General features: G+C 43.1%; 4 protein-coding genes across 30 annotated transcripts; 2 read left to right on the forward strand and 2 right to left on the reverse strand.

Moving 5' to 3' along the window:
* The first annotated feature begins 9753 nt into the window (after nt 1-9753).
* On the forward strand, nt 9754-167910 carry EXTL3 (exostosin like glycosyltransferase 3). 9 transcript variants are annotated; one of them, XM_072858223.1, is made up of 10 exons: nt 33393-33634; nt 34306-34478; nt 56666-56740; nt 103891-103985; nt 127163-127291; nt 131223-133847; nt 159477-159604; nt 164145-164289; nt 165258-165386; nt 167337-167910. In XM_072858223.1, exons 6-10 carry the CDS (start codon nt 131700-131702, stop codon nt 167544-167546), a joined length of 2760 nt encoding a protein of 919 aa, XP_072714324.1. In that variant the 5' UTR covers nt 33393-33634; nt 34306-34478; nt 56666-56740; nt 103891-103985; nt 127163-127291; nt 131223-131699; the 3' UTR covers nt 167547-167910. The 9 variants fall into 9 exon arrangements, with proteins under 9 accessions (XP_072714323.1, XP_072714325.1, XP_072714330.1 ...); XM_072858222.1 differs by lacking the exons at nt 33393-33634; nt 34306-34478 and adding an exon at nt 9754-9866; XM_072858225.1 differs by lacking the exon at nt 103891-103985.
* Nucleotides 167911-181503: 13593 nt separating this feature from the next.
* INTS9 (integrator complex subunit 9) lies at nt 181504-257091 on the reverse strand. Of its 2 annotated transcripts, XM_072858230.1 has the most exons (17): nt 257015-257091; nt 252721-252848; nt 246443-246503; nt 241781-241843; nt 238254-238393; nt 236530-236616; nt 231767-231887; nt 229563-229697; nt 224497-224608; nt 218487-218667; nt 215941-216001; nt 206747-206918; nt 201212-201336; nt 199582-199749; nt 186427-186525; nt 183994-184131; nt 181506-183035 (listed from the first exon to the last, which is right to left on the reverse strand). In XM_072858230.1, exons 1-17 carry the CDS (start codon nt 257021-257023, stop codon nt 182859-182861), a joined length of 1977 nt encoding a protein of 658 aa, XP_072714331.1. In that variant the 5' UTR covers nt 257024-257091; the 3' UTR covers nt 181506-182858. The 2 variants fall into 2 exon arrangements, with proteins under 2 accessions (XP_072714332.1, XP_072714331.1); XM_072858231.1 differs by lacking the exon at nt 246443-246503 and having other exon boundaries at nt 181504-183035.
* A 506-nt stretch (nt 257092-257597) lies between these two features.
* Nucleotides 257598-381585, forward strand: HMBOX1 (homeobox containing 1). Of its 16 annotated transcripts, none has more exons than XM_072858246.1 (12): nt 257598-257669; nt 304057-304140; nt 316703-317182; nt 319131-319216; nt 328284-328394; nt 335563-335716; nt 356865-356947; nt 359162-359257; nt 360952-361046; nt 361255-361386; nt 362048-362128; nt 364585-364721. In XM_072858246.1, exons 2-11 carry the CDS (start codon nt 304118-304120, stop codon nt 362090-362092), a joined length of 1305 nt encoding a protein of 434 aa, XP_072714347.1. In that variant the 5' UTR covers nt 257598-257669; nt 304057-304117; the 3' UTR covers nt 362093-362128; nt 364585-364721. The 16 variants fall into 16 exon arrangements, with proteins under 16 accessions (XP_072714347.1, XP_072714348.1, XP_072714349.1 ...); XM_072858247.1 differs by having other exon boundaries at nt 361255-361356; XM_072858248.1 differs by having other exon boundaries at nt 361255-361323.
* A 4780-nt stretch (nt 381586-386365) lies between these two features.
* On the reverse strand, nt 386366-470731 carry KIF13B (kinesin family member 13B). 3 transcript variants are annotated; one of them, XM_072858250.1, is made up of 37 exons: nt 470675-470731; nt 468866-468958; nt 468034-468214; nt 467542-467626; nt 466040-466174; nt 463874-463986; nt 463336-463447; nt 458281-458493; nt 455252-455362; nt 452193-452327; nt 450108-450238; nt 448981-449067; nt 447802-447992; nt 446752-446962; nt 445454-445616; nt 444270-444416; nt 443620-443769; nt 442809-442937; nt 441056-441226; nt 439956-440113; nt 438516-438648; nt 437352-437498; nt 434789-434818; nt 432823-432922; nt 432361-432487; nt 423499-423554; nt 421966-422090; nt 420659-420835; nt 418996-419088; nt 417886-418038; nt 416811-416888; nt 416103-416156; nt 407990-408107; nt 406871-407004; nt 396890-396952; nt 394316-395339; nt 386366-391674 (listed from the first exon to the last, which is right to left on the reverse strand). In XM_072858250.1, the coding sequence occupies exons 1-37, from the start codon at nt 470703-470705 to the stop codon at nt 391382-391384; spliced, it is 5652 nt and encodes a 1883-aa protein (XP_072714351.1). In that variant the 5' UTR covers nt 470706-470731; the 3' UTR covers nt 386366-391381. The 3 variants fall into 3 exon arrangements, with proteins under 3 accessions (XP_072714351.1, XP_072714350.1, XP_072714353.1); XM_072858249.1 differs by having other exon boundaries at nt 467542-467629; XM_072858252.1 differs by lacking the exon at nt 396890-396952 and having other exon boundaries at nt 467542-467629.
* Between the last annotated feature and the right edge of the window lie 64028 nt (nt 470732-534759).

Here is a 534759-nt window from a genome sequence, read left to right on the forward strand (position 1 = left end):
TCATGTTCCGTCTTTCTTCATCCCTTTGTAGCTCTTGCCGTCCATTGAAGTAGCATGAACCAGAGACGCGGTCGTGTTGCATGGAAAAGGCTGTCTCGGGCCCACGCGCAGCCGCCTTCCTGTTGGATCGGTAGGGCTCGTCTTTTTAAAGCGTAAAAAAAAAAAAAAATCCAAGAGCAGCAAAAAGCCACATTTAGTTGTAAATGTATTTGTCCGCTCTCAAGCGCTCTCCGTTTTCTTAGTGTTTAGACCTAAATTTTGCTACAGAAGCTTTAGATATAAGCTTAAATCCAGCCGCAGCCAAATGGTTCCAGCAAGGAGGGGAGGGAAAACCCCTCGGGAAGGGCCCGGGAGACTGCAAGAAGAGCCGGGCCGGTTGGGGCCAGCCCTTAGAGCGATGCCCACCCTTCCAGGGGAGCCGACTCGGCAGCCCAGCTCCAGGGGGCTGAGGACCCCCAAAAAATCATCGGCGGGGAGTGGGCAGCCCTGGCTGTACCATGAAACCGGGGCACAGAGCGGAGCCGCCCGAGGTTCACCTTGAGCAGCAGAATGTCACATTGAATGTGAAATGTCACTCCTGTCCCCGCGTACTCGTTTATAACCGGACCGGGATTTATTTTCACCTGAGGCAGGATGTTCTACGCGGTGCTTGTCTGTCGCGACCGGCTGCCGGGTCTGTGTGCCGGGGAACTCGGTGCATGTGACGGCGCTGCCAGCTCTTCCAGCGCTTTCCCTTGAGACACTCGTGTACGTGTTGTGATTTCATCCCTTGCCGAATGAGAGAGGAAGAAGCTTTTGTGTTCGTGAGACCTGTACGTAGGGGTGTGCGGGGCTGTTAGCATGGGGTAGTACCTGGCTGTAGCTGACTTGACTTGCACTCAGCTCTTGGTAGACTTGTTTACAGTAGTCCAGTGTCGGTTTTGTAATGTTTAATTTTTAGCACTTTAACTGTGAGTGTACAAACTTATTATATTGTAGTAGGTGTACATTTTCATTTTAAACCTTTCAAAGTTTTTAATAAAACGATGGAAAAGTCCTAGTCTCTTCGTCAACAGGCTTTCAAGCCCTCTCCAATGCGCGCAACTACACACCCCCCCTTTAAAAACCCAGTTCGGAGGCAGCTAAGATTTAAATATTAAATTTTACTCTGGCTAGCGGCTCTCTGAATTTGAAGAAAGACTTTATAGCCTTAATCTTTCCCCAACATCTGTATTCGTGGACGCCGGGCACCCTTCCAGCAAACACAACGCTCTCTGCAGAATTCGGGCTCTGGTTTGTTCTACCCTTTTATGAGCGACAGGCCACTCAAACCACCGGCATTTCACGAGCAAAGGGACGAGCGAGCTAACGAACAGCGGCCGGGTTTGGGAGTGGGAGTACTGGGGCTGTGTGGGGGGTTGTGCTGGGTTTTTTATTGCCGAGTCAAACCAGAGAACAGGATGACTCATTTTTTTTTAAGTAGCTAGTCGGGTACGTGGTTATTTCAGTTTGGGAAGCCATACGCTCCAAGTCTCGCATGGCTGGTGATAAAATAACTAGTTTTAATGATCACAGATGGTGCTGTTTTAACACACGGTGCTGGTTTGGGTCTCGTTAAGAGAAATAACTCAGTTCAGGGATGAAACTTGAAGAGCTGCTGGTTAAGACGCAGGTCCTGCAGGGCCATACGGAGACGTGAAATCAGCCCGTGCACGCACCCCTGCACAGCATCCTCGGCAGAGTGGCTCCATCCCGAAACATCAGCCTCCCCGGGGATGCTGCAAGAGCAGCACCCAAACAGCCCCTCGGCACGGTGGCAGCCGGCTACGGAAAACTCTAAGAAAAAAAAAAAACAGGTAGGGCTGTGGCTACCGAGCTCTGGGGACTCATGGAGCTGGTTGGGGACACTTCAAAGGCAGGGACAGCAGAATGGATGATATCCCTTCTCCACCGTCTTCCCTGAAAAACTGTTGCTGTTCGGGTTTGTGAGCGTGCTGGCTCCTAAGTCAAGCAGCTGAAGAAATGATCTGCCTCGGCCTCTTGGGGCAGCCGGGGGGGATTTGTCCCTACCGCCGAAACCATCAGGGATGAGGAACCGGAGCTCACCTCATTCATCTTCCTGCTTTTGCGCTGCAGTGGCAGGTCCCAAAGGGGTTAACATAGGGGACGATGGGTTGGGGAGGAGATGGAGTCATCTGGAGTGTGCTGAGCCCTCGGGACGCGCAGAGAGCGAAGTTTAAAGATGGTTTTAATGACAAGACGGGAGGAGCGTGACATAAGAAGGAGCAGCTGGGAGAGGGGACACGGCCAGAGCTGGAGGCAGAGGGCAGCCCGGACCCCCTTCCTCCCCAGGCTGAGATTAAGGACAGTGAATTTTAGTTGCCATCATGTTCCTGATGCACCTTAACACCCTGTTTGCTGTTCTGGGCCCAGCTTTGCCCCTCAGCCCTGCCAACTCATGTCCTCATTCTGCCGCCTTCACCAGTTTGAAGGGAGAAGAGCATCCGGCCATGCACAAATCCTGAAGAAATTAAAATCTCCAAGAAATCCTCAATAACAAAAGCCTGAAAACAGGTGCAAATAGAAGGATCTTTTAAATCTTTAGGTGTTATCGCCAGCTCAGTGCTGCTCCCGTGCAGCTGGACAAAGCCGCCGACCCTTTGGCGTGACCGTGTGTGCTGGGATCCACGTTTCAAACGTGCTTTGCTACCAGTTCAACTGGTTTTTATGATAATACTCCAAGGGCGTTTGATTGATATTCAGTCTCCGGTTTCGGTGCCTGCGCGTGTTCACCGCCTGTTCCCAACACCCACATCCTGCTCCCGCGGTCCCGCTGGCATCTCCTGCTCCCCCTCTGTCCCACGGGGACGTCTCCAAGGGCTTCAGCTCAGCATGGGGAAAGCTGCCTTCTCCTCGCCCATCTCTTCACTTTTGTATTTTATTAAATCCCTCCTTCCACCAAGACCCGTCGCTTCACGCCCCCATTTACGGCATCGCCTCCGCAACTCCCCCTGCAGCGCTTTGATGCGTTTTGAAGCGACTGCCTCTGCATCGCTGCTGGCTTTTAAAAGTTTCCTGGGTGGCTGGAATGTCTCCCAAGGGAGGGCTGTGTGGATGCTCGGTGAGTCGGAGGTATCACGGCACCTGAAATGGTGGGAAAGCTGAAGAAGGATGGATCCGCAGTGCCAAATGGTTGCCGGCCTCGTCCCAAGCTGCTGTAATACACTCTTTTAATATTTTAAATATTTATAATACTTATAAGATAATGTAGTATGTAAGTATATAAAACATATAAAATACATTAAAGAATATAAAATGTAATAAATACAGCCAAAAAATAATCACATCACACAGACCTATATGTCAATATATCCATATATCGAACGTATACCATAACCGCACAGAGACCAAAGCCAGCCCCAGCAGGGACTCGTGTCCTCGGAGCCAAGCTGCCGCATCTGCCCTGTGCAAGGCAAAGAGCTTGTGTCTAGGTGCTTTAATTTCGTATTTCTAACTCCCAGGATTAGGCTGATGTCTTCTCCTCCCCACCCCCCATCACCTTTCTCCCTGATCTCTGATTTTTTAGGGTTTGGGGTATGGTTACGATATTGGCCTTTGGGGGTTACATTGGTTTAACCAGAAAAATGATGCTGGTTTCACCCTCTGCAGCTGCCAGCTCCCAGTGCAGGGGCTACAGGCGCAGGTGAGAAAAGCAGCTGATGTATTTTTTTAATTTCACATCGATCTGCACGAGCAACACACGGAGGAGGGGGGTGCGGGGGTGTCAGCCTGCTCGTGGCTTTGCAGCCCTGCCGAAAACAAGGGGATTTGGATACATTTTTGGCTCTCAGAGCTTCAGGTATTGACTTTGTTTCTTACTGGTTTGTCTTGGGATCTACAAAACATCCTTTGTTTTCTTTCATTTAAATCGCTGTCGTTTGGCGTAGACGTATCCTCCGCTGCTTCTCGTGTTTGTTGGCCCAGCACTGGTGCGGAGGGTTCCTTCCTTTGGGAGAACGTGCTGAAAAAATCCCTTAAGGCCCTGAATTGCAACATAATCCAGCTACAAATCCCACCTGGAATCTGTCAGAAGCGACGAGCCCCAACATACCTCCACCAAGCTCCCGCGACGCCTTCAAAGCCCTCTGATCTCCTCCGTGGAAATGCTGCTGTGAGATAAGGCTCGGCCCCTGCCAAAAGACGTGAAACATCTGTTTGGCTGCAGAAAGTGGGATTAGACAAAAGCTAACCTTGCTCCTAATTTTTAATTTTTTGGGGGAAACCGGCTCCTCGTGCAGCTTCTCCCTTGCATGGGGGCTTTGGGGCTTTCACGGTGGTCCCTGAACCCCGAGGACGAGGTGCTGCCAAGCCCCTGGGGATGGTGGCACCGATGCACGGAGGGAGTGGGGCCGGCAATGTGCCAGCTCACGGGAGAGCAATAAAATCTGGGACTTACCAAGTATTTGGACCTCATCGAAAACAAGAAGCCATCTTTATATTTCAAATCTTTTTTTCCACTTGAAAAGTTTCTCCTTAAATGCAATTCTGAAGCTCCCTTGGGGGACCTGACCTTGGTGGCAGCCCAAAACATGGGCCCCCAGCGCTGCTTGGGCACGGCTCAGCAGTTGAGGGGTTAATGCTGGTCTTTCGGTGCCTTTAACTGTGAGCAAAATCCCCCAATCCTGCCAAACCTCGTTAGTCCATGAGCAGGGTGAAGGGCAACAACGCTAATTGGAGTGACGGCCTTGCTGCGGCCGCCTCCAGAGCTGCGATAAATTAGCAGTGGCGCAAGGAGGAGGTGCTGAGCTTTGCTGCCGTTAACAGGTGCTGGGTCACCCCCAGCCTCCCCAAAACCCCGACCCCCCTGTCACTCGGTGTGAGTGACCCTCGCGACCTCTCCGCAGGGGCATTTCTCCTTCCAGCTGCCATGGAGGGATTTTGATCTGTCTTTGTGCAGCATCGGCAGCGGGAAGCGCAGCAGCAACCTGTGTCCCCAGGGCTGTGATGGGGTACGGGGCCCCCCGTCCTGCATCCTGGCACCCCAGGGACACTCAGCAGGGATGGGAGGTGCTGCAGGGATTAGGGACGTTGGGATAAACCGGGGGAGAAAACACGGAGCAGCTGCTGCTGGAAAAGCCGTGACCGGCAGGACTGAAACTTTGGTGTTCTTGCTTAAAGCCCAGGAGAGAGGAGCCCTGCGGCCCCAGCGGCAGTGGTGGCTGTCACGGAGCCATCTCCATTCCCCGTGCAGCAGTAAATCAAACTCCCTAAATCCGCCCCGGATCCTCTGGGGCTTTGCATTAATCAAATTAGTCGGATCAGGGACAGTATGGGAGCAGGCAAAGAGCTGCACCTTCCTGCAAGCTTGTGAGACCGACACCGGGGGCTGAGGCTGGGCTCGACCCAGCTCCCGGCATCAGGTGAGCCCCGTCCTCGTCCTCCTCTGCTCCCACGGTAAGCAGAGCTTGTTGTAAAACACTTGTTCCCCCCGTGCCCTGTTTCCCCAAGGACAAACCATCCTTAAAGGCCTTTCCACCCTCTGGGGACAGTGGGGAATTGGGAGCCTCGTAAAAGAGCTCTTGGAGCAACCTGGGTGCAGGGAGGATGCTTTGCCGTGCAGGGGTGGAGGAATGCTTGTGGGGATGGAGGGATACTTGTGGGGAGGAACTGATGCTCACGGGGAGGGAGGGATGCTCGTGAGGAGGGAGGGATGCTCACAAGGAGAGAGGGATGCTTGTGGGAAGGAACAGATGCTCGTGGGGATGGAGGGATGCTCCTGGGGTTGGCTGCTCATGGCAATGAGAGTGGGACCTTGAGACAGCTTGAGATCTTGCCCGCTTGGAGCGAAGACATTGAGCCCGGGCTTGCCAAGCTGTCGAGTGGTGTAAATACCTTTGTAGGACCAAACCTTTGGGCAGGTCATGGGAGATGTTATGGGAGAAGCCGCGATGTTAATCCTGTGCAAGGTCCTGAGCGCAGGTGATGACCCACACCGTCCCTTGGGTGGCTGCTGCTCGGGGCAGTTTGGCAGGACCCACCGTGGCTTTTCCACCCAAGCGCAGGGCAGAAACCTCTCCGTCACCCCCGGAAAGGAAAAGCCCCGGGGAAATGCGAGGTCTCATCCAGCGGGGCTGAGCACCAGGGCAGGCAGGAGGTCTGCGGGGAATCATCAAAAAAAAGCAGCGTCTCCAGAGGCCAGCCGGGATTTTTAATGCAATAGTGCCACCCCGTGCGCCGTGCGAGCCCTGGGCTCCCGGCTGCGGTGACAAGCGGCACCAGTGGCCCAAGTGGCCTTGGCTGGGACACAAGTGGGTGACAGGCAGGATGGGGTCCCCCACCACAGTGGGGTGGTGGCACTGGGGTTCAAAACACCCAGGGGTGGTTGGTGGGAGACACAGCCATGGACACGGCGGCAGCGGGGAAGGGGTGACGGCTGTGTCCCCATGGGAGTCGCTTGATCCCGTTGCAGTTGGGATCCTGCAGATGCCAAAAATGTCTGTGGTTTGTAAGGACACCACGACAGCCAGAGAAACATGAAATATGCATAAATTACATCAAATAGTGCTTTCTTGAGCTGCAAAAGGGAGTTTTATGCTGTTTTACACTCTTCTCTACCTTTGCTGGTGGCCTGCGCCGGTGAGCTGCTCCTGGATCACACAGTTCCCTCCTCTGCTCCGTGACCTGCCCTGGAGGGAGATGTGAGAGGGGAACATGGGAATATCCCATCTCCGACCCTGCGAGAGGAGTCCCGTGTCCCCAGCCCTTCCCTGAGCCCTGGGAAGGGCCAGCATCAGCAGGGAGAAACCTCACATGAGATGCCTGGGATTATTTAGGTGTCACACTATGTTTGCACGGTCTATAGGAGGGTTGGGGGGGAAGCAATTATTCTGTGCACATATAGAGAGGTGTTTAAAGCAGCGGCAATGCAGCCTGAAATCTCACTGCCGGACGAGCTACAGCAGCGAGGACAGATGGGTGACGGGTGTCTCCCCAACACCCCAGGGACCAGAGACACCCCGATGGGTGTCTCCCCGACACCCCAGGCGCCCGAGGGTGCCTCCAGGTGCAGCTCAGCTTGTGGAGGTAAGCACCCAGGAGGAGGGAGCGGAGCGATGCTCCCGGTTTCAGCTCCGCAAAATTTGTTGCTGCAGGGGATTTCAACCCACCATCACCACCCAACTCCCTCCATGCCCACTTATCCCAGAGACTGTTTCAGGGTGTCAAATGGGGACAAGAAGCTTTTGGGACAGGACCCCTCTGTCCCTGAGTGTTTTTAGGGTCAGTCTCTGCTATTTTGGCATGTCCCAAAGGTGCACGTGCATAAGCTGCAGACGTGAGCTTGGCCATGCACTCCCATATGGTCCCGTTGAGGCTGTTGAGAGGGTCAGGACAGCCCCTCTGGGCACCCCCCATCCTATAGGGTCCATATGGGATCACCGTGCCCCTCACACTGGTGGAGGGATTTGTTGGACGTACGGCTGGAAGGAAGGAGAAAGCTCTCCGGGCTGTGCAAATAAATACAGAGCAGCATTTGCATGCTGCCGAATAACGGGGTGGGAGAGATGGTTTTGCGGCCGATCGCTGGGATGATGCCCGCCCCCAGGGAGGCTTGAGACGCAGCCGCCTCCCTCTGCTCGGATCAGAAAGGCTAATCCCCTGGGAATAATAGATGGAAGCCTCTTAGCTGCTGCGCTGTCAATGCCCGTCGCTGATGAGCTGATTAAAATTGAATGGAAAAGATTAAACTCACCCCCTCCGGGTACCCTGGGAGACGCCCCGGTGGCAGGCGATGGAGAGGAGATGCTCCCTGGTGGGCTCGGTGGCTTCGCTCTATCCCATCTGTCTGTCCGTCGTGGGTCTGTCCAGACTTGGGTGCTCTGTAGCCAGGAGGGACGTTTCGAGCCTTCGTCATCTCCGCAAATCCCCTCCCTGTGCCACACCGGGAGGTCCCGGCAGCAACCGGCCACCTTGAAGATGACGGATTATCTGTGTCCAAGCCATCACCTGGAGCTGGAGGAAACAGTGCCAGAAAAATCGGTTACAGGCAAAATTTCCAAAAAGGGAGCCCCTGTCCTGGTCCTCCATCAGCCCCAGGGGACGTCCCCAATGTCTTACTTTATTTAAGCAGTTGTATGACAACAGCCATTGCCACTTTGGGCACGAGACAGCAAACACACCATGTCATAGCAGAAAAACATGGGATTGCCTTGGATTTCAGAAGCTTCTGCAGCCACCCCTCCCACCACCCCTCCAAAATTTGGCCAAGTGCTGCTTGGGAAAGGGACCCCAGAGTCAAATCCCTGCTCCTGGGAAGCAACAAGAGCGTGTGGAAAGGCAGCATGTAAACAGAGCCGATGGCATGGGGAATTTGGTTAAAAAAGACGCTTCTTGAGTCAGAACAAGTGACCGGCAGATGCAGGATGGCATCAGAAATCCTGGCCCTACTTGCGAGGCTGCCCACGGCCGTTCGGCTGCTCTTGTGCTGGTAAAGAAGAGAGACAAGGCTGGAGCTCAAGCTGTGCACACTCCTGCTTGCTTGTGCCTCTGGTTTTCCACTGATTCCTTCAGTAATTCTCCTCCATCATCGCTGGTGGCTCTTGTCCGGGTCTTGTCCATGACCTGCAGTTGCTTCTGCTGTCAGAAAAAAACAGGAATTATATTAGAGGAGCCCGCTGCAAACTGGAAATGTGGATCAAAGGCTGTGGGGTCTCCTGTTGACCCCCTTTCAGAGCGGTATTTGGGATTTAACCCCATTTTGGGGGTGATCCTATCCTGGATGTGTGTAAGGTCCCACTCTGCTGTGGTCATCACCCCTTTGGGACCCTTTTCTTTAGGGTTTTACTGAATTATCAACTGGCCTTTGAGCAGGATCCCACCGCTGGGCTCAGCAGAGCAAAGCTCCTCCAGCGGTGACCCGGGGAGGTGAGATCTCCTACAGGCCACAATGTCTCGTTAATATTTAGTTGATCCTTCTACAGAACTGCATTAATTACCCACCCGAGCTGCATTAATTACCCATCCAAGCAGCCTGGGCAGACAGGAGAGGAGATGCCTGCGGGGAAAAGCAGGACAGAAAGAGTTGGGGCTGGGACCGGGGCTGCGACCCAGAGAACCCAGATCCACCCTGTCCCCACATCCCTCCTGCAACACCCATGGGGTATATATAGTACATCTATCTATACATTTCTGTAGCTATATATTACTCTATATGTGTGTCTAATACATAAGCTCTCTCAGCAAGGGGAATGCTCCGAATCTCACACCTCCAGCCATGAGTTGCACCCCAAAAGCCGACGTGCCCCAACATCCACCCCTTCCTCTCCAAACTGGTGCGTACCACATCACTTATTTTCTCAGAGGTGTTTTAAGGCACCTTTTTGGAGTGATTTTGGGGTGCTGCCTGGGAACAGGCAGAGATTTGGGGATGCTGCGTGGGAACGGGCAGAGATTTGGGGAGCTGCATGGACACGGCGGAGAGAAGCAGCAGCTTCGTGTGAGCCCCCGCTGCTCCTTGGCACCCCGCTTTTGAGAAGCTCCCCCCCCCCCCCAATTCCTTGCAGGGGGTCAGAGCCCATCGGGGTGTCAGACCCACATGGCGATTATTGAGGGGTTCATAGAGGTTAATATACCTACACACCTATATATATACACACACACATATTAGCACCCCCAGGTCCCGGGGACCCCCCCGCCCCTTCCCACCCGAGGGAACCCCACGCAGGACCTGCCACCAGAGGGCACCGCGCCCCCATTTTTGGGTGCCGCTTCCCACAATGCAGCGAGCCGGGCCGGGGGCTCCGCGCCGCTCCGCACGCCGGGCTGCGGCCGCAGGGCGAGCGCCCAGCTCCGCGCAGCCCCGCGCAGCCCCGCGCAGCCCCCGCCGCCAGGTAAGCGCTGCAGGGCGAGCTCGGCTACTTTGGGTGGTTTATCTTATGGATTTTATGTATTTATTTGATAGTTTTATCTTCTATTTAAATTATTGTAATTTTTCTAATTATTTTAATATTTTTATTTATTTATGTGTTTTATTTTACTTTAGAATCCCTCCCCCCCGGCCCGGGGGCGGCACCCGGGCTCTGCCGGGGAGCAGCACCATCCCCTCCCGGGATGGGTCCCGGCTGGAGGGGACCCATCTCCCCCCCCTTCCCCTCGCCGTCCCGGGCTGGGGGGTGTCCCCGGGGCGGGGGATTTTTCGGTGCTTGTGGAAAGGCAGCATCGGCGGTGGGGTGAGCCCTGGCTGGGCTGGCGGCTGCCTCCTTGGGGGTGGGAGGCATTGGGTTTTCACCCAGACCCCCAAAGTTAGGGGAAACTCGTGCCCGTGGCTCTAGGGGTGGCACTGGCTCGTCGCCGGCTTCTCTGGGATGGAGCAACATAAATTAGGCTTAATGTGAAAGGAGCTGTTGAAATAGCAGGCGAGGGCTCCTCTGCCTCTGGTGAAAGTTGCTTTCGAGTTTGGCAATTTGGGCCATGGGAGATGCAAGGAAAATTGGCTGCTTTGAAAGGGCTCTTGAGCCGCAAGGAGAAATCCCAGCCAGGAGGGAGAGCCCGGAGAGGAGGTGAGTGGCCGCAGAAAGCAGAGGAATGGCTTGGTTTCCTCTTAGAGAGGGATCTCAGCAGCCCCGGTGTGCCTGGCGCTGCTGGTTTAGTGGTACCTCTCCATCGTTTGGCCGTGGCTGCGTTAACTCCTCGTCCCGGGATGTGAACCAGGAGAGCACGGGGAGAGCAGAAGGGCTTGGAGGAGTCACGACAACCTGGTCTTGTTTTCTTGCCCGCTTCCCCCTTCGTGTGGTGGATCTGAAGGTGCTCGGGACTCACCAGCTCCCTCAAATTGTGTTACGGGTCGGTTGGTCATTTAAAAACCTCAGTTTTGCACAAAAGTCCCCAGCCAGAGCAGCATTAAAAGAAATTTTTTCTGTGCCAGTGAGGGAAGTTGGACATGGGCTAAAGCAAATAAACTTGTATTTCATCATGCTGGGGTTGGATTTCTTTGTTTTCCACCCTGCCCTGGGCAGTCTGGACTCCCTACGGCCACAAATATTTTCATGTCCAACCTTCACCTTCAAACGTGTCTCCGTGACCGAGCAAAAAAACTTCTGCTCCTTTCTGCAAGCATCGTTCCCTACGGAGGCTGTTCTCTCCTCTGCCTCCCGCGTGCTCTTCCTTTGGGTGTTTCTCCTCTCGGTTGCTGTGGGGAGGGGTTTTGCAGGGTTTTTTCCTCCAGCCCCATCCCCACGAAGCAGCTCAGGACCAGGCTGAGACATGCTGCAGGCATGGAAAGTGCGAGCATGGCTGACCTGACAGTGGCTGTGCATCAGTTGGGGCTGTGCACTCTGCTGAGGGATGCGTGCCAGCTTCGTGGCTTGTGCTGCTCGGCTCGGGAGGTAAAGGATGCTGTAAACGAGGGAAGCTGGTGTTATTTTTGTCCCTGGAAAGGGTGCTAGAAAAAAAAAAGCCCTGAGATATTTCTCTACCCATCCCCATTGCTGCAGACCTGGCTGGGTCTGGGAGCTGGAGCCCAGATGCAGCTCAGTGAGCGCAGGAATGTGCCTCTCCAGCGCAGCAACCGAGGGGCAAGGGGGTTTCAGGGCTGGAGGCGCCAGTATATATCATTTATATGGGGCTGTAAATGATCCCAATTGCTTGCGTGGAAAACTCGAGCAAGAGCTTTCTCCTTGCTGGAAGAGCCTGTGCAGTCCCAGCAATGCAGGATGGGCACCGTTTATGTGCGGGAGCGGCAGGGTCAAGGCGCGGGACGTGGGAGGAGATGCAGTCCTGTGCCATCCAGGCGGATGGCAAAGACCAGGGATGCTGGGGAGAGCGGAAAAAAAAAAGGAAAGATCAAAATTAAATGATGTGTTGTGCTCTGATGTGCTCTTCCAAAATAAGTGGGATAGGACATGAGCACACTGACCCCATAATGATGGGCCGGGGGGAGCCTGTGGCTTCTTCGCTGCAGCGATGCCAGTGCAGAATCTACAGCTGAGACTTAAAATCAGTCTAATTTGTTAAATATATTCCGTCATCTTATAAGAAAGCAGATGAAACGTAGGTGCCAGCGTCTAAAGTGCATGCAAAATGCTGTTACATCGGGAGAGAGGGAAGATTTTTACACGCTGTGCAGGTTCCCATCCATTAGTCATAATATTTCCAGCACGCAGACTTTTTTTTTTTACCATGCGTGCACTCGCATTTCTGTATAAATGAATGCATGGGAAGCAAAATCGGAGGGGACACGAGGGAATGGAGAAACCCAAGTGGGTTTTTCCCCAGCAGGACCCCTTGCTCTCCAAGAGGGACCTCTAGCTGATCAGGCCTGATTCCCAGCATTTGTGGCCAGGGTAGGTGATACTTTCTTTTCTCCAACGTTTTTGACTTCTTTATACCAGTCTTCAAGCTTTGGGGGGAGAGAGGATGGAAATGTAATCATCCCCCCCGTAGAAAAGTTTGACATTTTGTAGCAGATAAAGCCAAATGTAGAGAGTTGCTTTGATTTGGCTCCTTTTTGCTGAGTTTAAGGGGAGGCAGGAGGGGATTTAGGCTGGAGATGGAGAAAGGAGGTGGCACAGCCGCCTTTCGTGTCACGGCAACATCCAGCTATGGGTTTTTTTAGGAGAACTAGATCTCTGGGAACAGGCTCTTTCCAACTTTACTCTTGCCCAGAAACTTGAATCAATCATATCCAGCCAAAATGTGAAGGTGAGGGAACTTCTGCTCCTGTGCCACCAACGTCGGGTTTTGTGGCAGCTGCAATTTGATCACTGGGGATCCTAAAAAGGTTTTTGTGGTTGTTGGGTGAGTTCAGATCGAAGGTTCATGGTTGCTGCCTTCATCTTTTCTATTTCTTTGGTCTCCCTTGGGAAGGAGAAAAGAGTTTCCAGTCCCATGTAAGTATTTGCCTTTAATACATCTATAGTCGTTCTCTGGTGGGCCCTGGGAGCAGCTGGCTGGAAATGATCAAACAGAAGGTTTTATGATGTGTGCCACCTTGGAGCAGGACCAGGACAGGGTCCCGGTGGCCTTTTGAATGGGAGAGGAGAGGTGGGCACTGGTGGCTGTCACACGGGGTGGACACAGCTGCTGACTGCTCCCTACCCAGGGATGGCTCTTTCTGGATGTGCCATTTCTTTGATTTCTTTCCCAAACATCTGCTGGCTTTTCCCAGAGATGAGGTGCTGGGTTGTCCAGTTATGACTGGGGCAGAAGGAGATGGTGGCATCTTGCCCGGCTGCTCTCTGGGCTGCATGCCACCTCCCTGCCCTTTCCGAATATTCCCCTGGAAAAACCAGAGGGTTTGCCATGGAACGTGGCCTGGGGATGCTTTTTCTTCCAAAATGCATCTGAACCTCTCCAATTCTGCTGCAAAATTTTCAGCTGCTGGCCTGGGCCATTCTGTAAAAATAAAGGCACTTTAAAAACTGCTTTTTTCCCCAAAAAAATAATATTGGTATCTGGGACTCTCGCTGGGTTGTGTTCCTGACGGTTAGGGGACGGCTCTCTTCTTACTGGTTAATAAGGCAATGTTTATAATAGGAAATGAATAGGAAATGCCTAAATTAATTAATTCAATTAATAGGAAATTCTAAGGAGCGTTTGCCCTTCTCTGGGGCTGCTGAGAGGTGATCTCCACATGAGCCTTGGCTGGAAGTCAGAGCCTGTGGCAGCCCAGACATAGGAGCAGAGGGGCTCACTGGGGAGCTGGGAGCCCTGATTTGGGCATCCCGGTTTCACATGGGGATTGTTTGCTCGCCAGCCAAACGGCTGGCGTGGTGAGGTGCGCATCTAGCTCTCGACAGGAGCTGGCAGAAAAGCGATGCTTGCTTTCGGTCTGATCTGGCTGGGAGGTGGAAGTGTGTCCTGGTGCCAAATGAGAAGAAACTCCTTATTTCTGCAAATACAGCAGAAGGAGGAATTGCTTTCAGTGATGTAAAGGGGCTGAAAGGAGGCAAAAGGGGTGATGAAAAAGCACAGGATGGGTGCAGGTTGTTCAGGGCCCCCATCAGCCCTGACCTACCTCCAGCGTGGCCTTAGGAACAAACTGATCCACCTTCAGAGCGTGCTACAGATAGCGTTGGACTTGTCCTCCTGCCTCTTGGTGGGAATTCCTTCAGTGAGGCTCCCCTGGATCAACTTTAAGCCGTCTGCCATCACTGACCCTGGTAAAGTGGCTGCAGAGAGCAAAGAAACCACCTGGGAATCACTTTGCTTCATGGACTGGCTTTGCTTGCTTGAAACCAAATCTGTCCCCGTGAGCTGGGGCAGGGAAGGTCACGCACTGGGTTGCAGGGCAGACATAAACACTGTTATTTAGCAACGTGTGAGGATAAAGTAATGAAATAAACTGAAAGCTGTTAAAAAGCATCCTAAAGCGAAGGTGGCGGGCGCTAAATGCTGCTGCGCCTTTGCAGCGCTGTCTACCTGGCTGTGTGCTATGGGTTTGTGTAAACTCCTTGCAGTGGTCGTGTTTTTCTACAGTCCTGTCAAACCTTTTGAAGATGCTGTATAAAAATGGTAAAAAAAAAAAAGATGCTCCTGGATGCCTTGAGTGCTGCTGGCCTCGTGCTCTGCGGTCTTGTCCCGGACTTTCACTAAGTCCTGGCTCTGGCATCGGTTTGCAGATCTGAGTGCGTGGCTTCGTGGCACACAAACACCGTTCTCCAAGCCTGGGGATTTGCTAGAGAATTACTAACGCTGGTAGAAAGGTGAGGAAATGTCAACGCGTTTGTATTTGAAAAGCAGCTCTGCGGAGGAATCCCGTGGGGACACACATGCCGGCCTCAATTGGAGGGTTTGGCCACATATATCAGTGGTGGGATTGGGGCCAATACTTTGTATTTCCATCACTTTCAGCATATTTTCTTTTACTTGGCTGGCATTGTAGAGATTTCTTACAGCTGAAAATGAGAAAACTCTGAAAAAAAAAAAAAAGCCCAAGCAATTCTTTCTCCCCCAGCTTTCATTTCACAGTTCACCTTTCTTTCTGGCTGTAATTTCTGCTGGGGCTTCTGGCTTCCTAGAGAAAGGGTAAAAAAAAAAAAAGAGAAAAAAAAGAAAGCAGGTGTTTAATAATAGATCAAAAATGAGATTAAGCAGTAAGTCAGCCCTTCCCTACATTCTCCCTTCCCAAAAAGCAACCAAAGAAATTGCAAATTGCCTTGAAAAAGGGGAGTGAAAACAGTGAAGATCAAACCTGATGTTAAGTATAGATGAGGTGTTTATATTTTATTTAATGTCTGTATACTGCCACCCTCTTAGAAAAGCCGCCCTCCCCTGAATTTCTGTATGTGATTAATAAAACAGTAGAGACGAACTGGAACGGGGAAAATTCAGCGAGTATCAAGCTCCGAAGGTGAATGCAACGGGCATCATTAGCAGGCACGGGCAGGGTTTGCTGCTTGGGACACCTGAAGGTCTGTGCACACCCGGTGATATCGGTGACGGCTGTAGTCAGAGGTAGCTCCCAAAAACCAGGAGGCTTAACGAGATGCAGTTTGTTGTCCATCCCCAATGACTCTTCGAATGAATTTTGACCACGTTTGGTAGAGCAGTGAGGTCTCAGAGGGAAGGGAACCCAGTGGGCTTTGTGCAAGATGCGCGGGCGCTGGCAAAAATGCCATGATGGAGGGAAGAGGTGAGCTCATGTGTTATTAGTCACCGGCCAAGCTGCAGCAGGAAGAGCCTTTCGGCATGCCTCGGCCTGGGAGAATGTTCAGTCAAGGTTTGTGCTTGATGAGACACGACTTCCCTGGAAAGGAGGCTTAGCTCTGGCACCGGGCATTGAGGCCTCAACCCCAAGCCTGTTCTTGTTTGCGGTAAAACTTCTGGTTGCTTTGGGTCTTGGTTTCGGTGCGGCCATTGCTGCAGGCCAGGTGGGAGGGTGGGAGTTGGGATGGCCTCGGCTTCCTTGCCAGATGCTTTGAAAATGCGGTTCGTACGGAGCTGCTCTCCTCCTGGCTCATCCCAAAGGTCTCCGGAGCCAGCATGGACATTGTGTATGTCAGCTGCGTGGGCTCAAGCAAGCCAGGTTGGGAGGGTGTGCGAGGGGGAAGCTCTTGCTCTTGCACTGTGTCTCTGCCAGAGACAGGACAGCAGAGGAGAGGACATTTAGTCTGACCCAACCTGTGGTCGTGTTTGCACCCTCAATGAATAAAATACCAAGAGGGACATGAGGCATAGCCAGTCCTCTCCAGTATCATCTTTGTCCAGCATGGGATAACACAACCTGGGTCGTGCCATGGGGATGAAGACCCACACATGCAGCTGCAGATTTTTTTTCTTGCTAAATCGCCCACTTTTAAGTGCAGAAGGTGTCACAGCCCCTCTCGCTCTGCGACCGCACTGGGGAAGAGGCTGAGGAGCTATATCCATCGCAGCTGTGGGTGGTGAAGGCATGGCAGGAAGAGAACGTGAGCAGCAGTCCTGTGCATGGGTCTGGCATGTGGGGCTGTGAATGTTCGCCGAGGGCTGCCAGAGCACAAGACGAGGCAAAAACTGCCCGCCCGCTGGAAAGCACTGCTCCCAGGTGTGATTAGCGTCCTCTAAGGTGTTAATTTCTCTTCTTTGTCACCTCCTTGGTCTCAACTCTGTACTTTTAGAGTGGGAGGATAATCTGTTTCATTACCTGCTGGGCTGCTGCTCTTGTTTATTCCCCAAAAGGAAGAAAATTAGACATGCCAGAGCTTAAACTTAAAAAAAAAAAAAAAAAAAATCCAGACTTTGGAAACAACCACTTGGAGGTAGAATGAGCCTCAACAAGAAAATGTTTGTCTTCTGCCTTTTTCTGAGGCCAGCTGGGAGTAAAGCGCAGGGAGAAGATGGGGCAAGGTTTACTTTCTTTTAATGTCAAATATATTCCAAAAGCGGAGCAGTTGGGATTTCTTTTTTTTTTTAAGTTGCATTGACAAGTTTGGGTGGAGAAAACCAGCTGATAACCTTGCCTTGGTGGATGTGGGATGGAGGCAGGAATGCATTTATTTTATTTATTTACCTATTTTTACCAGTGAGGCCCTGAGGCAAAACAGTAAAGCCATGGCTGCGGTGCCCACTGCGTGCAGGCAAGAAGAGCACTCTCCCCCCCCAAATTCCTTTTTCCCGGCACCAACAAGATCAGCACCGAAGATACATGATTGAGTCAGCAATGCAGATGCCATCAAGTGTCTGCTTTATTCCAGTGTATGAATCAGAGCAGAGAAGTGTCAGTGCCTCATATCCTGCATCTCCTGATAAGAGTGCAGTTACCTCTGAGGAAACAAAAGACGATGAAATCCCATTATCCTGCCTGTTGCAAGCACCTATAACTCACTGGCACCAGCAGTGCTTATTTTCTTGCAACTCTTGCAATAGCACGTGTAGATTATGGTTTGTTTTTTCTTAAATCCTACATCCTGGAGTCAAAAGATGGGTTTTTTTAATATTTGCAGAAAAAGTCATCCAGCATGTCTACAGATACACACACATATATATGAATATATAAATATGGCTGTTTTCTGGAGCACAAGTCATTTGTGTTAACCCCTGTTAGACCAGTAAGAGCAGTGTGTGCCACTAGTCTGGGCACTGGTTGCTTAGTCTACAGGTTTTTCCAATGTATCGTATTCTTGGGGAGGAAGGGGGATTAGCTTCATTTGACTTTCCAACCATGCGTTTACCTCCAAAATCAGCTTAATTTCCAGACTTGAAATTTTTCCCTTTTGGTTTGTTGTGAAAATTATATGCAGAAGTGAAACCCTTTATCCCCAGAAGTTTTCTGCTTCTCCCTTGCAAGACTTTTCTATCCCCAACTACTGGTTTTGAAGGCACAGACCACAGCCAGCTCAGTGACAGCATTTCCTTCTATTGTTCGATGGGGGCAGCTTCTGGCTCCCTCTGCAAGAGTTACGCACAGCCACTGGCTTTTGCATCAGCTGCCTCCTTTCTCCTGATCCCAGGGGACCATCTGTGTCCTGTTCCTGCTGCAGTCCCGCTTCTGGACCCGGTCTGGGAGGCCTCAGTGGGAGGGAAGGAGGCTTGCAATGGTGCAGTTTGTATACCCTAAAACCAGATACGACAGTGACCTTTTGCAAAGATCTGGCTGTATTGTCCCCAAGGGACAGTGTGGAGTTGTTTAAAAGACAGTTATGCTACTGTGTTAGTGGTGGAGGCAGAGAAGGACAATTTTCACCCAGATTCCTCTTCTGAGGGGCTTGTTTGTTCCTTGGGGTTTTTCTGCACTGGAGACTACAGACGTTGAGGGGATAAAAAACATTTCTGTGGTTCCCCATCTGTAGATTTGAGGGAAAACTAGTTCAAATCCACCACCCGAAGCTACATCATAGATCTTGCTGCAGAAATATGGAGCCTAGACATTAATAATTAGGAGCTTGCACAATAAAGCACTGGAATATTTCATGCATGACACAACATCTTTCGATCCAGCTGATGCTGCGCAGAGATCTGTGTGAAAGTTCTGTGCAGCCAAGTTGGAGAAGTTTTTGCTCCCATTTGTGCCTTTTGAAGGAGAAGAAAATGGGAAGGAAAAATCAGGTTGCATCCCAAAAGTGTTCGCTAAGGCTCAAGCGTGGGGGTTTTAAGGTGCCCCCCATTATAAAAGTGTTTGTATGTGCTAAAAGAAAATGATGCAAATTAATATCCTTTCCCTGCTTCCCACGTGATTCTTCAAATCACTCCCATTCAGCCAAACTGCCTCCTGTCAAGCTTCTAATACAAAAAAGAAAAAATCTTCTGGACTGTGACCGACCATGAGAAATGTTAGTCCCTAAGTCCATGTCGAGGTTTGAGGGCTGGATGATAAGAGCTTTGGGCTGTGAGGTGACAAATGTAACTTCACAGTTGCTTGTTCATGCTCCAGCAAAGGCGTGTTTTGGGTGTAGGTATTTCCCAGCAAGAAAGCTGAGATCTTACTAGCTCTTACATAAATATTCTTCACCTTTTTTTGGATGCAGTTAAAAGTAATTGGAGGGCTGGTGGTATTTTGAACAACCGTATCCACCTAGGAAATTATGACCTTGGATTTATTCAATCAAATAATATCAAGATTAAGAGTGAAAATAGCTGAGCGTGTCAGTCATAAGGAATTGTGTTGCAGCCTGGGCTCAAATCCATCACCTGAAATCAGGAGACTCTGGCAGGGTATTCTTCATTCATCAGCAAGAGGCATCACAGCAAGATCATTTAACTGTAATTCATCAATTTACCAGGCTACTCAATTAAGTGGGGGCTGGAGAGAGGATGAAGGGAAGGATTCTGCCTGTTGTAATGAATCTTTGGCCACCTGAGGACTTTTTTTGCTCGTTGCTCTATTGTGTTTCATGTTGCCTTGAAGGCCCATCAGGAGAGCCCGGACCAGCGATGCATTGCCGTTAGTGGCCCTGGTTTTTCATGTCATATCTGCACGCTTTGTGCATGGGAAGACTTGCACCATGCATTGAGCCATGCCGATTGCGGGAGAGGAGGGCGGGGATGCTGTCCGGTAGCTGTGTACAAGCAACCGTCACATGCGCAAATACAAGTTCTCACCCCGTGACTGTTAATGAGGAAATATCCATCGTATTAATCATAGTTTTTGAGTGCAAAGTAGGTTGTAACCTGAGTATGGGCTGTGTTTGCTGTTGAATTTACATAAATCTCTCAACTCCTTGTGTCTCGGCAGTAGCTTGAACTAGGAGTGCTGGTTTCTGTGCTCTTTCCTGGCCGTCCAGGTCAACCTTGTGACTGTGAAAACTGCACGGCAATGTCATGACTGCAGGGCTTCCTGCATCTTGATGCCAAAGGGAGCCTTCAAGTGGTACATCCCTCATCACTCTTCCAAGCCTTGTTAAAAGGAAAACATAATCACAATGGTGGTGAAAAGAGAGGGCTTAAAAAATTAAAGGGATTAATGAGTTAGAGCTTTTCCTTTACATGGTTTGTCACTGACCTGAGCCTGACTTAACCATAGTCTGAAGAGATCCTGAAGAACCTTGGGTGGACATCTGAAAAAAAATGACTTAAGTAAAACTTTGTGCAGCCTGGAGTAAAGGGATAGGCTTTTTCAGGTCCATCTCAGCTCTGTTCTTCCCGTGTTTCTGTGATCCAACCCCAGCCTTATTGGTGAAGCAGTTTGGGAAGGTGGTGCAACCTCTGATTCTGCTATGAGTGTCCTGTCTGGCATCAGCTGCCCTGAGACCTTGGCAGTGTCATTCTAGTGCTGGCTGATACAGCTTGAAGAAAGACACTGGGCTGGAGGTTTCTTTATGAATGTGGTTTTTTAGACATTTGCCTATTCCTGAGTACATCCAAATACTGATTTTTCCGGGTGGCTGCGCCTAAATCTTTAGGTTGCTTCACTGTGGATAGCTCACTGCTCGGGATCTCTGCTCAGATCCACGATGATGCTCTTTTGTTTTGCCTTTACCATCAACATCCATGTTGTTTTCTTACAAAATGAGACTCAATCTCATCCAGGTTTCTTATCACCCCATATGTATGTTTGTGCCACCCCAATAACTTCTGAACCTGTCAGCCTGTTTCAGTCAAGCCTGAGAAAGAGATACAAGTCTGCAAGGGTAATTAAGGTTGCATAAGTTCATGAAAAACAGGCAGTCAGGCATGAGGGATAGCCCAGGTACTTACTGAGCCTCAGGGAGAGGTGCAGTTCCAGCTTGTGTGAGTGGATACCAGACAGTCCCCATGAGTGAGAGATCTTCCAACTGTTTCGGTCATGAGATCTATCAACTGGAGCCAGAGCGTGGCCCCTCTGTTGCCCTGGAAGACCCCAGGTCCATGGATCGCCGTCCCTATTTTCAGTAAAATGTCTTCTCAGTTTAAATGCAGTCACGGTCCAGGCAAAACTAGCCCAAGTGAAAACTGTCTGGTGCCAGGGAAACCTTTGGCTCAGTGGGAGGTGTAGCTGCTTGCCTGCTTTCTGTAGAAACACAGCAAAAGACTTCAGGAGGTCCAAGGACTCCAGTTCATGAACATTTCCTCCTAGCTGGGTTTCTCACAAGTCCTATTGTTTTCTTTCAACAAAAGCAAGAGAAAAGGAGAATTCAGTTTATTTTAATAATAAAATACCTCCAAGGAGATGAAGCAAAAGGAACTGTTAGCAAGAGGAATAGGTGGAGATTAGAAACACATTCTTTCTCTGGCTGTCCCTTGCACATGCACACACGTTATACATACACGTAGCCAGACCCCTTCTCCTTGTGTAACATGGGAAAACTAAATTGAAAGGGAGACTATACAAATCAGGATGAAAGGGAAAAAAAGAGGATGAGTCAGCTCTACTCCTGCCTATCTGAACCAAGGGGAAGCCTGCCTGGCACTCATGACAGATCTTTTGCAAAAAAGATAATGCATCAGATTGATGACAGCCTATAAGATACACTGTGAGCGGTATGAAAATTGCTGGTAGGTACTTGAATGTCACTGACTGCACAGAATGAATTGTGGGTTGAGTTGCAACAATTTCCCTAAAGCTTTGTATATTAACATACAAATACCAAGGAAGTCCAATCTTTGAATTTTTATCTGCTTCAGCTTGAGAGTCAAATAGGCACATTACAGTAGTGTCATCCATTTGAGTCAATTGTCGGTGCTGCATTTGTGGAAAGGATGCATCTGGGTTTATTGATAACGTTATTGAGGAGCTTAGAAACACAAGTGTGTTGGGTTTATTGTCCCTTTAGTAACTTATTCTAGCATTTTGTTAAAATATTTTTTCAGTTCTAGTCTCCTCTGGAGATCTCTGCTGAGCAGAGCATTAGTAATGGAGATGCTCTGTATATCCATATAATCTTTCCTCCATGAGTTTGTTATAAACCTGTCTTTTTTTCATACCTTTTTTGTAAATTTTAAGGTAATTTTATTTGCTGGAGGAAAAACTGAGATGGAAAAGAAAATTGCAGAATCGCGATTTACTGACCACCTAGTGAGTAGGCTCAGCTGCTTTTTTTTTCTTGGTTAAACCACATCAGCTGAAATGCAAGTTAGTGGCCAAAACTTCCTGTTGATCTCCATCATACTATCACTTCACCCATTTTACTTCCTCTGCTGCTCTGCCGATCCCTGCCTGTGCAGAGAAGATACAAAATCAGTCTTACACCCACTTGAGAAGTAACTTTATGTATGAGGTTTCAGGTTTTGGGGCAAATATTTTAGGTTGTAGGTGTCTCCCACTGTCAAAGAAACACAAGGGAAACTGCCCAGGGGAGGGGCTATGTGACTGGGAGCCCCAGATTTCTGCCTTGTGCTCGACTGGTTTTAAAAATTGCCTTTTAAACAGTTCCTGCACCTAAGGAGGTGGGTATGAGGATTAGTCATTGGTTTTAGAGCTCTTTGAAGATGGCAAGTGGTGCATAACAGCTCAATGATTATTAATGGCATGGCTTAATACGATGAGAATTTTTTACAGGTGAGTTTAGATATGCCAGGACAGAGCCTCAGCAAGTTGAAATTGGCATTGCTTCATTGATCTCATCCTAGCTGTGCCAGTTGATGACACCTGATTATCTGGCCCATCATACCTGATCTGTGGGCTGCAGCAGGGAGCCTTCCCTCTTGTTACTCCTCTAACAAGTTCTCCTTCCACTGGCTTCCTGCCACAGCATACGCCAAGTTTGAATCTGGTTCTGTGTTTTTGGCTTCGTTCCTTCTAAATGTTTTCAATTTTGTTGGCTTTAACTGATCCCAGTGGCATCTTTTTATGATGCACTTTATTCAGCTTCTTCTACTGCTTTGAGTGCAATAACACTCCTAAAGTTCAACCTATTTTTTAATTACAAAAAAAAAAAGGAAAAGCGTAGTATTGTTCTGTAACTGGTGGGAGAAAGGGAGGATTTTTCTTAATCTTAAATTTGATTGAATTTAAATCTCGACATAGTGGGTTTAGTGGAACATTGCTGTAATAGGAAGGGCAAATTATTGTTTGTTCTTGCTATCCTGGGAGCTGGTATTAGTATTGATTAAACACAAGTATTGCCATCTGTTGGATGATCTCAAAGCACTTCAGGACTGGTGAATGAAGAAGACTTGGAGGATGTCATTTACATCCTCTACTGATAAGGAAGCTGAAGCAACTTTCCAGGGCTCAGGCTGAGGTAACGACTACTGGGGACAACTCCTGATCCATAGCAGCATATTTATTGTGCTAGATCAAATCCCTCCCCACACCAGCTGGAGTGATTCCCATTTCTGGAAATAAACTCCACTAGAGTTTATTCTCTGGTTTGTCCCTCTCATTGACCTCTGCTTTTCTGCACTTACACTGTAAAAAGCTTCATTGCCTGGTTCTGTAGCTGATGAGATTTCAAACTGATGTGGTGTCGTCAGCCTGTGTGTTTCTGCAGAGTTCCTGTGAGTATACATGAATTTAAAGAGAGGGAGAGAAGGGATGGGAGGAGGACAGTGTGTGTGCTTGGGGTTGTGTGAGTGCACTGTCCTCTCTTCCAGTAGGTCCAAGCAGCTTGCGTCCATCTCTGCTGAGAACTTCCTGCCTTGGTTGTTGTCAAAGTCAATCTGCTGCTAAGGAGATCTATGAGTAATAACCGAATTAAGTCCAGTATAGTCTACATCAGCTCAGTCTGCCCCAAAACTACAACCATGAATATACTTTCACAGATATTTTAGGTAGGACTAAAATTAGCAGAAGCAGTCCTGCTCCCCCCTGTGCACCTTTGCTCGCTGATGTTGCTCTTCCTTCGTCCTGCTAACAAAAGTGTTGCTAACAACACGGGCACGGCTGCATGGGCAACTGAACTGCAGAAGTGACCTGGGTTAAAAGAAAATGTTTAATGAAGTAGTTTTTGCCACATTCATTTTACTTGAGCATCAGCTCTTCCTTTGCATGAGAATAGAAATTAATTTTGTTTCAAGTTCTGAAAACCTGAAGACATGCTGAATAGATAGAAATTGGTTCTATTTATAGGCTGCAGAATTCCTTTGTACAATAAAACAGTTTGTTTTAATTTAAGTTATGTATTCAGCACATTTAGCTTAATTTTATTTAACTACAAGTTTTACATGCCATTTTCCTGCATTCTAATTGTTTTTTAAATTTGTGACATAAATCCCAAGTACAATTAAAAAGTCAGACTAGTCATTAAGAAATTTCATTTACCATTTTTAACATAAAATGTGTTGAATTGCATAGTTTATTAATTTTTACAAATGCCCAACTGTAAAAATAGGACAGCTTTCCGGTTTAGCCAAAGGCCTGATTTACGGAGAAATATGCCTTTGTTGTTCTTCACCAGCAAAAGCCAGCCTTTCGTTAAGAAAAAAAAGACAAAAAATGCAAAGCAAGACAGTTTAAATCAATCAGAATTGAAGTATTTTGCATCAATAAATCCTGTAGTCACAGGAGAGAAGGTAGGATGGTTGAAAAAGGATTGGCGGGCAAGTTAGCAATATTGTTCCTCAAGGTCTGGTCTCAAGACTAGTGTTAATCAATGTATTGACTAATGATATAGCAGAAATTAATGGGATTTGGAGATGTCATCAAAAGAGGAAAAAGAGGACATCCCATCAGAAGAATGAATGACTTTAGGACTATTTGCCTGTAAGCAAATGCAAGCTCTTGTAATGCAAGCTCTGATAGAAAGTTGGGGTTTCTATATTGGAACTGGAATGTATTCATCAATCATAGGGTAACTCTGATGTCCCGATGACAAAGATACATACCGGGATCACATTTGTCAACCAAGTAATTTCCATGAGAGACAAGGAAATGCGAATGCCACTGCAACAGGTTTTAGTGAGGCATTGTTTAAAATGTACTGTGCGTTCCTTGTCCACGTAGGAGAAAGACTGATTTCAACTGTAAAAGGTGCAGGGGAGGGTGTCTGCTAGAAATGATCTGGAGAACAGAGAAGCTGGTTCACAAAATGATTAAAAGAGCCTGGATGGTAAGCCAGTGACAAAAAAAGGCAGAGAAAAATTATATTCCTTCTCTATAAATACACTGGCGTAAATACCAGAGAGGGAGAAGAGTTATTGAAGTTAAATGACAATTCTGGCACAAGAACAAATGGCTCTGAATAAGTTTAGGCTGGAAATGAGCAGAATGGCTTCAAACCAAGTGAGGTTCTTGAATAGCCTTCTAATGGGAATTGTGTAACGGGCTAAAAACCCGATTACTGTGAAGATGGAGCCTGATAAATGTATTAATGGGATTACGCAATGTGGTTGACTTCAGTATTAAGGGATCAGACTCAGGATTTCCGGTCCTGTGCTTTTGTAAATACACTCAAGAATCCTGCAGGTATGAGAAAAAACATAGAAAGTTTTAATTTTAAGAAATATTTTCATAATGACTCAGCTTTGAGTTTGTTCCTCTGTTTCTAATGCACTAATAACTGAATTGAGTGAACTGCGGAAAGAAGGAAGTATCCTTTCTGCACTGGGAAAAGCAGCAGCTGGGAACCGTTTCCCTATTTTCATGGTCGATTTTGGCAGCAGGCCTGTACTACTTAGATTTTTTTTTTTTTTTATTTAAAGCATTTTGGTACATTATAGTAAAGTTAGGCCTTGAAATAGATTGTGCTCAAAATGATGACAATTATATATTCTTTAACTTTGTAATGATGCTTTTTAAAAAACCTGCAGCACTTAATGCACACTAGTGTTTATTATTGATCACACCGTTCTCTTTATCGATCCCCATTTTCCCCCTTTACTAATAGTCCCCAGTTTTCTTGTTGCTTTGCTGAAATCCCAATAAATAAGACTGATTGCCTTTTTGTCAAAAGAAACCGGTTGTTTTATCAAAGATGGGTGCCAAGTTATTTTAGCACAATGTAACTTTGATCTCACGGTGCAATTCACACTCTGTATTTCCATGCCTTTTATGTTTTGATTCAGACTCTGTTCTCAAGTCTCATCTGCAATTGATAGCTGTAGCTTCCCCGAGCGCTGCTGCCTCTAGCCCTCCTTCCTTAAGCAGAGATATTCTGCATAGAGGTCTCTGCAATTTGGGAGAGACACTGGTTGAAGTAGGCTGGTATTGATGGGATGCCGTGTTGTTACGTGAGAACATCAGCCACGCACATCGGCACTTTCAAACATGGGCTGTGGGACAAAGAGGTTCATTCCAGGACTTCTAAGCTTTTATTATGAAGATTTCCGAATTTTAGTTGAGGGATGGTGTAGACCTGTTAGAAGTCCTTGCTAGCGGACTTGACATTTCAGCAGCCTGGAACAGAGCGCACCGAGCAGTGCAACTGACTTTCCCCTGGCTGGGGAAATTGCAGGCAGACTTTCTTGTAGCCCACCCTGCCTTCGCCCCTACGTTCTACACTCTCCTCGTTACTCAACGGCAAGGCAGCATCTGTATTCAGTCTGGGGGCTTGACCATGACTATCTCCAATCTCCAGCATGTTCTCATTGCTTCCCTATGTGTGTTTTTTATTCGCCTCCTCTATTCAGGACACAAATGGCAAATGATTTTTCTTCTTCAGTTTCAAGGTCTTCTCATTGGAGCCTTTCAGCCATTCAACCCCATCAGCTTCACAAACTAGTTCCCTTAATTACCTCAACTTTTCTTTTTGAAATTGAAAACCTTGCAGACCTGCTTTTATTTTGCTTAGACTGAACCAATGTGTGGAAAATAGGCTCAAATTGAGTGATCACAAGCAGTTTTTATTACAACATCCTCACTATTTGCCGAAAGTCTACAGCAGCATCACCTCTCATTTGCTCAGTGCCTATTTTGTAAAGAAGTCTGTTGGCTATTACCTTCCGGACTTACAGTGCCCTGCCGTTAGTATTTGTTCTTCCTTCTATATCTGGAATTGAAGACTCCCCTATCAGCCAGTTCCTAGGAGTATTTCTTTCTCTCTCTAGTCATTTTTAAAAGCTCTCTGCACACATCTAAATCCGATGGTGGGGTTTCCAGCGGACCTCTAACACAATCCCAGCAGACAGCCTTTTACAGTCTTTTCCCAAAGTGACTTTAATCCAGAACGATCGTTTTATGCATGCTATCACTTTGGATTTCTAGCAAACACAGATGATTCACTCAGTTCACAGAAAGAACTGCAGAGCAGTGTCCCAAAAGATTATTTAAATAGAGTTTTGGAAGTGGATTTGGGTTACCGTGGGTAGTATGCATGCTCAGGTCTGACTTTTGTTCGGGGCTTTGAGGTGGGTTTTTTCTTAACCACCTGCATACGTGTTTACCGGCCTTTTTTACTATATGATGACGATAATTTCTAACAGACTGTTTTTCTGACAGTCATGTAGGAAGAATTATCCCCAGTTTCCATTGTGCTAACTGAACCCTGGGACAAATGGAGCAGCTGGCTTAAGCATAGAGGTCTCTGCGAGCAGAGTGTGCATTTCCCGAGTCTTCTGTCTTCTCAAGCACTCTTGGAAATCTGGCAGGTTGTCAAGGCCCCTCAAATTGTGCGGACTCAAGGGTTAGCTGAAGTGCTGGAAACTCGCAGCCTTGAGTCTGGTAGTCTGGTGCAACAAAGCACACGCTTAAAATGATGCTTTTGTACTTTACTGAACTGCTTGCTTTGCAGTCACTTCTAATTTAAGCTTAGACAGTGCTGAATGCTTAATTAAAAAAAGTGCTTTTGGTAGACAAGAGTGTAATGCCCAAGCTATGCTGCATTTACAATATGTAGGTGTTTGGGGATTATGTTATATACAAATGAAATGATTGTTTCTTTAACTCCTGTTTAAATATAGTTCAAATTATGGAATATTTAGTAGAACAGAATAAGCTGTTGCTTGCCAGCTTTTTCATACCTGTGGTTACCAGATGCTTCTATATTTATAACCTCGCCATCTGTTCCAGGGTGGAGCTTGGGGGTAGTCTAGGTATTTGGATGTGTCTTCTTTCTTGGGTATCTCTGGAAAACTTCAAAGCATCTGTTTTGAGATGAAGAACAAGCATGGTTAGCTGTAGTACTCAAGGAATTCAAGGGAATTTTACAGAAATGCAGGCGATTCCTTAGTGTAGCAGGGCACGGAAGGGGAAGGAGCCTTAAGCAAAGAGGCAGCACTGGTATTTTGTGCCGTTACTCAGTCATCACCAAGATCCACTCAGAGTTTTGCTTGGCTGTCACCAGACTGGGTTGCTGCTTCCTGCTTTGGAGCGCATCTTTCTTAATAGTCACCGAAATTTCCAGGAGTATTGCAATATGGAGGTCTCTTAATGGGAGGTTTTGTATTATTTCTGTAGATAAAATTTATTTACATATGTTTTAGATATTTTCTTTGATGCTGAGTGACTCATCTGTTTTTTTAGAATGACAGAGCTAAGTCTAGCTAAAAAGAGAAACAGAAATAGAATGTACAGACACATTCACTCTCTCTACTCTACATCCCGCAAGGGCCCAGGTGAGGATGGGAGAGCAAAGACCTCTCTGTAGGACTCACAAAGCAGCTCGGTGGGTTATTTAGCTCCTTTGCCATGAAGCCACCCATGTAGTGGCTTGTGTGCAACATCTCCCAGTTCTCAGGGTACCACCGTCGTGAAGGCTACTGGTGGTAACAGCTTGCTGTTCATGTACCTGGTTAGGCTTGATTCACACACACAAAAGGACTCTGCATGACTCAAAGCATTTCATTTTTGAGGTAACTGTAAAAATGCAAAGGAAGTGAGGCCTAGGTTCACAGAATTGCTGTAGAATTGCAGTGAGTGGTTATAGACACAAGGGGAAGAGAACCAACTCTACCTTCACCCGCTCACACTGTGTCTAGCTGCACCATAGCCAGGAGTGACTTGTCGTACTGAAATTGGTTTGCTGGTAGTTTTGGGGATGGGGAAAACCACATTTTGGTCAACAAACTACTTGTGAAAAATATTCACCCAGTGCTAGTAACAGCCTTCGGTTGCTAATGATCTGGAACATACTGGGGGAGGAGGGAAGGCTACATGTCTCTCTACCCATCCTTTGAGCCATCTGGTCTCTCACTGTTTATTTGTAACCACTGTCCTAATCTCTCTTAACTTACTTCATTGTTGCTGAAATATAAAAATTACCCTTTTAGGCATCCTGGTTCTCATGAAGAAAATAACATAGTGTCATTATGTATGGTTGTCTAAACAAAGCATAATACAGTCATTTAATTAATTTATCTAGAATGTTTATTCTTAATCAAACGCGTGGCAGTGCAACTCGACATACTCCAAGTGTGATCCACAATATTCCACCTTAAACAAAACCTTCTACCCCATCTCTTGCCTCGTGATTTTTCTTTCAAATAGCTCGGTAAAATAAGGAACACTAACTGTGCCTTCATTAACAAGGGAATGGGCATTTCTTTTCCTCAACCCATTTTACTACCAGGCAGTGTCCTCCAGCATCCCAGCATCTTGCCAAAAGCTTTCACTGCTTTTATAAACTTACTTTATTCTGCCATCGGGATCTGGTTCCCCTGTGCAGGATGCTGATAGTTCATTGTATTTGCTCTTTGGATCCCAGCTGGGGCTGCACTGGGTCCAAACTAGAATTAGCATTTGGGAGGGAGAAGTCTTTATGTCCGTGTGTCCATTCTTATGCTAACCTTTGCTTTCCCAACATAGATATTGCCACTGAGTGTTTCACTTCATGCTCTAGCCCTTGCTATGCTTTATGGCCAGCAGTAGGGCGTATTGTTACAATACTTCTTGTGCCCATGGGGTCTTCAAAGTGCTTTATTTAAATGTACTGAGATGCCTTCACCTACCACTGAAATGCAGCTACTTACGCTGCAAAGCCTGGCAGCTGCTCTAACAGCAGGAGCAGGACCAGGCCACTGCTTTTATGACATAAAGTAAGGAGAAAAAAAAATCCATATCCATTAAAAACTGCAGGGAGAATGTAAATTGTCAGAATGTAATTACCTAAACTGGAATTTGGCCAGCATTCCAGGTTAACATTTCCTCTCTTGTGAAGCATGCCGTGGGATACCTGCTGGCCGAAAGCAGTCAGAGTCTCAGCAGGATTAAAAATTGAGCTTTGCTGTGTAGTCATTCCATAGTGGCTGAGAGATATGTATTATCTATTTAGCACCTACAGCACCCTGGGGCTAAAAAGTGACTGAATCCTATGAAATCTCATAGGAGTGTCTGAGTTTAAGAGTGCGGTCTAAAAACATTCCATGAAACTTGTAAAATCTGCAGATGGTCTGGCCTTGGTACTGTTTCCCATGGAAGGGAGGAGCAAGAGGTTAAAAAAGATTTACCGAAAGGACTGTATCAGGGAAAAGATGACAGTTCAGGGTCCTCTCCTTAGATTGTTGTTCCCTTGAGGAGCGATGGATGTTCTTCTGAGGTTTATTTCAGGTCATGAAAGCGTGCCATGGAAACGTGCATTAGCTGGCTCTGAAGCTCCTTAATACCCGCTTGAAGACTGGATGTAATTTATGGCAGATTGGAGACACCAGTATGCTGGATGCGAGAAATGCTTACAAGTAAGTGGGATGAGGAAGAGGGAATTTGGTGCGGGTAAGGAAAAGAGGGGACCATTTCAAGTAGAGAAAAGGAGGACACAAAAGTGCGATGGCATTCACTGTATTCGGTTGCAACTGCCAACTGTAGAGCTACTTAAAAGGTAATATAAGGGGGAGGTTCCCAGCATGAAGTCATACAGCGGTGTCTAAATAAGTTGTTCTGTGAGCAGTGGGACTCATGAAGCCAGTTTGTCTTAGATTTTGTCTTTTCCCTATAGCCTCTGAGTGCCACCATTTCTTCTGTCTCTTAGGCTGTGTGCCATCACAGGCCCTCACCCCATTTCCTTTTCCCACCACCCTGAAACCTCCTTCCTTCTTCTTCTTACTGTAAACCCCCAGATCCCTCCTTATCGCTACCTCCCTGGTAGCCCCAGGCACCCCCTGAATCCCAAACCTCCTATCGCTGTTCAGGCTGCTGGCTGGAAATACACCACTTGCATCGCTGCCTGGGAGCCACACACAGGCTGGCTGCTTGGTTGGTGAGCAGGTCGAACAGAAGGGGCAGGATCTGAATGGCAACTGCTTTTTAGGTGTCTTTGCATTGCACCTGCACGCTTTCATTTAGCAGGATCTAGTATTTTTAGACCTCTGCCCCTCTGTCAGATTCAACTAAAAGTCGCCAAGGAGTTTTGAAGTCTTTAACAGGACTGGCACTGCGCAGTCAGTCAGCGCTGCGCATTAAGACTTGTTCCTTTGGGAAACCAGGCTGAGAAGCTGCTAGAGTAAAAGGCTTCTCCTCGCTAGGAAAGGCGTCAGGCAATCATTCTATGCAACTTACTTACTTGTTTAAACTATTGTTCATCATAGATTATAGATTCTGCCCATTAGGATCCATTTCTGACGTCAAAATTTTACATGTGTTCTTGGATACTGTATATGAGAAAACAAAATCCCAGATAGCAGAAAGGGTGGAAAATGAAGTTATTTGAACACGGTAATTTTTCTGTGGGGATATACAGAAGGCAGTTGAGCAGTGGATTTTTGGCTTGGTGGAAAGGAAACTGAAAACTCCCCTTCAATACTGATCTCCTGTTACATTAGAATAAGAAGGGTAGGTATACAGAGAAGGGGATTAAATCTGAAGCTGTCTTCATCAATATAACGTGCAATAGCCTTGATAGCACTTTCTGAAAGAAAGACTTGCCAGACTGGCTGCTGATCACAAAAGCTTGTTTTCTTTTGGGAGCTAGGAGAAGAATTGTTCTCTTGAGTTGTCCCCCGAAGTGCACATTCTCCATTTGTATTTATTCCTCAGCGAGGTGCTGAAGGGAATTTATTGTCTCCTCATTCCCTCGTGCAGAGCTCCAGGTAGAGCAGGGTGGAATAGCAAAACCTCAAGCCGTGGTAGAGTGGGAACAGATGTGTGCTAGGACAACGTGGGTGTGTTCAATGATTCGGATGTTAATTTTGTCTTTATACTGTGCAATGCAGTCATAGCCTGTCTTTTTTTCCCCTGAAAAATGTAAAGTATTGTTTCTTAGAGCCTTTGAACCTGCAGTACCTGTTCCTGCCCTTCAGTACAGCACGTTCCCTGCTTTGAGATTGGATTTTGTATTGTTTATCAAAGCGTAGACCTGTGCCCCCCTGCCTTATCCCCCACTGTTTTTTCATCTCGGTATAAAAGTTGGTTTCTCCTTGCATTCTTTACACATGTGTAAACGACTGTTAAAAAGCGCAGAGCGGTGGAAAAGTGGTTTCTCGCAGTTTTGAAGTGCTCATGTTTTATTAAAGCCGAGATTCCTGGAGCTTCGTGGCCAGAGACTTGCTACCATTGCCACCCTCTCCACTCCTACAGAGATAAAACCCCGTTTCTTCCTGTGAAAATTCTCTTAATCCCCCTAAAGTTGTCAGTTTGTGTGCTTTGGGGTAGGATTTGATTCCCATAGATACAAATGCCTTTCATGGAGCCCCTAAAATATAAAATTACAGGTAAAGTGCATAAAATAATGAAGTAGGGTACTGAACCTGTTTGACTTGACTTTGTTGTGAGAAGATGCTGGCACCGTTACTTGCCTTTTTTTTTTCCTTTTGCTTCAATCACCATCTGTTGCATTGTATGTTCAGTACTTGTCGGCCTAAATTTTACATAGCTGCTGTGACTTAACAACATTTAACCACTAATGACATTTAACACCACTCTAGTATTTAAAAGTACTTTGTCCAGAATGAGTGATAATTTGCGCTGTTAATGCAAACCCTCCAGATTGGATCTTAATGTAATTTTGTAACAAATTCAGATTTGTAGTGGTATTTTAGTACCTGTAAGCAGGCTCTGCAGTGTCTTTATGTCTTTCGATCAGCATCCCACAATACAGTTGTTTTCATAACCCCTTTTGCCAGGAGTCACTTGGATGTCTCTCTCAGGGGGATCGATGGCAACCTTTGCAGTCACCACGGTGGTTTCACCCACATGGCTGAGGCATGACCGAGCTCCATGGGTGCACCCCCAGCCTTGCAGGGGTTTTGGGGGACATAAGAGAAAAGACAAAGCTGCCTTGGCTAAAGAGCTGGGACGCCGCTGCCCGTGCGAGGCAGTGTCGGGCACATGGCGGCTCCTTGGTGAGGAGGGGGGAGAGGGGTAGCTGAGCACGTGCCTGGCGTTAGGCGGGAAAAGCGCCTCCGCGCGGTGCGCATGCCCAGTGGCAGGTGGGCGGGCTCTCGGAGGGGAGGGAGCAGCTGCTCCGCCTCCGCCACCATTTAAAGGGACAGCGCTCCCCTTCGATTTGCCGCCCTACTCCCCTCCTCAGAACCGGGAGAAGGCGGGTAGCAACTGTGTGAGCCCTTGCCAATGTGGGCCCTTTCTCTCCGGGCTGGAGACGGAGCAGAGCTGGGGAGCTTCGGCTATACTCGGCAGGTTCCGGAGCTATGAGTCTCCTCCTCCGCGTTTCTGTTCCCCGCCCCTTCAGCCCTTCGGCTAGCTCCGCCGCCAGTTCGGCTAGCTCCGCCCATCCTTCGGATAAGGCCGTGAAGTTCCGCCACCACTTCGGCAACTTCCGCCGGTTCGGTCGGAAATGGCCGAAGACGTGAGAGATCCAGCGGTTTAGGGGAGAAGACCGGCCGGCTTCTCGGAACAAACCAACTGTGTCCGGATCGGGGGGGGGGGGGGAGCAGGAGAGGGCGGACGAAGGGGGAAGACAAGGCAGCGGCTATGGCTCCCCCCCCAGCCACTCGCGGAGGGCGACGCAGCAGGCGCCGGGACCGCGGCTCCGCCAGGAGGGTGAAGTGAGGGCGCCAAGAGGTAGGGTGGACCGTACCACGTACGGGGAGCGGGGGGAAGAGCGACTCGCGGCGGTAGCACACCCCCCTGCCACCACCCCCGGGGCAGCCCGTGGGGCCGGGGTGAGTGGCGGGAGTGGTACAGTCTGGAGGAAGCCCCCTCCTCCCTGAGGCGGCGGCGGGGGGAGGCCTTCCCCCAGCCCGGCCGGGGCGTCCCTGAGGGGCAGGCCGGGGGAGGCAGGGACCCTGAGGGCTGGGGACAGTGGGAGGGAGGTCTCTCACAGGGTGAGGGACATTGTGGGTGTCTCGCAGGGCGAGGGACGCTGCGGGGGGGGCGTCCCACAAGGCTGGGGTCCCTCATGGCGGGAGGGTTGCGACGGCACCTGGCGTCCAGGCGCTGCTGACAGGCTCCAGCCTTCCCGCCTGTCCCCTGCCCTCCCTCCCGCCTCTTTCAACTAACTCTGCGAGGGGCCGGGGCGCAGGCGGCCCCGAAACCCCCTCGTCCCGTTTCCCCTGGCTGCCTGCGGCATCTCCTGCCCTTCGAGGGGACATCGCCTCCCCCGTGGCCGGTGCAGTCCCGTGCCTCCCACTCTGAGGCGAGTTTCGGCCGTGGGGGCTTGAGGCCTACTGCCCGGTCCAGCTTCGACGGTCACCGAAAGCGCTGACCCCGACACGCTCGTTGCCATCTCGCAGGGTTGTTCTGTGTCGTGGAAACTTGACAACGCCGTTGAGCTCGCCGCTGCCTGTGGTAGCAAGTTCCCCCGGGTGGGCGCGTGTTCCCTGTTGTTCGTGCCGGGGTTTTGCCTTGTGAGACGATGAGGACAGAAACGACGAGGCGGTTGTCGCTGGGCTCCTCAGCGTTTCTGGTATGCTTGTGTTACGCTCCCGTGAATTCTTTGCTGAAGTTGAGGTTCATGTTATTTTTTTTTTCCCAGCTGTTTTCCCCACGAGGTCTCTTCTTACTCAAAAACATAGGGGTCTTTCTTCAATCAAAAATTTTACCAGTGTGGGGTTAATGCATTGCTGCTGACTGTCTAATACCCTGTTCTGCTGGTACAAACCCAAACAATTTGGAGCCTGGAGGAGCTGGAAATGGTTAAAATAGGTACTAAGGATTGACAAAGATGCTGAGAAGCAAAATGTGCTTTCTAGCCATGCTGTCCTGTTGCTGTGTGTATTAAAATTCAAACACTGAGAGTCTCACTGACTAGTTTATGATCTCTTGTTGCTTATGTGTGCACCTGATAAAGTGTGTGTGTTGATATCCCAATATGATAGCTTGGCTTTAAAATTTCTGAGTTTCTGTGCTGCAAGTCTAACAACTGTATGAAGAAGATTAAATAACGTTGTTTCCTGAAAGAGGTGTCACATGCAGGTGATTATCTTACAGATATTTTTGTTTTTGTAGAGAAATCTATATATGTGAGATGTCGAAGTCTAAAACAGACGTTACAAATATATTTTGATCAGTGTTGCTATTATATTTAAGATAGTAAGGTTCTTGGAATACGGGATGTGTTTTATACATCGTGAGGTTTTATCAAGTAATGAGTAATCTTAAGCTACTTTCTATGCAGAAGTAGCATCAGAAATGAACCACAGTCTGATTATATGGTGATGGGGAGAGGAAAGTGTTCTCCCCCTGACAAATCCCTTAACTTCATGTACCGTCTGAGAGTCCAGTTGTTACATGCAGCTCAATCTGTATTCACTCATGGCATTGGGATGCCTCTTCTTTTCAGCTTTTCATTCCAGAAATGGGAGTTTGCATCGGTTCAGCTAAGTGTTAAGAGATTCTGGAGCAGGGGTAATTGACCGTCTTCATTTGAGCATGGTACAGCCAAATTCTTCTGGCAGCTCAGCTGTGGTACAGACAGTTCTTGAACTTCTTGATGTCTTGTTGCAGAAGGGAAGTCCAAAATAATTTTCTGAAATTCTCTAATTTGTCAAGTGGAGACTGTTAGCTCTTATGTTTGTTTGCATGTGAGGATGGATTTTGGCAGTTGTCAAGTCAGAGCAAAACAGCAAATAGACAAAACAAGAAAAACATGATTGTTGAATTGCCTTCACTTAGACTGTTTCTCAACAATATATGGCAAAATTGGAGGATTGTTTGTGTGCTGTTAAGATGGGATGGAAAAGATCATCATCTTCCCTTGAATATTTGTAGCGTGGATCTCCGGGACTGTTCAGCTGATGAGTTGAATGTTGTTGATGCATTCCCAGGACTCACTTGTGTATATGGAGCCGGAGCCCATCTTGAGTCTGCTTTCCATGACTATTATGTCTTGAAATGCCATGATACCATCATCTTAAGTTTTTAGAGTTTGTCTCTCTCTTTCTGGCTGTGTATATTTGTTCTTTTTTCCTTTCAGTCTCTGCTGGCTGATTTTTCTCCTTGCTGTTTGACTCCTATCACCTCTTCCAGTTGCCTCGCCTGTTTTCCCAGGCCATTCCTCCCCCTGCCCACAGTAGTGATTTCACCGAGGTGGGAAATGCAGCTAGCCACATATGCTAGCTGTTTGAAGCCAAGATCACAGCAGTCAAATGTGAATTGATTCCTAGTCCAGAAGCAATTTTTCTGCTTTGGAAACCCCACAAAAACACTGAACTGGAAGGGACCTTCTGATCATTGGATCTTGTCTCCTCATCAGCACATAGGTTTTCCCAGTGCTTGCTGTCTCATTCCTCTACCTGTGATCTCTGCTAAACACCCCCTTTTTTGGGGTAGGAATGGACTGTGAACATTTTGAAGCAGTTCATAGCTCTGGGGTTTTAACCCAGAGTGGAATTTTTGCTGTTACTGTAACGTACGAATCCTAACCCAGACTGAGATTCCTAATGTCTTAACCACCCAGCAGGAAAATATGTGGGGGTTTTGTTTGCTTCCTTGTGAAAATGGCAAGTGATACTCATAGGCATTTTTAGATACCCGCCATTTCGGTACAGATAGGCTAGTGTGTGGCTAGGGAGTAGGGGAAGCGTTCACGTGGGATTTGGGGCACAGAGCTGGGACTTCCAGTTGTCTCATAACCTGTGCTGACACAGGCTCTGCTTGCTGGGCTAAAGCTAGCATGAGTATGCTTGCATTTCTGTGGTTGCCGTTTAGACGTATCCTCAAAAGCAACGAGCCCCTAGTTTTCTTCTTGGAGAATACTTGAAAGTACTGTTTACTGGGGATTGTCGTGGTTGAGTTTGGCTCCTGCAGGTTAGATGGCTGTTTGTGAGATGCAAATGATGTTGGTGGATGTTGCCTGAGAAGAGGTGCAAAGCCAATTTGAGGTTTTGGGATTTGTTAGGAAGGATAAAGACAGAAGCATGTACAGCGCCGTGGCTTACAGCTAATCGATCCCTGGATTGCCTGGGCATAGGAAGCCTTGAGCGCTGGCCGACCAGGTAAATTGATGTTACTACACAGCAGTTGCAGGGCCAGTTTTGAAGGGAAAATTGAAATCCCATTTTTGTGAAATCGTTGCTGTTAGTTAATTGATGCCTGTTACCAGCAAGAGCAGTTTAGAGGACTGACTAATCTGTCACAGATGGGTTTGAAAGGACATTTTGCAGCTTCTGCCTTGGCTTGCTGGACGTGCCCTACAAGACTATAGCAATTTTAAAGCAAGTTCCAATATCTTTATTTCTTTTAATTTAGCGGTTGCTGAGGAAGTTTACAATATCCAATCTTTTGTACAAGAAGTGCTCAGGTGTGCTGTGCTCCCTCTGCTGGCATCTGCCCCTGCTAACTCGTGGTGAGTGGACATGGGTTTCTTAGGGTGATGTTGACCTAACCAATAACACTACAAAGTGACGTGTCCCTCATTGATAAAATCAAGTGAAATACAGAAAATGGAGACTCATAAATCAAGCAAATCAATCTTTTATGTTTGTCGGGGGGGAGGGAATCCTAAAACTCCAAACCAACAGGTAATCTGTAGCCATTAATGGATGTAAAGGAGTTTTTTTTAAGGCATGTGTTTTAATGAGTCTCAGAACTTGTGCCCTTACAGTCAGTTTCTTCAACGGTTGGGATCTCGTTGCCTGGAGTTTGGGGTGTGTGTTTTCTCTGCCTATCCCCTGCCCTCCCCCTTGCCCATGAGTTTTGGTGCATTAAGAAAGCGTGTCACTTTTCTAACGCAAATGGCTGCCTGAAAGTAGTATCAGAACGTGGGATTAACCCATGAACATAAGAAACCCTCTGAAGTTTCTTCTAATACAAAATGCTAATAACACTTCCCACTGCACAAGTAACATTTTTCTTTCCTTTTTAATGTACAGTTTCCAGATGGTTAGCCTTTTATCTGTCTTGTTTCATAAAATGCTTTCTTTTATGATTCAAAATACTTGCAGGTATCTTCTTACCTGACTTTGGTATGAGGGCTGCTGTGCTAAAGCGTATGTTCTGACATCTGACTCTAGGATGAGCTTTCTTACTGTTTTGTGCTAGCCCTTCTGTGTAACGTGAAAGGATTGTGGAGCTATGTAGTCATCTTAAATCTATGCCAGGATATTGGCCATCTATGAATTAATTTGAAAGTGAATTATACTTATTTGAAAGCCAAAATGCCATAGAGCAGGAAATAAATTGTTCTAGATGTGTGTTGTCTTCGTTTGGGGACACTTCTTGACAGGTTGAGTACTTTCTAACTCCAGTCAAATAGATGATGAACTCAGGTTTGGCAACTTGATGTGGAAATTTGGTCCTCTGCTTATATAAAGACAGTACAATTAAAACCATCAACGCCCTCCGTTATGTTGTCTCATCAACACGTCTCAATTTTGAATGTGAAGATAAGCTTTTCTTTTCCCCATCCCATATGTACCCCACCTTGTGGGTCCAGATTTGAATGTGATGGAATTAAGCACGTCACTGAATGTGGGAAAGACTTCTTTTTCTTTTCTTCCCTTGATTAAATGCCTCCGCATCATATGTAATGCAGCAGTGCATCGGGATGAAATTTGTACATGTCTTCTAGTGTTTCTATTATGGGCACGAGGAAGTAATTATATTGCAGGTCTGCTCTGTGCAGGCACTTAGTGGGAAGTGATGTGTTCTGGATTGTGTTGGTGTTGAGTGGAGTATATGCTACAGAGTACTGCTGACATGCAGATGACGCCTGGAAAAGGTTGGCATGAAAGCGTTGGAGCTTGTGACAAGAAGAGCTGCCAAACAAGTGGGGAGCCTCGGAGTTGAGAGCAGAGCCTAAATATATAGAGCAATGGTGCGAGCCTCTTTCTAAGGGGTCTATAAAGTCTAAGCAAAGCAGTCCTGAATTCACTATTGGGAGCCTTTCTGTCTGCAGGGAAGCTTGTAAGGGTCTGCAACTAAAATAGGCCAGAAACCTTTGATATAAGTGGAGTAGTAACATCAAAGCCGTGATGTGTAACCAGCAGGTGGGCAGAAGACAGGACAGTATGATCCTGTCTTCCTCATTTAGAGGTAATTCGCTGGCCAGAGATAACATGCAATAGAGGAGCCCGCTGACGAGAGTGCATTGTACATCTAATAATATATGTCAGTGAATGGGTTAACATCATTTTCAGATTATTAATAAAGATAGCAGTCCCATAGCAAATGGGAAGAAAAAAAAAACAACCCGTGCATTGTTTAGGTGAGATTTCTTTCCTTAGGCATCTCTCCTGCGAAGACCTCGGTACCTGTAAATGAATCTGCCGCCTACCTTGTGTACCTTCATTTTAATGTGGGGATTGAGGAGGAGCCAGCTATCGGAAAACCAGCCAGAGATGGATGCGTTGGAAAGTTGCCACTAATTACTGTGGCGTCTGGCAATTAGCTGTTGTTAAGCCTTTCCTTGCAAGTTCTCAACCATGCACCAGGAAACAAAAACAAGGACCTGCAGAAAGGCAAGAGCTGTCCTTGCAATGATCTTGTAAAAAAAAAAAAAAAAAAGTTCTGGGTGGTTGTTATTGTGTTGATCTTGCTAAAAGCAGAACGCAGAGTTGATTCTGACGTGGTTCCTTCCTAGTGGAGCAGGTAGGATTTGGTGCACCCAGAAGATCTTGGGTTTTTTGCTGTTGGGCTCTGTTGTAGTCTGCAAACTTCTTACGCCTCTTACCTATAAAACAGGTTTGAGGCTACCTTACTTCACGGGAAAGCTGTAAATCAGTAACGTCTGCAAAATGCTATTGCTGATGTTAATCTTAGAATTCTTAACAAAAATTAAGATTTAATGAAAACAATAATAAAAAGATTCAAAGAAATCTTGCTGTTGATTTCCCACATTTGCCTCCAGGGTCTTCTGACTTTGTTTTTACTTTGTGGCAGTGATGAATAGCACCAAGCCTTTTGCAAGTGTCTCAAGGGTGTAGTTAGTTAGGAGTAACGATTGAGCTGGAGCTGGCGGGTATCTCAAGGCTTTTGTACAGAAGCTAATTTCCCCCCCAGCCCTCAGGAATCAGACCTGCTTGTTCTCTGGAAACGACTTTTACATTGCCAGGACAATGATGATTTTGATTACAAAGGCCAAGCAATGCAATTATTTCTTCTTTGTCAAAGGAGCTGTCGGGGAAGAAGATGTTTTCGCATCAGTTGAGCGTCTGTCTTCCTGAGCTTCCGTTTCAGACGACGTTCCTCAGGCAGCAAGGCCCAGAGCATCTTCCAGAGTAGTTTATCCAAGTACGACCCGGGCTTTGCACTGACTTGGGTCTCTGTATAATTCCATTGACTTGGAAGGAGCGACATGTAATCTCTAGACAGATCTCAAGTCTGCTTTAATATGCATCTCTGATCTATAATACTTGCGCAGACACTGCGATCCCTTTGGTTACCACTGAAAGCAGCTATATCTGGGACAGAAAGTGGCAGCTGTTTGACAAATGTAATAGAGTAGGTATTATAAAAAGAACCAAAGTGAATTTCCTCCTCTTAAGACTGATTAAAGCAAAAGCAGCATTGCCAATGTTTCTTGCAAGCTTAATGCTGCTTTGCAGGGGTGTCTTGCTTGGACGCTTTGCTGTCCCTGTACCTATTCTTAGCCTATTTACCAAAAGCTGTTGTGTGCGTATTGCGGGAGCGCTGTGTTAACTCATACTGTGTATGGACTATTTGTATGTTTATGTGGAGCCTTTTGGGGAGGGAGGGGATTATACCCGAGCCCTTCTGTCACCTTCCCCTGTTATTGTGCTTTATAAATCTGTGGGAAATAGAGGTTAATGTTTCCATAGTACCTGAGTGTATCGTAGTGCTTCTGTGATGTAGGGAAGTACTGCCCAGTACTTGTTGACACTGACCTTTGGATTTGGGATTCATGGCATGGTTGAATTGATTCCATAGCTTGCTGCTGGAAGGGATGGTCTTGGTCCCTTTCCCTCTCTCGGCTCTGCAGTCCTTGTCATTTATATTATGCCTCAGTGAGGTGATTCAGTTTGATAATCCAACACCAAACTGCTTGTGGGTTTTTTGGGGGGAGGTGAGGGGTTCCCTTAGCAGTAGGATGGGGGGGGAAGTTGCTAGGCACCCCTTCTCCCCTTTCCTTACTGTTAGTTTACTGTCTCAATGTTCCTGCGTTAGGATATTCCTGTCTTGAGTCCAACCTGGCTCTCCCAAGATGTGAGATACAAGCATTGGCAGTGCCCGAGGAGGAGACCTGCCCACTTGGCAGGGAGTATCTCTGTATTTTGATACTTTTTACCCAGCTCTGGTACTCTGGATTTTGCTGCCCCAAGGCTCTAAGGGATAGATGCCCAGTATGAGCTGACCTGTTTCTGTTACTCAGAAGGCAAAGTGAGAGACACAGTGGTGAGAAGCTGGACTTGCTGCTGGAGGGGATGGTAGGGATGGGCACCTGCTACTTCAGGAGGGCAATCCCTGTATGTGCTTGGCCCCTTCCCCTGGCAGCGATAGGAGTGGCTGAGCATTGCAAAGCTTGGGCAGATGTAGAATAGATAGTGGGACAGTGACACAGCTGCTGTGCTCTGCCAGAGATATACTCCGGCCCTCTTTTATCTTTATTGCAAATCTGGAGTCTGCTCAGGACCAACGAGGGTAATTTAATGAAGCTGGGGGACTTGTTATAAACGAACGCGCTGAATGGACAAGAATGGTTCGCTGTTGTATATGACTATGAAGGTCACTAGAATCGGATGCTTATTTTTCAGTTCCTGCATGCTGCTGGGTGAAACTGAGGTTTGTGCTGACACATGCAGTTCTTGTTAATGGGGACTGGAGTTGCACTGAAAGAAGAAAATGCCCCGTTTTGAAGGCTGCTTGGCAGTGAGACAACTGGAAAGACATGTGGTATTGGTACAAATCTTTTCAGACTTTGGCGCTTCTTTTTATTGCCTGACTCTTTATTCTGAGGCCTTCTTACTATGACTTCTGCTCTTCTGTTATGAGAAGTGAAATTAATAACCTCCCTTATTTCCCATACATGGGAAGGAATGTCTTCATTCTGCCCCAAGTTTAACTGCAGATGAGATCTGTTCTGGGAACTGCATTATGCAAAAGCAGAGGGAGAGGAAGAGGAAACAAACAGTTGTGTAGCCTACTCGCTTTGAAATGCAGTTTTAATGGTTCCCTGGTATTCATATAATTATTTAACTGGCTATGTGATCCTTGGGATTATTACTCTTTCCAAGTAATAACTAGAGCAGTAAAGATGTCTTGTTAAATTGAAAAAAAGAATTGGCAATGTTGTTTTCAGTATTGCGTTTTAGTAATTGTTTGCAATGACCTTTTGGAATCTCGGAGAGAAAATTTGTTTGCTTGACTTTCTCCCAGATCAGCTCCTGGCTATCTCGATACAGAGCAGAATTGAGTTGTTTTGGTTTTTTTAATTACATTCTGACAGCAAAGCCTATTCTTCTGTGTGCGTTACAGTTCTGGCTTTTTTTAAAGGTTAAGCTGTCTTTAACAGGACTTCTACAGATGTAGTTTTCTGAAACTTTGGGGTTTTCTGTGTTTGGGGTTTGGTGTCTGGTTTGTTTGGTGTTTTTCTTTTTAAATCCAAAATTGCTTGTCCTTGGTGTTATTTCAAAATAATGCTTTATTTATTTATTTCTTAATCTAAGGAGAAAATTCTCACTGTATTTTTGAATGTCTAGAGGTGTGATGATGAAAGGGCTGTGGTTTGTTGCTGGATTTTGTTTGGGTTTTTGGTTTGGTTTTCTTTGGTTGGTTGGGGTGTTGTTGTTTTGGGGTTGTCTGTTTTTGTTTTTTTGTTTTTTTGGTTTTTTTTAGCTTAACAGGTTGTAATGTGATTAGGTCATAGAAGCTTTCCAGGTATAGGGAGGGAAAAACGTCCTTTTAATTTTTTTTGACAAAGTTTTAGCAAAAGTCTTGTGAAATCTTGTTCCTCGATGTCACTGGGCTGGGGCCACAGGCCACTGTGGGTTTGGTATTTAGGAAGATGTCAAGCATCTGAGAAGGCCTCACTCCACACAAAGTGCGTGTCTGTGTGAAACCTGCTCTTCTCAGGGATGAGACCAATGGTTCCTCCTTTTACCCTTTTGACATGTCTCTTCTGGCATTCTTCCTCTTTCCCCTCTCAAATCTGACAACCCTTGAGACTGAAGGGTCAGAAAAACAGATTGTGTGAAATCTCTCAGATCAACTCAGCATTTAAGTATGAGTTTTCACATGAGAGCCCATTGCACTGTGTGTTTTCTGAAGCTGTACTTGGAGAGGCTGAGAGAGCCTGGTCCTTCAAACACACCAAAGAAAGCTCTGGGAAACAAGCATCAAAGAGCAGGTGCTGCAAAATTAGGGTTCTGCCAAGTTTTGAGAAACAAAATTGCACTGACGGATATCTGCGTCTCTCAAGGGAAAATAAGTCTCCAAAATGAACGTCCTCCAAAATGAGCGTCCAAGCTGGAACAAGAGAACGGACACTGTAAATATCTCCAGTAGCTCGGTTTGCAGCTGGTCCTTCCCTGCCTCTCTGTCTGGTCCGTTAAAGCAGTGTGGTTTCTAGAAGGACTGAAATGCTGGAGTTATTTGCATAGATGACAGAAATGAGTGGAAGAATCCAATGGGACCCAACCACACGTCTCCTTAGATCCATGTTGAACTGGAGCTGGGTGAGCAGAAGCATGTGTGATTTCAGCCCCCTAATCAGGCTGGTTTTTGCACATCATAACTGGAAAAAGTGGGCTTTTTATCCTTGAATCTGAATAGACAGACCTGAGGGGCACTCTGTATTTCCTGCTAAATTCTAGATAAGATCTTCTACTGTTTGAACTTGCAAAGCAGTTTAGGTGTGTGCTTCCCTGCTTGCAGGGCTCCTGCAAAGAGTTTGATCCACCCCTTCGTTTTGTTGAGTCTGTTAGGAATGAATGATGTTCCTCAAGCTGTGAACATAAGAATGGCTTAGCTTTAAAAAAAAAATTTTAAAAATCCCCTGCAAACAGATGATGTAATGCCCAAGCTCCATGTTTAAACAGTAGCTAATTTGCCAGGGGATAAACCAGAGTTAAATCTGTCAGGCTTTCTAATTCCCAGATTCAACAGAGCTTTGTTCTTTGTGCTTTCAAATGCAGGATACGTATGCGTGTCCACTGCTGTTGTGATTTCCTTCAGCTTCTGTAGCTAAAGAGTTTGTCCAGGGGTGAGAAAGAAAATGTTGCTATAAACCTTGATATGTATGTTTTTGTTTTTAAGTTTTACTCAGTGACTGAATTACAAAAAAAAAAAAAAAAACAAACCAACCAAAACCATCTCTTCGGTGAGCTTGCAGCACTGCAAAATTGAGTTTCTTCTGAATTTGGATCTTGTGTCTTTGCAGGCACCTTCCTTTCGCCAAGCGAGGTTAGCTCCCTGCAAGGTCCCAGGGACACTGCTGGGTGGGACGCTCCAGCTCTGCAGCTGGTTTGGGCTGCACATGGACTGTTTATGTGGTGTTTGGACTCTCCTCTCCCAGACAGTTACGTACAAACCAAGGAACACTTAGTTTTCACACATGTAGCTTTGTTTTCTGTGAACAGCTTTCTCGGCTGGTGGCAGCTCTGACCTGTGTAATGCTTCCTATCTGCTGACAAGAGGGGACTTACTGGGGTTGGTTGTGTAAGATGGAGGTTTGTATCAACACTTCCCCCCGTCCCCCTCCTCCCCCCTGTTTATTGGGATTTTTCCCTGACCTGTTCCTTTCATCTTCAATTTTGGCACCATTTCCCAGGGCTCGTGTGAGCAAAGAACTTTGCCAACTAGCAGTATGAACCAGCATGTGCAAAAGGGTTAGGGAGATCCAGAAGCTTTAGTATCTGCCTGCAATCACGGAGCAGGGGAGATGATGCTATCGTGAGAAAATGAAATAGCAGTTTAAGGAATTGCTTCAAAATAGAAACTTTTTATATTGAAAAAGGAAAAATGTCAGTCTTCTAACTTGGAGCAGCTTCATATGAAAGTTGACACCTATTTCTTTGCTATGTCATTAACGAACTTGGCATGCTAGGTGGTTTCAGCAGTTTTTCTTCCTCTAAACAGTGCTGGCAGAAAACTCAGAGCGAGTTGCGCTGACGCTGCGCTTGGCCTGGAGATGTTGCTCTGGAAAACAGTCACTTTGGGAGAGATCACATCTGTGAAGAGATGTTGCTGACTCACAGCATCGATATCTGCTGGGATGTGCTTGTTTTAAACAACTGGATTTCAGAAACTTACAAAAATTGCAGAAGGGGGTGGGAAGCTGAGAGACTGTCCTACAATTGATCGTTTCTTATTTTTTTCCATGGTTTCTGTTGAAAACTAAGAGTAAGAGTAGTGGGCCAGTTACAATTTATGGTGAAGTTAGTCTGTTTATTATTATTTTATTCCTCGCACTCTGCTTGCTGGTTTGACTTCCTCCTCTTTGGCGTTATTTGCACATAAATCCTTTTCCTCAGAATTTCCTTGTTCTCTGCCAGCTGTGGAGCAGCTGTGAAGATACCAGAAAACATTAACTGCTCTTAAGAACTGCTCTTAAGAACTGCTCAGAGATGCTTGGTTTTGCGATGGAGACAGGATTTAGCTGGAGCTCCTTGTATGGGCTGAACTGCCCTATAGCTAGCAGTGATGGGGATGTGTTGAGAAATTGTGGACTGGTTCAGACAACAGGCCTTTTGTTTGATTGCCTTAGCAACCCTGCCTCTCTGAAAGACGAGATGTTCTCACTCGCACATAGTGTTGTTCGCAGGAAGGCTGGTTGTTTCTCATGACGCAGGCCTGGTTTGGAGGACTGATTTCGGGAGACACTGGTCCTTCTATTCCCTCAACCCCTTTTTTTGACAACAGGAGGTCTCCAGCCAAAAGAAGTCTGTGGTTTATCTAGTGTCTATCCCCCAAATCCCAAGCAGTGTGTCCTGCTGTCTCTCATCCTTTGCTGTATCTGCTCCTGTGGGCACAATGTGCTGAATTTAAATAAATTGTAGTCCTTGCTAAATATCTGTCAAATATTGACTTAGTCTGTGGCGTGAGCTGACTAAGCTGAAATTAATGGTGTAATTCTAGCTTGTTTGGCACGTGTGTATAGGCAGTTTCATTGCAGATAGTAGAGGAAATTAAGATCTTACCTTGACTCCATCTCAAGGGGAGGAAAGAGAAGCCTCCGGCTTATAATAGCAGTAAGGAAAGACTTGGCGGAGACGTGGGGGGGAGTGTTTGTAAAGATGTTATTTGAGAGTGATAAAAACTCTTCCTAATGAGTGAGGTCATAAGACAAAATTGAGGAGTTGTGGTTAATTGTGTGCTATTGCAGATGTCTTGAAATCATCTCCTGCGTTCTGGTCCATTGCCATACCCCTGGGATAATTTTTCTTAATCTGTTGAAAATGAGATCCAAAAAAATGAGACAATCTGGCTGGCTGAAGTTTCGGCATAGATCAGCAGACACAGTGCTGGTATCTGCTGGCTTTGCGTGTTCTGTGGAAGCTTCGCCCTCTGCGGAGATAAGGGTATCTAGAAAGAGACCGTGGCATCTCCTTTCCTTGGGTTGAGGAGATACGGACAACTCCACGTGTTTTTGAGATGCTACTGCAAAATGACAAAGCACTGACGTCTCCAAGCAGACAAAGAAATGGAGATGCAAAAAGATGTCTGAAGTCATACGAGTCATCCGAACGAGCTGATGGCAGAACTGGAGCTAAAACATGCAGCTTTCCTTGTGTTTCAGAGCTACTGTGCAGCCTGTCTTTCAAACTCCGGGGGAGCTTGTGGTTTTTTGAGGTTACCTTTGAGAGGTTTGTTGCTGGCATAAATAAATCTTGGGATTCAAAACAATAAAGATGCAGCTTCAGGACCAGTCCTGCTTGAGTGACTGCAGGGATCTCAGTGCTGGCACTGTGAATCTGGTGGAAGCTTATGTAAATGGTGAGCTCATGAGTTGTTTTTTTCTTAAGACACCTTTTTTTTTCTTCACCCCCCCCCCAGCTTTTTGCTGCAGTTTTGATGCAGGCAGTAATATCTCCATTGTAGCTTTCAGCTTTGTGGGAGCTTTATGCCTACAATTGATCAGTTCCTAGCTGATCTTCAGTAGCCCAGAGAGCAAACGTAATGCAGCAAATTCATTATATGCTAAAATATTTATCGTATTAATGTAAAGGTCATTGGCAATGAAGGCTCAGTACAATACAGTCCTGAATCTTTCCGAAGATGGTATCTGTTGCTGCTTTCTTTTGAGAGCAGTTTCTCTTAAACTACCTGGAATAACTTATCCTTGGCACATGCTTTTTGAGGTATGTGCTTGGATCCTCCATAGGTCAATAAAGAGCTGTTATACTGCCCCTGAAAGTTACCAGCTGTATTTAATTTTGTTGTATGTACTCTCACAGGCAGGCATGAAGGATAGAGCAGGAAAGGAGTCTTAATTTAGCCTTGTACTTTTTTTGCTTGATTTAAGTAATTTGCAGAGTTATATAATAAAATCTCCGTGATCTTATTTCTATTAAGATTATGGTAATCTAGAATTAATGCTGAAGGGCATTTTTGCTCCTACATGTGTAGGAGTGAATTACTTGTTGCATAACATGATTTGGAAAGATAGCAATGAAGAGGCTTCTCAGCAATGAGGTGGGCTGTGATTTGCCTTCCCCTGAACCACAAAATGAAGTGTCATTTGGCAAATGGCTTCGGGACTGTGAGGAACCTCTCAAACCATTTTCACAGGTGCATGACTGGTGATGCGTGACTGTTCCCTGTTGGAGGGCCCTGAATGGTGTAGGATATATGACTGACCTATTTGCTGGTAGTTTGAGCATCTGGCTAGGATTAGTTGTTCAGCCAGCTGATACCCAATTCCTTCTTATAATGGTATGTCTTTAAGCAACAGTTAGATGATTGGATGCTGAGGAGCATTTTGGAGTCTGGCCTTGCAAATACAGCTTGTTAATTGAAGCTACGCTCGCTGTCAAGGCTGCCTTTTTAAGTTCTGCTGTCTGTCCTCCTAACGATATTCCAGTCTCTCTGGCTTCTCATTGACTGCAGATGAAGCGCTGACTGCAGTCTGCCTCTGATCCTCACTTTGTTAGACGGGAACTGCGGTTCGTCTGCCAAGCAGCGGCTGCTGGCATGCACATTTGTCACCTGTGGCCACTCCTCTTGCTGTGATGGGCTCTTTCCTCGTCGCACCGAGAGTTTTGCTAATTGGAAGTGAGCATTGAAGGGGCCGCGTTTATTGTTCGGTGTCACGAGTAAGCTCTTTGCCTGAGTGTGCGTTTCAGGCAGCTGCGTGAGGTTCAACAGCTTTGTCTGCCATGATCAGACAGATCTCTAGATAATCTAGCAAATCTCTTGATTATGAGGGTGGAAAATAATATGCTTTGATTTACAGATGTTGCTGCACAAAAAGTGCTTCTGTGAATTCTCTGAATGGCAATATCTGGGTGTGTTTGGCATCCTCAATTTCTGAGTACATCCATTTTCTGAACATATCCTGAATTTCTGCATACTTCTCTGGACAGAGTATGCAGTTGCTTGCACATGTAGCATGGACAGCTGTTTTACAGACAAGCAGATTATTAATAATTTTTCAGTAGCATTTTAAGCCAAGTTGAGGGATTACATTGGGTCAGAGTCCTTGAAGTTTACAGTAAAAAAGACAAAGGATGATAGGGGCTTTTGCCTTATGTCTGATTTTACAGGCAGGGTTGAAAAAGGGAAGGGGATGAAGGATATTTTGAATTAAATCCTCTATAAACACCTCTTCCTTCTCTCCCTTAGGAAGTTGTAGACAAACTTGAAGCCATTTTCTAGTGTCTGTACCTCCATGAGTGGTGGAAGGGGGAAGGAGATGGAGCAGGCACAAGTATCTCCCATCTGCAGCTCATGGTGGCTGTTTTGGTGAGGGTGCACCAGCAGCAGGAGTGTTGCAGGTTATTCGTGAAGGGTGTTTAAGTTTTTTTTCTCCTTTTGGGCACATAAGCTCTCCTGGTTATAGACTGACTGACAGATATGCAGAAGATTAGGAAATGTTTTCACAACCCCTTGAAGTTGTGGTAAGCTGGAAAAAAGAGGTCCTGTGGTCTCTCTCTCTCTCCTGGCTGTGTGGTAGACCAGATTGGGAAGTGATCGGATTGAATTTAAGCTTTCTTCTTGTTCACAAGGTTAGTTGTAATCTCAGTTCACTGTGTCGCCACCGTGCGCTTTCACTGGGACGAGGAAGAGGAGAGATGATGGGAGGGTAGACATACTCTCATTTTGGTTTGAAGAGCTAATGAATTTGTGGTGTTAGGTTCTTTGCTGTTTAAGTGAGGGCAGCATTTGAGTGGGAGACATTTAGGTTGGGACTCTTGTACAGATGTAGTTGTCTACAAAGTTGTGGGTTGTGTTTTTTTTTTTTCTTTCTCTGAGGTCCGCTTTATAGTCAGCAGAGAAAACCAACTATTTCTGTAGCACAGTTCATCTTGTCCTAAGTAGACATCTTGAACCAATCAAGTTTTATGTGCCCCAGAAGTGTCTGCTTCTTTTGCTAGCTGTAGAGAGAGACAGAGCAGCTAGTTTAGGTGTAATGGTAATCGCTTGTGGCCCACCGTGACACCTTATTGAATGAGAAGTGGTTTACACAAGGCCAAACCGTGGGTGCTGGGTAGTTTTGGAGACTGTACAAGCTCCTCGTAGTTGCAACTTCCTCCTTCTCAGAAGACGGAAGAGCTGATGTGGTTGCTGGATCTGATTATACCACGTGGTAGCAGGTCTGAGGTTTGAAGTATGTTTCTGGCCGTTTTAGTGACAGTAATTGTGTGATGGTTCAAATATCAACGAAGAACATTGAAGGGCTTTGTTTCACTCTCCTGACCCTGGAAAGATTGGCCAGTTTGTCAGCTGTGATCCATCCACAAGGGAAAGCTCCAGCTAGATGGGGGGATGTCCTGATAGCAAGCTTGGAGGGGTTTTACTGCGCTAGCAAAGGAGGGAACGAGATGGTGCAAAGGGTCTTTTCCCAGTGATTTTTGTATCTCTGATCAGATATGCATTGGTGGAGGAAATCACACTGAAAACGACCACAGAGCTTTTTCTTTTAACTCTCCAACTTGAGCCTAGATCATACAAAGCAAACCCTCCAAGCCCGTGAAGGGGGTTTTGTGGAGGAATAAAGCTTATTGTCAGCTGGGGTGTTCAGACCCTTGGGAAATTGTGACCATTGTCTGGGCTATTATTGCTTAATAAAAGCTTTGCATTTCTTCATTCAGGGTCTTGAAAATCTGGTTCTGTGCTTTTAAAAATAACTCAGCGTGAGCCACAACTGGGAGCATTCACAGAGGAAATTCTTCAGCCGTTTAAAACAAAGTGAAGGGAGGGAAAAAAGCCCTCCTTAAAGTGCTTTTACTTGTCCGTGAAGAGTGAGTGTGTCCGAGCCATGCTTCCGCTCTCTGGAGGAAGCACAGTGGGGTGAGAGCCTGTTTCTGCTCCTGCTGAAGGTTTGTCTGCCTGTAACTTTCAAGGATTTTGGGTCCATCACTATCCCAGCTGGGGAACCTGGGCCGGTACTGGGCCGGACACACTGAATGCATCCTCTTGGGATGGAGGGGATGATGTACCTCTTGTGGATGAGTATCTCTGGGCAGGTGGGTGGACTAGCATTCACTGATGAGGTTGATGCGTTTTGTGCTTGATGCAAAAGGCAGCAAATTTTTTTTCTTTCTGCTTGTAACAGAGGCCACTCCAGAAGGGGTAACTTTAGGCAAACTGAAACTCGGTCACGCGCTGAAGGATGTGCATTATTGAGGGCACCTGCTACTGCAGGCTCTGCACTGGCTTTGGGGCGCTGCCTCAGTGCAGACACTGCTGCAGGCTATGACAGGAGTCACTAGTGGGGGGCAGAAATGAAGCTAGCACATATCGCAGCTAGCCTCACTGCTGTTGGGATGCTGGGCAGGGGAGTTTTGGGTTTTTTTGAACCAGCCAGTGCTGGGATGGGGAAGGGGGCAGAGGAGGGGGTGCTACGGGCTCTGCTGTGTGCATCAGCCTTGAAGTTGGCTTATCTGTAGTTTTTGCTTTTCCCTGCTTCTGCTTGAGGTTGTAGTCCTGCACAGAAGCCCGTGAACTATTTTGCAAATCCAGTTTTGGAGACTTATTTCTTTCCCTTTGTGTGCTCTTGGGTTTATTTTCCTTCTTGTGTGGAAATAATTATATTGCTTGTTTCTTATGTTCTGGCTTTGACTATGAGGAGAAATGTATTCAGGTTTTTTGTGTTGTGGTGTTGTGTTGGGGTTTTGTTTTTTTTCCTTCTACAGCAAGCAGTGCAGTTTCTGCCGTTAAAATATTCTGGACAGCAGTTGCTGCCCACGTACAGCACAGAAATGTGTGTTTAGTGGTTGCGAGGCATGCTTGCTCTGGGTGTGCCTTCTTTTTTTGTTCAGTGCATGTGTCCACGTATATGACGGGCTATAATTTATCATTGCCATTAAGCTGGGGAGATATCATTTACATTAGTAATCTTTGCTTTCTACAGGGTAGAATTATATACATTGACTCTTGAAGTAGATTTTGAAATAAGTTTTCTCTTGGAGCTGCATGTTACTTGCAGGGTAGAGGCCACAGCGTGAGGAGGGAGCTGCCTGGGATGACACTGGCCTGCAGCAGTGCCATAGGAGACACTTGGTAGCAAAGAGGCTGATGGCTGGGTGTTGTGGTTTAACCCCAGCAGGCAACTAAGCCCCACCCAGCCGCTCGCTCACTCCCCCCGCAGTGGGATAGGGGAGAGAATCGGAAGAGTAAAAGTGAGAAAACTCGTGGGTTGAGATAAAGGCAGTTTAATAGGTAAAGCAAAAGCCGCAGACGCAAGCAAAGCAGAACAAGGAATTAATTCACCACTTCCCATGTGCAGGCAGGTGTTTAGCCATCTCCAGGAAAGCGGGGCTCCAGCACACGTAATGGTTACTTGGGAAGACAAATGCTATCACTGCAAACGTCCCCCCCTTCCTTCTTGCTGCAGCTTTATATGCTGAGCATGACATCATATGGTATGGAATATCCCTTTGGTCAGTTGGGGTCAGCTGTCCTAGCTGTGTCCCCTCCCAACTCCTTGTGCACCCCCTGCCTACTCGCTGGTGGGGTGGGGTGACAATAAAAGGCCTTGACTGTGTGTAAGCACTGCTCAGGAATAACTAAAACATCCCTGTGTTATCAACACTGTTTTAAGTACAAATCCAAAACGTAGTCCCACACTAGCTACTATGAAGAAAATTAACTCTACCCCAGCCAAAACCAGCACACTGGGATATCAGCTCAGTTTTACCACTGAGATAGGAAATGAATTTAGGCAGAACATGCCTCTTCCATGCCTCAGTTTCTCCACTGGAAAATGAATACAGCATGACTTGCCTTTTCACTGTGTTGGACAGCTTGCAGACTCTTCAGACTCTGTCTAATGACGTCAGAAAACGGAGAAATATGAGCATTGGAGAAATACCTTAACTGCAAGGTATGGCGAGATCCTAGCACAAGAGAGTGGTGAAAAGCCTAGTGTTGATGTGTTCCCAAGCTGTGTTCAAGCAAGCACTGAGATGTGTTAGATATGGTATGCTGCGAAGTTCAGTGTTAGTTGGACCTCTTGCCTACGGGCAGTGTTGAGAGCAGTTTCTTTTCCTTAGAAAGAAGGATAGAAAGGGTTTGTGAGTGTGTGCGTGTTCATTAGGAGCAAGCAGGGGTTAGTCTTCCTCCCTCTTACTGTCTTCTGTAGTATCTGTGATGTGCACAGGCATGTGTGATGCAAGACAATGGGGACAAGACACAGCCCTGCAGTAGCTAAATCCTGTCACACCTTTGGGTAGATTGGTATTACTTGGAATTTTCTAGGTCATGTGCACCATTAAAATGATTTCTGTGCCTGTTTGGAGAATCTGCTGTGCCTATCTTCATTTATATCCATATGACTGATCCAGGGCCATACATTAAGAATATAACTGATTTTTCTTTTCTTTTTTTCTTTTAACCCTTGGTGTCTAACTATATCTAATAAAAATGCAGACTGGAGCTCTTTAATGAGGCGATAAGTCATTCCTGCCTCTCTTCTTTTTAAGACAAAACCACCTCACACACTGGCTTCTTTTTGTATGGACTTCTGCTTTGCATTTCTACACATTCATCATAGCATGAAGCCTCTCACAAAAGGCAGTAAGAAAAGACTGCTGAACAGGCTGTTTTGGCGCGCATAAACCTGAACTCTTGGAAAGGGAAGCCCTCAACTTTAGCGGGGGGGGGGGGGGGGGGGAAGCCACAGGCTGTGTGTGAGTGCATGTGATGATAGAAAGTGTTTTGGGGGAAAATAAAAAATAGTGCCGAGTAAGTTTAGTATGGTCTTGAACTGTACAGCTAAGAACAGGAGCCATTAGGAAGCAGTTTGCAAGGGGAAATATTTCCAATTTTGTTCCTTCCCTTTGCAAAATTCAAGTGATGGAAAATCTTTTTTTTTTATCGCTGGCACCTAACTTCTTGGTTAAAGTTGGTGCTCGAGGTTGTGTGCAGCAGCGTGTGAGTAGCGGCTGGGGTGTGTGTGGCACTGCAGGACATGGAGGTACAGATACACCGTTTCTGATTTTGAACCTTTGGTTCTGGGAGGAAGTAGCTTTGCTACAAGAACAACTCTGGTTTGCAAGCACATTGCCGTGCACACTGCTGCAGCAAATGTACCGTGGTTGTGGTTTGACAGCTGAAGTCAGAATACAACTGCTAAATCAGATTACGCTTGCACATGGTGGCTGGGTGTGAAATCCCGGGTGTCTGAGTGGCACTGTCACCGACGCACCGCTGTGCGGTTGCACAACACCTATTCTGGAGTGGCAGAGTCGTCTCCCCAAGTTGCCACGCCTGAACGCTTGTTTGCGTCCCAGTGCTGCCGCTTGCCGCTTCTGCCAGGACATCTGTTCGTGGGCTTGTACTGTGAACTGCATTGCTGAATGTCCAAATCGGGGAAAAGAAAAGATGTGCTTGTTTTGGAAGGGCTTCTTCCTTTTTTCACTGCTCACAGGTTGATCCTGCCTGTGGTCAGTGTGGTGACAAGCTGTGAGCTGGGGCCCCAGTCTCCTTTTCCTAGGGAAGACCCACCATGTGGCTACACACCAAGACTTGCTTCACCAGGCTTATAGAGGAAGAGAAGGAGGAGAAGGGAGCCGTAGCACTTCCAACTTGTGATTGAGGATTGAAAGCCAGTGTTCTGGTGTATAAAACAATGGATCTGTGAGTAATTGTTTAACCATGAAGTATGTCAGAACAGCTGAAAAAGAAGTTGATGAGTTCTCTGAAATGCTGGCCCATGTGAAAAATTTCTGAGAGAAGGTAGACAGGGCTGTATTCTTTAATTTAATGACCTCTTCAGATGGGCAGTCAAACCCTACTAATCAAATTTAGTAGGGCCTTGCATAATAAGAGGTGCTTTATTTACAGGCTGCACATTCACTCATAGACATTGAGGCACAATGATAAATTATTTAACTATAGATACCCAAAGAAGCAAGCCAGGCACCTGCTGGGCCGCATTGTCTCTCTGCTTCCCAGCTTTGCATGTCCTCTCAATGGCTAATTCACAAAATCCAGCTGTTTGCAGAAGTGGTCTCTCAGTTATTAATGTTAATTAGCGAGGTTCTGCTCTATGAATATTCCTGTAGTACACGCTTTCAAAACATACAAAGTGCTAAGCTCTTCACCCGTGTAACGAGCGTGTATATAGCTATATTGTTAATTAGCTGCATCCCTCCGAGGACGTGTGCCCCTCTTGGGAATGGTAGTTTTGGTGTTTAGCTGCTTGTGGTCGTTAGAGCAAGTCCCCTCCGAGACTCACTTGCAGACTTGTGCTGTAGTCAGGTTGTCAGATTTTTGGCCTTTGTTTTAATCATTAGTTTCTCCTCTGTGCATTCTACTTACTGAATAGTGCAGTTTCTAGTACTAGTTATTTTCAGATTTGCCATTAGTACTTGTTTTAGTCAGTGCTGACAGAGCACCTGACTTGATACATGCTCCAGGTAGGGGCTGGGATTTAAGTGTTCTTCAAAAGAGGTTTTATGCTACAAGAATGGTGCTCCTTGGGCTGACAACAGTTTTATATCTCTGCCTCATAATAACCATCCTGTGCTACCACCTTCTTCCTCTGACTTACACAAACAACTCTGTTCCAAGGAGAAATTTCCCCCTGAAAACGTAGAAGTGCCATTCATTCTGCAAATTCCAATTGGGGCTTTACTATTGCACTGATTTAATATCCTTGCTGATGGGATGCTCCTGTTGTGGGTGTAACAGCTCTGAGAGAGATCCTCTCTCTACAACTTGGTAGAAAAACTCCCCCTTCCCCCCCCACCTTAACACTGAGGGCAATAGAATGGAAGACGATACTACGTTTTGCTGTATAGGTAAATAATATGGCTGTGAATGAGAACCAAGTTATACATTAATTTTTATGTATGTTCAGGATGAAAAAGCAATGTGATATCAGCAGGTCTTTCCAGAAGAGGAGGGTTGTTCTCAAATATGTATCCTTTATCCCTAGTTTTAAGTTTTCGATATCATCTGGAAAACTCTTGGTTTTGCCATTTGATTATAATTTGCATTTAGATTGGCAGCCTGAAGGGGAGTCGCTTGCAAGGGGAGATGGGGCTATATGGCTCGAGTCTCTTGCAGATCTGGCTGAAAGTAATGGCATTTACATAAAAACCATTAGCTCTGTTATTGATAAACATGAAAGGCATCCATTTCATTTAATTTTCTGATGAGGAGTCTTTAATATAAGCATACAATAGCACGGCAGCAGTAACATTCCTGCCCCCCATCCCTCCTTACTGACCTCTTGTTGTTCTAAGGGCAAGCTTTGATGGGGATTTTGTTGGTAGGGAGATGTGGAGTTATTTCTATTCCAATTCACTGAGGTAGCCAGTTGTCTTGCTCCATCATAGGGAATTATTTAATGCTCATCTTAAGAGGTGTCTCTATTAATTGAACGGGGATTTAATGTCTCCCTGAAGCATAATTGGTCTGCGTGTGATGTATACTAACATGTATGTCTAGCAACGGGTTTTCCTTTTGTCTGCATCCCAGCACCATTCTATGGGTAATCTTTTGCTTAATCAAAATGGGTTTAAGTAGAAGTTCAGTGGCTCCTTATTAAAGGGATAAAGTGTGTTGAAACAACAGATCTATTAAAGGAACTTCTTTGGTGCATGCTAGATCACATCCCATTGAACCTTCAGGACTGTGTCTTGATAAAGTAGTTTTTGTGGCCAGTGAGGAAAAATTTGTTTCCCTGCGTAATGCTCTTGACCCCATGTATAATGGTGCACTGGTGATCAGCATGTGTCACAAACAGCTGTCATTCACTCTCTCTGTAGTAACCGGTTTTATGTAGCTATTGCTGCTACTCTCTTATATAAATATCTTGCTTTACTCTTGGGTTGGATCGGGCCTGACCTTCTTGAGAACCTCCAGAGGCAGCCGGTGCCATAGTTGTTTTCAAATATCACAGCGTTTGCTTGAGAGACCTTGCTGTGAGCTTTGCAAGCTCTGTCGGTTCTTGACCTCGGGGTTGGGGGGTGTGTGTGCCTGGTTTGGTTTGCATTGCTTAGCTGGCCTACTTCTTGATTAAAAAAAAAATAATAATTTTTTTTTTTTCACTTTGTCTATATTTACAACCTTTTTCCTCTCTAATAGGCTCCAGACACATGAGTAGAGAGTTGGGTACAGAAGAGGGACAGATTCCAGTTTTCCAGTTGATCACATTGTACAGTGAGTACCTTAATATTTCAAGAACAAGATTTTCTGTAGTGCCTAATGCTGGCTTAAAATTGACTTCACTGGGAGCAGCATTAAGTCTGCATGCTTGGACAGTGACCTAGAAATACAAGCTCCCTTGGCTTAACTCTTGTTTTGGGAGAAGCAGATGTTGTCGGCTTGAGCTCCTTTTATCTGAAGTGGTAGATTTTATTCGTGTCCCACTTCCAGTAGTGTGCACGTTGCAGCGGAGCGGAGAACTGATGCAGTTATGTCTTGTACCTGCTCAAGGCTTTGGGAATCAACACTAAAGCTGTTGCCACATAATTTAGCAATGTGTCATGTGCGGCTTCCTGTGCTGCAGAGCAGAGGAGGCTCTAGGGTCAGGAGAGCAAAGGTTCACCTTCTCTATTCCAGCCTTATCAGTGGTGTTGAACTCGGTGAGGAGGCTGATGAGGGACCTGCCATGGCACATGTAGGGTTTACTCATAAAGGCGTGCTGTGAAATCAGGCAAGCGAGGCTTGGCTTGCCTTGTGGGCGGGAAAGGGTAAGAAAAAAGAACCGGAAAGTGTCGCCTAGTTCATGGTAAGGATGGCAGGTTTTTTCTGAAAGTAGAGGAGAAAATCGTTATTTCATGGGGAATTTTTACACATTAAAATATCTTGCATGCATGCTAATGGGCTGTAATAATGAGCCCATGCTTTATGAGGTGTCTACAAACTTTTTTAAACTTGCTACTGTGAGGGACTTTAGCTAGTAAGTACTGGTTAATTGGAACATCTTGGCCCATCTGGTGCAGTGGCATAGCCAGAGTGAAGTAGTTAACTGCCTACTGTAGGCGTCTGCAAGCTGGGAGGACACTCCACTTCTGGGTGTAAAACGCAGGCACAGACAGAGCAGGTGAGTGTGGGAGCTGCACCGATTGCCTGAGACCACTGCGCAATTAAGTTTATTATAACAGTCTTAGCAGGCAACTCCCCTAAGGATAACATGGGGATGATGAATTTTAAAACCGTGGGTGTTTGTTAACGAAAGACAAGGACGAAATAATACACTTTGAGACTGGAGTGTGGCAGCAGGTTGGTTTAAATACATCCTGGGAGCAGGGCAGAGGATGCCTGTGCTGTAAAAGAAGGGGAAAAAGAGGCTTACTTATTTGTGGCTTCCTAACTTCTCCTATATCTGACCAGTATAGCGTGACATGCAGGATGTCCTTGGTTCAGATGTTCCATCCCTACTTACTACAGCATTGATTTAGCTTGTTATACTTCTGGATTCAGAGCAGTCTTTTTACCCTACTTTTGTTATGTGCCAAACGCAGTGGGCACTCTTGTCTCGGCCAGTGCATAGCTACTGTAACAAACGCGATGGTGAATAATAAAACTGGAAGTAGCAGAGAGGTCATATGAAGAACAAATGGTGCCGTTATTGACCAACGGTGCCATCGTGCCATGGTCTTAATCGACAGATCTAATCCCAATGTGTGTTTAGAGTCAGATCTGCTGACTTCAGTAGCTAAAGTAAGTCGATACCATTGAATTCTCTTTCTCCTTGCATATCTTAAGTAGAACATAGTAAGTTGCAGCCTGACAGCTGTGCAATCCGCAGAAGGCCACAGGGCTGCATAGGCTTCCCCGAGGGCATAATTTGGCCTGCAGAACATTTATTACGGCTGGTGTCGTGTGTAGCAGGCTCAGCATTGACCTTCAGATGCTGTTACACTTTTGTGGGCCTGTTGGCTGGAGGAATGAATATAGGAGACAAGGATTTCGGGTTTGGAGTCTTTTTGTAGGGCAGAAGACTCTGATTAAAGCAAGAAGACTGCATGTATGAATGCAGGTCAGTAGGAGATAGCTGAGAGAAGGGCTGTTCTTGGCAGAGAGCTGCAACAGAAGAGATGCTAGAAACACGGTCTGTCTATGATTGCCATGGAACAGAATGGGAAAATAACCTGTTTCAGGGGAGTCCTTAATAAGTCATTCTTATGCAAGACTGTCTCTGTGGCACTAAATATCTAAATAACTGGGCTGCGGCTGGAATATAAAAATATTTTCAGGAGACTCGTCTTCAAACATCACCTGAGGCTTCCTGGCTTGGCAGCAAAGCTAAGTATTGCGGGAGGTTGTATTACAGGTCCCTTCCTATGAGGATGCGGCATCATCTGTATGAACGTGAGCATAGGTCTGATGCTTCCTGTGCAAGCGCCGGGCTTAGCTGTGTACGTGCTTCTGTGGTCTTTGTCTGCTCACAACTGCAATTAAGAAGGCTAAGCGAGAGCAGTTAGTTTGGTATTGCAAGGAGGATTTGTGCTGCCTGTGCCTCCTGCCTACGGTCCTCCTGAGGAGCACTGGGCAGTGGGGGAGATGAGTTCGTGCTTCTTGCTGCTGTTCTTCTCAGAAGATGCCATAGACTCTTGCCTGCTTTATGAGAAACTCAGAACATGGCAATCAAACACCTGAGCTGTGGGAGGCCAGAGGTCTGTCCTGTCTCCAGCAGTGGCTAGTAGAAATGGCCTTCGTCTCACATCAATTTATTTAGCTCTTATTTGAACCCACATGTGCTTTTGGCCTCTGTCCTGTTACCAGGCATGTCAAAGTTTTAACTAAACTTTGTGTGATGAACCACCTCCTTTTGGTAACTGAACGTGCTGCCAACTAGTTTACTGTAATAAGCTCCTGTTTAGGGAATTGTTGTTTGCATGTTTGCCAGTGCCACGCTGGTTTGGGTTCTGTAGGTCCCTACCATGTCCCCTGTCAGAGGTCTCTTTTCTAGACTAAAAGTCCTAATTAATTCAACTGTCCTTCTTACAGAAGATGTTCCATGTCTTTGACCATCTTCACTACTCTTCTGTCCTCTTTCCTTTTGACGGTAGCTTTTGGTCATAGTGCACGTCTGTGTTTTCTCCTCTCGAATGTTCTTACGGTCCTACTTATTAGAAGCTTGAAAGAACCATTAGATTTCCAAGGGCCTGTCCTTTTGCTTCGGTTCTCTGTATTTATAACCCCGGAAAAGAAACTAGGAATTTTGTATGCTCCACATAATAAGAAGCCATAGACTTTTTTTTTTTCCCCCCCTAAAAAGCAGAAGTTTATGTGTCTAATTTAAAGGATCTATCAGAAAAGCTCTGAACAAACCTGATACATTCCAGTGCACTGAGTCACTAGAACAATATAGTATTTAACAAGGAGCCCTGGCAGACATTGTGTGGCTTTGTGCTAAAGCTGTCGGCCAGGATATGAGATGTATCTTTGTATCCTGCAGCAATTTCGTGAAACTAAATGGCTGCTGGTGTGTACTGTATCTTCTAAATGGGGACAAGAAATGCTCTGGATGTTAAACCTTCTCCCCCTCTCCATTGGTTAAGAGGGGAACTGATATCAAGAGAGAGAATTAGTCTTATTTAGATAAATAGAAATCAGTGTCATCAAACAGGTACTGGTTCTGCAAGGGTTCTTCATGCCCCTCCATCCCCTGTACTTTGCATAAGTGATCTTTATTTTATTAGAGCTGTGGCTTCCAAAAAGTAGAACTGGAATACAATGTGATTAAAATCTTAACATCCAGGGTTGTAGTCACAGGCCTGCAGCGATGGTCTGCAGACTGACATGCCTGGGGCTGTGACAAGTCTGTGGTTTTGTATATCTGCCCTGACTCATATCCGTGGCTTTTGTGCTGCCCTAAGGTGAATCACAGCTCCCACAAGCGTGGTTAAAGTCCTGCCCTGTGCGCAGCCTGGGAAACCTGGGCCTCTGTTCAGCTAAGGAACACTTGGGTGTTTTCCTCCTCCTCAGCACCGAGTCAGAGCTCCATGGATCATCCAGAGCAGTTTTTCCCTGTGTTGAGGCTTATCTTCTAAGTCCTGGGGCATCTTCCCCCTGGCCTCCCAAGCTCCACGGCTATTCCTGCCACTGGGCTTTTCTTCCTCTTTCCTCTCTACCACCTTCCTGCTTTTAAAACCAAAGAACCCACACACTCATTCGGGCCTGTCTATGCTCTGCTGGTGGCTTTTGTTCTCTTCAGAGAAGCCAAAGGACCTGGCTTCTGTCTGCCGCAGCCAGCCCCTTGTTTCAACAGGCCCGTGTTGATCACCGTTAGGGTATGGTGACCGTTTCTGCCATACCAGTACCATGCCAAAAGCCCTGCAGCCAGAGGTTGATGACAACTCTTCTGCACTGGTCCATGGTATCACGGTACTGTAAATTAGACCTACAGATGTGTGCAGACCAAGTCCTCATAGCAGTTTTCTCCTGAAGCAGCAGGTGTTGCTGCTGTGTCCAGGAAAGTATGTCAACAAGTGTGCAATCATCTCATTGCACAAATTTGTCCAGACACTGGTAATAAAACAGCAGCTCCCTAAAGCCTCACCTGGCCTGCCAAGATGTGTCACCCTGGGCACACTGAGCTGCCTCACAGTCCTGAGTCCAAGCTGCGGAGTCTCCCTGGACAGGGGACACGTATGGCACGAGGAGGAGGAGAGAGGGAGAGAAATACATCCAGAAACCGTAGGTTGATCTGGGGTCTATCACTGCCCAGGGTGTCCCAGCCCCTGCTTGTTTGAAGTGAAGGACTGTGGGTGGGAGGTTTTTTCATTCTTTCCTTGCCTTCTTCATATATATAATTATGGTTCTTTCTTCTTTTTACACGTGCCTGTGTGAAGTTGGACGCAGCTAGCTTGCCAGCCCACAGACAGCCTACTGTAACAATTTCAGATGTATGTTAGTAAGATAGTAAATGGAGAGTAATTTTTAATCTGGTTGGGATAAGAACAGCCAAATTGGCTGTTTCTCCCGTTGGTTTCAGCGTTATTTTTGGCTGGGCAGTTCTTAGAGAGTGTAAATGCGCCAGACATCGATCTCTCTGAAAGAGGGATCAGCTTCTCCTGGACAGCAGTGGAACACTGCATCTATTTATTTATATTTTATTTTTTTTAGTACATTGACTGAATAATATAGCCAGTGTGGAAAGGGCTTGTAAAATGCTGAGTTATGTGTTGGACTTTTGCTCTGCCCAGGAAAATCTCTTGCAATGGAGAGACTCCATGTAGGGGAAACCTCATGTGTTAGCTTGCGGCGAGGGAAGGTCTGGAGACCTTGCTGGGATCCCTGCTGTGATCCAGCGACGCTTGGGAAGTGGTATGCTGTAAATGGGGAGCTCCGAGAAGCCAACTAGCGCCATCACCCAGGGGACTTTTTCATTTAATACAGCCATTGAAATTGAGACTTGAGGCTGTGTGGGACAATGCTGTAATGGTAGAGCTGTAACAGGCTGCCTTTGTGGCAGAATCACAAAGCCAGCAGTATGTGCTGAAGTGCTCCCGCTTGCTAAGCCTGTAATATCAGTTCGGGTTCTGCTCTCCTCCCTTCCCCTCCAGGAACTGGTTCATATTTAGGCAGAATAAGTCACTGTTTGTGTGTTTATTTCTTTCCTGCTTACAGTTCTTCTTGAATCACATGGTGGGGTAGAGGAAGAGCGCTCAAGTGAGGCTAAAACCATCATGTTGCATGCAAGATCCTCCATAATGTGTTAATGCAGGTCTGCAACTCTCCATCCCTCTTATTCTCTTGGTCTTGCCGGTTTTTTCGGTATTAAATAACAAAGCTCAGCTCTCCCCTGTTTGGCTGTGGCTCCAGCTCCCCTGCTGCTCTTCTGTAGGCTGTTTCTTGGGTTCATTCCTGAACTGCTCCTGGGAGGGTATCTGAGCAGATTCCCTAGCTGTATTTTTCATGCTCTCTCTGCTACAGGGATGAGGCTCTAGACCCGTTTCTTTCTGCTCCTCTGTCTTGTGCCCCCATCTGAAAAGGAAGAGGAAGAATCTGATCATTCCTGTTCAGAAATACCATGCAGGACTTGCTTTTGAAGTAAGGATAAACATTTACTGACACTTTCGAAGCAGCAGAGATAAATAGGCAGAGAGATACTGAACTTGTAGCTGCAATTTTTACGTTGATGCAATTTTTATGTTCAGGCTTTTCACGTTTGCTGCGAGGGACCATTTTCTGCCAGCCTTTTCTTCATACTTATCTACAAGCATAGTTTGTGGGGACCTCTCACTGAACATGTGCTCTCCGCTCTAGAGATAACAGCAGCTGATCAGAAACCATGTCCCCTGGAGGCCAGGTAGCCTGCTGGGGCAGTTTCCTAGAGCTATTTACAGAACGAGTTGGAAGTAGAGCTTATGCCAGCCTGGAGAGCTGTGGGATGACTTGGGATCTTCTCTGCAAAATAAAGGATACTTTGGCTGTAACCTGTGTCCTGGCTAGGCAAATATGTCTGAATTCAAATTACATCCAGATTTGCCAAAAGGATGTTGCACGTGGATGATAGGTCACCTTGGAAGCTGGACGGAGTCCAAGGAGCTGAGCCTGCAGTGGATGCTTCCTTGTAGTCAGACAAACCTCATTGGATCTGGCATGATGGTTCTTTTGCTTTGCTCTGCTCTGTTTTCTTCTGTCAAGCACCCCAGGTACTGTAGCAGTGACATGTGGCGGTTCAGGAGGTGCTTCTGCTCCTGAGGAGCATGTCTGTGCCAGCCAGGGGTAAGAGGGCTCCATGTCGCGGGAAGTGTCAGCTTCTGGATAATTTGTAAAGCAGAGGCCTTGACTGTGCTCATTAAAAGATTCCCTCATAAGAATGGGGTTAGTAACCCTGGGGCCTGACCAGATTTCGGTTTGATTTAAGAACTTTCAGCTTCCCTCGATTTCTTATGAGTGCAATATCATTCATATCTCCAAAGTGGGTACTGGGACCCCGCTCTGTTGGAAGTAATTTAAGTATATCTGGACTTTGGCACCTAGGAAGGGAATGGTGTTGGAAACGAGAATACTGCAAGGTACAAAGCCTGAGAACAGATTAAAACTTACTTGTGATACGAAAATGTTGCAGTAATTATTTACTATAATAAAGCTATTTCAAAGTGGTTAAAGTATTAAAGGAACTCTCCAGGAGGTTTGCATTACTATAGTAATGATTGGGAAGTAGGGAACAGTGTTTGCCAGTAGCACTAATTTTCTTCTGTGAGTAAAATCCATAGACAGCTGGACATAAACACTTTCTAGATAGCCTCAGACTTGATAAAAGATTGACTGGTGAAATTTCAGTTTGGATAAAAGTGCATTAGCTCATGTTGTCAGATGAAGCTTTTTCTACTCTGAAGTTTCACGTGGTAGTTTGGAGAGAGGCCCCTGGGAACAATTGTGGGAAGCACAAGTGAAATCCTCCTAGCTTTTGTGTAAGCAAGGAAGTTTCCAGTGCAACTTGATCACAGAAGGCCCTGATATGAAAAGCATTTACTTTGTGGAATTGTTCTGTCATCACTCAGCAGGATAATTGACTTCTGATTAGGAAGAAAATATAGCTGAACGTTTGTGTTTGAGGTTATAAAGTCCTCTTCAAAAGGTAGGGCTCTTACTTAAACAGCGACTGCTCTGACAAGAACAGGATGCTTGCGACTCCATTATGCCGGTATTGATGTAACAGCTGTTGTTGTTTAAACAGCTTGTTTCTCCCCCCTTCACACTCCTTCCTCCTCCTGTTGCAAATCAAAGGGAGAGTGGGAATCAGTGTTGTTGTTTTTCCAAAAATAATAACAAGGTTATTAAATTTTTCACTTCTGGAAATATTTTTGTCATGTGCTTCCTGTACTTGGTGGGACTCAGGCCTGCTGCTGTCTGGGTATTTAGTTGGTGATGCTGATGACTGGAGGATACTTATTTCTTAGAGACCTTTCTTCTGTTACTACCTCCAAAGTGACACACGAGCTAAAAGCAAGCCAAGATTTGTACCTTCTGCAGGCAGCAGAAAGGCTGATGTGGAAGTCATGAGCATCTCACTGTGAAGATGATGCTTAAAATTTTAGAAGAGGAAATCTTGGTCCAGGGTGGCGAGCAAGGGGTGTGGCTTACCTTGCTGGGAAGACTCCTGGGTAGAACAGGTTTCATTTCTGCCTCCATGAGCAGGCTTCAGCCTGGACCTGCATTAGCACTGCAGAAAAACTTATCCGGAGACCTGAATCTTTGTTAGTAATCTTTGAAGAGTCAGATTATTGTCTTACATATTAGTATTTACACTGTTGAAAAGAGAGGGGGAAGATTTCTGAAAGCTGGTGCTAAGTTGGTCTGGATCTGGAATGAGTTGAGAGGTGTTGCACAGTGCCTGAACAGTCCGTGCAAGTGTCCAGTGGTGGCTGCTGCTCTGGACGGTATAGATCTTACGGGCTATAGTTCAGGTCTTAGAAGGCAGTTCCTATGAAAGCATTTTCAGAAGAGAGATTGAAGTTGGGAGGGGTGGAAGGTGAATGCATTGCTGCTCTGAAACTGCCCTTAAGGAAAGGAAGGATGCACTTCTTCCCTTTCCCCTCCAGTCTTCTGTATGGGGCCACCTGGATCCTCTGCTTTATCCTGCTGATCCAGCTGCTGCCTTTCCCTGTGGACAGATTTTGTGTCCTTTTAATTCTGTGTAGAGTGCTCACCGTGAGGCATCACAGAGCTGATGCCTTTGAGGAGGAAAGGAAGCCTTCGCTAGGTCTCTAGGGAGCTAATTTATACTGATACTCTTGGGTTCGCTAGTCAAGTGTGTCTTTGGTTCTATACGCTTTTGCTTCTGCGATCTTATTGTAAGAGTGAGATGAAGTGTCAGTCTGCTGCTGTCTGCGGGACTGTAACCTCACAGTTCATAGTATTGGATCTTTAGCAGGAAGGGGAGGGAGAATTGACAAAATGTTTGGGCTGAAATTGGGTGTTTTAGCCTTTCTGGTCAAAGTTGGGTTTTGTTGTTCTCAGCAAGTTGTGGATTCTTTCAACCTTTAACCTTTAGACTAAAGCACTTTTTAATAATTATTATTAGTTTATTTTATCAGTGATCCTAGCAGAAGATTAGAAGGTGTGTGGGAAAAGGGTGATCTCACCCTCGCGAGCCTTGTTAGGAGATATCACTGGTATATTACTGTCTGATGTTGGATTTTATTTCAAGGCAGTATAAAAATCTTAAATATTTAAAGTAGTAAAGTGTGTGTCATAGCTGCATTTTTTTTTCAAGCCATGATTAGAAAGAAAAAAAAATTGGGACAGAAATTGGCTCCTTGCTAGTGAACACTGAGCTTTGCCTAATAGCCAAAATTAAAAGTTCTATATGTCCACCTTGAACACAGTTCACTCTCTCCAGAAACTTCTTAAAATGGAGCGCAGCCTGAATGGGAAAGCTTTTAAAAAGTCTGTTGGAAACCCCAAATCAGCAGGGGGTAGATAGAAATATCAACAGGAGAAAACAATGATGTCTTCAGCCTGCACAGCCCAGAGTTTGTTTTCAGAGAGGTTTTCCCTTTTCTGGAGAAAGTGGGCATGTAGAGAGTGACTTACAGAAGTGAGTGGTGAAACCCAATGCCATTGCTGGGTCTCCTGATGGTTTTTCTTGCTCAAATGAAGGCCCCTATTTTTTCTTTCCTTCTGTTCCTTTTATTCAGAGTAAGTGTTCCCATTAGGTTGTGTGTGTGAAAGGGTCCTGGATGCTGGAATATCTGAGATGGATAATAAGGGAGTAAGCCAAGAGCAGCATAATTTATAACATGTGAAGTGATTCTCTTCAGAGCGTTAATGAGTGGTGACCCAAGCACAGGTAAAATGTCTGTAGGTTTTTTTCCCCCTTTCTTCCTAAACCTATGATCATTTCCCTCCCCGGGCAACCTGTCCTTCACCACCATTAGCTTTGTCTCAGTTTTTGTCTACATTTGAAAGTTGAACCACTTTATCTGCAATTGATGTGTGCTCCTGTAGGGTGGAGAGCGCTACAGTGATATAAAAGCATTTCTAATAGAATGGCTCATTCTTGTGTTGGGAGAGGAATAATGGACGTGAGATACAGCTTTATAGTTATAAAGCTATCTAAATTTAGAGTGTGGTTGTGCATTGTAGCTGAACTGATAAAATGTCAAGCTGGTGCTGCAAGGAAAGGTTTTGCTCCCAGTGTTGTGCTCCCACTGATCTTTTTGTGCTGATATGTATCTGATTCCTTCCTTCTCAGTACAGATAAGTTTCCTTCCAGCTTAACTCCCTGAATCAGCTCACTGTGGATCCAGGCTTGGAAGCTGGGGAAGAAATCTCTCTTTTTCGGCAGCAACAGGCCATTAGATCAGCTGAGCGACAGTGCGAAACCACGTCCTAATTGAAGTCTCTCATGCCAGTAGTGCGTTTCAGTGTTTGAAAGGTACTTGCAGTTGTTTTGCGTTCTCCCCTGTGATAAGTGATGTGTGGGGCAGCCATTGTAAAAGCAGTGCTTTCATATTACTTTGGTATCCTGAGTTAAGTTACTTCTCCTGGAAATAGCTGCATTTACTTACAGCCACCTTGCTTCAAAAGAAGTGCAGAGAATTGTGGGCAGATCATTTATACGGCATATGCTCTGTGATGTTCTGTGTGTTAAGGCCAACTTGGAAAAAATAATTAAAAAAAAAAAATGTTCTGCTGTTTCTTGCTGGATGTTGTTGGATACTTAATGGAGCTCGTTGGCAGTAATGCGTTCCCTCCCCAGGGATCTTTCCAGAGTCATTAGACTCGGTGAAGGATGATCTGGAAGAATCTGCCACATAAGAAACTGCTGCTTTTCTGAAGTGTGGAACACTTTCTGGACACGGGAGCTGCAAAAGGGGCCCTGTCAGCCATCCCTGAGCAGCTGCAGGGTGATAGCAGACGTGTGCTTGGGATGCTGAAGGGAGGGCAGAAGGGTTACTGTCTCTCTATGTAAATATGTAGTACAGATGATATGATACAGGGGAAAAACTCCTTTAACTTAAAGGACAGTCATCTCCAAAAGGAAAATGCTATTATGAGGCCACAAATCACCAGCAACTGAGAGTTAGGAGAAGGCTCTTAGTCATGAGATACGCAGCTTTAAAATAGTAGTTTGGGTGGAAAAAGAGGGTGAGTTCAACAGCCATTTGGGCTCTTTCTGAAACAGTTTGATTCTTTTCAGAGAAGGCTTTGAGTTGGTGACTGTAGCAGGTTGTACTTTATGTAGGAGGTCCCGAGCTGTTCCATGCTTGTTCATACTCACTATCAAGGTTCAAGGCCGCTGAGTAATGCTTGCTTTGTGCGATAGACATATGTGTGTGGTGTTTGCTTCCCATGAGGGCAGGAGAGGGTGAGCAAAGGTGGCAGGTTATTGATCTGTAGAAAGTCATGAGGACAGACTGCAAGGTGGCCTCTGCAAAATGCTTCACATGCGAAGGGACGTGGTGCAAAAATTTGCTGCTCTTCTGCTCGGTTGGGGCTTTCTTCTGAAAAGCATACAGTTTCAGGAAGGATCTTAGTGCAATTTCCAGATGTTAAAGTGATAGTATTTTTTATGCTATATTTTGAGGGAGAAACTTTTACTGAACGTAACCTTGGGCAAAGTTTAAAACAAACCAAAAAAGGTGAAATGGGAAGCGATGAAGAGTTGGCAGTCATACAAGTATGGATTTGTGTGGGAGGGCCAAAAATGTGCTCTGTTTGTTATCGTAAAGAATGAAATAACAAGGCCTGGCCCCTGCCTACACAGGCAGAAGGGTACCCCCTGCTAACTCTGGTCCTCCTGCAGCCTTGAGTGCTGAGCTGCAAACCTCTCCTTGAAGTTGAGAAGAGGAGGGTTGCTCAGATGGCAAAGCACCCCGCTCATTGACAGGCTGGTGTGTGGCTGTGAATTCAGAGTCTCTCTGTTATCCTGCAGGCTTTCAGCCTCTGCCATTCCTGCGGGTAGAGCTGCCCCAGACCTCGATGCGCCCAGGCCTCCCATCCTCTCCCTGTGCTGGGTACAGGCATCAGGTCATCAGTTATGCTACCTTTCAGCTGGTACCATTCAGCTGCTGCTGCACCGTGCAGGTGTGCACCGTGTTGGAGGGCGCTGCTCTGTGCCGTGTCCTCAAAGGGCAATAGAAATCCAAAACCAGTCCAAAAACTGCAAATGTTTGTTGGAGAGACCCCAGAGTGGCAGCCAGGAAAGGTCAGTGCAGCTGCCTTGCGTCGCAGTGTGCGTTAAAACACAGCGGCATTTCTGAGCTGGAATTGCCTTGACTCAAAGTTGTCATCGAGATGAAGTGTATTGCAAATACATACATTTCTGTGGGAATTGCTCTGAATGCAATGGACACCTTTAATAATGTCTCAATATCTACCTGACTGTGTGCAATCTTAATTTAACTAGAAGCCAAGGGCATAGATGAAATTTCAAGCCAAAAAACTTTGACTCTATCACTAAAAGCTAATGCATGCAGTTGAGATGCATTATTTTAACCGCTGTATTACCCCCATCCTGAGGGAGCAGGTTGGAGAAGCAGCTCCGAGGTGGATGGCAAAGGAAGCGAGCGTCTGCACGGGAAGAGCCTGGACTGGATCTGGCACGTGGGGCTGGGTGGAGCGAGCAGTTTGGGCTTCCTGTGGGTCCTGCCTCCCTGCAAAGGGTCGGAGAGGGGGTAACTAAATGCAGCAGCAAACATCTGCTGGCTCTACCCCAAAAGTTTCTGATGTCTCCTGGCTGTGCCAGATTGCAACAGCACATGTAATACTGAAATAGCACAACCAGCTACCTGGTTTCCTGGCTATGTTTCAGGTTTTCCTGGGTCTTTGTAACAGCCTCTGCCTTGGATGAGCGAAGAGAAGATGGTGGCCACCTGTGTGGGGCAGTGACAAAGCTGACTTATCAGTGGTGGCCCCAGTATGCTGTGGTGTACAGCAGCCTGGTTTTGCAAGCCGTACCTTGCAGCTCCTATGGAAAGTTGCTGTGACCATGCAAGCTCCCAAGAAAGCCAGACGAGGCGCTGGATTAGTCTAGAGAAAGCTTTCCATCTTCTGTGTTTGGTCTGAATGCTGCTTGCAGCCCGGATGGTCTCCTGACTTGCTGAGCACAGTGGACAGATGGTGGTGAAACCTGTGCTGTGCCCTGTGGGGCATGGTGTTACACTATAAACATAAATGGAATATAAATTATATATCTATATAAAAACATAGGTACATTATATTTGTGTAACTGGTGTCTGCCGTTGGGTATCTGAGCTCTCCAGAAGGAACACTGTCTGACCACATTTCTGGTGGATGGCAATATGTGAATAAATTGACCACCCTAGGAGGTGAGTTTTTAAGCCAGGCAGGCTGGCCCAGGTGGCCGGTGGAGTGGGGTCAGAGAGCAGCTGGAGACGTGATGGACAACTTGAAAATGTCCTCACCTCCGCTGTTGTAGGAAAACATAACCTGAATGACATTGAATTTGAATAAAATAAGAGTCTAGAGCATGAGACTAGATGATTTGAATGGCAGTTTGTATCCCCAAACTCTTACTTCCTTGTTAGTTCCTTTAGGTTGAAGAATGCTTTAACTCGGTGCACTCACTCTGTACAAAACCAGTTGATCTGTAATTGCTGCTGAACTGGCGTGTCCAAGGGGTCTGCAACAGACTCTGCTGCGTGTAGGCACGCGTTTTTGCTGTCACAAGTGAGGGACCTGTATTTGTCCAGCTCCAGGGCAGGAGACATCACTCAACGCCTGATTGGTGAGGGAAGAGGAAACAGTCTTCATCGCTGCAGAGATCCTCCTTCCATGTTTAGCAGCGTAAGGCAGAAGGGGTCTTTCTCAAGTATGTGTTAGACAAGAAATTAGAATGCAAACAAGGTTTTAAACTACATATTTTACACTATTATGTTCCTATCCAAGCTTCTCCTAGGCTATACATATGTTGGGGTGAGGTTTTTGAAAACTAGTGGATTTTATGCCTTTTAGTGTCTCAAGTCTTTGAATGTGCTCCACTTATTCTTAGGTTTCCTTTCCAACTGCATCATTAAATGTATTTCCAACTGAAATATATAGTTAATCAGCTGCCTCAAGGTTTGTTTTTTTTTTTTAACAGGGAAGAACTCCAAATACACTTATTTTTGTGGTAAGATCACAAGGATTGGCCACCACTGTGTATTTTGGCTTTTTAGTTCACATGTGTGTTTACACATATTCTTCCTGTCCTTGTAGATGTTCTCGGCTACTCTTTGTAGATCCAACAAACTGACCCTTGTCTTAAATACAAATTTTTCCATGTCAATTTAGCAAATAATTGGCTGGTTTTCTTCTGAGGATAAGCTCTTTTTTACAGAAGGCAGCGGTACTACTGCCCTGCCAGCGTAGGTGTCTCAAATACTTCATGCCTCTTTTGCCTTTTTTGGTAAATATTTCACCACTTCTTTTTATCTCCACTGGTTCTCCCTGCTTTAACTCAGTGTTTTGGATTAAATTTACACTAATACTATTTTGTTTTATCACATTGGAGAGTGGTGTATATATATCAATATATGGAATAGGAAGCTTGTTTGGGACGGTAGCAGTAGCTGTTGATGGCTAGGCATAAACCTATTTTGAAATACTTATGCGTGCTGATATAATGTCTAATTAGAGGGAAGATGGATGAAACCTGATTGTTACTGGATTCGCAGGCGCTTGCCTTGGGCTCAGAGAGGAGGAACTTGGCCAAAGCTGAGGACTCAAGTCCCTAATTGGAGCATCGCATGGGGGAGATGCTAGAAGTATTCCTCCTCCTCTAGCAGGAGAGAGCTGGTGTTATAGCAGGCAGAACTGGGGGTAACAAGGACACACTCTTCCCTACCTGCAGTGGGGCTCTTGAACTGGCAGCATGTGGTCTGAATGTAGGTACGTGGCCCAAGAGCCCGGGACATTTCCCTGGACAGTGGCTTTACAAAGGTGGTTGTCTATAAAGCGGTGTTGAGAAGCAGCAACCCTGCAGGGAATAGCTCTCAAATGGGGGGGACGTTTCCCAGCATGAAGCCCAGTCAGTCTGGAAAGGCAGAATCACTTTTGATGACGAGGAAAACCAAAGGAAGAACAGTTAAATTGTTTTTTACAACTCATAAAGGGATGGTGTTGCTTTAAAGCTTGTTTGTAGCATTCATACTCACCTCTGTTGACCTGCACAGCCAGAGCTGGCTTGCTTTTTCTGCAGAGTCAAGATTGCTGTTGGGGCAGTAGTCAGAGAGAAAGAAAAGGTATCGAGTCTATCCTGGCTGTGCACTGGGGAAAGGCTACTGGACTGGAAAGGTTAATTTGCGTTTTTAATGGTGTGTATATCTATGGGGCACTTCCTAAGTAGAAAGAGTATTAAACCTTGTGTTAAAAGTGCCTGAGATATTCATTCCCCTCTCTGCGAAATAAGGATAAATACTTCTTGATCTGCCAAAAGGGGCTGTGTGGGTTTAATTAACGTTTGCAAAGTGCTTGTGGATAGCATCTTTCATCTGAGAATCTAAAGGCAAAATATATTCTAGGCATTCTCGCTCAGCTTTGCAATTATTCCTCCAGCTGTCGTGAGCTGTGCCAACAAAAACCACTCTCCTGTCATCAAGGGGTTGTTGATGCCTTGTGACTTGTTTTGATTTTGATATTCTCTTCCCCCCACACACTTGCTACGCAAAATATAGCATGCTTTCCAAATCTGGGGGAGAGAATAAAACCTATTCTTTTCCATCACAAACTATGTGTGTCTCATGTTACATTCTCTCTTGCCCCCATTTTTAGTCTATGCCTTTTGGGGGGATGATGGTATCTCTCTCTTTCTGTCTCTTTCTGTCTTTCTTTCATATTGCCATAATTTATTAAATCCCAGTCACTCCAGCGAGGCATGCTGGCCCATGCACTGTCATTTTTTATTTTAAGGTGAATGTGAAATACTAGATTAATTCCTCCATTCCCTGGACTTGGGTTCCCCTGAGTTCATACTTGCAGCATTTTGGGAGTTAAGACCTACAGCTTTGTTCTCCCAAATGCTTCAACCCAGATTGAGGTACAGCCTTTGTACAAGACCAGAAGCATGTCTGTGTGAAAAGGGAAAAAAACCCTCTGGTTTCCAAATACATTTGCTGTTGTTGATACCTGCTGTGGTACTAGGTCCTTGCACTCTGTGTCATGCTGTCTTCACCCATCCCAGCATGTCCTTGCAGCACCGTCACGTAGTTGGTGCTTGGCAGCAGTGGTTGCCCACTGGGTGGGTTTTTAGGTGGGCTGAGCACCGACTGCCTACGAGGGAAGTACAGACATGGGAAACTGGGGTTTGGGCACACTGGGTACCCCAGAGCACCCCCACAAGTCTATCGCTTAGGTAACTGTAGCTATTACTGTTATTCTTGTGAGGATTCATTAATCTTGACTTTAAAAGCATATGAGATTTTAATATTTTTTTTTTTTTAACTTGAAGAAAGTGCAAAATATCATTTGAAGTGTTGGAACGTTTAAGCTCATAATTATCTGTGGGAATGAAGGCTACAAAGAAATTACTTCAAGAGTAGCTATTTACGGCCGCTTTCATCAACCTGTGTGTCAAAGCTAGATCTGTTTGCTTTAGCACTTAAACCCTTGCTCCTGTTTGCCCTTCAGACGAAGTAATGCTGTGGGAGAATGAGCTGGAGTCTGTCCCACCATGTGTGTATCTATCGGAAGGTGAGCTGGTTCTTAGTGACAAACTGGCAAGGGTTTAAGAGCCAGAAAAATAAAATGCAGCGTGATAACTTGTTTTCCCCTCTTTAAATCCCAAGTCATACATTGCAGAGTGCACGGCAAGATGTGGTTATTCTGTGTGGTGCTTCTGGCTTGAGGGATTTGATGCTCCAAATTGAAATGAATATCCCTGGTTCCCACCAAGGGTGGGGGGAGTTGTGTGACTTCATGAAGATTTGTGTCCGTGTTTGTCAGTGTGAACTTCATTATGGGAGTAGAGATGTCTGACTCCCACATAAAATGTAGCAACTTTCTTCTCCCCAGAAGAGAATTCTGAATTCTGCCAAGTGTGTCGTTGACGGTTTTCAAAATAATAAATCTTAGCATGGTGCATGCACTTCACTCCTTACTGGAGTCTGTGATATTTGTTGGGTGAGGGCGGCAGTAGCTGAGATGCAATCCACCACTGCTTCCCTGTGCTTTGGTGCCTTAAGAGGGAATGCAAAATCTTTGAGTGAATGAGGACTTAACCAACAAGTTTGATTAAAACAAGAGATGAGCTCATCTGAGCATCCTAATAATAATTTGCTCTTTTATGCAACTGCTGAGATTTGAGCTTATGGCAGCACATTTCCTGCTGCTGCTGGGCTGCGTGTCCTTCGTGGAAGCCGTGTGCTGAGAGGGGTATTCCCAGTGCTGGTCTCAGCCAGGAGAGGCTTTCTAGTTACCTCTTTTGCTAAAGAGCTCTTGATGTTTTTTTGAGAAATGTCAGGAAATGTTGCCTAGTATTTGGAAATAGTTTTGCTTCACTGTCTGTTTCGGAAGGGTTGGGTTTTCCCTCCTCCTAACCCCCTTTCCCATCTGACAACTGTGTCCACCGTTTGTGGCAACACACGCGTCTCTTGTGGCAACTTGGTTGTTTGTGACCAGCAACCCTGGGTGGGGGAATAAAGGGCAAGTGGCTTTGAGGAAAGACTTGGAAGAGGAAATGAAGCCAAATACAGAAACTGCATGTGCGAAGTTTGTGTTTGTAACCCTGAGCTCTGATTACGTGCAGTTCTGCAGCATAACGATCTTCATGGCTACGGACAAGTTGCATGAGATGAGCAACCAGGGAGGCTGTCAAGCCTTACCCCTGGACTGGGAACCAAACTGCTGCTCCACCGTGCATCATCTTGTGGTTTTATTGCTGAAAAATGGGTCTCCTGCTCCTGCTCTTAGGGGACTTTTTGATGTTCCAGTAGAGCTTCATCATCTGAAGAAAGCTCAAAATTACATCTCTGAAATTGTAATTCTGTCATTTCAATCACAGCCTTGTGTATCATTGCCAGATAATTCCTCTCTCTTCAAATATGGGGAGCCATCATCACATGTTCCTCTCTCAGCTGCTTTTTGGCTACTCTTAGCTCTGGGGCTCTTCTGTTCCTGGAGCAGAAGAGATCAACAAGCAAGTTTGTCAAGATTTGTTTCCTTACATATGCCTTAATTACAGCACGTGAGAGGAGGGATTTTTCCCATCTCTCTATCTTGTTTAGTTTATCTCATTGTAAGCCTTTCCTTTTGGGCTGGATTTAATTGTCGAGCCATGTCTCAGGAACTTCAGCTGGTATTTAGTCATCCCTTGTTTTAAAAGGTGGGCGGAAATCCAGTCCTTCTGTTTGACCTCTGCTGTCTGCCTGCCCCGGTGGCCTTTTTCCTTTTCTGAGCAGACTTGCATTTCTGAGTTATTCTACCCCACCGCTGTGTCGTGTTTTCCCTAAACTGGTGTGATTGATTCAAGTCATACCCTCTAAGCAGTCTTTTTCACTTAACAGAGTCGATGCAGTAAAATGAACTTGGAAAACAAATTTGTTATTCCTTAATATTTTCAAACTCCTTCGTCTCCCATATTTTTTTTCTTTTTTTAACAGAAACCTCCCATTGAGCTCTTTTGTAAGAGCTTTGTATCTCGACTTTTCTCTTAATGGCTGGCTTCTGGACTAGCACTTAATGCACAAGTATAATAGCCTGAAACATCATATAATGCTTTCCATTCCCAGGATCTCTAAGCCCTAGAAAGCTATACGTTCACAGCTCTGTGGAAATATAGCCACCTGGGAGGTGGAAAGATGATTATCGACTAGAAGAGCGGTATCATACTTCAGGCTGGGAGCAGAAAGTTGGGCTGAGACTGTTGTGGGGTGTTTGGAAGAATTGCTGGGAGGTTCATGGCTCATCTGCATATGGTATGCAAACTACTCTGAATTCAGCTTTTCAGGTTCTTCAATTGTTTGAAGTTTATGAAATTTAGTTCTTACTCAGAATGGAATTTGCCTGAAGGTTTGTCTTAATTTACTTCCAGAGTCAAATTAAGCTAATTTGAAAGAAGGTCACTTCTGCAAATAGAGGTTTAGTATGGTTGAACTAATTGGCTTGGATTAATACCCTTTTAGTGAAAACAGAGTAATTTTCACTGAGTAGCCCTGTAGCGAAGTCAGCGCTGGGTTAGGACCCAGGAATTCTTGCCGTTGTCAAAGGGTTTTTGACTTGCTTTTATTCATGCCCCATTTCTGTGCCTTTGATGTGGGCATGCTGGCTGGGCACTGGCTGGTTTGTATTGCTTACCATGTGTTCGTGTGTGTTTGAGTTTTCTCTGTGCACAGCAAATCCACCACATCATCAAGTGAAATCTGCCGTTCTAGGCAATAAGGTGCCTTGAGTCTAGCAGAGCAATATTAGTTTTAAATTTATTTTAAAGCGAATAATGTTTTTTTTCCAGAGCAGTAAAGCAATAAATAAGAAAAGCTTCCTTGATACTTTTAGGAAATTACAGGTTTTGTTTATACTTTTCCTGAAATCTACAATGAAAACCTTAATGTTTCTGTGAAATGTAAAGGTTTTAAAGATGCTCCAAAATGAAAAATGGTCTAAAACAAAAGCTTGGGCAGCTCATGGATCTGTTTTCTCATGGAAAATGCTTTTGCCTTGGTGGGCATAGTAAAAGCTGAATAATCTTGCTTAGAACTTGATTCTCAGATTTCAGGGCAAGTCTGCTTTAAAACTCTTGAATCTACACACACAATTCATCCTTCCTGGCAAATTCTCTGGTGCTGGTTTTCTTTGTAAAATCAATAAACGGAGATAAAGAAGAAAAACAAGCTTTAAGGTCTTTGAGTGAAAGGGAGAGATGGTGCTTTTGCAGGTACGTGGAAGAAATTAAATTTAAGCAATTTTCCTCATCTCAAGCTGCTGTTCTTTTTGTACGTATTGACTTTTAAAATCTTGTTCATTCTCCAGTTCCTGCTAGGAGGGGAACACTTGCACTCATCTGAACCTAGCAGGTGGCTGTTAGGTAAGTGTTGTGAGCAGGAGAGAGGGGCCTACAATTTCTCTAAAGCACCACAGATTAAATAAAATTTCTCTCTATAAAAACACCTATAGATGCTCTTAGTGTTACACCTTGTATACCCCATCTTGAGTAGTCATCCTTTCTACCTGAATTATGTTACTGCATTTTTAATTGTAACAAATTATCTAGTTTGATTGTGATGACTGGTTCATAAGCTGGGATCTTACATGCCTATAATTTGTATGGACAACGTAGATTGGCATCAGGAATTACTGTTTCAGCGTTGTTTTCAGCCTGTGAGTAGATATATGAAACTTGTATGAGTTGCATGGCTGTTGCATGCAGCTATCGGTTGTCGCTGACACCGTGATAATGCTCTTTTGTCATGAGGATTAAAATTATACTACTCCCTTCCCAAATTAATGAAATAATTATTTAATTAGTAGATAAAGGATAAATGGGCTTAGTAGATGGGGTTTAATTAGCCTGATCATTTATCTTGATATTAATCTGCTTTTTAAATTTTAATTGTTTATATTCTGTCAGTTCATTTTGTTTCATTAATAAACCAAATACAGCTGGAAACTTTTGTGTACCGGTTCCCTTTTTGCCAGGAACAGAGAGAAAGCGAGAGCCACCCCAGTCTGTGTTCAGGCGAGCTCTGTGAGCCTCTGGAGGAAGCACCTCTCTCACCTCATGCTCATCTGTAAGCACTAAAAATACATACAATGATTTGATCTCCTGGATCTGCTGTTTTTCAGTGCTTACAAAGCCTGCTCCAGGGCAGGGCAGCGCCGCGTTGGCAGGGCTTCCCGAAGGGTGTTATCCCTTCTGCATAGGTGGCTGCAGGGAGACCCAGTGCTGCATTGTGAACATTTTGAAAGATGAAGGCTGAGAATGGTGGATAAGGGGATGGACAGCAGTGTGCTGGTTCCTAGCACTTCACAGTGTTAAATGTTGGTTTCAGAGCAGTTTGGGGAAGAAGAGAAGCATTAGCTGCTTTTTTTTTTTTCTTTTTTTCTTTAAGCCAGGAATTTTTTTGGCCCCACAGTTCGAGGGTTTTCCCCAGGCGAGAGGACAGGAATTATCAGCCAGAAGCCCAAAGCTCTTGGGACCAAGAGCGCTTGTTCCTTTGGAGCTGAGGTGTCATGCGGTGATGCTGGAATATGCAGTGTAGAGAAACCTTGAAGTGTCCCCGGAACTGCTCAAAGAAAGAGATTTCCTCAAGTCTTTTATTGTATAAAGTGCGTTTTAGTCATCGATGGTGGCCTGTTGGCAGGGACCTTTGCAGTGAATGCTCTTTCTTCTCTTCGTGATAGGATCAGAGCATGCAGGTTGCTGTGTGGCAGGCAATAAGTGGAGCCCTGTCTAATCCCGTAGAGAGCAGTTGCTGCCCGCAAGAGAGGATGTGAAGCAACTTCAGATTCTCTCTTTTGGGCAGTTCATGTATTCCTATTCAGTGTTAAGTGAGCAGATGCTCAAAACACTAATCTGTATTTGGGAGACTTACCCCCACAGAAGTATTTATCTGCACATTGTCTCCTCCACATCCATTCCCAAGCACTTCACCTGAGTCTGTCAGGGCGCAGCTCTGGGGACTGGGATGTCACTGGTTAGGACTCTTGGTCAGGCTGTGGCATTCCCGGCCTGTTCCCTGGCCTCAGCCCACCTGGCACAGCCTGGACATGATCACCCTGTTAAACTTCCAGCCTCCAAATCGGGACAGCTTGGTCCCAGCTCCCTTTGGGGATGGTCCCCAGCCTGTGCCATTTCCTGACCATTACCTGGGGGCTGTGTGGGTCCGCTCTGGCATGGTTTAACTCACTACTATAGGCACAGCCCCTGGGTTTAGTCCTTATCCCTGTCATTTAACCACTTGTTTTTTCTTCTGTCATCTCTTGGTGTAGGAACTGAGCTCTTCCAGGTGAGGGACTCTCTTCCAGGATGGCGCATGGGGACCATGTTCTTGGGGCATCTCTGTTCACGTTGCAGTTGTGCACAATAGTATTGCCATTAAACTTGCTGGTAATAATTGGTCTTCCCATGGCAGGATTGTCCCTGTTCTAGTTTCTCTTGTCTGACTTTACTATAAAAGTGTTGCTTTGTCTTCCTATTCTAGAAAGTTGTTCTGTAGTCCTTTAAACTCTATTTTTGTGGTGTTACTGCCTGTCACAGCACAGGATCTTTCTCTGATGGGTTTTTACCCTCAAAATATTAGCATTGTCATGCCAAATTCCCTCCCCTGCCAATGTGTCCAGTCCTTAATGTGAAATGAAAACATGACAAATCCAAACTGTTTCACCAAAAGGTTTTAACTGCAAGTTCTGGTCACGAGGTGGCTGTGGCCCAGGGCTGGGTGCGCAGTTCAGGGTGGCTGGAGAAGCAGTGCCAATAGAAGCCCATGGTCTGCACCATCCAAGGGACTCGGCTCCATCAGCACAGTTGCTGGGACCACGATAAAATCAGCACCAAAAGAGGGAGGTGGGGGGCTGTATATTTCTTAAATTATATGCATATGTTTTTAATCCATTAAATAATTAAAAAAAATAAATCCCACATGGTTTTAAGGTTTTGGAGGAGAGAGAATGAGGCTGCTTGCTTTTGGTGAGCAAAGAAGTTAAAAAGTAATAGGTTGCCTTAGATGATATCTTATTAACTATATTTCTTCAGGAACTTTAGGACTTTACAAAAACTGTAAAAAAAGTTGGCTGGTTTTTTGGTTTTTTTTAGGAGGAATCCAAGACACATACCGAAACCTGTTTGATGTTCATGTTTGAGGCATGTCAAACATCTTGTGTTAGTAGACCGAGACACAGTGGAGGCTATTACATCAAAATGTAATAAAAGCAGATATTTTTATTCCCATTTACTGTTAGTATGAATTTCCCATTTCAGTCTGGATATTCAGTTTCCTTTTCTGAACAAAATTTTACCTCCTTATGAATCCAGATCCATAAGACATGCTGTGCTTTCAACCTTTCTATGCACCTTTCTTGGATGGGATTTCTCATTTAAAAGATATGGGACTCTCTGGACTGATACAGTGAAAGCAAGTCACTGTTTTTGTTTTTATTCTCTTTACTGCTTCTTCACAGTTTTTGCAGTCTGGAAGCGCCTCCTTCTAGAAGCTAAATAAAATCAAAAGGAGATCTGAAACTTTTCAGTCTTGTGGTTCTGCTTTGCAACAGCTGGGTGCTTATGCGAGATGTGCACAGTGGAAGGGATAGATAGTAAAGTTAAAGCCACCAGCTTTTATCTGTGTGGCCAGTGTGCGTTGATTGCTTGAGATACTGCAAATTCCAAAGTTGTTAAGTGAAATTACCATTATTTAGATCAGCTAAATGTCTTTGAGTTGCCTTTTGTGTATATCCATTTCTTGTTACACCCATACTTCAGAAAAAATTATGGCTGAAGGAGCAAGCTGGTGTATACATGACGTGGGCAGCACTTCTTGTACACCAGTAGCCTTTGGAGTTGACATATTTATATGTGTGGGAAGGGGACTGTTTTGAATAGCTTTGCATGGGGTGAAGTACTTGTGCATCATTTTCAGTGTTATGTACATGTGTTCAGTCTTTTCTGTTTAGTTTACTCTGTTGATCATCTGTGGAGACATTAAGATTTGTAGCAGAAACAGTCGTGTGGAAGTCAAAGCACAAGGGTTAAACTTAGTCAGTGGGAATAATGGTTTCTTTGTATGGCTGAAGTCTGGATCCGGGTTTGTTGTCCCCAGCTTGAGCAAAGGTCAAGTTTGCGTTTGAGTCTACGCTGATCCAGTTCTGGCCATACTTAACACGATTGCCTCTGCCGAAATGTCTCAGTCATGTAAAGTTTCCCAGGTTACACGCAAGGGAAATTCTGTGGAGGCTTTGGAAAAGTCTGTGTTGTATAAAGCCCGTGGTGCAAAACTAAAGAAGACACAGAGCTCCCTGTGTCGTACGAAATTGAGGCATTTTAATTGAAGACAGTGATGCTTTGCATTAATGGCATGCAGCTGCTTGTCATTGCACATCTTCATGGCACATTGAAGCAGTTAGATGCCAAACATCATAAAAGTCTCAGGTCTTCAAGAGATCGGGGGGGAATGGAGGCTCTGTCAGCTCTTGAATGTTTATTCAGATGTGTGCGCTATCTGTAGTGCTCTTGTTCCCTAATGATGGCTCTGCCTTTGGTTCTGGGATGAATCAGAACAGCTCACTGGGGGACAGGATTTAGAAGAATCCAGGACTGAAGCTTTCGGGGCTCCAGTTGTGCCTTTCTGGCTTGGAGTGATCCTCACGAGCCACCTAGGCTGTGTCTCGCTGCCAGTCTGAACGGCAGATCTGCCGAGGAATGGGCTGCTGCGCGTGAAGCCTGAACAAATGGTTCATTTGCATGGTTAGTTCATATGTTTGCAAAGTCTGTTTCATGCTATAAAGCGCTAAGCTTCATTTCTGATGAGCAGGTGTTTGGCAAGTAAAGAGACATCACACCATCAGCTGGGATAGAGGAGGAATCTGCTACCGGAGTGTTGATTCAGAAGTCGTGGCTGGTGTTCAGGAAACTTTTATTTGAAGAGTTTTCTGAAGTTCTTTGCTTGCAAATGAAACAAGAGAACCCTGCTGGGCTCCCAGTCTTGTGCTTATAAATGGTGCTGTGTAGCAGGATTTGTTCTAGAAGTCCTAGGAAGAGGTTGGTGATGTGGTTAGCTGGGCAAGTCCAAGGAGGGGTCGAGTCCTGGGTCCTCTCACCTTTGTGTGTAACTGCAAGGCCCTGCAAATTAATCAGTGTCTCCTTGGCTCCTCGTTATTACGGAGTTCTCATTTAACCTCTTGCTCTTTGCAAAGTCTACTTTAATACTGAACTTCTGCGCTTGACTCGAAATAAAGCCACAAGTAAAAATTGACTCAAAGTAAAACCGTAACTTCAGACCTCGCAAGGTGCCACGAAGGGTGTGTCAGGCTTTGCAGTAGTTTAGGTTCATCCTGGTACCCTGCTTGTATACAGTGTGAGTTGTCAAACGGATGGGCTTAGGCTCTTTTGCTCTCAATCGACAACTGTGCTATTTCCACCGACTTTATTCTGCCTCCATGTATGTATCGTTTGAGTGATGGCTCTGGCTCGAGGAGCAGCAGGTTGCCTGGTCTGCTGCGGCTGGGGCTGTAGGTCTGTGTAATGCTGCTTGCTGCGCGGGCTGTTCTCTTTAGCATTCCCATGTACTTGCGTGTGGGTTTTTGTTTGGATTGGCGAGCGTGAATGATCATTTTTTAAACACTCCTGCAGATTTGAAAGCTTTTGTCCTGAAAAAATGAAGTCTGTCTGCCCTTTCATTCTGGAAAGACTACAGAGGGGTTTTAACATTTGGGAGATATTGGACAAAAGATGCTGCAAAGGTGCAAAGTGGGATTTCCTAAATACAACCTTGCTCTGACTCTGCCTTCACAGAATGCAGTGGCAAAAATAGCAATTATTTTTGTGAAAGCTGGAGCGGTCTTAGAAGGTCCCACCCATGCTATATTCTTTATAGTGTATTTTCCAGAGAGATTTCAGAGCTATAGGAGCTATGTACAGCAGCAGCCCAGGAGTTGGGCTCATCAGCTGTTTGTGTGGCCCTTTTGTAGGGATAAGTAGGTCAGTGTTACCAAGTGGTACTCGTGACGCTTCACCCTGAAAGCACAGCATAGCTGTTGGTCTGTTCTCTGGCCACTTGCTTCATTCAGTCTTAGGCATTTTGCCTTCAAACTGGCACACGATGATTGAAACCTGTGCTAAGCATTGCTGTGACACCGCCTTTCTTCCAAGGGTCTGAGCCGTGAATCCCGGAACACAAACTTGGCGATTAACTAATTGGATCACTGTGCTGCCGGTGGAATGGATATGCAAAAAGAGATGGGAGAAGATGCTGATGAGGGGTTCCCATTTCTGCCACAACTTTTCTTTCCAGTTTACCCCATGTTGCTTTTCTGGTGTCGAAGCTACTCTGAGGACTTAATACATTGTCTCAACAATTCACAGTTGATGTGGTGCAAGAGTTTTGAACTGGAAGGTATACCATTAATTACTTTTTGCCCTCTTTTTGAGGACCTCAGAGCATTTTAAAGAGAACTACCCCTGCTCTGCCCCCTGCGACGGAAAACCAGCAAAAGATCCCGGGCACTAGAATATGTTCAGTTCCAAACAAACCTCAAACTTTGGAGCTACATGAGCGAAGGGTCAGAAATAAGCACCTTCCTTTTATTCTTTTATTGTGTTTAACTTTTGGGGGTTCCCCCCCGTATATATATATATAATTATTTAATTTTTTTTAAGTTGGAAAAAAGCACTTGAAGTTTGGGTCTGATTGAAGTCAAGGAGCCAGGAGGACTTCACTAACAGTTCTCTCATGTTCCTGGCATGTCTTGCTCCCATGGTCAGGTTTTATTTCAGAGTCACAGCTATGAAATAATTTAAGCCACACCAGTGAAAGGTGCTTAATTTTTCCTGTCTCCCAGGATCACCTTTTGAGACCATCAAGACATATGTCCTCAAATAACATCCCTGGTAGTGTGGGGCTATGGGTATGGCTTGGCATGGGTGTCCCCTTTCAGTTCTGTAAAAGTGGGATAGTTGGAGGGCGCAGATCGATCAGTTTTGTGTAGTTACATCTTTTGGTCTTGTTACAAGCAAATTTGTGAGATGCTTTACATACTGCTGAACAGGAAGTTGCTCTTGATTATATTTCTAATCTCAGCTGCTATTTGTAACCCATGAGATCCCTTGTGAATTACTGAGGAATGCTGCAAGCAAGGGAACTGGAGCGGATGAAGCGAATTCCCCGAGGTTGCGCGGAAGGTCTGAGACACAGCTGGGAATAAAACCCCAGTCACCCAACACCCCGTCCCTTGCTTTAACTACTGTACAAGAATTTCCTCCTACTGTGTCTCTAATAGAAACTGCAGGGCCAAATTAAGTGGGCAGATTGTAATCACTGCTGCTGAGCTATCCCTGCTGTAGAACTACTGCAGCCCTCTGCTCTTTGCTACTAATTTGGAAAGTTTGCTGCCTTTTCCCCTCCAGTGCTCCACCTTGCCACATTCCAGGCTCTGCATTGTGGGAAAAGAGCTTGAAGGACCGCAGAGAGCCCAGATGTTGTGTCCAGCAGCAGGAAGCACAAGTCAGCTACCCCCGATTTGCGAAGCTAAAAATAGTGAGAGCATTAATACAGATCTCTCCCTACAGCTCGCTGGGCAGACTGGCCTCTCCAGATGCATCCTCATTGTAGGAGGCATACAGTGCAGGGTGTGGGCAGGCAGCTTGTTAGATTCATTTCTCAGCAGTTTGATTTATTCTTTTATTTGTATTACAGGAGTGCCTGCAGGCCTGAGTGGAGCTCAGACCCCCCGGGTCATGGGACATCATGGCATGACATGGGTGCATTGCAAGAGGCTATCCAAGCCTAAAGATGTTCTAGATGAATATTAGAGTAAGCAAGTGTAGCAAAGGAAACAGAAGGCAGCAGCCATGTGACATAGACCAGCAATAAACCTAGAGTGAGCTGTTTCTTATCTGTTACCAGCACAATTAGTGTCCTCAGCTCATGCTGGGCCGAATCATCGCTGTCATGTGCTCACCTCGCTGGGAGCACTGTGGAATGGCTGGTGCTTGGTGGGCGATCAGGAGAGCCAGGCATCACCCCCTTCCTAAACCAGTTCAGGAGCATGGTCTGTCAAAGGTGGTTGCTTGGGCAGAGTCTGTCTGTTTGGCAGATGCACTGGACAATCTTTCAAAGTCCCTTTGAGTCCCCTTTTCAGTGATTTCATGTCAGGTGTAGCAAGTGGGAAAGCACACATGGACATTTGGGGGACTGGAGAGTATCTGGACATTGTCTAACATTACGGCTGGGGTGGAGAGGGTAGGGAACAAGATGATCAAAGTAGCTTTTGTTCCCTGCAGCATAGATTATAGTAATGTTGCTATGGCCACAAATCTCCCTCAAATTGCTGCAGCCAATTCATGAATTTCTGTTTTTTATTACATCCTAACATTGCAAATCAGCTAGGCTGCCAGAAACCTCTCCCAAGGAAATCTCTGCCGCTGGAGATGACAAGAGCCGCAGCAGAGGCTGGAGTACAGGTAGTAAGTATTGCTGTACTAGGGGGATGCTGTAAAGAGAATCTCTTGTTGCGGTAATTTTGGGATGCTTTTGAGGCTGAAGTAATTAAATTAATCCTAAATATCTAGCTGCTCAGTTATATCCCATGACTCCCTATTAATTAGTTACTCGTGTCTGCAGGGTAATTGGAGTATCAGGATACCTGAGTCATAGGCAGTCTAGTCCTGTAAGCTTTATCCCTCTCTGTTCTGCTCCCTGTGGCGCTTTCTCAAGGAAGCCATGGGACCGGACGAGCTTCATCGTCCCCTGCACAGCAGTGGGGTTCCTGAAGCTGGGCTGTGAGATCCCTGGCAATGCCTCCTGCTGCTGCAGCACTGGAGAGGCTTTTATTTTTTCGTCTGTTTGTAGCTTTGCTTGCTCACAGAAGAGTGTGTACCGTACGGCGTGTCTCGGGCAGCCCAGCCAAGCAAGCATCCCTTCAGCAGCCTTTGGCTCTTTAAGCCCCAAGCACCAGGGGGTGAGGGACTTTTGTTTGTTTTTCTTTCTGTTTTCAGTCGAGTTCTACCTCTTGCCTGAAATCACTCAGCCAGCAGAACTCTTGTCTTTGTGGGCGGGGAGGAAGGGAGCAGGGAGAAAGTTGATTTTGGCTGCAGCACGGCTTTCTCACCCCATGGCCGGTTTTGAGATGCCAGCGCTTTGTCCCAGCAGCTCCCACGTGAACCGGGCTTGTGGGGGTTCTGTCAGGGCTTCAGGAACAGGACTATAAACGAGACTCCTAAACGCCACTCATTTCTCCATCACTGATTGCCTTCTGTGGCCCTGGGCAAATCATTTAGCTCTCCCTTGCCTTAATTTGCCTAATTACTGCCTTCCGATATCTCAGAGTTCTGGTGCTGCTGCTTGTACGTTGAGGCAATAAAAAGGAAGCTCTCGGCTTGCAGAGGGGACAGTTTCGGTGTGGTTCTCTGCTAGTCTGTAGCCAAATAAACAGCAAAACTCCTGCTTGCTATGTTTAATACGACAACTTGGAGGTGAAAACTGGGTTTATAACACAGGGCTTAGCTGTCGGTGCGGGGTTGCCTGCCCGTTCCAGCATGTATGCTAACAGTTGGTACTGGTGTGACCTCTTTGACTGGAAATCAAACTGTATGTTATTTTGATCAATTTGTTAATTTGATGCTCATTGAAACATATCCTTGGTATTTGTCCTCTTCTGAATCGTGGGGTAGATTTTGCCATGGTTTGAAGTGACAGAGTGAGAGCTTTAGTGCATAAAAAAACCTTGTTCATTTCATGAGCTTAGACTAGAAATCTTTTGCGTGTCTACAGTGCGTATTATTTGAGGAACTATGAGATTTATGGTTATTAAATGTGATCGAGCCTTTCTGCCTGAGAGGAGAAATGGTTGTGCCCTCCAAGTGTCTGGGTTAAGCACAGCCAGTGTTTTGCATCTTTTATGTCCGTTGGCTTGTTCTTCTTGGGCTTCCTTGTTTTTGTGGGTATTGTGGGTCTCTTTTTGTGTAGTGCCTTGAGTTTGCATGCACACATCAAAGGCTCGGCGTTGGTGCCAGTGTCGGGAATAACAAGCTTTCAGCACAGCGGTTGGGTTCAGCTGCCAGCTTGTATACAGAGCACCTGGGGTGCGATGAGCCTCCGAGGCATCCCCTTTGGGGCTGGGGGCGCAAGGGACGTGGGTGGAGAGTTGGGGCAGCAAGGATGAGCATTTTGGGGTGACTCTACATAAAGAAGTAAAGGAAGAGATGCTAGTGTATCTACTGGAGCCTCCTGGAGCACTTCTCTGATGGGAGGGAGAGGACCAAATCTGGAGGAACTGGATGAGGAATGGAGTAAGGATTGTGGTGGAGCTGGGAAGCAAAGGAGGGAAGTGTCCTGGACGAGGAATGGTGGACAAGGAGACAGGTTCAGATTGCAGGCGGAGGCTCTGTGCCCTGATTTCATTCCTTTTTTTTCTCTTTGTTTTTACTTCCTTCTCATGCCATCTGCACTAACCATACTGACACTTTTAGTTAATTTCTAAGAAAATAAAAAAAAAAAAAATTAAACCGTTTCTGCAGCTTCAAAAGCAGGAAATCCTCATTAGCTGTGGTGTGGCCTTATCAGCCTGTTCTCATGCTGGCGGTCTGAGCTTTGTCACCCTGAAGTCCCTTTCTGTGTCACAGCAGGCTTGGCCCAGGCTGTTGTGGCTCTTGTGAGCTGCATGTCTGGCTAGAAAAATCAAGGCTATGCTGAACAGACAGACTTGGACTGCTTCGGCACCCGCTGGCCTGATCAGTGCGATGGTCTTTTGTCCCATATCCAGAGTGAGTTCTCATGTTCACCCCAAAAGCATTAATGTTCTTGTAACTGATTTGGCAGAGAAATTTATGTCCAGGGCAAGTCATAAATAACCTCTTTCCCCACCACTTAATGTCTTAAATGTTAGTGTGACTTTTTTTTGCCACAGAACATCAATTTGAAGTGTCACAAATGTGTGTTAAGTGTAGATCCTTCATAGCGTCTTTGGCTACCTTTTGCAGTGGGTACAGCATGGAGCAAAGAGCACATGTGGCTTCGGGTATTTCTGACGAGAGAGGCGATCTGTTCCTCTAGTATAGATGATTCCCTGTCATGCAGCTGAATAGAGAAGGAATGTGCTTCTTCTCACCCAGGACTTGCTGCTTATTCCTTTCTTCATTTGCTGCAAGACCACCTTACTATCCTTCTGCCTCCAAATCATCTGCTGCAGGGCTTGGTTTGGCTCAGTATCTTTTATAAAAAGCTTCCAGCGCTATTCCCTCTGCGTGCTATCAAAATATAGATAAATACCATGGATCCTCCTTTTGTGTGTGTGTGTGTGGAGGCAGAGGGAGGTTGGGGGATGGTTTTTTGAGGAAGGATTGTGTAGAAATCTTTCCCAGTTCTGTTCATGTAATCGGCGTTCAGCATTCTTATGTGCTTCAGCCCGATCACCTTTAACTCGATTGTTCTGAGATTACTTATCTGAAAGAGACGGAGGTTCATTATGTTAATTGGCTCTGAAATTACTGCATTAAATATCTGTAATTGGTATTATTCTGGTCTTGCCATGTCCTAGGGTTTTCAGCGAGCAGAAATTGATATGGAAACCTGCGCTTTCTGTTGTGGCTGCTGGCGGAGCCTCATGTGAGGTTGGTGTTTAAAGAGCCTGTTCAATGCTTCTTTTAGCAAAGAGTGGGTTTGGTGACATGGAGAGAGGGGTAAGATCCCGGCTTGAAGATGTCCATGTTTAATCCCAGCTCCGGGGAGAGAGCTCCCTGTTCCGACTGAGGTGGGGCTTCTCTAGCAGGACTCCTCTGGCTTAGATCCCAAAGTGCTTTTTGGAGAAGGGAAAGCACCGCTTACCCCGCATTGTCCTGAATCAAGGCAAGAGCTGCCCAAATGCAGCACAGGGAGGGAAGCACCTGCAAGGATCTGCTGAAAAGCTTGCGGCTGTGGTTTCTGATTGCCTGCTCAGGGTTTTGGCCCTGGGATTAATATCGTGCTTTTTGTCTGCTTGAAAGAAGCATTTTTAATCATTTTAGAATGAGAACTGTGAGTACAGGGAAGATGCGGCCACTAGGAAGATGAACTATGGATGAGCGGTTGGAAGATTAATTTTAGGAGGGAACAAGTGTGGCATAAGCTGGTCTTTCCACTCCTGACTGCACCGCCTAAAATTGTTTGGAGAAGGGATAACTTCTGCCAGCATGGTGTGTCTTGCTCCTGTTGACAGCACAATTTCTACCCAGTTATGAGATCCTCTTACAACCAAAGCTATTCTCTTCCCTCCCATCTCTCCAGGATGGCCAAAACGGTTTTCGCCTTCATCAGGCAGAATGAAAGCTTTCTTAACAGTTACTGACAGTGTCGTGAGCTTGAATGAGCTGTGGCATAACTTAATCCTCTCTAAACTGCAAAGCACAGGCAACATTTCAGTAATCTGCTATAACAGGATCTCCGTGCCCAGCAGAAATTGTAATGTAGGTTGGAACTTGGTGTTGGCGAGAGGACACTGGAAGGAAAGCAGAGATGCTGAATAATGGATGAGGGAAGCAAGAGGGTTGGGGTAGCAGCCAGAAATTGAAGTAAGGATAGCATTAACAGGTAGGAGATGAGGTGTATGGGGAGGAAATGGAGAGGTGTCTGGGGATGCCTGAGTAAAGGGGAGGAAATGAGGATCTGCTTGCAGTTCCTCCCAAGCATTTCTTTCGAAATGTATTTGTGTCCGCACATGTATTTGTTGCGTGTATTTGTTTCCACTCCATTGCACAATGTACTTCCAATGCACATGTATTTGTTTCCGCTCCATTCCCTGCTGATCCCTAGGGAACTCACTCTGGCAGAGGGCTAGAAGACAACATGCTGGGGAGTGCTGGGCTGCTCTTGAGTTCGATGGGTGGGCACGGCTTCTTGCCCAGGAGTTGGGCAGGACACCCAGCAGGTGTTTGGGAGAGGTGTGTGGTCACCCTGCCTGGGCCAGAGTAAGACCAAACCTTGGGCTGTGTGTAGGGCACGAGTGGTGTTCCGTCCGTGTGTTGTATCTACCATGGTAATGATTTTACTCTTTGATGCCTGATTTATCTGAAGAGTAAGTACGTAGCAGGCTGCTCAGAGCTTCATTTGAAAGAAAAGGCCTGTACTACTTGCTTGGGCCAAATGTCCATTTAGAGCAGCATCCTGCGTGGATGCAGTAGTGAATGCTTAGGGAAGAATGGAAGAGCAGGCCTTTATCATTCCCCTCCTATTCCCTCCTACCCTGTAGCAGCCAGGGACCTCCAGAGCTGGAAATTGCCAAGTGACCTGCTCTTTCCATCTGTGTGGTCCTGTAGATCAAGCCATTTCCACATTTGTCCTTACCAAATTACGAATATGTGACATCTCTGCAATACCTGGAAGGTGCAGATAAAGCCAGGTGCTGGCTGCACTTCTACCCTCTACAAATTCAAGGATCCTCCTTTCATCTCCCATATCTTCTCCTGTTCTCTGCATTTGCAAATATTAGTTTGCTTGGCAAGAATGCACAGCTCTTCATTGCCTCTCCAGCTTCAGAATAAGGGATGAGCTGGACTATCGTCTGCATTAGACATTGCTGATGCAAATTAAAAGCTAAATTCAAGCTTCAGAGGTTGCTTCTTGTTAAGGTGCTGTGAGTTGGAAAGAGTATTAGTGCCATGTTATAGCTATATGGGAGACTTAAAAAAAAAAAAAGAAAAATATCGATTTGCAGAAGGAAAGCTACTTACAGGCAGTGGATAAGCACACTGTGGGCAAGGGAATCCTTTTCCTGGAGCTTTGTAAAGAAATTGTCCACAGTCTGATGCACACAGTGTAGAATTAAGGACAAACTTTGCTGCTCACCGTTTTGAAACTATTTCCTTATTATGTGAATCTTTGATCAAAAAAATCTCAAGGCTTTTTTCACCATGCCTCTGAGTCCTCTGTGAGCAACACAAGGCCCTGTCAGCCTTTCTGTGGAGTCAAATTTTCTGAAGTTTTGCCTGTTTCTTTGTTTTTTAAAAAAATAAATAAATTATTCTTTAGGTTGAAGTTGGAATGATACAGCTTCCATCTGGGAACTATTTTAGTTTTAATTTGAAAAAAACAGACTATAAAACACACACTCATAAAAACAGTTTGTCCTTTCCAATGTACTAGAAAATGATTCTCATCAGCCTCTTAAGGCATTTGACTTTCATGTATTTAAGCTCCATGGCATGTTCAGAGAGATAGTTACTGTGGGTTTTAATACAGGGTCATACATAAATTGCCACTATGGATCATTTAGGGAAGATTAGTACAGAGAATGTGTTAATAGTAAGGACTTTGAAGTCATTGCAGATTTTGCAGCACTTGCTATGCACAAGTAGCTTAGTGACTGTAAAGTTGCTGTCTGTTTTTGCTTGAAAATGTGATGTACTCAAAGGATGTATGTATAACTTTGAAAATCAATCATGCCTGTACGTGTGCATGCATACTCCTACCTTGCTGTGGAAGGGTAGTTGACAAGTATTGAGTGTTGGCCGTGGGCTAGCAGTGCTTCAACCTGATCCTCTATCTACTCCTGCCACTTCATTGTCACCTGGTTGGGAGCTGCAAGGTTTAACAGCAGGGTACACCGGGAGTTGGCCTACTCAGCAGTAGCATGGCACTGTCCAAATGCATTAATCGATTTTCTGCAGGCTTCTGGAAAACAGCTCCCTGATTCTGGCTTTCTGGTGTTTATTGCGTACCTAGCTCTGCTCAGGGCAATTGAGTTTGTGGTACAGGGGCAGGAGTAAGGCACCACTTAACAGCTTAAGAATTTACGAGCTGATACCATCAGTTTTCCATAGGGTGACACTGATTTCCCAGACTTTGATTCGTTGCTCTTATTCATGAGCCTGACAGAGCCTGTGCGTCTCCCCTACTCCCAGGGAGGTCCCTTGATTAAGTCATTCGTGCTTCATGGGACCTCATGGGGAGCCCGTGCTGCCAAAAGTAATGAGCTGAAAAGACCGGCAGTGTCAGGTTATATCGACATCCTGCAAAGATGTCATTCACTTCTGATTCCTTGTTATTCTTGGTGGGCTTGGTTACGATGCCATCTGATTTTTGTGATACGGAATTTTTTGCAGCTTGGATATGGAGAAGCAGAGTTGTACAAGGGATTGTGCAAAGCAGCAAGGTGTCTGGCAGTGTTTGACCTGCAAGGGTTGTAACTGCCCATCTTCTCCTTCGTCCCAAGCAGTATGTGCTTCAGGGATTGTTGGAGACTTTTAAAAAATGAAACAAAACCAACAAAAACAAAAAAACAAATAAACCCCCCCACACACCAAATTGCTTTTGAGTAACGTGAAATCCTGATTATGGAAATGTTAATCGTGTATCACGACATGCATTCATCTTCTGCCTGCTCAGAAATCCTACTGGTGGCCCCTGCATGAACAGAAGGACATTTAAAGAGAGTTTTGCTTAAAATGCACTTGTTAGGATGCCTGCGTAAAACTAGTACCTTCATGGCTAAAATCAATGTTTTTGTTTGCAAAGCAGCATTGGTGTGCTGAGTAACTTTTATGGCCGAATAAAATGCCAAGGTCTTTTTTCCAAAGGAGCATGCAGCCTAAACTGGATAATGCAGCAAAACAAAATGGCAGGGAAAGGTGGGTAAAGAGCCCTGAGAGGGGATTGATGCAGGTTTTTGTCTGGGAGAGGTGAACGGTGGCATTCCTAAACTTCTCCTTGCTCGCATTTCCCTGTAACCGATCTTAGAAAAATACTTGAAGTACATGTAACTTAAGGTGTGATTATTATATTTTGAACAGAGTTAAGTTACAGTGATAGAGGGGTTGTGCTTTTATTATGCCTTAGTTTGCCACAAGTAATGTTTGAAGCTGGAGGTTGATTTTAGGCTCTGAAGGGAGGTGAGGACTCCTGGCTTGCAGCCCCCATACACGTTGCTGATCCAGGTGAGTGGCTGAGAGAGAGGAGGAATTTCTGAGCAAGCATCTGGTAAAGGTGTCCTGAACTGTCCTTGGGAGGAATGTGTCTGCTTCTTTCTCTTTTCCTGCTGCTCTAGAGAGATCCTAGAGACACCAGCTAGCTATCTCGAACACCTAATCTTTGGTGGTGTAAAAACCTTATCTGCAGCTCGACCAGGTTTTCACTTTTCAGTGCAGCTGCAGCTGATGCTAACACCCGTTATTAAAAGTTTGCCAGACTTTCTGAGTTTGAAAATCCTATTTTTGGTTGCTCATATTTTGTCAAACTTTATTTCAGCTAGAACTTTCCTGCTAATTGTCTGCTGGGAGATGTGCTTTTTGGGAACACTCTAGTGGAAACTGTCCAGCTGTTTTGGAGAATGAGCCTGAGAAAATACACACTTTCTTACAATTTAAAAAAAAAAAGTAAATAAAGGCACAGTGACCATTTAAAGTCACCATGCCCCTGCACTTAGGAGCAATGATTTGATGTTTGGGAGATGTCTCTTTTGCAGTTCCCATAAAAATCTACCAAAGTTGGGCCAATTTGGAAACGTGGGGGAATAGGGGCAGGGAACTGGAGGAGGAGGGAGAAAAGCTGTGTTGCTTAAGCATCGCTGAATACCACCCTCGAGCTGGATCCTCTCCTTGCCACAGAGTGTGTGATTTTGGGGAAGCTGCTGGAAACTTCTTCAGAAACACTGTTTTCGGAGCAGTGTATGTATTTGGAGACCCTGGGTCTAGTTTTGCAGGGTTAGTGGGGTTCAGTGGGACCTGTCCTCTGTGTGTTTGCCTGTATATGAAATTTACATATCTATATAAAGCTGTATGTTGGTGAAGATGGTAAAATATATCTACATATATCCAGGTCTGAGGCATCCCCACATTAGCAGAAGCTGCTGGTCCTAGCCCCTCCCTGCCTCTGAGGCTCGTGTCCTTATGGAAGGACAACTTATGGAAGGGCAATCTTAATGTCTTAAGAGCTTCGTCCTGGGCCAGATTTGGATTGAAACTACTTCAGAAGATTTTAGAAGAGGTATAAGAAAACACAGTTGTACAAATCTTATTTCTGTAAGGATCTAGGCTGGAAGTGGGCTAAGGGCAGCGTTTCACACCCTGAAGTGTTGGGCAGAACATCAGTGGGATGCAGAGCGTGGGATATAGATGCTGCAGCACCCACCTCTACCCTGCTGGCAGTTAGTGCCTGCAGGAAGCAGACAGGCAAATCACTGTGATCCTGTAGAAATGGAGGCCCAACAGAGCAGAAAACCCCCCAAGGGACATCTTGGATCAGGCTCTACAAGTTACACTGATACATCATGCCACCTTCTTCAAAATAGTCTGGAGTTTTTCAGGAAGCCCCGTGGCTGCTCTGTACTCCTGCAGCTTGGGCTGGTGCGTTGGCCTCTTGGCTTGGAGCGTCATGAAGCACAGTGAGGGTAATGACCCTTCTTTTCTGGTGGAGGTAGTTGTGACCAAAAGAAACAAGGTGAGGCATTACAGAGTGTTTTGTGCCTGTCTTCCTCATAAAGGAAAGTTTTAATCGCAGGATGGCTGAGATGAACAGACATCTCATCTCCGCTCAATTTGCCCAGCAGGAATTAGTAAGTGCATGAGAGATTCTTCTGTAACAAAACAAACTAGCAAACAACCTACTTGACTTGAAGATGGAGCCTACGTCAAAATGCAACACTCGGGGTAGGTGGAATCAAAGCTGCCTGAAGAGCCTCTGGACTTTAATGACTTTTTAATAAAGCTTTTATGCATGTTAAAGTTACAGAATCAAGCATCGTTGGCAGTAGCACAAAGGCCTGCAGAAGTACTGGATAGGAGAAGAAAAGTGTGAGACTCGCTGAAGGGTGTATTTGTCTTTACTCCTGGGCAAATACTTAGATTTGCCACTTTTTCCAGTTATTTTGATTTGATAGATAGTAGATAAGCAGATTTATTTTTTAAGGACAACTTCTCCTGCTTAATCAATTTTCTCTTGTCCATAGTGTAAAGAACTTGAGTGTAATATCTTGTGCTTATAGGTGGGAGTGGGTTCTCTGTGAGCTTGTGGTAAAACCCTGCTCTGAACGCATTCAGTTTTGTGTGACTAGACGGTGTCAAAGCTGTCATGAAGACAGTGTAAGCCCATGTCTCTGCTCTTTTTTTGTCAGCGTAGGAAATAAGTCATGTAAAGGCTGTGATAAAGCTGTAGCGCTGTAAATTTGATCATGGGAGTTCTTAGGAATAGCTGCATCCTTCCTGTTCTTGTGATTTTCATCAAGCATAGAGTCGCTGCCGAGAAAATCTGTGGACTTCACAAAACTGGTGGAGTAATAAATCGTTACAAGAATATGATAAATGTCTTGGAGTAATCCAGATGACTTGTAAACTACAGTCCCACAAATCATATGTGAAATGACCCACAACGAAGCTAGGTGTGGAGGAACCGGCAGCATGGGCCGTACCTGAGGAAGAGAGCTCTGTCCTGGACAAACAGTCACTGTGAAAAGGTACTTGTGGTTGTACTGAGCAGCCAAGTCTACTTGAATTCCCAGAGTGGTAGTGCAGTAAGAAGTGTTTAATGCCATCTATGGACATGTGAACTGTGGAATAGGAACAAAGGATGTTTTTACTTCCAAAAACTGCATTTGTGAAAATATTGGTGGGATAACTTATTTAGCTCTGATATCTCTATTTTAAAATAGACATGGGAAAAGCTAGAGAACATGCAGAAGGAGCAGCAGGGCAGCATTTGGAGGGGGGAGGAAATATCTAGACTTCAACTTTTTAAAAAATCTCCCGCTGTGTTTGTTGTGTCGAGAGAGACTGAAACACAGCTCCCTTGTGTGGGGAGAGGGTGCTGGATACTGCTGAGTCTGTCGGAGAGGACCGTGAGAAGTACCAGCTCTTTGGAAGGTGACGTTGGAAGGTAAGCACAGGCTGCAATTAATCATCGGAGCAAATTACCAGGAAGGGATGGATTCATTATCTCTTTGGATCAAGCCTTGATGCATCTTTGGAAGTTGTACTTTAACTAAAAGCAGGTAACTGGTTCACTGGGGAGACGTAACCAGTTACTTTTGCTTTACATATGGGAATGCTGGGATACAGAGAGGGTGAGGCTGTTGTGCTTGTGGAGAAGGTCCATGGTGTGGTCACAAGCTAAGCTATGGTATGTATCAGTCCAGTGTCTGTTGCAAGATTGAGACCATGGCAGGAGGTGGTTTCTGAACACCTCATGCCAGCACAGTTCTGCACAGTGACGTCAGTTTGGTGGCATTGAGCAAAGGGAGTTTCTATTCCCTTTCTTGAAGGCTAAATCCTGTAGCACCATTTTTGCTGTGAAAGCAAAATGCCATAGTGAAACGGGGTGGTTTTGCACAGTAAGACACTGGAAGTTCTTGCTTGGACCGTGTTCTTTCGAATGAATTTCTGCAGTGGACTGGACAGTTAGGAGTAATTTTCTAAAAGGGAAGTGTTTTAACTTCTATGTGCTTTATCTGCCTATGGAAGAGGGAAGGACTTCTGTGCTGAGACACTGTAACATGCCTCTTGTTCTTCTTTGAAGCGGCAGTTTGCCCCTGCTGAGCATCCCTCCACTTGCATGCTAATTCTTTGTGCCACCCAACTGGTCTAATGTGAAAACTATTTGTAATATCCCTGACAGCAGGCTGTGACTTCAGGTAGAGGGACAAGCCAGCCACAGAGGACCTTCATGTGAAGGTCTAGTTTTTTTCCTTAAAGGTTGTCTTGAGCCTGAGCACCACATGCAAAGTGGCTTCTTTATGAAAGCTTTTTCTGAGTTAGCTAAGGAAAAAATCCTCCCCCCCCCCCCCGTAAGTCTTAATACTGTCTCTTGTCTTATTACTCCGTGTTGATAAATGAGAGGAGTAACAGTACCAGAGTAAATGTCCCATTTTCCTTACCCACCCTCATTTCTGCACTGAGCAGCCTTGTACATTCCTCCTTTGCCTATGCCAAGTCCTTCTCTCTCTATGCAAAGCCCTTCCTATACATCATCATATCAGCTGATTGGCAGACTTGAGCTTTCTGAGGGAATTTAGGGATTTTTAAAGGGGATCTTTGTCAGTTTGGGATTTAGATAGTCACTTGGTCATCTAAAGGCATATGGTCAATAGTTGTGTCTCCTGTAAGAGGACGTGAAAGGAAAATTGTGGCTACTGGAGTGGGTGGTTGAGGACACACAGACCTTTCAGTTGAGCATCTCTGACATGAGCTACAGCCTGTCTGTGTTGGCAAGCTCCTAGTCAGCTGTAAGGTAAATTATTAGCTTAAATCCCTTTCCCTTCCGGTGACTCAGCAGACAGGCAGTAGCTTTTAGGGCATCTCTAACCTGTTTGACTTTGGATTGCGAGTCTGAAACCAGACTGGCAGTCTTTGAAGGTAGAGGGTAAGGAGAAGGCAGTAGAAACTAATACTTTGCTAGCAGGGTTGGACTTGACTGTTGGTGGGGGAAAATAATTTCCCAGTTTGTTTCTGGGAAATCAGTTGTTTTTGTTGGGGTTTGCAGAAGAAACTAACAGTTTATCTGTATTCTTTGCAAGCCTTTAAAAATTTCTTTCTTGCAGTGGGATCATAAAATCTTTGACTTTCTGCTCTACAACAGGTTTTAATTTCACTGTTTGTATGATTTTGTTTACTAAAGTGGAAGCTAGACAGGGACTCTCTGGGGTTTTATTCTGTGCTTTTTTCCCCCCTAGACCCCTCCTGCCTTATCCCAGTGCAGTCTGCACTGTAACTCTGGCATAACAACAGGCACCCCAAACAGTCCTTCATTTCTAGCTCTGTTTTACATGTTCTTTTCCAGAGTATTAATATGCCGGGTAGCCTCTGTGCTCAAACGAGGCATAAACAATTCAGACAGCAAATGCTATAGAGCAAGTGCAGTTAATGGACCCAGATGGTTACGTTGCCAGTTTTATGTGACATGTTGCCTGCATTAGCCTGGGAAACTTTCTGCTCTTAAATATCAAAGAGCTCTATGTAATGTTTTGCGTTGTCCAGACTTCTGCTGGACTTTGGCATCTCCTTAACGGCACTTGGTACCGCAGGTATGGGGGTGCCAGAAATGCCTTCTGCCTGACCTTGCATAATGTCTCTATCCCAACTGTGGTCAGCTCAGCAGCTTTGGTGGAGAGACCCTTGGAGAGATGCCAGCACGTGTGCACACAGTGGAGCAGATTGCAGCCTCCCGTGCCTTCACCGTGGATGGATGGCCCACCGGGGCTGCAGCTCTGAGCTTGCGCTGCGCCATGTCTTGATTGCCTTGGCCTTCTACTCAGATGAGGTTAGGGCATTGCATGCCGGGAATGATTTCCATGGGCATATTTCTGTATTAGGTTGCAATACTTGTCTACCTTAGTGTAGGAGAATGAGCTTGAATAACCATACTGAAAACAAATTTTAGATATGCAATAGCATGCCTGACAATGTAAAAAATAATGATGGTACGGGCAGGTTAGTGAAATAAAAAAGCAATGTGGATGAGAGCCACGTGGAGAGAAAATAGGGAAGCGAGTGAATATATTTGTCAGGAAAGGGTGAGATGAAAGCAGATTGTGATGTTTTTGTGACCGAGGGGTAAAGGAAAAAGCTTTTCAGTGGACACTGCGAGGATGAACAAAAGAAAATGGACAAATTTAGCTGGATAGTGAAGAGAGGAGGTCAGAAAAGAAAACTTAGATAGCTAAATATCCCAAGATGCCATTTAGTGCCGTGCATTTCACTCTTGGCCTTCCCCAGCTGCCACTAACATGGATCATTCCAGGCCACTTGGGGCTGCAAATTCTCCATCCCCATTTCCTGCTAGGGAGGAGAGCTCGTCTGTGTACACATCCAAGATGCTGTTTTTAATTTCCAGGAGGATGTAGATCTTATTTGTTTATATTGGAGCAGAGAGCTAGAGAGGCCAGGAGGAGACCATGTGTCTAGGAGCAGAGCTGGATTCCCTGGGGAGCAGAGGAACCTTCCTGGGCATCTCTCTATTGCTGCTCTCCTGCACCAGCCATGCCCCACTCTGCCTTCAGCCCATGTTCTTGCTGCCTCCCTCCAACCCTGCATCCCAAAGATGTTGTACATGGTACCGTATTAACATTTCTCTTGTAATAGCACAGATCTTTGCTGAGACATAAGGATGGGTTTAATCCCTACCTTATGTATTCCAGCAGTCTCCATGCTGGAGTTCCCCCATCTCCAGTGCTTGGTGCTAAGCTCGGTGGCTTGGTGTGGTTGCTAGGGCAAAGTTTCCTTTTTACTTTTCAAAGCGATTCTTGCATGCACACACGCTCGTTGAGGCTCTCTGCAGCAGACATCTGTCACTTGCTTTTCTCCTATGGATGGTAGCAGTGAGGCGCGCAGTTAAAGGTTGACTGTGGGGTGAGCGGCAGATGTCGGTAAACGTTGTCTCTGCAGCATGTGTGCCGTTCTGCTCCGTCTGTGCCAAATGCAACCCCGTTTGCTTAGCAAAGTAACCAAGGATGATTGCAGCAGTGACGTGGAAAAAAATGCAATTTAAATGTTCTTTAAAAAAGATAACAATAACAAATTTCGGTTTCAAAGGATGGAGGTTTCCTTATCTGCTAAATACTTGATGCCACGCAGATTCCTGTGATCTCAAGAGACTGTCGGGAGTTCCAGTTTGCCAAATTCTAACCCATCAAAGAAGCATCCATGGGGCTTGGAGTACTAACATGTAATATGCAGATAGGATAGGGAGTTCACAAGGCTCTGAGTCCATGCCCAGGGAATGGATACTCCCTTGCTGAGAGACCATCTGACAGCCTTCTCCTTTTAGATGAGACTTTGCATCAAAGGTGACCTGAAAAACTTTTTTTAATACATTAAAAAAAAAAAAGCTCCCAGACTTAAAAATCCCAAAGTCCAGCTACAAGACCCATCCCTCTGCTTAAAAGATCATTCTTTGCAAAGTAACTTTTGCTTGTCTTCACAGACTTTAAGGCATGGTTGCCTGGCACAGGGGCATCTTTAGGTCTTTCTCTGGCAAATGTGGAACTCTCCTAGCACGGTGTCCCCGTGTGCCAAGGGGGACATGGAGGGATCCACAGCAAGTGGGCAGTTGAGAATGATCCATTGTCCAATACTTACCATGTAGCATCATCTGTCACCTGATAAACTAGAGGGAAGGGATGCCATCCAGAGGGACCTTTAAACTGAAAGCCAGTAGGTTTAAATTGGACATTTTTTACGCTGAGGGTGGTGAGACACTGGCACAGGTAGCCCAGAGAGGTGGTAGATGCCCCATTCCTGGAAACATTCCAGGTCAGGTTGGCCGGGGCTCTGAGCAACGTGATCTAGTGAAAAGTGTCCCTGCCCATGGCAGGGGTTTGGACTAGATGATCTTTAAAGGTCCCTTCCAACCCAAACCATTCTGTGATTCTATCATCTCAGCTGGGGATCATGGTGTTTGGTGGTTTCATCTGAGGTGGCAGCAGTGGAGTTGCTGAGGCTGTTGGTGCAGGAGTTTCTTGGGGTTGTTAATACTGTTTTAAGTCTTCTGTCTGCACAGGTCAAACAAATTACCTTTAGAGCATTGGTTCCTGCAGAAACCTCATCTTTGTAACAGAGGCACTTTTGAGGTACCAAGTAACGCTGCCTTACGCCTCGGGTGATGTAGGTTGGGCTCTTGCCGCAACTCAGTGGTGTAACCAAGATCTGCAGGCAACAAGGCTGCCTCTGCCCCAAGCATGGCGTGACCCAGGTTCAGCTGGGTTTTACCTTCTGCTGAATCAGGATCCGCAATGCAGATCAGAGCACAGCCCTGCATGCCCTTCCAGCAGAGGTTTGTTTGTCAGCCTTGGGAGCCCTCCCTTGCTGCAAGCACCCTGAGAGGTGGGGTAAGGTGGTCCACATGAATTTCATGGCTTGCTGGTGTGTGGGTAGCACTCTAGGACCTCAGAAAAGCTCAGCATCCCATGGAGCAGTGGGGAAGCAGGACTTTAATTCAGTCATACAGTTTGTCTGGTGCCCAAAGTAACGCACTGCTTTGACCAAGAATGCCCCCGTTCGTTCTGCCCTCCCACAAAGTAACGTTCCCTTCCCTTTTTCCGGGTTGGTTTTCATAATCGGATCTGGAAGCAAGTCCTCTGCTAGGCAAGCAGCCAGCAGATGTCTCAGCAGTGGGATGTTCTCTGCCCTCCAGCCCCATGGTGCTCAGGGCAGCATCTCCTACCAGCTCAGTCTAGTGGGGAGAAGCGGTTGGGTTGGTCCATGAGCACAAGTTCAAGGAACAGCTGATGCAAATTAAATTGCTTTTTGATCTTCTGTAGAGAGGAGTCCAGCAGAACCCTGGGGTGGTGCTTGGACAAAAAGCAGACGCCTGCTGTCTCGGGAATCTTCAAAACATTTCTCCTTTTGCCAGCGCTGTTTGAGGGTTTCCTGGGTTGGGTCTGTGCCAGCTGCATTGTGCTCCAGTCCTCCGCTTATCCCCTTCAGGGGCTGGCACAGCAGGGAAGCGGAGTTACCTGCCCTTGATCGATGGGGCAGCGCTGAGCACAGTGAAACAAATACCCTGGGGATATCTGGTGTCTCCTCCCCGTCTCCTGGGACCGGGTCTGGAGGAGGCAACCACCCCAGCCTGCTTCTGCTGGGTCCCTCGCGCGTGCCAGCAGCACCTCTGTGAGCCACGTTTCAATCCCAGCACACGTTACAGAGGAGCTAATTTTTGTACGTTGGGATGAGGGTAAAGGAGAGGCTTGTTTAGAAGCAAATTAGCGCAAGGTCTGCTTCAGTGCCTAATTACAGTGTGTGCTGTCAGTCCATGCTTTCACAAGCCTGGGCTGCACTCCATCCCACCGAGAGCCCATCGCACGCTACCACGCTTGATTTTAGCCCGAGGGACTTGAAGCAGCATGTCGCCTGCGTTGCCATGTCGCAGCAGATGTGTGCCAGAGCGCTGCTGGCTCCTACCGATGGTGGGGAGAGTCACGATGAGGTATGTGCATGTGTTTTGGCAGAGCTGCAAAAATCAGCATTTACCACGTATTACGGAGCCACCTCCCCTTCTGTCAAGTGAGAATAACATCGCAGAAAGTGCACATCCCCACCAGGAACAATTTGGTAGCAATCAGCAGTTGTTGACTCTTGAACAGCTTCTGCTGGTCCAGCCAGTTCTTCAAAGGCAGGGGTTTTTGGGTTTTTTTTTGGTTTTTTTTGTTTTTTTTTTTTTTAAATGGCAGCTTGCTAAGGGCCAGATACTGTTGTGACAGTACCTCTAAAATCCTTAAGCTGCTTGAATCACTCCAAGGAGCCAAGCAATAAAAGAGCTAGAATAAAATGTATCCCACAATATCCTTCACTTCTGCTGACAACTGCAGTTTAAATTACTGGTGCAACCTTTTAGCATAGCTAGCTTGTAAAAACTAATAAAAAATAAAATGAAGTCATAACAGCTACTTGCCACTGCTTCTATGATGGGGAGTAGAGAGAAACTGCCTTTCTTTTTGGGTGAGCCTGTGCTAGTGTAATATTATATCCTGATCACTGTCATTAATATATTGTGTAAGTTTTACATTATAGAAGTTATACAGTGTTTATTAGAGTAAGGGGCTTTGCTTTTATCATAAGGTAGCATTTATCCCATGAGCACCCTGATGTTTTGCAGAGCTTACATTAGAATTCAAAGCTTACATTATATTAGAATTATGATTTTAAAAAAAACTAATCTCTCAGGAGAGTGGTTCATTTGGCTGATGTGAATTTGGGCATCCCATTTCCAGATGCTCTGATTCCTTGGGTCCTTTGCCCTGTGTGTCCGGAGTTTCAGGGACCCAGAATAATTTGTGACTTTGGGGAAAAAAAAGAAACAAAAAACTTAACCGATGTGGATTTTTATTTTGTAAACTGTATGCATTCAAAGCTTGCGATGAAACATTTCCAGACCTCAGAAAGCCAGTGAGGGTTGCGTACACATGCTGGGTTTGCGTAGTGTGGGTGAGCGTTGAAGCGTGTATTTTGCAGGGCATGTTGAAATTAAATCCTCAGCTGTGGCTGTTGAGTAACATCTTCACTCGTGATTTTGGGAGAACTCTCGAAAAAGCAGTCCAGGGAGGAGCGAGGGGGAGAGGGGTCGTGGCTGTTAGTTCTTGTTTCTGCAAACGTCTTGTAGCTTTGTGCAGATGGAAACGTGCCACGTCCTGCAGCCTGCCAAGAGAGAGAAAAGCTGCGTTCATGATATGTTTCCTTCTTTGTAGCCCAGAGATGAAGGCACTTGGGAAGCATTTTGCTAGCCAAAGTGAAAAGGATGGAGGCAGCCTTTATAAGCAGCTGCCAGTCTCGTCACCAGAGCCCAGCACCAACCCCTGAGGACCAGCACCAGCTCCCTGCTGGGAGCAGCAGCAGACCTGGGACTGTGTGAAAGGCTGCGAGTATGGAACGCATTAGTAAGAGTAGGGCTGGGAAGCGGGAGGCTTGGGACACTCTGCTTGTACTGGCTGCCAAAATGGTGATTGTCCAAAAGGCTGTGTAGGAGGATGAAGGCAGGGTGTGGATGGCCCTGATGTGCAGCGCTTTTTGTTCTGAAACAAAAGGAAATGCCACCTGCAGCAAAGGCATCGCCCGCTGAACAGTAGTCCTGAAGCCTTGGACTTCAGTTAGCAAAAGGTATCTTATTTTGTTTCCATTTTCTGTATGTTTAGCTGCTGAGATCGGACAGTTGTTTGCAGCAGAAGCATGTCTGAGAGAGGATTTGAGCTAGGGAAAAAGCTGGATGAAAAATCACTGAGTTATTGGGCTTGAGGCTGGAACTGGTGGGTGGAGCTCATGGATTGTCATGCAACAGATCAGACTGGATGGCTTGCAGTGGTCCTCTTTGACCTTGGCACTTACGGAACAACGGAGTTGATTATTTTGTTTTATTTTTTGTGGGAAATGTTCAAATGCATGTGACTTGAGAGCTATCGGTTCCTAGCTGGTGCGGTGGAAATGTTTTCTGTGAATGGAGCCGAGAACGCCTGCAAGCTGGCTTTGAGCTGATGGAGCGCAGAGCTGGTGACCCGCATCTCACCCCGTTTAGCTACAAAGGATTTCAGATATCCCTTCTCCAGGTTGTCTTGTTTAGAGAGGTATCAGCAGCAGTGTTCGTAACACATGCTGATCATTTACCACTGCAGTTCTACCGCTGTAGATTGTACTGGCTATAACAAAGCCGAGTATCCTCATCCCTGGGTTCAGGTAATGGGCCAGGGTTTGGTGGAGTGAAGAGACTCAGCAAGTCAGTGGCAGGGCTGACAACCATGAGCATCTCTCACATCTTTACTCTGGACCCGGCTGTCCCCATAAGTGTGTATGCTGCCCTTGTAAACCAAAGCATCAAAATCAAGTAGGGGAAGCTTGGAGTTCATTTTCCTGGTGCTCCTGCAATGGAAGGGGCTCAGGACCACGAGTCCAGGTCATCAGAACTTTGCTTGGGAAATTTTGGCCCATTTGCTTTTTATTACAGATGCCCTGCGCTCTCTTTGTGAGTTTCTGCTGTGCTGAGGAGTATGCAGGAGATCGGGGGGGATGTGCCTCATTGCTCTGGGTATCAGCACCCAAGCAGGGATCCTTGCCTTGGGCCTAATCCTGTGACTGTCTCCTCAGCTAGTGTCCTCCAGCCTCCAATACTCCCCAGCAGCCCAGATTGTCAAGCCCATGGGAGCATTCAGGCAGAAGGCCAACTACTTATGAATCTCTCATCTGTTTGGAGACAGTCTGGAAAGAGTGTTTTTAGCCAGTGTGCTAAGAGGCAGCCTCTCTTGCACAATGCCTCTAGGTGACGGGTAGTATGTTTCTTAAGTACATGTGGGTTTGTGTGTGTTTTTATATTAAACAGGAGAAGAACCCTTGAGATCAACACTGGGAGAAAGAAGAAAAGTAGTGAAGGAGTCGACGTGTGATGCAGGACAGGTCTGAGCCAAGGTGCAGAAGGTAAAGCACAAACTAGTGCTGTAGTGTCAGTCTGCTCCACGCCTGGCATTAGATTGCTTCTTCCTTTGCTGTATTTAACACAGATTACCAAAATATCTCTGCACTCTTCTAGCAACACTCTCCCTTCTCCCCATAGTGAAGTTAAAGTAACGGTGAGATGAGGAAAGCTAGTAAAAGTTGGGCAGAACCAGTACAGTGTCACCCATGGAGTCCTAATCAAACCCCTTACATATTTTTTGGCCATCAACTCTTTTTTTAATTATCCATTATTTGCTGAAAGTTTTAGCCAAATTCTGTTGGCAGAACTGCAGGCGAAGAAGTGGCATTTCACAATATTCTGATTTCAGCAGTTTAAATTCTAATTTTAAAACCAGTGTTGAATGTCACTAATGGTCTGAGCTCACCAGCTCAGTGTCTGGGTGCCTCAGGATCCAAATCCCCACACACAGCTTGGGGGAAGAGTTGGGCTCTGAAACTGCATGCGTGACCTGAAAATTTTTCTTTAGCATCATTCATTGGGCAGATTCTTGTCCCAAAACGCTTTGTAACCAAGGTAGGTTCACTGTGTAAGGATTAGTCCATGGGCTGCTGATGCACAGCTATTGCGGGGGTGTGTGGCTGACTGGGAACCACGGGCAATCTCACTGCAGAGGCTAGAGATTGCTGCCAGTAGCACATTTCTCCTTCTCCAGTTTTCTTCCCGCTCCTGTAATGAAGCCAGAGGATGAGATTTTGTGCCCTGCGCTGAGCTCCTTCAGGCAAACTCGGGAGTATTGTCAAAACTGCTGATGAATTTGGGCCTGAGCAAAGGTGTCAAGTGTGAAGCAAAGTGGCTGGAGCATGGAGTCACTTCTGCCTCTGCCAGGGAGCAGGGTTTTCTGGCAGAGGGACGCAAGGGCAGCAAGAGGCAGTTGCATCCTACGCAAAGCTACTCTGGCAGCCTGAGTTTTTGAGTGGAAATAGCACATGGATTGTTACTGGGAGCTGCCACAGTTGTTAAAGTTGGGATTTGGCTGCCAGATCTAACTCCTGCTCTTGGGAAAAGTTGGATGAAATCTAATGGCCTGTGATACAGCAAGAAGCAGACTAGGTGCTCTCAAGGTCCCTTTTGGCCTTGAACTCTGCTAATCTGTGAAAAAATCACAGCTGCATCTCTAATAACACATGACCAGTTCAAGCCCCTGTTTTGACTTGCTGTCAAAAGATTTCTCCAGGAGCGCTGTGTCCTTGTGTGTCATGTTTGGAGCATCTGCTCAGTATATACTTGGGTTGAACTGCTTCCAGCAGACTTAGCAACTGTGCTGGTGATTTCCTCCAGGAAATCCAACCATGCAGGGTAGTGTTTAGCTTATGGGATCATGGCAATCAAGCCATAATGGTGGTCTTTTAAGTTGCCTTTTTTTTTAACCTTTTAAAAGACAGCTTTTTAAGCTGTCTCCCCACCCCCAACCACACATCTCTGTACATCTAGTGGTTTTTTTTTTTCCCTGTCTTGTTCAAGTGAAAGGGTAAATCCTTTTTGATTTATTCCAGAGCAGCCCTTGAGCTCAGCTCCTGTGAGAGCCTGCTGACTTTGAGTTCAAAAGATCTCATGTCTTTGAGGCCAGGCTGTGGTCTTCCATCTTGCCTCAAAGTTAAACTGAAAGAGAAAATTCTTTTTTCTTCTTAAAAAGAGAGAGAGAAAATAAGCATGCTGTGTAAGGGAGTCGGTCTTACCTGCAGCAGAAGAGAATGCCAATGTGCAGAATTTCAGGTTAAAATCTGGTTGTTTAGCGAAGGCTTTAGTTTCAAGCACCTAGCATGTTGTTTAGTAAGTGTTTCGTAGAGATAAATACTTCCTTTAAAAGCAGTGCTGGGTGGCTGGCTGGGATCCAGCCTGTGATCCTACATTAAAGCAATTTTTGGTGTTTAAACCACTACATTACCATGGTGGTTAGAAATGGTAGTTCTGATCCCTAATTTCCTGCAGATCTGCTGATAACAAGGTCTGGCTCAGGCCAAGTTTTGCATCGCTAACTCCTGAGTTCGGTCTTTATGTCCGTGCTGAATTTCACTCAGGCAGGAGTGTTGGTCACTGGATTAATTGCCTTGTTGCCTAGTTGATGTTTTCAGGAACGAATGCTAAAAGATAGGCCAAGGACATCACAGTTCAACATTTAGGCTTAACATCTGCCTCAATCTCTGCATTTTGTTTTCCTTGCTGCCCGACTTGAGGAGTTTGGAGGTGGAAGCGAAGCTGCTGGAACATGGGCTCTAGAACATGCGCTGAGCAAGAAAGCCTTGCCTTTAAATATGGATCCCTAATGCTTAACTTCTAACGTCATCCTGTGGAGTGATACCAAATGTGTCCAACAGTTGTTGTGCATACCAAATGACCGTCTTGACATACCAGAGGGGTTGGGTGTGGTGGATACCTTGAAATGCCTGTTATGCTGGACACTATAGTGATGAATACGAAGTATTAAGCCCTATACCAAAGATGAGCTCTGCATCTTGAGAGGAAGGAGGTGCAGACAGCTGTCTGGCATATATTTATTTATTTATTTATTTATATATCTCTCTATGAAAAAGTGTATGTATGTACAGAGCAAAATAAATATGTAAGAGCTATTATATGCTAGCTCCCTTCCATAGAGCCCTGCTTAGTCCAAATTTATGCAGTTGTTGCTACAGCTGTGTGTTTGGAAGGGCAGAGGTAATAGATGGAAGACCTTTAATATATAGGGACCTTCCTTTTAAAAAACAGCTCTTCTGAGCAAGGTGACCTTGGCTCTGGTTCCAGCTTGGGAAACCAGCAATGCAGTGGAAAGGAGATGCTGATCAGTGCAGTGAAGGCTCGGTCGGATGCCAGCAGAAGATAAAACATTGGTTGGGTTAGGCTGGAGTTTTAACTACAAGTGGGGTTGTCAGGGCTGTCGTGTAAAACTGTGGGTGCTCTCCCAGACTTGTATGTATTGAATATATACCTGGGAGGTGTGTATCTATATTTTTTTTTAAAAAAGCTCCAACGTTGGTACGGCATATTAGGGAGAAAAACAGCTTTCTTACCTGCCTCCAAGGTACACAATGATTTGCTGCAGAGTAAGCGACAGCTCAGCCAGCCCTTACAGGCATGGGGAAAGTCTCATATGATGTTTTGCAAGCCATTCGTATCAAACGCTTCATTTTCAGAAACCCTTTCTTTCAAAGTTTTATGGTCTGTGGAATGTGTGTGTGAGAACACCTTGGTGTTTATACCGGTCTTTTGGGGGAAAACACATCAAGAAAGCCAGCTGAAACTACAGTCATTTTCTGGCATGTCTGTGTACAGTAAATCCACACAGCTCAGGTTACGATACAAGGACAGGTAATTGGCTCTTCTTTTGTTCTGTCACCACTTCTCCTGCTCTTTCTTCAGCAGAGAAAAACCACACATCGACCTTCTCCCGCAAACCCGTGTTCTGAGCCAGCAATAAAGTAGGAAAATGGTTTTTCCCAAATCTAATTTGAAACATGATGACTGGACCATTCTTAAACTGCTTCCAACTTAACAATAAAGAAACTTCACAGAGTGCTTGGCAGGAGCCTCTGTACATAATTTAGATCATAATCAGATGCATTAACACATTTTATGTGGATCTCATGGGGGCCAAGAAGACGAGGTGTGCTGGGTAATTTCTTTCCAGATTTCTTTACCTGATTGTTTATTACTCTTGGGGACTTCATTTGTGGTCCAAATGTCACCAGCAGAATCCTGCTGCTTCATGTGCCTGCATTTAGAGTAGCTAGTAGCAAGGCTTCAAATAACCTAATTGGCGTGTTATCGTCAGTCTTTCCATCTGTGTGTCAAAGGGAGGATGGAGAGTACGTGGGGAGGGAGAGAGGCGAGAGGAACAAAAGCAAGGACCCAATTCTGCAAATTGCTGAGCTTCCCCTGTGCCTGCAGCTCAGTGGGAGGGAAGGTGCCGAGAGTGCTCGACGAGTAGCGTGTTTCCTGCTGAGTACAATCATGAGCTCTGCTTCTAGAGAACTGCACGGGGGAAGGGCTCCCTCCCCACCTTTTCATTTTAGCTGTTAAACATAAGCAGCTCTAATTTTATAAAGCTTCTGAAAGCTTTTCGGCACTCTGTGCAAAGAAACGATCGTATGTCATTAGCATTGCTTCATTGTTTTGCCATGAATCCACCCATGCCAAAAGCATCCTTGTGAAATCTCTCCTTTGACAGAAAATTCTGTTGCTGGTTTGATAAATGATGTTTTGGATTTCTTTCTGCTCTGCTGGTTTGTATTATCCCCTCAAAAGGTGGGAAGTGACGTTCCCTGTCACTTCAATGTCTCCTTTATACATGCTGAAGTAATAACCCTTCGCATGTGTTTCATGGGTATTTATTTGTTATTAAAGGCTGGGGACTAGTGTAACATCAGGATTCCCAATCCTTCCCTAGCCATGGGCTGTCAAGGCCAGGCTCTGCTCCAAGGTGCACAGCTCAGGGTTGGGAGCCTGGTCACTGGGGTGCAAGGGGATGCTCCTGGCACTGGGACTCGCTTGCCCAGGGTGTAACCCACTGGCGGTGTAACCCACTGGCGGTGGCCTCAGCTGGCTACCATTGACCCACATGATCCCCGGCTGTGGGCCAGAAGTCGCAAGGTAGGTTGGATGTGGCCACTGTGTTCAGGAAGGTGAGAAAGTTTAAGAGCACGAAAGTGGCTGGATTACACCAGGTAGACTTGGGGGTCAGAGAACAGGTGGATGTACTGGCGTAGCCTCAGGGCCATGGCGGTCTGTACAAAAACAAAGTCCCTCTTTCCCCTTCTTCCTGTGATACTGAAACTGAAAACCACCCCGACTGGAAAGCCACATTGTTTTACTGGCATGCAGCAAAGGAGTGCTGTGGCACGGTGCTTTGGGTGCTGTGCACAACCTGCAGGCAAACTGCACCAACTAAAACCCTTGTGGCCAAAACAGGTTTGAGTGCAGAAGATCCTCTGGAGACCGAAGGAGAAGCACTGACTTCTGTTTGCCTCTTTCTTCCCCCCCCCCCCTTAGTAATTGTTTATCAACAGCATTTTCTCAGATGATGGTGAAACTCAGCATCCCAGACTAGCTGAGATGATCATAAGGTGACTTTTACAACAGAATATAATGATGATGAAGAAATGAGTATCCTTAAAAGTCAGAGCTGATTGGGTTGTTGACTTTCCATTTCATGTACCGAGCGAGTCCCTGTGTCTCACCCCTGTAACACCGGTGTGTTGTTCTGTTGAAATGTTGATGGGGAGAAAGGAGAGGGTGAAGAGCTGAGTTACCCGGTGCCTTTCCCACAAACACCTGCCTTTCCGTGGGTTTTCCAGCTAAGTACTGAGGAATGTCATTACTTGCAGGATATCCTGCCCCAGAGTATAAAAGTTGTGGTTGTTGGGCTCTCCTGAATAAACCTTTCCCCTCCATCTCCTGCTTATTTTGAATCATGAGAGCATCAGAGCAGGCTGATACAGGCTCTGAAGGGTTTGTGCAGCGGAGCGGGCAGGCATACACGAGAGGGAGAAAATATCCCCAGTCCCTTTGCTATTTATAGCCAGCTCACAAGCAGTTTCCTGCTTCCAGTGCCCAAATTACCAGCTGTGACTGATATATTCTCCTTAGGTCAGTGGCACGTATAGCGCCCAACTTGTCTTGACAAGCTTGGGGGGTTATCGGTTCAGCTGATGAAGTTAGTGTAGCAGCACGCTGAGCTGCACCGCTCTGCTCGCACTGTGGTTTGGCTGGGGCATGGACACGCTTGCTTGGTTGGGCTGTGGAAGGGGGTCTGAGCTTGCCGGGGTGGTGAAGGAAAAAGTGTTTTGTTTCCTATTTGCTTAAGATCTACTTGGTCTGGACTTCAGAATTATTGATGTTTAACCTGTCTTTGTACCAAAACACTGCGACTGTTCAAACAGTTGCTCAGCTGAAACTATTGGATTACCTCTTGCTAAGGCATTATTTGATTTGGCTTCCTGTTTTGTCAAGCCTCTGAAGAAAATAGCTTGCTTTAGCCTTTCGTCTCCAGATCACACGAAAGAAGTGGCTGTCCGGAGGGGATGTGCGGCTGCCTTCTAACTTCTGTGAGTTAGAAGCACCATGGCTTACCTGCATGGTGTAGGATCCATACAGCCTTCACCTGCCTTCTCCTTTATATCCTGCATGTATTGCTTAGCTGGGTAAGAATTTTGTTTGCTGAAGACCTGCCAGGTGTGGATCTGTTCCTGCTAGATCACAGCTGCTGTGTTCTCTTATTGCATAGTTTGGGTAACCCCTTACAGCTCAGGCCTCATATCTGAAAAACAAGGTGGTGAAACTCTTCCAGGGATCTTGTCTATGTGATTATATGCTGAAATGCAAGGGGGAAAGCATTGCTTTTCTGCTGTGTGGTTCGCTTGCGTGGCCTGGCAAGTCCTTCTCATGTACGGGGCAAAGAGCAGAACTGCCGCTGAGCAGGGGAACTGAGGAATTTGGGTTCTGTTTTGCCTAATTTCAGGTGAATATAATCTGCTATTTGGTGGATGCTGTTTAAGTGTCACAAGGAGGGACATAGACATAAATAAGGCAGAATGGGAAAGATGGAACACTTAAACTCTTCTGATGGTTGGAAATGGGAAGAAAGTGCTTTTTCTTTTTTAATCAGGCAGTAGGAGGCTGGCTGTTGTGTATGTGTGTGGTTGCCCTCCACTGGTTGATATTAGAATGACCTCCCTATATCAGAGACTTTTTGACAAGATCAATGTGTTTCTTCAGCCTGACTTCAAAGCGAGTCAGGAGCGTTTTAGATGCAGTGATGGGTTGTTGAAAACTGGTCAGTGCGACTGCTTGCTCTTCATCTGCAAAGCTAGAAGGCAAGAGGCAACTTCTGAGCTGGTGAAGCAGGAGCAGTTGGCCAGTGCAGAGGGATGCGTAGAAGCCAACTCTGTCACTACACACAGCCAAGGTTTGCAGAGGGTTGCAGATGCTTGTAGTGGGTTCACCAGGGCTTGGAGAGGCTGCAAAACACAGGCTGCTGTAAGATGTGGCTCTGAGCAATCTGTCATGAAGGCCTGGTGACCCCATGGGGCACATCGCACCTCAAAATAGGCAGCACACCCCTTGCCTCCTGGTTTGTTCAGTGGAGTAGGCTTGAGTTATGCATCAGGCTGAGAATTATGCGACAGTTTTAATTACAAAATCGTTTTCTGACCTTTGGTTTTATGAAAAGAATCTCAAAGTGAGTTTATCAGCACTTAAATGGCTGTTAAAGCGGAGAAGCGGAGGCTTAGAGGATTTAAGGGAACTGCGTCCAGCACTTGTGATTTCCACTCTGGTGTGTTATACCATGTCCTTGAAGATTGCTGATACTTACTAAGTTGGGTAGTCCTGGTCAGCAAAACCAGCGACTTGTGGTTTTGGGTTTTTTTTCCTTCTGGATCACAACTAGCAAAGTCAGGAAGATAGCTGTGGGCCTTACAAAACCATATGAAGGGTGGAAACTTTGCTCTGCACTTGAAACCCTTTCAAAATGTGTATACTAGGAACTATGGATTTTTGTCTTCTATGGATTTTGGCAAGACAGCTGTTAGAGTAAGGTGAAAGGAAAACAAACCTGAGAGGAGCTTTCAATTTTGGTGAAACTCAATAGTTACACTTTCCAGTAACAACAGAAGACATTTCTAAACCAAAAAAAATCCCAACCCTGCTGACACCTAGACTTCAAAGACAGCATCGAATCTGTTCTTTTTTCATCCCACTAAAGCAACCAGATGGGATCCAGTCTGGGATGGGCATGCCTTGTGTACCTCTCTGTGTTGGATGCATGAAAGGATTTGGGGAAATGATTATGTAGTGATTAAGCAGAGAGATGGGAGCAGAGGAATCCATAAAAAGATGTCTCTTAAAATGTCTTTTAACATCAGCCCAATCCATTTAATCTCACAGTGTTGCTTTCAAGAATGTTTATCACCTCCTACAGGTATTAAGTCTCATGATGCCACTAAAGCACCTTGAATTTTAATGTGAAAGTGGTATATGTGTCCTAATTGAACAGATTTATTCCTCTATCAAGATGTAAACGTTAGAGAAAAGGAAGCACAGTGTGCTGGGAGACTTGCCTCTGTCACCAGGTCATCAGTTCAATGAAGAGCTTATAGAATCATAGTATTGTTTAGGTTGGAAAAGACCTTTAAGATCATGGGCTGTATCAAAAGAATGCACCCGTATTCTGGGCTGCATCAAAAGCATGGCCAGCAGGTCGAAGGAGGTGATTCTGTCCCTCGACTCTGCTCTGGTGAGACCCCACCTGCAGTACTGCGTCCAGCGCTGGGGTCCTCAGCACAAGAAGGACATGGAGCTGGTGGAGTGGGTCCAGAGGAGGGCCACGAAAATGATCCAAGGGCTGGAGCACCTCTCCTACGAGGACAGGCTGAGAGAGTTGGGGTTGTTCAGCTTGGAGATGAGAAGGCTGGGGAGAGACCTTATAGCAGCCTTCCAGTACTTAAAGGGGGCCTATAGGAAAGACGGGGACAGACTTTTTAGCAAGGCCTGTTGTGACAGGACAAGGAGCAATGGTTTTAAACTAAGGGAGGGCAGATTTAGACTGGATTGAAGAAATAAATTTTTTATGATGAGGGTGGTGAGGCACTGGAACACGTGCAGAGAGGTAGTGGAGGCCCCATCCCTGGAAACACTGAAACTCAGGTTGGATGGGGCTCTGAGCAACCTGATCTAGTTAAAGATGTCCCTGCTCTTGCAGGGGCGTTGGACTAGATGACCTGTAAAGGTCCCTTCCAGCCCAAACCATTCTGTGATTCCATGATTCTATCATCGAGTCCAACCATAAACCTAACACGGCCTAGTCCACCACTAAACCATGTCCATAAGCACCACATCTACACGTCTTCTAAATACCCCCAGGGACGGTGACTTCACTGCTTCCCTGGGCAGCCTCTTCCAATGCTTGACCACCCTTTCGGTGAAGAAATTTTTCCTAATATCCAGTCTAAACCTCTCCTGGCGCAACTTGAGGCCGTTTCCTCTCGTCCTATCACTTGTTACCTGGGAGAAGAGACTGACCCCCACCTTGCTACACCCTCCTTTCAGGCAGTTGTAGAGAGCGATGAGGTCTCCCCTCAGCCTCCTTTTCTCCAGGCTCAACAACCCCAGGTCCCTCAGCTGCTCCCCATCAGCCTTGTGCTCCAGACCCTTCCCCACCTTCGTTGCCCTTCTCTGGACACGCTCCAGCCCCTCAATGTCTCTCTTGCAGTGAGGGGCCCAACACTGAACACAGCATTCGAGGTGCAGCCTCACCAGTGCTGAGTACAGGGGACGATCACTGCCCTAGTCCTGCTGGCCACACTATACCTGATACAAGCCAGGATGCCATTGGCTTTCTTGGCCACCTGGGCACACTGCTGGCTCATATTCAGCCAGCTGTCGACCAACACCCCCAGGTCCTTTTCCACCAGGCAGCTTTCCAGCCACTTTTCCCCAAGCCTGTAGCGTTGCATGGGGTTGCTGTGACCCAAGTGCAGGACCCAGCACTGAGCCTTGTTGAACCTCATACAATTGGCTTTGGCCCATCAGTGCAGCCTGTCCAGATCCCTCTGCAGAGCTTCCTACCCTCAAGCAGATCAACACTCCTGCCCAGCTTGGTTCATAGAATCATAGAATGGTTTGGGTTGGAAGGGACCTTTAAAGGTCATCTAATCCAACCCCCCTGCAATCAGCAGGGACGTCTTCAACCAGAGCAGGTTGCTCAGAGCCCCGTCCAACCTGACCTTGAATGTTTCCAGGGATGGGGCATCTATCACCCCTCTGGGCAACCTGAGCCAGTGTCTCATGACCCTCACAGTAAAGAATTTCTTCCTAATATCTAGTTTAAATCTACCCTCTTTCAGTTGAAAACCGTTACCCCTCGTCCCATCACTACACTTCCTGGTAAAGAGTCCCTCTTCATCCTTCCTGTAGGCCCCCTTTAAGTACTGGTAGGCTGCTGGAGGTCTCCCTGGAGCCTTCTCTTCTTCAGGCTGAATAACCCTGACTCTCTCAGCCTTTCCTCATAGCAGAGGTGTTCCAGCCCTCTGACCATTTTCGTGGCCTCCTCTGGACCCGCTCCAGCAGGCCCATGTCTTTCCTGTGCTGAGGACCCCAGAGCTTGATGCAGTACTGCAAGTGGGCTCTGACCAGAGCGGAGTCAAAGGGCAGAATCCCCTCCCTCAACCTGCTGGCCACGCTGTGGGTGATCCAGCCCAGGATATGGTTGGCTTTCTGGGCTGCAAGCACACATTGCTGGCTCATGTCCAGCTTTTCATCCACCCCAAAGTCCTTCCTCTCGGGGCTGCTCTCAATGTCTTCATTCCCCAGTCTGTACTGATACTGGGGGTTGTCCCGGCCCAGGTGCAGGACCTTGCACTTGTCCTTGTTGAACGTCATGAAGTTCACATGGGCCCACTTCTTGAGCTTGTCCAGTTCCATCTGACATCCACGCAGCCAGTCACTTGGTTACAGAAGACAATCAGATTGGTGAGGTACAATTTGCCCATGGTACATTTGTGCTGTTCCCAATCACCTTCTTGTCCTTCATGGCCATGGGAATGGCTTCCAGGAGGATTTGCTCCATCCATCCATCCCTGCTCACAGGCTGCTGCCGGCAGCAAGGTGCCTTTCCAGTTGCGTTGCTGTCCTCTTTATTCCTACCTCTGAGGTACAAATACTCACAAGAGCGAGTTTGTGTTGTCAAAGTTAATGCTTGGAAACTTACTGCAGATAACCTTGGCTTTGTCTTGACTTGGCTGCTCACGGGCTTTCATTGCCTTAGCTAATAAAGCCTTTACAATTGCTTAGAGACACTTAAAGTTGTTAGTGTTTAAATAAAGGGATTAATTTCAGGCATCCTGCTGCTACACTTGTACGTTTGAATTTTGAAAAAGTGTGCTTTCCCTGTGAGGTGCAAACAGACTCCGAAAACCAGTTAACTTTTATCAGCTAAATGGACTGTAACTCCTCGTGAGGAGCTGCTGAACTCTTCGGCATCGATTTATGCTTGCCAGGCAATGGAAACAATTACGTTGGCTCTGTGAAGAATAAATAGAGAGACGTCTTACGGCATGAACATAGGAAGGTGCGTCAGAAACGCCTGCCCTTTAAACCTACTCCTGCTGTTGATTTTATTGATGATTGAGTCAGTATTTTAACATTTCTGTGCCTTGGTTTCCCTGCCTGTAAATTACTTGTGTCTTCCTTTTGGGTTATTGAAGACTGCTTGGCTATCATGTATAAAATGCTGTCAAGGTAGGGTGCCAAGTGAATACAAACTATTTTATTTTTAGTGCCTTTTGAAATCTTGGACTTTTTGTTCTCCCTTTTATCTGTCTCTTTTTAATCACACAAAATGGAAATAAACTCAATCACAGCTGTTGCTGGAGAAGAATCATTAGGCCCATCCAGCTGGCTCTCTCGGGGCCAGCGCGGGATTGTTCCCTACGCCGCATTTCAAAAGTATTTTATCTCCTTTAGTCTTGCGTGTGTGCGGAGTGATGAGCGTCTTTCACTTCTGTCAGCTCTCTTCATTGATCCAAATGGGAAGGGCTATTTTTAGGTGGCTGTTAAGTAAACGGACATCAGGCACTGCAGAAAGGGAACTAGGTTATTTTTGGAAACCCATCAGCAGCTGTTCTGGCAGGTCCTGCTGCAAGTTTTGTCTTTGGTTGGGCTGTCTCGGGTTGTGGTATCGGTTCCCAAGGTTGTGAACCTGGTTTCTTGGGTGTGATTTGCAGTCCGAATCTGGAATTAGCAGCTGCTGGAGATTGTCTTGACAGCATCGGTTTATGGGAGTTAATTCCCCCTAAACCAGCCTTGCTTGGAGGGATGCAGGGTGATGATTGAGCTGGAGATTTTGGGGCAGAGAAAGAGGTCAGTTTAGGGGCAACATGTGAAATACACCTCGAGTGGAGACAAGCCCATGGAGATGACCTCATGCTCCGAGCCCTGGATGAATGTGCAGAAGATTTGGCATCTGTTAGTGGCCACACAGCAGGTTTTGGGTGTGCTCTTGGGCAATTTGCTTGCATTTATTCTGCTTCAGTGGATTGCAGAAGGATGTCATTTTCTCAGTTTTGCTTAGTCTTTTTTATAAGCATTTTGGGACAGCTTCTGCCTCTCACTGAATTTGTGTGTGGAGCTTGCCGATGCTGCATGGAGCCATTAGGCAATCCAGTTACTCGGCTGTGAATGTGCGAGTGGGAGTCCATGGGGGCAATGACTAAACCTACACCATTGCTGGTTGGAGAGCTTGCAAAGCCCAAGCAGAAAACATTGTGTGTGTGATTTAGTTGCACATTATCTTCTCTCTCTCAGCAAAGACCCAAGTCTAATTTCAAAGGTCAGAACATGCTTTCACCTGGGTGTTCCAGGCCTTTTATAGAGCGGTTGAAGGCTATTACCTAAAATTAGCTTGCTGCTTGGGGAAAGCTGATATTGGCTCTGTATTAGGACTCTTTTCAAAGCTCTTGATGATCATTTACTTGATGGGCTCCTATTGAAGCTCATAGGTACAAAGTAGAAAACGGAAGACAGATAGCACCTGATACTGCTTCCTAACTGAGAAGAAAAATCGGGTGGGCTTTTTGGCAGAATTCCTCTTCTTCTAGGGTGGTTTGGGCCGGGGGGTGGTGTTTTAAGGATTTCTAGTGAAGCTTTCCTAGGCAGGCCAGTGGACTGCCTTTAGTCGGACTTATTTTTATTTTCCTCAAACTTCCTGATGATCCAACGTGCTGGGGAGCACTGGGAAGGGGAACACGTGATTCTGAAGCAGGCTTAAATTGTAAAGCACAGTCAGATCTGCTAAGCAACAGCATTGACACATTTATATAAATCTGCTGTTGAGTAATATGGAGTGACATATTGAGAGCAATTTAAAAAAAAAAACAAACTCTGCACAAATTTGGGAAATGGCTGGAACGGAAGCAGAACAGAGATTAGAGAGGATGTTGGGTGAAAGAGAGGGAGGGCTACTCCACAAAAGGACTGTAATGGAGAACCAGGAAGGATGTCCATCAGGAAGGATGAGACAATAGCAGAAGTGCAAATTTACGCTGAAATTGTCTCTTGGCAGTAGGTTCCTTGTATTTCTACTTCTCGGCCAACACTGATGGTTGCAAGGATTGAAAAGATTAATACTGCCTAGTTCAGAGAGGAGCATGTGGTGGGATATCAGGCAGCTTAGAGAAGGTAAGGTGGCAGTTCTTGTTCTGGTGGCTTTCTTACTGTTTTTCCTCGGGGTCCATAGTGAGTTGGGTGAGAGTCCTGTTGTACCCGTTACTGTAGAGGTGCATAACGCTGTAGAAGAGGGCACAGACTGAATTAGGAGAGTTTGGATTTGAAGCTGGTGAAAGGAAATCACTTGTGGAGCTCAGCTATGGAACTCAGTGCTGCAAGAAGCTATGAAACCAAGTGCTTGATATGGTTTTCCTTTTTTTTTTGCTTCCCTTTTTTTTTCTTTTTTAACAGTTCAGACTGTACAGATGAGAATGTACATGATTGATTGCTTCAAAAAAGTATTTTGGTGGGCATCTTCTGTTCTTCAAGGGCTCATGCAACTCCTATTTGCTAATGGTTAGGGAAAAATTGTTCTGAGTAGCTGTTCTGTGACTATGACTTACGAGTATTCTGCACCAAAGCAGCTGGAAATGAGCATTCAGTAAGGGGTTGAAGTGGATGGATGATTGGTTTGATCTAATATAGCCGTCCTTGTGGGTTTTTATTATTTTTATTGGATTCTATACAGTGGTCAAATTGAGTTGTGAATTTTGTAGCTATCTTAATGACTTTGTTCCAAGCCGATGCCTTCGTGTCTGCCTGCGTGGCACGTTCACAGTGGAGTTGGTGGCTGTGTCGCTGAGCCCTTCAAAGCGTGTGTTCACCAGCAGCTTTCCCAAGCTCCGGTAACGCCTCCCCTCTTCTTGGCTGGGTATCAGGTATTTACTCTGGACATGAGCAGCTTTTGTCCAGTGGATGGCAATAGTTAACTCATGCACTAGCCAACCTATTGTGCTATTAAGCCTAAAAGGGAGGTAGCTGTGCTGTCCTTTGCAATATTTTTGTGTGATCTGAGCCATTTATGGCTCAATCCACTGAGAGGAGAGTGAGATGGCACAGCATGAGAGATGCCAGGCCTTACTCTTCTGTCCACAATAACTGATGGAAAAGGCCAGAAGAGACATTTGTGACTTCCTTGTCCATTAGGACCTCTCAGCAGCTATTCTGCAAATGGTCCCTGAAGCTGGCATGAGTTGGAAATAGTCTGATCTTTGGGATGATGGCTGGGATACAGCAGCTTGTGTTGGAAGCGATTGCTTCATCTGCATGAGCATTGTGCTGGCATTGTGTCCCACTGCCCGGTTTTGAGCTGCTCTGAGGACATTTGGCCCCACTTACCCAGCAAAAATAGCTGTTGTGCGTTGGAGATTTCTGCCTGGAGTATTTTTAAGCCTGGCGTGTCCTTGCCAAAGTAGCTTCAGCCTTCCCAAATGCACCCCCTCTGCTAACATTTGGATTCTCTTCACCTTCTGTTGTGATTGGGCAGGTGGGACTGTGCACGGTGAGGATTATTTGGGCAATCTCCGAAGTGCAGAGCGTATCCGCAATATTCACAGCACACAGTTTCTGTGGGAATTTTTCCTCTGGGCCATGAAAGTGCATTAGCGATGTTAACTGTTCGAAGCCCTGTCAGCTATGAATAAGGTCTGTCCTGCACATCCTGCTGCCAATCCAGGGAAGCTGTTAAGCCATTGACTTTGCAAAAACTTGGCTGGTTTAAGCTGCTCAGTGGTAGCACCAGTCTCACCACTCATTGCAGTGGATGAATAACTAAAGCATTTGGACATTATATGATTACATCAGACAGATTGTCTCAAAGCCACAAGGTATTTGGCTGGCTTGAGTGTTCGATACCAGTTAATAAGGATTTCTTTAAAAAGACACTATAGCTTAGCATTACATGGTCTTTAATGTTGTTAAGAGTGTTCTAATAAAATGGGACTTTGGCATCTGGTCTTACCTGTTAGTCTTCCAATAACTTTTGAACCTATCAGCTGTTTTCACTCGAATTAGAGGGATAGAGCTCACCAAAGCATTAACTCCCTATGAATGTCCTGAAAATAGGAAACTGAGGCTCTTTACAAGGTACTGGAGAACCCCATGGACGCTTGAAGGTATCAAACAGTAAGAATTCAGACTTCATTTGTGCTGGTGTCCCCAGAAGTACTTGTTGGGGGCTACATTGAGACAAAAGATTGTATTTTTCTCCCAGTACAGTGTTGAGCATTGCAGGGTTGCAAGTGCCTGAGTAAATTAATAATAATTCCAGCCGTTTTTCCAGCTAGCTAACAGGACACCATTAGGTTTGGGAGAGCAGTTGGGAAGTGCCTTTGGACCAGGCTGTATGCTTGACAGATTTTTGGTTTCAAAGACAGAGGATTTAAAAAATAAAAAAAAAACCAAACAAAAAAAGCCAACTCGCACAAGGAGTCCCGCTTTGGTGCCTTGGCCTGGAAGGCAGCGTTGAAGCTAAAAGCTCTATTAGTGGGTTTCAATTTACTCAGGCTGAATCCTTCCCTGAGGATTGCTCGTGTTCTGTGGAATTACAGTGTTTGGCATGATAATGTTTTTCCCCTTTATTTCTCCCTTTTGCACTTTCTCAGTGCAAGCAGGCAAAGCAGCAGCAAAACTGCAGAGGCTGGAGAGGCGTGAGAGCGCTCAAGGGCTTGCATGGGAGCACGGCTGTGTTAGACCAGGAGATGTGCGGGCACAGCGAGATGCAGTCTAAGGAGATGAGTGATGCTCGCAGGCTTTGGAAATAATAAATGTCAATAGAGGAAACCAGTGCTGGGTGTCTGCCCTCAAACTGCTGGTTGTTAGCTGACTTGCTGCGAAGTAGGATGCTGGAGGTGGGTCACAGGGAAGCACGAAGAAGGACATGGATGGACTAAACTGATGGGCTGACAGTGCTCATCTGTGGAGGGTGCAGAAAACACAGTGAGGCAGTGGGGTTGTGGGAGAGGGAGGACAGGAGAGACCCAAATGGGGGAAGGTGGGATTCGGGCAGCAGAGGAAAGGTGGTAAGAGAGGGGCAAATAAAATTATCTCAGCAGCTGCTTTTTGCGCGGCTACTCCTGTATCCCGCAGCTGTTCATTAGAAATTCTGTTTATGCCACAGGGAGTTTTGGAGTCTCTGAAGCTGACACAGTTTTAATAGACAAAGACATTTTGAGTGCAGCACATCTGCTCTGGGATGCTAAGGAACAGGCTCCATGTGGCAGTGCCATTGGTTGAAGCATTTCATCGTGCTTTTTTTATTTTAAGACCTCCTCTCTTTTATCCTAAGAAGTAATTTTTGAGGTCAAAAGAAGTGCTGTGTTTGCTCATTAAGTTTGCAGCCATTAAACAGTCCTGCCGTAGTCTTCCTAATATCCCCGAGTTCCCAGCCCTGAGAACTGGAAGAATTACCTTTTACTTTGAAGGATCCCACAGCATTTCACAAAAGTGGCCATCATGGAGGTATGAAACAGCGGTTCAGTAAGGAATACGCTGCGTAACACGTGGGAGTGTAAAAAAAAAAAAGTCAGTGTGAATATGGGATAACACTCGTGCTTCCCAGAGTGTTGCTGATGAGTTGGGTGGGTTGCTGATGCCTCCTGAGCCCCAGGTGTGAGCTGGGAACTGGAAGGGTCCAAATAAAATGAAGTTATATGTAAATTATGTATATGACAGGAATTTCATAAATCTAGGAAGTTTTGCTATTAATGGTTTTGGTGGCTTTTTTGCTGTGAAGTTTCAGATATTAAGAATGCTAAAAGGGAGCCAATTGTTTTGGGCTGCGTCTTGCCTGGGATGCAGCGGTGAAGCTGTAGGGAGGGAGCAGCCCTGTTGGGACCCTCGGCACAGGCACAAGCTTGGGGCTAAAGAGATGCTGCTCCAGAGCAGAGGCCTCCTTTGGTTGCCTGGTCACTAACATAAAGCTGCATTATTAAAAATTTGGCAAGCTGGGTATATTTAGTTGATCAATTTATTTCTGGGTAGACTCAGTCTAACCCTTAGCTTAACTTTTATAACCCGTGGCTTTCCAAAACCCATCTAATCTTGCTCAGTGATTGAGTCTATCTTGTGCAGGTAAAAAGTTAATTCCTTCTTTCACCTCCAGCTTTGGCCAAGTTCCTTTGATCCCTCTTTCCCTGACCTCTCTCTTAGGCCTTCATTAAACAGAACAGTGTAACTTTGCCCGTCCTAACTGGTCTGTTATTACTACATCTGTCCCCCAGTGGTTTCTATATGTCTTTCTCCCTACCCATTACGACAGGAGCAGTCTCTACGCTGGACACACATGCTGAGCGGAGTTTGCCATCTCCCATCCTGCCTTTTCTAGGGACTGGGTGTTGTTAGGCTTCTCCAGCCACACAGCTTGAGAGTAGGTTTCTCATTTATGTTTCTTCGTGATATCTTGCAAGAGAAGCACTGGGCACCAGTGACAGACCAGCACACAGCATGTGTCAAATTATCCAACATTTCAAATCCAAGCAGCAACTTCACTTTGTAGAAATTTAATTATCATGCATTCTGCTAGTGCTTATCTTCTATCGTACACTCTTCTGCTGGTTAATAACTTCATTAAGCACACCCATAAGCTTCAGGGATGGTGTTTCATTCTCTCTGTGTATTTTGAAGTGCTGTATTTGGCCGCTTCCCCGTCTGCGTGTCCTAACCTGTATAGTGCAAGTGTCCTGCACGGATTCTCATTAGCTGGAGTGCAAACATCTGGTTTGTTAGGCCAGCTTGAGTCACCTCGCCAGGTTCCTCTTTGCTTTGCACTACTACGGTAATTAGCTTTTATTTCTTTATTTCAGCCATCATAACATTGCTTTAGCTGGCAGAGATCTTACCGGAAAGGTCTGTCCCAGTGGCGCCTCTTGGCTTCAGGTGGGGACTTTGGCACAGCATTTATGCCAGCAGCATTTTTACAGCAAGGATGCTACATGCCGTATTGCTTTCTGCCAGCACAGGAGGGAGATGTGTAGATAGACTTCATGGTGTTCTCAGAGTGTTTTAAGGATAGGCCATGCCCTGGGGAGCTTGCAGGTTAAACAGATGGGGAGGAGAATGGCCAGATGTGCATGTTCACTGTGACTCGGTTCACCACTGAGCCAGGCCTTTAGAAAAGGCTTGCTAAGGCGTGGTGCCGGGTTGATGAGTGAAAGGAGCTCTTGGGGGGTCCAAAAAAGAAACCGGAGGAGAATGCTGTGTGATAGAATCTAGAAGGACCAGTAAAGCTGGGGATGTTTGTGTGGTGGGGGAGGAGGGAGCAGGACAATCATGAACTTTTCTCAGAAGGCTAGAAAAGGCAGAATTATCTTTAGCTATATTTTTGCCACATGGCTCGGTTTTTGTTGGAGGTGTGATTTCTCTAGGAGTGGTTATTGCGATTCAGTCTCTCTGTGCAGAGTGCATTTCCACTCTTGTATGTGGCCAAATCTACATGAATATTCACAGTCGAAAGCCTACCCATGCAGAAGTGCTACTAGCTACCAGTGTAACAGTGGTAGTGGGGCTAGGATGCTGTTACAGTTAAAGGGGGACAGCTTTTCCACAAGCCCAGTGGGAGTGGTGGCATGATGGTGTGTTGGCACAGTGACATCTTTCTCCTAAAACTTCTGCAGACGGTGAAGATGCAGCTTAGTTGAGCCACTGGGTTTCTGCTGTGTTGCATGCCTGTGAGTGCAGCAGAAGGGCATTTAATGTCCCTCGCCTAATTGGGACCGTGTGACTCGGGTGTCTGGTAATGAGAGAGGGGTTTTCACCCATAGGACCCTCTTTGAAGCTAGTCCAAGTTAATAGAGTCCTGGCAATAGTTGTGTTTGTGCATCTGAATTTCTAGCTTGCTTTGTAATGAACTGTTTCGGATAAGAATCTGCCTGCTATATAAATATGGGTGATTACGGCACGTCAGGTAATTTAGTTATTTGGCATGATCGATCGGGCTGTCTGAAACGGAGCGGCCTCCACTTACTTGGTGATGAAGCGTTCTCCAAAAAGTGCAGAAGGCCATCAGCTTGCTAATGAGACTGCGTGCGGCTGCCCGCCCCGCGCATCAAAGGCTTTTCTGAGAGGAGGGGAAAAGCTGGTGTTAGACGCACAGCAGCACAGATACAAATGGGAAGACGGGGAGCGGGTGAAAAAGCTATTACAGGGAGGGAGAGTATATTTGGAGTTGGTTAGCCCAGTTAATTTGGCTGTGTAGCACTGACGAATTTAATGTCACTGCACCTTGCTTGGATGTAGCAGCCGGTGTTCCCTGGTTTCTGTAGGCTTTCCATGGGTGTAAACTCCCCAGCATGCCTGGGTGGCGAGGACTGACTGCTGACTTACCTCCTTGCCCGCTGAAGTCCGCAAGAAGCCACCCGTATGATTTCATGCTTGTTAGAGGCCCCTTAATGGGGATGCTCAGTCTCCAGAACTGGCTTATTCACTGCGTGCAGCTAATGGGCAAACTTTCCATAAAACCCAGGGATGGGTTATTTTCCATAGTGACCCACCCTGCTAAGTGAGATGCTGCTAAACATTGTGTGTCTTTCTCTGCCGTTTGGGCAATATTTCTTTTTTCTTATAACTTATCCAGGACAAAGAAAACTTTAAATTTGTGCCTAATTATGACCTGAAGCATCTATCAGAGAGCAGGAGCCTGAATTCTGCCACGTGATTATCTGCTGCTGACAAAGTGGTGACGATGGTGTTTTAGGGAGGCGAGAGAGGTTTGTATTTTGGAAAAAATAATGTGCCTGAGCTATCTAGGGTTGAAAACCACAAAGAACACCAAGGGCTTGAGCTGTCTCACAAAGTCAGCGTTTGAAAAGCCAGCCCTCTCCTCCTGTCTGGAGATGACCTCTTCTCTCATACAATGCGAAGCGCCTGGCTCGTCACTGTGATTTTACCTCAAGGCAGTTCTTGTTCATTAATTGCTTCAAGGTAAAAGCAAAAGGGCCTTCCCCTCCTCCCACACCTAATTTATCCCTTTTAGCGGTGAACAAAAGATCAGCCACGCACCTACTCCTCAAGTGGCTTGTGCCGCTGCACACGATGGAGCAAAGTAACTGCTTCCTCGGTTTGCTTCCCACATCCCAAAAAATCTTTCGCACTTTGTAAATGGGAACGTGGTGAGCAGCACAACATCAGCCGCTGTGTGGTTGTACGGATTTACCAGCTTTCTTGTAAAGCTCTGCCCTGCAGTCACTTGCTCTGAGATTTGGAGGGGGGTGAACTTTGCATCCAGGGTGCTCTGCCATTCAGTACCACAGAATTTAAAAGGATTTGCTCATAAGCTGGGTATTTCTTTGTGTGGAGAAGTGCTTGTGTGCAGACTGAAAGAATAAATAAAACAATATGGCTCGTTTATTACCAGAAAACTATGCTAAATAATAAATTTAGGAACTAAAAGCTCTATATGTAAAGTAGATTTTGCAATGCATTATGCAAAAAGCAAGAAGGCACCGGAGAAGGAAACCGCTGGAAAGATGAACGATCTTGCGGACAGGACAATTAGATGTGGAGTGAATCCCAAGCTGGCACAGCTTCTAGGGTGACCTTGGGCAAGTTGTTTCTCCGTACCTCCATTACCTGCTCTCTGAAAACTGGATGCGGTTTTACTGTCTTAAGGATTTCATCAGAATAAATGAATGTTCATGAACCACTCGGTTAACCTCAGCTGAGGAGCATGACAGACCTTCAGCGGCTGCCTTTCACAGAGGCCAAAGCAGGCAGGTACCTGGAAACACTTGGGGGAGAGATTTCTGTAGCTTTTGCTTGCCACAATACTGAGCACCTCCTGGAGCATGCTCTTGTCCCCGTGCCCCAAATAGGGAACAAAATGCTGTAAGCCAGACTGTCAGTTCTTCACTTGTCTGCCTTGAAGCAGTTTGAGTTCACCTTTGCTTTGTAAAGAGGGAAAATGAGGCATGGAGGTTGCGTGATTTCCCCTAGGTGCTGGAGAGAAGCAATGTTAGAGCTGGGGGCAGACCCAGGACATCTTGACTCCAGGTATCTGCTCGCATTTCTGAATTATTGCCACCTGAGAGCCCAGATGCAGAATCATACAATCATTTAGGTTGGAAGGCACCTCTGGAGGTCTCTGAATCTGGGCATTGTCCAACTGAGTTTTGAATATCTTTTGGCCTCCTATCACAAGGGCCAGCTTTGGCTAAGCAGGTAGCAGCCAGAGCTGCAGTTCGATGGCACTCCGCACCTCCGTGTGCCTTTTCATTCTGCTAGTGCTGGAACCCTGGAAGGTCTGGTTGCTGCCACTGCAGACGGATTTGGGGTCGGAGGAACCCCCGCTGCCAACCCTTCCAGTCCTTTTCTTCCTGCTCCCAGCCCAGATATCCAGTGTGCTTCTCCCAATTCTCCCTCCCTACTTTTCCTTCTTTCCTTTCTGTGATGACGAGGCAACTCAACTTCCATCCTTGAGGGAGCAGCACTCCATTTTACCTGCACGTCTGGGTTGGTTAGCTCTATGCTCTCTTTTGGGTATCGATTTCCCTGTTCACCTGTCATAAGCTCTGAAAAGCACCAGCAGAAGTACAAACAGATATGCATCTTGGGGTCTCGCCTGTTGGGGTTTATCAGCTGATGGTGCTTCTTCTGGGTTTTCTTGCCATGAAACTTCAGAAGTGGGGATTGCTTCTGAGAAAGGTCTGATCCTGAAATTGCCTGCTGGGGCTCTGCAACCAGCGGCAAAGAGTTCATGCTGATTATAATGATCCTTTTGGGAGCTGCAGCAGACATATCTATCTGTTTCATTCTCGGAGAGCCTGCAGGTCCTGGCACTGAGCAGCTCCAGGTTGGGAGCATGGGTTGAGGGCTGGTGCCCTGGGGTGTTGCATGCTGGACTGCCGTTGGTGGTAGATGCCGTGGTTGCAGGAATGAGCGCCATTCGCCCGCCAAGAACATGGGGTAGAAAGCAGCTCTCAAAGGATTTGTCCTCAAGTGCCACTTCTAAACCACCCCAAATAAATACCTCTCTCAGTTAAGGCTGTGGTGGAGGGTCTGCAAAGGAAAGTCAGAAAAGCTGTTGTAAGGTCCTGCATTTTCTGTTCGGTTGCATTTCTTCCCCCTAGCTCTATTCCCCATCCAGATGAGCTATTGGAGCAATTTGCACATGCAGCAGGTCCTTTTCTTCTCTCTCTTTCCCCCGAGGATTTCTGAATTGCAGGAGATGAATTTGTGAAGACTGTGAGATAAAATGATGCTGTACTGGGAGCACTGGTCCTATGCTGTCAGGGCAGGAGGACGTCTGGCTGGAGAGAAGGTAGCAAGCATGGTGTAAAGCCAGTGTCCATGTTGTCTGGGACCTGTTTCCAACGCAGCACACAAGCAGCACGGGGAAAGAGTAGAAGAACAGGGCGAACATACATGATACTTCCCCTAATATCAGTCAGCCACTGCCCTCTTCAGCACACGTGGTTTTCTGACTTTGCTGGAGCGAGCACATGACGGGGCTCTCTTGGAGTGTTTGTCCAGGACCCCTTTACCCCACACATGCCCAGCTGTGGATGGGGAGCATGGCTGGAAGCAGGTTTGGCTTCGCATGGAACTGCAAACGCGGTGAATGTTCGTTGGTTTAGATAAAAGCTTCCTAAAGCCGGAGATGCGGTTTATCCCCTGAATTTACAGATTACAAGACTTTTTACCGCTTGTACGTGTAGCAGTGTTGATCTTAGCCTAGGAGAATTTCTCTGTACCTGTGAGCTCTCGAGATGGTACAGATCCCTCGTGATGATCCCTAAGGCTGTAGCATGTGAAGCGTTTCAGAGTGAATTTTCCATCTGCTCCCTTTAAAGATCTGCTCTCAACTGTACCTTAAAGCACACAACTAATAGATTTATTCTCCTCATTCAACTGCTCCTGTTCCCAAAGTGATTGGAGATTTGGGGTGTAATCCTTTCCTTTGAGAGCATTAGAAAGTAGAAAGTTATCATTGCTGAAGGGCCGTTTTGTGTTCGTTTCTTTTCCATTTCACCAGAAACCCTGTTCTAAAGGTGGGGGGAAATATGCTGTATTTTCTTTGTTTAGCAGAATTTTCTGCTTCTTCTTTAAAAAAAAAAAAAAGTGATTTTTTTTTTTTTTTTTTTCTTCCCTTCGATTTTATTTTTAGTGCTGGTGAAAAAGAGACTTGGCAATAGAAACTCTCTGTTCAAGACTGGACAGATAAAGCACAGGAGCCACTAACACGCACTCCCTGACATCCTTCGCCGTTCATCAGGAGGGAGCCTGTGTGACAGAGGTGGGTACGGTGCTTCGTTCTTCGTGGAGAGGGCCAGCTCAGCAGAAAGTTTGTGGAGGTAACATAGCAACGATAACACTGCAGACCCATCATTTGACGAGGAAGGAGAATAAGGACAAGTATGGGTGCATACAGACAGAGTTTGGGAGCTCTAATTTGGTGGATGCAGAATCCCTCCTGGAAAGTTCAGTGCAGTCTGTGTCAGCATGTTCTGACTAAGGGTTATTTATTGCTGTGCTAACCTCTGGAGGAAGATAAGTTTAAAATTTCCAGGCTCTGTTCACAAATATGCTGAGAAAGGAGCAATATTTCCCTAATTTTTATAGGGAGATGGACAAAAGGAGGTATGAGCAGGGAGGAATAGGTGTGCTCAGGTGTTTGCAGAAGGGCCTTGGTGACTGAACATTTGCAGAGTAATGACTCCACGAGCATCCACAGATCAGCCCACCCTGGCTCTTTCTACAAGAAATGCAAAATGAGGGAGAACCTCAGGTATTCCCATAACTTCACTGACACGGGGAGTGCCTACTGTGGAGTCGAGGAAAGCTGGGAACACAGCCTGGGATTTGAACTAAGATGTGACAATGTGCCTGAACAGCAATTTAGTCTCGCAGGTCCATGCCATGGGAGAAGGAACTGCAGCAAACCTGTTGTGCCCAAGAAGTCAGTCAGATTGGCATTTGGGAAGAAGCTCTGGTAATTATTGAGCTTCTGATTTCCTATGAGCTCTTCCTGTGTCTTTTTGTGTGTGTGTGTAATTAGGTCTATCAGGCAGCAACATTGTGTTATAACGTCAAGAAGAGTTTCTCAGTGTGGGACTCCATCAGTTTAAAGAACTAAATAGTTCTTGGGAGTGAGAGCAATGAGTTGGCTGGAGAGCCCAGCAACTAACCTGTTTCTCCTCCTCCCAAACTTCTTTTTGGGAACTATGGAAATCAGCAGCCTTTTCCCCAGGGCTGCTTATTGCTCTTAAATACAGCACTGAAGTCTCTCTTGGTAAAACCACAGATAGAGTTTCTACTTAGCTTTTTTTTTTTTAAGTCCTAATAACAATGTGTTACAACCTCAGGCTCTATTGAGTTGATGAGAAATAAATTCTTAGTGGTGAAGAAGAGTCTGAGAGTGTGTCTAAAGTGCTTGCTTTATCACCAGCACATATTTCATACTGGCAGTCAATACTTTTAACTGATCCCAAGCCATGCGTGTTGCATTTCAAATCCCTCCCCAGCCTGCTCTGGTCTTTCCCGTGTGGTCTTTTCCAAGCTAGCAGTAGAGTTAGTTTGTCAGCTTCAGGTTTCTGAGCATACAGATTTTTTTAATTCACAGCCCATGTTTTTAGGTCAAGAGGATAAAGTTTGTTCTGTGTCAACTGAATGGAAGGACCAGAGGAGCCACTGGAAGGATTAGGTGGCAGAACAGCTGCAGAGGATCATGTGTGGGGCGATGCATTTAGCTTTTCAAGGACTCCCGTTGCCATTTTAGGGAGTCCAGTTTGCCATTTCATCACTGTTTAGGGCTTACAATGGGCAAAGCAGCTAAAACAGAACAAGATTTAGATGCAGTCTGAGCTGATAACCTTTGTGACTGCCTTTACTGCCTGTGGGGCTGCAGCTTTCTCTGGCCAGACTGAGGCAGCACATCCACATGCCCCTTTGTTGTTTCTTGGCCACATTTACGATGCCTTGTTTCTGTGTTATCTCAACACCTTGCAGGGTTTGACCGCACTTATCCCATGGCACCTCCGAACAAAAAAACCAGCAGAGCTTGTTTTCCCACGCATGCCTTGAGGTTAAGCTGGTTTTTAGATTCACTGGTGTTCGAGTGAGCATGCACTCAGGAGAAGGGTTAATAGGGCAGCTCTCATCTGGCCAGCTGCTTGCAGAAAACTGGTAATGATTCTAGGATCTTTGCAGCCCCTATGAGACCAGGCTGAAATAGCAGGGACTGACCAACTGGTGCATGAACACGGACAGTGACAGCATGAGTGTCATTTCCTGGGGAGAGCTTAAAAGCGGGGGGAAGAAAAATAGACTTTAAAAGCTTTTTAAAATTATTTATTTTTGCCTTCAGTCGCCTGGTTTGTATACTGGTGCATGCTAAAACTCTACTGTTGCATAGCTGCGGTCCCAGAGGCACGATACAAGTGTGCTGCTATTGCCAGGGCTCCCTGTGCCTGACTGACAGCCCCGCACAGAAGCGCTGGGGATTTACATTCATCACCAGCCTCTCTCCCAGCCTGGGCAAATGCAAGCTGGTGTACAGAGAATAGTATTAAAATGTCCTGCCAGCAGAGCCGAAGCCTCCCCCATCTGCCCACAGTGACTGTGCTGCCAAGATCTGAGAAAGCTGATTTAGCCTTTTCCTGGCTTTTTAGCCCTTTTACCCTCCCACCTTTCTGAGATTTACACCAGTGCTGTTTGCCAGACAATGTTATGAATTTTAAATCTGCCTTAATTTTAAGTGTCCGCACTGCTGTGCAACTCCTAGTTGTGGGTCAAGTTGGGGGAGGGGGGGATCCCCATTTAATCGTGGGGCATTAAGTTACTTACAACAAATGGCCTTGTAACAAAATAGGCCTAGAAATTGTGCTTTATTACTCCATTTATTTCCCCTTTCATTATTATTTTTCCTGGTTAAAATCAAGTCTTCCATTTATTTTTTCTAACATGCACTTGTGTACTACGCTGAAAGTTATTCCTGACTTCTCTCTGCTCCTTTAAGGTGAACTTCTCTTTTGCTTTGGCCCATTTCCAGAGCTCCGTTTTAGCTGAGATTTGCTTCCTTGCCTTCTTTCTGCTAATTCTTGATGAGTAGATGAGAGGAGTATTAAATAGATTTAGTGAAAAATGACCGTCATGAGTGTAGATGACTTTCCTCTAATTAAAAATTGAAGCGGAAATGAATAAGCTTCTCTTGAGGCTGTGCGAGAGTCAATGCTAAGCCCAGCACTATATTCATCAGTGATGTGGGAAGTCCGGTATATGAAAGAATATCCCAGAAACTTAGGTACCTTGGAGGATGCTAATAAAAGGGAAGGGAGAGTTTCTAGTGGCAGTGTATTAATCTGGCCTAGATTTAAATCTGTTGGCATAGACCAAAGACTCAGAGCTAAATTTGCCATGTCCTTGATTTTTATGCCCATGCTATGTAGGCATTCAGTGCCATAGCAGAGTTTTCCAAGCAAAAAGGCATATCTAAGCAAGGTGATACCACTTGGGTGGTGCGGTACCCAGCGGATCTTAACTTCGACATCTTTGCTTTGATGTACAATGTAGACTTTTCCAGTTTTGACCAGGAATTCCCTCTCGTATGCAGCCAGCCAGCAGAGGTAATTGTAACCAACAGGAGTACGTTCCCTTTAAACTTTCTCTTGCAATGAATCAAAATTTTCCAGCAGGAAATGAAAGCAAAACACTTCATCTAAAAATTCCTCATCAGCTCTAGTCACTAGACCAGAACAATAGTGATTACACTCAGTTATGCAGTACAAATTCACAGCGCTGCTGTGTCCCAGGATCACAACATGCCATTAAAAGGCGGGTAGAGAGAGCAGGTGTACATTAATATCTCAATTTTGTACATAAGGAGACAGGGGCTTGCAGATGTTAAGCAGCTTCTGCAAAGTTACGCAGCAAGACAGTGGCAGAGGCAGAAATAGGAAACCACATCCAGGGGCTGTGATTTTTCTGGTCTGGCCACTGAAACATGCAACCCTAATGAAAAGCAGAGTGCCCAGAGAAAGCCACTTGTCCACGTCTAATGAATCCCATTGCTTCCTCAGGTTTACTGGTATTAACCCCGGAGGTGTTAGACACGTACGAAGGTTGCTCTTTTGCAGAGAGGACAGTTACTTTTAAAAACTAGCAGTGTCTTAGGTCACTAAGGGGTCGTTTTGTTTGCATTGTCTGAATATATGATTGTTCTCTTGTAGGAATGGCAGAGCATCAGCCGTGCAGCAGCGATGAGAGAGACTGACATTCGTACGAGTCTCTTCTGGCTCCTTCTCCACAATGGCTGTTGCCTCTGCATATTCATTGGATGGTAATGCAGGATGTTGAGAGCAGCGGTAGAGTTTGGCTTGATCCCATTGTGTTTTTCTGCTGCCGGTTGAGACTTTGAATCACCATGACAACGCTGTGACACTTCCAGCAACAGTTGCCCACAGACCAAGGGTGGGCTGGGGGTGGGTGAGAAGGTCAATGGTTGAGTCTAACGGGCTCAAAAGTTGCACCTGCAGCAAAACGACTGTAGAAAAGCCGTCAGCACAACAAGAAGATGAAATTCCCCTTCTATTGGTTTCTCATTAAGCAGGCACAATAACATTTTTTTTCGAGAGACTCGCTGTAAAAACTCTTTTGGTTATGGCTACTGATCCAACGTGATTGGGCGTGCAGCGACTTTTGAACTCATGACTGGATATACGATGTTGCGGAATGGGGGAGTGGGGAACGGAGGCCAGCCGTGGGTGTTGAGATGGTCCAGTCGGATCCGGCTCACCTGGCTTAGTTTCACCCTCTTCATTATCCTTGTCTTCTTTCCCCTCATTGCCCACTACTACCTAACCACCATCGATGACGCTGACGACGCTGGCAAGCGCATCTTTGGCCCTCGGACCGGTAACGAGCTGTGTGAGGTAAAGCATGTGCAAGACCTGTGCCGCATCCGTGAGTCGGTCAGCGAGGAGCTGCTCCAGCTGGAGGCCAAGCGGCAGGAGCTCAACAGTGAGATCGCCAAGCTCAACTTGAAGATCGAGGCCTGCAAAAAGAGCATTGAAAATGCCAAGCAGGACCTGCTGCAGCTGAAGAATGTCATCAGCCAGACCGAGCATTCCTACAAAGAGCTGATGGCTCAGAACCAGCCCAAGCTCTCCTTGCCCATCCGGCTGCTGCCAGACAAGGATGATGCGACCTTCCCCCTGCCAAAATCCAACCGGAACTGCAGGCTACACAACTGCTTTGACTACTCACGCTGCCCGTTGACATCTGGCTTTCCAGTCTATGTCTACAACAGTGACGATTATCCTTTTGGTAGTTCCTTAGACCCTTTAATTAAACAAGCCTTTGAGGCGACTGTCAGAACTAACGTTTATGTTACTGAAAATGCAAATATTGCTTGTGTGTATATAATTTTAGTGGGGGAAATGCAAGAGCCCGTAATGCCAAAACCTACTGAACTAGAGCAACAGTTGCACTCTTTGCCATACTGGAGGACTGATGGACATAACCATCTCATAATCAATTTATCAAGGAAATCGGAAACTCAGAACTTCATTTACAACATCAGCACAGGGCGCGCCATGATTGCCCAGTCCACTTTTTACGATGTGCAGTATCGACCAGGGTTTGATATTGTGGTATCGCCTTTGGTCCATGCTATGTCTGAACCCAATTTCCTAGAAATCCCGCCCCAGGTGCCAGTCAAGCGTAAATACCTGTTTAGTTTCCAGGGGGAGAAGATTGAGTCTCTCAGATCTAGCTTGCAAGAGGTTCGCTCTTTCGAAGAGGAAATAGAAGGCAATGCCCCAGCTGACTACGATGATCGGATCATTACCACCTTGAAGGCTGTTCAAGACAGCAAGTTGGACTTTGTTTTGGTGGAGTTCACGTGTAAGAACCAGCCTAAGGCGAGTCTGCCCACTGAGTGGGCTCTGTGTGGAGAAAGGGATGACAGACTAGAGCTACTGAAGCTATCTACTTTTGCACTGATAATCACCCCAGGGGACACCCATTTAGTGATCTCCGCTGGGTGTGCCATGAGACTGTTTGAGGCTCTGGAAGTTGGAGCCATCCCGGTGGTTCTCGGAGAGCAAGTTCAGCTACCCTATAATGATGTGATCCGGTGGAACGAGGCAGCCTTAATCATACCAAAGCCACGTATCACAGAAGTGCACTTTCTTCTGAGAAGCATTTCTGACAACGATCTCCTTGCCATGAGGAGGCAGGGCCGCTTCTTGTGGGAGACCTACTTCTCCACCTCTGACAACGTGTTCAGCACGGTCTTAGCTATCATAAGGACTCGAATCCAAATCCCTGCTGCTCCTATCCGAGAAGAAACCGCCGTGGAGATTCCCCACCGGTCTGGCAAAGCTGCTGGTACAGACCCCAATATGGCAGACAACGGTGACCTGGACTTGGGGCCTGTGGAAACAGAACCACCCTACGCATCTCCTAAATATCTCCGCAATTTCACCCTCACTGCAATGGACATCTACAGGAATTGGAATTCTGCTCCGGGGCCTTTCCACCTCTTCCCCTACACTCCCTTTGACCCTGTTTTACCATCAGAAGCAAAATTTTTGGGGTCTGGGACTGGATTTCGACCAATTGGTGGAGGAGCAGGTGGCTCTGGGAAGGAGTTCCAGGCTGCTTTGGGTGGCAACGTCCCCCGGGAGCAGTTCACAGTAGTGATGTTGACTTATGAGCGGGAGGAAGTGTTGATGAACTCCCTAGAAAGGCTCAATGGTCTCCCATACTTAAATAAAGTTGTGGTAGTGTGGAACTCTCCCAAGCTTCCCTCTGAGGATCTCTTGTGGCCAGACATTGGTGTCCCAATCATGGTAAGAAAGATGTAGCTGCTATGGTCTTGCTTCCTGGTGGGGTTTCTGCATTCAAGTTGGCTGTAGCTCTTCTGTAGCTTGTCAGCTCAGCTTAAGTCATCTAGGACAGCATTCATCTCGCGTGGTTGTAGATGTCTGTACCTGATCTGGATGCTTTATCAGCAGAGAAAACCAGGGAGATGACAAGTATGACTCATCGGACCTATTTTAGGTGTTTGCATGAGAATGCCATGGCTGGTGCTGTAGAAACACCTGTTTCTCTCCACTGGCTTTGAAGGGAGGCTGATGTTCAGAGGTGGACGTAGATGGCTGTGCTCTGTGGATGTGTGAACTTAGGCGAGATGAATTGCTGTCGTGAGAGAATTTGTTCAGTGGCCTTCGGATTATGAAATACAGGAGCTGTTATGCAGGAGAGCCTAAATTGTAAAAATACAGGATCTTAAGAGGTGCCAGGTGTTTAGCACTCATGAAACAGTAATTGCTTGTATGGAGCCTAATACAAATCTCAAGGCTTAAAGCTAGAGATTCTTGCTTATTGAAAATCTTTGCTTAGACTCTTTAAGTGTCACACTGTGAGGACAGTTGGCACCTAACTAGTGACAGTTTCTGCACTTTACCAGATAAACCTTTTATAAAAACAAAAGAGGGACCCACTGAAACCATGCCTACTGCAAGGGCCTTAAGAGGCATTTATCACTTTATATTGCAAGGGATGGCAGAGAAGAAAGCAGGGGAAAACATAAGCCAAGGCCAACGTGACCATGACAGCTTCCACGCTCCAAAGGTTGTAATTGAGTTTTGCTTAGTTTTGGGTTGATTTTATTTTTCTCCAGCCAAAGTGAATAAGCAGCACCTTCAAAAACCAACGACATTCCTTTTCATGCCCAGCTACTTGCTTGCATATTGGTAGTGTTGCTTGTAAGGAGTTAATTCTCCCTAAACTATTACTTATGTATGTATGTGTTTATTTTAGGACTTCTCTGTCATCCCAGCATAACTTTCTGTGCCGGCCATTGTTAGCAATCAATATTAAATATAAATCTCCACCTGCTCCCGTAAAGAGAGCACAGGCATAGAGCCACCAACAAGAAGCAACACGGTGTTGTCTGAATCCGGTCGTGTTTAGAGGACAAATGGAAGCATAATGCCTTACAAATTAGGGAAGGGAAAAATAAAAGAGGGAGATGGTACTTAAGTGCGCAAACTGCGTGTGGTTTATGTGACAGGACGCTAGTAAGCTTAATAGCAATGTGAGCTTTATGCTTCATGAAAAGAGATTCATTGATTTAATATTTCGTTTTATTATTATTGTGATGAATAAATCCTTCTGCTCACATTTAAAAACCCTTATGGTCCAGGGACAATGAGGAGAGAAAATTGCTTGGATAATTGCAAAATAATCTTGCACATTAGTCCTGTTGAATGCCTGAATTCTGCAGAATCTTTGCATTGTGTCTGCTGAAAAACTCTGTACTCCTTCAGAGCTGAAGAGTGGGGATTGTTCTCCTTGGAGTTACTAATGGGTGTTATTTGTGAAAGAAAAATATGTTTCTGTTGATGGACCTTAATGCCTTCTTTTACTCTGCTCTTATCTGCACATCTGTTATGTTGGAGGCCCACTGGCTTTTTGGAGTCTTTGACACACACAAGTTGCTGCGTGTCACCTTTGAGCCACACGCTGGGGTTTGTGTGCTGCGGGGGACCTTTGGTACCGCTCGGTTCAAGAGGAGGAAATTGTCTCCTGTCTGGTTTGGGATGTTGGATGGTAACAGCGTGCTTGTGGCCAAGTGCCAGGGAACGGCTGGAGCACAGTGAGCTTCTGCCAGGGTCCTTTCTGAAGGAGGGTGTTGGTCTGATAATAGGTATGCTTTCTTCCCATTTTTCTGAATCCCGTTTTTTAAAAGAGCTCAAGTCTCTTGGGATCTCTCATAGGAGGCTTAACCCATTGCAGCCTCCAGGCATCCATCCCACGAAAGTGCTTGTTGCTAAGTCCACATCCAGACTGGGTGTTTAAATCACATTGGGAGTCTGTAGTATCCATCTATGTGGATGGTTTAGTGCAGTAATGATATAAAAACTTTCCTGGGCTTCATCAAACAGCGGCAGATCCTAAGACCCACTGTGGAAAAGGGCAACAAGAACTTGGGGAGTAGAGGTGAGGCTCCGTTTCAGTCTCGGTGCCTGAGACAAGGGATGTGTTAGCCAGGGGAAGAGGTAGGTGGGTACGTGGGGTTGGCAAGAAACACAAGCCCTTACAACTGCTGATGTCAAAAGAAATTGCAGAGCTGTGAATCTGATTTCCTTAGGGGGGAAAAAGTGTCTTTTGAAGGGGAATATCCAATTCTCTCAGATCTTGAAGCAGTGCTGTACTTCTATGTAACAAATATGTTCCAGTAACATTGGGGTGCAAGGAATTGCCCTGCGTTCAAGTCCCAAAGCACAGAGCTACGCAGAGGAAACTTGGGGGGAAGAGAAGCAGACGGGGGTGGATTTGGGTGGCCCCCCCGCTATTGAAGTGGGTCCAGGCACCATCTGACTGCGAGGAGCAGCCCAACAGCAGCACGTGTGTGTTGGCATGATCCATGATCAAAGCACCCGAAACCACAAGGTTATTGAGGTAAATCACAGCCTAATGAGATAAAGCAACATGTGTAGCATGTTCTGGGCTGAAAGAACCCTTGGAAGGAAGCATAATGTAGTCCTAAGTCCCACCAGCAGCGCCTTGGTGGGACCCAGGACTACACTTTAGCTGTGCGGCTTTGTGCTAGCAGAATACCCAAAGGAGAATTGAGCTTCGTCCTTTAGCCTTATGCATGGGTAGTTAGTTCATTGATCAGTTCCTTGAAACTTCGTTTGCAAACTGTGCTGCTTGGTTGTGATTTGGTCTTCTGAAGCAGGTTATGTGGTTCTTTTCCCTGGTGGGCTGGAAGTTAATCAAGAGCAAAGCTTGAAGCTGGGTTGGATCTTTGAATCTTTCATGGATAATGAGATAAACAGGGCTACAGAATATATTTGATTTTTTAAAACTTTTACTTAGATATAGATTTCTTGCGATGGCATAATTTACTAAAAAATCAGTAAGAGTCCTTAGCTGCACAGGAGTCTCTGATAAAATATTCAGGCCCTGTACCGAGCCTGAAGTGACTAGGTGCAAATATAATTTAATGTAAAGTTGTGTGTGTAGTCATTCAAAGCTGCCCCTGGAACAGATGAGGTAGATTACCCTCTAATTTAAAGTGCCTTTGTGCTGGAGTTCGGCTGTAAAAATTATTCCCATCTCATGTTAAATAGTATCGCAGCGAAAAACAAAGGCTGTAAGTGAGAAGTCTTGATTGTGTAAGCTTAAAAACTTGCTTTCTGCAAATGTTTGTATCTGTAGCACTGCATTAGGAGAACTTCCTCAGACAGAAGAACCTGGAGAGCGTGACCCTACCAGCTCCAACAGCGACTTCACAACCACTGCTTAACTTCTTAGCGCCTCACTGCAGCATTTACACAGTGTTGATGCATCCTTCAAGATGTCTGCAGCATCTGGCAAAGTCACAATATGCTCAAGGAATTAAAAACTGCCCAGACCACCAATCCCTGCCAGCAGTTGAGCTCTGCTCCCTTGTAGCAAGGGTGAGAGCCCTCCTGTAACCCAGCATTGCTGCGGTTGCTGAAGTCCCTGGCATGGTGCTGCTTGCACCTCACCAGCGAGTGCTGCTGCTATTTCCATGCTTACGGGGAAGAAAACGGGAAAGGAATTTGGATGAAGTCTCTCCTCTGAACAGGTGGAAAGACTGCACTAGGGTTTGAGTGAGGTGGCGATACTTGGCTGCTGCTCCGGCACTGCCCCTGCACGCACATTAATCTGGGAAAGATTTTCAGTGGTGGAATAAAGGAGTCATTAAGGAGAAGATCTGGCTTGATCTTGGGATAGAGACTTCCCCTTCCAGCATCTCTGTGCTCGGGATTTCTAAATAGTGTACAGGCGATGACAAGAGAAATTTCACTCTTTGCTTTGCAATTCCTTGACAGCATTTTCATCCACATGAATAAAAGTGAAGGGAAACAAATGAAACAAAACACTCAGGCAACCACACATCCAGCCCACGCAAATGGTAATAAGATGCACCCAAGAAGACTCAGATCCTGCTGTGCTTTGCGATGTGCTCGGCACCAATGTGCTGCTGCTTTCTGGTTGCTGTAGGGCACTTGCTTGCAATTCATCAGCAAACTTGCAGCACAGATGCAAGTCCAGATGCTTATTAAACCCCGTATGTGGTTTTAGCAGCTCTTCAAATCCTTCAGAGCTGGTTCACCATCCATCTTCCATGCAGCTCTGAGCAGGACGCGGACTGGGGCAGGGGGACAGGATTTGTTTTCCCTGTTTCTGCTCTGGTTTTAATCCTAAAAACCTAAAAGAATGAGTTGAGCTTGAACAGCCGGAGTTACCTAAACAGTTTGTTTTAATATATTTAATACGTATTTCAGAAGGCTGCCACTGCTGCATATGCCCTCAGTTCAGTGGGGAAAGCACAAACCCCCAAGCAGCAAGGTGATTAAGCTCTGGAGCAGCTTGCACTCAAAACAGCTGCAGATCCTTTAATGCAGCAATGAAATATCCATTTCCCTTTCAGAAACTTCCTTAAAGCCCCCCAGGAGTTGCAGTCCGAGCCAGGAATGCAAACCGTGCGCTCAGCAGCCTCCCCTTACCTCCTCTCCTACCCACATTTCTCAGCCTGTGTGTCGTGCCCTGGAGATGGGAGGGGACCGGGAAAGGGAAGACTGAGCTCAGGAAGACCCTAGATTTGGTTATAATCTCGAGTAAAAAAAATTCTTGGCCCGTTGTATGCACCCTCTGCCATCCAACTCCAGCATCTTCAGGTCAGTCTGTCTCTTAAACTGGACAAAGATACATTTTTAACTTTTTTTTTTTTCCCTGTCTGTAGTAGCATAGGGAGAAAGCATCTCGTTTTAAGTCAAGGTTTTGCCAGCCAGAAAGAGGAACCGCTGCTTTCCAACTATGAGGGCTTAGTACTATGTTGCCAGTGCAGCGATCTCTGCTTCCCAAAGGCTGCAGAGGTCCAAGCAACATGGGAAAAAGGGTTGTGGAAGACAGGCAGCTTCATGGGCACAAATGCTTCACCTCTTTACAGGGGTGTTTGAACCTGGAACAGTGATTTCCAGCCAATGTTGCTTTTATTTCTCAAGGCTTCTCTTAGTTTTTCCCTGTCCTGAGCCCTTTGCATGCAGCTAAGGGTGGCTGCTGACATTACCGGTCTCACATCCATCACCGTGGATGTGTGGGCTGGGGGGTGGTGGCACCATCTGAGTGTTTGCTGGCTGCTCAGCAACCCGCCTGCAAACTTCTCGGACAATGTGGTTTCATCTGAGATTTGAGCTGGTTGGGCTGCATATGTTGGAGGCAGAAGAAGAGTGAGATTTATGGCGGCTCATGGCTTAGGCGGGTGTACTCTTTGCTGGGTAAAAAACTGGCTGGATGGCCGAGCCCAGAGAGTTGTGGTGAACGGAGTTAAATCCAGGTGGCGGCCGGTCACAAGCGGTGTTCCCTAGGGCTCAGTACTGGGGCCAGTCTTGTTTAATGTCTTTATCAATGATCTGGATGAGGGTATTAAGTGCGCCCTCAGTCAGTTTGCAGATGACACCAAGTTGGGTGGGAGTGTTGATCTCCTGAGGGTAGGAAGCTCTGCAGAGGGACCTGGACAGGCTGGGTCGATGGGCTGAGGCCGAGTGTGTGAGGTTCAACAAGGCCAAGTGCTGGGTCCTGCACTTGGGTCACAGCAACCCCATGCAACGCTACAGGCTTGGGGAAAAGTGGCTGGAAAGCTGCCTGGTGGAAAAGGACCTGGGGGTGTTGGTCAACAGCCGCCTGAATATGAGCCAGCAGTGTGCCCAGGTGGCCAAGAAGGCCAACAGCATCCTGGCTGGTGTCAGGAATAGTGTGGCCAGCAGGACTAGGGAAGTGACTGTGCCCCTGTACTCGGCACTGGTGAGGCCGCACCTCGAATGCTGTGTTCAGTGTTGGGCCCCTCACTCCAAGAGAGACATTGAGGGGCTGGAGCGTGTCCAGAGAAGGGCAACGAAGGTGGGGAAGGGTCTGGAGCACAAGGCTGATGGGGAGCGGCTGAGGGACCTGGGGTTGTTGAGCCTGGAGAAAAGGAGGCTGAGGGGAGACCTCATCGCTCTCTACAACTACCTGACAGGAGGGTGTAGAGAGGTGGGGTCGGTCTCTTCTCCCAGGTAACAAGTGATAGGATGAGAGGAAATGGCCTCAAGTTGTGCCAGGGGAGATTTAGATTGGACATTAGGAAAAATTTCTTTACTGAAAGGGTTGACAAGCATTGGAAGAGGCTGCCCAGAGAGGTGGTTGAGTCACCATCCCTGGAGGAGTTCAAAAAACGTGTAGATGTGGCACTTCGGGACATAGTTTAGTAGGCATGGAGGTGTTGGGTTGACGGTTGGACTAAATGATCTTAAAGGTCTTTTCCAACCTTAATGATTCTGTGATTCTATGATTTATCCTCATTAGCTGATAATTGAGATTTTGTACCAACCTGAAGTCAGGATGTGTTGCTGGCTGCGGTGGGTTGGATCAGGACTATCCAGCTGTGTCATGGTTTTACTTTGTTTTGAGCCAGTGTAACATCTCCTGCTTTCCCAGTAACCAACTGGCTTTCGGTTGGGTTATTTTGGCAGCCCAAGAGCTTTGCATGGGCTATGTCATGCACGGAGCATTGCCTATGAGCCCAGCTGAGCTGCAAAAAGGCTTCCCACATTTGGGGCTAAACCTTATTCAGTTCAAAACAATATTTTCACAACCTATGCTCGTGTTCTAAGAAATTACAGCCTGAACTTCCAACTCCTCTTTCTTTTCTGCATGCGTGCAGGTCCTTCAGCGACAGAGCCGTGGCTGGAAAAGCCCTGCAGCAGTTTGCTTTCTCCTCTTCCTCCAGGGTTAGGTGGTGTGTGCTTGTAGGCATTTCTGAGCAATTTAGCTGGGTTCACTGCCAATGCCAGCTCCTGTGGCTTTCGGCAGTGACTAATCCTTTCCTTCAGCTTTGTTATAGAATAAGTAGCTGGCTTTGATCTCTGCAGCCAGTTCCAGTAGCGTAATGTCCTTTTCTGCTGGCTTGGTGGCCGGCTGAGAAAGCTCATTCAATTTAGCTGCTTGTTTAAAAAGGAATAATCTTTGGAAAACTTCTAATCCGGAAGCATTGCTGCATCTGCAGACCTGTTTGGCTGGCCACAGTGTCCCTTGAAATGCCACTTGTTAATCAGGAACAGACTGGGGGGAAATGCCATCATGGCTTTTCCTTCTGTTTGGGCAGCATCTGTACAACTGTACTGTGCTGAGCTCGCTGCTGAAGGATGGATGCCTTAGGTTTGCACATCCTTTCTACCAGAAATATTTGAAGGTGCTTTGGTATCTCTATTTTACAATGGGGGTTCCTAGGTGATGCTTCTGGCTAAGAAGAGGAGGACCAGAACCTGGTCAGACTGTAACATCAGTGTGTAGCATGCCATGGTGGCAGCATGAGCTTCTCTGCTTGTCCTTCAACATCATGTTTGGTTTTCTGATAAGAGCAGAGCCAACCTTGCAAACTAACAGCTTGCACAGTCACCAGTAACTTGAGCTAAACTGGAGGGGTGTGTGATCCAGGGTAAGGTCCTCAAGGGGACCATGAGTTAAACAAGAGAATAAAACTCTCCATACTGAGCACATCACCATTTCAATTGATCCTGCTGCTTCCTGGGAGCTTTGCATGAATACCAGCACAGGTCCTGACTCAACCAGGTACTTAAGTACATACCTAACCCTTCCTTGGTGACATGACTTGTGCTTTGCTGGGCCAACTCACCTGCTGAAGCTCCTTGGTGAGTCAGAGCTTTACACTGGGCACTTACCACTTCTCCCTACCTTACCCTAGCTCACAACTCTTGCGTATAAAATCAGGAGAAACCCAAGTTAACTTTCAGGTCCTGGGTTGCATATGGGAGTGGAGAGCTACAGGTTTGCTTCCAGAAGGAACAATTCGGGCTATGCTTTCCATGACAAAATCAGCTGAGAAAAATCACCTTGTTTCTTAGCACTGAGTCACTTCACACAAGAGATTTGCACCATTCGTGGGTTAAATGGGCACCATCCAGTGCACCAGCTTTACTGGCAGTGTATCACAGGTTTATGAGTTAAATTTCTCGATGAGAGCTATTTTATAAGGCAGGGCGATGTTGCACGAAGATGTCTGTGTGCTGCTGTCGGGTACGTAGCACCACCTGCTGCCTGCAGAGCACGGTGCTGCTGGAGAGACGGATCAGTTCTCAAATCTCTGGGAGTTTTGCTGTCTCAATATATATTTTTACCGTTGTATAGCAGAAGAGGAAGGAGCAAATTTGCTGCTTAGTTTACCTGAGATGCTAAAATCCAGATGCTTGTCACTGCAGGGCCGAAGCAAAGGTGCAGCGATGCATGAATGTACGCTCATAATGTAACAAGCAGTGCTGAGTTCTTAGGGATTTGCGCTCTGAATATTAACTCAAACACCCTTGCAGTACTCCACTGCTATTGCCTAAAACCAGTGCTTAATTCTCTCGCATGCCATATGCTGGTTTGTAAAAGCTTTTCCATAGACAAAACGTTACCATAGCCTCAGCTCTCTGAATTCCCTTGGCTTAAGATGTAGCTAATGGGGTTGGTGACCAGAAGGAAGGTGTTACTTCAGGGCCTTGGAAAGGAAACTCAAGGAAGGGAAGCATCCTTGTACACTACAGTGTACATAATTGGATGGTTTTTCTCACACATAAAAGCTTGAAAATATCACGGGTGCCAATTCCCCTGTATTGAAGCCTTTAACCATCAACAGGAAAGCTGTCTGTGCATCTTTAAAACACTGTCCACTCCGGAGCAGACTCTTGTCACAACAGCTAGGGGACAAAAGCAGCACAATGGGACTTGGCACCGGAGTAAGTGCAGCAGCGAAATACCACATTTTTTTTCCAGGGCTGGATTCCTGCTACTTTTAGGATTTGTATGGTGGCCTGCATGTGCCTGTTTAAATAACAACAGAACATTTAATGTCCCCAAATGTTTCCATACAGTGGAACAAGCATGGGGGGAACACTTTTCCCCCTTTGAGAGAGGTGTACCCCATCTGTCACCGGCAGTACCATCTTGTGATGCGGTACCACAAGAAATGGATGGCCCCCAAGGCACAGGAGAGACGGAGCGAGCTGTAGTCACTGAGGTTGTGCATTTGGCTTTGCCTTGCGGGTATTAAATATATGGGAAAAAAGAAAATCTCTGTTGTTAAAGTTTGCTGGAACGGAAGGGACCTCATGGGGCATTGGGACATCAAGGAGACAACTGTGAAGGACATGAGAAGGTTATAAAGAGGAAGGTAACTCTTGGATACGAGGTTAGAGAAAGAGATGAGGAGCAAGGGAGAGGTTTTAATCATTCTGCTTGTTCTTATGTGTCCGGTGTAGCTCACAGATGCCTCCCCAAGCTCTGTGGGATCGATCAGCAAAGATATTGCAGCTCTCAGAAGATGGTGACTTATTCCCAAGTTTGCTGGTGGGCTGGCGATGGTGCAGCACAGCAGCCACAATGTTATTCAACTCCTGGACAGTCTCTTACCCCTTTTCCCCAGGGCGTCTGTCTGTATCTGGTGAGGAAGCAGATACTGCTCTCCCTTATCTAACTGATGGATGCTTTTTCTTCAGTTTTCTTGAAATCAGACTCTGTGGTTAGCGATAAGGCGTGACGGATCTCCCTGCCGTGCTGTGCATACGGAGCGCTCCCCTCTCCAGAAAGCTGTGCGTGGCTCCTTCCTGTGCTTCTGGAGGAGGAGGTTCATCTCATGTAAAAGCGATCGATAAGCAGAAAGGTGATGGAGTAGCTGGATTCAGAACCAAGGGCTGCAGTTTGTTTTCCCGTTGTCTTGACTGCTGGTTCCCTGGATTCGGTCCCATTTCACTACAAGTACCCAGAAAGGATGGAGCGTTTTTTTCTTCATGGTGATGGTGAGGGGATGCCATTTTAGAGAGCATAAAAGATTTCTAGAGAAAAAGCAGTAGTTTTAAGTCACTTCCATCCATTTAAAGCCTGGAGTTAAGTAATGAAAATCTGTGTTACCCTGTGAGGAATATTTCCCTTCACCTGAAACTGGCACAAAGACAATAAGCAACGAGCTAAGGGCATCTTGCTGATAAGCCAGAGGGAAACTGAGGCACAGAGAAAGCCATGGTCACTAAAGTGTGGACTTGTGTGTCTCCTTATAAGCTCACAGAAATGCTGTAGGAAGCTATTTTCATCTATTCACAGATTTACTAGCAGCAGCAAGATAGGAAATCTGGTGAAGCTGTTCTTAGGATTCCCAGGTAACACTTTCAGATCAAAATAGTTTAGCAAAGTCTTCAGGTTTCTGAATGCTTATCTGAATTGTACTCTGAGGTTTTTTGAGGTTTGTGTAGGGAAGGGAAATGGGTTTTGTTCTCAATATTGATCATTAAAAGCATTCTGGGCAGGGAGGTTCAGTTTGCAGCTTCGATGTGGAGGAACTAATAGTCACTTTGATCTCCTGAGCTGCCCGGAGCCCCGGCTGGTGGAAACCTGCCTTATCTCTACACTAAGGAACAGCCCCATCTTTTACTGTGAAAGAAGCTAACAGGGAGCTAACAGGGAACAAGAAAAGCACTTTTCTGGAGAATATAACAGCTATAAGCTAGATAATTCTTTGCAATAAGGCTCATTTTCCTCTTGCTCTGAATGCAGGTGACAAAGCAAATTGGTTTCAAAATGGTGGTAATAATTAGGTTGATTTTATCAGAAATTTATAAAAGTAATTGGTTTTAATTATGCCACATTTTGGAACTCTAATTTCTAACACATGCTGGTCCTTAATTCCTAACCCACATTGTGGATTGTGGGAGGTAGTTGTGGTAGCCTGTATTCTTCCCAACTATGTGTTTGTCAGTAATGTATTAACTACCTCTGGGTGGAAGCACTTGCTCCCTCTTGATTTTATTTTACTTTTTAATTGACTAGTGGGAAGAGTTTAAATAGATCACTAAGTAGTAAAAGTCTCAGGGCAAGCCAAGCTTTGAAGAACATGATGTTGCCCACCACAAAGCCCATGGCTTGGAGAACATGGGGATGGTGCTTCTCTTTCTGCTGCCTTCTGCTCCTCGGGATGGAAGCAGACAGCGGCCTGGTGTGGAACATGGACCAGGTGAAGTAGGATCCAGCCATGTGATCCAGCAGTTGAAGCCTATGAGCAAAGGGAAAATCTTCAGAAACCCATCTGAGGCTTCTATCCTGGTTTGTCGCCTACTGGCTCTCCCATGTCGAGTGAGAAGGCATTATTGCTTGCTGAGGTGAGATTGCGTGTTTGGCAAAACTGCCTTTCCCCTTTATTTGACCACATTCAGAGTAATATACTGACCCTATTCCCTGATATTTGAGCTGATGGAAATTGCTTTTCTCCATGAGCTGTACTCATCCCAGAGAAAAATGAGAGAGAAAATGCTGATTAGGGGATCATGGTATGGAGTTGCTAGTTCTTTTCTTGTAACATTACATAAAAGAGCTCTCATCTCTAGATAATGGATTTGAGGACAGATGTGCTGGCAGAAAGCTGTCTTCGTTTCATCCAGACCCATCAGAACTTTCCCAGTGAGATCTCAGCCTTCTCATCTTGGAGGTCCCCAGAAAGCTTCCAGTCTGGAGTAAACCTGGAAGCCAAAAGTGGGTTTGTGTGCCTGAGTGCTCTTTATGGTTGCTGCTCCCAGCCACATAAGCATTAATAAATCCTCTGTCCTCTTCCCATCAAAAAATAACCTACCTGCAAGCTTGATGGCTTCTTGGCTCTGCTTATATACCAAGTTTATATACCGATGTTTTTAGTAGCTGCTGAGTAAGTTAATAGTCTGACCCCAGTTCCTTCCTCCGTTAGTTGACATATAATGTTCATTTTGATGCCTTCAGCTCCCAGATATGAATGCCTGCACTAAAGCTCTTCTAGGATGGGACACAACAGCTTTTAAATGCTGAACAACATCACCAGGCATCATTAGACATAATGTATTCCAAACAGTGAGACGTACCAATTTTAACAAATTTTAAAATAATCGCACCTGCTCTGCCAGGCATTTTGTTTTACTGCTGTAGTGGAAATCCTGCTTGACAGATATCGAGTAGAAAGAGAAGGAACCTGCTGAAGAAGTAATTGCACAACAATACTGAGGATTTGCACTGACGGAAGTCTCTGTTAATTAAAGCAGCCGGGCTATCAGCCAAAGAGCAAAGTGTGGAAAGATAAGCCGTGCCTCACTTAGTGAACAGAAAGAAGATATTTCCAATAATCCCCTGGGACCTCATCCGTTGGGTTTCCAGCACTTTCTTCTTCCACTGGAGATGCTCTGAACTCTCCATTGTGCATTTCTGTATCCCTAAGATGGATGTTGCTGTGTTTCCTTCCCTTTGATGCTGATGTCCGTCCTGGTATTGCACGGCAGCTGATGGCTTGGCAAGAAGAGGATACCTCAAGGGTGCTCCTAAACCGCCTTGCTGACTTACATGCTCTCTGTCTTGCAGATGAGATATGACGGCCCCTCTCCGATCTCTCCCTGAGCTCTCAGTCCATTTGCTGCCAGACTTCTCAGCGTGGACTATGGGACTAGCAACATGTCTTTTCCAATGAAATTAGAAGTGCATGAATTAGCTAGCGGAGTCTTAAGAGTGAAGGGCTGAGAGAGATCTGGGCTTCAATACTTCAGCAGTTTTTGGGTTTTGCTTGTTTTTTTAAATAAGGTCAAGGCACTGCAGTTTGTGCATCTTTCTTAGGCTCTTGCATGGCTGTTCTCGTATGGCTCTTCCGAGGAGGACAACATACTGAGATTGTACCTGGCCCGACGCATCTCCCGACACATCTGTAGTGAGCACTACACCTACGTAGTGCAGCTGGGAAAGTGCATATTTTTGTCAAAATAAGGTCAGGCTTTCCCAGTTGGTTCCTCTGTGAGCTGGTCGGGTTTTTCTTCTTCATCTGTACAGGCTGTATTACAGGGCATTTCTGTGGTTATTTCAAGTACAGGAACAGGATAGTCCTGGCCGTGGGCTCTTTCCTGGCCTGTTTTCACTCTGCTGCTCTGAATTTCACAAGCTGCTCTGAAAACAAATTAGCCCAAGTGGCGTGCAGCAGTCCTGGCTGCGGGTATCGCTCCGACCTTCTGCGTCTCTGTCCTGCGTGGTGCAGTGCCAGATACCCAATAATAATAATACCCTACAATACCCAAAACAGATCTGGGAGATAAAGCTAGTTCAGAGCAGCGATCCCTCTAGCCCCGGTGTGCTTTTCAGGCTCTGCCTGCCTCCAGGGATGGGCCAGGATGCTGCAAGGATCTCCAGCTCCTCTGCTGGCAGAGCCAAACTCCTGCTGAATCCCAGGAGCCAGAGTTGGCTTAAAACTGCAGCAGAAAGGTGGCATCTGTTCCCAGGCTCACTGGCAGTACGCATGTCTATTCCTGAGCTGTTGGTATTTACCAGTCTAGCTCTGGAAAAGTTTTTGCTACCCACAAGCAGTTTGAATCCCCCATCCCTGAGCTCCAGGCACTAATACTCCACCTTGTGAAAAGAGTTAAAAGATGTTCCTGCCCTCTTTCTGTCTCTTTGCGTGTTCTCTTGTTCAGCAGCGAGGGCTGGTCGGAAATGGCATCTCTGTGTTTTACCTAATATTAGCAAAATGCCTTTGGTACAGAAAATGTAAGGCAGGTGTCCCCGTTTCATCAGGTCTCGGCTCTCCCTGAGCACGCTGCTGGATCTTGCCCGGGGAGAGCTCAGGTGCCTGGGTTGGATGGAGACACAGAGCTGGAGAAGGGATGCTGTAGAGATGAGGAGATCATAGTGGGAAAAAGCTTCCCCTTGAAATGAATTTTATAGTGCAAATAAAATTTATCAGGGGCGGGAAACAGGGAGGCTGATGTAAGCCTGCTATTTTTTTCCTGTATTAAATGATACAGAGCTGTGCTTCTCCAGCCCCGAGCTCCTGGGTCTCAGCCTTATGTATCCGACCCTGTTGTTTCACCACTTAACTTAATTGGTGCTGCGCTGTCAGGCGTTGGGTGAAATTTGTTGGTTTTCATGACTTAGAATCTGAAAGGGCAATATTCCTATTATATAGGACTGACCTTTGAAAATCCTCTAGCAGTTTATTTCCATCCAAAGATCTCTGAGTTGTTAGCAAACATTCATCAACCTAACAGCTGCCCTGCGAGATTAGGGAAGGAGAGACGGCACCAGTTCGTTAAAATGCAGCCACATTGGCTTGGAGCATGCCAGTAGTTTCAACAGTGCATTATATCATTACCCCGAGCTTTAGAACAGCAAGCTGTTTTTTCCAACAACCTTTTTGCTATTAAAATTACCACTATAACAGCTGAGGGGTATTTGGAGAGGAAGAAGAAGCACAGAGGATGAAGTTCAGAGTCAAGGTGGACTGCCAGAAGCAAGAACTTGAAGATGGAAAGGGTAAAATGAAGGCTGAGAAAACAGAGAGGTTTTTCTGAGGACGTATTTCTGTTGTTAGGATAAGCGTTTCAGTGCTGTCACTAGAGAAGTCTCGGTGGCAGGATCGTTGTCCTCCCTGCAGAAAGCTGGATGCAGTGCCCCACATGGCCTCTTGCAAAGGGTCCCTAAAGGAGCTGTGGGCAGCAGGGCAAGCTCAAAACCTCACAGCAGAATCAGCATTTGGTAAGGGCCATACTGCAGGCCAGTTCAACACCGCCACTTTTAAATTGCAACAGAAACCTTGCAGACAGGCGGTATAGCGTATAGATGTGTTTAGTTTATTTGCCTTACTTCATAAGACAGATAAATGTGTATGTATGCCCCTGCTTGCGTTGAATCCGTGCGTGCTCTTGCTACAGACACTCCTGCTGCCATCCATCGTCTCCCCAGCGTATTTCGGCTCTGAGCTCTGGGACTGTTTCTAGGCTGGGCGGAATAATTTAATCTGAATTTTCAGGCCTTGAATACCAAGACAGGATTTGCCAGGTGAAAGCAGGTTTGTAACGTTCATCTAGCTGCAGCTTGAAAGAGCATCAATAAAGAACCACCAATTCATTCCTCTGTCGGAACATCACGCCTTTGGTTGTTGCTGATTTAATTGCAAAAAAACCCCCACCAAACCCAAAATTGGGCTTATCAGTATCAAAACCCTGAGTGTGAGATCTTCCCTCCTCAAATGGCTTTCTCTGGTTTCACAGCAAACAGCAACTTGTAAATCTGGCTTGTGATCCCAGACGTGCTAATGGAAGTTGGGTCGTGAGCTTTTCTGTCCCCTTGCGCTCAGCAGTTTTTCCCTGCGAGCTTTCCTGTAAAGCACAGAGCGGAGTTTCAGAAAGTTCAGAAAGAAGTGAGATGAAGCAATGGGAGGTGAGGTATTTGAAAGCCTCAACAGCAAGTGACAGCATGTTATCCCAGGGACATTCTTTGGAGCCAAATAATTACAAATAATTGTAAAATAAATCTAATCGGACAACCAACTCAACGTGCATCTTTAATTGCACAGCCACTAACAGCAACGCACAGAGAGAATAAAAATGAATATCTAGATCCTTTTAATGTTAAAATAAGCATTCTTCTCCTTTGGTTTCTCTAGAAAGATGCAACAGCTGCACCCGTATGAAAATGAATAAATAATCAGTTTTATTTCTATTGCAAGCTGTTTTCTCATCTCAGAGATGAGCAACCCACTGATAGCAGTCGAGTAGTTTAAGGAGAGCCCAAGTGTTTGTACATATTACGTGCACGGACACAGTATCAGTTTAAAAAAAGGATTTTCAGTAGTATCTTCCTGTGTGGTTTTGTTCTCAGTGGGGGATAATTTATGCTTGGTTTTATGTTTCGTTATTTAATTACTCGTATTTTTAAAATGCATCTGTTTTGCCAATTTATATGCAGTGTACGCTGCCTTTGGATAGCTTTGTAGCTAAATACCCTTCCAGTGAAACTCTTTTCATACCTCTGGAGATGAGTCTTAAAATAGTCTATAAATCCTTTTCATTCAAATTTTGAAAATGCCTTAAATGGGAGGTAGCAAAGCGCAGAAGTCTGGAGTCTAGCTAGGCTGGTTCAGGGCGTAAAGGAGGGGGGCTGTAATTGTTTCAAGGTGAAGAGGAAGCGCTGGGGAAGGACCAGCAGCATAATTAATATATGAGAAAGGGGATAATGGTAACTTTCCAATCCATCTTTACAAGCAAAGATTAAAGGGAAAACAAGAAGGTGAAGAATTGCCAGGGGAAGCCACTGTAAAAACCAGGGATGTGTCATCAGGCAATAGATGCCTGAAGAAACATCCCGCTAAGAGCGTTTCTGAAGAGCTGTTTTCGGGTGGACATCCAAATGACCGAAATTTTTGGTGCAAGTGCTATCAAATCAAGCAAGAGAGCAGATGCCAGAGAATATGTACGGGGTAGGTGAGAACTGATGTGGAAGAGGTCTGGGAACAAGCACTGGCAGCGAAGTGCTGTCTCCTTTCTCCTGCCCGCTCTTCCCCTTGCCCGGCCGCAGCAGGTGCTGGTGCAGCACCATCCGGAGCCAAGCACTGCATGGCCTGGGCCTCATCCAGACTAGCTGGAGCGGAGCTGGGAGCCAGCCGGGCACGGCAAGGCTGTTTCATGGGGAGAGACCAGTCACGAGAGGAGCGTACCCCTTACAGCTGCACCTTGCACGCAGGTGGAGCCGAGCAGCCTGGATCTCTCTCCAGGATGGCTTTGGCCGGGGTAACGGGGCTCGTTTAGGAGCTGTGATCACATCCATGCCCATTTATCAATATCTTCTGGATTTGAGTGTGTTAACCCTAGGATAACGGCAGAAGATCATTGTCTTAACAAACACCTTAAAGAGCTTTCTGCATCTGTGATTTTGCCTTTGCATCCCAAGTTTTTTAAACATTAATTATCATAAATGATCACAATCAAAAGAACATCCGTTTCTTTACAAAATGCCAATCTGCTAAGATCTGCCAGTGCTGGCAGCATTTCTGGAAGGAGCTTTAACACCATGTTTATGCATGTGTCAAAGTGCAGGGCTGTAATTTCCCCTGGATTTGCAGCTCATCAGGAACTGTCAGAAATGCCCTGTAGTCACACGTCGTGCTGGACTCATTTCCTCAAGTTTTCGGGTCCAGTCTGGGAATGAGAGCGTGATATTGGGGAGGAAAAGCCATGCTAGCATCCCATCTTCTGCCTGCTGCCTGCCTGCGCAGCCCCAGCAGCCTGGCAGCATGCCGGGAGGAGCATCGTGTTGTATCGAGTGAGGCCGGATTTTTTTTTCCTCATGAAATGAAGAATTGCTGGCTGAGCTCAAGGCTTGGATCTGTGCGTTTCAGTATGGTTTTGGCTTTGGAAAGCAGGATGCTGGCCAGTAGGAATTGGATTAATTTCTGTCCTCTGCAAATGGGGAGGGTTTTCTCATGGTAGGAGTTGAGATTGGCAGGAGGAAAAGAGTTCTGCGTGGGCAGGGCAGACCTCGGGGCCACTGAGTTTGATGCTGCACTTTCAGGAGGCAGCTGATAGTCTTCAATAAGCACCACCATGGTTGTCCTTCAGAAGGGCAGTCAAATAGATTTGAGGTCTGGGCTGAGAGCCACGGTGATCTTGCCAGCTTTTGTGGAGCGCCGCAGCTTGCCCAAGAGCAGGTAGTGATAAAACACTGAGAAAATCAAGGAAAAAAGACTGTGGTCTTGGTCAGAACTGCGTGATTCACACGAACGTCATCTAGCTGGGAATGGGTAGAAGCCTGCAGAGATTTTTGGTGGCATCTGTAGTGATGGCAACAGCTCCTTTGGCTTCTTCTTGGCAGCTGCCTTAGCAGAGAGCTTGGCTTCTCGTTGTGCAGCCAACGTGTACATGTGGTGCCTACCTTGGGACTGGCCTCTCTTCTCTTTTCAGCTCCCTGACATGCTAAATGGGGAGAAGATAACACGGAGCATGAGAGAAATCAGGATCAAAGTCATCTTTAAGAGGGAGAACCTCAGGTGTGTAGTTTCCATATGGAGCCTCTCCCAGTGCCAAAATCCCTGCCATAGCCGGGGATGTTTATGTAGCCCCATCTGACATCCCAAACTTGTTGCTTGATTTCCAGCTGGTCAGCGCAAACCTGTTCTGACAGCTGCCCTCCCGAAAAAATACACAGCTTCAAGGATGCTGCTGTTTCGTGGGACCAGGCAGACTTGTCGTCTTCCTTGTCCACATCTCTGGTTGCATTTGCAGAGAAGCAAGCGCCAGTCTGATCTAACACCTTGGTTGCAGAGGGAGCAGGGGATGGAGGCAGCCGTGGTAAAAAAAAGATGTGATTTATCCTGTTTATGCGTATGTGAATCTGCACACACACATAACTCCCTCTAAGGAGTCTTGTAAATAATCTTCTGACTCAGCACTTGTACACTGGTGCATAGGGGGAAGGGGCCCTGGTGTATCTGGTAATTTGCGGGTCTTAAGGGCTGATCTGGACAACTTTCTTAATCAGAGGATGCCCAAATTTGTCCAAGCTAGGAGCTGAAAATAAATGTCTGATTACAGAATAGTTTCAGGGATACGTGGTACCTGCTCATTGTTCCCCTCTGCTGGAGTTTGCCATCTCCCAAACTCTGCTAATGGAGCCCTCCCTAACTTCTATTAAGCCTAGTTTGGCTGATTTTTAATTGCATTCCTTACTACGTTAGCCACGGGAGCAGTCGCGTGTGCTGCGAGCCTGCAGACGCATGGGATAGCTGCTGCAGAAGTCTTGGCTTCTTGTGTGCTTTCTGCAGAAAGAAAAAGCCGTCATCAAGGTGGACGGGAAGCAGCCTGCTCAACTTGAAATGAGGATGTGGATATGGGTGGGATGAAGATCATCAGCTCCCAAGTGTGCAAATCTTGCCTTCCTCGATGGGTGGGGATGATGACGGTGGCACCTCTGGAGCCAAGTCCAAGTGGTCAGACTGATTGCTCATGATTTGGGAGATTCGTTAGCCCTTTTCTTCATGGAGAGGATCTGAACTCCTACATGCTGGAGTTCTACTCTATTCACGCGGAGTAGAACAGCAGTGTCCTCGTTGGGAGCTTTGCACCAAATGAGGTTCTGGGAAGATCCTACCCCTGAGGTCAGTGCTGTCCCCATCAGGCTAAGCTGCATTTTGCAGAGGGCAGTGGATCAGTCCTTGGGACAGCAGCAAGGAGAATGGCACAACCCTGGAGCCTCTGGCTAGGGCACTCCCCTGCAAAGCAAGAGACTTGCTTCACTGAATCTTAATAAATGTTCGGAGTCGGTGCCAAGAAGAGCAATTGACAGTGTTGTAAATCTGCATCCTCCCTGGAGGACTGCACTGGCAGGAGCTCTCTGCTTTTTCCTTCAAAGTGTAGACCGAGGTCAACTCTTTAGGCGGAAGAGGCAGATGCATTTGGCTCCTGCATCTTCAGTGCCGTAATTCTCAACTGCATGGTGAAAGGGAGCTCATGGGGTCTGCATTCCCACTCTGCCTATGGTGCTATTTTTCCCTAGCCCATTTGGGTTGAACTGGCACGTAGTTGGGAATGATGGAAACAGATCTTTTTCCCGAGAGCTTGTTCTTTGTCTCCCCAAATTATCCAGCCCTCCTAAGGGCATCCTTCTGTTTTTTTTCTGATGAAGGCCTGATGTGAGCTGTGAGGTTCCTGGTTTCTTGCAGAGTTTGCTCTTTGCCCAGAAATCAATCCAGTTCACTAAGTTGAACTGTCAAAACTTCTCCAAGGGCATAGACATTCTTCATGTTTTCACCATCAAATTATATGTGACACTTAATTTAAAGCTTAAGCGTAAAGCCTCACTAGCAAGGAGACTGCTGGAAGATATTGATTTTACTGCATTTTTGTATTTATGTATAAAAACGTACTATAAAGTATTGGTTAGGGGCATTATTGCTGGGCAGACTCTGGATTTATGCTCTGTTTTAGTTCTGTCTAACATTTTTGAGATCCATTTGGCTAACATAGCTATGAACAACACCAGGAGCAAATGGGCTTGCATAGAGTTGTGGGGTCTTGTGCTCCTTGAGTCAAAAAAACACCCCATGTTGTGGAACTGAATCACCTTGAACTGATTTGCTGAAAGGAGCGGAAACTTCTAACGTGGTGTATCGGGTGCTCGGAGGCATTTTAAGTCTTGCAGTTTGTCTCAAAATTTTGCTAACTGTTTAGGAGGTTCATGGTTTTGAGCTGGGGGCCATTTAGCTGATGACAAAGTGTTTTAAAATAAATTATTCCCAAGGAAAAGCCCAAGATAACCAAAATAAAGACAGCCAGAAATACACAGTCTGGGATAGTTTTGAGTCTGGAGGAGCTGGGGTTTGTGTGCAGGTCTACCACTGGTGCTCTGCTCAGTGTTGGGAGCCGTAACGTTTGCTCCCAACAAAAGCTGTAAGGGAAGGTGGCTTTTTGGTAAATGCATTTGTGTCTGTCTTGTAGCTCGATGGCTGATTGCGTGTCTTCCTCACTATTTTAATCTCCTTGGGTAAGGGTAACTGCTGACTCTCTGTTTTGCCGGAGCACAGCGTTTCAGCTTTGCTGAGAGAACATCTTTTGTTGGGTTTTGACAGAGCTCTTGGCTCAAGACTGTTGAGAAACAAGATTGTGGTGAAATTGGTCATTAAAATGATGGAAGGGCAGGAGGAACAGCCCTGGGTGAGAGATTGAGACCTCAATCTGTTTGAAAAAGAACAGGGAGAGGGTGTGGTTACAGCACTTGTGTACTTTTCTGGGGTGGATGAGGCCCACCAAGGAGCTGAAGGCAGATAATTCACGAGGAGCAAGTTGTTAATGTTTGAGAGTGAACATCTTAGAGGAAGGGTGGATTCCCCCACTCTTGATGTCTTCAAATGGAGTTGGGATGCCTTTCCAGCAGACATGCTTCTACTGGTGACAGCTCAGGTCTGAGGTGAGGTCCCTGTGACTTGGATCATGCAGAAGGTGACTTGAAAGTCCCTTTTGGCTTAACTTACTGCTGTCAGCCCCACCAGCCTTCTGCTGTTGGTTCTCCAGAAAGCATTTAGAGTTCAACCGGTGCCATGAAGTTTGAACTCATGGCTTTGTAATTTGGTCTGAGTTGTCATTTCACAGCTGTTTTATGGTGCTGTGTGATGAGTCTTCCAGAGGAAGGGTGGCTGCATCAAGTCTCCTGGTCCACCATGTAAGGAGATCACACAAGATTATCAAGATGACCTCCTCTGGTCTGTAAATCCCTGAATTTGGCAACATAACATGCCTCTTATCTGTATGTATAGATGTGTGGTCACCATAGTGTCTGCTGGCTTTCTCCACCCAGTCCCACACGTGGTGGAGGGAGATCAATTAGTTATTGCTGGAAGAGAGCTTTGAGATACCTGCGGCCGAGGACATGGCACAGCAAGGTGTCATTCAGCTGTATTTTAAGTGTGTGAAGTCATGAAAAATTGCTAAATCTCACTTAATGCCATGTGAGGGAGAAGATTGGACTTTTTTGTATTTTGCTGGTATAATAACCCTTCTTTTTTTACCTGGCCTAATAAGTGTCTGAGTACGTTTGTGCCTATAATGTCCATTTCATGCCTGAGAAATCTGGTGGTTTTAGAGGCCCATTGAAATGTAAAAACTTTAGAAGAGATAGAAATGTTTCAAGTCCCTGAATCAAATACTCTTCCCGTTCCCTCTAACCTGTTTTTACAACATTAGTTGCTTGCATTAAAGCAGAAAAGTTTCCCGAAAATTCACTTTTATCTTTCTCAAGAGTTATATTTTCTGTCTAATAATGCGATGCCCTCGTTTTCGCAGCTTGGGATGCGGTGTATGCGGTCAAGATCAAAACCTGGTCTTGCCTGGGGAGGCACTGTGCTTGATAGAGCGATGGGAGGAAGGTTTTGAATGTCGGCCCCATCATTCCCATCTCAGATCGTTGCCTGCAGGTCCCCAAGTGCTTCCTTGGTGTAGTCACCCAGGGGAAAGTGCAGGGATTTACAAAAGCCACTGAATAGTTGTCTGATGACAATTAGCTGCACCCTAAAAGTGTTGTAAATGAGGATAGTTTCTTTGAAAACAAGGCATCAGAGACAATAGCTTTAAGTTGCTTCTAACTTTTGCTGCAATTAATTGAATGTGCTTATCAAGGCTTGGAGGCATCCGGCTCCTTTGTAGCATCCTTCTCTTTAGGGAAGAGTTTAATGCCGGTGCACTGATCTCTCTATCCTCTGGGGTTCCCAATTTCAGACATTTGAGGTAGGATCCTCTTCACTTCTCAATTGACAGTAGTTGCATCATGTTATTGTTCAGCAAGTTACAGGAAAACAAGTCAATCAGCAAATTTGCTGGGTTTTTCCTTGGGATCTATTGATTTACAGACTGCTTAAATCTTAAATACTCCCAGATGAAAGGCAGGAGTACACCCACTATTTTCTGTTAAATGCAGAAGCTGAACACTGACACTTCCAGACCTGCAAAGCATCAGACTTGGTGGAGTAACCTAAAGCATGCCCGTTGCAGAACTTGTGCCGAGTTTTGCTACCTGTCCAGATCTTTACAACGCAAAAAGGTGGACCTGACTCCAAAGCTCAGATGAAAAACAGTCCCGACTTTGTTGGGTTGTTGAACCTCTGAGCTAAACATCACAACTTTACCTCTCTCTTGATTTGGAATAGCAGCCAAAGCTCAGATCTGGCCCTGGATTCTCTTTAATCTTTTTGTACAGTCCTTTTGAAGATGGGTGACACAAAAATGTATAGTTGCTGCAAGGGCTCGCTCTGGCAGTGGAAGAGCTTTAAAAGTAGCTTGACCACGAAATGCAGGACAGTGCTGTGGGCAAAACCTCCGTGCTGCCATTTTCAGCTTTGGGAAGCAGAAATGAGTTGATGGTTGTAGAGGCAGTACCTGAGTCTTTCCTGAGAAGCTGAGATGAAGACCCACGGCGAGTAGGAGTCTGACAAATTCACAGCGGTATCCACATCAGTGAGGCAGAGAGGGGTTTCTGCTCCTCAGCCTGGTGATTCTCACTCTTCTTTTGTCCTTTATCCATCCATACATCTTCAACTGGCAAGGCAGGACCTTGCCTGGAAAGCATGATATCAGTTTACTATGGACTCAGTCCAACTTCTGCTAATCCTAATGGGTAAGACACCCACAGAGTTCACTGAGATCAGGCTTTCTGAGGACATATCATTGTAACAGCAGAGACGCAGCGCAGCACGTGCTCTTTAGCAGAAGGCTAAATTATATATCGGTGCTGGGTTTAATAACTTTGCAAACTTCCTAGAAGGGGGGATCAGCAACGGAAGGAAAAAGTTGGTGGTCACGAGACTTCATCAGGAGAAACGGTGCTGCTTGCAGAAACCCATCTGATACCGTTGTTGAGCTGGAGAGAGTGATGACTGGTTCCTAACTGATCCAGGCTGAAATTTACTGGAGGGGCCCTTGCCTGTGTCAGAAACCATGAAGGCTCCTCTCAGGTGGTTTTTGCAATCACTGCCGATCCTGAAGTCTTCATGAAGCAGTTGAGAGCTGGTGTGTGGGGTGGGCTGCCCACACACTGACCAGGAAAGGAGCCGGCTACATGTGGGAGGCAGAAAATTTCCTAAGGCATTTAACCACTCACGTAATAAAAATGGATCCCATAAATGCCACGATGCACTGGGTGATTAATTAGAAAAGGGCTGGAAATGGGGGCTAATGGCTCTTAATTAAAAAGGTGAAATGCCCGTGTCCCACTGGAGGCATTCAGCGGCTCCCACCAAGGTCTGGTTTGCTGCCCTGTGCGATGTTCTTGGTCTTGTCATCGTATCGGTTTGCCAAAGTGCTCTTCAGGTCCAAAAAGCAACTCTGAGCGGGGCCCAGCTGCCCCGTCTAGAGCCTCATCCCCTCTTTCTGAGCCAGCAGACCTGGTCCTCCTGGTGCAGCTGCAAGAGCACTTGGGTTTGCTAAAGCCATTTACAGATGCAGCCGTGGCGATGCAGGCAAAGTTTTAAATTCTCCTTCTCGACAATTTGGGGACCACTCTTGGCTCCTCTCCTTTCCTGGTTGATGCATCCAGAGGATGCCCACAGCATGTTGGGGTTGGTGATGCTTCTGTGGAGGTGGTTTTCTCGAAGCCTGCGCTAGCCTCCTTGTGTTCAGGTCTTCCTTGGCCTCCTGGGCCAGTGCCTTAGGGCCATACCGTTCCGAACCTCCTGGTTTTTTGATTCCTGTCTTACCAGCTGCCTCCCCCAAATCAGTGTGTGGAGTTGCCTCCTCTCCCGCTTCCCTCCTCATCGCCCATTCCCACCGTGACTCCTGCAACCTCTTTTTTTCCAGCAGTTCCCAGATAGAGAAGATACCCCTGGGAGCATCTGCTGGCTCACGCTAACTCTGAAAGTAAATACAAACACCGTGCTGATTTTTGTCATGCTTCGCCACCTTGGGAGGGAGAGGGGGAAGAAATTCCTGTGCCAGCATTGTCTGTCTCTGCTTTTGCCTTCTCCTACGGGCACTAATTGCATCGCAGCCCTCCTGGGGTGGGAGTGCTGCCAGCTCAGCTCTGGCCCTGCTCCACCGCGGCTTAGAGCTGCATAATTTGTTCACCTCCCTGCAATAAATTGTTCATGCTTTTGATGGATCTTCAGTGAAATATTTTAATGCGTTCTTGTCGAATGTTCCATTTCCCCCCCCCCAGCAGCTATTGACAGATGAAAGCACTAACACTGGCTTTACATGGGAATTTAATCGTACCAGCTGTCATGCAGATCCCCGATACAAATATTTTCCACTGTTAATGGTTTCAGTGTGGGCTTTTTTTATGTGATCAAATGTAATCTTATTTAATGGAGTTTTATTGTGGCGATGCCTTATTCTTTTCACCAGGCTGGACTTTATTTTTAAATCAAGAGAGATTGTTCAGAGGAGAGCCAGAGAAAAACCTGGAGGGACTGAACAGGATGGGAAGCCCGGGATGAACTGAGTGACTATAGATCAGCCAGGGCAGGCAAAAAGTGTAAGAGCAAGGGAGAGAAAGGGTCCAACGTGGAAGGGGCAGTCAAGAAGAGGGAGAAGCTCAGTCTGGTTCTACATGTGTATGGCTGGGGATAAGGGAAATTGCACAGTGTGGGGGAGTTGGAAGAGTTTGGAGAGGGAGGCGTTGCAAACGAATTGTGCCTGAGGCAGAAATTGTGGGTAGTTGCAGAAACAATTCAGTTCCGATCAGCGCTGGATAAATGCTGCAAGGGTCACTTCTTCAGTGGCCATAGGAGAGACGGGCCGTGGCTGCCATGTTTCTGGCTGATGCTTCGTTGTTGCAGAGCCACCCTCCCTGCGCGCGAGAGGGCAGGCGGCTGCAAGCACAGCCGTTACAGCTGGTACCTGCCATCATGGGGACTGGGTTCGGCTTTGGCAGTCCTGCGAGATGGGCCCAAGGTGGCAGGTAGAAGGGCTGGAAGCCGGAGCTGGTGCCGGGGTGAGCTGATGCTTTTTGCTTAGAAAGCATTTCCTCATCACAAGGGCTACAAAGCAGTGCCAAAATGCTGGACTGCCGCAGGTGGAATGCGCAGCCCCAGCCCCTAAATCTCCTCTCTGTGCACATACAGCCACCATAACTATCGTGTGTTCATCTCCTAGGTTGTCCGCACAGAGAAAAACAGCCTGAACAACCGGTTCCTGCCATGGGATGAGATCGAGACGGAGGCCATCCTGTCCATTGATGATGATGCTCACCTTCGCCACGACGAGATCATGTTTGGGTTCCGGTGAGTAGCCTCTGTGCATGTAGTCTTTGGACCCAAACTGATGTTTTCTGCATCCAGGGTCTGCTCAGTTGCAGCATGGCCTTGTGGCTAAAGCCAGGGCCAGAATTAGGACTAGTACATCACTTCCCATGGCTTTCCAACTCCATTTCTTGGAGGGTAATACACAATAATGAACTGTTTAATGAGTGCAGGCGGGTGGGCTGATTTCAGGTTGTCCAGGCAACCTTGATTCTCACGCTTCCTAACCTCGACTTTCCGGCTTTTGCTGTGCTGATAATGTTCCCTTAATGGTTTTGGGGGTGCGTGGCTTCCTGGGGTGGAAGGAAACTGGAAAACAAATCCAAGAGGCTGTTGCACTCCATCCTTCATGTGCTGTTGGCAAGGCCAGGATGTTCGCAGACACTGCAGGACATGATGCTCGTGTGCTCACAGTGGGCTGCCGTCCTCTTTGCTTGGTGTGACATTGGGATGTGACAGCTATTTTGGCATTTTTTTCTGCAGAGCATGGGAAAGACAGATGTTACACAGAAAAGGCTGGTGCTGGTTGCTCTCATTCCCACCCCCTTTCTGCTCCAGCATCTACATTTTCCCTTGACTTTGCCCTGGCAAAAAGCTTTCTGATTACGGGGCCAAGGGAGAAAGCAGTTACGTGGGCTCCTGCCGTGGGAGGTTTTTGCAGGCTGCTCCTGCAAGCTTGTACAGCTAAACCTCACCGACTGCCAAAGAGGCTCCGGGGAGTGAGGATGGCATGAGGAGAGAGCCGCTGACTTGTTTGGCTGCGGCTCGTCAGCCCGCTGGGCCAGGAGCGGGGGCTGCGATTGCTAATCCGAGAGCACCCAGCAGCTGGCTGGGGGGCAGGAGACAGGGACCAGCCCTCCGCTTTCACTGAAACGTGTTGGCTCATGTTTAGGAGGAAGATTAAAAGGCACAAAATGCCTGGAAACCCAACAAGCTCTCTCTAAGAGATGAGAAATGAGGTGTTAAAGTGATTAAAGCAGGGGAGTAGGCGTCAGGACTCCTGGCTTCCCTTCCATGCCCGTTTCAGGCTCTTTATCTGAACTTGGCTGTTTTCTCCCCCTCTTTGGTCTCCATTTTCCTTCGCTCATGCACAGTGCCTGGCTGAGGCTTTACCGATTAGCCCTGGAGGGCATCATACAAAAATGGCAAGTGCCATGTATTATTCTCACTCACATCCCTGCTTACAAACACCTTGTTCCCACAAAGCCTCCCTGTGTTAACACATTCGGCCAGGGAAGAGACGATGTCTCGGCGACTGAGTGAACCCCTGCCCATAACAACTGTGTTTTGTTGAAACTTTGCTTTGGGCTGTAATTCTTGGGGCCAATAAACTCTTCTTGCTCTGTTTGCTGCTTAGGAGTGAGCTGGAGGTGGGTGCCCAAAGCAAACCTCTCTGAGGAGCACACCCAAAACGATTCTCTGGAGAGATCCTTATTTTTGTAGCTGAGCTGGGAAGGAAAAAGTGTCAAGTTCATAGGAAAGTGAGATGTGGGAGAAGTGAAAGGGAATGAGTAGTTTCAACTCCGGCTTTTCAAAACAATCACATTGGATTGACAGAAATCGCAGCAAACAAGTGCTTGCTGGGAGGATGGTGCCAGGGAAGCTGCTGGCAGTGTTAATTACTCAGTTTTCATTACCAGGTTATATTGGAGTTTCATTAATTTGAGTAGAGGATATAACAATAAAAACATCTTTGCTCCTGGCTGTGTCAGTAAGTGTAATAATGAAAGCTCAGGGCTCTTGGAAACTCGGTCTCGTCAGCAGCCTGCACTTGCCCTGCAGCCATCGCTTCTGTAGCTCTCCACGGGAACGGGGGCTGTGGGAGGAACCGGGAACTCGCATCTACAAGGGAAGAAAACAAAAAGGCCACTTTCTGCCTTATTTTGTGCCTGTGAAGAAGGGAAAACCCTTCCGTGTCCAACAGGCTCCCATTCGGGATTTGTTTCTTGTAGTCCAAAGTCACTCGTTTTGGAGGTGCAGCTTGGACACTAACCGTTAGCGAGATGGGATCGGACAATCCAAAGGAAACCGGCACCCCTGCCAGTGGAAGCTGGATTTATTTCCCAGGTTAGGCATTAGGTACTGACATTTTTCTTAATCATTCCTGCCAGTGTTGCAGCTATCCTGTGGGATTTCTCTCAAGGAGAGTGAGCTTCAGATGAGAGCAGAATATTAAGCAAGCCCACGCTCTCACATGTGAACCTCAGGATTTAATTCCTGCAGCTTGACTGCAAGCGTGTGCTAGGGTGAAGGATGGCTTATGGCCCCCATGGTTTTTCCCGTGTGGATAGAGCCTGGGAAGGCGCCGGGTGCTGGTTTGGGATGGGGAGCTGACAGTTTGGCACTCCAGATCTTCTGTCTGGAGACACCAGGGTCTTCAGCATCTCAGCAGCTTTCCTAAAGGGAGCTTGATGTTATCTCGGCTTTACAAAGGAGGAGACTGAGCTTCTGGGAGATGGAAGGCCCCAGGGATTTGGGGGAAGAGGCCAGGAGATGCTGGGTTCCTCCCAGGCCAAGCCCTGGCTGCTGTGGACTTTTTGTAGAGGGGAATAAGAGAGAAGCAGCGCTGGCGTGTCGTGCAGTGATGCCCCTGCATGGGCTGCAGCAAGCTGGTGGCAAACGGAAGTTTCCCATCTCGCTGGCTTTCACTGCCTCTTTTTCTGCCTTTCCATGCGAGGTCTTAAGTTTTCCATTCTCTGTGTAATTCAGAAACTAATTTTGGGCCACTGGGCTTTTTTGTTAGTTTTCTTTTAAACCTACAGAACAGCCCTTACAAGTTAGAAAATCCCTAATTTATGAGTTAGGAGCACTTTCCCTGTGAATAAGCAACTCGAACACGCCTCTAGGAGAGGACCAAGGTGAGAAGCTCAGCTTTGTACCGAGCAACGCTGGTCTGTGCTCACAGCCCGTGTGTGGGAGAGTTGGCTGAGGAATGCTTCAGTTCACATCTAACAGCTTTTAACCTTTAACAAGAGATGGTCAACAAATTCTGTGTGTCCGGTAAAGCCAAGATTTCTGCGTTCAGCCCTTTCCTGCACTACAGTAGGAAAGAAATGAGAGTTATCTTGGGTAGAGACCTTGTTCACGTGTCACTCGGGCAGCTGTGACAGCCGGTCGGTCTCTCCTACCGACAGTGGAGCTTCAGTGCTGTGGAGGTGGGCAAGCTTGTACTCAACAGCCTACATAACAAGCCGTCTTTAGCATGGTGGAATTTTCTGTATTTTTATTTAAAAAAAATAAATGGGCTTTAAAGCAAAGTGATTGGGGGGGGGGGGGGGGGGGGGACGGGGACCACCTGGGGGTGGTCCCCCAGGGCTCTGTGTTGGGGCCAGTCTTGTTTAATATCTTTATCAATGATCTGGACAAAGGGATCGAGTGCACCCTCATTAAGTTTGCAGACGACACCAAGTTGGGTGGGAGTGTTGATCTCCTGAGGGTAGGAAGCTCTACAGAGGGACCTGGACAGGCTGGGTCGATGGGCCGAGGCCAATTGTATGGGATTCAACAAGGCTCAGTCCCGGGTCCTGCACTTGGGTCACAACAACCCCATGCAATGCTACAGGCTTGGGAACAAGTGGCTGGAAGGCTGCCCAGCAGAGAAGGACCTGGGGGTGTTTGTCGACAGCCAGCTGAATATGAGCCAGCAGTGTGCCCAGGTGGCCAAGAAAGCCAATGGCATCCTGGCTTGTGTCAGGAATAGTGTGGCCAGCAGGACTGGGGCAGTGATCGTCCCCTGTACTCAGCACTGGTGAGGCCGCACCTCGAATGCTGTGTTCAGTGTTGGGCTCCTCACTGCAAGAGAGACATTGAGGGGCTGGAGCGTGTCCAGAGAAGGGCAACGGAGCTGGGGAAGGGTCTGGAGCACAAGGCTGATGGGGAGCGGCTGAGGGACCTGGGGTTGTTGAGCCTGGAGAAGAGGAGGCTGAGGGGAGACCTCATCGCTCTCTACAACTGCCTGACAGGAGGGTGTAGCGAGGTGGGGTCGGTCTCTTCTCCCAGGTAACAAGTGATAGGATGAGAGGAAATGGCCTCAAGTTGTGCCAGGGGAGGTTTAGACTGGATATTGGGAAATTTTACTTCACGGAAAGGGTTATCAAGCATTGGAAGAGGCTGCCCAGGGAAGTGGTTGAGTCGCCATCCCTCGAAGTATTTAAAAGCCGTTTGGATGAGGTGCTTAGGGCCATGGTGTAGTGGTGGGCTTGGTAGTGTTAGGTTTACGGTTGGACTCGATGATCTTAAAGGTCTTTTCCAACCTATATGATTCTGTGATTCTGTGAATTGCATGTTTTACCAGTGTTTATCCTTTTTGCCCAAGCGATAATGTATGTTGGCCATTCTTTGGATGAGCAGTTGCCAAACTTTTTTATGTATAGGCATCTCCATCACTTGCAGCCCTACTTGGGAGCCGGTCTGTTGGCGTTGAGGGCATAGTCCTGTGTGTAGTGGTTCTCAGGCAGAGCCGTGCTCATCTCCGGACAGGCTTCCCAGGTTTGTGTCTCACTGAAAGGCTTTGTGTTTGCAGTGTCTGGAGAGAGGCAAGGGACCGCATCGTTGGCTTCCCGGGGCGCTACCATGCGTGGGACATCCCCCATCAGTCCTGGCTCTACAACTCCAACTACTCTTGCGAGCTCTCTATGGTGCTCACGGGTGCTGCCTTCTTCCATAAGGTGAGATATTGTGGCCACACGGCCCTGAGCTTTTCCTTCCTTCTCAGAGTAACCAGAGTCTGTATGTTTGTGGGGTGGTTTTTTTAAAGAACAAATTTTGGAGCTCACCACTCCTTTTTCCTCCCTTCCTCCAAACTGAAACACAGCCAGCAACTGGTCTGTCTCCCAGCGAAGGGTCTCCTCGAAGAGAAGCGTGTGTTTGTGCCACATGAGAAGCATCATGGCACTGAAGCAGGCAGATGGAGCGCAGGGCCAAGAGCATTTCAGCAATGCTCTCAGTCATGGCAAGGGCGAGGCCGGCCACAGGATTGCCTGCCCTGCATCTCTACTGTAGCATCTTTAATCTTACTGACTCAAAGTGCTGCAAGGGGTAATTTGCGGAGAAGTCATGGGTTTCTGCAGCTGCCTAGTGGCACGGGCTGGCTGGTAGATGTGGGAGGTGGCTGGTTTATGTTGGAAGGGAGCAGTGCAGAAAGTGGCTCCGTGACGTGTCCCTCCCTGTATGGGAGAGGCAACAGTGGGCAAACAGACCTTGAGAAAAGGATGGGATGTTTTCCCAAGGGGACTGTCCTGAGCTGTCATATCGTGGTGGGAAGGTAATCCACCAGCTACTGCTGCCGTGCTGACTGCAGCAGCAAAACCAGCAAGATCCAAGGGGGCTGAAACCATCATTTCTCAATTTCTGAGGCTACAGAAGCCTCCGGACTTGGCAAGGGTGGTGACTATGTGGTAGATTTGCTGCTGCTCTGGCTACAGCAGATCTCCTAGCTGCAAGATTAACTCTGTTCTGTGGAGTCTCTCCCCTGGCATCCTTGAGCTCCGAGTCAGACATGTCCCAGCGAGTGATCTTGATACTCACCTGCCGTGCCACAGCTGCTCCAGGTCTGGTGCAGATGGCACCAGTGATGGGTGGGTGCTTCCTGCTTGGGACCACCTTGAGCAACGTTGTGCCTTTTTATCCCTTCCAGTACTATGCCTACCTGTACTCCTACGTGATGCCGCAAGCCATCCGCGACATGGTGGATGAATACATCAACTGCGAGGACATCGCCATGAACTTCCTGGTCTCTCACCTGACAAGAAAACCTCCCATAAAGGTAAAGCTCCGGGCGGGAGTTTGTACTGGGCTTTGCGTTTCTGGCGAAACAGTGGTTTGGTCAATGTCTTTGAAAGGCAAACAGCATGTTAGGAGGCTGCACTGCTCCGGGAAAAATCCAGCTCCTTTTCTCTCAGTGCAGCCTGGTGCAGAAGCTGTGCTGTGCAGCACGCGCTGCCCTTACCGAAATCTGGCTGCATCGCATCTCTGAAGCGCTGTGCTGCAAGAGTGATGTGCTCGAAGCTGTCAGCATGTCCCCTCTCCAGCCTCGAGGAGATGTAGTGTGTGTTCAAAAAGGTGTGAAAATTCAATACAGGCCTCAGAAGCAGCCAAGTCCCCACCATGGCAAGTGGGTGAATTGGGGTTTGACTTAGGCTGCAGCTCAGACTGGAGGGTTTCCTGGCTCAGCAAGGGCCCTTCTGAACAGCTGATCCCAAAAAGACAGATTTCCTTCTTTCCATAACATACAGCACAAGTAGGAATGATTTCCTTGCTGATTTTGTGTAGCTTTCCAGAGACATTTAGGCTTATCTGCGTGCAGAGGGCTGTTGCTCCAAACACTGCATCCCAGCTGAAATTTCCCTACCCTGTGATAACAAATGTCACAATTTTGAGCATGAATTTCGGATGCAGATCATTTTGCTCTTTATTGCTGCTGGCAAACTGCTCTCTACAGCCCTGCATATGTCTCACCGTCGCAGGCCAGCTGCCTTGGAGATGGGTCTTGGCCATAAATATGATGGGTGGGTTTTTCTGTGTGGTGGTGTTCCCATCTGGAGCTACTGTGAAGTGGAGGTTGTAGAGTTTGGTGCAGCTGAGAGGAGAATCAAACCAAAGCCAAAGGGCACTGCAGTGGGATGTCTGATGCAAGACAGACAAGGAGGCCCTTTAATCAACGGGTGGTCCCTCAGCACCTCCTGAAAACTGGAGCCCCCTCCAAAGATCTTACTCGGGGTGCCTAAAACAAGACGTGCCCCAAATTGCGAATTCTTCTGTAGCATCCATGGCCAGCAGGTCAAGGGAGGGGATTCTGCCCCTCGACTCCGCTCTGGTCAGACCCCCCCTGCAGTGCTGCGTCCAGCTCTGGGGTCCTCAGCACAGGAAAGACATGGACCTGCTGGAGCGGGTCCAGAGGAGGCCACGAAAATGGTCAGAGGGCTGGAACACCTCTGCTGTGAGGACAGGCTGAGAGAGCTGGGGTTGGTCAGCCTGGAGAAGAGAAGGCTCCAGGCAGACGTTATTGCGGCCTTTCAGCACTTAAAGGGGGCTTGTAAGAAAGATGGGGACAAACTATTTACTAGCACCTGTTGTGATAGAACAAGGGGTGATGGTTTTAAACTAAAAGAGGGGAGATTCAGACTAGATCTAAGGAAGAAGTTGTTTACCCTGAGGGTGGTGAGACACTGGCCCAGGTTGCCCAGAGAGGTGGTCAATGCCCCATCCCTGGAAACATTCCAGGGCAGGTTGGCCGGGGCTCTGAGCAACCTACTCTGGTTGAAGATGTCCCTGCTCATGGCAGGGGGGTTGGACTAGATGGCCTTTGAAGGTCCCTTCCCACCCAAACCATTCTGTGATTCTGTGATTCTATCTGTAGCCGGTGAAAGGAAAGGAGTTCCTTTCTCAAAGCCTTTTTTTTTTTTTTCCTGAAACAGCTTCTCAAACCTTAAACCAGAAAAAAGTAACTAAGCGTTAGTAGGTCATCGTGTCCCCCTTTAAGTCTCTGCTCTGACAGAGCTGGTGTAGACCATGTCCTTCCTTGCCTGAACACCCTCCAAGGGACACCCGGCAGCTGGGGAGAGCACGGCCAAATCTGTGCCCGGTCTGCAGCATGTCATGAAGGACATCAAGCCAAGTATCCCCACTCAGTGCCTTGGGCGCAGGCAGGGTGTCCCCCCGGGCCACGGTGTTGTGGGCAGCGTGGCAGTGACTATCTTTGTCCCTCTCATTGCAGGTGACCTCCCGCTGGACTTTCCGCTGCCCCGGGTGCCCCCAGGCGCTTTCGCATGACGACTCTCACTTCCATGAGCGACACAAGTGCATCAACTTCTTTGTCAAGGTGTACGGGTACATGCCCCTCCTGTACACCCAGTTCCGTGTGGACTCGGTCCTCTTCAAGACCCGCCTGCCCCACGACAAGACAAAATGCTTCAAGTTCATCTAGAAGCGGGAGGCAGCCGGGCGCCCTCGACTCTCCGAACTTTGGCCGGAGGCGGGGTGAGGGCAGAGGGTGGTTTTTTTGACGGGGCTGCGAGTGCAAAACACCTTTTGCTATCGACTCCAGCCTCCCTCCCACGGAGCAAAAGGGATGTCCTTGGTTTGGACGGGCACGTTTCCCTCTCCCTTCCCGCTCTCCCCACAGCGACTCGACTGAGCGACAGGGAACTCTCATGGCTTCTGTAAAGACACTCCCTAGGATCGTACACTGAGGAATGGCATGTTGGCTAGCGGCTCTGCCCCTTCGCTAGCCAAGGGCAACCATTCTTTTTAATTATAATTATTGTTATTTAAAATGAAAGTGTTTTAGATTTGCCGCGTGAGGCTTTTTTTTTTTCTTTTCTTTTCTTCCCCCCTGCCTCCACCCACCCCCTTTTCCCCTCTGGTTCTGTCTGCCCACTCGGGGGGGACCATAGCGAGGCCAGGTTGGAGCTGTTTGACTGCAGAGAGGTTATTCCCAGCATCAAGGCAGCTCCAGTCACCGCTGTTGTCCCCATCCGTTCTCCTGCAGGGCAGCCCTTGTCCTCCCCTCCCGCACACCACATCCTGGCTCGTCTTGCCCTGTGGCTACTACTGAGGACTTTCAGGTGTCATCTGGTGATGAGCTCTTTGCTCTGCTCTGTTCACCCCCCTGAGTCCTGCCCTCGGAGAGGGGCGAGCAGGGAAGAAGTTGGCCCCAGAGGGTCCTTCCCCGCCTCCCAGCACCGTGCCGGATCCCATACCACAGCCATGGGGGAGTTTGCTGCAGTCTCGTTCTCGGTGTCCTTTTCCACCCCACACGGCACAGTGCAGGTGCTGCTAAACCTCCAAAGACAGGGAGCGTGTTGGGGGCTTGGGAACGATCCATCTGCAGCACAGCAGGGGCTGGCAATGCCCCAGGCTCGTCCGTTCGAGCAGGCTGCCTCAGCCTGCGGTGTTCTACAGCCGCTGCAGCGCCAAAGGCAGCTGCGGAGAGTCTCTGAGCCTGGCCTGGCCCTTTCAGAAGTGCTTTGGGACCTTTCCTCCTGCACTTCAGGGCCTCGTTCCCTGGCCTTGGAGATCTGCTCCAGTAGCACCCTGAGATCAGCTACACAAGCCTTTGCTGATAAAATAAACCTCTTTCCCAAAAGCATCCAAGCGTGGACGCAGTCTGCCGAGAGCCGGCTCTTCGCGGTGCCTGGTCCCTGCCGGGGCAGCAGGCAGTAGTTCAGCTTTCAGTGCCAGTGCAGTGGGAGTCGGGGTATCGGGGCCTTCTCTTGAGATCACTTCGCATTTTGCAGAGTGGAGGAAGGAGAAGACACTAACCCTTCGTCTGTGCGCGGCCAAGCAGAGCTGAAGCGAAGCGCCAGCCCAGCCTGTGTGCGCCGGAGCCAGGGCTGCACCGTGGGCCGGAGTCCCCGCTCTGCCTCGTCCCTCGTCCCCCATCCCAGAGCGGAACGTGCCCACGTCGGGTTTGCCCATGGGCCTCAGCATAACTGCCTTAAACCCCCATCCTGTCCACACTCATGCCTGGCTTTGGGCTGCGTTCGAAGGTTAATCCCGCCAAGAGCTTTCCTTTGTGTGAACTGGGAGACGCCGCTGGGATTGCGTTCACGAGGCTGTTTTTGGAGCTGGTTTCTTTCCCACCAAAGCAAAACGTCGTTACATCCGTGTGCTCGCCCGACCTCTGTGCTCAATTTGCTGCTCCGTTCTGCTTCGATCCCAGCCTGTGACAGGAGGGAAGGACACGGGTTGCCCTCTGTTGTGCGATGTTCTCCCTCAACGCGTCCCAGATGTTTAAGGGCAGCCTGGAGAAGCTCTTGCTGGGTAGATGGGAAGGTGAAACTTGAGTGATTCGCCTCAATGTCCCCGGTTTTCCTGGCCCGACTTCCACCGTGGCAGGTTGCAGCTCAGCACCCTGCCGCAGAAGGCTGTTACCGCCCGGCTGTGTCTCTGGCGTGTCCCAGAAAAGGAGCAGGGATGGTCCGTCAGCAGCTCCTGGGCTCACTCATAAGGTCAGCCCTGTCCACACTCCTCTCCTGCAGCCTGCACCACGTTTTGGGGTGTGAAGTGGCCTCTCCAGCCACGTTTCAGCCATTTTTCATGTCAGCCCCACGGGTGGGGGTCACCGACACTCGCTCCTTGGGGAGGGGCAGGGAAGGGGCAGCCGTTCCCAGCAGAGCCAACAGCTCGTGCCTTCACCAGCGTTATAGACCGCAGCGAAATACAGATCAACGTCTCTTTTCCTCTGCGTTGTTTTTCCTTTCCACTCTCTTTTTGTTTTAACATCAGGTGCTCAAAGTGGAGCATGTGAAGGCTCACAGTCTCCTTAGAATGCGACTGGAGACTCCTGCGAGGCCCCGAAACACCTGGGAGCATGTTTTCTGCCCCTGCTCCGAGTGGAAACAAGGCACTCGTCAGCAGCTGCACCAGCTTCAGCCCCCCTGATGGGCCTGACACTCCTCTGCCGCTGGATTTAATTCTGCCCTCGTTAATAGGTGGTTCGTTAGCAGGGATGCAGTCACTCATGTACAGCACAGGTCCCTGCTGTCAGCCAAGGGTGGAGGCAGCTCTGCCTTTCCCACCCCTCTGCCTGCACAGCAGGAGTCAAACGGGAGTAAGGATGGATGCAGGCGTGGATTGCACTTTATATAAATAGAGATACACTTCTCAGCAGCTTATTTTCAGAAAATCTTAAGGGAAATTTTATTATTCTGGTGAGAGACTGTAATACAGGGAGCTGGGAAAACAGGGACGTGACGTGAAGCGTTTGCGTTGCCGTTTGTGTCGTGGGGGCTTGGGGTTTGCCAAGTCTTGTTGCTTGGCTGCAGTCAGAGCTGGCAAGCCCAAGGTTGGGGGTTTCTTCTTTCCGTTGGTGCGTTTCAATTCAAGGCCAGTAGAAATGCAGAGATCAGCGGTGGAAATGCCCATTGTTCTACCTCCCAGGCTCTTAACACGCTCAACTTGTGCCCAGAGTGTTGGGTTTTTTTGGAGGATCCCCGGTGCTGCGATAGCCAGGGGTCAGGCTCGGAGTGGTTGTGCGGGGAGAGGCTGTGTGATGGGATTGCTGCGTGCATCATGGGATGGTTTCCTCCTTGCTGAGACCCCCCGAAGGGAAAGGATTTGGGGGTGAAGGGGTAAACGGGTGCTGCGAGTTGCTGATGGCAGCTGTGCGGGGGGGACGTGCTGGGCGGCAGCAGGGGTGGGAGGGACGGGGTGCCATAAGGAAACTAAATGCCAGGGAGAGCATCTCCTTCCCCACCCGCAGGGCCGGTGCTGTCCCTCCCCGTCCTCTGCTGCTGTGGCTCTTTCACAGATCTTCCCAAATAGACACCAAAACCCCTCTGGAGTACAGACTTGTGATTCACACCCCAACTTTCTGCTCCTGAGATATCCCAGGATCTGAGCTGTCCTTAGGCTTTCCTCCACCATCGGGGAGGAGAGGGGCATTTCTGGAGAGCAGTCCAGCCTGTGCCACCGTCCTGAATGTCCTCCCTCACTACCCATCGCTCTCTCCTGCGATTTTTCAGGGGGTCGCAGGGTAACTCCAAAGCTCAGGTTAGGTTGTACGATTCGTCCCAGCTCCAGGACAGAGCAGCCTGGGGCACGCAGTCTGTGCCGCCCCAGCCCCGAGGAGACGGGAGGGTCTCTCAGTGACTGCACCGTTCCCAAGGGAAAGGCCTTTTCCCCTTTTCAGTGTGTCTGCTGCTTCAGCCAGGACCGGGGATTGCAGCCAGCGGGTGCCGGGTGCGGAGCGAGGTCTTTCTCACGTTCGCTGTAAATAGCATCGTCTGCGGTGACACGGACACCCCCCCCCACCCTGTTCATGTCGCACAGCACAGCCCCTGCCCTCCCCTGCGCCGTGGTTGTGCTAACTGCTCCGTGAGCACCAGGTTTAAAAATAAAAAAAAAAAAACAAGAGAAAAGAAACACTCCTTCAACACGAGCACAATGTTGAGTTTTTTTGTAAAAGGATCCAATAAATGGAGAGTTTAACTTGAGAGCGTCTCCATGACTGCTTTGCTGGGTGCTGGGAGAGAGGGGTTGGGACCAGGAGGGGATTGCAGCAGCAGTGCTGTTCTGTGGCCCGGGGGCACCCCGAAAACAAGCAGCTCCCCAGGCTTGCATTTCCCGAGAGAGCAGGAGCAAGGGGCAGGTGAGCTGGTCCGGAATGGTGGAAACCCCTCAGGGATGGCAGCGTCTGGTGCTAAACCCCGCTGCATCCCTCGGTGAGCTCATGGCAGGGCCAAGAGAGTCCCCGGTCCAGCCCCAAGGGGGTTTGGAGCCTCATGTAGCTTTAGGGGACATCACATCCCAGCTGCCACGGTGACACAAGGCTGCTGGTGGCATCGGGGACGTCCAGCCAGGACAGCGGACCTGGGGGAGGCTGGAAACCCTTTGATTTCTGCATCCCCGGTTCAACCAAAAAGCACCTTTCCCAGAGCCCCCCTCCGCTTGCAGGATGTGGCCCTGGGGCCTCTGCCCTGCAGAGCGATGCTGAAAGCCACCACGGGAAGAGTTGTCTGGGTATTTCTAGGCAATGAAAATGGCAGCTGAGCTGGCGGTGGGATGGCAAACCTTCCCATCCCTGCCCTGGCATCCTGAAACAAGGAAATTTGGGGCCCATTTCCTACGGTGCTCACAGGCATCGCTGGCTCACGGGATGCTCCTGGCCCCTCTCCTCTGCAGGAGGCTGAGGTGGAAAAAACAACCGGATCTGTGTGATTTCTAACCAGATTTCTACCAGCTTCAAACCTGCGGGGAGGAGCGGAGGGGAGGAACAGAGCTGGCTGGGCCATGGGCCATGGGCTATGGGCTCCCCTTCCACGCTGGGCTGGAAATCCCACAGGATTTCCTGCACGTTGCTGGATTTCCTCTCTCTCCCTTTCTGCTGCTTTTTTTGGCCTTTCCTCCTGAGCAGCCGGCTTCCTCGGTGGTTGCTTGTTCACCTCTGTGTCACCTGCCCTTGCTGCTGTCCCCGAGGGAAATGCGCCCTTTATTTTCCCTGCTGCCTTGGGGTAAAGGCTTTTCCCTACCGGGAGTGTTTGTGCTTGGTTTTAGTTCCAGGGAAACCCCAAATTATTTTGATCCCAGGAGGGAGGAGGTGGGTGCTCTGCCCAGGGCCTGCCTCCCAGATGCCTGGGGTGTCTCCCCAGGATATTGCTGGAAGGCAGGGACATCGCTAACAGCGTAAGGGCACGGAAAACCACGCTCAAAGGCACAGACCTGGCTGCAGTGGGGGGACGCTGTTTCGGGGGTCCGGCTCCCCAGTGAGCCCAGCAGCATCGTGGGCACTGGCTCGACTGTAGCAGATTTGCTCGTGGGGCTTTTCCAGCCCTTACGCAGCAGATAAAAATCTCCTGTTAAAGCGAATAGTTTTTACAGCTGTAACTGATATGACCTTGGGGAGACAAGCTGCAGCATCACAGCTCCTGTCTGGTTTTTTGGGTTTTTTTTCCCCTATATGAGGGTTTGTACCTTGGGATGGGGGAACAGGCCCTGGGGAGAGGAGGAGGGGATAAATCCCCTAAGAATTCATTCCCTTCTCCCAGGAGGGACGGCGCGGGGGGTGGGGAGCTCTACACTCCGCTCCTCTACACTAAAAGTGCCCTCAATTTTCCCTTTCAGACGACACATTCCTTGTTTCCCTTCTGCCCATCCATGCCATAAAAGCAACCAGCTCCTGCAAGAGCCCAGGTAACGGACCCGCAGCCACCGGCGCGGCTGCTCGCACCCTCCCACGGCCCTGCCCTTATGCCCTGGCCATGCTGAGATGAGCAGGAAGAGGGAAATTACGGCTTTGATTTTTTTTCCCCCAGCTGGAAATGCAGAAAAACACTGCTGCAGGGCCAGACACCAGCAGCAACACAAAGCCGAGGTCCCGTTGGGTCCATCGTTCCCGGGTTAATTAGATGATCGCTTTTCCACCCACAAGCCAGGGCAGCCTGCGTACCCCAGCATCGCTTTCCTGTTTAAAAAAAAAAAAAAAGGCTTAAATTCAAGAGCATGGGGCGTTGTGGGGAGTGGGACTGGCAGGGAAAGGGGAGTGCTGGTGCTGTGGGGGCATTACAAATCCCTACATCCATATAATTTTTCAGAGTGCGTTGCTGGGCCTGTGCTAAGCGATGTGCGGGCCGTGCAGGATTTATACCCTCCGGCTTGCTGCCCGCGATGGACCGTGAAAAGCTTCAGGAAGAAAAATAGGATTTGTATCCCCAGTGTTTTAAGAAGTGATTCTGGAGCTGTTAGGATGAAAAGCAAAGGGCTGCTGCGTTCCTGTGGGTGCCCAATGCACAGCAAAGTTCGCCCATCACCTTCCTTGCTCCCTGGGTCCTGCTTTTAGCCCCGGGGCAATGGTACTCAGCTGTGGTGGAATTATGAAGCTGGAATAGAATAGAATAGAATAGAATAGAATAGAATAGAACAGAATAGAATTGAATTTTCAGTTGGAGACTAGACCAGACTGTTCAGTTGGAAGGGACCTACAAGGATCATCTAGTCCAACTGTCGGACTACTTCAGGGCTGACCAAAAGTTAAAACATGTTTTTAAGGGCATTAGGAGCCCTGCTCTTGGCTTAAAACCCCTGGGTGAAGCAGGGTTTTGCCCACAGTGCAATCAAGTGGCTGCAGAGAGGTAAAGGAGGAATTGGGAGAGCGAAACAGGCAGTTAGCACCGCCGCAAAGCACCTGCAGCCACCCAGTGAATGTGCGCGCCGGGCCGACGGCAGCGCACTGTAATTTAGAGGCTCAAAATAGTAAATATTAAGAGCAGTCAGAGGGAAATGAGCAGTTATTAGCCAGGCAATTAATAAAAGACCTATGCTGCGCTCAGTGTTGTGCCTGCAAGGGAAGGATAATTGTCACCGTTCGTTTTAACCCACTAAGTAATTTAATGTAGTAAATAAAAAAGAAAACAACCCTAGATCAAGCGCCACTAGTCCTTGTGAACGCCTTCCTGGAGCCCAGCTCTGCCCCGGGGACACAGCGAGTCCTGGAGCAGCACTGTGGCAGAAACCCGACAGGTTTGGGCTTTTTTTTCCCTTTTCCTTAAAGAATAAAAAAGAGCTGTGAGGTGTAACACCGGTTCCTACACCTTGATTTTAAGGCCTGTGGGATGCTCTTCTTGCAGGTGTTTCTCGGCAGAGGGCCCTGCTCTCTTGCGTAGCTGGTTTTTAAGCTCTCACCCTGCATGTATTGTGCTGTCAACATGATAATAAAACTTAAAAATAAGACAAGTTGTGATGTCTTTGCATGTGGTTGGGCTTCTCCACATAGCAACACAGGGCTGCTTTGCTCCATCCCTCACCCTTTTTGTTACTGAGCACCCCTTAATATCAAGAAAATAATAATAATGCAACGTTTTACCAAGAGGGAGGCCGGTGTTTGCATCGTTGGTTATTGCTGCAATAGGAACCAGCTGGTCGTAAGAGGTTTTCTCACCAGGGAGCTCACGCTAACCCCACGGCTTGGCCTAATCGCACTGAATTATGTTCTGCCTCAGGACGTTCTCTGGCGTAGCTTTAATTACCCACAGCAGCCCGGTCTCGTCACGCTTGAGATGGAGACATCACCCCTCCGTGTACTCGGGGGCAAGGAGAGGAACATGTCCTAGGGACATGCAGGGACAGTTATAGGGCCAAGGCAGAGAAAAGATGGGGGAATAATTTAATTTTTTGCATTAATCAAGGCAAAGAGCTTTTAATCATTTAGCCCTGCCAGTAAAAATGCAGCAAACTGATGCTGTGACTGCTGAAACAGGAGTTTGGGAAGATCATTGCCTCTTAGGGCTGAATTAGGTTTGTTACAGACCACCCAACCAGGATGAGGAGACCGAAGAACCGTTCTATAAGCAGCTGGGAGAAGCCTCACGATCGCTAGCCCTTGTTCTTGTGGGGGACTTCAACCTGCTGGCTGTCTGCTGGAAATGCAATACAGCAGAGAGGAGACAGTCGAGGAGGTTCCTGGAGCGTGTGGCAGAGACCTTCCTGACACCGCTGGTGAGGGAGCCAACTGGGGAAGGGGCCCCGCTGGACCTCTTGTTGGTGAACAGAGAAGGACTTGTGAGCCATGTGATGGCTGGAGGCCATCTTGGGCAGAGTGATCACGAAATGATAGAGTTTTTGATATGTGGAGGAGCGGCGAGGGGGGTCAGCAGAACTGCCACCTTAGACTTCCGGAGGGCAGACTTTGGCCTGTTTAGGAGACGGGTCGACAGAGTCCCCTGGGAGGCAGCCCTAAAGGGCCAAGGGGTCCAGGAAGGGTGGACATTCTTCAAGGAGAAGTCCTAAAGGCACAAGAGCAGGCTGTCCCCAGGTGCCGAAAGACGAGCCAGCGGGGAAGAAGACCGGCCTGGCTGAATAGAGAGCTCTGGCTCGAACTCAGGAAAAAAAGGAGAGTCTACAACCTCCGGCAGAAGGGGCAGGCAACTCAGGAGGACTACAAAGGTGTAGCAAGGCTGTGCAGGGAGAAAATTAGAAGGGCCAAAGCTGAGCTAGAGCTCAATCTGGCTGCTGCTGTAAAAGACAACAAAAAATACTTCTTCAAACACATTAGCAGCAAAAGGGGAGCTCAGGAGAATCTCCAGCCCCTAGTAGACGGGGGAGGGAACACAGTGACCAAGGATGAGGAAAAGGCTGAGGTTCTTAATGCCTTCTTTGCCTCAGTCTGTAATAGCAGGGCCAGTTGTTCTCTGGGTACCCAGCCCCCCGAGTCGGAAGACAGGGACGGGGACCAGAATGGAGCCCCCATAATCCAGGGGGCAATGGTCAGTGACCTGCTGCACCACTTAGACACTCACAAGTCTACGGGGCCTGATGAGATCCACCCGAGTACTGAAGGGACTGGCAGAAGCGCTCACCAAGCCCCTTTCCATCCTTTACCAGCAGTCCTGGCTCACTGGGGAGGTCCCAGCTGACTGGAGCTTAGCAAATGTGACGCCCGTCTACAAGAAGGGCCGGGAGGAGGACCCGGGGAACCTGGGGAAGGTGCCGGGGAAGCTGAGGGAGCAGATCATCCCGAGTGCCGTCACACGGCATGTAGAGGATAACCAAGGGATCAACCCAGCCAGCACGGGTTCAGGAAAGGCAGGGCCTGCTTGACCAACCTGATCTCCTTCTACAAGGTGACCCGCCGAGTGGATGAGGGAAGGCTGTGGACGTTGTCTGTCTAGACTTCAGTGAAGCCTTCGACACGGTTCCCCACAGCATTCTCCTGGAGAAACTGGCTGCCCATGGCTGGGACGGGTGTCCTCTTCGCTGGGTAAAGAACTGGCTGGATGGCCGGGCCCAGAGAGTGGTGGGGAATGGAGATTACTCCAGTTGGTGGCCAGTCACAAGTGGTGTCCCCAGGGCTCTGTGCTGGGGCCAGTTCTGTTTAATGTCTTTATCAATGATCTGGACAAAGTGATCGAGCGCACCCTCAGTCAGTTTGCAGATGACACCAAGTTGGGTGGGAGTGTTGATCTCCTGAGGGTAGCAAGGCTCTGCAGAGGGATCTGGACAGGCTGGGTCGATGGGCTGAGGCCGAGTGTGTGAGGTTCAACAAGGCTCAGTGCCAGGTCCTGCACTTGGGTCACAGCAACCCCATGCAACGCTACAGGCTTGGGGAAAAGTGGCTGGAAAGCTGCCCAGCAGAGAAGGACCTGGGGGTGTTGGTCGACAGCCAGCTGAATATGAGCCAGCAGTGTGCCCAGGTGGCCAAGAAAGCCAATGGCATCCTGGCTTGTGTCAGGAATAGTGTGGCCAGCAGGACTGGGGCAGTGATCGTCCCCTGTACTCAGCACTGGTGAGGCCGCACCTCGAATGCTGTGTTCAGTGTTGGGCCCCTCACTCCAAGAGAGACATGGAGGGGCTGGAGCGTGTCCAGAGAAGGGCAACGGAGCTGGGAAAGGGTCTGGAGCACAAGGCTGATGGGGAGCGGCTGAGGGACCTGGGGGTGTTGAGCCTGGAGAAGAGGAGGCTGAGGGGAGACCTCATCGCTCTCTACAACTGCCTGACAGGAGGGTGTAGAGAGGTGGGGTTGGTCTCTTCTCCCAGGTAACAAGTGATAGGATGAGAGGAAATGGCCTCAAGTTGTGCCAGGGGAGGTTTAGACTGGATATTGGGAAATTTTACTTCACGGAAAGGGTTGTCCAGCATTGGAAGAGGCTGCCCAGGGAAGTGGTTGAGTCGCCATCCCTGGGGGTATTTAAAAGACGTGTGGATGAGGTGCTTAGGGCCATGGTGTAGTGGTGGGCTTGGCAGTGTTAGGTTTACGGTTGGACTTGATGATCTTAAAGGTCTTTTCCAACCTATACGATTCTGTGATTCTGTGATTCTGTGAATTAATCCCGCTTGACTTAGGAGCCTGCTATGGTGCCACTTGACTGTGTCGCATCAGTCCATGCAGTCCATGATCGCTGGCCCTAAGGAAGCCTTCCTTGCCCAGGGGATCCTACCTGCCAGGGTTCCTGGCCAGGGCTGCCCCGTGCTCCCAGGCAGCGCCCCATGGCCCCCAAGTCTCCTCATGGGAGAAGTACTGTGTCCCCACAGACAAGAACCCCCATAGCCCACAGAGCCGCCCCCCGGCACGTAGGGCCCCACGCCATGCTCTGGAGAGCAAGATGGGGGGCTCGGCTGTAACCCCAAGGTCACAGGGAGAGACTTGACTTGTTCCCTGTGGGCCACAAGACTTGGTGATGGGGCCCCAAAGTGATGGGGCCCCAGTGGTGGGTCTCAAGTGGTAGGGCCTTAGTGATGGGTCCCAGATGATTGGTCCCAGGTGAAGGGTCCCCAAGGGATGGGTTCATGGTTCACGAGTCCCAGGTGATGGGTCGCATGTGCTGGGTCAACGGGAAGCTGTTGAGCTGACTTATCTTGCCCATCACGAGCCTACCCAGGCCATGATGCACAGCGGAACGCAAACCCCTCTGCGCTCAGCGTCCCCAGTCCTCCCAAAGGCTGAGCTGCCGATGGGGCACAGACCCAGTGTCTCACTCCAGCTTCTCTCAGGTCATCATGTCCAGGTTCCCGAGCTGGTGTGGCTCAGGGCACTGCTCAGGTGGCATCAGGGCCAGCTGATTCCCCGGTGACACCGACTGCATCTGGGGGACAGCATGAGCCTGGAATTAAATGACTCGGTCCAGTCGTTTTTATTAAGGCTCACATTAATAGAAAGAAAACACAATAACCTTCTCTCCATCCAGGAATATCTGTTCCATAGATGCCAGCCAAGTGCAGAAAGCTGATTTTAACCTTTTCTCCCCATTATTCCCCGGCCCAGCGACGCAGCCCTGGCTGCGCTGCAGGAGCGCCCAGGATGGGAAGCGCACCGAGAATTAATCACTTGCCAGGGGCCAAGGTGCAGCTCTGCAAAGCGGCTGCTTGAGAAGCAGCCCAGCTGCGAACACCACTCTTTGCGTTTAATTAGGGGAGCTGCAGAGAGCTGGTGACGCGCGGCAAGGGATGTGGGCCTCCCACGTCACACGTGGTCACGGGGACTGGAGATGGCCATAGCACAACGAACATCACACGGTGGCCAAGGGGATTTTTTTTTTTCTTTTCCTTTCTGGAAGAAAGAGAGTGAAACTAAGTACCTTTGCGGTTGTTTGTCCATTAAAGTGAGCATCTCTGGTTAAAACGTATTTGCCACCCATCGTATTCCCCCCCCATATGCAGCTCTTCTGGGCTGCCATGGTTACCTCTGCAGGACTGACCCAGCCCAAAGAAATGCCATTTAGTTTTCTTCCTTTGTGCAAAATGAACAAGCACTTATTTTTGCTAGTTTAATTAAGATTTTTCATTTACGAATTCCCCCGTCCCCCCCAGTATGTTTATTTTTCCAGCAGGCACAACCTTTCCATTTATAAGAAATGAATCCATTTTCAGATGCGGGACCAGACCAGTAATAAGTTTTCCTGCCCAAAATGACAAGAAGAAAAATGTAAAAACTTTTAAATTGATTTTTTTTTTCCCCCAGGAGGGTGGGAAAGCCTTTGGAAAGCCATTAGCTACCAGATGACCTGATAAAATATCAGTATGGCTGTTACTGGTCAGAGCTTTGCACCTCAAATAAGGATTTTGGTGTGACAGCTCAATGGCATCAGTTGCCTTTCAGCAGTGAACCAAGCTAAAAACTAACTGTCGGGCTTGAGTCCATTTCTAATCCTGTTAATGAGCACAGCAGCCCACTCCCAGGTCCCGATTTAACCACTGTGCTTTTAATACGACTTCTGCCGCAGCAGCTTTCAGCTGTAAGACTCAAGGCAGCCTGCAAAGGAGGACGGGACGATTTCTATTTCATGTAAGGGGAAAGTGAGGCACTGAGCCAGGAACATGTCCAAAAGCAGAGGCAGGACTAGACTGGAGCTCTCTAGTTCTGTCAAGTTGGGCAGCACTGAGAGATTTCCACAGAGGGCTCGGAGCACCAGGGTTTATTTGGCCCAGTGATACACTAGTCACTCCTGTGGAGCAGCTATTGTGGCCGATACAAGCTGTCTCACTCTTCACATTTAAATATTTCCTTAATACCTTGAGGTGGGTAAAGCCTCTCTGTCTGACCTGACTCTCTGTATAGCGAGGCCATGCTGGATGAGGACATTAGGAGGTTATTCTCCGCTGATACGGAAGGCTGGTTGGACTGCGTAACCTCAGCAAAGACAGCAAATCTCTCTCGCCTTCCTGCCCTCACACACCTGCAGAGTCAGAGAAACACAGAGCTCGATTAAATCTTTTGTCAGTGAATCCGCAGCCCTGTTACCGCAGGGCTCCATGCCATATAACCACATAAATGTCACAGAACTGTCCCCACATGTCTCAGCACCCAGCTAGTTCAACTCTTGGGTTCTGCCTCAAGGGAATCCTCTTGACTACAGGTAGCTACAACTCGGCTCTACCCCAGCCGAGGTTGTCTTCACTTGTAGCTGGGCTTTCATGCTTCTCGCTCCTTGGGTCATGGGAACTGAGCACTCAGAGCCCGTTCACCACCAGGGAGCCGCAGCTCTGCTCAACCGTGCGCACATGGCCTCCAACAGCAGTCTGGCGAGGGGAGAAGTCATGGGCCGGAGCCCACGCTGACCCAAAGGCTTGGTGGAGCCAAGCTGGGAAGGTCAGGCGCGGTTCAGAAGCACAGCATCACACGGTTGCCATGAGGGGACGGCGCTGTGGTTCATAAGCAGCCATGAAGTGCTAATTACTGAATTTGCTTCCCCTTTCCCAAAAGGCATCAGGAAACACAGAGGAGGAATTGCAGGCTTGGGGTGTGCTGTCGCTGTGCCAGCAAACGGATTTTCCCTCGTTCCTTGCCCCAAAATAAGCTCTTCATGGTGAATTGTTACACCTTCTGATCGCTCCCCGCAAGGTCCCCTCCGAGTCCTCCGTGGCAGCAGACTGACTCGGATCTCCCAACACTCAGTCGCTCGAGCACAGCCTTCACCAGGCAGACACTTCATGGCCTGCCCACCGGCACACCGCCGGACTGCCCGCGCTCAGCCAAGGTGGATGCGACAAGCACTAACGCACAGCCTCGGGTCTGGCTTCTTAAAGCAACAAGTGAAGTCCCTTATAATTATAAATGCAAATGAGTATATTCACCAAATGCAGGCTCATTGGGACCAATGCTGGAGCTGGTCGAGGTAACGAGGAGAAAGACGCTCTCAAGGACTCATACATTACAAGGCCTGCTCTTCCCTCTCCCCCTGCCTCCTCTGCTCAGCTGAGTTTATCACATGGCCTCCGTGTGTTAAAAATAATCTTTTTGGAGATTTAATTACAAGGTGAAATATGTCCAATTCTATTATTCCATTTTCAAGTGATGATACAGAAGCTGAACTACAGCAAATGTTGTAAACTCTTATGAGGATTAATGCTACTGCAAGAAGTTCTTTATCACATTGATGATACTATATCTCTCACGCCCATGACATACACACAAAGCAAAGGTACGGATGCTGGAGTCTGTACATCCAATCAAATAGAAATCCTTAATGTGTACGAAATGTGATGTGGAAACTGCAATAGCAAATAGTTTTTATTACAGAGCTGTTCTTCCACTGCCTTAATCTCCCCAAAGCTATAAACTGAAAGAGTAGTTATATTTTACAAATGTGTATATACATGCACAGGCGGATGTGGAATAAGCATGCAGATGCTTTTATAAACCACAGAATGTGCTCCCTCCGTGGCAGTCTTACTATGCTTTTTATTTTTAACACCAAATAAATACAAAACAATCCAATAAAAACCAAACAGCAGTAAATCTGAGAAATCGGTTGCTTTTAAAAGCAATACTATTAACTAAGTTTAGGCCCCAAATACACGATTTGGGGAGTGAAAATCCTCCCCAGGTCTGTAGTACAGATGGCTTTGCATAAATGACTCAGTATTTCAACCAGGATTCAGGATTGTAGGGGCTGAAAGGACAGGTTTTTGGAAGGTAGAAACAAGAGGCACTTAAATCTCAAAGGTTTTTCACGAGCACTAGGAGTTCAACTATTCGATGTACTTTTGAAAGTGTCTTCCTGAGATACTTCCTCCACTGATGATGGAGGAACCCAGGAGAAGGCAGTCTTCTGCGAGTCTCAGTGAAGAGCCTAGAGCTAGGTGGACTAAACTGGTCATAATGGGTGAGGGTGCAGCATCAATAAGCACCTTGCATTGCTAAAGCATATAGCTTTTCCAAAATCCCTCTGCTTTTGCAGGGAATGGCCAGGCTCTTGCCACTTCGAAGCTATTCTACATGTCCAGCATAGCCCCCTTTTTCTATTTTTATTTTTATAATCCTTGCCTTACCAGCTTTCTCATTTCTCTTCGTGCCAGTGAAATGGACATGCACAGTGTAGGTGGAGGACAGACAGGAAATTGGATCTGGTGACTGGGAAGAAGCAGTGGGGAGAAGAATAAATCTCTTAATATCTAAGGCCATTGTTTCAATATTCCTACAGAGTTTTCTCAGGTAAAGGACTGGGGCATACATTGCTGAGAGGGTCACACAAGAGAAATGTCTGTGTGTGCACACAGTTTCACCCTGACCTTGTAAATATACACTCTATTTACTTACTCTGCAGTTCATCCCTCCTATAACATTCCAACTCCCAATTTTACAGAACAGGAATCCCCTCCAAAGTATTCCAAAACCAGTTAAAAATAAAATTTAAAAAATAGACAGATATTAAAAATAATTCCTTGCTTCGCCATGAAGGGGAAAGCGGTTTCTGGTCTCTTTGAATCAAGAAATTCTCTCTCTCTCCCTTTGGTCACCCTCTGGAAAGCTCTTAGCTCTGGTGCTCTGGGGTCTCTCCTTGCAAAGCAGCATGATGTCCATGAGCTAAAATTTCTGCAGGAATTTGAGAACCAGGTCACGCAGCTTCACCCTCAAAGGTTCATCGTTGTCGCAGATGATGTGTGTGGAGTCCTCCTCAATCTGAATGAGGGTTTCTGCCTCCTGGAGGAGTACGATGTGGCCTTTGGCCGTGTCCTCCACCTTCACGTCACTGAAACCGTGCTAGATGTAGCGTTGGGGAGGGAGTAAAAGAGAGAGATGTTACTACAACTCAGGAAAACAGGAAGAGATGAAAGACTAGGGCACAGGGGGGAGGAGAGGGGAGAATGGCTACAAAATACGGAGTGCCATTGCAGATATCCTTGATCTCTGGGATTTGCAGAGGAAACACGTGTAGGCTAAGCTAAATATGACCCTCATTATACAGATGGATAAACCATAGAACAGGGAGGCTAAAGCCAACATTTTCCACTACACCAGGTCACTGCAACTGCAAAATCTTGAGAGACAAAGAGGGCAAATAGCTCCTTTAATGATAGAAATGACCATCTGCTGACATTACTGCCTCAAAGAAGATGACAGTGGAGAGCTACTGAACCCCAGGGCAAACTTCCTCACAGACAATCCTGCCCTTTCTTCCTGCTAATTTTCTCCAAGGAGTCATGCAGGTGAGAACAGGGCTCCACAGAGCAGTAAGCAACTGCCTGGAAGTTCAGCCACCAAGCCTCCTGTCCTGCAGCTGCCCAGAAAGCTTCTCCATCAGCGGAGACATTTCCAGGATCTCTTCTTCACTTGGTCACCTCATTTTCACAAAGCTTGTAGGAACTTAAATACTTTTGAGAACTCCTCCCCACTGTTTAAATTTATTGGAAATCAGCTGATGAATCCAAAAGTTACATGGGGGAAATTCACCCTCCCAGAGTGACCAGTGCTTCCATGGGAAACCAGGAGGAAATGACTGACATGAAGCCCCTGTATCAGGACATGACTCCACAGGGAACTATTCCCTCCATAGTCAATGCAGGGACACACGTTCCCTGAAGTACTTTGCTAACTCATTAGCCTCTCTCCATTTCAAGCTACACTAAAATTATTTTCCCTCTCTCTGCTAGCAAAGCAGCGCATTTCTGAGATTAGTAGAAATCCGCTTGAACCTCACTTGCCACCAAAGACTTATTACCTTCTCGAGCGTCTGCACAAACTGGTCCACAGGAATGGAGCCGCTCAGCAATGGCTTCAAAGGTTTACACTCTGGCACGTCATCACTCACTCGCTTTCTCTTCTTGCTGGCGGGAGGTTGCGGAGGTTTTGGAGGGAGCTAATGGATGAGAAGGTGCACAGTAATGCAGTGAATCACATCAGCTTATTATAATTTCGTTGGAATAACAAGCACATGAGATAGAAAAGGAATACCGATTTTGTTTTCTGTCACTGAAGGGGAACATTACAGTGCTGAACGGGAGAGGAGAAACCCAGCCTTGGGCTCCACTGTGGCTCTGCATGCACAAACCACCATTTATAGAAATAAATTAGCAGTTTTAGTTTGTATCTCCATCATCTTAACATTTCTGTCAAATTCAGCTCTGTTCAGATTTCTGTCATCTTAAAAGGCCTGTCTGACTCAATTCAAGACTGAAGCTTTCTATTTTAGCATTCAAGTACCCTGCAATATTTTCTAGGAACCACGCCTTAAAGAAGTCAATGCCTTGCAAATCACACTCTAAAGATGCAACAGGTTGGGAAACGGACAAATTCAGAGCAAGTAACTACTCAGGGAATGAGAAAAATGGGTAATTTATTTCTCACTGGCCTCGGAAAAGTGAGTCTTTAGGAAGAACCTGAATACAGACAAGGAGGCGTGAGAGACGCTGCAGTGCCTGAAAAATCACTGGAGTGTGATCTGGGTATAATTTTGTGCTGCTTCAGAAAGCTATCTGCCTCGACTCATCCCTGAGACCCTTCTCCGTTAGCAGGGACGGGGAGGCAGGGTTAGCACGTGCAGCGGTAGCTAACCCAGCACTGCGCGTTGCTGCGTGTGCGGGCAAGGTGTGGGGTTAGCTGAGCACTTCTGAAAGATGGTTTCATGGAGATGAAAACCAGATTCCTATAAAAAGAACAGTGAGGAAATAATTGTGTAAAATAAGTCCGTGCATCCTATGCCAAGTTAGTTAGGTTGGGGAAGTGTCAGCACTGGTCTTTGCCAGTGAACTAGCAACTCAGTCCCTGGGAAAAAGGTGCTGGGGAAAATTTCTCCAAAATTTTGGCAAGACCTTTTTCCAGGGATGCATCTGCACAACACACAGAGAATTTGCCTGAAGCAACCCCCAGTGCCCTGTGGCACCCTGTACACTCCAGGTGACAGGCTGGGCTCCTCTCAACTCTGGGTCTTTCCCATCACGTAGCATCACGTCTGAACCTGCTGCTGTGATGTCCCTGTGTTTCTTTCAACAGCCAGGGAAGGGTGTTGTTCATCCTTGGGAGAGAAATGCCGCCTGCTCAGATTTCAGTTCCGCAAGCAGGGATGCACTTGAGTCACTTTACAAAACCCACCGTTTTCCCTGAAGTTGGTGGGCCTACGCGCATCTATCATGTTATTTGTGCATGAATCACTGACATGGTGGGCCCAGGCTCAGCCAATACTGACAGATACCACTGTGCTGGCTTACCTCCATCCATATGTGAGGGCTCTGGCATTTTAAGTCTAGGTCTAAGTTTATCTGGCATCAGGAATCAGAGTAGAGAAGGGAGTAAATGAACAACACAAAGGAGAAAGCAGCCTCAGACTAATTGCATTTTAATATTTTGATTTGTTCAGTGTTGCCTAGTGTTTCTAGGGGACTGACCTGGAAAAAGTAAGACAGCCTGTCTGCTGTGCAGTGATATATAAATCCTTCACCAATCTTTATGTCCCTGCATTAAAGACATTACCATACTGGGTCCTCTTCCCAAGTGCAGTGGGCCCAGCCCAGCTCTACTGCCCAGCAGGAGAGGCAGCATCGTGCAGAGTGTGGCTTCACTGAGTTCCCTCCATGCTCATGCATCAAAGGAGAAAGGTGACCAGGGCATCCACTGTTAAGCAGGTCCACCAGACATCATCTCGCTCTGCGGAGCACTAATGCCAGGAATTGCAGTGTCAGCCTAAAGGAGGTGGTAGGAAGAGAGTATACACTCCTACTTTGTAGCAGGATGCACCATCTGCTTCTTGGGGAACAGGGCAACTTAAGGAAAGACAGTCCCTTCACATGTCTCATGTTTTAGGTCATCTCTCCCCTCTGACCCTCAGTTCTAAGTCCATGAGAGGCTGACTGATGCTGGTGTACGGGTTATGGAAGACAGCAGTATGATTTGTAGCCTCTCTTCAGGAATAATCTCACTTCCCCTTTTATCTTAGCCAGGCACATGGCCAACGAAAACAGGGCAGAGAGATTTATTTGCATCCCACTCTCTAAGTGTAATTCCTCACTCGCACATGCCAGGACAAAGCATCTGACAAGGACTCTGCTCTGGTGGAGAAAGTGTTGTTGGAGGGGTTGCCTCATGAGAACAGCTGGGGTCCCAGATGGCAGGAAACCCAGTGTAAGGATATTTTTCTCCCTTTCCCATTATACTGTACCTGCAGCACATGCTTGTTGTCTTTAGTATGCAACACGGCAGAAACTGTTGCTAAGGAAATACCAGGCTTAATCTCCAAGGGCACAAGTGAATCTGCAAGCTAAAGCAAAAGAAGGATTTTGTTCAGCAAGTGATAATCTCAAAATTTGTGCGAATCCAGCTGTGATTTAAATTGGTAGCATGGTATTTTTCAACACGGACTAATGAACTGTAAACACAAACCCACTGATACAGTGACAGAGCACTCCTCTTACCTGCTCAGCCCTCCTTCCAGCTCTTAAAGCTGACTTTCATACCGTTATCAGAGCCGCGCGAGGTTTTCAGTAACCAAGGCAAGTCTCACAAAATATAACAATTAAAGAGAAACCTCGTTTAAAAAGACATCAACTACTTTATTAATAATTTTGATTAATAAAACTCATCATGTAATTTGTCATTATTTATTATGTTCATTACGTCGATGGACAATGAAAAATCAAAGCCAGTTTCCGTTCCTTAGTGCTGTGGCATTCTGGCTGCAGAATAACTGGAAGAAATGGGTTTGTCCTTAAAAACCCAATGGCTCTGTTGACTGGTTTGAAATTTTTCCTTACAACACTGCATAGAAACCCTTACACTGCCTTTTATATAATTCTTCTCTGAAAGGAATAAAATTTAGTCTTGGCTCCAACTTTGAATTCAATGGCAACCTCCCAAGATGCTCAGCATTGAGGGTGTTGGCAGTGAATGTGGAGTGGGCAGTACTGCACCTGCTGAGACTTGCGGAAGTTGGCTAGCGGGGAAGCACCTCTTCCAGCCAGGCTTCCAAAGGAAAGCTGCAGAAAACAGTGCTCATGAACACAGAAAATTATTCCTTTTTTCCCTCCAACGGAGCTCTAGATGACAATACACCAGACACCGTGTGCCCTGGAGTCCTGTCCAGGACTGCAGCCAGGATCTAGTCCTAGATAAACAGATACCTTCACACCACATGGGCCAGCAGCCCAAGCAGTTTCCAAGTATCGCTCCCAGCCAAGCACGCTCCTGTTATTCGCTGTGGACCTGAAGGCGAGGATGCGTGAAGTGCGCTCTGTGTCTGTGGGGAAACCTTGCAGGTGCCTCACAAAACAAAAATGGGTAAGTTTGCTCATGCGTTACGCCACTGGATGGGAGGACTTTTCAGTTGTGAAGACAAGGAACACCTAAAGGGACAGAATCTACTTGGCTGTTTTTCCCAACAGTTGTACCATCAACCCACTCAGACCATCGCCCCATCCCATGTACAAGGAGCCTCTACAAGATGACCTTCATCTGAACTCCACTCCCTTCCATTGTCAAACACATGGCACCTCCCATTGGAGCCAGATATTAAGAAGAGCTTAACCTCCAGGTAAAGGAGCTCTTTTGAAACTTCAGCCATCTACTGCAGCGCTTCCATGGAGCAGAGCTCTGGAGAACCAGCTATCATCGCTGCCCTGCCAGCAAGGCAACACCAGCTCTCTTTAGCTCACCAGATGCTCCCATCCATGAAAAGCAGGAAGGGAAATGGAATGATTTTAGAAAAGCATGGTATATTCCCATTTTGGAGATAGTGCACCTGAGGTGAAGGAATATTAAATCCCTTACCGAAGGCCATCTAGTGAATTTTCAACAGGATCCAAACCAGGAGAGGGACAGAGCAGAACAACTGAACCCTGCCACTTCTCAAGAAACTTCAGGTACCAAGACTTTACTGCCAAATACTCTGGTCTGCTGTAAATTATGATTATGTAGGTGACCACTCTATTACTGCAAAGCTCTCATCCTTGTGAATACAGAAGCAACTGAACTTGACTTCAAAAAGCACTCACTACTGGCCTAATCCTTTTGCCATCAAAGCACTGAGAAGGCTTTTCTGTTGGCTTCAATGGCAGCAGAGTTCAGCTACTTCTAATAACTTCTGAAAATCTTACCTACCACTATTAAAGCTGCAGGAACACTTTGAGAGAACCTCCTTGAAATAAAACAGTTGGACAGATGTTTGTGTTGGAAAAACACAGATATTTTAAGGCTGAATTCAAATCCCCTAAAATTTTGCACATATTCAGACTCGGTGAATCTTAGAAACCGAAATTTCATGGAGCAATTCAGATTGCTCTCTCTCTGGGACTCTGTTCAAGATCCTTAAAGCAGGCAATTTGAATACAGCCTTTACAGTTTGTTGTTGAAGGCTAAAAGAATGAAAATCTAACGATAATTATTGCTTCAGATATCCCCTGGGACACAAAATTAGTAACACTTGCAGCAGCGTGTTATGCTGCACTTTGCCGTGGTCGAAGGCACTTGCCATTCCCACCACCTTCCAGAGAAGGATCGATACAAAATGGGCCCTAATGAAGAATACATGGCAAAATGACAAACACTGTAAAGAGAAAGATCCTTAAAAAACAGAGAGCTGCTTAGAATCAAAGTCCTCTTCTGCTACTGAAATACTTTGATATTAACATTTATGCAGGTTTTAACCATGCAGTTGGTAAGTAGCAACACTTTAATTATTAACAGTCAAAAAGACAGTAAGACAGATGTTCATTTTTATTTTCTCTGAGATACTGCTTCATCTCACAGCCCTCTCCATGTTGCAGCCAATCCTTCTATTAAAGGAGTTCACTGACCCAAACCGAAAAGGTCATTTAATCACATCCAGTAATTCACCCACCAAGACCAGACAGCACTGCTATACTCCTTTCGACTGACCTCCTGCACACACAAATCACAGAACTCTTCCAAAATGCTGGATTAAAGAAACCCTTTTCAGAGAGATAGCAAATTTTGTCTATACTCCAAGCAATGGCAACTCCACCATTTCCTCTCACAAGCTGTTCCAAACTTTAATTTTTCTTGCAGCTAGGAAACCGTGTCTTATTTCAAGGTTGAATTTGTCCAACTTTCGGTTGCTGGATCTTGTTATGCCTTTGTCTGCAAGATTGAAAAGCCCCCCACTACGCAAGAATAAATGCTTCTTCCTTCCAGTCATTATCACAAGTCTAATACCACATGCTGGCATCAGGAAAGTCACGAAAGCAGAGACACACGGCACTGAGCACTAACATCGCATTAATCAGTCCCCTGCCTATGGATGAGCTTCGACTGCCTTAAGACAAACTTGTCTCTGTGTGTGTATGTGTACTGTGCATTTCATTTTTTTAAATCCCTCCTGTTAAGGAAAGTTTAAAATAGAGACCAACCAAAAAACAAAAGTAATTGACTCTCAGTAGTCTGAAACTCCAAGTGTTGATGTGAACCTTGTAATGGCTGAGGGAGAGAAGAGTCAGCTTGGGAAGTTCTGCTCCTGTGATCAGAGCTGTCCACCCATGCTCTTACAGAATAAAGACATTTTTACTGTAAACTGCAGTTGAATCTTTCGTGTAGGATTGCATTTGCCACAACAAAATGAGATCTGACACATACTATGTGAGCCCAAACACTGTTGTTGGCCAAACTATAGCTGTTTATAAAGAAGAACAATGCACACAGGTTAGGTTATTCTGAAGCCTCTACTAAGGCCTTCACTGGGGACAACTCTCCCTAGGCTTAAGGTCACATCCTATCTTCAGTTACCAGCAAAAATCCTCCTGTTGGCAATGAAGAGCTGAACAATGACTGAGGATGGGATCTGAAACTCCTACTGTAAAAAAATTGGAGGCTGAATAATCAGTGAATAAAATCAGGAGAGGACCAGAATTTTAGCACCCACGGTGTTGGTCCTATGGAGGATTTTCCCAGGGACAGATGTACATGGACACACACCAGCCAGTATTTTAACATCCAAGTTGCAGCTATACTGGCAGTGGTGACCACCAGTGATTTCTTTCTAGGGTTTTGGGACACCTCTCCAAACTTCTCCCTTTTTCCTCTTCCCCTCCAAGTTTTATAAGTGAAATAGTTCTTGGCTTACACTAGAGAGGATGCAGGAAGACTGACCCAGCAGGGAGAGGTGAAGTCTGAGCTGAGTGAGGTGAGCTGGATCTTCACCCTCCAGGACTGGAGCAAAGGGGAACTAGCAGGAGCACAGCAAAGCTTATCAGCAATTAAAATCCCCCTAACTTTTAAGATCTGAAATTCACTGATGCGTACACTAGATCATAGCATGTGTATTTAGAAAGGGACACAGCTGGGTTTTTACATCAACATTAAATGTGTATATTCTAGATTTCCAAACTGTGCATAAATCTATGATCTCTGCATTAGAGGTAGGAGCCAGAGCTGCAACTCTGGATCAAACCAGAGAAATCAAAGGCATGAAACAGAGCTGTGAAACCACTAGGCAGGACAGACCCATTATGAATTCAACACATTGCAAGTCCTTAGAAAAAATAAAGAAAGAATAAAGTTGTAATATATTCCTTGGGGCAGGGATCCGTTTTGTTCAGTGCTTGTGCGATACCTAGTGCTCAGAAATCCTACTAAGGGGTCCATTACTCATGCTACTATACTGCAGTAATAAAGTAAATGGAAGGAAAATTTTAAAAAATCATCAAAAGTGGATCACATTCAACTAACACAACAGCTTTCTCTGATAAGACAACTGCTGAAGGAATTGGGGCAGCCACAGCCTGTGCTTCACGAAGCACTAGCAAGGTAGCGCATGGGAAATTACAAACTGTGGAGGGGAAAGTGCTGGTTAAAGCAAAGATATTCCCAGACAACTGCTGGGCTGTTGCTGCAGTTCCTGAAGGGCCAGTCTTGAGCCTATTCCCGTGCAATTTTTATTAATGACCTCAGTACAGAACGAAGAGAGTGTTCAGAAGGCCCCACTGAAGTTTGTAGAGGCACCCTTAATAGAAAGAAAGATCAGGCTATCATAGAGGAAGAACTAGATGACCTCAAGAACTGGAGTGAGAAAAACAAGATGAAATTCAACAGCACGAAATGCAAGGCCAGGGACTAGGCTAATACCGAGAAATTCTTCTGTGAGCTGGCAGCTGCTGGAAGTGACAGAGGCGAAAAGTCCAGGTTTATTAGTCCATCCCATGAGAACTGGGAGTCACAAATGTGACACGGCCATGAAAAAGCTAAATGCAACTCCAGAAAATATCAGGTAATTCTAGCAGAGATAAGCTATTGCTATTATATTGGGCCCAGCAAGATCTCATCTGAACTACTTGTAAATTGTGGGTAATTTAAGTTCAAGTAAGATATACTGAAGGGTAGATTAGGGCAGGAGAAGCTGTCTTGTAAGAGGAAACTAAATATCTTGGCTTGTTTAGCCTGGCAAAAAGAAAGCCAAAAGGAGAATTTGATTGTTCTACATAAACACCACAGGGAAAATACCAATAAAACAGAAAATCCATTTATGCTAAAACATGATGTTAAGAATAAGTATGTGCAGACCAGCCATGAATACGCATAGGCTGGAAATTAGGATGTTTGTAGCCATCAGAGACAGTGGGGGTTTGAACAGCATTCTGGTGGGAACAGCAGGGGCAAAAGTCTTCACAATTTGAAGCTGGTGCCTTACATTTTTTGAGGCACATTATAAACACTATTACTAACTGCAGCTGGGTTCTGACCATGTAACCCATGAGGGCACTTCCATTTCTATGTGGAAATGTTTGCTCACAGCCTTGGAGCTTGCCAGGTATGAAGAGATTCCCACCCAGATCCTATCCCCTTTTTAGGATGCAATTCATATGCAACAGAAAAAGATCCTCTCCCACTCATTAGAGAAGCCCCAAAATTTTAAGATCTGCCTGCCTTCAGAGGGAGTCCACCAGGCCCTAGAGATCACAGTTTCACAGAGGTTTTTACAATAAGTAGTCCCCAGCAAAATCTGAACGGAGAACAACCTGCCTCATCCTCCATCCCCCATTCACCTTGCTCCTCACACACATCCAATCCAGTTTCTGGATGCAGAAAAGCATCTTTCCAGTGTACCTTTAATAGGAAAAGAGTGCCCAAATATTCCACATGCTTAAAAGCTGTGCAATAGCCCTTTCACAAGCAGGGATGATCTGTACAGTCAGTTTTGTAAACAGAACAAAAAACATGGTTTTCATCCTGTCACTTATATTTGGATGGCAACGTTAGGAAAGGAAGACAATTTACCTCACCTCCTCCCTCCCTCCCTCTTCTTATCCCTTCACTGTTTAAGTACCAGGAGCTCTGCGGTCAAGTCACTTGAAACCAGACACAGAAATGCACAAGAGATTATAGTGTGGGCAGAAGTCTCAAACAGACTCTGCCCTGGCTTTACACCATCTGCTAAATCAGGCAGAGTCTGAGTGCAGGCAGTCTGCAAGTATCAGATCCTGCAGAGGAAACAAAAAGATATGTGGTCAAACACATGCACCAAAGGGGAAAGGTCTAAACATTTAAATATGCCTGTGGAGTAAGCATTCATGACCAGCAAGCACATGAAACAAGGCACAAGCATGCTGCAGGCTATTTGTGCAGTAGAATGGAAATTGAGGAATCTTTCCAATAAGACTTAAAGGAACAAGGAAAAACAGAGAAAAACAAACATCCTAGAACTGAGGGCATCTATATAATAATTTTTGTGTGATCTGAGTCATGCCTTGTTGGGGTTTCAGCCTCAGATTTTACAGAATCCAGGTGTTTTAAATGGGATGATTAGGTTGCTAAACTAACCCTAACTTAATAGATCTTTCAGTCTCTGTGGGTCTGTGTCCCGGTTTCAGCTGGGATAGAGTTAATTCTCTTCCTAGTAGCTGGTATAGTGCTGTGTTTCGGATTTAGCATGAGAATAAGGTTGATAACACACTGATGTTTTGGCTGTTGCTGAGCAGTGCTTACACTAGTCAAGGACTTTTCAGCTCCCCATGCTCTGCCGGGCGCACAAGAAGCTGGGAGGGGGCACAGCCAGGACAGCTGACCCAGACTGGTCTAAGGGCTATTCCATACCACACGACATCATGCTCCGTATAGAAAATGGGGGGAGTTGGCCGGGGGCAGCGATCGCTGCTCGGGGACGGGCTGGGCATCAGCCAGCAGGTGGTGAGCAATTGCATTGTGCATCACTTGTTTCGTAGGTTCTTTTATCATTATTATTATTATTATTATTTTCTCTTCCTCTGCTGTCCTATTAAACTGTCTTTATGTCAATCCACAGGTTTTACTTTTTTTTTTTTCCGATTCTCTCCCCCATCCTACCGGGGCAGGGGGAGGGGGAGCAAGCAGCTGTGTGGTGCTTAGTTGCCAGCTGGGGTTAAATCACGACAGCCTGCTACAATTCTCTCTGGAGCGGATTTTAAAGTCTCATTAACTTCAGTGGATGAAGAACCATGCCATAAATATCTAAAGTTTTTGATATTATTGCTTGCAAATGCCTGCATCTTAGCTTTACTCTTCCATAGAGCCAAGATCTAGTGGAGAAATAAAACAAGCTGAAGGGGTAGTCCTGCAGTTTTGTCCTGAGCAATGAAACAAACCCCTTCTTTTCCATGCACATGTTTCGTGTTCAACTAAGGGACCAGGGCTCCAGATCAACATGATGAACCTTGCCCCCAAAGCCTGGAAATCAAACCAGAAAGATATGTACTGACCAACCAAGAGGAAATAATCCTGGGTGGGATTATAAGCAGTAGTCTCAGTACTAAAGCTAACCACTGGCTTTTTGCCAATCCTGCGCCAAGAGACAGTTTTAAGGAGGTATTTAAGAAGTGTAATGAAGTAGATTTACGGCTGTTTAATGAAGCTCTTCCCCAGTATGCTGCATAGCCTGGGAGCAGGCAAGAAACACTTATTTGAGGAACTTACAAGAGGACAGTGGAAGCCAGAACCAGCAGAAGCAGAAATCAGCCTCAAACTTGAATGAAAAATGACAGGTAGGGGAAGCAAGGACGTGAAATATCTTCAAAGTAAAGGCAAGCAGCTTACAGATGCACAAGATGAGTCATTTGAAAGACATGAAAAGAGCATCAATCAAAATATTCAAAATATAGTAACCAGTTTATGGGTCAGAATGTCAAGTCAGAATGTGATGTTGTTGAAGCTGATTGGGAAAAGAGAGGTGAGTGCCTGGCTAGAAAAGAGTGTTATCTTAGAGCCAGCCATCAAAAATGAAGGAGAAACAAACCTAGATAGCAGTGTGGGCAGGCAAAGGCAGGCTTGGAGCAGAAAAGCAGATCCAAGTTTCATCAATCTAAATAGGACAATCTGCGGATGAGACCAACCAGAGGAAAGATACAACAAAAAAAATCAAAAGCAAAGCAAATGAGGGATAACACATTCAAAGCCCACAAAAGATGGGAGGAGGGAGGAAAATTCTCTGCAGAAGCAATGGGAGGCTGAACGGCCAAGACAGAAGAGACATGGGATTGAGGTGGGAGACATTTTTAAGACGAAACGAACGGCTGATTGCATTGAACAGCGATGACGTAAATCAGGAAGACGGCAGACTACCGTGGTTCTGGCTTTGTCTAAGAAAAGGTTGGTAAAAGTTGGGACAAGACTCGTTTTGATGGAATGTCAAAAGGTGAAGTCAAACCCAGAGAGGGCCTGTGCTAGAACGAGGGAGGGACTCCAGGCAATTTTACAGACGGTGGATTCAGTGAGCTTGGAGCTGACGGAAGGAATGATAGTAGCAGAAGCAAGCAGGATGGTTATATTTCATTTACTTTATGGTAAGTGAGGCTACAGCATCTTTATACAAGGGGGAATAGTCAGGGGAAAAGGAATGGAGAGGTCAGGAGACTGGATAATGTGAGGTCACCAAAATAAGTCAAGGGTTAGAAGACAGACAGAAATCAAACTCTTTAGTCGCTGAAAAATGGAAGGAAGTTGGAGAGGTAAGATGAAAGCCATGTTTTGCCTTTCTTTCTCTCAAAAAGGAATTGGCAAGATCCTATGTAGAAAGAGAAGTCAAAATAAGAAAAGGGGAGGGTGGAGTGAAAGCTACATAATTATAATGGGCTGCCAAGTGGCTGTTTTCCTAATTCTTCTCTGCAATAGTTCCTTATAATTTCATTTCATGTTGGGCTGTGCATTGCACATTCACACTCTCCTGTACTGGCCTGTGTCCTGAAGAACTTGCAGACAGAATATTTGAAAAACACAGAGCCCTCACTGAAGTCAGCCTGCTGCTGAAATCAAGTGATCCGCACCATTGTTCAGCTGTAATTAAACTGGAGGCCACATTATTTGCTCAAACACTACTGTTTAATTTATCTGTTTGCTCCAGAAGGTGTTTTCCATTTTCCCATCGTTCTCCTGTGAATAGACAATGCCTAACCAATTTCCAGGAAGCAGTCTTTTTTTTATCATTTTTTTAAAGTGAAAGGCAGATGCAGAGAAGAACAAATTAGTTGAAGTGTAAAGGTTTCCACAATACCTCTGAGAGCCATTCCAGCCTGGTGCCTTGGGACTGTTAAAATCTCTCTCTAAACAAAGGCTGCTCTGAGTGTAAATCTCATTAACATACAACAGTCCTGCTTGACCTGACTTTGCTCTTTGGTGAAGTGATTGAAATGTAGACAAGCTCCAGCAGTATCAATAAATTTACATTAGTCTGACAGGCCAGAATCTGAACCACTGAAACAGTTTTGGAAAGGAAATTTCACACTACCATACTGTCAGTCTGTATAGACTGAAACCACGCTGAGCCAACTGTTTGGTTTTCAAAAGCTTTAAGAATTTAAAGAGACAGAAGTTTGAGCACATGTCCACTTCTGAGAAAGGACTGTGGATACTAGGAGAGGGCCTTGATCAGGACTTCATTGAAGCAGACATTCTTTTATAAGACTTTTAGCTGTACTTTAGACCCAAGTCCTAGCCCTGGAGCAGATCTAGCAATTTTTTTCCCAGGGTGGATTTCATCATTCCATTTTTTCCTATCATGGTTTTGGCAAATAACAAGCCTTTGCAAGGTTTGCTAGGAGCTATAAAATACCCCTTCCAACTGCCACTTGAGCCTTCACAGAACCCCAGAGCTGGTGGTAGCCCATATAAAACAAAGGCCCCTTCCTTGCAATATAGAAATTCCTATATATTTAGGCACCATTAAAGAGTCTTCCTGGATGAAACTACTGAAAAGGGGACGTTAAGCAGCAAATACTCTCTACCAGGAAGCCTCATCTATCATATTTGCAATCCTGTCTTGCACAACCCATCCAGTAGAAGGGGAAATTACAGCCATTTTTTGCCACTACTGTGTAAACCCTGCCTGAAACCAACAGGCCATTTGCATCAGCCTCTCAAAACCAACATCCTAATGATCCCTCTGTACAATGGGACAGACAGACAGGGCTCTTCTGCTGGGAGGGGGAATGAGGCAAGCCATGCAGATGGCACATAAAAATTATTAGGGAGGTAAGGAGATAACATCGTGCTTATTTAGGGGGTTAGCATCAAAGGAAATACAGGCCCCAGAAAAAGACAGCCTTTTCCTCCTTCTCCCATTTATTTGAAAACGAAACAATGATCCTTTGGGATTGACGTTGTGACTGGTTGCACAGAGCAGGAGAGATTACATAGTTACATCTCTCAGCAGTTATCAGCTATGCTGCTAAGACTCAAAGACCAAAGTCAGAGAGGGTAGGAGACAATGTAGCATCCCTCCCATGCCTTATCACCACTCTGCAGGTCAAGCTGGAAGCAAAAACTAGCCTCACACGGTGATGTGCTAAAGACATGTTGAAATAGAGATTGTCCTGGGGAGACAGTCTGTGATCACTACAAAGGTGGCATTGCTATTCCACTAGCAAGTTCCCTTAAAAAGAGTCAGCAAGATCTCTTTTTGAGGATGGTTTGCGTATCTCAGTGCTGGGGAATGGCATCCTATTAACAGCTCTGAATCACAGCCTTGCTCTCAGAGGCAAGTACACAACCACCAATGGGTCTAACTCTCAAAGAACCTCCTGAGGCAAGCAAACACTACCTCCCTGACACCAGTGGGGAAGGACAACAGCTTTCCTGAAAGTCTCAGAGATGATCTGGTCTACCTAATTTTTATATCCTATCAAAAAGTCTTTTCAGGAGTGTCATTACATACCAAGTAGCTTTTTGAAAGAAGTTGTAAGTGCAGCTTTGGAACCAGGGAGAATACCTGGACATGGAAAATCACATGAGATGTTTCTACTCCCTGAGCACAGATAGCTTTGAAATTATGACTCCTGTATGAATATAATTTGATGTTATTTGTTAGAGGGAAAAAAAGGGCCATTTCTGACAATATTCCTGTCTGCGCAGCTTTCTGCTCGAATTCTCCAAGTTAAAGTGAATGCAATAGAAACCAGCTCTCATTTTCTACGTGCTTCTTTGATACCCATTCCCAGGTTGGTGAATACCAGTCATTGTCTACAGTGCATCCTCCCTCCAACATCCCAGCAGTTTTGGGAAGTGCTCTTATTTCTATGTGCTGTTTTTACCTAGAGGTATAGGAAGAATCCATTCGCTTCAGTGACAGGCAGCACCTAAAAACCACTGGAGATCTGGGGCTGAGAAATGGAGAGCATTTTCACATTAGTGGCTGCCCATGAGACCAAATCCACATGGCCTCTTGAGCCTCAGGTGTAAGAGATCTTGCTGCCAACAGCCAAGCTAACAAGAGAAACACTGACTTCCTTTCTGATGCGGTCTAGCCCCATGAACACAGAACTGACTTCAGACTAATAAGCTCTGCCAGGGAACTCTGCAGTCCTCGGTGTCCTTTCCAATGTGAGCTGCATTTTGTGTTTTAGACTTCTGACGATCATACAGGAAGACTCCGACAGAGCAAGAAGCTGAACCTGCGACTCCCGTGGACCAGCCTAGCTTTTAGACAACTCTCCCCCTTGATAGGAACTTCAAAATGTATGAGGGTTGGTGAATATTCATCTGTAGCATCTCTGCTAATTTGCATTCTGTTTGCAGGGAAAGCTGCTCTCCACCCTCTTCACAGGGCTGACACAAGGGATAGGCTCACTTACACCCTCACAGTTTAGGGGAAAACCCAAAGCTTCAGTGGAATCTAAATAACAGGTAAGGCATGTGGTGGCTCTCTGCACTCAGAATGTAAGATTTGTTTTGGGCATGCTGGTGAATGGAAGCCATGTTTTACTAGTCTTAGTTTTAATAGGATTCAATAAATATGCAAATTTCCAAAACAATTAAATATACATGCCATGATGGAGTTGCATCCAAGTATATTTTCTAATTAAAAAATCCCTCCTTGTCTCTGGCAGTCCTCTAACCAGCAGGCTGGCAGGCTCCTAACAGAACTGATGCACAAAGTAGACATACGCGAAATGGTAGGAATGGGTGTTGCAGACTGACTGAGGGATTTTGTTACATGGGTACCAGTTCTGTACTTCACGTTTGGCTTAACTAAGGGTACTTCCTCCCTCTACTCTCTGATGAAAAGTAGACTCACATATTCAAGAGTTTCCAAAGGGCACAGTAACGCCTGCTTGTAAAAAGCCACTGTCACCTTTGATCCAAGGACACATTTGTGCTGATTGGATTGTCAAAAAAATATTTCAAGATCATGTCTGTTAGAATATGGGTCACCCTTTGTATTATGGGTACATTTATATTTGATTTATGGGGTTAATAAATTATTAATAGATGTTGCGGGCATAAGTAGTCCACATTATAGATGGCTACAAGCAACCCATTAACCTGTTGGACTTCAGCAGTCTGTAGGAATTAACCATTTATTGAAACTGTTCTCATACAAATGAGCCATTTCACTACTATGCCTTTACCATATGACTGAATACTGCTCCTCAAGGGAAAGGGTATTTCTCAGGGCAGGTACAGCTGAGGAAGGAGAAAGACAACTCCTGGCTCCTAACTCCCAGATTCTATGGATCCTTTCCATGGCCATGGGCCACTAATTCAAACTGCGGTTCCTCAACTTACTCATATTTAAATTGGAGATGACTGGCTTGCCTCACAGGTGGCTAGCAGAGATTGCCCGTTGTTCTGTATTTTGAGATGCGATATATCCTTGCAAAGGACAATTAACCCAAATGCCCACAATGTTTTTTTCAATTCCACTGTGAAATTACACAGTGAAATTCTCTCTCAGAAATGCTTCTTTCTTAGCCCTCCATTTGATAGAAAGTGCTTTACATGATCATAGTCAACAGTAAATTACAGCCACAAGATATCTTTAGTCAGAGGGGCTACTGAAGCAGTAGCTTGAATTTGGCTGTATGAGCAAGAAGCCACTATCTTTTTCCCCACTTTTGTTACTCACTTCTGGCATGATTTCGATCTTCTCATAGCGCCGCTTGTATGGAAGAGTCAACACCTCTGCTCTGCGGTAGGACATTGGTGGAGGCTGGCAGTCTATCATCAGATCTGTGCGATGAGACTGGGTGGGTGGTGGCTGTGTGTACTGCTCTGGGCAAACTACGTGGAGAGGCTGGAAAAGAAGAGTGGTGACTTACAGAAATGTTTGGTTTATTCTGTACGCTGCCCTACAACAGCAATCATTGCCATAAGGAGGTTTGCAGATTGTTGTTAGCAAGCTAATTTATTTGTATGAAAACAACATCCGAAAGATGCAATCCAGAACATCCAGTCAGTATTGGAACAAACTGTTCAAGGAGCAGGCATTCTTTGCTTTGTATACAACAGCATCCAGAGTAACAAGGCCTGAATTTGTGTCTTTAATCACCACTTCAATACAGCAGTCATGGTAGCTGCCATAAGGAGAGAAACAAGAATATTCAATAGCTTTTTCTTCCAAATCTGTGTCATCGAAATTGGAAGCAAATGACAGTAGTGGTGGAGACCATCACAAAATGGCACAGAGTGAGGCAGACATATCAATATGCAAGGCTGCAAAAACATTAGCAAAATAAGCAACTCTGAGCTTTCATGACCTGTCAGCAATATATTAACAAAGCATAAACAGGCTGGTTGCCACAAGGATCACTGCAGGATTTAGTGAAGCCAAAGGACAAGACGGTGTTTCTGCAAACTGGTTTGGAAACAGCGCTATACTTCAGTAGTAACATGGAAGGTGCTTGTCAGAAAACCAGGCAACGGCAATTGCTATTGGGTATGCAGTGACAAGCCAGGCCACAGAACGACGAGATAAAATGACCCAGATGTTGTTAACAGGTTTGGAAGAATATGTATTTTTGTGTTCAACAAGTTGAAGACAGAACAAAGGGAAAAGCTCAGCCAGGAAAAAAACTGGGTATTATTTTAATTAGGTCATGAGTCAGAAAGCAAATTTCAGTAGAAACAAATTGGATGGACAAGGAGAGGCCACTAAAGCCAAAAAGAGTGAAGGGGGAAAAGCAGAGACTACATGAACGCCCTGGCCTTCTTCCTAGACAGAAGTAGTCTGGATTTTGCAAATGGAGTAAGGAAAGCAGTGGATTTGGAAGAAACATGAGAGTGAAACTACAGAACAGCAGTGCCAGGACCAAAGCAAGTATCAACTGCAGGATAAAGAGCAGAGGAGGTGGTTAAAGCTGAGGGTGCTAAGGACACTCAGCACTTGGTACCCTTTGCATTAAGACTGTATTACACACAGCCAGGCTTATTCATACAAATGAGAAAAAGAGTAACGGAAAAAGTTATTATGACTATGTATACCTAAAAAGGAGGAAAGGAACGTACACACCATTTGCTCTGCGCTCTAAGCTTTTAGGGATCTTCCAGCCACTCTGTGCAGAGATTGGCAGTCATGCTGTATTCATTTTGGAGCAGGCTGATAAAGGAGAGCTCAATGCTCTGTGCTCTCTCATGGAAAAAAGGATCTGGGTGTTGTCTTGATTTTGCTATTGTTTAATGGAACAGTTGTTCACAATTGACCTATTTATTTCAGGTGTGTGAAGAAATGTAAGAAAAGGCAACAGAAATTTCATTACCTGGACTTCTTTGAGTAATTTAGACACCTGAATAAAATTCAGTCTTGTGTCAATGGGACAGTAAACACATTTCATCGCCAAAGGTTGATAAGGAGCCAGGGCATCCAGATAAGAGAAATCAGGTTCTGAAAAGAGAAATTTTGAAAACACTGAATGCCTATTAAGAACAAAGATGTCCCAATTCCTCTCTGATTCCACCTTCTAGTCTAGACAAGCTGTTGTTCAGCAATGTTAATTCTGTCATAGATTTCTCTTCCCTTCTTCCTTCCCCCACCCGTTATTTTCAGTTAATTTGATGAAAATTATGCCCACAATTAGTCTTACCTTAATCAAGCAACAGAGCAATACTATTTCATCTGAACACATTATTGCATGATTTTTATAACAAATTTAATCAAGACAAAAACATCATCTCTTATTTTTAATCAGATCCTGTAAAAGAAGGCAAGATGTATACATTTTTGGTATCATAAGGTAACCCAAATGTCAGCTTGTTTTTCACTATGACCAAAATGCAGCATAAAGGTCATATCTTGATAAACGTGTACCAATGTCCTCTGCTGCAGATGCATTTCCTTCCAACTCCTCTTTTTCCTTACAGTATATATATGTGTATATATATATATATATATATTTTTTTTTTTAATCTAAGTGCCAGGTTTAGACTGGTGGAAAAACAAGGGTCCAAATTTTAATATAACCCAAGACGACCTGTAGGGAGCCCTCCTGTTGAAGGGTCAGGCAATTGGGCTTTTCACAGTTATGCCAGCAGAGCAGTTCTAGTTCATCCCAGCATGATCTGAAGGTTGCTTGCAGCAGGAGCTATCCAGAAGGAGAGACGGGCTGTGATAACTTTATTACTTGGTATCATTATTAGACCTAAGAAGTCTCAACTTCCCTTTGTACTCTTCTTATTGACTTTTAAAAATCAGATTAGAGGTTTGCCAGGGAAAAGTCATGCACTGAATGGGCTTTTTACTCACACAGAGAGTAATACAACATTGAGAATACTACAGAAAAATACTATTTTTTTTGTGAATGAAAAACGTAGGTCTCGTAGGTGACACAGTATAGGATACATGTAGCCACTTGATTCTGGGGGCCACCAACTAATGATGTGGAAATGCTTATGCCATCACTATCTACCTCATACTTCTGGGATACCTCGCATAAAGGGAATGCTAGAAAAAGAAAAACTGGTATTAGTTTGGTAAGTACAGAATGAGAAAAAGAGAAGGGGATCCATGAAAGACTTATCTGCTAGACTATTCTGAACCACAGGGCCTCAAAGGACAACCTGCAGAGTGAAGTGCAGTTGCGAACCACCAAGCCTTGCTAGAAAACAGTATGAGGTATTTCTCTGGTATCTGCTCAGGCTGTGTAAAAGGATGAACTTAAAGGAAACTTAAATACAGAGACTTCAGTCTAGATTTAGACAACCATCTTCTATGTTCTTACATCACCCTGAGGAGAGCACTGGCTGGATTTCTCATGTAGACAGCAAGAAAAAATATCCTTAAAACTTTACCACAGGAAGTTCAGCACCCAGCATGGCATCCAATGACATTCAATACTGGGCCTCATTCTATTGATAAAGACAAGTTAATTGCTAGCCTAAAAATCTGCTGCTGGCTAAGTACCAGTGATCATGATGTGGTTATATTTACCCTGTGAGAACAGAATATAGCATCAGCCAATGATACATATGCTTGGAACTGTCAAAGGGATAATTTTCCCAAGTTTAAAGCAATTGTCAGAATAACTGCCTGGGAATGTCAAAGTGAGAAGTATTAACAAAAAATGATAGTTTTACAAGAACATCTTACTAGATGCCCCAAAAGCCATGAATCCACAAACATGAAATAAAAATTATACTGGGCAAAAAGCCATGCTAGTTAAAAGCAGATGCATTAGTGGCAATGAAACAAAGCCTAAAAATATCGATGTAAAAAATGGGAGTTAATGGCAGTTAAGTTTAATAGCAATGAATAGAAGTTTAAAAATAAGAATACTGAGAAGGTAGCTAGTTGAAGAATGATCAGTGGTCAATCAGGGTTAAAGCAGAAGACATTTTCAAACTCATTGGGGAAAACCAGAAAACTTAAGTCAGGCACAGGTCCTCTGCTAGAGATGTACAATGAAATTGCAAACAGTACGTTTAAAAAGTTATCAGAAGGGAGCTTTTCCATGCCATCTGGTTGTTGTGGATGACGGAGGTTTGAGTGCTTGTATCTGAGAATGCCATGATTCAGGCTAAGTATTTTTGAATCAGCAGACTCAGATAATCTACAGACGTGGATTTTTTGATCTAAGAATCCAAAATGGCATCCAGCCTATAGTCTCTCTGAACAACTAATAAGAATGCAAGTAGCCTTGGAAAAGTGAGAAATTCTAATGAAGGAATTCTAACACAGGACTTACTTTGAAGATTTAGAACATGTGAAAATCATAACAAGCTAGTCTCACAGTGAATTCATGTGATATACAGGAATAGCTGTTTTGAAACTACCAAAAAAACAGAAGTCACCTGTCTGATGGAAGACAGTGCCTGTCAAGGACACCTATTGACTTTCTCTGACAGAATTACAGGTCTTTAGCTTTTCCCCCAAGACATCTGATTTACTACTGTGTGACAATGAGTTATAAAATCTTCCACTGTACAGCGCTAATGTGGCATGCATGAGCTGTTTTTAAGATCTCCTAGGGAGTTAGTTTTTAAAACATTGTTGTTATTGGAGAGAGAGCAAGAAGCAGACTTCTTTTTACCATGTTTTCTTCTACAATTTCTTTGTGGCTTAGTGGTATTCAATATTTTTAATCAATAATCTATTCAATACTGCTTCAGCGGTAACATTTGCAGATGACACAAGCAAGCAGAGCAGCACTACAGCTCACTCACAGCTGGTGTCCTGTCTATTGCCCGCAGCTGCTGTAGTTGTTTTTTACATTACAACTACGAGCTACTGCTCTTGTAGTTGTTTTTTACATTACAAATTGGAAAGGTGGAGACCACCTAGCTCCTGTGGACTGAACAAGCAGTGTCATCATTAACAATCCTGCATGGCCTGTAGTTTAAAGGTCCTAATTACTAGAAACTAGGGGTCTTTCACAGGAAAAGCTAGAACATCACCTGCCATTACATACTGCTTCAATGGACCAAATTTCTTTCATAACTATGGGAGATTTTATCTTGAAACAGGAGATAATGAAATAATAAAAATCCTGGGCATCAATGGAGGTGCTTCGGATTTCCACTGGAGTTACTAAGAACAGAAGAATTTAATCTGCTAGGAATGTCTGTAGATATAGATGTCTTTGCTCCAGCTGAGACAGTCATAAGGAAGTAGGAACATCCGGCCGAGTGATATACCTACAGAGACAGAAACTGCAGTCCAAAAGCCAGGGATAGATACATTTAGGAAACAAACCACTACAAGTGCCTGGAATCACTGGGCACTCCAAGGTCACCACAACCAAAGCAGATCTCAACTGGAGTTTCATTTGAAGTATAAACTGGGAATGAATCTCAAAGATGATGACCTAATGTATCCGCAGATTGTTACGACTGCCATTCAGATGCCTTAACAACTTGCCAGGGCCACATTCTAATAGAACTCTGCTCTATTTCCTGACTTCACAGAAGGATTAGATTTTAATACCCGAAGGTCAATTACCTCTCCCTACAAGAAGGCACAGAATAAGAGTTCTTGCCATTAAAGGCCAGTTTCTGACACCCTCGCTGGTGGTGGGTAGCACATTCAGAACGTGATTAATGCCACTGATTTCCTCTGCACAACCCAGCAGAGAGTGTACACACTCTGGTTTTAATTGAAGTCCCAACTGGAGTATAACTCCCTAGTTCCAAGAGAACGTGTATCTATATTGCAATTTTACCAATTACTGTAATTAGGGCATATCTCCTGAAACTACCTCAAAGGGCAGGAGAGACGGGTACTGTAACAGCTATGATGTTAGTGCTGTGGTGCTATGAACCATTTCCTAGCATAAACACAGTCTAGATTTAAGTGTCTTACCTGCTCAGCAGGAACCCCCTTGTATCTTCCCTCCCCTTGCAGTAGGGCTAATTACACACTTCTTTAAATCCTTCCAAATTGGTTTAACAGTATCATGATACTGTGACACTTTTTGGTACCAATATTGTGAAAGAATCAAAAGCACTTGCCCATCACTATCCTCAAGTCTATAGTCAAAAAAACAAAGAAGGAAAGAAATAACCCTTTACCAGTCCTGTTTGCTTTAGGAAGTTATGTGCTTTCCAGCAGTCCTACTCACTAAAAAGAGGAGGAAAATAAGCTTAACAGTGGGACTCCATCACACCCTTGCTGTGGGAGTAGGTTTGATCAGTTACTCCAGGTTCTCCTCCCCATTTCTAATCACTTTGTCCAAAAATCCATACCTTTTTTATCTGGCTAAGTTATATATAACACATCTCCCAATTATACCAGAGCTCATTATACATAAAATCAGTAGCAATGGTCTAAAGGATTATTTCCCTTCTCAGAGCTGAAGAGTGCCCACTGTAGGGTTCTGTTTGGATGGCATATCGGGGATAAAGAGGAGGCACCTGGACAGAACGTCACTTTGAGGGAAAGCCTTGAAGTATTTTTAAAGGAGATCAAACTCTGGAAGATATCCCCCCTGCTAGATTTCACAAAATCTTCTCTCTTAAATACTTTGTCTTGCTGTTAATGATTGGCATGGTCCCAGGATGCAGCTGCCCTGTGGATCTCAGACCATAGCTCATTGTGAGGTAGATAGGGCTTGATTCATTAAATCCATTAAAAGTAGGGTCAGCACTAGATGCAGGCTGGGAGAAGTGGAGGAACTTAAAAGACCTGTTGTGCCCCTGGCAGCCTGAGTCATTGAGAAAGGAAACAGCTCCCCAAGGTATTAGCTAGAGCTGTACCTTCAGCTTCAGATACAAACGTGTCTGTCAGCCAAGAAGTGTCTGAAAAAAAAGCTCAGCCAAAAGGCAGCAACGGCATAGATCACTACTGCCAGGTCTGTATAGGGTGCACACTTCTGAAACAGCAGAGATGACAGAAACATCTTTAGAAACAGACTGTCTGGTTGCCTGAGGTTTTGATGAAAGGGCAGGAGAAAGGATGAGGAAAGGTTTGTGATTCCATTGGAATATGGAGAAGAAGTGTTTCTCCTTTCTGACCAGCATCAATTAGGTCTTGCCTGGGTTTAACTTGTAGCCAGCTGCTTTTAATCCAAAAATTAATTTCCTGTAGGCATTTTACTGCTGTGCATAACAAAGATTTCGCTTAGAAATGGCAGGAATGGACTCTGCATGGCAAAGGTTGGCTCTGCAGGGCTAAAATGACTTAAATGGCACAATAATTACATTTGTCCCTACAGTCGATCCTGGGGTCTTAACTTAGATAAGCTCCTACTGAAGTCAGAAATTCTGCCCCAGAACAAATGAGTAAAGCCCCTAGGATGTGGCCACACTTAACCAGAGCGCACAGCCTATTGTTAATTTGATAATGATAACTGCATTTTACTTACCTGTGAATATAACAGTGTTCAAGCTAGATTTTCCCCATAACTCCATGAAATGAACGACATCCCCAAATCTAAGAGAGGGATGTCCAGTAAACACAACACACGGCTGCTTGAAGTCATTGCTGAAGTCTCCATGGATGCTGGGATAATGTTTCAATTTGTTTGTCTGAATGAGCTGAAATAAAAACAAAAATCCAGACATTACAAACTTTTCATGCCTCTCTGCTCTGTAGTTCCGTGTGTTTATTTACATGAGATTATAAATATTCTACAGTTTATTTCTAACTCATCACAGAGTCCCTTCCTGCATATCCCCTAGATTTTCCAACAAATTTAGTCATGACTGTCCTAAATGTTATGAAAAGGAAGTCAGAGTATGCGGCCAGGTGCCTCCAAGTCCTTGCTCTCATTTCTTTGGTACCAGCAGTATGGTAACTGAGAGGAAACTCTGCAAACACTCCTTGCTTAGAGTTTCCTGGAGTGAGCTGAGCGCTCAGCTGCCAAATTCAAAATAAGCTACTTTTTCCTATTTGCCATGTCTACAAAGAGCTCTGGGCACTGATATTTAACCTGGTTTTCTTGCATCACAGTAGTACCAGGCAATTTTGCTTTCAGCAGTATGTTGCTATGAGTTTCGTTGGTATAATGGGTTTGCACAAAGTCAAGTCCTCTGAAAAAACATATGAAAGAGCAGACTGACTTGCCCTTCCTTAACTATTGCTGAAACTGGTAATAACAATGAACTAAGAGCAATAAGAAGTACTTGTCCCTAGAGCTGGCAAACAGAGTGTAATCAGCTATGCACGTGGAACAGATTTCTTTACTAAGATGGGGAAGTTTATTTATCAAGGCACTTTTTGAAGAAGAATTCTGCTTTATTTCTCCTGCCACTGTTTTCTAATCTGTAAAGCAAGGTTCAACTTAAAAAGCAATTTAATAGACTAGTCTGCTAAGCGCTTCCATGCAATATTTTGCAAGTATTTTCTTGGCGGGTATATGCTTCCATCCCCAGCCTGAAAATAGCTGTAAATACAATTTTCTTAAAAAGTATGCAATTTAACACAACGGAATCACACACTGAACAACTAAGAACATACACGGAAATAAGAGTGTGAAAGAGGGGAATGGTACTTCCTTTGTCAGCCAGTTTTTAAAGGAGGTGGGACTGTTCATCAAAGATCTCTCCATACGTTGCTGTCTGCTGCCAGGCATTGCAACATTGCTCAAGACATAGAATTCACATATGCAGGGTTCGGCAACACGTTTCTGCAGCTGTTGTGCTGTGGAACCCCAGACGATACCACTAATTAGCAAACAGCATGCTCTTCACTACGTGTCATAACATGATGTATGCATCATGCCTTTCTAGCAGAAAACCCTGCCACTCAGGACGTTCTTCTTCATTGTAACATATTTGGTTTTCAAATGAGGAACTAATAAAGAACATTACGATAAGGAACTCTTCTGGTCTCTCAAAGCTATAATTCATCTTTCCAAATTCTCTTTTATGTGTTACTTTTTACCATGGTAGATCTAACTCAAGATAGTGAGCCTACACGGAAATTAACAGAAAGCTGAGAATTCTGATGCATCTTTAAGCCAACTTATGCACAACAAAGCACTTCAGAACTTAAGGTTATTACACCATCAGGTTCTTAATTGAATTTAGCATCACTGGACAAAAGTATCAACCCTACTCAACGTCTAGCTGTCACCACCTAAAGACATGTTTTGGTTCTAGAACAGGCAATGTACAAACTTACCCTCAATACCCTTTCAATAACAGAAAGTTGGCTGCACATAGGTGCCTACTATATTTATCTTTCTCCTTTGCCTCCTTGAGTTTGGTCTCCTCCAAGTTCCCAACAGCAAATATTTTGCTGTGATTTTGCATTTGACTTCCCACATGTCCTGTTTAAAACTGCTGTATGATACCTGGATGGCTGGAATGGAGTGGGATTGGGGTTTGATGTAAGAAGGAAACTGTAGGTGGACACAGCCCATTATTTCCACGTGGATCCTTGGATCATGGAGGAAGTAGCTAGGGGACTACACTTTCTGCAGCTTACTAGTAATATCAAATTCCTATTTAACCTTCAAGAAGGAATATTTGAAAATAAAAAACAGTAACTGCTCTGGCAGTTAATATGCACTGAATCTGGAAAACATTTCTGCAATTAAGACTAGTAAAGATTTCTGATTAACACATCTGGAGTGCAATATTTAGAATCTAAACTTAGCTTCAGTAATAAAAACTGCAGTTTAGCAGACAATGCGCAAAACAAATGTGATTCCATAAAATACTGGCACTTAAAAGAGTGGGTAGGAAATGGCCCCATGAAGCTTTTTCCTTGTTTTTTTGAGGGAAGCCAAAAGCCTGAAAACTGAAGTTGCAAAAGCAGTTTCAATTGGGTAAACTGGAAGAAGAGGACAATTTCTACTGCAATTATTAAATGGGATATGTGACATTCCAGGGCAAAACTTTGTCAGGGACCAGCAGATAGCTAAGTGCAAGACATTTCTACAGCTAGCTTTTATGTAACACACTTCTGAAAATTACAAACTGTTCTTCCAGCACTCTGTTTCACAGGTTCCTTAGGATTATATATATATTTGTATACAGTAGCATTCAAATCTTTACTAAGATGTGGGAGCAGCACTCCATGTGCAAAAGCATTCTCAACAGCCTATTTCACTGCTATACCTATACAAATGTTCATTGGTTATAAACATAAAAGCTGTATTCTCTTCAAAACATTATGGCAGCTTCAAATCCCTTCCTATTACTTTGTAGAGAGACACAGGACTTCTAATCCAGTTTTCAGGACCTTGGGTTTTGTGTCTGTCATTCTTTTTAATTATTTTTTTTTATTTCCAGCAACAAAACATCTAGCATAATGCTGGGGTGCACTGCTTCTAACTGGGGTGCTAACTCAGGAGGGAAAAGGGACACATGTTGAACCCTCAGCACCATGTCCTGAGGTGTGGTGATTTTTTTTTCCATCTTTTTTTTTTATCTTGGAGGATCTTTTACGATAAGTCTGCTGAAGCTCCATACCTTAGCTCACAATCTCTGCTTTTCACAGCTGGACATAGCAGGGGTGAAAGGCTACGAAAACAAGTTTAGAGGCCTTCTATGCACTCCAGTGATAAAGCAGCTGGTAGGTTTTAGTGTCTAGAGCAAAGCCTTTTCTAATTACCCAATCAAAAATATATGGAGCCGAACTTGCAAAACAGGTCCAACAAAATTTCACAAATCATTAAGGGGACTAAATTTGTAATGATTTGTACAAGTCTTTTATATCTACAGATGAGATGGGTTGTATAAGCACAACAGTCATTACTGTGTCATGTTCAGATCTCCAACCTGTACCAAGCCTGGGCCAAAACCAATGCCTGGCATTTAGCCAACCAATATTTTCAAAACGGAACTGATTTCTGGAAACCAGAAGCAACATTCAGAGCATCTTTCTACAGAAAGAACCATTACTGACTGAAAGCTTAAGAGAACGAGGATGGTGAAGTACTGAACCGAGACTGAGGAGAGCTGTGCTTTTTTTAAATCCCAAATGGTTATGCTTCCCTTTAAAGTGGTAGACTTGATTTACAGGGTCAGCGACTGCTGCTATAAACAGGATAAATCTCCAGAGCCTTTGTGTACCCTTTATTGAAGTGAGCCAAAATACACTGCTATTTACTCTGTGTGTGTTTGTGTGTGTGTGTTCTGTATCCAGAATTTTGAACAGATGTGGTTCTTATCAGTGAATGAGTGATGCATTTATTACTTCACCGCCCTCACTCCCTTCATAAGACCAACACTAATAGGGGTCTAATTCTATATAATACTGTATGACAAAACTTAATACTATACAATCACCTGGTCCCAGGTATTTATTGCTTTGAATGTGTTACGCAGGAACTGGTATATGGAGGAGGGAAGCACAGATGAAGAAGACAAATGCTAGTATTTAAGACCACAGAATCAGTATTACTCCCACCCTGGCTATTTTCAGTCAGAAGAAGAGGCTTTTCCTAGCCATTTCTCTTAGATGTTGCTAACAGAATCCTTAATAAGAGGACAGCAAATCCAAATTCTTCCTCCACTAGCAAATACTGATCAATATAAATTACCACTCAAATTTTTCTGTTGCAGACATTTAGAGAAGTCTGGATTCACTTATCTTACAGCCTGAAATTGTCTATGTAAAGATCGAGCAGAAAGGAAAAGGCGTGAAAGCTTCTCATTTTGCCTTGCTAGAACAATTCAACTGTTCATTTATAAAGCCTCTACCTCTACAAAAGGAATGGTGCAGAGTGTACAGTCCATGGTTCCTGTTGAAATGCTTGGGGAGATGGCTAATTCCTCAGCTGTGGCTGTGTTAGGATGGGACATTCCCATCCGCTCAAGGAATTTGATGAAACACCACAAGTTGGTTCTGGGATACCAGAATAACATTTCTAAACAAAACAAATCACTGATTTATGCTCCACAGCATTTCAGCTAGGCATTGTGGAGCTTAAATCTAAGCCTATTTAGACAGTTGATCCTGGAATATAACTGATACAGTGCCTTGGAAGTGAAAGCCACCACCTCCCTCAGCCAGCCTGCTGTATTCACAAACATTTGGAAACTCCAGTTTTTAACTTTGCAGAAGCTTCCAGTGTTACGTCAGTTTGAGCTCCTTCTCCTCTCTTCCCCGTCACAGTAAGTGCTGGTGAAAAACTGAATCGCCACTTTTGTTTAAGCGTAGGGGAGAGCCACCCACAGAGTGATCCATCCCTTCCCTCACTGACTGTTTCTCCACTCCACTTCCCCGGTTTTCCTCCTGAGAAATCACTGGCTGGAATGTACGGCAGTCCTGCTCCAGATCCTAACTCCCTCCAGCAGAGTCACAGCAATTCTTACCCCAGCGATCACAGAGAAATGCCTTTAAAAAGAAGTTCTTTTAGCTTATGCGCTGCTAAAAGGCTGCAGATGAGACTTGAAAAGCTTGTGCAAGAATCTGGACACTCCATTCCTATTAACTTCAGTAGGAATTGATGTCCAAATCCACCCCTACAAGCCTGAAGCACTTTCGCCCACATTCCTTGCTCATAACAGAGGGAAAGTATATTCCCTGTTCACTTGTACTGGATGTTAGGAAACAAACTGACACCCCAAAGCACAACAAATTGTATGCAGTGATTGTGCAAGAGGATATATGATGAACACCTACTGATACATTAAAGCGGAAGTAACAAGGAGGGCGTAGAAGTGTTTTGGGTTCTCTGCAGAGTTGAACAGTGTGTCTGGTTTTATTCAGCACAGCAGAACAAGGAATGAGCTCAAAACAGGTAACATAAATCATAAACTTGGAAAATTTCCATGCAAAGAGAATGAAAAAGCTTCAAACAACTTAGTGTAGAGCGAAGAGCAAGACGAAATAAAAATAATAAATGTAGAGAAGATGAAGATACTTTTATGTATCCTCTTGTAACAATAATAAAGGGATAGTTAAGTGAAATGCAAAATACAGTCATAACTGATTAAAGGAAGTAAATGCTCTTTTATTCTATGCATCAAGCACCACTGGAACTCATTGCTGCAAGAGACTACATCAATAATTTGAGGATTTTTTGCCTTGTTTGTTTTTAAATCTTGCTGTTTATACAGTTAACAGGAACATTGGATTTCAGGACCAGATGGCATGCTAGGCTGGACTTGTTCCGTAGATAATTAGAAGCTTACTTCTTGGCCTGTCCCCTTCTGATGTATCATGCCAGGCATGTTATTAATGCTTGCTAGTAACTAAGAGGCATATCTGAGTAATTCCCTATTTTCTTCCAACAATTGAGCAGCTAAGCACATCTTTTCATGATGGGCAACTTCCGTATAGTTTACATTGCACAAGCCTACCATTACCTTGAAAAAAGTAAGGCAATTCTCCACTAACAACCTATCCAATAGAAATGATCATTCAATGTCTGTTTCCGATACTCATTAAAAACTCCCTTAAGTGCTAGTAAGCAGAGCTCCTGATTGTGAGGTTGTGGAGTCACAGATTTAGAAAGAGAGTGTTTAGCTAAGACAAAAAGGCTGGCTGCTGACTAAGGCTCTAACTTAGTAACTGGAAGCCCCAAGTCCAAGTCCTTGGTCCCTCCTAGACTGATTGCACGGCCATGGACAGGTTATTCAAGCCAGGTCTGTACTAAGACCATTTTGCTTGGTAAAATTACCAAAACATCATAGTAGCTGAGCCTAATGTGGATACTCTTTGCACAGGCATAACAGGGTTTCTGCCGGGGAATAAAGAATACATTTGTTAAAGATTGTACTGAAAAGAGATTATATAGATGTTTCACATTATATAAGTTATATATACAGGGCCAGCTGCAAGATTTTGCCCCCCTTCTGTTTACACTGTTAGTTTCAACTCTGTATTTCATAGCAGAAAAAGAATCCCAGCTCCTCTCCCATGCCTTAGAAACAGTATGACAGCATTAAACCATAACCAGCTGTAGGTACCACTAAAACTGGAATGCAGCCCAAGGCAGCTGAGAATTACAGGAGTAAAAGGATGACAGTAGCTGTCCCTCAGAGGACAGCAACAAGGAATCAAAGGCACGTGCTGAGCACTGGGTACCTGACATGGACAGCTTGGAGCTGTGTCGGTGAGCATGGGTGTCTTACATGTCAGTCATCTATATAAATCTCAATATGCTTTGATTGTTTAAAACCAAACTAAACCAACCCATGCATCTTACAGAAGAGAAAGGAGCAATCTGATCTGGTGTTCTCAAGCATGTCTAACTTCAGTGATTTATGACCTTAAGAAAAGCACTAAATGAAATAGCAGCCTCAGTCTTCCTTTGCCTGGGTATTACTTTGTTTTGGTTTTGCTATTAAGCCAGGCTTTTGAAAGCGTGTTGCTATATGCCCAGGGCCACTGCCTCCCACCATACAAACTGGTTTTGCAAAACAGCCAATATGTATGAGGAATTCGCAATGAAGAGACCCATTTAGTCCATCACAGGGTGGAAGTAGTGCAGGTTACTCCACCTCCCAGTGTTTACTCCACTTTCCAGTGTTTGTACAGCAGCTGTAAGTGAACACCCAAACACACCATCTTAGTTGTATTAGACGACTTGCTGTGAAATGTGCAGTACTTACTTCAGATGGCAGCTCAGTGCTAAAGGCTACAGCCATTTCATAGTTTGGGAGCCATGAGGATGTGCATACACACTATTGTGTGTCATTTAGCACATTTAAGGCAACCCTTAGGCAAAAATGTAAGAAGCCTAAGAACGGCTTCCTATCAGTGATATCCATGGGTCTAGATAAAGCTGTTTGTGCACCTCATGATAAAATGTCCCTAGCTTTGTGGGTCATAACCTGTATGATTTAGCTTTGTCAACCAAAGCCTGTACCTGTAAGAGGCACGTTACTCCCTCTGTGCACTGCATTTTGTCATAAGGAAACGGATCTGTTATCCACTGCTGTGAGTCCTTTCCTAGATAATTACCTTGATCTACACATCAAGCACAGAGGAATGTCTCAACAGCTAAACAATAATTTGGCAAAATCTCATTATCCACAGGTCTCTGGAGAATATAAAATGTCCTAAAAATTAGAGGACACAGTTATCACTCTATAAACACAAAGACCCATCATATAAAATGGGTTAATTAATCCAGTCTTTGACAGCTGCATGTTTGGCTTCTCGTTTTTGGAAGGGCTTTCATTTAAACCTGCCAGTGCCAGTGCATATTGTGAACTAAAATTTCGAAGCAATGTGTTTGGTAGGACACAGGCTGTCAGTGAAACCACTGACACTATGGATCAACAAGGACACCCCAGAAAGCAGAGATGCAGGGGAAATTAGAAAGCATAGGCAGCAGCATGGCTACCGAGCCTTGTACTCGGAGATCAGGCTTTGGAATTGATTTATCAGTGTGAATGAATTTTTTGGTTACAAAAAAAGTGGTGAAGAGGTGGCTTGCCCTGCAGCCTGCATTATTCTTAGTAACAGATTATACATAATTCACTGTGCATCCTGCTTGAAAAGCATTCAAGCATCTGGAAAGGGTGAGGGCTTCTGGTCAGATCCTACTTCCAACAATGCCTTTGAGGCACCTACAGATGATAGATATGATGGGCAATGGCAATTTCCAGGACAAGTCCCTGGACAGGATACCTCAGAGGAAAAAAAAACCCAATGCCTGAAAAAGCATTTAATCTCTGGACTCTTAAACCTGCAATGGCCACTCTGCACATCTCATCAAACAGTTTTGACCACAGGAACTAAAAGAGCCAGTTTTCTGAGACTGCACGCCCCAGCTGGCTCACTGTCTCACAGGAGTAGGATTTAGCCAAAATTATTTCTCAGTCCCATTTTTTCCTTTCCCAGTCTGCCTCTCATTTACTTCAGTGGGAAATCTACCTGTTCCCAGTGGAGAAAGTAAGAGATTTCCTTTCTTGACAGGCGAGATAACTCTGAAGGCATGAGTTATACCACATTTATTTAATATCTGGTTGGCTAAAACTTCCCGTCAAATTATTATTTTGTTGCAGGGAAGATCCCCTCAACATATGTTGCAGGGAGATCCCCCCAAAGACAGGAACCTTATTCCTCTTTGCTTCACTAAGATGCTAGCCCAAGTAATTTCATTTAGAATTGCCAATGACAGCACTCAGTGCTGCAAGCTTTAACTTTTTTATATCAAACCTCTCTTTCAAGATACCATTTTTCCTGCAGCAGACAACATGGTGCCTATTTCAGCTAGGGAGGTAGGAGCTGGGATGATTAAGCTGTCTCTGATAACAAGCTCTTAGTTTTACAGACTTTGAAATAAATGGCTTGGACAAAGGGAATATTCGTGACTGCAGTCTGATAAGAGCAAACATTCAACCATGTGTACGCCAGATAGCCTTCTGTGGGGGAAGAAATAAAACAGGCGAGCATATGTAAGTTATATGCTGAAATAAACATCATGATAATTTTTGAGTTGAGGGAACACCATCATTTATTCCTCCCCCATGCTCCCAAATTAATCACAGAAGGCAAAGGAAAAAAGAAACAACTTGTATGAATAATGACACAAAACTATTAAATAGCTGTAGAAGCATTCATCAGAAAAACAACAGCCACACAGGACTGTGTTCCAGAAACCCACTCACTCTGTGATCTTAGCAAACAGCAAGACCATGGTTTACTTACCTCAGCATGGGGAAAAGGAGGTTCTGGAAGATATACCTTTGTTTGTTTGTTATGACACAACCTTTAAAAGAAAAGGAAAATAAGCTGGGTTAGAGAGCTGCGGAACATCCTGCAGCATCTGCTGCCATCTACTGTTAAACTTTTTCTGGAGAAAGCCATTTCGTAGCTGTGGCATCAGGTGCAAAATCACCCATTTATTTTGTTACTTCCAGTCTTTCTGCTGAGAGGGCCAACACCTACAGGACACGACAACTCAGTCATAGCGAGATCACTTAGAGACGGTGCAAGACAGCTGAAGTAATTTTGTACACACTACACAACACAACAGAACTCCTTTGCTGTGGAAGACAAATTTCTAACTCAACATCCACGTCATTTCATAGTCCAGACCTCATCAGTTTTTGTAAAGCCAAATCACCTGTCAACAGAAAAATTCCAATTGCCTCATCCCACTTCTCAGCAGTGACTTGGTCCTTTTGTTTGTTACAATCTAATTCCTCCATGCATTTTATTATTGCAGCTACAATGTTGGTAAACTGCCTCTCATGGCATAATGCTCACTGTTACCTGCTATTTTACATCAATCATTTATTTTTAAAATATAAATATTGAAAGCTGTTGATTAGCTGTAGCCAGACTCCTGATTCATCCTATTACAGAAGTTAAAAAAAGATATTTGTCAGAGGCCTGTGTGATGTTACAATTATCTGCAGTGACACTGTCCTGGTGGCTTTTTCTGGGAAACACAACCCATCTCATACTTTCTTCACTTTATTATAAAGCAATAAGCCTGGATCAAACTAAATTTGATAAAGTCTAAGAGATACTACGAGCAGGACATTTCTTTTAGCTGTCTAAATAGTAGAATTGGAAGGCTGGAATCCCGGAATTTCAACCCGGGTTCTGACCCCAAACCTCTATTTTACAGATGTTCAACCTCCGCCTCCATTTCTACCTAAGTAAAACATTCCCCTCACCCATAAGTGTTTGGAGATCAGCTAATGTTGGTTTTGACTTTTGAATATAAGCTACTACAGCAAAGTAGAATTAAAAAACATGGTGTCTAAACACTTGGGTGTCTGAATTGTGCCAGCTAGACACAGCAGACAAAATGACCCCACTGGCACAGGGAACATTCCTGCTACTTTGACAGCAGTATCTAACCCAAAGGATTATTACAACAGGAACTACGCAGCTACCACTTCAGCTGCTACTGAAATGAAATCACCATGTAAGTACTAACCAAACAATTGTTTAACTATAAACTATATGAGTCAACACACCCTGGTGAGTACTCTGAAGTTTGGCCAGGACACCAAGGCTTGATTTTCCTACTTTTGCTGAAAGTAACATGATTAAATTTCACCAGATTTCTTTCCTCTTTACAATTCTCCTGAGAGATCAATTCACCTAAGATTTCCAGGACCTCTCTTTTCTTTCCTGAACTGCAGACTTAAAAAACCTGGAAGAAAGGAAGGAAAAGCTAACTTACTCTATTTAATTATCTAGAGCGCCTCTCCGTTTGTAAGAATTTAGGACCAGTTACAAATGGTTGGGTTCTGCTTTCCATGGCTCAGAATCACAGAATGGTTGAGGTTGGAAGGGAGCTCTTGAGATCATCTAGCCCAACCCCCTGCTCAAGCGTTGTCAGCTAGAGCAGGTCATCCAGGACTGTGTCCAGCTAGGTTTTGGTGTCTCCATAGAGACGCCACAACCTCTCTGCACAACCTGTTCCAGTGTTTGACCACCCTCACAGTAAAAAAGTGTGTTTCTTTTGTTCAGACAAAATTTCATGTGTTTTAATTTGTGCCTCTTGTTCTGTCAGTGGGCACTACTGAGAAGAGTCTGGCTCCCTCATCCTCATTTCCTCCCATCAGGTATACACATTGATAAGATCCCCTCAAGCCTTCTGTTCTCCCGGCTAAAGAGTCCCAGCTCTCTCAGCCTCTCCTCATCTGAAAGATCATCTTTGTGGCCCTGTGCTGGCCTTGCTCTATAAGCCCATATCCTTCTTGTATTGGAGAGCCCAGAATGAAACACAGCACTCTCCATGCTCCAGCCTCACCAGTGCTGAGCAGAGAAGGATCACCTTCCCTGACCTGCTGGCAGTGCTCTGCCTAACACAGCCCAGGATACTGTTGGCCTTTTTTCTGCCTCAAAAATACATTGCTGGCTCAGCAAAATTAAGCCTGAAAAATTTACTTTGCTTATACAGGGAGACCATGGTATAGTTTTGGGGGCACTGGATAAGACGTGCAAACAGGCACAGCTAAAATGCACTCAAGTCAGGTACATCATTTAGTCATAAGTGCAAGTACCAAAAAGGACAGATTATTTGAGTTTGTATGTTTTATAGGAAACGATGCTTCCCTAATTATAGAACATCTACTTACACACGCACGCACACCCTTGTGACTCAAGAAACATGTTCACAATTCTAATCAAGTACATATTAGAATATGTCAAGTAGAGATAACCTGCATATATCTATTTACCATAGCTGAGTGTGTGAATTGAGGCTGATGAAGCAGCCCTTTAACACCTACCATTCAGCGAAGATCTGGGAGAACTCAAGGGAGCTGTTGGCAACAGGTGAGATGAAATAAAAAGGGACATTGGAGAGTCCAGCAGAGTCAATATACTGATACAGGCACTCCAGCAGATCATATATTACTCCAGAGGGGTAACAGGGAACCAGCACATTTCCTCCATTCCGGACAGTCATAGCTAAGGGAGAGAGAAAGTAAAAATCAATTAACAGGGTTCATATTTAAACTTTTTAATAGGATTCCTTTAATCCAAATATTACATAAGGTATAGAAAGAAGCTATCACACAAATTAGCAGAACACATTATGCATATGAATTGGGAGGAACACTTCTGATCATTAAATACATTTATTTACTGCCTTCTCCAGGCTTAGTGGAGCAAATGATTATACTCCATTAGCCGGGGGGCACATAACAGACTGAGCACATGAAAAACTCCTGACACGAGAGGGCGGTCTTGCACTGGCACATGAGGACAAATGAGTGACACAAAACACCTTACCATCAAAATAAACCCTGCTCCATCTATTAGCTGTCCACCAGAGGGGAAGGACAACAGTTCACACGTCTCAGCTGAAAGCACTACACATGGTAAACTGTTCTGTACTCAGTTTTCAGTGCTCTAGATGAATGGGTGAAGATGTGGTTATTTCAAACAGCCCTCAAGGCTAGAAGGGGGTGGGAGAGTGTTTCTCCTTCTTAAAAACTCTAAATATGTCTGTCCTTTCAATATAAGAAGAACAATTTAAAACCTCTATGAATTGTAGACAGCATGGGACTAGAGAGAAATGAGGAAGAGAAAAAAGAAAAAGAGGTGTACACTGTAATAGAGACAGATCTGAGTACAACAGCAAAAGCAAGTACAGAGCAAACATTTTGTTCTTTTGGCAGAATGAATTACAAAAATCCTGTGCCTTATGGGAAAGTGGAAATACTTTGTCCAGCTCATGGAGCAATTGCTGCCTCACTAGGATTTCATCTGTGGTCGTGGGGTAACACCATCTACTGATATTAATTGCAGTGCAGCAGCAGTAACATTATGCACCAAGGCATTACACAAAAAGCTGTGAAAGAGCCTGAAAACGCATATATTACATCCCGCCATAATCACTTACTTGACTTCAATTTATTGACAAGCTTTGATGGGGTAGGGATTTAGCAAAGGGTCTTTTTGCCCCACCTACATGCTCAAGGAAGATTATTATGGCTGAATGTTTAAAGGTTTTATGGAGTCTAGGGAAATGCACAGACTCTGTAGTAGGATTTTTCACATGCATTTAGGTGCTTAACTCTTTTAGCAGCCAGTGCCTATTACATGCTGCTCTCAACAACAACTGGTGGTCAAACACACCTTCTATAAGAGGTCTAATCTAACTGCAGTGTAGTGGATTTATTGCCTGGGTTTTCTCCAGGTCACATACAAACTATACCATCAAAATATTTGTGAATACGAATAGCAATACTTTACATTTGTCTAGAACCTGAGATGTTACAAAACGTCCCAGCAATGTGTTATATCGTCCCTCTCACATGGGTAAGTCTAAACTATCCCATCTGTAAACAGGATGTGAAGAGAGGAATGAGGAGATTAAGAATGATATTTTCAAAGCCATCTGGGGGCTGAAACTTAAGCCTCTGGCTCCAGGACCAGAATTTGCATTGCTTCATTATGCACCCCAAAAATTCTGCAAAGTGGAAAGATCAGTACCTATATCCACAGCAGCAGGAATGCTGCATGGGCCAGAGACAGGGGATGCAGAGTGCAGGACACATCGGTGATCCGTGGAAAATGCTAAGGAAAGGGGTATGTCTGCAGCTCTGTCTCTGCTCTGAACGAAGATACTGGCTGAAACATCAAGGTGTGTGTCTCCATGAAATGGGTTCCTTCTTCTTTCACTCAGGCACCAACTACCTTCACCTGGTTAAGACGAATGGCTTGCTCCTCCCTTTGAAGAGGCTGGAGGAAGAGCTTTCATCTAATGATGGGCTGGTTAAAGAATTTGTCCAGGCCATGAAAAATGTAGGCTTCATTCCTAAGCCTTAGAGTTTGAATTCACAGCTCTCCCTTCCCCGCAGCCATTGGTTCATTATGGGAACCTCAAGCCTTTTCTGTAGAAAACAACCAGAAGTTCAAGATTCCTGGGGCCACAGAGAAAATAACGAAGAGTAAGGTCTTGGAGCAGACGCCAACTTGAGTTTCTGTCCCCAAGAAAACTACAGAGCTGGTGACCAATAATTAATATAAAATCACAATCCAGGGAGTGGAGCACTCTTCCAGGCAGCTGCCCTACCCACTAGGCCAGGGACCCAGGGTTGCTGGCCCCCTGAATCTCATGTTCCTGGCGGCATGGTGATGCACCTTTGAAACTGGGCTGGTGAATACTCCTACTCCCCAGGACAGGAAAGGACAGCAACACGGCTATCCCACCACTGACAAAGCTCTGTGTGACAACTTTTCGGTTTAGAATACACTACTCTGTTCCTCGGTGCAAGTTTATTTGTATGTGCTGTGGTCAGCACAGCTGGGCACTGCTTCTTGAGGGTGCTCTTAAGTGGTTCCATAAAGGGATAAGGATTACCTCCCAGCTTCTGCAAAACAGGGATGAAAACTTTTACAAGCATATTGTTTTCCATGCAAGCAGCAGGTCCAATCTGGCTCTCTGCACCACTACGGCAACTTTCTATAGTTGTCAGTAAGAGGACACGTATATTTGAAAGCTGTTTAAAGCCCAATTTATCTCTGTGACTGATGGATGCACTCTCTTGATAAAAGTTGTATAATAATCTTGGCATTTCAAATTTAGTCTCCTTCAGTAGTTCCATAACAAGTTGTTCAATTTACAACTCACAATGAGATACTTGCTTTTCGAACAGCTGCCACCACAAGGTCAAGTTGGCACCTAAAAAGCAAACTGTGCTCTTTTCTGCTTTATATAAACACACGCGCGCACACACACACACACACACACACAGAGGCACGACCGCACACACACACAAAATATCACAAACTGTCCCTCCAGACAGTCTGGCAATTTTGCTGATGATGCCCAAGGCAATGTAAAAATATAATTGCTTTTCTTGAGCTGCAGAGTGCTGGTGCTGCAGTGCTGAGCACAGAAAAAAGGGGTTTGGGCTAAACTGAGAGGAACTTGGAGACGTGACAAAGCGTGGTTTCAGTGTTGCACACACAATGCGGAGAGGAAATCATGCATGTGACTTGGTAATAATAGGAATCAGCGTCTACAACTCTACATGCTGGGATGAAAACAGAGATCAAGGTGAAATTTTCTCACTTCCATTTCTGTGGTTCACAACACTTACTCACAAACATGCTGTTACCTCATGATACACATTTTTGGTAAATCTCCAGTGTCTGCCTTAGAGTTTTTACCTAGTGTATTCTGAGCTTCTTGTGAAGTCCCCTGAATGTTTTGGAAATGGGAAAAATATGACAACTATTGTGTTCAGCTTGCCTACTCTATTGCTTTTGCCAGTAACCTATTGCTTTTTGGACTTTTTCACACGTTTGAAAGAAAACTGATTCACTATTTTCTTCTCCTGATGTTGGGTAGATGTGTAAATACTGCTGGTGTCACATAAAAGACAGCCCTACCACTGCATTATTCATAGAATTATTTAATTTCTTCAGGTTGCTGGTTTTTGGCAAATACCACTCAAATTCCAGAGTCTTACAATGGCATTATTTTAAGCATGTATCTTCCTTTGGTCTTTAACACTTCTCTAATTTCTCTGAGTTTACCTCAGTCAAGATAGAAGCTGGCTTGAAGACCTTCTGCAAAACCCTCAAAATAGTTCAGAATGTTTCTGTAAACCAGAACAACTTGTGCAGATAAACACCCACCTGTACCTACATATGTAACACATTTATTTATATGCACTCATCTTTCGGATTTTGCTTTGGCCCAAGCTACATCTCTAAGACTTTGTTTAACTTTTAAAAGCATTTTAATTAACAACGGGCTCACTCTTGTTTATTTAGCATACAGCTGTTGCAGTTCAAGACACGAGTGACCACCAAGGTGCTTGCTAGAGCACATTCGCAGCAGAGTTGGCAGCAGGGCAACATGCACCACTCCTCGGCCTCGCCAGTACAAAGTCTAACATTTCAGCCCAGACTTGCTTCCTTGGTGGTTTAAGGTAAGATGATAGGATGTGATCATGCTACCATCTGTCAGGGGGACAGTAACCCCCATAAAGGTCCAGAAGGGACAGAGAAGAGCAGCACAGCTGGATCTAGCACAACAAGGTCACGAAACCTTATCTGCGACAGCTCATAGGGTAATAAAATTAACAATGCTTAAAAACAATGAAAACACAGACCGTAATACACACATATATAAACACACGCATCACTTAGGAAAGGAAGTCGCAGGTGTTAAGAATTAACACAGCTTCAAGGGGAGGTTGAACAAGTTCCTGGAAGAGAAATCCACTGAACATTACAAACTACACAAAAGCCATGTCTGACTCAGGAAATTCCTGAAATAAAAATACTTGAAGGCTGTGAGATTATGAGGGGAAAGTATCATATAACCTCACCCTGGTCTTCTATTCTTCTCTAGGCATCTGCTCATGGCCCCTGTTGGAGCCAGGATGTTGGCAGAGAGGATCTTTGGTATAACCCATGATTACCATTCTTATAAAATGCCAGACCACACTCTATTAATAGGTATCTACACTACAAGGAATCATCCTGACCCTGCAACTCATCTTTTCATATAAGCAAACCCCACATAATTTTACCTTGTACATCCCACAACAGGACCTATGACTCCTGTTTGAACTGAAATATGTCCTAAACAGGGATATCTGATTTCGATTTAGAGATGGTGAGTGATGGAGGAGCCTACCACGCTCCTTGTAGTATTTGCCCTCCACTACCATGGCAGTCTCATAACTGGGATTGTGAGACAGTACATAGATACTCAGCATCTGTGAATATGCACAAGGATTTTAAAATGGGGAAAAACCCAAAGTCTTGTGGGTTTTTTTATTCTCCAAGGGTACATTCACGTGTAATAAAGACTAAGAATTTGCACTTCAGTTCTGTTCTCAACCTTATTCTGCAACCTTGGGTAAGGCACCTAAATACCACAGCTCAACTTTCTTCCAGGTGTGTAATGGGGACCAAAACACTTGCTTACAGTGAGGATTCCCTGATTTTGACTTCCAATGTCTTTTGATAACCTTTGTAAGAATCCTCCCATCACAAGCTTTTTAGTCTTCTTTGTAAAAAGTAGTTAGTTTAAAATAAAGGGAAGATGTCTGATAAAAGAACAGGCAATATACAGCAGGACAGACATGAGAAAGTGGTTTGATGACAGAAGGGTGAGAGCACAGAGGAACTGAGATGGGGGAAGAGGAGAAAAGGAGGAATAGCACTGGATGTGACATTCCGAACAGGCTGGAAAATGCTGCCATTCACACTGATATCACAGCTTTGCAATTATCAGCTTTTCCAGCTGTGAAAGCATCTGATTAGGTTTTATATTTCTGCGGTCTATAAATATATCTTGATATATTTTTTTAAACAAGAGATTGTGCTGTTTGCTTTTGATATATTTAAAAATCAGGTGTAAGAAGGGAAGCAGATGTGCTTGTTTTCAAAACTGACAGTCATAAAAAAGCATGTAAAGATTTTACACGGGCTGATATACAGGAAGGAAATAGTAATATTTCAGCTGGGAACAATATCCAAAACCTAGGCAACACGTAGTCTGTTGGCAGCTAAGCGACATACTTAGCAAACCAAGAGCAGCAGATGATTAAATCTCATTATACCTGTTCCATTCCAAAACATTTTAGGTACAACTTGTGTCTCTCCAAGCACTTACTGTATTAATGACATCAGGAGCACATCGTAAAATCTAAACAGCTAGTTTTATGCCAGAAGCTGGACAACTTATTCAATTCCAGGAATCTCAGAATTATTTCCCACCCAAAGCAATGAATAAGATGATAAAATAGTCGTCTTTCAACGACCTACCCAAGTTGCTGCAGAACTCTCCTACCATGCCATCTGGGTTAGCAGTAGGGATTTGTGTAAGACCCGTCAGGATGAGAACATCACTATTTTTAAGAGAAGCCTGGTCCATGGGCTGAAACAGAGCACAGTGAAATAAAATGAGTAACATGAGTGTTATAACACAGATTTCTCTGCTCTGTACCAAGATGACTGCAATATATAACAGATACAGTGACCAAGGAGAACACACAGAACACTTTAAACTTAACGTCCCTCCATCTGTGGAAATGTAACCAGAGTTAATAAAAACACATACAACTGTTTACCTGCATACTACAGCCCAAAACAAACAACGGAACTGTAATCGGATCCATCTCAAAGTTGTCTCCATAGACTAATAATTTCATGGCCTTAGGAGCTGAACACTGAAAAGACAGTAATTTGCTTAGGATGTGGCAGTGCAGTCAGGAAGGGTTTAATACTTGCATTCTTATCTCTGGCTGCACTAGTTTCCAACTTGCTTCCGTTTGCAAATCAAGGTGTCAGCTTTGATTTCCAGGGCCCACTATCTACAGGGAGCACTACCATTTTCCTCAACCATTCAGTGGATTCTCTTGGAAAGAGATGAGGTCAGCAAAGGACTTTGGGCTTGAAGCTCTCAATTCTGTGTATGAATCTGAATGCCGCACAAGGGTCTCCCTTGACTGTGAAGTCTGCTCTTCTGCCCGCAGTATTACAACCATGACTTTCAAACACTCATTTCAGATTGTTTGCACAGGCCTTTTTTGAAGTCTGGTTTTGTGAAATGGTGAATGGCTACTGCTGGTAGAAAAAAGAAATTGGTTTAGATTCCTTAATATTGATAAAATTTGTTTATTTATCTAAGAAATAATCACTTACACATATTAATTTTTTAAATGTAGTTATAATATCACACCAAACAGGCAAGTATTTCCTTAAAAGCCAGTAGCTGAAAGCAGGTAAAAAATCATAGCTTCAACTGCACAAAAAAACCCCATACAAAAACGTAGTGCTCCCAATGGAACACCAGAGCTAAAACAACAGAGAAAATATAACTTGTCTTACCAGTCTCCCCTAGTGAATCAGATTAGCACTATGCCCTCCTCCAGCACCTTTCTTTGAAAACTGTGCTAGAGGCTAAGCCATGTCAACGTGAACTAGATGTCTTCACAGGGCTATGACCTCTGATCCGCTGGGTCTACAGTGTATGCTGTACTGCCGACCTACAGTCATAGGTACAATCCTAGATTACGCGGTTAAAGCACTGAAGGTAGCTATCACAAGCATCTATCCATGCCACGTCTGCTTCCTGGGGGACAGAAGAGTTTATATCTGCACAGTCTATCCTGTGGCTCACAGATGTAGTGGAGGGACTGACGATTAAATGGCCCAAGGAATTAGTGCGGCAACTTGGCCACTGGCAGGCAGTCTAATGTTAAAGCAAACGTTGCTTCCGCCTTGACTGTGCATAAAAGCTCACACATTTTTCACTGAGGTCAATCATTTGACATGTTTTATACTGGCATTTTATTAAAGCAGAATGAAAATGCATACCCACTTCTCTCCATTAGCAAACACAGAGTAGATATTCAGAAATTATACTTAAGTGTGACCTGATACTAAATATATATTCTTGATACTCAAAATTTAGCATAATTCAATCTTGAAAAGGCAAAATCCACTTCTCTCTCTGCAGATGGAGTACAGCTATGGTGAAAAGTTAACTTTTAGCCTTGCTCTGGGCTGGGATGCACTTCCCACAGCTACTATTCAAGCAAAGGTGGGAAACTGCAGCCAGCTGCATTGTATTTTATGGTTATTTATTCTCAACAGACCCTCTTCAGTTTCACCAACCAGGAAAGACTTCTACCAGAAGAGACTGACGAAGAGATTTCCTCTACTGAACTTAGAAGATCACTGTACAGTTAATTCCCTTGCTCACAGTCCCTCAGTGCCATTCTTAAGTAGTTGAGAAAGACCTTGCTCTGTTAAACATGCAGCGGAATTCCGTATCAACTTCGACAGAAGTTTACGCTGTGCACCACCTTGTAGGACCAGATCTGTTACGTGAGATTTATTGTAATCTTTGACTCTCCACACCATGTCCGTGAAAATGAAATGCCAATAATGCAATAAAAAATAATATTGAATCTGCCTGTGATAATGTACATAATGACCATGCCATATTAGATACGCATAATTTCAGCTGCTATTGCACTGAGAGGGCTTGCATTGATTTTTGTGGGTTAATGTAAAGAATATGTCTTAAAAGGCTTTTAGTGACATGTCTGAACCTGTGCTGTCAACTCCTGTTCTCCACTTCAGTGGCAACAGTGTCAATTCTAGCCTCAGTAGAGGGTGAGGCAAAATTTTCAATAGAAACCATCTGCCAGAAGACAGAAGTAAAGGGAACAATTAATGGTGCCAGACCGAACTCTCAAACAAACCCTTTAAAGCTCTTCAGTTATTTTCAGCAGCTATGAATACAGTTTTGCTGAACCTTTTGCTTGCACTTCCTACAGACTCGCTGAGGATTTCACAAGATACTCCTGTTGTTGCATCCAAGATCAATCCAACAGCCAGCTTTCACTGCACCCAGTTCCAGCTAATCTGTACATCCTGGGCTATGTCTAAGCTAAACTAACTGCTTCATTTTCTGTTGTTAATAGAGATGGGCTGATTATTACAGATGTACCATAACTCTCTGCTGATTATAGACGTAACCTAGATGTAACTTAAAGTTTCAAGAAAACTTTAAGCCGTAATTCATACCGAAGAAGCAATCCCACTGTCTTCCCATGACTGCTAATTCCCACCCGTGCTGCCATCTCCCCTACATCAGCACTTAAATCCCAGTGCTGGCAGAAGGGAGAAGGAGGGAAGCATTGGGTGGGGGCCCAGTTTTGGTTAGGTGAGATGTCCTGTTTGCACCTTGAGAGAAGGAAATGCTTTCCAGGCTATTACTGTGTATATTAGACAAGATGCAAGAGCAAGAGGCACTTTTTCCATTTGTATGCCCAAATAATCTGTGTCTTGTCACCCTAAAAAAATGGGTGATGAGAGCCTGGTCAACTGATGCCCATTTTTAGCAACTACAGAAGGAGTTCGAGAAGACTGGAAAAGTGCTAAGGTTTTACTATTATTCAAAAAGCTCTGGATATGTTTTTACATAAACATATGCTGATTAACTGGATATTGTTTTTAAAACAAAACACAGTGACTGTTTTCATACACTGTTAAAAGATGGGAATTTCATTATGACGGCTCACCATGATTCTGTAGAGAAACAGGTCAGACAAACAACTTCTCACTCCCTGAGGAAAAAAAGCTGATTTGTCGAACACAATTTTGACTCTGTGCCACTCAAGATATTGTTATCATTACATACTGTCTGTCAAACATCAAGTAGATGAAGAGCTGGTTGGCAGCTCACAAAAACCACTAGCCTTTACAGAATCACCATATTGTAGGAGCTCGTACTGGTGGTCACAGGGATTAACGCTGGGACAAAAAATATTCATTGTCTTCAACAACCATCTGGAAGCAAATATAAGATGATGATGATACCTGATATGCAAATGATATCTGGTAACATTTGTGATGTGGTAAATAACAAGGAAAGGGCAAACTGAATGCAATTTCATACGGTAAGCTATTCCTTTAAACTATGTGTTAGTATAAAATAATGCAAAGTGCAATGGACTGTATGCTAAAAAATGAGGCTCTCGGAGAGCATGCAGGACAAGCAACACTGTCAGCAGAGTGAATAGTCCAGGTTTCATCTCTTGTTAGCAAACAGAGTAGGTCCCTAGGGTTTCAGGTAGGCTCGCAGTACATTTTCCTGCACTTGTTAAAGCTGAAACTGTGCTGTCTAACTGCTACCACTTCTGCAGGCTGCAGTGAGTGAGTGCAGATCTGCTGCCCATGGTGCTCTTACCAGGCAGTTTATTCACACACCATTCCCTGCCACAGGCAGGTAATTTCCTTAAAAACAGGGACTTTACCAGAAGTTTCCAGAGAAATGTTCCCCTGTGGAAAATGATGAAGCTTCGCCAGTCTAACCGGATAAACTGAACCACCATTTCACGTAAATGGAGAGAAAACACTCTCAGTTACCAAACTACTTCTTATAATTCAAAGTTTCTCCTCACAGAAATATTCCATTCATATATTGCTAAATACTGCTGCTGCTCCTTCACTAGAAGGTGACGAAAGAGCACAACCCAGGCCAGTATGAGGCTGACGAGAAAAAGGGATTTAGAGACTCTGATACATTGCGTGTAGCCAAATACAGCCATACTATTAAGGATAGTTTATCTATTGTAGTTGTTCAGCTCCTGAAATCAAGCTTTTAAGTGAAGGATGCTCAGAAGCAAAGCTCTTTAGAAGATACTCACCTTGGGGAAAATTACTTACTGATCGTGAACCTGACACATTTTCTAAATTACGTTTAAATACCTCCTGCTAATATTGCTTTTAACTATTTTGACAACTTCTGAAGCACACAGTACTGCAAACTTCAAGCCATTCTTCGCACTAAGAATTTATGGATCTAGAGAGAATTAATTTACTGGAAATTACATCTACAGCACTATAAAGACTTTGCCCTTAGCAGAGCAGGGTGGAAAAGTTGGCAGCCAGTTAGCTATCATTTCTCCCAAGGAAGGATGTTTCAGAAGTGATATAGAAGCAGTCTGTGAACTGTCTGTAAAGACTCTTCAGTGAAATATGGATTTTAAAAAAAGTCACTAATGCTCTATTGTTTAACTCTGTTGAAAATTTCCTATTTAAGGTGAAGGAGAATTTCCCAGCTGGTGAGTAAATTAACATCAAATCACAGATAGGAAAGAATTTTAGTTGTCTTTCCCTAGTCACTATTGATACCTGTCCACTTATCAGGGTGGTATGTCTTCTCAATGCCCATTAAAAATCTAGCCAATTACTAACAGGGGTACCTTTGTACAGCTTCCATACTAAACCTGATCCCAGCTGAAACAAGCCCCTCAATTTTTTTTGAGCAAAGACACTTCCCCCTATAGAAGACTAACAAAAGTCAGGGGCTGTACCTGAGGGTGTGTTGTAAGTAGAGAAGATCCTGAAACATAGGAAACCTTTTCATAGTGCGACTGGATAATCCAATTGGAACTTCCAAGAGCGTAGCCTGAGCTGAGAGGGGTAACCTGCACAGCACCAAACAGCTCCTGAAACACACAGTAAGAGACATTAACTTGAGCGAGCCCCCGAGAGAAGTCAGAACAGGTCATTTTATCACCAGTGATATCAATTTTAAAAGTAGTTTTGCTATTCAAAGCCTTTATAAAGCTAGTTTACCAAGCTTTATGTGTGGTGTTCTTATTTACCAATGTCTAACAGGACACATGCTAAGAAACCTAACCCTAAGAAAAGTTTTTCCTGAGGTAGGGCCTTCATAAAGTCTCTCTTCTGTGTGAATTCTATGGCGTCTAAGAGAGTTCACACTGAACCATAACTCTAAATGGAGGAATCAACCGGGGTCTTGATCTTCTGCCTGCCTTTGCTGTATTGAAGAAGCTTGTAGGAGCTTTACATCTCTGAAAACTCTGTACTCCCTTAGTCAAATTTTATTGATATGGGCCAGCAGGAGAGAAGGAAGGACAAGTAGTTCTGTACTGATATAAAATTCTGGGTTACACATTTTGCTGTGGAAAACATAAACTTAACTTCAGATTCACTCACTTTCTAACTTCATTTCTTTTTAAATGCTATCTGCTGGTGATTTAGAAACACCACCCTGCAAGCTTAATCCAAATTTCAGTTTCAGCTGTCAGCATAAGCAACCTGACAGTTGTCTCCTTTCCAGGTGTCATTAGAAAGTGTATTGCTTTATCTGTACACAGTAATGTGTTATACTTGTTTTGAGAAAGGAAAATAAGCCTCCATGTATACCTCGCTAATGTGATCTACTTTCTGGTTACTGAATAATAGAACAAGCATCTGATTCATGCAATACTAACGATTTTTCTAGTATCTCAATACGTATTTGGATGCATTGCAAAACAAAACAGGGTCTCCATCCCTCAGAGTGTGTAAATCAAGGCTCTAGATTCTGCTGATATGCAGACATGGAAAGTGGACAACAAACCATTCTTGATGCTGTCACGTTTTGGGTTAACTGGCTAATTAGGGTCTGATTATTTTAAAAGTTTGCTTTGGGAAGAGATAAAATATGCTCTAGAAATGTCTCTTTTTTCCCGGTAACTATAAAAGAATGATTGGCTCAGATGCACAGATCTAAAATTAGGCGAGATGCATCCACACTGTGAGGATAGTGGAAAATGAACAGTAACCACCCTCGGATACCAAAAGTCCAAATGCCCTCAACCTGTCCAGTTGCTAGACAAAGCTGCAGCTGTTACTTATGTCAGCAGCCATGTTAGCGGTGACTTGGGGTCTTTTTTCACCAGCCGTAATGCAGCACCACACAAACCCAAATCCACCCAATTTAGTACACAGCAGTACTGGTTACTGTTTCAAACTGTCTTATACATGAACAGTAGCCTCCAAACTTCAGTGGCCCATTGCTTAAGAAAAGGGAGCAAATAAAAAGCGTTGGGTACACAACTTACTTTAAGCCATCTTTTTATTTCTGAGGGCCCTGAGCAGCACTAGCAGGTATCATGGCCCTCATGCTGCCTACAAGCTACAAGGGAACAGTGTATCTGCAGACTACTGAATTGTTGGTTCAGTTCATTCTAGAAACTACACTGGATTATAGTCAACGGCATCATAGACAACAAATATTAGCTGGGAACCCTGGGAAAGGAGTTTTTGAAGTTCAGGTCGAACCATTAGGTTTTGTTTACAATCCCTAATTTGCTGTATAAAAGAAAGTGGAGGCTAAAGCACTCAAAAGATTCCCAGAAGTGAGATACGGTAACTCAGAAGGGGATGTGGCTTACAAACAGAGAGGATACATTCATTTGGTACATCCTCCCAGCTCTCAGTGGGCCAGCCATCAACTCCGAATTTGAAGGTACGCGGCCTTAAAATTGGCCTCCCCAAGGAAGAGGAGAAACAAATGGATGCTCCCTGATTTCACCAAACAAGAACCCTTCCTGGGAGGCAGACTGCGGGACATTCACTATAAACTTGTCTTGCTTTCCTAGGCTAGGGTAACTAGATCTTACACAGGATCTAGAGGGAAAATAGAAAAGGAAGGGCATTGCCAGAGAAAAGCTGGGAAACAACAAGTTGTTACTGTTGACCTGAGGATAGCTTTACATGTACTCACAATTTTCTGAGAATACCCCACCAGCTGGATCTTACTGAGCGCAGCATTCACTTCTGGCATGGTGTAGCACTTCCTCCACATAGACACCTCCACTGCGTCCTTCAGAGGGGCGGGCAGCAATCTGCAAAGATCAACGGGGTGTGGGCATTTTCAGAACTTCCTGATGGACCACCAGCTTTTATTCCCATTTATATTCTCCAGATCTTAGATTTTTCTCTTTTTTCTTTTCACTTTCAATATGCCTTGTGCTTCAAAGTGAGGAGCAAGACTTTCTGCCTGTTGAGGAGCAGAACCACACTGCCCATTTTGCCTCACCCCAAAGACTGCTCTCCTTCAGCTCTCTTTGTTGTTCCTATTCAGCCGTTTCATTGAAGAAGTAGCTGTGAGGAAGGTGTTACAGCAACTCTTGTGGTGTTTTCACCACTGATGAAAGATGTTGGCTGATCTGACATGTCAACATGAAATGCACCACTAGAATAGGTCAAGGTGACTAGGATCTTGGATCAGTGTCTATTTTGCATATCCTAAGAATTTGAAAACAAAAGTAAGCCACAATCTTGTGATTAAAACACAAGTACCAGACCATGAACAAAGGCTGGCTCTTTTCTCAATTTTGTCACCATTTTCTTGTAAGAGCACATGCCCCTGCACCTCAGTTTCTTTGCCTTCAACTCAGATACCCCACTTGCCTTCCAAGTGTACTGGCAAGGATACATTAGCTGACACTGCAGAGCTCTTTGAAATCCCCTACACGGAAGTATTTAAGATGTTTTACACCAAAGTAAAATCCATCCATTCTGCTCTTCACAGACATTGCAAGTTAGCTGGACAGCGTTGTCAAGGGAAGAAGTGAACTGTAATGTCACAGGCTGTAAGAGAGATGGCTAACTTCTGGGAGATAAATCTTCCTTAGCAACATGAACTGAGGCAGGAAGCAGCACAGCTGCCAAATGCATAAGAAGAATAGGATTTTTTTTTGTATATTAAACCAATGCTAAATCAAAGGCTAATTCAAACCAATTTCCAAAGATTTATGGAAATTGGTCAAGTTTCTTTGATCAATTTGTTTAAAAGAATTTAATTTATTGTTATATCTACTAGGTCAGTGAACTCCTCCATAATTTAAGATACTGAAGAAAGGATTAAGGCCAGCTATTGCCAAGACCGCTGTACAGGTCTAGTGCGATAACTGTAATTCCAGCACATGCTGGCTGAAAGCATACTGCGCTTAAGGAAACAAACAAAGCGTTCAAGGTCTTTTTTGGGAAGTCATAAGCAACAAAAGGCCAAGCAACGTGGATAGTTGTCCACCACTGCACTGAAGCAAATTGCCTGTAAAAGCCTTTAACCTACCATAAGAAGCATTTAGTGTTGGATGCTTTCAGGAGCTTCTCTTCTGGGAAGAGGAGAATGTATCTCCAGGTAATGGAGAAAAGTGGGGAATTGTCCTTGGTGATTGAAGTAAGCTTCTATTAGCCTTGACTCTGTGGCTGCACTGTAAATATATTCTGATCCCTAACAGAGACCAGTGGCACCAGTCTCCACTGGTTTCATCCTTTGCTGAGTGGCACACAGAGACAATGAGGACTGCTGGTTCCTCAGATGTGCCCCTGCTGGCGTTCAACCTGTCACCCACGCTTTTAAAATTTGTACAGAAACTTACTAGAGGATATTTTAAAGTCTGGAGTGAATCTACTAACACTATGGCAACACCCTATTGTGGATCACCTCGTAACAACCAGACGTATGTGGGCAGATGCCAGGACAGCCAACCTACAGCCACAAACAGGAAGGTATCGCAAAGCAGCACAGTCCAGTGGTTAGTATACAAAATTTATGCTTAGAAAACTCAGAGGCTTGTGTTCTTAACTGGGCATCTGCACAGAAACAGTCCCTCCTGTTCAGTGCAAAGGATAACGTTTAGTATAGGACATAACGTTCTTATTTGAAGGGAGAAGAGGATGGCAGTACCAAGCTAGATCAGAATGCTGGCCTCTCTTGTCCACTGCTCTGTCTCAGGAAACAGCCTGTTTCAGACACTTTACAGAAAGATGTAAGAAACTATCAAACAGGTAGTCGACAAAGTGCCTTTCATAAGGCAAGCTTCCTCTTTAGCCTCCTGAATCCTAATCAGCGTGAAAGATATCCTGGTTGAGCATCTATAGAGCTTCCATGAGATTGCTCATTTAAAATAAAAACCAATGGTAATAAAACTTGCTAAGCAATTAGTTCAGACTGGATCTGATAATGGAAAAACGTAAACCACTATAATGAACTTATTATATTTTATACAGTATTTGCATTTAAAATGCTTCAGTGCTTTATCTAATGAAGATGATAATACTTTGTGTTTTATACTAACTGTTCAGAGTAGAACTAACTGAACTGTAAAGCAGTAATGGTGATTGATCAGCCTGAAAAATTAAAGTTAGACTCAGAAGTAATAAGTATTCTGTTCTAGCAATAGCCAAGTATTTAAAAAAAAAAAAAAAAATTCACCAAGGATCACATTTTCTTAAATAACGGATGGCAGTCCAACCCTGCATGTACTATTAGCCAGGTGTTAATTTGTGGATCAGTAGATGTTTGCTCACGTGCTATAATAATCAGTTCCATTCACGCTTGCATGACACGTCATCAGGAATCTCAAAACACTTTGCAAACATTAATTAAGTCCCTGTATACCCTCTGTGGTGGATAGGAGCTCCATTTTACAGAAGCATAGGGAGCTGAAGGGGGAAACTCAGAGCACAGGTGGGGCACAGCTGGAAAGGGAATTCAGATTTGTCCCGCTGTTCCAGCTCACAGACAACGCTGGTTCGTACCAGCCTCACGGCAGAGTTTATGCCACGTAGACTTTTGTTACTAAACAGCTGCAGGGCTACTAGTTACGTTTCGCTATCCCCACTAGCATAGCATTTCTTTGCTCTGCCTCTATCTCCTATTCGGGCAAGCTGTGCATTTCACTTCTGAAAGTTGAGGGACCTGCCATCTGATCAAGGTTCCCAACAACATACAATATTGTGGCAGTGCTCTGTGCTCTACGGAGGTGTTGTAAGTGGGACAGAAGGGTTGGTCCTGTCTATCCCCAGAGGTGGGCTCTTATACCTTCCTCCTACCTCCATTGGTACCCCATTACAACAGCTACTTGGTGTACCAAGGAGGCAGTGTCAATGTTAGGGTTCTTCCCAAGCAATATAAGACAGAAAAATGTATTTTAAACACTGCTCCAACAAAAAGACTCCAGCCTTCTATAGCAGTTGAATCAGAACAAAGATCACCTCTCTGTGTTCGCCTCTGGAATAGTCAACAGCACACAAAGTGCTAGACAGCACTTTTTCTAAAATACGACCACCAGGAAAGTGACATTAAATGAGCTCTAAGATATATGATCCTCCTTTAAACCATGCATACAAAACACATGCAATAGTGTGACGAGAATAATGGCTCCAGTCCTCTCTCTTCACATCACTGTGAGCTTCAGGAGTGCTTCTGGTCAGGCCAGCGGACTCCAAAATTAAAAAACCCCACTATTCTGATCAGAGTATACATCAACCAGCACAAAATCCTGATCAACTTTATTAAAAAAAAACAAACGCTATTCTGATCAGAGTATACATCAACCAGCACAAAATCCCAAACATCTTTATTACCTTTAGTTTTGTTTTACATCTGTGTTTTACTTGCCTTCTTCAGAAGAGTGAGAGTTGCAGTGCTGAGATAAGACTGCTCCTAAGCTCAGCAGGGGAGTACAATATATAGCTAAACATATGTTAATTTGGATTTTTAATTTTTTTGCTTTGTGATATTGGAAAATGTCAAGACTACTTTTATAATGTATGAAGTAATTCATTTTTAGTAAACTTTAAAATCAAGCCACATTAAGAATTAGGAATAGAAAATGGGAGATCAATTAAAAATGCACAAAGTAGCTTTTAAAAATAACTTTCTAATTAACCGGCCTTATCTTTAATATGTGCTAATAACGAAACTGTCTCCTCCATAGAACATGTTGTGCACCTAAAGTTGTTTTTATTTCCCAAGAAAGCATTATCTGCAATTATAAACTGTATGGGTAATTTTTAGATTATATAGGCTTTCAAAATTTTAGATCTAGAAGATCTCAATTTTGAGCACCTTGTTTTTACATACAGATGAAATAATGGACATAGAGTTTCCAACTAACCTTTTTTATTGAAATTTCAATTTGTTTCTAAGCTTTGAAAGAAAGCAAAAAACCACCTCTGTCGTCTAAGTGTAAAAGAGGCTGCAGCCCTGGGAAGAAAGGTACCATTGCTCTGTGGTTGGCCAACAGAGCAGTGGTACCAACAACTTCCAACAGTTGTGTCTTGACTTTCTTAGCATTTCAGCAAACATGAATAGAAGTATAATTTTAAATTAAAATTAGTCCAATACAATATAATTAAGTTTCAATAGCTTGCTAATTTCAGCAACTTTTTCTGACGTTAATACAAAAATCTGCTGGTTTTATCTACCATCATGGAGCTAAACTATATGAAGGGAGATCAGGGGAGACACTTGTGTTACCAAGTCTTCCTCCAAGAATCAAACTTGTGTGGTTGTTTGGAAGACCAACAATGTGCCAACAATTAAAGAAAGAACCAACCCAAGGAGTCATAGTGTAAACCTCTTAGGCTTTTTTTTTTTGCTTAATGGTAGTAGCTGACCCATCATTACCGTGAATTCTAAACCTTGGTTAGTGTTTCAGGACAGTCACCCTTTCCCGGTGGCTTGTTCCTTACCTCTGTACCTCCTTGTTCTTCCACATGGAGGCAGACTGAGCCTTTGGCACACGTTCAATGGAATTCACCAGTTCTTCCATGAGAAGTCTGAAAAGACATCATACTTAAATTAGTAGTGCAGCCTTTCACACAGGAGAGAACTTCATCCCAAATGTTTCCAAAATATCACACAAATTGTAACACTATTAGGCAGTTTTAAAAAGAGGTTCTTCCTGCAGAGGCATTGCAGCAATCAGCCTTCACCAATACTACCCCTGGTTCTCCACTGAGTGTTTCAAGCTCAAGCTAGTCCAATGCTGTCTGCCTGGTTGCGAGGATCTGGCCCACTGGGTTATGGGAGATTTGGAAAGTGGCAGGACAAGAGGAGCTCCCAAATCTCTCTCCTGCTGCACCAAATGATTTCTTCATTACTGACTGCTTGTCATATGGAATGACACAAAATATACGAAGAAAACTCGTTAGCTGATGCCTGTTTATCACTTAGCTAAGCCAAGCACATTATCAGAGTGAAGTCTCCTCATCTACAAATGCACAATTACAGCATTTGAGACAGAAAAATATGTCAGGCATTAAAAATTGGCACTGCAGATTTCACTGCCCAAAACTAAACAGCATTTGTAATTGTATGCATGCTTCCCCTTGAAAGTACAAAGTGACAGATTTAACTGCAGAAGAATGGCATCTGGAATTACTTGGGGTCGGGAGAACCACACCAGTATACTCTCCAACAAGACTACGCTTGTTATCTTCAGCTATGGGCCAGCAATACCCCAGAGGTCTACTACTAGTTCGTATTTATACAATTCCTTTTTCCTACAAGGGCCTTCAGTTTCTGTTTGTTTTTACACAAAGGGAGAATTACTCTGGCGTGGAAAGTTTGCATAGGACCTTTAATAGACAAAGATTCCTGCCCTAAAGTGCTTACAGAGTAGTTCAGATACCATGGCCTAATCTGGTTTCTAATTATTGAACATGGCAGCCGTTCTGCATGAGAGATGCACATAGCACAAGTCCAGTTAAACCTCATGGAGGGCCAAACCTGCAGCCTTTGGTATTGACTTATCCAATCAACAGACAACTTTGTAAGAAAAGACTGCCAAATTTGATGACCAAGTATTAAGTTTTTGACTGCACTGTCAGGTCTTACATTTTCTTCTTCAGTCTCATATTTCTGCTGGTTTTCTTAGCACTTCTCTTTGGAGTTCAGAGCTTATGTATCTCAACTGTCATTTGAGATGAAGCCAGCTTAAAATTCCCTTCCATGGTGTGGAGGAAAGTGTGATGATATGAATTACAAATGCTGAAAAACTACAAGGCAACAGTCTTAAAGTCATTTATTGATGAAAAGATTGGTGATTCCTTTTTTGTTTAAGGGGAGCAGAGAGGAGCAGGAGAGATCTTTGATTCATGGTTTTTGAAGGTTTGAAGTTGGCTATGTGGTAATTGCTGCTCAAGGTGTCTCAGTCCACTCAAGCTCTACTATCCCACATCTACTGCCTGGACTCAACACAAAGCACCTGCAGTAAATGTTGAAGACCGATGGTTCCAGAGGTTGGGAAACATTGAGTTAACACATTTGCAGCACTAAGGACTTGGCCGGCATTCAGCTACTGCCTAAGAGCCTCTTCGGAACATTAGACACCACTCCTCTACCCATATTGTCCTTTACACCTTTTCCTTAGCAGTGATGAAAGAGGAGTAGAGAATATTAAGGGGCTTTTTACCTGCCAATTTGAACAGTGGGCTCAGTGGCATACACTGTTCCTGTGAATCCTGTGTACTCTGTGATATAGGGCAATGCCATCATGCAGTGATAGTTTGAGATCAAGATTACATCTACCGTGGAGAGGTCAAGCAGCTCAGTCTGAAAACAGAGGAAAGAGATAAGCAACATGTAACCCTTTCATGCAGTTTAAACAATGGCAGAAAAACTTCTTGTTCTTTTTTTTTGTAACTTTATATTGCAGGAATTTAACCAGTTTACTAAAAAAAAGGGGGGGGATGGGGATGTCTCAGCTGTGGCAAAGATTAATGTTTCCTTTAAATTAACAAGGTTTATTTAAAAAGCCACCTAAAATTATTCCCTTCTCAAATCTGAAAAGGAAACCATGTCCTGGGTTTGTCTGTCTTTCATGTAATGAAATGGCTGCCATTAAGAGAGGCATGATGATTACACTTTTATCAAAGAAGTGATGTATGCGCTTCCTTAGGGAGGAACACTGTGCAGACACCAAAACTTCTGCAGAAGCGATTTAGCAGGGTGTCTCATATTTTTTATGTGGCACATGGTACTGTACCCCAGGAGAGTGAGAGAGATGAATGCAGATTGTATTTATTCATATGCTTAAAATAATTCTCATATTTTCCCAAACTAAATGCTTGGCATCTTTATCATTCACATTTTCTACAGCAGGAGATTAAGCTCATTCATAGGATACAACAAAACAGACGGGTGGGTCCAATTTGTTTTGATGTGACAGTTAAGACAGCATTTCAGAGAGGGAAAGAAGATTTCACACATTGTTAAAGGAATTTTAATTAGAAATATTTACTGGTAATGCTATAACACAAATGGTGTCAAGTCAGAAATCTACAAGATATATGACCTCTAACTCAGTTATTATAGAGCAGCTAATGGAATTCAACACTCATCAAGCACATATTATCTGATTACAAGACTTGGTCCAGCAATTTGAATAAAAAAGGCAAGAAAGTAGGTCACTCGGCTTTTCAGAGGGCTGACACAGTGCTCTGGTGACAAGCTGCTTAACTCACAGCTAAGCGTTCATGGTTTTAATCCACGATCACAGCTGATGTGGGAGGCATGATCTCCAAGCTGAGTACAGTAGGTGAAACACCATCCTCAGATTCATGACAGGGCACCCTTTTATCTTACTAAGCTTGCCAGGCAGAAGTACACTTACTACATGGTATCAAAGAGTCTGCTGACTCCTGCTCGTACCACGCTGGTTCTTCGTGCCTTGATTTTCAGCTGTGTCCAGACCATACAGAATCAAATGGGGAGTCACTCAGCCCTGAGCTGAATCCCAGCCCAGCAAGCCATCAGGAGGTTACAGACTACCACTTTCCAAGCTTAAGCGTCCCACGTCCAGCATCCTAGAAGCATTTACTAATAGGATGAAAAGGGTGTCAAAACCAAAACAAAGTAAAATCTTCCCTGGGACTTGTGGCAATCTCACTAAAAGTGTGTATGAACTAAAGAGGTTTAAAAATGTTTCCTGAATGTGAAGTGAGAGAGACCAGGTTGCCAAGCAAAGAGAGGGCTGCACTCTGACATGTGGAAGTATACTCTGCTGCTGAGACAGCCTCTTATCACCTTGTGGCTTCTGGATTACATTCAAAACTTGGCTTTCTTTGGCAATGGTGTTCCTGGAAGTGATACTGTGATTCTCAAACTAACTGCTTTTGCAGACAAGTTTCTTCAAAAGAAGTGGCATGGAAGGAGACAAAGAAGAAGACAAAGCCTCTTTCACATAAGCTCCTTCTTATACTACACTGCCAAACACCAGGCACATTTCTACTCTGCTGATGCATTCAGCTGGCCATGACATCTGAACCATCCTCCAGACAGGGGAACCTATGAAGCTAGAGATGCGAGCTGTGTATCACTAGAGGATCTGCTCCTAGCGCTCGCAGAGAAGACTTGGCATCTGTTGGGAACTTTGGAACCGAAGCATTTGAGAGGCCATTTGTGAAGTCCCTACGATGGTGACGTGCAGCTGGTTGCTGTCTTCTAGTTGTAACATGGACTGCGGGAAAACAGACTTACATTCAGTGATGACACTGGTATAATGAAGCAGCAAATCCACATCAGTCATATTTAGAGCTACAGATGTGGGTATTTTCCAGCCCAACAAAATAACCAGAATACCTAGCTGAAGCACCCTAAACCCCAGCAGATCATCATTCCTGTGCATGGCCTCAATGCCAAAGGGAACCCAGAAACTAAACTCCATCCTTCCCAAGATCTGGGACATAATGGCACTTTCTATGCATACAGATGCTTCCTACATCCCTCCATTCCACAGGAGAGTAACCAGAAAGCACACAAGAACCCAGAATTATTAGGGGTTTGGTTTTTTTTTTGGTGATTGGATTATATCCATTCCTGTTGGGGAAAACAAGCAATTGCACACAGATCTGTTGATATCACTTGCCAAAACTAGTGCCAGAGCCACCAACTTCCTTCAAAAAATCAAGATGACAAGAGTCAGAAGCTGCAAGAGGTGAGTTTCATGGAATCAACAGACAGAAACGCTATTGCCAGAACCCCAGCAAGCTGACAACCTTCCAGGAGTGTTTTGTACTTCCTGTCAGGCAGAAAGGAAAAAAAAAAAAAAATCGCTGCCCAAAAGCAATCATCTCTGTCTTTGAAAGATAGAGAAAACATCCCAACATGAAATGGAAGAACTGATGTTATCACAGTCCGAACACAGCTGAGGAAAGAGGATACCATTCCCAGACTATACCCCACCATTCACCCTCACCACTCTCTGCTCAGCTTTTTACTTCTTCAGCTCTCCTACATACACCGTTAATCTGATCAGTCAGGTAAGCCCAGTTAATTCAAACATTTTCAATAGTCTTGCTTTCTTTTTTTTTTAAACCCAGGTACTCTTGAAAAAAACAGCTTGAGAAGCAGCTACTTGCAGTTGTCATTGGATATGAGGGTACAGTTCTTCCCTCAAAGACGCAGCGATGAATAGCTACGAAGGCAGCAAAACTTTTTAACCTAAATTCGCTGCTGGCAAAACGGCACGTCTGACTGCAGCCCAGCAGAATCGAACAGTGGCCTAACCACACGGTCGGCTCCCCAGGGCAGCTCCATGAGGCAGGTCATGCATCTGTGGTTAGAGACAAGCAGCTTTCCTTGTCTTCATTCACTGCCCTTATCTAGATCAGCACATGTATCCTGTCATAATCAAGTCCAGCTCAGTCATATTGTCTTTGGAAGGCCCATAAAAAGGGACAGTTAAAGTCTTATTCTTCTGTGAGATATTGATCTGCTCAAGGAGACCTTCCAGATCTCCCAAAACCATTGTTGAAAAGGGCTGTTTCCATCCTTTTTCCAGTGTCATAGATACTAGAGGCACCTTAACAACACAGAGATTTTAGTAGTATTATTTACTGAGCAGTAATAAATTAGCATGAATCTGATAGTTATTTAGCAAGTTTCTCCCACATGATTGAATGGAGTCAGATTTTTCAGTAAGGATTTGAATAAACTCACCTCTGGTAAACAGAATTCAGGCACAGAGTCTACAAACACATGGCCAGAGCACTCCTTGAGTTCCTGTGAGAAAAGCATATCAACAGAGAAGACAAAAATACAACACAATGTTACTCCCATGCAGTAGATTTTGCACTTTCAAAACCTTTTCTTTATCACAGCCCATCACTACATGATGTTTATCCCCCTTCTAGATACAATTTGCTGTAACCAGATCTGCTGAAATTGCTTTCATGCGAGATAAGGCTGCTTGATACTTCAAGGGGTCAGATCCTCATTTGGAGGAATAGAGACAGCACTCTGGTAGGTAAGGAAAGAGACCCTGGTAACCATTGGCTGGTTTTGCTGGGGCCATGGAGAAGGTGCTGTCCTATGAAGCTGCATTTTCTCTGCTCTTCCAACTGCAGGCTGGGAAACCTGTAACAATGCAAGTTGACTTCGTCTATCAGAATCAGAAGTAAAGTATGAACTGAAAAGTGGGTCATGAAGACCACTTCTCAGAACTGCTGCTCTCCGGACCTGGAAGGTGTGCACAGCACCTTTATAGTGCCCCGGCTATCTTACAAATTTGGAATTGAGTTTTGGTTCGCAATAACATCAACCCTTTTCTGTCTTATTAGAAGCAGAACACAATTTTTAGCCCCCATCTCAGAGCATTTGATGAAACATCTTTTGGGGATCTAAGCTCCACGTGGCACTTTTTGTTAGATTTATCTCTACTGGATCTCTAGTCCTCTATTTTCTTCCTCTTTTTTTCAAGGCTGACATCAGAAATCTTTGTCACATGAAAAGTTGCATTCTTCAGGATTATGTATGGAACAAAAATGTTCCCAACTCTAATCCCAACACACCTCACAGGCTACCTATCACCCACTCTGCCTTCTCTCGTGGATGCTTCACTTGCTTGTCCCAAAGCGAGTGGTCTCAGCCAGCTTCAGACTGACAGAATTAAAGATTGAATCAATTCTTAATAATTACAGTGCACCTGCCAACTAATAACGAATGAGCAATTACATCTAGTGGCAGAAGTCTCCTAACCTCATCTCAAGGGAGTTCAAAATGATTAAAACTAGATCGCAGCAAATTTCAATGCCTCTCCAGGACTTAAGTTTTATAACTGTCATCCAGAGAGTGCTATAACAGGAATGTCCACCCGACATGATAAAACATCCCCCTTTGACTCCTTCCCGTGCCTTTTTCCAGCATGGGTCAAAGAATTTACCATTCCAAGCAGTTATAATGGTCAAGGTGAAGGTAAGAGATGCTGCCTTTGAATTTTTAACACATGATTTCCATTGATGCTGTGCGAGTTTGAAGATTTCTCCTGAGCACACACTGCAGCAGCAGTACCACAGAAATGTAAATACATCCAATGTAAAAATATACTGACAACCTATCTGTTCTTTGGACAGAATGGAGCCCAAAGCTCTGAGACCAAGGCTGGGGTTCAGGAGAAACAAATTCCAGGGAATTCAAACTGGGTAACTCCATTCCTGTCACTGAGCCTCTGTAGCTTTGCAATTGCCAGTTAGCATGTGCTCTGAATAGAGCTGTTACTATTTTACTAACAGAAATGCTGCCTATACAGTTTCTTTTGTCTCCAATAAGAAGAAAAATCAGGTCTTTAATCTATGATCTTCAGCTCCCTTGCCTGTAAAAATCAGCTCAATCCATTTTGTCCACCTCAAAGTCCCCTACAAAAGCAACTATTATTACTGTTTTCCTTTAATGTTCACATAGTCAGCGAACAGTCTATTAAAACAGTATTTTCTCTACCGATACCTATCGTTGCACACATTTGAAATGTATCTGCCTATTTTACTAACATCTGACATATTTTTGTGTTCATTGTTCCCCTATGGCAGATCAAGCTGGACACTGCAGTGCCTAGTTTTGGTTGAAGTCCCAGATAAATTCTGCCTACAAAACTAATGTAATAAAAAGAGGGGGAAAAAGATAAATTCTGTGTCTCTCATGTAGCTGAGTAAGTCCCGTGTCTTAGAATTAGGAGGCTGGAGATAATATCCTCCCTGCTATGTCCAGCAGCAGAACACATACTGATGGTAGAGTACCATGGGATAAAGCCCTGGAGGGAAGAGGGGCCCAAGAAAGCTGCTTAATATTCAAGGATCACCTCCTCCAAGCTCAGGAGCGATGCATCCCAGCAAAGAGGAAGTCAGGCAAAAACACCAGGAGGCCTGCATGGATGAACAAGGAGCTCCTGGACAAACTCAAACACAAAAAGGAAGCCCACAGAGGTGGAGGCAAGGACAGGTAGCCCGGGAGGAATACAGAGAAATTGGCCAAGCAGCCAGGGATCAGGTTAGGAAAGCTAAAGCCCTGAGAGAATTAAATCTGGCCAGGGACATCAAGGGCAACAAGAAAAGCTTCTATAGGCACATCAGTGATAAAAGGAAGACAAGGGAAAATGTGGGCCCTCTCTGGAAGGAAACAGGAGACCTGGTTACCCGGGATAGGGAGAAGGCTGAGGTACTCAATGACTTTTTTGCCTCAGTCTTCACCAGCAAATGCTCAAGCCACACTGCCCAAGTCGCAGAAGGCAAAGGCAGGGACTGGGAGAATGAAGAACCACCCACTGTAGGAGAAGATCAGGTTCAAGACCATCTAGGGAACCTGAAGGTGCACAAGTCCATGGGACCTGATGAGATGCATTCGCGGGTCCTGAGGGAACTGGCGGATGAAGTTGCTAAGCCACTATCCATCATATTTGAGAAGTCGTGGCAGTGCAGTGAAGTTCCTACTGACTGGAAAAGGGGAAACATAACCCCCATTTTTAAAAAGGGAAAAAAGGAAGACCTGGGGAACTACAGGCCAGTCAGTCTCACCTCTGTGCCTGGCAAGATTGTGGGGCAGATGCTCCTGGAAATGATGTTAAGGCAATGGAAAACAAAGAGGTGGTCGGTGACAGCCAACATGGCTTCATTAAAGGCAAATCATGCCTGACAAATTTGGTGGCCTTCTACAACAGGGTTACAGCATTGGTGGATAAGGGAAGAGCAACTGACATCATCTACCTGGACTTGTGCAAAGCATTTGACACTGTCCCACATGTCATCCTTGCCTCTAAATTGGAGAGACATAAGATTTGACGGATGGACCACTCGGTGGATAAGGAATTGGCTGGGTGGTCACACTCAAAGAGTTGTGATCAACGGCTCAATGTCCAAGTGGAGACCAGTGACGAGCGGCATTCCTCAGGGGTCGGTATTGGGACTGTCACTGTTTAACATCTTTGGCGGTGACACGGACAGTGGGATCGAGTGCACCTTCAGCAAGTTTGCCAATGACACCAAGCTGAGTGGTGCGGTCAACATGCTGGAGGGAAGGGGTGCCATCCAGAGGGACCTTGACAGGCTTGAGAGGTGGGCCTGTGTGAACTTCATGAAGTTCAACAAGGCCAAGTGCAAGGTCCTGCACGGGGCAATCCCAAGCACAAATACAGGCTGGGCAGAGAATGGATTGAGAGCAGCCCTGAGGAGAAGGACTTGGGGGTGTTGGTTGATGAGAAGCTCAACATGACCTGGCAATGTGCACTTGCAGCCCAGAAAGCCAACCATATCCTGGGCTACATCAAAAGAAGCATGACCAGCAGGTCGAGGGAGGGGATTCTGCCCCTCTACTCCACTCTGGAGAGACCCCACCTGGAGTACTGTGTTCAGCTCTGGGGCCCCCAACATAAGAAGGACAGCGACCTGCTGGAGCAAGTCCAGGGGAGTGCCACGAAGATGATCAGAGGGCTGGAGCACCTCTCCTATGAAGACAGGCTGAGAGAGGTGGGGTTGTTCAGCCTGGAGAAGAGAAGGCTCTGGGGAGACCTTATAGCAGCCTTCCAGTACCTGAAGGGGCCTACAAGAAAGCTGGAGAGGGCCTTTTTACAAGGGCAGGTAGCGATAGGACAAGGGGTAATGGCTTTAAACTGAAAGAGGGTAGATTTAGACTAGATCTAAGGAAGAAACTCTTCACTATGAGGGTGGTGAGGCACTGGAACAGATTGCCCAGAGAAGTTGTGGATGCCCCATCCCTGGAAGTGTTCAGGGTCAGGTTGGATGGGGCTTTGAGTGACCTGGTCTAGTGGAAGGTGTCCCTGCCCATGGCAGGGGGTTGGAACTAGGTGACCTTTAAGGTCCCTTCCAACCCAAACCATTCTATGATTCTATGATTCTGTGATTTCAGAGGCCAAAGACATGCTTTTCCTCTGTAAGAGACCTCCCATGGGCAAACCATTCACTTTCTCATAGTTCTCCTGCCTAAAAAAGTGTACGATACCAAGCTCATTTATAAGCACGCTATGAAGCTTTAGTGTCAGAAAAGTGAGACTGTTGAATAAAAGGCACTCTAAGAAAGCAAAGCACTATTATTTATGGAGCCCCATGAAATAAGAAAATATTCATACTGATGATTTCTGCATTTTAAGAGGATTATTTAAAAAGCTAGGCTACCTCTGAAGACTGAAAGCCTCAGCGTTGCTATTAGCATTTTGTTTCTAAACGTTCTGCTCTACAAGGACATCATGGCTGGTAAGGGTACACATAGAAACCTTTGCGATGAGTCAGCATGGAAGTATTGTTCCTGCAGTGTAAGCTCCTAACCTGTCAGATAGCTTTTTGCACGGCAAGAAAATTCTAACCATCAGTATAGTACCTTGTCCAGAAATGTGCTTCCATCTTTCAAAACCCAACCAGGAAGTTTGGACAGCCTGGGGCTGCAGAAAGAGAAAAAAAAATATTGCAATATGAATTATATCATTATCAGTGGCTAAGCATAGACCTTCTATTTGGTGTCATACAGGAAGAGAACACCATTTCTGTCTCAGGGAACTAACAATCTCAATAAAACAGACAGACAGTTGCACTGTGTTTAAGTGTTCACTGAAATGACTTTTACAAATCATGATTATGACATTTACAAGTAAAAAGAATAAGAGGACGACGCATGCAGGGAGTTTGATTTTAGTCATTTACGGTGAGAATTTCAAAAAGGCTCAGTGCTGCTTACGTTGCCCTGTGGTGAAACTGGCTGTATAAACAGAAGAAGGGTTAGGGCAGCAACAAACTCTATGCCTGAAACAATATAAAAGCACCATAAAACTGCTCTGGGACAGAAGACAACAGACAAATATTCCCATTAGCAATGGCAGGGAAAGACCAATGCTCTGGACTAAGTCCTTTATAGACACGGAGGTTGCGATTTTATATCCACGTAAACCATGGTTTCGTGCTTAGGTCTCACCCTGAAAACCCACACCAACAGCTGTACAGTGCATTTACCTGTGTTGGAAGGACAAAGGGGCAAGGAGGTTTTGCTGTGAACTGCATGTTTTAAGCTGGCAGGTCTGGTACCAGTCAGCAACAGCAGGGCCCCTTTTTTTAACTGTTTCAAATGCTAGTAAAGAAACTTCAAGGTGGACGTTGTAATCCTGAGTTTACAGTAGTAATTGCTGCAGCATTTCTTGCTACCTTAACTGAGAGACTTATTCATACTTCACAGTGACATCTGATTTTTGTGTGAGCCTACAACTTAGCTCTAAGACCACTGTCTGCCCAGATTCAAGCATACCTACAGAAATCCAAAAAAGAAAAAGTTGAGGAAACAAGAGAATTGAACCCGCCTGGAACCAAGCCCTGCAACAACCTCAGATTTGGAGACAGAACTTGAGAACCCGGTTGCAATGAAATCTGCAAGTGTTGTGCACTAAGCTCTATAGACAGCCATGCTTATATGCTATATAAGGGCTTTCAAATTTAAGATCTTAGAATCATAGAATCGTTCAGGTTGGAAAAGACCTTTAAGATCATCAAGTCCAACTGTTAACCTAACACTGCCAAGTCCACCACTACACCATGGCCCTAAGCACCACATCTACACATCTTTTAAATACCCCCAGGGATGGTGACTCCACCACTTCCCTGGGCAGCCTCTTCCAATGCTTGACAACCCTTTCAGTGAAGACATTTTTCCTAATATTCAATCTAAACCTCCCCTGGCACAACTTGAGGCTGTTTCCTCTCGTCCTATCACTTGTTACTTGGGAGAAGAGACCGACCCCACCTCTCTACACCCTCCTTTCAGGCAGTTGTAGCGAGCAATAAGGTCTCCCCTCAGCCTCCTTTTCTCCAGACTAAACAACCCCAGTTCCCTCAGCCGCTCCCCATCAGCCTTGTGCTCCAGACCCTTCCCCAGCTTCGTTGCCTTTCTCTGGACACGCTCCAGCCCCTCAATGTCTCTCTTGCAGTGAGGGGCCCAACACTGAACACAGTATTCACCAATGCCAAGTACAGGGGGATGATCACTGCCCTAGTCTTGCTGGCCACACTATTTCTGATACAAGCCAGAATACTATTGGCCTTCTTGGCCACCTGGGCACACTGCTGGCTCATATTCAGCTGGCTGTTGACCAACACCCTCAGGTCCTTTTCCACCAGGCAGCTTTCCAGCCACTCTTCCCCAAGCCTGTTGCGTTGCATGGGGTTGCTGTGACCCAAGTGCAGGACCTGCCTTGAGCCTTGTTGAACCTCACACACTCGGCCTCAGCCCATTGATCCAGCCTGTCCAGATCCCTCTGTAGAGCTTCCTACCCTCAAGAGATCAACACTCCCACCCAACTTGGTGTCATCTGCAAACTGACTGAGGGTGCACTCAATCCCTTCATCCAGATCATTGATACAGATATTAAACAGAACTGGCACCAGTACTGAGCCCTGGTGAACGCCACTTGTGACCGGCCGCCAACTGGAGTTAACTCCATTCCCCACCACTCTTTGGGCCCAGCCATCCCGCCAGTTTTTTACCCAGCAAAGTGTACACCCATCCAAGCCATGAGCAGCCAGTTTCTCCAGAACAATGCTGTGGAAAACAGTGTCAAAGGCTTTACTAAAGTCTAGGTAGACAATATCCACAGCCTTTCCCTCATCCACTAAGCGGGTCATCTTGTCATAGAAGGAGATCAGGTTAGACAAGCAGGACCTGCCTTTCATAAACCCACGCTGACTGGGCCTGATCACCTGGTTGTCCTGTACAGGCCACGTGATGGCACTCAAGATGGTCTGCTCCATAACCTTCCCTAGCACCGAGGTCAGACTGACAGGCCTGTAGTTCCCTGGATCCTTCTTCTTCCAGCCTTTGTTGTAGATGGGCCGGATTTCAAGACTTCAAGATCTTGTAGATCTTGAAAATAGGAAGTGATTCAAGGGCTCAGAGGAATGTTGTGTTCAGACTAACATCAATATAAAAGAATAAATCCTAACTGGCACTCCAGAAAACCACAAGGAAGGAAAAAGGGGAAATCTAAGACTCAAGGAGTGAAGACAGAAGGTGAGAGGTGAGAGCAGAAGGATATGTCATCGAGAAGCTATGCCAGAGAAGTACAACTCCCTTTTGAGGATAATGAGTAAGTCTGAAGAAGTCTGATGATAGAAAAGATGAGGTGGAAAAATGTACTCCCCACTGACACATTCAAAAGCACAATTTAAGAGCAGTATTTTGGAGACCAAGGCAGATGAGCAGAATTGGTGCAGAGAGACTAAAAGAGCTATGGAAAAAGCAGGGAAAAAAGCAAGAACGAACCACTCTGATATGCAACAACTTTGACAGATAAGGGAGGAGAGGACAGAAACCTTGGTTGGAAGGGACATCTGGAGGTCTGTAGTCCAATGTCTCAAAGCCAGCACTAGACGAGGTCAGCCATGGCTTTGTCCAGCTGTGTCTGGCAAATCCCTGGAGCACGAGATCCTAGAGCCTCTCTGGGGATGGGTGAAAGTGCTAAGAAAAACTTCATCACTGGGAGGCTAATGCCCAACCTGAGCCTCTCAAGACACAATCTGTGGCCTCTAGCCCCTTATAGTGCCTGCCACTGTCAAGAAGAGTTTGGCTCTGTTGCCTCTGTCACTTCCTTTCAAGCGGACGTGGGTGGATGTTAGCTCCCCATCTAGCCTCCTCTCTGCCAGACTGAACAAGCCCAGCTCCCTCAACCTCTCCGTGTGGTTGAGGGCTCCAGACCCTGACCATCTTGGAGCCCCTGAACACCTTCTCGAGTTTCTCAGCATCCCTCTTCAGTTGGGAATCCAAACCTGGATCCATTTGTGGTTTCACGAGCATGAGGCAGAGAGGAATAAACTTTCCTTGATCTGCTGGCCCTACTCCCCCTAATTTAGCCTAGTACGCTGTTTGCCTTATTCATGATGAAAGAGCACTATTGACTTGTACTAAACCTGGCTTCCACTGAAGAGTATACAGTCTTGTCAAGAGAGGCAAAATTAGCAGATAGGTCTTGTGTGTGGGTGAAAGTGGAATAAGCAACACAGGACAGAAAGGACTCCTTACCTTGAAGCCAAGAAGTAACACAGTTCCTGCCGACACAGTTTTGACATTGTAATAGAGTGATTGATTAATCCAAAATAGCTAGAACTGTCCCATAAATAATGTGAGCAAGTGTGTCATGGCTAGACAGGAAAGGTTAAGAGCTTCCCACATGTTCATTTTATCGTTTTGCATTTGACTTTGGTACAGGGGAGAAAATTCCAGTTGACAAACCTCCTTTAAAGTACATGAACTGGCATAAAGTGTTTGGCAACTGCAGGTATTTTGCACATGCTCCATGGGCTGGTGAGAACAAGGACTGCCATTTCCAGGACAAGGTGGAATCTAAATACCTTTTCACGGGGTTTTTTTGAAGAGCAAAGAACTCTAAAAAATGTCCAGTCCCTTTAATGACACAAACACTACAGTACTTTCCGCTCTTATGGATTAAAGCACAGGCTCTCTAAATGTTTGCTCAAGGAGGGTCCCATGCCAGGTATGACACAGGCTCTAGCCGCATAGCAAAGATCCTCTGTAATATCACACCTTTATGCTTCACAGCAGTAAAAATTAGGGCACCTTTGCAGAGCACATACGAGACTTTCAGAGCCCAAGTGGTTCACGGGTCCTACTTTGGGGACCTCTGGTTTAAAGACAGCAGAGAGAAGCATAGCTCCTCTCTGGGTAAGATTTCACATGGGTCCATCTCAGCTGAGCTGCAAGAAGCAGCACTTCTGGTTCTGAGAGGACATACAGCTGGTAATAACCTAAGATCTGACAGACCTATGTTCAAATTCTTGCACCGTTACATGCTTCATGCAAGACCTCAGGCAGCCAGTCCCTCTTGTAGTCTCTCACCTGGAAACTGATGATAATGTCAGCTCTCTATCACCTGGCCATGTTGTTGATAGTACACATCTGAATTTCAGAGGTATTTAGACATCCTGGTAATGGAGACCTGATACATAATGGTACAGCTATGAATACTATAGAGAGATAAGGACTGTTTAGTGGCAGCCACATTCCTCCTCAAGTTTCTAACTCATTTCCACAACTCCCTGCAGGACATCTGTTTTGTAGAGTACTGAAGAGATCAATTATTTGCCCAAGTCCATGTGCTTAGGACAATCCTTGCTGTAAGGGGTGTTCAATCACCTTACCGACAAGATTGATTGGATTTAAATCCAACTGTTTGCTCCTATTCCACTGGGCCATCAGGGGTCAAATCTGACATCCTTTCTTATTGAGTTTGAGTCATTTTAGTGCAGACATTCTGGAGGTACTTGGGGAATTCCAGGTTGTGACCTGCAATTTGGCTGTTCATTCCCAGGGTCTGCTATCAGCAGACAAAGCTGGTATATCCCCGGGGAGCGCTGATGCCTGCAGTTCTAAAGAACCTCTTAAGCCTTTGTTCAATCACCTAATTTTGCTACTTGTTCCTCTCTCAATTTCCTTTTTCTTTGGGGGGGTGGGAGAAAGCGAATGCAAGACAATTCTGTCTGTACCTGGATTTCCCAAATTTTCTGGATCCTTTCGAAATCTACTACTGCCCCGAAATGTTGCAGTTAGCAATTGCATTATGGAATGGGACAAAAATTGACTATCACACTGATACATCTTAAGCCATCTGTTGCCTGCTCTACAGCAGATCTCGAACTCCACATTCTTGCAGAACAATACATACATTGTCTATGCTTTTCCTCTCCAAAAAATAACAAATCATAGGAAGTGCTGGACAAACTGCTTTAACCTCATTAGGTCACTTACGAAACTCCCTTTCCCAATCATATTCTCCCCCATCTCAATCAAGCCTCCGTTGAACCCAGAAAGTTCCTCACTTGTTTACTCGTGGATTAAAGTTACTAAATGGCTTTTGTGAAACTCCTACTGCTTCCTATCACCAAGAGTTACTCATTCCCACCTTTCCAACTCCTCATTTTTGTAATTTATTCCATTTATGCAAGACATAAGTCACCCTAACTGAATATCCAAATTAATCTATAAACCTGGGAAAATACGACTTTGTAGTTAGGGCACAGAAGGGGGAGCCTTGATCTCGGGATTCTCTTCTAGACTCTACTTTTGTTTCCTTGCCGTTCCATTCCTGTGCCCAGCTGCACTGCGCTTTTATTTATTTAATTTTTAAAAGGGAACAATTTTGCAATCAAGTCAACTAACGAGGACTGTTAAGTGCCATTTTTCTTTGCATTAGTCTGTGCTCTGAAGAAAAGCCTGAGAAGATGGTGGTTAAACAGTACTTGCTGGGCTCCACACACTCCATCTCAGTTACCCATTTATCTCATCTTGCATGAAGAAGCCAGAAAGATGACAGATATGTGACCTCACTTGTGCTGAGCAGTTGCAGCAATACTTTACTGAAGCTTAGAATAAATTATCTAGAAAAAGCAATCAATAAATCCATAAAATGTCTTCCGTCTACTGAGCCAAAGGACGTTATTTTGATAAAGAGAATTTTTAAGTGAACAGAGTCTATTTATGATATCAGATGATGCTGTTCATTTGTACTCATCCCCTCCCTCCTTCCAGTACACCATTTCACGCAGAGCACTCCAACTGCAACCCAAGAAGACACAGACTAAGTGCTCACAGGCTGCAGAACATACCTCTGAACCAGTGGCAATGGGAGGAAATTGAGGGTAGACGTCATATCCAGTCCGCAATCCAACATGATGGTGGTGGATTTGAACTTGAGTACATTGCATGGTAGGGTTGGATGTCCTGACAGGCAGTACTGAAAGAAGAACAGGAGGATGAGTTACTCATTACCTTTACCAACAGAGTGAACCTCCCTGAAAATTGCCTTTTTTCCCTTATTTTTAAACACGTAGTTTCATACACACCAGAACGCATCCTGATTTCCTATGAATCTGTGTCTCACAGCTGTGTGTGTTCATTGAGATTTCCCCAGGTCAGGGTATTAAGGGGCAGATTTTCTTCAGACAAGTTTTTCTGATCACAAGGGTTGAGAGGATGGCACAGCTCCTCTCTCCAATTTAGGACACATGTAGAATCTCTTTTTTCTAACGACCACTTATTTTCACAAAAATTCCTGAAAATCAGCGTCTTCAAAACTCAGTCCTACTGGCAAAACTTGGCTGAAATTGGCTAGCAAATTTGAAAATTACTTGGGGTGGAAAGGGAGGGAGAGAATCCCTGCAGGAACACGAGTTTTATTTCCTTAAGAAATCTGCCTAAACAAACAAACGAGGTGCAGCCCACGCCTTGGGGGGCTGCTTGGCACAGATCAGCGGAGGAAGCCGTACATGTGCACGGCAGCAGCTCTGGGGCATGCTCTCACCTGCTTTTTGTCTTGCTAAATGCAAACAGGAAACACGAGGGAATGGACAACCATACCTGAATGGAAGGGCTTGTGTACTGAGAAATCCCAAATGCTTTGCAAGCTTAATGAGCCAGTAAGCAGGTTACCTACAGGGGCACTTCAGCATCATTGAGATGCAGTCACTTCTTGTATGGAGAATGGCAAACATTTAACAAGGCACAGAAGCAGCTGAGGCTTTGAATAAGAAGAGAAGTGAATAAAAATGCCAGCTTTAAAATGCAGGATTAGAAACAAAAATGTCTGACTAGACCGTGGCCACCTCCGCGTGAGGGTTTCTCTTCTTTGAGGAGGGATTCGATGGTTCTTCAGGGATTGCAAGAATAGGAGATTTTTGCATCTCCAATACAAGTTTTTGCATCTCAGAAGTCTGGGCATCTGGCAGCACAGCAACGCTCAGGTGGTCAAACTTTAGCTTTTAAATTCAAGTTTTGGGCAATTAAGATGAAAAATATCAATTAGTTGGTTATGCACTGCACTAAAAACAGACTCAGTCATTTTCTAAGTCATTTATACCTTATGCTTGCTTTCTATACTTCACTCTACGAAGTGGAAAGAAGGTAGATTAATAATTTCATTTTCTACCTCTGCTCACAATATGTTAACACAGGACTGCAACTGTCTGGATTAACAACTCCCAAGGAGTCTATTTACATACACTCATCAAAAACCTGTTTTAAATTATATTTAAATATTAAAAAGCTACTAAGCCCCAAATATTAAATTAAAAATATCACAAAGACTTTTGTTTTAAATTCACAAAGCCTTAATTATTGAGGAGCAACATTACATTTTGCCTGCTGTTAGCAAAGTTTAAAGAAACAGTGAAAAGCCAAGCTGGTGAAGAAGTGAGTATACAAGTAAGGAATTCAGTTGTTCTATTTGCAAATGTAAAATACACATGTGAAATTAAGTTCTCACCAGACCAGAACTTCGACAACTGAAGCTATAAATCCAAGTAAATAGAAAGAAATGAAGGAAAAAATAAGATCTAAACTATTTTTGTAGCTTTTAAACTATCAGTAATTTTAAAAGGCAATGAAATATCACCACTTTTATCAGCAAAACACTTTCTTGCTTTTTTTAAAATCATGAATAGGATCATGACCCTGACATCGACGAGCTAACTGGAAAATCTTCCTTTTTTTCTTCTTTAAAAGCATCTAAAATAATCTATATCTGTGGCTGTCACGCTGTGGTAAATGGATTCCTGGGAGTCAATGGACTCTTTCTATCAGACCCAAGTAAAGTGACTAAAAAAAAAAAAAAAGGCAATTCATAGATGCTATACAGCTATTTGCACAGGTGACATTTCTGGGCCTGCTAGAATTTTAGATTAGGAATAAAACAATCTGAGTTTCTGCACTATATATGTCTATACATACTATAAACGTGATAATTTCCCCCCAGTTTATACTTGTTACTGTTTAAAACAGATCCAGAGACCCCAGTCACTAACATTCCTGAGAGGATGGAAATGCAAGTCCTTTTTGCTTTAAGATTTGTTTGCTTCAATCTTTATTCCCTGATGGCTAAAGGCTGGTACAGATAACACACTAGGTACCTCATCTCCTAATTAAAAAATAGTAATGTAAACCAGCCACAAAACATACACAGAAGACATAAATATGCCCACCTCAGCTCACAACCTTCTTGGCAGGCTTTGTAAACTGGATGAAGGTTTGACAGAGCAGGGCACAAAGAGATGAAGGTGAGGGACTAATTCCAGATGCTAAGGCCCTCATAGAGACAGGTTCTCAGCAGACATCTGGTTCACGCTGAGCGCTCGCCAGCTCGGAGCGTCTCTGGTGATCTCATGGATGGCAATGTGACAGAGAAAAGAGATGATGTCTCATGCCAGCAGCTCCAAAACATTCAAAATTTTGCAGGTTAAAGGCAGTGCTTTGAATTCTAACTGAAGCCAAGAAATACTGCAGTGCATTCTTCCAGTATTAATATCACATGCTAGCTTAAAATCTAGGGGGAAATTAGCAACTGAATTTGCCTGGACCAAAGCACATTTGAATTTGTGGGAGTCTGACATTTTCACTGGATTCTGAATCAGGTCTGGAATCCGTCACCTCTACCTTGTTCTTCCAAATTCAAGCCAAATATATGAGAAAAGAGGATGAAATAGCATCAAACTCCTCCTGCCACAACCCCAAGATTCAGCTGTATCTCCAGACAAATATAAGATGAAGAATCTTGTCTTACGATCCCCAGTCCCCAAAGTTATATACATGTCGAAAAATGCTACAATACAGATTTCAGACAGCTTGTATTCCCCTCTGCCCCTGCAACCCCTTCCCTCTCTCTACCCCTATGCAAGACTCCTGACATAACAAAGAACTCTGCATTTCCACTATGGTCTTCATTTAAAGATTTCTCAGTTTGCTTTTCCCCCCCTGCATTATATTAGCCTCTACAACCACATCCAGAAGCACTTGGCTTCACACAGTTTGGCCCACCGGTAGTATTCATCCACGCAGAGAGACTTAATCGCATACGTGAGATTATTCGGGATCAAGCTCTTCGGCCACCTGCCTACTGAATTAATTTTACACAGTTACACCACAGACAGCAATTTATTGGAAGTCTCAGAACAAGCCCAGAATCCAAGTTCACTTCTACAAAGCTTCCTCAAGACAAACTGCTCAGTCTCAAAACTGAGAAACAACCTCACATTTAACAGCAGTGTAACTTCAGGTTAAACAAATCGAATGTTATGCTCAGGTATTTTGAAAGCTGCTTTGGTTTTCACCTCCAAAAAATTGCAGCACATTATGTGAAACAGGGAAATTCTTCCTGGAAAATAAAGTGGTGGCTGAATCCAAGGTCTCTGGGAAACGTAAACAGTTGAAAACAGAGGTGTAGAGAGAAGATCAATAATATGGGTAATGTATTTTCTGATAACTTTCCCTTTAGAAGATTGTAGTATCAGAACCAAAACATTTGTCAGAAGCACAGCACACCCTTGACAAAGCTATTCCAGGCTGATTTTCTTATTAGCCATTACCTGTATTAACATCATACTGCCTATGGAAAATGATTTTATTATGAACCAGGGGGATTTATTAATATTTCTAGAGCAACCCAGTGCAAGTCACACGTGCAGTGGGCCAGCTCCAGCACTGCTCCACGGCGAGACTCGTGTTTAAGGGCAGGAAGGCAGAGAAACACCTCCTCCTCCTCCTCTTCTTCTTCCTCCTCCCGAATCCCACCGACGTTTCATCCGATCCAAAACCCCAAGCCCGGCGGAAGGAGAGCCGCCTGCCCGGGTCTTGTGCCCCTTCCCACACCGCGGTGCCTAACCCCCACCCGCCCCGGCCTCCGTCCCCTCAGCTGGCAGCTCCCCGCCGACCGTTTAACGGCCGCTCGCGTGCCGGGCTGCTGAGGGGAGCGGAGCGCTCAGCCCGCCCGCCACCGCCGCCCCCCCCACTGCCTCAGTTTCCCCTCCCGCCCGGCGGGGCTGAGCCTGCCAGCAGACCCACGGGTGCCGGGAGCCGCCCCACCCGCGCCGAGGACAGGCCGAAGCCCCCCGCCCTCCCCCCCCCACTCACCAGCTTCATGCTTCACCCGGCTCTATTTACGGGGACAATCCTGCCCCCGCCTTCCTGCCCGGCCCCCACCACCCCCCCATGCCCCAGGGCATCATGGGACTTGCAGTCCCGCCGCGCCCCCGCCCAGGATGAAGTCATGGCCGAGCCCTCCCCTCCCTCCCTCCCTCCCGAGGCATGCCGGGAGTTGTAGTCCGCTCCGCGCTTCGCCCCGCGCTCCATTGGCGTGCCGTGCCGCCGAGGCATGCTGGGAGTTGTAGTCCCCGCGCGGCGGCTCTCCCCGTCACCCTGGGGAGGGGGGAACTACAAGTCCCAGGGTCTCACAGCTGCAGCAGGTGGGAGCTTGGATGTTGATATCAACATGGCGCTTGTCAGACAGACAAAGACAGTCAGTCTGGTGTGATTGAGCCAAAAAAAAAAAAAAAAAAAAGAGGGAGCGAGCGAGGAGGAGGGAGCGGCAGGAGGAGAGCCAGGCGGGGAGGGGGCCCTTGTCCTCGGGGGCTGGGGAGGGGGCCTCGGCGGCCGAGGGATTTCCTCCCCCTATTGTTCTCGTCCCTCTGCGCCCCCGTTAATCTCCCCTCACGCTGGGGCGGGGCGGGCGGGGGACCCCCACTCCTGCCGTTACATGGTGAGGTGGAGACGCCGCCAGCACCCAGAGGTGAGTGTCGCTTGTGGGGAGGAGGGAAGTGTGGGGCCGGGAAGGGGGGGGCGGGCGGGTGGGTGGGCTGGAGGGAGGGGGAGCGGGAAGGGGAAGGGGAAGGGGGTCCCCCCTCAGCCGGCACCGCGGCTGCCTGCGGGGGAGTTGCGCCGCGCCGGAGAGCGGGTTTCCTGGCGGCGCGGGATGCGAGTGAGGAGGGAAGCCGGGGCGGGGGGCGGCCGGGGGCGGGCAGGGGCAGCCCCTCAGCCCGGGCGGCCGCTCGCCCGCCGGCGGAGTTTGAGCCGCGGCTCGGGGTGGCTCCGCGTATCCCCCGGAGCGGGGGAGGAGGAAGGTGTCCCCGGGAGGCTGCTGCGGGGGTCTGCGGGAGGGCAGGGCGAGCTTTGGGCTTTAAAGAAGAGCCCTCCATCGTTGTTCCTGCCGTTTATTTATTTATCCTTATTTTTTTTCCACCTCTCTCCCGGGTATGGGGGTGACTGACTCGTAGTGGCGGAGTCCCCTCAGCCTGGGTGGGTGCCTTTTTTTTTTTTTTTTTTTTTTTTCGTGGTGTTGTTTCGGTTTTGTTCGCCGCTGAGTTTGGGGCTGGGCTGGTGCGAGCCCCAGCGCGGGTGCGGAGGGCGGCGGGGGCCCCCGTTCCCTGTCCCCAGGACCCCGGAGGGGCTGCCCCGGCCCGGCCCGGCCCAGCGGGAGTTTGGCCGGGGAGGGCAGAGGAAGGAGGGGAGGCTCCGACCCTGCGGGGATGGAGCCCGGTGCGCGCCCGGCATCGAGCCCCCTCGCCGGGGCTCTGCCGCGGAGCTCTGCCCGGGCTGGGGGGGACTGAGGGGCTGCCGTGGGTGTGGGAGGGCTCCTTTCTAGGGGAGCCCCGGTGCTTTGTGCCTATGGAGATGGGGGGCAACGGGGGCCACGGGTGCCCCAGACCCCGCTGGCTGCCAGGGCTGGGAGGCTGCGCGACGAGGAGGGCGAGATCTGTTGCAGTTCCCGGGGCTTTGAGAGAGGGTTTTCGAGGAGGGTAAAAGCGTGAATCCGAATGGTGTCTTGTTGCTGGAGAGTTTAACATGGGAACGGGTGGGGGAGGAGGAAGAGGACCCGGAGGGAAGTCGTTCCCAAAATGTGCGAGGAGAGCTTGGGTGGGGTGTCACAGGCTTGTTTATTTTATACTTCTTAGGAGGAGAGGGGGTAAATGCGTTTGTATCCGTGCCTGGGATCTTTTTTCGGAAGAACAGTGTGTTTGACCCCAGGACCGGTTGGAGGAAGCAGCAGGGAATGCCGCTGAACTGTTTTGCTGTGGTTCGGGGTAAAAACAAAACAAGAAGCGAGTGTTTTTAGGTGCAAAACACACATGCGAGACAGACCGAGCCGAGTTCTTCAACCTCAGTTTTGTCTGATGGGTTTTTTCTTAGTTGTTCTAAGAGTGTCTCTTGGTATGTTTGCAGAGCGTTTCTTCGGAAAGCTTTTTTTCTTTCTCCTCTTTGCGATAGGTCTGAAAAAGCCTTGGTCGTGTGTGCTGTTTTGCCCAGTCCTTTCGTGTTAGACACAAAAAAAAATCTTTTTTGGGGGGTGGGGAGGGAAGGAAGAGGAAATGCAGATTGTAAGCATGTTTGCTGTTTGTCTGTGAAGTCGGGTATATCTCAATTTGTTCTCCTGCTCAAGTAACATTGGGAGTACAGATGAGTGGCTTTCAAGTACAAAATGTATATGAACAAAAGCTGGAAAGATTTAAACTTTGTAGGGAGGAAAGCGTTAAGCTGATGGCCAGGGCACGCCACTGTCGGAGCAGATCTGATAGACGCTAGCTACGTGCCCCTGCTTCAAACTAATGGGCATGGAGGAAAAGGAAACTGGTGGGCAAAAATACAATTTGCATGAATGATACCACGTAAAATATATCGTATGGGAGAGAGGGATTGTGCTCTGCAGACGATTTGTGGGCTGGCAAAACCCTGAAGTGCCTGCTTGCGTCCCGTGATATGACTAGCTCATTTCTGCAGGGCTCATCAGGTACAGTCTCTGCTTCCTTCCTGGGATGGTGCAGCTGGCATTTGATTTCCTCCATGGATGGGAGAGGAGGAGTCCTGTGCAGTTTTTTTCCCTGAGATGATTGCATTTTCTTTGGCCTTGCTGTACCCTGCCTCATTAGTAGGAACTGCATCTATATTTATTTACCATTATACCATGTCCCTTGGGATGTCGGGTGTAGTTTGGAGTAGGTATATATGGATTTATCACTCTTAACATTTTTTTTTCTCCCATCACGCTAGGACCAAATCCGTCAACAGCAGAGAACAAACTTAATTTATTTCTGTGTTTTGCATCTCCCTTTTTGCCATTTCTCTTCCAAATTGCTCCAAAAAACATCTCCAAGATGCGGATGGGGGAGGGAAGGAAGGGAGAAGTGAGAAAGGGATGGAATATGTTATCTGTGCAGGGATGCATTTGTTATCTGCATGTTCTAGGAGCACCGGGCTCTGTGAGAGAGCAGGGTTTGATACTGCATCTGAAAACTGGGGTTTGGGAACGCTCTGTTCCCTTATGTGAAGATTTTTCTTCAGCCCCCCTACAGCCACAACTTTTTCTCTGTGGTTGACAGAAATTGTCTGACGAGCCTGGGCATGAGACTAGGAACAAGGAACTTGTGTTTTACTCAGCGATGTCTGTTCTTCCTCCTATCGTTCCTTTAGCACCAGTGCAAGCACCAGAACAGGCATCAGCATTTTTACTCCTGTGTCATCCAACTCTGTTCAGAGCAGGTCTAGACGACATTGTGGTATGCAGACTGCCAGCTGTGTTATAGGAACGCTGCCATAGGTGGAAACTGCAGGCTTTTTAAAGAGTGGTAAGGAAATCTTGAAGAAAATCCTGTGTGGATGAGGCCTGCTTATCTCTATAACTACTTTACTGAGCGGTCTTGAGCAATTCCTTTCTATTTGTTGACCTTTCTAGAAAACATGCAGCTCTCTAGCACTGTGATTCTGATAATTCCGCAGAATTAGTAACCAGTGTCAGCTGCAGAAAGCTTACTTCTAAGGCAGTTACTGTGTGGGTCTTACTGGTCTCTTTCAAAAGGATATTAAAAGTTCATGGCTGTCTAGTGTTTTGAAAACTAAATTGTTATGAAGTGCTTACTTTATAGTGATAATCCACAAGTTCATGGAAGTGTTTGGTATGTTTTTTCATCGGTATCTGGAGCTGGGAAAGCAGTGGGGTTCTGACATTCACTTTTTAAACTAATTTTATTTTTAATAAAATGAATTTTTCATAAGCATGAATTTCAAGAATTGTTCTGTCATTAACTTTTGGGACTGCTCTTTTTTTGTTGTATGTTGGGTCTTTAGGATACGATGTTTGGGCGGGGAATTGGAAGAATTAATGAAACTGAACCATGGGAAAGGAAGAAAGCTGTACTGTCCCTTTCATAAAGGGATCTCGGAAGATGTTTGGTTGTATATGTGAGAAAATAAACCAATTTGCATGAAATGACAGCACATTTTAATCTAAAGCAAGCAACTTGTGCTTTACAGTGATTTCTGTGCAGAGCTTTTAGGGACACTACAGAATTACGCATGACAGTGTTGGGATCCATGGCAAATATTTTTCATCTTCTGTAAAGTTTAGGATTTGAAATCAAACATGTGAAGGGATGCTGTCAGCTTAAGAATCCTACTGCAAAAAAAACATGCCTTTGTTTCTCCTATCAATAACTTTATGCAGCTTTGACACTTCTTCTAAAGTCACTGAAGTCGATTTCACTTTATACTGATTTTAATGGAGCAGGCATTGGATTCCGCATAAACGTCCTCGTGGGATTGGGCTTTAATTATACCTATGCTGATAATATTATCTTGTGGGTTATCAATGAAGTGAGACCAATGTCATGATTATAGTGGGATTTTTAGGAGATAATGAGAAGAATGTGAATTTTGGGGGGACTAACTCATATCCCTAAAGCTGGTTTTATACATAAGATTAGTAATAAACTATTTTAGTATTCTAATATTCCTGTATTGGGTAAAGCTCCCTTCTGACATGTATAAAATTAGGATGGTTGGGTAGCAAAGTATACTAAGAATTCATATTTGAACACTCAGTCATGCAAACGGATTGTATGTTAGCTATGAATGCAATTTCCAGTGTTAATGCTAAAGATAAGTGTTTTGACAGATGCTTTTAATTTGGGGAACAATACAAGCAAGAATAACAGGATATGAAAAGAAAGTGTTATTTTTCATTTCGCAGGTGGCAAACCAAGGTGTAGAGGGATTAACTTGCCCTGGTTCCTACATGGAGTCTGCGGCAGAACTAGTAATCAGTCTGTGATCTCAAGGGTTTGTCAGGGCTTTAATCAGAGTTTTCCTTCCTCCCCTCATTAATTGGCTAATTTCCACATTTTGAAAATAATGTCTAGAGATTATTTTTCTTTCCTCCAGTTTCAAACTTTATAGCCTGAAGTTTTTTCATTTCCAGTCGAGCCTTGAAAACGCAGGGTTGGAAAGCTTCGTCTGAACAGCACCTCCCTGACATACCATACTATCTTGAAACAGCCTCTGACAAGTGAACCCTCTCATTGAAATCATGTGAGGAATTTTATTACTCAACTCTGAAGATCTTCTGGGGGAAAGGAGGTTGCAAACTATTAACTATGTGGTCTTCATTGCAAGTTGGCACATAAAATGTTCTTATGTATTGAGGCAGTCATGTGGTCCACAGAAAGAAGTAGAGAATCGGCTCTGTAGTTGCTGTCCAACTGAAAATTTCGTCTTGTAACTGGGAGAAATACATTTATTTTTGTGTTGTGCCTCCTAAAAAGAGATATATTTGCTTGAAATCTGGTCTTTCTTTAAACATGGTATTGTTTGATTTCCTTCCCTTCTCCTCCCACTTGGCTAGGCACTTATACAGGTTTAGCCTGTGACCATAAAAGCATGTGGAGAAGCTTTTATGATAGGTAACCTTAAAGAATATATTGTGTTTGGGATGCTTCTCTTCTTTGCTGTTGCAGTTGGGTTTACCAAAAGCTCGTTGTTCATGTGGGCTTCCTGCATAATATGCTGCTGAGCAAAGTGCTCGTTTCACAGTTATGAAACTGCTATTGCAATTACTGCATCGTAAAGCCTAACCTAATCAGAAGTGATCGATTTATGGCCATAACTTGTGTTGTGTGCTAGTGGAGTACGGCTCTGATGTTTCACATCTGATTCATTATGGCCGAGCCACCGTCCTTCTATGAGAAAATAATACTTTGTACCTTTGTTTGTAAATCTTTAAGTGCTTTACAGACGTATCAGTATTTTACAAATAGAGAAACTGAGGCATAAGTGCCAAGTCACTCACTCAAGGTCGCATACTGAGTCAGTGGCAATTGAACACGGCTGTCTCTTCCCCATCTATATTGCACGTCTACATCTGTGATATCTTAATATATATTAACCGTATAAGGAATTTATTGGCTGCTCATCTAATGTGCTTGATAAGAATACCTAAGTCAATGAAATTTTTTTACAGTGATGAGAGGATTTCCCATGTTCCATTGACTTTTGTGGTTTGACACTTGTCATCCTTATTTATTCAGTTCATTTTATTGCTTTTAAATCCATTAGATTTCCCCCCCCATCAGGCCAAAAGCACTACAGGGGTAAACTGTCTCACAAGACTGGAAGGGATGCCCCTTTTTCTCACGTAGCCTTTCTTCTGCTTCGTTTAATAGGAGTTTTTCAGTGTTGGACTTCAAATCTATCTCAGGAATGCACATGCATGTTTGTTATTATTTTGATTTGGCACCGTGTTAATGTAGACACCAAAAGGTTGAACAATTACTGTTTTGATGCGCTTTTTTAAGAATTAAAAAATTAATCCATGACTGGTTATTCTACCCATCTGTGTGCAGATTTCCCTTTCCCGGTTCTTAATCAAAGCTGCACGCAGAGTCTGAAGTTAAAGACTACTCTTAAAACTGGGAACCGCTGTAGTGCAGTGCTGCTGAGAAAGTGTATTCTGCTTTATCTTTCCTGTGCAGCCAACTAGAAGGTATGGAAGGTCACTTAACTCTTTCTACTACATAATTCCTCTATGAACATTTACTTCATCATTTCATGTTGGTTTCAGTGCAGTTACTAGCCTGAAACTTACTATTAAGCATGGCCCTTCATCAGGTTGTATGTATGTATACACCCAAATTACTTCTGTACTATGTATGGCTTGACAAAGACCTAACTTTGTGTGTATGTCCCTGGTGTGTTGGTGAATACTTCTTCCAGTCACTATTTGCCCCATGGGTGGAGTGTTGTTTCCAGATCTACTGAAGAGTTTCTCGCAGCCTGAGGAAACAAATTTTATTACTTGCTTCATGTGTGGAGGTAGCATTCTTTTATTCTCCGTACGTGTAAGATGTCTATTTAGGCTATATTAAATTTATGTGAGCCCCATTCACTGCTGTGGTGGTAGATGAGGTCTTAATATTGGGCTAAGGAAGTAATTTACAAGCCAGGCATATAAAATACATTAATTATGTCTGGCTTTAAATACCCCCAGCTGAATCTCACTTGCCCTGAATTCTTGGCATTGGTTTTCTCCCCAGTTTGGAGTTAAGAAGCCTTATTTTCTTTAAAAAAAAAAAAACCAACAAAACAAAACTGAATTTTACGTTCACCAGTAAAACAGCTCCTACTGCTGAAACAATACTGTAGGCTACTCTTTTCAGTGAGCCTTGTGAACAGCCAGTTTTATTCTTCTGATAAGCCTATGCCCTATCAGTTGGGAGGTGTAGCATATAGTCATTTCCTGCATTTTGAGCTGCCCATTTCTTATGAGCTTTGAAGTAAGCACTGAATCTGCTTTTTGTTCTTCCAGTGGTACTGTAATACTAATGGAAGCAGAAAGCATTTAGTTAGTTCATAAAATACAAGCACTGTTTCTACTTGGATATTTACTCTGACCTTTATTTTGGACAGTTTCTCTGCCATGATCAGATTCTCTGATTACAATGTCAGCTTTCACTAGAAATCTCTTTGTGATTTAACTGGCAGGGTTTTGGAGTTCGAGCAACTGAGTATGCAGCAGCTCTGACATTAAGTAGTACTCAAATGTTGATGAGGAAAGTTCTTCCTGGCAATGAGGTTGTGCTGGGCTCTCGTTTCTAGGCTCTGCCATAGGTCTTACTTTATGACCCAGGGCAAACTTCTTGACTTGCCTGCGTTCCAGTATGTAATATGAAAATAATCCTTTCAGGACTGTTGAGATGCTTTCACGTTCATAAAGTATTTGAAGATTCTTGGCTGGATGGTAGTGAGTGCTGCTGCTCTCAGTAGTATAAACATGAATATCATAAGTGTGTTTACACAGAATAAGAACTAGTTAGTTAAGCTAATACTGATTTTTTCATGCCGCAGATGGGAGCGGTAAGTAGTTGATCACAGTTTTCTCAACTAAGTTGTATTATGCGTGGTTTCCAGACATCGTAGTCGGTTGTTCCCTGACCGTTTGCATTTCGTGGGGGCTCCATCTGTTGATGGAGTGGTGCTGTTCAGTGATAAGTACAGCAGTCTGAAAAAGAGGGAACTTACTGAACTTGAAACTTATTTCTCCCTCTTTAATTTCCTCATCCGTAGAAGCAGAATGATGTTAACATATTGGAGATTCATAAAGTTTAAGGCGAGAACAGACAATTAAATCGCCTTGTCTGATATGTTTTATATGCTTTGTATCACAAGCTTTAAATTTTAATCATTTACTCCGAAACTGAGACGAGTAACTGGTGTTTGGCTAAAAACAATCTGAAAGCTTTCCAGCCTTGAGTGTCCATCGTTGATAATTTCAGACTCATCACTTTGCTTCGTAGTTTGTGCCATCTCACTGTTAAAAGTAAGTGGCTGATTTCTAATTTGAGTTTGTCTAAGTTCTGCCGCTGGTTCTTGTTACGACTTTCCTGACAAGATTAGAGCCCTTTAGTATCCAGTAGTTTCTTGCCATGGAGGTACTTACACTCTGTAATCAGGTTACTCGATTGATAAGGAAACAGAGTTGAGCTTTTAAGTCTCACTCTGAGGCATTTTCTCCAGCACTCAGATCATCCGGTGATTCTTCATGGTCTCCGTTTATTTTTAACACTGTGGAAAACAAAAATGGTGAATGTTCCAGCCTGTGTCTGATCCGTACTGAATACCGAGTTGCGATGGCCCTTTTTGCTACGCAGCCATTTAAAAGGTTTACAGTAGCCCTTTTGCAGAAGGGAATCCTGTTCATGAGCCTTGCTGCTCCAGCACTGAGATTCTTTCTAGTAAAGTCTGCCATTTAGTAGTTACAGTCTGCATTTCTTCGACTATAAATTTGCCTTTGTATTCAGATGTGTTTTGCTTTCCTTAGCTAAGTTAAGGTAGGTATTCAGACTGCTTTCTTTTGCTCACAATAATGTACTGTTCCTATCGTCCTGGTGTCAGTCACAGATTTTTATCTGCAGTGATAAAAATGTTGAACTGCATCAGACCTTAAATTTAGTGACAAAAAAGTTAGCATGATGCAATCCCAGGAAGTAGATTAAGAACTGGCTAACTGACAGCTCTCAGAAAGTACCAGTCGATACGGAGCAGGCCATGTGGATTTCCACTAGAACCAAAGTACGTTCTGTGCACATACTTTCTTCTGTTCAACTACATTTGTAATATCAAAGACCAAAGTTAGTCCTTTATCAAAGACATTTACCATTAAAACATGCTGACTGGCCCTACCGATGTCCCTGTTCTCTAATTCTTTACTGGAAAAATACTTTTTTTTTTTTTTTTTTCCTTGTTGGTTTGCCTGGATTGATACCCAGCTGATCGCCTTACAGCTCTCCAGATTTGCTCCATCCCCTTTTTGAGCATTAGCATGATATGAACATCCACTTGGCCTGGGGTTTTCCCCTCATTTTCCAGACAGTCCCTCATTAAAAAAGAAAAAAACCCACCCTACAAGACGGCAAAAAGCCCACTTTGGTGCATGTTTTGTAGGCTGATTTCAAATGTTTCACTCTTAATGGATTTGCTCGAAATCATCCTTTATTACTGATGAATTAGAAGGTATTTTGTGTGAAAAAGCGTGTTGCCCCAGTCTAACGGAGAGCTGTTCACAGTAATTCTGGTTCTCCGTTCCACTAGAAAGTTAGTTTTAAAAATTTTATTATTATCATATTACTTTTTGTGTGCGTGTTGAATCTTGCACTTTGGTTAGTAAGGGGAACATCCCAAGACCTTTTGTTCCTGAATGTCTGCAAGTATAAAACCGTAATGCTTTTGGGGCAGCTTGGTGCTTCTGCTGGCAGATTGCACAGCATCGTGGAAGTGAAGACCCTTCCAACCTTTACAAGCGGCTACTTCTGAAGACACTTGTGAATTATCCTTCAGTTCATTTCATGGGCATAATTCTGATAAGTATTGGTGTCACTCCTCTGTCACACTCAAGTAAATTCTGTTTTATTCATAGCAATGTTCCTTCTTACTTTTTGTTAAAAATGCAGCTGCCTTCACTTGCTGGCTGTTCCCTTGCATTTCCCTTTTCCTGTCCCAAACTGATTTAGCTTTTTACTCCCTCCATGTTGCAGCTGTAATCAGCAGCACACATGAATGTCTCTGTAGGAGAGGCAGTATTTTTGCTCTTGCTTTTTAGGACACTGTGTAATATGGGATCTTGAAACCAAACCTCATTTAAATACCACTGTCAGTAAGAAGTGTGTTGTATTTTGGTTTTGTGGGGGTTTTTTGGGTTGGTGGTTTTTTTGTTTTGTTTTTAAATTAAGGTAGGTGTTTGAAAGGACTTGGTCCCTGAGAATGTCCCTGTTTTGAAACTTGCAAATTCCAGGCAGATAAAATGCAAAGAGGTCAGGCAAGTATCTGAAGTTTGGGATGTCTGCTTCCTTTCTGCCTATCGAGTGGAAAACCTGCCATAGCGATAGGCTTTCAGGAAGGATTTGGAAGGGGGGAGAAAGGGAAGAGGACTGAGGCACAGGATCTCGGGAGGCTGGGAAAGATACTATAAAAGAAGGTATGCCATTTCTACTGCTTGCAGTCTGAGGTGTGGCACTGTGGAAGTCTAAGGCAAGTAATAGGGACTCAAAAATGTGTGCTGTTTTGTTGGACGTAAATATGTCTTATAATGCAAGCCTCTGAGCTCAGCCAGCGGCATTCCTGCCTCCTAGCTAAATCAGTATCTGATTTTTCTGTTCCTCTGCTGTCTTCTTGCAGGAGTTGTTTACTGACTGAAATTGTTTCCATATGGCTGCAATGTAGAGCTTGATTACATTAAATGTGGCGCTTTCCTGTGGCATTGCAGTGCTATAGAAAGATCATCCCTCTTTCTCTCCTTCCAACCTCCCCTTCCTCCGACTTGTTTAGGTATTATCTTCCCCCCTGCTCTGAGGCTTGTAGAACTGGAAAACTGGGATCCAGTTCTTTTTTGGGTCTTTGTATTTGATTGCTTAGGTGGGTTACGTTTGTGTATAAATTGCTGATAGAACACTTCAGATGAAGATCAGAGTGACAGTGGTTGCAGTTTGAGAGCGTTACTGGAGCTGGGGCCCCAATGTGTTAAGCACTGAACATGTATGTGGAGAAGAGAGAGTCTCTACTTCCAAAGAGCTTACTGCCCATCAGGACAGTCCATTTAGTTTGTATTTGTCTATGCTGATGATCGATTTAAATACTGCTCCAAGAAGGTGTTAAGATTCCTGTACTTGGATGCTAGAGGGCCAGATTCATCTGGAGCCTGGAAGCTATGTCTAGTTTGCGGAAAACAGGTCCGTTTAGCAGCAAATGGACACATCTGTATCTTTGATAATAAGAGCTGATTGTTGGCTAAGTTAGCTAATAAAACCAGCAGTGAAGCATCTCCACCCTCTCTTTGCAATTACGTTCTCTTTTATAAACTTGAGTTTATAACCTGGATTCAAAATTTGTTTTTTGTTAAAAATATTTTCTATTTAAATAGGTAAAAATATATAAATACCTTTTGCTTAAGCCTAAGCCATCTGATGTAATGCCTACATTTCTTGTAATCACTTAAACAGAACCTAGGCAATGTATTTTTACTGCCAATATCTCAAATACAGTCAAACTAGTGAAGTGATGGCAGTCACTCTTGGCTGAGCACATGGAACCAGAATCTGATGAAGTGGTAAACCAGCTTTTGACAGAAGTAGCCTCTTTTGCATGTGCATAGAGAATATTTTCTTCATTTCTGTATATTCAGATAGTTCAGATCACAGACTATTTAATTCAAAACTGAGAAACCATTTGGGAGTTGTAAATGCAGAAATGCTTGTTTTCCTTGCCTAACGTAAGGTGGAAAAAAAGAACAATGAGGAAAGAGATTCACTAATACTGAAATCTTTCAGTGGAGGACACAGCGAGGTTCAATTCACTTAATAAAGATAATTCGTTTTCACTAAAGCATTTTAAAATGCAAACCATGTTTCCGTAACCCTTTTATGCGTCCAGCGCATATGATGTATCGTTCAAGATTAATAAAACTGTAATACATAAAAGCTGGCATTTTAAAATTGTTTTATAAACAGTCTGGCTAATAACCCAGGGTGGAAACTGAAACGCAGGTACGCTGTTCAGGCCTTTGCCTTGCTAGAGTGTGAAGCTCCCTCCAGTCTTTTTTTTAATTCAATGTAAAATGAAAGCCTCAAGGGGAGAAATAAGCTTTCCTAACCAGGGTCATCCAGTGACTTGCTGGGTGGTGTAGGGTGCTCTGGGTGGTGTAGGGTGCTCTGAGGTGTCTATGAGGCAGGTTCAAGCCGCAAGTTATTTAAATGTCCCTCATAATTTACAGGTGTTTGACTAGTGAGCTGGCAGGTAAACGGAAGACGGTGACCATGAAGCCAACATGGCTGTCTCCTCTGCTTGTCCTTTTCCTTAAAGGACTTGCTGCTGCCCAGTGCGTGGACTAAAGGCTGTAGGCACCTTGTTCCAGTTGGGATATTACAAGTCTTAAAATTGTGGTCTGATGGAGCTGCCTCCCTTCAGCCCACACCAAGGCAACTCACTTAACAGAAGGGTGGATTGAAAACCTTTCATTCTCCTTTGTGTTTCTGCTTTAGATGGCTCCTTGTCCAGCACGCTGGTTTTTGTGGATCCCTTGATAGATGGCTTGTATGCATTGTGAGGAGAGAACTTTTCACGAAAGGCTGTGGATCCTGCAGCTGCAGCAGGATAGCTACAGATCCTGATTTATCTCGACGATCTCTCTACTCTCTGTTTTGCAAAATGCTGTGGGAGAAGTAGGCTGGAGAAGCCTTAGTTCTCTTCTGTCCCTCACAATGCACTAGCTATGTGGGAGCAGAAATTAAGATGAGTGCATTTAGTTTTCAGTGCTGTCATCTTCACAGAAAGGGAGAAGAAAAGATAAATTGTGACTGTTGCAGACCTTGTCTGTTCTACTTCTTGCACATCAGAGCTGAATTCTGCTTCTTACCCGGTGGATGACCAGCTAAAACAAAAAACTTCACCTCTTTAGACCCCTCCAAAGCTGCCTTCAAGGAGCTCCTTTACACTCATGAAGTCTAGTTAGTTTGCTAGATGCTTTTCAGTGATTTCTAAACTGTTGAAACAGAATGAGTTGATGAAGACTCTTGTGTATTTTATGTGAGCTCAGATATTTGAATATGGAATAGAAGTAGTACTGAATATCTGTAATTTCCATTAAATTTCAATGCCTTTAAGGGGTGAGTCCTTAAAACAAGATGTAACTAACATTAGAGGTGGTGGGAGTGCGCTCTGTTGGCTTTCACAAGAACTGAACTGGAACTATATTGAGGATATTTTATTTTTTTAATTAACAGGAGATCACTGAGTTCTAGGTCCTTTCATACTTAAGAATAATTAATTCTCCATTGTTTTTGCTTTTGACAGACTTTTACTGTCAACCTTCCAAAGGAGACATGGCCCTTCCTCCAATTATTTGATGAAACCATTTACTACGTGCAGCCTTCCCCCCGCCCTTCATGGTAGGAAGCTGCTTCTGGTGTCTTCCTGGGTGCTGCTTCCCTACTCTGCTTTATGCTCTCTGTCTCTTACAAATGAAGACCTGCACAGTGTTGGGATTGAAACACTTTTATTTTCCTTGCCCACTCTTGAAAAAGTCCACAGCGCTAGCCTTGTAGTGAACAGCATGTGTTAAATGTCCTGCAAATAACTGAATAAAGAGGATGATCCTTCAGTTTTCTTCTAATGAGAGTTACTTCTGAGAAAAGACTGCCTGCTCAGGGCCATGCTGCCATTGCAGTATTATCGGTACATTTTGGCTGCAAATGTGGTTTCTTTTTTCTTAACTATTAAAGGGAGGGATTGTGACTTCCGAGGTATAATTGTGTGGAGACATTACTTGGGCAGAACTCCTAAACTCTCCTGCATTAATTCAGATGTGCTGGGTATGAGCTCTGTGCTCTTACAGCCACTAAGGAGAGTCTTGGACCGTGACTGGCATTCACAGAAACCAGAGAGACTGCAAATAATGTGTCTGCTTGCTGAGTCTCTCTTGCCTGTTTTCCCTGCTCCTGTTGATGGACTTTCTTTCGTACCTGTTCCTATGCCATTTGCGGTCATGGTTCCCAATTATACACTTAGCTTAAAACCCATTTTAACTAACTTGTCAGCTCTGGCCTTTAGTCAGCCACCTAGCAAAAGTGATTTAGCAATCTCAGGTTTCTGGAGCCACCATGCCAAAAAGTATGGGCATCCCTACCTTGCAGCTCTGAGACAGATTGTCTTCCTAGGAAGGCGTGTCTTTGTAGTCCAGTCATTACCCCAGCACCAACCTAAATCCAGGTGGATCATCATGTGCCTGCACATTTATTTTTAGAGCAAGTTGCACCAGAAAATTGCATATGCAGGGGGGTTTAGACCTGACAAGCTTGTGCGGTGCTCTCCAACCTCCACAATTCTGTGGTATGTGCAAATGGGGAAATTAATCGAATAGTTTTCATATAGGTACATCCTTGTGCTTTTCATCTTGTCCCCCATTCTTTCTCTCTCCTTATTTTTGAAAGGTGGACCTTTTAAAGCCTCTTATAATAGTTCTTAAAGACATACTACTCTCTCTGGATTTAACACCGTGGCTGGCGCAAGGGAGGGTTAGAAGCCAGTTGTTTAATTGGCGTTTTACATGGCAGACTTTGAAATTGTGAATTCAGTGAGGTTCCTGCTTTGCTGCTCTTTTTCTACAGAGCAGCAGTGGTGCATGCACACAGTGCTTCTAAAAATAAGGGTGTATGTCGTGGAAGTATTGCTTGAAGCTAGGCTCTGATCTGCAATAACGGCAGAGCTACGCTAATTTGTACCTGTGAATATAGGCAGCTATAAAATAAGATTTACTTAAGAGTTGCAAAACACAATATGGAGACTTACTTTAACTGAACTTACTGAACAATAAGTTCAGTTAAAATCAGGTTTGATAAATTAATGGCTGTAGTGGTCAGATCAGAAGTTTGCCTTATCTCTGGCACGAGGCTAGGTAACTAGCAGTCGTGGATGCTGAGGAAAGCCTATAAGAACAGGGCAAACATCTGATATCTCCCCACCATATACTTGCAGATATCCTCACTGGGTGCTTCAGGCATTCGGATTATCTTTTGTATCCCATCTTGCCCACTTAAAGAGGTCTAGGCATGTTGAATCCTTAACAGCCCATTTGTCTGACGAACTGCCACTGGGAGCTGTGTCCATTGCAGTGTTTTCCACCTGTTTAATATCACATACCTGGAGGCTAGGTAGCTTTTGTCAAGTGAGGTGCTTTTTTTAGTTCCATTCCTAGTGAGCCAATGTCCTTAATTTATAAATTCAGTCACCGTTTGTTTGTTTGTTTCATTCCTTTTTTCCTGGCATCCCTGTTCAGTCCTGTCCTATGCCACTTAAGGCATGAGCAAATACTCTCTTTTAAATTCTGGGTGCGGGACAGTAAACTATTATCCCTCCCCCCCGAAGTTACCATCCTCACCGATCTGTTGACAGAGCTGCTCGTTTAAGAACTCTCTCTCATTTGGTTGAGATGAAATTGGTTGGGACAACATGGACCTGTACCTAGCTTCATGCTTGATCTAGCCCGAATAGTTTTGCTGAAAGTGATTTGGGGAGTGCCCATGAGGTACTGTGCCAGCAGGACTCTGCAAGTGCTCACTCCTGGCAGGGAGGTGAGGCAGGGCATGCACGGGTTAGCTTCCTACTGACATACCTCCATCCAGAAAAATACCTCTGTCTGTGTCCAGAGTAGCATGAACATTGCAGAACGAGGGTAACGAATGATTTCTCCCATTTTTAGGTCATCTACAAACATCTATAGGACTATCAAGTTACTGTTTAACTCCAGCTCTGTGTACTCTTCATGCGTAAGGACTAAGTCTGCTGTCATTTAGAAAATGAAGGGTTTTTTCCTGACTTGTCAGTACCTTTTTGGTGTGGTATGATTGCTATTTGGCTGTCACTTCTCTAACTTGTAAAGCTGTCTCCAGTGTATGCAGTTTTATATCCCATTAGCTCGCTCTTTCTCATGCTCATCATATTGCACTGCAATCATCTGTCCTCTTTTCTGCCCCCTAATACTTTTGGATCTCTCTCTTCTAATACAGTGTTTTCTGAAAACCTTCTTCCTATAAAATGCCACTGTGTGAGACTTTTCTTGGCTACAGTGATCTTTAAGTCTTGAACAAGGAAATTCACTTTTTTTTTTTTTCCTAGATACGTATTTGATAGCCTGACCTTTTCGGAGCCTGACTGCCTCCTAGTTTACCTAAAACGTTATTTTTTTGTAGGATATGTGTGAACATACTGTTTCAAATGCTGTACAACAGTGCTAAATCTTTAATCGAGGGGGGAAAGGAGCTGGAAACAGCACTGTAAATGAAGTTCCCGTGAGTTGCATCGTTGAAAGCACAAGGTTAATATTTTTCTGCAGATGTTAATCTGTTTCCTGCTTTTATTTTAATGTATGCATATAAAAAGATTTTGGTTTCTTTGTCCCTTTGCACTTGAACTAGAAACTGTAATCTATTTGTGGTGCATAGTAAAAAAGTATTTTTTTTGAGTACTTTTGGTTTAACAGTTCCTCTGTAGAGGAGGAAAAAACAGATTGAGACATCCTTCCAGTGAAATATAAAATGAGAGGACCGCAATATCTGAACTTAGTGTTGTCTCCACTAATAGGAACAAAGCTGACAAAATAGATTGAAAGGTTCCTTACCCTCTCTGTTTTGGAGAGAGCAAGGGAAAGGAGTAGGCTGAAGAGAATAATCTGCAAGTAAATGGCTGTGAATGACATTTGCATTTCTCCTTGCAAGAATTTGGTTCTTGCAGTTCTAATAGGAATGGGTTGGAAAAGGGTTTTCTTAACCTGAAATGAGTAGCATGTTTAAATTTCATTGCTGCTGCTGACTTCTATCCAAAGATTTCTGTTTTACAGCTGTTATTAAAAATTTATGGGGCAACTTGAGATCAAAGCAAATATATATTCTCTTTATTATGTAAACTTGGGGTTTGTGCAACATATGCATTGCATCCATACCCTTTATGCAGGAATTCTTGTTCTAGCGAAGGCAAACAGCCATTACATTGTGCAGTTAGACCCGAGATGTGGAAAAACAGGGTTATATCCCAGTGATTAATGGTGGTCTGATTCTCTGTCTTCTTTCCTTATCTCCCAAGTAACATCTTCTGAAAGGGAAGCTCTCTCCTGAGGTGCTGTACTTATCTGTTTCCTAGTTGAAAACTTCTCTACTGTGCTTCATACAGAGGTGTTTTCACACTTTTTTTGTGTTCCACATAACCTAGGTTTCCCACTGGTGTGCTGAAAGACTACCTTGGACTACCTTTCACATCTTAAGGCCTTAGACCTGAAAATTTATATAGATACTTAACCTTATGTGACGGTTCATAGTCTCACAATTAGGGCTTTCGACTACAAGCAGTTTCCAGGAAGGGGGTGGTCTGCCTTTCATGCGTTCATCACGAGAACAAGGCAGCCCTCCCTCCAAGTATTACGGAAACGGGCTCCTGATAAATGCCTTCTATTCATTCATATTTCTTTGAATAACTTCTTGTCCTCCATTCCCACCTTGCTGCATATGAAAGCAAGCTGTCAATATTGGCATCTTTTATCAAATTTTTAGGGTGTTTTTTTAATGTGTCAGCTTTGAGAATCTACATGTTATCTAACAATCTCGAGTTTTGCCGGGACTGAAGATTTCACTTTTGCAGTGAAAATCTTGCAGGTGTGAACCCTGATGATCCAGTTTGAGACAACAACTTGAAAACCTAGACTTGCATGGTTTCTGAACTTGTATTCAGGCATCTCTTTGAGATCATACATGCCAGTTCTTCCTTGCTTTGTATTCCACTTCCGACCTGTCCTGTGTCTCCAGCTAGCTGGTGGTTTCTGAGCTCTTACATGACCTGTTGCTTTTGCACTTGACGGTATTTGTGTATGCAGTCCTGGGTGTAACTTCACCCTTGGTGTGCTGTTACTTTAGAGCACTGATAAAAAGACTGGTAAAATGGGGGAGGGAGGGAAGGCAAAAATTGGAAAAGCTGCTAGATCTTAAAGATTACTCAGCCTGGTTTAAATAGCAAGCAAAGATACAAGTATTCTTTTCTACACAGCGTGTTTTCTTCCATTCTGCTGTTGCAAAGCTGTTTCTCCAGGGGAAGATTTCAAGCTCCATAAGACTGTGTTCTTATATTAGTGTCAGGACACAGGCTAAGATTATTTGTGTGAATATGTAGAAACAGTTACATTACCTGGGGTTACTTTCATGCTTTCTCGCTTGGTGGAATTATGGCCTCATATTGCACGATTGCTTATCTATTACTCTGTTTATACAGATCTGTATTTACAAACTCATAGCAGGGAACTCTTGTGTATGAGCTTCCATCCTAAGCAAAGGAGAAAGTCAGTGTAAATGATAGAGACTTCCTAGCCTGTGTAGCTGATAAAACCAGTCCTATTTATAAATATTATGAAGAATATACAATAGGATTCTCACAAGAGCGGTACAGTCAGACCCAAGATTGCTATAATTATTTAGTTGGCTAGTGTTGGGGTTTTTTTTTAATTTGAAGAGTATATTCCCCCATGCCTGTAAACGGCTTCCTGCACCCTTCTGATGCACAAAGACTTGTTTCAGTTTTGCTGCAAGGAGAGAATTGATATGAGAAACCTGAAAGATGGGAGCACCTCCTAAAACAGATCAACCCCCGGCACGGTCTTTGTTTGTAGACCCGTTTCCTACCATCAGCCACTCATCCTCTCTCCTTTCCTCTCTGCTGGGGGTTTTCACCTCCTCTGCTGTGCTGGCTTGACTGCTTGCATAAGTAGGCTCAAAGAAGGGTTGTAAAACTATGATGGGGGCGGGGGGAGCAAGGGAAACGGGTAGAAATGATAATTTATTCTTTTACTTTTTCTCCTCTTTTCCAAATTGATTACCAGTTGTACTTACGAAGCACCATTTACAACACAGATCAAAAACCTTGGAGGTCTTGTTTAAATCTGTATCAAACAGCAAGTTTCCGTATCAGTGTTAGTGACTTGCTGACTCTTGGTTGTCTATAAGGTATTAGAGGGGGGTCCCTGAAATAGTGGCAGCAAAAGTAAATGTTCCGGACTTTACTTAGGGGCATGTTCTCAAGTGCTGTCGGTGCTTGCTGGCATTGTCCGAGAAGTAAAAGCTGAGGGGATGCAGGTTTTTTATCAATATTTTTAAATAAGAAAATGTTTTATGGAAAAGGCTAGTGGTTTTATGACTCTGCCACTTCCATGTGTCTTAGTGTTAGTGGGATACAGGGTGGCCCATGGAGTTGTTTCAAAAAGGTTGGACTTTTTTAAGGTTAAGAAATGTGATCCTGGCTTGAAGCAAAGGGAAGCAGTTGTGTACAGCACGCAGGTTGCACAGCACATCTTAGGTGGTTAACAGACCTCTTTGCCTTCATCCTACTTCATTGGACTATCTGTAAAGTTGATGTGCTTTGCCACCATCTGGGGTTGTAATGACAATTAATAGTTTTCAGTGTGCTCTGGAAATATATATATATATGTGACTTATAACTGAAAATGTGTATTCATTTATTGAATAGCATTTGATATGAGATCAGAGTTTTCATTTATGGGGACACTTTTTATCTCACCCCATCAAAAGCAGAGAGAGAGGGGCAAGAGGGCAGGCGTGGATCAAGGAGAGCAGGTAGACGTTGATCTGAGCAGGTGGAAGCTGGAGAGTAATGCAAGCAAATATACTGGGGGGACTGGAAGTGGTCCTTTGTAGTTGTAGGCAGTGGGGCCCATGGTAATTGTGCTCCAGCAGCCTGGAACTGTGGCAAAGTGAGACGGCAGAGGTGATAAGCAGTGGATGGAGAGGTGGTTGGGGGTTTATTAGGAAGGATTTTGCCCCTGAGAGGGGTTTAACTTCTGAGCTATCAAAGAGTGGTTATTAGGTCACCTGACAAGCAAGAGAAAATGAGGAAAACCAAGAAATCTTGTTTTCTAGCATCCACTGTCCTGTTGTTTCCCTAGTAATGATTTCTTGGGGACAGTTTTCTTTCTTTTTGCTGAATAGTGGACTCAGATCCAGGCAGCTGAGGGAAAATAAGAGTGTTGCTCTTACTTGGAACATCTTGGAAAGGAAACAGTCTTAAAGGCAACAATAAATGCTCTGGTATAATGCAGACTAAACCATACTTAAAACAAGTCTATATCCATCACTCTGATATACTGAAATCCCAGTCTGCTGATTTGATGTCAGGATGATGAATTATGACCTTTTTTTATTATTTATTTTAAGGTTTAGTTGCAGACTTTATAAAAACATAGTGTGTCTGGCTCTGGTTGTAAGGTTTATTAAATGGCTGGGAGAAGATTTTAGATTTGGAGCACAAGTGGTGATTTGTTTTCATATCCTTATACACACAAAAATGCATTTGCAAGTACATACAATTTATGTTTATGTATGTAATTTACAATGGGCAAAATTACAACCAGGTATAAATCACATTTAGTTACATGCATGGTAGTGGTTAGAGGTCAATTCATGGGTGTCGCCTTGCTGTGCTTAGGAGAGTTCCTACATGTGGAGAGTCAAGTTTAAGCTGATAGGGAACCAATGTAAGATGGTGTAAGGCACTCAGTGACACTCAGGTTCTGCAGATTTCTTTAAATTGCTCTGAGGTGTGGTTTAATCCTTCCAGTTTGGGTAGGCAAGGCCATTGGGGAACATCCCTGAAAATACCGTGCACGTGCATGGCTTCGCGTAGCAAACACTGTGCTCCACGGCAGCGCTCCTGGACCACTCCGGGTTGTTCAAACCCCATTGACTGCATTGTGTCCCAGCAAACATGGCTCTTGCAACACAAAGCTGCAATGTTTATCTGTATAAGATTGTAGGATCTGCTGCTTCATATTTAATCAGGTATGGATGGAAAGGTTGCATGTTACTGGTTCTTTGTTTTAAAATAAAACTCTCCAAAACAGCTGTTTGGCCAAAGTTCAAGTTATTTGTCCACTTTCTGTTTGCCAGTGTGGTTGCTGGACAGATTTGGTGCTCAAGGTGTTTGTTGGCTTGTGGTAGTGTTGACAGCTTACCTTGATGTCTGTTCAGGTCTGATACGAAATGCCATCTTCCTCATTTGGACTAAAACCTTCTCTACTTCTTGTCAGTGAGTAAATCTTTACCTAGAAGTTCTGACATTGCTTTTGCTGCTTCCTACAATGGGCGTGACCAACTTTTGCCTGCTCAAAGCACAGTTCATAAACAACTTATTACACCTGTTTGAGCATTGCCTTTATATCCCGTGGGATATGAAACTGATAGCCCCAGCCTCTTCAAGTTTGCATTTGTAGAAGGTGGAAGCAAAGGTGGTGGTTTGTTTTTAATTTGCGTGTTTCTCCCTAAAGGATGGGTGCATTTGTTTGCTTGCATTTCGCATTTTTAACATTCACAAACTCTTGGTCTAAACAGTCAAATCCGGTCCAGAGACTTTAAATCCAGCCAGCTCAAACCACAGGCAGCACTCCTTTCTCCAAGTACAGGCAGGACCTTGTACTTGAGTGTTGCCCCTTGGCTCCTGCTCGTAGAATTGTGGAGCTGGCAATGCTTTCTAGCTAGCTTATCATTGAGTGTCCACAAAGACTAGCTTTGGCCTCTTAGAAGACAGAGAGACGTTTCTCCATGGAGCAACTCATAGGGTCTGCAAGTTACGCTCCTGTTTTGAGTTGCCTGTAGAGGACTTCTGTCTCCGTCAACTGGAAGAGGAGCCTAAGGAAACTGTTCTCTTGTCTCTGCTCTTACTAACCCACCCAGAACGGGCGCTGACTAAACCGCTCAAATGCCTCTGGTCTTCCAGTTGTCTTTTCCCAGAACTTCCTTTGCTCCCCTTCCCTTAGCTGCTTAGGGCAGGAATAGGACTGCCTCCCAGATAGGGAAAAGATCCATTAGATACATCCCAGAAGTTCTTTTGCCTCCAATAAATGCATCATATAGATGCCGTATTAACCTAAATATGGCTTCAGAGGGTGGTTGGTTGTATGTGTCGATCATCAAAGTTAACACTGCAGCATGTGGATCGATTTAAATCAAAGTGGTTTAAATAGCAGGCAGGAAACTTTGGTTTGAATAATTGATCTTTAGTTTTGTTTTGCACATGTGTTTCTTAGGTTCTGCTGATAACTTTATAGTTTTCTGGCAGGTGTCAAGAAGTAACCTAAGCAATTACATTACTTGCTATACATTTATTACATGCTGAATTAGAAAATTGTTAATTCTCTGCATATTTCCCAGCTGATTCTTATTTACCAATCATGTCAAGCTACATTTGGGTGGAAACTGGAATTCAGTTGAAAGTGCAATTTTACTTGACGTTAAGGCTGTGTTACACTTATGTCAAAATGCAGGTTTTCTTTTAAAATACACTTATTAAATACAGTGAGTCTTGCCTGGATAAGGTAAATTTCACTTAATTTCTGGTTACCTTGCCCTTCAAAAACGTAAAGCTGGCAGAGCTTATCAACTTACCTTATTTTTTTTCCTCATTTAAAAGCGAGAAACTGTTTTTCCTGCTTTCTGAATTCCCAGCTGATTTCTCGACTTTGAAAGCAGTAGTCATTGAACTGAGCTAAATAAGCAAAGTAAAAAGAAAATGTTTGTTCTTTTGTACTTGCAGACAAGGATACTGCTTGAAAGATGGGTTGGCACTTAATCAGACACTAGTTCGCAGTGCTTACCGAGTGACTTCCACTAGTTCACTGGCTTGGTGTTCTTTTTCCCTTGGAAAATTTTTGCTAAATGTGCATCTTACTCATTTTGCTAATTTGAATTATTTTAAACGGGAAAGTAATTTTAAAGCTTTTATTTTTAATCTGCATGACTCTGCAGCGATGCAGATGCACCTTTGCTTGTGGGTATTGCAGCTGTGTTTGTGAAATCAAGGGCATGTGTAACGGCAGACCCAGCCCTGTCGATATCCTGTAGCTGAATGCAGGATTGACAGGGCGTGCTCCCACCCGTCTCTCTTCTGCTGGCTGGGGCTCTCGTGTACACGCAGCCCAGCGCTACGGTGTCTCTTTTGCTCTGGGGCTTCGTGTCCCAAATTATCCACTCATCTGTGATCAGCCTTTCAGTGGTACGTGGGGCCAGGGACAAGGAAAGAGGTGAGGCCGTCCTGGAGCTGCGGAGGGGAGATGTCCCTCTGTTAGAGACTCATGCTCAGAGTATTGTCCAGCTTTGAGTCCAGTCTAGGGACTTTTTCTTGGGGGGAAAACCCTATACCTGAGAGTGTGTATTCATGACCTGCAAGTCTGGACTCAGAAAAGAAGTGACCACAAGTAACGTGCTTAAGAGTGAGCTCTTCTCTGAAGATAATGCCTATGTGAAATCCTTCAGCTGTTTAAATGATAGGCTTTAGATTAGCTTTTTTGTTGTGCCTGCCCCCAAGATTTTAGGATGAGTTTCTGGAAGATTGTTGGAAAGGAACTGCTTACGTTGCTTCTGTTGAAGGATATACATCCATGGCAAGATGCTTGCTGTGTAACAGGGCTCCCTGCCGGCTATTTTGAGCTTGTTTATCTTTTTAGATAATGCTTGCCCTGGCATCACTGATAGTACTCCTTTAACTTTTAAAGGCTTTAAATGCAAGTTAAACATAGACCATCTACTAAATCCTTCTTTCAAGCTCACGTGAGATGTTAAAGATGGCAGCAGTATGTCCTTTTACTGACAAAGCAGTGGGTCTTGAGCGGATGGCAGAGCCGCAGTCTGTAAATGCTATAATTGGAATTAGCGTATAGAAGAATAAGAAATGGTTTGAACTCCACTGAAGGCAAGACAGGAAAGTTGCCCTGCAATCGCTAGAACAGGAGCTCAGTTTGCAAAATGAGCATTCTCAGCAGATGCAACTTCTGTGCAGTAGTTAAAAATAAACTGTGAGGAGTTAAAAAAAAAAAAAAAGTTGGGAAACAAATCTGGGCCGCAGTTTATGGCAACTCTAGTTTTCTGAGTGTGTTGGGGAACGAATTTCTGAGATCTTGAAGCAGGAAATGTCTATACGCAGCCCTAACAGCTTCTTTTGCTCTCATTTCGGGATGTTAACTTTTCCTATTCCTTAGGCCTGGACTGTTTGCTCTCCTGAAATGAGCTAAACTCCCATCTGCTGATTAAAAATGAGAAAAATGGTATTTTGCTACATACAGGGATTTGGGGTAGGGGTTTTTTGTTGGTTTGTCCAGCTAGGGTATTTTAGGACTTGGCATAATAATATAATATCTATAAAGTTTGTCTTTTTTATTCAATCTTGGAACAAATAAATGCCTTTAGTATGATCTGAGTTTTGTCATCTAAAAATGTTGTCTTTTCTGGTTGCATATTTTATTTTATTTACTAATTAGTGATAAATGCATAGATTATAAATACATGGATTTAGATAAAACTCTCCTTTAATAAAATGTAGAGTATTTGGTTTTCATTCCTTCCTTCTTAGTTTTAAGGCAAAAGTATCAAGCTACTTAGGATCGATAGCTTCCTGATTTTCTTAGGAACAGATTCGTTTTTCCTTCACTCTTTTTTTCACGCCTGTGTTGGAGATACCATTTAAGCTCTGATCCTGAAAATGCTGAAGTATGCTAGTAATCCTGCTAAATCCACTTTGAATCTCCCGAGTGGAAAAGCTCGCACAGTCGGGGCCGTGCATTCTCTAACCAAGAACTTCTCAGAGTGGTATCTTTGTATGAGAAATTGTAGCACTATTTAATTTTTAACATACTGTAATACTTTAAACTAAAATGTATTGTAATTGGATCAAAACGACCGTGATACAGTTATTAGCTTTGTGCTGTTGCCTTAAAATGTTTGCATTTAAAAACCCAAACCTACTTGGTACTCGGACAATCTTGCTTTTGTGTATACCAATAAAAAAGGTAAAAGCACTCAATGTTTACTCTTCATTTTTGAGGGCTGTAGTTTACGTAAAATGTTGTGCATGCAAAGCATCGTCTGAATTCTTAGCAGTAGATTCCTGTGCTGTCCCAGCGTGCTTGATAATTGTTTAACTTTCATTTGTATAATCCTGACATCCTGAGTTTCCTTAGCGCGCTCGCCTCCTTCCAGCTTCTCCATTTCCTTTCCTCATTGTACCTTGCACTAGAGGCTGCAGGAAAGAAGGTAAAACCATGGAGAAGAGTTGGTATTTTGAAGGGTGGCTTACGAAAGGATTTGGACAGCATCAGAATCACCCAAAAGTTCAGGTGAAGAGTCCGAGGGTGGAGGAAACTAGACAAAAATTATGGTAACTGGGAAAGATCTAAGTTTAGATAGGAAACACCGAAGCAGGCCAGGGAGAACTGGAATGACAATCCAGCTTTCATGAGCACAAAGATTGGTAGGGGCTAGCTAACATTTTTGTTGCCTTTGGAAAAGGCAGTTTTTCTTTAATGAAGGAGAGCCTACGCTATGTTAATCCCTGCTTTGGTCCAATGATCAATGCAGGAAAACAGCACGCTGTGAAAATTTACCACTGTAGATCAATAGCCCCTAGCTACCCAACTGTATTAAAGACAATTGATGGGCTGAGGGGATCTTGTAAACACTTGTTTGTCCCATCAGCATGTTTGCTTATTTGTTGATAGTAAGGACATCTACAGAGCCACTGTCAGCTGTAATATATTTCTCGTTTTACTTGGAATCACTGCGGAATGTGCATTCGTTTATCTTTTAAACCACTTCAGCATCCCGAATGTGATTAGACATCAGTAATGGAAATGTATTGGCTGATAGTGAATTTTATAAATTTTTAAATAAGAACACAAAAGCCTTATTTATGCTGGGTGAATTGAGATTTAGAGAAATATCCAGCTAACTTTGGCCCCTAGATGACATTTTAAGGGATAAACGATCAAGGTTATGCAAATGAGTGAATTGATCAAAACTGGTGATTTACATCACTTTGATTTACATCAGCAAGAGGGAAGCTTTGATTTAAACCATTGATTTTAATCCTGTTTTGGGATTGTACTTTCATTATTTTCCTAAAGCCAGGTTGATTTTCATTGGCTGGTAACTATTTGAAGCATGTTTATTTGCAAGCAAGTATAGCTCTTAAGTTAATTTCTTAATTTCTTTCTTTGGGCAGGAGAGGGAATGCTTAACTGGAAGGGTAAGTGGGGCAGGAATATGTCCTTAATCAGGTACATAATTTAACAAATCCTCATTTAAATTCTTTAACATTTACATTTTCTAGAAATGGCAAATGAGCTCTATATAGGTGAGGATTGGAACGGAATGTAAAAAAAACCTCACTGTTTTGAGATTTGTATTTAAATGTAGCTATCTTAAAGAGGCAGCTTTAAACAAAAATAAAAAAAAAGGACAAAAACATCTCATAAATGTTTTACATTTTAAAACTGACTCATTAAACAAAGAAAGCATTATCTGCAGTTAATGAACTGAACTGTTTCTGGATACCATGTCCTTCAAGGTTTGAGAGCTGGTAGATCTTATTCTCTTACCTCTTTTATTATGCACAGATTAGAAGAGGAAAACAAGCTTTCCTGCTTCATTTTTTTTGTTTTTTAAATTTTATTTTTAAGCTCCCAGTTGGTTATTCAGTTTTTGAATGAACAAGCCATTGATTTGAATTAGATGAATCAACTAAAATGAACAAAATATTCCTTATATGTGCAAAAGGGGGCAAAAGTGGTTTAGCACTTGGGACTCTCCTTCCAGGTGCCTATGCTGTACCTTTCACCAGTTCAGGAGTCAAATTTGTTTCCCATCCTTCCTAGCCTCCCCAAAAGACAGGAATAGCTAATGCTGCAAAATATTTTACATGTAATTTTAAATAACATTATAGTAAGCTTATGCTTTGGAATAGTTGATCAAGATTTTAATAGGCCTTTTTAAAAAGTCAATTAAAAATGTAATTCAAAAACCTCTTTTTTAATCATCCCTTATGAAATCTAATATGAATGCACATAATTTCCTACCATTTTTTTGATGGTGAATGCAGTCTAGGTTTGGTAATCAAGGTGAAAGAAATGTACTAAGCTAGTTTTTGGCATGGAATACATACATTTCTCTTTTTTCTTTTTTTCTCTCTGAAGGACTTTAACAGCAGATTTATTTTTTTTATTTTTAGCCTAGAGTATGTCTGCCTTGCAGACAAGTTCAAGTGGTTTGGTCACTGTTTAAATTCACAAAGCTAACGAGGCAGGCAGACGCAGTTCTGTGTTCCTGTGATTAAAAACAAAAGCCTTTCACACTTTTATTTTTTTGTTCCTAGACCACAAGACTTGTTGAAGCTGTAGAGCAGTTCTAATGAAGATTGACTAAGAATAGACAAGAGATACTGGTCTGTTTAGATTTTCTATTATATTTATTTGAATAAAATTGATGGGATGATGACAGTTTTGTCTCAGTGGTAAAGAACACCTTAAATCTTTTGGTCATTAACTATTTGCTTATTGCTCTACATTCTCAGGCCCTGTGTAAACATTTACGGTTAGGAAGAAAGGCAACAGTTTTGGGCGAAGCTGATGATATCTTCCTGTCTTCTTCAACAGTGTTAAACCTGTGATGCTTCTTACAGCACAGTACTTGTACTCTGCTGAAAACGATGTCTGTATTTGGCTAGAAGATGCTGCAGGGTGCAGGGCCTCTCTTTTTCCCCGGGGAAAAAAAAAAAAAAATTCTTCCGAATGTACTTTTCCACTTTTGTACTGCCTTAAAACAAATGCCTCGCCATATGTTGATTTACCAGCACTCTGTTGTTGAATGTGCTATACTGTAAATCGGGGCGAAAAGTGAGGTCCCAACATTTTGCCACTGTCAGTTTCACTTGAATCCTGTATTGTCAGGTCACGCGATTGCTGCCGTTTGTGTTCCTTGGTGATGCTGTGATAAATAGCTGTACCTTCCATCATTCAAGTGACTGCTGCTGGAAATCACAAAGCGATACCTTTACCAGGTTCTTTCAGATGTTAAGCTCTGTTTAATAAGTTAGAAAATACTTACTTTTTTGTGATGGGGGGGGGGGAACCCTTTATATGAATGCAAAATACTGTTGCTATTCAGATCTGTAAAACTGGAAGGAGGAAGTAATGGTACATACGACATTACGATAAACTAGAAGTCTGTTGTGCCATCCTTGGTTGCTTATGTCCCATATCCTAGACTAGATTTTTAATTCTCTGTCTCAAAAAACGTTTGCACATATCTGAATACAAAGCATAAGCTGGTGGCTGATGCAACGTACTGAGCCAGTTTGTATGTATTGGGACATCCATTTAGAATAAAAGCCATCGTGAGACAGAATAGAAATATCAAATGGTAAAGAGAAATTAAGTGGTAACTGCTATTTACCTAGTCTCATAATACAGAGACTGCTGAATGTAAAATGAAATGGAAAGGATATCCTTCAGGATATGTGCCAGCCTTGATAAAATATGAGGATTTCTTGTCCATTGCTGTAAAACACATGATTCTTGATACTGTTATGTATCAGGTCCCTCAAAAATGTGGACATGGGAGTAGGCGTACAGATTTGCAGTCTTTGATCACTGTTAATCAGTTAACATGGAGGCAGTTCCTGACCAGCTGTAGCACATACTTTCTCTTGCTCAGTTGGACAGGCAAACAAAAATGGGGTGGGAATGTGGGGCAGGAACAGGACTGGAAACAAGATGTTGTGAAGTTAATGTACAAGCCGAAAATGTGGCCGTAAAAGGATGGAGAGTTGAATTCTGAGAGGATTTCTACAGTGGAAGGAAAGGGCGAGGACATCTAAAGTGAAACCTTCAATAACCCACCCACTTGCCAAGAGTTGTTCAAACCCGATGTGAAAGTTTCTTGTTAGGAAATGAGGAATACGCTGTTTTCTGCATCTGCTGTGGGGAGTACAAGAAATAGTCGACCTAATTTTCAGCAAAAAGTTGATATTAGGAAAATAATTTCTGTGTTGGACTCCTGGAATAGCTCACCGGGCGAGTCTTAATATTCTGGTTGCTCTTCCCTGAGTTGCTGTAGGCTTTTCCTGCCAGTAACTTCATCTCAATGCAGCAACAGTTATCTGTGAAGTCTAAGTGATCCTGCAATAAAAGGGCCTTCTTAATCAAAGATGGTAAAGTCGGAGACAGTCAGTGCTTTCAGTATTGGCATCCTGTTCTGCTAAGGCAATCCCACGTAGGAGGAAGACAGACACAAAAAGTGATTTGGCTGTAATGCAGCAAAACAAATTCTGGCCAAATTGTGGACTTGGAGTTAATGGGTACACAGTGTTACTCTGCAAGGCTCTATAATGCGGGCTGGAAATCGTGGTGAGTTTTGTAGTCTGTTAACTACTTAAGACTGTGGTGTTATTTCAAGTTTGGCTTCAGCTAGTGAAAAATGGGGCACTTTCATGTCTTATATTTCAAAAATAAAAACATTTTAAGAATATTAAAGGTAAATCTTACTAGATTGCCTTAGAGCAACTGTGAGGCTGTGATCTAATCCATTTATATGCATGCGTGTGTCATTCCCCCTTCTCCCCCAGCCAACTGGATGTTGACTTATGGTGTCAGTTTTCTCCTTGTAGATGTAGAGCGAGTCTTTTCTGACGTACCATGTTTTACAATATATTCACGCGCTCTGCCTCATGGAACGGCTGTGCATAAATTGTGCCCAGGCCATTTAAGAACATAATATCCCTGCAGGGTCAGACTGATGGTCAGACTAGCCCAGTAGCCAGCCTCTGATTACAGTAAAAACACTACTTGCAGAAACTCAGCCTTTATCTTGCAGTTGAAGAAGTGGCAGAAACCACACTCAGGGCTTCGGCTTCATATGTTATGACTGACAAAGTTCAGGCCATCAGGCGTCCCTTCTCTGCCCCTGCCCAAATCTCTCTCTCTCTTACCAATTTTCCCCGTAAGCCTGCTTGACCCGCTTTTTGCAGCTGCTCTGCTGTGCACCTCTTTCTCAACAACGCCTGTTGGTTGTTCTTGACTGATCAGTCTCAGTCACAGGTAAGAGTGGCTCCAAACTCCCTTTTACAGGTTCAGAGAGGTTTTTTTAGACCAATCCCATTTGGTTTTTTGCCAAGAACTTTATATTCCCAAGTATGAAGCATGAGCAGTCTTTTGAAGTTAACTGATGTTTGTTGTTTACAGCATTAAATATACAAAAATAATTGTTATTAAATCAGGGTTTGGTAAAGTGCAGGGGTTGGTTCTGTCTTAAGGGTATAAGATGTATTTATTCGCTTTACATTTCTCAGCTTTTCTTTTTCCACTTTCCTTTCTATCATTTGACTTCAGGAGCTGGAGCTTAAAGAAGAGCAAAAGCTAACTGTGAATGTGAGGACAGTGGGAGAATGGCTAAGATGTTTTACTTTCTGATTTGGATTCTAAAGAAAGTCCTAAAAAAAGAGACTGTCAAAGTTATCCCACTTCTGTTTTTCAAATCCTTAAATGGTTCAGTTAGTGCAAATCCTTTGTGAGAACTGCAGGGAATCAACCAGTACTCTCTAGTTGTTAACCCTTTCCAGTGATCCAGGTAGTTCACTATATGCATCATACCGCTCTTGTAGAGCTCATTACATGTAGTCCAAGCACCCCAATGCCAGCAAGAGGGACAAAGTAAAACCATCCTCTTCAGATTTTGGAATAGAGGTGGTGGCCTGTGTTTGAAAGGTTTAGCTGCGTAGCTGTGTTGATGGAGGGGAAGGATGATTTCTACTGGAATAGTAATATTGCATAGAGGACAGTGTTGACATGGTGAGGGATTACTTACTTTGGTATACTTGTTCCCCCTGTTTCTGGAGGAATAGCAATAAAATCATCTTTATGTTGCTGTAAAGAGATGAGGGAGGAAATTATATCACTTTAAGTAATACAATATTGTAATTTCCTAGAGTGAAGAGGCCTGGGTTTGAGGCTTGGGTAATACTGGGTCATAACTTCTCCCACTCCATTTGCTCGCTAAGATCCTGAAAGGATTTTGTGAGCTTTCTGAATGAGTGGCATCTTAGCCCTACTGCTGTCATAGCATGCGCAGTGTGTCATGATATTCACGAAGCACACTGTTGTGGTCCCCCCTGTCGTCGTCCCCCCCCGTCCCCCCCAAGATTTCACTTTTAAAATAACTGGTTTTAGATACCTTGCCCATTTAGTAACTGGTACCTTCTCACAGGGACATGTCATCCCTTCTACTGTCTCTAGCTAAAGAGGATCAGTTTTTTTAATACAAAGTGAATATGGGAAGATCCATCTGTTTTGGCTGCTAGATGAGAGAGAACTCATAACCCGTGCATACAATGAACTTGCATCCTAAAAAAAAATGGTTTAGATACTTGTTTAGAAGGGTGGAAATTGAGGGAGAGATGCAGTTCATGGTCTCCAAAGGCCCTCAAAGACTGATGTCCTGTTTTGTTCTGTAGAAGATCTTGCAGCAGTCTTATTGCTGAACTTTGGAATGTCTTCCAGGGGTTCTTTAAATTATATGACGAACCTTAGTCATGGGAATTTAGCTGTGTTTTCAATGGTAAGTCATATTTGAACAGGGGTTAAACTGGCTTAACAAATAGTATCCTTGTGTGTGGATGGGGTCAGAGATTTATATAACAGATAAGTGTGCCAGTACATTATCAACTGAATGTAAAGAATCATAAAGATCTAAGTAATAAATGAAGTTGAAAGTACTCCTTTATATAAGTCAGTGTTTTGGATAATATTCTTAGAACTAACTAAAAAAAAAAAAAAAATCATCCTGTGCTTGGCAGCAGAATTGTTAGTCAGCAAGAATGTGCAGAACTTTGTGAAAAATTGTTTTTTAGATAATTGCCTGTTGCAGACTGTCTAGAGGAACTCACATTTTATTTTGGCATATTGCATTGAACGGTAGGTTTTACATTTTAGGACTGATGTGTTGATTTATATATCCTCCAGTCCTCTGGTGGACGTCCAATTTCCAAACTTGGATACTTCTGTTGAGTAACGAGAGTCAAAATTTTCAGATGAATGTCAGAATTTTCAGTTCTCAGATGGGAAGAGAAACTTTCCAAGATACTACCTATCCAGCTCAAAGGAAAATGGTAAGATGATGAGTGCGATAAAAGTGTGCATAGGAAAGGCTTTATGCTTATTTCCATCTGGATTTTGGTGTGTATACCTTGGGTATGGGTTGAATATCCCTCTGAGCAACATACATGCACTTAGGGAAGGCCAGGAAACTTATCTAAAAGTTCAGATTCAAAATGCAAGTAATGTGTGAATTAAAAAGATGTGTTTTTTCTTTCGTTGCCCTTAAAATTGGAAGCTTGTAGCGTGGCAATAGGGCTAAATTAAAACAGCAGCTTATTGCTGGTATTGCCAGTTGTTAGTGTCCCTGGTACACAGGAGATATTGCACAGAACTTTTTGAATTGTAATAGTTAAAACTTGTTAGCAGTCTGTGTTGCAGCGGGACGTACAGGGAAAGTGCAGTTCCCACCTTTGATGATACAACCGTGCCTCTGGAAGCATGTTTTGGGAGGATGCTGCTGCCTCATCTGTGGTGCCACAGCAGCTGGCAATAGAGGGATAGAAGCATGCATCCACACCACAAAAAGTCTTACGACCTTTTTAAATTGGCAACTCTTGTAACTTTAATTCATATCTGAATTACACATGTGTGTAAAACTGCCAGGGTCCTGGGTTTCTCTCCAACAGCTGCTTCTCTTTTTTTTTGAGTGGTGGGGCTGCATGGGATGAGGTTAATGGACTCTGTATTGTTTATTTGCATTTAAAATAAAGTCTGTGTTTGTGTGTTTAAAAATATATAGATATAAAAAACCCTCCAGAAGTCTGAATGGTGAATTATAAAGAATCTTCTCTGCTCTTTGAAAATAGAGGGTGTAGCATGGAGACAGAGTAACAGAAAGACACGTCTAGAAATGATGAAAGTCAGGGCTGGAATAATTCTTCAGATGGTTTCTGTTCATCGTGTTATCGCTGTACAACAGAGTGGTCTGTAGCTTTGAAGGCAAGTCAACTTTGCTGTGAGATGATCTCTTTTGAACCGCTGTTTGAGCTAGTAGGTACCTGACCCATTTGGACAGGAGTGAGTAGATACCTTAAGACTGCTTGACTGCATGAAAGGATAGAGAGCTCAGCTCAGGAAGACTGCTCCAAGTAAATGCTTGTGCAAAGGGGTCTTAGAAAATAAGCTGTATTGTGGCTAGGAAGCTTTTTTGGTTCGGGAGAAGTTTGTGGGTTTTTTGGAGCTTTCTGGAGATTGTCAGTCCAGCAGATAATACAGGTTGAGGAAAAAAGGGTTCGCACAAACCCTGGATGTGGCACTGGTTAGTTTTGGGAGCAAGGGGAAATAGCTCAACAGCCTATAGATGTTACAGAACAGCTCAACACTTCGGCAAATATGAAATGTCTGAATGTGAGGAATAAATGAATGTTTTGCTAGCTATCATTTTGGCCACTTTCCTGCTGCTTCCCCTAGCACCAGGCTGGACCCTGTGTTAAAGCTAAGCACAAATGTTGTTTGGTTCAAAACCAGCTATAGTAGATAATACATTTTCTGCTTGTTTCTGGAAGTGGAAAAACTCCATGATCAATCAGCTACGAGAATAAATTGATGGCAACTCTGCCTGTCTTCAGTACAGATGATTTGTTCTAATTCTTCACATCCCTTTACCTTCTGTGTCTCTCACAGTTAGCAAGTTTCCTCCAGAAATTGCCTGCGTTCAATTGCATTGTATTTGAAAAAAGAAAGTTTTCAGAGAAGTTAGCAAGTGAAAATGGAGTATGTAATGGTGGCCATAACTGTAGCCTTTGCTGCCAATGACAGCTATAATTGTATATGGGGCACATACCTTCTAGCAGATGCTTCCCATTTAAACCACACTGGTTTCAGCATAGACCAAATTTAGGATCTAAGCATGGTGACCATGGCACTCGCTACATCTCTAATTCCATCTTCTGCCATTTACTGTCTTTCTCAAATGCTCAGTGAGACGTTTTTTCCTAGTTGTTCTATGGAACAGCTTTGATTTTTCTCACTTTGTGGTTATTTTAAGCTTCAGAAAACAATAAGAATGTACTTTTTTCCCCCCTCTTTCCTCTGTGCTTTTATGAAAGCAGAATCTGTGTAGATAAAGCACAGTTGATCTGTTAGGGATTACTGTTTCTCAGTTATTCTTTTGCTCTTGCATATCATGCCTTTATGTAGAAGAATATTTAAAGGTGCCGTGTAGAACAGCGAGATGAAAGATTCTTTGTGCATTGAAGAATTCTGGTGTCACAGGAGTCCACCTGTTCTCCTGTAACTTTTTTTTTTTTTTTTTAAACTGAAGTTTATTTAAAGTGAATTTTAGTGCTCATAAAAGCTGCTGGGTTTTGACAGCCTTAAAGATTGAAAGGCTGTCCCCACAGGTGGTGGCAGCAGCACTATGGCCTGGTATTCAGGGCACAGGAGTAGGAATCAGAAGATCCACGTTCTGTTCTCATCTTTATAATGGGTGACCTTGAGCCAAGTAGCATGTTGCTGAGGCTCGGTTCTCTGTGGAGAATTTTACCCCGGCTCATGAGGACATTGTAAAGGTTGGCTACTCTCTTAGGAAAGACAAGACAAGGATTAAAAACTTCTTGCATCGTCATCAAGCAACAGACCTCATCTCCAGTCTACTAGCGATGAGAATAATAGTCAGCTTTCAGGAGAAGATATTACCAACAGCCCATTGAAAGTATCAGAATAAGTGGAAGTTCTTTTTGTCTGTGCAAAATTGTCTGAGAGGAGCTAACCAAACCAAACTGGTTTCATGCAGGTCCAAAAAGACTGTTTCTGTTGGTGTGTCCTACATGAAATCTTAGTAATTTTTGTGGAGAGTCAAGCTGGATCAATCTCGAGGTCTATTTGATGTAGCATTGTGTGTCAAGTAATGGTCAGTATCGGACGATTAATGCACCTATCCAGCTTGCAAAGCTATTCCTCTGATTAAGTACAAGAGGAGTTTTCTTTTTGACCCTTTCAGGCTATCAGCTTAATTCCCAGAAGCTTCAGATTTAATTACCCATATCATTACCACAACATGCATAGCTGCAGATTTTATTAATGACCATAAAATTATCGAATCCACTTTAAAATGAATGCAGATTCCCAGCCGGAAGGTCCTTTCACACATTAGCTCCAGTACAAGTGAATCCCACAGGTTGGTGCAGCACCTCTCATGTCCTTTTGACAAATGCCGAGCCTAGCTCATCCATCTTTCTGCACCTGATTTCCTGCTTATTTACCAACCACTACTAATACTCTTCTGCAGTTCTGTCACCAAATTCGGGTATTCTTGCCTCTAAAATGGTAGCTGAGCTGAAGTTTTACCCTTCCTGTAGCCCATTTTTATGTGTTTAGCAGCAGACTGACCTTTACACCTCTCTGTTTCAGACTCCTTCCGCTCACTGTGTTGCTTTTGTTCCTATCCCTAAAATGTTCTTTAATCCATTTCAATTCCTTTTTCCTGCATGATGCTTTATGACTTTGTAAATCAATCTGAGTGGTACAAAATCAAATGCTTTCCTGAGATCCTGATAACTTATGTCCACTGTTTCACTCTTGTCTAACCTAACGATTTGGTCGTATAATAAAAAGGATTTCAGCAGATTTGTCAGGCATGACCTTCCTTTTATGAATCTGTACTGGATGTCCTCTACTAAATTATGCATTTCCAAATGTTCTGCAATTTTGGCTTTTATCAACACTTCCAATACATTCCCACAGCTGAAGCTGGATTTCCTGTTCTGAGAGAATTCAGCAGAACTCTGCTACAGCCCAACAAAATTCATCAGTTTTTCAGAATTCTCCATAATAGAACTTCTCTGTTTTCTATTTTTTGTCCTCATCTTAGTGGATTCTTGACATTGGAATTAGTATTCTGTTTTATATAGTTCTGAGAGTACTGCATGTTCAGGAAATAACCAGCTCACCATTTGCAGTTCAGCAGGTTTGCGTGTCACATGTGGAATGAGTTGCTGAGTCTCAGCCCAGTTGCAGGTGAGAGGATGTAGGCCGCTAGCTCAGGAGTCTCCATTTGCTTCCAAGCTTCCTTAATAATTTCATTTGAGACTGGAGGTCACTTCACCTCTCTGTGCATCTGTTTATTTTTCTGGCCTGCTTCCTAAAGAGTATTTTACATTGCAGGCTTGCTTTGTGCTTTTGTCTGAATATATATGTGGAAGGGGGGAAGGGAAACTCCAAATCCTTCAAGTGTTCTTGCTTAAAGCCCTTACGCTTGTGCTTATACCTCCTTTGAACGTATAGCTTGCCACTTGGGCTATGCTTCCAAATATGGATTTCTCTTGGAGGTATGTTCTGACCCACCTACTTTGCACTGCAGATATATTTAGCAAAGTTTTGCCGTAATAGTCCTATAGTGCTGTCTCAAAGCTGTCATCTGCTCTTCTGCCTACCTCCTTCCCAGTTACCTTCCATGCGTCAAAAGCCACCTGCCAGAGTTCTGCCTCTGTGGTCAAGGCTTTCTGCCACTGACATGGGTTTTTGCGGTGGTAGGTAGCGCACGGAGGCTGAACAGCCCTGTCCTCCCTGTGTGCTGCTGGCTGGGCAATGCAGCTTGCCTAAACTTGGGTTAATTCCTCCACGTCTGTGGCAAAGGTCGTGGGTTCTGGGAGAAGTCCCCAAAGTTATGAATAAGACCAGCAGAACTGGAGACTTCCATAATCAAAGCCTCAAAGTAGGGGGGATTTGTTTTTTGGTTTTCTTTTTTAAGCAAAATCCACAAACCAGTACGTACTCCTTGCCCCCAAGCCTGGCTCGTACAAGGCAAAGGTGCTGCTGAGCCTGGTTAGGTTGAGAGCAGCACAGGAGGCTCCTACAGTTGGATCATGATGCTGGAGCAGACTGTCTGGGGATGGGGTATGTCTTAAAACCATGGGAATGGCTGGTTTTTGGCCTGGACCCAGCTTAGAGCAAAACTAGCACTAGAATACTGGTAGGGTTTGTGTCTGCCCTGTATCTGCTGTGTATTGCGGGAGGAAATTGCCAAGTTATAGAGATACCTACGTTACGACAAAATTTCTGAAGACATTGCATTTAATGGGCTGGCTTTTCTTTAGAAAGGCAGATTCTGCCTCCCTCCTCCTCCAATCTTCCTGTTAGATGTCACCCAAGATGGATTCCAAGTGCAAAAAAAAAATTAAATAAATAAAGCAAGCAAACCTGCACCGAGTGAATCATTCCTACTAAATTTAAACCGCTTATTATGGGGAGGGGAAAAAAAAAAAAAAAAGAGAAAACTCGGATTACAGGTTTAGCAAGCGTGAGCACATATTTCAGCATGTATTGCTGTATTTGTAATTGCCAAACTAGTGATTTCTTGGAACTCTGCTATTAGCATTGTTAAGCAGTGTTCCAGACAGTCACTCCTATAAATCCTTGTTAATATGTTAAGCAGGAGAAGGCCTTCACAAGAATAATATTTAGCCAGCAAGCGATCTCCATGTGGGGCGTGCTGTCTAGGCTAAAGGGACAGATAAGGGAAAGAACTGTGCTGGCTGTTAGGATGTCCTGCTTGAGCATCCAGATGATGCTTGCTTGAATCTTATTGTCACTTCTAATAGGTGCTTAGGAATATTTCAATTGTTTATTTATTTATTTGGACAGAAGTGTAAGAGAGTGTATGAGGTTTCTGTACAGGGTGTACTTCCAGCAGTAAGGCCTGTAGTTTACTGATCTCTTACTCTCCTTCATATGCTATTCAGGCAATAAGTAACCACATGAAAAACACCTCAAACAAAAAAATGTCCTTTTCGTATACAGCTAGTGTTCTTTTTCAAGTGTGCTGTTCCAAATAATGAAGTGCCTCAAACACTGAAATTATGAAAGCACATTGCTAAATGCCCCTTTTTAAAAAATTTATTTTCATAACACCACTATAACCAGAACATTTTCATCACTGCTAGTCTGCTGACTGAAGTAATCTCTGTTTCTTCTAAACTTGTCAGTGGGTAGAAACAAGATGGAGTGTCTTGGGAATAAATCTGCCAGCGTACAGCTTTACCTTGGAGGGAAAAGATTGCCCTCTTTCACTTGCATCTGCCAAACCATGTACCTCTGCAGGGGTGAAAGAGCCCCACAGGCTTTCTGGCAAAGCACGTGAAAAAGAAAGCAAAACTTGGATCCTACTCTTTGCTTGACATGGATAATACCTTTAGAGGTGGACCTGATGAAAGTCTGGGTCATCAGAGAGGAAGAAGAGGGGAAAGCAGAAAAGGAAGGTAGAGCCACAGATCAATATTCTAAGCACAACCAGTTGACAAGGTCATGGGGATGGAGAGGGGCAAGGAGACTTGTTTGATCTGCTGCTGCAGTGAGGACCCATCTGCCAGATCCCAACCCAGTTCCGGCATCACTGGCGGACATGCGGATTCTCTGATAACTAATTGTATTCTGAAGTGAACCACAGATGGGTGCCCTATGACTGTCCCTCAAACCTACCTTCAGTTGTAAGGAAGAGGGCAGACACTGGCGAGACTGCCACGCTTGTAGTCTCCTTTTATGGCACAATTTTGTGCAAACTTGTTTGGGGATGGAAAAGGGCTGCACACTTATTTTATTACAAGTAACTGAGAGCTCGCAGAGCTTTTCAGAACACCATTTCATGTTTTGTAAAGTTCCTAACAAGTTTATTGTTTGTACAGCATGTTATCAGATTACTGTTTGGGAAAAGGGGATGATGATCTTAAATCCAAGACCTATTTTTAAGAAGATAATACTTAAATTTTATGCACTGTATTTGCTATTGCCAAGTGATACCACATTCGTCTTAATACTTTTTTGTGCCGTACAGCAATGAAAAAATAAAGGATCATAAGGCATTACTCATTTCTCTTCTGTGCTTGTTCCTGGTACTAGTGATGGCAGATACACTTCTGGTTTCTTTTTTTAGGTCGGCAACAGGGCGTAGGTTCTTCAGCTCACTTCAGCTGAATATACATGCGTCTTGCATTGGGCATCATTGCATTCACATAGGATCGTGCAGTAGCAGTTTTCTGTGCTTGCCAAGGGCTTGCGGTACCCCTGTCTCGCAATTAATCTCCCTCTGTCAAGTGACCTGATGCCAAGTACGATTTCTGGAATTCTGCTAAAGAAGGTTTGGTGGCATCTGCTAAGGTGCATAGGGGTCTCCTGGAGAGTCATAGATGAAGGAAGGTCTCTGCCTGTGCAGTCGGATGAACGCTCTGTTTTCTTAGGGCTGTTGCGTGTTTTGCAGTGCCTCCCTCCCATTTTCATGCTCTTGAACTTGCCTGTCACTGGCCATGACTTACATGGCAACTGAGTGTTAGTCTTTGTAGCGGACATTTGTATCCTCTTTGGAACAAGCAAGCTGCAGGTCTGAGTGGAATTGACAGCCAAAGAGGAAGGCCTGTCTTTGAAAGACTATACTTATTTTAAGTCCAACATGTAAACCTGCACAACTGCAAGATCAAAAGCCAAACTCTGTAAGCACTGATTCTAGTAGCCTTGGTTAGTTGTCCTCTAGACATCGGGAAAACTAGAATGTTTTCTTATCTTTGTATGTCCTGTTATTAGCAGGCTGAGATTAGTTTATCAGAGTTTTATGTACCAGATGGATGTTCTGAAGGCACTGCCGACCGTATCAGACCTGCAAGATGCTGTGCTTCTGCTGCTGTTGCTGGTTTTCCTTCAGTTGGGTACCTCTTGCCATGTGTGGTATGCAGGGCAACTCTGTCAGGTTGTTCTCCAACATGAGGGAGCTCCCCACTGAGACCTGGAAGCCACGATAGCAACAGTTTCTTTCTTGTTCCTCCTGTGCGCTGTTGGGCGCTGTTGGTCTGCATCCTGTTGCACTCAAATTGCAGTCAAACAGGGTAAATAATTCTTCTGTGCCAAAACGGATACTGGGTGCTAGCTAGACTAGAGAGATGGCGAACTTGGGGCACTTCAGGAGCTCAAGATCTTCCACAGCATACTGCATGGTAATTCATTTGGGCAGTTCCAGTTGGTGAGAAATTTAACTGCAGCATTATTACGGTCGTAACCACACAGGGACAGACGGCACGTGAGCCTGCCTGGACAGACTTAAGTAAGCAGAGATGCTCACATCTAACAATATTCTGCAGTGGAGGTATACTCGCAGTATGCACACATTATGCTTGGCAATATAGAATCTCATTTCAGTTGGCATATCCAGTGCTAGTATGTCACTGTATTCCTAGCTGTCAAGGTAATTAGTGTTAATTGGGATCTTTTTTGAATGAGCCTCTCATTTATTGTATGTTTGGCCCAGGCTTGGACTCAAGGACTTGGCAGTCTCCCATCTGCAGTTTTGTCCAGATGAACGTATATGCCTTACGGTGTACATATCCACAGAGTTCAAGGTATAATCCCTATTGTTGGCATGCAAGTGCTTTAAATTTTCATTCTACTGTAGGGTATGTCTTGCCCATTGTAGGAGTTAGCTGGCATTGGACTGCTCCTTCAGCTCTCTGCTCTTGCCTGTTGTCTTCTGACATGCAGTTACTAATTTCGTGACAGCTTCTGCTCTGTTGCAATGCAGCGTCAAACACTTCGAGCTGAACCACTCAACTGAGAGTCACCATCTCTCTAAATTCTCTCACGTGTGAATGACCATCTCACTATTCCTCATCTGTTTCGGTGCTCAAACTGGTCTAAGTGAATTAAGGTAACGTTATTTGGTCATTAAGGAAGTGGTCTTTGTAGCAGCCATTAGCTATCGCTGTTAGCCATGACTTTGTGTGCCTTGCTGTCAGTCTTCCGCTGTCGAGATTCACTTGTAATTTTAGCCAGAAAAGCTAATTCAGGTCTGTCCTTTGGTTCCAGGCAAATTTTTAGACATGATTGGAGGGGACAACATACTGAAATTCAGGAGATACAACAGCGTAGGTGCTTGGTACATTAAGGCCGGAAGCTCATTTGTAAGCAATAATGAAAATATAACCCGGGGTTCTCTGCTGAAATGTGTCTGCAGGTGTATCTTGATGACAGCATTTCATTTTCCAGCTGCCATTAAGGACAAAGCAATACTAAATGATGTCCTTTTACTGGGACTGCATTGCCTTTTATGTATCTCTGGGACTTCTGGAGTAACTCAGGGTCCTTTCCAGTCAAATACAGATGAACTTTTCTGCTTTTCTGGAAGCCTTGGTGAGTTCAGTGAGTTCCACTTCATGAAGTGGAAACTTCATGATTTTGTGACCTCAGTCTTTCTGTAGAGAGGATCCGTTGCTAGTCTGCTTCAAAATGGAGCCTGTCTTCTCGCTTGCCCTCTAGGTGATTCCACTAAATTTGGGTAAGGAGGTTTCTTTTGCGTGGGGTTGGAGAGGGAAAAGAATAGAGAAACTATTTTAACTGCAATCCTTGGCTAATTGTTCTGTGGAGATCTACTGCAGGGCGTGTTGTGGAAGCAATGATTTACTTGCTTGCTTTTTTAAGTTTACCAAGTGTGGCTTTATCGTAAGATTGAGGTGTGTGTTTTCTAAAAGGGAAAACGTTTCTTTCAATGGTTTCCCGTCAGTTAAAGAGTTCTGAGGAAGAAGATGATCCCATCAAAAAAATTTTGCTGTAAGCTTGGCAAGATGCTACTCTATTCCCACACCACAGTCCCAGAATATGGCTTTTTCCTGGGTTGTACTGTAAAGGGTTTGGTAAACCAACAGGGTCACAATAAGACTGAAAACAGCATTGACTGGAGGTAACTTCTGAGCAGTTTCTTCAAGAATATTTGTGTTCGGAAAAAGTATGCTCTCTTGCTCCCTTTGATTCACTGGTGCAGGCTGCCCGGAGAAGTGGTGGAGTCTGAAACCTTGAAGATACTCAAAAGCCATCTGGACATGGTCCTGGGCAACTGGCTCTGGGTGGCCCTGCTTGAGCAGGGGCCTTGGACATAAGGACCTCCAGAGGCCCCTTCCAACCTCAACTGTTCTGTGATTCTGCGATTAGAAGGTCACAACCTGTCCCTTAAGATAAGATCTCTGCCATAGCAATTCATGCCTTGTTACCTTGCAACTGAGCCAACATGCTCCTTGCAAAATGTCAGTTCAAGGTAACCCAGAAGCTGCAGCAAATGCAGTGACTGCGTTGCTTGTTTAGCAATGATTCTTGACGAGAGCTTGTTGCGCACCTTCTTGAGGGTCCGCGCAAGACCATGCTTAAGGTACAGTTCAATGTAGTAACTTAAAGTAGTGCTATTTAAATAACTTGGAGCCTGGAGACTTAAGAAACAACTCTTCCCTTTGTGTTGGGGTACGGTGACCACATGAAACTGGATGCTGCACGTCGCCGAGCCACAGTGTGTGCTCAGGAGGTGGCAGTTCTTAGAGAAGGTTCTTAACCTTGCTTTCCAGGGCACAAATGTAACACATCCTCAAGTCATATGGCAGAGCTTTTTTTTTTTTTTTTTCCTAATAGGCCTATTTTGGGAAAATGGGCTAGAGAGTCCTAGATTAGCTTTAGTATTTTGGACGCTAGTCCTACTTTTGTGCATGCACCCAGATGAATTTATCTTTAAGTTTTGATACAAATGCAGTACCTGGATTTTTAAAAGCACTGGGTAAACAACAACCTGTCTGAACATCTCCCAAGAATAAAGGACTCCAAGATGGCAAAAGAAGGCTTAACAGGAGCTACTGTCTGGAATCTGAAGCCAGACACGTTCAAAGTAGAAATCAAGTACAAATTAGTAATGGAGAGGGTGATTAACCACTGGAATGAACTGGAATGGATGGATCCTTGGTCTCTTGCTGTTTCTGAGGCAACATGTCTTCTGGACATAAGTTAAGCCAGGTAACAGGTTTGTTTTACTTTATGCTGGCCTCAGTGTAGAGAAGGTGAAGTGGATGAAATGTAACAGCCCACGTTTATAGACACGTGCATACGCGCACGTGCACACACACACGTACAGGGTCCAGCCAGAAGACCTGACGATTCCTACAGACCTTAAGCTGTACATTAAGTAAAAGACTTAAATTTTGAAATTTTTTGTTACTCCTAGGAGAGGATTGGTTTGCAGTTATGCTTGGGGTTGGGAATCTGCCTTTATTGCGAATTCAGCAGTGGTAGAACTTCATTCTTGGGGCTGAATTTGCACATTTTCTTCACCATCCAATGTACCAGGTTTATCAGCGAGCTGAAACTTGGTTCTTCTGCATTTCAGTAGCTGGTAATAGTCCTATTGTAGTAGTGGGGCCTATGTCCTCAGGCAGATACCATGTTCAGCCACTGATACTATCCTGTGTGGCTTTAAGCCAAGAATTTAGCCCCTCTGTTCATGTTTTACTTTTGACAAAATGGTGATGTTTCTCTTCCCCAGGGACAAAAGCTTTTAATTTGTTATTTGTAAAGCTCTTTTTAAGAACTGACTAAGGAAGGTAGTAGTGAAATACAAAGTGGTGGCATTATTTTTTACTATGTGACTCACTCAGAAATTAAAAGGGAAAATTAATTTTGCTTCCAAATAAGTGATATCAGCCTCATCTTTACCAAGTGACTTCCTCCTTGCCTCTGCAGGGCGTTGTGGATCAGGGTGAACTATACTTCAAAACATTTAATTGCATACAGTGAGAAATGAAGAAAACTGAAGTGGATCCCAAGAATGTATTAAAAATCTGAACTAAAATGAGAATGATTTCATGTCAAGTGAGACAAATGCAGAGTTGATACTCCAGTGCTTCACACTTCCACTTGTCCTTGGTACTGAGAAAATGAGATTTTTAATATCTGAAAAACAGATTGCCATGAAGACTCATCCATTGTAAATTTAAGCTGCCTTTATAGCAACTTAAGCTGGGGACAAGATTGTTCATTACATCTGATTCTACAACTATGGCCATGATTTCCATATTAATATTGAATTTTTTTTATTGTCTGTACTGGGAATAGGAAGGGGAGCTGGTAGTGTTTTCCCTGTATTAGCAGATAATTTATTTAATGAATAATGCGAAAAGGGCAAAGGTTTGTGAGTTCTTACTTGCATATCAGCTATAGATTGTGGTCACACCTGCTTTTGCTGTTGTGATCAAACCTGGTTTGCTGCTTCGGTTTATGCTACAAGGAGACTGAGGGAAAGAGGGATATTGACTCATGATTTCAGAATCCTGATTTGTTGGTGGTGGAAGTTACGTTGTTTGGGGCTGAACTTTTTTGGCTAAAATTATAGGCGAGGGGTTGCTTGTTTCCTGTCTGTTGTGCCCTTAAATTACAAAAACATTTAAGCAACCTTTACATGTGTGTGGGGGCAGGGAAGGTATTTCTGTGCCACTGAACTTTAGACCAACGTTGAGTCAAAGACTATTTGTAACCCTTTTCAATAGCAGCCGTTCTGTTCTGGCATCAGACGTAGGAAGCACTAGCTTCCTCTTCTTTCTGTGTAACTGCATTTGCTTTCACAAGTCCAGCTACCAAGGCGAGGATTCCCTGACCTGCCTTACTGCTTGGCTCTGTCTGTGACAGTTTGCGATTGCATTCAGGCTGTAATAGTGCTGCCTCAACCTTTAACAAAGCAAAAATTGAGAATTCCTCTTATTTTCTCATGAACTCTCTCCCGTTTATTTCTGCTGAAATGCTATCATCCTCTGTCTGCGCTCACAGATCTGGAGAATCTTGGAAAAGTTCCTCTTTCCTCCTCTGTTCACATCCCAGATTTGGGCTAGATCCTAATGGCTTTTCATTTATAACATCTGAGGTCTGTACCATTTTTTTTCTCTTCCATTAGTATCACTAATATCATTGTCCTGCCTGTGTCATCTCACACCTGAGTTACTGCAGCCTTTTCTTTGGCTCTCTATCTCATCTCCTCATGTTCCAGTTTTAATACTGCGTTTCATGATGATGGACGGTGATCTTTTCTTTCCTTTGTGGGTTTTGTCCTTTGCTTTTTCCACACTCCTCACCCTGGAAGCAAATGTTTCTCTGAGGAATCCAGTTCTCTATCGTTAGCCTCTCTGACCTTCAGGGAGTTTGTGTGTATTTGTGTCTAATTTGTTCATCTTTGGAAAACAAAACAGCTCTCTCTATTAAACTCAAAATTTGGCAATAAGTCAACTGTGTGATCTCATATTTTTTGTGATTGCTTCAGGGAAAACATTTTAAATGCAGTTAAGAGATTTCACAGAGGAGTGTTTTGGTGTAGAACCATCTTTTACAAGTTTGGGGTGGCTGATTGCAAGGGACCTGTGTGTTTGTCTCTTCCATTCATCAGTACTTTGGTGTCACGATTTCTCTCCCTGGCTGCAGTACATGACCTGTGGTCTGCCAGGACCACTTATCTTGTCTGTGACCTTGCTCTTGGCGACCTCCTCTCCTGGAGAGGAAGAATGCAGCTCGAGAGCTAGATGTGGGCCAAATGACTTGTTTTGGAAACAGCAGCAGCCAGCTCTCAGCAGCTCCCTCCCTGAAAACACCCAGCGCTTTCCTTTGCCGCATCTGGGTGGGATCAATCATGTGGGGGCCGACATAAAACCCCTGGGAAAGTTGGTGGCCAGAAGCTGACTGCTGCTACTTCTGGAAGAGCTCATTCAGCCCAGCCTTTTGCCCTGAGAGTTCTTAAGTTTTTTTACAAAGAAAAAAAAGAAAAAAGCCACGTAAACTATAGCGTAGTCTGTGTACGCCTTGTGGACTCCATCTGGAATAGGTGCAGTTCTTCCCCAAAGCCTATGGCAGGTGTGATAGAGGAAGAACCATGCTTTAGCATCTGGACCACTCTTAAACACCTAGAAGAGCCAAGATGTGTCCGTCCACAAGGCTTGGTTGCTAATATTACGGACATTTCTTTATGGAACAGAGAAAATTATCCCGTGCAAATCCCTGTGCTGCCCTACCCACTTGTTTTCTATTCCAGCTCACATACGCCCATAGCCTGAAGTGTAAAGATTCTCTCTAGTTCTTTCTGCATCTGCCTGGATATAATATCCTGCCTTTCTCTTTCCCGTTGGTTAATAGTTTGACTTCTGAAGCACTTTCGGTCCGTGTTAGTTTGTGGAGAAAGACATCAGCAGTGATAGCTAAAGAAAATTCTATTAGGTCATTCCTTTTCAGAACATAGTACCTGTCTTCTAAGCTCTTTGCGGATGTTAGCCAAATAATCCTTTTAATAGCTTTTGTGAGTTAAAAGGGTAGGTAACTGTCATAAGGCTAAATGATTGCATAGATTAATTTGCTTGTGGCCAAAAGAAATCAATTGTAATTTAAATTTTTGTCTCTGGACTGATTACACTACCAGACATCAACTTTCTCCTTTGGAATCTACCATGTGCATTGAAGTATAGGTCTGTGATTAGATATGGGTCTGGATTAGTTACAGATTATCCAGAGTAACGTGATTGAACATTGCCAGTTTTTAACCTATGGGCATGCTCAAGCTCAGAATACTCAGCTGGCTGGCCTCGTTTAGATCTGTAAAGTATTCATTTATAACTTGAGTCGTTATAATTCATAGGCTGTTTGGATGTAAAAGATTATTTACCAGACTTTAAGACCATGGGTCCATGCAAACCATGTCAAAGCTCCTGCTGAAGGCAAAGGGAAGAAAGGATGAGGCTTTAACAATCCATTTAAAGAATAAAAATTGAAAGGTGATATAAGAAAATTCAGTCGTTCCAGGGAGCGTTTTTCTTAACCATGGTTATATTTAGTGATTGGTATACATTCTACTGCCTTTTAGCAGAGGAATGGATTGGGTGATTGAGAAGGATCCTGAAGAGGCCTGTCTTTGGGGTTTTTTTAAAATGAGAAGTGATTTGGTGCTACTGCCTGGTGAAACTGCTGTAAGGTTGCCCTCTGTAAGCTGGTTGTATAATTGTATGCCAGATAACAAGAAGTCAGAATGTATTCACCTTTCACAGCAATCTCTAATGTTTTTGTATATTTTAATTGTGTCTTACAGAATGGTGAATAACACTGAAGACCCTCAAGAGGCTTTATAACGTCCCATCCCCATGTAAAGTATGCTCAGAACTTTTCCAGTAGTGTAAGTACAAGCTAAAAAAACCCACCAAAAAAAAGAGTTGTTTGGTGTTTTTTTTCCTGTTAATTTGTCTAAAAAGAGCAGAGAAATGGTTAGAATGATTATTAGCAGTTGGCTAAATTAGGGAGTTCCGGTGGTTTGGTATTTGCTAGGCATTTAAACCAGGGAACAGTAGGATTTAATTCCTCACTTGGTCTGGCTGATATGTTATTTCTACTTCTACTTTTCTGTCACTGAAAGAGAAGGAAAATCATGCAGTTCTTAGAAACTCGGCCTTGATCAGAGAAAAGGTAGTGTTGAAAGAGAAATCTCCATACATCTACTGAACATGCTAGAGGGATACCAGAGCTGTGCAAGAGAGTTTAGCACCACTACAGACTTGGTGAAAGGGGATGAGTACACCGTTAAGGTAGTGTTATACAGCAAAGGCAGAAGACCTAGGGCACCTAACCTAACATTAGAATTGGATGTGTTGGTCCAAGCAACCACTGCTGTATCTTGAATCCCAGTACGAACTGAAGTTGTCTAAATCTCATCCTTGAATTTGAGCCTATTAGTTTGTTCTTTTAAATGACTTCTGTCATGAATCTTCAGTGTGGTTGGTATCCATGCTGTTTCTTCGATGAATAAGCAAATGAATTCAAAGTTTGAAGCTTGTCAGGCTGAAAGGAAAGGCTTGACCTGTACTGTGCTGTCATCCATCTCTCTCGCTGGCCAGTCCTATATTACTGTTCCCCATACCTCTTTTATAGGCATGACCAAATGCTTGTCCACTGGCAATCAGATTCTTGAGATACTTTGACCTCTTGACTTCTGATTGTACCTTCTGTCAGACTGAGTTGGAAAGAGAAATCCTGTCTTCAGAATAGGTACTGGGCTGCTGTGAATGCAGTCAATTTTTCCCAGATGGATTATGTCAAGGATGAAGATTATTCATCTAGCGCATGGATATTCATAGTGCAAGTGGCAGTGCAGTCACAGACTTCTGTAGAGGGAGTCACAGCAAAAAGTAAGGACTGTCAGGGGTTTTGTGTTGGAAACTAAACTACCAATGTATTTCAAAAAGACTTCTTGATACAGCCATTAATTAGTTATTTTCTATTGCTGGTGGCTTAGTCTTCTGTTGAAAACTAGTGGTTTCCTACTTTGCCAGTCCTCTGAGCCACGTCCTCTTCTTTCTTTTAGCTGGAAATATGTTGGATTTCAGTATTAAAATCACCACTTGAAATTGTAAAGATCTAGTTCACAGCAGGAAAGGAGTCTGGAGGTAAGGCCATGCTGCCCTGTGCATCTTTATTATCCTGGTAATTCAGAGTTTGCAGAGTGATCTTAGAGCTCCTCTGTGCTTTGTGTGAGCACAAGGACAGTCTGTCGGCTTTAACTTTGAATCAGACTTCTTACGTAAATTTCCAAAATGTGAATTACATAGTTTTAATTTCCTATGCTTTAGCTAGATTTCAGTCATGTTCTGCCCCTGTGCAGTTTTAGTTGGATATCGCGTTGTTCTGTTGCTTTCTGGAATTGTTGTGGCACACTGATGTGCCCCGTTAGTCAGCTGCCACCTTCCATCAGAGAAGTAGCCGCTTCGTTCGATTCATTCATATGTGCAGTTAATATGGTCATCGAGAATGCAATATAAGTATAGGTGAATAATTTTTGACTGAGTGAAAGCTGGGATGAACCTATTTGGAGGGGATTAGAGAGTATTAAATTGGAGGAAATGGGCCAAGATGACCCATTTAGGTATAAAGTTTCCAGATTAAACCGTAGGTATCTTTTAAAAAGGATAAGTGGGTATCGTGGTTTCAGAAGGAGAAGAAGAAAACAGACGTCTTTTTTAAAAAAACAAAACAAAAAAGTTTTAACTTAAATACTGAATAAGGTTAAAATTGAACAGTCTTAAAACTACCATGGTTAGAGAGTAGTTTGGTTACTCCTACCATGGGGCAGCATCCTCTGTCAGAAGAGCGAAGTAGGCAGCTGGCTGCAGTTACCATTTCACCTGCCTAATTTTTATCCACAGTTGGATGAGAGTCAGTAGTTGAGAGGAGTTTGAGGCATGGTGTGAACACAAGACTCTTGATTCTGGTCTCACAAGAATTAGTCATTTATCTGAAACAAAGTCCTTCTGTAGCCAATGCAAGTATATCTCTGTTGGGTTCTCCATAAATATAATGGGAGTAATTACTTGTACTTCACAGGCTCATGGCAGTATTGGTTAATTAATATGTGTTAATAGTGAGATATAACCATCAGTATTTGTGTTGCATGTTTCAAACTCTCTCAAAATATGACTTCTGATAGAACTAGACAGTTTCAACATTGTCACTTAAAGTTTACCTGAATTATTACCGGTGCTTATGAATCTAACTGCCAGCAATGACAGAGCTGTCTTGGGAGTGAGTAAAAGCCTGCTGAGTGGAAAGAAAGTCAGTGTGAGTAACGCAGATGAAAAAGGACTAGATTGAAGCCTTATCATCATTTAGGAAAAAACAACAGAAAGAAAGGAATGAGTATGTGAACGATACCAAAGTCAGCACACATTGAAGAACAGACAGTGGAGTTACAGTGGCTTAGAAAGTCACCACGCGGCTGAGCTGTGTTAACTGTCCAGCTTCCTTGAAATGTGACACAAAACACGTTAATTAAACTTGGGTGAAAGAGGACTCAGCTAATTTGCTCTTTTTGTCTTCAGTGACAAGGTCCTGTGTAAATACTTGGTGGCTGTAGGAATGTTCAGTTGGCATTTTAAGCTTCCTTAACTGAAACAATGTCTTGTCTGAGCCCTTGGTTTTACTTTAAGATAAACCAGATGAGTTAGTTAATGATTTCATAGGTAGCTAAGCCACTCTGAAAGGGACCTAAAAGAAATCTTGTTGTATGTGTGCCTCTTCTGCCTACTTCTGCTTTTGGCAAAATTGGCTTGTCCCCATCTGTTGAGTTGGTAATAGCAATAATCAGAGCCTTCTCTAAGCTAATTCAGCTCACTAACCCAGGCAGAAGCTAGCTATGGGTGGGTTGGTTGGTTGATTGATTTTCCTGCTGGGTTAGTGAACTGAACTGGTCTGTGGAGATTTCCACCAAGTCCTGGAGCTATGCAGAAGGGCAGAGGAGCAGCTCGTAGGTCAGTTCACCGTCTCTCACGCATCTGCAGCCTCAGGACTTGCATCTGTAGGTGTTCTCCTGCTCTGGGTAGGACACAGAAAGATTTGGACTTGCCCTGAGCATATAGACTGGGTCTTCTCTATGTCATGCAGGAGGAAATTTCCCTAGTTCGGGTCTGGGCTACACAGAGATGTTTCTTGCTTTAAGAGCATTAATTAGGACGTGTGATTCTTTTTGAAATGCTTTTAAATAAAATAAAACTCTAATATGGAAGCAACTGTGGCCAAAAGCCCATGTTTTTGCCGTTATGATTTATATTCTTCAAGGAGCCACTGTTATCTATTCCTGAGTTGTTCTCCAAGTATAATCTCTGTCTCCACTAAGACTGTGTGCCAGTAAAACTACACTTGCAAACTGTTTTCTAGTGGGAAAAAAATTTGCTTTGCAGTTAAGCACAAAATTAGGGGTAGGTAAGTTTCAGTTATTTGCTGGGTTTGGATTGCAGTTTTCTGAAGTAACAAATTTCTCTTTTAAGGAAGTGTGTTGGTTATTACTGCTGGCGATGGATCCTGAGGGAGAATGAAAGTGCCTGAAATACTTCAGAACGTCTCTTTTTCTTTACGTGTGGAAGAGAGGTGGTGGACATCCTGGTGATGGCATTCCTTGAAACTTGTCCTTCACCTTGTCATATCTGGTGCTATAGATGGGCCCTGTAGGATGGCGGTATGCGTGGTGAGAAAATGCTCAAAGTTTGGCCAGGCACCTGGTCTTCCTTCTTGCAGAATGCCTGTGTGACTTTGAACAAGTCATTTTGAATTGTCAGCTCCTTTCTCTGAGCTCTTGGTCGCAAAAATTAGCATAGTTTTACTTCCCTGCCTCACAGATGTATTCTATAGAAAGATGTGTTTCAAGGATTTAGATACTCCAGCTAGCAGAATTAATAGAGAAGAATTCTGAGGTTCTGTCTGGATTTTAATAAAGGATTGGTCAAATTCTGAAGTGAACTGGAGGAGGCAGAAGACAGCAGTATACCCACCCCTGTAATCTTGACAGCTGAAAATATGTGACTTGCCAGTCTGGTGTCTAGGTTAGGCCCACATCTCAATTTTATTGCCACAATGACTCTGGTTCTTCATGTGGGTTAAAGACAGTGTTTCGCTGTGTTGGTGAGATTTGCTTAGCTGTGTAACTCAAGTCCTGCCCTGATTCTGTTACAGAGCTGATATATCCAAAGTTTAATCTTTGGCTTCCAAATCCAAGAGCTCCTCCTTTGCTCTTGGCACAGGTTTGGGCTTTGGGCCCTGGTTCAGCACTCAGCTGCCACTACAGCTTTTCTCTCTGTTTGTTAGTCCTTCTGATCCCTCATTCTGCCCTTGAATCCAGCCTCAGAGTTTGAATTCCTGCCTCGTTGCTGTAGAATTGCAACAATAGTAGGAAACCCAGATTTTAGAAGGAGGGAAGGTTAGGGTTAGACAGATGTCAGTGTGAATCAGTCTGTGCCTTGAGTGGAATTCAGAAGTGTCTGGCTCCCAGCCCTGTGCTTAGTCAGAGGTCAGTCCCTTTTGTAAGACTTGGATTATGACAATAATTGCCATTTATATTATATTTTTGCCTTGTAAGATCGATCTCAAGTTCTCTCTCTCTTTCCCAAAGATGTAAAGCGGGTACTATAAAGCAGAGTGAGTTACCCAGGTGGAATCAGTGGCAAAATTGCTAGGCTTTGCTTACTGCCAGTGTGCCGGCATCCAGTAAAAAATATCTTATCGACAGTGAAGAATTTCAAAGACTGAGTGGAAGAACAGCTTATGTAGAAGTAGTGAATCAGGGTTTGGGGGCTCTTTAACTAGCTGAGAAACTTGAAGCCTCCTGAAGAAATGATATGTTGATATTCTGCTCTCAGCTTGCCTTCTATAATTTGTGTAGCGGTGAGTATTTGATTACGTTGGATTTATTTTCAGAAGTTTCAGGCTGCTCTTATTAACTGTCACCATTTTGATCGAAAGCGTATGGCAGTGTTCTGCATTCATAAGACAGTGTTTTGCATTCATAAACAGAACCGGTGACGTTTAACCTCGATAGATCAGCTTGTAGTCTGATTTCACTCCTTGCTGCAATGTGAGGCTTTCGTTTCCCTGGGATGAGAGCAGTCATTACAAGCATTACATTTTGTTTGTGAATCAGGATGAATGGGAATAGAGTCCTCTTTGAAAATCAGAACTAAGAGATGCAACTGCAGGAGATAATTATGCTAACGTATGGATAAGGATGGCTCTGTGTTCGTTGACATGATGAGCACTTGAGGCCTGATTTTTTTTCTCTCTCCTGAAAACTGGTACAACTCCACTGAAAATACTGGAGTTGCAACTGATGAGCATAAGTGTTGGCTCAGATGAGTCAGGTCCTTAATCCTCTGGTGCGCCCCAGAATTCATAGCATCAACCAGTGTTTTGAAGGCAGCTTTGCTTAATATGGTGCAAAGCTTTGGGCGTTTCTGAAATATTTAAATTGGCTGTGAATAAAAGGAGATGCACTTGTTCAGTAAGAACAGAAGAGGGCAAAGCTTGAATTTCAGAAGACTATATAGTGTTATGCCCTAAATGTCCCAGTTTTATTCCAACAGGGCCTTAGAGCTGCACTTGATGGGTCCCAGTCTTTGCCTCTGAACGCGTGTGCATGGTGTGCACTGTTTACTTTGTGAAATACATCAACCACTCTGTTTGTGGAACAGCTATAGCTCAGAATGAAAGTCCCTCTCATGGGCATCTTGTCAGAACCAGCTGCATCCTTTGGGATGGGTAATGGTGGGTGAGATGTGGAAAAGGAAGGAGGATTGAATGCAACTTTGCTTGGGTCCTTAGATCTCATAAAAATGTGTGGAGAGAGAAACAAGCTTGCGTAATATAAAGCATGGTTAAAAAATTAACAGACTGGGCACCTGGAAGTGGAGTTTCTTTGTAGTCACTGGTTCTGATAGAAAGCATCCGGAGCGGTAGTTCATGTGAATTAGGTTGTTGAATATCAGGCTGGTTGATAAGCAAATTATATTGCCTTTGGAAATAGCAACGCCATCCTTAATACCCATTTTTGCTTGCTGTCTAGATCAGAGACCTCACGTAGAAGGGAAACATAGCAGCCCAGTCCTACCGAACAAGGATCCTTACACCAGTGCATGGTCTGGGGACTGGGCATGCAAAGCCAGCACAGCTGCTCTCTCTGCTATATGTTTTTAATAGCTGGAGGACATCCATCTCCACAGTGGTTCAGACAGCGGTTCTCACTAGTACTGTGTGCACATACACACAGGAAAAATCTGGCAGGCTAAGGAGTTCAAGCTGTGAGAAAGACTGTGATAGCTAAACACTTGTTTAGTTAACTAGTTGTAGAAAGTAATTTCTTTGCTATATACTTTGGGATAACCTACTTCAGCTGAAAAGCCACAACTTTACCATGTGATTTTGCTCTTCCATTTGAAGGGCAAGATTGTGTTCAATGACACCAAGAAAGTGCATGTTATTTGGCAAAAAATGATGGTGCTGTAAAAGGTAAGATTACAAATTCTGGAGTTACTGTTCACAGGACAGTGTAGTGCTGTGAGGGTCCTACCCTGGACCAGCAGTATATGCCATATGTCAAAGAAGGGTAGAAGTTGGCGTCTCTCCCCATCCTGTTTGCCACAGCCGATGTGACTTTTTATCAGAATCATTCTTAAACCAATTACTAGACCTAGGATCCTGTTCTGAACACTTTGGCTCTAGCCCACATCCATATTATGCAGATTATATCAAATATAGGTCTTATATCAAAAAGTGCAACTGGTTTTGTAAGTCTTGAGCTTTGCAGAGCTTATTAGATAAAGTAGTGAATTTTAATGGAAATTTGGAGAAGGACCTCTGCAGAAGAGGATCTCTTCAGTGATGCTAGAGTACTTCCTACTCATGTACAGTGAATAGAAGAGTGGAAAAAATGATTTCTTGTGATCATTAAAGAGTCCAGAGCCATTTTCTCAAATGTTAGAGTTGTTAAGGCTGGTGTCTGGCCTTATTCCCAAATGGGTAATTGAATTGCTTTGAACTTCTGCAAGTTCAATTGGACATGGGCTTAGCTCGTAGCTGTTTTTATGGGATTATTCTGCTGTGTTCCATCACCTAGAAAGTTAGTGTCGGGTAAATGCTTCTTGTATCTGTGAGGGCTTGGGCTATGATAGTAGGTGAGAAAACCTTGCTGTGTTTTTCCTTACTTTTCTCTATGAGATGCAGGAAGATAAGGGAAGAGAACACCTCTGTATCTGGCCACGTACCCCCACTCAAGATCAGTACTGCCAAAGTGGGGAAGGAGCCCTGTATCTAAAGGGTAAAATTCATACAAAAAAGAGGCTAAATAATCTTGGTGGTATGACAAGGCAAAGCAATGGTATTGAGAGCTATTATGCCCTTAAACAGCCTTCACTCCAGAAAGTGGTGTTAGAAGTGAAAAAGAGTGATCTGAGACCTGCTGGGTATCTTATATCTGTGGATTTGCAAGGGAAAATAAGTTCTTTCTTATTTAGCTCCTTATAGTTCTCCCTTCAATCTGATATTCAGGTACCTCAGGTTCCTTTTGGATGAGCCACGAAAGATAAGCGTGAAGTTTTAATGCTTTATAGATACCAAGAGGCAGTGAGTGGAATTGGGCCATCTTACTTGGGGTGTGACTGCCAACTTAATGTAAGAAATATAAATAAGTTTGGTACTTTAAGCTACCATTTTTCTGTCAGGATCTAAATGAACTTGATTCATTTTAAGGGCCAGATTCAGTTGTTAAAATATTTGTCAATTTTAGTTTTGAGCTTAATTAGTACTTTGCAGAGGTCTTGGTTTCAAAATTTCCGGAAGAAAAAGGCATGGTGATTCTCCCTTGGTTGGCGCTCTCTTTCGGATATCTCCCCAAGGAAACTGGACAGCCCGTTGTAACTGGTGACTAACTGATCAGAAGATAAAGCGTGTGATCATAAGCAGAGATCTGCTAGTGTCGAGGATATTTTGCTACATTGACAGCAAAGTTTGCTAAAGTTTGACCACAGCAAAGCAGTCGGTCCACAGTCTTTGTTCTCAGGAAGAGTATTTGCTATCTTTATTTTCTCCTGCACACCCCCAATCATTCTGCTTGTCCCTATCTTGTTTTACTTCTTGTTACTTTTGCAGTTGATTGTATTTCACAAGGAAAAAGAGGGGGGAAGCAAATTGAATTATAGCTAGCCAGAGGAGTTCAGGAGGATAAGAGGCTCTTACAGCAGTATGGGGGGGATGAAGTAGTGCAGAATATCCATTAATTAATGAGGTGAATGAAATTATGATGATTCTAAAATGGCTGATTTACTTAACTGCTTTGTAAATTGATCTTTAAACGGGGTAAGTTTATTTAAATATTTTAAAAAGGGAAAATAACTGAAGCCCTGCTAGAGTAACAGTTCTAAATAACGTTACTGTAGTTATTCATTAAAAAGCAGTAGATAGTTGTCAATGTTGGAACATGTTCAATAATACCAAGTTTTGCAATATTTGTTTTGGGATTTTAATGGAAAATTCCCAGTTCCTGCAGTTGTTTTCAGTACATAAAACTCACTCAGAAGCATTGTTTCTAGATCTCATGCTTGTGTAGAAAAGCACATGAAAATGTGAATAGGAGTTCAAAATCAAGATGACCAGTAAGAAGTATGTCAGATGCAATGTATGCTGTGTATGTAAGTATAAGCAAGGCAGTTTTTACATCTGTGTATGACACTGGTGAGACCACCAGTGAGATACTGTGTCTGATTTTGGTGTTCATATCTTTTTAAGTGTTAAAAAAATTACACAGAAGTTGTCTAAAAGGGTTGGAGGGCTAGAAGGATACCTTGCATGGACAGACTGCTGGAATCATCGACTTTGGTTTTGTTTTTAGTTGTTTTTTTTTTCCCCCCAACTTGCCAACATTTTTCCAGTGATTGTTTTAAACATGGTATAATGGATTTAATCTGACAGTAGGTTTGCTGGTCTTGGATTACTTTCTGCAAGCCTTTTAGCAGCAGTCCACAGATTAACAGGACTCTGTAGAACACAAGTTGGAAGTCATTGAATATCGTATTCTTACAGCAGAGGATGGCCTTGTCCAGCAGCCCTTGCATCCCTGCGCGATTGAAATTACTGCATGTGCACAGCGGATCCCCGCTGCATCAAAGTGGGACAAATTGGAGGCCAGATCACTTTCCCACATACAGCCACGTACAACAGAAGGTCAACTGTTTCTCTTGCATACAAGAACACTGGAGTTCATTATGTGTAATTCACTAGTAATTCACTAAAGGATACTTAGGATTCACTAAAGGATTATGTGTAATTCACTAAAGGATATTAATTTGGCCTGAGAACCCAGATCTGGAAGCTCAGTCCTGACATATTAGACAAATTAGGGATCACACTCAAATTTTAAAGGAATGACTGGCCGTGGCAAAAAACTGCTGCAGGGAATGGTAAGTTCTGTGTTGCTCGACATTTTTGAAGCCATCTGGAAAGTCATGCTTTTGTCAGATGTGAGTTTTTGAGTGCACAGGCCTAGAAGGACAAAAGTTTTGGGTTTCTAAGTCTGTAACAACCTGGAGATTAAACTAGATAATCCAAAGTATGTTTTGGTATTAAATGTCAAAGAGTCAGTAAAGTAGGAATTTTGAGTAGAGGTAATTCTGGGTGGAGGTTCTGGCTCATTAAATCCTCCAGTTCGACAAGTACTTGAGCACATGACCCTTGGTGTTGACAGATAAATGATCCAGGAAGTGGTGACATGAGAAATACAGGTAAGAAATGACACAACTGGGTTTATCTCTAAGGAAAGGTGAGCTTGACATATCTTGTGAAAACCATCTCAAGGCCAGGTGTTTAAGAAGATATTTTCTATTTGAAAACCATGCTACTCAGAGCTGACATGGGGGGCTTTCAGGCTGTACAGGCATTTGTGGTGTGAGTCAGTAAGTCAGTGTGACACTTCTCTTCTCACAGAGCTTGGAGAAAAGGATTGAGCAGCCCTGCCTCCCCCAGCGCAGCGGCCAAACCCAGAACACAATGTCTTTTTCCAAATGCTCCTTGTCAAGCTCTGAACGTCTCAGTCTGAGATGCGACTTCTAAATTTTAGTTGTTACAATTCCAGTCAGTTGCTAGTCTACTGCTGCGTTGGCTGCTGTGCCCTCCTTTTAGTAGAATAATCTGTGTGCTTGTCTTTTAAAATTTAAAATGGCTTGTACGTTTTCAGTAATCAATTGTCCGAAGGACAGCACATTCCTGTTGGACTGAAGCACTTATATGGCTGTAGTTCGTCTGTCTTCTCACACAGTCATTTTCTTGGATGGGAGTCATCCCCTTGCATTGTCCTCCTGCTTCCTTCTCCCACACTGCTGAACAATGTGGGACACACTGTTGAAACAATGAAAGGGGTTTGATAGTTGCTTTATGAGACCAAAGATAGGAGCTTCTTCTCATTTCTGTATTTTCCAGGCTGCAGATGCCATTTTTGTGGATTCGTGCATCCTGGCTTTGTAGCACCATGTCTGTACAGCTACCCTCTAGCTACAGCTCTACTAAGCAAGCCAGTTCTCAGTTCTCTTCTTCAGCCCCAAGACCACTTGGCCAAATCCATACTACCAGACACGCTTAGCCTTGAGTCTGAGTGGCTGCATCCAAACAGTGTTTGTGGTTTCTGCTCCATCCAAAATCTTGAAAAGAGCTTGTGAATTGGTCAGGAGTGCACTGGTTGACCAAAACTGTGCCAAAGACAGTTACAGTGATTTAATAATGCTGGAGACGACTGTGCATACATGCTATGGTGCATCTTCCTGGGCACTATTTAATTTACTAGTATTGACATGGCTATACCCTGTGACTCAAGGATAGGCCTGTTGCCATTGCCTGGTCAGGTCTGTGTTGTGAGATGTTACTCCCCTGAAGAGATGCGCTTGCTACAGCCCCAAAACCTACGGGCTTGGTTTACTTTGTGATTTCATTCTATACTGTGATTCATGTTATCTGAAAAAAGACCAAATGCAGCAGTTGAAAAAGTTTTGTCACTCTATGGCTCCTGTTGGGGACTTCTCTGTGCCAGTGCAGAAATGGAAATGAGGAGTGATCTTCAAAATTTGTGGAGAGAAGTAGGCAGCCCTGTCCCTGGAAGGTCTATTATAATTGTGACAGCCATCACCCCTCTTTTGGTTTTCATAGGGTCCTTGGAATTCTTACGTGACTTTCCTGAGGCTGCTGTTTCTCTGCCCTCGCTTGGAGGGATTGTACATTAGCTCTGTCATGTCTCCTGGAGTTTGAGTGATCTCTTCACCCTGCTCTCCTGCAGGAATTGTAGTAAACCCTTGACTCACAAGAAGATTCACAAGAAGGATGGAAAATGCCTTGATCTCTTTGCCAAGTTCTGTCTGCCCTCCATCTGCCATCCCGTCTTCTCAAGATCTTGAGTTCTGAAGGAGGTGATCTTGTCATTTGTGTGCCGTTTGGATCTGTAGTGATGAGACTTAGGAAGGAAAAGAGATTAAGGGAGCATATTGTGATTTTTTTTCAGTTCCATTTCTGGGCTTTGCAGCAAATACATGTTCATTGTTCTGGGACCTTGGCAAGTTTAGGAGTTAAAAATGCTTTTGTTGAGCCACCATGATGATTGAGTTACGTGAGAAGCCTGGCTTTGGAGAGGAAAAGTCTGTAGACTTATTTCTTTAAATGAAAGCTCAGTAGTAATTGGATGTGCTGCACTTTCCTTGTTAGGGCAGGCGATCTGTGACAACATTCCAGGTTCAAAAGTTACTAACTTCAGAAATCGAACTTCAGTCAAATCAACTTTGGTCCTACAGGCCACTAGAATTTCCGCTAGGTGTGTTTTTTATCTTCTTTTTTTCAAGGTAGCAACAAAAAGTTACAGCAACTTGAACTCTTCGTACTTAAGATTCGAAAGAGTTCAGATTCATAAATCTCATGTCATAACTGGTTAAAACTTCTCCAGAAAAACTCACCCTCTGGCCTTGACCTAACAGTTTTGGAACCTGGGATTTCTGTCTGGTGGATACTTAGCAATAGGCAAAATTTTGTCTGAAATCAAGTTGCAGCCTTAATTACTGAGCAACCACTGTCTCTCCGTAGCAGTGGTTTATCAAAAGCAAAAGGCTGCTAACTGCAGGTTTGTTGTAGAAGGTGTAGGGAATGCTAGTAGAAGAGAGAAACGCTATTTGAGCACTTCAAAGAAAATAAGCCCTTCTGCTACATAGTGAGACTAGCATTCATGGGAGGTTGCCTGCTGAGTTTGTTTGGAGGTGGACTGTTGGGCTGCCAGCTCTGTCATGTGTGTGACTTAAAGTTTTGGACCAGAATTGATCTTTCCTGCATGTAAGGTACTTTCCATGTATCACAGAAAACTATTGAACTGAAGTATTTGCTTTTACATTTTACCTTGTTTTTAGTCTGCTGGAAACCATGTCTCACTACACAGACGAACCAAGATTTACCATAGAGCAGATAGACCTGCTTCAGCGCCTGAGACGTACAGGAATGACCAGACATGAAATCCTCCACGCGCTGGAAACCTTGGATCGTCTTGATCAAGAGCATAGTGACAAATTTGGAAGAAGGTCTAGCTACGGAGGTGGTTCCTACAGCAACAGTACCAACAATGTCCCAGCATCTTCCTCTACAGCCACAGCTTCAACACAGACCCAGCATTCTGGGATGTCCCCATCACCGAGCAACAGTTACGACACCTCCCCACAGCCTTGCACTACTAATCAAAACGGGAGGGAGAGTAACGAGAGGTTGTCTGCATTCAACGGGAAGATGTCACCTACCCGCTACCCACTTGCAAACAGCTTGGCTCAAAGGTCATACAGTTTTGAAGCCTCTGAAGAGGACTTGGACATTGATGACAAAGTGGAGGAACTGATGAGGTTAGTAGAAGTCTTTGTAAAAAGTTGGGGAAGTCAGAGGGAGAAGTCCCTCAGAAGAAATCTGCGTGTTGGAGGACTGCTGTGGTAGTGATAGGTATTATCAAGAAAGCAGGAACTGCGTTAGACAGCTATTCCCCTGCTAGTTCCCTAATGGTCACCATCTCAGTACCTCTCGCCTGCCTCTTAGTCTTGTGTAGACAACCCCTGGCCGTTTGTGGATATCCCACAATTTGTTTTACTATTGAAATATTTTTTCCCGTGCTGTACCAAAAATTGAAATTGATGTTAGTGCACTAATTTTCCACCCTACTGTTATTCAGAAGACTGCTGACTGATTGTCAATTCCCATGACTGCTCCTCCACTACTTCATACCAGTTGTATTTCCTTCCATATAGAGGCGGAGCAGGGAATCTGCTTGGTTAATGCTTTCCACTGGGATCTGCAGAGCATGTATGTTAGCTGTTTATAGTTTGTGGCAGGGGCTGACTCTCTCTGGGATTTGCACAGTCTGCAGATTGGCATAGGAAAATACAAATAATAAAGAAGAAGCAGAAGTCTTCAGTGAGAGCCAGTTGGGGTTTTTTTTTCCAGACTGACCTTCCTTTACTTTTAGCGGCTTCCTTTTCAGCATTATGGCGAAGATGAAAGGAGGGGATTATACCACTGAGGATGAAAGTCAGAGTCAGTGGGCTTGATAGCAAAAAGAAATAAGAGGAAAGGCCAAATGTCTCAAAACAATTTTGGTCATAATGTTGGAATGTCTTTTTTTCCCCAAAATCATACCATTTATGAAGTACCTATGAGAGAACTAGGGTCTATAAGCTCCAGGATGAAAATAATGTTTGAAGTAGTTTGGAGATTTAGGGTAAAGGTATGGCTTTTGGGGGACAGGATTAGAGATGAGCAGTAAGAAAAGCTGATCAACCTCATCTACTGTCGGCTGCAGGATAATGGAATAACGCAGGAAGGTGGTGAGTATAGCAGTGTGCAGGAGTTCCCATTGCTGAAGTTTAATCGTTCCTTTGAGTTTTGGGTTCCTGTGCAATAAGTCTCAGGTAATGCTTTTAGTGCTTATTTAAACTGAAACTACTTTTATTTGCAGGCATATGGAAGATGAGTGTTGGGTACTGAAATAAAAATGAACCCACAACATAGCATTTATTTTGCATTTACATTTGCAAGCTTGAATGCTGCTGCGGCAGGAGGGGAGAAGGGGAAGGGAAATTACCAAATAATAAAGCCTAATAAAGTCTGGTTTTAATTGTCTGCCCTTCTGAGGAAGAGGAGGGAAAAGTATGTGTTTACTGCAATTGAAATTTGCTGTATATCACAGTCCCTATGCAACCTCCAAATTATTTTCTTTTTAGCACGGTTTTAGTCCCTTCCAAACTACCTTTGCACACCTTGTAAAAATCATACAAAGGCTTTAAATAACTGGCACTTGTTCATTCAGTGCAAGCTGTGGACTGAGGAAGTAGGGGTGGGGGGATAGAGGTTGCAAAATCTTTTCTCCTTTGGGTCTTTTCCTTGAAAGGTTGGAGAAGGTTTGTGTATGTATATTCATTTGTGTAGCTACCCATGCAGCCCCTGCTATCCTTTATTTTTTATTTTTGTGCCTCATTTTTATGGCTGAGGTTTTTATGCTGGTATGAGAGATTTATTCATCCCTGTGTAATGAAACTTTGTACATTCCATATGGCGGTGCTGCACCTAATATGAATTATATAGGACATGAGTCATCCATTCTCCTGCTAGGGTACTTTGATCAAACGTGACACTTGTTAAAAGAAGTGTCCACTGGTGAGACACTTTGACTCTTTTAATGCCTGCCTTCCCCACTCCTTGTCCCCTAAATAAAGGAAATAAAGCCATTTTGCATCTTCAAAGTGCACTTTGGTCTGTCCATCTTTGTGTGTGTTCTTTTGTTTTTTTTTTTTGTTTTGGTAGGAGGGACAGCAGTGTGATAAAGGAGGAAATCAAAGCCTTCCTAGCCAATCGGAGAATTTCCCAAGCAGTTGTTGCACAGGTAACAGGTAAGAGCTCGGGGAGTCCTTTCTTCATTTTGGGAAACCGTGTCTAACTGCCTGTCTGTGCACGGTGCAGATGTTGGAATATTGCTTGGCTTTCTGCATTGCAGTGCAGATCTGTCAGCTTAGTCATGATAATGTATGCCTTTGATTTAAGACCCATTGTCCCGCACATCATGGCACTTCCCCAGTGAATCACTTTTTCTTTTTTTTTTTCTTTTTTTGTGGCTTGTGCTAGCAGATTTTATTTTACAGCATTATAATAAGCCCGAAGTTCTTATCTTAAAATGAAAACAGTTTTCCTTAATTCTTAAATTGTTTGTTGAGTGCGTGTCTATGTATGGCGAGAGAGATATAATATGTATTTATATTATAAAATGTATATGAATAGCCAGGAGACACAGCTACAGCTGGTATCACTACGTCCAGGAGTCAGATTATGATAGTTTGAAGTTTTTCAGTCACTTGCCTTTGAGTCCCGATTAATGAGAATCAGATGTGAGGGTTGAGGGGATGACCATATTAGCCCAGATTTTACCTAGAAGGGGAAGTAGTTCTCTTTTTTGCCCTCTGCCCTGTACCTTCTCTCTTTCACATTCAAGACAAGTGAACAGACCGCAGTGATAGCAGTTCTTCCTTGGGTGTGTTTCCAGAGCTTTACACAAAGAGTAACAAAGTCTTACTGCTCCTCCATGGGGTGGGGTGCTATTAGTTCTCCTTTACAGGCTCACGCTGCTTGTCCAGAACAGCGTAGCTGGTAGCATATTTAGGATGAAGACTTGATGATAAAATACAGATAGCTCAATCCTATGTTATTCCTGTAACATTTACTTATTTTTAAACCCAAGCTTGCATAAAGACCTTGAAATAGATCATTTTTAAGGTTCCTTGATGACTAGGAATGCCAAACCAGCAGGAGGGAAGTTGTTCTTTTATGATATTTCCAGTATTTGAAATGTCATAAGAACCCATCTGTCTGGGAGATCTGGGTTTGCAGACACGCTAGCAGTTGAGGTAGGCAGGCAGAAACGGGTGTTTGAGCCATGGAGCCAGGAATTCCTTCCACATCTCCAACTCTTCTCTGTGATCTTGGGCGAAATTATTTGTCCTTCCCTGGTTTCAATTTCATCTGTAAAATCATGAGATTAACGTTTTGTGTAACTCCAAGGAATGTTATTAGCCTTGTCAGATGTTAGCACTAGTACTTCAAAAATTAAATGCTAAGTCTAGTTGCTTAAATTGTACCTGAACTCTGAAGTTTTGGTAGTTAGTGCGTCGCTCCGCTACTTTTGCGCAGTCCTTGCCTGAATATAGTCCTATAATAACCCATCTCTGGCTTAACCTCTGTATAACACCCTTCACGTCAACCTGCAAGTCACTAGCTTCCCCTTCAAGAGAAGTAATGTAAAGAGGAGAAAATAGCAGAAAAAGAAGTCTTTCCAAAACAAGTCAGCATTTTTTTTTTTTTGGTCAGTGGGACTACTGCGTGCAGGGCCGTTGAATCAGAATCACCATACCAAATCTAAGACAGAGTCTGTATCAGTAAAAGGAACTACTATAATTATAATTTGCCTGCTGTCTCAGTGCATGTCTTGATACCCCTGCAGGCAGACTGTAGCAAAGTCAAGCTTCACACCTGGTCATTTTGCTCCTTCCATCCTCAATCTACTCTCTTGGATTTCAGTTGTTAAAGTCATTAAGTTGGCATTTAGACTTTGGGAGCTTTCACTGTCTTTGCCTGGCTGTGCCTCCTGTGACTAAATGGCACCGTCCACTTCGAACATGGTTGACTAAGTTTCACACCCGTCCCACTCAACCCTTCTGCGTAACACGGGGAGGAATCTAGAATGCGCGCACACAGCAATCAGAGAAAATATTACTAGATGTCTCTAGGCTGTCAGTGGGACAGAACGAAGACTGAACTCATGACACTGATAATTTCTTGTTTTCAAGTCAAATCAATGGGGAACCAGGTAGATCTAAAGGTTAAATGGCTACGTCCTTTTGCAGCTGAGCCAGTAGTGTTTCCACGGACCTTTCAAATAAGAACACAAAGTGCTATTTTGCACATGATGCAGTTTCTCAAGCAGAGATAGCTGCAAGGCTTGCGCTGCACTGTGACGCATCAGTCTCTTCCTCCCGCTACCCTTTGCAGTTGAACTGTGTCATCCTCCATATGCTCGGTGGGAAGGTCTATGGGAGCTGATTCATTTTAAATATAACCCACAGCCTTGCGTAAGCAGATGCGTAGTACTTATGTGCCACTATTAAGTACATAGTTATGGCTTATCTGAAAGAAATAGTACATCTCAAAGAGATGTTTGAAGGGACCAGATTAAAGAGTGTGCTCAGCACTACCGGGAGAAACATCAGCTTCCTTTCAAAAGCACAGTACGGTGAAGAGTGACTGAAAATAGCTCGGGACAGAGACCCAGAGCAGAAAGCATGTGTCCCAGGGCTCTCACTTCCAGAGTTGTCTTAGGCCTGATGAGTGCTAGTTGACTTGTGTATGCTTCAGATGTATCTAACATCCCTTCCCATTCAGCTGTGAAACAGGCTCCCAAGGAAGGCCTGGAAACCACTTCTGGTTCATTAAAAAAAGCAGTTTGTATAGACAAAGGTAATACTTAGCAGAATATATGATCCCAAATGGTATCATCTCAGTGTTTACAGGCTTAGTCTTACTGGTAGAGCAGTTCTGCAAGTCATTCAGTAAACAAGAGAAAAAAATAGATAAATAAAATCCAAAGAGTGGTCCGTAGCAGATGGCGTAGGGGAGGACTATGAGAGTGAAGTGATACCTTTTCAGAATACTGTTCAGCCTCCAGTGATCCATGTCTTGGGGTCCTCTTTATTATATTGCACATCGAGGTGGAACCCTGTTCTGGCCAACAAAGAGGCTGTGAAAGAGCGTGGAAGGGGCAATTCTGCAAAGAACAGATCAGCAAGCCACAGAGGCCGGTGTGCTTACAGCCTTCATCACCGTTTGTTGTAACACAAGCATAGCAAGGTGTTTCTGGAGGCTGCGGTGCAGATGTTGGGCATATTTGACTTGCCCATCCACTGGCTACCACCCTGCATCATCTGGAAGTCATTTGTTTAGCACTTGAAATAAATGCAGAGTGGTGTGGCCTCAGCTTTTAGCGTTCATCTCTTCTGCCCTGGGAAGAGAGGCAAGAAAGAAATGAAATGAAAAATTTATGGCTGGCTCTGTCCAGAAGGAGAGTTGTTTGGCTTGGCTACCCATGCTGTCAACTTTCTCCTTTCAATCTCTACCAATTTCTTTACTACTCTAAAAAGATTGTGTGTGCATGTTTGTGTGCGTGCGTAATGGGAGGGGAGAATGGCATGGAGAGGGGAAAAGAGTAATACTGCATCTGAACAGAGTGATATTAGACCTTTAGCTAGGAACCTAAAACTTTGCTTCCTTTTCTTAATTACAGCTGGATTTGAAGTTGGTCAAACTGGACACATAAGTGATGAACTTTAGCTAAAACAATGTATTTGCATGTCTTCAAATTGCAGGTCTTGGATTAGCTCATCAGAGAGTGTAATATTTCCCCTGTGCTTATGATCGTATTTGTCCCCATTCTACATCTTGTCATGTTCTGTCCTTGGTGCAGGAACCTCTACTGCAACTTCTGCCCCTTGAAACTTCCATTTTACCATATTTTGCTAATTCTTCAAGCCATTTATAGGATTTCATTCAGAAATATGTCACCTTTTTCTCATCTTAATTCTAATATTGCAATGCACTTACAGAATTGTGTCTGATGTATATTCCTCAAAGCACACTGAGCAGCCTTGTATTTCCAGACTCTGCAACAGTAAACAGCTTTTCCTTTTGTTTTTCCTGTGCTGTAGCGCAAGGGGATGGGAAGTGATGGAGAGGGAGGGTACGTGAGAGAGGAACACGGAGCTGAAGGTTAAAGTCAGCTGTTGCAGTAAAACAATTTTTTAGGCTCTCTTATTCTTTATAAATTACCAGAAACTTGAAAAGTCATTTAGATAATGAATCTGACAGGGAGAATTAAACCTGGAAGACATTCTACAGGGCTGCCTTGTGTACTGAGAGAAGAGGGCAGATTGGAAAATAGTAACAGAGTATTAAATGGTGACTTGAAAATAAAGGAATGATTGATAAGAAGCAAAAACCTAGCATAACACTTATTAGTGCTGGTCCTAAATACAGGAGCTGCTTTTTATAGAAACTTTTTTAGTGGTGTCTGTAATAAGATAAACAAGCACTTGGGTTGGGCTCTGTATAAATAATCTCCTACTGATAAGAAAAATGACAGTATAAACAGGAGCTAATAATAGTTCCTGCTGAATTTCCTATCTTGTTATTTGAAGCTCCTTTTAACATAGCTGCAGCTTACTCGGGGGTGGGTATTTAGCCCTACATGTGGCAGGTGAGATGCCAGATTTTTATCAACAGTAATTTGAAGTCGTGTGCTGCAATTTGCTTTAATTGCCACCAGAATTGTATCTGGGTACCAAGTAAGTTATGGTCAGAAGGCAAAGGATAAAGAGATAAATGTAAATTTAGTAAGAGATGCTGTCTCTCAGCTTCCAAATGTAGATGAAGGGGAGTGGAAATGTTTTCAGAAACTAACATCTTTCTGTTATGTACTACAGTAAAGGAGAGAGGGAGGACTATACAGAGACGAGCCCTTTGCAGCCAGGCTAAATGCTTTGATGGATGGTGCCTCCGTGAGGTTTGGAAATACTACCTTTTCCTTTTTTTTTTTTTACACATAGGGAGTGAAGGAACGAAAAAAACTTACTTTCCTGAGGTCACAGTGGAAGGATTCTGTGGCAGAGCAGGAATTTGAATTCAGATTTCGCAGTTCTTAGGCTAGTACCATAAAAACTAAACCATCCATAAAAAAAAAAACCAACCAAAAAACCCCCAAAAAACAACAACAATAAAATGCAGAGGTCATTTTTAAAAAAAAAAAAACCATAACAAATAGAGCTTTCCAGTGTGCAGTTCTGCTAACCTTCCCAGTTATTCTGCTTGTACAGTGCAGCCCTGTCCTACTGTCTCTGTCTTAATTGATATGGGATCTTCAGGACTTAGCTTTATATTATGCTAAACACACACAGCATCTAGTGCGGTGGAGGGCAGCCTTGAAGCACTGCTGTAACATAAATAAAATCCCTTAAGGTTTGGAATCTACACACAGAGATGCTGAGCAAATGCAAATACAAAGAAAGTGAAACTCAACTAGTTCCATTGTGAAGAGAATTCAGAAAATTACTGAATTACTGATCATCTGAAAAGGCAAGAAACTGGATTTTGAAAAACATTTTCCTTCCTTTTTTTATTACTCATGACAACACGGGGAAAGATTTGTTTTTCTATGATTTTGATCTTTGCAGGTTTTCTGTAAACAAGCTTTGCTAATCTCCTAAATTGATAGATGTCCTTTGCAAGCACGTATTATATGAATCTAGGACTTTGCTTACAAACTGAGGAATTAAAACACAGTCAGTCACTTTCTTCTCCAAATCTGACGTATTCCAGGTGCTTCTAAAAATCTCTCTTGAAAGAAACATTAAAGAAATGCAAAGTAGAGTCGCTGAACAAATCTATCTGTGAAGGTGAAAGCCAGTTACCAAAGAGTTGATGAACAGCAGTTTTGAGGGTTATGAGCGGATTTGAACTGCAGATACCAGTTGCCTTCTCTTGATGATGCATTTTGCCGTTTCTTTCATGTATTTGAAAGGGAAACTTTTTCCCCAAATAATTTATGTAGGAGAGAGTGGTGCTTGGCCAGAAGAGCCTGTGTGTACTGTCATCTCCATTTTGTTTATAATTAGGAAGTGTAACCTGCTATGGGAAGGAGTGACGTGTGGCACAAGAAGTCAACATTTGAATTGCTGTAATCCTTTGTGATTACCACTTCCTTTCTTCAGTATTTTCTGTGAGAAAACTAGTTGTGCTCATTACAGTGTGTTTGTGTCCCTGCTGATGCTGAGCCCAGAGGATGGCAGTCTTCCTTGAGGTCTGCGGAGTGAATTTCCTCAAGACAGCTGGATTTTCAGTACTCCAGAGAACTTATTTCATTAATCTGCTTCTGGCAGCAGGATGATTTCTTTTTTCCTGCCAGTGCAATTTCCTAAAGTAGCATGATTACAGACAATGTGACAGGATGGTACTGGTGGTAGTACTAGTCATTGTCCCTATGAGTCAACTGTATAAAACCCACTTGAGATGCAAGAAACTCTGATGTGACAATTTGGGGGTTTTTTTTAATTGAAAGGGGTGAAGGATGGGTTTGTGATTAAGACACTGTACTGGGATCTAGGAGATTCTGGATCAATTCTTCTGCTACGGCCTTTGCATGTGACCTTGAATCAGTCAAGCTGATGTAGATACAGTTTTGGGGCCTCTAAACCCAGCTGATGTACAGATGAAAGATATTTTATATCTTAAAAAGAGGATGACTGGTATAGGTAGAGGAAACCTTTAAGAAGCTCAGCTCTCACCACAGATCTCTGAAACGGGGAGAGAATAATAAAAAACAGAAAAGAATGATAGGAAATGGGACTTCAAGGGTCTTGTAGAGGTCATCAGCTAAATTCCTATGACCATAACCAAGATCAGCTGCCTAAGCTGTACCTGACACGTTATCTGGGTTTGCAGCATTGCTATAGAAGTTTGCTAGCCAAAGAGCAAAATAGGCATGGGCTTTTTGCTAAGGCAAAAAATGCTATGGACTGCAGTGCTATTCATAAGATACTGTAGTCAAATAATAATGTACTGAGAATTTGTAGTGCATTCATTGAATCTGTACATCTCAATGTCCTTTACAAAGCTCCATTTTGCAGGAGTGACTTTATAAACTGCGAGGACTCGCAATGAGTCAAATGTGGACATGGCAATACACAGCTTGAATCTCTTGGCTCCTGCTCCTTTGCTTTGTCTTCAGCACATTGTCTGAAGTGGCTAACATCTGTACCACTTTATGACAGTATCAGGCAGCCTCTTGAGCAGAATTTGGATTTTCCGCTCTACAACTCTTGTTTGAAGATATTTAATCTCTATTTATAATTTTTATCTAATAATGCTTTGCATTTATATCTTGTGTTGTTATCCGAACACTCAACAAACGCTAATTCACTGCAATAAGTGTAAGTGGACTGTAGTAAACAAGTAAATTAATGGTGCTGTTACCCATTGATTAATAGGAGCCATGCAGCCAAAAGCAGTGAGACACCAACATTTGTGTCCCACAGCACTGCGTTAAAGAAATGGCTTTTATAAATCATCAGAGTAGGTGAAGAGATGCAAATTTTCAAAACTTGGTTTTTTCACTGGCGATCAAGCATCTAGATTGCATGATTTCAACTAGACTGAAGCCTTGTTTTGGGACGGAGAGTTTTATCAACTTATATTGACTTCTTTCTGTATTAACTTGTATGCTTCCACAGTTACTTGATGTAAACTTGGCAGAATCTAAGGTTTGTGTTTGCTTGAATAATTCCACTTCCCTAGCAGTATAAACTCGATTATCTATCCTGATGTGGGCCCTGGGGGTAGTCAATTCTTGACTGCCCCAGCTGTTTCCGAACTCTTTCAGTTGTTGGGCAAAGGCTGTCTCTGGGAACGGATGTTAAGAAGATCAATAGATGTATGGGAAACAAAACCAAACCAGGGTATGTGTTGTGGGCAGACCTCTGTTGAATAGCAGTAAGCTTCTGTACTCGAAACAAAACACACCTATCCCTTTTCCCCAAGACAATTAAAACTTCATAGGCTCTGGAATTCTGTATAAGGAAGAACAGTTAAGAGCATAAACCCCATGATTTTAAAAATCTGGTTGGAGTAAACCCACCTGAATATGACACCTGAGAGACAAATTTAATCATTCTAAAGTTAACTCGTTTCTGTGTTCAATGCAAAAAAAGCATAGTAAAAAACCCTCTGTTAGAAGTGGTAAAACTACAGGGGGTTGTTTTTCATCAGTTAAATATGATTATGAGATCTTATAAAATCTTGATGTATCTCAAGAGGGGAGAGGTAGTTCGGTTTCTGTGTGAAAACCAGCCTTCTACCTGCCTCGGTATTATCACCAAGCAGGTGGTGGCACAGGTGGTGTTCAGCAGTATATTGTTACTTGGAGCACCTCCTAAAACTTTAGTTCTCAGGAGAGTGTAGATGTCGTTAACCCTTTCTGATAGCTGCAGAGCCTTGTGGAAAGCACAGGGAGTCCTCCTACCTGAAGTACAGCTCCAGTTATTCAGCAAACTACATATTTTTTGATGTTTTCAAATGAACCTACAGTTCCCTCCTAGTGCACTTTTAAACCTCTTGCTTTATTTGGTTCCTCTCCTTCTAATCACTTCTTTTCCCTTTCCGCATTGATTCTTCATTCAGTGTCATGCTTTGGAAATAACTGTATCAACGTCTAGGGGTTTTTCCCCTTTTACTGTTTTCTTAGAAGTTTTGCTTTAAAAACTCGGGAACTTTTAGTCCTTAATCTTGCCTGGATACCTCGAGCTTGAATCCTGCTTTGCTGACAGACAGCTGCCCTTTCTGTTTTGTTTTCTGGCCGTTGTTTTAGCTGCTGATAGTTGGCTTGCTCCATTTCTGGGCTGACTTGATCTATATCACATAAACTGTTTCTGTGTTTATCTCCCTTCTTATTCAAGCATTGAAGGATAATGATCTCCTAACTATCATTATTTATATATAATAGTGGGTAAGGGACTTGTTCCCATTTCACAGATGAAGAAATTTAAGAGTCAGGGATGTTGTGGACAATTCAAGTCAGTGGTAGATGTGGCTTCCCAGTTTGTACCCTCTTTGCTTGTAGGTTGATTGTGCTGATTCCAACCTTGAGTAAGGTTGAAAATAACAACAGGGAGGAGTTAAAGCAGTTAGGGATGGGGCGGGGAAGCTTGAACTCTCTGCTTTTTCGATGATTGAAACATGATAAGTTCCTGGGCTTTGTAAGACAACACCTTTTATCAGTATATAAAGCACTTAAAAATGTTTTTAAAAGAACAAGTTTTCTCTTCCTCTCTCTTTTTTTTTTTTGTTTTGTTCTGTTTTTTTTTACAGGTATCAGTCAGAGCCGGATCTCCCATTGGCTGTTGCAGCAGGGGTCGGACCTGAGTGAACAAAAGAAAAGGGCATTTTACAGATGGTACCAGCTTGAGAAGACAAATCCTGGTAAACAAATACAGCCTAAACATCTCCTGCTGTTTTATTTATGGAAAAGAAGCCTTTTGTCACTGGATTTTATTATCACTGATCATTTACTTCTTGGTCTGGTGTACTGAAGAGGTATTCCCTCTGACCAGTTTACTTTTAGGAGGGTAGGAACAAATCTGTGCTTTGCTTTGCAGCAAATGATCCAGAGCTGACTCATCCATAGCTGTCTGTCCAGCTCCTTGGTCATGGTTACTTGCCTGTCCTCCCACCACTAGCTAACTCTGGGAATCGGAAGCAGTCAGTGAAGCTGTAGTCAGCTAGCATGAAATATACGCTGAGGCTCTTAAGAATGAACAAACAAAAAACATTAATAATGGCTGCATAATATAAAGTTGCAGCAAAACCCCCCACATTTCAGCAGAGAGGAACTTCAAGATAACTTCAGAGGGTTTGGGGTTGGCTCTCAAGCTCATGGATAGGATGTTGATAGTTACAGTGATAAGTTTGAGATGTGTCTGTCAAATCCCACCTGCTTCTCCAAATCTCAAAATAGATCTTAAATATAAAAAGAGAAGTAAAGCTCCTCATTATCTTTAACTAACCAGCAATCTTCAAAATCAGCTGAATTAATTTCCTTGCATTGTTCTTCTCCATAGATTATTTTTGACCACAGTTCTTATTTTTCCCTTTAGCAGTTTTATTGTAAAGATCAAAATATTTACGTTTAATTTCCTTTAAACAATGGCATGATTAAATTAAATGTGTAATTGTTTTAAGGAATTTAAGACTCAGGCTCTCTAATGTGAACTTGGCTTCATTATCTAGAATTCTATTAAGACAAATTCCAGTGAAAACAAATCCTCAAAACTTCTGCTTTGTGTGTAAGCTGAAAATCAAGAGGCTCCAGCTGTCAGTTGGCCTGAGAATACTTTAGCTTAAAGTTGGGTGGGTTCAAAGCCACAGCTGAGCCTGTCCTTTCTGTTAAGCATCTAGAAAATTGCTTTAAAGAATGAAAGTGCCAAGGGTTGTGGGGTGCTGACAAGCTGCAGGGATCGCTGAGAAGCCTTGATTTTGCAGTGGCTGGAATTGTCCTACCAAGGATCAGCAAAGTTACTGGATACAACCGTTCGGTATCAGCTGCTTTGAAAGCCTCAAGTTGTACCCTACGAAGTAACTCTCAGCCATTTCCCTTTGCTGGAAGGTATTGCCTCCAAAACAGTGGAGAGAACTAGAGGTTTTCTGGAAGGTGTATTTTGGAAATAAAAACCCAAAAGTCCTCTCCTAATGATGAAAACTGATGTGTGGATGTTTCCTATAAACTCACATCTTTCCAATATCGTTTGGAGCTGTTTAAGAAATAGTATTCTGTGCTGGGATAAGAGAAGCCTTGTCAAACTTAGCACTAAAATCTTTACTTCTTCCTCTTAACCTTCGTTCTTTCCCCATATCCACAAGCTCACATCTTGTTTGTCCTTTCGCTGTTGAGCAGTGTCTAAGGAAGGAGGACTAGCAACACTGAAGGTTATGGCTTAAATTGAAATGAATTGACATTATCCTCTACTTTTCTGATGCACTGTCTTGCAGAGGTCTTGTTCACTTTTCTTTATACACACATGGAAAAATTTCTTGAAGAGTGGTTGTTTGACTTTAACCTTTTTTCAAATGAGAGATCTTATACAGCATTTTTAAGAAGTGTAAAAGCAAAATGGCTCTGCCTACGCCAAGGGACTTATTTGGATGCACTTAAATTCCCTTTAGAGCCAAATAACATTTGATTTCTTTTTAGAGGCTGAGGTAAAGGGGGGAACTCTCAGTTTTCCCGTAGCTGTTGGAAAAGTCTGCCTGAGGAAAATGGTTGTGTTCTTTATCGTAGGATAATCCACTGCTTTGAATTATTGCCATCTACTATATTGCAGGTCAGACTAGCTAGCCAAGAAATAATCAACATGCATATCTGCAAGTGTATACAGTGTATTAAGGAAGGTACCAACCTTGTCCAAAGCATCCTGGATTTAAATTACTGTTACAAAACCAATTTGGAGCCTAAGTTTTGGAGGCTACTTACAGTAGTAGACTCGACTAGCCGTTCTGCTGCCTTCTTTATAGTCAGAAAATGAGGAAATCAGTAGAGCCTCCTGCCATGTTCACAAAGAAGCGATGCCATCACTGCACTCTCTGTAGAGTGTAAAAGGTTGTCCTCCTTTGAAGAAACTTAAGAGATTAAATGACCGGCATGTGTCATTTATTCGCTCACTTACTAGGAAGTGACATTCCGCTTTCTAGTCTCATATATCCCATCTTTTCCGATTCCAGCTGCTGGGAATAAAATCTCAGTCATTCTCCTTTGAGTGATAGAGTCAGGTCTGCGCAGAAGCACCTACGCATTTGACTTACCAATGGGCAAAGTGAGGTCTTTGGGAACTTTTAGTTCCCCCATTTCTTTAATTCCTTATTTTGGAAAACTGGATCTTCAGAGTAAGTCCTTTTCTGACTGAATTTGTTTGTGTAGTAATGGAAAGAAAACTTTCGCTTAAAATTGAAACAGTTTTGAAGGGCTAGGACATCAGACATGATCAATTTATGAACTGTAAAGAAAGAATAGTTGTTTTGTGAGGAAAGGACTGGAGATCACTTGGCAGACCTGTAGTCTTTCCTTGGCTCTTCCCGTTTTTCTGCATGACTCTTAGCAAATCATTTCACCTTTGCACCTCGCTTTCCCATCTCCTAGGTAAAGATGAGACCATTTTCCTGTGTATGATTTGCCTGCCTTGCCTGTAAGGTCCTCACAGCAGGGGCTGTCTTTTACTATGCTTATATACTTGACCCAACCAGGAGTTTCTAATAATATAGGGGACAAAAGTTGACTTATAAATACATCAAAAGAGATTTTATTTTTCCTTTTTCAAATGTATAATGGTGCTATATAACACTTTAAATCATACACAAGCAGTCCTACATCATCGAACCAAAGAAATCTGTGTTGTGGAGCCTTAGGGCGGTTTTGAGACGTTGCTGCTCTTGAGACGTTGCTAGATGTTGCTCCTATACAGAAGAGACTCAGCAATTCTGTCATGTTTGTTACTTGCCAGCTTGTTTTGGCCTCTTGACTGTGCTGTTTGTTGTTCGCTGGGTTTTGATTGCTTATTTGCATGGGTACTTTCTATATTTCTCCTATCTTTGGTGGGTGTTCAGGCAACAGCAGACTGGAACATAGCAAAAGAGACTTAAGTCTCATGCATCAGGAAGAAAACCCCACTTTTCTTACTGTATGCAATAATCTTGCTCAAAAATCTCTTGATCAGAATTTTCCTGGTAGGAGTTATGTCGGAGTTTGTAGCAATGCTGTGAATTCCAGTGTACCAGTGATTGTAAATTTTTCTAGAAACAGTTGCCAATTAGGGTGACAGGCAGTTTTTTGTTGAAGGGAAGAAGGCAGTGCTAAATGCTAGTGTTTGGAAGGTCTTTAATCCAATTAATAGGGATGCTTTTAATTTAGATCAGGCTTTTTTTGGACTGGTACCACATCTCTTGTGTTTTGCAGACGACTGAGAGCATTTCAGCAGTAGATAAGTAGTATATGTTTCAGAAGCCAGTATATGAGTGCAGAGTCCTACAATGTACTGATTATTTTTTTCAGAGCCTCTGGGTTTAAAATAGATAATTAAATACAATTTTTTTTTACACTGGTAGTTGTTAGCCTGATTAGTTTGGCTAGCACTGGGTCTTGGGCAATGTGGAAAGTTTGTTATGGAGTAACTTTAGCATGTCTTTTGCCTCTGTGTACTGCAAACTGAAGCTGGCACCTAGAAATGATGTGTTGAAGTTACAGATGGATACAGACTGTTTCCATTTAGGCTGGATATTTATTTCTGCCAGTCTTCTGTAATAGGAAGGCAGCTGTGGTCACCTTGGAGAAAACCATGTGCTCTTCCTTCTTGAACAAAAGGGAAAAAGAAAGGTAGTTATTATCAAGATGTAGCATCTCTTGTGTTATTCCCATAGCAGTTCTTGTTTAGCTATAAAAGAAAAGCCTACCAAAAAAGAAAAAAAAAATCAGGGGCTGGATGTCCCACGAGATTTGCACTGGAAATGTATTGTTGGTGATTTACTATTTTACAGAGCTGCAGAGAAAATAGTCCCTGCTCTGATCCTTTCCATCCAAGCAATGAGCTCTGTAGGGAACCTTTTGCTGTGCAGGCTGCTGATTCAAATCTAGCCTGGCTCAGTAGTGACTGAAAGGTGTTTATCATGTGATCTCAGGTCAGGCTGGCTAAAAATAAAGTGCGACATCTGTTCTTATCAGTATAATATATGATAGGTACTTGCTGCAAAGGCTTGCTACTTAAATGGTTTTTTGGAGCTGGGAGATGGCCTGAGGCTTGCTCCAGCCATTCTGTGCATGGCCTCTGTACGGCAGGGCCTCTCTGAGACATGTGATGTGGATCAGCGATTGCATGTGATGCTTTTAGGAGCAATGCTCTTTCTTCAGGATAGTGTCTGGGGTGTGCTGAGAGAAGGCAGGCCTTCACCATGAGGCGTTTTGAGTACAGAGGTAGAGCTGCATTCCAGTTGGAGAGGACCGCTCTTGCCTCCTCTCCCCAAAACCCACCTGCAGCATCCCCAAAGTCATACCCCACATTTGAGAAAATACTAGCTTGCACAAAGAAAGTTCTGTATTGTTGCAAAAGGTGCTCAGCACTGGCAGGTAGTGAGAGATGTCGCTTTTCATTTTTCTCTGCGAAAGGAGTTCTTCCCAGACGGTTCACCTCTATACCCCTTATAGATGTCTTGCTTTTTGATGCATATACTAAGATGAAAATCTTATACTGCATTTGCTCCACTCGTTCTGCTCAAGAGAGAAGTTTCACTTCTTCTTAAAAGCTGTTTGAGGGATTTGTGAAAAGAATCTGACCGAGTAACTAGGATGTAACTTACTAAGTTGTAAAGAAGTGGAGCTGGGTGGTTGGAAGATTGCAATGAAGCGTTGGAACAGCAGAATAAATGGGATTTCCCAGTGCTCACTTAATTGAGAGGGATGAAGAAAAGCTCCATAGTTACCTTATCGAATGTGGCAGCAGTGCGTATGTCCACCGCTTGTGCCACTCACACATCCAAGCACATTTTGGGCCTCTGTATGCATTCAGATGCTTCTGTCTTTATGTGTGTGCAAGAACAGTGGTGGGTACTTGCTTGTAATTCTCAGCATACTTCACTCTTATCTGCTGCTGATATTGATGTTACCCCATAGAAAAGAGAAATAGGTGAATTGATCTAGCAAGGCTACTAAAACAAAAAAAGCGTCTTATCTTCAATAAGTGAATGTATCAGTAGCAGGAGCAAATTTATGCTTTAAATGCAGATTTTTTTTTTTCCCAACCTTTGTCTGAAAAATCTCGGGCAAATTTAATGGAAGTACTCTGCGTCTCTTACCTTGATGTTAGGCATCACTGATATTCCTATACTCTCCCTGCGAAATGACATCCTCAGGTAGGGAAAGTACATTGCTAAGACAATGCAGGGAAAGCTAATTTCTTGTGCTGTTCTCCCCGGCCTCTTTTTTAAATTTTTAAGTTTTTAGTTTTTAAAGTGTATTTAAAGCCTAGCAACTTGATACTGACCCAGACCCCTAAACTGTACAAGTATGTAGATAAGGAACTTCCCTTGAGATGGCCTCCCAATAGATTGGCAATATAGGAGATATTTCATGTGTCAATAAAACTAAGTAATCTGTGTAGGCTCGTTAGCTGGGAATTAGTAAGAGTCGCCATCCGTTGTGCATGCAAGGCAGAGATTGTGGACTTCACTTCCTATAGACTTCTCCCAGGTAAAATTTTTAAATTATTCTGGGCTCCGCTACCTAACACAGATGCAAGTCCCTGGCAGTAAGGAAAATACTAATTGTGCATTTCTGGAAAGGAACACAGCCAAATGCATAAATAGCTAATTTCTTGCTTTTTAACTGTAGGAATTTGTTTATTGGTTAAACTCTAAGTTCCCTTAACCCTTTTACTGTTTTAAATTAAACAAGCGGTGTCGTTTCACTAACACAGTATGTTTTTATGATTAAATCCTAACCATTCTGAGCAAGTCTGCTTACCCAGAGGGATTTGCTGTCTCAGCCCTGCTTTTACGTGTGCATAATACTGTATTCCTCCTGTGAGCAGAGCTGCCTGCTTCTCTTGGATCTATCCAGGCTGGTTCAGTGCATGAATTCCAGTTGAGTTCAGTATGCATATGGGATATAGGTGGTGATTTATCTGTTCATATGACTGTGGGTTTTTTTATTTTTTTGCACACAAGAACAGCTATTTCTTCCCTCCAGGGGAAGTCACTGAGCACAAAGCTGTCCTTCAGAACATATCCTGTTTTACGTACTAATGTCCTATACCAGGTTCCCATCCTCACTAAGGGATATATGAAAGATCAGTTTCCCAGTGTGTCTTGATTTATCTTGATTTATTAACTGAGGGGCTGTTGTGGAAGGAGTCAGGGGTAAGTTTCAAAGGGCCTTTCCTGAGGGCATTGTGCCAAGTCCTGTCTCTTGCTTGATGCTTTCCAGCTCAGGCTTCTTGAAAGGAGAAATATGTCCATAGAAGGGGAACAGAAGAGGAAAGGTGTGATGTTAATCTGCTTTCAGTGACTTTTTCAGGCAACCTGGCACTCAGGAGCCCGTGTTTGCACAGGTCACAGGGTGTGTTTCTATCGGTGGAGCTATTTCAAGTATTTACTCAGCTCTTCGGACACATCGAAATACCTTTGGTATAAATTTACATTTTTCTTCCTGAGACTGTTGTACAATTAAATAGAAACCTGCTATTTCCCATTTCGTGGCAGAAGAGGTAGCAGCACAACCTAAATAAATCCCTGCTGGGGCATAGCTCGCCCTTTCTGTAAGACACTTTTCCTCTTGATGACGGCAGGACAGCTTTTCCTAAGTGGCTATCAGCTCTAAGGGGGTTATGTCTCCCTTAGATTTCCATGGCCACCTGATACCTCTCTGGCTTGGAGGATGGGGATGGGAACTCTAGCTGGCTTTGTGTATCTTTAAGGTGTCTTTGTTTGATAATGCTTTACTTTTTTAGTTTGAATGGTTTCATCATCTGTCTTGTCTTTTTTTCACGAGCAGGAGTGAGAAAATGGGCATGATTTTTAATCCACTAGGAAACACAGTATTTATTATTCTTAGGGGCTACGTTAAGCATGAGACCCGCTCCTATCCCAATAGAAGAGCCAGAATGGAGACAGACGCCTCCCCCAGTCACAGCTACCTCTGGGACCTTCAGACTACGGCGAGGCAGTCGGTTCACGTGGAGAAAGGAGTGCCTGGCTGTTATGGAAAGGTATGTCACTTTGGGGTTATGGAGATGGGCATTTTAAAGCCAATACAAGTATCCTTTTTTCTGTTCTGGTGAACACCAGCTTCATTTTCATGGATGGGTTTTAGCATCACGCAAGCCAAGTGTAATCATTTGATTCTAGACGATAGAGTAGGAGGAGATATTTCACCCCTTCTGTTGTTTGAAAAAATGTTATACTGCTTTGGACAATATCTCATTTTTTGTAGCCCCTAAGACATCTTGTCCTTAGCTCAGTCTGAGAGTGTTCAGCTCTTCCTTTGCTTTTGCAGAAAGCTTTCCCTCTAGCCTAATCCAAGCTCTGACTTGGTCGGGGTCTGCATACTCTTTACATTCTACATTTCTCTTTTCCCAATTTACTGATCTGTCCTCGTAATGTATCATGTTATTTTATAGTTGATACTGGCATTTTGGCAGCACTATAATTGTTCAGGATGCAGAACTTTGCCTAACAAGCAGTAGATTCCTCGTCCAAAAAGGCTCTTACAACCCTTTTACATGAGCTGGGAACAGTACAGAGCGAAGTGGATCTTTCAAATACATATGCAGAGTGGCAGGTGATCATTAGAGCTCCCAGCTCTTCAGTCCTGCAGAGACGAAGCACTCTCTGAGCCTGATCTCCTGGCTGCCTATGTGCTTTGCCTTTCCCTCTGCTTACAGTAATGTCTCTTTTGTGGATAATATTGTATAATAGAAAAGGGCTAGTGAACTCAAACATAGTTTAGGGATGAATGCTTATTTCTGTTAAGGGCTAAATGTCTGGGAGGAGTTTTCTTCCCTCGGAGAGCATGAGGAACCTCCTTTCCATGAAAGCACCAGATGACACTGTGTGTGCTACATTCCTCTCTGGTTTGCAACTCCATTGAGTCCTTGGCCAGCAGATTTTTAGGATGTGCTTTTGCCCTTTCTGTAATGCTTCTCTTTCCTCTTGCTTGCGCAAGGGTCTTTGGAACTGATTAGGAGCAGGAGAGTGTCTCCTTTTGCCTAAGCTAAGACCAAAATAGCGAGCTCCCTCAGGGACCCAAGCCATTTTACGCACAAGATGGACATAATTCTGTGTAGCCACAGGCCATCAGGGAGTCTTTGCAGGGCTGAGACCAGTAACTAAGTGTTTGTTTCCGTATTCTGTCCTGGCACTGCGCTAATGTTTTCAGCTTTGGCTGTATGTTCCCCCAAATGAAATAATGTAAATGTTTGAAATCTGTTCTGCTTTGCTAGACCCAACTAATGCAAAGTCCTGAAATCTGATAGTACAGGGGACTGTGTTTTTCTAGTGTCTCCCTCTGTACAGGCAGTACGATGTGCAGTATAGGATCTTTAGCACTTTAAAATGCTTGTATGACTGTCCTGATTGCAGGATGTGGGATGACAAAAATGTTACAGCTCTGTGTACCTTCAGGACAGGACCATCTCCTCATTAACTCTCTGTGTGTGAAATACTTAGTTTCTCTGAAGTAGAATTAGAGCTCTTTGGGCATGGGTGTTTTCCTTCTTGGTTTCTGTCTGGCCTGAAGTGCGATAACTGCTATTATTTACTGCTTCAATCTTGATAGTGCCTTAGACTCCTTTGTGCTAGGTGCTGTGGAAACACAGAGCAGAAGGGGAAAGCTAAGCAAGCAAGCACTACCCTTTCCTCCTTCAGATGTCTTCTAAGCCAGTCTCTGCTGTGATACTCTCAAGAAGTCAGGCAACCTGTAATGGTTTGGTATGTGTCTGTTAGAAAGGTGTGAGATTTGGTTTTGTGTATGGAAAGAAGCCAGTCGGTGTTGACACTGGAAATCATCCAGTTGTGTATGCGGATGCATAATCACTTGATCTAATTTTTCATTACCCTCTTTCTTCTTCTTTGTCATTCTTAGTTTTGTTTGCTGTGTCTTGTGCTCTGTAAGGTCTTTGCTGCTGGGGTTTTCTTCTTATTCTGCTGTTTAATGGAGACTTCTGCCGCGTTGCCTTAATCCTGGCTTTAATATTAACTTGCAAAGCCCTTGCTAGGTCACCGCAAGCACTGAATTTCACAGCCTTGTGTGTGGGTACTGGAAAACATGGCTGAGGAGTTTTACTTGAGGCAAGAACACGGTAAACTCGAGCCGTGGTAAAAGCTTTGTATGACAATAAAACTACGCCATAAAGCAAGTTGGGAATATGGTTGTTTAACTGTTATACTTTAATAGGCCTAGTTGAGCTGTAAGGATGAGCTGTTTTATGTGACAAGTTTTGAAAGAGAGAGAGGAAAACACTCTCTTGGGAGCCCTAGGAAGAAGCTAACTAATTTCACTTACAAGTCGCCGGAGTCTTCCAGGCTTGTCCGTACTATGACTCATAACAGCAGCCCGGATGAAGGTAACCAGACTCCTGGCTGTCTGGCCCAAGCAGATCAGGTTCACTTGATGCCATAGGGTCAGGAATAAATGTTTGGCCCACTAAAGTGGTGTTTGGCATTGCATGTGGTCTGGTGCCATTTACCATTACCAAATTTGCATTTGCCTCTGAAGGATTAAGTTTTGACTATGAGTGGAGGCATCTTACTCAGTTTAAAAGACTGTTTTCCTTAATTAAATGCAAGTTTAATTGCATTATGTTTGTATGTCCTGCAGTATCTTGATGTGCTGTTGGTGCACGCAGGGATTTAGGCACCTAGTTTTGAGCTTCTTATTTGGGAACCTCAGTAAAGCGCTCGTTCATCTAGGCTTCTAGCTATTCAGCAATGAGAAATAGAGATCCAGAAGACAATTCCATCCCACTAATGCAACTCATATGAGGGCTATATGCACCTTCCTTTCTGGCTGCAAAAGAGGAGCCTTCTGCAATTAGACCTAACTTTAGTGATTTAGTTAAATGCCTGAAGATAAGAGGGTTGAATCTAGACCTTAATGGAAACTCTTGTGTAGGTAATGCAGAGCTACTTCTTCCTGTAAACTTCTAAAACGTTGCCGCGAAGCTGCATAAACATTTTTTGGGTGAGGATCAAAGTCTTGGGCTGCTATATCAGTTAATTGTTGTACGTGCTTTTGACTTGGATTCAGTTGGTAAGGAATGCAGTCTCTAAAAGTTGATGTATCAAACCAGCTGAGAGCACTTCAAGGAAAGAATCTGAATTTGATTGCAACAATTAGAGAGATTTGCTTCCAGGAGCAGGCTCTCCAACTGAAAATGCACAGCACCGGTCAGGATTTGGCCCATGAACTGAATGAGAAGGGTGAGAGTTGAAGGGCTAGTTTCTCTTTTTTTAAAAGATTTAAATCAACAAAAACTCCAGTGCAATTAATTATTATATTGGTGCCAACCTGATATAATTAAGATTAGAGTTAGGGCCAGCACATATACTTAAATCTCTAATGTACATAACGGTCTGTATACAGGGTATGTGTATTAAAGAAACTAATTGGTTTATACTGGATTTCCAGAATGCTGCTTGCGGTTTCTGTAATTCAATTCTCCAGTCTTTACTGCTTTTTTGGAAATTCTCCCAGGGTAGTTTATTAGTCGCTAGGCTTAGATTTCGGACAATAGATTCAGGTCTCTTTCTTCCTCTCTCTCTCCTTTCTATTTTTTTTCGAAATATCTCTCCGAATATTTATGCTCTGAAGGTTAAGAGGAGCAATAGTTCCAGAAAGTAAAGTTCTATATTTAACTGCAGACTAGGTGTGGTTCAGACAACTGCAGTGCAAGCTCCCTCTCGCTGCTGTGCTAGTGATCTCAACCTTGACCTGTTCTCTTCTTGAGCCTCCTGCTCATGAAATATGCTGAGTTTTGTGTGTGGTGATGTTGTCGTGTGGCTTACCCTCCTTTGGGAACACAGCTAAGACTACAGTAGTCCTTTCTGTGAAAACCTGAGGTTAAACTTGAAAGTCTGATTCTGGTTCGGTTTTGTGTTCTTCGTTACGTCTTGTCCCAAAGATAATTTTTTTTTTCTTTTCTCTGCTTTACTACTTCTTTTCAACCCCTCTCATTAGAACTACGGAATTGAAAAATTCCCTTAGGGTTTTCTCTTTTTTAATGAAGCTGTGTTGTCTTGTCTGTTTCTCTCTCTTTTTTTTAAGTGATTGGTGCTTCTCCTCTAATCATATGTTGGAGTTGAGGTTTATCTTCTTTTTCAGGCAAAAAAACCATCTAAGATTGGCAGCAGAATCAATGACTGTATACCTGTTTTAAGGCACTTTTGTTGAGTGCCATTAAAGACTGGGGGGGGAGGGGGGAGTTGAGTGTTGTTTTTTAAGTATATGCTTTATCCAAAGATTAAATTAAAATAACTGTAAATTCTGCTCTAAATAAAATGAATAATTCATCAGTTGAAAGTATTTCAGTTTGTCTAGGGAGCAGGGACTTTGCTTTCTGGTTGAGGGTTATTTGGTTTGATTTTATGGGTCTGGTTTTTTAGTTTAAAACTTGTCTGTGCTCTTGAAGCATCCTTTTGTAAAGATGTATTTAGATTAAATAAGACCAGATGATACAGATACCTATTATCCCCATTTCATAGATGGCAAAACAGAGTCAGGTATTTCACTTGGCTTTGTGATCGAAGGCAACTTTATTCATAAGAGAAATGGGTTTAGATTTCCCAAGATACTGAGGGTATAGTTTCATGATATAGCTGAGCTGAATTAACAGTTTGTCACCATCTCATCCTTAGGTGCTATCCTGTCTCATCGCCCTTCTCAATTCCTCCTCCTCGGTTTCCCTGCTCCTGCCACCCTGCATTCTGCCAGATATGTTTCTTGTCTGGTTGAAATACCAGCCAATTCAGCTTGGTTCAGAAAAAAGAAATCCTTTTTATTTCCCCCTGCATTTTATTGAATTGGTTCAGCTTGCCGTGCAATGAGGGTGTGCCAGAACTGGCTCAGGGCAAATGACAGGAGAGCACAGGGAAGGGGAAGTTTAACAAAAAGATGTACAAATTTTCCATGGTGCTTTTTTGGTGGTCTTGTTTTTGTTCTGGTTTTGTTTGGTTTGAGTTGGATGAGTTCCTGGTTTGGTTAAAAGCATGGTCACGCTGACAGTTGTGCTGGCATCATGGAAGAGGTGTCATTTGATTTTTGCCAGGGAGCAGCAATGTATTACCCTGGTACTGCTGCCAAACTGGTCTAATTTGACCCCCTTTAAAGTGGACCCAAGTTGGCAAGAAAAGTCATCTCTGTGCCAAAACCAGTCCCTGTTGCATTTCCATCAGCTGCACGCTTGCGCTGTAGAAGACCTGGCATCGTCTACCCTCCTGAAAGAAGCACCTTCTGCAGTGGTCCCAGCGAGCTGGTGCCGGGCTGGGCCAGCGGAGCCCTGTACATGGTTCTGGCCCTGAGCGATATCAGTCTTGACATGCGTTATTAGAAATTCTTCCGATTGTGAAAGCGCTATTACTGCAGCTCTCCTGAGCGCTGGGGCTTCCACGGCTTCCCTGGGGAAAATGAGAGCTCTATTAGCTCCTGAAATTCAGTTAGGAAATTTTCTTAGTTAATTTCATCCCATTACTCTTAGTTATGTCTTCTAGCAGAACCTTAATACCAGCCCCATAGGGGATCTAAGTTTCCTGTGCAAGGCTTTGGAAGAGATTTAAGTTTTGGATTCATTGCGTTTCTCCCTTTTCAAGCTGACAACAGAGCAGGAAGTAATGTCTTTCGGCCTCTTCCATTAGGCTTGTACATTGTTAGAAACAGAACATCAGTTTCTCATCAATATAACGATGTCCACCGCTTGGCTCGGGAGTGCTGCTTGTCTTCCTCGGGTTTGTTTCGCAGGCTGCTAAGAGGTGAGGGGTGCTGAGAGTTACGCTCTGCTGTCCCTATGACCCTGAGATGTCATTGAACCTTTCGGTGACTCGCTGTTCTCAACTGTAAAATATCTACTACCTGCTTGGGAGACTGAGCCAAACCAAAGAAAGGATGAGCAAGATGCTAAAAGCCTGTAACTTTTGGGTTACCAAGGAAGATTTGTGTTAGGCGTTAGGAAAAACCTTCTAACTTTAGGAATGGTTGAGCACTAAGCAGGTTATATACAGAAATTATGGAACATTTCTCAGGAGCAAATTAGCTAAAATCTGTCAGGATGGTTCTGATATACTTGATCTTAATGTAGAGGGAAACATCAGTTGACTTCTTTACATTATTTTCCAGCTCTTTCTGTTCTATCATAAGGTGTTTGTTAGTCAGCAACTTGCAGTGGGAGGTTCAACTTCATTAAGTCCTTTGAGATGTAGGAAGGGAGTGTTTTTTTAGGATCTTTCTTTGCTGTTCATGCTTGTGAAATGCTTTGAGATCTGTGAGTGCAGGCAGCTTGCAAAGGCATTCGGTAAAGTTCACTTTACAGTTTAGACACAGGCAAGATCTTTTTGTTGTCTGAAAGTTCAAGTGGCTTGGCTCAGGGTCATTGCTGTATGTCTTCATAAAATGCAAGAGCAGCCATTTTATGCTTGCTACAGAGTATCTTTCTTATTTTGCATTAGATCAAGCTATGTTCCCTCTTAGACATGCATAATATGCAAGCTTCCTATTCTAATCAGCTGTAAGCAAATCCCAGTTGTTTGGCAGATTGCATGCAGTAAAATCTAATGCTAGGATGTCTGTCCAAAGTGCTCGCCAGATTCTGGTTTCTTGAAGGATCCAGCACCTAATGAGTTGTTTTTCTTTTTCAGGGAGCTCAGGTGCTTTTTGTATCTTTGTGTTCTCTCTCTCTCTCTTTTTTTTTTTTTTTTAAATAATAAAAAAAGAGATCTGTGGGAGGGGCAACTCCTTGCAGCAGACTCCAGATAAAATTTTTGTACCTGCCAAGGTCAAAATAACTAAAATCAACATTTGCAAAAGGAGCCTTGTTAATCTGACCTGCAACAGCACACTCTGATGCAATAAACCCACATTTTAAGAATGGGATTTCTTCTCTAGTCCAGATACTCTCCTGCATTTCTCCAGGACCAGCTGAGATACTTCTGTATTCTGTCTCCCTGCTCATGAAGGTGAGAAGCAGGATCTCATCCTGAGTTGTAACATTGTCTTCTCATAGCATCAAAGCAATTGTCATACATATGGGGTTGGAAATCTCTATATAAGTGCCCGGGTGCTTTCAGTGAAGATGTAAAAAGGCATCATTGTTGCTTACTGTGCAGGCTGATGTAATTTTTGCTGGCTCCAGTGGTACCAGTGTATGGGACAATCTATAAGACCAAATTTACCTCTTGACCTCTCGTTTGCTTTTAAGAGTATCTGCTGGCTCCTTCAGAGGTGTCCCAGCTCACAGACCCCATATGTTGGAGCATACCCCTGACTGCTTACATGTGCAACATCCAGCTGCCCTGTTTGCCCTTGCAGTGATTTCATGTCACCGTGCACCATGTCACCATCATGTAAAGCGATGTTGGGGCATTGCAGAGAGGAGGTATAGGGGCAACCTCAATTCAACCTGAGTTCCTGCTAAGAAAACATGCGTGTGACCTGGCAGGACTGAAGAGCACCATCAACTATAGGCTGCTTAATACCTGCCTAGGTAAGCCTCGTTTAAGAGCAGCCATTTTGTCCTTGGGTGCCTTTTCCAGCTCCATCTTATGTCCCTGGCACAAGGGCTGAGTTTGCGATATGTGCCAGTACCGCACCGGCACTGTGGAGTTCTGGCATATGACTGAAGCTTTGAGGCTCAGCATAACCCAGGTGGTGATGGTGATGATGGTGTTTGTCACTCTTTATCCTCTCCAGTCTGTGCCTAGTTCACACGTGGCTATCAACCATGCGGCTGTGGACAAAAGCTCTTATCTCCTATCCTGTATTTTTTTTTAGACCCTGGTATTGCAGCTGTGGGCATTCTTCTTATTCACATAAATATGTAAATCCTTCTAAACTCTGCTAAGGTCTTCAGAGTACTTTGGGAGAACTAATTATACCTAGTTTCATTTTGTATGCTAAAATGTGTTCAAAAAGTTGGAGGTCCCTTTTGCCTGAGTAGCACGAGAATGAATAAGAAAGAACATTGCGTTTACCTTCCCGTGATCATTCATTATATATACTACTATCAATGTGCTGCTTATTTATCTCCTCTCTGAACTAAACAGTCATTCTCTTATCTCTTCTCAGATGACAAGTCTTCCCTTGCCTCTAATAATATTCATTGTCGCTCTTCTCTGGACCTTTTCTATTTCTACATTCAATTTTTAGTGACCCGGGGTAGGTGTGTAGGGACAGCAGCAGAACTGATTACCATATTTCCAGGGTGAATATTCTGGCTTATACAGGCAGCTGAATCTGATTGCTGTTGTTCTCTGACCTCCAGCCTAACATCTGTTTTTTGCTGATCCCTTTTGTGTATTGATTGAGAGTATGTTTTCTTTGAGTAGTCGACATTGATAGGTATCTTTTTCCTGAACAGTTACAACTAATTTAGAACCAGTCATGTATGCGAGAAGTTTGGATTTGTTCTCTTCTGTGTGCATTACCCCGCTTTTTGCAAAGATAGCAAATGAAGTTCAATCATGGGAGTGTTTAGATATTTTTGAAATTCACAACAATTATCTGCTTTATTTGTATCCAATATAAATAATTCACTTTCCAGAACATTATTTAACGTAACTGTTAACGCCAATCACTTTAGGTCACAACTTCTCTGAGCCAAGGGCTTGTATTCTGTTCATACGCAGAGCCTAGTGCAGGGGGCTCTCTACAATCATGTTGAGACCTCTAGATGCTGCTTGCTGTAAGGACAGCGTAAAAGTATACGTCTAGTGTTGTGGGTTATCTCTCTTTGAGCTTTCTTCTATGTCAACATTAGACTTTCTGTAATCCTTCATGGTATTCTTCCTCCTATGACTGTTCTGTTTAAAGTACGCAGAGTCGAATAGTAACAAAAAGTTCATATTAATTAGCTACCTTGTTATTTTCTTACCTGTTAACATGATTTCAGGAGGCAGGGGAAGTTATGGCATACTTCTCACTGAAACTGTGTGGACTGGACCCTGGCACATTCAGTCTACATTTTGTGTAGCTGTTTTATAATGACTATTGACTGTAGGCTGTCTGGAACAAAATTTCTTGATCATATTACAGCCCATGTAAAGGTGATGTGTCTTTGGATGTGCTCTGGTGCAAGGGTATAACAGTTACATTCTGCTGTCTCTGTGTCTGTACTGAAGGAGCTTGAGACAAGGCTCGGGAGCATACTTGCTCTTTGTGAGCGGATTCCCAGGAAATTTAGCAGATCAGGCAGTGGCAAACGGCTCCCTGGGCAATGACAAGCACAAGTGACCATAAAGCTGTGATCCTTCCCCCTTTGGCTCTTTTTCAGCCTGCTTAAAGCCCTGAGAAAGAACTAGACAGTCCTGAACTGCCAAGGAGGGTCATTCCAGGTCCAAGTTCAGCTAAAAGGGATAGTCATCGCTCACAGTGAGATTTACCTGACTTGTATGTAATATTATCCATGGAATAAACCCACTTAAGTGAATTACAAAATTAACTTCTTGAGTGATCTGGAAAGTGTTTGGAAGGAATTAGTAATCAGGTTGGCACCTTGTCACCTCTCGCGTTGATGCAGCCAGCTGTTGGCATGGAATATACGTGCGCACCATCCAGCTCAAAGCACTGTTGGACTTGCCCATTTCTGGTTTCTAGAAGTATGCAAAGTGTTCCTGCTGACTCTCACTGCAGCTAGTCTCTGAACAGAGTCCAAACCTACCTCAGTGAAAGGAAATTCTCTGCCATCTAGTAACAGATGTGAGGTCTTTATACAAGTAATAAACAGAGTAATTACACGGAGAAGTGAGGGAGCAAAATTCCTAAGTAAAACTTGTAAGTATGTTGTATCATGTATTTATGGGCTCTTGGTCAGACTGTGGAGTGCTTTAAACAGACTAAAAAGAATGCTTTATCAGAGAACCATATGGGCTTTAACCACAAAAGTCACCACCACATCCTAGATTCGTTTCTATACTTTTTTTTTTTTTTGTAGTTCAGCATAGCACAATTGACCTTTTTTTGTTTGATTTTCCTTTGGAACATGCATAAGTTTTAATTTATTTTGAATTCTGTGCTGTTTGTGAGGAACTCTGTCAACAGAATAGAAGACATGGATGTGTTCCAAAGAGCTTTTTTAATATGATTTCCTTATAAAGAAAAAAGAATGAGAAAATAGGGTACATAAGTACAAAACATATAGAAAAAGTCATCTGATTTGTTGCTTATTATGTACATAGGCTGGCACTCTTTCAGTTTCTGTAATGCTCCTTGATATTCTGTTAGTCACAGGAGTGTTGGACTGGGACTTCCAGTTTCATGTCCAGTTTCTCTTGTTTCAGTCAACCTTTATTATATCCTTTTCAAAAACTGAATTTGCTATTTTAGAAGCAAGTATAGCCAAGGGTACAAAAACCTGCTGGGAGATGGCTGCCCAGCAGACTGTTATTGTTTCAGCAGTTAGATATCTAAATTCCTGAGATTGTTTGTGACCCATCCTTCTTGGATCAATATTATCATTTAACTAAAATAAATCCTTACCTCCATCTCGTCTCCAGTGTTGGTCCCCTTCATGTATTTATGGTAAACCATAACCTCATCTCTGCCTTGAGGTTTGCTCAGGTAAAACATGCTGTATCTCTTGCAAGATAGGCTTTCCATTCCTCTGTCATCCTATGATTGCCCTCTGAGATGTTCAATTTAAAATTCATCTTTCTTGAAGGTGGGAGGCCAGGATTGTACATAGTCCAGGCGAGGTCTCGTCCAAGTATTTTAACGCTTTTCTTTCTGGCTTGGAAATAGCCGGCATCCTCAGCTATATCAGGCTTTGCCTTTTTCGTGGTTTTGTTGCATTGTGTCTTTTAGTCATACTACAGTGACTTAACAGACAACAATCTATTACTTCCAGCTGATGATCTTTTTGTGTATATGAGTTGTTGTTGTTGTTCCCAAAGTGTATGACCTTGCATACTGCGCTGTTAAATTTCTTTTTAGTTTGTGCCCTTAGGTTTGTCTATTACTTTTTATGATACTCCAATTCCCTGTATTGACATGGCTTCTGACTTTGTCATCAGCAGGTTTCATTACCATGTTCAGACTTTGTGTCAAGATCATTAAGTGTTTTCATTCTTAAGATAGTCCAAAGATGGTACTTGAGGAATATCACTGATAGCCATCTTCCAAGCCATTATTTTAAATTTTCAGTCCAGTTCTTAGTTATATGTTTCCTTTCTGCCCTATCTTATAATTATACTAACCTTTGTCTTTTCCAAAATTAAGAATAATTTCCCATTTGTCACTGTATCAAATGCTTTACTGAAGTCCAAAAATAATAAGAATTTATTTTTCTAGACATAGGACATACAGTCAACTACTCCTCAGTTGCTTTTGGAGCGTTACTACCGGTACGTTTTAGTTGTGCTTCCTGAAGAGATGAGACTGTGCCCAGGGAACTTGGCTTTTCTGAGGTGGAGTGGCAATGACATTTAAGAGGAAGCACATGGCAAAAAACATGGCTCGTGACAGGGAGCACAAATCTCAGAGTAAGGAGCTGCGGATTCATTTCACAGCTCTGCAGCTGGTTTCTTGTGTCTGTATCTCTTAACTTTGCTGTTCTTCTACCTCTTAATTCTTCTAATAATATTAAAGAATAAGGTTAAACTACACAATTTCAGAATACTTTTAAGGGGTTTATGATCTGGTTATAGAAAGTGTTCTTGAAATACAAAGCATGATGGATGTTTTTTAATGAAGTAATACTTTTGAGTCCTTGGAGCTTATTATTTCCAGGGAAGTTATTCACAATCCTATAGGCAAAAAAAAAAATAAATTAAAAGTTGGATAATAAACTCAGCTATTTCCTTTCCCCATGGATGGTGAATGGTCATTGAATAATCTGTAGAAAATAAATAAAAAGATGTTGCTGCTGCCAGACTTGAGAAGTGGTACTCTTCAAGGATCCACAAAGCTACCTCATTGCTTAAAACTTTTCTTAAACCTTCTTTGCTGTGATGTCTACAAAGAACCTCATGGAGCTGGTCTTGGCACCATAGTAGCTTAATCAACTAGCATGCTGGCCCGTGCTGATTCATTATTTCTTGTTCTCATGTGCTTATATCCATCTGTTGCATTGCATTTAGGTTGCAAGGCAGGGAATAGATTGATAGTAAAAAAAACCAAATAACTTTTTCTGCTTTGTGTCTGTACAGCACTTAATACAGTAATAGTGCTGGTCCAGATCTTGAAGATACTGGGCATTAGGAAAAATATATGTACTGACCCCAAAGTCAGGAGCTTTGATCCTGAGCCTTTTGACTTCAGGCACTGGATATCCTGCAAGAATTGGCCTTATCTCATCTTTTGAATCCTGTAGGATCCTTTCATTAGTTTAATCAATTTTTATTTTCTGGAAATGCAGCAGCAATGGTGGCTGTCTGTGCACTTCTAAGCTGAGCGGACCTGAGTCTGGTCTAATACTGGGAATTGAAAATAAAAACTTGCGGATCTTTGAGGGGAAATGCTAGTGATTATGTTGGAAGTTGTCAGCTCATACTAAGCTTTATCACAAATCTCATGTTTGGTACTTTTCCTCTCCTGGAGGCTTAGGACAAAGTGAGACTTCAAGCTTCATAGCCGGGACCACTATAAAATTTTGAAAAACATGACCTTACTGAGGCTAAACTAATAACAACTTGAGGGACCTTGCTGCTTACGCTTAACATTCTGTACGTACATTTTTTTGTGATCCAGTGCTGAACTTCCCATTAAAGTATAAATTTTGAGGCAAAGATATGCTATTCTGCTAGAAATATCTTACTTTAAATGAGCAGAAAACTGAGTTCTGACTCTTGACGAGTTCAGTATTTTCTTCGAGAGAGCAGAGAATGATGTTTTGGGTTCAGTAATGTAAAATCCAAGTCATACATTTTGCTATTTATTTGTGTTGCCAAATAAAACCTTGGAATCCTCTGCTGTCTTGCAAGTAGTATCTCTAATAACCACAGTGTTGATTACAGTACATCTGGTTGGAAAGGTGGGTCACCAAGCAGCAAAACAGCCCTTAGGAGTGGGTGGGTTCTTACTGAAGTCCCAGGGCTGATTTCTGCAGGGTCTCATAACTTCTTAGAGATGTTTCATCCATGGACTGATCCTGCCTTAGCTTGGCTTGCTTTGTGAGAACTAGCTAAATCCAGAGGATGTAACTTTAATAACTCATCTCCTGTAGAAAGTTAAAAAATGTAGATGAGGTGTTTGTTTCACAGTTGTCTTCATAAAGGTCTTGTTTATCAATCAGTTAAGTCCAGAGGATTTAATACACATAAATATCCCTGTAGTGTGTAGATCTCAATTTAAATATTGCAAGTAAATAAAGGAGAACAAGAGATACTATTATTCATGCTTAGATGCCTTGTTAGGAAGAGCTTTGAAGGTGCTGTATGCGCACACCAACCTGTTGTTGAAATATTACAGAACAATTCTCACTTTATCATGTCTTGATGTGTTAGCTACTTGCTGGCTTCGAAAATTTTCCATCTTTTTTTTTTCCCCCTTTTGTTTTGTGAACAATTTAGTTAGCTATGTTAGTTTTGGGAGCCTGCGATACCATTAAGCTTGAGGATAGTCATAAAATTGTAGCCATAGTCTGCTGTCGCAGTCTTCAAGGTGCCTTAAGCAGAAAGCACCTATGTGTTTCAAATTGCTAAAAACTCCAAACCTTTCTCCTCAGAAGAGAGCTGTTGTGTAATTTCAAAAATATTCTTATCACCAAATCCAATTATAAGGAAGAGTAAATCGCCACCTCCGATGTCTTAACTATTCTTTTTTTAATTGTTCATTATCTCGACAGTAGGGTGCTATAGATTAGGAGGCATAGATTATATTTTGCAAGTATGAGGCTTTCAGAGCTATTATCAATTAATTCTGGTTTAAAACAAATTTTAGGATAACATTAATATCTTGATAGGATTGTGTTGGTGCTTGAGACCGCTGTCAAAATACTGGCAAAATGATTTTTAAAAAATTAGAAACTTGATGATGTTACAGTAGCTTTGAAGGTCATACGGTTTTACATACTCCAGTGCAAGGTGTATTTTTGGCATTTTAATCTACATTGCAGAGTAGATTCCTGCTAAGAGACATCAGTAAAATGACTGTCTCGGAGTTTAGGCACTGATTTGTAAAACCAGAATAGAGAGTCAGCTCTATTGTATGAGTTTTTTTCGTGTGTACTGAAGTGACTATGCAATTTAATGTACACAAACACATACTGACGAGCAAAATAATTACGATTTGTGTATGTCTGATGCTGTAAGTGGTCTAGTCCTGTTGAGATCTCTTCTCCAGGTTTGCACTTCCATGAAAAGAAGTACAAGACTGAAATGTCTCTTACAGTGAGAGACTTAAAAACTGTTCTCTCTCTAGACAGAGTATGGCAATACCCTCGGGTTGAAAGCTCAAGCTAGGAATGAGATGCAGATTTTTAAAGAATGAGGATTTTTACAGTTTGGTTCCAAAGCTCATTTAAAGTTATGGTAGATTCTGTGTTGGATAAAATCCCAAATTTTTATGTTGGGACTGGATATCTCTGTAGGTCGAACAGAAGAGGTAGGCTTAATGCCAGAATTGCTGAGAAACCCCTGGTCAGTGCTGTAGAAGAGGTCAAGCTGGAGTGCTACAATGGTTTCTTCAGTCCGTAAAATCCATAGACCTATGAGAGCCCCTAGCTAAATGATAGAGCTGTAGGGAAGACAGTAGAGAGCTGGAGCAATCGTATTCATCGGTGTTTTTTCTGGGTTTGGGTTTGGGATTGTTTTTTTTAATTTGTCTTTTGCCTGGATGGAAGGTCTAGTTGAGCTGACACTGTAGGAATGTCTAAATTGAAGTTCATCTGGTCGCATCCAGAGAGCTGCAGTTCTCATCCGTGGCTGATCTCAAGTGCAAAAGTGGCTCACCAGATGTTTCGTGTAGCAACTAAACTGGTGGTTAAGTTTTGCAGTTCTGGGGGAAAGAGAAGATGGGGTCTTCAGTGTAATTCTCAGCTCCATCCGAGTTTATCTGTGGAGAGGATATCTTTGAGCTTCAATTTTGCTGTCTAGAATAGAAACGACTTTACTAGATATTGTGGGGTGCACTCTTTAGTTGACACACATGTCGTTACTATAGAATCTGTAGAAATATCAGTAGATAAAATGGGTGGTGTCATCTGTTGACCTCGCTGAAAATGGCATTAGTGATATTCTTGGCCAGTATTTACTGGGAAATAAACTAGTCATTACACTTTCCGATGAGATTATGCTTTGAATGTCACTTCTCTGACAGTCTGTCCCATGCCACGCAGTGATAAGATCTCAGGCACAGATGACAGTCTAACTTCAGAAATATTTCCATTGATTTGACAGCCTGAATAAGAGTTCTGTTAAAAGCCACAAAGACTGAAACAATGACCTCTTGCTACTGGGTGATACTACGTTGATAAATATACTAATGAGAGATAAAGTAGGTAACTATATTCGAGTGTTTTATGTAACTTGTCAGTGGAAAGCAGAAGTACTGTTCGAAGGGAAACTAGATAGGGAGCTGAAATTACAGGCAGTCTTATCGAAGACAAAAGAGCAGCTTGCACTCTCGTGTATTTTGAGACACCAGAGGCAGGGAGCCTCTGGCAGGGAGCTCAGTCCTTGGTGGCAGCAAGATCTTCTGCTCATCAACAGGGGTCAGATGGGAGCTGGCCCATTTTCCACGAGCAGTTCTTTTTTTCCATATGTCCCTGGGCCAGTCGCCGAGCCCATTACTCAGGCTTTGCTTTTAGTTGGAGAGGATGCGTGTGAGCTGCCATTGAAGGAACCAGTCCCAGCTGCGTGTTTCAGCCGTCTCCTGCCCGCCTCCCTTGGCTGCGCAACCACTGCTCTTGGCACGTGTGGAAAGCTGGACCAGAGAAGCAGTCGGGCAGAAAACCTTTCCCGCAAAAAGGGAATGAAGGAGAGGGTAGGATCATTCCTTTCAGTCTGTGCTTAAATTGCGTTAAGCTGGACTGCAGCCTGAGTCTCGGGGAAGATGGTCTTTGGTGGAGGAGTTAGAGCCCCGACAAGAGTGCTGGGATATTTCACTCTCAGGTGCTTCCCGCATTGATGGAAGTGGGAACCCAGAGATGCAAACGGAAAGTTAAGTGAGGGAGTGAACTTGCAGCATGTCCGCTGTTCTTCAGTAAATATCCATCTGCATATTCTTACCTCCCGTTAATTGCAAGGTAAATTATCCTTCTTTCAGTGAGATTGCCCTGATGTACACATACCTGAATGACCTCACCTTGAGCGTGTGTAATTCTGCTGTAACAGCTGACCCACGGTGAATTGTTACCCTGCAACACATTTGAGCCTCTCTGCTTTGAATCCCTTCCACGCTTTGAAGCTTTAACCGTTACGTCATGCCGTAAACTGAGCCTTTCCCCAGCTCGGGGTCTTTTGAGCAATGCTGGGTTTTTATCTGTTTGTGTCTGACATCCAGCCCTATGAAAAAGCACCAAACCTGGCCGTCCTTCCGCTGCTCCGTAGGTTGGGTCGTTTCAAACACTTCCCTGGCAGCTGCAAAGCTGATACGAAGCAGCAAAACTTCCACTGTGGATTATCAGGAACACTACTGAGGCATTGCTTAATGCACCTGATATCTAAGCCTGGATAACAGAAGCCGTACAGCCGAGCAAAAAAAGATTGGCAGCTATTGCAGGAATTCAGATAGGGGCACCTTGGTAAAGAGTGGGGGGGAATGCGTTTACTTCCATTACAGAGCCGGGGGCTGAGATGGATTCTCTCTCCGTCATTGTCCTAAGCACATTATCCCTGAAAGAAAGAGGGTTTCTCTGAATCTGCAATTTTTCTAGGCTTCAGTGTTATTGAAATGAAACCGCTTCAAGGATATCTACATTCTTTACCATCATACGGATTCTCATCTCATGTAAATTATTTGGCCACTTTTCATTTTAATCCTCCACTGTCATTTTCTACAAAAGAGATCATTTGGTTTCTTCATTGAAGGTATTCAGCTGACAGCTGCCCTTTGTCTAGAAAGCAGTGTGCCTTTGCAGGATTTACTTGTGCCTGCTCTTTTTCTTTTTCTTTTTTTCTCTCTCCCCCCCCCCCTTTAAGTTCATATTGCTTCATACTTTTCATCTGTAGTTTTCAGGAACTTTTCAGATTGTGAACAGCCTGTGGCTTGTAGCTGTGAAGAGAAATTCAGACATCCTGTGTTCTTTCCCTGTCCCTTAGCAAGGCTATACCTGGCTGATAGGAAACAGAACTGGAGGCAGATTAATTAATTTCCTGCTTGCAAGAAGAACTGTAGTAAAAAAATTCACAGTGTTTTCACAGCTTCTCCATGAGCAAACCAAAACGGTCAATGATGAAGTCTTGAATTTTTTTCCATGGCTTCTCTATCTTGAAAACTCAGTTATTCTCACCTACTTTCCAGAAATGTTGGGAGGCTTTAAATGTTGTGCTTTGTGTCATGGTATATCACCCACCAGTCCTGCTAAGACCTTGAAATAAGTGATGGGAATGAAACATGAATGTGTTGGTAGGATGTGTATACGGAGAATTTAGAGGATGAAAATCAGCTCCCACAGTTGTTGTATGTTTTTGGTTACCTGTCCCTATGAGACCTTTTCCTTTAAGACTGAAAACTTCGGAGTATGATCTCTTCTCTGCTAAAACCAGCTTGCACTGTGTCAAAGGTTAAAAGCAGAATATGGTGATGGAGAAGAATATTATCAGGAGAAGTTGAGGAGAAGGTACAGTTTTGGGGAGCACGAGTTGAGGTTTGGACAAGTTTATAGGCAGCTTGAATGTGTGGGGGAAGGAGGAGGCACGTCATTAATGTGGATAAGGAATAAGCCAGCAGGTGGAAGGAGAGGCAGGTTCTAAAATTACTGTGTCAACTACAGAAACCAAGTTTAACTACTCCTGTAGTGCCCTTCCAGCTCCCCTCTGGTACCCACTGCGCTTTGTGATCTCCACGAAAATGTCTTATTTACCAGGAGAGCTGCCTGAAAACTTCTCAAATTTTTGGTGGTTTTTTTCATAAAACAGGGTTTCAGGATGAAAAGAATTTCAGATTTTCAAGTGGGAATCACTTTTCTTGTAGAAACTTTTAGACATTTACATTAAAAGATAAGAAATTTGTGTTAGAATTTAAAGAAAATGTTTCAGAATGATGAAAAATATGTTTTGATCCAATCAAATAAAAATGTTTATAGCTTATTCAGTTGTAAAATGTATTAAGGTAAGAATTACTCTTTCAGCAGTGAGTTTTTCTAAATCACAAAAATGATTGAACTACACAAAGAAGACTTCCCCGTTTGCCAGAAGAGATGTCTCATTCATTGTCCAGTTCTGAAAGTTAGCTCCATTGCAGGGAGATTTCCTGTTATCCCAGAGAATTGTAAACTTGAGCCTAATTTTTGATATTATTAGAAAATGTGAGCTTTTTTATTGGAGCCAGCAAAAGCGTATGGCAGTCAGTGGCTTGCTCCAACGATAGTGTTTAGTTACGTGCCAACAGAAGGATCACTGGTGGCTCATGTGTTGTGTTGTCTTCATTAATTGGTGTCTCAGGTTCTTGCATCAACATAAGAATGGGCAGTTCAAGTATACACCACTTCTTAATTTTACATCTTTTGTCATTTCTTCCGTGAAATTAGGTATTGTCTAGCAGTTTTGTGACCACAGATATCTAGATCCATAATCTCGCATGATACCAGGGTTTCACCTTCTGGTTTTAGTACCATGTAGATCCATCAGGTTTTCTAATTATATGGGGTTTCTTTTGTGGCGTTTGTTCTTGACTTTTGACAAGTGTCTATAAACAAAATAATGTTTAGCAAAGGGAGCCCATAAAATAGCTGTTATGGCTACCAAAATTTGCCGAGTTAATTTTTGTACACATAGTGATGACCTGGATTCCTGATTAGGACTCCAGGTCATACAATATATCCATGTAAATAATAGTACGGCAGTTTTCAGCTGTGATGTCTTGACGTTCCTTTGTCTTATGGCACTTAAGAGAGGAAATAGTTCTTGGCTCTGGGCAGGGAGCGGAGTGCTCTATCTTGTAGGTGGGAGAGCTGAGACACTGTCATAAGGCAGTTGGACTGGGATCCTGAGCTTCTGCCTCCATCACTAACTACTAGAAAAAACATTTTCTGGTCTGTTTTCCAAGCTCTCCATTCTCCAAAAAAACCTTTGTACAGGACACGACCCCTTTGAACAGAAAGTTGCAAGTTAAGATAGACACACTTAGCACTTCAAAGGCTATAATAGAAAGGATGATATGTCTGGAAGAGGAAAGAATACACTTTAAAAAAATACCATGCCCGGAGACTGGGTGTATTGCTGGGAGGGGGAGAAAAAAGAACAGAAAATCTCTTGCTGGTAATTCGGGAATCGTTCCTGCTGGTGGCAGTGCCAGAGCTGACACTGCTACGTACTTGAAGCTTCCCAGTAAGCGTAATCAGGTGTCCTCTTCTTCAGATCTAATGGCAGAATCTCACCTGTTTTTTCAGAGTAGGATCAAACATAGTGGGAATTGCAGTTATGGTCATTCTCTCTGGATTTACTTCATAAGAACAACTCAGAGGTCCAGGGAAGAAGTAGTGGGATGTTTACATGTAAATGTGATTGCCTCCAAAGCCCAAATTGGTAGTATAGACGTAGTCTGCACTTCACTTAGTGAAGATGGAGCTATTTCTGTGGTTTCATTTGCTCTCTAAGCTAGCAAATCAAGTGGAAGTACATTAACAGTGCGACTGGCTGTGCTAATGTGTGATTTCTCTTAGTCAACGAGTAGCAGCTTTGGAACAGGACTCAGTTTGTGGGCATGGCTGCAACAGTAAATAACACTGTGAACAATGGGATGAAGAAGTAGTAGCTAGAATTCAAACTGAATGTTCAAAATTTGTATTTACAGTGAGTCGATCTAAACGGGAAGTGAAATGGTGAGATCTGCATTAGTACCACTTATTCAAAAGAAGGTTGGACAGAAACAGTTGCTGTATGGAACAGAATCCAGGTTTCCATAGAAAGTAACTGTGCTGGGGCCGATCCACCAGAGGAGAAATATGACCATGGAAAGTAATGATTGCCTAAATATGCCTAACTCTCCTACTACCAAATGATCTACAATTAAAGGAAATACCTTATTTTCAAATACAGAGCAGCTGTCCAAGAGCTGAACCTGCTGCTGATCAAAGTCGATCAAAGAATTCTTAGGATTATGTATTATGGACAATCTGCAGAAAAAATGTAGTAGTCCCGGCTTGTGGCATGCTTATCAGAGTCCATTGAAGTAAACAGGACTTTTTGTTGTTTTTAATGCAAATCCGCTAAGCTCTGTAGAATGTAAATCAGTTCATTAAAATTTCTAAAGCACTTAAATGAAGTAAAAGAGAAAGCAGTTTAACTTTTATAGGATGTTTACTGCATATAAAGTACAATAAAATCACAATTATTCAGAAAAAATACTGTTAAAATATGCTATACCTAATATGTTGTTCTGGGGAAGATTTAAAATTTTTAAATTGTGATTTAAGAAAAAAAAACCTACTAGTCTGACTCTAGAAATCTTACTGTATTACTGTGTAATTTTGTCTGTACAATCTTCATACCATATCTGTCTGAAGTATGCAATATTTGTGTGCGTTTGTGTGTAATATATATACAAGTATGTATGTATGTGTGTGTGTATATTAACCCAGGGATCAAAATAAATATTGAACAGCTCCTTCATTTGTAGGTTGCTGCCTAAGCTCGGAGTATGTCAGGGGAAAAAAATAAGTAAATTGTAATAAAAAAAGGCAGAGGCATGGCCTATGATGTCTTCTGACATGACGCTTCACTTGACAGTCTGAACTCTGGTGTTCATGGCATTGCCCACTTTGTGGTATCTCCTAGTACAATATTCCGAATGCCGAGGTGACACTGCGAATGTTGAGATAATATTCATTTATCTGAGGTATTTGGGAAGTTTTATCCACTCTATGTGGATATGAGCGCATGCTGATATTACCTTATGCATATACAGGTTTACATAAAATTTACTGCGTCTGTGTTACCTCTGTAAGAGTGATGCATAAACTAGCAGTTGACACCTTTTAGTGAAGCTGCTTTGGAGCATTCATGCTCTGGTTTCTGAAAAAAACCTCTTTTTCTTTCTTTTCCCCCCCCTCGCAGTTACTTCAATGAGAATCAATATCCAGACGAGGCAAAGAGAGAAGAAATTGCAAACGCCTGTAATGCAGTTATACAAAAGCCAGGTGAGGAGCTGATCGTGGTGTCCTTTCCAAAGGCAATTGCAATTAGATTTCAACATCTCCTGCTAAATTCAGCAAATATCATTTTATGGCTATTACTAGTAAATGTAGTGCTCTCAACTAGTAGTAGGTTTCTTCTTGAGCATTCTATAACTCATGTTGTTCAGAGCTGCCATACTTGGATGAACATGACAGTCAATGCAATTTTCAAACCTAAATGCTGATGTCTGAAACTTAAATTCCTACCAGTTGAGATATGAAGTACAAGTTGTGCATCTGAACATTTCGCTTGTACAGCTTTGTAAATGGCATTGCTAAGAAAATAAACGTGTCTGAAAGGTTTTCATTCTTTACGTTCAGTTATTTCAAAGGACTTCTATAAGCACGCAGTAGTGATCTGAGAATTTTATTACACCCCATGAAAGTGGGTTTTACTGGTTCCATTTTACAGATGGGAAATCTTAGGTTCACAGACTGAGGCTTGCTGGACATCATACAGCAGGTCCTCGGAGGATGAAGGAGCACAGCTTTCCCATCTTTCAGTTTTCTTTACAGCTTCTAGACAGAGGTCTTGTATTAGAATCGGTGTGTTAATGGAGGACCTTGTATTTGGGTCAACAAGTTGCATTTTTCCTTGTTCCTGGAGAAGTCATATATGGGAGAGGAGCATTAATATTCAGTGTAGTATTAGTGGACACACCTGCCTTTGCTTAGTTTTGCTAACCAAACATTTACGTAGTTTTCAGAACTTGTGTTTTGGATATATTTAGATTTTATATAACCAGAATAAAAATTAATGCAAAAGAAAGCTAAGGCATGACTCCTGAACACTGGGACAGTCACAGATAGCACAGAATCATAGAGCAATTTAGGCTGGAAGTGACCTCTGCAGATCATCTGGTCAGGCAGGACCAGCTTCGATTAGGTTGCTCAGGGCTTTACCTCATTCAGTTTTGAATATCTCCAAGCCCGGAGGTTTTCCCACCTCTGGGCCCCTGTTCACAGTGTTGAGCACTCTCATGGCAAAATACTTTTTCCTAATACCTAGTCAAAATTTCCCTTGTTGCAACTTTTATGTGTTGCCTCTTGCCTTTTTGTTGTGGAAGCAGAATGATCTAGCGGGTAGAGCACTGAGGAGGTTAGGATTTTATTCCTGGCTGTGCTGCTGGTTGGTTTAGCAACTTTGAACAAACTCCTTAAACACTGTGTCTCAGGATCAGTTAAATACTGTGAGTAGTACTGATGCAAAGCATTAGGAAACGGCGTAGCTACCTATTTCCAGATTTTTCTTTCTTTCACTTGTTTCATCTCTCCTTACTTACTTAAGTTTGCAGATTGCTGCGATTACATGAATGTTTCATATGCTGAATAAATAAACTTTGAGAAACAATCTGAAGCAGGGGAGTCTCATCCCCATCTAGCCTGCAGAGGACTGAGGATGCAGCTATGTTGAATAGGGTCAAGGCCAGCTGAAGAGGTTTCCGTGCCGTCGCTGCAATGCTGAATCCCTCCAGTCTTCCCTCTTTTACGCTGGTGATGAGGAGAAGGGATTGTCTCCTGTAGCTGGCTGGTGGTTGTTGGGATTTTATTTGCTGGTTTAAGTGTAAAACTCCAGTGACTTCTTCCCAGCATCCCCGCCTTCTCCCAAAAGATTGCAAGTGTCCTGGCACAATTGAGAGGGTGTGATTAGTGCTGCGGGAGCATGATAGCAGCTGGTGGTGGAGAGGAAGGAAAGCAGATTGGAGGGGACGACACAAAAAACTCTTCGTTCATTTTGCTGCTGAAGAAAACATGTCATTGAACTATATCCTCGCGGCACATAGTAAGAGAACTAGCCCAAGGGTATGCGATTTGTGGCAGGGCTGTGAATTGGAGTTTTTTTGAATCTCAGTTTTGTTCTTGAACTAGAAAAGCAGCCCTCTATTGTCCCACGGCTCTGGATTTAGTTGATGGAAGCTGCAAAGAAATTTCTGTATTTCGGATTTTAAAAAAAGAAAAAAGGCTACTTTGTTTTTAGAGAGATATTTGGCATTTATTACCATAGCATCTGGGCACAGTACTTTGATTCATATAAAATTCACTTTATTCTCAGTTATAATAACTTTTCAGTGCTGTCTATATTTCAGGGGTTTATCACATGTGTAAGGGTCTTTTGCCTACCTCTGGAACCCAGCAAGTAATGATGCTGTATTTTTTTTTTTCCTGTTACTTTCATAGGAAAAAAGTTATCAGATTTGGAGCGAGTCACCTCCCTTAAAGTGTACAATTGGTTTGCCAACAGAAGAAAGGAAATCAAGAGAAGAGCCAATATCGGTAATGTATCAGAGAGCCTGCTTTCAAGGTTTAGTATGTACACTTGCTCAGGAGAGACGGAAAATACATAAGATTGTATTAATGAAATTACTAGAGGTTCTGACATTCTTAATAGAAATGTGGAGCAATTGTTAAAATTTAGTCTTTTGCTGTTCCAGGTTTTTTCTAAAATATGGGTAGGAATTTAATTTATGGAATTCCATCATCAGTGCAGGAAAAATGATGCAGTTATGAAGTTTTACTGGAAGATCAGTTTTTAAAACCAAAGTGAGAATTCTGTTGGCGGAAGGAGAATCATATTTCCCTATGCTCGGGCTCCTTTGGGTATCCAAAATAAAAGCTAAAATAAAACCTCAAGGTATCTGCATTGGAAATAAGGGAAATTGAGACGATTGCAAGTTCACAGCCTTAGCATGCTGTTTAAATGAAAAGTGGCTGTTGTGAAGAGCTTTTATCTGGTTGTAAGTTTCCGTGCGTCTGTGTTCCACTGAAATGTGCTTGTTCTTTCAGCCAAAACCTGGGGGTGTCTTTCTTACTGCCATCCCTGAGAGCCCCCAGGGATCTAAGAGTTCAGATGAGTTGGTTTACATCTCAGATACAGCCACTAGGACCAAAGGCTCTGCAAGCCAACTTCTCATTCTGCTTACAGCTGTGCTCCTTATTGCTTTCCAAGGGGTTGCACAGTGACAAGTGGCTGGAACAAAGTAATAATTTTTCTTGACGATCAGGATAAAACAAAAGTCACTTCAGAGTTAGGCCTGCAGGTTCTTTGAGCAATGAGTAGCTGAGCCTAAGGAAATTAGAAGTGACTCTGAACTCGTAAGAAGTAGACCTTCTAATGTGAATAAACATAAGACATTCTAATGAGAATAAACTCACATTAGTAGCCAGGATTCAACAAACTTTTGCAATGCATGCAAAATTTTATGCACCTGCTTAGCTACTATGCAGAATTGTGTTTGCAATACACAGATGAACAGAGATCCAGACCTGCCTGTTACCAGTATTTTTGCAGATGTCAATTGTTACGCCCTTTTGCTATCTGCTTCTTTTTGCCATATTTGTGAATAAGAAAAATTTCTTTTTGCAGCATGTGGTGTGTTACTGAAATTTAACCTAAACTTATTTTTTTTTAAAGTGAAACCTGTTGAAGGGCGAGGGGGAACAAAGCAAAATTAGTCCAGCATGGGTGGAATTATAGCTGTATCTGATCTGCATGGGGAGGAAGGTTGGAAGGAGATAAAAAAGAACCAAAGGGAGCTTTAGATGCATGGATACTTCTGGAAGTTGAAGATATGTGTGGTTTTAAATCCCTTAAGTGCTTTAAAAAATTTCTCCATCTATTTTCAGACGTTCCCTGCCCCCCTCAAGTCCTGCCAGTCCAAACTATGTGGGAAGATCTACAGGGAATGCCTTTGCCATTCAAGTGCATTAGAAATTAAGCTAATTTCCAATAGGACGGGCTAGAAAACAAGGATTCTTACTTGCAAACAAGTCTGTTAGTTGGCAGGGAAGGGTTTCAGGCAAACCAGTATCTGTACATGTCCTACCTTCCCAAATACTGGAGAGTGAAGAGGAAGAGGCTAAGAACTAACTCTGTTCTTCCAGTTATTCTAACTTCTTGAAAAAAAGTGGTTACTTTTAATTACTCTAATGCATCAGATAAATTAGGGATCCATTTGCTTTTTTCGAAGAAGCAGCAATCCTGGAGAGCCATGGAATAGATGTACAGAGTCCAGGAGGTCATTCCAACAGTGACGACGTTGATGGCAATGACTACTCAGAGCAGGTAAGCATCATGGCTGAGCCTCGTGGCCCAAAAAGGGAGAGTTCACGCGGCACATGAAGAGGCCCTCTACCTCTCGCAAATCAGATCTCTCTTGTTTTTGTTTTGCTTTTATGTAATTGTAATGGGGAAAGTGGAAGAGCACAGCTCCCCTATTTGAATGTGTTGAGCAACCAGTATTCACCCACATGGATTTATTGTCATACAACAGGACACTTGGCAAGTACGCAATGGGGAGGAGGAGGGAAGATGTTCAGAGGGAGGCAGAGAAGCAGAGAAGGTAGAAGAAGACAGGAGGATCTGCTCCAAACAAGCAAGTTACACCATTCACGCCACACGCAATGTATGAAAAATGTTAGGAGAGTGTTAACTCACCCAGTGCACCATGCATAACTTGCGCTCTCCTTACCCATGGCACCATTCTAGTTATCCACCCTCAAGAAAGGATGTACAGGTCTTTAACAGTTGCTCCTATATATCAGGCACCAACATGCTTCCCTGCAAAACTAGGCATGTGTGTTCCTCTTACACCTATTATTTCTTTCTGCAAGAAATATCTCCATTATAGCCTGTGCTACAGCTACTGTGAGTTGCTTATCTGGCACCCAGAGAAGTACAGCAGTAAGCCCCTGCCCCGTACACTCTATAACCCCTTTTGTCAATCTTGCCCAGCAAGACACTGAGCACCCTCCTATAAGGTGCTGAGCTCCCTCTGTCTGTGGGAGTACCTTTCAGGAGCGTCTCAGGATCAGTCCCTAAGACACTGACAGACAAAGGGTGAAGGGTGGGGGGAAAGGATTTGGTTAAATAAAGTTTGACGTTTATTTGGCCATATTCCATGTTCCATATTGTTCTACAACAATGTGCCACTATTTGGATTGTTTACATATTATCTGTCTTTTTTTTTTTTCTTTTTTTCTTTTTGCATTTTAACTCTTGCCTATTCTCTATTTTTCTTGGTTATTTTTAACCCTTGACAGCAACTTCTTTTTTAAATTCTCTAGCAAAAGAATACCCCTTCCCGCACTCTGAGCCCTCACCTACCCTAAAGTTGGTGACCCTTCCTTCACACACCTTCCTGACAGGTATTGCATCCCCTTCCCAATTTTCCTTCAGGTGTCAGTGTTGGCCAAAACCCTTCAGGGCTGTGTGTGCTTGGCACCAGTGGACTTGAACAGTTCACTTACTTGGTTCTGGTTTTGATATGAGCCATGTTCTGTGCTACACCCAGCATCTGGGGTGGGCAGATCGCTTTTAATTGACTCGTTTGGGAGAAGTAGGTAGGTCTCCCTCTATAAAGGCTGCTGCTGGAGTGTAATAGCAACTGAGTGTCCTGGAATGAGTCCCTAGCATACTTGGCTGTGGCCCAGTACGACAGATACCTGGCAGAGGCATTCCCAGCCGCTCTGCTTCTGATGGGTATTAAAGCCCTTTTTATAGGTCATCGCCAGCAGATTTGGTGGAACCAACTTTGCTAGCTCTAGCTGATGAGAGGCTGCTCTGTGACTGTTATAAAATATTTTTAAACTGCTGCCGAGCACAGATAATTCTTTGTCAGTCAGATACAGGACCTGAATACTGAGATGAAGTGTTGTGTAGACTCCCAAACTATGTTTTTCTTCTGTTTGTTATCCAAAATACTTTGAAAAGAGAAATAAATTGGTTATTAAAATTTAAAGATCTTTGTTTAGAGTCCTTAAAAATTACATTTCTCAGTAATCTAGCTGGGCTCCTCTGTGAAGCGTAATTAGGCATTAGCAGCCAAGTGGATTAAATGGCAAGCTCTCCTGTTGACCATTTAACATCCCTTAGCTGTTAAAACCATAAATTCTGTTTTCCCCAGTGACACTTAAACTCTAGTAAACTTTAAAACGCAAAGTTCATCCAAATACTAATGAAGTGCCTAAAACTCCAGAAGTCAGGACTTTGTATTTCTTACCATGGTAAAGATTACTGAGAGGCCCTTAGAGTGTGCACACATCACAATATTTGCCTGACGTTTGTTGTAAATTAATGCATTCCTTTAAATAACCGTAGGATTTTACCACATCCTGGCTTTTCTGTGCCCCTCAGTGTTTGCCACCTGTCATCTTAATTTAAAAATGCATAATAACACATTTTAAATTTTAAATTTCACAAGTTCATCACTTAAAGGTTGTTGGAAGACTGATAAATGTTTATAATTTCCTTTCTGTAAATAATAATCATTTTTAAAAATTGCGACATCATGGTGTGGTAACTATTGATACCCCATTTTAAAGAGGAGAAAACACCATGATTTTGCCCCAAGTTCCAGAAGAATTTATTTGACAGCTGGGATTACAGTTTGGATATTGCTGGTTCTCCTCCCTACCACTGAAAACCAGGCCCTGTTTCTGATGTAGACTGAGAAACACGCACAACTTGCTATAAAATTTATGCTAGAATTGTCAGACTTTTCGGGCTGATATTGTATGGTCGTTATGTACCTGTAGAAGGCAGCCCTTCTTGTTCATTGATTTTAAAATTTTCACTGCAGTCCTGTAGCAGCAAAGTTTCTCTGTATTAGTTTTGCTTGCTGGTCAACACAGTGGTCCTCTTGCAGCTGAAAGACTTTGCTCTTTAGAAAATAGATGGAGAAATATATGGCATGTAGTTCAGCAGACTGGAGAACCCGGCAGTATCTTCACCTGCAGATTTGAATTACGGTGGTTCCAGTCCCCTGAAATCATTGCACTGTTTTTCTTAGCAGTCTAGGAGGTTTTCAGCATCTTTTTCCCTATTCCTGTGTGAATTCAGTGTCTTCGCAGGATACTGGCTCAGACAAAGGGTTAGTCTAGGTTTGTATCCTGTTTCTGAGTGAGGTCAATAGTAGTATTTAAGGAAAAAGTATTTTTAAAGAACAGGACAATTATAGAATTATTTTATTATAGTAGCTTCCAGCTTCTGGAAGTCAGTAGTTTTGAGAGGCTTCCTGAGCCAGGCTCTGTAGCCACTTTGTTCTTAATTTACTAATTATTTGTAATAAACATATCAGCCATCAGACATTTCTTTTCCAAGCTGAAGAACCTGTGTCTATTTAGCCTCTCCTCATAAGGAAGCCACCCCATGCCTCTCTTCCCCTGGGCTGCCGTTCTCTCTACCTTTTCTAGTTCTATTGTGTCCTCTTTAAATGGGATGACCAGAACTGTATATTCAAACTGTAAGCGTAGCATGAATTTGTGCAGCACATAATGATTCCTATCTTAGTTTGGTTTCCTGACATACCTTGTGTATCACTTTTATCTTTATAATTTAATATTTTCCTCAGAATATCCCCTCCCCCACCCCTCAAATTTCTCTCTCGAAAATTGGGTACGCCGCTCCTTGCCCCGCTTACCTTTGTCTGCACAGTGAGGGAAATCAGTCCTAAATCAATGTTATAAATTCCTTTCACTTTCTACCCCTGTAATGAATGTGCGTTTTGCTGCCCCTAGTCCATTACTTTACACACTAGTTTTATCCTCTGGTTTTCTACTTATGGAGTAACAATGCTTCTCTCTTCTCCTTTCCGCATGCACAGGATGACAGCACTAGCCATAGTGACCATCAAGACCCCATTTCATTAGCCGTGGAAATGGCAGCAGTAAACCACACCATCTTGGCATTGGCCCGGCAAGGAGCCAACGAGATCAAGACAGAGGCTCTAGACGACGACTGATACAAAGAAAGGGGAGGGTCAAAGCAAGAAGTAACTTAGTTTTAGACGTAGCACCTTAGCAGACTTTCCTCGGTCCTTAATATGTGTTCTTACAGTATAACTTTGCAGTTTCTTGTACGTCAGTTAGCTGTTAGGGTCTTGTTCTGTGAAGATGGCATGGTGCCCTCAGCCTTTGCATATACTCTCTCAGTATTAATTCCCAATAAATAATCAATCAACCAACCAACCTCCCTTTCCCAGCCCCAGTGGCTAGAAAAATCTTGCTGCTCTGTCTTAGCATTCAAAGTGCTTCCAGGTATTTTAGACAGCCCTCAATTACAAGTCTTAGGCTACACTTAAAATCTTGGATACCCTTAGAGATTGTGTTAAAAAAATAGTCTGTACGCTTTTCCTTCTCTGAGACTGAAAGGATGCAAGCTGAGGTAGTGGCACAGGGTCGATGGACACCAGATCGGGAGTATCAACAGAGAGTAAAAAGAACACTAGAAACCCCACTTCAGCATGGGAATAAATGATTTCCAGCTGCAATAAGCCGTGCCTCACTGGTCATACAGTGACTTGATATACTTTTGGGTGCTGTGCTGAGAATGTCCATTGGAAACACATTCACATATTTCAGTTGATGTTCACATATTCAACACAGATATCCTCTACTCTCACAAGCTGCGTGGCTTAGTGGATAAGTACTGCCTTCTGCCTCTGGGACCATGATTGAAGCCCAGCCTGGGATCATATGAAAAATGAGCTGAATGTCTAATGGACAACAGTCCACTTCTCAAAACCACTATTCATTACTTGGCATGGCTAGCAGTGCCTGCTCAGAAGAGGTCTAGACTCTATTGATCTGTCATTAACAATTTCACCTTTTATTCTTCCTCTCGCCTTTTCTGTCCCCACCCTACTCCCCTCTCCACTTTGCCACTTTCAAAAGCAATGTTTTCCAGGAAGGTTATTAAGGTCATAAAATGGGTGAGTGGATTTTTACACATCTGTGTAACTAATGCCTACGTCCTGACTAGCCTGAAAGGTTATGGGAGAACTTTTGCATCTGACCTTTGCTAGATAACCACCATAGCATAAATATTCTCCTAAATATGAACATTTTTTGTTTGTTTAAAGACAGGAGGATCTCTTACCTGAGAAATGGGGTGTCAATGTTTTGTGTTCTCTTTACTCTGTCCTTGTTAATATGTGAGAAAGCTATACTGCTACGAGCAATTTAATTAATAATTGGAAGCCATACTGATAATGGATGTGGTAATATTTGTAAAGCAAACCTACTTTAAGTAGCAGAAACTAATGGAATTGTTTTCCTTGATCATATGTAGCACTTTTGTTACTTTTTTCTTAAAGATATTTATATTTGATAAGTCTTTTTTTTATCATTCGAGAATTCAAAATACCAAACAGCAAACTTGCATTGCAGAGTCACCCTGCGATCACCTTGTCATCTAGTATCTAAATGATGAACTGTGTGTGCATCTAAGAAAATTACATCTGCTGGCATTGTGTGGAAATGATCTCCTGGCATCCTGATAAAATGATATGTTGCTGCCGGTAAGAGGAAACATTTCAATGGAAACAGCACGGGAAGTGTTAGAGACAGGCAGGACTACATTAAAAATAAAAATTAAAAACCTATGTAAATTTTTGTATATAGATACATAAAAATTTGCATAGTGTTTCCACAACATTCCATTTGTATCTTCCCCGTTTACGTGGGAATAGCTTAAAAAGGGGAAAGCGGCCTAGTCTGAAGGATGGGTTTCCCTTTTCTCCCCTCCACTTCTAAAGGTGGAGGGAACGAAGGGAAGTTGCTCTTACTTGGCTTGTTCTCATCCCTTCCTCACGCTTAACTATCAGATAGCATTGTGAACTCCTAAAATGTGGCTCCTCAGCAGGTTTTTAGCCAGCCTAAACCTCTTCAAGGTGTAGGCTAACTAGATGGTCTTTACATCTGTTAATCTTGTGAAAATTGCTTAGGTAAGTGGGGAGGAGATTTTGTGCTTTCAGAGGGCAGAGTCGGCACCTCTTTGTCTCTGTAACTTTGAAGATACATAGGTAGGGCTTGGCCTCGTCTTTCATTTATGGACTTCATTGGAAAATTTATGTGCTTTCCTTAGATATAGATCACTGAAGCAGAATGAAGCCGTCTTTTTTTCTGGTTTATTGCATTTCTTGAGTAGGCAAATTCATAAGTAGCATCAGGGCAGACTCAGGAAAGAAAGGAATTGGATCAGTGACCATTGCACCATTGCAGTTTTTTTTCTTAATGTGTGTATGAATGTTTTGGTACTAAGGAGTGAAAGAACGGGGAGAGCTTTTATTTCTATTTTTGCACAACGGAATGATTGAGCAAACTATAGCCTTAGTGGAATTTTACCTACTTATTCATACTACAGTCACACACCAAGCTGACAAGCAACATCCACGATTTATAGTAAGGAGATTTTAATAATCGATGGCCTCTCTAAGTTGAGATTGCCGCCACCATTTGTTCTGGCTGTTTCATTTTAAAAAGAAGAGACTCAAACTGTTGGACAGCTGCAATTTTAAAAGAAATATTGCTTACTATACCATCTTAAAAAAAAAAAGTCATTGTTTCAAGCATCGCCTTTTTAAATCAATAGGGAAGAATAAAAATAGTACTAGAACTTCTATATCCTGATTATAGGTTCATGTGATGCAGGACCAAAGTAACACCACTAAAATTGTATGTCTATACCATCTCATGTAGAATAATCTGGTCTTAATTCTGTTTGTCACTGTCAGGTAGCTGCTGGTCTCATCACGCATCAGTAACCTATCTGAAGGTTAAACAGTTAAACCCCTTGTGAACAACTGGAGATCCTCCTTGTCTGTAGCTTCCTGGTGAATACCATCTTCTCACCAGAGAAAATAACAAATGACTTAACTGGGGAATCAGACACTTAATTCCATGGTGTCAGGTTTTGGTTTGCCTCTGTCTATTTTGGCTTTTCTTTGACCGTCGGGAGGCACGGGGAAAGAGTAAGATTTCAGCTGTTATCAGGATGCTCACAGCAGTCTTTATTCTGAAATTTCCTTTATTCTGAAAGTTCATAATGAACAATTTTGCAGTTGGCTAATAACTTTTTGGTTTGACGTGAATTAGCTAAAATGGAACAGGCGCTGGTGTGATGATATTGGGAGAAGCGTACGTGATCTGGAGGAAGTGAAAGAATTGGTGGAGTGTGTCCTGGAATTTAGCCTTTGTGCTGGGTCTTTTCTGCACTGTGGGAGTCGTCTTTGTCTTTCCATCTCTGGATTTTCTTGAAAATTAAGCCTCATTTTTGTAGCATTGCAATTCAGTTGCAATTTATTGTAGCCAATCTGGAATTACTGCAATTTGTTCTCATGTGGGTTCCCTTGAAGTGGATCTGGTGGCAGACTAGATCTACCTTTTTGTTCTGTGAATAGAGAAGAAATTATTTAAGATGCTCCTCTTCTGTGATGGGCACAGGTTGCTTTTAACTTTGTAGAGTAAGTTCTGGCGGATATTTTGTCGCTCATAAAGTCCTTATACTTGAGTTGTTGTTTCTTACAGTCTTCTTAAAACAACAATTTCTACCTCCTCTTGTTCTTTGGATTGTTTGGGGTTTTTGTTTTGTTTGGTCTTTTTGTTCGTTTTTGTTTTTTTAATTCCCCCACCTTTTTCCTGAAGTATGAGATCCTAGACGTTTGCAAAAGCATTATAAGTTGATAAAAACAAGTCGACATAGCAATGAGCAGACGTGTTATCCGTTGACGCCCTAGTGTTATAGAGACATCTTCTAAATACTCTATAAACATTGGTATTGTTACAGTGTAATCTATTACTCATATGTGAGATGTGAACAAGTTGGTTTTGAGTTGGCAGTGCAGCCTTGCAGCAATTAAGGAATCTCATTAGGAAGAGCCTTCAGCAGGTCAAGGAAAGCGATTAGTCCCCTCTGTTCATCACTTGTGGGACCACATCTGGAGCACTGTGTGCAGTGTTGGGCAGGAGTGAGTCCGTCGTGGGGCTGCCGAGGTGAGAGGGTTGGAGCACATGTCATGTGGTGAGAGTTTGAGAGAGCTGAGTTTGTTCAGGCTGGCTCTGGGGGCATCTTATATTTTGTTCTTCAGCTATCTTAATGGGTGGGTTGGGAGAAGGTGGAGCCAGGCTCTTCTCAGAGCTGCATAGCAAAAGGGTGAGGGGCAGTGGGCTCAAATTGCATTAAAGAAAATCCCAGATGAATATAAAGAGAAATATCTTCATACTCAGAGTGGTAGAACAGTGGCCCAGAAAGGCAGTGGAAACCCCATCCTTGGGGATTATTCAAAACCCAATGGGACAAGGTTGAATTAGAGAACTCCAGAGGTCTCTTCTGACCTAAATTATTCTATGATTCTGTACAAACCTGCTCAGGTTGAGGTGTTTCCTAGTTCTGATCTATACACGTTGACTTGTTTAAAGCAATTATATTAATTTGTTGTTGGCTTTTTTTTTTCTCTTTTGCTATCCATAAAAAGTTATCTTTCCTATTCTCCTAATAGAGGGGAGCTTTATTTGCAGGGTCTGGCTCCAGGTTCCAATCAAGCCATAAGTAATAAATTTCATTAATTATTTGCTCTGTTTACACGGTTCTTCAGGGATATTTGAATTATTCTGTTTGTTTCATTGCCTAACATCAGACTGGTAAGTTTTCCATGTTTTCGTAACATTTGTGCTGTAGATCAGGTTTTGCTTTCGTTTGTGAGGATTTATCGTTGTCTTGCTGCTGTGAGCGCAGACGAAAGATTTCATATAGCTGAACATATTAGAGGAAAAATTGCAGTTAACTTAAGCCCACTGGTGACTACTGTGATAAGCTAGAAATTTTTGGTTCAATAAATCATTAATCTGTGATTATCAGGAGCTGAAAGAGTATGACTGGGAAAGAGTCACATTGTACTCACTTGGATCCTCCTTTTCTTTCTTTAAGTGTTTGCTGTTGGCCACTGCTAGGAAGAAAAAACCATGCTTAACTGTACAGATTTTAGGTCTGATTTGGATGTTATTTTGAAGAGAAATTGCAATGGTGTTTGCGAATATGCACTGGCATGGGGTCAGTTAGACTCCCAAGTGTTAATTTCTGCTTTCAAGGTGCATAAGAACATGGAGATGAGTTCACGAAGATTTTGAGTTCCTCTATGTGGTATAAAAGTTTTCCTTCACAATGAGATGCTGCTTTCAAAGAAGTAAAATGAAAGCATTGTGCTGGCCTTCCCCCAGAGTAGCTGAGTCACCGAGATGTGGTAGTTGTAACAGGGTTTCTTAAGGAAACAGGTTTTATATTTCATATAGATAAACCCAGCAAAATTGGTATAAGAGTTTTCAAAACTCAAAATCGCTGCCCCTAAAGCACTTAATGCAGGATGTTTCCCTGTGTGTAATCTTAACTCAAACGCAAAGCTGGATTCACACCTTTCTCTGCAAATTACTAAGATTCAGTGTGAGATTTTGTCCATAGTACTGAGAGCTGTGGATGTTTAGTAGGAGAAGATTTTTTTCCCCGTTTATCCCTGGAATTCTGCTCATTTTAGATAATGATTTTCTTACCAGAAGGTTTATGTTCCTCCTCCCACCCCAGCTACATCAGTGTGCAGCCCTCATTCCCCAGCGTTCATCAGCTTCTTTCAAGTTCAGTGGATAATTACCAGCAAATTCTAGGGGTTTTTTTGTCAAAATAAACTTTGCTCTTATTTTAGACAAGGCTTCCCACCCAAGTAGCTCTTGCACTCTTTGAAGTTATTTAACTTGATAATATTATGTTGATCAAAGTCTTAAGCTTGTAGGCAATAATCTTGAGTTTGGTGCAGCTTTTATCATTTGGCAGGAATCTTTGTTGGCAGGATTGGTCTTGAAAACTGTGTTAGATGTCAGTGACCTAACGTGTTCATTAGACAACTGAAGATTTTGTGTGTGTGTGTGTGAGTGTTAGTAGCAGTAGTCAGGGTTGTATTGTGATCCCGGCTAATTTAATGGAGTTTTGTGGAGTCAGGCGTTTTCACTGTGATTTCTTGGAAGGGAAGGTTGATGGCCTGACCAATAAGTACCTTGCAGTTCCCAAGAAGAGTTGCAGAGACATTTCAAAATAAAACATTCCCCCCTTGGGCTTTTTTGTAGCTGGGATATTTACTCAGGATATTGAATCAGTTATTGGCCAACAGGCATTTGGCAGGCTGAAAAGCATAGCCCTAAAATCTTCATTTTAGCGTCTGTTACTGTTGTCTATTTTATGGGGTTTAAACTGTCCGACTAAAGGTGTTGCACATTAATGAAAAAAAGAGGCATTCTAGAGATAGCAGCTATAAATTCCAATTTAAAATACACAAAAATTATTTTTCTCCTTCGTCAGAAATGTGTTCTAACTAGAAAAGTGGACTTGGCTATTTTGAGGACTGTCAAGAAGATGACAGCATTTTGATGTTGGTTTTTGTCCAACAAATATAAATAAAATCAAATAATCTCAGTGGCACCAGTGAAACAGAGACGTGGGGAGAAAAATTCAAACATCTAAGGAGTTGTTCATTGCTAACCCTGGCCTTAGGTTTTGTCACTTAAAAGTAGCTTAGAATTGTTTGCTCATGTTTTCACGTAGGCATCCATTGAACGTAGGTGATGCTGTAGCTAAGATGGTATTGGCAGAATTACCATAATCAGTACAAACTACTCTCTGTTTTTGTTAAGGTTCTTCTGTCACGCTCTCTTTATGAAAATCTGTATCATACTTTAGCTTGAGCTTGCTGGAAGAAGTAAACAAATACATTTTGCTCTTTCGAGATACCGAGATATACTCTGTGATGCCTGCAACGTGCTTATCAGTGTAGCATCCAGGCGATAATATTGACAGCTTATGTCACGGAGATAGAAAAGGATTTACCATTTTGAGTGCGGGGGAAAAATTCATGAAACCTCTTTTAAATGCCCCTTTTAATCAGGCTGATCAAGAAAACTAATTGCTTTGATTGCTGCAGTGTTGTGCTCTTCCCTGTTCTTTCCAGTAAGCTTTGGAGTGCTCTGGCCAACAGATTAAGCACGAGTGAACTAAAACCATTGAACTGGAGTGAACTGCGTAATGGGCCTTTGATGTTTCTGTATGTACAGTGCATCTCTCACTCAGATGGCTTGGCAGAAGGCTCCCTCTGCCATTTATTCCCTCTCTTCCCTCCGCTGTTCAATGGAAGCGGGTGTATTCTGCTGATCAAAACATCTAGCACACTTCTGCTAAATCCTTTCAAACTGCAGCCAGGGTAATTGGGATGGGTAGGATAAATGCATAAGAGTATGGCAGTAAAAGTGATGGCAGTTCTTTTGAATGACTGGGTGTCCTCCTGACATGTAATTAGCTGCTTTAGAAAGATGTGAATTGGCATGGTCATAATTAAAAGGATTTCTGTCTTTTCTGTGATTGAAAACAGAAGATCTTCCGCCCCCTAATTCTCTGTAATACCAGTGTTATTAGTGACACTTGGAACACAGCTACTTTGTAAACTTAAATAATGACCTGTTCCTAATGGTAACTTACAACAGCAGGGACTGAAACCAAGTTTAGTTTTCTATGCAAAGCTGCTTCTCTTCCTTTTATGTTGTTCCCCCCCACCATGTATGTATTGCTTCTCAGTAAGTTTTGGAAACAAAATGGACATTTAGCATGATTACAGATTACCCAGGGTTCTGGTTTAGCTCTTCTTGATTTGTTACTCGGTTGTAGTGTTGAGGAAGATTAGCCATGGTCCAGGACTCCACTGAATTACTCACCCTGTGTTTTCATCTTGCCTGCAGGTAGAGGGTGCCGATTGCACTGTTGTCCTCCCGTTCCTGAAGTAGGGAATGTAACTAGCTCTTCTGTGCCCCTCCAAGTTCTCCTTCGTAGTGTCTCGGTTTGGAAGCCTTATCAGCAGTTGTTGTCAAGTATATAACTGTATTGTCCTCGAGCTGTCTGCTGTCTCCTGTTGCAGTTACCATGGTGTAGTGTTACGAGCTAACTCACCTTTTTCTTAAGAAATCTCAAAATAGCCTGCAACTGGATAGTTGGCTGGACGGTATGCTTGCCATTCATGACAGGAGAGGAGGATATATGGTGGTGACCTAAAACAACATCGTAATCTTTCTCTGATAGGTTGCTAGATTCTGAAAAAGCATCTGTCATAGGGTGTTACGTGCCTTTTTATTCTCTGTTTTTGTGTGAAATGTTATCTCTTGATCAGTCTTGAGCACTGCAGAGCCTGTGCTCCATTTTTGCCCTTAAGCTTCTTGACCATATTTTTCCATAGTACTGTTCTCTTGCTGTAGTTACTTATCAGGCAGGTTTGCAGAGTTTTTTGGTATGCAAAGATGCGTATAGAGACTCTTAGTCAAATTTAGAAAAGTTAGCAGGTTCCTAACTCCAACAGATTTGGAAAATAAGTTAGGAACTTAACTTCCTTAGGCTTTTATTTAAAATCCTCCAGTTACTTTTCAGCTTCTTTGGACTGAACTACTTGTGTAAATCTCATCCAATGTCACTGTGGTTCAGAACAGACCTGTGGGTCTTGGGTACTTCAGCTCTTCCAGCGCGGTTACCACTGGTGGTACTACACTCACAGTAGCAATGGTAGCAACTTCTTTTCTAGGACATACATTTTTAGACGTTAACTTGCTGCTGTCACTGGCCTCAATTCAGCTTCCTCTCCTCCTCTCCCCACCCCTTCTCCTTAACTAATTAAAGTCTTCCATGTTATGGCAAGATGGCATATGTAGCTTAAATAACCCACCTCTATAATTAAGAGGTTGACTTTAGCCTTCTGAGATATATTTTACATCATTTGAGATTTAAAAATACATTTTACTTACAAAGTTTATCTGTCAAATTGCTCAAGGAGGGCAAAGAGATAATGAAAGTAAATTATTAATTAATATTTCTCACTCAATATATTCCATTAAGAATATTAAGCATATATTCCATTCCTCAAAGCACGTTTGACTTTGGATTTTTTTTTTTTTTTTTTTTAAGTCTGCCTGCTGATAAAGTTGCTGCTATCTCTCTTTGACAGGACTGTAGTGACAGTACTGAAAATACCCTTCAGGAACTAACCAGAGCCAGGAACTCAGAGTATCAACTCACTGACCGGTCTTTCCTATACCAGAGTGCAAGCCATTTCATTTATGCATTGTGGCAAGTGAGCAGATCTTTTCCAGACTGAAATGACATAGACTGTCCCTTGACACCTTCAAGCTGTTCTTCTGTTCAAAAGGTTTGATATAGTTTTGGAGTGGAAGGTAGCAGCAGGAGCATCTCGCCTTTCTGCGTATTGGATCGAGTGGTCTGAGTTGAGGTGGGGCTACACTGGAGACAGAATGGCAAAAGAGGAAATTCGATGTGTTGCTGAGTGTATTGCACAAAATGTCTAACTGCTGCTTGAGAAGGGTGAACATCTTGGGTGCTTTATTAATGAGATAGTTGAAGCAGTTTATTAAGTGTTCTGGAATCTCCAACGTATGTTTCTTTGTGGCAGCGTGTCTTCACGGCACACCATATAGCATTATAAAGTTTGTTTAGGAGTTGTTATTGGAATTTGAGACATGCTTTTGTTTGGTTTGTTGCAGAGGTAGTTGCCTATCAGTTTAGCTAAACGTTTACATCTTGGCACACAGCTGCTCATTGGGCAGTAACAGTTTCATTCTGCAACTCTTCCTTCCTTTAGAGCTCTTTAAGTCACAGTCCTCTTTCTCCACGTGCTTGGAGAAAATAAATACTATTGAGATGAGGGAATAGATCCGCTCATTTGCAGAGCTTATCAGAGTTAACATCAGTCGAGAATCTGCCCCTAGATTTCAACGATACTCACTTATTAATTCTGGGATTTGTAGCAGAGCAAGAACACAACAGTCCTGAAGTTGCATTGCCAGTAATTCAGTTCAGTGAAGTAGGCTTGAAAATTAGGCATCTGGTTAGGAATAAAGAGTCAATGAAGTATCCATGGAATTAAGAAGGTATTTGTAAATGTGTTGAGGAAAAAAAAAAAATTATTCCATGTATGTTTATAAATCCATTGGATACAAATGGTAAAATTTGTAAAGCGTTACGTGGAAAAGACAGACACGTTCAATTAGGGGATTTTTTTTTTTTTATTTTGCATTTGGAAGGGCAGGATGGTTTGTTCATCCCAGTGGATGAAGTAGACAGAATAGGGAATTTGCATCAGGATTGTGGGAGGCCATCTAATATTCAGGGTCTCCTTGTAGGTGATAGACTGGTCCCTTCTGGCCTTAATTGTAAAACTATGATTCCAAAGAGGTAGACTTGTCTTTTACTCTTACCGTTATAACCTGTTCATAGTATTTAATAATTTATAGAGATTTGAGTACTAGAGGGGTTCTCTGCAGTAAGAACTTCTTTTAAAAGTATGACTTTCCATCGGAGAACATATTGTGCCTTATGTCTCTAAACCACGTGAAGTTCCGGTTATGTATGATAAATATCTTTTTACACTTTGTACTTCTGCCGTAATGGGAATCAAACAAATGTAGTTTTGATAACAGGTGGTTTCTGTATGCTGCCGTATTCCTTGGATCTGCTCCAGTACCTTACAGGTTCAGTCTATCTATTCTACTGACACAGCGATGCATACTTTCTCATACCAGTCAGTGTTGAGCAGCTAAAGTAGCTCTGGAACAGCGTTATTGTGTTCAGCTGTTATTTTTGCTTTCTATCTGAAAAGAAACAAAAAACCACTAACCAAAAGCCCAGGTCACTCTGAATTTCTCATCCTAAATTCTTTGTTCCTATCCATTACCTTAGACATTCGGGTACATGAATTCCAGTTGTTAAGGGTACCTTGCAATGTTTTTTACAGTTGCCCGAGAACGTTCGACATGAAAACCTTTCAACATGAAAAAAATTTGAGCAGTCATGACCATTTCCTCTAGCTGCAGTGCCTCAAGCAACTGTTTTTTACAAATACTTTCATCAGTTGCCAGAGTGCTTCAAAAAATATCACAGCCACCAGAAGTCCTCTTGCTAAACTGATGTCTCCTCTTATTTCCTACACTGAGCCTGTATTACCTTGAAGGAATTCCAGATGCGTGTTTTGAGCTATACCTCCTCCAAGTGCTCTGAGCCATTCACTTTCCTCAGAAGTTGATTCTTGTTGGTACCGAATTTGTCACGCGTTCTTTTCCCAAACTTCAGTTCTTCTCATAGAGGTAATTTCTTTTATCTTTCATCCAAGCTCCTTCACACCCTGGTAATCCTATTTTACCTGGTTTACTGGTGGTTTTCTCTTACTGAAGTGCTCTGATTTGAACCTGTTGTTCTTACGGTCTCTAAATAAAGGATATGTATTATTTACATCCTAATAAAAAGCAATCCAGTGTAGTGCTGAAGCTTAGATTTGGTTCAGTCTTATGAAATCTTCTGAACTTTCTGCTAGCCAAAAGACCTCTGGTTTTTCCAGCATGGTTAGTTAGCAGCCCTCCTCCCTTCCCTCATTTCAGTTTTGATGCTTAGATTAGACAATCAGGGAAAGAGTAACTTCTAAGTATAATCTTTTTTTTTTTATTACTACTTGGACTATCCTTTTTTTACTGGGAAGACTGGTACTGGGCTGTGCACTTCAGCAGATACTCAGCTAAGTTCTAGCAAATTGCTTGCAAACGTAAAGGTATATCACAGCTACGGCAGTGCTTCTGAACAGACTAATTTGAGGTGTCTTGCACACAATTGTAGTGCTCAGGTTTATTTGTTCTGTTTAGTTCTTTGTGCTGTTCGTTGTTTGCTGCCTCTCCCACTCCTGTTAGGACTCACTTGTTGCTCTCTGTGCCCTTTCTCCCCTTTCGCAGTCTTCGGTGACTTCTGCCATTTTCATTTTGTTCCTCCCTGCTTTCTCTTGTTTCTCCTCCTTCTCTCTTTCCTGTACAGGCACTTTATTACCTTCACAATTTCAAGCAGCGTATTTGTGGTTAGACATTTTTTAACTCCCTTAATACTACTTTAGTCCAAGTCAAGAGACGTTCGCCTTTCCTTTTGCCTATTACACGGTGCTGTATCAATTGCTTACTTGAAGTCTAGATATATATTGTCCACAGCGAATATATATATATGAAACATTCTGTCTGCTCTGACCATTAAAAAAAAAGTTAGCTTATAAATTCAGCCAATTTACAGCAGGTCCTTCACTTGCAACCTCTTGTGTGAAATAAGGTCGTTCCAAGGTGTTGGACCATGGTTAACAGAGAGGGACAAGGTAGTAGCATTTTTTTCTTTCATTTTATTTTGTCTTGGTTGCAGTTAGTGTTGGAAGCTGTCTTAATTGGTGCAGTTGTTTTTTCTTGGTTAGCATGCTGTTGCCTGCTTTTTTAATGTGAGGGTTTGGGACAGGATGCGTGGATTTGCATAGCTTTACTGTGTACTGGCTCCCCTTGTCACTTCATTCACCCAGGGTTTGGGATCACTTTTTGCAGCCAGAGTAGCTTTTTATTTTTTTTTTTAAGTTGTTTTAGATTTGAAGATGATTGGAAAAACTCGGAATTACTTTTCCAAATAGATAATGATAATGAAAACAGAGGTTGGATTTTGATGTTCCCATCTTTCAGTATTATCCACTGAATTTTCTCTTTCTCTTTCGGCTTCTGCGTAAATTTAGATGTCATCTTGAGACTTGTGCTGAACTGAAGCTTGTGACTTGTTTCTAGTTGCTCTGGGGTCAGAGCCCTGTTTGTTCTTTCGAGACGGACAGATTTTCCATTTCAGCACCCGCTGCAATACAAACCGAAAAGCAAACACCCTTTTGCCTTGCTTTTGGCTCTAGCCGTACTGTTAGTAATGTCTTTCCGAATCTCGTCAACAGCCGACCCTCCTTACTTTGCTGCCAGAGTTGTTCTTGAGGGTTACGGGCAGCACTTCTCTCACCAGTGCAAACGCTCGGCACGCTGCTGCTGGCTTAAACTGGGAGAGCACCGTGTCTCTTTGGAAGTCAGATGTCAGATCCGATATGATAAAGTGATCTCATCGTGCCACAGAACCACCGTAAGACAGGCTTTTACCTTAAAGATAATACAGGAATAACAAATTTAAACTAGATTTACTTCAATAGCCGTTCTATCAAAGGGTGACAAATAAAAGTCAGTTGTGTCCACGGGGAGCACTATTTTCTTGACAAATCGCCTTGGCTGTCTCCCTCTTGGTCTTTATGATCTTCCCAAGGCTGACGAAAGCCCGGGAAGTGTGAAATATGTGCAGTACTTTTTTAATTTTTTTTTTTTTTTCTTAGTGTCAATTTAAAAAGTGCCTAAGTGAGTAACAGGACTCCAGAGTGAGCTGGAGGAATAGGATTAGACCTCATTTCCCTCTTAAGAAAAGAGCCCTCCCTGCAGTCCCTCCGCACGTACGACTCCAGACGAGCGGTGGGAGTCCGGAGCCCTGCAGAATCTGGCTGGAAAGAAATCCCTGCTCCTTCCTCATGCTGCCCCCCTCGGTTTTCAATCTGTTGGTGGGGTTCTTCTTAACGAATCTCATTTCTCAGCCAAACCTTAGCAATCTGCAATTTGGGGAGGATGGTAAGGAGGGGGAAGCTTGAACGGAATTTGGTCGGAAACTGCCTCTTGGATTGCAGATACAAATAGCTTCGTGCATGAAACGTGCACCTCCGGATAACCATACGTCTGAGACTCTGGATAGAAAAAGCTAATATGCATATTTAATCACCCCTTTTTGGAATCACAGAGGCAGTTTCTTCCTATATTCTTAATTATTTCTAGGCTTATAATAGTGGCACCTGCTAAACATTTTGTCAGAATAATTGTAACTATTGGCAGGTGGTTATAATTTTGTAAACGTACATGAGAATTTTATGTGGGTTTAAGAAAAAAAAAAGATATCAATGCTAGTTTAAAAAATTGCGTTAAAGGAGAATTTCTTCTGACCATAGTAAAAGGAAATAACAGAACACTATTAAGATGTATTAGTACCGCTTAAGGATTCCGAAAATGAAAGCAATCCATATGTAGATGTTTTATTTTTCATTAGTAACAAAATGTTGTTTTCACTCTGACAACTTAATAACATATGAGTTGGGAAAGCCTAGGAAATTACTGTTGGCAAGAAGAGCTATAAGGACTTCTCTTTTGCCGAGAACAGAAAATTAGCTTGTAGGATGTTGATGGGTGTTGATATAAGCAATGATCAAACAGGAATCTATTGCTGGAGTATTAATGAAAATAAAGTATTTGTGGAGCCTATAATACACACGGACCGTTCGACGTTGCACCGTTGCCCTGCTCTAGAGATGCCTTTTTTAACAGTGATTTTTTTTTTTTTTCTAAACCAAGTGATTGTCAGTAACAGTGGTTGTAATTGAAAAACGATTAATGTAGTAGTGAGTGTTGCAAACCTAGAAGTGAAAAGACAGTGGAACACTATCAGAGGCACAAAAAACCGACGCAAAACCCCCAAACGAAACCCCTGGCAGAGCGCTGGGGAGTCGCGGTTTTCACGTCAGGATTTTGTGCGTCTTAGTTTTGTTCCACTGTCACGTTGACTCGGGGCGGGGAGTGTCGTATCAACCTTGCATCTCCGGTAAGGGCAAGCGAGCATGGCTGTAGTGGTAGTACTGTGTGTGTTGGAGGGCTGGCAGTCGCCTACGGTTACTTCATGTGTCAACCAAATGCATCAATAATATAGGATGAGCTGTGTCCCATCTCTGCTGGTCACCGTAGCTCACCAGCGGGTTCTTACATGTCTGTACGTTCCTCTGTCAGCATCTTCCGCTCGCGTATTTGTTTCTCCCGCCATGTGCCCCGACGAAAATGGCACCTGTGTCTCATCTGCTGTAGGTGTTCTGCCTACCTCAAGAGGTAAACATGGTATCCTAGAGTCGTATGTTCACAGTCTGTTCTTCTTTTTTACATGAGCACTAGCGCGCGCACACACACACACACTGGAATGTATATTCTCCTCCCCCCCACCCCCAAATAACCTCTTGACCTGATCCTTGCTGTAGCCACCACCAACTCCTCTTGCAAATTGGATGCTGCTTTAAATGTGAAAACAAATGTTCAAGAAGCTATAAAACCTGAATGAAAGCTAAAGCTGAATTTATAAAGCCTTGTTGCATATGAGCCAAAAGTGCAAAAAGCTCTATATAATGAACTAACCTGCCACTCATATAAATATAAATATATATAAATATATTAAAATCAGACTGTTCTACAAAATTGTGTATTTGTATTTTTGTGTACGTACAATTTTCTGCTAAGCAGAAGGAGGATGTAGTATAGGATGATGTGAGAAGAGATTTTGTTTAATCATATTTCTTTGTTACTTATTTTTGTTAACATCCAGATGCCTGTCTTTGTCTTATGTGTATGACACTGTTCGAAAGGTGCAGTATCTCTCTCCCGCCCGCACATTAAACCTCTTCCACCGTGAAAGAGTCGGGTGATGCCACGCATCATCACCAAACCCCGCGAATACGCCTAGGTCTTGACCGTAACAAGGGCTGCTCGTTCAGCTTCAAGACTATATATTTCACGCTGGCATTTAATGGGCGCGTTGTGTCGTTGCTCCGAACAGTAATGTCAAATATTCATGCGCTGGTCGTTTGCTTTTCACCATCCACGGTCTGTAGTACCTTTGCTACTGGTCCTCAGCCTGAATTTTTGGGGCGGGGGTGGGAATGAAGTAGCGTAGATTGGGAGAGAGGAAGGACAGATCCTTGGGTTAAAGTTCCTTATGGAAGAAAAGCAGCCAGGGAAGCTGTACTGTCTGTCACAGGGGAGTGAATCTCAGGTAACACCACCACGGAAGAAGATGGAGGACGGTGCCACGGGCAGCTCGTCTTCCCCACAGCTGTCTGCACGCTGCCAAAGTGTATTTTTGCTTTCAGGAAGGCAAGTTGGCAAGGTCATCGGTTGTAACTTCCCCTGTGCCGCTTCAGACACGTCCTTCCATCCCAGGAGTTGCACGTGAGCCGTGGGCATCTCTGGTGGCTTTATGACAGCTTGGTCCATTGCTGTAAGAACGCTTGCAGCAGCCTTATTTGATGAGGTCTGTCTTCTCATGGCTTGATGCCCTTGCAGTAAAGGTACTGATTTTTAAGAAGAATATTCTAAAATCTTCTCCAAATCACTGCATTTATCTGCAAGGTGCCGAGTGGGTCTGCTCCAGCATTTGCCGCAAGGAGAAAAGCAATCGGTTTTTCTCCCTTGGCGCACTTGGGAAGCGTTAGTTACACATCACAGAGTGGAGAACTACCCAGGGAAAGAGGGAGGTCGAAGGGGAACTAGCTAAAACGGGACGGAGTGGATAAACTAATGCAAAGCTTTGGGCGCGAGGTGATGGAGGTTCACCTCCCAGTCCCACCGCAAACTTGCTGCAGAGCCTTGAGGCAAACCGGTCCTGTCTGCGTGCTTCAGTGTTCCCGTCTCCGAAATGCAGGTGAGAGTATCTGTCACATCTTCCTCAGGCGGCAGGTACTGCGGAAGTACGGAGGAGCAACTTCTTCCCTTGTGTCCTTTGCTCTCTTTCTTTATTTTCTTTTAAATTTAATTTCTAACATTGTTTGAACTGAATTTTGGCCCAGGGAGAGCGATACTGCATCTTTACATGTAGGGCTCATATTTATAACAATGTGTAATGACTGTAGCAAAAGTCCTTGTTTCTATATGTGAATGGACAGAGAAACAAGTGCTCTATTGTATTGATTAAAATAGTTAAAATGAGTCCTGTATCATTGTATCTCCTATTCTGGATTAGTGCCTTTTGGACAGTAGACTGTTCTGTAATTAAAATGTAGTATAACTGCTTTTTTGTACAGTTTTGTTTTAATAAAACTTTTTTTTAATTTGTGTTTATTTTAGTATTGTACCTATTAGAAAATAAAAATGTATAACTCAACAACGATGCCTTTCTTCTATAGTCCTTTTTTGTGCAAAGCTGTCTGGGTGTGAAAGCCCTAGAGAAGCCGTGGACGCAAGCGAGGCCTAAAAGGTGTCTGGACAACTTGGTAAATGGAGAAAATATTAACTCGTTTGAGCAAGACTTAAGCCTTGGTGCCTTCCCCTTTGTGTAAGGACGGTCTCTGGGAGGGATGAAGGTGGTGGACGCAACGGTGGTGCAGTTGAAGCGGTGGCATCGCTTCCTTGGAGTTTGAGGCGTGGGCTGACACCGGAGGTCTCTTGGGGCTCTCTTCACTGAAAGAAGATACTAAGAGTAGAGTTTGGTCGTACTTCGAGTGCACTTGTAAAGGTACTGTGAGTAAGTAAAGGTACAAGTAAGCTCACAAAGCTCACAAGTAAAGGTACTGGTCACGGTACAATAACGTAACGGCCAAGGAGATGGTGCAAGCAAGGGAAAAGGCGCGATTCTCTTTGGAAACCTCCCCTGCCAGGCTGCAGGAGCCTCGAGAAGGGCCCTTTGAGTGCCACCCTGCCATGGAACGGCTCTTGCTCGAGGAGTTGTTCAGACTTTGGGGCCATTTGGTAATAAAACTGAAAAGATGCTGAAGTAACGAGTACAGGTGTAATTGTGAGAAGCCAAAGGCACGAGGACGCGTTGGCTGCCCTTTCATCCTGGCCTGGTTGTGCGCAGTAGCTCGGGGGTCTCCAAACAGGGTCTGCGGGGTGGGTGAGGAAGAGCTTCATAAAAACAGGAAAAGAGTTTCTGCAGCGGGTGTGTCTGACTTAGCAGGTAGCAGAGTCTTACTATCATGGAAATCGATGTATTTATTGAAATGGTGTCCAGGTTCTGCAATGCTCATTAAAATCCCTATGTGCAGCCAGGGTTTGAGGGTGATTTTGGGGCTTTGCTCAGGATGGCCACCCCCAAGACAAGGGTCAGGGCAACTCTTGGCACATTGGAGCTGCGGCTGATGAGCCGTGTACCTTTGGGGTGGAAGCACCTTTCAAACTGCTCCTTGTGCCTCTCAGGCATCACTGGGGTGGGGGGGAATCTCTCACCCCTGTCGTCAGCTGAAGATCTGCTGTGTTTGCTGGGGGGGTTCTGGAGGGAGCAAGCTGGGGCTGGGGGAACCAAACCTCCAGGGAGCGTGGGGCTGTCACCACCCGCCTGGCCCTGCTGCCTCCTCCTGCCTTGAAGGCTAAGCTCCCAGAACGGTTGGCTTTTGATTATTTTTCTCATTGGGTTTGGTTTCGTTACAAGTTAATCCCCATTTCACTTCAGTCTCGTTTCTGTCATAAGGGTGACCCACTGGAACAACTCGGCCACGACGGAGGAGTTGATGGCGGGGGATGTGAGTTTTTTTGGGGGGGGATGTGAAAGGACCCACACACAGAGGGCGGGGGGGGGGTGCTTTCCCAGTGTGAGCAGGTGCTGGCGCAGAGCCTTTTCCCAAGGAGAGCGGCTTCACAGATGAAAACCAGGAATGCAGAGAAGTTGGAGATTTAAAAAAAAAAAAACAAACACCCACCAGAGGCCTGTGTGTTGCAAAAAGCTCTGCTTCCAGCCCCCTTTGGGCTTTTTTTTTCTTTTCCTAAGGAACTAGATGATCAGGGCACATCTTTCTTTAACAAAAAAACCAACCAAACAAAACCAACAAAAAAACCCCAAACCATTCATCACAGGTCAGTGGCCAAAGGTGAACAAAAATCCCCCATAGAAATCTGCCCAGCTCATGGCAGAGCATCTCCTCGCATGGCTCAGCCAGGGTCGAGCGAGAGCGTGGCTGACCCCCCCACACACCGGAGCCCCCGTCCCCTCCTTCCCTCGGCTGCCTCCCCCAGCTGCAAGCCAGCGGCTCTGGGGGTGACTTCCCCGCTTGCCTGTTTGTGGCAAAGGGCTTGAAGACAAGTGAGGACAATGAAACCGGTATTAATTTGAAGGAAAGCAGGGGGGAAAAAGGTGTTCTTTGTGGTTTAGTGTTTTTTATTTATTTTCCTGCTCGTTTTGATCGGTGCCTTTTAAAAACAGCTTTGGCTGAAGAACAGAAAGCAGAGCGTGGTTGCGGTGCGGAGAAGGTGTTACGACCACCTTCCAGGAAGAGCGATGTTTGAACAAAGTAACGGCACTTCAAAAGGCTCCTGTGTTTCAGCCAAAGATTATCTTTTTTTTTTTTTTTCAGAAGGTAAAACATTAAAGGGAAGTGGCTTTAAAGAAAAAAAAAGCAGCTGTATTTTCGTGCACTGATTGCAAGACAACACCGATAAAAATATCCTTTGCTAAATGACTTTCAGGAGGGATTGTGGAATCAACACAACGTTTGTCGCTTAAAAAAAAAAAACAAAACCACAACAAGATAAAACAAAACCACCCCCAAATAAAAAAAATCTGCATCAAACCCTGCCAGTTGTTTCCAATGTGAAGCCCTGTTTTGGAGAAAAATGTTGCCAAAGCCAATACTGTGCCCCAGGGCGGAAGGGTCAAGGACGTCGTGCTGCCCCGCAACACTGGCTGGGGGCCTTGGGTTTCTCCTCACCCTGAGGCCTTTTGGGCCGGCAGGGTTGGTGGTAGCAGGCTCCCCTGCAGCCCCAGCCCCCCCGCCTGTGCCTACGGAATAACCCCCCTGAACCACAGCAAGGGCGAAAAGTCCCTGGGAACCCCGCGGCACCCAGGGCTCATTGACAGGCAAGGCAGCAGCAGGGACATGAGGAAGACCCCGCTGTGCGCTGGGGCAGTTCTAGGACAGAAGATGCAGGGCAGGGCACAGGACGGCTGCCCAACATGGGCGTTGTTTGGCAGCGCTCCTGCCTGTGAAGGAGGCTTGTGCACACCAAGAGGCTCCATTAAGCACTGGCATGACTCACCAGCACCTCCCTGCCTGCGGCAGGTCCCGCCGTGCCACCACGGCCGCTCCTCGGGCACCGGTGGGTGCGTTTAGCGCGAAGAGAGAAGCTGCAGCATCGTCCCAAGCGGTTTGACCCACGGTGCAAGCAGCGAGGTGAGCAGATGGTGGCACAGGGCAGCTGTGCTGAGTGATGGGCGCTGGCACGGGGTTGCAAGGGCCAGGGAAGGATGGCTGCAGCATGAGGAATTCGTTATTTGTTTTGATTGTCTTTTTTTAAAATTTAAAGTGATCAGGTTTGCTGATTCACTTCCATTACATTAATTAGAGACATTGATAATCTGTAAGAGGCGCCTGCCCAGCCTCTCACCACTCTGCCGAAACCCCCAGCCCATGACACAACCCAACGGCCGATGCCTTCAGCAGCACCAGTGCAAGGAGGCTGCGGCCGGGCAGCCCCGGGGCTGTGGTGGGACCCCGTGAGGCAGAAAGCCCCGCTGAGCAACAGGGAGAAGGTTTGTTGTTTGTTTTGTTGTTCTTTTAAGAGGCAAAGCTTTTACACCCCAGCCCTAAGCAACACAACCGTACTGCACCGTTTCCCAGCCCGTGTGACAGTGGTCCCTTGCAGAAGGCACCGCAGGCAACAGGGTCAAGTTTTTAGGCTGTAAGACACGAGTTGCCTTGACCGTGCAGGAAATGAGTTTGCAGTTTTCCTTCCTCTATGCTGTACCTCACGTCCATGGGGCAACGCCAGCAACTGCTGCCATCTGCTACTGCCATGGACAGCAATGCTGCCGGGAAGCACGTGGCTGCTCCGAGGAAGTTTCTTATTTTTCACACCAGTGGTGGACAACCCCCAGACCATCTCATGGTTCTTACCCCATCTGAACCCTCAATCATAAAATAAATCAGTTCTTCCACCTTACATCTTAGTTCTCGTTGTGAATTCATAACCAGGACAGACCGGCTCTGGCAGCAGCCGCTGTCCCCTTCCCCTCGGGGCTGGCCGGTGCAAACCAACGCTGAGCTCCTTGGAGTAGCCCGTCTTCGCATCCATTGCTTGCTGCATCTTGTACAGCTTGGGGGAAATCAGGTAACACCAGGCTGTAATCACCTTAAAATAAGCGTTAGCACGAAGTTCAGAGTTGTTCTGATACAAATGTTAAAATACCAGAAGGGAATTTTAAAATACCTTCGCACAATTGCCAGCATCAGGAATTTTAACAGGAATTTTAAAATTTGTATCCCCAAAGGGAACAAGCCACATCCCAGCTCCCTCCCCACTAACCAGGTCGTGGATTTTTAAGCAGTTTCCCTGCCAAACTTGCCCCATCCCAGCCAGCACCTGCCTTCCCCGCCCCCAAAGCACTGGGGCCATCTGCCCAGTTTTAGGGGGCTGCACGCAGTTGGTTTTTACAGCCCGAAGGGGAACAGAAAGAGCGGAGGAAAGAAAAATCGCTGCAGTGACTAAGGGCAGGGCCGGCAGCAACAACCCCTTGCCCAGTCTGACGCTCACCAGCTGGAGGGCATGGGGGGAGCACGACCAGACCTCCGTCTGCTTTTATTCAGCATAACGTAGCGTAATGATGTTAAATAAAGCCTTCCCTTGGCTCAGCACAGCTCCATGGACCCCCGCCCTATGACAAGGGTTCCCACACCTGAACAGATGTAGGCAAAGTGCTATTTTCCTGAGCACCAAAAAGGAGGGAGGATGGAGGGAAGGCAAAGCTGCGGGATTCTCTCATCGATGGGAAGGTCCCTAAATTGCAGGCAACAGGGCAAAAGCCTTGTTTGAAACAGATCTCGGCACCCTCGAGCAATGCTACTCCATCGTCGGGCTGTGAATGCATCTAAACCTTTTGCTGATACAAAGTGGATTAACAAAGCACAGACTTACCGGCTCTAAAGATGATGTTTATTTAGGTACTGCAGGCTGCGTTGCATGTATAATACAATATTACAGTAATTTAGTATTGTACAGAAATAATTAAAAACTTTACAGCTCATTACAAAGTATCTTTGGATTTTAGCTCATTTGAAGTACACCGATCGACACGGAATACCACAGCGTAAATAGCCACTCTTTATATACAGACCCACTACATTTACAGAAATCAACAGAAAGACGAGCTGGAAAAGGCTCTCCCAAGACGCAGCGGACGTTAGCGGTGGTGAAAAAAGCAAACCCTACGTCGGCTGCGATGAGCACGCCTGGGGCGCGCGGGGAGGAACGGCACTGAAGACAAGGATGTCTGAAGCGAGGCGGGAACGCGCTGATTCACACCCTGCCGGTTATTGCTCGGAGCGCGGCTCCTGTATCAGCTTCAAAATCAGTTTGGCAGGGGAAAGCGGGGGGGAGAGCAGCTGCCTTCTCCTGCCGAACAAAAGCATCGCTCCTACTGAGCGGGTAAGGCCGGCGAAGGGGAAACGTCTTTAACGCATCCCTACCGCTCTGCGCCCTCTCGCTGGGTTTAAGGGGCCCCAAGCCACGTCCCTGTTCTCTCCGCTGCGGCGTTCAGATGCCAGAGCCAGGACAAGGCTTAGCCACGCTGCGCCAGGAGGCTCTGCCGGCAGCCGAACCCCGCCTAGGCAGGGGCTCACGGGCAGACAGCAGCAGCCGAGCCTTTCTTGGGGGTGAAAAATATGATGGTGGTTTAGGAGGAGGGTGGAGAGCGCAGAAACCAAAGCAAAGATGGATAAAGGAGATCTAGGAACAAGACACTTATCTGTGACCCCAGCTCAAGAGTATTTTGTAGCGTGACCAGTCCACATCTTTACTCATCACGATCTCCCTTTCCTAAAAGCTAGGCAGCCTGGAGGCCGGTATGAAATCCAGCCCCTCGCTGCGTTAGTTGCTGACCCAGGGATAAGGCACTGCGAAAACTGAACTTCTTGTGCAAAGAACTGGCAGTACCAGCGTAAGGACAACACAAGCATCACCACAGAAAAGACCCTTCCACAGCTCCGATACCGTACAAACAGGTCTGTACAACCAAGCTCGTTTTGTACAGGTTTCTGTGACCGATGGGCAGGAAGAAGGGGGGTTTCTTGGTTCGTAGGAGAGCAGAGAGGTGTTGAGCATCCCGCCTCGTGGGCGGCAGTGGGAGCAGCGGGGAGCTTCCATCTCAACCACTGACAAAACTCCCTTCTTAAGGACTCGGGCAGTATTACCACACAGAACTCGTTTCTATTAGTTTTCCTCAAGTAAACTACGTCATTAAACAGGGAAGAGCCAAGGCCCTCGAACTGAACAGGTATTATTTTGGACATAGGGATCAAAACACCAGGAGAAAGCCGAACACAACACAGGAAGAAGTCTTGGCTTGGTTTGAGAAAACCCAAAAAAGTTCCTTCAAAAAAATACCATCCTCTTGGCTGACTCGGAGCAAACGACACCACGCTTCAGAACCCCGCACCCCGTGCCGAGGAAGGGACCTGCAGAGCTGCGGACACAGGTTCAGACTGTTACGTTTCCCACAATTTTCTACACCCAGAATCCGAGACCCATCCATGGTTCAGGGATACAGAAAGCAAGCTTGCACCACCGAGCAGACACAGGAGATGAGACACTCGCTACAAATTACAGTTCCTGCATTAAATAGTCGTCTTCTTCCCTGTATAAAGTGCATGAAAATCTTGGAAAATATGCATAGCTATTAACACGCCAGCCTCAGTTGCTGGGCGGTTCCGGGTAAGAGCACCTCCTCCTTTATGCTGAGCGTAGAGTTTTTCTAATGTTCTCAATAATTAAAAAAAATATCTATATACTACCTTCATTATGGTTTTAAACTGTTTTCTGGTTAGTTGGCTTAGCTGGTGCAGAGTAACAGATGGCTTCGAGTAGAGCGATGTGCACTCACTGTGCCAAAATCTTGGCAAGTATCTTTAGAAGAAACCTCACGTGCCCAGGAAAGCCGGGGTGAGCAGGAGGGAGTCAGAGAAGTCCTCCAAGAACGTCCTCGTGGCCGAATTTGATTTGTTTGGCTTTCTGGAGCTTGTGCCGCATCGGGGCGATTTGGTTAGCATGGCTTCTTTTCTGGGGCAGGTGTCAGGGTGGGATTTGAGGAGAGGTTTAGTTTCAAAAGTCAAACAAGACTGTAAAAACCAAGAGAGCTACGAGTAAAATCTTCCCTCAACCAAAGTCAACCAGGCGCTCCGTTAACAGAGCACTTCATCATGCTAATCATCCATTCAAAACATACCAGCCATATTTAAGATGTTTGCTTCCAGGACAATTTATCCTAGAGGAGGCAGTGAGTATGTTATGTCCAAACCGCGTTTCATACCCCTCTAAATACGGACAGCACGGTTTTGTAACATGACCGAGGGCGGGTGGAAGAGGAAATCCACCCCGTATCAGTCGGTTGCAGCCTCCGACCACGTGCTCCAGATGTGCAAACACCAAAATATGTCCTTACGCGGTCAGAGCTGTAGTACAAATACAGCCAGAGGAATTTATAATGGGTAGCATAAATAGTGAACTATTAACCCAGCTGCCTTCTGCTTGACCCTTTCACTGCTGTGACTTGGATACCTTTACACTGGTCCCGGAGAAGTCCAGTCTTCAGAGACAGTGGTGCAAGAAAAGAGGCTTCAAAAGGACTTGGACAGGTTCTTCCCTTCATATCTCCCCCAAAGGGGCCACCTAGCAAACATCAAGAAGTTTTACAGATATCCCTAAATCCAGTACATGAAATGCTGAGACAAAAAAAAAAAAACCAACCAACTATCAGTCAGGGGCTGTTTCACATTAGCTAACTTTCTGCAGCACATCAGACAGAACAAAGTGCAATTAGAAAAACGGTAAAGATGGGTTTTAGAAAACTTACAAGGCAGTATAAGATGCATCAGATTAATTAGCGGGTGGTCTTTCATCAGCAAGACCCGTCGCACCCCAAAACAAAATGTCCTTTTGTTGCATGAGTTGTGCCTATAAAAAGTTGCAATTTTAAACCCCAAGATTTTAGCATCTGACTTACTCATTACTAAATTTCCCCCATCGTCTCGGCTTGAATGGGCAGGAGCTTTGTGCAAAGGAAAAGGAGGAAAAACTGTACACTAAAAATATCTTTAAAAGCTGGTCTGTACATTTTGTATTAAGATTTCTTTACGAAAATTTAGGAAACACTGAAACTAGTTACACAAAGCTGAAAGGATATACGAATCCCTGGCAGTACTATGCATGCTGCGCTGTAACCCATCCCACTTATTTCTGCTACAGATTAGTTTCTATTTTAATTTTATTCCTTCTGCATAAATGATATTAATTACAGTAAATCAGCATAATTATCTCCCTCGCTAAGCATCCCTATCTCCTTTGATGACAATGTATCTTTCCCTTGGACCTCTGAACCAGATGGCTAAGGCACTTAAATGCCCACGTGCAGCATGGGCAGCGACTAGATACGTATTAAAGTTTAATCATTAATTTAGCATCCTAAATATTCCCCACGTAGATAAAACGTCTATTGCTCAAGCTGTCCAATCCCCCCGTGATGACTGAACAGGATATAAACAGCTCAGAATATAAAAGTCTGTGGCCTTTCTTGATTTGTGAGAAAATGAGTGCGTGTACGTAGATATGTGCACATGTATACATACACACATGTACAGTAACATGTCATTTGTGCCACAGGCAGTTAAAAACTAGCAAGGGTTACCAAAAATAAAATCAAGTTTTATAAAAGCCAGCCCAAACCTCCCATTTTCAAGAGAGATTCATTTTGGGGACGACTCTTCAGCTGTTCAACCAGGTTTGCTGTCGCGTGCCGCTGGGACGGTTTAGCTGGCGACGGAGGCACCTCCTCTTTGGATCGACGCTCGGTATGGTGCTAGTGGAGCTCCTCTGTGCAACGTCAGGCAGTGGATGATTGTAAAGCGCAAACATTTCATATTTTAAAATAATAAATAAAAATAAATAGAGTGGATTAATCCCGTTACAAGGACAGCGACCCTCTGCTTTGCCTAACTGGTAAAAATCCAAGTGTTTCCAAAGGCTGGGTGGGAACATGGAAGCATTTAAGTGCCGATATCTCTGCAAAAATCCTCTTGGCCCACAGGACAGAACCAACAAGAAGAAGGTCCTGCCACTTTAGGGCAAGTGAGAGAGGGGATCCTGTCATGGTGAGAGCACACGTTAAATAGATTACAGACAGCAAATTCGCTCAACTATCCTCTTTCCTAAAAAGAAGGGATCAAAAATATTACAGAGTGCGTCATGGGCCTTCTCCCGTTCGCAACAAATCAGCCGGAAAGATTGTGCTGATTTCCACAGAAGGAGAGAGGGACAACAGGAGAGTAATCAAAGCAGGCACCGGTCTCAGGTCACATAACCAGAGAGCTGTTGCTTCTTTAAATAAAGGGGTTTTGGGGGTTCTTTATTCCCAAATAAAGTTTCATGTTCGCATCTCTGGCTGTCTGGAATCATTATAACCTTGCCCTTTCACCACGTATTATGCGATATGGACACAGCTCTTACAAAATTAGAAAAGAACTGTTCTTTTGGGGAGGTTTTTTTTTTTTAGAATTGCCAGTCACACCGAGAGAAGCACCAGTGCGTGGGTAGTATTTTGGGAGCTATTGGAAAGTCATGCCATAATTTGAACAATTTACGCGTCTCTTCCTTCTCTGAAAGGTGGAAGAGAGCAGAGCTTACACCCACCCACCGCCGCGAGCTTTCACCGGCTGCCATCAGTCATACCCTGAAGCGTCACAATTCGTAACAGGAAACGAAGGACGTAGATCCAGCACCATGACAAGGCAAAGAATTAACATGTCAATCACCCAAAGCAGAGAAAAAACCCTTCATTAGTGTTTGCCACAAACTAGAAGTTCACATGGTTGGTTTAGCTTCCCGAAGCTTGAAGACCTGCTCCCCTGGCTGCGTTGCGCGGTGTTTGCTGCAGCGGGTAGGGCTGTCTCAGTTTGCCCAGGATTTCCTGTTCTCCGCATTTTTCTGGCTCTTCTCCAGTCGCAGCGTGGATCCTCCTTCTGATTTCGCCAGGGCTGTGAGCGAAGCCAGGTTGGAGGCTGAGCCGGAGAAGTTGCCACTCTTCCTGTTCTCAGCAGCAGCTCCTCCTTGCAACCTCAATCCAGTGCTCCTCCGTCTTGCTGGTCCCGTGGCCTTTTTAACTCTGCCTGGTTTCACAAGCAATCCATAGCCTGGGTTGCATCTGAAATACTGCTTCCCTCCAATCGAGCCATCATTCTTACCTTTGACAAGAAGAGAAAGAAAGATGATAGACAAAATGGCTTTTACTCTGTGCATATGGTGTGCTGCTAGGAGGACACCAGAAGAAGAAAGCAAGAAGAAAATGCTGAGAGGGCAAACGACTGTTCTCTGTGAACACACCATGAAGGTAAACACCCAGGAGGAGAGAGCACTATGGGTGCTGGAGGACAAAGCTGGTAGGAGAGCAAACAAATCTGAAGATTGACACGGTTATTGACATAAAGACAAGTCTTCCAACTACCAGAGGAGTAGAGAAGCGGGAGTAGCCTTCCCACAGGAGTGAAGATAAAAAAAACCAACCATCAGCTGGTTTTATATCTGAACTCGATAAAATTATAAGATTAGAGGAAGCAGCTGCCTGTGACAGCAGAAGGCTGGACTTGATTCAGGTGGCTCCTTGTGCTCCAGTGACACCAGTACACTTCACGGCCGAGCACCAGCAAAGCCACTGCATTCAGCCAGTTAGTCTAAATGGGACACTCCACCTTATTCTTCCGCCCCACTTGCTATTCAGGGGACTTCTTTAATTTCACCAAAAGTGTTAAATAATCAGTTCAGCAATAGATGCATTAGCAAACTATCAGGAAGGAAGGAAAAAAGACATTTAAAAGAGCTTTTGGTTTTCTGAGTTGATGAGAGTCTGAAGTTGAGGAGAGTTAGTTTCCATGCCATAAAAGCTCCACAGAACAGAAAGAATAATTTCTTTACACTGATGCTGTTGCGATCTTTCTATTTCTCACTTTAGATCATTTAAAATTCTCACAATCACTGTTCTGAGTACCGGGACAGAGACCGCTCCCATCTGTAAAGGCAATGTGAAAAGATACAACAGCTCTTTAAATGACATAAGGTCACCCCTTTTGTTTTACGGGTGTTTCCTTCTCTCTACCACCACTACCGCGTTGGGTCCAATATACCCTCAAGTGGCCACGGACTTGGACTTCTACCCGTTTGTACTGTGACAAAGATACAACTTTGTAACCGTATTTCCCAAGTGAAGCTCCAGATGTGCTAGAAGCCAGTTATGCTCCAACAAATCAGGGACTTAATCCTTGTGGAAACAGAAGGGAAAAAAAATATCCAGTAACATCAGCAACTGAGTCCTCAACAGACCAAAAATCTCATGGCTGTTCGACTTTTCCACAGACAGTGAAGCTGATGCTTACCGGGTATGTGCAAACAGCTTAACAGAATTAGCACTGTGGACTAGAGTAGCCAGACAGGGAGGGAAGGTGACTTACCAAATTGAAATGAACCTATAAATATATATATATATATATTTTTTTTTTTTTTTTATAAGGCATGAATTCAGGACTGAGAGTCGGGTCTACAGCTTTCAAAGGGATTAGAGCTACAGTTTGCTTTCCAGGATGGCAAACTCCTGAGAGTTTTCTGAAACCATGTGAAAACACACTGTCCAGTTTAGCTTTTATGAGCACACCATGCGCAGGGAAGATAACCGCTCATTTAATGGGAGTTCTGGATCCTTGACCCAGTATTTATCTTGGTGAACGGCTCCAATCTCAGGGAAGCGTGCAGCAGACACGAGCGTGGGCAACTCCTCGGGACGTGCTGATTCACCAAACAGAGCCTGCACTGCAGACTTGGAATGCTACAGCTTGGTTAAAAGGATTTAAATAAGGAGCTTTACGTGTCCTTGGTAAACCAAACCCTCTTACTATATCAAAGGCAGCGGTATCTACTGCTTGTCTCTTGAATTTTCCACTAGCACGCCCTGCCTTCCCCCAATCCTGCCTACACTTGGAGAAAACAAGTGCCATGAAAGTGGACAGGAACCTGCAGAGGAAAGGAGTTAGGAAGCCTGGGGCTCCAGCAGATGCTGGCAGAAATGCCAGCCATCCTCTTTCTTTCATCTCCCTCACTTTAAAGGGCCTGTGCTGAAGTCACTGTTTTTCTGTGCCGTGCTACAACAGCACATATGAACAGAGCCTCCCCAGGAACAGCACCCTAGTTTCCAAAAAGTGTGTATTGGAGCCTAAATTCTGGGAAGCCTACAGTTGTACAGGTAAGAGTCCGACAGGAATGACAAATGAGAAGCTGAAAGAAACCTTAAATCATCTCTATGTCCGGGCAGTCAAGGTATGATTATTTCCTACTGGTTTTCATATATATAGATATATACACACCAATAGTCTTTTGTAATTTTACAGCTTATTTTAAAATAGCTTGTGAGAGACTTGGATCTTATTTAGCCTAAATGTTCCTTTGCTTATTTGAACCCCACAACTCCTGTTGCGCTTTGGATACTCTTATCCTCAGAGCAGAAGTCCAGAAGAGAACTCTTTGGACACAAGGTGTATCTCCTGCAACTACACACTTACTGAGCTGCATCGTAAAAGCAATCCCGATTCCTACCTCCATTGTAAGAAGCCAATGAAATAACTGAAAAGGGACATAAATCAGCTGGAGGTCAATGAGACTAGGTTTACAAAGGCAGACTGGAAAAAGATTACAGCAGGGAAAGAACTTTTATATTTCCCTTCTCAAAATGCACCCAGTAATGGCTAATGAAACCCCCCTCCATCAAAAAGCGGCGTTAAAATGAACACTGCAAACTCTGACCTGCTGTCTGCTTTACACCCAGTCTAGATCATATTTTACCTGAAGGTAAATCCAGTTCGACACCAACCCATGTTCCCTCTTGAAAGTCTGTGGGCCCAATATATCTAACGGTGCCTGTCTTATTTGCGCCAACTGTGACATATTCTCCCTCTTTCAGCCACTCGGGAATTTCATTGGCATCTTCAGAGTCAGAAGTCACCTCCAGTTTTTCTTCTGCCATCTCTGATCCATTATGGTTCAGTCCACGGGCAGCGGACGTGCTCTTTTGCCCTTCTTGCTGCTCTTCTGTGTTTAGTGAACACATGGGATCTGTCCCCAGCATGCTCGTAAAGGACTTCAGCTCCGATGTCTTGACTTTCTGGATTTTGAAGGGGGAGGCTGCAATGCTGGGCTGGGACAATTGGTCAGGATGAATCTGTGGTTTGGGAAACCCCAGTTCTGAAGGCCCAGGAGTCATTTCTTTTTTCCTAGCTTGTCCTGTTGACTCCATTGATTGTTTGGATAACAACTCCTTCTTTGGAGTGGAGGTAGAAAGAAAGGTTTTTGCATCAGTGGCTACAGAGGCATCGTTTGCCTGCTCACTTTGAGTCACAGGAGATACGCAAGATTTTGATTTCAAAGCATCATTTCCATTCACTTCAGTGCTGTCTTTAGGTCTTGCGTGAGCACTTTGAAGGCTGAAGGCAGGTTGACTCTCTCTCTTAGCACTGAGACAGCTTTCTGAAGAACTGTCCGAGTGCCCTGGCATGTCAGAAGAAGAGACCTGAGCCACAGCGGGAGCTGGGAAGTCACTCACTGCAGGCATTTGAGCCCCTGGCTGAGCCACAGCATCACTTCCCGCTGCAAGGGCTTCAGAGAGGGTGGCTGTCGAGACGCTATGTGAAAAATACCCACTGGAGGCTTCACTCAGAGGACTTGGAGGTCCTTCCTGGGAGTCCTGCACCTGGGTGTCTCCTGTGGACTGCTGCAGAGGCACTTTGGGTGTCTTTTCCGGACTCTTGTCTGCTTCACATGGCTGCACTGCAGTTTCGAATGGCTGTTTCCCTACTTCCTCTTGGTTAATCTGAAACAGAAGAGGATAGTGACTGTGGAGCTCTGTTACCCAAAATATCTGGGCTAAAAGGACAGATACAAGGCCTCGGGGAAGTACCAAGGCCTCCAGCTTATCTAAATCCCTGTGTATCTGCAATCTCCAAAAGATGCAAGCTGATCTCAAGTCAGCTTTGCAAACCTGGTAGGATTGTCAGCTCATTTCTTCCATTAATAAGAAAAGTGTTGACTAAAAGAAATACGTTCCCCAATATTTACTGAAAAATTATTTATATTACAGGAATGGTCATTTGCTGTTTGAATACCAGGATTTATATGAAATGTGAAACAGCCATGATCTATAAGTCTCTCACAGTTATTTGGCTTAACTCTCAGGATTGATAAATCATGCCTCTCCAACTAAACTGTCATTTATGTCCCCGTTTCCAAATGCCATTCCCACCTCAATGCCGCCAGCACCACACACTTTCAGAGTATGAAATTAACTGCACCTCATGAGATTAACAGCCCATTTTAGTGATGTATTTCTTGGCTGTAAAGTTTACTAAATCTGATAGATCAATATCTTTTGCCAGCACATGTACTCTAAAAGATTAGGATGTCTCTAAATCTCTTTGGGAAGGAGGGAGGAGACTGCTAATATGAAGGGGAAAAAGAAGTGGTTGGAGGACAGCAGATTTGTACATGTCCTATCTTAACCCTCAGGTGTACATTTTTGTTTGCTGTTCAAAATTTTGTGGTTTATCCCGTCTAGTGGTTAAGTGTCCCAAACTACAGGATTTGCACTTTATTCTGAAGTGCCTTTTCCACTGGAAACGTAAGCGGCATTTGAAGAAAGAGAGATTTGATTGAATTACAGGAATTTCAGAACCAAAGGCTAGCTTGCTATTGCTAAGCGAAAAGTAATACAGAAAAGTTTTTTGAAATATTCCTGCGGATTAAAGACATATTTTAAGCTTTTGCATGGAGAGGGTGGTGTACACATGGTCTCTGGAGCTCTGCTCTTTCTTTGGGCTTTCCCTTTTAGGCGTTCAGATAACACACATTTTGCTAAGACAATAAAAGCACAGTGGGAGAAAGCTGATTTGCTATTCATAAGACTGAAGTTCTGCTGAACTATAGGAGATCATAGGGTCTATTTTCTCTCCAGCTTTGCAAGAGCCTTTTTTCACGCCGATATCATGAATTGGCTTGAAATGTAAAATTGAGAATTAAGCTCAACACTCAGAATAAGAGACATGTTCTGTTTATAGAAAGCGTCAGAGCCTAGCAATTTGCCTTTTAAAGCAGCAAAACAGCTAAATTTTAGCTAGTTAACTGCTAATGCAATCATATGATTAACCAGGCTTTCAAATATAAAAGTGTAACCAGCGATATAAAGGAAGATTTTACCAGGACCTAAGAAAACACAGCAACACACACTACATTTAATTGTCTCACAGTGAAGCAACAATAGAAGTGCAACAGGTTTTAAGTAGCTAACCCAGCAGTTCCTTTTGCCACCTCTGGTTTCCAGGCACGCGAATATGAAAACTGTATCATCACATCCAGGGATGTGCTTACCTGTTTTAGCCTTGCAGCGCTGGCATCAACACTGGCAGACTGAACCATAATTCGTGGGACAGCCTGTAGGAATGGGGGGGGGAGAAAAAAAAAAAAAGAGAGCATCGCTCACTTAAAGGATTAAGTATTGTCAAACTGGCAAACATTAAAACTTGTATTTGAAGTTTTGGAATCACAAACAAACCTTTGTCAAGAAAGGACAGAGCATTGCTATTTTACTGCATTTTGATAACATACTCTGAAGGGGTAAAAACCTCAACCAAGGCATCCCTGAATTTTAACACGTAAGCAGCTACAAGTACAACCTCAAAGGGTACAAAGTTTTCTTTTATGCAGTCTGTCAAAGACAGACCACTGAGCAACCGGATGACAAAGAGATCTGAGGTCACGCTGGGCTGGCTAGTGAAATCCTCAGCTTCAATCCATCTCCAAAACTCTTTCTCCATCTCCAGTATCTTAAGTCAGTTTAGATTTTAGCATTGTTTGCTTTAACTCAAAAAGGAAGCCAGAAACAAGATCTGTGCATCCTCTTTTCAAAGAGGGCATCACCACTGCCTGCTAGGGTGAAGACTACACGTGCCATTTGCTAATCACAATATACTGGTCCTGTGCCAGAAGAACCGCTTCTGTGCTTCAACAGTATCTTCTCTTTTATAGCATGGGGCTTGATACGAAGCCATTGACAATAAATGTCCTCACTTTCTCCGTATTCAGGTTTTTATGTTAAAGATTTGAAATAATCGCTCTTCTAAGACTACAACAGCAAATTGTGACACCTGACTATAAATCTTAGGCTAAGCTGGCAGCTTGGGCTGTCATGCACTGTTGACACAGGAGTGAAAGCAACCACCAGTTCAATGGAGAACCTTGGGAAAGGGAAGCATGAAGAAAAGGAGAGAGGAGAAAAAGGCAGAAACATCTCTCTTTAGCACTGTTAATGTACTGCAAATGCAGGTTCATACTTTTGGGGAAAGAGCTCTTTAAGGGCGACATATTATACAATTTGGGAGCAGTCTGCTTTTTTTCTTTTCTCTCCAAGGGACTTGAGAACTCCTTCTGTAGAAATATGCAGGCAGTGCTCATCTCAGAGGGAACTATTTCCAGAATTCGACAATCTGTTTAAAGAACTGGAACTTTCCAGCTGAAGAGTAAGGTACTCTTCTCTTGCATCCTTTCTAAGTACAGTAAAGCAGGAATATGACTAACGCTGTCCCAAAAATAAACAAACCTGGGGGAGAAGAACAGCTATTATTTATACAGAGATTGCCAGATATTAAATAAAAACATGGTTGTTCAAGGTAAAAAAATAAAAAGACAAAAGACGGACAAAAAACCCAACAGCTTCACAGTGGATCAAAATAACTTTTTGTAAAGACATTAGAGCTTCAGTTCAATAAAAGAAAGCAGAAGAGAGAGGGTTCGCTTGTCTTTAAACCTACTAATTGAAAGTACACCAGTGAAGTGGGGTTCAGAGCAAACTGGCTCTGTTTCAGGTGCACAAGGTATTAGCATTTTGAGATCCTCACTATGAGATGCACTCCAGGAAGCGGAGGGTGACCCAAATCAGAACAAATCAATGAAGCCTAAAAATAAACACAGCTTTAGGGCTCATGCTCCAGTGGTTTTCAGACACCTCGTACTCCAGAACTTCAGCTTCCTTTGGAATAAAGTGGCAATCTTCTAAGGCAAAAGTATTAACCTGAAAGCAACTGTAGTACTGACTTGTGACCGAGTCTAGAGATAGCTTAGAGCAATGAGGTGCAGTGAGTACTCTGACTTGTCCTAAGTATTAACTCAGACATGCAAGGATAGCTTAATTGTCGTAACAGCCAAAGTGTTTCACTTTAACAAAGACTAGAGAGGAGAGGGATTAACTTTCTTATGAGAAAACCCTGCAAATTTTAGGTTTAATAGAGGCTTATCACGGTGTTAAACGGAGCAGAGTATTTGGCAGAACACTTATTCTCTCCTCTTCAACCATCTTTGAACCATGGGTTGGTCCATCTTGGCAGTGCAAGGCCAAGCTATTAAATATCACCTTTTAATGAAAAAAATATCTGCAGTCACAGGGCATTAGGGCTAATCCCTAGGCAGGCACTTACACAGCACTTTAAACCTTCTACAGAGGTGCAGCTGAACCTCAGTGAGAAGCCAAGACTCTTGAATTCAAATTATCCTAGTTAAATATCTCCATGCTCCAATGCTAAAAGCACTGCATTTTGGCATCTCAGAAAGGTTGCGTGAAGGAAAAACACCGTCCTTGCTGCTTCCACGCTACTGTTTGTCATCTGCTATAGCAGGGGAAGCAGCCTTTTTCAGCAGACCTTGTATCAGGAGCTAAAGGCAGCTCCAGGCTCCCACACTGGCACCATAACACGACTTGATCTTCTTGCCCCATTTTCTCCCACTAGACGTGCCATCTCTGGGAAGTGCTCTGAGGTCTAGCATTATTATCCAGAGATAAGCACTCAGAATTGGAATAAGAAGAAGTATTTAAGGATATTTCTCGTTCCTTTGATTTCCTTTTCTCCTTTTAAAACAAATAAACAGAGGAAAGTGTTCGTTTTTTTTTCTCTCTCAAAAACCTTCAGTCTTACAGCATGTAAATCCCTGAAATCTAAAAATCCAGTTGATATCAAATAGCAAAAGAAATAAAACCGTTACACTTTACTCATTCCTCATCAAGTTCTCCTCCTGCAAGGATGAAAAAAATCTCAAAACTACAGTAACTTTGCCAAGCAATGTTTAGAAAAACACGGAGAAAAAAGCAATTATGAGAAGTGGCACTTGCCCAGCTTTGGTGTTGACAAGAAACAGATGGGCAGAAACACCCTCACTGGGGTAGCAAGGGTACTAAAACAAATCTTTGTTATGAAATGGAGTCAAGTTACTTGGGGGGGGATACTGAAAACAATGTGTCTGACTATCTGCAAAGACATTTACTGGATGAAAAATATTTCTGAATCGAGAGCCAAATTCTCTTGTTAAACGTTTGTAGATAGCGACTGCTAAACTAGACATATATATTTACCCCATGGCAAAACATGACCCTTTTACAGTGATAATTTTTGGCACAATTTCTTCAACCAACTTGACAAAATATAGAGTAAGAGAGAACATGAAAGCAATTCACTTTAAAGCATCTTTGAATCTCCGTAGAACAAAAATTGTTTTTTTCTTAAGGGCTGCTACTCTGTGCAGTGAGTTTATAAGGATTTCTAAGAGTGCATATTTTCTGGTCAGATGGAAGGTCAGTTTGCACGTACTTTGAGGTGACCAAAAGCCATGTTGCTACTAGTGATTAGAGTAATCTGGAGACCAACCTGGTATGTTGGTGAGCTTGACTAGGAAAAGCAAACGTCTATCTCGCCCCACTTATAGAGGCACCAAAATTAATCCTAAATGAACTCTTTTTCATACCATATATTACATATATATAATGGCAACCTCTTCAGTGAGCTCAGAAAAGCACATTTGGTATTCCTATGGCATTAAACATTTTGTAAAACGCCCCTGACAACGGTGACTGATGACTTCAGTACAAAGCCTTTGGACTTCACGTCACTGGATGAAAATCCTTCAATGTTAACACCCAACGTGCAGAAAGTTCAGCGGCAGTTAACAGAACAGCCTGGGCCACCGCGTACAAGAATTATCCTCCAAGCTCCAGAAATGGTCTAGCCAAGGTTATAGCTGATGCAATCCTAAAAGGGCATTATCAGAAAACTTCCACTGCTCTTGTCTATGCTTTACCATCCGCAGATAGGAGAGACTGAGCTCAAGGACTGTACCACTGACAGTATTATGTTCACATCACCATTTAAAAGCAGCTATTGGAAACTTCTGCAGCAGGGCATAACAGTTGCTTCATTAAATGTAGATTGATATCACTTTTGAGCACTCGGGATAAAATACTTTCACAAGACATACACAGCAATGCGGTAGGAATTCTGAATCCCCTAGTACAAAGCCAAAAAAGTTGAATCCATTTTAAAAAGGTCCCCCATTTTAAAACCGTCCCCCTGCGACGGTGTGCTTCCCCCGACCTTTATCTCCTGCAACCCTGCTTAGGTGATAACCACCAGTGGTGATTGTAATGGATGCATCTGGTCACGATGGCTGCATCGCTCAAAGTGGCTTCAGGAGACAGACAACACCACAATAGCCTAGGGCTATTGTGCAATGCACCCACCGAAGAAACTAAAACCTGTGGTCGGCATGCAAATATGACTATGGGTCAATCATCTTATCCCCATAAATAGTGAGCAGCCCCAGAGCCCTTTGAGCTCTCCTGCACGGCAGCGGGCTGCACACCAGGATCTCCCCTTGAGCAGGGACGCCTCTCAAGGTTACTCCTCGAGGTTGAGAGATTCCTTGCCACAACAGATCCTCGGTAAGTGACTAATAGCATGCTAAACTGTGAAATCTTAGCTAAGTGATATAAAGGATTGATTGCGCACATATATAATCCTTTAGATATAAACTGTTGACCAAGTTTGGGACTAGGACTGGATCTAGCTGCACCTAGACTCCTCTCTGAGAAGGAGTTTAGAAAGCAAGGGGATCTTTTTCTGAACCTCATGACTCAACGGGAGGGTCTCCCTGACAGTCCTGTCTGACCCTGTCCTCTATGCAGTAAATAATCAAGTGTACCTCGCCATCGAATCTTGTTAAAACACTGTTGCATTGAACTTTGTTAACTCCCTATTCTGTATCAATAAACTCTATTTTTACTTCTCTCTAACGAGTGAAGTGCACGCTCACTCCATCCGCGACACCCCCCAACACTATTCCTCTCTGCCCTCAATTTTACAATCATTTAAAAGTCATTAATCATTCACATATAAAATCTCCTGCATTCCAAAAGGAGATCTGAAACCCAGTACAAGTTTGTTCGTTGTTTTTTTGGTGTGTGTTTGTTTTCTTCTCTAAAGACACTGTGCATTTAAATATTAACCCAGACAAACCCCCTTATTCCACCTTCCATATGTGGAACATTTCAGCCTGTAATACTACTTTTGAATTCCACATTTCTAATACACTTTATGCAAAACTAACCATACCGTTTTCTATGCAGTTAAATTACTTCATTCCTAGGTCCAGACAGATTAAAAGGGTAATTCATAACCATTTTCAAGTTAGTTCATAAAGAACTTTCACTGGTTTGCCCTAAGAACTTTAAAAGCCAGTTTTCCATACTTATTCTCATTAAAAACTGTTTGTATGAGGATGATAGTGAAAACTGAACTCAGAAATCAAAACATTAACAACTCAGTCACAAGAACTAGACACGTACGAGCTCAGCTGGCCACAGAGGATCTGTTGAACTACGCTGATTATAGCATCCAAACGGTTCTTTATTTGAAACTCTGAAAAAAGCCTTCGAGGTTTTAAAGAAGGTTCTCCGAGGCCACATTATTTACATTTGATTAAGGAATGTCAGCTCTAGCAATTATACTATGCACCATGCACATCCATGAAACTGTTATTTTTTAATGCACTGCCAGAAAAAGGCTTTTGTCTATTTAGATAGCTTTTCATTAATTGCATTTCATTATTTTTTAAGATTAATTACTATGTCTGCATCAGAAGGTGAAAGAGAAAAAATTGAAAGCTGCCCTCTCCATGTGTCACATGTCTGCATTTCTATACCACAAACCAAAAATGAATTACATTACCGTATGGAAATTCAAATAGTTTATTTTTTTTTAATATAGCTGTGACTCAAGGGCTCTCATTTAAGCCACGTGCTTAAAAAAAAGACATTTGAGCATCCAACAAGGTTCTCGAGTATGAAGGTGACCAAAATCCACTTACCAAATGCACATTGGTCAGAGGAATGTGCTTCTGCCACAGCAATGTCAAAAAACAGAAACTGAAATTTAATATGTACATTTTTAATGTCAGCACCCAATGATGCCCTAAAATGTAATTACACGGGCAGTTCCTGGAGATCAACAGGGTCATAAGGTAAAGAACAGTAATTCTGCTTGGTGCACACTATGAAAGCCTCAGCATGTTAATAAAAAAGACAAGCTTCAAGAGCATGTACATAATATAATTAAGCACAGATAGATGAAACTCTCATTCTCCATCCACCTGCATATTTTACACAAGTATTTTAAACTTTTCCCCATCAGCAATAAGCTTTGGTAAGGCTTTAAATTTTGCACATTGCGGTACTAAGCTTTTTAAAGAATAGACTAGGAAAATAAAAAGCAGTTCTAGCAATCCAAAAAGGTTTAAATGGTTGGCTTTTTTTATTTACAGACTACTGGCAATTAATTTAAAGGCATCAGATAATGGAGAAAATAGGCATTTTCTAACTTAAAAGTATATAAACAGCTTCATCAGAAACCAATCTTTTAGGTACATAAACAGCTTCATCGGAAGCCGTTCTGCTAGTTACATAAAGAATCCTATTATGCCAAATTAATTCAATCTAACTAATTAGAGAGCAGGAAGTTCTTTCAATTATTTTATGTGCTGTCTGAGAAACACACTTGAATACGAGAGCAGATTTCATTAATTGCGGTTCATTATTCTCCAGATTAGTTACTAAACTTGCATCAGAAGGTCAAAGACAGCAATTTTGTTAGCTGCCACCACCTTGACTGGAACGTCTCTGCATTTTTTGAAACTCAGGCAACCACTGACTATAAACAAAAACACCACCGGGAAAGACCATTTTGTTAAGATAACTTTTGTATGTGCTCGCTTACTTTAAGGTTGATGCCAGCCTAAGCAATGGCGTGTGATTGAAATAAAGAGCTGCTAAAATAATAATAATAAAAAAAGGTATTTTCAGAACGAGTCATCAGATCTCCATCTTCTGTTTACTCGCACAGAATCAGGGATTCGGTAACGCATCCATGTGGCGAGCTGCTTGGTCCTGATGAACTTAACTTCAGTTATGAACTTGGAAAAAGGTTAAGTACTGCTCCCTTGGAAATGATGCTCAACAAGCACTGTAATCAACTTAGTGATAAGACCCTGCTTACAAGGCGCAACAAAACAAATCTGATGCTTTCTGCAGAGATGTACAGCCATCTAACCCTGATCATTTAACTAGAACATATTGGAGATTTAATACAACAGCTGGGCCAGCCATCTAGTTCAAGATGGCTCACCAACATTTTTCCAGAATGGCTTTTAATGACATTAGATAATGAAGTACTCTCAAATAATGTAACAGATATTCACTGAAAAGGGAGCTTGACAAGAACTTTGGAAGTTCTCTTTCACTGTCGTTGTTTGATGAACCAGGAGAAAATAATAAACTGATCCACTTAGCTTTTGGGTATTTACTTTCAAAAACCTGTTATTACATATCTGCTCATTTGCTTTTAGCCAGGAAAGGATGATTTAGATGTTTCCATTTGCTTTGTAAAGCATTCCTTTAGTCATTTCTATTCCTGAACCCAACTCTCCCAATTTGCTGTTTACAGCAACAGAAGTCCATCAGTTCCCGGTTAGGGGTCAGATTCCTTTGCAACTACAGCCAAAAAATCCTTTTGGCTTCACCTCCCCTTTACACTTTTTGTAGTTTACCACCTACTCCCACCCTGCACATTCATTTATGTCCCCTGCCACCGTGTATCGCAGTTTTATTCTTCCACAGAACTAAGATGCATTGTTCTGTATTTTCTGAGACTCCGAAATATCATTTTTTGTGTCCTCTCTATTGCGTAGTTTACTACAGTTATGCAAGAATTACTAGCTTGCTGTCTAGCTCTGGCAGGTTAGCGATAAGGTGTTAAAGCTGATTGCCAAACACTGACCCCCACAGCAGCCCCATCATCCACTGAGTACAACAGCCATTCATCACCGCCACCATTTAAATTCTTCTGGCCGCATTTGCATCATCAGGCCATTATAAAGAAATGGCAAGAAAGATTACGAGACATGGTATTTATGATCTTAAAGCCAGTCTTGCTACAACAGCACGTATTTATTTTTTGTGCTGCACAGAAGCAGCTGTAGCTAATTCCGTAGCAGTTCCTTCAATTTTTGCTCCCTCTTCTATGCACAGTGATTATTAACAGGAGTGGAGCAGCCCTGTTTCCTTACTGATAGAGCTGTGAAGAATATCTGTAAACCTCTCAAACCAGTGAGGTGTATTTGTAATACAATTGACTTGTTCTATTACAAAACTAAAAGTAGCAAATAATTTTAAGATTTCATTTTATCATACAGATCCAGTGGTCATGGAAAAACTTAGGTTGCTCTCCAATGCCACCAAGGATTAAAACATGATGCGCTCCTGTTTATATATTAGCTTTTATTTCTTTAAAACAAAGCAAAAATAGCATTTTCCCTCCTATTAAAAATTGTTGCAATCATGATCTGATTTCGTGAGTTTCCACAGCAATCCATAACATAAATTAAAATCTCTTTAAATAGATGTCTTTGTAGTTTAAAAACTGACTTCAAGACAAATAATACAAGACTGATCTTGAACAGTAGGAAGGAGTGGGAACAGGTGGTTAGACTAGAGGCAGGAAATTAGGCCTCGTTTGTAATCTCAGCTCTCATTGATTCAGTAAGGATTCAAGAAGTTGTGAAAGGCTCTCAGTGCAATTGTAAAGAGCACCTATTTGCATCTTTTGATACCCGAATACCTTTAAGAAAGCCACTGGCTTAATTGTAATTCTCTAAATTTCATAGATGAGTAAGTTTATACGATTCCAGTCTCAACACTAAGGCTGTTGTAAGCAAAAGGCAACATGAAAATGTAAAGCATTAAATTAGATAAGATTTGGGACTAACGTTTGCTCCTTTTATTACTTTGTAGAGAATAAAGCCACAGTCAAACTAAAAATATTTTGAATCTGCCTTACTTTCATTTGTGCTAGGTCTGTCATAAGTTACTTTGAAAAATATTTAAGTGTTAGCGTATTTATTTTTGGCCTATTTATTTATTTAATATTTCACTGTACTTCCACAATGACAAAACAACTTCCTATAATCCTCAGACATTCTTATAACGGCAAGTTTAGTTGTAGCAAACAATGGAATAGAATGTCTGGATCCAATCACAAAAAATAGTTGCTTGGGGTTTTTAGGATTTGTTTTGCTTTGTTTTGAGAAAGATACCCTTTAAAACATTTGTCTGCATGTGAAGAGGTATGGAAAGGTCTAAGTTAACAGGTAACGTGCTTCCAGAACTGCAGGCAAGTGAACAAGACGACAGCAGAGTGAGCTGGACAGTTAACAAAGCACGGACAGAATGGACTTCCACTTTAACAAGTGGGATCTGACTCCAGATTTACCTTTGTAACAGCTTTTTAAATCTTCCAGACTTACACTGTATAGGACTACTCCTTTATAAATAAACTACAAACTCTCAAATAAAGGAGAAAATATTATTTATAATGGGATTCTGTATTTCATCTGTTTTCTTTAAAAGACAGTAGTGTTTTCTAGTCTGCTTGTCCAGGCATTAGCTACTGCTCAGAGCACAGAAGCCACATCTGGAGCAGGTGGAGTTTTGCAGCACAGCATCCAAGAAAAAAAAAAAAAATCAAATGCTTATCCGATATGTGGAATAGATAAGAGAATGAAGAAAAGCAACTGTCCAAAGTACATAGCAGAAGATGGCAAAAGGTGACACGAGCTAGGGCGAGGGGGAATGGTGTATGAAATAACGAATTAAAAATAGAATTACATTTTGCATTTGGCAATACACAAACAACACTAAGTGCACTTCATAAATTTTACTATTGTTGCTGCAAGTGGTATTACCATAAATCACGCTGGTAGCATACTTGGCACTTTTTAAAAGCCAAGTGGGCTGAGTGTATCAATAAGTTTAAACAGCTCCACTATCTCTGGGCAGACTGGAGGGGAAATGCATCACAAGGCTTTACTATGACTAAAAGCTTGGTTTGCACTGCAACGACATCTAAAATAGCACTTTGCCAGCAAGTCTAACAGCACTCACCAATATTACTGCATAGCCTATTCGATTTAATTTTTTACCTGCTGTGCAAGAGGAGAGGTCTGCCTGCCCTTCTTCTCATCTCTAACAGGAAAGAGAGACTTCAATAGCTTTGGCATCTGAGGCACAAAGGACTTTACAGGATTCAGATAGGAAGCAGCAAGGCTACCAATACCTGTTGGAAAAATTAAAAAATTAGAACACTTATGCTTTGGGGAAAGGAAAAAAAAGCCAAACCCAACCCAAAACCCCCTAAAAAATATTACAAAGCTGTTATCATTTTAGTCTAAGATGACATCTTCCAGTAGTCAAAGCATGAGCCAAGGAAAAGCATTGAGTACTTGCTCCTCCCTTGAAAGGTACATATGAATTTGGGGAGGTCTTAAGCTGTGGCCCCAGCATACAGAAATTTTTTTTCATCACATGATGTGAAAAAGCTTGTTGTTTGCAATTGGAAACATAAAATGCGTTATAACGTGCAGAAGCAGAAAAAAAAACCCAAACCAAGAAGCAAAAATTGAAAAACGATGTCCATACAACACACAATTTTAACGACAATTACAAAACTTACTAGAAGTAAAAGATGAGAAGATCCAAGTTAAGAAAAAGAAAAAAAATGTTAGGGGCATTCAGCTCTCCTTACTCATAGTGCCATTTTTTCTGCACTACTCCCCCTTGAGAAAACCTAGGTAGACATACAAAACGTCACGATACATCTCTGCACTCTCAGTTATATATTAGGCACATCAGCTGCAAAATAGCCATCCAATTCCACTGCTGCTTATTTTCTAAAACATTAGTAGCCTTACTGTCTTTGCTGTTTTCCTCCTGTAACAGATAGCATGTTCTGAGCCCAGCTAACTTTTGGCTTTAGAAATTGAACTATGGAAATAAAGACTGCATCTTCAGACAGCTTAAAACATGTGGCGTTCATCTCCTAGCAGAACTAGTATCAGATTTAAAGGAAAGGCTAGTTAGAGTTGTCTAGAGTCTGAGTAGCTTAGCCACAACTGCAAAATGTTCACAGAGAAGGAACATTGCTCTGGAGAAGAAATTTCTCTGCATCTCTGAAAGCAGCTCAGCTTTATCTGACATTCAGGAGCTGGGGTAACTTCACTCCATTTTTAGGAAAGTTGTTTTAGCTTTAGGAAAGCCCCTACCTGGAGCAGGAGAGTGGTTTTGCTGCCTAGAGCCTGGCAGAGAGGTACGAGATGGACTAATGCCTCTACGGGAATTTGTGGCACCTTGGGACACATCTTGCTGACTCTCCCATCGGCCCTAGGGAAAAAAAAAAAAGTTGTATTTTTCAAAGTTAGCACACCAGCAAGAGTACAGCAATATTTACATACCGTGCCAGCCTGCACAGCCCCTTTGCAAAGTTCAGAATGCAGAGCTGAGGAAAGACCCTTCCCCAGAGGCACTTTTAGATGAAAAACCCAGTCCTGCAAAGATAAGCACCCTCAGCTCCCATCAGCATCAAGGCACATAAAAAGTCTACTTATAGACCTTAAAGCTATAATAGTCCACTCAATTGCACAGCTGTGTTTTGGAAGTTACAACAAGGTGAAAAGTTACAGCCAGGAGAAAATAAAATAGTACTGTCTGCCCCAAATTCCTCAATATTTTGCGAATCTGCTCAGGAAGCAGTCACAAGTGAAATCTGGATATAAAGAGTGTCAGAGAGAAGGGGTGAGGACAGACAGAGCTCTGAACAAGAAAAGAAATATGATCTTAGACCTAACGGCTGGATGTTAGTGCCTAGGGTCAGATAATGGATGAGCTGATCAGATCAAGAGGAAACAACTGTGGTAGTGCAATTTTTTTTTAACAGCCTGGAAAAGAGGGAGATGGAATACACAACAACAAGCTGTGGATACAAGGAGCCAAGAAAAAGATTAAGTAAAGACAGATTAGAGTTTTGACATGGTTAGTGAAGATGAAACACGATGATTTTCAGACCTGTAAGAGCCTGAGTGTAGATGAGGTAGGAAGAAACAGTGACCGAGAAGGCGGTAGGCCATCTGCCTTCCCAAGGTCCCAGGATTCTCTAGTTGGGTTTTCACATGGATCCCAAGGAAGGCACACGCCATTCTGCACGTGGGGAGCGATTTCTCTCACTTTTACAAAGGTCCACTGTGGTTTTGCATCTTTCATCTCAAGCTTACAGTTCAGAAACTGGCTCAATGACAAAGTCTCTTGGCTAAGAGAGGGAATCTCCAAGCTAGTATTTCACACCAGTGCATGAGTGTCAAGAATCTATGTGGCCAAATCATTTTTTCCTAACTCTGTCATCTTGACATGTAAAATCGTTTACAGATTTGTCTGCAATGATTACACTAAGTGACTGGCCAGAGGGTGTGTCTGCTGAAAGTTTCATGTGGATACAAGACAGTATATCGCTTCACCAACCTGAGCACCATGTTCGGTGCGCAGAGCTGAAAGGCAGGCACTGAAATCCATGTGGTTGTCCTGCAAACTTCTGATACAGGCACACTTGCAACGCCTGTCAAAGCGGTTCCTTTGCACTGCTAAAGAGTAGGCTCTAATAAAGCTATATAGTGCTAATTTACTTAATTTACAGGATACCTTAAGGCAATTCAATATCCATTTAAGAGTCTATGGGTCAAGAGAATCTAGTCTCAAATGCTACAAGAAGTCTCAATGTCTTGTGGAAAAGTGTTGTCCTGTTCAGGTAGCAGAATGCCCTCAGGACTGCAAGCTTGCGAAGTTTCACCTTTCCAGAAATAGAGGTTGTAAAGCCAGGATGGTGCAGCCAAACCAATACAAATTGAAGTCTGATCCCACTTCTGGTAAAGAGTTACGCTATGGTTGGTACAATATCTGTACTTGTCTGGATTATCTTGTATCTTGCTTGTTCTTTTAAAAGACATAACAGAAAGAGAAATATTTTCACAACGAGATGGTACAGTGAATGTACTAGAAAGGAGTCACAAGGGATGGATAGACCTGCTGCATCCCAGACCACAAGTTTCATGTATTTTTCCTGGTGGAAGAGGGAGGAAACGCGCCTTTTCAAGAAGCTTCACGCTGTTGGACACAAGGAAATAATCCGACCTTGAACAGAAAAATGACAGGCAGCTAAACTAATCTTAACTGTAACTTGAAGTCATGAATGTTTCACAAATAATAAATAAGCCAGGATAGGAGGAATAGATTTCTCCAATGGGTTGAAGGTCACACTGAGCAGCCCAGAGCAAAAATCGTTTCCATTTGGATCTATAAGTTAGTCCCACAGAAGCTCTCCTGCTTTGAATAGCAAGTAACTTGCACTTTTGCAGAGCAGCACCCGTCTTCAGACCTCTACTAGCTAACATCCGTATTATTCGATGTAGAGACAACAGGCACTGTTTCTGTGAAGTAACATGTGGGATACCTAAAGACTAATGGAGTTCACTGGAGGCAGCCATCCTGAACGTCAAAACTGATATAACCCAGGCTGGGACTAGCAGTAATACCAGGGGTTTGTTTAGTCTTGTATTTTTGAGGACTTTGGTGTTTAAGCCCTTCTTGAAAGCTTCCTGCTCTATCAGCATGGATGATAGAGCTGTTCTACCCATACCTTAAGCCCCCAACTTAAACATTATCTTTGACCTGCAACTCATTTATGTCTTACACACATCAAAGAGTCATGCCTATGTCTGGAAAATTCTTTCCACAAAATGCTTCTATGATACAGTCTTTCCTATTGCACTCCCCAGAAACTCTTATTCAGGCTTTTGCAGTCTTGTGTTTCAACTCGTGCAGGTTTCTTTCAGGCGGCCTTACCGCATGCAGTCTTGGCTCACTTATGTCCCTTCAAAATCCTGCTTCAGAAACTGCTTTGATCATTTCACACGCTATAGCAGACATTGAAAGCCAGCATGGAAACAGCCAATGACTTCAGATTATGCTCAAACTGTCTTCCCCTTTGGGATGTGAAATGTTTCCTGAAGATTCCTCTGGCTCCCACTGACGGGTGAGTTTGCAGGAGAAGAGTCAAAGCATGAGAAAAGAGTTCATGCTCTATCCAGATGGGGAAAATACCTCAGTGTAATTCAGTATTTTTTGGATGCATCAGCTCAGTGGTGCTGAAGGAGTTTAAAAAAAAAAAAATAGAAGACTATTTGGTGGGAAGTCATCACAAGACTCAATCTTGAAATACTGTTTGGTTTTGTGGCCTTCTGGTCTGGTCTGCCATCAGCCTGGTGGACGTTGGAATTAGGTTAAGAAAAAGAACTATGGAAGAGTGCAAAGCATCTCAAGGCTTCTTTTTTGGAGGATGTAACAAAGCTTGATTAGTGTTACTTTTGGATCTTAGGATAATGATCCACTTAAAGACAAATGGATAAAGGTGACATGTCTTAATAATTTTCTATCTATAGGCCAAGTCTAAGTGCTTCTGGAGACCACAGAGACATATGAAACAGAAAGACTCTTATGGGAAAGTTTTCTAGCTTACTAGAACACTGACTCAATAAGCAGCAACTGAATCATTTTCTGAATCGCGATTTGTTGAGTCAGAAGTGCCCTTCATTGACTGTTCCAACAAAAAGAATTTCAGGCAAGTATCTTGATTTTCTAGACCTGTTTGGAAAATGATGGAAAAAACTGGAGTAGGTAAGAAACAGAGCAAAGCACTTTCAGAATGTTCATCTTGTACAGAAAGGATGGCAAATGTTTAGTGACTTTCTCATTAGGAAAAGCCTTTCTTCTTAGGATCTTTAGGAAATTTTGCTTCAGCCTGGATATTACGGATGACTACATTTTCTACATAATTTTAAATATTTTGCAGGTTAAATAAAATGAAGGTCCTGAGAACAGGAATGTGCACTTGAGAAAAGGATTTGTCTGGCCATATACTTAAGGCATGTTGGGTTTTTAAATAACACTTGCTTTGGAGAGAGCGGAAAGATCATCATTTTAGACTGAAGATCAGATTTGTTATGTGAACCTCAACTCTGAGATGGCAGCAAACCATTAAAAAGTAGGTAAATCAGGGCAACAATTGCAAAAGAAAATACTGGACACAACTGAAAGGGTCAACTGTTGTGCGAAAAATCTGCAGAGGCAGAAGGTAGTTCGTGAATGATTGATTTTACTAAGCTGGATTGAAAGATAACCCATCCCAATCTCACAAAAAGAAAAAAATATAAGAATTATTAACTATATTAACTTGATGAAGTTCCCAAGTTTCACATAAGCATGTTATATAGCACTCTCACATGATTGCTTTGTGCATTCGCTAACTGAAACACTTAAACTTTAAAGTCTAAGCAACTGGTATTATTTAAGTGCTGTGAATCTTTCCTCTATCAAGAAGGGTGGTGAAAGAAAGGAAGGAAGCTTGTAAATCATTTGCCCAGAGGAGCCATCATTTCATGAATATATTTGGTCTCTGCCAAGTGACCAAACAGAGGTCAAGTGACTTAATTTAACAAATCAAAAATAGCCACCGGAAGAATGCATGTCCCTTGATGTATTTTGATACGGAGCTGTTTATAAAGTGTTTTATTTCTATAATACCTTCTCCTTCTCCTCTGCCTTCCCTTCTTTCACACATCCTCCATGAAAAACACCAGGGAATTTATTTCAGGTCAGCACTGACATGCACAGAATCTTTAGAACAAATACGGGTGATCACTACCTAAGTCATCTGTAGGCTTTACCTGACAACAATTCTTTTCTTGAAGTCGACAGACCATTAAAATGATGCCACTGGGTAAGAGAAATGAATAGTTCTTTTGTTTTATTATTTTAGCAGTTCAGAAAAGGCTTAGGAAAGGTGACCATGTAGCACTTAAATAAAAGCATACAGCTGGGACAAAAGGCACTTGTTCTCATGAACAGCGAGATTATTCAAATTGATCTACATGGTAAAAATTTGGTGAAAAAACTCTGGTTCCCAGTAAAACCTGACGGTTAAGTGGCACAATCTTGTCTTACTTGGCTTTTGGATACAAGGCTTTTGAGCTACAAACTACTGGACCTTTGGGAAAGGAAGGATGACTGTCAAAGACAAAATGACAATTGTGCGAAGGTATTTTAAGAACAACTCATGAAATTTTTCATCAGTATGTGATTTTAGTCTGAAGACGACCTGTAAAACAAGTCAGAGGTGCCTCTATTCTTTGTGCATCTGATTCATCCAGTTTAAGTCCAATGAATTTTTAAACTTCCAATGCAAGCACCGTGAAATGTAAAAATCCAGCTCTGTGTCTTGTATCACCATGAAGAGACTCTATACTCCTGCATCACCTGACACGTGCTGATGTGCAAGATGAAATAAAAGTCATCTCACTCTCCCATAACCATATCTGTAGTGATAACAGGAGTAAAAATTGTTTTTTTCTCATTTAAGCAAGCAGATATAACTTAGAGGTGAGACCAAATGCAGTCCTGTTAACCTAATAAGAAACATCCGTAAGACTGTCTTCTGAAGTAAATTTAGAAGGCATCTCCTTGCCTTCTCAGCCACTTAGGTAGCTTAATCTTATGAGTTATTATTAAAAAAATCCCAATGGTGACTTAAATATTTCACATGAATGCATATCTCAGTGTGAGAGTCATCCTGCTCTTTGGAAGCTCTCTGTGGTGTCAGTACACAGAAATATTCTTTAATGTTTTTTCAAAATGTGCCAAACCCACACCTCTGCTCCAGTCCTGGCGAAGGGCTTTTCCAGCTCTGCATGGGGGTGTGACCACCCATCCACGTTTGTAGTAACAAAGATTCAACTATGGCTGCAAGATGAACCCGGGTCCTAATTCTGGAATCTTCTGATCTGCCTGTTTTAGTTGCACCAATGCCATCTTTACTTCTTATTCTAACTTGTTTAATATTCTTGTTTACAAGGGAATGAGTCCTGGCTATTCATAGCGCTGAAGAATGAAGCAGCGTCCACATTCATAACATTACCAGTATGAATGGGGCTTTACATAGAGGAGTGAGACGCAAGAGCCCTTTCCACAAAGCTAAAAATCCATGGTAAAGACAGCAGGAATGCAAGGAATAATAAAGTTAAAATTAGAGAGAAAAATGAAGTAATGGAATAAAACTTAAGGAGAGGAATATTCTGAAACGTGTCGAGGGCTTCCACTATATTAAAGTACGCAGGCTTGACAGATTAGCTCTCCACCCAGTTCAGGATGCCGTTACTATCCTGTGACTGATGTTTCTGATGATATAATAAACCACTTGGTGAGATTAGCTTATTATAGTCACTTGTAAACAAAACCAAATTCCTGGTAAAATAATGATTTATGACTGCTGGAGAAGACTTCTTTTTCACTGAATTTCTCTGCAAGTGACAAAGACATCTAACTGAGCTGAAACTCCGCATACCAAGCCATTCTCAGATCCTTTATGCTAAAATAGATAGGACTGATATCACCAGTGTGCTTTACGATGTCTGTGTGCTATAGGAACATTTAAGCATTTGTTTAACATTTCATTGTTATTACAAAGGCTTTCGTTCATCTCCCTATGAAAATTGAACCAGAGATCCATTTGAAATCAGAAAATTCTGACAGGGGAGCTTGCACCCTCTGTATCCTGAGTAACAAGTGCCTTGAAATGAAGCACGCTGCAAGCAAGGAGGTAAGCTGCACAATCTCAGCTCCACGTTACGTTTGTCAGCAGCTACATCAACCACGGTGAAGAGCTGCAAAACCCCATGCAAACCACTACCAATTAACCCTGGTTAACCAAAGCTTGGTACAAACTAAGGGGACAAGCACAGTCATTCCTCCGAGACTGTTAACATGATACTAAGGATAAATCTATTTGCCATTGGCCCAGTATGAATTTAAAATCATTATTTCATAGAAATCAAGGGTTGTTAACACTGAACTATCTGAAGCCATAAAGGCCGAGAAAGATTTGGAAGAAACTCTCAATCTTTCTCTCATCTCCAGGCTAATGTACACGACTGGCATATATTTGCTTGCTTTCATGTCTGTCTATTTTTTTTTTCTCCAGACGAGATGGGGCCATTTCTGAAATAACTTCACCCTGCCCAAAGAACTGGGAGAAATGGCATTAAATAGCTATAGCTCTGTAACAAACCATAAGATGCACCCAAGAAGGAGAAATTTCTCTCATTTGTACCAGTTTCACACTGCATTAATGACAGGCTTTTCAATGGAAAAACTCATTTGCTGTGTACTATGCAAATGAGACACCACCAGCAGCATCTTCAAAGCAGGAAGTAAAAGCATGTAAGTGAGCAAAATAAACTTTATAGTGAGATAAAATTATTATCCCACTCATTAGGTGGACCTAATGCATTACCTCTGCTGGGACCTTTGGACTCTGAAACATGCAATGAGAGAAATCATTGAGGGGAAGGGAGGAGAAAAACAGAAATCATTAAGAACTCTGGTCTTTAATTTTTGCTTTTAAAAACTACAATATTGAAACATCCCACAGTTCTCTCCCAATAGAAGTTACTATAAGGACTTTATCACCTGCACATATTTTAGCATTCTCTACATGGATCAGATGTAGCAGATTTAGCAACCAATGCTAGAGCACTACATCAAAATTCTATTATTCTGTGCAATTGCATTATGCATTAAAATGCCTTGTCACCACTAGATTCTCCCTTTTAAAATGACTACACGCTCGCTGGGCAGAATATCTATCAGAAAACCCTTCAGTTTATCTAGGATTTGGAAAATAAGTTTAAATTTAATCTTTCACTTTTTAAAGAAATACTTTCGATCTATACTGTTGTTTTTAAGGAGTGTAATGGGCTGAATTATCACCCACCACAAGCTTAAGACTGCAAGTTTCCCTCTGAAGGTCAGAGACTCTCTTCATAGGCCTCTATTCTGTCCTAGAGGTGGACCTGAACTTATATATGAACCCAAATTTGTCCCTTACCCAGAAGGTTTGCATCCATCCAGGTGAAAGCTCTGGAAGAGCTCTGAAGCCTGGCAATGAGAAAATTTCCCCTGATAAATGCACTGCTGTGTGATGGATGGCTACATTTAATCTCGTCTGCTCAACTCAGGTCTGCCATTGTACACCCCACAGCGGCTGGCAGCAGCGCTGTATGACTGACGAAGGCCTGGGAACTTTCCCAGAGAGCTCTAGTGTAGCACATCCAAAGCTATTTATGTCCTAGGAACAGTCCCAAGGATACAAGGAGCACATGGGTGTGCCCCATCACTTACAGATGTTTCCCACTTACACCCCTGTAACTGGTATAAGTGTAGTCACTCTAGCTACCTTTTTTCTACAGAAGATCTCCCAGGAGACCTTCAGGTACTTACCCGGTTACTGCTCAGGTTGTAAGGGGGTGCTAAATCTTGGCGGCTTCCAGAAAGCTGAAATAGTTAAGACAAGCAGAATTATTTCTTAACAAAAACTTAAGCAACCAATAAATATGCCTCTTGACAAACACAAGGAAGGCTGAAAAGAAATAGTTTTGCGGTTAAAGCAGAACTGAAATCCAAGAGATGAAAGGTGAAATCCCGATTATTGATCTGGAAGGAGCCAGAATTTGACAAGTTTGATTACCAGTTCTATCAAAGGATTTCTTCCCAAATTTTGGACAACAGAAGTCTCATCTTTCTTATGCACAATACTGTTACAAAGTTTGCGTTCAGTAAATACTTGTAACTTACTTTCAAATCTTCTAAAGAAAAAAAAAAATCTTCAACTTGATAGCTAAATGAAAAAAACTCCAGTGTTCAGAAAAAAAACCATACAGGAGTCCTTTTTATGTTGCTTTTTCAGATAGTCTGGATTTATGGGGGTGCTTTCAAGCATAGTAGCCTGTATGATGAAAGCATGAATATGTGCAGATTTTGTCTCCACTTAGCGATTTACATGCTCACAAATAGCACAGACAAACAGAAGGGTCAAACAGAAGGAAATTTATTGCTATACTCCATGACTCTGGCATCACAGGGACCTGTAATTGAAAGACTGGACCTGCTGCCCTCAGCATGCTGCAGATGCCAGCATGGAATACTCACCCGATTCACATTGGGAGAGCTCAGGCTCCTGCGGTAGAGTTTTCCTTTTCCCATTAGCTGCTCTTTTACAGCAACTTCCTGCCAATCATAGAGAAGCAAAACAAAGAAAATACGCATGTTTTGCACGAATCTGAGCTCCAATCATCCCAGGACAGTTTTGTCTATACAAGAAAAATGTTTCTAAACAGCCTTATTGCACAGGCTCCTGTCTGTAAAGTCTGCTGTAATCTAAAACTTGCACGTAACAGGGCTAGAAGTGTAAGAGTGGATAAACTTTAACATCTAGTATTTTGCTGATTGGCACATGCAGGATTTCACAGCTAGTTCTGATTCTAGGAGATGACTGTTACAGATGCAGAGACTAAGACTCCCTTTCCTAGCTGAGCTCCTATTTTAATCCTTTAAACTAATTATATATGACAGGGAACTTGCTTTCAATACTTAGAGTGCATCACACTGCACCATTAATTTATAGTGGGCAGGCACATACTCGAGCTTGTTTTGCATAACTTTCTTTTGTGCTTGCATAATTTATATCCAGAAGAACAATTGTCAATAAATGTTTTTCTCTCCTGTATTTTTCCTGGTAAACAGATCAAATTACAGTACTTAAGATTAAGCCAATCAATGTCTTATTTATTGAAAGAATGGGTTTGGTTACTTCAAAGTAGAATATGGGCAAAATGACAAGAATTCTACTAGCAACTCTGGAAACTATTACTAAAGCCCAAGCTTCAGAAAGCAAAAGCTAATGCCACACAACTACTTTTTCTGAACCATAATTAACAATGCACAGTCTTAAAAACAAACCAAGCACCCCGTAACAGTGCCTTTAATATAAAGCTCCCAGTCCCATCCATATTGCAGATAGTTGAGTGAGAACATCTCTTTACAGAGAGCTACATTTGCTTCTTTGGATGTCTGCCACAGGCACACTTTGTAAGGCTGAGGTATGCACCGACGTGGTGGTGTTGGTTTGCTAGCCATTGCGTGCACTTATGAGAACATTTGCGTTGCCATACACTGTCCTCAGTAAACGTATTCTCTACTCTCTGCTACAGCCTTAAAAACAGACCTGGCGCAGACGATCCAAGGTGAGAATGTTCTCCACAGCCAGCACACTCCGTAAGTACTTCTCAATATAGGCTTCAGAGTCAGCTGAAGCTGCATCTTCAACATTTGCTGCCATTCTGGCTAGGGCCTCCCGCTCTTCAGCTCCTTGAGCATCCTAGGAAGACAAAAAGAAATGACATCCGTTTAAAACAAAACCAAAATCTCCCACATCAGTCCTGAAGAAAACACATTTTTAAAACATGCAGGACAGATTCAACATTGTTTGCCCTTATGCTCAGGGGCAGATTTAGATGTCTTGTTGGAGATTTCTAAATGTAAGTCTCATTACATTGAAGGAACTTGTGCCAGGCAAACCGCATGGGTGCTCCTATCACCATCACAGACATCTCAAGCTATATGTGGTTATTGTTCTTTTGGTTTTGGGGTTTTCTTTTTTTGAGACCTCACAGTGAGACGTTGCCATTGATTAGCAAAAGGGCTGCATTCAGCTATTTTGTAATTTAAAAGCGCTCAAACATTCAGGGCGTTACCGATCCTGTGAGGAAAACAAAATTTCAAGTGACTTGCAAGAAAAAAAATAGAACATTGCTTGAGAAACATTTCAACACAGAGTGCTAAATACAGCAGAACATAAAAGACAGAGTCAGGCAGCAATCAGACTTTTGGCTCTTCATGTGTTAATGTTTTTACAAGTGCTCTGATAGAGCATCTGTTTGAAAGGAAAGGATTAGCATCTAACTATGAACATGCTCAGGAATCGAGAGTTACATAAAGACATTACTCAGAAAAAGCCACTTTGTTATTTTTTACATATTCTCATGCTCCCTACATTAGGCACTTCACCTACCCATCTTTACTCCTTCTTCTTCTCTCTCTTTAAAATGTTTCTTCAAGGACCTGAGCAAATAGGTGCTCGCTCAACAAAATAGATAGTGACACTGATAAGACATAGGTTGCTGCTAAGTCACAGCATGTAAAGGAATATGCTTAATCTTTTATAAGAACCATAGTTTATGCTTGCAGCAGCAAGAGCTAGCACACTCAAAATAAGGGAAAAATCAAAAAGCTAGAGGCTCTCAGCCAATTTCAGATACTCTGATTTCTTATTTACCTCTGGAATATTTGAGACTATCTCAAAAGTGACACCACAGCCAGGAACGGAACTTCGGTGAGACATTCTTCGGAGGAAACTCTGTGCAAAACCCTGTGGGAAGGCAAAAAAAGGAAAATATCTCTTGCTTTAAGGAAAACATGGTTCAACATATTTCAACTGAAGTAAATATAGTTTAGAAAGAAAGAAGTTCAAACCCAAGAGATTAGCCAATAAATATGTAAAAGTCAAAGATTTTAACTTGGAGACAAATCATTTGCTTGTCTGTATTTTAGATACAGAGAAAGGATGAACTTCCTTCATTGCAAGGTGACCGCTTAACTGGCACACACAGCATTTGCTAGTTCTAGAGGTGGGGTTTGTTTTTTTTTGGTAGAGCCCTCGGTGACTTGTCTTGAATATTGACAAGTACAGGCATTAAATTCTTGACCAAAGAGATCGTTATGAAGAATGACTTAAGGGGGCATGGTCATTGTTTATGCTGACTTGGCGCCTTGCAGGGTTAAGAACTGGACTGGTGAATTAATGCAGAGATGAGTCATTCAAAGATGCTGCTGAGACGAACACCCGGGAAAGGTTATTGATGAGGATTTTTAGAAACCTAGCAAGAAAGCCAAAGATTCCGTGTCGAATAAAAGTAAAACACATAATTGACTAAATCTGTAGAAAACAAAATTAACACAATTGTAATAAATTGAGCCTGCCAATAATCTACTGAATACACTCTTCCATTCTGTATGACAAAAAATTCACTGTTCCCTTTCTGAGAAAAAGCTTCTGCCTGATCGAAGCACCAAGAACTGTAGTTCTTCTATTCCTAGCACTAAAAGCAGTTCAGAGTTGCCTACAGGGTTTCTGGGTGTGACCACACCTCTTCTGCTCTTGCTTCAGATTTTAACTATAGATGTGCAAACAGAATAACAATTCAGGCTTTCTGCTTTGTCATTATCACTGCTAGGGGAAGCTGGATTCTGAGACAATGCTGAACAAACTCTTCCTCACCATCTTTCTCAAGAATTGAATATTTTTCAGGACATGATGCTGCAAAATGGAATGACAACCTTCTGCTTTCCATTTATCAAACATCCTGCTCTCACCTACATGTTATTGTAAGAGCACAAGCCAATTGGAAAATAAAAGACCAAGAATGATTAACTTTGACAAATTACACAAGGGGACCTCTGCTCCAACTATTGCTAGTTTATCTCTAAATATCTGGATGCATAAATAGAAATGGTTAGCAGTAACGTGTGAGCATACTATAGGAGCAGGGAAACACACAAGTTTCTTCTGATGCAGTTGTTGCAAAACATGAACTCCAAGCTCATGAGAAGTTGACTCTTTCTACTTTTTCCAGTGACTGGGGATAAAGCACTTCGTTAATACAAATAATACCAAATCTCTCATACTTAGATGCCACTGAGCCTTTAAAAAAAAGCTGCATTATCATCCACAATATAAAAGATATTATGAAAATTACTTGGCAGCTTTAAGTCTCGATGCATGCCATTGATACGGTGCTTCCATTCAGGCAGAAATGAAGGTAGACACAAGAAAATAAGAGTCATAGCAGCAGCATATTGCACAAATCACAGCCTTCACCTCTTCAAGCAGCGATAAACATGGGGCAGAGTGAAAGTGTCAAGGATTATAAAAGATATACCTGTCTGCCATACACATTAACACAAATGCGCTTGCGTAACACTAATTGCATTTCTGCAGGATGGCTGAGCTGGACCGTGGCTCTCACAATAAGGTAAACTCTTTCATCTGCTGCTGTTCCTTTACTGAGCTGGATACAGTCGTGGACTGTGGAATCCCATGAGGCTTCTGCTTTCACCTGCAAAGGAAAAAAATGTATCCTCTAATAAGCATAATTAGGTGTATAATTAACTGTAATTAATTAAGCATAATTAACAAAAATACATAATACATAAATTTTGAGAGTCAGCTTCTCCATTTCACTCCCTATGAAGAAAAATCCCTGCACTTTAGAAGAGGCCATTTAAAAATCAAGATTAGTTTGCCAAATGAAGATGTTGGGATTAAAAATGCCAACTTGCTCAAACTCTGGAACATTTCCTCTTGAAAAAAAAGACCTTTGAATACCCAGGATCATTGCAAATAAATTATAAAATATGCAGAACTACAGGACTATTTGGCCTAATTTATTAAGATAAACCAGAAAGCAACAGAGATTGCAGTGAAAATCTTCCATAACACCACGTAAAGTCTCCCGTCTGTATTTGAGAAATAACTTTGATGAAACACTTCTAGCAGTACAGCAAAAGCTGGAATTTATCTTCTTGAATGTTAAAATATAGGTATTACTGAAGATTTAAATGGTTTATCTTCAAGCCATAAGAAAAACAGCCTGGTAGCCATCTTTCCAGGCTTTAAAAACAAAACAGAACAAAAAACCTACCAAAACCATCAGGAATAAAGCTCCTCTAAAAAGATAAAAAGAAACAAGTTTCAGAGTAAGGAGCAAAATTTTTAGGTAAAAAAATAAATCAGAGATTCTAAACCTAATAGCAAAAATTATAAACCAACAATTGTAAAGTTGTAAAACTATGAGCTATGTGGCAAAATGGAGTATAATGAATGTAACAATGCAGAGGTAAAAATGTTAACAGTAGCAACAGTTAAGATTGTTTGGCTTTTCAGCTGGGGGCTTCCGTACTCTAATTTGCTCAGGGGTTTTGTTTTGGTTTTTTTTAAACACAAACTCAGACTCTCAAGCTTTTGTAATGCTTGGATTTAGATGAAGGAAGATCCTTGAGTTTTATTATTTTTCAAGTCATGGTTATACTCCTAGCAAATATTCCTTGAAAACACCAAGTCAGTCATATAAGAAACAAGTGTATCCTTCGTATGCCCTCTTTGATGCATTATTTTCACATCTGAATATATAAAGAGAACAATTAGAAGACTCCTAAACTAAATACACTGGTCTGCATCTCTGCTTACCTCACTATCATGATGCTTCACAATCTGCAGTTCAAAGAATTCCTCCTCCTCTTCTGCAACAAGAGTAGCATCCCACCCACCCGCTTCTGGGTCATCAAGGTTATCTTGGGAACTGAAGTCATCAGCTGGAAACAAAAGTGAATGCAGAAGGTGAGGAGACACAAAGCGATTATCCTTTTTAAAAACATCCGGCAAGTCATGAATTCACATTTTCATCACTAACTCCCAGCTTGGCTACTTAAACTCTACCTACATAAGAAAAGCTCCTCGCATTGTTCTGCTTCAAAAAGAATCCCATTTCTATACAAAAAGCGTGCACAAAGATTTGGGGACACAGACTCAAGCGTGCCTTAGAAAGTCCTCTATTGTACGGGAATCTCCCCCAGTTGTCAACATCCCCTCCTTGCCCACAGGCAAATTTTCAGCTCTACTGCTCCATCATACTAAGTACATTGCTCATTTGGCAGTAGAGTTTAGGGGGTTTTTGTTTTGTTTTGTTTGGGTTTTTGTTTGGTTGGTTGGGGTTTTTTTGTTTGGTTGGTTGGTTGGGGTTTTTTTTGTTTTTAAATAAAGATAAGCTGATGGTTGAACAAGTAAAAATACAGTACTTTTAGATCATAATTAAACAAATCCTTAATCTGATTTTTGAGAAGTTTAACCTGTTCTGGCTCCAGTCCCTCACCATGAATGAATTATTAACTACCTAATTATTAACTATTAATTAGCTCCTCTCTGAAGCCATCTGATATATCACTGCACTTTTTGAGGTGAACAAGCCATAAATGTAAACAGCATTGCAGCAAAGACCTCCTCACAACAGGCAGCATGCCACCTCCCCACTCTCACCTGATGCTTCTAATCCAAGTGTTAACCCTCCTTTAAACATAACAACAAGGATTTGTTCAACTGATTAGGCACTGTTGCCTCCCTGGACTACTTTAGGGTTGCTGATTTCTTGGCTACAATTTCCCATCTTTGGTAGAAGTATCTGCCAAATACATTGTTCAAACTGGATCTTGTATTTGGATGTATTGAAACATACGTTGTTTAAAGAAACACATACGATCCCACTCTGTAAAACTAACTTGAGCTTATCATGCCATTTTTTTTGATATGCAGATGTTATTACCAGTGACTTCACATTTTCTTCTAAGTCACCGGTAAAGAAATTATAGGATATAGCATCAGTGCTATATCCTTGTGAGACCCCAGAATGAACATTCCCAACAATAATTTTTTCTTTACGCTGGCTTTTGCTGTTAATTCCCTCAGGTGTACTCATTTTACTATTTCTATTTTACTTACTAAATATCTGCACAATATTGGGATTATTAAAACCTCTGGTTCCTTCCATATATAATGCTGTGTATTTTGAAACGCTAAATAATATGTTTCAGTGAAAAATGTGCACTCAAATTAATCTACCTGCCATTCCAGGCATTCCTCCACTTTATTAGCTTGCTTAAATTCTATAATGTCATTGGTTGTACAAAGTTTGTTTCAAAGTACTTTGTCATTTTAAGAACCACTTACCATTCAAGTCAAGGAAAATAACAGGAATGTGAGTTTCCATACCAGGCACAGGAGTCCTAAAACGTAAGACAGGGACAATGGTGGCATTTAAACTAACGCAGATTTACCCAGCACACGTACCTTATGATACAAGCCCACAGCATATTACAGTCAGTACAACTGCAATTCTAAGCCAGACCACTGATAACCTTGGCAAACAGCTTTATTTTAATTTACTGTTGCAGATTCCAAGAGACTCAACTAAATTGGTATTTCTTTTATACCACCTCTCTTCAAATTATTATTTTCTTTGACCTCTGCTTTCAGAAATGTTTTCTCCCTCTAAAATGCTAATAGCAAAATTAAGTTTATTTACTCTGACAAACACGTTTACCAATGCAATCCCCCCTGCATTAGTGATGGCAGTGAAGACAGCAGAGTGAGAATCAGAAAATCCAGTTGAAAGGGTTAAATCCCTGACTAAGACCTTACTGTGATACATAGACTTGCATTTTTTTTTTAGTTTCACTTGCATCCTTGTTCTCTTCCCCTGCAAAGATAGTTTTAGTTACCTGCTGAGCAGAGTTGATGATAGGACATTTCCTGTAACTTCTTACCTGATAAAGACTAAACAGCCTTTGAGCAAGCTCCAAGCTCGTTAGGCTTCCTAATTAAATCACTGATAACAGGAACTCAGGACATTGGTGCCGAAGATAAGCACCAAAGAACTAGTTTAAATCGAGCCCCTTATGACATTCTGAGGCCAAAGGACTGATGAGCTAATTCAATGACTATATATGGACAAAGGAAGCCCAAAGTTCAACTAACGGACAACGTGAGGAAGACTATGGAAGACCACCAGGAGGGTGAAAAGACCCTAACCCTAATTTTACTGCACACGCTTGGACTATGTAAATGCATTCCGGGAACTCATCACTATAAAACTGCCTTTTTCAGGAAATCTGATGAATATGTATGATTTTTCTGTATATGAACTGATGTGCTGTGCTAAGCTGGCAGAGCACTTGTGGCAGAGCGATCCCCAGCGCTGCCCAGCGCTGCAATAAAGAATACCTGCTTAATAGTCATCCTGACTACTGAGTCCTGATTTCGGCTTTTCACGGCAACAATTTGGCACCCCAGAGGGGACCCGCTCTGCTCGGCTGCAGGACCCGCTGAGAACAGGACTCCCTAGGGTACCCCCGGGATATCCCGGAGGGACTCCTTGCCTCAATCGGATCACTGCGGGAGCAGACAAGGACCATCTAAAGGAAAAAGGTATTCTTTAAATCTTTCTGGTTTTCTGTTTTGGAATTCGGGACCGGTCATTTGGAAGGTTCTCGTAAGTCGTAGGAGATGTCCTATGCTGAGCGCCATATACCAGGCTACTAGTGCCTGAGGGTATAGATTTGGTATTTAGTACGTTGGTACGGGCATGGGTTAAGCCTTGTACTTCTGCAATAACGTGCCTTTTGGTATTGGTACGCTTATGAAACCCGCATGAGTTTGTACTGTTGGCGGTACGGATTTACTGGCACTGAACTCTGATATTGGTTTATTGGTATTGAATTTGGATATATTCGTTGGGCACTAGGAAATCGGCAACTAAGTGTGAAAGAGCTGAGTTAACTCTGGTGTGACTGGTGAGTGACTGAGACGCGGTGTGACTGCAAAGTGAGTGTGGAAAACCTGGAGACCTGTGTGTCTCATCCTGAAAATGAATGTGAACCGCTTTTCCTCGTAAATTGTTTTATTTGTGACCAAAATTTATGGGTTGTATTTGGATGAGATATTCAATGTGAGAATTGTAGAACGTGGTCAGAGTGGGAGGATAAAGCGTGACAGGTTGAGATTATTAAAATAATCTGTGGGAGAATAACAGAAGTACAGAATCAATAAGGTAGAATGGGGGGACAGCAAAGCGGTGGTATTGTAAAGAAAAGCCCCCTAGGATGTATCTTAGCACACTGGAAAGAGATAGGGGGACAACCAGGTGGGAGTGTGAATAAGAAAACACTAATCAAATACTGTAATCAGTGGTGGCCCCTGTACAAATTAGAAGATGGTGAAAAATGGCCCTTTAATGGATCTTTAAATTATTGTATATTGTAGTTAATGTTGTTCTTACGGAGAGAAGGAAAATGGGATGAGGTTACGTATGCGGATATGTTTTTTTTTACTTTGCGAAATTGCCCGGAGTGGCAGAAGGATTGTGGTGTTAACCTCCCGCCGCACGGAGGCAGCCTCGGGACAGAGAGGAATGGGGAATAGAGGAGGATTTAGAGGACGAGGAAGGGGAAGGCCCTCTGGAAGCAGAGGACGACTGGGGAATGTATTGGGAAAGAATCAACGTGCGTATTGTTGAGAGGAAGGACACTGGAGGAGCGAATGTCCAAGACTCAAAGGAACCCCGCAAGTCTTGATTGCTGGAGCAGAGGCCAATTGATGAGGACCTGGGGAATCTACCCTAGCGGATCCACTGGTTAAGATAAGACTGGGGAGACAAGAGAAAGAAGTAGAATTCTTAGTAGACACAGGTGCTTCTTTCTCTGTTTTAAATCAAGAATTGATACCTGTGAGTAAAGACTTTGTGACTGTAGTGGGAGCTACTGGCCAACAGGAAAAGGCATTCTTTCTAAAACCCCTCAAATTTTAAAGATTTACACCTTGTGGTGGCCAATCCTTATACTTCACTTACTAAATTACGAAACAATCAAGTATGGCTTACGGTATTAGATTTGAAAGATGCATTCTTCTGCTTGCCTCTGCCCAAGAAGAGCCAAAACCTATTTGCATTTGAATGGGAAAGTCCTATTACTGGTAGGAAAGCCCAACTTACCTGGACAGTGTTACCCCCAGGTTTTAAGAACAGTCCAACCATCTTTGGGAACCAATTAGCACGAGAACTTGAGACATGGGATCCTCCCTCCAGAGATGGAACTCTTCTAGAGTATGTGGATGACTTATTAATAGCAACTGAAACAAAGTCTGATTGTATTCAATGGACTATTAATTTGTTGAACTTTTTGGGACCGAATGGGTATCGAGTCTCTCAACAGAAAGCTCAGATGGTGCGACAGCAAGTAACCTACCTTGGATACGAGCTACCTGGAGGACAAGGAGAATTAGGAATGGAACGAAAAGAAGCCATCTGCAGAACCCCCCTCCCTCAAACGGTAAAGGAACTCAGGACCTTCTTGGGAATGGCAGGTTGGTGTTGATTATGGATTTATAATTATGGAATAATAGTAAAACCTTTGTATGAACTTTTGAAAAACAATCCCACTCAATTGATTTGGTCCAGGGAAGCTCAAAATGCGTTCAAAACGCTTAAAAAGGAACTGATGAAGGCCCCATTCCTGGGCCTACCTGACGTTACTAAACCCTTCTGGCTGTTTTCCCATGAAAAACAAGGTATAGCTCTGGGAGTCCTAGCTCAATGACTAGGACTCTACAAAAGAGCTGTGGCCTACTTTTCTAAGCAGCTTGACGAAGTAAGCAAAGGGTGGCCAGGGTGCCTACGAGCTGTGGTGGCTGTAGTACTAAGTATCCAAGAGGCCTGGAAATTTACCTTAGGCCAAAAAAATCAGTGCTGGTTTCACACACAGTATCAGCCGTACTAGAACAAAAAGGAAATAATTGGCTTTCTCCATCCCAATTTTTACAATACCAGGCTATTCTAGTTGAGCCAGGCGATGTTAATATTGAAGTGACTAATGTTACAAACCCAGCTTCTTTCCTCAGTGGGGTGACATCTGAATCATTGATACATGACTGTTTGGAAACCACAGAGACTGTATATTCTAGCAGACCAGATTTAAAAGAACCACCCCTGGAAGACGCACAAGAATCCTGGTTCGCAGATGGAAGCAGCTTTGTCCGACAAGGTATTCGAAAGGCTGGGTACGTGGTGACAACAGCAAGCAAAGTAATTGAATCTCAGTCATTACCTGCTGGAACATCAGCTCAAAAGGCTGAAATTATTGCCCTGACTAGGGCCCTGGAATTGGCAAAAGGGAAAAAGATAAATATATGGATGGACTCCAAATATGCCTTTGGAGTTGTCCACGCTCACGGAGCAATTTGGAAGGAACGAGGACTACTAACCGCACAAGGGAGACAGATCAAGCATGCTGAGGAAATCCTTCACCTATTAGAAGCAGTCCAACTGCCAACCAAAGTCACCATCATGCACTGCCGAGGACACCTGAAGCGTAACACTGACCAGGAAAAAGGTAATAGGTTGGCCGATTATGAGGCTAAACAGGCAGTGGAGAGAATCCAAAAGATTTTGACCTTAATTCCGGATAACAGAAGTAGGAGCCTAGGTGACCAAGAAAATATTTAATATTCTAGGGCTGATAAAGAATTAATAGAAGAAATGGGAGGGCAGGTTCCCTCCAAAGGATGGGCCCACTTGAGTGATGGCAGAAGTATAATTCCTGCCAAACAGGTATGGGGAGTTGTTAAAGGAGAGCACAATAAGACACACTGGGGGGCAGATTCCCTGTATAAATTTTTAAATCAAAAATGAATAGGGAGAAATTTGTATACTACAGTTTGACAGGTGACTCAATGTGAAATATGTTTGAAAAATAATCCCAATACAGGTAACCGGGTACAATTAGGAAGTATTGGGAGAGGAAATGTACCAGGCAAATGTACCACTGGCAAGTTGATTTCTCTGAACTTCCAAGAAAAGGGGGTACAGATACTTATTGGTACTTACAGACACCTATTCTGGATGGCCAGAGGCGTTCACTTGTAGGACAAACAAAGCAAGATAAGTAACTAAGGTATTATTAAATGAAATAATACCTCGATTCGGGGTACCTACGGTCATTTCATCAGATAAGGGGTACACATTTTTGTGCAGAAGTAGTGCAACAGGTCAGCAAACTACTAGGAATCAATTGGCAATTACACACACCCTACAGACCACAAGCCAGCGGGCAAATAGAAAAAATGAACCACATGATAAAACAACAGATAGCTAAAATATGTCAAGAAGCAAACCTATATTGGTATCAAGCACTGTCTATTGCACTACTTCGGATACGTGTAAAACCTAGGCCCAAAGAAAATCTGAGCCCTTTTGAGATATTATATGGGAGGCCATATCAGGCCAAATATCAAGGGGAAGATTAGAATCAGGTAGGAAATAATTATTTACAAAATTATGTTATATCCTTAGGAAAACAATTGGAAAAGATTAATAAGACTGTTTTGGGAACCAGAGCAAAAGGGTTAGATCACCCGATCCACCCATTTAGCCCTGGAGATAGGGTTTATGTTAAGAATTTTTCAGGTGAACCATTGGAGAAGTGGAATGGACCTTATCAGGTGTTGCTAACCACTTTCACTGCAATCAAGATTAAAGAGCAGACTGCCTGGATCCATTACCCCCGAGTAAAGAAAGCTTCTGAACCATGATGGATCATTGAAAGTGTTGGAGATTTCAAATTACAGTTATGACAATAACTTTATTGACTTTAAGCTTATCAGTAGATGCTGGGAACAAGAACTTGTATTATAATGCGATTCAGATGATAGCAAATGCCGCAGGGGCTAAGGATTGTTGGATTTGTACTGCCCTACCGAGAGGTGACATGAGACTCCCTTTGTACGGCATAGGGTCGACTCATTGGAATTGTGACAATAATACTTAGCCTGAGTTTTGGAAAAAACGAGATGGAGGGTACTGTAGTTATGATAATTCAAGCTATGGGATCGGACCAAGATTTGACCTACAGATACTAAATAATAACACCCACATTCTAGTTAGCAATAATAGTTGCCTATGGAAGGCAAGATCCAATAATTGTCTGTGCTGCTCCCCTGACAACAAATATCGTAACTGTTCCTGTAGGAACGGGTGGAATGATTATTGGATCAACAAGACTGCGGTAGAAGTAGGAACTTGGAATTTGACGGGATTGAACGTGAAACCTATAGCCCTACAAAGTGGGATGCCAGTAGAAATACATCGGTTGGATGGGTAAGCAAAAGATCATTTTATGCAGCTAATCTCACAGCCACCGACGGACCCTGCAAACTACCTGACGGGTATTGGTGGCTGTGTGGTGATGGTATCAGCAGAAAGCAACTCCCTGCAGGATGGAAGGGAATGTGTACCATAGGTCATTTAGTTAGTCAGGATCAAATATATAATCAGTCCCAAATACCTAGAGGTATTTTGAGAACGTCCTGGAAACGGGCTAAGTGAGAAGACAACCAACTTGTAATTAGGAGAACAAAATTTCATAGCTTTGTTAGATGGTTCTTACCGTGGCTAGGAGTAAGCGAGCTAGAAAAGGCCATAGTAAATATTTCCGCAGTTCTAGAGCGGATGGAAAATTTAACCATAAATACTATAAAAATTTACAGACTGAAGTGTCTTCCCTCAGTAAGGTTGTGTTGCAAAATTGAATTACATTAGATTTATTGACTGCCAAAGAAGGAGGTGTATGTATGATCATTAATACCAGTTGCTGTGCATGTATCAAAGATAAGCAGATAGAAGCAGATCTAAATGCACTGTGGGAGAAAGCACGAATATTCCAGGAAGTATCTTCAGATGATACTTCATTGGGGCTTCGAGATTTAGGGGATAAATTGACTTCTTGGCTTCCCAACTTTGGATGGGTGAAACAATTATTAATTGGATTGATTACTTTGGTGATTTTAGGAATATTTGTTTGTGTATTTCTTAAGTGTTTTCTTTGGTGTTACCAGAATTCAGCAGAGACATACAGTGATTGGAAAAGAAACAAGATTAGGCATCAAGTAGAAACAGGAAGGTATTTAACTCAGACCCTTGAAAAGGATGAAACATTATGAATTTTGCAAACGTAAAATAATTAAGGATAATACCCTTTTAGGCCTAAAAGATTTGAAATATTTTACTAGTTGTAGTTAAAGAGCCTTACTATTTTAATAGTAATTTTATTGATTTTATTGTAGTTTTTGTAATAAGCTTTGTTTCGGATGTAATAAGACTGTATATTGAGGACTGTAGCAAGTAAGCTACAAGCCTTCAAAAGAAAAGGGGAGAATGAAAGGGTTAAATCCTTGACTAAGACCTTACTGTGATACATAGACTTGCATTTTTTTTTTAGTTTCACTTGCATCCTTGTTCTCTTCCCCTGCAAAGATAGTTTTAGTTACCTGCTGAGCAGAGTTGATGATAGGACATTTCCTGTAACTTCTTACCTGATAAAGACTAAACAGCCTTTGAGCAAGCTTCAAGCTCGTTAGGCTTCCTATCCACTGATAACAGGAACTCAGGACATTGGTGCCGAAGATAAGCACCAAAGAACTAGTTTAAATCGAGCCCCTTATGACATTCTGAGGCCAAAGGACTGATGAGCTAATTCTATGACTATATATGGACAAAGGAAGCCCAAAGTTCAACTAACGGACAACGTGAGGAAGATTATGGAAGACCACCGGGAGGGTGAAAAGACCCTAACCCTAATTTTACTGCACATGCTTAGACTATGTAAATGCATTCCGGGAACTCATCACCATAAAACTGCCCTTTTCAGGAAATCTGATGAATATGTATGATTTTTCTGTATATGAACTGATGTGCTGTGCTAAGCTGGCAGAGCACTTGTGGCAGAGCGATCCCCAGCGCTGCAATAAAGAATACCTGCTTAATAGTCATCCCAACTATTGAGTCCTGATTTCGGCTTTTCACAGCAACACAGCGTCAAAGTTTTTAAACTAACATTAATGCTGCCACACTACACAGTTATTACTCTTTCTTGCAAAACATACCTATTTAAGAGGCAGAGCTGCCATTTAAGGCATCTTTCATATCATGGAAGAAGGGGTAACACAGGTGGTGTTTTGTTTGTTTTTAAAATGAAATATTCCATGGCCTAGCCCTTGTAAGCTACACAACATTAATAAGGTCCTAAAAATGTAACATGAAGCATGAAAGACTTAAGATTCCTTGTTGCAATCTTAGCCATAAAAAAGGGCTGTAGCCATCTCATGACAAACTTGGACATGATGAACTTTATGGTGAACACAAGCAGGCTGGAGTCTTATAAGGTCTATCTATGGTGCTTGAATCATACTGAACATTTCCTCTGGTGCAAGCGTGTTCAAAACAGATTCTTCCTCAAGTAAGTTTCCTGCAGCTCCACTGTTTTCAAACCTAGTCAAACACTTTGATGTTAAAGTTGACATGTTTCCAACAAGCATTTGCCATTTTTACATTTCAGAAGTACTAGCTTTAACAAACTTCAACTTAAAACTCCATGACACCCAATTTCATCAATAAATATTGTTAGAGGTTTGCTCAGAAGAAAATTTCTGAAAGTTGAAAGCAACTGAAGACAAGAGGTTCAAAGTGAAACAACCTTGCTTCCTTATCTGCAGTTGTTACTCAGCTGCCACAGTATGGCAACCTCAGTCTAGCGTCGTTTACCATTTTTAATGTTTAGAAAATTACATGGAACACTTGCTGACTAAACAGACTTCGCACTCAAACCAGGAGCGCAACGAAATGCTCCTGTAGATGCAGTTTTATTATGACGGAGCAGCCTTTTAAGTGAATGAACTAGGTAATTAACATATTAGCTAATTTTTTTAAACGGTAAGTGCAGCGGTAATAAATATTGATTCTGTTTTTTCAGAAGGTCATAATTACACTCTGATCAATAATAGTATCGTTTACTGAATAGCATTTCTGGATTTCAGATACACAGCCTCATAAAATAATTTAAGCAAGAGGCCTAATTTTAACAACTGTGCTCATACAGTGTACAGAGGCCAGATTAAGGAAAGCAAAAAACTGCAACACTCCAAGCCAGGAACAGGCCATGCATCATTTTTACATTCATTCGTGCATATGGCAATGTATGTTCATACCACTCCGCTGGAGCTCCAGGGATCCCACTGCCAGCAGAAGGAACCATTACAGCGTTCCTTTCTTCAGTGAGGGTTAGTCTCATCTCTAAAAGCTGTGCCTCCCGATCTGCATCATCTTCCGTTTTATCTGCAGAAGCAGGATGTCAGTCAGGAAAATAGAGAGCATTTCTTACTCACTGCCTTTATCATGTGTCAGTGATCTTATACCATCATAAAACAATAAAATCCACTCTGCTCAGAAATTCAGCACACAAAGAAGAAACACACAGTATAGAAGAACAACGAACAATTTTATATAGGCTTCTCTAACTTTAGTTTCACTGAAAGCAAATTAGCGGTGAGTTCAGATTCAACTCTCCATTAACTTCTTTTCTAAATTTTACAATATAGTAAGACAAAAAGTGTGTGCGCCTGTCTCTCTCAACCTATCATTATTGTTACCTTTAATGGTATTTTCCTTACCAGGCTTCCCAACGAGTTTTTGCAATTGCTGGTCAAGATACTCCTGACGCTTTGTTAAGGCACACAGCCATTTCCGACGGAGCCTCTCCAAATCCCTATCCTGTAAAGAGGAAAGCAGTCATGTTAAATATTGACCCAGGAAAGCCAATGTTTCCTGTGTGTGGCTTACACATTTCCTCAACCCTTCTGCTCATCCTGTACCCAAGAAGCAGATAAGAAAGACAGTGTAGACCTCCAAGAAATCACTTAGCTCTTCTCTATTTTCTTTTGCACAGGACAACTTAAACAGAAACACAGAATAGCTGAGGTTGGAAGGGACCTCTGGAGTCCAGCCCTGCTCTGTGCCCAAAGCAGAGTCAACCACAGCAGCTTGCTCAGGGCTATGTCCAGTTGGGATGTGAATATCTCCAAGGATGGAAACTCCACCACCTCTCTGGGCAACCTGTTCCAGTGTTTGATCACCACCACGATAAGAAAAAAGTTTCGTATGTGAAGTGGAGACTCATTGCCTCTTGTCCTTTCACTGCATGCCACTGAGAGCTCTGTCTTCTTTACTCCTTCCCATTTATATACATTGACAAGATCCCGCCCGAGTCTTTTCTTCTCCTTGAGGCTAAACAACCCCAGTTCTCCTAGCCTTTCTTCACAGATCCAAACCCTTAACTTCCCACATCTTATTTGAAGTATTTTTGCTTGCCAGCCTGAGGCATCTCCTTCTCTAGCTGTTATTCTGTATGACCCAGCTGAACAAACGTCACTTTATACATCGTCTTTGCCCCCAAACTAGTCTAAAACTCACTAACCACTACCTTGTGGCAAAGCTGGAAACCCCAGCCCTTATCCATGACTCACTATTCACACTTAGTGTTTAGCAGCCTCATATTAGAAATCCATCCCTGCCCCACATCATGCCACTGTCCCTAGTTATGGCATTTGCAACTGAGCCTTTTAAAATATTTTTTTCTTCAGTGCTCATGTCCTTCAAAGAAAAAAAAAAAACACCTTAGTATCCTTAAGAACATTCAGTTCATTTGTCTTTGGTGTAGAAATGGTCAGAAATGATGAATGATACTCTACATGCAGCACGTTGGGTGCCACAAAGACGAGCTATCAGCTCTGGGATGCCTTCAGGCAAGCCTCTTTTATGGCAACAGCAGTTGAGATTCTTTCCACGTAAAACTATAACAAATACTTTGTCAAGAAAAATGGGTGGATACAAGACCATAAACTACAGTTGTATTACTTAGCCGCAGACCCCTACAAGTATGCCGGAATCTGTCAGAGAGCATTAAAACTAAATCTCTGGTTGCTCGCATTATACAAAGTTGAGATCTATAATGACGATGATGTGTTTTTGTTAAAGTTGTTCAGAAGAAGATGAAAAATACACCACAGATATTGTAACTCATCAGTTCCCCTTTAAGGCTCACGTTACTGTGACATTACATACATTTAAAAAAAACCAGTGTGCTGATTTCAGTAGTTTTATCACTGCTGTCTTAGGGCTCCAGGAACAGAATCGCCCTTGCTTGCCCAAGGGTTGATTAGTATGCAGTATACTCCAGCTCTCATACACAGAGCACATTCATAATATGAAACAGCATGAAGTCTTTTGACTGCATCTTCAACGCTACCACGTCTATTCTTGTTCTTAATGAGGACAATCTCAATCTAGCCATCGTTTGTCAAGAAGGAAGATTCCTTCCCCCAAAACACCAAAGAGCAACTGGATCTTGCTTTGAACATACACATTAAGGCATCTTGTTCTTTCCCTTCCACCTCTCTAATCCACCATATGACTTTGTAGCATAACAATCTATGCAATTCTTAAGCTCTTAGTCTCTTCAGAAGACAGGCTCTCTATATATCCAACCAGTACAGCAAAGATAACATGCTGTTCCTCCTCTAACATGTTTTAATCTGAAAATGTCTGAGTTTGCAAAAAGAGAGAATTCAAAATTTTTACCTGATAACTGTCCATTTCGTCCTCTTCTTCCTAGGCCAAAACATGCAAAACCATGTCATTACATGTTTTTGATAGCAGGAAACACACTGAATGCAAAAGGTATAACTATTTTAAGCAATATTAGCAGTCTTACATGAAAGTCGGAACTTAGCAATGGTATGATCATAGAATTAAAGCACACTGACATCCCAAAGATTTGCTGCTATCAGCTCATCGAAACACAAACTAGAACAATCCAACAATTATAATGGAAAAATTTCCCAGAAATATAGCTATTAGAATTCTTCATAACTGGAAGCAAGTGGAATACTTAAATTGCCCTAAGAAAGAAATAGGAGTTACAGTGAAACAACTTGAAACCTGTTGATCCTGGACAGCAAAGAAAAATGTGCTGTTTTACCTGTAAGAGTTACATTTGAATGTTATAGCAAGCACTGAAAAATCAAAGTCTGGCACAAAGGATTCAAGGTAAGCTTGCTGTAGCACTCAGAGGAGAAAAAGTGTAAAAATCTAAGTCAATTGTTATGGAGTTAGAATAACTCTGCAACTCCTGGTGTGGCAGACAATGTAGACCTTTGACATTTTGATTTTCATTATCTTGTGATGGGAGACACCACCTTTCATTCTCAGCATTCATCACAAGCAGAGCCACTTGCAATGAGCGTAAGCAGAACTGCCACTCCTGCACAGTGAATGGCAAAGCAACGAGGACTGCAATCCTCATTTGAGTTATTACTTATCTATTTAAAGCATAACAAGTCACTGGAGTCTACTTTTGTATCTTAGTAATGAAAGCAAAAAACTTAGCTAAGCTAAAATTAAAAAGCCATATAGAAGAGGCATTTTCTTAGTTCAACGTCTTTAGAAAAATCTTTCACATTCCACAGATAGTGATTTTCTTGAGATAGAGGAATGCTAATAAGGGGACTAAAAATCCAGGTGTTCAAGTCAGAAGGCTATTGTAAGCAACAGGACTAATAAAACATGGTTTTCAATAGCCCTTTCCAACGTGGGTTATCAGTGTCAGACACAAGTCACTAGTCTCTCTCTCAAGCGGAGCTTAAGTCTTTCTCCTTGAAAGAACATACTATTTTGTGGCTTGCCAGCCCTGTCAGATATGGTTGAAACATGTCAACAGATCAGAAATTCCCTGGGGAAGAAACAGGGCGAGACAAACTGAATGCTCACCTGGGACTCGTCCCCTTAGGAAACAGGCTAAAAGGGGCATGATTACGTTGTGGGTGTGTAATGGCTTTCAAGTAAAATTTGCGAGAATCAATCATTCTGTCTCAAGAGAGGAGAATCTCTGAAGAAACTTGCTCCGTTCAGGAGTAGGAGAGAAACAACAGTTTACTTGTTCCATAGGATGCGGGTATCGGGGACTGCCGTGAGGGAAAGGCAGCTAGAGAGCCTGCAGGCAGAGTCACTAGCAGAAGCATAATGGGGAATAAAAGCAATAATCCTCCTAGGATGCTGCTGAAAAGTGAGTTTTCTGCGAAGGTGGAAAAAATTTCCCTTTTTGTGCTCCTGACACAGAAGGGGCAAAGGACTGCTGAGGTTAGGAGACAACAAAAACCCAACTACTTCAGACATCAAAAGGAAAAACAATACTGATTAAGCAAAAAAGGGGAGCAGACTCACATTGAATCCTACTCTGTCAACAGGCTAAACATTACGGAAAGCTGGGAGATGTCCCAAAAACTACTCAACATTTAGTTGGCCTTGTCTCAAGCAGGGCAGCTAATCAAGGAAGTCCAGAAACTTGCTTGTTCTGTTGCACCAGATTTTGGCTTGTTAACTCAGAGGAGTGACTAAATTTTAATTTAGCTGTTGGGGGAAAAAGTCAAACTGCACCAGAAACGGACAGAAGCACTGCAAGAAGACAATTCCTAAAACCAGATCGATATACTTGCAGTTTAAGATGAGATGCAGTGCTTCTGAGGTTGTCAAACAAGTGGCCAACATACACTACAGGCCAACGACCGGCTCTCATAATTCTAACATTTGTAACTCAACACTGTTTGAATATATGTTCCATTGATTTATTTTAATTTGAATACTTCCTTAAAATTGCTGCCATATGTAATACTTGAAGTAAAATTTACTGGACAAACTCCTAATGAATTTTAGAAACTTTGGCATTTTATTTTCTTCTTTGAATGGTGTGTTAAGGCTGTGCTGCTTTTAAGGATAGGAAAAAAACCAACCAACCCAAACCCAGAAGAGATGCAGAAAGTAGTCTTACAAATATTATTTTTGCCATGGAAAATGAGTTTTGATTAAGAGGAAGATCGTCCACAACATTTTCTGAAAGACACAGCTTTAGATTTAAACTATCCTGAATAACCCCTAAAACCACCATCAAAGCAATTCTGACAACTCTTCTTGACATTGCTTCATACATTTAAGAAGTAGGTTCAGAAAATATCCCCCCAAACTAAACTAAAACTTGAAACGAATGGAGTTGCCTCCAACAGCAACAACACATCACTTAAGACATCACTTTATGCTTTTACATGTCTTGGAAATAGCCATAGCTGACAGGAAACATTCAGACTCTTACCTGATAATTTTCAGGTACTTTTTGTGACTTGACATGTTTTATTTGAACACAGCCAATGCCAACAGATAAAATTGATTCCTCCATCAGTGGCAAGGTCCCAGATTCCTGTACAGATCTCACTTCAACCTGAATTCGTCGAGATTGCCCCTGCCCAAAAGAACAATTTGAAATGCTGGGAAAAAAAAGGCTGTAAAATGTTGAAAGCTTAATGACAGAGAGACCTCTACTGGCAGTCATTTGCAAGCAACATTATATTTTTGTTTTGTGAAGAACAAAGTGGCAAGTACTGGAATCTCAATGATGCCGTGTTCAAGAGATACCCCTTCTGTTGCAGGGATTTACGTTTACAGGATTTAGGTATTTACAGAAAAAAAAGTTCAGCATTCAGCAACTCCTCAGTTTACTTTTCTGGAGGGTTTTCAAAACGTACACTTATAGGATTTTATTTTTAATACTTCCGAAGGTGGAAAATATGATCTCTTCCCCACCTACAAAAGAGGAAAGAAAATAGTCTAATTTGGTGAGCTACTGGAATTTCAGTGAACTTTTCCTGACTCTGGTCTCCTTGACTGAAAATTCTTACCCACTGATGCTATCAGTGCAGCAAAGTAACTGTTCTTTAGTAAAATGTGCAGGGGAAAAAAAATTTAAAATTTTTTTTAAAAAAAATCAAAGGTGTTGGGGAGTTCAGAGGTACAGCCTATATCTAACTTTAATTTCTACAGTTCTCTGGGCAATAGCTTATCACTTAAAAATGTTAACCACTCAGTTAAGCATTAACAATTTAATGCGTCTAGAATTCAAACAACAAAGGAGTGGTTGGCTGAAAGGATCACATAAAGGGGAACTCTGGACCTCCTTAAAAAATAATGAAGTTCAGTTGAGACTGATGTCCTTTCTACCAGGTACTATCACAGAAAAGGGAACAGAACATAGCAAAAAGATTACAGGTGAGCCTTTGATCACCTTTGCATCTGAGTTTATGCACACTGGCAGTTTCACAAAACACAGAGGGATCTTCTTCCACGTTTTGTCTGTTTTACACATAATTTGTGTCTAAGCTTGACAGTTCCTTGGACATCATCCCTTTACCATACAAAATAGAAGCTTCTTAGCTTTCCGCAGGCTTTTTTCACAGCTGAAATCCTGTACATGCCACCTTACCTGTCTGAGCTGGAAGATGCCTCCTGTACATACATCCTTGGCAGGAGTCACCTCAACTGGGCAGTATTCCCCATTCTCATTCAGCTCTAGAATTTGAACCCAGAGTTCTACTTTTCGGGTTACTTCACTCCACCTGCAAAACATGTCAAATGCTGGGGTTTTTTTTGTTTTGTTTTTCCCAAAGAAAAAACAAAGCATTAGCTTAGACTGCAAATTGAAGAAGCAAAAGGAACGCTTCAATAGATGCACCATTTGTGACTATACAGGGTTACTAGTTGTGCAGTGCTTATAAATTTTACTGACAACTATTTTAGTCAAGCATCAGAAATAAGCCTTTTCTTTCTTCCAACACGAAAACCAATTCCGCTACGTTCTAACATTTAAGCTCTGGTCTTAACTACTGCCACAGACGCCCAGTGTTGTCAGTGCAATCAGATTCATACAGAAGACAGCAGAATGAAATATGACATTGTCTCACAAGCTTTCGAGATTCAGGGCACTTTCCTGAACTTCATCATACTACTGCCTTCTCTCCAATTCTTCTAAGAGCTTACATAAGAAATGGCCATTTTCATAGTACCGCAAAATTAAAAAAGGAGGCACTTACTACTCAGCTACCAAACATAACTCCCTATTTTATAACATCCTTTTTCCATCTCCTCTTTGCCATATTTTCCTGACTTTCCTTTTAAATTTCCTTATATATAGCTTAATATTCAACATGCTCACCACAAACTTAGGCTGGAAGTAAAAAGAGAAATAACTGCCAATAAATTAAGGTGCAGAGCTGCCTTCTAATTGGAGAGGCAAAACAACTTACATTTAAGAAAATGCGACAAAGTTTACTTTGGGGACAACAAATGGCTGACAACAAAAAAGCAACCCCTTTCAGTCTAACTTAGTATACGGTTGCATATTTACTCAAATTGAAGTAATTAGCAATATAGCTCTTCCAATGGAAGCATTACAGTGACGACATTTCACGGCCAGGAACGAACTAGAGTCAGACCTTGAATAAATATATCAGCATACAGCCAGAACCACCATCTTACTGTTTTAGACTTGATAGCTCTTTCTGGCGCAGACTAGCATGACAATATAAAGGAAAATGATCAGCTTGCTCTTTTGTAAAACACTACTTGTGCACTTGAGTTTGCCTAAATAAAAGGGACTCCAAAATCTTTCAAGTTTTACCACTTTTAATTTGAAACAGAGATGGGCATTTCTCCTCTTTCACTTTTTTAAAGCCTACTGACACATCACATGTTTTTCCAATAGACAGAGTCTATTTATAATAGTCTAACAGATACGGTCTCAAACACACGTTCGGTTGTCTTCAGTTCAGAATTTGACTACTTATCTCAAACCTGCTTCAAAATTGGGCACCTCAGACAGTGATTTTCCAAAATTCTAAATCAAGGATCTATTTTCGATATTTACCTGTCACGAAGGCTGCGTGTTTTGGCTTGAATTATTCCCAGATCCCACAGGGCTGGATTTTTGCGGTCACCACTCTGCTTGTGCCCATATACTTCAATTGCTAAAGCACCATCATAAAGATGTTCCATGAAGTCTTCGGAAATATTTACAGAAACTTCCTGTATGTAAGCGACAAATTGGTTGATGACTGTTCCTATGCAACGACTTAGGCTTAGAGATTTACTGTCCTGACTTTCCTGTAAGCATGTAGTAAAGTCACCCTGGTCCTCAAGACACAATATAGAGGAAAGGAAGAACTGTCATCTCAGTTTGTAAAACCAGGAGGCAAGGCAAAGATACATGATTTGCTGAAGATTAAAGTCTACAAAGAGCTGAAGAATGACCACATGATGTTCCAAGTCCTGATCCAATGGTTCAAAAAAAAAAAAAATCGTATGTTCTAATGTTCAGAATCAGAAAATCAAAACTCATCAGAAGGTATTATATCTATTTTACAAATGATAAGTGGAATAAATTACTCAGTGTAATGACAAATGATAGAAAGAACAAGATGAGAACTCAGGTGATTGGCTGGCATTCATCTAAGCTGACTTTAGATATCTCTATTAACGACACCTCCACTCAGACAGTTGCTCAAAAGTCAATAGGAAGAAATAGTCTGTTCTAAGATCCACGACCTAACGTCAACATCTGCCTTAGGATAACAGGCATCGTGTCCCAGGACTGGGACATTTCTCTCCACTACATCAGAGTGTAGAGTGATCAGCTCAGATACAAACGTACTCAGATGAATATCACACTTCCATTCACACGGAGCAGCATTTTTACTGTGGGTAAACTCCAACATAAGTCTCTCTGCTGAACCGATTGCTTTTCTTTATCTATCCAGTTCTTCACCTTCTGTGATTTTTGTACAAGTGAACAGTGTAGTATAATCAAACTTACATGGACTCTGAAGATGTTTCAAGTTCTTATTAAAAATGGAATTAGGGTATCAGCCTCACAAAGTACAATACTGCGAGCAAAGAGGCAACTGTTGCGCAAACATAAACCTGCTTTTTCTACCTACAGTTTCATTAATAAAATAGAAAAAAATTTACATTGCAGTGATCGAAGACAACCATGCACCGTGGCTCCTTGCTGATGGAAGATAAGGAAGAATCCACCTCAGGTCCAACAGTAACTGGCTCCAGCTGATCCCAGAACGTATATTTGCAGAATACAAAGTTGGAGAGGTGCTGTGGCAAACCTGTAGCCTGAAGTATTTTAATCTAGAAAAAGACATGAGAAACAAAGAAAAAGCACTTATTCATTAGGCACAGAATTAAAAATATCTTCTAGTAGAACAATTTTATTCTGTTCCACTGCAAAGCATAACAAAAAAAGAAAGGAGCAAACAAAAAAACTTTACAAAATACGAATTTCTGCATTAATATACACTGGAGACAATATTTTGAGTGCATCAGCTGAACATGACCACTAGATGTCAGCAGGCACATACGTCTTGGGAGTGAAAGCTAAAGATACGGATTTTACAAACACACCAAAACATTGTTAATTTTTAATGGTGAGATGCACCAAAAACTTTATAACTGAAGAGGAATACAATAAACATTTCATACTTCTAAAAAACCTGGCTCCTTTATTCTGCAAAATCCTCGTCTGAATACACTACTTGTCCTTATTCTTTGATGCTAGAAACAATACAAGATTAAGCCCAACAATACAAAAGTAGCCTGTCCTCTCTTTTTCGAAATCAAGGCCAAATAGAAACAAAATGTTCTGAATACACCTTCTGATCTAAACAGAGCCATCATATTAACCATATTATTTAATATACTTCTATTTGCCAGTTGTCAAATTACGTTCTGATGAGTTAGACTCCTATGGTCAGGCACCACTCAAGATCCTCAGGAGAATATGTTTCCTGCAACAATGCCCCATACTGCTTGCAAGCACATGGAGCTCTACGGGACAGGATAAAAAGTGAAAAAGAGTACAGTTGCCTCCAAATTGTGCAGAAGCCAACAAAGATGGGGTTCCACTCCCTCTAGTGCTTTTTGCCTCCCTCTTATCTGTAGCTTGGCCTATCTTGCATTTTACTACAACACAGAACTGCTAGTAAATCCTTCCTGCTAACTTTCTTTTTATTATTAACAATAATAAAAACAACTGCATAAATATTCAGTATTTTGTGAAATATATAGAAAGAAATAGAGAGAGAGAATGATTCACAGAACAATGGGAGTTTATCAGATTCTGCGACTCCTTTTGAATTAAATATTGTAGCTCCAATCCTAGTGCACAGATCTTCCATGTCTTCCAAGACTACAATAAACTGTCTGGGGCAAGATTGTATGCATATATATAAAGATAGTTTAATTAATACCTTGCAGACTTAAAGAAAAATCATGGAGACTGAAAGGAACAAAAACCATCTGGTTCTCTTGTATTATGTCAGACACTCAAGAAATAAAATATCATGAGAAAAGACCGCACAGGAGAGCTTCAAGACAAACACTGAGCACCAGGACATTACACAAGGCCATGAAAACAAACACAGCAAAAGTATTAAGCTCTGTACATACAACTGAATGATTAGGTACAGCGAAATTATTTGTTCTTTTTTTTTTTTTTAAAATCCTGAAACATCAACACGGTTTCATAGTCAATCAATGAGTTTAAGACAAGACTCTGCCTGTGTAGCTGAATACTGGAAGCGAACATGGCGCATGAGGTTACAAAGAGACAGCTAATGTCCAGAAGCCAATGCACCATGGACTCCTTTATCGTAAGACTTGGGATGGAAAGAGAGAAGGTTTGCTCAGAGGTTGGGATATATCTAGAACTCACCCGGCAGACAAGTTTTCTCTCCTGAGTGTCATTTTCATTTGAATAGTCTGGACTATCTTCACCTCCAACCAACCTGTCGTCTATCTCTCCACTCACTCGAACAACTTCAACATGGAGACGACCCGATACCTGATAAGAACGGAGTAAGAATTACTTGTGTGCCAGAAAACAGTGACAGGTTCATCCCTTTTCAAGTAACTATAACTACTGCTGTTTCCAATCTGTAAGCAGACAATATTTTATTCCTTTCTATTGTTTTGCACCGTGCCTTTGTTGCACCAGATGAAGAATTCGTCGGAGCAAGAATCTAAGTGCCTTTGTTGTAAAAGCATAAAGAAATCAGCCACTAGAGTGACTTTGGGAGCAGCATACTGCCATCTCACTCACCTTCACAACAGTCTCTAGAGAGTCTGCAAAGTGCACACGTGATGCAGAGCACAGAGAATGTTGCCTGGTATGCTCTAGCTGCCTTTGAAGTTGTTCTTACAGTACATATTTAAGAGCCTATTCTTGATGGTAGTCAGTGAAAGCCAGTGGAGCTATAGCCCGTACTCCTTCCACTAAGAATTTATTTTGGCCTGCTTCGCTCAGAAAGGTGCTCACAAAGCTCTCTCCTTTCACAAGCACTATGCTGGGATTCAGAGCTGTCTAAACAACTCTAGTAAGGTGTTATGGGATTTGCATAATTCCAAATTGTTAGCAAAGAGCTTATGCACATGAAACTGGAAAATATCTACTATATACTGGTAATAAGATCCACGGGCTATAATTAAACAGTTCAGTAAGGATACCTTATAGAAGAATGACAAACCTCTCCCTTCTGATTGATGATTGGAACAGCATATTGTAGCTTCACATCGTAGAACAGGCACTCAAGAAAAACATTGGCTACTCCGATAAGGCTGTGGTTTTCCTGCTCATCGTAGAATGGATCAGCTCGCCTGAAGTAAGATCTCATCACCTTCAATCAAATTCGGAATAACGTATGAAAAACAAACTTTTCATGAAACAGTTTTCAAAGTGTTGCGCAACCAGCAACACTAATGAAAGAAAAATGGACTCAAGTAAGAGGCTAGATTAGATCACAAGAAGAATGGAAGCTTGAATTTTACTTTGGACCGAGCATAAGGCCTGTTCTCAGTAAGTTCTCTTTAATGTTGTCAGATCCAGAGCAGTCAGCCTGAACATCAGCTCCTGTTGTTGTTTACTCACTGCTTCTTATTGTATGCTCGGTTTGGTCATCAAACTATGCACGCAAACAAGCATTAAAGTGACAAGATAAGGGTTAATGAAATCCTGAAGATCCGCTTCAGTACTAGGAAAAGCAAAGGCTCAGGAAAACTTCTCTCTTTGCATATCCACCCCCCCATCCCCCAAAGATCTTCTCACATCTACTTAAACAAAAAAATTTAATGGGGATGCAATTCTATCAGCACAATACTGGAGTAATTTTTTACTTACTGGGTTGTCTTCCTCACAGTCTTTCCATTCCTGGTAAAGATCCCTCATGTCTACCAGTCGATTCTCCAGCTTTTCCAGTGACCAAATCTGTTTGCCTTTTCCTTTCCTTCTCACTTGAATAGCAGGCTCACTGAGAATTGCGCCTCTCTGCGAAACAATTAAAGAGATACCAATAAGGAATTCGTGTCACAACAATGAAAAAATAGTTTAAAACCAATAAAAAACTAAGAACATCTTTGTGAAGAGTTTGGGGTTTGTTCTTTTTTCATTCTAGCTTGAGCAACCAAATTCAGGCTTGACAGACTCTGAGTTTGGCTGTCACAGTACATTTGTGTTCAGTTTAACTGTGAAGTCTAATCACAGCTACAGGCATTAGTTTCTGTGGATTTTCACCTTACGTAAGTGTTACAAACAGGAACATTTACATTCACAAATATCCTCAAGTTACAGCAGGCCTGGAGTTCCAGCTAAGGTTGCCTACTGTCTGCAACTTTCAACTAGTGCAGATGCTTAACCCTCTTGACTATCCTCTTTCTAGATGTGCCAGAAGACTGCAAGAAAAACAAGCAACCGAGAGAAACTTCTAAAGCAATTGATAAAAATTCTAATCCTGGAATAAAATACATCTACTGTACTAATGACAGCCTGACTATCACCAAAATATTAAGCTGACCTCAAGAACAGAAATAATAAGCCAGCTTAGGTAGGCAGCCTGAGACACGAAAGTCTCGGTTCAGCTCCCTCCTTCCAAAATTTCTAAGATGCCTAGAACAGATCATCCAAATCCTCTCTGCTCCAGTTCCTCCCTGCACAATGGGGATGACAGCATTTTCTCAACTCCCTAGGATGATGTAAAGCCAAATGTCCACAAGGTGATGGTAAATACTTGAAATAGAGGTTACTTAACCCACACAGATTTTATCACTCTGCAACAGAAGCAAGTGTGAACTTCAACACCAGTGGAAAGGCCTCGCACCGTAACATTTATCAGTAAGCTAGCACATTATAAGACTTTCATGGTAACAAAGTAAGGTAAGGATGTAGCATGCACTAACAGAGCCATGTTTAATGCGCATGAATAGACTGGCAAACTATCTAGACCATTAAAGTCAGAATATGACAAATATGAACACTGAGGGGCAAACTTACTGAACAATGATTTAGTTCCATTAGGACTACCTTACCTTACTGTTAGCATTAAGGCTTGAAGCTGGGATCTGAAGAGTAACTTTATACTCTGTCCTCTTGTCCAATTCCTCTCCAATAAAATTGGCTTCTCTCACATACAAATTGGCTTTAACAATCTGCTCTCGCAGCTTTCTCAGGCTGTGGGTCAACATTTCTTCTCTAAAATAAGGGGATTTGGAGGGGGAGACAGGAAAAATCACGGCATTCAAGTATTGAAACTGACTGCAAAACAAACGATTACTTGACAGGAAGGAGTCTTAACATTCAGCTTTTTAACACAAAAATCAGGCAAATTACATTGCATTTCCTGGGGGGGGGATATTAACTGTATTAATTTAGCAGGTTGAACACTAGCATACTGCTGGCTTTGGAGATTTCTCCATGCATCTGCTGAACAGTCAGTTCTTGGGTGGCTTATTCCAGAGTTTCCCCACCACAGATGTGGATGTTCCATCTTACAGAGAAAGATTTATTCAGACACCACGGCCCACTTGCTCACTGGCCTTCCTGGCAAGTGTGAGCGAGTGCCAACTGTGCAGCACCGGAATCTGGTACCACAAAATATTCCAGACACACAGCTAACACCTTGTCAGACCGACTCAAATATTTTCTATTTCAAAAGTTGCTTCTCTAGCCATATAAATTAGATTTGTATTTTCTCATTACAGTGTCTTTACCATACTCATTGTTTTAGGGTACGTTTCATCTTCCTCCTGCAGCTGCTCTGTTTGACAGTAATACTGGAAACGATCATTTAGAGACTGAAGTAAATATCCTCAGTGCAATTGCCTAGGAAGAGGCAGAGAGGACAGTGGCCCCTCTGTGGTTATTAAACAGTTTTTGCAATGCTCTGGATCAAAATTCTTTGCATCATCCTCTTACTCCCTTTTCCTTCTGCACTCTTCTGGTTGCCAGGACCTGCCCAGATCAGACAGATGGATGTGAATCAAGAGGAAAAACAACCTTCCAGCAGCTGAGGCATGATCCGCAGAAGAACAAACTCATATAGGAGTCCCAAAATTTCTTCCAATCACCTCATCTTTAGTCAAATTTGTTGCTGATCAGGATAGAGCTTCTCCTTAACAACAAAGCAGGCACTTGTTCTTTCTCATCTTGTCTAGCATTATAGGTCTGATTGTTCTTTGACCAATATTTTCGCTGTTCTCCCCAAACCCCTGCAGGAGTCCTCTCAGAAATTTGGCAGAGGAGTGCAATGCAATTAGAATCTTGCAAAATTCACTAGCACTGAAGAACTTTAAATGAACAGTACTGATGGTCAGATTTGATTACTCACCTCTCCTCCGCCCACTGCCGTAAGCGCTGCTGAGCGCTGGGAGAATGAAAGGAGAACCTGTCCATGCTGCGGAAATGCTGCTTCTCTGGCGACAATCGCCTTCGCAATTGCTCCAGTTCATGTTCATACATCAGCCTCTGTCGTTCGAGCGCAGATCTCTTCTCCTCTTCGTGTTGCTGCTCCAGGCTTTGCAAGATTGACTGCATTGGATCTAAGCAGATGTTGAAAATAAAGAAACTAGTACTTCTGGGGGTCAAATACCTGGTAACCACAAAATTAAATGGGAACAATCACGTAATGAATACGGGGCAGAGAGCGTGGACTCGGAAATATGAGACCTTTCCCACGTTCTGCTACAGATATACTGTATGACCTTGGGCAAGGCACAAATTACTATGATTTGGTACTTCCCGTCCCATTCTGTATCTGCAGTTATCCACATTAGGGACTGCAGTAGCCACTGAAATCCATGGTGAAGAACATCCTAGAGAGTAAACATAGTTAGCATACAAAAGGAAGAAGATATTATATTTTTGCTTTAATGCATAGTAAAAAAATGCTGATGAACTGTGGAGTAAAATAAACATCTACAGAACAGATTGGATGGATGATTTAAGAGAACTGAGAAAAGGGAAAGACCAAGCTGAAAAAAACCCTTCCTCCTGTTTCCCAAAATAATACCATTCTGGGACAGCTACATAAGACCACAAAAACTAAGGAATGTGGTTTCAGAGATAGAAATCACTACAGTTAATGCCTGAGTGAGACATAACACAAGAAAAATAAACAACCAAGTGAAAACACTTTGATTTGAGGCTGCAGTTCCACCAATATTCCAGTTTTGGCTTTTTCCTCAACAGGAACTGCCAAACAAAACATTCTGTGGTGGTTTTTTTCCCCCCCCTCGAGTGCTAAAATGGCTACGATGAGTCATTCACAAGAAAAATTCTCCAGTAGGAAGTTATAAGGGAAAAAGTCTGTGGTTAAGAGTCCCTGAAGATGTAAGCTCATATTCTGTACCTATTTCCAATAATTTCTGTTGCTTCTTACCATTACTACCAAGTGCCTTCATAGTGACTTCCATCTGGGCATATTCATAGCTGAAGTTAATCTCGCTAGACACCTCACTGGAATTGTCTCCATCTATGTCCAGCTGTTCAACACTATTACTGCACTTCATAGAGTTGTCTCGCTCTTCATCCTCATGATCAGCCTTCTTTTTCTTCTTTGGCAAATTCAGCCTTTAAATAAGAACAACATTTTTAAAGAACTATTAATTGCTCAACTTTGAAACAAAGGGTTGCTTTCAAAGATTACTAAAATTAAGTAGATTATCCAAATCGGTAGACTTTTCCCTTTCAAAATTTGTTGATCTCCTGTGAGTGTAGTTTTCTTCAAGGTAAACAGGGGAGTTCAAGGCAAACTAACTAATCCATTCTACACTCTAATAATAGAGAGTACCTGATATTACTAATCATATAGTTTAGATAACCATTAATTTTTTCAGTCGTCCCATATCCAGATAATTTAGAGGCAATAACGAAATTATATCCCACTTCTTATGCAGATACTTCTTTCAAGCATAGAAGAAAACAATTAAGTTTTAGATTAGCATTTAAATCCACTGATCTTTAAGGTATTTCAGACCAGACACAGAGGGTTTCAAGAATACAGTCTTCTGCAGTGATCCTGTCTGATACAGGAAGGTCTCAGGTATGGCTGGAGCTGGAATTCCAGGGAACAGAGAACACAGTGCCCTTGTAAGACCCAGATCTCTGTATAAGATAGGTCAAAAATCTAACACCTTAGCTGCAAAATCCAAAAGGCAACCTATCCAAGTCAAAGCTTGGGTGTAAAGTTTTCACTGTGGAAGAGTGGAACTTTAATATTATGTGGTACAAAGCCACACTGAAGTTACCACCTCAAAAATTAAATCTCTTCAGTGAGATAATAGTAGTGATAACTACAGCAAGGTCCTCATCAGCAAGGTTACAGTCCCTTGAAAATACAAGAAGTTAAGTCAGCCTATTGCTCTGAAACTAAAATCACACACAGTTGCCAAGACATCTAGCATTCAAGAACAGCCAAACATCAGCATTGCCTTTATAATCCCAATGAAAAATAAATCACCTCCTCCTGCGGCCTGAATGCTTCACTGTCATCTTTCCTTATACCTTAAGATAAAACAAAGTTGGCGCAAACTTACAATTTCTGTAATATTTTTTGTACCTGAAGAAGTGGTTGTTCCCCCACAGTATTCTGTCTCCATGATGTAGCTGGATAGGATATGTGACAGCAGAACCATTTACGAATGTCCTGTGAAAAGACAAAAATCTAAAGCAAATGCATCTATATACAGCTTAATTTTTTTTCCAGTACTACTTTCTTTATTGTAAGTAGTTAAGGTAGGAGAACAGGTTTACAGATTGCAAACAGGGAAAATATCCCCAGAAACTTCATTCACCTACCCTGTGCTGTTTTATAAACTCCTCAAACTCAGCTTCTTTTGATTGTTTAAGCTTATCGAGTTTGGCACTTTTGGATAGATACTATGACAGCTATGTCTGGGGAATATAATTAGAGCTTAAAAATGAGGGGCCTGAAAAAAGAGGATGTCACGGGAAATAAACACTTTTCACACTACTTTGACTAAGACATTAGAGAAAGTTGCTATATAAATAGCTTAAAGACAATAAACTAATTAGAATAATCAGAAACTCTTTTATTTCAGAGTCAAATTAAGCCTGAAAATAGGATCATAGGATAACTCAAATTTGAAGGGAATCTCAGTATGTCATCCAGTCCAATCTCCTGCTCAAAGCAGGATCAACTATGAATCAGGGTAAATGTGAAATTCTTGAATTTTGTGTATCTAACAATAAATTATTGGAGATGCTGCCAATGCATGTCATTTTGTGATCAATTTGAATATACCATCTGCTTTTCAAGTACTGCTACTTAATCAAATAAAGCAACAAATGCTTCAGCAGCTCTTTGCATATCAACAGATTTCCAAGAAAATTAATTCAAATTTTGATAGAATTACATCTACACAGCTACAAATCAGTGAGCATCTACTTGCTGAAAGCATATGTGATTTACTCATTCTCTCTTTGAAAACTTAAGACTACAGACACCATCACTGAGAGAAGTCTCCTTAGAACAAAAGATATGAGTTGACAGAGAGGGAGATGGCAATTAAAACAAAATGTTAAAGGCAGGATACAAGAAGTAGAATTTTCTTATTTCAGACTACACGGAAAAGTTCATTTTTTCATTATCTTTTTGCATCACTAATCATACAATACTAGATAAAACTACAATTATACAGCTGAAGCCGTATTTTATTCCTTTACCTAGTATTTTTTTGAGGTGTTAACATAACCTGTCCTTCTGGGGTGATGTCTATAATGCAGTGTTCAGGAAGAATTCCCATTCCACACAGCTGGATATCTTGAGAGTTGTCTGAGCCTATTAACGTGTGCTCCTGGGAAAAATTAATTAAGATGTTAGCAATGGATTGCAGAAGTTCACTAGTTCTAAATCATCCATTCTCCTCCTGGATATATCTTGTCAAGTAGTTCCAAAATTTGAAAGCTGTTCAATACTTCCCTTAGGAGGGAAAAAGAAGAATGAAACATTGCAAGCAAATCCTCGCTTTGTCTTACAGTAACAAGTAGGGAGCACTGAGGAAAGTTTACAGGCAACAGTTAAATCCGAAGATGAAGAGGTTTCTATAACTTAATTGTGGAATTCAGTGCCTCGGGATGTTGTAGAAGCCAAATGTATAAAGGAGTTCAAAGAGGAATTAAGACAGGTTCAGAGTGGTTAGACCCATGGCTATTACGCAGGTTCCATGTAGATCATCCAACGGCTTAGGAAATTCCTGAAGTACTCGAGGCATGAGGGATTTGGCAGAGGAAGGATCACTCCACACATACCTCAGTTCATCCATTTCTTTTTTTAGGCATCTCTGAGCAATTTTTGAGGAACAGATACAATAGTTTAGATAAGTCAGATCAAGTTGTTCTTTGGTGCTAATAAGAACTAGTACATATGCAGCTCAGCATTAAAGAGAATGGGGGCAAAAGATTTACTCTGAGAAGCAAGAGAGTTTAACCTCAGAATTTTAGGCAAAACAGGTGTAAGTCCTTTTATCGAAAGAATTTCAAAGCACAGGGATTTCTACACCAGAATTCTCAACCAACAAAATGAATTTGCGTGATGAAAAAAAAAAAAAAAGACTAACTGAAACACACAACACCTACACCCCATGCAAAGGGGTTTTCTCTAGAAAAGGAAAGTAGCACAGTACCACCTGAGACTTTTCTGCTGGTAGTGATGGGCCAAGGCCTGTTTTCTGAGCAGGCTTTGTCTCCAGTGTACTCTCGTCATGTGTTCACAACGAACACCACAGAAGTCGGCTCTGCTTCAATCGCTGTCAGTGTCGAGGCTGATTTAGCAGCTTGAGTCACACTCTGGACACCTACGTCCAAGGCGCCTGGAAAGGATTCAATTCTTCTCCCAAAACCTCAGCTCAGTTCTTTTGTCCTTTTTAATGTTTTTTAGCAGATACAACACTGAGAAAGTTCCTTCCCTTGCTTTCATTGAGATATCACAGAGCAACTATGACTGATATCAAAGAGGAGCACGTATTTCCTGAGACCGACTAAACCAAAACCATCTGCCAGCCCAACTGCTAATTCTGTTGCTGTTTTGAGAGTTACTATAGACCACTTCAAAGAGAAGAGAATGATTTAATGTGAAGCTCAAACTGCCAATGTTCTTACACTGCTAAATTTTTAGAACTTGTATTCTAAAATGTGACTTAAAAATGGTTGTATCTTGTTTCTCCTCCTGACTCCAGATCATGTCTACAGTTTGTCAAACTAGAATAAACTGCTCAAACGTTTCAGTGCAGAGTCCGAAAGTCACGTTACACGTTTTATGTTTAACATCAGTCACAGGGACTGCACATCAGCAGAAGTGCTAAGGCAGAACAGAACTTGATTTGCACTCCTGGCAAGTTGCATGAAGAGGAAAAAAAATACATTTTATAAACTGAAGTCAGTACTACACATGTAGAAGCAAGCTGATTACTGATATGTCCAGATAAAACACTTTTCTGCGTAAAACCTTGTGAAAGCTGGCATAAAATAAAAAACAGAAGACAGTTTATAAAAGAGAGCATCTCTAAATTTCTTTTAAAAACCAAAACAAAAACATAAAACTTCCAAACCTTCCTCTCATACAAAGAATTAAATTTGAAATAAAAAGGTTGTACTCATATTATTTTTAATGAGGCAGTGAGTATCAGAGAATGCTTTAGATATGCAGTTTTTATAACATTCTCTAAGTACACCTCTGCCAATGGCATTAGAAGCCCACCTCTATTACAAAAACAAAAATATTTATACATATATATCAATATTTATTTTTACCTTTAAATAGTATACCAGAAGTTCATTGAGAGCTGGATCTGCATTCAAATTAACCAGGAAGCACTTATTATCCCCAACTTTTATTCCAGAAGACTGAAGAGATATGCCAAGACTTTCCAACTGTTTCTGACGCTCCTGCAAGAGAGTAGCCATCAAAAAATTAAGCTTATTGATGTACGTACAGCCCTTCGGAAACGCATTCCTATCTGCCAAAGCCACAAGACAAAATGATGGGCAGCTACTTCTGAAAAAGGTATCTCTTTCTTCTGCAATAGATTAGATGCAAAAGCCTTAGTTATATCAAGCTTTGATCAGGGTATCTGTAATTTCTCTTGTCCTTCCACCTCTGGTCTCAGAGGGCTACGTGCTATGGTCTCGCAGAGTTGCATCTTCCTAGTGAAAAATGAAAACAGCTGAGAGCAGCACACTGCAGTACTGTAGGAGCTTCTCCATGACCTCACTGGAACAGCAAAACGCTACCACAAAGACATCTCTAGAGCCTTTTATTTTCTCCTTTGAGCTAAAAAGCAACAAGTTAAGTTAAATCCCTGCCAAGTCAAGCTCCATGTCTATCTTTTATTCCAGAGCAATCAAAATGACAAAAAACTGGCAACCTGCTATTTAAGCAATGCAAATAACACTTCCTACTGAACAAGAATAGTAGCATTTTGGATGGTGTTTTGTTCTTGTCAATAGACTTCATAGAATTCAACAACAAAGCATTACTGTGCAAAAATGTACATCTTTCAAAGGGAAGTGTTTGGGTGAAGACTAGAGCAGTGAAAGAGGAACATTAAACATTTCTGACTTAAGAACAGAAAGGGATTCTTCTACCAAAAAAAAAAAAAAAAAAAAGAGACAGAAGTGTTGAGAATTGTTCCCAGGATCATACAGAAACTGAAATGAGACTCACTATCCACAACAGCAAACAAAATTTAAAAAATAAACATGGGAGACCTCTCACAGAATTACAAGGGGGAAGCAGAAACAGGGGAGGGTAAAACAAGTAAGTAAAAAGATACAAGAGACTGCAAGGCCTTCCCTGGGATGCTGAGACTTAAAGAAAAAAAAGCAGACATTATATAGGAATAATGCTGGAACGTTTATTAAGGCTCTGGCCTTTACCTACTGCTCTGCTTTGTATTTATACACTTAGTAAGCCATACTATTCAGTATAATTCTCTGTTCAGCATTGGAGTTATACCAGGTCTAATCAAGATTAAAATAGCAAAGAGCAGCAAGCACAACTCCCTCTCGATTTTCTCTACTCTGTCTCCCCACAGACTTACAAAACCAACATAATGTCGTTGTAAGGAAAAGTGGTGTGTGTGTGTGTGTGAGAGAGAGAGAGAGGAAAAAAAAAGCCAACAAAGAACAGAGGAAAAACTGCAGCGTGATGTCAAAGATCTCTCTTCCGACCATCAGTGCCAGGCTCTGAAGTTCACATAACTCCTTATTATCTACAGAGATAAAGAACGTGTTGCCCAAAGGAGGACTTGGTCCACAGTCTAAATCTCATAGGTTTAACTTCAAGAAAATGAGCCAGTTTCTGTTAATTAACATTAGGTCTTGAGCAAAAGTTAACTCAAAATACATTAAAAGTATGTCAAATACGCACTAAAAATGTGAAAAATTGCCTATTCACATAGTCTTTAAGGCTTTGAACCCTTAGTGCCGCTCCATCTCTACAAACTGCCTCTTCAATAACCCTCATTCTTTATGAGGAATCATCCTTTCCTCGAAGATTTACAATTATCTCTCCATCCTACCCGCCTACCCTGCTACAATTTGACAGACAGATGTTGGTGGATGCTGGCCAAAAATAAAATGACTTGACAAGCCATGACATAAATGCCTTTAGCCTTGGGCCTCCGTAAGCCTACTGAAGATGGCAGAAGTTTCTTTCTGCTGGCTTCCAAGCGGTCCTCAAACAGCCTTACACTGCACAAACACTAGTCCTTATCCCTCTCTGGGGGGGGGGAACAAACCAACAACAACAATAACAAAATCTCACTTTTTCTACAGCTGCAAGGCTCATGAACTCCCAGCTCCGAAACATCGTAACACGCTGAGAGTTCAGAGACAAAGAGGAAGAGAGCTAAAGCAAGCAGCTACATGCAAACATCAAGGCAGATTTAGTCTGTAGCATTGAGCCCATTACTCCAGTTTTTCAACCTCCTCGCACACTCAGGGTTTCTATGCCTAGAAACTATTGTGTAGGATGAGAGCAGAAATTTATTATCATTATTATTTTTCACCTTTATATACAGGGAGGAAAATCCATGGTATGAATCTGCATTGACAGCCAGGAAGCCTTCATAGTCACAAGCAGCACTTCTTACAATGGATCTTTAAAACTAAAGTCAACACAGTCTATTCTGATTGTGTCATCTACAAGAGGGCTTTGTATCGGAGGCTCCGTTTTCTCCTTATTTATTACATGCTATTCATCACCTCTCAATAGTCCTCCCCCTCAAAAGCTCCCTACTGCAAATATACACATCAGCATTTGTGTGGTAAGAATTGGAAGTGTCATGCAATAATCGTGGTGACCTGCGCAATTTTTCAATGTAACCATCATATTCAATTACGGTCTGAGGCCCTAAATATCAGTGTAAGAGGTATTAAAACACACAGGGATCCTGAACAGTTCCATTTTTTAATATTCTGAATGCCCTTTGCCTTGTGTATTGAGGCACTCTGTACTTAACCTTGCATTTAACGCTCTCAATGCTCCATCTTTCGTCACAAACAACAATTTTACTGTCTGAAGAATATAAAATCCCTGTAATCCTCCCATCCATGGATTATTTTTTTTTTTAAATAACTTCTCCATTTGCATACAGTGACAATTTATTATTGTCACTGGAATAGTAATCTGGGAGGCACCCAGCTATCACAGGAATTAAGTGAAGCTTTTCACAAAAGGGCAGTAAGCTTGACCTACTTACCCATAAATGTGGGGAGAGATTCAGACAATCTCTGCGAACTGACAGACAAAGGAAACAAACCTATTTTTCATAAAAAGGGGGGGGGGGGGGGGCCAGAAAGCAGCAAACCTGTGCTATCTCCTCAGTTTTTCTTAATTTTTCTTCCCAGGTCACAGTCATTTCCTGAATCAACTTTTCTGATTCCTCCAATCGTTCTTTTAATTCTGGTGATTTCATAGCCTGCAGAAATAAAAGCAAATAAAACAAGAAAGCTTGCTGTTGTTTTCACATCGCTGTCACACAGATGGGGAAAAAAGGAAACATAACATTACTCATTTTCCAAGGCATACTCATCAGTAAGTAAAGGGTTTTTTAAAACATACATTGAATATAAATGCAGAATCCATCAAAAAGTTAGTTTAATTAGTTTCAAGTGCAGATGCTAAAGTGGAGTTTAGATACTGCAATGCAAACCAATTACATGATACTGGCAGATTTGCACAAAGATATTCAAACGCAAACTAATCTCATTTCTATACCAATATGAGTATCCCAAACGACTCACATCTAAACCAAGATTGTTTCTCAGATACTGCTGATCTGGCTAGCCACCATTGTCTCAGCTTGCTTTCTCACAAAATGGCAGTTAACACCTCAGTCACCTAAACTGCCATGCCACCAAAATATTTTTATTATTCATTTTGGTATGGCCTGGTGGGTGTGATTTTTTTCTTTCTACAGCAAATATCAAGGCACCCAAGGTGTTCTGTTTATCCACCTCTACATATGCATTTTACTGAGTGGATATCAAAAGAAGCTTTATGATGTGCTTCTGGACACTGGAATTCAATTTTCTTGCTAATCCATCTCACCTCTACCTTTGTTTTGTAAAACAGTCAAAGGCCCACGTTCCGTCCAAGGACTAACTTGAGAATAAGAAGATACGCCCACCTATCAGACACTCCAAAAACTGAAAGGACATCAACATTTTTATACTACATATATGTACTTCCTCCAGTCTTGGTACTGGCATATTCCTGCTGTATTACCTCGAACAGGAAGCCTGTGGACTTTCTTACATCGTTATTTCATTACTGCTAACAAGACGAAAATGTTTTTGGCTGGTAGGTATTTATGCAATGCCAATTAAACAATGCAAGCATCGTTCTCCATCAGATATTTCCTTACCACAAAACCCAAAAGTCCTCACAGGAATCCAAATCAAATAAGAGTGGCCTCATTACACTGTTCAAAAAAAGGAGCAAGTGCCAGGAGTGGAAAATCCTGTTTTAGGACAGGTGTTTCCTCTGCCTCAAGACACAACAGCCTAGGAACTGTCAGCTGATGCATCCTGTGTAGTCTTTTTCTGGTTGAATATCTCAAATACCTAAATACAGGGTAAAAGGGAACACGAATTCCACCCAGGAAGGAAAGTGAAGCCAAGGCGCTCTCCAGAACAAAGATTTCTTATGACCGATAAAATATGATCAGTGCAAAGGAGCTGGACACTACGGAGCAGGACAGGAAGATGAAGGCCAGTTACTCGCAAGGTCTAAGTCTTGTTTGTCTATTTATTTGGACTTGGGGCAAAATTACACAACATTTTCACATGCTTCAACTGTGAAATGCGCTAGGTAATTCTCCTCACTCCCTACAACGCTTATAAAACCAACAGATATTTGGGCCCAGATCCACACCAGACCAGCAGGTGTGCTTCTCTGCTGAAAGCAGTTAGTTTAAATTCCCAGCCAAGGAAGGACAAGCTGGTGGTCTTGGCACAGTCAAATTAAAACATGTGATATTAATTTCGACAAGAAAAGATCAAAATGTGTGGATTAAAAAAGGAAAGGGGAAAAGAGGATAATGCCTTACTCTTCTGGGGGCGGGGGGGAAGTAAACTGCCAAGTTGTGTTCTGCCTTGGCCGTTTAGGAAAGAAAAGGATACTGATACCAAAAGGAAAAAAACCCCAAACCCCAATTTGGTAACCTCTATATTTGGAAGTCAGCTTTGAAAATGTCACCTGACTGTCATAACGAGTCAATGTTTTTGTTCACTTAAAAAAAGTTATTTATGCACATTTCTGTAAGGACAATTAGATGGGCTACAAACATAATAACCTGACAAGACAATGAATGTGATTTTTGACCCCGACTGTGTAGCCTCTTAATAGCCAACTACACCGTTTTTTCCAGGCTCTTTGTCAATGCCACTGAGATGACAACTAGGGTGGGATTGTAATATTTGGAAAAGGAAGTAATTATTACTTCATATTTAGGAAACACTACCTCATTACTGTGGAAAGCTGACATTATTTTGGCATTAATGCTCACAAATGAAACTAATAGGGAGTACTTGCATCTCTCTGAGTACTGTTAAGTCTGTGGTTCATATTTTAGAGGAATTTTTAGATATTTAACTTGAGATACCTTAAAGAAACTGATATACACTTCTTGGATGCTTAGCGTATTAGGCAGCTCAGATGAGAACAGTCCAAAATTCACCAGTCATTTCTAATATCACAGCCAGCATTCCTTGCATACCTCATGAAGCAAATACCGTAATCATAATTTTTCTGAATTGCAAAATAGATGGATTATATCATCATTGCTTTTCCACATTTGAGAACAAAACTCAGAATTACGCTAGTTCTTGGCCTTCATCTAACATTTAGACCATGCTCCTTTCACAATTTCATTGAGGTAGCTATGCAGATAATCATAATATTGTCTAGTGCCTGGAAGAGATTCAATTTAGAACAGTTAAAGCTTGTAAGCAAGCATTATTTAACTGAATTCACATCTCGCAGGATGTAGCCACATAGAATTCTTAAAATACACCAGCAAAGCTCTGCCTATAAACTGCACAATCTTAAGACTCCACCCCTATTCCTGCCTCCGTGTCCTCTTGCTTTTGATCCGTACCTCGCAATAAAAACAAGATTGCTCAACAAGGTGTTCAAACAGAACCTGGTATCTCATGTTATCACCTGTGTTTCAAGACTGACATACAGAAAAATGGAAAGAAGTGATATAAAGGGAGATTTCTCAGAGATACCATGTAGTAATTCTTTGTGGTGTTCATTTTTGAGAGCCAGGTAAGAAAGTCCTCACAATGGGGTTTACAGGACTTACTGGCTAGTCAAGACTAAAATTTGTACCTCTGCTTTTGTGAGCTGTTCTCGCAGCTTCTCCACTTCTTCACGGAGCTCCCGAATAATGCGAGCATTGGGGTCTTCGTTCACCACAGCATGATTAACAATGTTCTTGGCCCGATCTGCATACCTCAGTGTTGAAAGGGTCTCATCATAGTTGTCTGCTGCGGGGCTTACTGTTGCTACCATGGCAGTCTTGCTGTTACCACCAAGGCTATCCTGGAAAGTGGTAGAGGTTAAAGATTAAGAGAGAAGGTTCCTTTGGCTTTAGCCAGTCAATGAACTTAGGCAGAGAATAATAACCTAGGGCTGGGAGTAGATGGGGGGGACAACTAGTAACAGAAACATTTTTGTCGGAGCTCCTCAGTTCAAAATTAATATTTTAAGCTGTGTAAATCAAGGAAAGTTGTTATTTTCAATTGTCTTTTTTTTTTTTCCTAAGTACATTTAGGAAATGTCATTCCTGGCTTTCCGAATCAGTTTCGGTTTAAACAGGAATGAAAACAGTCCCTTTTATGGGCTTTATGGTGCCTACTAAGAGCTTCCAAGGTTTACTTCCATGTTTTCTGCTTAGGTTTATAAACCAGAAATATAAGCACTTCAGCATTAGACTTCTCAGATGCTATTGAAAGACCTCAGGAAAGATCATGATGAATTCAGAATATCTGATTTTAAAGACTGGAAACGAGATGGTTCCAGTAAGTACTTAATTTAAATTACTTAAAGATCTCCTCATAAACAATATAGTTGAATTTATCCGTATAAACATTTCAGAATGGCACCATTCCCTTCCCCCCACTTACACAGCTCACAAATCTAAATCGAGTTATGTAAGAAATTACCCTTTTGGAATTTGGTTGACAGAGAAGGGTGTGAAACCACATTCCTGCAAGGCAGTGTGTCGGGGGAGCGGGGGAAGGAAGGAAACATTCAATCTTTTTATTGATCACAAAATTGTGTTTTAAAAGTTTGGCCAGTCTAAATGATAAAAGATTCTGTTATAAGTTTTGCAGCAAATCTTTTCTTTTTTGTTTGGTTGGGTTTTGTTTTTTGGTTTTTTTTGTTTTTTTTTTTTAACCAAATATCCCTTTCTGAGACGAACCATGCTATTAACTTTCGTCTTCAATAACCCATGAAATCTAGGTCAGGCATTGCCATTAGAACAATCTCACTACATTACCTGCTTGTCTAACCATTTCAATTACAAAGCACACACATAGTTTTCCCTAACAATCATTAAAATGCCCCTTTAAGTATTTCTTTAAAACTCTCTCTTTTGCTGCATGATGCCTAAAATAATTTGACAGCAGTCTGGCTGCTTCAGTGGTCAGACAAGCACTGACCACACAGACGGATGATGTTGCTTTGCTGCTGCATTGGCAGCACTCTGCTCTCTCTGGTCATGCAAAAGGGCTGTTAGCTCTTTGGGTAGAGAATATAAATTTCATTTGTAGAGTGTTCAGCACTGTGAGGTACACCAGCATGCTTAGCACTTTCGGGTAAGAGTATTTATAGAGAAGTCAATCGAAAATAACAGCCTTCTGACTGATACCAGCCCCGATTTTTTTCCTCATCTGAGGAACAGCCAATGTTTACTCCCATAAATACATGGCTTGGGAGGATCCACTCTGTAACACACAAATGTTTTTCCAAAGCATTTACTGAAAACTTTAAAAAGACTAACAAGAGCACATGACTCATTCGATGGGATTTCTGGCTCTACAGAAGCCAGGACTTTTCTTCAATCCGTCAACGGTTTTCAGAAATTAGGAATGACACCCTGTAACTGCAATCCCTGTTCTGCATAAAGAGATGAAGTTTATCAAGGAGCTGGCCAGGTACTCCGCTTCCAAATCAAACCTTAAGAGTTTGCACTTTGGGAACCTCCTTCACTGCACTAATTAGCTCCAAAATAGGATTAATTCATTATTTGAATTGCAACTCTGCTGTACAGGCAGCTGAGAACGCTGTTACAGTGATACACCGTAATTCACAAGACACCCATTATAAGCTGGGTAAAGTTCCTCTTGTACTCTGGCCATTCAAGCCCAATGGCAGACTTTCCGATAAAGTTTTATGTATAAAACCGTTGTGCTGATTTCACTGGTTTCTTTAATGTTAAGCAAGAAATGCAGACAAATAGTAAGCCAGCCTCTCATTAGTGAAGACAGCATCTGCAAATTACCCCAGAAAGGCTGGGATTGCATGTGATAGAGACACACGCAGAGCGGAAATAAATAAGTTTAGTTATTTCCAAGACTAACTAGCACAGTCTTCTCTAGCACCAAGATTACTGTGAAAAGAACTTACAATGTAAAGATTTGTAATTATATTTTTAAAAGCAGCCATCAGTAAAACATACAGGGCTTCTGAAAAAAATGGGAAAATGAGATGTTTGTATGACCAGAATTAGATAAAACCAAGAGGCTAAAGAGTTGATAAGCTATTCTGCTTCCCACACATAACCTGACACCACTCTTCAAGCCTCCCCTTGCAATAATATTTTTCACCTGGTACTTTCATCTATACATCCTCAATAAAATTAAAGACAAAGTGTTAGATCTTGAGATCTCCTGAACTCTACTGGTTTCTCAGATTTGTAGAGAGACTCTATATGACAGATATTCCTAGTGTTAGAACACATTTACTCCACTTTGGCATCATAATTAAAAGTTGAAAGCTAGGGAGAAAGACAGCCCACCATCTCATGGCTTCTACAAACAGGCCTCTTTAAACGAATAAATCCCTCCTTTGATCTTTAATTAAAAAAATGTTTAAATTTTCCCCTTTCAAAATAAAGCTTCTCTTCAATGAGCTTGTTTGTAAAAAATCCAAAAGCCCCAAATCTTTTGTTTGCACTTAACATAGCTGGATGTTAAAGACACAAAGAAGGTTTGCTTGAAAGAAGGCAGAACAAAAGTGCGCTCCTATTTGTGAGCTAAAGCATGTGCTGTGTACGGCCATCGTCACAGTAGCTACAATGCATCAGACAGGTGCTAAACAGGAATTTCAGTCTGCTTGCTGGATTTGTTTAGAAATGGAACGGCATAACTAATTCTAACAGCAACGCTAGAAATTCGTTAGGAAAGTTTCCACTCTGCTTGCTCAGGCTATGACAGCCACATCAGGAACCCAAGCACACATGCCGCTGGAGCAAACTGAAGCAAACTGCATGCTGGTTTTGTTCCCATCTTTGCAGAGAGCCAAAAAGCACTTGTTTAATTAGAGTGAAAACTCAGTGTAAATATATAGAGGCAAAAATACATTTAAACACTAAAAAAAGTCTTAGCACACAGAGCATTTAGCACTCTGAAACGAGGACTTATTTTACTGTAGAAAAGCATAGACACTACTTCTGTTATGCCATTCTGATTTTTATGTAGCCTTCATGACTGTACTATTTGATGTCCAGTATCTGCAATGTTTACTCTGGGGAGAAGAGAAATAGTTTCACAGTAGTCATGCTAAAAGGTTCATTAAAAGACAGCACTGAGAAAAATGGAGGCTTGTGGTGTCAAGGGGTTACATGAGTAGAGATTTTATTTTACTTAAGCATTGAAGTCAACTTCGTTTTCAAATCTCCTTAAGGAAAACATATTTTTTAATCTCCACACCTCCATATAACTTGCAAGTAACTTTTTCTTTTCCTTTCCACATGTGCCATTAAATCATAGGGACATCAGATTTAAACAACTAATTTAAACATCTAAAAACACTGCTAAGAATGGGTGGGGAAGCAAAGCAGAGTATTCAAGACAACAAAATCTAGCCAGAGCACCTACAAAAGTAAGAGGACAAAAAAAAGCTGGTGGTGCCAATAATCAGTTTCTTCCCAGATTATATCTTTCTACTAACAAATATCTTAGTTGCTCCTTGATAACAATAAAACAGAGCACAAGGGAAAAAAGGAAACTTGGTAAGTTAGTATTTCTGTGAGACATGGTTACAAAACATCCTGGCAATCAAATGATGAAAGAGAAAAATTCTAACAAAATGACAGGTTACAAAAATGAACTGAAGTCTTCTACATATGACACCTAATTCAATAATCCTTCAAAATCCAAGTCAACCAAGCCCACTCAAGCTGTACCAGGCAAGATAAGAAAGACAAGCCACCTTTACTAGCAGGCAAGCTTTTTACAGATAGAAGTGGCTACATTTGTGCTTGCCACTCATTCAGAGAACAGGAGAAATCCAGATGACAACTATACCTAAAATCAAACTTGCACTCCCAAGACTTTTTGTCGTTAGGCTACCACGCTTTACGGCCACTGTATCTAGGAAGTAGGAAGAACAACAAAAACAAAAGCTTGCCTTTTAATTGGACGTACATAAAACTCATATTTAACAATTTGTTTTTTCATTTAGACCTTACAGATCTTCACCCTAGTGCCACCATGATACACTCTTCTTTTTTCCCCCCAAAAATACCACCAAATAGTCTCCTATGCAGTACAGAAAATGATTTAACTGCTCATTTCACATGAATATGATGTGAAAAGTCTTCTGACCTGTTCCTCAGACTGTAACTGGGATAATGCTCTGCAGTTATACTCTGCTGACAGAAGTAGATCATATTAACAAATATATTAGATAATTAGGAAAAGGTAGTAGTCTTAATGAAAATCTTCAAAGCTAACCATGCCAGTATGTAAAATTCAGTTGCATGTGGCAATAGCCCATATCAAATTAGCCCCAAGCTTGTGTGTGAAACTATATGTAAACTGACCCATAAAAGATAATGCTGTTTTTTGGTTTTGTGGTTTTTTTTGTTTTTGTTTGGGGTGTTTTTTTTGTTTTTGCTTGGTTGGTTGGTGTTTTTTTTTTTTTAAAGTTCCTTATTCTTTAGGCCATTACAGGTCAGCAGAAGACAGGGAACATATTTAGTCTGTAGAGATACTAATGGCTTACATCCAGCTAATTTTCCAAAGACAATCATGGTTAACCTCAAAACCAGAAAATGAGGCAAAAGAACAGCGTTTTATTTAATTTAATGGGACTGGTCTCCCCTTTTCCTCCCTTTTATTTCTCTTTAAAAAAACCCAAGATCAGAGTACTTACTTTAAGTAACCAAGTGAGCACAGAATCGCGATAAGGAACAAATTTGTTCTTGTTCTTGCCAGCAGCCTGATCTGCCAAGGCAGAAATAACCAGCCCAAGAGTTGTGAGGGATCTGCACAGAGAGCACAAGCAGTCATTAACAAATGTAAAGATTCATAAGTCAAATGCATATTTAGACAGTCACTTTCTCTCCAAAAATGAGTTCTGAGGAAAAAGTTCCTAGTACAGTTTTGATCATTCTTCTCTCACAGCAGCTCTACTCCTTGTTTTCAGCCTTAACCACGTCTTCACAACACAATTACGTGGTAGTTGCAGGAACACAAGTACAGAATGAAAAATGCCAATCATTTTAAGTAGGCAGAGATCTCATCCAAACATCTAAGAGTACTGTATGTCAGAAAGAGAAATAGAGAGAAGGGGAAAAGAAAACTGGCTACAAGAGCTTATATTGACTTTATCCTATTTTACAAGTATGCTGTATTTAGCAGTCGTGATTGTACTGATGACAAAACGAAAAGAAATAATCACAGAGTCTTACTTGTTAATGTTGCTTCCTTCTTTCAGCCTGTCTCCTGCAGCACCAGTCTTAGTTGCCCTTTCACTACCTGCTAAGTCCACCAGACTCAGCTTGCCCACCTTCTCACCTGACGTCTGCAGAAGGAACCAGAGAACAGCTACTGTTAGTTCACTCAAGTTAAGTTACGTAGTTTGATGTATTTTCAAACAAGAATCAAGTTTCATTTCTTGGTGCAGACTCTCTGCAGCTGTCCCAACACCTTTGAAAGTCATTGGACTTGAGCAGTATTCTGTGTTAACTTACTAGCTGCTGCTTCAGAACCAACAGGAGGATTTGAAGTCAGATACGCTAATATCTTCAAGACATCTCAGAAATCTCCAGAGGAGAGGAACACAGGGCATATTAGTAAAATGTTAAACCAAGAAAAATGCAGAGGTAGTACAGGCCAAGGAGTAACAAAGACAGACATGGGGTCTACAAACCCATCTTGAAAACAGTCTCCTAGAAATCTCAGATTTTATACCAAGTTTCTTCTCTGTTTTTCAGAGAGTAAGAATGAACATGACAAGGAGCATGTTATAATGTACAAAAATTATTACAATTGCTGTCTCCTATATCCTTAACAGCTTCCTAGAAAGCAATCCAAGCTATGAGAGTATTTAAACCTGTAACACAGATTTTGTTACAAATCCTTTTCTCTCATTTGACCCAAAACGACATGCTGAAACACTCCATGAATTTCACATGTCAATTTGAAGTTGAAGAGCCAACTGTCATTGAGAACAGTTTGCTCACACCATGCTCTTCTGAACCATCTACAACGTTAGCATCTCAGTATCACAGTTGCAAAGTGCTATGTTCCCCTAAATGAACAAGAAAATTAGAATCAATATGCTTTCAAAAATGTTACTCTAAGCCTCTCAAAATATAGCGTGATCATCAGGCCATACTGAAAGGCATCATTTCCAGGACTGAAAGGACCAGCAGATAGGAAAACAGAGAAATCTGTTCCAGAAACTCACATGGTGGTCACTGGAAGATGCAGAAAAGACAGACAAGCAGAACTACCACCTGGCATCCAGGCTGACCATGACCACACAAAAAATACGTATGATAAGTATGCAGTACAGCCACAGCAAAAACAGAATGACAAACTACAGCAAATCAAGGAGTTTGGCATAGTAGGACTGCTGATTTGAAGTGCAAAGGGAAAAAAAAAAAAAACAAAGAACAAGGAAAATTGTTTGGATAAGAAGATTGGTGGAGACCGAGAAATGAGGAGGGGAAAACATCCAAGTGCTCATTATGCTTTACATTGTTTTCAATATTTAGGCACATACATGCCTTAGATTTGCTCCGTGGAAACTCAAAATTTCTCCAAGGCTTTGAAGACATTAAAGAATTGCCCAAGCACAGAATCTATCAACAAAGTTTAAAGAGTTTTGGTATAGGAGATCTATTTCAGTTTTAGTTTATCACCATTTTCTGTGAGGGATTAAATAATATTAATATAAATGTATTTCACACCCACCTCCAAGGAATATTTACATATAAGGAAATGTAAAGAAAAATACGTTCACATTTAAATGTCTTTTAGATATTTAATATATATACATAAGAATATTAAATTGATGTCGTACAATGCAAAATTTTTGAAATGAGTAAGTGTTTCTGTTTATGAAGTTGATCATTTCTACATAATTGCATGAAATAACCCCTTGAAGGAGATTACCAGATGTACACTCAGGTGTTCTTCTATTTTTCAGCTACACATGATATCTTTAGTTTCTGCTCCAAGCCTGTACTACACACCATTGCTTAAAAAGAAGTGTTTCTTTAGTTTAGATTCTAGGATTAGGAAATCCTTCCTGCACCCTCCAGCAGGTCTGCTTCAACTTGGGGCCTGCATTTTTGCTTTCCATTTCAAAAACCACATTTCCACTTACAAACCTATTAAAATTGATTTCCCTACATTGGGGCACAAGCACACAAGCATTACGAGGACTTAGCTAGACAAAGCCATAGCTAACCTGAGCCAGTGCTAGCAGTGGACAAGGGCAGGAGAGAGTAGCAAATGACCTCCTAAGGTCCCTTCCAACCAACGTTTCTAAGAGTCTGTGAAATACATCAAAGCAAGAGACACACATCCAAGCTTAACATTTGGACCTTGTAACTTGTTTTACTTACCCCTGATTGTACATCATAGAGTGTGTGGGTGAGGATAATCTTGAAGACTGCGTGAGACCTACTGCTCTCCTCATTCATGTTGGTTGCAGCCACTGTTCGAGATTTGTTGCCCTCGGACATCAAAGACTCTATGTCCTAGATACAATTTTCACAGCCATAAGCATATCTGCGTTAACATTCTTTTCAATTATCTACCGAAACAATCTTATTTTGGTAAAATACAGCAAGTATTTTCCCCACTAAGTTTCCCAACTGTTTATTCATAAAGTGTGAGAAAAAAAATTGTGATCTCCCCTTTGAAGACTAGAAATTACACAACGTTGTGACATGCATATTCATCCATTACCTCTACCTGGATATTAAATTATCAACAAAAATAATGCACCTGGCCGCACATAGCAATACTCAAAAGCAAAGGAAAAAAGTGAGGAAACAGCAATTCACATTTGAACGCTGTAACATTTTAGCCTCAGTTGTCAGACGCGCATTCTTGAAATCTGTAATACTGACATTAGGCTCAAAGTTTTATAAAACAGAGCCACACTGAACAGGTCATTATATTCCTCCTACATATAAGAGCTTATAAAGTCCTCTGATATCTTAAGTTGTGATACTTGCTCCCCTGCTTAAGTGTTTTACAACAATCCTATAAAATAGTTAAAACTTTAGAGTCTTGGGCTTAACTTTTATTTAAGCATCTCTAGCTGGATGATGCTAAAAAAACACAAAAACCAAACAAAAGAACACCACAGACCACTTTGACTCTGTGTGCTGTATTACACAAAGCTGCTGGGCAACATGTAAAGGAAAAGCATGCAATGTGTCTTGTGTTAACAGAAACCACCAAAGCGAGGCAGATGAATACCTGGAGAGACTGCAATAGAAAGGACTGCACCATTTTCATGTTTTGCTTAAGATGACAGAATTCCATCCCATATTTACTCATTTCTCCCACAGCACATTAATGCTTCTTAAAAATTAGAGCATTTTGTGAATGCCTATATAAACATTTACTATCCAGCAAGCAAGTTTCATGCAATGTTCTCAAGTATTTGCCTTGTAAACAACCATTAGCTTATAATTCCAGCGTGCCTGTGTGCTACTAGTTAAGTTAAAGTACTAGCCGTCATGCTATTGCCTAAAAAGTGACAAAATGTGGTACTGAAAGCCTGTCTCTGCTAAATCCTGGTGCTGTAATTAATCATAGAATGCCTTCTCATAGATACAGTGTACACTCATCTTAAGTTTGGGAGGAAAGCTGTTTCATGAAATAGTTGAATTACTTCCAGAATTATTGAATACTACAGGATGAAGATGAGTTTCTGCTCTTAATTCTGTTCTCCCCGCTGATCACAATACAACAATCCTACAGCTCTCTTGCTCTAAAATCCATGTTACTGCCATGGCAATTAGCAGTAGCTTAATAATTTTGTTCTGCTTAAGGGACAGTACCCTAGGTGTTTAGGATGTCAACACAAGCCTTTCATAAAATTGACCCTTACCTTGTAGCTAGCAACAGCTAGTTTGGATAGGCCATCTACGTAAGGACCATAAACACTGTGTTCTCTAACTTTTAATGACTGACGGCTTCTGGTTGGAAAAAAAAAAAATTATAAGCACATAATGGACTTAAGACAACAGTTATAGAAAGTAAATTTCTCACTGACAGATCTCAAACATGATGGTCTTACAAATACCATAATAAAGCACAGAACAAGGACTATAATGCAAACAAAAAAGCCTTATGTCTACACATAAAATGCTGACATAGACATTTTTATCACTTCATAAAAGGTAGCATTAGGGTGAGTTTACTCCAAGCTTTTAGTCTTTCTACTTTATTTTGATTTAAAATGAAAGGAAACTGAGATCAGGAAGAAGCGAAAGCCATCCTACATAAATGCGTTAGATGGGATCCATTAAGGCAAGCTGGTTATGGAAAGGAAGAGTGTATGACAACATATTACAGTGCTCCTGACACACAAACTACTTACCCTTTTGGGTCAAGAAGATCTCTGACTTTCTCATTGTATATCTCCATGTAGGATACTTCCACTTTGAAACTCTGCTCTTCATTTTCCTCTTTCTGTGCTCTTTCAAAGAGTCCACTGCAAAGTCTAGGGATTAATCCAGGCTGGTCAGCAGTACCCATCATTGTGTATGATTTTCCAGATCCTGTGTGATTGAATCTATGATTAGTGTACATACAACAAAGTTTCTTGCTGTGCAGAACTTTGAAAGGAAGTAGAGAAAAAGAGGTCAAAAAAATTTGCATTTCAGTGAAAGATATTTGTGCAGTTTTCTATTTTAAAGCAACCAAAACACCATTTAGCTAAAGGCTATTTAATTAAAAGGAAAAGCAAACCAAGAAATTGAGTTCAAACTGACAGAGAAGACTTTTTCAGGTAGGTACAGTCTCACTGTAGATGACAACCCACTAACACCCACATATGTGCCACAATGAGAAAACCCAGGTGCACAAGCACACTCATTTTTGCATATGACATTTAAAATAATGATTGAGATCATTCCAACTACAGATGTAGAAAACATGAGTGATGCACTGAACTCAAGGACAATCACGATCATTCCAAAGATTATAATCAAAGGTGTGAGAAATAAGGGTAGCCAGCAGCAACCGACAAAATCCTATTTCTCATCCTGTCCACCTTGTATCTAACATTACAAAAGAGAAAAACATTTCTTATCTATGTTACAAGGCATTTATCCTGAAACAATGTCACAACAGCCATGAAAAGTCTCCAGTCAGAGCATAACACCTTTTGCATCAACAATATTTTTTGCTTACGTCCGGAAGGGACTTACCAGTTTGCCCATAGGCAAAGATGCAAGCATTATAGCCTTCAAAGGCATTCTGAAGAATATTCTCTCCAAGGCACTTGAAAACAACATCTTGACCTAAGAAATAAAACACACAAGCTAACATTCTAACAGAGCAACAGATTCCCCCCCGCCCCTTGATTTGGATCCTTCAATAATTATGTAAAAGCAAACAGTGTTTTCCTGCTGCTGTTGCCCAAATAACGTATTTAGCATCCCGTATTTTCTCCCTCTACAAGACAAAGACCATCAGCCAGTAGAGGTGCTCCAGATTTATGCTACTGTAAAAATCAGAAGCTGTGATTGTCATGCATATACCTCTATGTGCTTAAAACAACATCCTATCAATGTTCATACTCAGAAGTTTTATCACCAGAAAATCTACTACCAGCTGCAGAATTTCATCCACCAGTGAATGACACCACCTCAAAAGGTACTCAACCCATACATTTTAACAACTGCCATTTGATTTTAATCTAGAGCAATTAGTAGAGCACTAGATAATTTTACTGTACACGTACAAGGTATTAAATAATACCACGAGGAGATTTTTGCAGAGAAAGAATCACAACTATGTGGTGATTCAGCAAAATACCAGGTATGTCACTTCTTTTGTAATTGAACTAAATCTGTAGGAACAGCTTTTCGTCTCCTTTTCCAAGCAGAGGAAGAAATGCTTAATATATTTGGGTATTACCTCTTTAAACAAAACCTCTATTTTCAGAATTTCTTTTACAAGCAGAGGAATTAAAGTCTGAACAAGACATGGCAGAACTTTATGGACTGAAAAGTCCTCTCAAATATCTTAATGCTCCTGAAAGCTTTTCCTTTCTCTCATTGATTGAAGTCTGTATCTTTACAGCCAAGTCCACTCACAATTTTATGCACGCAAAACTCCCCATCAAAATGACTAATAGCTGTGCCTAGCTAAGCAGAGCGGAAAGGTTTTGGACCAAATGCTTCCAATGTATAACAGACCATAATATAAGTGACATAGGCACCTCCATTAGTTTGAGAAACAAAAAATTTACCTTCCATTTGTATGGCTGAAAGTGTCACTTTTTTCTCAATCCTCACTAAATTACTATTCATGAGTTATTTGTTAGAGAAATTAAAACCTAGAAGCATATGCATCTTTTATTTTTCTTGTGATTTTTTTAAAAAATGAATGAAAACAAGCTTAACTGATTGCCAATTTTAAGAGATAACAAGTATGAAAGGAATATATCACAAGAGTGGTAAGTCCAAATATATTTCATATTTTACCATAACTATTTGACAGAATGTGTCATAACAACACACAGAAAACTTTTAATTAAATACATTACATGTTCTCACCAGACCATATGAATTCACATACCCCTGTATTAAATTAGGATTTTTTTAATACTCCATTATTAGGTTCTAATATGATGCCAAACTCCCATCAGCACTGTGAAACATGAAATTACATATAGCAATGTTCCTCAAATCCTGAAAAGAAACGGGATTTGATGGTTTTAAAATGACGGACTTGGAACAGTATTTTAAATAAAGATGTAAATATGAGTAACCCTTTATTGTGATGGCTTTCTCAATTTCCTACACTGCAAACAGGTAGCAATGCCTATTGCTATTATCATCTTTAGAGAAAAACAGGAAAGATTGAAGGTTTTCCTTTTTCTTTTGACAACAAGCAGTCATATAGGGGACGGCACTTCGTGCCACATGGTCTGTGCCCTGCAGCAAATCTTGTATTTTAATTAGATCATTCGCACTTAGAGACAACAAGCACAAAGCTACAGTAAATATTACCTGCATATTTTTCTTTGACAGATTCATCCATAGACCAAAAGCAGTGATCGTAAGCAAACACCTGTAGGAAAATAACCAGGAGGACACCTTATAAAAACTGTTGTCAAATCAAACACGTTATCCAAATTTTGACAGTGCTGTATTATGTTGGCTAACATCACGCTCCTCGGGGCCATTCTGAACATAACACACGTTCCCACAGAATTACTTATTTTCTATGAGTTTGAAGCCTAAACAAACACTGCATATTCCTATATGCAAGCCTGTTCCTTGCTTTTATTTGTTCCTTGTTTTTATTTCTTCCTTTCTACTCTGTGAATCCTCTTCCATGCTCTCCAAAAGCTCTCCACGTGGCAACCGAGTGGATGTCAAGGAGCTCTCCTTGTCTTCCTTTAAACCCATCCTTGCAATTCATTTTTCGCAAGACTTTCTATTTTGCAAACTGACAGATGTCCCCCTGGCTCTTTCTGCCTACCATCTCCGGGTGTCTCTTGTCTGCATAAATTAAAAACCTGCCTTAGGGTAGGAACCTCTTTCCATACAAGAGGAGTATGTATTTATATACCGCTGACAAACAGAAGCGGCCATCACTGAAGTCGAATACTTATAAAGAACAATATAGAGCAAGTGAGTTTTATCCTGAGAAGAGTAGCGCTATAACCTTTTTAAATAGAAAAGTTTCAATTCTGTGGTAAATCCATTTAAAGATCCACAGGCACCTTTCATCATGAAAGCTGATCTCCACTAAGAGAGCGCATATTTTGGAACCTCAGGCTGCAAAAACAGGCATTTGCAAAAACAACTCCCCTGGATACGTATTTGTAAGAACAAAAAATTCAGGGTAATATCTGACCTACATTGACACAGGCAAAATTTACTCTGTAGGGTATAAGAAAAGGGAAGGACGATGTGTTGCTCTTTGGCTGTTTATTTCTCCCTTAAGCTTAATGAAGGCTGCTCTTTCCCCTTTAGATGTTCTGTGTTGCTACGTAGCTGTTTGCATCACTTCAGATCACATTGGCTGAGCAAGCGCACCATGTCGGCATCTCACATCCACCTTCTGAACCCTCATTCCATTATTTCTGAAAATTTCATTTTATCTGTGAACACATTTTCCTGTTCCATTTTAGTGAAGTCTGTTGTCTACATGCTAAAGGCACTAACCACAAACTAGCACCTGCGGAGGTCAAACTCAACATTTCTTAACTAGTAAAGACTGTAGGAACAAAACATTTTGCATCATATCTGTGTTAATAATGAGAAAACCCAAAAAAGGAATCCTGAGTCTGTAGTGAATTACTTCAGTTATAGCATTTCCTAATAGGTCATATCATGGAATCTGAAAAATCATCTGAGGACTCACACAGCAATAAAGCAAATCTTCCTCAAGTATTGATACTAACTAAAGTAATCAGAAAAATCATGCAAGAGTCAAAAATCCATGCTACCAACACATTCAAACTTACTACCTATGTTTATGAAAATGCTTAGTATAGCAAAATCTTTGAAATTTAAACAACTTATCTTCAAAAATACACTGCTTTTTTTTTTCCTATACTACATTAATGTCTCAGCATCAAAAGATAAAAGTGATTATTTTACATCCTCTAATTGAGGAAACACAGCCTGTTTATTTAAAATTAAGGGGTTTTGGTTCTTTGAATTTATTATACAATTAAGCGTATTATTATAACATCCCACGCCTTCAGAGCATTTAATAAAACACCATTGGCTATATGACCACATTAATGAAGCTGAATCCTGATATGCTAGGATAGAGATAGGTATCTACATACCTAATAGAGAGTCATGGGATCACAAACCATAACAACAAAACGAGTTTGCTTTAACACAAATACCAGAAAATGCTTTTAAAAGCCCACAAATAACAAGTAGTCTTCCATTCAGAGTCTGTAATGCTGAGTATGTATGTTCTCATTTGTTCCTGTGACTCATTTTTTGGCACAGGCTGTACAATGCTCTTCTGCAGCAAGGAGATGCTTTGAGTTTCTTACTCAACAGCTGATCAACTACAGAGCTGTTTTTCAAAATGCTTTTAATATTTGGATAACCCAAGACTGAATAAGCGATACGACAATTTTTCACACACTGATTTAACATACAATAAAAGCCCTTACCTTTGGTTGAGTCCTGCTGTTCCCCGAAGCATCAAGAGCAGAAAGGATTTGGTAGAGGGTTGGGGTAAGAAAATAAAAGACAAAAGAAAAGCAAAGACTGTTAGTTGTAGTGATTTTAACTTAATTACTCTGTCATTAACACCTCATCATTGGAACACTGTATTTAAAAAGTTCATTTCTCTCCTCAGATCTCCCCTTGCTTACAGATCCCAAGTCATTTTATAAACCAATGCTTATCTCTTTTCAAGAGTAAGATTTGAGATGCTGCTCTGAATACGCTGATTTTAAATTCAAAGCCACTGATTTTCCTCATGCTGCCACCATCTCCTCATTGTCTCCCCATTTTTTTTTTTTTCCCCTTGTGACACCTCTCTCTCTCTAGTTTTGTGGGCATCCCTGTCTCTTAAAAACAAAGTACCCAAGCAACATAAGAATTTCCAAAACCACTTGAACAGGAACTTCAGGAGAGTTAATCAAGAGGAATTTTCAGAGTCCAATCCTTGTTGGGACTTGCCCAACTCGGTTCTCTCACGGTTGCTGGGACAGCAGAGCAAACATTTGTTTCCCTAAAGGAATGAGCAGAGAATGGCAATTCCTTTAATCTGTTATGTCATAATTTAAAAGTTTGTTTGGATTTTTTTTTTTTTTTTGGGGGGGGAGTGGGGGTGGGGTGGTGTTTGGGTTTTTTAAACAGCAAGTACAAAATTACTGGAGTGACCTTTAAAATAACAGCACAGCATCAGTCAATGCCCTGACAGCAGGTTATGCAGTCTTCCCACGTACAGAAGACTGGAGAAATGAAGCAAACACACAACGAAGAACCAATACTCTCCTTGTCCCAGACCTTCCAAATGACATTAGGAAGCTCTCGACATCAGTAACAAGTAAAGTCTTGTGACAAGCATCACTGATTTCTTTTGAACAGAGCAGGAGAAAGACATGGGAGCCATATAAGATTACTCTTAAGAGTTCTTGCTGCTCATATGGGTTGAGAAGCGAGTTTAAAAATCGTAATTTTTCAGCATTGTCTCTCAAAAATAATTATTTATTAAGCAGGTCCATCAGCTCTTTTTACTCAGGCTTGGATCTAATATGCCTATCTGTTTGACATCACAGGAACGACGGTGACTTTGGATAGCAGTCAGCGTGACCCACTACGCAGGACGATTATTTAAGTCAAGGTTACCCCACGACAGCCATGTCACAGGGTCATTCAACTAAGCAATAACAACACGACCACTTTTCCCCCTCCCCGCCGTCGGACTAAGTTTGAATAAAAGCTCTCCCAAGGTCCTTGGCAGCATGCTTGGTGCAGACCCTCCGCTGTCTCTGTTGCTCCTGGGTGGGTTGTAGATATGGATGTGCACTGAGGGAATCTCCTTCACCAGGGCTTTGATCCAGACACAGGAGACACCAGAGAGCCCGTCTGGATTACTCTGAGAGAGACGCAAGAGCATTTTGTTGGCTTTCTGTGCTCTGAAATGCTAGTGGAGGATTTTGCTGAAGGACTTCACTGGAAACTACTAAGTGGCTTTTAGGGGTGCTCCTGCTCACAAGGCAGGCTCATTCCTACAGGAAGATCATTCTCGTTGTAAAATAAAGAGAAGAGCAAGCCTGGATTCTGAGTTTGAGTTTAGCACTCAGAGATGTGACGCTGCTCTTCATTCAGCAAGCAGTTATGCTCATATTTCCCAGCCCAGTTCCAAGGCAGGATTATATTGTGACAACGCAGTTGATCTTTCCAGCCCTCAATATGGGACGTAGTACTGAGTATTTGGATTAAAGCAGCAATAAGGATATAATCTCCAAAGTCCTTTCACATACACAGTTTTAAGAGGATGGATTATGCCAGGCTATGTAAATCATCAAGCTTAGTTCAGACTAAAGGTCTTGAATTCAGTATCTCATTTCCTAAAGAGCTGCACAAACACACAAAACCATGTCTCACAGCCTTGCTTAATCCAAACATGAGCAAATGGAAGCCCTACATCTAAGAAAGCCAGCGCACAGCATTTAGGATAGAGCACAGCTATCTAGAGCTATAGCTTGTTCTGTGTAATTTGGACCAAGAGAATAAATCGGACAAACGTTTCCCTAAGCATTAAGGGTGCATACTGTATTACGCAGCATCGTGCTGTGCACATACGAACCCATTCATGCTGCAGCTGCGACAGCTGGGCCCAGAAACCCATGAAAAGATTTTCAGCCCAATTCAAAATCCTGTGGGAAATGAATAGATACGGGGATACAGCACCCACAGCAGCCCGCGTAGCTACAAGTACACACTGGAAGCGCTGGGTGTTTAGAGGAGGCTCCAAGCCCAATTACGGTGCATTGCTACAGTCCATCTCAGGGGTGATGAAAAGGTAAATTCCAAGCAACAGCATCACCTATAGAGCAGGGGAGCATCTCCCACAACAAAACACGGATGACAGCAACGTACGCAAAGAACATTTCCTACGGTTAAGGCTGGCATTAGCAAAAAAACCCCAGAGGATCCTAATACTGACAACTTGTAATCGTAACAAATTGTAAAGAATCACAAGTAGTTCTAATGCAGAAAAGATCATGTACAGTTGGGTCACCTGCAAACTGCTCATGCTGAAACCCATGTCCCAGCCAGCGTCCGCGAGGTAGAGAGTGAAAAGGAGCACACAGCAAAACAATCGTTGCTGGACTTAAAGCACCCGTCCAGCGGCTATCCAGCAGTTTCCCCCAAGGATGCTGCCATTTCAGAGGTGCAGGCAGGACTTGCTATCGTTCCTCGGCTGACAGCCAATAATTCACATCTATCTCAAATGCAGCAGAAACGTCCAGGACAGGAAGGGAAAACTTATCTTTTAGCTACTGAAGGATGTCGCTAAGACATTTTCAGCTATGTTTTTTCACTTGAATACAGACTGACAGGACTTTCCTTCGCCAACTCCCCTCTTTTATCTTTTTTCAACTCAATGTCAAAGAGAATCTAATGTATCTAGGGTTTCTAACATCAAAAAAGGAGAAAGAGAATACTCTAAAACAACTGCCTACAATTATTACTATTTTATTTGTTGCAGCCAAGTAAATATATATGCCGTTTCAAGAGTGAATGAAGACATGCAGCCCTGAGTAATAATTTCTTTTTAAGCTATCTCTTACAAGGTATAAGCTTCTTGACCAAGACACATTGGCTTTCATATCAAAATGCTAGTGGTTTCACAGATCTTATGCACAATTTAAACACCAGATAAAAACAGCACAATTCCCAGCCGAGACCATCAGTGTATGTCCAACACCACTATTGCTGCTGGTTTTTTTTAAAAAAAGAATAGAATCTCCAATAATTAAATTATATATTCAAGCACAATAAACTACTTTGTTCAGCCATAGCTATTAGTGCTATTTTAGTAATATCTCAGATCAGTTTTTACTCTGGCTTTCCAGGTTCAAAGGCAGAGGGAAGATATAGTGACCTTAAGCGTATTTGAGATCTTGCAAAATCTTGTGGGGAAAACACCACAGCGCATGAGTAGAGGTGAAACATTACTGGGAAGAGATGAGGATAGCTCAGACCTTATCTATTCTGTTTGGCTGACCCAACAGCTCAGGGATTGCAGCCAGCTGGCAAATCAGCACATGCTCTAAATCAGTCACAGCGCATCCTGCTTCTTGCCTAAATCAGAAACGGGCAGATGGGGCAAACGGGAGGAGAAAGGTGGGAGGCAGCAAGTCAGAAAGCAGGGAAGAGAGGTACAGAGGCTGTAGGAGATAATCTGACAAGCCAGGCAAATTTATTTTTTTTTTTTTTTTAAATTGAATTGAAACAACATTTTACCATTTTCAGAAGGTTCTGGAAAAGCAAAATATAATAAGAAGTTGCAGGTTAAAAAAGAAAAGGGGAGAGGGAACTTTACAACAGTAACTATGAATTAGGGAAGTCCCAGCAAATCCCCAGAAGTTTTGGTTTTTTGTTGTTATGTTTTTTTAAAAGAACATTTCCTATGCCAGCAGTGACCGCAACAACATCCAAACTATAAATTTGGCTGATACTGCTCAATGGCACAAGGCTACGCTGGATTTACGGAATTGAAAACAACATTTTACCATTTTCAGAAGGTTCTGGAAAAGCAAAATATAATAAGAAGTTGCAGGTTGAAAAAAGAAAAGGGGAGAGGGAACAATTACAACAGTAACTATGAATTAGGGAAGTCCCAGCAAATCCCCAGAATTTGTTATTGCTTTCCACTTGCAATCTTCCATAACCATTGCAAAAACAAGCATATCAGATTCCAATGTAATTAGTGCTATTTTATGCCCTTCAGCAGGAACTGCTCAGCATAACTCTTGGAAGAAGCTAAAAACGCACTAGAAAAACATACTGATGGGGAAAAACTACTTGGGGCTTAACAGCAGAAAGGTGTCAGTGTCTCCCAGCGATCCCTCTGTAAGACCACATCTGTGCTCCCGGCTGAGTTAGCTTGCCTTAAATCAGTTTGTATTCAAACCCATTTTATTAAAAGTAAAGCTGTCATCATGTGTCACAATAATTTATCCTTCGGATGCAGGAACAATTCCACTTTGTAGCAAGTTTATTCTTTTTAAAGTTTGCACAGATATAGTCCAAACCACTGTGTTTCTGATGCTTCTTAAATCTAGCATCAGGTAAACTGTTCATACCCCACATTCACAGACCCCGTTATAACACTCACGTCCACAAGGCCTGCTTCACACTTCCAAGCAAATCTGGACGAGAAATGCTGTGTTGTAACTACACCTTCGCTCTCGCTCAGCGCACTTGCGAATATCAACACAACAGGACAAGCAGCCCCAGAGCTGCTCTTGGTATGGAGTCAAATGAAAGAAACTGTAGCGCAGCACCTAAAGGACAAATGTCCAGTGACCTCCAGAGGTCCCTTCCCACCTCAGCCATCCTGTGATTCTGTGATTTTATTAGTAATTTGTTGCAGATAAAAGCACTACAATAACTATGCTGAGTTGTGACATAAACGCACAACTGCATCATATTTCAGCTATTCCCTGGAACCAAATAACTAATGCTACACTGGGCAGACTTAGTTGTCCTCACAGATCTTTCTTTCCTTCCTTTCCCTGGTTAAGTATGCCCCAAACAGTATCCATAGGCAACACCATGAGCTGTAATGCTCAATTTCTTTTCTGGCTTCTGTACAGTGTTTTCACTTGCTCCTTCTCACTCACCTGCCATGAGCACCCCACTCAAACACAGCAGGGTAAGGATGCTTGGGAAACACCTCAGAAAAATCAAATATCACCTTCACAGAACCTTAGTGCAGAGCTTTACTAAGCAAATGTAGGCTCTGTTTGAAGAGCGACGGGTTAAAAGGTAACAGCTTTCATGGACTGAAGGGTTTTTCAAGAAAACTCATCCTTCAAACAAGACTTTTGAGTTTGACCCCTAGCTATATCTCGGAGGGTAAATATTGGGCATAGATGGAGCTGAATACCAAAAGGACCTGTGCATCGCTCACGTTGTCGCACCATTAGATAGTTGACTGTAAGGGGAGGCAGGATTTAACAAACCACTACTTGCAGTCTTTTATTTTGGAATAACAGGGCTTATGATTTGCAGGTTTACCTTCCACCGTGAAGGAGCAAATACATCCTCCACTGTACTACAGGAGCTTCCTAGTGTGGAGAAGCTGTAAGTGGTGTAGGAATTACTGAAGAGCTCTTAGCACCAGCAAGTCTCAATGCAGACAGCTTCAGGCATACCAGATAAGGATGTGGGCACAAAAAAAAAAAGTATCAGGAAGATCTTGCATTTGTTTGAAGTTTAGGAGCCCGGTTATCTTTCTGAAGCAGATCTTTTAACTCTTTTAGCATTTTTTTTTAATCTGAATAAAGGATTCAGAATAAGGTTTTTTGAAGAGCCAGCAGTCAGTTAGAAAAGACAGTGCAATGTTCAAACTTTTACTGTTTAAATTTCAGCTGCAGAATTTCTTTCTTGGCATAAAAGAAAGCCAGCCAATGGTGAAATAAAATTTAGACAATAAATTTCATTATTTTACTAGCATAGACATAATTGAAAGATAGCAGTATGACAACTGATAAGAAATAGTTTGAGAAGTTGTTTCCTCTCTTTCTGCCTATCAGACAAATACAACTTGCAACACATTTTGCCACTGCTAGGTATACAATGAGAGCAAACGTCAACTAAATCAAGTTTGATCACTTCAGGCTTCTTTACCCTACGATACTTAGAAATCCATTTTCCCAGAATATTTCAGAAGATAAAGTGATTAAGGTTGTTGGGTTTAACAGTTTATAAATATTCTTTCCCCATTTTTTACATGTAGAACAAGCAGTATCAAAACGCTGAGTCCCACTAAACTCCAACTTCTGGATGATATCCTCCAATTAAGACTATTCTTAGGGAGTCTCGATTTTACCTTCATAGCGATATTGAGCTCTCTGGGAGAAAACCATGCTGTCCTATTCGAGCAAAAGATTTTTTTGTGAGCAGAAACAGTCTCTTTAAAACAAAATCCCCAAATACATCAAAGAAAATGTGAAAGAGCATACACAGTTCAAAGCCTAAACTTGTGTAGCTAAAAGGAACAAAAGTAATCACTGTTACTTGGAAAATTCCTCCAGTGCTCCAAGGCATTCCAGGCATAGTTGGCGGTTACTTAGTTTCTACTGACAAAACTAATTTTTGCCAGCTCACTCAAAACAAAAAAAAAGCCCCCCAAAACAAGAACTCAGCTGAACAGCAGCTTTGTGGGTTTGAGGTGTTTTCTAGTTGGAGCTAAATTTTCTGTATTGTTAGTACAATAATCTGCTTAGTCCTGACCACATTCAAGTGGTGCACGTATCCCATAAAGCTTGCATTATGACAAGGGGATTACAACTTTATCCTTTTGTTTGTAAACACTTAGATGTCAGGATACTATTGTGCTCTAGAGAATATTTGGTGAACAGCCAGTACCCAAACTTTCAATTACTATTGTGAATTTCAATATTTTTTAATAGATCCTGAGGTAGCTACCGTTTTATAACCATGAAAGGGAGGAAAAAAAAGCCCTCTTATGATTTGGCAGCCTATTAACTCCACCGATAGATCTCCAGATGGAAACACGATGGTCCTAGCCCTGGGATTCGGCAGAAAACCTGTTCTGCCTCTGGGACAACTGCACAACTCCCTTTAGTTAAATGTGATCTCCAGCCTGCCCAGGAGCCGCGTGATGGGCTCCTGAAGAGAGCGCAGCATGTGTGTGTTTGTATATGTGTATAGGTGTACAGAAACACATACGATAATCTTGTTCTACAGCATCAGCTAATGCAGGCGTCTATACGCACTGCATTCTTATCCAGTATAACCTTTAATTTAAGGCAGGGGCTAAAAAGCCAAGTCACTGTTATACAGGATTAACCCTAGAACGACCTACTGTACACTATGCAAAGCACAGGGTTTACACTAAAAGCAGTCATTACAATGCCCACACAAGCCATAGACATATAGGATAAATCTAAAGCTAGAGAACTCGAAAGACAGCGCCGTGTTGCAGGCTACCAAATAACTGGAAAGCGTTTTGGAGGAAAATCTCTACACCTGGTAGAATAGCTAGTGGGATAATTGTGTAGAAAAGCCTTCCTGATGGGGACATAATTACGTGTTGTAAAGGTACTTTCAGTAACAGTATTTTACAGATGGGGGAAAACAATCTGTATTTTCACAAGGCATCTTTTTTAGTGGCACAACAGCGTCTGTACAAACAGCGGTTGTATGAGAACAACTGTGTCATCAGAATGACTTCATCATACCTCTAATCAGAAAAAAAAACAACCCAAACCCTGGACAGTTATGACTGTATGAAGAGGGAAACAAGCTCAACAATCTTCAGGATTATCACCAGAACTGCCCCAAACATCGCGGTACCAAACAGCTGATTCTGTACTTCCCTTCTCCCACAAAAAAACCTGACAAAACCCTTTTGGCTGTGATGTTAGAACCTAATAGCTAATTTTTTCTTCTTACTAAACTATTGCCTGAAAACATACAGATGCAGAACTTTTCACTCAGAAGTGAGGGTTGGTTTTGGGGGTGGGTTGTTTTTTAAAAAGCATTTTACTTTCCAATTAGATGAGTTTCAGCCTGTCCCCTTCACTTTCCCCAAGCCACAAGCTCCTTATTTCCAAGAGGATCCAAGACTCCCAGCTCAAGGTTTTGTTCACACTGTTAGCCCTAGTTCCTGTCAATACGCAGAATTAATTTGCAATTAATGCAGAATGTGTTATGAAGCCCCAGTTTCAGAACAGCTACCATTCTTAATGTTGGGGGTTTTTTTAAAGTTTTTTTTGTGAGCAAGTTGACAATTCATCATGCACCACAGTGCAACTTGTCTAATGCAAAGGTGAGCTGCAGAGAAAGAACAACTGTGTTCAGACCTCCTTAACTCTAGCTTTTTCACTGTAAGATTTTAAAATGCCTATTTTTAAAAATGTAGGGGTTTCCTACATTTTTTTCCTTGGGTGGCAGGTGGGACTTAGGAGAGCTCAAAAAGATGACCATGAACAATTAAATCCTTTATCAGCAACTTTCTTCAACTCTTTGAGATTAAATACACCAAGCACGTTCACAAAACAATGAGAAAATTATTTTAAACACAAAGAGAATTTCCACCATAAATTTAATACAGATTTTTTTTTTCTTTCTGAGCCTTTCCAACACCAAATAGCCATGCCCTACTTCTACAGCCTTCTGCCTAGAAAAGCTGTTTTGACTTCAGCATATGAGTTTGTGCATTTACAGCAGAGCTACCGGGGCAGAGGACCTGTCACCAGGTCTCCTGGGAAAAAAGCCTTTCCAAACAACTTTTTCTGGGTCTGTTCTCAGTTAGCTACAGCAGTCTAGAGCAATATTTTTGAAGGATTTGTCTCACTGCTCTCACTTCAACACGATCTCAAGGCTTACTGCAATTCCTTGTTGCAAGATGGTTTTTCTTACAGACTCAGCAAAAGGGTAAAAGTTGGGAACAAGCCGAACGGATGCCAGTACCTCCTCCACCGACAGAAACTGCCCCAGACAACCTCCCCAGGCCCCCTCCCTGCTCACTTCCCTTGTGCAGGATTTGAGAACTGTCAACACTCCCTCACTTCAGAAAGAAAAACATGCTGACATCCACAGACATTTCTAAGGGGAGTCTACTGGCAGTTAGAAGTAGAAAATAAAGGTGGGAAAGGGGCATGGGGGGAAGAAGGAGTCCTTTATGAGCACTTAGGAATGAGAAAAAAATTTTTAATCCATGAAAGGGTATTTTAAGAACTCTTTCAGTTCCGCCAAGCCCAGTATTTCCTCCTTTTGTAGATCAGCCAGCTGTACAATCCAATTCACAAACTCATTAGAGCCTCTACCTTAAACCAGTTTGAGTTTGTCTGTCTTCCTTGAAAACACAAATACACCATCCAGAATCATTTGGGAAGAGAGCTGATGTTTTTCCACAGACTTGGTTATATTTACACACACGTACCTATACACAAACACGTGCATCCAATATCATTTGACAAAAAAAACCAACCTACTTCAGCACCTCTCTGCTTCAAACAAGGAAGAGCAAAAAAGAAGAGTCCATGATAAAGAGCACGAGCCATTCACAGGAGCATGAAAGGAGCTCCAAGCCTCCAGAGGAGCCCACAAGCTCTTCACCCTCACGTTAAGCGGGCAATCATTGCAAGTTATAGAAATTACTGTAAGGACTCTTCGACCCAGGGAAACAAATGATTTATCGAGAGCGTTCAAAAAGTTTTAGTAATGTTTTCTATTTCTTTTAGATATGCACTAACTCCCTCTAAACATAATGTGTAGAAGAGGTGCCTCCCCTATGCTTAATTGTCTCTGAGTACTTGTTAATTCTCTATCTACTCTCCTTCCACTGAATTACTTAGGCCATGAAGAGGCTCTATATTATATTATCTGATGCCATATAGTTTCTGCTGTAAAGACCACATCCCCAGAGAACTTACAGTCATTTATCTCATGATTGTCCATGCAATTTATGTTAGCTAATCACAAAGACTGCAGCTGGGGAGACACCTTCCAGCTTGGTGGTCTAAATAATAAGTCAAACTACTTCCTTCACTTTGTTTTCTGGCTCCATGAATTTGCCTTGTCTTCAAGTGAAGAGTACACCCTCCTCTCTTTGGAAAGGGCGATGCCTATTTGAGGAGATGCATGGGCTCACTTCTCCGACTTCTTTAGCAAGTCCACCAGCCACTAAGCAAGTAGGTAACTTGAAATTGCTGCAGTTCAAAAGAGAACATTACTGTGGCCACATTTTGTAAATAAAATCAGTCTTAATGTTGTGTTTGGTATACAGACAACATATTTACAAGGTTGGGAATTTCACTGGTTATAGTGTCCAGTTACTTTCTGAACCTCAATGCAATTTCAGCATCACTGGGTGTTCAGCTGTTGAAGAGGGCAGTTCTGGGCACACACACAGTGCAAAACTATACCTCAGAGTCATTTTTGGTGCCTCCAGAACCAGGCAGCTGTGAAACAAAGCATTATTTTCATGTGGCAAGTCTATTCATGGCCTGTTTTGGAACGAACTCCAGATTAGGAACTCAAGCAGTATTTAAAACTACACACACACTCGAAACCACTAATGATGTTGATCTAGTTGCATATGGAGGGGAAAGATAAGAGCTGTATGCAAGAAGGATCAGTTATTAGCATAGAAGTTATTTGTCTTGCCTCCACGGTTCAGTAACCGCCTGAATTTCCTTACTTCAGCACATAGACGTTTCATGATCACAGTGATAAGCCAGAGGTTGTTGCACCATATCTACGTACTCTAAGCTCAAACCTCCCATCGACATCCAAGGAGCCTGGGAGGTGAAAGAACAGCACAACACATCTGAACCACTCTAGTAAAAAAGGAATCCAAGAACAGCAGCTTGTCAAGACACTGGCATCTCAGAAAGAGCACTTCAAAAAAATCCTGACATATATTAGAAGCATCAAACATTCAGCTATAGTAAAATTAGTGCTTGATATCTCTCAAAAAAGAAAAATGTGTCATACTGTCTTTCACTCTTCCCAAGAACACAGACTACATACCTTCCCTCCCCCCCGATCTACTCTTTCAATGCTGTCTATACTCCTCAAACCCATTTTAGCAAACTCGACTGTTAACATGAAGATAAGAAAGCAGGCAGCAATCAATATCTACTTTGACATTTGCCGTATGCTGAATGTCAACAGAAATTTGAAGCATTTTGGCATACACCGATACATTACTTTTTCTTCATGAAGATTTAAAGCCTTTTTACCCAGCACTCTGTTTATGCAAACTCACTCAAATAGTTCAGCAGCTGCAAGATTACAGTTCTGCCACGAACGATGTTAAGAAGGGATTGCTTTCCTCACCCACCCATATCCCCAATACAGAAAACAGGAGTTACTTTCTGTTGTCATTTTTCCAAACTATAATGGGCTCTCAGGACTGAAATCTTACCACTAGAGTACCTGGCACGAGGAAATAAATAAAATCTTTGTCCCAAAGAAACTAAGACTAGAAAGAACTGTGAAGACAAGCAGCCTAGATCCCTCCATAGCCCCTCTGACTACTGCCTTTCAGGGTAACATTTTTGCACCAAGCTGCTCTTCTGCCTGACCTAGAAAAGAAATCCTTATCCTCAGTGTAGCATTCAAATCAGCCGTTCTTCTCCCAGCACCAGGATGGAAAATAAGCTATAATTGACCTGTTTCCTGAGAAGCAAAGGGAAAATACAGCATATTATGAAAATTACAGGCAAGCCTTCACCATGACAGCTTGGCTCCCATGTCCCGTATATGCCCTACTAATGGCTCCGAACTGCTGAAAAAATGTCGCAGTGCTCTAGGCTGAATTAAATATTTGCTTAAACCTAGAATTGCATGAAAGCGTATACATCTGCATCAAGAACTTGTTCCGAAGACAAAAAAACCCCAACATCTTTGGAGTGAAAAGGAAAGAAATCCCAGGCTCATGGGCACACAATGCATACCGTAAAGCCAAGGTGCAGCTGAATGTACAGCTACAAGGTACAAGCCTGAAGCTGCAGTAGTCCTTAGCTACAGGACTGAAACACTGCTTGCACATTCAGCATTTCCATTTCTTTCTCTCTGCAAAACATCAATTTCTTCAGTATTTGGGGGTAAAAGCCCAACTATTTCTTCCTAAATAAGTGCTACTGATTCACTGTAGCATTCCTCTGTGCCCTTAAATTTCCTAAATTCATCTTTTGTCCACATGATGAACTTACACATCTGCTTTGTCTATTCTTCTCCCTCCCACCTCAGCAAATCACTGTGGTCATTTTTAAGTGTAGGAAATACTTTGTGAACTATTCTTGAGTCAACACACCACATAACTATTTCAAAGCACTGCAGTTCTTTCATGCCCATTGTGTTCCAACTGAAAGCTCTCATTTGGGGAATCAGATAATCCTAAAGTATTTAATGGGGAAGGTCATTTTGAATAAACTTTTATTCCCTACTTCTTGTTCCAATGATCTTTATTTATTCTTGTGTACAAAAAATTCTTTCATGAAAGACTTGTACCAACACCCATCACCTCCAAAAACAAATGTGGCAGTTGCTTAAGGGCTTGTACATTATAGTTGGTAATTTATTCATGCTGGAAGAAAATAGGAATCAGTAACAGGCATTAGCAGAGATGTATGACTAGTGGTACCAAGTGCAGAAGCTACAATGTAGATAGTTTAAAAGCATCTGGCCACAAATTAATTCAGACTTTAGCTAGCTGGAATAGACATTGTAACTGGGGTTGGTAAAGAGATATATATCTATATTTTGTCTGAGAAAACATTCTTCCAGAGACTACGGCCTGCAGCACTGTAAGAAGCAATCAAGGATTAAGTTATTTCAGAGCTCTGGCAAGAGAATTCAGATATTTAGCAAGGTGAAACATGCACCATACACCATCAGTTATCCCTTTTATTCAAATAAATTGTGTCAGACTAAATCCCGCCATGTACTTTCCTGCCAACCAATCTCCTGGGCTCTGGACTCTGGCCAACAACTCATTCACTCTTGCCAACTCTCATGTTGTCCCACGGCGGGGCAAAGAAGTGTTTGCAAGGAGGATACAATTCCCACCCTACGGCAGACTGACGGGAGACTGTTCCTAGTACTCTTACTAGGCATCTAAAAAGTGCAAACATGAATCATAGAATATCTCCGTTGGAAGAGACCCATAAGGATCATCAAGTCCAGCTGAGCCCTCCAATCTATCACCAACTTATATCACATATATTAAACAATGCCTGAATAAGTGATGCAGGGCTTTTAGACACACAATGAGAACTTACACCCTGCAGGTTTTCCGCAGATTTCACTAAGTCTTTCAAAGAGAATTCAGGTAACTCCAGCGGCTCTGGCAGCAAACCTTTCCCCAGCAGCTTCCAAGCACTTACGGGCCAAGGTCAGAGGCACTGCTGAACGCGCAGCAGCTGCCAACCAGATTTCCTCCTTCCTCACTCTTATCACTAATTACTTCTAAGAGCTTCCCACAAGCAACACCATCTATTCACTTCCTGCACTGCTCTTAAACAGAGCTGTTTATCTCCCCAGCATGCCTTTTCTTTTGAAATCCCTTTCAACACCTTTCCCTCCAAAAAAAAAACCAAAACGCAACCCCAAAAGGAGACTTTAACCCCTTCACAACACTGTTTCTAGAGCAAAAGCTGTTTATGGTTGTAGATATTAAAAAGAAGTCCTTTTCATAACATTATACGTGTGCTGTAATACATGCAGTTCAGGCCAATTAAAAGTTCATTGTATGTTCAAGTGTCCTGTGCCGCAAGAATGCGGCTATCCAGCAATTTAAGTACCTACCCCCTCACTTACACAATATAAAGGACCTCAAAATAGGGAAAATAGCACGCAGAACAGGGAACCACAGAGCTGGCTAACAAGAAATGCTGCACCAGGGGCTGCGTATGAACGAGTCTTCATGTAGCCCCCGTGAATAAATGTGTAACAACTGCAGGAGAGATACTATTTTAGTTGTGAATTCAAAACTCAGAACCTTTTTCTGGAGTAAAACATCTATGATGCTCATCCTGGATGATGACAACAGTTGTTTGGCTTTTCTGTGAACTTAGCCATAATAAAGTGGCTTTTTAGAAAGTCCTAGTAAACAGAGCAATCGATCACCCAGGAGCTGAGACCTATGTGCTGGTTCCCACTGCCAAGAATGATTAATACAAAATGCATACTCTGGCATTGCAGAAAAACGTAGAAATAGCTCCGTTCTCATCACTGGCCATACGCTGTAGCCCTGTAAAATATTAATTTGTTAAAGCTGTGCCAGTGCTCTGGAAGAATTTGCTCTCAGAATAGCTTGTGGCCTGGTGGTACAGAGGTGGCTTTCACCTTCATAAAACTTAGAGCAAAAGTTTCTGTAAAGTGTCAGCAGTCAATTCTGCCATAAAGCATTCTAATTAAAGAGGGAAAAACCCTAATAATCCAGAAAAGCAATCACATTTCCATGTTGTAGTCTGATGAAGTTTCTTGCTTATACTTCTAAATTCTTCACCTAAACATGCAACTTCTAAAAATAATTCTACCATCACTAAAAGACCACAGTTATAAGCAAATGCTATGTAATTTCTTTATGAAGCGAATGCAGATGTAGCCTACATTCTATGTGGGTTCTATCACATTTGGGGCACAATACTCTCTGCAAAAAGTTGAAACTCTGGAAGTGTAAAAACCTAAAACAAGATAAAGAAATAAGTCAACTCCAACCTAAAATTTGAACTAATGTTTACCTCCTCACACTGTTCTTTTGTTCCACAGTAGCCACCAGCACGAGATACTTGCTAGCAGCTGGTTTCACTTAAACTTCTCTTTTCCTTTTCCAACGATCTATTTGGGAGACAAAGTGTGGTACGTGCCATGTGGAAAAGTGTTTAATATTTTGTGGTCTCAGTGATTATTTCCGTGATAGTATGATAGTTCACATACACAGTTAAGGAGCCATTCATTTTCCTGAAAAAAAACACATAAAGGTGATATCAAATAAACTTGTCAGCTCCTGATGCCAAGTTTGCATTGCAAAGAAGCTATTTTAGGTCTGCAAGTGTAGGCTACACAGCTAGTTGCTGGTATTCATAAACACTAATGAGATGTAAGGCTTTCATGTGTACTGAAAGGAGCCAAATGATGGTTCCTGCTGAATTCTAACTTTGAACTTCCAGATTGCCGGCTGGTTGTCTCCTCTGACTGAAACGTCTTGATTTTAGATGCAACTCGTTGCCTGCTTGACTGCGATTCATATGGGATAGCATATGCAAAAGCACTTTATATGACACAATCATGATTTAGCACTGTACACAGCAGTGCTCCTACAAACAATAATAAAAGCAGATGTTTCTACACGTATCTCCAGAACTCCTTTTAATTTAAACATACATATCACCAAGAAAAGCATTATTTTTGCTAATGCCAAACAAAATTTAGAGATTACAAATGTGCTGAAGAATACCTGCAGTTAATCCTGAATTACAAAAAGCAGTTATTAATATCTATGTTGAGAAATATATTGGAATTTTAACAGATGAACAGGGCTGACATACTCTTAGTTTGAACCAACTGTTCAACTGAACAACCAAAAGACATCTGACCATTCTGGGAAGCTGAAAGCCAAATAGTAAGTTTTCCATTAATCTGAGACTATACAACTAGTGCTTAACACACAATACTTCATATGGGATGACAAAACAAGAATCATTAATCAAATATACTCTTCTAAAAGTGTCACTGCTGGATTCCCTGGTTACTGCATCATCCACTCAAATTCACAAAGCAGCTTCCCAGTCGCACTGAAAAAAACCCAACAATCTGGTTGGGAACATAACTGAGCATGGAATTTGGAAGTCAGCTGTCCTCCTTCCAGTTTGTATCATTACCATTTAAAATGTTGTGTAATAAGAAACAATCAGGTTGTAACCAAAAAGATGATATCCCTTCCCAGTGAAGTTGGGAGGTGACATTCAAGCTTCAATGCTACATGCTGCAAGCAGAAAAACTCAAATGGGCAGCAGCTGCGATTCTTTACAGTTAGACCATGTATATCAGTTAAACGCAACTGTCTTCATTTCCATGTAGACATTTTCGTGACTATAGCTCCCCTAAACAGTGCAGATGGATCAACTCAGTTGCATGTTGCTTCCTTACAAAATAAAAAAACCTACACACACAAGTTGCTTAAGAAAACATTACCTTTAATGTCTAATGTCTGTTTTGTTGGGGTTTAGGAGTGGGAATAGAAAAGAAACCTGAGAGGACGAAAAGTTATTGCATGAAAATGTACTAGTAGTCCTGTCAAAAATAAACTCCAGTGTACTTGCGGATTAGCTGTTCCACGGAGCTCATACTTTGCCTACCACTATGAACCATCCCATATTCATAAAAGCAATAACTGGGGAGGGGGGGGAATCCCAAAACAGTACTACTGATTAGTTTACAGACAAATAACTTTGCTATACACCACCACCTAGCATGTATTAAAGAGACAAACTGAAAAGCCACAGCACAAAGGAAAAGACAGACATGCAGCTAGTATTTCCTAACTGAACAGGGCGGGGGAAGAATCAACCGCCAAAATTATCTTTGAGAGCTACCACACTGTCTATTTCATCTGGAGCACAGGGCTGAGATCAGCCAGACAAGGAGACACCACAGTAAAACCACTTTAAACAGCCCTGCATTTTACTTTCCTTTTTCAGATTCCCCACTCTAGCTGGCAACAGTATCACGCAAGCCATGGTGGCAATGGTTAGAGCTGTAGTGAGAAAGACAAAGTTATTTAGCTGTTATACCACCTGCAAATGCTTTTCAATCTTCCACCCCCTACACTTAATAGGACCACAACAAGTTTTCTAAAGGACCTGTGAGCCTAAAAGAAACAAATTTATGTTTACAGACAGTAGACTTTTTCTCCTGCAGACGCTTTAGTGACAGTGCATGACACCATTGCCCACCTTCCACAGTCAGTCCTAAAAAACACAGGTTGAAACTAAGTCCTTTGGATGTGCTAGTCTATCCTCCTCCTCCTGCCAACAGGAAACAAGAAAGAAAGTCATTAGTTTGCAGGCAGGTTGGGAGATTATTCAAGGCCAGCTGCTCTAGGATGAAGCCTGTATTGCAAAAGAAACAATTTGTTTACAGTAGTTCTCCCCAAAACGTGGCCCTGAAAGTGGCGGGTAAAAGAGGTCTCTCCCCTCAGCATTTTTTAATTTTTTTTTTTACAAAGGGAAAAGACCTTGTAGCTTACTTTGATGAAAACCACTTAACACACGTGAAATTAGTATCAGACTTTCAGATAAAAGCCTATGGACATCGTAAGAACTAAATATAAGAGATGACAAAGTACATAAGAGGACAGAGAAACAAAGGGATATTCATATAAAGATCAGATCCCATGTTCCAGCTGAGTTCCTCAGAAATCAGGCTTCAGCATACCTCCTTGCTGTCCTCGGCTACTGCTATGAGTTCATTTTGAACACAGGCTCAATCTTAACATATGAGCTAATGTATCAAATTTTGGTGTTACTCAACCAGTATTTTTTTCTTGGAAGCACATTTAATTATGAAGATTTAACACATCAAATTCTCAGCCACGTAAGCAAACACAATTATTTTTCTTTATAGAAAACTAGTCTCACGACAGTTGTGTATCTCTCCTGCACACATTTAGCAAAGGACATATAAAGGCAATGGCATTCATAAGCAGCAATACCCTAAAAAGTTATCCATTTCTCTACTGCATTCAGTTTTCTGTGATATTAGATGTAAGTTTGCCATACCCAGTAGAAGGAGAGAGAATGTGTTTCTACAAGCTTTACAGGTGATCCATTGTATAAAATGAACTTTAAAGACTGACAAGTTATTTGACAGCATTTAAAAGAGAAATAAACTCTGAAAAAAAGAAGAGAAATAAGCTCGTATGGCTTCCACACCAGGCCACACATTTGCACCGTTCTGCCTGCCTCTAAATGTCACGAAACTAAACATATGCAGGAAGAACATCCTAAAATCAAAGCTTTCAGATATATACAGCAGAACGATGACAGCTTTTAGGTACGCCAATTTTGTACCTTCATCAACTTGACAGTATTTCTTTAACCTCATTACAGTTCTGCAGCCAGTATAACAAAACAGACAAGATGTCTAATTACCATAATTTGGCCACTCTGGCTTATAAAACCCCTAAGTACTCATTCATGCAGCTGATTAAATTACTCTGTCCAAGCATAACCACAAACACAGAAAAGATGCTGGATATTCAATTTTGTCGTTTTATGCTACAAAAACAGGACACACTGATAAAATTCCTCTCTACAGGCATTACAGCAACAGTTATTACCATGTTAGAATTATCCATGCTCTTGGAATATGTAATCCATGATTTCATAACTAGCTCTCATAAAAATAAAGTCATACATAAATTTAAGGTGCTATTTTAAGCACAGGATGAAGAAAGGATGTTTAAAGATGGAGTGTCATTGCTAAGTCATCACACCCAATTTCTTTTGCTTAAGTAATAATCGATACCAGCTTCTTACCATGCTTTACTTAGCAGCAGCACAAAGTGGAGTTTGCAGTCCTAATTTGCAGGATTTGCACTACCGACATGAGTTATCGCTGCTAGAACACGTATAGAATGAGCAGGGGGTATTTATCCTTGCTGGCAAACTGTACTGGCTCTAGTTATTGTAGCGTTGGATTGACGGGGAGACAGAAATGCACTGCTGCTATTGTGCTGGTTACAGCGACCAGGAAATCAGTCACCAGTGAATAAAGCACTTCATATAAGTGGTACAATTCTAAATCAAAGGGGTGGAGGGAGAGCATCTGTATCGTTCTCTCCTTCCACCCCCAACATACAATCCACAAATTAGCATTTACGCATGACTGGAGCAGCATGTAGGAATGCAACTTCGCCTTCTCGGCTGGTATGACTGCCAGGCTCGCAGTGCCATACGGTCTCAGGCAGAACCGCGATACCGAAAGGAGACAGGCTTTTGAAACTCTCCAGAGTCAGAGCTGGAAAGAATTCAGACAGACACTTGGCCCACACAGAAGAGCTTCAAAACACAGTTTGTGTTTGGCTATGTGTTAAAACCAAGTACCTGAAGAGACCCTCCCTTGCTTATATCTCCTTACACCTCTATTTTTTCCCCTTGAACTTTGATTTTCCCATCAGCAATTTAATGACTGAATGCTCCCAGAGGAAGAGTTGCGTTGTGCAACTCCAAACATGCAAGTTTCCATTTATTGTTCCACAGAATGAGAGGAAAATCTAGCCTCTCCAAGTACAACACAGCGTTTCAAACATTACATTTGCCTTCCAGAGTTGAAAGGGAAAGAAATCTGGTTAAAACATGACTTGCAAAAAGAAAGGAAGAGAAAAATATGTTACAGGCATAAAGCTGTATTGTCACAGATTGCTTGAAAGGCTGCCAATGCTGCAATTCCCCACAGCTTCTTTGTAATAAATACACATTATAAACGTGAGGAATACCTAATATGATTTCTTTAGCTGACATACAGTTTCAAGTAGGGTTCTGACACCAAAAGAGAGTTTAAAACTCTCAAGCTCTTTTGTAAGACTTTCAAAGGTCCTAGCTTGCGTCAAACCCAAGGCTCCTTTCAGAAATCAAGCAATTGACTTTGCCTGCCTAAAAATCACTGAGCAAAACCAACAGAAATTAGCAGCAAAAAAATCAGATCTCTTAGTATCCTGCCCAAGCTATTTATTCTTCTCCAATGGAACATTTTTTAAGTTCAACTGCTAAATGTATTTTTTCCAATGACTTCTGAGCACTTAAAAGAAAGACTCAATACTAAACCCTTTCAAATAACATACAAGCCTTCATAGCACAAGTTCACTAGAAAGAAAACCATGGACAAGTGCACATCTAAACATTCCTGTACTCGATACGAAGAAAACCTTCATTAAAAATAACCCTGCTTAGTTTAACTAATGAGCCTAGAGATCGTATTTATCAATTAGCAATACACAATGAAGCAGGCAGTTTTTCAAGCCCAGCGAGCTTAATCACTTGTCGTATAATGCTTTACGTTCTTAAACACATCCTATTGAACTATCACAGCATATAGATATGATTTAAAAAAAAAATCTACGTTAAAATTTTATAAACCTTAGATTAGACCACGTTGGGGTTCGTGAGTGCATTTGTCACCTGATTCAACGCCATTAACTCAGCAGCCTGTGCTATCAATGAAATCCATGCAGATGATTCAAACCAGATTGAACAGGAAGCTTTTCTTTTTTTCTTTTTAAATAACAGTAAAGCATTGAGAGTCTCTTGAAGCCTCTTGCATTGTTCCCACTGTATGGATTTGATAAAGGGGAACGGTAACTTATCCAAGGCTGTATGTGTTGGCAGCAGAGGCAGAGCTCAGAGCTTTCTTTATCCCCCTTCCCCGCTACATGTTTTATTGCCTGTCATGCCAACCTAAGGAAGAGGGTTTCACAACACAAGTCATTTTGTCCAGCATCTAAGGGCTTTAGAAAGAAGGCAAGAGGAGGGAGAAAATATTTCTTAAGACCTCATAGCAATGTATTGCCCTGCCTTTTCCCAGATGAAGCCTTCCTTTCAGACACCAAATTAACTGAGGTTTGTTCACGGAGCTGCTCATGCCGACGCAACCAGCTTTTTGAATTGAATATAGATAAACAGAGTCTTCAAGGAGGTTATCAGACACTGTCACACAGCCCATGTAAAACTTTACTTAAATGCAATTGCAAACAACTTAGAGTATATTAAAACTGAATAAATTCAAGACATCATTAACATTTTATATCTGTACTACAACCACGCACTGTACTTTAAGTCTTACTGTCATGTCCTCTATATATTCAGAGATATTAAAGCTGGAAAGAGCCATTATACAGTTAACCTGACCTTGTAACACCAGCTACACAATTACACCCATCAACTTGTCTCTAGCCATCATTGCTCCTTCTGAAAAACATTCTTATTCTTGCAAATGAAAGCCCACTGCTACCTGTCATAGTTTGCTCCAATATTTCATAACCTTTGCTGTTTAAAATGGTACACAAATTCCTAATTTGTATTTCTCTAGTTTTAGGCTTTCATCCACTTAGTCTTTGTGATACCCTTCCCTTCTTACAATGCAAGCTTCCAAGATGATGACAGCACTTTCTGTCATGCGCGGAAGTCATGTGGTAGCTCCAGCACGTGAAGTACTTCACAATTTATGGTCCTTCAGTCTCTAAAGCCTATGGTATGAAGACGTACTTGAGCAAAACAAAGTAATTTAAGTAATGAGACATACCTGCTGACAGCATGTCTCTCTCGCACAAAATACCACATTCTATACTCAGCGCTATGCTAAGGTGTCTTCCACTTCCAAACCTTTCCATGAGCTCTCCACATCAACAAGCAAATCAGAATTAAGAAACAAAGGATAAGCATCTAAAGCCATTTCACACTACTCACCTAAAACTATGTGACAAAGACTATCTGTTTTATGTCATGGGAACAAATATTTTACTGAATGATTCTAATAAAATCCCAGAATGAAAAATGCCTTAGCAAAGAGAAAGTATGCAAGGCTATAGCACAGAAAATGGTCTTGCTTTTACAGAATGACTACTGCAAAAGAAACCAAAACTCCCTCATTTTCAAATACCAAAGGAGAGAAATCAAAATTCTTTCTAGTTTTATGGTTTTAGCTAAATTGAAAGCATTAGTCTAGCAACCTGCACTTCACGTTTCTATCAACTGCCACACTAACACTCCACTTAAATAGGGAACCCCAAATGAGAGCAGCAACCATCCTCAGCTAAAACCTCCATGGTATCAAAACACACCTCGAGTGCCAGCAGATTTAGCAGACAGTATCAGTAAAGTAGGATAAGGTAGAATAGAGAATATAATTTTTCAGCTTCACTTAGACTGCTAGAAAACATCCTTGTTGTTTCAAACAGCTCACTTGCCCCCTAATTACCTTTCAGCTTGCAGGATTCACAGTTTAAGTGAGCAATGTTAAACCAGCATCACTTTGCTGCTGACACCACAGTCGTTATCAGCAGTAAATCTTTCACTGCAATAAACAGTCTTAGATGATCAAAAATAAGATTTCTATCTGCATCAGATCCTCAGCCACTGCTAATTAAAAACCTGATAAAACAGAACAAGCTATTCTGAAGCAATGATTCATGAGATAAACATGTATACATTGTGGGCTCCGTGTGCAAGGCCTACATTTAATCACCAGGAATAAGAAGTTATAAAACATAGAAACAGCCTATCCAACTTTCTAAGCACGTGGAAAGATTAGTTCAGTTTCTCCACAGCACAACCCAGGAGGATCATGCACACAGTCAAACTTCTGGACACTGCATTAATAGGTGAGTCCTAATAAAGACGCTTTTAAAAACAAAGCATTTGAGCCATGAAAAGTGAGTGTTTACAGGAAGGAACCTTCTCTGCCTGGATCTCACTGCTGTGGAAGCAAAGTCACTTTGAAGCTCTCCGTGGCTGCATTGTTTCAACTGTTAAATGGCAAGATAAACCTTGCAAGGGGGGTTAAAATAAAACTCCAAGACTTGCAGCTATTTTATAGCTTCAGGGAGAAATGTCAGCCAGCAGACAAAGCTGTCACATACTCGCTTCTCTCCACTGATTCCATGAAATACTCGGTGTTATTGGTGAAGTAACTCATAGCTGTGCGATAGTTCAAAGTTACTAAAACGTTAATAGCATCTGTGGTCACATAAGGCAGGTATATCAGGACAGAGAAACTGTGCCCTCCAAAAAGGGAGATTCACCCAAGACAACAGGAGATGCTGTTTTCTGATGCTTCCTAGCAAGTGCTCAAGGTTGGGGTTGGCCTTCTGGAACTTAAATAAGTACCCTGCATTCAGCAGTTCATGGGTGGAAAAGCGCTACTCAGACCCAACACAAGACCAAAAAAAAAAAAAAAAAGGTGACTTGACTCAGAAGAGGAGGGAAATGCACATTCAGCGGCACGGGTATGGACAGCAGAAGCTTATGGCTGTCACATTTGCAGGATGCCCTGTGAAACAGTGGCTGCAGACAGCAGGTGACACCAGGGATTCGGAGGGGTATGGTGTGTGTACGTATATGTACACCCCCTACAGCAATGGTTCTCAGCCAGCGTGGGGCGTGCAGCACAGCCCAGGAGCCACAGGAATGGACAAACCCAAGGTGTCAGAGAACTGCTGACATGCTGGGTAAGTCAAAGCCTAACAAGGGCATTCTCTCCAACCTTTCCATTCCTCAGCAGACATCCACCCCAGCACCATTATGAAAAACTTGGGAGACTATTTGCTTTCGTTAAAGTTTGGATGATGTCCAAGCCTCCCAAACACAGCCTCACACACCAGCTTGGTGTTACAACTACTCTGCAGCATTCGATAGCTGACTGTAACCCAAAAAATTAGTAATTCATCTCACTCAGCTTCCTTTGCAGCAAACTGATCTACCAGACAAGAACATTGTTTCAGCAGGAGTGAGAACTGTGCTCCCCAAAATATTTCAAAATTTGTAAATCATTCATTATCAACACCTGCAGCGTGTCTACTCTACATCATCGTACGTGCACACCACTGTCTTAGGCCCACCAAAAATAAACCCTGCCAGTATGAAATCAGTGATGCAGAATATAAGTGGCATCAAAAAAATTAACACCATCTGGTGCCGTCAGACAATTCCCATGTCTTTGCAAGTCCAAATAACTTGGATTTATGCACAGATCCAATGCAAAGAAATACTTGTTCCACTCTGATCAAGCCAACAGTTTGCTTTCCCATGTTTGCACATCACGTCCCCTGGATGAAAGGGAAAGGAGAAGACTGGGAAGAGAAAAAGAGGCACCTCCTGTACAAGCCTCTGGATTGCAAGGACAGAAAACACTTACAACGGATTCCTCTTTATCCTTTCCGATGACTCCAGGCCCTCTATCTCTACAGAGCATGGAGCAACAGATAATTGTCTATTTTGACAAGTTTGCTTTGTGTCGAGAGCACGTCTCCATCACCCTGCTCCTCCTGGTCAAAGACAACACCATGCCAACAGTACAAGGTCACTCTAAGGTGAATTTTCAAGGCCATTTTGGGGTCCCTTCCCATCTGCCACTCAAATCCCTTACACAGGAGGGTTTGAGACAGGGAGGAAATCCTTCCTCCCCTCAAATTCAGTATGATTTTTTTCTTGCAATGTTTAGTGTTAAGTAATAGAAAAAGGCTACAAATAAGCCTTATAGGAGAAGCTATAATTTGAATATATTCAGTTGGTTTAGCAATGAAAAAGATTCCCTACAAAGCATCAATGGGAAGAGATTCACATAAGAATAGGCGGCAGCGACTTGGAATTCAAATAATAAAATAGAGATCTCCTTTTAAGGAAGAACAGAGATCTTATACTGTACTACTATCATTATTACTCATTTTACATACTGCCTTTGTTACTGTATTCTAAAAGAATCTGAATTTTAAAATGGGTTTAAAATGGTGTTCAAACGGCATTCTTCAAATCACAATTAAAAATCCCTTTAGTAACTGTTTCAGCGTAAGATTTTTCCTCCTTTTTGAGTCCACATAAACAGATTTCAACTCTGAATATAAACTCGTATTTCATTATAGTTCTATGCAAATGCACAGATTAAAAACTTGCTCAAAAACTTCAATTATAATCCAAATCATAATCATTTGCAAAACAGCAAAGATATTTAAGTTATGGCCATTTCATTCATTTTTGTAATATTTTATAAACCACTGTATACAGATGGGGACGACAGCTGAAGAAAACCACAATTATGTTGTAATTAGTTTCTAGTTGGCCTAGAGATGCTAGGACAGACTAAGTTGTCAAGTTAGTTTCTTTTGTGATAAAAATTAACTTCATTTTTCTGCAAGGATGGATTTCTTCAATACTTTTCCCTAAAGAATCAAGCTCTTTCTAAGCATTAACCCTGACAATAAACAAGGATTAATGACTTTTATGCAACTTGGCAACAGTTTTAAAACTTGTTAGTGCCAATGAAGTCTTCAGAATTATATCTGCCAAAATTTGCAGCAAGCATAAGGCACAGGCATGAACAGAACACATGAGCTCCTAAACACTAATCTTTCTACCTAACCTGCAGTGTCTCACCGAATATATTCAAATTATAGCCTGTAGTATAAGTGTAGTATAAATGTAGTATAAACTTCACTTTGCAAGCATCCATACAATACTCAGCATAAATGTCATAAATTAGCATTTATGTCTCTGGATACTATGAGAGGCAACTGCTATGGGACAGACTGCCTTTTTTTAGGATGCAGTTAGTCCAGTAAATACCAGTATACATTAAGAAGTGTAAAATCCTGTATAAATCATCTCTGGATTGGCTGTTCATACAAAGGAAGCTGTTTCCATCTGTCATGTGGGTGATACAGTTGTTACCTACACAGGATCCAGCTGAGTGACTGTATCACTTAGAAAACACTTTACCAACATCTGCGATCGTCAAGGCTCAAGGATCCAAGTAATAGTTCATGTTCCAAATGCAAAGAAAAACGTTAAGTATTTCAAAATCCATGGAAACCTGGTGTGCGTGTGGCAAATTTTGCTAAAGGTTGTAATGACTAATGTGCTGAAGATCCTCCCAGAACTACCCCAGAAGTCAGGCAAGATCTTCCCCAAATGACAAATGACTGAAGGAAAAAAAAAACAAAAACCAAAAACACACCAACCCAAAAAACCTTGATTATTTACGACAAAGGATCATGGGAATTACCCCAGACAGACACTGGCAAGGGCAAAATCACAAGTGAGAACCCAGCAGGGCAGCAGGGGCTTGCAGATGAGATATCCATATGAAAGGTAAACTTGGATGCCTGTCACTAATGCCCAACCCAGACAGTACCATGGGCAATATCATCATTACAACTGCAAACATTTCAAGGAAGCTCATGAGCAGAATTTAAGATACCTGTACTAACCATTCCCCAGCTAGTGTTTTTTATTAGAATAGACTACATGCCATTTTCATCAAGTGCTACAGAAGATGATTTAGGTTTAGCAGTGGGACAGTTAACTGAATTCAAGAACTGATACAGCAAAGAAACAAGAAACTTGATTTTTGCCCTCCAGAAATTGAAGGTACATCCATGTGTACTGATGAAGGTGAAAAAACACAGCTCCAGCTGCTCCTGATATGACATCTCAACCTCTTCTGAACAGCAGGGTACCTCACATGATATCCAGAATACTCAGTCTTGCCCAACCTCTATTTAAAAACCAGCAGGTTTCATGCTGCTTCCACGGATCGTTGCCACAGAAGGCGGCATTGGTCATAAGATACATGATTAAAACACCAAACGATCAATGTCTTATCTCCATCACTTAGGAAGGCTGAAACCTTTGACATCCTTCAAAGCTTTTTTTATACAGAAGCCAAAGCAGCCAACAGCTAAAACACGAGAAACACTCAGCACGCAGGAAAAAGCATTCAGCTTGAGCTGGAATTTCTTTCCTATTCCAGCATGAGGTATCAACTAAGTTTTTATTTAGGAAAGAATTATTCAAGATGAACATTCAATAATTGCGATTCATTTTTTTAGTTTCTGCCTGGATGTTCTGCTAAATATAATTTACCAAAAGGTAAAGACTTGTATCTTGCCAATAACCTCTCACAAATTGTTACAATTAACTGCTGACATCACTACTGCCTTGAAAATAAAACTGTGTCTCACTTTCAAAAATATTAATTATTGATACAATTATACAGTGACACCTAGTATTTATACTGAGTACTGCCAGCTTCGTTACCACATCTCAGTAAGGTAGGTGTTTTCCAAATTCTACCACTCTGAATAAGGTCACTCTTCAACAGTATACAAACAACTTATGATCTTATTCATGTAGAGAGCTACATGAATTATCCTTGGAGATGTTAAAAAACCATCTGGACATAGTCCTGGGCAACTGGCTCTAGGAGACCCTGCTTGAGCAGGGGGGTTGGACCAGATGACCTCCAGACGTCCCTTCCAGCCTCAACCACTCTGTGACTCCACACGTACATGACTATGTTTAAGACTGCCATGAGTAAGCCTGCTATAACTACAACAGAAATTCTAAAATGTTCTGAGACCCCATGGCCTCTCAGCTCTCCGACCTGGAGGCAGGCAGCTGACCTCCCTGCTCAGCAAAACAGCCTGCGCAGAATCTCAGCAATATCCTCTGGAAGGGGGTTGCTGGCATGACCTTACCTGGGAAAGTATTGCCTAAGAAACCTGAACAGGGACTAGAAGCACAGACAAGGAAAATAAAGGTATGAGGAAATGTTTGATTACAAAGTATACAATATTCTTAGTTCCAAAGGCTAACACCGTTTCACAAGCAGCTGTACCAGGATATACATCACATGATGTCAGTGAGCTCTACCAGTTTCACCTTGTGTCACCTTCACAAGTAAAACACCTCACTACATAACCACAAGACTGTTTATTGTCATCAGAGATTGGGTCATGGAGGACTATCCTATGCCTACTTCCAAACCCATGTCAAAGTGCTGCAGTAATTATTCAGGATACAGAAGCATGCTTACTCTGTATCGCTCATACTCCCGTACTACAGTGTGAACCTGTCATACAGTGAACCCCTCACGGTTCTACTAATCTGGCGTAATTCTTGTATCGGGTATGCTGTAAAGGACTTGGCAGTGCTCTTCCTGCAATTCAATTGAACTCTTAGCAGCGGCAAAGAAACATATTTTAGTGGTGACAGGAAGAGATAATTACTATGTGTGAAAACTTTGCAGAGAGCAATTGCACAGGCCGGAGTGAAGCAAGGATGTAAGGTTTTAGCATGAAGTGACTGCAGAACTTATTTGCTGCTGTGGGCAGTATAGGTACTAAGTAAGATAGGTTGCAGACAGTAGAGATGCTTTTAAGTCTCAGCTGGTACGTATGTGGTTTCAGTAGATGAGTAAAGCAACCAGATAATTGCTTCCTCCCAGAACCATCCCTATTGCTCTCTTCTCTGCCACAAAATTTGCATATGCTTTTTCTTTGTCTTTTTTCTTCACACCTCTGAAGTGTTTATTCTTCTGCCCAGCACACTGTAATTCTCCCTTCCCATGGTACCATGGCTGCAAACTCTGCAAAGCTTTATCTCTAGCTGCATTTTCAGGAAGAAACCAGAACTATATGGGCTATCAGGTGAAGGCTGGCTGGTGACAAATACCAGTCAAAGAGCTCAGAAGAGTAGAGAGAAGAGCCTTCACACCAGGAAAAGACTGAACAGAAGAATAAAACAATTGATAATGTCACTTTTGAATCAGACTTATTCATATTAGGTAACATTTTTGTAAGTAATTACATTTGTTACCAAGTATAAATAAAATTCAGATCATAAACTTACGCAAATAATTAAAAAAAAAATTCAGAGAGCTGGAAGTGCGCATCACAGAAGGGCTATTCAGATAAAAGCTGGGTGGATATCCCATTTCTTCATTTCATTGACCTGATCAGCACAGTAAAGCTACAACTGGTGAAGAACAGAACAAAATGCTTTCAGAAGTCTACAAACCCTGAGGAGAAAGAAAGAAAATAGTATTGTGCTTTCCAAAAGGCTAAAAATGAAAGGTTCTTAGGCTTAGTGGACTAGCCTAAGAACCTCAGACAATACACATGAAGAGGCAGGGTTTCTTTACGTCACTACCATAATATAGAGGCCCTGAGTTCCAGTCCCGCTGAGCTATGTGACCTAATTAACTATACACCAGCACAGGAAGCTTCCTGCCTAAAAACAGAAAAACAAACAAAAAAAAGTCCCCCCAAAAGCCCAAACACAAAAAAACCCCAAGACAACAACAACAAACCCCAAACCAAAACCCACCCTCCTCAAACAAGAAAACCCTTCTTGCACTAGATATCAACCAAAAAAATAGAAAAAATGCTAGATTTATTTTAGATGCTAGAAATGGTAAGAAAAGAATCTGAAGTGACTGTCCTACAGTCAGGCAAGAAGTGTATGGCAGAGCTGAGGCAAAACCTAAATCCCCTAAAGCAGCTGCTACTCTTACCAGAAGTCCATCCTTCCTCTCCCTCCCCAGATATCTTTAAAGTCCAGCCCTCTGCCTTTACACAAATTTAGCAAAAAACTCACTACTTAACCTGATTGCTTCTCTTCTCAAAGGAGTGCTGATCGGACAATTAGGCATTTTTGTAATTTTTGTAAAATGATCTATGCTTATCAAAGCTGTCAGGAACTTTAAAGCAGTAATTAAAATGTTATTTTATTTCACATACTCCTGCAGCACTGAATGCAACACTTATACCACAGCAGTGCACAGGAAGCCAAAGTTTATAGGATCAGACTTTGTCCTGCTCCATACCAAAAGAATGGATAAAGACACAAGCTATTTTAATGTAAATTAAAACCAGGGCAGAATAGTTTGGTACTTCTAAAACTGCAACAACAACAAAATTTAGTGTGTCTTTTAAGAGGAGGCCATAAACAGCCATACCTCCATAGCTCCCTTCCAGGAAGGACAGACATTCCAGCCCAGAGGGAAGGGTGCTGCCCATGCAAGAGCGGCAGATGCTGCATTCCTGCAGACCTAGCTCATGGAAAACAAAAATACCTATGAGATGTTGATTGTTGATTTCTCCTCATAGGAGGAGGAGAAAAAACAGTCCTTTTATCTCTTTCCCACCTCCTGAAATTAAAATAGGTAAAAGAATATCAAATATTAAAGCAAACATTGAGGTGCTACAGCAATTGCAATTTTCCCTTCTTACTCTAAGAGCCTGAAAAAAAAACGATACACAGAAACAATTTCCTCTGCATTCAGTAGTGTTATTTCTGACTGTACAGAGCTGTAAGATGGTGGCAGAATCAGGCTAACCCCCTTAAATGTAATGGAGGATCAAGTGTAACAGTGTCATCTTTTGAACTTCTAATTCTAAAATTACCATCACAACGAAAAAAGGACAAGTTACCTCAAACTGATGCACAGAAGTAACTCCGAAAACTTGTTCAAAGTTCCTCAGGACAATGAATATAAGACACTGAGAGGTACAAGGTTTCTCCTGTTCTTCACTTTTCGTAATAAGCTCATAAATAATTCAGGAAACAAACCCTGACAGTTTTTATATTCCATTTTCCAAAATCTAAGGAATTCAGAAGACTAGATGTGATATTATCTACCTATGTATTCCAGTTGACCATAAAAGTACATGCGTTGCAATCACTGATAACATCATGAGGCATTTAACCACCTTCTCAGGAGAGCATCAAAGCATGTCCTGCCACAGATACTCAACTTCGAACGTTCGGATTACCTTATTTCAAATTCACTTGAGACATACATCTATGCAATCTAAAATGAATGCACCAAAGAGCATTAGAGCTGCTCAGCACAAAGTTATTCTGGCTATTACTAATCAATTATGGTGGATGGCAAGAAATATCCTCTCTTGCATCTTTTTCTGATCTCATAATCATATTAATCAAGATTTTGGAGTTTAATCTCAAATAGCCTCAAAACAAAATTGGTAGGCATAAAAACAGCTTAAGGCAGTTAAGAAGTTTAACAGACGCATTTAATATAATTTTATATATATATATATATATATATATATATATATATATATATATAAAAGTTCTGTTCTTAAAATTGATACAAACTTGACAGGCATGAAATCTCACTGAAGGTGCTAGGTATTCACTGACACTCCAAATACTTTCCAATGCTGAGGTTTTAAAAGCTGTCCTGAACTGCATCTATCACCTTCCACAGAATCCAGCGGCTCCAGCCACTGAAATAATCCTTCAGCCTGCAGGAGTATTATTCAACATCATTCTGACCGCTAAATCCATTTTATAGTCTTACCTCACAAAGCCTTATTATTTAAGAGATGAAAATTAAGATGGAATAATTTCACATAAGCACTCATAGCTGCAACATTTACTCAGAATACTGATGGCAGATCTTAAGATCAAGCTTGCTCCCCTATCCTTGTTCACTTCTCCCCACAGTTTATGGCCACTAGGTCAGTCCCCTATCTTTCTTGATTTGATTTGTTAACAGGAAATATACTTTAAAGCCTTTAAGTCTTCTGTTAACATATTAGATGAACATCGGAAGCAAATATTTCAAACTTAAAGCTCAGCTTTCATTACCTATCCAGTGTTTTGTTCAGTTCATGCTGTCAGAATAGCACAGGGTAATTTCTTAGTATCATTTCCTTATTTTCATATATTCAAACAGAGTTTTGACTTGATTTCTACCATTTCAAAGAATTACTACAATCAAATCAAATGTTATGCCCTTTTAAATTATTTTCATAAGAGATAAACCTACATTGCAGCTAAGGCAAAAAAGCCACTAGGCTAAAGTGGAAAACACCAGGTCAAATCCTAATTCCAGTGAAACTGAAGTCCACAAAAAGATTGACACTGAGCCAAATTCCAACCGACTCTTCTTAAAGCAAATGGATTTGTCTGTTTTAACTTGTGGATTTACCAAGTCAAGAAAACAACACATCACAGTCTCCTTGAAGCTTAAACGGCCTGATATTCTAAGCCTCATAGATAGACTAGCTTTAAAAACAAAACTGTTGACAGTTATCTCAAAATTGCCGTAGAGATTTAAATAAAAGATACATTCCACTCAAATATTTAACATGTTCATATGCCACAATGAGGGCTCTTTTTTCTTTTTAAACTCTGGGCACTGGCCCATACTGCCAACGCCGCTTTGCAATGGGAAGGGACTACAAATTATTTTCTATTTGCGGCAGAAGTCCACTCCTTAGGCAACTCACAATTGGAAGCCTTTGCCAACTCCGGAGAAGTTTGCATGAAGGACAGGCTGCTTAGCAACTATCACCACCAACCTCCAAACACTGTCTGCCAGCAGGTCAACAATGTTAAGGGTACTCCAGAACTTGCTGCTAGATTACATAGTCTATTAAAAGCCTTCAATTTAGTGAAGAATTAAGGTTGCAGGTACTTTACAAATGTATTAGGTTTTAAGAAGAAAAAGTACCAGAGGTTAGGAATCCACCAAACACAAGTTGAAGGTTATACTTGAGAACACACAACATGTGAACCAAATTAATTCTTTATCTATTATCTTTACTCGTTCCCTCAAGTACAGTAGGTTATTATCAACTTGGCAAGAGCAAAAAAGGCTTCTTTCATGTTCAGCTAAGGAATATAAGGTGGCCAAGGATGATTCCTAGTGGTGGCGTGGCCGCCCAGTTCTCATTTCAAGAGGACATGGCTCATGTTAAAAGTAGTGTTCGCTTACAATATGGACACCGAGTTTATAAATAACAGATAATTCTAATTTGCTATGGCTCTGTTAGCCATAAAAAGTAAATAGGCGTGACCCAACTGGTGGGAGGGGAATCATCTATAAAAAAAAAAAATTGTTAACACAGTCTTGCTGTTTTATTTTCTTAAGCAAAACAAAATAGGATACAGATCTTTAAGCACACTGACACACACAAGCACAGTTCAAAGTTTTGTTAACTTTTTTGTCTGTGACAAGAATTTGTGGAGGGTTTCTGCCTTGCATTTTCACTTTTACTCAAGTCAAAGCATCTGAGTTGTAGCAAATACACTTCCTCAAAAGCATGTCTCGAAGCGCAGCAACCCCTTCCCTCCTGGCAGAACTCCTACTTCTCAATTTTGCACAAGATCAGTATTTTATATGGCAAGTGTTCACCTCCTTGTGCAATATAATCCCTCACTCATGCAACTAAAGACTCAGGAGGTGCACAGTAACAGCCTTGTGTGCTAGCCCTGCTGTCCTCAAGACATCATCTCCATCCTTTGTCCCGACTCCTCTCTGATTTAAGATCTTTCCAGGACAAACAAACAGATCACCTTCAAACTTTTAAGAAAGCAAATGATTTCTAGGTACTGCAGCAACTCATCAGAAGTATTTAGACATATAATTTTTATATCAGAAGACATTTTTCAGTAAAACATAGATGACTGGCAGCTGGATGCAGTCTAGCTTTAATGCACGTGTACGCAGCATGCTCCATAATATAGTTTAATATGACTTCCTACAAAATAAACTCTGATAATAGACTGAAAAAGCAATGGTTTTACCATAATTTCATTCAACCATTTAAAGGAGACTGTCCATTTTAGGTGAGGCTTATTCCCCTTCCCCCCCCTTCTAACTTACATAGGCTGTTCAGTAACCTGATCAATAAAAAGCAGCAATACATACTTGAGGGAGCTCATCAGAAACAATCAGAATTTTACAGAACAAGGTCATGCTTGAAGTGAGAGTTGTATACAGAGATGCAACAGCTGTCTAGGCAAAGTCAGCAATACAGGAAAAGCTCACAGCACTGCTTTTGCAAACATGAATTTCCTGTGAGCTGTTTGGTACCCACAAAACACCAGTATGGATGTTGAGAGAGGCAAGCTTCCCTTTCTTCTGGATGTCAGCTATCAGTCTCGGGAATACAAACCCATTCTTTCCCTCCCCCCACGACTTCCTGGAACATTTCTGCATTATGAAACGTTGCATAAATCTGTTCCCTGTAAGACAAAGCTGAACTAACATCTAACCTAGAAATTTCATTCTCAGTTAGAGTTTTATACACCAGTATGAACCCTTACCCGCATAGCAAGCCATTCCCCCTGAGTGTACGGAGGTAACACAGTTAGTGTTGTTTCCACATGCTCACCTCCTAATCTGAATTGTTCTTATCCCAAGCAGTTTCCCTAACAGGGAATTCTTATCCCTAACACAGCAGGAATGAATACAATCCCAGGAAAGATACAGAGAAGCAAAGGCGCATGCAATTAGTTTTCACTCATCTTCAATGACAATAGTATTTCTTCCTTTAAATTGCTTTGCTGTCAAATAGCAACCGTACCACATCATGCAAATGGTCCAAACTCAAAATTCAATTTCTGGCTGCGTCGAACAGCTGATACTTCTAAGTCAAATGCGTGAACAACCAGGAACACATACATAAAACACTGCCTAAGACGAGGCAGTTCTCCAAGCAGTTCTTACCTAACATCAGGCAGGATCCTGGTGTATTTTCAAGAAAATGTGTGCATTTTTCCATGACTATATACCACCAATTGCCTCTCACTGTCTTCTTGGGGCAAGGAGTTCTGCAGATTAATTCCATATATAGCATTGTCTTCATACATTTTCCTCATTTTCTGATTATGCACATTCTTTCCTAAAGTAGAAAAAGTGAAGTGTGCACCCCTACGTGCTCCTGCTATCATATATTATTTTTTAAAGTCAAAGTGTTCCTGATTACTCCTACCAGTCAGCTTTTCCAGTTCATATTTATACACACATACAAGAACGCCTATATAATCACGTCAGCATTTCCTCTGTAGGAATCTTGACTGTCTACATGTTGTTTGGGAAGATATGAGGAGAATCGATTAATTGTGCAAAAATTGTAAGATACTATAACCTAGATAAACGGGATCACAATATTTTCAACTTTTGCTGAACCGTCCTTTAACTGGGGTTTTTGCCTACCATTCCACATATAGCACATATTTTAGTGAATTGTACAAGTAATATATATGCTTCTTCTCATCACAAAGAGATTATTTATTTATAATTGGTTAATGCAAGTTTTTCACTGGTTACTGTACATTTTCCCCAACCAACACACTCCCTATTTATAATTTTTGCAAAAGAAAGGGATTTATGTGCAAGTTTTACCACCTCACTCTTCAGGCATTTGCCATGTAGTCAGCCACACTAAGACCAGCATTTTCCATTTTTATCAAGGGAGCACAGGATCTGTAACACTCCACACAGCAAGAGCTGATAAGTCGTGACTTATTTTCAGCTTTTAGCCAGCTTTAAGGAAAGTTCTCGAGTCACACAGGCATTGCAGCCAGATGAAAGCCGGCTTCACCTGTGTTCTGGGCAGACCAAATATTGCATAACTGCTAAGGCTGTGCCAAGCAGGAGCTTATCCTGCGTCTCGGCACGCTCACCAGTGCTGCCTCCACACAGGGCAACACCATCACAAGATTTCTGGCTAACCGGGAGCAGCTGGAGGGAGCTTGGGTGGGCTTGCACAAATGCCGTATTCTAGTTTCTAGTAACCGAGCAAAGAATAGGTGAAAACAGAAGCTGGTAAGATCACATTTAGTTCTAAATACACTTTCTGAGCTTGGCAAAAGCTCTGGGTGCTTTACCTATTATTTAACATAGTATCTAGGCATTTTGTAAATTTTCATGTTAAAGTAGAATACAAAGCTTGACTCAACAGATACGTTTTAATTCCCAGGACCACCGCAGTAGTGTTTTACAATTAGTAAGCCCTTCCAATCCTTCTAGTTTTTATAAATTTAGAAGTTGCATGTGTTTGTTACCATTCATCCACTTCATGCTTAGCCCTTCAAAATGAGTGATGTAACATTGCTTAGTCCTTGAGACTCTGATAATTGTTTTCTGGTACCATTTTTTCAATAGCTAAATCTTTGACAGTATTCTGTCTGTCTTGGTCCTAATCGTCATTTTTTTCTTCAAAAGGATTAAAAAGTTCTTCAGCTTTATAAGAAGAAAAAAAACCTTTGGTCCAAAGATGAACTGTGGGAAGTTTTAACACACTGGGCCATTTATTTCAACCCAACCGCTGCCTGAAGTCCACCATTCATCTGAAATCAGAAATTTATGACCTACTTACTGCATAAGTAGGATTTTTTTTTTATTGTTCTTTCTCACTAAATTCTGTGAGTATTGGTTTTATTCTCTCAACAATCTTTAAGTTCATTACGGAAGAAATTTCTCTTTGGGAGTATTATTATTAGTAGCCACAACAAGGTAAGCATCGTTTACTTACAGCTCTGAAAGGTGACCCTGTTGTAATTACAAGGAAAGTAGTCCAAAATTATTTCTCCCCACCAACTTTTTCAGGGCTGTCATTTATCTCAGAAAGAAAATGGGAATTGGAATGGTAGAAGAATCTTATAAAAGTATTCCTTTATAAGTAAAATATACTTGGGCTTCATCCAGTTCCTCATCAAAGCAGAAATCATCAAGCTCAGATGTTGCAAGGCTACAAAAATCCTCAAGTCTAAGATAATAGTATGACCCTTCTCAGTTTCCAGAACTCCGTAGAAAACAATCAAGTTGAGTGTAAGTATCACGACTTCATGGGCAAAAACGTTGTCTGTGTGGATATACAAAAGCTAACTGGTTTAAATCCAGGAATAGATACCTTAAAAGGAAACCACTTTTTAAAAAGAAAGATACTCATTGAAATATCTATTACAAAGCACTAATTATAAAGCTATTACAATAGCTGAAAAGGAAAAACCCAGCCTGGTTTAACACACTTGTCAGCTTCAGTTAGCTGCACTCATTCCTTGGAATAGTTTTTACCCTGTGCCAGTCTTTGGAATCTCTCTGTTCTGCAAAACAAGAGGGAAAGCATCTATAAACCACAAATTGCGACAAAAATACACAGAAGTCAGCGCTCCTTTCATTTTAAAGCATACTCTCTTAATAAAAAGGCTCAAAGGTGGTTTGTTGGGCAGATTTAATAAATGCTTTGTTTTACAAGTATCATGGCTCATTCATAGGCCTGTGCCAGACTAATACACAACTGATTTCTGAGGTTGCACAGAATCAGTTGCACATCAATTACAGTTATGTCTGCAGTATATAGTAAAACTCCTTTGTCCGACCTGTCAAAAATACTAATTTTTTAAGTCTTTGTAATAGGTCTTGTTTGGGAAATGTAAAATGACAGCACAAGCAAATTGATAGTTTAAAAAAAAAAAAGGCTATAAAGGAACCTAGAGTAATTAGAGTCTATTTGGAGGTTTTCCAAAAAGTTAATTCCTATACACATTCCAACTGTTGCCTAGGTCTTACCTTACTTAGGATCAAAATCAGTTCACACCCTCTTTCAAGCCCTAGCCACCAAGTAATAATGCTCTGAGTAATCTTTGCAGCACACAGTAAATCCCGTGTTGATAAAGAAACTTTAGCCTTGACCTTTGCAACAGAGAGAACAGACAACTACATAAGGCAAACAAAAAAGCCAACAATTCATGCTAATGGTACTATTCATTCACAGCAAATCCCTGGAGGTTCACACATCCTTGAGGGGAGATTTTGATTTAGAGAGGTCATTTTGGGAAATTTGTGACAAAACTCAAGGCTCTGGAGCAAATAATTTTGTGAAAGCAACTAAAGAAAAGGTTGACCATTTCCACACAGTATAATTTTCATTTTAATACAAGAAACCACCACTCAAACAAACACCACCCCCACACACCCGCACAATAGCCCAGGGTTAGTAACAAAGCCTAGCCAGCCTGGAGGTCATCTGATAGATTTTAAAATTGATCTTTTGTACGCGATCGGATTACTGAAACCTGCACCGCACTAGTAAGGATTGCTCAATAAAATAACTGCTGCATTTCTCTATCTCAGGAAAGGTCGTTTCTTGGTTAAGGAATAACTAACAGGAGGACGCTAGATTTTTGAAGTCCTATGAAAACAGACTGCCTTTTTTGAGAGCAAGTGTTTTGCACACGTTTATTAATCCTCAAGTTTCTAGAGAAATGTGTAAATAATATATTCAGTTTTGTAGACACAGGAGAAAGTGAAGTCAATCAGTTATCACCTGGATTTTCAAAACATTCCTTAATTTTTAATGCAAAATTTGAAACAGCTAGACACACTTTTTCTGATGACCGGAAATGTATGAGTGACAATTACATCAACACAATTCGCTATCTCCGAAAGTCAGGTCCCACATACCTCAAGCTGGGTATCGGTCAAAATATGAAATACATAAAGAGAGTGGACATTTCTGACTTTTTCTGTACACATTCATTCCCAGGTCTCATGGGAAATGGGAAGGAGAGGTAGGTGTATCACTTCAGAACTCCAAAGCCTGCTTCTCCTCTAACTCAGAGACAACTGAAAACAATATGTCAGGTATTTGCCATTTTAACTGATCTGACTGGCAGATTTTTTGCAGACGGACAGACACATCATGGAGATCTCTGGCCTGTGAGGACCACCTTGAGGAAACATGACAAATACGCATAACTGTGACACAGGCTAATTAAACTATTTATTTACACCTACCCATCTCCCAGACTTCATTTCTACCAGAGAGGATGAAAGTGGGAAAACATGAGTATTTCCAAAAGTCAGCGGTTGTTTTTCCAAATGTCACTCCCTGCCAGAGCATAGCTGAGTCATGACAAGTGGGGATGTGACAGCACAGATTTCTGTTTCTAAAATTCTTTTCACAGTTCCTAAATTGACCCTGGCATCTTAATGAGAAATGCAGCAAAGCTCTCAAGATTTTCAAACTTACCCTGCTTTGCAGGCATCTAAAGAGTGTATTTACAATATTATTTACTTTTCTTTTCTCTGTTTAATTAAAAGCACTCTAGGTTTGCCAGAATTCCTTCAGCTCACTTTAGACACTAGACAAGTCTGCAATCAAAATGAATGATTTTATAGCACAAGGCAAAGTTGCTGATGGTGGATTTGGAAATGGAAGCAGAACCTGAGCATAGATTAACCCTCAAACTTAGAAGAACCGTAACTAAAACTAACCTTTTCCTTGAGCTGATATTTAAGATTCCTCTGATGGAGCTGCAGAAGCCAAGACAATTTAGCAGCAGCCTCTCTCAAGTGTATTACATGCTAGATAGGACCCTGTTCCAAATCCTCACTACTCCAACTATGTTTTTGAGATATGTTGTCTCACTGTTTACAGGCAAACCTTTAGTGTAGTTAATGGGCCTCCACTTTTCCCTCTTCTATTAAATCACCCCATATAAATTTACTATGCTTCCTGCTTAGATTAGCAACGGGTATTTGTGAAAATGCAAATGAAGTATTCTTTGGTCTGGCACGCTGGTTTCTCACACTAGGCTCACCATCTTGTCTGGGATATCAACGCAATTGCCAACCAATTCCTCCCTTGCCAGGGGGCATGATTTGCATGATGTATTCTCTCATGGCTGCAGTATAAACATTTTTTAAACATATATTAGGGAGTATAAACTATGCAGCATTTGATTGGTTGCCATGTTTTAGAGAAGCTATGAATAACATTCTTAATACAGCTCTGGCTGACTAGGCCTCCAAGAATCTCAATTTCCTGCCATTTTTAGCAGTTTTAAAGGCTCAAATCAACATAGGTATTTGGCAGCTAAACAATACACGTGTTTCTGGAGGAGGCAGATATTGATACAAACAAAAACACCCCACCACACACAGCCTGTTTGATTTTAAGCAACTTATTAAAGCTCCAGTCCCACTGTCTGTAATAAGTCTTTCAGCTGATAATAGAAAGTACATATTGCCCCTGATGATCTCTTTGCTTTGCCACTTACTACCACTTGGGTTTGAGAAGTTTAAATTATCAGAGATCAGGTAAAGAATACTTCTACTGACCACTGACATACAGTTCAGCTTTACATGAAAAAGCTAGAATACGTTCCATTTAAACACAGCTCTTCTATGTGTTTAACTGAATTTTTCTCATTTCTGTCACCTGTAAGACCACTTCCTTTTTTTTTTTCCCCCGAAAACAGATCAGGACCAACTGCAGATGTCCAGCAACGGGTTTTGCCTTTTCCTGCACCCCTGTTATTTTGTTTCATGCATACATTTTTTCATTTCCTCCCCTTGCAAACAAGCAATAAATTAAGTAGTCACAACCTTAACCCCATCAATTATTACAGGACTTTTCAGTTTCACAGTAGTTTAACAAATTGATGCTAATTCCGACATAAATTGGTCCCTACGCTTAGCCACCTTTCCAAGTATTTTTGACGCATGTAATGCCCCACTGTCAAGATACTCCTAGAGCTACACCTCTCCACCATGTTCCCATTCCTCTTCTTACACAAAGAATACAAGCCCATTATGAGAAAATAATTGTGAAAATTAATTTCATTCCAAAATGACAAACTGTGCCCCACTCAAATTATTTTGCAGATTTAAATTTCTCCTGTTCCATAATAGCACATGAGAAGAAAGGAAACAATTGACAGACCCATTAATTGCTAACACATTGTTTAGAGCAGGAAGCAAATGCAGTAAGCACTAGGTTTTCAAAGCACCTTCCCAGCATGGTAAAATCAGCCTTATTTTATAGATGATGGCAATTACATTGCAGAAATAATATATATCATTTTTTAAAATGAAAGCCCTCTATCAGGGCCTACATTTCCCAGTTGTTAACCTCATATTTAATTTATGAAACCTGACCTTCCTAATTCAAAAAGCTTACCTGGCATCTCCTTTTGAAAGGTTGGTGTTTACAGGATGAAGAATAACCTTGTTTGTATCCACATCCACCACACATTTTGTATGCAGATCGAGCTCTATAAAGAAATGAGAAAGTGTCAAGTGCTGCTCCTAAAGCACTAGGATTATATACACCATTACTTCCTCCAGACACCAAATTTATTAATGCAGTCTGACAGCCACCCATCAGCTAGAGAATAGAAACAGGACTATTGCCAAATTCCACTTCTAGAGATATTCTGATGGGATGGATCCTGTCCAGCTTTAAAGCATGCACTCTTTTCAAACCAAGAAAGAGCACTTAGGTTTTACCGAAGGACAATCAGCATATACAAGGCAGTATGAAATTTCTTCTGGGGAAAGAACCATTAGGCATGGTAGCACTTTGACAGCTCTTATTGCTCTCTCAATGCCTCACACGCTCGGAGGGAAAGCTGCCCCTACCATCTGCAGCACATTTTCCCCGGCCACTGTTGTGACACTGCAGCATGCCATGCCAGCTGTCAGTCCTGGGGCACCTGCTCGGAGAAATTCAAGTCCCATCGAAAATAATTTAGGTGCGAGTGTGTAGAAAAGGGCTTATCCTTCCCCATAGGCTCCCAGTCAGCTGGAAAGCCCAACTCTTCCAAATGACGCTAAGCAATGAGATGTATACTATGAGTAAGAAGAATATTTGGGATGTATGAGAATTCTCAGCCGCAGAGGCGGGGAAAACAAAATAAAAGCTTCAGATAACACTGACAACCGTCCAAGGTATCCACCCAATGACAAATGGAGTTAGATATAAAAAAAGCACACAGCCACTTGCAATCAAAGTCACTGCCTAACAGACCTAGAGGCCTAGACATAAACAAGTCCAGTCCTATGTTCTTACACTCTGATGCTGAACCTGGGAAGTGCACCCAAGTGCCGATACCTATAAACATGACACACTAATCACACCCAGGCACTCTGCAACGCTCTCCCACGCTGTGATGACAAGGAGCTACACTGAATAACCTCCATTCGGGGTTCAACACCTCAGCTGAATCACCAAAATATGCTCCTGTCTAATCATGTTAATCATAATCCTCATCCTCCTTCATCTCTGCTCTTTCCTTCTTTCTCACCTGTACTTGCTCTTTCACCTTACGGCACCTTATAAACTCAGGCCGCAAATCTCTCAGGCAAAGACCATGGATATTAATTATTGCACAGCACCTTGCAGACTTCTTGCCACTGTTAAATAACATAATAAGAGGAAGTTTTTTCATTGACATTTTTTGAAAGAAATGTTATAGCCTTTTGCTATTTGAAACGCAACAGAGAACGCCAAAGCTCGAGATTACTGGTCATAGCAGGCAGTCACGTGAAACTGAAATCCTTCCGAACAAAACTACTCCTCTGTTATTAAACTGTGCTTTTGTAGAAGGAAGAGACAGACAAGTTTCAGAAGCTAGTGTTTATTTTAATTTCTCTCCACACCCTGAAAGCCAATTTAACTATCATGAACATGCAATACATGCTTGCTTAGATGAAATCGTATTCTTCATACATCCCATATCTGACAAGCCACTTTATCTTGGTCTGGCTGGTTAGCGATTAACATTCTGTATTGCAGCGACCTGCTTTTCCTCAAACTACTGAAGAAGGTTTTTATGTGCTACCTCCCTTATACAAAGCATAAGGTATGCGCACGCCGTATATAAGTGGTATGGTCTCTATCATGTTTTTTAATCCATCTCTTGAGAGAGAATGCTGACGGCAGGTTTTGCATCTGTGATTGCCCACTGAACTCAAGGTCTTGCTAGTATTCATTAAATCTCTGTTTGTGAAATACCTTTAAGAAAGCACACAGGACACAAGAACTCCTTAAAGCCACACGTCCTCACAGGAAAAGAAGGAAGATTCAAAGCCAATTTGTCATGTACGACACACCTTGTCTGATGATCGTCATCACAAAGGTAATGTTAAAATCCCTCTGCAGACAGGGGACAGTACGGTTTCGGAAGACATGGTGAGCCAACCTAACAGGTATTGCTAAACAGGGAAGTCTCAGTCCTTCCTTCTGGCTACCTGTGCCTGTTGCTCACCTTCCACCACTAATGTGCTCACCAGACTCCTCTGTAAGTCACTAAGTTACTTAAATGGCAGAAAACTACCCAACATGAAAAAAGGATGTATTCAGACACACACACAGTTATATCAGCCCAGGGAAAGGTCTGAAGAACATCACAGGCCATGCAAACAAGTGGGTAGACCTGTACAGAGGGGAAGAGAGGAGGCAGAAGAGTGAGACCTTCTCCCAGCAGAGATGAACTGCTACATCAGCACATGGTGTCCCATGAAATAAACCCCTAAGAAACAGTTATATTCAGCCTCTAAACTGGGTTATGTATCCAGACAACCTTAAGGCTACTTATCCCAGTTACCTTGGCAAAAGACTCACATGGCAAGTCTCCTTTTAGCTGAAGAAATAGTTTAAATTCTGTTTTAATAGCACATCATGCATTTTCTACAAATTCTGGCTCCATTACAAAGCATGTTCTGTGACTGATTTCTTTAATGCTTCCGGTAGGTTGAGAGATTAATCTTATATTAGCCACTACTGAGAACTGTATCATCATAATTTCCACCTCATTAAGTTTTTAATATTACTAAAGCAAGTTAGCCTTGTAGACAAATTATCTTCCTGCTCTTTTGGATATGATCACACATGGACCCCACCCTTACTTTTACTAGTCTCAGTGTCTCCTAGGTCAGCAGTGTACTTGCTGCCCCTGAACCGCAGCAAAATTAGGATGCATCAAGATAAGATGATAAGCATGCAGACCTAAAAACACCAATTAGTTCACCTTGTAGCAGGGACTCATTTGTCGAGGCTTAGTATTATTATTTTTTTCAATTATACAAAATTTTTTTTTCAGGCAGCATAAAATTTAGAACTTAAAAGATGACAGAAGTGGCTCACTGTCAGTCTTTGGAGATTTGTCACAAATCTTGTAGATCAAGAAGATTTAAAATCTCACCTATTATTATTGCTAACCTGTTTCTACCTTCAGTCATTATCAAGCAAACACAATCAACTACTCATTTGCTTCATCAAATCAAGAAACTAATCAGCTAATTGCTTTTTGAAAAATTAAAACTCACACTCTCAATATCTCAAGAAACATTTATTGCAGGGAATGAAAGCCTCTTTCATAGCTTCGGAGTAAGACAGCTGTGACGTTCATAATAAAAGGGTAACACAGATCTTAGTCACTTTTCCACATTTACATTTCATCGCTGTAGAAGCATTAAGCAAAGCTGGGCTGAGTGCAAGAGTAATTGTTCAGTCATATGCGTCCAAGCTACTCAGAGAGGCTCTCGATGACTTTTTATTTTCCTTGTGAAACTGGAAGGTGGGGCTTGAAGGAGGCCATTCTCCTTCCCATTTCCTTTGATTTTTCAAGTCCTCACAAAAGTTTTCTAAGACAATAAAAACTGGGATTCAAGCAATGCAGATCTTAGCTGAAACCACACTTGTGTAAAACCCACATGACTATGCCTTTGATAAGCCTTATGGGTATTGTAAAAAGAATTCACACCACCCATAGGCTAGTGAGAAAGCCCAAAGCGTCTAACAAATTTGGTGGGTTTCAAACAGGGTGGAAAAGTCAGTAAGCAAGTGAGAGCAAGAAAAACCAGGAGCAGCGTACCACCACATGCAATGGTAGATTCAGCAGGCACTGGTATATTCCCAATGACAGGTAGGAGTTTACATTCCCTCTGTAACAGCAGTCACGCGTCTGGTAATCATAAACTCAACATTGCAGATTTTCCACAACAGTGTTAGGAAATGCTAGCAGAGGTGCAACTTTAAAATGTACTAAACAGGTTTGGGGCAGAGACAAAGAGCGTATATGAATCCTGGAGGAAGAAGAGCAGAGTATTTTGGAAAATGTTGGACGTTTTCAACTCTGGGAAATCTCCACCTTCATTTAGGGATCAGTTAGGGAACTGTCTTCATGGATTAGCTGCAACTACTGACAGCAGAGGTTGGATAACGAAGTACCCAACTCACTCTAGCAGGGGTACAGAATCAGACCCAGCTGCATCAGGTGGCGTAAAAAAACATCTGAACTGCCGTGCAGTGATACTGGAGCTTTTTCAGCCACTACCCTAAAAAGTGACCCCACCTTTAAGGTTACTGTATTTCAGAACCAAACAAAATGACCCTAATAGATAGCTTTTACAGGGCGGTTTGAAACAAACTTAAAATGAAAGACGATACAGTGAAGAAGCTTGTCTGTGGTTTATTAAACTAGTGGTTGGGACCACGGCATCATAACAGCTTTTCGTACAACAGCCACGGTAGCTGATTAGTCTGTTACAACTTACTTGACCTGCCATATTTTCCTCTTCATAGACCCTATTTTTTCACATTGTATAAGATTAATTAAGGGAAAGCATTTCCCAATTCATCAAGAGCCTTTATTTCCATATAAATTTTTCCATCAGATTTCAATTTAAGAAATTAGTTTCTGATGGTTGACAGTTTTTCAGCCCTTTCGAATATCATTTGACCCTAAGCCCCACTGAAACAAAGATGTGAACCTGGTGTCATAACACAGGTCGAAGAAAATTTGTGACAGATTCCTCCCAGTCCCACTACCAGGTTTAGGGTAGCTGTACCTGCACTGACACCCAAGGACCCCTTGGAGACAGGACGTTAAGCTCGATAGCGTCACTGGCAACCAGCACGGCTGCTCTTGCGGAGTTTCAGAAAAGCTAACTGAAGTATAAAAAATAAAATGTGAAAGGTTTAAAGTGCACTTACTAAGCTCATAAGACAAAACTGGCCCCAAATACAAAAGCTCAAAATAATCTCCTGTAAAGACAGACGATAGAAATTTTATATTTTAAATTGCCAGTAGATTTTCAGGAGATTAACATTCCCTTGAAGGTTAGAACTGGAATGTTGTGGCCTGAGCCTCCAATTGCATTGCGTAAGACATTACAGTTGCTTTCTTGTACCTTTCTTGGTCTAAAAATGCAAATAGCAATAACACTGAGAAATGTTTAAACAGTAACTTTAAAATATTTAAAAGTTTAGTTATCACACAGATTAAACGAATGCCACATAAAAAAGAGGCTGTTGTTTGTTTTTTTGGTTTTGTTTTAAAAAGAAATCTGAAAGCAAGTTCAAACACAACAGGTCCTCAAGTCTCCCTGCCAATGTTTGTTGCCTTAGAGTGACTTTTCTCTTTGCCCTTTGCTATGTAGAAGCCAACACAAATAAAGGAAAAACTAACTGACTATACAAGAGAGCGTAAAAATAACTTACATCTAAATGACAATGCTAAGAGCTTAAATGGAAAAAAAAAATAGTGTAATAGCAGTTTTAGGGCATTAATTATAAGACATAGTAACTGATACATTCTGGACAAAAATACAATAATTTGACTTGTCAAAAGTCTACCACCACAAAGTCTATGCAGGCATCTTTCAAGCTTCTCTGCTATATATGTGAAGTGCACAAATATAATTCATGAAATTTTCAGTCTGCAGCAATTAAAGATCATTAAATATGTATGAGTGCATCTGGAAGAGCACACAATACTATCTAATCTTGATGATGAGGTGTAAGTCAACTCAAACTCATGAGCATGCTGAATGCAAGCAAGTTGTCCTCAAATGTTAACACTACATTGTCCAAAAGGTAAAAAATGCATTCTATCTTCTGCTGTTTCATTTTCTGCAAGAAGAGAACTTGCCAAACGGCTTTAGTAAAGGCACTCCGTGTATCTGGACATTAACCTTACTCACAGTCAGTTCTGCCACTGCACGCACTGCTCAGCTCATAGAGACTAAGTAAATAAATCAGTCTGGTGACTTTCTGATGCAGCAAAGAGCTCTGAGGAAGTTCAACGCACAACTCTGTGCTGCTGCTTCGTTTCGGGCTTCGGAGTTAACAGGAACGAAATGCAATAGTGTTTGCTCTGCCACCAACCACCCAAAAGCCAAGGCAGAACTATTTACAGTGTGTGTATCTGATCTTTTGTTGACTTCATGAAGAGGAAGCAAACGTGAAACAAGAGCAGCAAGGTAATCTCATACTGCACTTCAGGCTAGCTCTAAAGATGTAATTAGCACAAGAATTATTTGCCTTTGTGGCATCCACATTGGACTCACTGGTAGTCTCACTGGTTCTTTGGCAGCAGGGAGTAAGCCTGTAACACCTCAGGAGTTCTTAAAATACAATTGCCTCACTGAGGAATGCAAGATGAAACACTAACTCTACATGCTTTACCCATTTGTCACCGTATCTCTAGGTTAATCCTGCTGATACCACAAGCACTATTTTATAGGTTATCAACAATCACCAGGAAATATTAAAAACTCTAGGCACTCGTTTATGACAAGGATAATGGTGAAGAAAAGTCTCACATTTTGCATATTGCCATCAGGATACAACAGGTGCCACTTCATTTACTCTAATACCATAATTAATCTTCTAAGACTGCTTGCACAAACTCCAATTTATAGATAAATTGCTTCTGTTGTAATCTCCAGTGGGGAGAAAACCCAACCAAACAAAACCACAAGAACAACCCCCGCCTCCTCCCCAAAACCAAAAACATTTCAAGTGACTGGAAATGCAATCTCCTCCAAAGAGCAGGAGGGCATAAAATTAGAACCTAACACCGTGGTCAGCAGCTTGCACAGATACAGAAGCAAATTCCTTCCTTACAAGCACTGGAGAAAGGATCTTTATCATCAAAGCACAAAAGGATCCCTGTTCGAACACAGAAACTAGTCTGGATGAATATACACATTAATATGTATTTACAGGCAAATGTATATATATTTACAGGCAATCTAGATATTTAAACTGGAAGCTATAGGTCTTACACCACAATCCTACAGACGGTTTAGTCTGGCAGCGTTGCCAGAATACAGGCTGTGGTCCCACAGATTTCAAACCTAACCTGGCACACCCACGCCGCTCCCCATCTGAGCTGTGCAATGCCACCACCCGCTCTGCCCTGCTCAGCCTTGTGCCAGCACCAGCACTTCTATTGCTCCTCAATAAATTCATTCAAAGCACTGAATGCCTAATTTTTTTGCAGTTAAGTTTCCTGCCTTTCTTATTCAAACAGAAAAGCATTAACCCAAGCGAGACGTAGCAACACAACAGCCATAGTTTTGACTGGCTTAAGGTGTCATCAGCCATGCCCTTGAGCGTAAGTCATGTTCTTTTAGTACTGATAAAAGATATTATATTTTAATTAACACTACACTGGATTGATTCAAAGGCACAGGGAAACACAAGGACTTAAACGTACTTATGGGATGCCTGTACACCAACATCACCTGAAAACAAAATATTCAGTAAGACAAATCTTAATTAAAAAGCCTCCAGCTGTCTTTTGCTTTGCTTCATGGTATGGCTTGAGCTTTGCACAGCATTTACCTGAAATATAATGAATATCTGCTAAGTGAAGTCAAACACTGACAATATTCATAAAAGGAAATCCACTGCAACTCTAAAATACAACAGCAAAAGAACTTACTGATGGTTATCAAAAACCCCACTGAAAAAAGCAGTGCACTGGGAAATACTTTCGTGAATGACAAACCCAAGAAAACAGAAGACTGAGTCTTATCTAACCAAACAGTACTGAATTATTTAATTCATAATAGCATGCTAATCAAAATCCCAGTTTGCAAAGCAGAAAGCATGCAAAAAACGAAGTCACAATTGCTACCTAGCAGAGCCTACAGCTTCAGACGTGACGCTGCAAGGGTGTTGACATAGCAGTAGTTTACAAAAGCACGGCTTCCATACACAGTTTGTAGGATTGGGGTCTAATTTGAAGCAAGATGCAAAAAAAAAACCCCCAAAAAACCCAAGTACAATTCCGAATGCTTCCCCTCACTGCTAAAAATTAGTACTATAAATTTAGTTTATAGATTACTGCTTCGCATGAGAACGAAGCACGACCCTCAATACTATCACCTCGCAATGCAAGTACTATGAATAACCAACCATTTGATATAGAAATCCCTTCAACATGCACGCAAGGAACCTATTATATTTTTATGAGCTGTATAAATTAGTAATAGTTAAACATACCACTTTTATTAACCTAATAAACCCTCGCCTTAAGAAATTCATAATTCAAACACCAAAGACAACCACCACCACCACAAGTAAACACTGAGAATATTTCAAAGCTTAAATTTCAACAGTTGTAACCATCTGACAGGTTTGCAATTTTAAGCCCTTTGGTGCAGAGGGAAGGAAAGAACATTACTCGTGATCCTGAAGAAAACAAATACTTGCTTCAGGTCCAAAGCCCCACAACTTCATACAAATATGACTTAGAACAAAGTGCACATTAAGAGAGCTTCCAAGAAAGCCGCCACTTGCCTCAAAGCTTATTAAAAAAGCAAAGCCACAGAAGTCTTACAATTGGATGACTCTTCAGAAAATCAATGACACAAATTCTTAAATTTAACATTAAATAGGTAAAAAAAATACTGTTTGTTTCTATAAACTGTAGGAGCATCAGAAATACAACATGGAGTTATCGGTTGTTTAGAACTGACCAAAACATCTGGACTGTGACAAATAATCCACTCAAAAAATCAATTCCAGGACATTTTGTTTCAGGAAGAAAAAGACACTGATCTTTTAGGCTAGACTTACATGGATTTAAGCATCACTCACAAAATAAGAGGATGATTTAATAGCTGCAAAGCGGTTCTTACAGGGAGGAGGTACACCCCAACTGCAAAGCTACATGCCAAGAGCATGGGGTTCAGGCCCCTCCTCTCTCTGATGAACAGCAAGGATGGATACTCAAATCTTCCTCGCTCCTGGATGACCCCCCCCCCCACACTAACCAGGCTACAGCCATCCTCTCTAATCCATAACATTTTTAAGTTTATCCAGAGTAAAATAGCTCTGATAACAAGATACTCTCCCCCATTCTCTCCCAAATTGGTGCAGCTCAGTGTTAGGATATTCTCCAGGAAGGCAGAAGCTTCATATAGATGTACTGCTCTAAATCTATAATCTTCCATCATTTTTCCCCTTTACTTCCACAACTTCTTCCCCACACATATTTTCTGCAGAGCTCAGTCCCTAGCTGGAAACAGCTTGAAGACCACTACATGTGCACAAACTCGGGGCTGAACATATGTAGAATATAAGCCAGGAGAGAAAGGTGCATTATTCATCCTTGGAGATTCAAAACTTGACTGAACGAGGCCCTGTGCAACCTTCTCTAATTTGACCTGCTCTGAGCAGCAGGTTGGACTAGAGACCTCCAGAGGCCCCTTCCAACCTGAATTATTGTATAATCCTGGGGGTAAAGAGTACTACGCAGCCAGAAGATGTCTGGGTCACAGCCAAGGAAATGACCTATGACGGTAAGGGGACACAAGCAAGAGGAAAGCTCATGTCTATCACTGAAACAAGGCACCACCTTCCAGCTCTTTTCCACCCCAGCTCCCACCAACTCCTCCACACTATCACTGCATCTCCTCCCAGCACTTCTCCACAGGGATGGGTCCCTCCTCAGTTTTGAGGACTGCTACCTGAAATGTAACAAAATGCAGATTTTGGTCAAAACATCCTCGATTGCCCTACCCCACCTGACTGTAAGGACATCAACTCTTATCTCCTCTGTTTTGGACGTGGGACTTGAGAGCTCTTGTGAACTCAGTTTGACATTCCACTGCTTTTATTTTAAAAGGTATGGAAATACTGTATTTAATACTTCAACCTTTTTTTTTTTATTATTTATTGAAAGGAATTAAAGAGTTATTTTGTTTCAGATCACATGGAAGATAAAGGGCTTCCCCCCCCCTCCCTTTTTGCTTCAGCTATTAAACCGACTTCACCTGATTCCCTTTCCCCAAAAGGAATTATTGGCATACTTCTGTGAGAATGTGGGGAAAAAAAGCCATCCTACACATTTCTTGGATTTTTGCCTTCTTCACCTTCCCATTCCCTGGCTGAAGTTGCCTTTTCATACTTGCTTCCTCGTAATCTAGAGCAAGTTTTTCTAATTAAGACAAGTAATAAACATTTAAACAGATGCCCAGACCACAGCCTGATTAACATAACCCTTAGGCAAGTTTCGTTGAGGGGAAAAAAAACATCAACCCCACACAAAAAAATATATCTTGTCAATTCACTCTTCCTCTTCCACGTTTTCTTGTTTGTTTTTGTTTCTTTTGTTCTTATAGTGCCTCTGTCATCTGGTTCACTCCGTCCCACTCAATCACTGAGGGGTAAGAAGAGAGGTGACAGAGCTGAGGGCTGAATTAGCACAGGAAAAATACAGAAAGAGAGGCATTTTTCCCCAAAACCTCAGAGAGCAGGAAGAAGGAAGAGCTCTCCCAGCAGGGAACAGGGCACAGCCCGGCTGTAAAGCAGGTGCAAGAGGTGTGGAGAGGGGTGTACCACGGCGGGAGGGGGCAGGGGAAAAAAAAAAAGCCATAAAACAGGGCGAGTTTAAGGAAAAAGATGTCCGGAGAGGGGACTGAAGACAGCTGCTTCGTGAGAGCAGCTCAGCTTCGCCCACAAACCTACCTGTACCTACACACGCGTGCATAATAAGTAAATAAATATACACATACACACCCCCCTACCGACACATGCACCTATAAGCACGCCCCCGCGCCGAGACACACACCTATACACCCACACGCAGGCACACCTGCCCCTATAGACACCTATGGGACAGGCACCCCCCGGCCTCCCGCCCCGCTCAGCCCCTCAGGCCCGCTCCCCTCACACCCCCCCGCCAGCGCCGGGGAGGGGAGAGGCGGGGGGGGTCGCTGAGGGAGGAGGGTCTCACCTCGCCGGTTCATGGGGCGGACACGCACCGCCACCTTCACTTTGGAGTCCCCCATCGCGCCGCTCCAACCTCCCCGGCTCCCTCGTCCCTCCTCGGCTTCCGTCTACGGAGGGACACCCGGCGGCGCGGGGAGGAGCGCGGAGCGGGGCGGGGGAGTGAGACCGGGGGCGGTGGGAGGGAGGCCCCGTGCGTGACCAACGTCCGGTCGGACTACAACTCCCAGCGAGCAGCGCGGCGATTCGCCGGGAGCGGGGGGGGAGCGTGGCGCGCTGCACGCTGGGAGCTGTAGTCCTGTCGGCGGCCCCCTCCTGGCTGGGAAGCATTGCATGCTGGGATATGTAGTCCTCTAGGATAGAGGAGTTTCGTGATGGGGTGCGCCCCAAATGGCGTTTGTGGGTTGTGTTGTACGACAGGGCGCTGACAGGGGGGCCTCAGGGTCACCCCAGGTCCTGCCACTCATCCCCTGGGTGGCTGCGGGTGAACCCCATTGCACCTCGGTCCCCCCCAAGCGTCGGGCCCTTTTGGGGGGAATACTGCGATATTTTGCGCCGAGCAGACAGCAGCATCTCCACTGAGACTAAAAACCTCGCCTCACCACAAGATTGACTCTGGGAGCAGCAAAGCAAGACGGCATTGCTTTGCTGGTCTCTGGGGTTTCTGTCCGTTAGAAATCGCGTCACATTGAATTTCATGAACCGTAACCCAACGTAGAGACCGTGGTTTTAGATGATGACTGGGTCTGGCTTCACGGGGCAACCTCTGATACACTGTCAACACACTGTTATTAACGGGCCCGTTGCAATTTGCTTAGCGAAGACGGCTCACTAAAAGAGCTCAACAGTAATAATCGGAGACGGTTTGAACAATATGACAATTTATCCCCATTAGACGGCTTGACTGCTCAACCGCAGCTACTGATTGCAAAGACCGAGAACGAAACTACAATGCAAAGCTGCAAAAAAAAAAAAAAAATGTCTCATTTAAATGGTCACGGTTGAAAACCCTTGTAGCTGCTATTTTAGTTCAAAACAAGGATTCTCTCTGTGTTATTTTGAAAGGCCAGATTTCAGCAAGGACAGGGGAAAGAACAAATTCAGAATTGTAATCCTTTGGCCCTTCAACGTCGAAAGAGGTTTTATGACAGAAATAAATAACACATTTCTAAGTGGTTTTGAGATAAGATTTCAGAAGGTAGCACTTTTTGCCCAGAAGAATTGCACTCAGTATCTATCATTTCATGCCTGCCTGACCTGAAGAATATCTTGTCAAGGCAGAGAGAAAACGAATACTAAGCTGGCATTTAAATGGCACTGGGATTAATGTCCATGTCCCTAAGAGGAACGCCAAAGCATCCTGAGTTAGGAAGTTGTCTTGAAGTTAAAAAAAAAAATTAAATAACAGCAGGTCAGACCAAGCAGGGTGGCAAAAGCTTGAAAGAAAAATTGAGTTTTTGTCCATAGCAGCAGAAAGCATCGGCTCCTCGGCATGCCGCGCCTGCGGTTCAGCCCCGCAGCCCCGTGCTGCAGAGGGTTTCTTGTTGGGAGAGGGGACAACCCGCTTCCAGCCTGCACAGTTGGTTCTTGCACTTGTGAACTTGAGGATCCAGTTACAGGATGAAACCCGGCTTTGAACTTCTTGTGGTATTTTCCAGCTGGGGCCTCAAGAAACCACACCAACGTTTTCTGAAACCGAGTACTTTGCGATGGAGATAAATATAATCCCCGCTTTACAGCTGGGCACGATGAGCAGCAAGTGGAGGGTGCGGGGGTTTGGATTTTTTTTGCGTCAGGTTGAGTCACCTGGAATCTGATTTAAATGAAAAGGATGAAACCTGCCAGATGTGCATCCTGCTGAGGTGTCACCCAAATCCAGTCCTTCCTTCTCCATCTTCTCCTCTGGTATTAGTTATCATTGGTCTCTCTGTTATATATACAATTAAACAGTATGTCTTTTGGGGAAAGGATTGCATACCACCTTTTTATTTTTTAGAAAGAGGTGCCAGCGTGTTTTAAGTGCCATGTACATGGACAATAACAAATGCAAGCATCCAATTCTTGCAAGCTTTGCTCCGGTTTTCTACTCAGAATGAAGAATTTATTTTGAACTCTGAAAAATCACCCTTTTAGCCTTCCTTCAGTTCTAATTGCCAAAGGAAACCAGATTCACATATAATCGTTGCTACTTGCTGCAAACTTCGTCGAAGACAGAGACATCCTTAGAGCCCAAAGAACCGTCCTCATCTTCGACGTCGGGTTTTATCGGGGCTCTGGGAAGGCACGCGGGAGCAATAACTTCTCATGGCTCTCTACAGTCCTGCCTCTGGACTTTTCCTTTATACAATCCACTGCCTCTTGCAATGAATTACAGTAATGCCACTGATCTTGCACTGGCACAAGCTACCCCAGCGTAATCACCCCACTGTGAATTCCTCGACGAGCCTTTTCCCTGGCTCGGTGTTTCACAGTCTGTGGGAAGCATCTCCTTGGAGGGGCACAGCTCGGAGGGAGGATATTGTTTCCATTCACAGCACTGGAACATGCTAATTATGCTGGGAGGAAAAGGGAGGGTGGCAGCTTTCACTTGGGAGGGACAGGCTGGGCGAATAGTTTGTGAAACGGCAACTTAACCCCATCTTGTAGGGAATTGTCTCCAGCTCTTTTCCCCCTTCCTAGTTACTGTAATGAGGGGCTGACTTCCCAGATTAGCTCTGGCTATTTAAATGCTAATTTAATTAACAAAACATCCGGGGGGGGGGGGGCATTACTTGTCCCTCCCATTCATTTATCGAGTTTCTGAATGCGACACTATTTTCATCAGCTTGAGGAGCCGCAGTTATTGCTGTACCCACCTGGTCATAACAGGGATTAAAGCAGTGGTGTGGAGGAGAGAAAATCAGGTCCTTCATCTCATTTTTTTTGTAAGTGACTAAATACGATTGACTGTTTAGAAGTAACCAAGTCAAAAGGATTTCTTGTGTCCCACGTAACTGCAATGTGCGTATCACTGGGCTGCAATGGAAGAAGCTGGCTTTAGTTTTTACCTAGATGAAGGTATGAATGGTTTAGATCTCAGATCATCTAGATATAATTATATCTCAGGGCAAGGCAGAAAACATGACAGTCTTTCGGATGTCATCTTCCAAACCATAACAAGTAACAAATCAAACGTATTTTAAATCCATTTTTTCATTTGTTAGACTGCCTATCAAAAGAGACGCATCAATTATGAATTGGTTGTAGACCTACTTTCTGCTCATAAATCATTCAGGCATCGGAAAACTAAAACAGGGGATCTTATCGGTGTTTAGTTAGTTGTATGCAAAGTATCACTGGGGTCCACTTTTGCAAGAAGCTGAGCACCAACTGGGACAGTCCCAGTCAGAGACTGGGAGGCATTCAGGGCATCCAGCAGCTCTTTAGCACCTTCAGTGATCAGGCCCTCAGCATAAAAGTATGTGGTGAAACATTTAGAAAATAAGACCTGTTGCTGTTGTACATGTTTCATAGATTTTTGTTTTGTCCAGTACCTGGGGTAATGAGTTTTATACTGATATGCTAATTTTGTCTTCAGGTTTATCTTGCTTTTCAGTCTGGAGATACAAATACATAAATGTAGTAGAAATTTGTGGGTACTTATAGGCAAAAACAGAATACAAGTTTGTTATAAATTTCTTTCAACTATACTCGAGGAAGAAAGCACCAAGGGATATAAGTATTAAGAACAGGTGGAGAAATCTGGATAAAAGATCAAATAAATTTCTCCAAATCAGTTGTGTCAAAATTCTGCTTGTTATCAAGATTGTTGGGTTGGTTTTTTAAAGGAATTGCTGAAATTGCCCATGCAACACTTTGTACAAATGTACAGGTTCAGGAGACTCACATTAAATTTAGCAAAGCACTTTTTCTGTGCTCTATTATTTTAATAGGAACTTTGTAAAATCAAAGGATTGCTCATTTCCAGGGTCATTCATAACTGTGAATTTTACTGATCCTGGATGGACTTTCAAAGGTATTTGAGCGTGGCCTCCTGCCCTCCCTGTCAACACTGTCCCCGGGCAAATAAATGAACTCTTGAAGTCTTCTTGCAATACTAGCTTATAACAGAGTAAAGCCTGAAACAAACTTTCTGTAGACAACCCCCACTTTTTAAAAGTTATTCCAAAGTTCAAAGTCCTGGTCATAAGTTTTGTGGCATTATAGGACATAATACTCTTTCCTATGTTACCCAGAGGGAATCCCAAATCGATAGCCAGGCTCTGATCACTCCATAAACCTGTTTGTGGCAGTGACATTTCTTATAGCTACGCTTCTGCTGGGGTGCTTCTCCTGTACAGTGGGATTTCAATACAAATTCATACCTCCAGCAGCAACGTAGACCCAGGTAACATTAGCAATTTCTGTGCTGATAAGCTGAGGCTCCCGATGAGAATTTTCTCACCTTAGTGACTAAAAATTTTTATTATTCTTATCAGCTGTTCAGTTTGCTGATACAGCGTGTTTCAAAGCGACTGGTTTTACCAGGCGTGTTGCATTGTATTTGAGCAGTTCTTTCCTCAGATAAAGATTTGACATTGGATTTCATTTGTTTGAAAATAAAATGGTTTTTCTGTCTTTGGAGAAAATGGAGAATCTCTAGAGAACTTGAAAGATACGAAATTAGCAGGAGAGTATGTTTAGCGGTTGCAAGACAAGCTTGTAGTCTTAGAAAAGTGAAAAAGCCCAGCACAACGGCAATCGCCGATTCTCTGAGGAATGCATAGTTAGAGAGTTGTGTAATGTTTGCAGCATTTATCTCCTAGTACTTCTGAGATACATGATCTGTGAGAGCTGAACTGCCTTGACTTCAAAGACTGGAATACGTTATAGCTTCATCTGCTGAATCATGTTGTTCTTGCTCCACTTCTGCAGGGGAGACGCCTGCAAAAGCCACATTTTTTTGCTTTTCTGCCCATCCACACCTTCTCTTTTCTTCACCTTCCCTCCCTCCAGAAGCTGTACAGCTTCAAGGCATGTCCTGGTGATCCAGACACCGCCAGACCCTGGCTGAGCTCCTAATCCAAACCCAGATCTAAATTTTCCAGCTGCATTTACACTAATAATCATAACAAAAAAAAAAAGAAATTAATGTGCTTTGCCTGTGTTTAGCAAATAGCCCCGCAGGCTAAAATATCAGCTCCAGAGACCCCCAGATTTAATGAGCTGGTGATTTGATGTTGAAACCTGCGAAAGTGTGATAAATGGGGATGCTGCTGTCACCGCTGGGAGCTGCAGAATTTATTGATGAAATAGGATTTGAACAGCGATTAAAAATTTCTTTCTGACTCTACAGACAAGGGTGACACCCGGTGGCTAAGGACCAAAATAAAATCAGGTCTGATTGTAATGTTCCCCTTTCCTGTCCTTACTTACTGATTTTCTCCTGCTGCTTCTAAAGAAAGAGCTGGGGAGAGGGCAGTGCTTCTACCCCCTTGCAGCATGAGCACCCATCGCCTGGTGGCACCGATTCCCCTGGACCAGCTCCTTTGGGGTGAAACTGGGAGAGCAAAGGGATCCTGGCAACCCTCCCACGGCTCCTAAAAACTGCAGCCAAGCACGGAGGCCCAGGTGTGGTGCTGGCACCCTGAATTTGGGCAGAGGATTTCCACCGAGCCTGCCGCAACCCTTAGGTGGCCCTTCCCAGGGCTTGTCTAGGCTCAGGGCTTGTGCTCATTAGGACACAAGATGGGGTATTTTTTAACGGCGTTTCAGCTAAAATGGCAACAAACTCATTAGCACAGGTTATCAGACAGAAGTAAATATTGGGGGGGGGGCTCCTTTTTGCTTTGTGCCTACTAGGTATTGCTTATCATACACTAAAGAATACCTGGTAAAAAGAATGACATAACATTTTTTACTACTAGTGTGGATGAAACCCTAATAATACCTTCAGCTAAGTGATTATTGATAGGTATTAGGAATGGTTAACTACCTCAAGGAAAGTGTTAAAAAAAATAAAGTAGTAATCTTTGGTGAAGAGCTAAAAATGTACTTTTTTTTGGACTTTAATTTGGACTTACTAAAAATGAAAATGGCAATGCGCAGGTGATCACATCACTCAGTGAGCTGTGGCTTTAATAAAATGTCAAGTGTTGGCAGCGTACTGCTAAAAGCTGCTGTCATGGGCCTCTGCTGGAAATGCGCCCATTGAACAAACAAACCAGTTTGGCTCCTAAATCAAAACTCCCTGTGGTATTTCTGCCTAGGTGAGCCTTGATATTAGCTGTTCCCTAAGATACCTATCCATATCTCCATGTGTTATACAGAGGGAGTTCAGGCTGAGGTCTAGCTCTAAGCATTTCGGTTCAGCTTACTGGGAAGATGAAGCCCAGCTCTGATACTTGGACCTTGCTGCTGACTCTGCTTCCAGACCTGTGCTTCACTGGTGCGGGTGATACGTGGCTTTAGGAGCTTCCTGATGCTGTTTCTAACTGAAAAACGTGGAGCAGGGGAGGATTATTGGAGAGACAGGTCAATGAACTCTGGTCTCTCACTCTAGGATGGCTGCAAAACTAAGAAAACGCAAAAATATTTTCTCTTAAACTTTGGGAATGTCTCTCCTGGATGAGAATAACTGGAATGGGAAGGAGCATTGGTTTTGTGCCAGTAAGTTTTTAGAGTTTTCAAAAAGGCAAGGAACCACGTTATTATGAGCAAAGAGCATGAAGGAGGGGTTGTTGCGTAGCACAAGGTCATCGCAACCAGAGAAGCCACAAGCACTGTAGCTGCCAGAAGGATCAAGCCACCTCTTCCACCATGTCTCAGCTCGAAGGCCAACTCTTTGTAGATACATCCCTCTTGCACAGAGTTGCTTCGTATAGCATATGGCCTATTGCTTGCCTGCAGTAGATATTGTCTCTTAAGAGGCTGTTCCATAGTCAAACAGCTACAGTGTTGCTCCTAATATTCAGCAAATATTGGATCAAAAAATTGCATCTGGAGAAAGTGGCTCCAGAATGAAAACGTCGCCCCCAGGTTCTTCTGTGACAGGCTGCTCTCCGCCTCCATCTCCCTTTTCCCTTCGTTAAGTGATGTTACCAGTGAAGGTGTAGCAAAATGTGAGTTTTCATAATCTTTATCTCAGAAATACACAGCCCTAAAGTCATGCAGAAATCCTTGCTCAGACTCAATACAGAACCTTGGTTCTCTGAGTTTTTCTGTTTCTTTCTCTCCCTTGTGAAATTAAAATAATGAAAAGCCAAATAAAGGCATAAAAATGTAAAGCATCAGGAAGAATCAACCAGTTAACAAGTCCTAGGGCTGACACAGATGTTTCACGATGGTTGTGTTTGGAGACTTCCATGGCAATGATGTGCTCCGGGCTTTGCCAGACGCAGCCAGCCTTCACTGCCTCAAATCACAGAATCACAGAATCCTATAGGTTGGAAAAGACCTTTAAGATCATCGAGTCCAACCGTAAACCTAACACTACCAAGCCCACCACTACACCATGTCCCTAAACACCTCATCCAAACGTCTTTTAAATATTTCCAGGGATGGCGACTCAACCACTTCCCTGGGCAGCCTGTCCCAATGCTTGATAACCCTTTCAGTGAAGTAAAATTTCCTAATATCCAGTCTAAACCTCCCCTGGCGCAACTTGAGGCCATTTCCTCTTGTCCTGTCACTTATTACTTGGGAGAAGAGACCGACCCCCACCTCGCTACACCCTCCTTTCAGGCAGTTGTAGAGAGCGATGAGGTCTCTCCTCAGCCTCCTCTTCTCCAGGCTCAACAACCCCCGGTCCCTCAGCCGCTCCCCATCAGCCTTGTGCTCCAGACCCTTCCCCAGCTCCGTTGCCCTTCTCTGGACACGCTCCAGCCCCTCAATGTCTCTCTTGCAGTGAGGGGCCCAACACTGAACACAGCATTCGAGGTGCGGCCTCACCAGTGCCGAGTACAGGGGACAATCACTGCCCCAGTCCTGCTGGCCACACTATTCCTGACACAAGCCAGGATGCCGTTGGCTTTCTTGGCCACCTGGGCAAAATGATTTGAGAGATCTCACGTAACGTTAAACTTTTCCCTGTATGTGCTCCAAGTGCTAAATCACTGCTAGGCTATGGTCAAATAATGAATTGTTAGTATTAAAAGAAAATGAGGGAAAGCCATCTTGCTAACCAAGAGGTTAGTGGGATCTTTTCCCCCTGCCTTCCACGGGAGCTCCTCTACTTTCAGCTTTGCAAATCCCTTTCTCGACCGGTTTTCGACTGCTCTGCTGTGCGGGAAGAGGCCATCCCTTACTCGCCCTCCCCATAAGTCTTCTGAGTTCATGGGTGGTGCTGTACACATACCTGAGGGCAGTGCTTGGCTTGTAATAGACACCTGCAAGTTGAATATTCACATGGATTAGCTTCACAAATTACCCTGCACAAGGAGCACACTTTCATTAAGTCAAAGCAGAACCAGAAATACTGGAGTGGTTGCTTCTAGACTCGCCAGGGCACACCTGGATTTATCTCATATCAGAATTTGCCTTTATATCCTACAGCCAGAATACATCCTACAGCCAGGAGCGACCACTGAGGTCTCCGACCCTTCTGCTCTACATAAACCATGAATTTGCACACTGATTTTTTCCCTAAATCTTCAATTCTTTCCATAATTAGAGCTGCTTGTGCTTTATCTCCAGTTTTGAGTCAGTTTTGGTTTTTTCTTCCAGTCTTCAGATCATTCTGCCCTCATGATCTAAATTGCATTTTAAATAGATGAGATCATTTACTTCCCACTCCGTGCTTTTTTCTACAGGGATGCTCTGAAACTTGCCGAAGGTTTGGATAGGAACTGGAGAGCACCTTTCTCACTTCCTTCAGCTCCTAAAAATATAGCATCCAACCGACATTAGTTACCTACCTTGTCTCTGCAGCTGGGGGAGAGAAGTCCCTGGAAGACAACTTTCCTTTCCTAAGATAGGTGCCAAAGATACATGGGATAAATCGCCCTTTTGCTGGCACTGGCCTCTCTCCAGGGACAGGGACAGGGAGAGTTGAGCCACCTAGTGAAGACTTGCCCTAACTTTTAGTTTGTTAAAGTAAAGGGAAACAAATCCCACTTCAAACAACCCGGTGGCCCTTTTCCGTTTGTAGATTGCAGATCCGCAATGTTCTCCATTGCCGTCCTTCCGAGCGTTGCAGACATCAGTGGAGCTGCTTTTCCCTTACGCTTTTCCCTTTCCCCAGCACCGCTATGGTTAACAAATAGGTGTGTGGCTCTGGGAACAGGTTGGTCCTGCTGCCCAGAGATGCTCAACGCATTTCTCCGTGTATTTTATAGGAACTGTCAGTACTTGGCACTTCAGAAAATCATCCTGGCCCTTCTTTTTCATGCACTGGTGTTCTCAGGCAGAAGGGGGAGCCCATACATTATTTTTTGTCTGTAATCATCTCAAAATAGTGATACAAAGCCATCAAATCAGTAGGTTTTTTGAGCATGAGAGCTTCTGCTTAGCTGACGTTACAGACACATACAACTAGGGGAAGACAGGCTTGTAGAGCCCAGATTACTGTTATCTATTCCTTTGCAACAATGAGAAATCAAGGAAGATTTGAATTCTAAACAACTTTATCATGTGTCATCACATTAGTTCAAATGCTAGAAAACAGAATTTAATTAAGAACTCGTTAAACAAACAAAAATACAGAGGGAAAACAGACCCTTTAGAAATAGAATAAGTCATAGCCGCATGACATTTATTTTTGCTAATTTACTTACACACCCACTGGGAAACCAAATAAGTCGTCTGTATGGTACTGCTATGGTTATTTGTATAGAACCAGTATGTCAGACGTTTCCTAAGGATAAATGTGAACGTTAAACTGTTAAACAAGCCTTGGGCTTTCGTAGGGTACTTCTATCAGGATGAGCAACTAAGTAAAGGCACTGTGCAGTCGTTTTTATCACTGCCCAAACCCCCTTCAAATCCTTTCTCAGTGCAGAAGCTCCCAGGCGTGCCACTGTCACGTCCTTCAGTCACAGCTCCTTCTCCACGCCGTAACCAACATTTTGGTCCCTGCATGGCTCCCTTGGTCCCATCCAAGGAAACCCATGAGTCCATTTTAGCTCTGAGATCCTCTACAGTTCATCCCCTGGGATGGGTTTCTCGTTGCTTTTCCTCCAAGAAAGGTTTTGATTGCTCTTTCTGATGAGTTTGAAAACAAGCACGTACTTTTGACTCATGGCTTTAAGATCGTCTGTGCTAGGCTTTAGTGGCATTACCCACCTGCTGGCTGCCATTAATACTGTTGAGAATGACACAAGCAGACATTTTGGCCCTAAAACTTGTGACCACATGAAGTTACATTAATATAATCTCAGGTTAGATTTAACTCGCACCATTAATGTAAGCTCAGGTTAGATTTAATCCACGCCATTAATATAAGCTCAGGTTAGATTTAAACCACACCAGAGTGGGTTTTTTTTCCACCTGGTTAATTGATGCTGTGTTGGATTTTGTATACGCCATGGAGTTTTACTAGCTTAGATAATTAGTCAGAACTGTGGTTTTATCCCATTCTCCTGGCTGAGCGAATAAAACTGCAGAGATGCATGGATGCAGTTATACCATTAAAGCAGCCCTTTTGCTCACGTAGCTCCTTGTGTTCAAGCAACTGGCTAATGAACACCTAATATGTGTTAAGCTAACCTGGACTGGAAGTGCTCACACAATCTGTTTGATATTTCTGCGTTTCCATGAGCTCTGAAGGAGATGAGCTTCATTACCAGAT

This window comes from Ciconia boyciana, chromosome 3 (assembly GCF_034638445.1).
Source record: "Ciconia boyciana chromosome 3, ASM3463844v1, whole genome shotgun sequence".
Classification (NCBI taxonomy): Eukaryota; Metazoa; Chordata; class Aves; order Ciconiiformes; family Ciconiidae; genus Ciconia; species Ciconia boyciana.

Excerpts from the sequence above, each read along its gene's own strand:
- EXTL3 (XM_072858222.1), top strand. The coding sequence starts at position 131,700 with ATGACTGGATATACGATGTTGCGGAATGGGGGAGTGGGGAACGGAGGC. Across the intron at positions 133,848-159,476 it reads ACATTGGTGTCCCAATCATG|GTTGTCCGCACAGAGAAAAA; the intron begins GTAAGAAAGATG and ends TTCATCTCCTAG. Across the intron at positions 165,387-167,336 it reads CAAGAAAACCTCCCATAAAG|GTGACCTCCCGCTGGACTTT; the intron begins GTAAAGCTCCGG and ends CTCTCATTGCAG.
- INTS9 (XM_072858230.1), bottom strand. Across the intron at positions 241,844-246,442 it reads GAAGCACATTTCTGGACAAG|GAACTCAAGGAGTGCTCTGG; the intron begins GTACTATACTGA and ends CTTTTCTCACAG. Across the intron at positions 183,036-183,993 it reads TTGTGCAGACGCTCGAGAAG|CACGGTTTCAGTGACGTGAA; the intron begins GTAATAAGTCTT and ends CGCTACATCTAG.
- HMBOX1 (XM_072858232.1), top strand. The coding sequence starts at position 304,118 with ATGCTCAGAACTTTTCCAGTAGT. Across the intron at positions 319,217-328,283 it reads AGTTGTTGCACAGGTAACAG|GTATCAGTCAGAGCCGGATC; the intron begins GTAAGAGCTCGG and ends TTTTTTTTACAG. Across the intron at positions 356,948-359,161 it reads TGCAGTTATACAAAAGCCAG|GAAAAAAGTTATCAGATTTG; the intron begins GTGAGGAGCTGA and ends TTACTTTCATAG.
- KIF13B (XM_072858249.1), bottom strand. The coding sequence starts at position 470,705 with ATGGATGAATCTGTCAAAGAAAAATATGCAG. Across the intron at positions 463,987-466,039 it reads TCTATGATGTACAATCAGGG|ACGTCAGGTGAGAAGGTGGG; the intron begins GTAAGTAAAACA and ends TTCCTTCTGCAG. Across the intron at positions 446,963-447,801 it reads GAAGGCACTTGGTAGTAATG|ATCCAATGCAGTCAATCTTG; the intron begins GTAAGAAGCAAC and ends ACATCTGCTTAG.